General features: G+C 39.8%; 2 protein-coding genes, 1 long non-coding RNA gene and 1 other non-coding gene across 15 annotated transcripts; 1 reads left to right on the plus strand and 3 right to left on the minus strand.

The window, feature by feature from the left end:
- The first annotated feature begins 3,259 nt into the window (after nucleotides 1-3,259).
- Nucleotides 3,260-478,984, plus strand: eya4 (EYA transcriptional coactivator and phosphatase 4). 10 transcript variants are annotated; one of them, XM_069887302.1, is made up of 20 exons: nucleotides 3,260-3,890; nucleotides 31,911-32,017; nucleotides 290,687-290,736; nucleotides 300,574-300,698; nucleotides 316,390-316,458; nucleotides 333,590-333,682; nucleotides 349,584-349,650; nucleotides 349,975-350,117; nucleotides 350,248-350,370; nucleotides 355,451-355,533; nucleotides 360,131-360,311; nucleotides 366,971-367,107; nucleotides 382,466-382,549; nucleotides 431,366-431,455; nucleotides 444,895-444,953; nucleotides 445,037-445,197; nucleotides 456,400-456,514; nucleotides 457,329-457,450; nucleotides 461,072-461,172; nucleotides 476,959-478,984. In XM_069887302.1, the coding sequence occupies exons 2-20, from the start codon at nucleotides 31,985-31,987 to the stop codon at nucleotides 477,037-477,039; spliced, it is 1,917 nt and encodes a 638-aa protein (XP_069743403.1). In that variant the 5' UTR covers nucleotides 3,260-3,890; nucleotides 31,911-31,984; the 3' UTR covers nucleotides 477,040-478,984. The 10 variants fall into 10 exon arrangements, with proteins under 10 accessions (XP_069743403.1, XP_069743401.1, XP_069743404.1 ...); XM_069887300.1 differs by lacking the exon at nucleotides 461,072-461,172 and adding an exon at nucleotides 461,210-461,310 and having other exon boundaries at nucleotides 3,494-3,890; XM_069887303.1 differs by lacking the exon at nucleotides 461,072-461,172 and adding an exon at nucleotides 461,210-461,310 and having other exon boundaries at nucleotides 3,494-3,890; nucleotides 333,605-333,682.
- LOC138736984 (uncharacterized) lies at nucleotides 453,930-481,306 on the minus strand. Its single transcript, XR_011340700.1, has 3 exons — nucleotides 481,224-481,306; nucleotides 479,841-480,015; nucleotides 453,930-454,057 (listed from the first exon to the last, which is right to left on the minus strand). It is a non-coding gene; the product is annotated as an uncharacterized lncRNA (long non-coding RNA).
- Nucleotides 481,307-503,239: 21,933 nt separating this feature from the next.
- Nucleotides 503,240-510,167, minus strand: rps12 (ribosomal protein S12). 3 transcript variants are annotated; one of them, XM_069887314.1, is made up of 5 exons: nucleotides 509,968-510,167; nucleotides 506,568-506,684; nucleotides 506,072-506,174; nucleotides 504,561-504,662; nucleotides 503,240-503,342 (listed from the first exon to the last, which is right to left on the minus strand). In XM_069887314.1, the coding sequence occupies exons 1-5, from the start codon at nucleotides 509,979-509,981 to the stop codon at nucleotides 503,283-503,285; spliced, it is 396 nt and encodes a 131-aa protein (XP_069743415.1). In that variant the 5' UTR covers nucleotides 509,982-510,167; the 3' UTR covers nucleotides 503,240-503,282. The 3 variants fall into 3 exon arrangements, with proteins under 3 accessions (XP_069743415.1, XP_069743413.1, XP_069743414.1); XM_069887312.1 differs by having other exon boundaries at nucleotides 509,891-509,981; XM_069887313.1 differs by lacking the exon at nucleotides 509,968-510,167 and adding an exon at nucleotides 509,150-509,263.
- LOC138737835 (small nucleolar RNA SNORD101) lies at nucleotides 506,777-506,849 on the minus strand. The gene has a single exon (XR_011341265.1). It is a non-coding gene; the product is annotated as a small nucleolar RNA SNORD101 (small nucleolar RNA).
- Nucleotides 510,168-524,604: the final 14,437 nt, after the last annotated feature.

A 524,604-nucleotide genomic window follows, 5' to 3' on the forward strand; every position in this document is an offset into this window, starting at 1 on the left:
AAGTTTAAAACTATTCTTGAAAATCACAAACGCGTAACAACATGCAAATATTATTGTTTAATTAAGAAATTCCCAAAATCTTTTTAAGAAGAATGTCTCGTTTAATACTAACCGAATCTATATTTATAATTGTAATTCTTAATCCATTAAATGGAATATTGTGGGGTATTTTAAATTTTGCACAGTCTATTCACAGATTGTATAACTGCGGTTCAAATATATTTTTGAACTTGACCTGGATGGAACTCTAACTGAAGTACATTCCTGTTCGATAGCTCACAAGTCAGCACAGAGGGGAACTTCCTAGAACTGAACATAAGCATCTTTCCCGATTCTGAACAGTTTAAATCGTTCAACGTCCCGGCATGCTCCAGTTCCAAGAGAGGGCAGAGATTTAAATTCAATTCCAACTCAATTTAATTCATTTCATGTATTAAAAAGGAAACCCTCTTTTTGTAGGTAGCTAGAAAAATAAATATGTTTTGTTACATTTCACTTTTCTTCTATTGACCAATCAGCTTGGCAAGTTTTGAACCCGTTGTCAGCACTGGAGAAGATGGCAGACGGCCGAACAAGGAACAACGTGGAACGAGAGGAGATATTCAGGCAGCACAAATCGTGATGTCCAGACAAGAAGAGATTAAGTGTAAGCCGAGAGACAGTAGAAGAGTGCGGGCCCAACGATATAAAGGTCAAGGGAGGACAGACTGTAGAGCCAAAGATTTGGAGAATATTGGAACCGAATGTAAGCCCCATGATAAAGAGATCAGCAAGAAAAACGGAACCCAAACTTTCAAAGAGACAGGCAGAAAAGGAGCACAGATCCGGCATGCAGATACAGATTGGGACAGAGTGCAAACAATTAAAAAAACCTCAAAAGCACGGACAGGAATATAACACAACCCCAAAGAGATTGGGGGGGGGGGGGGGGTGGGGAGACAGAAACAGAGAACGAGAGAGAGAGAGAATAAATGAGTTTGGATCTAGAGGCAGTAGACTGGACAAGATTAGAGTACAGATAGAGGGTCAAATATGAAGAGATCACAGATCTAGAGACAAATGGACAGACCTTAATGGATGGTAAGCACAGAGACAGAGTGGAAGAAAGTGGAAAACTAGAGCTAGGGACAACAAAAAAGGGACAAATCTAGATATATTCAGACAAAAGCAAAATGCAAACACGGACTGGAACAATGTGCAAACCAATATAGAGATACAAATGGGAATAGAAACCCGAAAGCAGGAGGAAAAGAAGAATGAACACAGAGACAGGCACATTGGAACAGAGTACAAGGTCAGAGACAATCAAACAGAAGAGGGGGATATATCCCAAGAGAGTCAGCATGAGCAGAATCTGAACAAATGGGAATTAGGTGTGGACATAGCAATTAAGAAACAAAGAGACAGAAAGAAACACAGCACAGACCCAGATAAGGTGCTAGAGTCAGAGGATGGATAAATAGATACATAACCAGATAGATAGGAGGAGGTTAAACTAATTGGAATAGAGTACAAATCCAGATACAGGTGGACAGTAAAATAACAGTTCAGATCCAAATTCAGGGAGGTAGAGAGCAAGAGAGTGTAATCCCAAAAATGAAGACATGGGCAACAGCATAGACAAACAGACAGGCAGGGACAGACTGCACATCCACACAGACAGAAAACAAGAGCACTCAGAACTAGAGGGAGACTGAAAGAGACAATACAGGCCCACACAGACAAGCAGCCAGGAACAGAGTTTATTTTCATGGACATAGAGACAGACAGGACCAGAGCATAAAAGATGAGAGAGAGGGAAGCAACAAGCCCAACAATAGACAGACAAGAACAGAGAGCAGATATTAACAAAGTAAAACTTCTAGATAGAGAGATAGACAGGAACAAAGCATCATTGCATAGAAAAGAAGATAGAAAAATAGTACTATTGGACAACAAAGAAACATCTCCAATAAACAGTGCACACTCACAGATACAGTAGATGAAAAGGAACAGAAAGTAGACTGAATTCAGACAGTCTGGCAGGAAGAGCGTGCAAACCAAGTTAGGGAAACAATAATAGAGGGAACACTTTGAGACAGGTAGAAAGAAAGAGAGCACAATGCCATAGACAATGAGGCAGATGGAGTGAAGACCCAGAGGCTGAGAAGCATTTCAGAATAGAACACAAATTGGGAGGGATTCAGGTAATAGAGGACAAACACAAAGATACAGACACAGACTGGAACAGGATGTGGACACAGAGACAGGGATCAACCAAACACCAATCGAAATACTGAGAAATAGGAATACATCCCCACTCAGTAACAGAAAGGAACAGATTGCCATCCGGTTGAGAAGAACGAAACACACACCATCAAGAACAGAGTGCACAATCATAAAGCGACACAGAGGAGCAGAGCACAGGTTGCAACAATGCACAAAAATGGGTGTGAGAGAGAAATAGTTTTTAAAAATAGACAAAGACAGAGGTCAAACTAATAGATGAACAAATAGGCACAGAGTAAACCTAGAAACAAATAGTCAAAAATTAAAATAGTACAGATTAGAGGCACAGACGTGAACTGGGGACAAATCCAGAAACAAGGAAACAGGTACACGGGCAGAAATAGAGGACACGCCAGAGAGTAGCACTGGCTACAGGAACGAAGAACAAATTTAGAGGAACACAGAGCATAATTACAGTGCAGAAATGCAGAGATAGTGAGACAGAGAGTACAAACTACATAGCAGAAACACAGAGAGCAACAAGGCATAAAACCACAGGCGAACAGAATGGAGGGCAAGAGACAGATAAAGCTAAATTAGAGGGCAGAAGTGGAGCTAGAAGTTGCTTGAAATATTCAGCAAATCAGGTTGTATCTGTGGGAAGAGAAACTGAGTGAATGTTTCAGCGGAGTACTTGTATTTCCTGGGTTTTTTTTTCAGACTTCCAGTATTTGCATGGGTGTTTATAATTTTCGCACAGACAGGGACAAGGCGCAACCCCGCAGACAGTGCAAGAGACAGGAGCAGAAATGCAAAGCCAGAGAAAGAAAGATAGGAGAGAAAGACAAAAGGGTAGTTTTTGGCAGTGACTAGACGGGCTGAAGGGCCTGTTTCTGTGTCGTAACGTTCCATGGTTCTCTGAATTGTTGCGAGCCTTGAGGACGAAGGGACTTGCCGCGAGCCCGGACACTGCATGAACATCAGGGCTGAGCGCGTGCCCGGTCACTGCTCGAAGCTTGGATCAGAGCGCGTGGGACTGCGCGTTCACGGGAAAGCAGGAACAGCGCGTCGGGGCCCCAAGAACGGAGCGCGTTCCCGAGGGATTGAGGTTCGCTTGGGTGTATTTATCTGTTGATTGAGCGGGAACCCCCAAATGCAAGAATTGACAACCCGACCATGCCCAGAGACGCAGAGCGGGCGCGCGCCTGGAAAGGATTGCGCGCCGACCGGAGACAGCGGAAGGCCGCGGAGTGAGCGCGGACGCGAACGGGACTCGCGGGGAAGCGCGCGCCCCGGCGTGGAGCGCGCGCCCGCCCGGGGAGTGGGGAGCAGGCAGGGCGGGAGCACGGCGAGCGCGAGGCCCAAGCGCGCGGCCAGCCTCCTCCCCCCACGGCCGCACAGCACGAGCCCGTAACGTGAGCGCAAGCCCGGGGATCGAGCGCGCGGTTCCGGATGCAGAGCGTGAGCCGAGGTGAGTGCGGCTCCGGGGGTCAGAGGGATCCACGGAGTGAGCGCCACTCACCAATCTCGTGCTGCGCAGACAGACCCTGGGACAGCAAAACAAAAACAGTGCCGCCGCTCTCATCCCCGCCCCCTCGGTCCCAGCTCGGAAGAAGACCTTGGAAATCAACTCTTTCCAACAGGACGATTTGAAGGAAAGAAACTGGAATTGTGTTGAGGAAGTAAGTTTTTTGGGGGGTCTCTTTTTATTTAAACACGGCCCCGCGAAACGATTGGGTCTGGGTCTCATTCACGGATGTGGGCGAGGAGACCTTCCCAGCCTGCCAACCAACATTAAATGCCACGCCGATGGAGGGAACGTGAATTGCCGAGGCAATTCCATGGGATTCCCGGAAATGTTGAATGCAGAACGTTGGCTGCCTGGTCCAGTGCTCTAAATGCAGAGGCTCTCTGGCCATGTCCTGTTCGCGGGGGTCGTGCGGGGTTGAAGGCCAGTTATTGTATTGTGGAAGTCCACGTGCATTTCGTGTTTATGTCTGGGAGGAGGATACTCTTACAAGACACACACCCGCCGGGGCACCACCGGCTCGCTCCCAAGCCCATTGGGCTGTCGTCCATTAGTTTTCCTTGTTGGCTGTCATTCCCGTCCCTTTGAATTCGATCCTTCAGTAAACGTACAGGTTGGATTTCAGATTAACGACACGTCCTTAATAGTTATTTGCCCGACAGCGCGATTTCATTCCACCTTCAAAGAATAATAATGTTCCCGTTTGGATCATTGTCGAGATGAGCGGTCAAAGGGGCTTCGCGCCTTTACCTCTCGGGGCAGGCAGGGGAAATCCCGGTACCGTTAATATCTCTCTAAAATCCGGCATTTCTCCGAAATGCCGACAAGTGTCGTAACTGTGGGGCATTTAGAAAGCACGTTGTAAGGATTTACATATTTAATGGTGCTGCTCAGAGTTACATTGTATCTTTTTTTTGTTCACTGATTTTTGTTAACAACCGCTGCTCAATTCCAGTGTAATCGCAAGGGTTAAAGCCGGATTAGTCCTGAAGTTCGACTCAGAAGATGCGATAAAATGATAACCACCCCCACCCTTAATGTTTCTGGTCGATGCTGGGGGGGGAAATAGGGTGCAGATTTCGATACAGTTTCACCACACATCATCAATTTCAGCGCAAATCGGAGTTGACTCTGCCAGCATCATTTTATCCAAGCAACCGGAAAACAAAAATCACAATTACTGTATTTCAATTCCGAGCAAGAACCGTGGCCACGTTTCATTAATCTTTTGGAATTGTGGGGGGGGGGGGGGGGAGACGTGGTGGATGGTCCCTTTGACAGGGACGTGCTTTCCCATTTGCTTTCGAATTGGCATCGTGTCCACTCAAGTGGGCACCTTACCTCGATATCGGCGACTGGGTCTTTATATTCTCCCTGGCATTCCTACCCCGTTTCGTGGCATTTTCCACTTGCCTTTCACAAAATGCACTTTCCGCAGCCGAACTCACTGGATATTGCTACATTCAGCTCGCGCACCGACTGAGTCAAAAAAAAGGAGTTCTCACCAACGCCGAAAGTCAGATAGGCATTTTCCGATTTGGAGCACGGTTTTTTTAAAATATGTGCTGTATCTGCTGTCAATTAGTCGACAAGGGTGACGATTAATGGATTTTAAACAGAAAAAAGATGTGCCGTCTGCACGAACAGCTGCTTTGCTGAACTGTTCGATGCCCGCAGTCAGCGCTGAGAATTCGCCTGTGAGAATAGATACAATCGAGGAAATAACGGAAAAGTAATCACCGAAATACTGAGCCACTGTCAAGAATTCATACATTCCTTTTATCTTTTAAACGAAAAAGAGTTTTAGAAACGATTGAAATCCACATTGGGTCTTCAGATCAGCTCTGAATCAATCCCGATGAATGAAATTGAATTAATGAAAATTGTGGTTAAAAATTCCCGACTCTTTGTAGAATAAATTCACGTGACGATAATTAGGCATTTAAATAAATTTTAAGTATTTTAAAACATAACAATCAGGATAAAATATTATTCTGAAGTATGCATTCCTTTCTGAAAAAAGAACGTAAGATTAAAACTGGACGCAAAAGGCTCAACCAGAGGTACAATTTTCAATGGTCTATATTTATTAAATGGTGTCTTCACAGTACAGTTGCATTAAATTTGGAACAAAATATTTTTTCTACAATGTTACAGCGATTTTTGTGGGGGTAATAGAATAAAACAGAAGCTGTCACTCATAACTGTTCACTGGATCGATCACATTGACCTTCTCATGGAAGTAAACGACTGAGAATTGTCAATTGAACCAAACTCTGATATCATTTTGACAGAGGAAATTTAAAGTTGTTTCTTATTAAAACAGAAATGAAGAAACTGGAAATAGATTGACAGACAGTTTTTGGGCATCTTTAATATGTTTACTCCTCTCCGCCAGCAAATAATTTGCACAGCCAAGAAATTAACAATAGCATTTTACATCTTGTGATCTCACCCCTATTCCAAAATATTAGTATCATAATTCTAATACTCTAAAGTGATAACATGTCTTTTAATGGCCAAAATGAATAGGATTTGTAATTCAAGGGAGATCCATTAGAGCAGATGAACATGAAGGAAAATGACAATTATTATGTTTAGTGTTTTAATCCATTTCGTGCATGAAAATAATAAATGTTAAAGTCCAGAAGCATTCAGCATTTCTCATCCCTTTGTAGTTTATGTGGGTCTGCCTAATTAATATATATCATCTGGAGATTATTCATTGAAATTAATACCTCTAAAAATATTCTAACACCGTTGATGAAATAGAGAACATAGAATATTCCAGCACAGTACTAGCCCTTCGGCCTATAAAGTTGTGTCAACCTATAGAAACCTACTCAATGAACTAAACCTTTCCTACCTCACACCCATAACCCTCAATTTTTCTTGCATTCATGTGGCTAAGAGTCTTTTAAATGTCCCTATTTCACCAGCCTCCACCGCCACCCTGGCAATGCATTCAACACACCCACTCGAGGTCCAAAAGAAACTTACCCCTAACATCTCCCCTAAACTTTTCTCCCCTTGCCTTTAACATTTTATCCAATATTTGCTACTTGCCCTGGGGAAAAGGCACTGGTTGCCCATCCTATCTACGCCCCTCATAATCATGTAGACCTCTATTGTCACCTCTCATCCTTCTTCGCTCTAAAGCAAAAACCCCTAACTTTTTCCAGTCCAGGTAACATCCTGGTAAATCTCCTCTGCACCCTCTCCAAAGCTTCCACATCCTTCCTGTAATGAGATAACCAGAAATGATCATAATATTCAATGTGCTCTAACCAGAGTTTTATAAAGCTGCAACAAGTGGCTCTTGAAGTCAATTCCCCGAACAATCAAGGCCACCATACAATAAGCCTTCTTAACTACCCTAGCAACCGGTGATACTGGTCAAATGAATCCATAAGCACATTTGAAGTACACATTCATTAATATGCTCAACACTAGCATATAATTTATTCCAGTCATCATTGCTATTTAATGACAGAAATCAGAAATCTATTCACATGGAACAAACATTGAAATTTCAAAACTGCACCACTGCTTTTGAGCAAATGATTGTGTTCAGTCTGTGGGATCTCATCGGTATACAGAGTTAGAGGTAAATTGTTATACCATTGCAAATTAACTGAAACACAAATATAAATAAAGATCATTTACAGCTAATCTTATACATGCATCAATGCAAAGAAATGAAACATCATGACTTTTGTATGGTATAGGGTTAATGTTGCACATGGTGTGAACTGTAAATATAGAACTGCATGGGAAACACTTGGTGTGATTTATTTAATCAGTGAAGGAGTCAGATGATTGATTTAAAACACAATTATATTGTTTTTAAAACACTGCTTAGATTTTTTTTGCAATCCTACATTATTCTGATAAAAATGTAAAATAATTTTTATACATATAATCAATTAAAACATTGCAGACCTTTGTTGCAAAATGCAGGATTCTATTAAATAGGTATATTATTATGCATGATAAAACAAGACTAATAATCGAGAAAATCTACTGTCATGGAGAAATCAAGATTCGGTTATAAAAATGTAACGAGGTATCAAGAAAAGTGACAAAGCCATTGGAACGTCATAAACTTAAGTGATTTCACTAATTTTAGGAAAAGAAAGCTGCAAACCTTATCTTTATGATTCCAGCCCCATCCCAATGCTCTTAAGTGGCATTGAAAGATACACATACTTAAAAACCAGGTCCACAATAACTACTGTAAAGCAAATAGGAGAGAAAATGAATACCAACCTTTCCAGCAATGCCCATATGCTGAGAATGTATTTTAAAATGAATTAATGTGTAGTGTACTCACTGTTATTCAGAGCATTAAAATACAGCTGCTTTATTTTGTTCACATTCCTGGCATGTAGTTCTGCTGAAGTTGTTAATTTCACATCTGTGGAACAGCTTTATCACATAGTCTTAGTTGAAATGATTGTTCACATTTATTTTGAATAAAGAATTTTTAGTATTATATTTCTGTAAAAATGGTAACATATTTGGCTGGGTCACTCTTAGGTGAGGCCTGGAGTTCTGTTTGAAATGACTCCATTTTCCCTGTTGATAGTCAGTATGTCTTTGACATACTCCACTACGTACACCAATGTGTAAGTTGAAGATGTGCTAGATGCCAGATGAGTATGTGACACCCCCACCCCACCCACCCCCCAAACACCTGCCACCAGACTCACCAGTTTGTGAATAATAGTTTGGGATCACTCTGAGCTGGATGTACTTTGCATCTAGATATGTTGTTCTAGGCCAGTCATGACTCGTCTAGGCTACAAGCAAAATCTCCATTGATCTGAATTTGGATCACTGACCATTAAAAAGTTCAGGTTCAGTTTTTTTTTAATTGTGCTTTGTGTTTTATTACATAAAAGCTACTGAAGTAAATTGTTTAAATCTTTATGATTTTTGTTTTAATTAGTTAAATCCTTTTAAATGGTTTTTGTATGTTTTCGAATAAATGAGACATTGAAAAGGTAAAAGGGTGTTGAAGGTCATCAAGACTGATGTGGATGTGGCCTTGAGCTCCTTCAGTGGCTTAGTTACCAACTTTTGGAAGGAAGAATCCAGTACAGTACTGCAGATGGTAGGTGCAGATTCAGGGCAAGATTAGGCATAGAATTAGATTGATCAGTATCATACTCAAAGGAAGGCAACCAATATGCTTCACAGAATGCCAAAAGGCAAAGAGAGGGAATAAAGAGGCCTTTTCCATTTGGCTGCTGGTGACGTGTTGGGTCTGCTACTTTTCACATGCTAATGATCTTGGATGAAGGAATTATCACCAAATTTTCAGATGAATCCAAGGATTAATGGAGGGCCAGGTAATGTGAGGAATCTTGGACAGGTTGGGAGAATGGGTAAAGAGGGAATACAGTATAGGAAAGTGAATGATCGTGTGACTTTGGTAGAAGGAATAAAAGTATAGACTACTTTCTAAATCTGAACAGATTTCAAATATTAGAGGTCTAAAGGGATTTGGGAGTCTTAATGCAGGATTCCTTAAAGGTTAACTTGCAAGTTGTCGGTAGTAAGGAAGGTAAAAGCAATTTTAGCATTCATTTTGAGAACACTGGAATATAAGGTGTTAGTTAGACCACAGTTGGAGCATTGTGAGCAGTTTTGGGCTCCATATCTAAGGAAGGATGTGCTGGCATTGGAGAAGTTCCACAGGATGTTTGCGAGAAAGATCACAGGGTTAAGAGAATTATGAGGAATGTTTGATGTACTTGCTGGAGTTTAGAAAGATGGGTGGAGGAGGATATCATAGAAACCTACAGAATATTGAAAGGACTGGATCGAGTGGACAAGGAAAGGATATTTCCCATAGTGGGAGAACCATAGACCAGAGGGCACAACCATAGAGTGAAAGAATGCCCTTCAGGAATGGAGATGAGGAGTAGTTTCTTTATCCAGAGGGTGGTGAATCTGTGGAATTTTTTGCCACAGATGGCTGTGGAGGCCAAATCATTGGATATATTTAAAGCAGAGGTTAATGGATTCCTGATTAGTAAGAGTGTAAAGAGGTGCAGGAAGAAGGCAGGAGAATGGGGTTGAAAGGGAAAAATAAATCAGCCATAATTGAATTCCTGAGCAGATGATAGGCTGAATGGCCTAATTCTGTTCCTAAATCTTATGATCTTCTGGTCAATGTATTAACTTTGAAATGTTACAAAAGCAATATAATATCAACAAGAGCACGACTCTTAGAAGTGTTGATTCAGGGATAAAGATTGGTCAAGCTACCAGAGATAAATTCTTTTTGTTTGGAAGTATATCAATGAAATCCATGATTTCCAAGTGTGAGGACATAAGGGAGAAAAGCACATGAGGGAGAAGGCAGAGAGGATAATGTTGATACTTTAAAGATGTGAGGAGGTTTGAGCAGAGTGTAAGTGAAGGCAAGGACCCACTGGGCCAAAGGCACTGTTTCTTTGCCAATATATCCTATGTAATAGCTTTTTTACACAGAGAATGGTAAATGTCTGTAACATATTACCAGGGTAGGTGGTAAAAGTAGCAGCAATAATAGTATTTAAGAGGCTTTTAGGCAGACACATGTGGAGGGTAGGGAATAGAGGATAATGGGTCATAAGCTGCCAAATGGGTTTAGTTACATTGACATCGTGGTCAGCATAGACAGAAAGACCTTTTCTTATACTATGTTGTACTGTTCTATGTTCAAATGTTCATTCAAAAGTCAATTTCTCTGACAGTTTCAGCCTAGATATTTTGTTTTTACATTCACTGCTCATTATTATATTGAACTTGTATTATTACCACCATCAGAGAAACCAAGTCAGTGAATGTATTGTGCATTATTTCATTCACATTATTTTTTTTTAGTATAAAGTGGTGTTACTTGTAAATAATGTAGTTCTCCCAAAACTGAAGTTAGTTTAAGTGGTGGTGCTTTTGACAGGTAAAGTGAGGAGTGGGGAGGGAGCAGCATAGTGGAAGCTGGTAGAGCAGCTGCCACACAAGTTCAATGCCGACTTTAGCTTTTGCCTGTATAGCATTTTCACTGGGCTTCCCCTGGATGCACCAGTTTCCTCCCACACACTAGAGATGTGCAGTTTGGTAGGTTAGTCACCCACTTGTAATTGTCCCTAGCATGCAGGTAAGTGATAGAAAGAGGGAGAGGTTCATGATAATATGGGGAGTATTACGTATCAATACCGTAAATAGGTGGTTGATCGATTGTGTGGATTCAGTGGCCAAAGACCTGTTTCCATGTTGTATGTCTCCATGACTCTGTGATTTTTAAATGAGTGATAATTAATTTAAGTTATCCATTGATTTATCTGAAATCAAAAATAAAATGGCCACAGCCAACTTTCATAACATATTGACTAAATGTATACAAAATAAATTGATCATTAAACATAAATAGTAATTCTTAAGAAGTGGCAAGTTTGTTGTCATATAATTGCACAAGTACAACCCAACGAAACAATGTTCTCCAGTCCTCAGTGCAAAACACGCAGACACCCAACCAGACATAACTCACATACAGACAATACATATGCATGACATGTATTCATACATACAAATAAATAAATAAATATTGTTTCATAAATGTGAGAGTCTTTGATAGTTAGTGCAAGTAGTTCCTTTGGTCATTCAGCATTCTCATTAGCCGTGGGAAAAAGCTGTTTCTCAACTGCCTTTTCGAACTACTACAATTCATCTGATCGCTGTACTTCCACAGGACTATTTCCAGGATTTAGACTAGTGGTGGTGAAGAAATGGTGATGTATTTATAAATTAAGATATTTTGTGTTGTAAAGAGTAAGAGATGGTGATCTTTTCTTGAACCTGCTATCCTGAGCCATTTAAATGATAGAAATCCTGGGTTTGGGAGATGGTGTCAAAATAACCATTCTCAGTAATTGCAATTGATACAAACAGCAGCCATGACATACCAGTAGTAGAAAGATTGAATATTTATGATAGTGGATGTCATGCAAATTAAGTCCACTTTGACCTGAATCATATTGTACTTCTCCAGTTTTGTTGAAGCTACATTCACCCAGGGAGGTGGAGCGTATTCCAATTTGGAGAGGAGTGACCCTTTTCCAATGGTACTATAGTATCAGAGGCTCAGCCTCTGTCCAAACCATACTGCTGCAGTCGAGGACCTTTTAGGCCTGTGAGTTTGGCTTTGTATCTCCAGAACTGGTGATGGAGAGTACTCCAGAATTCTCCTGGCTTGTGAAATACAGATTATGGTAACACTTTTAAGATACCAAGGCCTGAGTCACTCATCAAAGGATACTCAGCTTCTAACATAGATTTTTGTCACTGGTCCAGTTATGTTCCCAGTCTTCAGTGGCCCCATGATTAATATGGTTTAAAATTAGCAATGGTAATACAGGGAAACAGCTCAGATTCTCTCTTATTGAAAGTAGTCATTGCCTGGAACTTGTGTACTGCAATTGTTTCCTGGCCTCGTGTTGCCCAAGTATTATGGATTGTGAATAAAAGTGATCACTGCGCAATCTAATTCTCAAGCAAAGATTTTGAGCAACAGTGGAAACTTTAGTGATTTTTCATTTCTGAAAATTATGCTCAATAATGTAATATTGACTATAGTTTTACACACCATGAATTTTTCTGAAATAAGTACAGAAATTTAAAATATCTGCTGCTTCCAAATGTTTGCTATCAAAACAAGATGTAAATCACACATTTATGATCATATATTATGCTGTGGTTAATGCTTTTAACAATACTGATTCTTTGTAATGAACTCTAACCAATTATTAACACATTCACCTATGGGAATTGATGGATGCTGGATAAGTGTATTTTCCGGTTGCTTGATACTTACTCTTACAATGCCTAATACACATGCATTAAAAATAAACAGTTGAAAAGACAAAAGATAAAAATGCAGTACAGTACTGTACTTACACTGAACAAACTTTCCTGTGTGAATATATAAACTTAAACCATTCAGTCACATTCTTTTAAAATATTTAACCATCGTTGCATCTACAAGTTCCTCCCACTCTATAGAGCCACCTGAAAAATGAACAATAACATTATAGAAAATTAACCCCCTGCCTCCCCCAAGTTTACAGATAAAACCTCTGACTAGGAGGATTCTTACTAAGCAGGGACAAGAAGAAACTTTAAAGGAGTCACCCCAACAGCAAGTAGCATCAACCAGCTCTTCAGCCTAGGCGACACAATTTTATTCAAACACAACTTTATTCAAACTTTATTCATACAGTTGCTACAAACAAAGCATGACCAAGACACTCTACTGGCTAAATGTTTGCTCCCATCTTCATCAGTTTATGTGGTACTTAGAGAACATTCACTTTTACAATTTCAAACTTATGTCTTTTTTACCTTAAAATTATTTATTTTAATTTTAAAATTTATTTTCCTCAACTATTTTGCCACTTGTTTCAGGCTGCTGGTTACTTGATTTTCTGGTGCCAGGTGTTTTACTGTGTATAGTGCCTTCCATAAAGTTTGAGACAAAGACACTTTTTTCCTTTATTTGCCCTTATGCTCCACAATTTTAAATTTGTAATCAAACAATTCACATGTGATTAAAGTGCACATTCCAAACTTTATTAAAGGGTGTTCGTCTACACTTTTGTTTGACAGTGTAGAAATTACAGCACTTTTTATACATAGTCCCCTCATTTCAGGGCACCTTAATGTTTGGGACATAGCAATTGTGTACATATTAAAGTAGTCATGTTTAGTATTTTGTTGCATACCCCTTGCATGAAATCTGTGATTTATAGACATCAGCAGGTGCTGAGTAGTGATGCTCTACCAGACCTCCACTGCAGCCATCTTCAGCTCTTGTTTGTTTCTTGGGTTTGTCCCCTTGAGATTTATCTTCAGCATATAGAAGGCATGCTCGTTTGGATTTAGATCAGGTGACTGACTTGGCCATTCAAGAATTTTCCTGTTTTTAGCTTTGAAAAACACCTTTGTTGATTTAGCAGCATGTTTGGGATCATTGTCTTGCTTTACGATGAAGCACTGCCTAATGCGTTTGGAGGCATTTGCTCAAAACTGAGCAGATAAGATGTTTCTATACATCTCAGAATTCATTTTGCTACTGCCATCAGCAGTTACATCATTAGTGAAGATAACCGTGCCAGTACTTATGGCAACCATAATGCCCAGGCCATAACACCCCTACCACCATGTTTCACAGATGAGATGGTATGTTTGGAAGTTCCTTTACAGCTCCACATTTTGCTTTTGCCATCACACTCAAACAGATTAATATTGGTCTCATCTGTCCACAAGTCCTTTTTACAGAATTCAGGCTGTTTTAAATATTTCTTGGTAAACTATCATCTGGCCACCCTGTTTCTTTGGCTAACTAGTGGTTTGCATTTTGCAGTGTAGCCTCTGTACTCCTGTTCATGAAGTTTTCTTCAGACAGTAGTCATTGACATATCCACACCTATCTTACGAAGAATGTTTTTCTGAAAGAATAACATAATGACCATTTGTATCTGATACCACACTGTGATGAACAAAAATAATATTTTTCTTATTTATAAGAATCATGGCCCCCTGTCTTCAGCTTGAAAAGAAGAATGAAAATGCTGCCCCCTCCAACTTGTCATGAGGTGAAAATGATCACAACTATGAATATGTGTTTTTGTAAAAAATACAATTGTGGCCTTGTTGTTTAATATGTGAAAACACTTTCTTTCTCTTAACTGGATGGTTAAAACCTTTCTGTTCCAACTAAAGAAAATAATAAAATTATCCATTTTTAATTAATAATGTGTTGATTAGCACAAATAATATCTAAACTCCAAGTGTCAGCCTTGAGGCAAAACTTTTAAACTAGTAATAAATTAAAGATAAACTACACAAGGTCAAAACTTGTACAGACTCCTAAAGCTATTTTTTCTTTGGCTTGGCTTCGCGGACGAAGATTTATGGAGGGGGTAAAAAGTCCACATCAGCTGCAGGCTCGTTTGTGGCTGACAAGTCCGATGCGGGACAGGCAGACACGGTTGCAGCGGCTGCAGGGGAAAATTGGTTGGTTGGGGTTGGGTGTTGGGTTTTTCCTCCTTTGCCTTTTGTCAGTAAGGTGGGCTCTGCAGTCTTCTTCAAAGGAGGTTGCTGCCCGCCAAACTGTGAGGGCCAAGATGCACGGTTTGAGGCGATATCAGCCCACTGGCGGTGGTCAATGTGGCAGGCACCAAGAGATTTCTTTAGGCAGTCCTTGTACCTTTTCTTTGGTGCACCTCTGTCACGGTGGCCAGTGGAGAGCTCGCCATATAACACGATCTTGGGAAGGAGATGGTCCTCCATTTTGGAGACGTGACCCACCCAGCGCAGCTGGATCTTCAGCAGCGTGGACTGGATGCTGTCGACCTCCCATCTCGAGTACTTCGACGTTAGGGATGAAAGCGCTCCAATGGATGTTGAGGATGGAGCGGAGACAACGCTGGTGGAAGCATTCTAGGAGCCGTAGGTGATAAAGCTTTAACAACCTCTAAAAAACAAACTTCCGTTCTTCCACGTCTCTCACTCCATCACCAAAACCAGACAGCTGCTAAAGACATCAACAGCAAGCCCTTCAAAATAATCATTTTCCACCCAAACATATCTTCCTGCTGGACAAGTTATCTCTAGCTCCATTCTTCTAATGTAAATATATTCAGCAGTTCCAAATGTTACATAATTCAGTTAAGACTACAACCCTATAAAAATTATTTTTGGATATCTCCTGCAATTTTGAAAAGTATATAATAATGTAGAAATATAAACCATTATTACTGAGAGAAAAATGAATGTATAATTCTCAGTATTCTTCTCATAAAAATGTAATAGGCCAGTGAATTTAATACAAAGAAAAATACTTACATGACTACAACCCAAGTGGGTTTATTACTCCATATAATATTGCCAAAACAAAGAAAGCCAACTAGTCCTCACCCAACAAATACTATATTACAAGTAATAGAAATCTTAAAAGTCAATCAGCTTCAGTCACCAAGTAAAAATTCTCACTGGCTGCGATGTAGTAGGGAGACATCTAGGTAATTCCGAGCTTCGTCAACCAAGCGTAGCCATTTCTTATGTCCATGGGAAAATGTAATGTGGAGAAGCATGGGATACAACAGGGAAGGTTTAGAACCACACTTGTATGGCTCCAACATTACTTCTCTGTGCTCAGCAGGCTGTTTCAAAACTTTGAGACAGTAATCCTCTACAATCCTGATCTGCTGGCTGCGATATTCGAGTTTTCCCCCTTTGACGAGCTTCACGAATCAGAGAATCCTTTATTTGATATCAAAGTAGCTGAAGAATAACTGAGTATAGTCTCTGCTCCAAAGCCGGCTTAGGTATTGGTGAGTGATGAACTCTATCAATCTCTGGTGGAGATTGGAGCAGCTCCTTCCTAAAATCCACGCAAAGCAAATCTGAAAAAAAAAATTGTAATTTGTTCTCTTTTGGTAGATTCAGCCAAGCCCAGAACATGTCTGCTCCTGCCTCCTAGTCAAATGACTTTCGCCGTTAGCTTCGAATTGTCACTTAATTTGGTGCACACATCTTCTAATTCATCAACACACTTGCAGAAGTTGTTCAAACCGAACTCAAAAGATGATAAACGTTCACCGTGTTCCTCGGTTAAACTCCAGACTTGGTCAAGTTTAGCATCAATCTGATTTAAGATAACTTTAAAATCGTTGGCTAATGATTTTCTGTGCTGATCCAGTACCTCAGAAATAGCCTCCGTAGTCAGATTAGTTGGCATTTCTTCTTTCTTCCCTGATTTACCACTTCTTTTAGCTATTTTAATATGTATTGATAAAGGAAAGACATATAGTTTGAAACAACTTGGTTGTAAAGAACCAAATAGGTGGACGAAATGTACAGGAAGCAGGAGCATCTCATTGCTGCTGCTATACAATGCTGCAGCCAACCGGAAATCATAAAGAATATTTCTGATCTGTCTGACAGGTGTTTAGTGATTTTTCTTCATTATGTTGAGTATTCCTCTGCCATCAGCAGTGGAGGTCTTCCTTGGAATGCCAGTCCCCTTGTGATTACTGAGCTGATCAGTACACTCTTTCTTTTTAATGATGTTCCAACTGCTGATTTTAGTAATCCTAAGGTTTGGGTGATGTCGCTTACAATTTTATTCTTGTTTTTCAGCCTCATAATGGCTTCTTTGATTTTGATTGGCACAACTCTGGGCCTCAGCATGAAAAAATGGCAGCTACAGATTCCAATGGCGATTAAAAGCTTAGAAGCAAACCTAGCTCTCTTATACCTGCACCAGTGAAGCAATTAAACATACTTGAGTAATCACAAACACCTGTGAAGCCAAATGTCCCAAACGTTTTGGTTCCCTGAAATGGCAGAACTGTGTATAAAAAGTGATGTAATTTCTACATGGTCAAACCAAAATGTATACAAATAACCTTGAATAAAATCTGGAATGTGCACTTTAATTCCATGTGAATTGTTTGATTACAAATTTAAACCTGTGGAGCATAAGATCAAAAAAGAAAAAAAAAGTGTCTTTGTCCTAAACATTATGGAGGGATGAGCCTTCCACTCAATATCCATATATGTCCTCTGCTAAACTGGCCCTGCTGCACAATCCTTTCCTCCGGTAAATAAAGTTTATTTCAAAATCTGGTAGATACAGGGTATATATTGTATATCTTGGGAATCCTTTCAGGGAAAGCAAACATTAATGATAAAATTCACTCCTGCCATCAAGGTAGTAGTGCAGCCTCAGGTCAGTTGAGGAGGTGTTAGCTTGCCTAACATAGGCACTCTGTTCTGAGCTCTGTCATGGGAAAAGTTTGCAAAGTATTCACAAGAAAAGACTAAAGGATGTGCTCAAAATAACTTCGCAGAGCTACAATATTCTCACCGACTCTTGGGAAGCTAAATGATTATCTACAAAATAATAATAGGTTAACCTTATTCAAAAATGAAACCCTTATCAATGATATTTGCACACAGTTGAAATATCAATTTTTCCATTTGATTAAGATCCTAAAAGCATAAATTTGATCACCTATTCATTGACCATATTCATTATAGTGATTACAATACCATTGCAAAAAATGATCACTTTAAGTTTCGGGTAGCTAATTCATCCCAGTATATCATTCAAGGACAATAACATTATTTACATCAGATGATCTTAAACATCAGGTTTGCTTCAGTAGGGATTGTAGTGCAGCAGTCCATCAGCCAAGAATTGAAGGCAGTATGGGCATAAAACTTATGACAACCAATAGACAAACTGTCCATGGTACACAAAACAAGTCAATTCTTTTGGAAACAGAGAAACAAGATCTGCAGATACTCAAATTTTGAACAAACAAATAAAAGCTGGAGGAACTTAGCAGCTCAGGCAATATCCATGGAGAGAAATGGACAGTTGTTTCACATTACAGAGATGATATAAAGAGGAGTAAAATAAACTGTAGTATCCTCTCCCAATAATTGGTTAATTTATGCAAATCACTGAAGTTTTACATAGATATATAAATTGTATCAAGAAATCATTTGCGACTATCACTGTGGCGAGAACTACCCAATCATCTTCACTTTCGATGGCTGTAGCATTGTCATTAAATGCAGCTTTTTAATAAAACTTTCACTTTTATGCATGCTTTTTTTTAAAAAAAGTGAAGAATGGATCAGCCCTGTTCTCTTCACATTGATCATTTAATATGTGTGTTGATAACATGCAGGCAGTGAGAAAGCTGAACAACCAAAGAAACTGCTCACACTAACCATCTGAGACTCTCAAATTGACACAACAATATTTATTTATTTATTTGTATAGATGAATACTTGTCCTGCATGTATATTGTTTGTCTGTATGTGTGTTACCTTAACGATGCTTTGCATCGAGGACCAGAGAATGCTGTTTCATCGGGTTGTACTTGTGCAATCAGATGACAATAAACTCGACGATATATGAACACTACTGCCTAAAATCACCCTATGGTTACAGTCTGGGCAAAGTTGGATACAATGAGGTTGAGGTGGCATGGCAGTGCAGCAGAGTATTGCTGCCTCAAAGCTCCAAAAATTTGGGTTAAATCACGACCTCAGTTAAGGTGTGTGTAGAGTTTGCATGATCTCCCTGTGTGTGTGTGTGGGTTTCCCACTGGTGCTCAGATGCTGTATGTGTGGTGTTTGCATGATCTCCTTATGACTGTGAGTTTCCCCCTAGTGTGCAGATACGGTCTGTGTGGAGTTTGCATGTTCTCCATATAGCTCTGTGGGTTTCCCCCTGCTCTCATAGCACAAGCTTTTTGTTTGGTTATTTAGCTCCTGTGAAATACCTCAGTAAAGGTAACCATATAACCATAACCATATAACTGTTTACGGCGTGGAAACAGACCATGTCGGCCCTTCAAGTCCACGCCGGTTCACTTGAACAATTCCACTAGCTTCTCCCTCCTGCTCTCCGCCCATAACCCTCCAACCCCTCACATCCATGTACACAACCAACCTTCTCTTAAATGACAGAAGGGACCCTGCCGCAACTATCTCTTTTGGAAGATCATTCCATTAAAGTGGCAGAAAAATCAAATGCGAGTAGTCCCTTAAGCTAGTTGTTCTCAACCTTTTTCTTTCCACTCACATACCACTTTAAGGAATCCCTATGCCATTGCTAAGCAATGATTAGAAAGGGATTGCTTCAGGTGGTATGTAAGTGGGAAAGGAAGGTGGAGAATCACTGCTCGAGACTCAATTGTTACTGAAATATTTTGCTTAAGAAAAATTGTCATTGGCCAATTTCCTTTGGAATTATGAAACAGTGCACATAATGAGTCAATGAGGTACAATTAAAACAGTGGTTTTCAACCTTTTTCTTTCCACCCACATACCACCTTAAGCAATCCCTTACTAATCACAGAGCACCTATGTCATAGGGGATATTTAAAGTGGTATGTGAGTGGAAAGAAAAAGGTTGAGAACCACTGCTTTAAGCAAACACAGATACCCCAACTTCGCCAGTCTCTCCTCATCTACGGTCTTTGCAACAATATCACCAATCTCAGTTGCATCCTCTGTAGAGCTATCACAAAAATCAGTTTCATGATCATTTTCTCCTCACATTACAAGTTGTTCTTCCTTGATTATTGATTATATTTCAGAGTTGGCATTTCTTCAATGCAATGGAGGAAGGGAGGATTATGTGATTGCAGCAGGTCATGTAACTGCAGAAGTAATTTAAAAGAGTATTAATCAGTTGATTTAAATCAATGGTCTGAAGATGGGTGCAAAACCCATTACAACAATTGGGTTCTTTTAATGAATAAAATAAATATGGGGGGGGGGAAATCCTAGTGCCAATACTATTGACCATATAACTCCAAAATTATTGTAAATAATCACCTGCTTCACAAATATTCTTCAGAGAGATAATTTTGTCATAGCTTATCTTTTATGTTTTTCACTAAAGAGCAGAGCTCACTAAAACATTATGTTTAAAGGAATTTGGGAAATAATCTTCCTAGTAACAATGAGAATGCATGGACGGAACTAGAAATCTATTTAGGTTGGTGATATTTGTTAGAACATTCCCATACTGGGCATGTCACTTTACTGATGTGCCAAAGACATCTGAATGTAATGAATGATGCTGCAAGATCCTGCTTTGAGTGGGGATCTGTACTACCAAAATCTTCCCAGTGGAATGAGTTGAAGAGCTGTAGCATCAAAATACTTAACTTGAGTTGGGATGGATGGAGATTCAGGGTTTGCACATCTTTGCAGATCCATTTACTATAATTGCGGTTATCATAGTGTAATTCAATTTTGGACAGAATACTGACAAGTTTGTCAAAATGTACATGCTTACAAATGTATAAGTTGTGATATCAAAAGCATATTTGAATAATTTATCACCTTTCCATTGTAAATCTAAAGTAAAGATAATTGTACTGATACCATGATACAGTCTAGAAATTAAAGCAGACAATTTTAGAAATTGGCAGCAGTTTATCCCACAGTTTGAACTAATGATTCTTTCTGCAAGAAATGCTAATGTATGTTTTCACTTCTCAGGTGCAGATGGATCTGCTATAAATTTTACTCCATTTTCCTTTTTGTTTTAATTTTTCAGAATTGGAAGTTGAGTTTCATAAACCATTCCTTCCCACAACGTTGCAAACTTTTCATACCAAATGTACCTCTTTTTTGGGGATGTTACACAATTTCATGTTCACAAATGAGTAATTTTTTATTAGTCAATACATCATTTTTAGCTGATTATGGGTTATTAGAAAGGTGCTTCACAAAACACTCGTGTGTGAACAGAAATCTCTAATTATTACTAATGAAATAAAAAATAGTTACCCATCATGAGCATATGTAGTTCTGGAACCTTGCAATTACATGCAAGGAAGAATAAACAAATTCTGAGCTCTTTGGATGAAGAAAAGGATACAACAAGCAATAAAACAAACAAAAAAATCTGCACATTGCAAATGTTAGCTTGTAAATACTGATGGGAACCTGACTGATTACAAAGTAATCATAGGGGGATGAGAAAATTAAAATAAAAGAGGATAAAGAGCAATTAAGAAAAGATTAGCTGCCAACATAACTAGGAATCTGAAAATATTCTACAGATATATAAATACCTGTGGTAAAATAATAGCATGAAGAGAAATGGTGTCCATTTGGAGATTAATATGGAAACTTACACATGGAGGACGCTGCTAATGTACTGTATGAATTCTTTGCCTCCGTAATTACAAAAGAAGACAGTCCTTCCAAAGTAATCATCAATAAGGAGATAGCTGAGTGGCAGGCATTGAAAACTGGCATGGAGGTATTAGAAATTTGGCAGTCGGTAAGTCACTGGGGCCAGATGGGATGCATACTAGGATTTTGAAAGGATAAGAAAAAAATTGTGGAAATGTTGATTACAAGTTACCAATGCTCTATGGAAAAGAGGGAGAGGTTTGGAGAGTTGAAAATTATCTTCTATTATTCAAAAGTAAAATAAGAGAAAGAATAAGTCTAGCAACTGAACCTTTATTAAAAGAAGCGTTGTGTGGAACCTTTATAAACTAATCATAAAACCTTTTGTGTGGCAACCAGTAATGTGTTCAATTCTGGTTGCCACATTAAAGAAAGAGTCAAGAAATGATGTGTAAGGCCGGTTACAGAGATGAGGGCCACAGTTAAAAATATAAGCTTGAGAGTCTGAGATTTTTTTTCTTTCGAGAAGGGGAAACTGATGGGAGCTCTGAAGGCAAATCATAAAGGTTCTTTTTAAAATAGAGTGAGGAAGACTTGGTCTTATTGGTGGTCAGCTGTTTTACTGGAGTAAGTAAATACTGCTATAGTAGTAATGACACATTTTGTTGGTGATTAGCACCATGCATGGATGTCAGCTTTCTGTATGAAATCTACCTTCAATGAGACACAATTCTTGAGATTTGATGATTAAAGAGAAGGACCTCACACCTGGCACAAAACTCATGGTCTTCTGGGCAACAGTGATCGCTACTCTCTTATATGCTTCTGCAACTTGGACTACCTACAGTAGCCATAGAACAATAGAGCCATAGAGCCACAGGCCCTTCAGGCCTTCTAGTCTCTGCTGAACTATTATTCTGCATAGTCCCACTGACCTGCAGCCAGACCATATCTCTCCATAATTCCTCCCATCCATGTACCGGTCCAAATTTTTCTTAAATTTCAAACTTGAGCCTGCATTCACCAATTCAGCTGACAGCTCATTCCACACTCCCATGTTATTTCATGCCTAGTTTTTTTTTAATATTGTAACTACTACCCTATTTATTTAAATAAAAACTTCAGTGAAAGGGAAAGTGTCTAGGTAAGTACCCCAGTAGAGAAAGTGTTCTCCATGTTCAAATAATGAGGCTGAAAATACTTGTCCTACTTCACTGGTCAATGGATGAAAGTGAACATTAACAGCACTGTAGATGTAAGTGTGTGGATAGGCAGGAAGTAAAAAAAAAAGAAGCATTTTCTTTCCTAAATCTAATCTTAATCCAGGTCGATACTCATTCTGTGTTACTGATAATGATGAGTTGTCCTCCACATCCAAAGATCAATTGTATTGATTTCAGTTTTGGAGGCAGGTAATAAATGCAGACATCAATAGATTGTGTGTGTATCCCCAAGTGACAAGTGACCAAGGATGATTTTCTATCACCCACCCCACCCACCCCCACCAAACTCGGCCCTTTCCCCCTCCCCAAACTGATGCCTTTTAAAATTGTTATCGTAAACAGGAAAAAGCTGATTAATATCACCTGCATTTTGTGAACAAGAACATGCAGTTTTTCTAATTTGTGACATTTTGGCCCCAACTTAATATCCAAAGACATAAATTATAATTCCACCAAGGCAGCTGGGGTATCCAGTTAATTAAATAAATCTGATCTTAAAAGCTGATGTTGGTAATTGTGGCCATGGAACTAATGAAGTGTTATTAAAAATCCAAAGTGTCCATAGGGAAGAAACTTGCTGCCTTTATGTACGCCTTCAGTGCCATAGGCTTTGAGAGTATGGTTTGGTTATACACTCTGGAAGACTCAGCAAACCACACAAATTGCTAAGATGCAATTAGCTGATCCATTAATCTGTAACAAGAATGGTTGGTTCAACCAACCACCAGGCCTTATCCTAGATGTCAGATTTGATCACAACAAAACCCAATCAAACCTCCAAAGTTCTTCTCACTTATATAAGGAAGTTGCGATAGCATATCATGGAGTCAGACCTTTGTTTTTAGCCAATAACCATCTTACTGACAGGATACATCTATTAGAAGTGCATGGATTTGATATACATTAGGAAGGGAGGCACTCTGGGAATATTAAATATTCACTAGACATCAGGTCAAACATGGGCATGAAAACTTCCAGCTTGTTCAACTTGCTCAACTAATGTTTCACCAAACTCTTCCATATTTAACAATAATTGGAAGGAGACATAAGAGTAACGTGGGCACAGAGTGGCTGAAAGGTGTGGCTTCAGGATAAGACTGTCAGGAGATGAAAGAAGCAACTCGAACCAAAAAACCTAATTGACTGCTGCTCTCTGTATTTCATGTCACATATGTACCTGTCTATCATAGTATTGTTTGACTGCCTCTGTGAAGAGGATGTCTAGTTCTCAGTGTGAAGACATGTCATTCTCCTGTCAGAACACACATGGCCCTTCAGATGGACACTTGTGAGAAACTGTGGACAGTAAGCAGAACCACAACTGCATTTCATTATAAAACCTCCTATGGCTCTGTGTCATTCTCTCATTACTATAAAAGAGATCAACCGTTTAGGAACTCTTTGTACTGCTAATTGGGCCAATAATATCCATATTTGAAGCAATGAAAAAAGTGCAGAGATTAAGAAATGTGATCATTTTTCAATTACAGAATGGTAAAGAATCTATGTAGATAATCTTCATATTCCCTTTATCTACCAAACATGATATCCTCAAGCCATTAACTAATTTAAGTGGAAAAGAAGAATTAATAGGACCACTGTTAATAAATTCCAATAGCTTCATCACAACGGATGGAGTCTGAAAGCTTAGTTAACCAGGGATGAATAAATGTGTCTTTGGGTTCACTGTTAAAACAAGCAAAATTATTGGCCATTGGTTGTAACTTCATTGACTTCCTTGGCACTATTTTGAGATAAACGCAGCAATCAACTGTAAAAAGCTTAACGGTATTTCTTCCATCAACCTTTCTCAAGTAATGGATGACCATTTGGAATTTTCTAATTCACAGTCAAACTTCAAAATCTAGAAAGCTTTGAAAAATTATAACTATTATTTCTATAATGACCTCATTTAATATTCAGTATAGAAACCATAAAGCCATATAGGTTTTTATTAAACCCCATCATTTTTTTCCATTGCCATTTTTCAAGTTCAGGTTTATTATCATCTGTCTGTACATATACAACCAGATGAAACAGTATTCATTTTCACTTACCGACTATTCAGAGTTGACTTATATCGAGGTTTCTTTGCGACCACTAAAGCTTTGTTCTCTTTCTCCTCTGTAAAAATGGATATGAATTATTTGTTCTGTAAATGTCATTTTATTATTGTCCATTATAGAATTATATGGATTAACTTCAAAGGGCCTACATTTCATTTATTACTCTTTCTCCTTATGTCTTTACTGCAACATTATATTTTCTTCTTGTGCATTTTATTACTTTTTTTAATACTTTTAACTCACTGCAGGTCACCAGGTCTGTTTGGTTTACATATTTTCTTGTAAAAATTTGGGTTGCTATGAATTCTGAATCTGCAAGCTGAAATGTAATTTGCTGCTTCCATTTTACCTTCTCCTTGTTTTCATTTTTTGATTGAAATACTCCCTTTGTTTTATGACCACTTTTGCTGCTTATGCAGTGGAATAGAGACTTGATTTGAGGTAACTTGATTGGTATTTGTCCAAAAAAAAATTCCTTTGCTTAATGCAATTCTATTAAATTCATAAAATATTCAAAATTTTCCAGTCAATTGTTCACTTGGCCAGATCATAAACTTATTTGTTTAGAAAATTGGGAATCAATGGGCAGGTTAAAAAGAAGGATTGACTATGACCAGGTTTTTCTGGAGGGTCCGGAAAGTATTACTGACAATAAAATGTAGAATTATTGGGATCCTTTATTGGCAAGTTTTGAATTAGTGGATTTGTTTCCTCTAGGTTTAACATGCAGTTGTTAGAGGCACATGTAATATACTGTCTCCAATATGGTTTTAGAAAAAAAAAATCACTGAAGCCATGAAGCCATATTGTAGTACATAATTCATCTCCAGAAAACATTGTCACAACTTGTGTTGCTTGTATTTCACTCTAATGCTATTTAACTCAAATTGTTCCACCTAAACACAGGCTAGGTTATCTGTATTCCAGTTGTATTGCTAAGGTTCTTCTACATTCATAGAATTTGAAAATGTTTGGTGCCTGCCATAACATTTATATGAATGTTACAGAAGTCATGATAACTATCTTTTATTTATGTGTCCACTGTCTCTATATTTTATTTTTTGATTGAAGTAAAGCATTCTGAAGTTCAAATAGGATGACACAGTGGGTTTGACAAATTATTGCTTTATTCCATTAGGTAATTCAATTTATAATCTCCAGCTATATCAAGAAAAAAAGTAAGCTTTCATGTTTGCAAGGTTATTGTATGATAGTGAAGTAGAGTTTATTTTTTTTTTCTTTTAATAAAGATGAGTTAAAATGTTTGGTTACCCTTTTGTTATTAGTGATTAAATATCAATATCTTGCAAGGAGAATTCTTGTTTAAGACTGTATGAGTATTTCCATCTTCAAAAAGATAATCGTTTTTAAATTCCAAAAGTATTTATGATTCAAATATATATACGCAGCAAAACCTTTGGAATCCGGCACCTATGGGGATTACTAGATGCAGGATAAGTGAATTTTCTGATTGTTTGAGATTGTGTGTTGTATGGATTGGTGAACTTATGGTGAGGTGTGCCAATTTTAAATACCCATACTTATTACGTTTTTATTTTCTGCAATTCGTTTTGCTTGTTGTTTAAGGCTGCTGATGGCTTGCATTCCAATTAATAGGGGTTTTACTGTATTTATGAGAGAAATAATTAATAATAGAAGTATTTTCTATGATCAATTTGTTTCACACAGAAATTCCCTCAATTTAAATTAATAGTACATTAATAGGTCAATGTGTCATCAAAATTGCTCTGAGACATTTTCTAGCATCTGCTGATATTTTGAAAGCTCAGTTGAGTTTGAACAATCAGCCTTTCGCTGTTATTAGGGAGAGGTTTTCAGCTGCAGTAGAAATCAATTGGATAGTGGAAGGGATATTCCTGCATTGGCATTAGTAGACAACACAAAATGTTTAAAGGAGTAAAGGTAATCCTTGAAAATTATGAGGTATTGGAAAGTCTGACAGTGGATTTAGGACATAAGAGTGTGAAAGTAGTGCCATTATTCCTTTTGAAACTTGGCACTGCTTAGATCCACTGTTTAGGTCATTCTACATTGTGTACTAGTTACGAGAACAAGCTTTGACTGTACTTCACAAAATTAACACCTAAAAAATAGCAACTTTAATTTAATCCTGATGTACATATACCAATTGGGTCTTTATCAATTTTTTTTTCCCACTCCTTCTCCTCATTCCTTTGGCAAGTTTCAAACTCTGTTGTCATTTACCTTATCATTTTGAAGGCCCAGAGGAATGGGCACCAATGCACTATTCAGGCAGCAAAATGGGTAAAGAGATCATTAATGTAGGATTTAATTGAATTTTCAGCCACACACAGCATTTCCAAGGAGTGAAGAAAACGTGTAAATAATGAACACCACGCACATAAGCAACCGGCACTCCTTCCCTATCGCTCTCAATAAAAAAAAAGGAAGCATTGAATCCTTTAACATAATTGGTAAATTCATCAAGTGCAGGAGAAGACACAAAGCTTCACTCCCAGATTAACTTAATGCCTTCTATGCCTGATTTGAACACCAGAACAAGGAAGAACCACTGTGCACCCCCATGTCCCTTGATGATCCTCTACTGTCAATATCTGAGGATGACATGCAGACAGCCTTCAGGAGAGTGAATCCAAGGAAAGCGTCCAGTCTGGATGGAGTACTTGGCTGAGGACTGAAAACAGTGCTGACCATCAAGCCAATGATTTCATGGATAGCTTCAACATCTCACTCCAACAGGGTGTTGCAAACAGGCCTCAATCGTTTCTGTGCCCAAGAAGAGTGTGGTAACCTGTCTAAAGGACTACTGACCAGCGGCACTCAGATCCACTGGGATTAAGTGTTCTGAGAGGCTACTGTTGAAGCATATCAGCTCCTGTCTGAACGGCAACATAGATCCATTCCAATCCACCTATTGCAGCAACAGAACTACAATGGACGCCATCTCACTGGCTCTGCAAAGAGCCCTGGAGCACCTGGACAGCAAATACACGTACAACAGGATGCTCTTTATCCATCACATTTCAGCATTTAACACCATCATCCCCTCAAAATTGATCAGCAAACTCCAAGACCTGGGCCTCCCTCAATGCCCAAATGGATCACAGTCTGGTATGGGGGTACCAATACATCTAACCAGAAAGCACAGCAAAAGTAGAGGACATAGTCCAATACACCACAGCTAAAACTCTCCCCACCACCGAGAAAATCTACATGGAACAATGGCATCAGAGAGCAGCAGCAATCATCAAAAGTCCACACCACTCTGTTCTTCACTTCTACCATCAGGAAAGAGGTATAGATGACACAAGGCTCATAACATCAGGTTCAAGAACAATTGCTCCCCCTCCACCATTAGACTCCTGAACAACAAACTCAGAGACTCATTGAAGGTCTCTTACTTTGCACATTATTTATTATTGATTATTTATTTTCTGTATTGCACAATCATCTTGTTTGCACTTCCTTCTTGTTTACATTTCTCTCTTTTGTGTACCTATCTTCTCTTGAGTACAGTTTTTTTTGCACTACTGTTAAGTACAAATTCTACCTCTCCAAGAAAAAGAATCTCAGGATTATATGTGATGTCATATAAATATGTACTCTGGCAATAAATCGGAACTGAATTTTGAACTTTAATTGAGTTCTTCATACCTTTAATTTCGAATGTACACTTAAGATCATAAGACAAAGGAGCAGAAATAGGTTATTCAGCCCATTTAATCTGCCCTGCCAATCAATCCATGAGCTGATTCATTTTCCCACTCATCCCCAACGCTTGGCCTTCTCCCAAAATCCTTGATGCACTGGTTAATCAATAACCTATAAATCTCTCCCTCAAATATACCCAACAATTTAGCCTCCTCATCTGCCTGAGGCAACAAATTCTGCAGATTCACTCCTCCTCTGCATCTCACTTCTAACTGGACGCCCTTCGATCTTGAAATTGCACCCTCGTGTCCTAGATTGCCCCACATAGGAAACAACCTTTCTACAGCTACTCTGTCCATGTGATATTAACTGGATCACTGTGGCCAAATTTGGCAGCCTTGGCTTCAAATCAAAGTTGCACATGTATTAATGTATTCAGGTTGGGGCAGTGGTTCTCAACCTTTTTTCCTCACTCACGTAGCACCTTAAGTAATCCCTTACTAACCACAGAGCACCTACAGCATCCTAACCATTGGGTTAAAGTCATGATCTGCCTCTCATACTAATTTGCAGCATGGCTGACACCCTAACCAGTTTCCTCTGTGGGGCAACTTACACTAAAATGCTATTAGCAATTCATGCAGGAAATTAGAACTAAATCAGCACTTATAATGCCAAAAGGCTGTAATGGGAATGTGTTACATTAACCACAGTTACATAATTATATATTGAAACATGTAAAATATAAATAAAGTTGCAAAAGTAAGTCAAGGAATCAAAACATTTGCATAAACATAATAATAACTATTTTGTAACATTTTAAATTTATAATTTGGTACATTACTGAATGTTTTAATAAAAAAAGAATATTGTTTCCATGATCAACTGAATTCTGAAAAGAAAGGGAATATAATAATTTGTTCGATTTAAAATATTCATAAAAAGTACCTTTTTTTTGTATTTCCATAGATTAATTTATATGGTAGTGCAGGTTGAATGAAGAAAATGTAGTTGGAGGTACCTTAACAATAACAGTTAGCATGATATATTGAATATCATTGATATCAGACCCATTTTATTAATGTCCCAAAGCACTTTACAGTCAATAGATTACTTCTAAAGTGCAATTGCCACTTATTATGAGAGCAAATGCAACAGCTAATTTGCACAGAGAAAGGTCTAAAATGCAATAATTCACAAATGATTAGATAAATCTATTTTTGGTGCCGTTGTTTGAGGGAGCTTTATTGCTCCAGGTTCTTGGAGAACTTCCTTGACTTTCAAATATTTTTTACTGCACAGGCAGATGAGTCTTCTCCAATATCTTGTCAAAGCATGGCATATCTGACAATGCCTGCTCATCCAGGTTATGTTCTCCAATCTGGTAGAGTTTGAATAAAATTGTGTTTTTCTTTTATTTTAATGCTATGAAATTAATTGTTTCCTGCAACAACAAAAAAAAATACAGATAGCTAACATATAAATGTTTTTGACTTGAATAGAACTTGATCTTATTTCTATCCAGCAAATCATTCTTCTGCATGTCTGTGGATAAGTCAGTGGTGAATGTTGGTGGACAATTAAACTCTTGTGGCAAAATGTGCCACTCCATTATCAAACCGGCATCCGTAGTTGTGGGCCCCTGCAGGATCAAGAATTCCCAGTGGCTGGGGGGCACAAAAAACTCTGGGAGGTGCATGACTTCAGAGGTCAGGTGATTGTGGTAGTGCCCCCACTGTAATTATTTAAACTCCTGCAAAGTTTCCATAAAACAGTTCAGCTCACAGATATCTTCTATTGTGCTTTATTCACTGCACCAGTCGCTACACAATGAAGGGAGAGCACATCCTCAAGCACAACAGGATGGGGGGGGGGGGGGTGGGGGGGTGGCTTGGGAGGAGGGAGGGGGGGGAGAAAAAGTCACTGTATATGTGTGAAAAAGAAAAAGTGTGTATCATGGCTAATGTGATTTATGGTGTGAAAAATAAAAAAAATTTAAAAAAAACAAAAAAAAACCATCATTTGAGTGCTAAGGTCAAGGATGGAGCATTTGCAACCAGGTTCAGGTAGAAATACCAGACGATCCATCTTATAGAAGAAATATTCAGCAAGTTCAATTCATAGTTATAGGTCTAAATCCTGGAGCTCCCGACCAAATAATGCAGTGGGAGTACCTTTGCCAGAAGGTCTGCAGTAGTTCAGCAAAGCAGCTCCGTGCCATCTTCACAAGGGCTTTAAGGGATGGGTAATAAATTTTGGATTTGCCAAAGGTGCTCATGCCCCAATAAGAAAATCAATAAAACAAAAAGTCAGCCTTGAATAATGCTTCGAAGAGAATTACTGTTTTCAAACTATTTGACTTTTTTTTGTCACAGTGGAGAACATAACCTATAATATGTTATGTGGTTTGAAATTACACTTTATCCAGCAGCTGTTCAAATTAAGTTTATCCATTAAACATTTCTAAGCGTTTAAAGGTAAGTATAAGAAGATGATGGTGTGATTGCACTTTCTGCTTGTCTTTGATATTTGATATTGCTGCAGTAAAGGCAGCGCTATAGAACAATGAACTACTCATTGCTATTTAGATATATAATGGAATTACCAGAGTTTGCTGCAGATCTTTCTATCATTGATGTTATTATTTTGGCCAAGGAGGAAGGAAGGCAATGGTTGAAAGAAAAGTGAACATTCTATCACAAATCTAGTGTCAAGGCAGCTAGATGGCCTGCTAATTGACCTCCTGCAACTGTTACTGTGGGTTAGTTTTGTCATTTGAAACCATTAGGCTGCAATTGAACATATCAAGACAGCAGGGGCAAAAAGAGTCTTTTTTTCCACACTGAGCTCAATTATGTTGTAATTGATGAACATCAAATTATATTTTCATTTTCATAAAATGTTGCAGCTAGAATATGTTAGTATCATTACATAGGAAGTTGTTTTCATGTTATTCATCCTTTCACTTTACTATATTCCACAGCAAGCAGCTTACTTAATCAGTTTGACATAACCAGGTTAGTACCTATCATTTTGCATGTTACATGAAGCAGCCTGTTCTCTATCATTATGTGTATTTCACATAATCCTAAAGGAATTTATTGTGCCTTTGAGAAGGGATTTTACATTGGTAATTGGATAAGAACCCTTTCTGATTACAGCTAGGATGGATTGCCTCTAAATGTATATTGAGCATTTTTCTCAGTATTCTAAAACTTTATAACCGATGTTATTTTCTCATGAGTTGGCTCGGGTGCAGGTTTTACAGGAACTGCTCAGAGTATCTCCTTTAAAGCACTTTCAGACCAATTACTCCATGATCATATTTGGGGTATTTCTGTTACAAAATAGGACTATATTTCTAATGTCTCCACACCAATTAAGTGAGTAATAGGGGCACATTTCTTTTTCCAAAAAAAATTCAAAATCTCACGTGCCTTATAAATGTTTTGATTAAAGTAATATGTAAAGCAAAGAAGCAAATGCAGTTTGGTTTTCTTTCAGGAGGCGTCTTCTAATCTGGAGGGGCAGCAAAAACATCTGCAGATTAAAAAGAAAGAAAACGAAGGAACCCCCACATGGAAGACCCACAGGACTTAAATGAACAATCGGTGAGTGAATTACGATGTAAATCAATATTTGTAAGATAACTTCACGTTGAGAAAAAAAATTGAATCTTTGATGAGATATTAGTTGCAAACACATTGATGATTTTTGTTGTTTTTTTTTCCTAAAATGGATGGGATGATAGAATTGTTTGTAATAATGATTTTATACTTCAAGAAGAGAAATGCACCTTATGTCTGAATAAATTATTATTGAGTGTATATTTCTGCATGTAATACATTTTTGAAAATGTCATAAATAATGATGCTTGGAATTTTATAAAACATTTAGTTTTGTTGTTGGTTCCTTTTAACTTTTAATTAAATGGACTCTAGTTTGTCAAGATAATGACTATATTTTCATGTACATCAACCTGTTGCCCTTTCCTCATGAAAATAAATACATTTCTAATTATACATACATTTCCATGACTATATCTTACTATTTTTAGTTAACAATTTGTTTTCTAAAGTGTGATGCCTTTTGAGTTGTGATCATAAAATAATAGTAGAGGCTTAGAAGCATTTATTAATTCTGTTTTACAGAAATGTTAAATCTGGAGGAGAAATCCAAAATAGGAATAATCTTTCAGCTAAATGTTTGATTTTTTTTTTGTTTTCCTTTGGTTTCTTTGCTAACACATTCTTACAAGACTTGTAAATTCCAAAATGAAGGATTTATTCCTCTCTGAGTAAATAAGATTGACAACATTCCTAATGAGTAACTTTTCAGTCACAAAAGTATCACAGTCCTTTCCAGATGTTTGAGACCTCTATTGCACATTAATAGATGCATTTCATAAATTTTAAAAAAGCTTAATGTTTCATTTATTCTTTCATGGAAAATGACATTTTTAAAAAACTGTTTCGGTTTATGGTACATCAGCTGGAGCTTGACAACTTGCTTCTGTGTGTAAACTGGCCTGTCACTTAAACTATTGGATTAAACAGATGCGATCATATAATTTTGAAATATTTTCTGGATTAGTTAACCATTTGTAGCGATATTTCACTAAGCGTTGACACTAGAAACCACAGTCCATTGTTTGTTCAGAACCAATAATACTGAGAGCTTTCCATGATACAGCTTGCAACCATTCAGCAATTTGCTAAGGAAGGATTTGTGTTGTCAAATGAGTGTTAATGTCTTGTAACCAGCTGCTTATATGACAGTTGATCTACTGTATGTTTCAATTCTATAGTTACCACAAGAGCCAATAGAAGCACTTGTTGGCTTCACTATCTAATACCAGACATATATAGTGTCCACAGGGTCTTAACAATAAAGCCACTATCTTCTATTCTTAAGCAAGACGAAAAATATATACTTTTATTTCACATTGTACCAACTCCCCTTGCGCTGATCTTCTATCTTCCCCTCTTTCTTATAATTCCACAAATGTTTTATTTTGATGTACACAATGAAGTAGTTGACACAGTTTTTTTCAGATTTCTCTTAAAAATTATTCATTTAAATTTTGATACACTATTGATCACATTTTCTTCTTGATAGTGTCAAATTACCTTATTAATAGAAGTTGTTGAGATGAATTATAAAGCAACAGCCAACTTGTGTCGCACTTTGTTTGCCAATTTCTTAGTCAGGTTATTGGAGGACTGCTAATGTTATACCATGACTGAAAAAAAAGGAAAGAATAAAGCAAATCGTTACAGGCCAGTTAGTTTAACTTCAATTTTAGGGAAATAATTGGATTCAATTCGGAGTATAGTATAAACCTTCATTTAGAAAGGTAGATTAATCAGGGTCAACCACTGTGGACTTCCTAAGGGGTAGTCATGTCTGATCACCTTAATTGTTTTTTTTTTGAACAGAAGATTCAATCTGGAACAATGCACTTAATATAGTCCACATAATTTTTGGAAAGGATTTTTGTAAGATTCCACATGCCGCCATACTAAAAGTCTATAGAATGAAAGGCAAAGTGGCAAATTTGATGTAAAGTTACCACAGGGGCAGGAAACAAAGGGTCAATGTTTTTGTGACTGAAAGACCATTACCAGTGAGGTTCCAAAAATGCACACTGTTCAATCCAATGCTGTTTTCCACATATAATGGTTTACTCATTTGGTCTAATGTAGAGTAAATTAAAAATTTGATGTAAAAATTGACCATGTGATTGACACTGAGAAGAAAACCTTTAAATGAGAGGAAGATGTAAATTCATAGTTACACAAATTAGGAAACAGGCCCTATGCTTGACTCATCCATGCCAGCCAAGATACCAAGTTAAGCAAAATCCCAGTTGCCAGTCCAAATGTTTTATAAATGTTGCAACTGTATCTGCCTCTACTACCTCCTCTGGCAGTTCATTCCATATGCTCTTTGCTCTGTGTAAAAAGTTTAGCCATCAAATTCCCTTTAAATCTTTCCCCTCTCACCTTAAATCCATCCCATACTCTGGGGAGAAAAGACAGTGACTACCCTATCTATAATAGCATCATTTTACACTTATCTCAGTTAAATTTCACCAGCCATTCATTTGCTCACTTTGCCAGTTGATCGATTTCCTGTTGTAATATAATACAACCTTTCCCTCTGTCCACTATACCTCCAGTTTTAGTATTCTCTGCATATAGATGGTCAGGACATTTAGGCAGAACTGTGATATACAATAAGTGGAAGGATCATGAGTGGTGTGGAAGAAAAATATACAGCCACAGATCCTTAGAAATAACAGCATGGGCAAACAAGGTGAACCGGAAGGCTTAAGGAATGCTTTTTGTTATCAATGGGGACGTTGAATATAGGAGCAGGAAGATTATGCCTGAGGATACATGAGAGTCTGCAAGTACTGGAATCTGGAGCAAGACCCAATCTGCCTGAGGAACTCAGCAGATTGAACAACTTTAGACAAGTCATGAAGCTTCAGCCTGAAACATTGGCAAGATTATATCAGAGTGAAATGCGAAAGTCTGCAGATGCTGCGATGTACCAGAACTATGATTGACTCCAGTTAGTGCTTTATCCTGTTTGTTTCCAGTTCGAATGATCATATTGCAGGGTCATATTCTACATGGAAGAGGCCCTTCAGCCTAACTCATTCATGCTGACCAAGTTGGCAATCTGGGCTAAACCCATTTTCCTGCTTTTGTTCCATATCTTTCTTAGCCCTTCCTTTTCATATATCTGTCCAAATCAACATTGTAATTGTATACACCTCCATGTATTCTGGCAGTTCATTTTAGATATGTACTACGCTCTGAGTGAAAATGTTGCCTCTCTTTCCTCTTACTTTCAACCTTTATCCTCTAGTTCTAGAATCATCTACCCTGAAAAAAAAGTGAGCATTAATTTTATCCAAACATCTCATGATTTTATGTACCTTGATTAGATCACCTCTCATCCTCCTATGCTCAAAACAATGAAGACCCAGCCTTCCTAAGCTCTCCCTGTAACTTAAGCCCTCCAGTCCCTGCAACATCCTGGTGAATCTCCTCCACACCACTTCCATCTTTATAATATATTTCCTATAGCTGGAGACTAGAGCTGCACACAGGATTCCAATTACAACCTCAGTAATGTCTTATACAGCTGAATCATTAGGTCCTAACTAAATAACCAATGAAAGTAAGTGTGCCAAACACTTTCTTCATTAGCCTGTCCACATGAAGTACCACTTTCATGGAACCATGCACCCTCTGATCTCCGTCTTCTGCAACACTCTCCAAGACCCTCACAGTGCAAGTCCTGCAATGGTTTGACTTACTGAAGTGCAACACCTCACACTTTGTCAGAGTTAAATTCTGTTTGCCTTCTCATCCAATCTAGATCCCATTCAGAAGTCCTTCCTGAAGATGTGATAGCACTGGAAAATGTGCAGATGGGATTTATGTAGATGTCAGGACAGAGAAGAGAAAAAATTATTTAAGAGGAAATATTAGTTATCCTTCGATTGTTCTCTTTTTGGCACAGAGGAAGCTGAAGTGAGACTTAATTAAGGTATAAAATAGGATGAATAGGAAGGACTTATTTCCTTTATCTTTAGGGTTCAATGTGATTGATAAAATCATTCAAAGGGAGATCATGAAACAATATTGACTCAAAATGTAATTAATGTTCAGTTCTTACACACAGACTGAAAAAATGAAGGTGAGGTCAGAAACATTGGTCACGCACATTTTTGGATGTAAGAATAACAAATAGTGACTCACAGAGCAATAAGACCTCATTCAGAAAGGTGGGATTATGTTAGGTGGCTCTTTACTGACAAATATGAAGACTACAGGATGAATGATCTCTTTCTTTGTCAATCAATAGGAGGGGTGAATAGGGCAATTTTCTTCGTTAATTACCTGCTTTCCCATTCCAAAAAAAATCCCACAATTGAGGTCAGCAGATTACATGGATGAGTAAGCCATTTGTTATGAAAAACTAGAAGGGTATCATATCCCAGGCATAAAGGTATAATAGCTGCATTACATTGGTGGTTCAACAAGGCAATGACATTCAAATTCATGTGTAGAACTTCAAATCCATGTGAAAACTCTGCATAGACATAAGAAAAAATATGCCCACATGGAATATATTTTGTGAAAAATAATCCCTGTATTGTGCCTTTAATTTCAATAACAAGATTGGCAATATTTTCAGGTGATTTTGAATCTTTTAAAACTGCTATAGTATGGGTTTGTTTTTACATTCAGAATTTGCCTTTATATATTGCGACTGTGCTTTAATTTCTGAATGTTGTAAGCAAATTAGTTTTATGAAGTTACACACGTAATTTAGTTTATCCTTTAGTTACGTCAATCCAACTAACAGAATTGAAGGTTTCTCCATGAGTTCCCCAATGTGGCAACTGAGTAAGAATGAAGTATTTCTTTGTTCGATGACTTCTATCACTTTTAATCACATGATTTTGCAGAAATAATAGTGAAAAATAAATGAAGTACACTGCTCTCTTACTAATAGAACCTTGATGTAATAAGGACTCGTGTTCACTCCAAATAGAAATATATCAAATGAAGGAAAATCCCTCCACATTATGTAGTGATCCAAAGTACAAATTTGCTTGCTGCATAAGAAGTCAGATGTGATTAATTATTTATTTGTTGTCCAGTTAAGATGATTGTAGCCTGTATTCAGGTAGCATTTTTTCATGGTCATTGTTTTTAAGAAATGTTAAGATCTAAAGTTACATTTTGGGATTTTAATAGGAACAGAGAAATACATGATAAGATTTTCAGATTGAATTAAGTCTTAAATAATTATTTTATCAGGTGATAGTCTTTTCGTTTGGAAGGGTCAGACCAAACACAAGTAGATGATTTTTATTTATCAATAATCTATGTTTATATAAAAGTCTTCATTGTTGAAAAAAAATGCTTTTAGCACAATGGTGTCGATTCCCAAACAGAGATTCATTAAGGAAGAATGTAATTTCATCCTTTTGACTTGTCCTATATAACTTCTCGAAATATTTAGGTCACAGAGACATTGAAACAATCAATGGTTTAGATAAATAGGACAGTATCTGTATTCCTGTTTGGTTCGTCATGGGAAATCACATATAGCTTTCTTAAAATACTATTTTGTTTGGCAAAAGTTGTCAGTTTTGTGAAGTTATGACCTGTTTACAAATTTATTAATATTTTGCTGCTTGTAGTTTCTGAACATGTATTGAGCAGCATGAAGGACCATTGTTCACCTGCACATTTGATGGAATTAACTTGTATGTAATTCTGCTGGTTCATTCTTCTGGCTGTGGAACATTTGTACGCGCTGTTGGTAGTTTTATGACTGATTTCAAGTTTGAAAAGACAACTCTCAGTAGACTGATAGGTTTTATTTTTTACATTTTTGTTGATTTCAAGGCGTCTGCACCAGAAGGTTGTTCTAAATCAGTGGTTTTCAAACTGCCCCATTAACCTCACATTCCACCTTAAGCAATCCCTATGCCATAGGTGCTCTGTGATTATTGAGGGAAGAAAAAGGTTTGAAAACCACTGTTTTAATCATTTCTAATTGACTCATTATGTTCACAATTTCATAACTTCAAAAGAAATGGGCCAATGACAATTTTTCTCAAGCAAAATATTTCAGTAGCAATTGGGTTGAAAGCAGTCATTCTCGACCTTCCCTTCCCACTCACCTACCACCTTAAGCAATCCTTTTCCAATCACAGAGCACTTATGGCGTAGGCATTGCTTAAGGTGGAAGGTGAGTTTAGGGGGGCAGTTTGAAAACCGCTGCTCTAAATCATGGTTGCATTATTAATGCTTTGGGTCAAGAATATCCAGAAGTATGAGCTCAAAATGAGTAGGAAAATGGAAGAGAATGAAGAGAGTAACAGGCCTTTAGTAGACAATCATATTTAAATATGATATTCAGCGAACATAAACACTAGCATCACGTAGGAAGTCTTCGCTGAAATCTGCCTTGCGTTGTTCCAACAACTTCAACCTGAGCTGGACAAACCAGGTTCAGACTGTTTTTTTTAAAACTTTATTTAAAATGAAACCACTTAGCAAACATATTACAATATTTCAAACTTGATACAAATACATGTGGTATTTTATAAAAAGGGAAAAATGAGTAAAGAAATACAAAAGAAAAATAAACATCCAATTAATACCACCCACCCCCTTCCCCCAACCCCCTGAAAACTAATAAAAGAAAAAGAGAAGAAAAATGAAAAGAAGAGGGACAAGAAAACCAGAACAGGACTACTTCACATTCTGATACCTTTAAATATATAAATATTTATTGAGACCTATAAGAGAAAGGGAATTTTAATATCAATAATTTGTAAATATGGGCTCCATATTTTCCAAAATGTGGGTTTAATTGTGGAACACTGCCAAGAAAATTTAGATTATTGAGTAGGTTTATATAGATCAGGACAACATCAAGGTTGAAGGGCTTGCATTGTGCTGTAATGTTCTATGTTCTTTGTAACATGGCAATAAACTTCCAGATTAGTGCTTGGGAGAGATATGAGCAAAATTTTCCACAGAGTGCATACCACTGCATTAGAAACATCACCAATGCACATTGTTCTAGAACTGATTTAACTTTAATTCTCTCTTGCCAGAAGCCAGCAGACTAAGATTTGTTAGGATTTGCTAGGATTCTGGGTGCTCTGTGTAGCATGAATAAAAGCTCTTACAACAGGAGGGGGAACAAATGCTTTTATTAGCTTATAACTAGGGGTAGGGTCTCACAGTAGTCTTCAGGAGGGTTCTGAATTTAGGCGGGAAGCCAGCGTGATATGTGAGCAGATGGGGGTGGAGCCATCAGCACAACCCACTATCAATGAATCCAGTTCACTGCACCTTGTCTGTTCCTGTCCCTCCTATGACAGAAGAATGTCATGCGAAGGCTATATGATTTTGTGAAGGAAACTGTAGATGACCTCAGATGATTTTCTCAAGCAAACCTGAACCCAGACCACCCAGCTCTGGACCAAAGCATTTAGCTGCACATGTGTGGTGAAACCACGATTGTACATCTTTATCATATGTAAATAACATGTCCTTTCCTGGTTGACCCTGCTCTCACTGGCTGACTCATGACTCCTCCCCTTTCTTCTCCATAAAGGCTGTCATGCCACAAGCCTGCCCCCAGTTCGAGTCCAATCAGTGTGAGGGATTCTGTCCATCTCTTGCAAATAAAACCCTTCAGATTCAGCAACTTCAGGCTTTGTGTAATTGATCGTGCATTAACATGGAAGTTGTTAGGTTTGGAAAAACAACTGACAATAGGAAGGGCATTGACAAAATGGGAGGGGGAATAGCACAGTGGGAGCACTCAGGAAGCTGTTCAGCAGTTACACGAGAGGGAAAATTGCTGGACCACTGCGAGACCCTTCGAATGCCTATGAACACTGCATATAGTCCAAGCTGGTTTTCCATAACCACACTCTGATCTTACACTGCTGTACTCAGAAAATGGAAGCTGTGGATGCTGCAATGCAATCTGAGAGAACAGCCATTTTGCCTTATAGTTGGAGAAGTTCAGTGTCCTTTATGTAGCAAAGGCAAAGATGCATAAGATACAAAGAAAAGGCAAGCAGGTTTAATGGAAAGAATTAAAGTCAATATTCATGCCATGTGACTGGAGGGTGCCCAGATAGATAATAAGGTGTTGTTCCTCCAATCTGCGAGTGGTCAGGGTGGGATAGTATAATGTAGATAATGGCAAAGCAACACTTCACTTGTACATCCAGAGGACTTATTTACTGTATTCAATGCTCCCTTTGTGGCCTTCTCTGTATCGGAGAGACCGGTCACAGATTGGGAGATCGCTTTGCTCAGCACCTCCGCTCCATTCGTATCAACAGCAACCTCCCAGTGACCAATGATTTTAATTCCGAGTCACACTCCCACACTCACACGTCTGTCCATGGCCTTGTGTACTGTGTCACGGAGTCCAGAGGACCCCAAAAACCAGCAGAAATAGATATGCACCACCACACAGTGTTACTTAAACAAAAGTAGTTTTTAATTATAATTGAACAAGGAAACAGAATTAAACTTAAACTTATTACTTAACCTACCTAACCTACTTAATCCCCCCTCTAATATGAAGCACAAGTGTGTGTAATGTATATTTAAAATTAGAAAAGTTCTTTGGATCACAGTCCAATCTCACGGGTTGCAGGCAATTCTTGTACTGTGCACAGAAGTTAGCATGAACAAAGTTCACCAGGTTTTGGCACTCAGGAGGGTTCTTGCTGGTTTTCAGAGAGAGATTCCTTTTCCAGGACATCGGCAACTGATTCCTTCTCAATCAATCTTGCTGACGAAACTTGCCCCCCTTCAGGGTTCTCCAGATGATCCTCTTTCTTTCAGGTCACCTTTCAGACCACCAGCCTTTGACTAGACAGCCTTCCAAACGTTTGTCAGCTTTGTCCTTTTGGAACTGATTTCTGTGTCTTTCCTCTCTGTTTCACTCCCTCCCTCTTTGAAAGAAAAATTGTTCCATTTCTGCCTGGAAAGATCACATGCTCTCCCAGGCCAGCTGTATTCTGCAACGTGGTTGCTCTTTCTGGAAAAAGCATCCTGCAGAAATCCTGTGTTTTGAAATGTGTGTGTGTGCAAGCCGCTCTAGCAATTCCTCCCAAACCACCTTGAAATACTCTATCACAACTGTCACACCCTGACCATCTGCAGATTGGAGAAACAGCACCTTATTTTCTGTCCAGGCACCCTCCAGCCAAATGGCATTAACTTTACCACTTTCCATTAAACCTCCTTGCCTTATCTTCTTCCACCCCCTTTTTCTGTCTTTTCAGTTCATCTACCCATCTAGCCATCCCACCTCACCCTCATTGCTACTGTCCCCTCCCTCCTTTCTCCACCTATCATCTCTTGTCTTTGCCACCTCCCCCCCTTCCCCTACCCTTTCATTTGGACGCTTGCCAGCATTTTATCATACTTTGATGCAGAGATGAAGCCTGAAACGCTAGTTATGTATCTTTACCTTTGCTACATAAAGGACACTGTTTGACCTGCTGAGCTTCTCCAGCATTTTGTGTTTTTACTTCAACTACAGTGTCTACAAATTTTTGTGATTTACTTGCATTGTAGTTGGGTACACAAGTTGTCAATAGGCCTGTTCACTAGTTCCCTTCTGGTAACAACTGGCTTCTCGCAATGTTCTGCATCTTTCTCGAAAACTGAACTGAGGCTTTTTGGCCTAGGGATGAACCAAACATTTTGGTGTGTCAACCCATCATCTCTTCACTGTAGCACAGCTTATTGGTACCCCAAGAGACTGAAAATTCTGGAATCTGGACCAAAAGAAAAATGTAGGGGTAAGGGAGGGTTAACCAGTCCTCATTCTGGGTCTGATCTGAAAAGTCATCTACCTCTTTGCCTCCAGAGACACTGCCTGACTTGCTGAATTTCACCAGTAATGTGTCTTTTGCCATTGATCCTTCAGTCCTGTGTTCTGTAGTCATTGGTGCCTAGTGTGACTGCAGATGCAGCATCCATCTCTCAGCCCACCTCTAAGTTTGGCATAATGTTAATATCTGAACTGGTCTTTGTGTGTGCCCAATTGAATGACACGTGTCTTCACTATAACTGCCTTCTTGGAATTCTATTATTGTCAGACCAGGAGAAAGGGACAAGGATAAAGGGAAATGGACAAAACTAATCTCCCATCATTGAATTTTGCAACTGTCAGCTCACCATTGCCTTTTTAGTCTGCGTTTGGAGAGCCGGAACACATCTATTATTTTTTTCTCTTAGATGTCATGTTTGAATTGTTGACTGTGCATGCAAGCTTTGAGGTGTGCACATGAGATGAGCAGCAGAGCCTAAAGTGTAAGGGTTAGGTAAAAAATATTAATGCTGGGTATAGTTGTGATTGATAGATTGTGTTGTTTATGTTAGTATCCACTTTATCAGGTACAGCATTTGAAGATAAAGACTTTTGAAGTCATTGAACTTTGGACCTCAACTTGGTCCTCGACTAATTGCTCAGCATTGACCTTTGACCTGTCAGCCCCACATTGCCTTTTTAGTTAATGTCTGGGAAGCCTATAGCCCTACTGTCCCCTCCATTCTGCCTCCACCAAGTTTGCAGTGGAACAATGGAAAATCTTGATGCATTGTTCCTTCCATGTCTAGCATTCACCTCTCATTCCTAGGTCAGATTCAGCTCACAAAGCTCATCACCTTTTACAGATCCACTCCAGGCTAGCTTTATCTGCTGCTTGAGAGCTACAGTTCTGAAGTCCCTGCTGATATGTGAGGCCATTGAATGATCTAGATAATGGTAGTCACATGCTTTGATCTTAATGGTGATCAGAAAGGATGAATTTGAAGTGCTGCTTGTATGGCATTGAATGGCAAATATGTAATATTATCCCTGGGCCTTATTTTAAGGACTAGTCCAGTTTAGCACTAATTATGCTCTTTATCATAACTTTATGGTCTTATTTGATGGACTTGATCCACTACAGTATAACTTTCTAAAGGAATTTGCCTTGATTGAAAATTTGTTATAAAGTATGCAACAACTGATGCAAAGTGGAATTCTGAGTTTTTGATGGCTTTAATTCAAAAGCATTTACAGTGTATTTCACAAATATAAATGGAATGTATTCAATGCAACACAGAAATAGGAGCAAATCACTTAGTTCTTGGAGTTTGTTCCAGCAGTTAGAGTTTTCTTTTGAACATAAGCTTTAATGTGTGATTTGCATGCAAATATGAAGGTTATACGAATTGTATTTTGATCAATTTAAACTGTTCCTAAAGATCATTAAAAAACCTGTTTTTGCAACAGTTGATATAGTTATTTGTTTACCAAGATCTGCAAATTTCCCATTTGTTGTACATTTATAAAATAATTAGAGAATTATGATTTTGTTTTCCAACTACGAGGAATATCACTGTTCTGTGTCATATTGAGATGATTCACTTTCTAATCTGATTTCTAATGCATGTCAGTCCCATTTTTGTAGCAGGAATACAAAGTGCAGCTGTCTCTCTACTCTATATTGTCAGACATCTGAAAGGAGCATGAGCAGAGGAGTGCACTCATTGCTTCTGCTTCATTACTTGGAAAGCTGTCCTTTGTGTCAAAATTTAAATACAGAGTTAACTGTCAAGCAGAAGACCTTGTTTGCTTAAGTACTTGTTTGAATATGAGAACTCTAATTTTCATGATTATATTCCACAACATTGTATTCATGACAAATCCGTGATTATCAGGTTGAAGATCATCTCACGGACCTTGTCAAAATCTTTTTAACTGTAACTTGTTAAGGCATTTAATGAACAAAGGAAAATAGCAGCATGTTAAGTGGTTGAGATTTTAATTATAGCAGGATTCATTTATTCAGTTCATTGCAATTGTAGATTGTATTACCAGTTCTTTTATTCCATACTGTTTATTGAAAAGTAGTAATTGCAATTTTATATAATTAAACAACTAATGAAATTGTGCCACACATATTGACAGCAGTACTTACTTTACCAACAGAGCGAGTGGAATATAATACCCTTTCTAAAATAAGATAACCCCCTCACGGCTAATGCATTCAAGTGCTAATCCATTGTGTTGTGGCAAAAATCCACTGGTAAAGAGGTACATTTGCTGTCATACAGAAAACCGTTACATTTGTAATGCAGCTGACTATCTGTTTCATACTGAACCGATTTCAGAACATGTTTGCAAAGGAAGTCGTTGCCAAGTCCTATTTTATGGAAAAGCTTTCATTTTCTTCTATACCCAATGAATATAGTTCAAGAAATCACAGCTAAGAAAGGAATGAGAAGAAGTTAGGGAGAGTGAAGGAAAGGTAGTAATGCTACCTTTTGATAAATAGGAAATAAACTGATGCACAATAAACATGTCTCCATATTTACTATCCACAATTTTTCAGAAATTCTATAGTCCTTGAACTCTGTAACGTTTGTATGAAAGAGTGAGTAGTTATGTATTAAATTTCTCGATCATTAGAATCAGAGATTTGATAACTAAATCTAAGAATAGTTTATTATTTTAATTTGATCTTTTATAATGCTAACAGAAATTCAATTTTCCATCATTTGGTAAAATTAAATTCATAATATCGACCTGCAGTAAATTTCAGATTCAGATTCAGATTTCAGATTTATCGTCAAAGTACATACATGACATCACATCCAACCCTGAAATTCTTTTTCCTGCGGTGAGACCGAATTACTTCTTATTGGTAATGCAATAAAAACTGTATGCAATGTACACATATAAACAAATAATAAAAGTAAACAGATAACGAATGTAAACAAATTGACAGCAATACAGAGATAATTTTAAAAATCAATAAAGTGCAAAAGTAGAAGTCCTTAAATAAGCCCATGATTGAGTTTGTTGTTGAGGAGTCTGATGGTGAATCTAAGTTAGATTCTCATATAAATAAACTGTGAATACACATTAATTACAACTACCAGAAAAGTAGAATAAATTAGATGTTCATAAAATTTAAACTTTTTCATTATACATTTATAAATTTTAAAAAATGGGTGTGTTTTGTGAAATCAGATAGGTATTCACCAGCTTACTAATGTTATTTTAGTTTTGATTCAAACATACAACATACCTGCTGTCAGTTAAATACTGACAGTTCATCCCAATTTTGAAAAACATAAATTTTCTTAAGGAAAAATGAAAGATGGCAAAAGACAGGAGTCATTTCAAACTTTTAGTGATAACATTGTTTTTAATCAATCCCAGCAAACCTTTGATGTTGTTAGAAAGTTATTTATTTGGATTAGTTTAATTTAATTCAAACAAATGGTAAGAAATGGCTTGAATTTAATTTTTTTGGTAACATCATCAGTAACAAGAAATTGTTCACCCCTGAAACATTTGTTGGCATTCTTATTCCATTGTAGCCGAGGCCCATCATGGAATTCTTTTGGATCTTATTATTTACATATCATATGTAATATATCATCCAAGCTTTGAATAAAAAACTTACGAATCATCTTTATCATTTACAGAAAGCTTTTGAGTCTCTGTTAACAAATTAATCTTTGGGGCCAGTTTGCTGCAAATAATTTCAGATCAGGTGACTAGAGAGTTACTATAGTTACCTCAGTGCCACAGTTTCGAAGAAAAATCACATAGGATTCTCATTCCATATTTTGCTGCTGTCAAGTTTTTGTGTTTTACTGGATGCCAGTGGAATCTGGCTTCCCTTGATGTCTTCTCTGAGGAGCCAATGCAAATAGAGTGCAAGTAGAATGTGTAGAATAGGTGAGTTGCTGGAGGACACTCAAAAGCTTACAAAAGTGCAGGAAAAATACATCAGGAAAATTTGAGGGAACATACTGCCTAATATACAACAGGGAGAGCTGCTGCCTCAGAGCTCAAGCATCCCTAGTTTGATCCTGACTTCCAGAGTTGTCTGTGTGGAGCATACATATTCTCATGACACCCCACCCCACTCTCTTCTTCCCACATCCTAAAGTTGTTTAATTGATTAATTGGAAATTATTACAGTGAAACAAATGGGGGAAATGCTCTGGACTGCTACCCTAGACTTAATGGGCTGAATGGTCTTCTTTTACATTGTAAGGAAATATGGAAATATTAAATTAACTGATTCTTGGATTTAGTTATGTCATCAACTATAAAATAATCTAAAGCCCAAGTACAGAATGTTAATTTACACACATTTTATGTGCAGTTTATTTCTACACATTCATTGTAAATCCTTTTTTTTTGTAATAATATCATTCATTTATCATTTACATCTAAATCTAGAATGAGATCAGAAATACACTTTTATAAAGGAATAATAAATCAAATATTTGAATTGTCCAAACTGTATTAAAATCAAATGTAAGTTAGTGCTTCCTTCATGCTTCTTTCATCAATTAAAAGAGGTGGTTTGCATTGTGACTCAAAGCATGAAAGAACCACACCATACTCAAAACTACACAGACCAGGCTGTAATCTGCATTTATGAAACCAGTATTAAGCAAACATTTATTTCAGATATTATTGCAATTTGTCCTAATAAATTTAATTTTAAAAAGTAGTTTTGTACTATAATTTAATCACATGCATGGGGTTATGTACCACGTAGACAAATGTGTGTGTTCACCTTCGAATACTTATCCATATGTACAGATATTAATTACACCTCGTCCTCTACTTATAAGATGTTATAAATGATCACCAATATATTTATTTGTCTGCTGAGAAAAAAATATAATCTCCTTTTAATTCATCATAATACGTGATCCATAGACAGGATGTATGAATTGTCATGTAGTTCCCTACTCCTGCTCATTAGCTACCAGTATACTATTCAAAGCAAAATATTGATTCCTGAAAGATGTCTGTGCTCTGCATGTGTAGTTTGAACTTAAAGATGATGTTTATTTAGCAATAGATGACTGCTGCAAGATCCAGCAATTGCCCCCCTCACTAGTACCACCTGGCCCCTTCACCATTACCAAGCCCCCCTTTCCACAAAAGTTCTTATGTAAATTTTGAACATGTGAAATCAACTATTTGCAAGTTATTTTCCTTCAATTGTGTGACAATGGTGAGCTTTGAGAGTTAGTAAGTTGTCCAAGTTACTCATTAGAACAAAGTGAACCTACTTCCATGAAATGCAAGGACAGGATGACCAAGTGAAAGCTGTACACTTCTCCAAAAGAGGTCTGGAAAGCTTCGGAATATTGGCTGGAGATATTTATCTTACGCAAGTGCTGTAATAATAAGTTCTCATCCAAGAGTGAGAGATACCATAATTGCTGTTTAACTATGACTGAAGAATTTTTTTCTGAACAGCAGAGCCTATGATTTGCAGTCCTGTTTTAATCTAATAAACTAACAGGGCAAAACTGATGGAATAAATCTGTCATTTAGTTGTTAATGGCATATACTGTAATGAATAAGTCATTGAAATAAATAAAACGTTATTGTGGCTAAATCAGAGGATTTTGATAACATTTTCTTTCCTTGATCAATCAGTTCCAAGCCAGAAAAAAAATGGATATTTAATAGAAATAGCCAAGTTTTACAAATCCAGTTATATTTGCATTTGATAATTTAGTTTTGAACTAAGTGTAAGAGATATTGAACATACTACTGCACCCAAAATATTTCAAATCATTTTATTCATGCCAACTGATAATGATTATAACATTGTTGTTATTCATTTAGAATGATGTTGCAGTGTGGAAATCTATGAAATAGATATGACTTCATAAACAACAGACTAATAACCATATAACTACCATATAACTGTTTACGGCGTGGAAACAGGCCATGCCGGCCCTTCAAGTCCACGCCGGTTCATTTGAACAACTCCACTAGCTTCCCCCTCCTGCTCTCTGCCCATAACCCTCCAACCCCTCACATCCATGTACACAACCAACCTTCTCTTAAACAGTTCAAAGTTGAGCCTTCATCCCAGTACTTCATCTTCAAATATCCTGCTTCTGATGCACAATATTTATTAGCCCGTTTTTGAAGTAAAGATAAAAAGGCTTTAAGAATTCTATTTCTTCAACAGTTGGTGTCAGTGTACCAGTACTATCCAGCCATCTTCTGTGTGACTACATCAGCCATCCTCAACCTTTTTTCTGCTAAGACACACCCCAGCTCCCCCCACCCCCTACCCAGAATTGGTCAAGTCTTGGTTTCTTCTGTACATCCCTCCTACCGACTGCATTAAAAAATGAACATTTTTTTATGTTGCATAAGGTGAAAAGAAATCAAGCCTTTTATTTAAATGGGCCTCTGTTGTGAATGGTTGAGTTCGATGTTACTTTCTCCCTTAATTCTTTTTATGAACAGCCTGAATTGTGGGGTTTTTTTTTGTGCTAGGAACTGTCTATCACTCTGTGTGTTATTGCAGTAGAAGTCCCAAAATCCAGACCATCTGAGAGTCCGGACTTGTCAAAAACTTTGAAACGTTTTAAATTTAGTGGGCTTTTATGTGCGTGCTTAAGCACTACAGATGCACAACAGCAATGAGTGACCATGCTTGTTGACTTTATTTTTTTAAAAACTACTAATTTTGATGAATAAACTATCAAAATTTAACTATTCATCTCTTTATTCCTCCTTAAATCTGAATTTTAAAAGAATCTAGAAAATCTAAATATCTGGACCAACCCAATCCCCAACAGTTCACATTTTTGGACTTCTACTGTAAAACCTTTTGTATCTTTGGCAAGTAACAATCAAGTTGTTCCTTCACCTTCTCTGCTCTTTCAAATCCTTTTACTTTTGTCCCGCTCAAGATTGACCTGACCTAAATTTAATCATGTTCTAAGATTTTTATGAAATAGCATTTGAACAGGGGTTTAACTTCATGTGCAATATGGTAACAGAAAGTATGCTAATTGGTATCTAATTGTTCAATTTGAGCACCAGGTTTCTTCAGTTCTCTGTGACAATCTTCAATCTTCAGTAATGTACATAATATATTTTCCATGACGACTGATTAAAGGCCCAAATCGGAAGCAATTTGTATTCTTGGCACCAACAAAGTTTCACCTCTAGAAACCACTTATATAAACTGCGCTTTTTGCTGCTCACTGAATGAGTATTTTCGTCTTTTTCATCACTGATGCAAAAAGAATAATGTTGCAAAATCTTTTGAAAATCTAACATCACACGATGCATCAGGATGGCCCAATTTATACAATTCTTACAGATTTCCTCATCTTCACCAATGCTTCAGTTTTTTCTCCTCCTTTTTTGATTGGTTGCAATTCATTCATATCTGTCTTTAACTAAAAACAAACTATTTCTTTCTATACAACTGCAAGTTTGCATTTTTGACTTGTGGTCCCCTGAGCACTTGTTCTAAAATACAAACATTTTTTATCGATGTATGTTACTATTTTACATCATCGGGATAGCAAAGCCAATAATCCAAACTATGTAATATCTTGTCTATAATAGATTGAAAGATCTTCAATAAAGGACTAAAGACCCTTTATATGTATTGATTGTTAAATATTGCTGACTTTCACCTGACAATATTCATCTGACAAATGAATATAATCCGGTAAAAAGTTTGACTCCTACCAACTCTAGATAGAAATGCTGTGAATTAAGCAATGGATATTATTTCTCATCAATGGCTTAATGTTTGAGAACACTATTTTGTCGGGTTGTACTTGTACAATCAGATGACAATAAACTTGACTTGACTTGGCTTTGCTCAAGGTCACTGTGTGATCACCATTTAGTCGAACAGTCTTGCCTTCATTAGCCTATAATACAGTTGGTGTAATGCAAAATCTCATCAAGAGATACAACACACTGTACAGTTGGTGTTGTCCAATTAATCTGGTTTCCTTTTATTTTTATTTTATTCCTACATTTTGGTCAAATTTATCTAACCCTTCCAATACATTCTACAAAGAATATGGGTCACGGGAATGTTTGCATCATGTTGAGATTATGTGTTTGAATGTAATCCTTCATCAATGAAAAAGCAGGAAGGCTTGAGGAGCTGAGTCTTCTATTCCTGCTCCTAATTCACATATTGATTTTGCACCTGGCTTGATATATGGTCATTATAACCTATGATACTCATGTGGTATGCTTGAATATTTCCCCATTTATTTTGCAATAATAGATTCAAATATGATTTCAAAGCATTTATACTGAATGTCTCTTTCCAGTCTCACATGGTTGGCCAAAATTTGGCTCGGAAAATCAATATTGCTGTTTGGTATAAAGAGCTAGAATCAAAGCTGACCACTTTGACTTACTAAACATTTCTTTTGGCCTGAAGTCATCAGTTCCTGGTGTGAACAATTTTTCAGTTTAATTGTCCTCCTTGTTAGGGTACTTGGCTGAATTTACTTGGATATGTGTCCTTGTCCATAATTGTGAAATTAGGGGCCATGCAGATGCTCTTTTCAATGCCTTGATCATTTAATGGTACTTTTATCTGTTATTCTGGGGTTTTTTTTTGCCATTGCTGTCAGTGATGTAAATTCTCTATGAGCATAATTCTACACTATATTGGCTTCAACATTGTGTGGACTTGTTCTCTGTGGCTTCTAGCTATGAAAAGTTTCTTTCCCATGAAAAAGCAATCACACTACTAAAAATGTATGAGTTCCCTGACTTAACTTTAGACTTCCATGTTGACAATTAAAACATTTAACTATTTCAAATTAACATGGTTTCCCTAACATCACCACAGATATCTGTGCCACTCAGATACCTCAGATTCATATGTACAACTCCGTCCTTCACACTTGCATAAAACAATAAACTGAGGTTCTGATTATGTCATCCAATGAATTAAATTGTTCATCTTCCTTGATGCCATTTCCATTGGCAGTACAATTTTATACACAAGATACATTGTGAGTTTTTTCACAATCTGTTTGAATTGGTTCATCAGTTGAGCCACAGATAAGCTTATTGCTGATTTCTGATTCCACATATGTAGCTGTGCTTAATTTCTAATAGTTTAAAATTTGACTAACTCAGTTACCACTGGAGGAACTCAGACCATCAAGCAGTATAAGTGTGAGGAAAAAAACGGTTGACCTTTTGAGTTGGTTGACATCTACTGTTTTCCATATTATTAAAAGATTAGACGAATGTGGGGTGTTGCATTTCAGTAAAAATAACCAGAATAGGACATATACAGTTAAGGGGAGGGCATTGAGGCATGCAGAGGAGCAAAGGGACCTGGGGGTTATGGTACAGAGTTCATTGAAGGTGGATTCCCGTGTAGACAGGGTGGTTAAGAAGGCATATTGTATGCTGGCCTTCATAAATCATAGAATAGAGTATAAGAGCTGGGAGGTGATGCTACAGCTGTTTAAGGCATTGGTGAGGCCAGGTTTGGAGTACTGTGCTCATTTCTGGTCTCCAAATTATAGAAAGGATATAGGTAAGGTGGAGAGGGTGCAGAGAAGGTTTACAAGGATGTTGCCTGGCTTACAGCATCTGGATTACAGGGAGAGATTAAGGAGACTGGGACTTTATTCATTGGAACTTAGATGACTGAGATGGAACTTGATAGAGGTATTTAAAATTATGAAAGGAATAGATAGACTAGACATAAACAGACTCTTTCCCCTGAGGGCAGGGGAGGTTGGAACAAGAGGCCATGAGTTAATATTAGGAGAAATATTAGAGGTGGCTTTTTCACTCAGCGAGTGGTGGCAGAATGGAATGAACTTCCGAATGAGATAGTTGTGGCAGGGACCCTTCTGTCATTTTAGAGAAGGTTGGATGTGTACATGGAGGTGAGGGGGTTGGAGAGTTATTGGTGGTGAGCGGGAGGTTTGAGCTAATGGAGTTGTTCTAATGAACCGGTGCGGACTCGAAAGGCCGACATGGCCTGTTTCCGCTCCGTAAATGGTTTTATGGTTATATAATATACATTTTGAATCCTATTACATTTAGAAGAATGGTTTTCTTGTATTTCTATTTTGCATTGCTTTGTGCAGTCTTACCACCACCATTTTCTACATATTATCAGCTCTAACAACATTGCAATGCATTCTGTGTATGATCTAAAAGGCTTGCACTGTTGATCATGTACAGAAAGGTTTGATTCTAAGCTGCCCCTTTCCCCTCATCTGATTTTGTTCATGGCAAGTCAGATGCAACACCAATTTCCCCATCTTCCCAGAGGACTTAAGAGAAATATGAGGAACTCGTAACAGGTTTTTCAAAACCTCTCCTAATATACACAAAATGAGGATTCTTAGAAAGACGTAGTGATCAAACTTGAAAGTGCAGTCCTTGCGGGATAATGATTCTCAGTAACATTTGATCGAGATACCAGGATTTTACTGATTAATAAGCAGTCAGTGGTCAAATATGTTGAATAAGGACAGTGCATAGCTCACAGGAAAATTAAACTTGTAACTCATTCTTTTTCAAAATTTTAATTAAAAAAAAAAAAATTTAAATTTAGACATACAGCACATGCTGCTCAATTTACACCCAATTAACCTACATTGTGAATGGTGATGGGGAAACCGGAGCACCCAGGAAAAACCCAGGCAGACACGGGGAGAATGTACCAACTCCTTCCAGACAGCGTGGGATTCAAACCCTGGTCCCGATGTAAAGGCGTTGCGCTAACTGCTCTGCCAACTGTGACGGCCTAAGGTAGTTCAAAGTGATTCTTTTATCTATTCTGAGGTGCCAGAGAAGTTACCATAATGGTTGTCGCCAAGTCTCCATTGGTTAGTGCACACTTACAGCTACAGTGTTATTTTTTTTAATTGTTTTGGACATACAGCATGGTAACAGTCCTTTTTGGCTCAGGACCCCATGCCACCTAATTACACCCAATTAACCTACAACCCCCAGTACGTTTTGAATGGTGGGAAGAAACCGGATCCCCCGGGGGAAATCCATGCAGACATGGGGAAAGCATGCAAACTCCTTACAGACAGAGTGGCCTTCAAACCCCAATCCTGATCGCTGGCACAGTAACAGCATTGCACTAACCATTATGCCAACTGTGGAGTGGATGAAGTTCAAGCCCATTTGGAGAAATGCCACTCAATTAGATTTCTCCAACCTGCTTGTTAACGATTAGTATTCCATACTCCCAAGGAGCCAAATAATGCTTTGAAGGTTCTTAGCCAAACCATTTGATGCAGTATAATTAACCCACTCTTGGAGTCAGGCTTTTGTTTGCTTATTATGGAAGAAATGAGTGGCACTTGGACAAAGAAATTACTCAGAACATCATATTTAAGATGTAGAATTCACAAATTTTAAAGTTCAGAATAAAAAGTTCCTTCTTTGTTCATGTCCAATGGTTATTGTATGCAAATGGAGGTAACTTCAGTTTTCTGTGAAGAAATGGCAAAGACATTATAACCAAATCTGATTGTTTGCAAAGGAAACATCTATAGAAATAAGGATAGCAAGACGGTGCAGCAGTTCACACTGCTGTTTTATCCCTCCAGAGACCTGGGTTTGATGCTCACCTCTGATACAGTTCATGTGAGGTTTACCATGTTCTCATTGTGATGGTATGGGTTTCCTCCAGTTTCCTCCCATATCACAAAGTTAAGGTGATCAGTTAATTTGTGATCATAAATTATCCTTCAGTAGACTCTTGTCAAAAAAAACTAAAGTGGAGTTATGGGCATCCATGAGAGAGGAACACTGGGATATAAGAAGATGGGATTAATGATATTATTCTCTTGAAAGCTGGCATAGCCAACTTCAGTGTCATTGTAAGAATCGGGCCATCCGTTCTTTCCCAAGATGACATTTTGGCAAGCACGATCATCGGGCTTTGTTCCTTCTGCCTTCTTATAGGCAGAGCCTAAAAAGAGAAGCTCCAGAGATCAGGGGAGCTAGAAGGTGGTCACAGGAGGCTGGAGAATGGTTACAGGACTTCCTTGATTTGGTGAATTAGGCAGTGTTCAAGGACGCAGCTGAGAATCTGAACGATATACCAGGGCTGTCATAGTCTTTATCAAAACAGCTGTTGATAAGTGTACCCCCACCAGATCATTCAGGGTTTTCCCCAACTAGAAACCCTGAATGAAATTTGGAACCTGCTGAGAGCCAGATCACGGGCATTTAAGTCATGAGATCCAGCTCAATATAGAAGGAACAGGTATGACCTGCAAAAGCTATCTCCCAGATGAAGTGGAGATTCCAGATGAAAATGGAAATAACAAGGGATACCTAATAGCTGTGGCAAGGCCTAAATGACATAACCTGCAACAAAACCAAATCCAGTGAAATAGCAGATGGCAAAGCTCCACTCACAGAGAAACTCAATGCCTTCTACGCCCGATTTAACAACAGTAACTGTGAAAAACCACCCCTCCGCACCCCCATGACCCCCCCGATGATCCATCCTATCTGAATCTGAGTATGATGTGCATGCTGCCTTCAGGAGAGGCTGTGTCCATTAAAATTTGGAAGGCTTTATGAACAGGGATATTAATGTTGCCATACCAGACCGTGAAGCAGCCAGTTGGCATACTTTCCACCACACATCTGTAGAAATATGAGGAAAGCATTCAGCCCAGACAGAATACCTGGCTGAGTATTAAAAATCTGTTCTAACCAACCTACCAATGTGTTCATCGATATCTTCAATATCTCACTTTAGCAGGGCGTGGTACTCAGCTGTTTCAAACAGGTGGCAATCATACCAGTGTCCAAGAAGAGTGTAGTAACCTGCCATAATGACTATTGACAGTGATTAAGTGTTTTTTTAACAGACATATTTCATACCCCCGTATGTTTTGGATGGTGAGAGGACACTGGAACTCTGGGGAAACCCCACACAGACATGGGGAGAATGTACAAACTCCTTATAGATAGCAAAAGATTCGAACCCCAGTCCTGATCGCTAAGCATGCCACCCTAGCTGGTGTTGAAGCATATCAGCTCCTGTCTGAGCAGTGACATGCATACATTTCAGTTTGCCTATTATAGCATCAGGTGCTATCTCATTGACTCCACACAAAGCCTGGAACACCTGGACAATTAAGCATTCATCAGGATTCTCTTTATCGACTACAGTTTGGCATTTAATACCATCATCCCCTCAAAACTGATCAGAAAACTCCAAGTTAACATCCACTGTGTAATTGGATGATGGATTTCCTCACCTCCAGACCACAATCAATGAGGATTGGTAAGAACATCCCTGCCACAATCTCCAACAATACTGGATCACCACAGGACTGCATTCTTAGTCCCCATTCTACTCACTTTACTCCTACGACTGTGTGGTAAGGTACAACAATAACACCATCTACAAATTTGCCAACAATAGTGGGTTGTATCAAGAAAGGTTATGTCAGATTGAAAACTTGGCTAAATGGTGCCCACAACAACAATCTTGCACTGAATGTCAACAAAACTAAAGAGCTGATTGTTGACTACAGGAACGGAAAGCCAGAGTTATACCATCCAGTGATCATTGGGGGATCAGAGGTGGAGAGGGTGAGCACATTTAAGTTCTTTGGAATCATTATCTCAGAGGATCTTTTCTGGACCTGACATACTAATGGCATTATGAAGAAAGCATGTCAGCACCTCTAATTCCTCAGGCATTTGTGGAGGTTGCTATGACACCAGAAACCCTGGTTATTTTCTACAGATGTGTGGTGGAAAGTGTGCTGACCGGCTGCATCATGGTCTGGTATGGGGACACAAATACCCCAAAGTGTAAAGCCCTGCAAAATGTAGTGGACACTGGCCAGCTCATCACTAGCAAAACCCTCCCTACTATCAAGAACATCTACACGGAACACTGTTGTCAGAGAGAATCAGCAATCAGCAAGATCCACACCACCCAGCATATGCTCTGTTCTCCCTGCTGCCATCAAGAAAGAGGTATAGGTGCAACAACACTCACATTACCAGGTTCAAGAACAGCTGCTACCCCTCCACCATCAGAATCTCAACGGCAAACTCAATCAGGGCTCATTTAAGGATGCTTATTTATTTGTGAATTTTTAAAATTCTCTCTATATATTGCACATTGTTTATAGTTTTTTATTTGTTTACATGTTTATGCAGTGTTTTTTTTTTACACTACCAATAAATGGGAATTCTCCCTCGCCCATCGTAAAAGAATCTCAGGGTTGTATATGATATCATGTATGTACTCTGACAGTAAATCTGAAATCAGCAATAAAAAAAATTTGAGTGTGCCTAGATAAACGTAGCAGAAGAATTCAGTGCAGTGTTTTGGTAGTGGCTGAAAGGCTAGTAAAGGCAGAAGCCCCAACATATTCAAACACTACTTGTAGAGCCATGATCTGCAGTTCTGAGGACCTAGTGTAGGGAGGTAAAATTAGAATGGAGGCCTCTTCAATTGGTTTGGTCACCAGGAGCCCAATTGCCCCCCTTGTGTTATGAAATTGTGCAGGGATTCTATGATTCACCACTCTTGTCATCAACATTCAAATTTATTGTCAGAGTCCATATATGACATCACATACAATCCATGTAGGCCAGACAGCATTTCTACTTATTGATAACTATAAATTGTACTCATAAAAAAGATACATACACAAAAGAGCGAAATGTAAACAAAGAAATGTAAACAAACTGACTGCAAACACAGAAAAAAAATCAGTAATGAATTAAATGAGTCTCCGACTGAGTCTGCTGCTGTTCCTAAACCTGGTGGTATCAGTTTTGTGGCACCTGTACCTTTTTCCTGATGGCAGCAGTGAGAACTGAATAAGGTGTGGATCCTTGATGATTGCTGCTGTCCCTTGTAGATTTTCCTTGATGATGAGGAGAGTTTTGCCTATGATGTGCTGAGCTGTATCCACTACCTTTTGCATGGCTTTCCACTCAGGGGTACTGGTACCCCATACCAGGCCGTGAGCCAGCCAGCCAGCACACTTTCCACCACACATCTGTAGAAGTTTGTCATGGTTTCCGATGAATTACTGAACCTTTGTAAACGTCTGAGAAAGTAGAGGCACTGACGTGCTTTCTTCACAGTGGCATTGGTATGATGGGTTCAGCAAAGATCCTCCAAGATAGTGATCCCAGGAATTTAAATTTTCTCACCCTCTTTACCTCTGATCCCCCAATGCTCACTGGTTTTCCTTTCCTAAAGTCTGCTATTAGCACCTTGGTCTTGGTGACATTGAGTGAGAGGTTGTTGTTAGTACACCATTTAGTTAAGTTTTCAATCTTGCTCCTTTATGCTGACTCATTGCCCCTTCTTATATTGGCAACTATAGTGGTATCTTCAGTAAATTTATAAATGGGGTTGCTATCATACCAAGCCACACAATCATAGATGTATAGTGTGTAGAGCCACAAACTGAGCAACCAAAGAGCAAGAGCAACAGGATATACAGATGAAAGTTCAGGATGAGGAACCGAGGGATCAGTTCAGACAACACCTGGCAAAATTTCTCTAGATTTAGCTACTGACTCAGCCAACTATACATGTGTCATTTAGCTTTTCTTGGCCCCTGTCGATACAAGAAAGCTCTTTCTTTCACCTACTCCACCAAAGCCACCAGTGCAGTATCCAGATCTTCCACCTTTTGTTATTCTTCACTGTTTGCCAAGTCTAATTCACTTCATATATGACACCCAGTGCTTGCTCCAACCACTTTGTTCCTTCTCATTAATCAATGCAGCCTAGATTTTAGCTGAGCAGGCAAACCTTAACTGATGCCCGCTGCTCAGAATATTGGCTGCCCATTGAAACATCCAGTCTGTGAACATCACAGTACTAGTGGATACTACAACATTATAATTAGCAAGCAGCACAAGGTTAGCCCACTTCCTGCATTCATCTTTAGAGAAGCAAGTTAACTACAGATCAAGATCCCTTGACTACATGTGGTGGAACACGCTAGTCCAGGTGTGACCTCGCTCGACTGAACAAGCTGGCCTGCCTCCAACCCTGTAACTCCTCCCCATAAGATTACCAATACCAGCCTTGGATCCAGGCCAGCAGCATGAAGAGACGTGCCTGATGTTTCAGCATATTAAAGCCTTTAATCACTTACTTCGAGTCTGCTTGTGGTTATTGATTGTGCGACAATTTAATATCTTGATGACTTGCCATGGACAAGGCGATCTGAGTGGAGAATCTGGAGATCGAACCCCCAGGGATCCAGAGGCCTTTGTCAAGTTTGATTTGTGGCTGCGCTACTTAAAGGCCTACATGAGGTGCCACGAGATCTCTGTAGATGAAGACAAGAACAATCTGCTCTTTTCATCAGTTGGCCACCAAGCTTACCAAATAATACAGGACTGTGAAAAGTACAATGATGCGATGGCCCTACAGCAGCAGTAATACAGTGCTCCCATGAAATCTATGTATGCGCGTTACCAGCTGATCACCTGACGCTAGGCCCCAAGTGAGTCCATCGACGACTTTGTGAGGGCCATGAGTAAGCTGGGACGAGCCTGTTGGTGCGTTGATGTGACCACGGCAGTCTATCAAGAGGAGCTCATCCACAATGGGTTAGTGGCTGGCTTCCACTCATACTACATCCGCGAGCGACTCCTGGAGAAGAGCAATTGGACCCTACAGGAAGTCATGCCGCTGGCTCAATCGCTTGAGATAGCCCAGAAGAACAAGCTGGCCTACTCTATGAGCCACATGGCCACCAGGTGGGGAGCATGGATGCCACCATCTTGGGACTCAGGGACCCTGTCTGCCACTTTCACCACTGAACACACAAGATGCAGTTATTGTGACCAAGCACCCGAGGAAGTACTGCCCAGCCTGTAGTGCAACTTGCTCGAACTGCAGGAGGAAGGGGCACTACACCAAGGTATGCCATTCTAAACCTCACTCCAGCATTGCCATGTGTGAACCGCAACCCGCATCGCCATCTTAGATTGACCCATTTCCAGTGTCACTTCCGGCAGCTGAGAACCGGACGGTGGGAACAGGAAGAAGACGATACGGGGTGACATCACATCAGGTGTCTCTTCTGGATTCTACCGCATATGATCCATGGGGCAGCCAACTTCGGAATCTCCAGGGCAGCCATCTCAACACTACAGCAGTAGCCATTCTGACAACGAGCTAATTCTGCCCTCCATTGTGCTGGACCAGAACAGGCCACACCAACTGGTGCGATCCTTGATGGACATTGAGGTAAACGGTCACACTATGGACTGCCTATTCAACATGGGGAGCACTGAAAGTTTTGTACACCCGGGTGCAGTCCAACGCTATTCCCTTGCAGTGTCCCCTGTGAATTGAAAGGTAGTTCTAGTGTTCAAATCCCACTCCATAACCCTAACCGTGAGGGGCACCAAGTATAAAAGCTTCAAACTACTCATAATGCCCCACCTCTGTGCATCAGTCATACCAGGCTGGATTTCCAGTGCCAGCTTAAGATCATGTAGTTTGATAGGCCCCATCCTCCCCTCACCATCAGAAACAATCAATTCCTGGATGGTCCGTCCACTTTTCTGAACGTGGCCAGTCAGATACCAGATCACCATCCAGGGCACCAAACCTGAGGACTGGCGACCCTCCGGGTCCCTCCAGCACTCTCCCTCCCCACACCCCCTCCAGTTCCAGAACCTCACCCTGGACTGCAAAACAGTTGTCTCTAAAAGTAGTGATACACCCCTGAGGACAGGGAGTTTATAAAAGTTGAAGTGGGGTGACTGCTAGCGAAGGTCATTATAGAGCCCAGTAGCAGCCCGTGGAGGGCACAAGAGGTGGTGGTTAAGAATGGGGAGAAGCACCAGATGATAATCGATTACAGCCAAACCATCAACACGTTCACCTTATTTGACGCCTACCCTCTCCCCCACATAGCTGACATGGTGAATGAGATCACTCCATTCACGGCATTTGAGGCCAACAGCCACCTCTACCTTTCCTGCGGGTCCCATTCAGCTTACAAAAGGGGTGTCTGTGTTCCAAAGTGAGATGGACCACATGGTAGATGACAATATATTAAAAGCCACATACCTGTATTTGGATAATGTCACCATCTGCGGCCATACCCAGGAGGAACACGACACGAACCTGCAGATGTTCCTTGCCACCACTAAAGCCCTGAACTTAACATACAACCAGAAAAAAATGCATGTTCCGCACCTCGCATCTGGAAATACTTGGGTACATGGTGGAGCATTACCCCTGACCACGAATGCATGTGCCAAAACCTCAAGGTCTGAAAAGGTGCCTGGGGTTCTTCTCATGCTATGCCCAATGGGTCTCCAAATATATAGGCAAGGCTCACCCATGGTGAAAACAACCATATTTCCCCAGTCAGTGGAGGCCCCTAAGGGTGAGATTGCCAAGGTGGTGATGAACGCCATTGATGAATCCATCCCTTTCCAAGAGGAGAGCAATGCCTCTGATGTCACCCTGGCCACCACACTGAACCAAGCAGGCAGACCTGTGGCATTCTTTTCCCAGACCCTCGAGGGCCCTGAACTCCAGCACCCAGCCATCAAGAAGGAGGCACAGGCTATAGTGGAGGCTGTGCACCACTGGAGGCACTATTTGGCTGGCAGACTGTTCACCTTACTGATGGACCAGAGAGCCGTTTCATTTATGTTTAACAATAAACAGCGGGAGAAGATTAAAAATGGCAAGATCATGAGGTGGAGAATTAAACTGTCCACCTACAAATACTGGCCTGGGAAGCCCAATGTGCTACCCAATGCCTTGTCAGAGTTAAACTGCACCAGGGCACAGGTAGATTGCCTCCAAGCCGTCCACGATAGCCTCTACTACCCAGGGGTCCCCAGGCTCTACCACTTTGTGAGGCCCCGCAACTTCATCTTCTCAGTAGAGGAGATCAAGGAGCTGACCCGTAACTGCTCGATCTGCACAGAGTGCAAGCTGCACTTCTACTGGCCAGAGAAGGCTCAGCTAATTAAGGCCTCGTGCTTTTGAATGTCTCAGTTTGGACTTCAAGGGCCCCCTCCCATCCACAAACTGGAACATGTACTTCCTGAGTATTGTGGACAAGTACTCACGCTTCCCATTCACCATTCCCTGCCCAGATATGACCACACCACAGTCATTAAAGCTCTCCACAACCTCTTCACCTTGTTCAGATACCCCAGTTATCAGGATTCCTCATTCATGAGTGAGGAGTTGCACCAATATTTCCTGTCCAAGTGTATAGCCACAAGCAGGACCACCAGCTACACCCCCGCGAGAAAGGGCAAATGGAAAGGGAGAATGGCATGATCTGGAGGGCAATCCTCTTGGCCCTCAAGTCAAAAGGGATGCCCATCTCCCAGTGGCAAGAGGTCCATCCGGAGGCACTACATGCCACCAGGACCCTACTCTGTACTGCTACAAATACCACCCCACATGAGAAACTGTTCTCCTTTGCTAAGTCGGTGTCGGGAACCATGCCCAATGTTTCTGGATATTAAAGCCTTTTATCACTTGTTTCAAGTCTGCTTGTGGTTATTGATCACGCTACACTACATTCATCGACTATTGAATTTAGCCCACTAAGCATTTTATTTCTGTAGCAAAATAGAGATGAACTTCCAACAATGAGCTTTCAATGTGTAGCATACATACATGTACTTATATTTATGCACTCCCAACATAATTTTAAGGTTCTATACATTGAAACAGCTCAATGGCATTTAAAGTAAAACTCCTAAGCAGGAGTTATATAAATCAAATCAAAGATATTAGTATTGCTGACAAAAACTGGTCTGACTTAAGTCAAGACTGCATGACAAATACAATTATCATAAGGATATAGATTGGTGCAATATAATTTTTTTGCATCAGCTATATCTTACCCTGCAAAAATTGCATAACTTAAATTCTAATATATCAATTATATATTTTGGATGCGGTGAAGAAACGGGAATCTTTTTACATTCCACCTGGTTGTGAAAACCTTTTGGGAAAATTTAAGAATGTTATTAGATTAAATTATTGGGAAACAATTACTACAAAGTCCAGAATTGTTTCTTCTAAGAAATACCATAGATATAAAATCCAAAATGAAACTGTCCAAGTATCAATTAGAATTTCTTAAAATTGCATTGGCAATGGCCAGGAAATGAATTGTGGACTTGGAAGTCTGATTCCCCTTTGGATATAGGCCGATGAAATGCATAATTGTGTTCCCCTGGAGAAAATTACTTAATTTTAAAGAAGAAGTATGATATGTTTTTGCAGGTATGGCAGCCATACTTGCAGAACACAAGGAGACACTTGTCTCTATTTAGAGACACTTATTCTGTTTCTGAGTTTTACGTCCTGGTTCTTTCCCCATCTAGAGATCTAGGTAAGAAAAGGAATCAGATCCTATGAACTCGATACAAAACCCTGAAAGTTCCTTTTCTTCTTACTTTTCTCTTCTCCTTTTTCTTATCTATCTTCTCTTTCATTCTTTACTTCGGGGCTTTGTTTGGGGGAAAGGGGAATAGAATTGTTTGCAGATTTGGACAACTTATACCATTGATTTTTTTAAATTTCAATTCATGTCTTTAAGTAATGGTTGTTTTTTGATGCATATTGTCCACAAAGTTAACATAAAATATTTTTAAAAAGTAAAACATTCCGAGCTAATAAATGGTTCTGAGCATGACTTATTTTAATGTATAAAAACACAGAAGCCACAGAAGGAGTTGTAGCTCTAAACTATAATAGACTGGGTTTCTTTTTTTCAGTTTTGCAGCTGAGTGGGAGAAAATGGAGAGTTAGTTGTGAAATATCACTTTTTAAATATTGGAAGGAAAGTTTAAGGCAAAGTTAGATCCCTGGAGAAGATAAAAGGAATAAAAAAGGGTCAGGATTATTCCTGCCCAGCTTTTTAAGGCATTTTTATTTATAAAGCTCAGTGCCCATCCTTTAACTTCTGCAAGCTGCTTTATATGGTTATTTATTCTTCTGCACTGGTTATTAAGAGGAATTCACATAAAAAGTTCAAACTGCAGAACTGAACTGTAAAATATCACTATGGACTTCATAAAAGTCTAAATCTAAGCACATTGAAACCCAAAGGTATTTTTATATTCAAATATTTTCCTTCCTGGTAAGGTTTAGCTTCCCATAATGTACTTCTATTAAAATATGAAAAGCTTGATATTTAATTTATTGAATTGAAGCAATTATATAAGAAAGTAAAGTGGAAAGAAGTCAATTTCTCTGCAATTTTGGCAATATATACATTTGATTTTCCCTAATTATTAATGTGCAGTCAAATAGTATGTACTATTTACTCTTGTCATTAAATGATTAGAACATCTGTTGTTGCCAATTATGTCCAAATTGCCTGTAATACATATTGTTTGAGTTTAAAAGCAAAAAATATTACATATGCAAAGTAAGTTTGTCAAACTATACTTAGAATGTTTGTAAGGATCATTAAATTATTTCACACATATTGCAAACCCACAGGAGGCATTACTTAGTGACCAATCTACACCAACATTCCTTTTCAGTTATGAAAAATTGCAAACAGAATATTAGCAAACATTTTGGGAACATTTTCTTGCATACATAACTGGAGTTGGAACAGACAAGTGGGTTATTTTACTACTCAAATAGATTGAATGAAGATTTATTTGGAACTTACAGCACTTTATGTCTCCTGGAATGGCATGGCAAGTAGTTGAAGCTTTTTAAATAGTCCTTCCCCTCACCAGAATATCTCACTTTTATAGTCCTTGCTCCGAAGATGTTGCTGTTTTAATTCTATTTTTAAAAAAGGATATTTTTTTCTTCGAATCTTACAAATACCCCATTGAATGCATGCCAATCATTTCATGACTGCATGGCTGAATTTCAGTTTTCCATGAAGAATAGATAGCCATTATCAAGTTCAAGTTTGTGTTAAAAAGAAAACTTCAGTACATTTATAAATTGAGCCAATATAGAGAAGGAACAGTGAAACATGTTCTCTCTTTGTTCTTATATACCTAGCACTTTTTAAATATTGTTTGAGAAAAGCAATAAGTATTTGCCATTTTGTACAGTGGTACCTTTAGTTGCTGTGTTTTCCTACATTGAAAAATGATTGATATCCTGCAGCTTTTTACAGTCAGTGACTTTATGCAGTAAACTTACAGGAAATTCATGGCTCATGTAATTTAACCCTTGAGAAAGTGTATAAAATGGGTAAAACGATATTCACATCACAGGAGGAAAACACTAACATGATTTGGTTACTTGCAATGTAAATAGAACCTGCTTATAGATTTCAATTATTTTTTATTATATAGGTAGTCAGATGACTGACTTACAAATGGACTTAATGGCACCTTACATTATCAAGGCCCAACATGTTTGTAGTGGTTTCTATCAACCACAGGACATTTTTCAGTTTTATTTTATTGCATCATAATTCAGCATTAGCGATGATGTACAGAGAAAGTTTTAATTTACATTGGCTAAGATGCAGTGTTCTCCATGTTCTTTCCAATTATCTCAGATAGAATGACAAGGGAATTTTCATAACTATTCAGCACGAAAATATTCTGCCTCCAGTTAGTGTTATTTACTTTTATTTATTACTTTATTTATTTTTCAAACTTATATACAATAAACAATATGGCTCTGTATATGGAGTAAACCAACAACAAACATTGACTCATGAAAAGATTTCATCCTAATCATTTTATTACTTGATATCCCTGCCTTAAGAGCACAGAGTTCAGTTTATATTTGTTTCCATATATATTTAACTGATTTAAAGTTATGTGAGACATTTTCTATCTATTTTGTTGCAGTAGCATTATTTACACAATATAATAAATTTGAATTGTTTAGGGAGAGGGAAAAAAAACCTTAGCATGGGTTTATTGCTTATTTTTAAGCTTAATTGATGATTTATGTGCCTGAATTTTGAATATCATCTAATTGTAAAAAATCTTGCAGATGAAATGGTTCCTTTGTTCCTTATTCTGGGGCGCTAATGGTCACAAAGAGAAGCTTAAATGAACATGAACATAAAATAGGATTAATATTATTTAAATAGAAAAATATTATTTGGCAAGCAATAAGCTGACAGCTGCCTGGCTAAGAAGGAGCCATTGCCATCATGCCTAATGAATTTAAAGAATTAGCCTATATAACTTGGAAACTATATGCAGGCTGTCAAAGGTTCTAACATAGTAACGCAACATCATGTTATCTTTGTTTATAAGGTGCAAAGGGGAAAACAATGGACAAACTTAATATGTGTGAGAGTTATTAAAAGATTAATATTATTTGATTATTTTATCATATACTTTTGTCTGAGATGGACATGTATTCACTCAAGATTTTTTATATTTTAAATACTTATTAATCTCAAATTCATAATTATTCAATTGATATTTACAAATTTCTTCATCATCTAATCCAACAAGGAATAGAATGCTTGATATAACCAGATTTTGCATCAGAAAATTTAAGTTTAACATAGTGAAATTCTTTTAATCTTTTGACAGATTCAAGTTGGAAGAGATCATCTGTATTAGAAATTGACATCTGGGTTCTATTTTGTTAGATCTGTAGTGACTTGCATAATCCGGCAAAGATAATTACCATTTTCTTAATGCCTGGAAAAAAGTTCGAGAACTATGAAATTAAGATTAAAAAGTATCACCAAATCATTTTAATTTTAATTTATTATAATCAGAACATTTTTGTAACATGTATTTCACTTCAATTTTCACAAGAGTTGTCTGATTCTCACATAAACTAGAGAACCATCAGCAAAATCTGTTAAGAAAGAAGCTTGGTATTTAAATGCTCCTTTTAACGTAGACAATTATCCAAAGGTAATTCACAGGCTGTCATCAAAACAACTTGGCACCAATCCATATAAGGAGTGATTTGCAGACGCTTTCAAAAGCCGTTGCTATTTCTGTCACTAATTTGTTTTAATTTTCACTGAATCTACTTCCCCTGAAATTGGGATTTTACTATTGGAAATGCAAAGTGATGTTATGAGAAGAATAGATCAATCATATGAATATATCATATATTAACTTTCTTTTCACAATGCTTTAGCCAAGGATTGGCATACATGAAAATCACTCTGAGGAACTATCCTAATGAACTTGAACCATGGACTGATAGTGATGGAGAACATTGCCAAGAATAGTTGTTTTCTCCTATCCTCTGGAGATGGAAAGAAAATATTGTTTCATCTCAACGCTCGAAATTCTGCTAATTGATTTTGCTAACAGAATGAGTTGAAGGAAGACAGGAGTAACGGCTGAGAGTCACATATGAACATGATAGTTCATAAATAGACTTGTGCTTTGCCTGTTCTGTAGATGCTCCTGGAGTGTGGAGTAATATTAACCACAAGGATTGGAAAGAATGTAATAAAATTCATCATCTTCGAAAATGGAAAAATTTTTTGGCAGTGTTTAACGGCATAGAAATTGTTGAGAAGTTGTCTAGAAATACTGCAATAATATTTAGTTAAGGACAAAGGAACCTTACTAAAAATTTTGCAGGGTCTTAACACAAAATGTTAATAATTCCTTTACCCATTCTGATGCTACTCGAACCACTGAGTCCTTCTGGCAGTTTTTTGTTCGTTGCTTTCTTGTGTGTCATTTTACTATGAAATATTAATTCCATTTGTTATTTGAATGATCTCGCTGACAATTAGAATTTTTTTTATATTACAGAACATTATCTATGAGACATTTCTTAGGGATGTGCAATTGCCTGGTTTTAGCATTATGAATGCACTGGATATTAACCATCTGGAAACATAAAATTATGTATGTACATGAGTATGATAAAGCTCAGTTGTGAAGGTGAAATTAGTAATAATGGATATACCAAATGTATGCAGTCAGATATTTAATATGCACTCATGGATTATGACAAGCAGCTCGTTTTCAAGCAATTGTGGACAATCAAAGCAGTATTGCTGAAGTGAGCTTAATATTTTTGTGGGACCAAGAGGAACAAATATGCATGCCCTGGTTTTTAAAAATCCTTATAACCACTAAATTGAAGCTATTTTGGAGAGGTATCCATGGAGTAATTAAGTCAAACTGCACAGAACAAGCCCGTTAGCCCATCATGTCCATGCTGATGATTAAGTACCTCGCTCTAATCCTTCTATTTGAGTCTGCTTTGGTGGTTCAAGTCCTTGTCTAAATACTTCTTAAATGTTGTGAGAATACCCCCCTCCACCACCCACTCAGTGTGCTCTAGATTCCACTCTTTGAATGAAGTATTCTTCCTCATATCTTTTTCTTCTTCCCTTGAACCTAATCCCCTCAGTTTTAGATAGCAATGATAATTTGTGGTGGTGAGCCACCTTTCTTAATCCAGTACAATAGTCAAGCAACCCCCAAAGTGCTGTTATATAATGATTTCTAGGAATTAGACTCAGCACCGATGAATAGGAATATATTTCCAATGATGCATGGCTTGGAATGGAACACAGCAATAATTTCAAGTGTGTTCCTTGTGGTAGTGGTTCCACAATTGTTGTAAGAGGTAGAAGAGGTACAAGGACTGCCTAAAGAAATCTCTTGGTGCCTGCCACATTGACCACCGCCAGTGGGCTGATCTCGCCTCCAACCGTGCATCTTGGCGCCCCACAGTTCGGCGGGCAGCAACCTCCTTTGAAGAAGACCGCAGAGCCCACCTCACTGACAAAAGACCAACACCCAACCCCAACCTACCAATTTTCCCCTGCAACTGCTGCAACCGTGCCTGCCTGTCCCGCATCGGACTTGTCAGCCACCAACGAGCCTGCAGCTGACGTGGACGTTACCCCTCCATAAATCTTCGTCCGCGAAGCCAAGCCAAAGAAAGAAGAAAGGTTCAACAATGTAGGTGTTGTTGAAGATTCTTTGGAGAATTTTCAATACTGCATTTTATAGATTAGAGATGGTGGTGGAAGGTGTGAATGTTTAGGATGATGCATTGGGTACCGGCAAAGTGAGCTATTATAATCTCAGAATATGTCAGGTTTCTTATATGTTCATGGAGCTGCACCATTCAGGCAAATGAAGTGTATTCTGTCACACCACTGATTTGTGCCTTGTTGATGATCCAATGGTTTTAGCGAGTCAGAAAGTGAGATTACTCCACAGCATATATGCTGCCTGAAGAAACTTACAAATGACTGGGATTCTCTGTCTATATTGTCTGTTAAGGAGGCACTAATCAGTTTTCATGTGGAGTTTAAGCAAGTTATTTCCCAGGCTGATCTAAAATGGGAAAAGACTGAAAATGGGAGTAGAGTTATTTATTTATATACATGTTATAATTGAAAAGTTATAAAAAATTTTGAGTTTCACTGTCTATACAATGGCATCAGTAGCTGTTTGGTGTACCTTCCATTTAAATAGTCATCATCTCACCATATTTGAAGCAGGGCACTTCTCGCATTTTCACTGGCAAAGGAGAAATCCACACTTGCCAGGTGTAGCTCACACATTATTTATTGCAATACAATCCATTACTCTCTGTACAAGATGAAGCTGGCCTTCTCTAATTCAGTCGTTTGTACAGGATGTTACAGACATCCACTTGGGCTGACATGAGTCTCTCAACATGATTCTGAAAAGGCTGACCTGACCTCAGAAGGCAGCACACATTTGATATCCTGGGTTAGCCAAGATCTTACCAATTTTTTTTTCAGAGTATGCTCTTGTCTACTATTTGATGGCAGGTCGTTGGAGAGAACTCATGGCTATGATAGTGGTCCAGAGTATGTGTGATTCTTCAGATTTTGTTTCAATGAGGTTTGAATGTGAACAGTACCAACCACTCCAGTTGTTCATGGATCCAGAACTACATCCAGAGAATAAGTTTTAATTTGCAAGGATTGTTATAGGAAAGTTGGATGAGCTCAGAGCATGGATTAGCACCTGGAATTATGACAATGACTTTGCAGGACTGGCAACTCAATGTCCCAGAGTTTTAGACACGATAGAGACAGAAGGTTTGAAAGGAGTAGGGGTGGCAACGCTGGTCAGCAGTGCTTAGATAGGACAGACTAGTAGGCTCATCGACTGAGGAATGAGAAAGGGATGACTATGTTAATGAGATTATATTATAGACTACCCCATAGTCAGTGGGAATTGGAGTAGCTAATTTGGAGTGAGATCACAGAGAGTTGTAATAAACATGAAGCTGTGATAGTAAATGATTGGAACAAATTCTTGGAAAACTCAGATATTATATTTAAAGGGACATTGCTAAATTAAAATGGTGAGGACAATTTTAAACTTGGATATGTTCAATTATGAATTATAAATAGTTGTACTGCAATGCTGTTATAATGGCAGCACAGCCACTTGTGTGGCCCAAGAGTGGGGAGCGGAAACTCAGCACTACTCCGTAGTGTCCTATTGCAAGGTTTTGTTGCTGACAGCTCCATACATGCTTTAAATGGCCTGTTAAAGGAGCAATAGAGTTTATTTTAAAGTCCTGCAACTATTGTGATCTGTGCCCAAGATGGCAGTGCCAATTTTGGGTTGCATGCCATAAAGGGGTGCGGACTCAAGCAGAGTAGCGGACCAGCACAGGGCAACAGATACGGGGAGGACACCCTCCAATGAGAAGAAACATGGAAGATGACCCTGCAGGAAGGTGACTATGGCAACAGACCAGTGATAGTATCAGCAGCTGAAGGATGCACTCACGCTATCAAAGGACTCACACAGTCTGTGGGCTGCTGGAGACTGGGTCATGACAACCAGGTATTGGAGCTGGATTTGAAAGGGTGCTAAGGGCAAGAAAGGGCTCCCAAAGTGATTCGGGCGCTAAAAGCTCAGAGGTTTGGACCTGGAGCTCGGGCTACCAATAGTTTGAACAGGAATCTGTGTGGCTGCAGAGGCTGCAGGAGCGTTGGAAGTGATTAACTAGAACCAACAAAAAGTTATATAATTCCCACTGTTTTTAAATTATGATTTATATGTAGAGAACATAGCCAACTTTAAGTAGTACTTGAAGAAGAATATATGGATTGAAAAATAATTACTTCAATTTAAAGTTGCCTTTCTTCAAAAAATGTTGGTGGAATTCATGGATCTAGTTTTAATTTAGGAGTATTGCATCAGTCTAAGCTCTACGTCCAGCCCAGATTTAGACATAGGAAGTTGCAAACTGAAATCAAGTATCATTACAGGTACAAATTGATAGATTTATGTTCAACGAAGGAAGTATTTAATGCACCATCCCTGAATATCTACCTCAAAAAATTCTAACCAAATCATTTCAACAATATTGTACAGCTCCACCCACTCTTGTAATGTAACCTCGATTGCAGCTTTATCTGTGATCCACTGGGTAGTTGATTATTATTATTACCACGCAGAAGAGTGTCTTCTAATCCACCATAAGTATGTTGATTGCCACATCAGGTTTCAAAGCAGTAGCTTTATTCTTGTTGATTATCATGCATAATATTGAAGTTCAACTTTTATCTCATTGATTTTTTTTTTATTACTTAAAAAATGTTTGAATGTGACTTGTAAGCATGCTATATTGTCGATGAATGATTTTGGAATTGTGGTCATGTGCCCAAATTTAACAGGAATCTGTTTCTCAATTTCTCCCCAAATTATCTAACATTGTTGTTAATTAACCAGTGTTTATATAGAAACATCTTTGTACTCATTTGCCTTGAAATCTGCTAATTATCATTGATTAAATTACCATCGATGTAGTATCATCTGCATTTAAAAATACCATTGCATACAGTTCATTATTATTTCATGGACGTAACTGCTGAAAATTTACTGTAAAGAAAATTCACAAGGTTGAATCTTCTTTTTTTTCTTTGGCTTGGCTTCGCGGACGAAGATTTATGGAGGGGGTAAAAAGTCCACGTCAGCTGCAGGCTCGTTTGTGGCTGAAAAGTCCGATGCGGGACAGGCAGACACGGTTGCAGCGGTTGCAGGGGAAAATTGGTTGGTTGGGGTTGGGTGTTGGGTTTTTCCTCCTTTGCCTTTTGTCAGTGAGGTGGGGATAACCATATTGCCAGATTAATGGCCTCACTGAAGTGTCAACATTTAGCTACATCACAAACAGGATTGGGGAGAAATATCTCAATTTCTTTTATCCAATGATAATCTCAGCTTTAGGTCTCAATGAGAAAGTAAATTATGTAGAGCATGATCATGTACAAAATTAGGTCAAAGACTTCATCAATGTGGGAAGCAATACATGGTCTGCTATTCCTTAGATGCAAGCAAAGTCCAAGCGCTCTCCAGGTTAAATAGAATTGATGGATCATATCCCCTCCTTTGTACAATTGCTCACTGCTCTTTTACTTTATTCAAGTTTAGATTTAATCTTAGTCTATACATGTTGAAACCTACAACTGTTTTCAAGATTAACAATGAGAGTGAAGAATTGAATCTGAAACCATGGTGAATGTCATTCAACATTCTGAAAGAGTGAAGCCTGGTTATCACATTTTGACATGTGTCCACTGACTATTCATTCACATTCTTTAATTATTACCATTTTTTTCACTTGAAAGTTAAAATCAAGACAAAAAAAAATCATTTCTATCAAGTAGGAGTATGGCTTCTGGTTTCCATTTTATTGAAACTATTATGTAATGGAGTTACAGTCTCATCCAGCAATATGAAACAAATTGCCATAGTCTGCAGTAAACTCATCCCCAAACTTTGTCACCTTGGATTCAGCCACCCCCCCCCCCACCCCTCCCCACCACCACCATGACTTCAGTCTGACGGACCATAATTGGTGAAGATAGGAACCAATGTCTCCTCCTCCATCATACTCAACACTGGCACCCAGCAAGGATGTTAACTTTACCCATGCTTCAACTCCATCTTTAACTTTGCTGTTGACACCACGGTCATAAGCTAGCTATCAAATCGTGGAATAGAGAAAGGACTTTGAGAGTTTAGTGGCCTGGTGCCAATCTAACAGAACCGTTCTCTCAATATCAGATAAACAAAGGAGTTTATCAAGGACTAGTGGAAGGGAAATAGAGTCCACTTCCTGGTCCATGTAAAAGGCCCTGAAGTGGAGACAGCTGGTAGCTTCAAGTTCTTGACAGTAAATATTTCCAGTGACTTGACCTGGAGCAAACGCATCAAGGTGATAGTCAAGGAAGCACACCAACAACTCTACTTCCTTAGAAGGTAACACCCATCGATAATATCCTAGCTGGATATTACAGGGTGCTGCAGGAACTGCTCAGCCCAAGTTCAGAAGAAGCTGCAGAAGGAGATGAATACAGCTCAGATCATCATGCAATATTGGGAAGAACTTCTTCACTCAGAGGGTGGTGAGAGTATGGAACAATCTTTCAATATTAGTGGTGAATGTGGGTTTAATTTCAACAATCGAGTAATTTGGATACACAGATGGGAGGGGTATGGAGGCAATGGTCTGGGTTGATGGGAGTAGACAGAAAAATAGTTTGGTACATCCTAGATGGGTCAAAGGGCCTGTTTCTGAGCTGGGATGTTCTGTTATTCTCCAGTTCTATGAATAAGGATAACCATAAAATCAACAAATTTCCATACATCCATAGAATCATATAGTGTGGAAACAGGCCCTTCATCCACCTCGGCCATACCAACCAGAATGTCCCTCCACACTCTCCAAACCTATCCTATCCATGTATCTGTCCTAGTTTCTATTAAACATTGCAATAGTACCTGCCTCAACCATCTCCTCTTGTAGCCCATTCCATTTACTCATCATCTTTTGTGCCAACTATTTCGCATCAGGTTCCTATTAAATCTCTCCCCCCTCACTTTAAATCTATGTTCTCTGGTTTCCGATTCCCCTACTCTGAGCAAAGGACTGATCCATCCGATATGTTAATTTCTTTTAAACGGCCAAGAAAATCACAGGTGTCTCCTTTTCCTCTATTGACGACATTTGATGGGGGCATTGGTTAAATGGGGTTCAAAGACTTATAGAGGATCCTTCCCATCCAGTACACAGTGTCTTTGACCCTCTACCATCAAGAAGAAGGTGCCATGACCTGCTACAAAACCAAATCCGGTGAAGAAGCAGATGGGAAAGCTTCACTCCCAGAGGAACTCAAAGCCTTCTATGCCCAATTTGACAAGAGTAACAGCGAAGAACCACCCCTCAACATCCCACTTCCCTGATGATCACATCCTGTCCATATTCTGAGGATGACATGCATGATGTCTTCAGGAGATTGAATCAAGGAAAGCTTCTGGCCTGGACAGAGTACCTGTTTGTGTATTAAAAATCTGTGCTGACCAACTTACCACAGATATTTTCAATATCTCACTCCAGCAGGATATGGTACACACCTGTTTCAAACAGGTGTCAATCATATGGGTGCCAAAGAAGAGTAAAGCAACTTGTCATAATGACTATCAGCCAACAGCACTTACATTGAGTGATGGTGTTTTGAAAGCTGGTGTTGAAGCATACCAACTCTAGTCTGAGCGGTGACATGGATATGTTCCAGTTCGCCTATCATAACAACAGGTCAACAGTGGATGCTATCTCACTGCAACTACACAAAGCCCCGAAACACCTGGACACTAAAGATGCATTCATCAGGATGCTCTTTACTGACTACAATTTGGCAATTAACACCTTCGTCACCTCAAAACCGATAAGGAAACTCCAAGACCTGGGACTCAACACCCCATTGTATAATTGGATCATGGATTTCCTTACCTTCAGACTACAATCAATGACGATTGGCAAGAACATCTCCTCCACAATTTCCATCAGTACTGGAGCATCACAGGACTGCATTCTTAGCCCTTTGCTCTACTCACTTCACACCTACAACTGTGTGGCTCGGGACGACAATAACATCATCTACAAATTTTCTGATGATCCCACAGTGGTGGGTTGTATAAAGGAAGGGGATGAGTCTGCACACAGGAGGGAGATTGAAAACTTGGTAGAATGGTACACAAACAACAACCTTGCACTCAATGTCACCAAAACTAAGGAGCTGGTTGTTCACTTCAGAAAAGAAAAGCCAGAATTATACAATCCAGTGATCATTGGGGGATCAGAGGTGGAGAGGGTGAGCATGTTTAGGGCCTTGGGAATCACTATCTCAGAGGATCTTTCCTGGACTCAACACACCAATGGCATCATGAAGAAAGCATGTCAGCGCCTCTACTTCCTCAGGTGTTTACGGAGGTTTGGTATTACACCAGAAAACCTGGCAAATTTCTACAGATGTGTGGTGGAAAGTGTGCAGACTGGCTGCATCACGCTCTGGTATGGGAATGTGTAAAGCCCTGCAAAAGGTAGTGGACACAGCCCAGGATATCACAGGCCAAAACCCTCCCCACTATCGAGAACATCTACAGGGAATACTGCCGTCCAAGAGCAGCAGCAATCATCAAGAATCCACACCACCCAGCACATATTCTGTTCTCACTGCTGCCATCAGGAAAGAGGCATAGGTGCTACAATACTCCAGCCACCAGGTTCAGAACAGCTGCTACCTCTCCATCATCAGACCCCTCTACAACAAACTCAATCAAAGGCTTGTTTAAGCACTCGTTTGTGCACGTTATTGATTTTTTATTCTCTCTGTATTGCACAGTCAGTTTGATTACATTCATTGTCTGTTTACAGTTCTTTTATTTGTTTACATGAATATGCTGTGTACAGTCTTTTGTGCATTACAAATAAGTGGTAATTCTGCCTCACCCGCAGAAAAAGAATCTCAGGGTTGTATGTGATATCATATATGTATTCTGACAATAAATCTGAGATAAGGAGCATCAAAATCAGTACTGCTAAGATGGGAAATAGCTTCTTCCCACAGGCTGTGAGATTAATGGACAGTATCCCATTGTGACAGATTGTGTTATATTTTATATTGTATATAGATGTGTTTTAAAAATAAATAAATTGTGTTTTTTTAGTGTAGGTCACAAATACATACAAACACTTCACAACACAGATCTCATTTAAAATGCCAGAGCTCTGCTCAAGCCAGACAGTCCAGGCTCCCAGTGCCTTTGTAAAGACAATGGAAACTGCTTTGCTGAAGGACTTCACAAGTAGGTGTTAATTTAATTTGCTGTGGAGTCATAGATTATTGTTTGGGAAAGCAACAGATGAAAGAAATCAGAAGATTGGGTCCGATGCCGCAGTCTGAGTGCAGTTGGCTGTTCTAAGAGGATCATGTGGCTTTCTCTGAGGGAGAGAGAGAGAATTCAGTTCCACAGTTCTACAGTTCAGCAGCAGCAGATGGGACTAGAACAGGACAAGCTGGCAAGCATGTGGAAAAACCCCATTTTTGAAGATGGGTTGTGAGTTCTGACTTCAGCCTATTCAAAGCCCTTGTGGTCCATACAAGAGGAGATGGCTGTATAATGTTTCGCCTGAGATAGAGAAACAGAAAAGGAAGTCAGTGGTGATCTGAAAGTAAGAAGTTATAATTTGGAAAACCCTGATAATAGACAATAGACAATAGACAATAGGAGCTGGAGTAGGCCCTTCGGCCCGTCGAGCCAGCACCGCCATTTTACAGATCATGGCTGATCACTACCATCAGTACCCCTTTCCAGCCTTATCCCCATAACCCTTAACTCCTTTGCCCACTAGAGTCTTATCTAACTCTCTTTTGAACATAATCAGCGAATCTGCCTCTACCACCCTCTGTGGCAGAGCATTCCACAGATTCACACTTCTCTGGGTAAAAAAATGTTTTTTCATCTCCGTCCTAAAGGGCCTACCCTGTATTCTTAAACTATGCCCTCTAGTCCTCGTCTCCCCCATCATTGGGAACAAGTAATCAGACTTCACCCTGTCTATCCCCCTGATAATTTTGTATACCTCAATCATGTCCACCCTCATCCTTCTAAACTCCATCGGATACAAGTCCAGTTTTTCTAGCCTTTCAGCATATGTCAACCCCGCCATCCCTGGAACTAACCTTGTAAATCTGCGCTGCACACCCTCTATAGCTAGTATGTCCTTCCTCAAAATTAGAGACCAGAACTGGACGCAATACTCCAGGTGGGGTCTCACCAGGGCCCTGTACAACTGCAGAAGGGCGTCTCTGTTCCTATACTCCAATCCCCTCTTTATGAAAGCCAACATGCCATTAGCCTTCTTCACAGCTTTCTGAACCTGCATGCTAGTCTTCAGTGACCGGTGAACAAGTACTCCCCACTTCCTAGCTTGTCTCCATTTAAATAATACTCAGCTTTCCTATTATTGCCCCCAAAATGGGGCAAGTTTCTTCAGCTGATGCAAATAAATCAGTTGTTGGTGTCAGCAAACAACAAATCTCTCTCTGAAAACCGACAAAAACTTGCCTGAGCGATAACCATTTACCTTTCAAGCATCAACGCCTGGTGAAGACTCACAAATGTTAAATTCTGCACACAGTATACCAGTGAACTTGGAGGAGTGAGAAGTGAGATTGGACTGTGAATTAAAGAACTTTTCAGAACTTATACACACATTACATACACGTGCGCTTAGAATTAGAAGTTAGGTTAAGTTAATAATAATAAGTTAAAGTTTGATCCTGCTTTCATATTTAAAGATAATTAAAAGCAACTTTTGTTTAAATAACCATTTGTTTTTGTGAATTTATATTGCTGCTGGGTTTTGGGGTCCTCTAGGCCCGTAACACCCATAATGAGTAAATAATCCCAAAATATATATTTTAAACTTTACATTGTACCTTTATGTATATATGCGATTATTATGTGTGTGTATTTTGAGTGTATGTGTGTGCACAATGGTATGGAGAAAGCTTTTCATCTACTTGTATATATAGTCAGGTGATAATAAATTTGAACTTGAAATCTGCCGTTCATATATGTTCATTTTTCAAGATCTGGTATTGCTGACAAGATTAGCATCTATTTACATCATTAATTGTACTTGAAAAGTTGGTGATAAGCTGCCTACTTCCATTGCTGCTTTTGATTAAGCTATTCTCATAGTGTTATGGGGTAGGGAGTTCCAGGGAATAGATCAGCAATGATGTAGGACTGATGAAGGACCATTGTGCATTCTCAGCTTTTTGTCAACTTTGCTTGTCCTGTGCATGACATTAGATATATACATGACAGTCAGTCCTCTTGCAGAATGCAGTTAGATGGTGCAACAAATCACTCAATTCAAGGGTAATTAGGAATTGATATCAAATATTGATCTTGCAGGTCATCCTTATCTCAAATAGGAGGAATCATATATTCATCACTCATAAATTTCAATGTTATCATAAAGATCTTAGCTTTTAAAATGTTTATGTTCACCAGTCTAATTTAAACACAGAATCATTCTTTGTTGCAGTCAGTAGAAGAAAGGGTTTTATTTGTAAGAGCATAAACATGCATTTTTAACTGTTTCAGATTTCAGAGTTATCGAAGATCACAAAAATGGTTGTATAAATACTGTATTTTTGTCTCCTACAGCAACTCCCTTTAGGTTTCTGTAATTTCCTGTGCTTGCGATTTTGGAAATTTGATTGGTTTTATAGATATTGACCTCATAATCTTAAATGCACCAAAAAAACACCTGATGCATTTGAATGTACAACATTGTTGGAAATTCTGGAGGGTTCACCATCAATTGATGTGTTTATCAAACCACAGTTTAACAGGAGATTTGATTTATGGGAATATCCTCCCATTCGGTGTATTAAAATTATGCATTTAATATGTAAAGCCACAATATCCATATTAATAACAAACATATGAAGAATAAAGAAAATTATATTAAAAAACTGATGATGCTGGAAATAAAAACAGAAAATGTTGGAAACAAATAGTATCTGCAGAAAGAGAAACTGAGTTAATATTTCAGGCCAAAGACTATTTGTCAGAAAGAGGGAAGAGAGAAAATCAATTATTTTATGTTGCAAAGAGAGAGTGAAAGGAATAGAGAGGATTAAGGAAATGTGGGGAGAGGTCAGGGTAGCAGTGGGGATAATTTGTAAAAGCTATCGATCAAATGAGTTAATGGGGAAATTAGAGAAAGAGAGATTTACGGAGAGAAGGCGGGGACGGGGTACTGAACTTTAAGATCAGCCATGATCTCATTGAATGGCGGAGCAGGCTCGAAGGGTCAAATGACCTACTCCTGCTCCTATCTTCTATGTTTCTATGTTTCTATGAGAGAGAGAGAGAGAGTGTGTGTGTGTGTGTGTGTGTGCGTGTGCGTGTGTGCGTGTGTGTGTGTGTGTGTGTGTGTGTGTGTGTGTGTGTGTGTGAGTGAGAGAGAGAGAGGTGATGAGGGAGAGGGAGATAATAAACAAAAGATATGAAATGAAGATAGTCAGAGAGCACATCCAAGTTGTGAAATGCTGGTCTATAAGAATTCCCAGCAGGCCATGCTCTGCTAATAGGGAGCAAAAATCTGACAAAATTGAATCGACTTATTTTGAAGGTTCTGAAAAAGCAAATATTAAAGATGCAAAACCATTGTCAGAATTCCAGGCGAGAATATCACCAAGTCCCTTCAAAAGAGGTTTGCAACCTTTAGTGATCTGCCTCTGTGCACAACAATTTATTTCACAACTCAGTAAACACCCAATGGCATTTGATAAAAGGATGTCAATCCCAAAAAAAAGCAGATTTTTATTGAATAACCAGAAGCAAGACCTTCCTTCAAGATCAAATTCAATTTTCAAATTTATTGTCAGTATTATTTTCAAATTTACTGTATGGCATGACATACAACCCTGTGATTCTTTTACCTGCAGGTCAGCCAGAATTTCTACTTATTGGTAATGTAACCTGCTATCAAGATTAAAAATACATACCAGTATTCAAAGAGAGAAATATAAACAAAGAAAGGAATGTAAACAAGCTTTGCACAGAAAAAAAATCAATAATAAATAATGTGCAAAGTTGAAGTCCTTAATGGAATCTCTGATTGAGTCTGTTGTTTAGGAGGGTGATGGTTGAGTGGTAGCAAGTGTTCCTGAACCTAATGGTATGAATCTTGCAATACCTATACTTCTTTCTTAATGCAGTAGCAAGAACAGAGTGTGTGCTGGGTTGTGTGGATCCTTGAGGATTGCTGCTGCTCTTCAATAATGCTTTCCACATAGATATTCTCGATGGTGGGAGAGTTTGCCTATGATATCCTGAGCTGTGTCCAGTACCTTTTTCAGGGCTTTCCATTCAGTGGTACTGGTGCCCCCATAGCAAGCCATGGTGCAGCCAGCCAGCACACCTTCCACTACACATCTGTAGAAGTTTGCCAATGTTTTTGATGTCATACCGAACATTCACAAAGTCCTGAGGAAGAAGAGATGGTGACATGCTTTCTTCAGGATGACAATAGTATTTTGGGTCCAGAAAAGGTCCTCTGAGATAGTGACTCCCAGGAATTTAAATTGCTCCCCCACACCACCTCTGATCTCCCAAAAATCACTGCATTGTACACCTCTGGATTTACCCTCCTAAAGTCTCCAATCAGCTCCCTGGTTTTAGTGGGATTGAGTGAGAGGTTGTTGTTAGCACAACATTCAGCCAGGTTTTCAATCTCCCTCCTGTATGCTGACTCATCGCTTCTTTTTATACTGCCCACTATTGTGGTATTCTCAGCAAATTACGCAGTGAGGTGTTGAGGCGCAGGTCATGGAGTTTGCTGTTCAGTTTTGATGGGATGATAAGCTTGTTCATCGTCATTCACTTCACTTCCAACTTCTACCCTGATCTCCACCGACATATATTACTAACCCACCAACTCCCACAGCTACCTCGACTACACTTCCTCACACCCAGTCCCCTGCGAGGATTCTATTCCCTTCTCACAATTTTTCTGTCTCTACTGTATCTGTTCCCAAGATGAGGTCTTCCAGTCCAGATCTTCCGAAATGTCTGCCATCTTCCACAAAAGTGGCTTCCCCTCCACCACCATCAGCTCAGCCCTCACCCACATCTCCTCCATTTCCCACTCTGGCCCCCATTGCCTCCAGATGCAACAAACACAGGATTCCCCTTGTCCTTACCTATCACGCCACCAGCCTCCGCATCCAACATATCATCCTCTGGAATTTCCGGCACTTACAACTACCAGACACATCCTCCCCTCTCTTCACTTCTCAGCCTTCCGTGGGGAGTGCTTCCTCCATGACTCCCTCATGCATTCATCCCTGCCCCCCAATTTCCCCCTCCCCCCTGGCACCTTCCCCTGTGGCCACAGGAGGCACCAAAATTGTTCCCACACCTCCTCTCTCACCACAATCCAGGGCCACAAGCAGACCTTCAAGTGAAGAACATTTCATGTGTATCTGCAGGATTGATTTACTTTATTCGATGCTCCCTTTGTGCCCTTCTCTACATTGGAGAGACTGGGTGCAGACTGGGAGATCACTTCACTAATAACCTTTGCTCTGTCCGCACCAGTGACAGGAATCTCCCAGTGGTCAACCATTTCAGTTCTACATCCCACTCCCATATTCACATGTCTGTCCATGGCCTCACGTACTATCCCACCATGACCACCCATAAATTGTAAGAACACCACCTGATTTTCCACCTGAGAATTCTCCATCTGGATGGTATTAACATTGGCTTGTCTGGTTTCTGCAAACCTGCTCACCTTTCCCCTCCCTTCCCTTCCACCTGTCTTCTTTCCATCAGCTCTCCACCCTCTTCCCTCTCTATTCACTCAGCCATCCCTCCTCCCCTTGCTTGCTGCTGTGCCCTTCTTCCCTTCTCCACCTATTATCCCCTTTGCGACCACTTACCCTTTTATTCCGAAGCCTGCCAACATTTTTCCACACTTTGATGAAGGGCTCAAGCTCAAAATGTTGGTTATGTATTTTTATCTTTGCTACATAAAGGACAATGTTTGTCCTTCTGAGTTTCTCCAGCGTTGTGTTTTTACTTCAACCACGGTCTCTGCAGACTATCATGTTTTACTGGTGTTGAATACCAAACTGTAACCAATAAAGAGCAAATTGACATATGCATCTTTGCTGACCATGTGTCCCAGGGCTTTGTGTATAACCAGTAAATTGGCATCTGCTCTACACCATCTCCTCAATATATGGAAGAAGATTCATGTAGAAAGAAATAAAATAAATTACCAAATACCAAAACTAATATTGACGCAAAATAAGCTACTCCCTTTTACAATAGACAACCTTGCCTTTAGAAAATGGGAAAAAAAAGGGATTAAAAGAATAGAAAATTGTTTTTCAGGAAGTAGATTCTTATCCTTTGAACAAATGAGAGATAAGTACAATATAACGGGAGATACAGCGCTGGCATATTACCAACTGAGATCCTACTTGAAAAATAAATTAGGAAGCAACTTGAGTTTACCAGAGGGAAGTAACCTTGAATATGTGATTACAGATACAATGTTAATCAAAAGATTTATAAAAAATATGTATATTAAACTGCAAGAAAAGGAAAATGAGGAAACAAATGGTAAAACTAAACAAAAATGGGAACAAGATTTAAATATAAAGATAAAAAAGGAAACATGGGAGAAGTTATGCTCTGGAACGATGAGAAATACAATAAATACGAGGCTGCGTATGATACAATATAATTGGTTACACAGACTATACATTACACCGCAAAAGTTAAATAAATGGGACCCAACAGTATCTGATAGATGTTTTCGATGTAAAAAAGAAAGGGGAACAACAATTCATGCAATCTGGACATGTGAGAGAGTAGAAAAATTTTGGGATGATCTCAATCAGATATTAAATAAAATAACAGAAAACAATATACCAAAGAATCCAGAGATCTTTCTCCTAAGTAACATAAAAAATAAAGAATTTGGAATTGACTTGGAGGATGCACAAAAAAGATTTGTTAAGATAGCCCTAGCTGTAGCAAAAAAATGTATTATGTCAACCTGGAAATTGGAAGATAATTTGAAAATACAACAATGGTATATAGAAATGAATAAATGTATTCCATTAGAAAAAATAACATATAGTTTAAGAAATAATATTGAAATATTCGAACAAGTATGGGAGCCTTACATTAAATACAATAGCGAAAACCTACCGGGAACAAACATTACCTAAGTTGATGGAAGGAGAAGAAAAGAAAAGAATGGACTCAGTAGAATTTCTGGTGTATTTTTGTTGAATGACAACATTGTCTAACTGAATTAATGCAACCTAGATTGTATAACTAAAATGGATGAGAGGGGGGGGGATGGGGGGGTGGCTTGGGAGGAGGGAGGGGGGAGGGAGAAAAAGTCACTGTAAATGTGTGGAAAAGAAAAAGTGTATATCATGGCTATTGTGATTTATGGTGTGAAAAAAAAAAAAAAAAAAAAAAAAAAATTGGCATCTGCTGTAGACCTGTTGCTGCGGTAGGCAAATTGGAATGGATCCGTGTTGCTGCTCAGACAGAAGCTGATAAGCTTTAAGAGCAGCCTCTCAAAACACTTCATCATTGTGGATGTGAGGGCCACTGGTCAGTACTCATTTAGGCACATTACCAAACTCTTTTTGAACACCAGCATGATAGAGCCTGTTTGAAACAGGTGGGTACCACGCCTTGACAGAGTGAGATGTTGAAGATATCCATGAAAACATTTTTCAGTTGGTCAGCTGGGTAATCCATTTGGGCTGGATGCTTTCCTTAGATTCACTGTCCGAAGGTCATCTTTGGATATTGAGTAGAGGATCATCAGGGTACATGGGCGTACACAGTGGATCTTCCTTGTTCTCGTGGTCAAATCTGGTGTAGAAGGCATTGACTTCATCTGGGACCAAAGCTTTGATTTCTCCTATTGCACTGGATTTGGGTTTGTAGCATTTAAGCCCAGAAAACAGCTGTCGGGCATCCTTTGGAAGATCCTTGTGTCGTGTTCTGGATCTCTGGATTTAAATTCCTGTGATCTGGCTCTCAGCAACTTTCACATTTCATTGTTCATCCAGGGATTCCTGTCAAAGAGAGCTGACTGTGCTCTGCATCACTGATTGTGTGGTACAACTGGAGGGCTTCTCAATCTATTGGATGGATCACACAGCGTCCGCATGTAAAGTAAGAGGTGGAGGAGTCTGCTTCCTAATCTATTCCTCGTGCTATTCAGACATGGCAGTCCAGGTAAGCTGCTGGACTTTGGACCTGGATTACCTAACTGAAGTGCCGACTCTCATACCTGCCACAATAAATCACATCAGCTTTACTGACTGCAGTGTACAGGCCACCCCAGGGGAACATGAAACTAGCATTAGTTGAACTATTCACCTCCATCAAGAGCCTTGCAATGAAACTGAATCTGAAGCTGTGTCCATCAATCCTGGGGACTTCAATCAAGCCAACCACCAAAGTACCATCAGCCCATCTCCTACCCCGCCAGAGGCCCCAGTACCCAACCAATGACACACCAACATAAAGAATGCCTGCAGTTTCATCCCATGTCTCCAACTCAAACCAGCTGGCTATGCTTCTACAAGCAGAAGCTGACCTGAGAGGACCCAGTGATCAGAGGTGTACAATACCAGTCCAGGGGAACATCCTTTGTCAGTGAAACACGAAAGTCTGCAGATGCTGTGATCGTAGTAAAAACTCAGCAGGTCACGCAGCAGCCATAAGAGGTAAAAACACATTTTGAGCATGATTGCCAAGAAGGCACTCAAGCACCTCTACTTTCTCAGTAGCCTGAGGAAATTTTGCATGTCCCCAGTGTCCCTTAACAACTTCTAAAGAGTATTCTGTAAGGATGCACCACTCTGTGGCGCAGGAACTACTCATTCAAGTCTGCAAGAATCTGGAGAGAATTTTAAATGCAACTCAGAGCATTACACAAACATCCTTTCCCTCCATTAACTTCTCTACACTTCACCCTGCCTTCAAAAAGCAGTCTACCCTAACCATAAAGGTCTCATCCCACCCAGCCACACTCTCTTTTCCCTTCTCCCATCAGGAAGAAAATTTGAGAGTATGAAATTATGCAGAACCAGATTCATTTGTGCTACTATTTGACTACTTATGTGTTATGATGTGTGTAAATAAGAAGTACATTTCCTAGAATGTGCATGTGGTTGGGTGGAAACAGGAAGTGACATATGTTAGAAGTTGGTGAATTGTCATTTGGAAGTGGGTTGAAGCACCTCAACGAAAGTAATAGTCAGTTAAGTATTAAACCCACATAAAGTCATTCTTCTTGATAGAACAAACATAACATGATGTCAGAAGTGTCTGAGTGAGTAAGGGAAGACAATAGTTCATAAGTATGGATAAATTAACTCCTCCTACACTGATGCAGTTTACTGGCAATCTAGCCAATAATTGGAAATGCTTCAAACAGCAATGCAACATTTATTTAGCAGCTGTTGGGTTGGTAGAAACTGATAGAAAACGGAAAGCTTCCATGTTCCTGCACATGATGGGTGAAGATGCCTTGGACATCTATGACAGTTTTCATGTTGGACATTCTGATGACAAAATTTGAGTATTTTGATCCAAGTAAAAATATCACATTTAAGAGATTCAATCTTTTCTTCTGTGACCAAAAACAAGGTATGATCTTTGACCTTAGCTGAGCTTCACACACTGAGTAAGTCCTATGAATGAGGACATTTGAAAAATTCACTGATTAAAGATGGAATAGTTTGTGGCATCCCAGACTGCTGCGTGAAAAAGATTTGACTCTGGAAAAGTTTGTGGATCTATGTAGGGCAGCAGGGACCACACGGACACAAGCTAAGGAGCTGCACAAGATGGACACAACAGTTAAGGAGATGCACAGGATAAACACAACAGTACATACAATGAAAACAGATAAGCAGAGCACCAGGAGTTTCCCAAAGGAACAAAAAAGCAAAGTAGTAAGCTCAAACAGCAAATGCAGCAGGTACAGAGGTAGACATATTCCAAAAATGTGACCTGTGTATGGAAAGTCCTGCTATAAATGTGGGAAGAAGAATCATTTTGCAAAGTGCTGCAAAGCAGGAGATACCAAGAGAAAGGTGCACACCGTGGACAAAGAAATGGAGGAATTCTTCATAGATTCACCTCAGGATGCTGCTAGCAAAACAGAATTCCATTTAAGCTCGGCATTAGAGCCCAGGTGAATCTGTTATCTATGGACGATTACAAGATCCTCACCGTGCTGAGCAAGATTTATCCTGTGAAATTAAAAGTGACAGACTACACTGGAGAGAACATTCCAGTAAAAATAGGTTGTATATGGTGACCTTCAAACACAAAGGGCAGCATCTAAAGTCACAGCTACAGATTGTAGAGTACAGCCAATCTTAGGTCTGAGTTCATGTGAAGAGCTTGACCTGGTAAAAAGAGTTTTCTTAATGGCTTCACAGCCTGAAGATAAGTACACAACACTTATGGAAGAAAGGATAACTACATTGGAAAAACAATACCATAATGTATAGAGAGAATAAACCTCATTACATGACATGAATTTCAAATTGGGAAATGAGTTGGCAAGTGAGGATGCCTTCTTATGCCAGCTAGAAGACAAAAATAGAGAGTTATAGGAATGTCTGGAACTTGCTGAACAAAAACTGCAGCAAGCAATGAAGTGAGCAGAAACGTTACCAGAAGTAGAAGTTGAACTCGCCCAGCGAATTGGAGCTCTGGCAAAAGCTAAAGAGGGACATGGCAGCAAAGAAGAACATTTGAGACGTTTAGAGACTCAGCTTGAAGAAAAGAATGAAGAACACAATAAGTGATTGTCAGACACATTGTGGACAGAGTCTAATGAATGACTTCAGCTGCATCTAAAAGAAAGAATGGCTGCATTAGAGGATAAAAATGTATCGATACAAGAATCTGAACTCTTAAGAAAACAACTTGAAGAGTCTCTTCATGATAAGGAATTGGAAAATGCAAACCATCTTCCTTCAACTACAAAGCTTAAAAGAGCCACCACACTATCAGAAGAGGGACTGTCAGCTATGTCACCCACTGCAGCAGCTGTGGCAAAGATTGTGAAGCCTGGAATTAAGTTCTCAGAGTTGTATAATGGATAGGTTGAAGCCCAAGATCTATTTCTATTGGCAAAACAGGAAAATAAGAGAGGGAATAAATATTTGGATGAAATTGTGTGCAAAAGTCTGTGGCAAATCTCTCAGCTAAATTAGAAGATGCCATGAAGGAAATTTGCCGTTTACAAAAATGCACTGTTGAGCCAAATAAGCATGCTTCATTACTCAAGTCAAGTCACCTCAAGTTACCTTTAGTTATTGTTCATATCATGCTCTCAAGGTAAAGACGAGGTAGCGTTTCTCCAGGAACATGGAGCATATTTACATAAATATAATTTAGAATAAAAGTTAGACACATTGAAATGTTAAAATATTAAGACATATACAGTATAAGTCAATGGTATACTATCCTCATATGTTCTGGGAATTCAGGAACCTGATGGCTTGGGGGGAAAAACTGTTCCCAATTCTGGTCGCAATGGCCTGAGTGTTACGGTACCTCATACCAGATGGCAGAAGGGAGAATAGTTTACATGAAGGGTATGTGGAGTCCTTCACAATGTTTATTGCCTTTCATCTGCATCGAGGGTGTAGATGTCCTTCATGTTAGGAAGAGAGCCCCTATGATCTTTTCCACTGACTTCACTTCTTGTGATCCGAGATGGTACAGTTTCCAATCCAGGTGGCAATGCAGTTGCACAGGATGCTCTCAATACATCCTCTGTAGAATGTCATGAGGATGGCGGGTGGGAGATGAACTTTCCTCACCTTTCACAAGAAGTAGAAGCACTTCTGGGATTTCTTGACTGTGGAGCTGGTGTTAAGGGACCAGGTGAGATTCTCCACCAAGTGCACACCAAAGAATTTGATACTCTTGACAACCTCAAATGTGGAGCCATCAATGGTCAGCAGAGAGTGATCCCCCCAGGCCCTCCTGAAGACAACAACCATCCCTTTTGTTTTACTAACGTTTAGATGCAGTTTGTTGGCTTTGCACCAGTCTGTTAGCAACTGCACCTCATCTCAATATACTGACTCCTCATTCTTACTAATAAGACCACCACAGTCATGTCATCAGCAAACTTGATGAAGTGGCTGAAGCTGTGTTTAGCTGTACGGTTATGGGTCAGCAGAGTGAACGGCAGTGGTCTAAGCGCACAGCCCTGGGGGCCCCTCCGTGCTCAGTGTCATGGTCTTGGAGGTGCTGTTACCAATCTGGACTGCTTGAGGTCTCCCCGACAGGAAGTCGAGAATCCAATTACAGAAGGTGTTTAGACCCAGTAGGCTCAACTTCCTTATTAGGTACTGAGGTATGGTTTTATTGAATGCTGAACTGGTCGATAAACAGCAGTCAAACATACAAGTCCTTATTTTCCAGGTGGGTGAGGGCTAGATGGAGGGCAGTGGTGATGGCATCATCCATAGAGCAGTTGGATCTGTATGTGAACTGCAGGGTCCAGTGATGGGAGCAACAGGAGCTTGATATCCTCCATGACAAACCTCTTGAAGCATTTCATGACGATGGACGTAAGTGCGACAGGACGGTAATCAATGAGGCAGGACACAGATGATTTCTTCGGCATGGGATAAAAAAATGCAACTGTCAGATCTTTCACAAAAGAATATGATGCTTTTGATGAAACTAGAAGATGCGTAAGGAAATCATATTTTACGTGAATATGAAGTTAGTTCTAGTGACAAAAGCAGTTCCTCTGAAGTGATTTATCAGCATCTGGTGGCCTATTGTAATGTTGAGGAAATGCAACAGCAAAATCAACAGCTACTGGTGACTGTTCATGAACTTGTTGATAAACAGGAACCTCTTCAAGGATTTCTGATCTTCACCTGAATCTTGCGAATGCCCTAAATGAACATGAATAACTTGGTGAAGCCCAAAGTCATCAGATGCAACTGGTGGAAAGAGACTGACCACAGAGAGTATTGTGTTTGTGTTTTTTAAAGGGGACAGATGTGTGTAAATAAGAACTACATTTCCCAGCATACAATGCATGTGGTTGAGCAGAAAAAGGAAGTGAAATAAGTTGGAAGTCGATGGGTGGTCGTTTGGAAGTAGGTTGAAGCAGTTCAAGGAAAATAAAGTTGGTTAAGTGTTAAACCCACATAAGTCGTTCTTCTTGAAAGAACAAGCATAACATCTTGCACGAGTAAAATAATGTTGGTTTTACCGCATTCAAAGTAATCTTTCAGCGTATCTGTGCTGTTTTATTCTTTTGTAGTTTTGTATAGGGAGACCTGCAGGATAGCACACAAAACAAATATTTTCACTGTGCTTCAGTTACTATGTTATGACAATCAATGTATTCAACTTGTATTAAATTTTAAAGAACAATTGAAAGCGTGGAGAGTTTTGCGAGGAACATCCTGGATGCAGAAAAAAGGCAACTGAAAATGTGGTTTAAATCTTGGATGAGATTACAGAGATGGGAGAGGCACTGATAAATTTAAAACTAAGATAAGGTTTTTAAAACTGATACATTGTAGGAAAACAAGGTGATATATGCCATAAGCAGAGGAATGATGGTCGATGAGATATACCTATATGTATTAAGATACAAATAGAACCCAGTTGATTATTTATGTTTATGAAGAGTGGCTGGGTGGTAAATGAGAGGCCATTGGAAAACTCTAGACCAGAAGTAACAAAGTGCTGGATAAGGATGTTGTAAAGACAGATAAATGGATCAAGCACAATATATTTTTTTTAAGTTTTTATATTTCACACTATGAACTATATTTACCAAAATACACATAAACCTTTCCCTCTTGAATATACAGTGTCATTTTCTCCCCTTTTCCCCCCTCCCTTCCCTCCCTCCTTTCCACCCCCCTCCCCACCCACTTAACATTTAACATATATGATACATTAAACCCATTAAACAATGTCATCACACAATGAAAATAAACAAGAAAATTGTGTCATCTACTTTGACACACTGGGTCAGTTCATTTCGTCTTCTTCTCATTCTGTCACTTTAGGTAGTGGTGGTCCGCGGTAGGACTTCTCTGTTGTGTTCTATGTACGGTTCCCAAATTTGTTTGAATACTGTGATGTTATTTCTTAAATTATATGTTATTTTTTCTAATGGAATATATTTATTAATTTCTATGTACCATTGCTGTATTCTCAGGCTATCTTCTGATTTCCAGGTTGACATAATACATTTTTTTGCTCCAGCTAAGGCTATCATAATAAATTTTTTTTGTACTCCCTCCAAATCGAGGCCAAGTTCTTTACTTCTTATATTACTTAGAAGAAAGATCTCTGAATTTTTTGGTATGTTGCTTTTTGTGATTTTATTTAATACCTGATTTAGATCTTCCCAAAACTTTTCCACTTTCTCACATGCCCAAATTGCATGTACTGTTGTTCCCGTTCCCTTCTTACAGCGGAAACATCTATCTGATACTGTTGGGTCCCATTTATTTAACTTTTGGGGCGTGGTGTATAGCCTGTGTAACCAATTATATTGTATCATGCGTAACCTCGTGTTTATTGTATTTCTCATAGTTCCGGAGCATAGCTTTTCCCATGTTTCATTCTTTATCTTTATGTTTAGATCTTGTTCCCACTTTTGTTTGGGTTTACAGCTTATTTCATCGTTCTTTTTCTCTTGCAGTTTGATGTGCATGTTTGTTATAAATCTTTTAATTATCATCGTGTCTGTAATCACATATTCAAAACTACTTCCTTCTGGTAACCTCAGCCTGCTTCCCAATTTGTCCTTCAAGTAGTTTTTCAGTTGGTGGTATGCAAACATTGTACCATGAGTTATACCATATTTGTACTTCATTTGTTCAAAAGATAATAATTTATTTCCCGAAAAACAATTTTCTATTCTTTTGATCCCTTTTCTCTCCATTTTTCTAAAGGAAAGATTATCTATTGTGAAAGGGATTAGTTGATATTGCGTCAATATTAATTTGGTAGTTGATCATTTGTTTTTTTCCTTTCTACATGAATCTTCTTCCAAATGTTGAACAGATGGTGCAGTACTGGTGAATTCCCCTGTTGCACCAGCTTTTCATCCCACTTATATAGTATATGTTCAGGTACCTTCTCCCCTATTTTATCTAGCTCTAATCTGGTCCAATCTGGTTTTTCCCTTGTGTGATGAAAATCTGATAGGTATCTTAATTGTGCTGCTCTATAATAATTCTTAAAGTTTGATAGCTGTAAGCCCCCTTGTTTGTACCATTCTGTTAATGTATCTAGCGCTATCCTCAGTTTCCCCTCCTTTCCAAAAGAATTTCCTTGTTATTTTCTTTAGCTCCTTGAAGAATTTCTCTGTTAGGTGAATTGATAACGATTGAAATAGGTATTGTATCCTTGGGAACATTTTAATGCAATTTACCCTTCCTATCAGTGTTAGTGGTAAATCTTTCCAATGTTCTAAGTCATCTTGTAATTTCTTCATTAATGGCTGATAATTTAATTTGTATAGATGGCCTAGATTATTATCTAGTTGAATACCTAGGTATCAGATTGCTTGTGTTTGCCATTTAAATGGTGATTCTTTCTTAACCTTTGTGAAATCCGCATTATTCATTGGCATCGCTTCACTTATCAAGCACAATATTGATGATGTAAACTGTCAGTTCTTGGCAATAGCCAAGAACAGGGGTCGAAACATTGGTCAGAGATTTCAGTGCCAGAAATTGTGAGCAATTCCAAATGCTTAATTTTTCTTTTTTGAACCAGGCAAATTTATATATTTCCCCTGTCATAGTATTTCCCCACAAATAGTTTAGAGTCTAAAATATAAATCAGTTTCAAATCAAGCAGAATTATGATTGAATTCCTGACCAATTCCTGAGCTTCTTTGGCATTCTTGGAGATACAATATTTTGCCACCTGCTCCGACCTCTGCATCCTGCCAATAAAACTTTTGCTTAAATTTTCCTCCTCCCACCACGCTTCTGCATCCCTGCTTCTTCACAGATTCACCCACTCCTCACAGTTCCATTTTCATTTCATTAGTCCTGCCAGCCATAGCTTCTTTATAGCAATTGTATCTGTGCATTATAATTTTAAAGCCCCCTTAATGTCCTCAAACATACACCAATGTATAATACTATAAGCATCCAAACCCTCCTCTGCAATGGGCACTACATGAGGATGTCAATTTTGAAATGAAATTATCATCTTCATTGAGGAGTTTGAGGACAGGAGCCCAGTTGCGTGTGGCAAGGGATTCTCTGTGAGGAAGAGGAGTGGACCAAATCTGCTTCTACTGTCTCTCTTTCTTTCATCACAATCTGCCTCAGGAATCCATGACAGGTCCCTCCTGTTGGGAGCAGAAGGCAGGTGTCAGGGGTTGTTGCACCCTTGTTGGGAGAGCCAACTTTCTCACCTGTCTGTTCCATTCCTCGTTGACAGTTCAGCTGTTTTCACAAGTGATTTTATTTGGAACATTTCTTTTTGGGAGCTGTTACTGATATTGGGAAGTGTCCAGATTTGTCCTGGACTGAACATTTCCATTTTGTAGGTCCAAATGAAAAGAGGAAAAAAAAAATTAGATGCAAGTAGTCAAATGTTGTTAGAAGCATTTCGGCAGCCTCAAAGATGCACTAATCGGTCATCAGTCAACACCCTGATAGCCGTTCCGATCGTGCATCTGCTGATAAAATTTACAGAAATGCCTGAGCCTCAAACTTTTTGGTGCTGCTGAATGGGCATCACATACTTTCCCACACACGTGGGGTCACTGAGGAATCTGATAAGTATTTGGATAAGGACTTTAAGTGGTTGCTTCAGCAGCTGAGTTGGTGAAAATTGGTCCAGAGTTCTGGAATTAGGGTCTGGAGTGGGAGAAGATCGAGATTAGAGATTGGGTCCTGCATTTCCAGTGGTTCGAGAATCGGATTCTAAATCAGGGGATCAGGGATTTTGGTCAAAGTATTGTGACCTGGGGAATTAAAATTATAAAATTTTGGTCCAGTCAGATTTGGATAGTTGGCGTAGAGAAATTGGGCTTTCGTTGGGACTTTGGAGAACCCAATGTAGCTTTTCTGCAGGTTGGTCAGGATGGAGGGATCTGGGGTAATATCACCCAAGAATTATGATTTTAGGGTTAATGATGACAGCGGTGATGGCAGTTGTGGTGAAGTGTTCAGTGAAAGGAGAAAAGTGGTCAAAGACAATGGATTCATCAGAGTTGGGGGTTCAAGGGCCATGTTGGGAACTGCTGATGGTCCCACTACAGATCAAGCTGCAATATTAAAACCTAGTTGGTCTGAGTTTTTCCATAAAAAGCACTGAGTGAAGGTAAGATGTTTTTAGATGTAAAAAGTACATTATTAGTGCAAACAAGGCTTGAAATGGAAATGGCTTCATGGACAGGGGCTATTTAACTTAGAAATCACGAATTGGTTCAACCAAAAAAAAATCATGATCAGCATGATGTTAATGTTGATTATGTATCTTTATATTTGCTATATACAGTACATTGTTTGACCTGCTGTGTTTCCTCAGCTTTGTGTTTTTACTTCAACACATTTAGACTGAGACATGGTATGTACATACCATGAAATAATGTATCACTACATATCTAAATTTTTTGTCTTTGAGTCAATTTTCAAGAATCCATGGATAAAAGACCTCTTGGTTAAAGTAAAAACAAAGCTAGGGAAACTCATCAGGTCAAACCGTGCACTTTATGTAGCAAAGATAAAGATAGAAATCCAACATTTCAGGCTAGAGCCCTTCATCAAGGTATGAGCAAAATGTAGACAGGTTCTCAAACAAAATGGTGGGGGGGGGGGGGAATAGAGTGAGGAGCACAGTCCCACAGGCAGGAGGTAATAGGTGAATAAGGGAGGGAGGGCACACCAGCAAACGGTGAGGGGGGATGGTTCTATGAATGGAGAGGGAAGGAGTGGAGCTGGAGGAAAGAACAAAGGGATGGGGAAGAGAAGGAGACCGGCTAGCAGAAACCTGAGAAGCTGATGTTAATGCTGATTATATATCTTTATATTTGCTATATACAGTACATTGTTTGACCTGCTGGGTTTCCTCAGCTTTGTGTTTTTACTTCAACACATTTAGACTGAGACAGGGTATTGGGTGTAAATGAAGATTAAGCCTCTCCAACATGATCAGCAAGCCTCTGGTAAGGGAAAAATGAAAGTAATTGCACAACAAAGCAATTAGTGGCCGTGGAGAAGTTAGAAATAGACAGGAGAGGACAGCTAGTTTGAAAATATTTTGTTACAGGTCTCAAACAGGTTTTAGGCCCCCAAAAGTATTTTAATTTATTTTTCCAATACATTGGCTTTTATCTGTGTGCAAGTCTGCCTTGTAAAATGCATGTCCTTTCTGTTGCCAGGGTGGAAACTTAAAGACCAGTTTAAGTTCAGAAAAATAGACACAGTATGACCAAGTTCCTCAGTTTATTTGAAATTTATAAAATATCACATATTAGCAGTATTGTAAACACAATTACCCTGTTTATTTACTCTGCCAAGAATTGGTTTAACACCAGAATGAACTGATTACCAGCCTCTAAAGTACCAAATTTCCATAAATTGTATCAAGGGCTCCTTCTAGAACTTTGTTTGAGCAAGTACAATATGATTTGAAACTTAGTCTTATTGTTTATCAAGAAGCATATTATAGCCTTCAGTTTTTTACTGTCAAACTGCACATTGTCATGGAAGTCAAACAGACTGCAAAAGAAAAATTAACAGAACCAAGCAAACTAGTCTCTCTAGGGCAAAGCAACCTGGGCCAGCAGTGGAGCCAGCTAGACTTGCTTTTGAAGTTGCAAATGTTTTGACTGAGTTCAAGAAGGAGGCTGAAGTGGGAAAGGATTTTCAGTGACCCTTGGGACAAATGCAGTTTTTCATTGTAAGGTTGAAAAATACTTTAGCCTTCCTTTGGAACAGGATCAGCACCAAAGCAACTGGTTTAGTATCATCGTGCTGGTGTAATAATCTCAAAATGAATCCTTCAGATGCTTAATGTACTGTATAGCAAAGGCTTTATGGACATCAGTAGTTTTTCTACAATGTTGTTAAAAACAGATAAAATTGGTAAAAAAAAATTAAAATAATTTCTGCCAATTTAATTTGATAGATAATTAATATGTTCACTGATTTGTTAAATAGGACAGCACAGTTTGCGTAGCAGTTAGCGCAACACCTTAACAGCACCTGCGATCGGGACACGGGTTCATATGCTGCACTGTGTGTAAGGAGATTCTACTTTCTCGCCATGTCTGTGTGGGTTTTCCACGGGGGGTCCAGTTTCCTCCCACCATTTGAAATGTACCGGGGTGTAAATTGGGTGGCACGGACTCTGCATTTCAGGATATAGCTATACAGGAGATTAGCTTTTGCAGTTGTATTCAGGAGGTCACATCATTTCGGTATTAAAATCATGCACTATTTCATTTTTGATGCTCATAATAGTGGTTTATTATCTTCTAGGAAATTGAATGTTTATAAGGAGAAATGTATGGACTGGATTTATTGTCAATGAAAAGAAGGAGGCTGAGGGGTGACTTTTTAAAGGTTTATAAAATTGGGAGGGTATAGAAAGGATAGAGATCTAGGGTGACTAAAACTAGTGGGCATAGGTTTAAGGTGAGAGGGTGAAAATGTAGAAATCTGAGGGACAACCTTTCCACACATAGTGGTGGTGCCAATGTGGAAAAGAGAAAGAGGGAGAGAAAGGTATGATGACAGCATTTAAAATACATTTGGACAGATATTTGGATAGGACAGGAGTGGTATTTACACAGTAAAACTCTATGATTCTAATCTGTAGTCAATGAGTGAGAATACAGTCTTCTTTCTTTCTTTGGCTTGGCTTCGCGGACGAAGATTTATGGAGGGGGTAAATGTCCATGTCAGCTGCAGGCTCGTTTGTGGCTGACAAGTCCGATGCGGGACAGGCAGACACGGTTGCAGCGGTTGCAAGGGAAAATTGGTTGGTTGGGGTTGGGTGTTGGTTTTTTCCTCCTTTGTCTTTTGTCAGTGAGGTGGGCTCTGCGGTCTTCTTCAAAGGAGGCTGCTGCCCGCCGAACTGTGAGGCGCCAAGATGCACGGTTTGAGGCGAGATCAGCCCACTGGCGGTGGTCAATGTGGCAGGCACCAAGAGATTTCTTTAGGCAGTCCTTGTACCTCTTCTTTGGTGCACCTCTGTCACGGTGGCCAGTGGAGAGCTCGCCATAGAACACGATCTTTGGAAGGCGATGGTCCTCCATTCTGGAGACGTGACCTACCAAGCGCAGTTGGATCTTCAGCAGCGTGGATTCGATGCTGTCGGCCAAATATTATACTGGGTGACAATGTAATAAACATTTCCACAGATTTCACTCATGCCTCCTGTTGTCCCCCATGAATTACTCTGTCATTCAAATTTATTTAAAACAATGAAAATAATTAACAGTTTTCATAAAATTAATTTAAAAACAAAACATTTTAAAATAATTAAAAGTAAGCACAAGTAATTAGTAAAAATTGTGTTATTCCTTCCCTGCATCTGTAACTTCTCCATTAACAAGAAGTGGAGCATAGATCCCACACCGAACTTTAGCAATTGCTCTGAATTAGTTATTGGGAAATTCTTCCAAGCTCCTATCCTATTGTGAGACTCCACTTGGAGTCGAACAGCAAAGGATCTACTTGGCCAGTAAGTTTGGGTATTTCCATAATGTTCAAAGTTAATTGTGGATTTAACGTCAATTTTGTAAGTTTAGAGGCAAACATTTAGAAGTTATAGACTCAAGATTGCACTTTATTATTGCATTTTATTTTTATTTCCATAGGTTAAAGTACATATTTTAATGCAGACACAAAGCCAGTTGATAAAAAGAGAAAGAATGTAAATCTTTGAAGCAACACCAAACCATTAATGTCATGGAAAAAAAAGACCTATTAAGATCTTGCAATAATAGCCAGTTGCCACCTCAGCTGGTCACAATGGAAACAGTAGGAATCATGCTGTAATCTCATCTCATTGGGCCTGCCTGGAGTTGGGCATTTGTTTTCTGACTCAGAGGTGGAAATGCTACCATTGGACCGAAGGCTCACTGCAAATTAGTCAGTATCTCCACAAATGGTTTAGTGGAATTTTCTGATATTCATTTATTTGCAGAGGTAATAGAACTGTCGTCTCTGGAAACTCATTTGTAATGGAACTGTTAAAATAGGTTGAAATTTCATGTTGGATAATCTTATAAAATGTAGATATCCAGCAAATTTATTATAAAGCCTTTTTCTCGTTTGATTACAAACCTTTAAATGTTTGGGTTATTCTATATGTTAAACATGCCACATGAATGCTAGTTATTTTGTATACAATTTGTTTGCCATATTTCCAGCATTAAATCAATACAGTACTTCATTAGCTACCACCCTCCTTCGGATGTCACAGATGTTTCAATATTAATCCATGTTTTCTTAACTTGAAGCTACATTACTGACAACATTGCAATTTTTTTGAAAGATTGCCCCCTTTTTGTTGCTACAATTTACTGAGTACTGAAAAGATGACTATTCTTATTCTGTTATTATTGGAATTGACTTTGATCCTTTCTTGTTGGCAACCACAATATTTGCTTTCCACAATCTGAGCATTTGATGAGCTAAGTGCCCCTACTGGTCCACTTTCCACAATTTCCAGTAAAGTGGTGTAAAGTGAATCTTTGGATTGAAGCAACTTTTATTAAATGGAAATATAAACACAATAAAATAAATCCCATATTTAGCTCCATTGTATGCCATTTTTTTCCAAAATCCAAACTAATGGTATATGCTCCCTTTTTTTCATAAAGCAATCTCTTGACTGTTTCCTTTGCCTTCAGGACACTCCAATTTATTTGTGACGATCTCATCACAGCTGTTTTTGACAATGGCCATTCATAAAAGTATCAAAAATATCCACCATATTTCTTGAAGATTTACAGTATATACAGACTTAAACAAAAATAAATTGTAGGAATATGATTGCAGTATCTGTTTGCAGTGTTAAAATATGAAATTTACCCCTTTTGAGAAAACCCCTTTTTGTATCACAATCTACAGAGTGATTAATTTAAATGACTTGCTTCTCTGGAAATAAGTCTCAGGCCTTTTTCCCAATATTTTCTACTTTTTTGTTAATGCAACAAACTTTTAAATTGTCAGCAAGAAATAACATTCTCTCTGCATCTGAGTTATTATTGCTGGAATGAATTAGTACTGTAGATGGGAATACTTACTCAATATATTGGTAGCAAATTGTCGGTTCGGCATTTTAGAACTAAAATATGCATGTATGACCATATTATGACATAATTCAATATGTGGTAAAATACTCTCCAAAATGTTTAAAAAAATATTTCCATAAATTTAAACAAAAAAATTAAACTATTTTTCCATTTTTTAACTTGTCAGATGCTCTTCATTTCTTAGCGGACAAAATATTTCCATTGGAGTATATAAAGTTTCTATAGTTTGTCATTCAAGTTAAATATTAATGTTGACATGATCAGCCATGATGTTTATGTTGATTGGCCAGAATCCAGTGATTCTGTTCATTCTTGGAAATATGTCAACCACAACAATTTTGATTGTGCCCTAGATATGTTTGTTACAAGTATTCACTTGTAACGTTATTCAGACCATTTGCAGTCTAAATTTATTGAAAGTTAAAATGTAATAACTGTATTCAATGAATTTGTAGCTTTTCAAACAGTAGATCTTGACATTTTTGTTTTGGATTCTATTTATTCAATTTAATAAACTGCTTTTAAGTACAGTAGTTATACATTTCTGATTCTTGTCCAATATGATTGCTGTGGTGAGTAGTTTAAAAACAAAAAAATATTTCCAGCAAACACAGTTGATTAAAATGACTATAACTGGGTGGCCTGGTAGCTCTAGCAGTAAACCGCTGATCATACAACCACAAAATATATATTTGTAACTTGGGCAGATTAATTTTCCACTGACTCACAAATCTGCATTTAAACCTTATCTGCTATAACTTGGGAAGTTTTGCAAATGTCACTGAGATAGCTGGATCTTCAGGAGGAAAGAACTGTTGGGCCTTAACACTGGCCGGCTTATCTTATGATAGCCTGCTAAACGTCATTTTCTGGTGACCAGCTGTAATGCAATATGTATATTAACCATATCACCTTTTTATTTGCTGACAATGTGCACAAATATCAGAAACTGCTCCCTCCCACATTTTAACAATTTATGCAGGAGCTTCGTGTATAAAAACTCAAAGCTTCAACGGGATCTCCCTCTCACAAGTGAATGCAGCACACATCTGCTTACAGCAACTCTTTCCTCAACGTAGAGTTCATTACATTAATATATTTAATTAAAGTATACTCCAAACCAAGATGGAGAAATTAGGAAGAGAGATCAAATAAAGAGTCTTTTTACCCCTTTTACACAGCACTTGAAAGACGGGTATAAACTTACCCAGCTTCAATCCACCAAGGTAGGTAGCATCAGTGGTGGAGTGTATTGATGCAGGACCAGTCTAAAAGGGCAAGCCATGTTGTCATGCTGCTGTGCTACATGTCCCGCCTCTTTTTCCCCGGGAATCCACCTTTTCTTCTGTTCCATGTGAACAAGCAAGCCGGCTCTCAGAGACGCATCATGTATATAGCAATAAAGCAGCTCTTCAGTGTAAAAAGGGCTAAAAAATAGTGGAAGATCAGAGAAGGTTATTGTGGGAATTCCAGATAGCGACACCAAGGCCATTAAAGGCACAAGCATTGCCAGGGATGTAAAACAAAATTGAGTTGCACAAGATACAAGAGTTTAATGAATAGAGGGGTACTTGAAACAATCTGTGTTTAGTTCATTGATCATTTGATTAATCCTGTTTACCGGAAACATTTAATGAAACTAGTGTATTATTTGATAGGAATTTTAGTGGAACTAATTGTATCTGCTCCATCGACCAAGCACCTGATATAACTCAAACTTGCAACAAAGCAAGGATTCAAACACTGATATGGCACAAAATAATCTGGCCTGGATATTTGCAGCAAAGATCAGCATGAATGAAGAAGGCCCAATCTTACTGATTGAGCACCACTGGCGATATCCTGGCTGAACTCCATCCTTGGTGTCCATATGGGTTCCCACCCCAACAGTAGAGCAAGATATTGCTGGGATTCCACAGCATTTATATTTGCTGGATGTGAAGCAGGACTCGCCAGCCTATTCATTGGTAATGGAGATGGGATGCCTATGTGGAAGAAAAGTAAGGATACAGTTCTCATAATCATTTGGACTTATTTTAATATTTTTAATTATCTTAAATCTTGTAAGTTTTAAACAAATATTTTATATGCTAATTTAATTTTCAATAGTTTCAGAAATATTGAAAGACTTTGATGCAATTTACAGATGGCAAAGCTGATTCAGGGCTTGCTATCTGTCCAGAGTTTCCATAGGAGTTTTTCATTCTGGTTTACCTACACCATCCAACTATACCATTCAAGCTTTGTTGCCAATCAGGCCCTTGCTTTTCTTGTTGAGTACTGTTATAGTCAGAAGAATGGCTATCTGGACCTGATGAATTTGGGCCATTGGGCTATGAAAGACTTGAGTGAACAGCAGTCTCCAACTCAACCAAACCAAATTTCCCAGTCATAGTAGCAGCACACATGTATGAAGGTACATCTTCGAGCCTACTCTTCAAGATTTATGTATCTAATTTGGTGGATACAAAAATGTAGATGAAGATTCAATCTGAATTGATTTTGCCAAAGATGTACTATTTATCCAGGTCACAGAATAATAATGTGATACTGAACAGAAACAGGCCCTTCAACCCAATGAGATTAAGATTGTACCAACCATTACCATTTTTAAAAATTTTCTCGAACAACCCTTCAACCCCCCCACCCCCAAAGGAGGAAAAACTCAACACCCAACCCCAACCAACCAATTTTCCCCTGCAACCGCTGCAACCGTGTCTGCCTGTCCCGCATCGGACTTGTCAGTCACAAACGAGCCTGCAGCTGACGTGGACATTACCCCTCCATAAATCTTCGTCCCGCGAAGCCAAGCCAAAGAGAAGAGAGTGTCAGAAGCTTAATTCCCAGGACATGGATGCAATGCCAGAAAATGTTTCAACATCCTTGGTCGAGTTTTATTTTATTCTTTGCTTTTCTGTTCACTGTTCACTGTTCACAGCTCCATCAACCCCTGTCACATTTTCACTATATTCTCTACTAATCCACACCTTTGCGATTTGGGAAGAAACAAGAGCACCTGGAGGAAGCCTTCACTGATACTGGGTGAGCATGTGAACACCAAACAGATAACATCCAAAGTCAGCAAAGTCAGCATTGATTGCAGGTCTCTTGCACTATGAGACATCATGTACCGTACTAGTATTCACACTATGACCTGAAATGAGAAGTTCTGCATTTGGTTCTTTCTCTTCATATGGTATCTTCCTGGCAAGATTTTATTATGCTGGAAAGATGAGAAAATGTTAGTGAGATTCTGTATGCCATTCTGGGAATGTGCTGCCATGATGGAATAAGTGGTTGTCAACATGTGGGATAGATAAATGAAATATAACAGAGTGATGAATATGAACATGTGGAGAGTATTTCAGTATTTTGACTGTTTGTATCGCAGCCTAGTTTGGGAATTTAACTGCCCAGGAACACAGAAGACACCAGAAGGTAATAAGCGTAGCCAGGTCCATCACATGCTCTGACATTCCATATATTGCAGACATCTATGCAAGTCATTGCCTCAAGAAGGCAGTCAACATCATAAAGGAACTCCATCACCCCGGTCAAAACATCTTTTCACTGTTACCTTTGGGCAGAAGGTACAGAAGCCTGAAAACCAGCAGTTCAAGGTTCAAGAACAATTTCTCTGCAATAACTAACAGTCTTTTGAACCTCCCTTTGGTTCACTAATCATAGACAAAAGGTCTGTTGGCTCGAATGCAAGTCACCTTTTTATACTGGGAATAGTGTGAGTATTTATATATCCTTTTTGTATTGATTGTAGTAAAAAACACAAAATGCAGGAGAAACTCAGCAGGCCAAACAGTGTCTTTTATGTAGCAAAGGTAAAGATACATAACCGACGTTTCAGGCCTTCATCAAAGTATGAGAAAATGCTGGCAGGCGTCTGAACAAAAGAGTGGGGAGGGGAGGGGATGGCAAAGGCAGGAGATAATAGTTGGAGAAAGGGGGAGGGGCCAGCAGAGATCGGGAGGGGAGAGATGTCTTGATGGGTAAAGGGGAAGGGAGAGGAGAACTTGTAAAAGTTTAAAGGGGGAGGGGAAGGAAAGTTAGCAAGTTTAGCAGAAATCAGAGAAGGCTGGAGGGTGCCCAGATTGAAAATAAGGTGTTGTTCCTCCATTCTGTGAGTAGTTAGGGTAGGATAGTACTCAAGGCCATGGACAGACATATGAACGCAGGAGTGTGACTCGTAATTGAAATGATTTAATTCAACAGAATTTTGTGTGTTACTTTTTACTTATGTATTGATTGTTTATTTTAATTTAATTCAAATAGTTTATTATTATAGTTTTTCTTTATATGTACCTGTTTGGCTGCAGCAAGTAAGAATTTAGGTGCCTATGTACATTATACAAAGTGTATGACAATAAACTCATTGTCACCAGTGATTGTAGGCAAGCGAAGGCTTGTGGGGAAGAGAATATAGTGAAAATGTGACAGGGGTTGATGGAGCTGTGAACAGTGAACAGAAAAGCAAAGAATAAAATAAAACTCGACCAAGGATGTTGAAACATTTTCTGGCATTGCATCCATGTCCTAGGAATTAAGCTTCTGACACTCTCTGTCCAGTTTTTCACTCCCTCCTAGATCTGCTGCTGGGAGGACTCCAAGTTTCTTGGGTGGAAGGGAATGTTCTTCCACCTGTCATTGCTTGGAGCAATGACACAAAATGCCTGGATGCCTTTTAAGGCTTTTAAGGCTTGCTCCAGTTTTTAAGACCTGCCTTTAAGCGGTACCAGAAATGCCAGTGTCTGAGGCCAGAGGAGATAGCACTGAATGAGCCATGTATTTGCGCTGAAAACAAACTTCCCAGTTTTTCACTGATGAATTTTGTGATCAATTTCTTCCTCACTTCTTCAAAAATAAATTCAGGCATCAGTGCAGATAAACTGGTGTGGATTCTTATTTTGATATTATATTGAAAGCACTTTATGAAACAATTTGAGAAATTTGAGCAAAATAGAATTTGAATTTATTCACTGAGAGATATAATAACTCATTAGATTGCTTGCATGGTGTGGGAAAGGAATACACAGATGCAGAATAAATACAATGGTTTTGCATTATTATTTGACAGCAAGGGGTCCCTCATCTGTTAATTCCTAATTCTATTGAAAATAACTTTATTAAATGGTGAACAAGTATTATTAAAAGTACTATTTTAAAAAAAAGTGTTACTGTTAATATTTCAAATATGGAGACATGTGTTGTTCTTCCACAATTGAGACCACCTGCAAATTGGAAGGATAATGCCTTATATTCAGTCTTGGCAATCTCCAGCCAGATGGAATAATTATTGACTTCTCAAATTTCTGTAAGAGTTAGCTCTTTCTCCTTTCCTCCAGCTCTCAAACTCCTTCCTTCTCCTATCAGCCAGCTGTCCTTTGCCCTCTCCCCCATCACCTCTCTGCTTCTTCATCTTTTACCTCCCATCTGTATGCACCTATTACCTCTTACCTATTAGCCAATGCTCCTCCCCCTTCTCCTTCCTCCCTTCTCTCCCCTCCCTTCAGTTTTTTATTCAGGTGACTACCTATTTTTTTACAGATTCTCGACAAAGTGCTCAGGCCTGTAACATTGATTGCCTTTTCTTCCTATGCATGCTGCGAGACCTGCTGAGTTTCTCCAGTACTTGTTAATTTTGCACCTCCAATGCACATTGCTTCATCGGTCAATATAGGCATATTGTACCCATCAAAAGCAGATCTCAACAAAATGTCACCTAGAATCTGCACCATTGATTTGTGTTTGAGGTTGCATCAATCTAAAAAATTAATTATTTGCTGAGGCTGTTTGATCTGCTGAATACTTCCAGAATTTTATCTTTGTAGGTTAATTTAACTACCGTATTTGACCGCATGTAGGACCCACTGGCGTACAAGACCCCCCCCTCCCCCATTTTAGCAGGAAATTTGAGGAAAAATTTTTTTTTTGTATTTACAGGTAAAACCTGGACAGAGCATGCAACTAGGACAATGGTGAAATTTGTTTAATGATAATATTGTTTTAATTAACAAGAAAAAAACCTTTTATCGGAGAACATTAAAACAAGTAATGATTATAAACAAAAACACAATAAAACATCAGTGTTCTGTAACAAAAACTTTTAATCATCTTCAATGCCTGAACATTCATCAACAACATCACTATCAAACCCCAAAAACTTATCATCACTGTCTTCAAATAATGCATCGTCCTCAGTGCTATCAAGGGTATTACAAATTCCACACTTCTCAAAAGCCTTAACAATAATTCCAGCTCTTTTAGTGTCCCGAGAAGTCTTCACCTACTCACACACCTGTGTAATGGTGGGACATTTCACTCTTCCTCATCATGTTAGTGCATGGTCCTTTTCTCCCATCCATTTGTTCCTGTGTTCTCTCATCCTATTTTTAAATGGCTTGTTTATACACACATGTAAAGGCTGCAATTGGCTTATCAGACCACCAGGAATAACAGCCATCTTAGTTTTTTTTAATGGCTTCAGTTCTGTGTGCTCTGAACTGATCCTAGACCAGAAATGCAGGTTTTTGATAGTCCATCAGGATGCCTTCACTATATTTTCTGCAACCATAATTTGATTCCAGCTTCGTCTATCCAGCCTTTTGGATGAACCTGAACAAACACACTAAACAGTGGCAGTTTTGTGTCATAAGTACAACAGGCCCAAACTACTGTATCATGTGGCTTTTCATGACCAGTGGTTTTAAACTACGATGGTTTTAGCTCCTTTAACACTCACGGTTTTGTTGGATGGTACATCAAATGTTACTGGAACTTCATCCACGTTCCCTATTTTGCTCAGTTCAAAACAAGTTCTTTTTTGTGCATTTATTACAAATTTATGAAATTCTAATATTTTGTCTTCATAATCCATTGGAATTTTGTATGCAATCAATGTTTTTTGTACACATTGATAGACTATGCCATTTTCTCAACCTTCTGTTACAACAAAATTCTTGTGCTTTTGTTCTTTTCCGAAGCTCCTGCCCTCATGAATTATCATCTTGGTAGAAACACATTTCCAAGCTTTTCTTTCATTTAGCACCCAGTTTTTTAACTCCTCCTCAGGTTGTGGCCAATGTGGGACTGGACAACGAAGGTTACATTTACCCTTTTTAGCAGCTTCTAGCCGTTTTTCTTGCTTTCTCCATGCACGTACCATTTTTACTGTAGGTGTCACTCCAAAAACTTTAGATGCCGTTCTATTCCCATAAAGGAGCTATACGTTACAACTTCTAGTTTGTATCCAATAGCATAGCTTAAGTGCTTTTCTCCTGTCGCCATCTTGCGGAGGTAAGCCTCTACTACATTTGTCTTTTGGTGCCCAAAATGGTGAAACCAAAATGTCACTTTTGCGTATAAGACCCAGGGAGGTTTTTGGATTTTTTTTTGAGAATACAAGGGGGTTTCTATATGATGTCACATATGGGACATGAATGTTACATATTACAATATACCATATGTCAGTATATAAGACAACTCTGTATAAGGCGACGCCCAGAATTTCCACTTTACAATATAGGCTTTGAACTATACTGTATAAGACTACCTCAAGTCTGGCACTTACCAATGACCAGTGGAGTCATTTTATCACAACATTTTAAAAGTAAAGGTTTAGATTTTATTTGCATACTTTAAAATAAACCACCATCCAGCTCCTTTAGCAGACTATTTAAAGCCTGTTCAGAGCCGATGGCAGTCGGACTGGGTGGGTGAATCTCACGGTGGGGGGAGGGGAGCTGTGAGACTTTGCTGTCAAGGTTCACGTTGTAAACTTGCCGCGGGAGAGCGTTGAGACTTAACTGTCAAGGTTTGGAATTTATACTTGCAGTATAAGATAACACCTGGTTTTGGGCCAGCATATACAGTAATAAGACTTCTCAAATTCCTAATTGGTGATGTTGATATGCAAATTTGTTCATCTAATTGTAGTGTGTGTAAATATAAAGGAAAAGGCTCGGAATGATTCCTGCCACACAACAGCCAGCACTGATAGTTTTGGGGTATGCCAGTCCCTTTGATAGCACCAATGAGTTGTGCCTTTCTAGCCTCTTTCTTGTTTCAATGTTGAATTTGGCAGCAGTTTCTACACAGATGCTTTTAGCCATAACATTTATTATTCACATAAATTGATATGAATTTCCAAAAGTTTCCCTTTGAACTTAAAATGAATCACTTACTTTGCAATTCTCTTTTCAATGTCACTGGAATAGCTCATTGAGAAGCCAAGCAGTGACAACAAGTCTATTGCCTGCAAATTTGCAAATTGTGTCTGAAAGAGATTAACCACTTCCAGGAAAAAGTTGCGCCCTTTGGGAAATGAGCTCAGGCACATCCAATTGCACATTAGGTGTTTCCCAATTTAATTCATGAGTTCAAATTCAAATATGTTATCATCCGACTACATATACAACAGCATTTCTCCAGACTACAATGTGCACACATATGCAGACACAATACTCAATACTTGGAATGATTTACCCGGTTACAGGATACTGATCTTAAATTTCACAGCCTGCAGGAAGAAGCTATTTCCCAGCCTGGCAATCCTGATTTTGATCTGCCTGTATCTCCTTCATTATGGTAATAGATCAAAGATACAGGCAATCCCTGCTGTACACTACTTCAATCGATGAAAAATTCAGTTACCACGATTTGGAAACTGTGACCATTTCCTGTTTTACGCGTGTAATTATTCTGTAATAATTGTGTAATTGGATTAATTGTGTAATCCATGTAATACAGCTAGATCTTTCTGGAAAACTCAAGTTACAAGAAGATCGTGTGAACGGCCCTAAATAAAATGTGCACAAGCGACAGTCAGACTCAGTGTTAAATATGGATAAAAGAAAATGTGGAAAAGAATCTGACAGTGATATTAAAAAGAAAAGAAAATCAATTAGTTTAGAAGAAAAACTTTAAATTATTAAACGACAGTGCCAGAAATATGGAAATTGGACATGATCTGGGCTACAATGAGTCAACGGCGCGCACAATTTTAAGTAAGAAGCATGAATATAAAGAACAAGGTAAAGTTGCATCAGTTTCTCCAAGCATGCAAATGACTCAAAACACAAGGCCATTAATGATTGAAATGCAATGGCTATTTGATCTTTGCATTAAAGATTGTAACCAAAAGCAAATACCACTTTGTACAAAAAAACAAACCAAAGTGTAAGCGTTAAAGTGCAAGTTGCAAGCAAATTCTGCAAGCAGCCAGTAGATGTTGCCATATTTCTTGCTGTCTCCTAGTAACATCTTTGCTTCAAGGTTATAGCTAGTTTTCTTAGTGTGTTTGAGATAAACGTTCAGTTAGATTTTCTTAGTTTTATGAAAATCCAGACATTAGAAGAGTTCTGACAACTTTTATTGACCATTTAATTATGTTTAGTACCATCTAACAAAGTTTTAGTGGCTTGTAATAATGTAGAGGCTGATATAATAAACCATGGAAATCTCAACTCAACTTTAGTACGGATTTGTTTGAACGAGTCATAGGCAACAACATTCTATTTTCTGCAAGCCATTTGAAAGGAAAATAATTGCTACACAAAGCTTTGAATACCTTTTCGATGCTTAGAGAAAATAAATTTCAAGGGGATGTGGAAACTTTGCTGCATGTTTAGGTTGGTTTGACCACTTTAAACATCAAACAGGATTACACAATGTAAGAATTACAGGGGAAGCTGCTCATGCTGATAAAAATGCTGCTGCAACATTTCCAGAAAATTTTCAAAAAGGATTTGAACTTGTTGAAGCCACTAAGGATTTTTTTTTAATCTAAATGTTGATCCTAACATGGAAAGAAGTATGGAAGTCCACAGCAATTTAGAAAAAGTGATTGCTAGCTATAGGAAATTATATAATGATAAAATATATCAAAATCTGTGCAGTCAACTTTGAAGAAATATTTTAAGGAAAAGTTTACTTATGATGTAAATATGAAATAAATTAAAATATCATGATTATTTTTATTAACCTTAACTGTTTTGGCATTATATGCAGCTAAAAGTTGTTTTTAAAACACATTTTTATGTTTTGATGGATGATCTGAAAGGACAGGCATTCATTGTAATTATTCCCATTGATTCCATTAATTGCCTAATGCAAATTAATCTTATGCAAGTACAGATAGTACAGTGAAACCCTGTGTGAAGTGGGGTTTGCCTGTACTAGGTGCTGGATGGAAAGGGCCCTCAATAACTCTTTGAACCCTATTTAAGCAATGCTTCTGGTAAATGTCATCAATAGAGGAAAGGAAGACCCTAGTGAGCTTCTCAGCTGTTTTGATGATCATTTGTATTGGTTTCTGGTCTGATGCTTTGCAGGTACCATACCACACAATGATAGAGCCATGCAGGATCCTCTCAAGCGTCCTCTTGTAAAAAGTTGTCAATATGGGGACCCGTAATCTTTCCCTCTTCAACCTCCATAGGAAATGCAGTTGCTGATACATCTTCCTGACTAATGATACCTAATGACACCATTGGTCAAGCATTATATGTTTCCAAACAACCCCACCCACCTTAGTGGCATTAAGATTCAACATTCCTGTAAAACTCTTCAGGCTTTTTTTAATTTTAAAGACAGAAAACAGTTAAAAGCCTTCCATCCCATGAACCTCTTGCTACCCAATTAATCTACCAAATCCGTACTTTTTGGAGGGTGTAGGAAACCAGCACACCCAGAGAAAACCCACACAGATCACAGGGAGAATGAACAAATTCTTTATATACAGTGCTAAATTTGAAACTGAGTTGCTCGCCCTGTAATAGCATCATGGTAACCGCCAGGCTAACCATGCTGTCTAGACTCTTTGTCTACTTTTAAAATTTATTTTATGATGGGAAATGGGGTATTAATGATAAGACCCACCTTTGAAGCCATTCCCTAATCACCCTTAAAATGAGACTCTTAAGCTTTAATCAGGTCGATGGCCTCGAGTCATGTACAGGCCTGACCTGAAAATGATTGAGGTTAAATTTGACAATCTTTTGGCCAACTCAGTAGATGGAGAGATTTGGGTCACACCCTGTGACTGTTCATACCTTGATGAAGGGCTCAAGCCCAAAATGTTGGTTATGTATCTTTATCTTTTCTACATAAAGTACACTGATCTGCTGAGTTTCTCCAGCATTTTTACTTCAACCACAGTGTCTGCAGAGTTCTGTGTTTTACCCCTATGACTGTTCATTTGGAGCCCAAAACTCAATGTGGTACTATAGCTGCCCGCGGCCCACACCTCGGGCCAACACCGGAAATGGCCTTCAAAAGCAGCAACCAGCAAGACCTTGCATGGACTGAGATGCACATTTCCATAGGCCGCTGAAAGACTGGTGAAACTGGCCCATCACTGCTGGCGCATCCCAGGGGGCGCAATCCGGGCCCTGGTGCTGGAAGCGACCAATTGGTGGCTGGCCCGTTCAAGCCACACCCCGGTGGTGATGCAGCCGAGCTCACTATAAAAGGCAGAGCTGCCCTTGAATAAACTCAGTGTTGTATACACTCTACCAGCATGCATGTCTTCTTTCTTCCACGAGTCTTGAGCTACAGTCTAGGAGCTATAACCGTGAGCTATAACCCGACTATAGTAGTAGCGACCCCGCTACAGTGGTGACCCTGACCAGTCCAAATGGTGTTTTAGACTTGATAGAGCAACAACCCAAGATCAACATCATAGCATTGATGCTGCCCTGCCTCTGACCGCCAATCTACAGGTGTGTTTCCAGCAAACCGAGGTGCAGTTCACCATTCAAAGGATCTCCAAAGATGACATGCGCTACTACTATGTGTTCAATGCCCTCGACCAGGACATCAAAGTCCAGATTATCAATTTCCTCCAGCAGCCCCCGGAACAGGGAAGGTATGTGGCCATCAAAGAGCTACTAACTCACACTTTTGAGCTCTCAAAGTGGTATTGGGTCAGGGTCTCATCCGCGTTCATGAGTGATGTGCTCGCTCTCTGCAATGGCCACACCTCCTGTCCGCTGTTCCAGCAAATATTTCTGGAGAGGCTGCCCGAGGACATCTGGCTACTCATCTCGGAGGAGGATTTTGAAGACCTCAGGAAAGTGGCCACCTGAGCAGACATGTGTGGTGAAGAGGGATGCCTGCGCTTCGATCGACCAGCTGATGTCACCATGTCAACAGGACCCAGCCATGAGGAATGCCGACCGGCCATCTGACCAACCGTCCGACCGATCATTCGACCGACCATCCAACCAACCGTTCAACCGACCAACCAACCGAACGAGATGCTCCACCAGTGAGCTGTACTGTTATTATCATCAACGGTGGGGCTCCGATCCCCAGCGATCCCGCTCCCCCTGTACATTCCAGGGAAACGCCCAGGCTGGCCATCATTAATGGCTGTGACGATCAGCCAACTGCAAAGCTTCCTACATATCCATGACTCGCTGCTGGGCCGACACTTCTTAGTGGACACTGGGGCACAATAATACAGCATCATTCTTCCCCCCCCCCCAACCATCGTCGAGGCTCGCTGTGGCAAAACCGGCCGAGAACTCCAGGCGGCAAATGGATTCAGTATCCGGACTTTCGGCACCCGTTCCATGTCCCTCCACTTCGGGCACTGCCAGTTTACCTGGAAGTTCACTGTGGCAGCCGTGCAGCAACCACTCTTAGGTACCAGCTTCCTAAGGACTCACTCCCTTCTGGTGGACATTAAGTGGCTTCAACTAGTACATGCCCAGCCATTCCAATCACTCTCCCTCAATGGCACCAAGCTCACCAACCCCCACCTATACTCAGTGAGTACTGTCACCAACAAGTTCATCAAAATCCTGGCAGATTTCCCCACTATCACCATGCCTCACTTCCATTCGGCAGAACCCAAACATGGAGTGAGGCACCAGATCATCACTGAGGGCCCTCCTCTCCACACGAGGGACAAAATTTTAAAAATGGAAGAAGTAGGCATTGTGCGGCGCTCTGATAGCCCCTGGGCCTCACCCATCCACATGGTCCCCAAGTCAGCGGGTGGCTGGAGGCCGTGCAGTGACTATCGCCAACTCATTGAGGCCACCGATCCGGACAGATATCCCGTGCCTCATATTCAAAACTTTACTACAAACTTACAGGGGGCATGGATATTTTCAAAGGTGGACCTCATCAGGGGCGATCACCAGATCCCAGTTCATTCAGAGAACATCCCAAAAACGGCCATCATAACCCCCTTTGGATTGTTTGAATTCTTTCACATTCCCTTCAGGTTAAAAAATGCGGCTCAGACTTTCCAGAGGTTGAGCTATAACCCGGCTGTAGCAGTAGTAACCCCGCTTCAGTACTTTTTCCTTCACTTTGTAATTAATGCCCATAACAACCTTGCACTCAATGTCACCAAAACTAAGGAGCTAATTGTCAACCTCAGAAAAGGAAAGCCAGTGGTATACAATCCAGTGATCATTGGGGGATCAGAGGTGGAGAGGGTGAGCAAATTTAAGTTCTTGGGAGTCACTATCTCGGAGGATCTTTCCTGGACCAACACACCAATGCCATTGTAAAGAAAGCACATCAGCGCCTCTACTTCCTCAGGAGTTTGCGGAGGTTTGGTATGATATCAGAAAGCCTGGAAAATTTCTACAGAGGTGTGGTAGAAAGAGTGCTGAGCAGTTGCATCAAGGTCTGGTATTGAAACACCAATACCCCTGAGCATAAAGCCCTGCAAAAGGTAGTAGTCATGGCCCAGGACATCACAGGCAAAACCCTCCACACTACTGAGCACATCTACAGGGAATGCTGCCATTGGAGAACAGCAGCAATCATCAAAGACCCCCACCACTCAGCACACACTCTGTTCTTGCTGCTGCCATGAGGAAAGAGGTCCAGGTACCACAAGACTCACACTATCAAGTTCAGGAACAGCTGCTTCCCCTCCACCATTAGACTCCTCAACAACACACTCAATCAGAGACACATTTAAGGACTCGTACCTGTGCACTTAATTGATTTTCTTTCTGTTCTCTCTGTATTGTACAGTCAGTTTGTTTACAGATCTTTGTTTGTTTACATGTTTTACGCTGTGCACTATTTATTTTTTGCACTACCAATTAGTGGTAATTCTGCCGCACATGCAGGAAAAAAGAATCTCAGGGATGTATGTGATGTCATGTATGTATTCTGACAATAAATCTGAAATCTGAATCTGAATCAACAGCACTGGTCACTGACCTTGAAGAAAATTGCCCACAAGGTTCAGCAGTCTCTGTAAAGTCAGTATTTCATTTTCCATTCTTTGACATCATCACCAGGAGATCCTTCAACAGTAAAGAATTTTCACAGGTATCACAGCAGAAAGGAAGCAATGTGGTCTTAAGCTATTTATTTTAAACATTTTACAGAGCATATCATGAAGATTGAAGATGAAATCTCTGAAACAAACATATTATTAAAAATAAAAACAATTAAAATCTAGTTGGAGGCTTTCTTGGCCATTAAAAACTCTCTCATGCTTTGTGCACTTTGAGGGTATTTTGCAAAAAGAAATAGTATGCAAATATCTTCACAAACCATTTCATTTGCATCTGTTAGAGAATGTGTAAAAGAAAGTAAGCTGTTGAGGGTCTGCTGAACCACTGATAACTTTGTGACATTAGTGCTATGTGATGCATGGGTGATGCTATTGGTTTCACTAAAAATTATGGTAATCGCTATCATAGAGTCATACAGCATGGAAATTGGTCATTTGGCATAACTTCTCCACGCATTCAAGTTGTCCATCTCAGTAAATCCCACTTGGCTACAAAACCAATATCCTTCTAACCCTTTCCTATCCATGCTTTTTTCTACCTGGGCAAGAAATTAACGTTAAATTGCCATTTATACTTCATTCTCTGTCGCTGATCCCTTAACTCTTCAAGGCAAGAATTGAAAACAACTTTCAATGGGAGACCCAATTCTTAAAGGAAGCAGTTACAGCAAACTGCACATATGATTTTAGCATTTCTGACATGCAGCGGCAGATAACCACAGGGTTTCATTTATGCTATTTGCAGATTGCATGAACCCAAGCAAAAACTCTTCGATCAGTGGATCAGAGGAAAGGTCCAGTGATAAAGAAATATTATGGATGCTGGCAATCTGAAATAAAAACTCTCATCAGCAGGTCACGCCATTTCTCGGGAAAGAGAAAAGAGACTAATTTTTCAGAATGATAACTTTTTACCAGAAAGAATGAATCTTCATCAGGACTAAAATTTTGAGTTGGAAGAGCTATTGATCACATTTCCAGAAAATCAGCGTAGGAATTCCTCAGGAAATTCCCAGAGTCAACCACCTTTGAAAATCCCTTTCAGATGGAGTTAAACAGGCATCCATTTGACTTTCAGAAGATTCACCATTTCTGATGCTCTCGTTATCATCTGAGTTAACCCTTAACTAAATGCTAGATATTCTTCAGTGAATGTCTCAACCTCTCAAAATGTGTCTCCCAAAGCAAAGCTCATCAGTAATATGATAGCTAGATGAAAGTATCTTGACACCATCAAGGATACCACAGTTTGATTGGTGCCCGTTCCCCTGGACTCAGTTTCCAAACCTCAATTCCCCACAGTTTGAGAGCTACATCTTTGAAATTGTTAGGTCTGCTTTGTTCATGAATGAGTGAGACAAACACCAGGCTGAGTCGAAATCAGGGTTCTTTGTTCTTTATTACCGGATTGTAACACTTGCAACTAACCATGTTAGTCGGAGAATGCATTCTGCCGTTATCAGCAAAATGGTGATTTTTTATACCCTTGGATACATGCTTAGAACATCATCATATCATTACTTGTCCAATGACTAAAACTGTTGCTATCCTTTCCCTGCTAGCTTCCTGCCTCTCAATCCGTCAATGTCTCTCTTATCTTGTAAGTACAAGGATGCATTCACATCTTGTTACAACCCTGTACAGGGTAACTCCTTACACATTCCCATCTCATGATGTTTTACCTTACAATATCCAGCAGCACACCAATTACTTACCAGGAGCCTTCAACCATGTTCCTCTTCTTTACAACATCAACCACCCTAACAAATGAGAGGATCATCATCAGTTTGACTTACACAATGTTCATCAGCAAGTCAGTGCCATGCCACGTTTAGACAGTTAGTCTGATAAATCAGCAAAACAAAATCAAAGCAAAGATTTATTTCATGTTTGTGGTAAGTTAACTTGTACTCTATCACATACACTTGTTCATATGACCTTTTCATGGAAAGTGAGAAGGCACAAGCTGTAGGGTCCCAGTGACTCTGGACAGTCTTGGTTTTTTTAAAAGAGACAACACAGTTGTTTTTGTGTCTGGATTTCTCACATAATATATCACAGTGTCTGGTCTACATTCTGCCTTGCAGTAAACCTACAAGCAGATTCACTTTTAGTATGTTTTGGCAACATTTATTCACTCTGCATTATATAAGGTCATTTAATTGGTTAGCCACCATATTAAGTGTAGTAATGACAGGAGAGTCAATTCTACAAAATTGTGAAATTTAACTGATTCCATTCAGATTTCCACTCTGAATTGCCTTCGGACTGAGCATAATGCCCATAAATCTAATTAATGATAATCTGTGGATTTGTAAGTATTTTCCTTGCTGCAATGCTGATACCTGAAGCTCAATATACATATACTCTAGGCAGACATTTCATTTTTGCTGACAGACTTGAGCTAGCTCACCATGGACATGAAAGTAACTGGGGAGAATATTGACATTTCTTACATTTTCTGATCTATTTTACTCAAGTATTGTGCAGGCTTGGAGTCCAATTATCCTAGAAAACCTAAGGTATATTGTTTGCAATAAGACATGAGATGTTTTATTGTTATATTATTTGAAACCTAATGTATTGAAAATTCATTCATTATAAATCCTCTTTAAAGCTGAAGGTTTATCATTGTAAAATTAATGGAAAGCTAGATTTCTGGAATCTTTCTTGAAATTCTCTCATTTGTTTCCCTAATCTCAGAGGGTAAAATTACATTCTGTTGCACTGGATGATATTATGATGCGGTTAAGATTCACAGTACCATTCTAACTGTTTGCCTGAATCAGTTCATTATTCTCGTGATTACATTTGATGGCTTGCCAGGCAGTTTTCATGGAGTTTAATTGTAAAGTCCTCAATTTATTTTGGGAAATGTTTCTCAGTAGTTTTCTGAATCCCCTGTTGCTTGCCTAGAAGCAGGAAGCAAGGTTGACCTAATGTGATTGAGGGAGATTGTATAAAAATGTGGGGGCTTGTGTAAATCAGGAGTGATTGATGGGATACTGAAGTGATTTTGACAGAGTGGAATGGTGAAATGCCATACCAGCATAGGTATAGTGATGAATGAAGAGGTAGCATTACTAGATCAAGCACTCCTTAAACTGAATGCAATGCACAGATAAGAGTTTAGCATGCTGGAGCAGGATTAAACACCCAACTCTGAACTTCGATCAGGCAAAATACTTCACTCATTTTGTTTAAAATAACTTGCCTGTAACAAAGCATAAATCATGCCACAAATTTGATTTGTAATACAGTATTCCAAAAAAGCATCATCCAGATACAACTCTAATACACATTTTAATTGCCTTCAGTGTGAATGTTTATTTGTTTTTAAAGATAAATTATATTAGGAGAATTTATTTTAAAAATGCTTGTGAATGCCAATCTAGAAACCAATTAATAGCTCTTTTTTTATTGATGTAGATATAAGATGGTATTACTACATTCTATTTTCTCCAATCAAACCATAATATCCTGTTAACAGGAAAATATCCACTTATTTCACAATATTTCACCAAAGAATATAGTATTTTTTTCAGCATCCAAATAAACACTTGTTTTATTAAATTTGTTGGCTATTATTTCAAAAACTTCATGCCAAAATTAATCTTTCAACTTATTTTATAGTGGTTGTATATATATAAAAGAACAAACTTAATACGGTATATAAGAACATAAAATGTTGCAAAACCCTCAACAGCGCAGGCGGCAGTGGTGGAAAATAAACAGAATTAATCTTCCAGAATGTAATGTAACTTTCTCCTGGCCAGTATTTGTCACCAATAATTGCAGTTTCCTTCATAGTTTAACAAAGATCCAAATTTGATTCTGTAAACCATTGTTTGTCATGGCATGTACTAATTTAGTTCCCAAGCATGGTATGATGTTTGTATGCATTTATGTGGCAGGAATTACACTAAATTTCATTGAAAAGAATATTAGGCTGCATGCAAGATCTCTTCTTTGGCTTGGCTTCGCGGACGAAGATTTATGGAGGGGGTAAAAAGTCCACGTCAGCTGCAGGCTCGTTTGTGGCTGACAAGTCCGATGCGGGACAGGCAGACACGATTGCAGCGGTTGCAGGGGAAAATTGGTGGGTTGGGATTGGGTGTTGGGTTTTTCCTCCTTTGCCTTTTGTCAGTGAGGTAGGCTCTGCGGTCTTCTTCAAAGGAGGTTGCTGCCCGCCAAACTGTGAGGCGCCAAGATGCACGGTTTGAGGCGATATCAGCCCACTGGCGGTGGTCAATGTGGCAGGCACCAAGAGATTTCTTTAGGCAGTCCTTGTACCTTTTCTTTGGTGCACCTCTGTCACGGTGGCCAGTGGAGAGCTCGCCATATAACACGATCTTGGGAAGGCGATGGTCCTCCATTCTGGAGACGTGACCCATCCAGCGCAGCTGGATCTTCAGCAGCGTGGACTCGATGCTGTCGACCTCTGCCATCTCGAGTACTTCGACGTTAGGGATGTAAGCGCTCCAATGGATGTTGAGGATGGAGCGGAGACAACGCTGGTGGAAGCGTTCTAGGAGCCGTAGGTGGTGCCGGTAGAGGACCCATGATTCGGAGCCGAACAGGAGTGTGGGTATGACAACGGCTCTGTATACGCTTATCTTTGTGAGGTTTTTCAGTTGGTTGTTTTTCCAGACTCTTTTGTGTAGTCTTCCAAAGGCGCTATTTGCCTTGGCGAGTCTGTTGCCTATCTCATTGTCGATCCTTGCATCTGATGAAATGGTGCAGCCGAGATAGGTAAACTGGTTGACCGTTTTGAGTTTTGTGTGCCCGATGGAGATGTGGGGGGGCTGGTAATCATGGTGGGGAGCTGGCTGATGGAGGACCTCAGTTTTCTTCAGGCTGACTTCCAGGCCAAACATTTTGGCAGTTTCCGCAAAGCAGGACGTCAAGCGCTGAAGAGCTGGCTCTGAATGGGCAACTAAAGCGGCATCGTCTGCAAAGAGTAGTTCACGGACAAGTTTCTCTTGTGTCTTGGTGTGAGCTTGCAGGCGCCTCAGATTGAAGAGACTGCCATCCGTGCGGTACCGGATGTAAACAGCATCTTCATTGTTGGGGTCTTTCATGGCTTGGTTCAGCATCATGCTGAAGAAGATTGAAAAGAGGGTTGGTGCCAGAACACAGCCTTGCTTCACGCCATTGTTAATGGCAAGATCTACACCTATCACAACTACACAGATTATGTAGATCATGATGCCATGCTGATTTAATCCTAGTATGGAACGTAGGAAATTAGAACACAGGAGTAGGTGTTTCAGCTCATATAATCTCTATCAAACAAGATGTCAAATTAAACTTCTGCTTGCACATGATATATACCTCTCTGTTTTCTGCATTTTAATATGTCTAAATAAAATCCTCTTAAGCAATACTATAATATGTTTCCACTGCTCTATCTAGCAGCCCATTCCTGTGTCAAAACTTGCTACAGACGTCTCCTTTAAACTCTCCCCCTCTCACCTTAAATTATGTCCCCCAGTATTTGACATTTTTACCTGGGATAAAGATTCTAACTGTCTACCGTATCTATAATCTTATAAACCTATCAAATCTCCCCTTAGCTTCCATCACTCCAGAAAAAATAACCCAATATTGTCCAACCTCTTTTAACTCACACCATTCTAATCCAGGCACTATACCTTATAAATCTCTTATGTACCTTTTATGTACCTCTTATGCACCTTTTCCAAAGCCTCCAAATCCTTCCTATAATAAAACAATAAGAATTGCGCTTAATTCTCCAAGTACAACCTTATTAAAGTGTTATATAGCTGCAGCATGACTTGCTTACCCTTATGCTCCATGCATTAGCCCCTTTTAAATTGCAGCACCTGGTAGCCCTCCTGGGACCCGGGTGGAAATTACTGGGACAAAGGTGCTGAAAACACCTTTTAACTTGCAGGGGAATCAACCCATTAAATTGCCAACGCGGTCATTTAAGGGGGATCCCGCCTCAACAACGACGCATCACGTACTCACCAGAAGTATTGCCGGATGTTCAGATGCTGCCTGCCCGGTGCCACACCCATGCAATCGCTGACATCACCCGAATAAGCAGGCCAGCCATTTTCATTTTTAAATCAGCCATGGACGAGACCTAGGTAAGCTTAACTGGATTCCCTGACTACCTCTGAAATAGGTCAGGGACCCGGTTGGATTTGGATGGGATTGACCCATTGAACCCTTTCTAATTGCCATGTAACTGGGGTGCTAACTGGGCAAATTGCCCGGTTAACTCCATTTTACCTGGCAGTGTAAAGGGCCTATTAACTTAGGAATGCTGTTTTAGAATTTTCACTTTCATATAGTTGATATTTGACTTGGTCCAGAGAGGATGCTTCACATGTTGCTGAAGAAAGTAAGGGAGGTTCTAGATCAAAATCTGCAGATGCTACACACTTCGAGTCATAAAGTTCTACAGCAGTGAAACAGGCTCTTAATCCAATTTGTCCATGGCAACCAAGCTGAATAATAAGTATTAACTTGTTAAAAAATACACAATAACTGGAAATCAGGGAATTTAACTTGCAAGATGGGGAAGATTCTAAAAACTGGAGCAGAGAAAGTAACTACTTGGACAAATGTGGATTGATTAGAGAAAGTCAACATGAATTTGTAAAACTAATTCCATAGTAACAGCGAAAGGATCGATGAAGGAAATGCAATTGAAGTATATATCAACTTTCAAAAGGCATTTGATAAAGTGCCACATAAAGAGCTTGTCAATAGATTGAAGGCCACAATAAAACTGGTTGTAGCAGCCTGGATGGAACATTGATGAAGTCAAAGGAAGTAGTTGTGCAGGGTTGTTTTGTTGATGAGAAGGAAGTGCATTGTAGAGTCTCCCAGTACCACTGTTTTTCTTCATAAGTGACTTGTACTTGGTTGTACAATCACCATTCATAAACTTGAAGGTGACAATAGAACATAGAACATTACAGTGTTGTACATGCCCTTTGACCTATAAAATCTACTCCACAACAATCTAATCTTTCCCTACCTCACACCCATATATTTTCTTTACATTCATGTGCCTGTCTAATAGTCTTTTAAATGTCCCTATTATACCAGCCTCCACAACCACTTCTGGAAATGCATTAAAGACACCCACCACTCTGTGTAAAAAGAATTACCTCTGATGTCTCCCCTAAGATCCTTTTGCTCCTCTACGCTGTTAAAAATCCTGCCTTTGACAATGTACTCTGCCCTCAGGTTTAGCCTTCTGAAGTGCATCAGGTCACACTTATTTGGATTGAACTCCATCTTCCATCTCTTCACCCAATTCTGGATCCTTTCTATACTCTGTTGTGGTATACGACAATCTTCTACACTACCCACAACACCTCAGACTTTCATGTCACTTGGAATCTTACTTTCCCACCCTTCCACTTCTTCATCCAAGTTATTAAAAAAAATCACAAAAAGCAGGGGTCCTGACAGATCCCTGCAGAATGACAATAGACCTGCAGGCAAAATCCATTGCATCTACCGCTACTCTCTGTCTTCTGCAGGTAATCTAATTCCTAATTAATTCATCCAAGGTTCCATGGATCCCATGCCTCATGACTTTCTGAATGAGCCTATCATAGGGGACCTTGACAAATACCTTACTAAAATTCATATACAAAACATTCACTGTCCTACCTTCATCAATGTCTTTTGTCACCTGCTTGAAAACCTCAATTAGACCCATGAGGCAAATCCTACCCGTCACAAAGCCATGCTGACTATCTCTGACAAGACCATGCTTCTTTAAATGCTTGGAAATCCTGTCCCTAAGAATCCTCTTCAGTAGTTTGCAAATCACTGACATAAGACTCACTGGTCTTAATTCCCAGTTATCTCACTATTATTTTTCTTAAACAAGGAGATGACATTTTCCATTTCCCATTCCTCTGTTACCTTTCCTATGGCCAATGCACCAACAATCTCTTCCATTGCTTCCTGAAGTAACCTGGGGTATATCACGTCTAGTAGCCTCATGTCACATCTCAGCTTGGAAAAAAGTTCTATTTAAATGTCTTGGCGAGGTTTCTAAGGAGAATAATGAAATAGGAGGATCATAAATATAGTCCTAAAGGAGAAATTGACAGGCTGCTGGAATGGACACATAAATAGCAGCTAAAATTTATTACTAAGTAATGTCTTGATAGGAAGAATTAGAAGAGGAAATATAAACGAGTGGACTAAAACAGGTGCAAAACCAGAGAGAGCTGAAAGTGAATGTACATTTCTCAGATAGGGGGACAGTTGAGAAAAAGTTTAAAAATATAGGGGATCTCAGGCTTTATGAATAAAGAGAAAAAAACATCATGGTTAATATTTATTAAGTGCAACAATTGGACTAATATATCCAGTTCTGGGCAACATGTTAGAATTGGAATGTAAAACACTCCATAGAGAGGCACAGAAGGGATTTACTAAAATAATTCAAGGAATGAGACTTCAGTTGTATGAATAGACTTGAGGTTGTTGCCAAGAGGTGTGTAGACAGAGTAGCTCTGTTCCTGAGCAGAAACTGTTCCTGCTGGTGATTGGATCAAAATCTAGGAGAGATGGAATGAGGGTGATTGACGAAAAAATCAAAATACCCATGTGAATTTTTGAATTGTGCAACAGTGGTTAGAGTTTGGAGCATGCAGCCAGGGTTAATAATGGAGGCAAAATAAATTGTGGTGTTCAAAAGGGAGTTGGATAAGTACCTGAAAGGAGAAATTTATAGGACTTTCGGGATTGGGCAGAGTGAACAAGACTAACTGAATTGCTCTTGATCAGAGGCTAGGCAGACCCATCAGGCTGAATGGCCTCCATCTATATCAACAAAACAGTGATTAATGGCCGATCTTAACCTCACACAGCTGAACACTTGTTCAGCAGCAGGAAGGAACCCCATCAAAGGCATGTAAATAGATCATCAACTTCTTTCAACTTAGACGTTGATTGATTTCCATTGGCTGTTGCTATGATTGTAGAAGTGTTCAGAGCTTTCTGATGCTCTTTAAGGTTATAACAGTCTTCAGGGAATGATGCTGGCCGGTTCTGAAGGACTTTGTCCTTACTTCAAGGCTTCTCTGGTCCCCTGGGAATACAGCAAAATTGAAAAGAAGGAGCAGGGAGAAAAAAAGGGATAAGAGATTCTCAGCAGGAGGCTATTTCAATCCAGATTGTTAAGGAATTAATTCTCCTTCCTGAACTTCAACAAGGATCAGTATGTCAGGCAGCTGCAGTTCAGAAAGGACAACCTCTAAAATCTGTCAACTGCTCTGACTACAAATGTAAGCTTTGAATAATGAATGTCAAGGTGATCATAGCCATGTACTTTTACATTTGCTGTCTGTGGGCTGGAGCTATTTGCAATGTCACATAGGTTTCCATCCATTGTTGCAAAAGGAAAGTCACTGACAGTTTGGTGGATCCCAGAGTCTTGAAATGATACTGCATCAGAAAATCAATGGCCAGGATCCAAAGAACAAGCATTTTGGTTTCATTCTGCACCATGGTTATTTGGAAATGAACATACAATTTAGTAAGAGGTGGAACACACACACACACACACACACACACACACACACACACACACACACACACACACACACACACACACACACACACACACACACACACACACACACACACACACACACACAGAGCAGAAGTATACCTTGAACAACAGACTGACAGACAGCAAACAGGCACCAAGATTTTTAATATAAAATGTTTTCGTAATGTAAAGTGAGCATTTCTATAGCACCATGGGCCTGTTTGTAGTCAACCTATTGCTCTTCCACCATGGTGCTGCAGTTTGTCCTTCTTGATTCATTGAAAGAAGAAACATACAACAATAAAATTGATTAATTAAAAGTTGTGGAAGCAGTACCTTTAGTTTATTAATCAAATTGTGAGGTGAAAGACTGGTGGTTAAATATGAAGATGCCATCATCGTCTAATCCTTCAGCTGTATGCCTGGCTGAAGCCTTAGCAATAATGGTTTTAATGATGGAGGGTCTCCTTCATAGGTCTGAGGACTGGCAGAACACTATCCCTCACCAGACAGCACCCACTAGCTCCTGGTGTTAAACACTTGATCCACAAGAGAGAGGGGGGTTGTATCGAATTACAATGTACAACAAAACTGATAATCTGATAGTTTTGGGATGTGGTAGTGCCGTACAAGCATATTTTCGAACAATTGAATGTTACTCCTTTTATATGACAGAAATACAGTGTTTACATTTCAATTTTTTATATTTTAACTGATACCATAGTACATTTTCCAGTCAACCCAGTAAGCGTAAAGGGAGCATTCCAGACCCCACCCTCAATTGCAAACATACACATATTCTTGATCCATACCTGATTCACATCTACAGCCATGAACTAAGAATGTGACCAGCCAAAGTCCGGTCTCTGATTCTGGGCTGCAACTGAGACCTCTCCTCACATTGGTCATTGGTCTAGAATGTTCGGTGAGGGATAGTGTTCTGCCAGACCTCAGACCTATGAAGGAGACCCTCCATCATTAAAACCATTATTGCTGAGGCTACAGCCAGACATACAGCTGAAGGATTAGATGATGATGGCATCTTCATATTTAACCATCAGTCTTTCACCTCACAATGTGTTTTGGCTATTTGTTTGCCATGGTTCAATTGCTGGCAAGACTTTCATCCAGTAAGACCTTGGAATGAGACATGCATCAATGCTAAATGTATGAGAGTGAGGTAATCAGCGGTATGTTATATCTGATTCACTGAAATTATTGATGGGTGCATGATTTGGATGCCACTGAAAAGAATTTGGGGTTTCTCGGCAGTTTGACTTCCAATTTCTGTTAACCTCATTCCCCCAGTCTCTATCTTTTCCTGTGTCCCACCCCCTTCCCTTCCTTGTCCTATCAGAGATACCCTTCTTAGCCCTCTGCCTTCTCAACCATCACTTCTCAGCTTCGCTGTCTTCTACCCTTCAGCCTGTATCCATATTACCTCTTACCTGTTAGCCTGTGCCATTCCCTCATCCTCTCCTCTCCTCCTCCCTCCTCCCCCTCACCTTTTTATTCCTGCCAAGGCCGGCACTATCACTAAGCACACTAGGCAGCGGCCTAGAGCACGGACCTCAGAGGGGCGCAGCACAGTCAGGGTGGCCAAACATCCGGTGAGTAGAGGGTAAATGTGCAAAATGAACTTATTAGTCAGTACCCTGGTATCATGTGGCTGGGTGTAGCCATCTTTATACTTGTTTGCATGTGCGAATACTGGCTGGCGCACGCGTGATGGATTTTGAATACTGTGGCTGGCTGGCTGGCGCATGCATGGTGGGTTAGTTACTGGGGCCAGTTGGCATGTGTAGGGTGGGTCCGCAAATGGGGGAATGTTTAGTGCAGGCGCAAAGTTCTGGCGTGATCGACAGTGCTTCAGTTGACGTTGAGAGGAGTAATGTGGCAGGCTTTGAAGAAAGGTGAATGAATAATCATTTCTTTCAGCTCTTTATTTATACTGTATGAATGCATGTATTGTATGGCCTGTTTTCTGTGCTGTAGTATTCTATGGTATAGTTAACATTTTTTTCAGGGTTCTCTATCAATATATTGTAAGTTCTCACAGTCGTTATTGTGTAATATGGAGATACTATCCTTCCAGGCAGTTCTCAAAGAGACGTGATCAACTTTTTTATTGTTATCGTTGATACTGTCTCACAGTGGTGCAATTAATGCATCTACTATCTCACAACTCCAGTGACCAGGCTTCTGCACTGAACTCTGTCTGTACTGTCTGTATGCAGTTTGCACATTCTCCCTGTGGCCACATGAGCTTCCTTTGGATGCTTCAATTTCCTCTTGAATCTCAAAGATGTGGGCAGGTAGATTATTAGCCGTTGCTGTAGTGTAAGTTGTAGAATCTGGGGTGGGGGGGGGGGTGATAAAAATGTGCAAAAATAAAAAAGGGGAGTAACATAGATTTGTAAAAGTGGTTACAGGAAAGTCAAAGCAAACTTGATGGGCCAAAGGGGCATTTTCATACTGCATCATTCTGGTGGAAAAAAGGTGTGAAGTAAAAGGTTTTAATGTTGTTTTGCTCTTGGCGGAGGTATGAATTCTACCGAGTGCCCTTTAGGTGAATTATTTATTCTTGCAATTTTTTAAAAAATTATTTATAAATTTAAAAGCACAAAGAATTCAGAGAATTGGAATATTATACAATGTGGCATATATAAGAAGAAAAGAAAGTAATCCTCCTATATAACCCCTTCCTCTTCTATCCCCCTACTAAAGAAAAAAATGAGTAAGAAAAACATAAAAAGAGGACAAGAGACCCTCAACAAGAGTACCTATTACTTTATGTTTTCTTTTACTATATTGAGACCTGAAGGAGAAAGGGAATATCAGAGCTTTGTTTAAATATTCACACTCACATTTTGTAAATATGGGCACCATATCTTCCAAAATATATAGTATTTATTGTGGCGACGCACATCCTCTTGGCGAACCGGCCCCGCTTGTATTGCCACGTGATGGGGCAGCCATGAGGAAATGGCGTCGTCAGAGGCTTCTCTCGGACTTCAGCATCCCTTCCAATGCGCACCCTGGGCATTAAAGGGGCGTGCTGAATTTGAATAAAAACTGTCGTTAACGACCCTCAACATGGTGGCTGTGTTTCTTCCACTGCTCACACTGCCAAATTATCTCGTAAATTATAAGTAATTTTCTCAAGTGGGTTACAACTCCAAACTTCATGTGCCATCTTTCTATACCTAAATCTGTATCAGACTTCCAAGTTATGACAATACATTTTCTTGCGATTGCTAAAGCAATTGGAACAAACTTCTTTTGATACATATTCAATTTCAATTTAGGTTTAACACCTCTAATAAAAATAACATTGGGTCCTGTGGGACTTTAATCCCATTATTTGTTCCAATAAATTACCTATTTCTAACCAAAAGGGTTTAAATCTAGGACACTGCCAATTAGAATGCAAAAATGTACCAATTTCCTGTCCACATTTAAAACATAAATCCAAAAAGGTCTGGTTCAATTTTTTTAAACTTTTGTGATGTCAAATATAACTAATGAATAAAATTATATCATACCAGCCTATACCTCATATTTATTTACTTTTCATATTTTTACTAAATAAAACTCAAATCCAATCCTGTTCATCTCTTTGTTTATTCAAATCTACTTTCCATCTTTGTGTAGATATTTTCGGGCTTTCTTTTATAGTAACCGATACATCACTGAAATAAATTTCTTTATTTCTCCATTACACAATAATGATACTAATTCTGTCCCTACATGCAATAACGGCTCTTGACCAAAGTTTTCACGTAAAAATTCCATAACTTGATAATATAAGGCTAATATTCTCAGGTACCTTGAACTTCTCCTTCATGCTATTAAAAGTAATAAATTTCCATGCTTCGAAAACATCCTCGGTCTTCCTAATACCCTGATACTGCCAAATCTTTAAAAATTGATTTCCCTTGTAAAATGGAATGAATCTATACTGAAACAATGGTGTTTTTCTTGACAATAAACCTCATCCCCAATCTCTTTATCAACCTTATTCCAAAGCTCAATTCAATCTTTTAATATTGGAGTTTCTCTATTCACTTTTAACCATCTTGAATTCCTGTGGGGGGTTGTCAATACCAGATATAGGATGGTGCGGTATACATTAGAAGGCGCACAAAATCAGTGAACCGGTGCGGTCTCGAAAGGCCAACATGGTCTGTTTCCGCTCCGTAAATGGTTATATGGTTATATGGTAACATCCTGAATCAGTTGCACCTTAAACCTCAGAAACTACACAGATCAAAGACTGAGATTTCAGAAATGTGTTTTAGATGTGGTATGGATATGTGAACTGTCGTCCATTCCCCCTGGCTGTGCTCAAAGCTGAGACCTTTTTGAGAAGACCTGGGGAATATTCTAACAAAAATTACAATATTGGAGAAGTGCAGTTTAGACTGACTAAATTCCAAATTTTGTTTGTTAAGGTTGCTTTGGCGGTAGCCAGGAAGTGTATAGCAGTTTCATGGAAATAAGGCTGCCAGCTAAATACCACATGATGGAATATGGAAATCCAAAGTTGCATTCCCCTGGAGAAAATCACATATAACCTATGGAGGAAACATGACACATATGGCAACCTTATTTAGTTCTCATATAGATTGATTCCCCCTTTTAAATAGGGATAAGGTTAAAAGATCCCAGTACAGCCAGTGATATGATTACGAAAATAGGACTTGGCACAGACGATGCACCTGCCCGTTTCTTTTCAGGTCCTTAGTTTTCTTTTTCTTTTGAGTTTCTTTCTTTTCTTTTTAGTGTTTTCTTTGAATGGCGTTGCCATTGTGATTTATTTTCATTACAGGTCTTGATAGGGATTGTGTGCCCCATGATGAGTGGGATCAAGATAAGTTTTTGGAATGTATTTGCTATAGCGGTGGGGGGGGGGGGGTGGGGGGGTTGGGACAAATACAGATTTTGGGTATGCATATGTACATGAATGGGTTTGTTTATTGGATTTTGTAAGTCTGTGAAAACTAAAATAAAATATTCAAAACAAAATCTTGAATTCCATTTATAAATACAATTATGTGGCTTTGGTTCCCATATTTTACTAAGTTCCATATAGACTTAAGTTGGAATTTGATTTAAATCAGACATTAACAGAGTGCAACTGCTTGCTTTATAATAGTTCGTAAAATTAGGGAGCTGAAAACCTCCCAAATCATAATTCCACATTAAATTCCTTAAAAGAATCATTTATTTCTTGTGGTTTAAACCTGTGATTCTCAACCTTTTTCTTTCCACTCATATACCACTTTGAGTATTCCCGATTGCATAGGTACTCCTTGATTAGTAACGGATTGCTTAAGGTGGTATGTGGGTGGAAAAAAAGTTTGAAAACCACTGTTTTGATCGTACCTCATTGTCTCGTTATGTGCATGGTTTCATAACTCCAAAGGAAATGGGCCAATGACAATTTTCTCGAACAAAATATTTCAGTAACAATTGGGTCTAGAACAGTGATTCTCAGCCTTCCCCTCCCACTCACATACCACCCTTACTAATCACAGAGCGCCAACGGCATAGGGATTAATTGAAGTGGTATGTGAGTGGAAAGAAAAAGGTTGAGAACCACTAGTTAGTACTTAATAATCCCAGAATGTTTTTTGACTGGATTAATTGTTCTAGATACCTGTTCTGCTTCAATTGCCATGCTAGAACCTTGTGTGCTCTTTCTTCTAATTCATATTACTTACTTTTGCAATTTAAAATAAATTTAGCAATTTCAAGTTTGTGCTTTTCATTTTTTCTACAAACAATCTGAATTTGAGAGTTGAAGTTGGCAATTTTTTGGGGGGAGTTTCAAGTAGTGGCCTAGGGCAAAAAACAGTCTGGCACCAGCCTTGATTCTGGCATCTACCTGTTTTTCCAGATTCGTGATGATGGGCTCAGGCCCGAAACATTGGCTACCTTTTTACTTCCAATGAAGGTGACCTGCTAAATCTCTCCAGCACTTTTGTGTATTGCACTCGACCCCAGGCATCTGCAGATTTTCCTGTTTAACACCATTTGGCTGTGCAGATAGTAAGATTATGGTGATTGAAGAAGCATTCATAGGCATTAATCACTCATGTAAGATGAATAAATAAAGTTTGTGGAGCTTAACTCTTGGCATTGATCACAAGATATATAGGAACAGAAGTAGGCCCATTGGCCCATCAAGTCTTCTCTGCCATTCTTGTCCTAGAATCTCCTACCACGGGAAATATCCTTGCCACATCTACTCTGTCCAGGCCTTTCAGCATCCAAAATGCTTCTATGAGGTCCCCCCTCCTCATTCTGTACTCCAATAAGGAATGTCCAAGAGCCAGCAATCATTCCTCATATCCTAAGCCTTTCATTCTTTGCATCATTCTAGTAAATCTTCTCTGAACCATCTTCATCGCCACCATGTCTTTTCTCAAATAGGGTGCCCAAAACTGGAGACAGTACTCCAAGTGAGGTCTCACCAGTACTTTATAGAGTCTCATCATTACATCCCTGCTCTTGTATGCTATCCCTCTGGAAATGAATGCCAATATTGCATTCGCCTTCTTCACCACCGATTCAACCTGGAGGGTATCCTGCATAAGGACTCCCAAGTCCCTTTGTACCTTTGAATTTTGAATTTTCTCCCCATCTACATAATAGCCTGCCCATCAATTTCTTCTACCAAAGCGCGCGACTATACACTTTCCCACATTGTATTTTATCTGCCTCTTTGCCCATTCTCCTAAGTGCAGCCTTTCAGTATTCTCAGCACCACCTCCCCTACTACCTATTTTGGAATCATCTGCAAATTTAAACACAAAGCCATCGATTCCATAATCCAAATCATTTGCAATGTAAAAAGAGCTGGAACACCACTGGTAATCGAGAATGAACCAAAATAGGATCCCTTTATTTCTACTCTCTGTTTCCTTTTGACCAACCAATGCTCTAGTCATGCTAGTATCCTTCCTGTAACTCCATGGGCTGTCATCTTTCATAGGAGACTTGATGTGTGGCACCTTGTTGAAGGCCTTTTAAAAGTCCAAATACTCAACATCCATTCCATCTCCCCTGTCTATCCTACCAATAGGTTTGTCAGGTATGATGTAAACCACGAAAATCTGGAGATACCATAGTTGAAGTGAAAACACACTATGCTGGAGAAACTCAGCAAGTCAAACAGTGGCCTTTATATAGCAAAGGTAAAACTACACAACTGACATTTCGGGCTTGAACCCTTCATCAAGGTATGGAAAAATGTTGGCAGGCATTCATGCAAAAGTGTAAGGGAGGGAGGTGTAGTTGCAAAGGCAGGAGGTGATAGGTGGAGAAGGGAGGGAGATATAGATGACATTTTCCTTATTCTAATCTATCCTAATTTCAAAGTATCGTCTTCCAAAAGCATGAGTTACGATATTCCGAATTTCAATCTCTTTAATCCAATAAGTCCAACTCTGTAGCTGCTGCTTTATGTAGCTTTAATTCATTGATAAAATGGATAAACATTTTGCATAGCTTTACATTAAGACTTTTATAATGATGAATAATGAAGTATTTACTGTACAATGATAGAGATATAAAACATATATAAAGAAGCTCAAGCTTTAAAGAGATACATAACGATATTTAAAGAGACAAAAAAGTATTTAAAGAGAAACACAGAAAAATTCAAAGAAAAATTTCTTGTCCTCGCGCTTCTTCACATCCTGAAAAATAATGAGCAAGTCATTAGTCTGGGTGTATATTAAACATATTACATCATAGTCACTATGGTAACACTACAAACAATAGCTCTATTAAAGAGACAGACATAAAATTAACTAAGAATCAAAACCACAAGGTTTTAACCATTACAGGAGGGGACAGCAGAGATCAAGGGGAGGAGGGATGGCCAGTGAAGAGAGAGGGAAGAGAGTAAGGAGAATTGGAAAGAAGAAGGGAAGGAGGGAGGGGGAAGAGGAGAGCGGATTAGCAGAAACCAGAAAAGGCGGTGTTAATACCATCTGGCTGGAGAGTCCCCAGACGGAAAATCAGATGTTGTTCCTTCAATTTGCAGGTCGTCTTGGTGGGATAGCACATAAGGTCATGGACAGACATGTGAGTATGGGAGTGTGACACAGAACTGAAATGGTTGGTTATTAGGCGGTCTTTATCACTTTAGTGGACGGAGCAAAGGTGCTCAGTGAAACGATGTCCCAATCTGCGCCCAGTCTCTCCGATGCAGAGGGAGGGCACGATTTTATGTTAAGGCAGCCATGCTGTCTTGGGCTTATCTTTTCATGCACCTCCAGGTATTCTGTAATCTCATCTTTGACAATCAACTCCATCAGCTTCCCAGCCACTGATGTCAAGCTAATAAGTCCATAATTTTTTTTTCTGCTGCCTCACTCCCTTCTTAAACAGTGGAGTGATATTTGCGATCCTCTAGTTCACCGGAACCATGCCAGACTCCATTGATTCTTAACCAATACTTAACCAATGCTTCCCCAATCTCTACAGCTATGCTCTTCAGAACCGGAGGATGCACTCCATCCAGTCCGGGAGATTTATCTATCCTTAGACCATTTTAGCTTCCCAAGTGCCTTCTCTCTCATGATCTTAACCTAATTTTCTTCTCTTCCAAGAGAGCTGTGAGAGTCCGAGATGCTACTAATGTCTTCCACAGTGGAAACGGATCCAAAATATTTCATCAGTTTCCTCTTTGATATTACTTGCTAACTTCATTTCATAATTCATCTTTTTCTTGATTGCCTTCTCCAAGTTTTTAAGTTTCAAGTCCCATATCGTCCCTCTTAATTTTGATTCCCATTATGCCCCCTTCTTTTACTTTTCCTTTGGCTTTAAATTCCCTCGTCAGCTCCAATTGTCCCATTTGTCCATTCACAATTTTCTTTCTGTTTGGTATGTGTTTGTCCTGCACATTCCTCATTTTGTGCATAAACTCCAGCCCTGGCTGATCTGCTGTCTTCTGCATTAATGTGTTTTCCCAATCGACTTTGACCAGTTCCTCTCTCATGCAACTGTAACTTCCTTTACTCTTTTTCAAATGTCAAAGTGAACTTAATCACATTGTGATCACTGTCTCCTAAGGGTTCCTTTACCTTAAGTTCTCTAATCACCTCTAGTTCATTACACAGTGCTCAATCCAGAACAGCTGATTCCCTGGTAGACTCACCAACAAGCTGCTCCAAAAAGCTATACCACATGCATTCCACAAACTCTCTCTTCTGAGATCTGGTACCAACCTGACTTTCCAAATCTACTCTCATTTAAAATTATCATAATGCTGTCCCTCTGACATGCCTCATCATTTTCAGTTGTATTTTGTAATCCAAATCCTGGCAGTTGTTTGGTGGCCTAGATATAACTGCCATTACTGTCCTTTTACATAACATAACATAACAATTACAGCACGGAAACAGGCCATTAGGCCCTTCTAGTCCGCACCGAACCAAACACCCCTTTCTAATCCCACCTCCCTGCACAATGCCCATAACCCTCCATCTTCTTCTCATCCATATACCTGTCCAACCTTTTCTTAAATAATACAATTGACTCCGCCACCACTATTTCTCCCGGAAGATCATTCCACACAGCTACCACTCTCTGAGTAAAGAAGTTCCCCCTCATGTTACCTCTAAACCTCTGCCCCTTAATTCTTAACTCATGTCCTCTTGTTTTAAACTTTCCTCCTCTTAACGGAAATAGTCTATCCACATCCATTCTGTCTATCCCTTTCATAATCTTAAATACTTCTATCAAATCCCCTCTCAACCTTCTACGCTCCAAAGAATAAAGACCCAATCTGTCCAATCTCTCTCCATACTCCAGATGCTTAAACCCAGGCAACATTCTGGTAAACCTTCTCTGCACTCTCTCCACTCTGTTTATATCCTTCCTATAATTAGGTGACCAGAACTGCACACAGAACTCCAAATTAGGCCGCACCAACGTCTTATACAATCTCAACATCACCTCCCAACTCCTATATTCCATGCAATGATTGATAAAGGCCAGCATACTAAAAGCCTTCTTCACCACCCTATTCACGTGAGTTTCTACCTTCAGGGAACGATGTACCGTCACTCCTAAATCTTTCTGCTCTTCTGTATTCCTCAATGCTCTCCCATTTACCACATATGTCCTATTCTGATTCTTCTTACCAAAATGAAGCACCTCACACTTATCAGCATTAAATTCCATCTGCCATTTTTCAGCCCACTTCTCTAAGCAGCCCAAATCCCTCTGCAATCCTTGAAAACCTTCGTCATTATCCACTATTCCACCTATCTTAGTATCGTCTGCATATTTACTAATCCAATTCACCACCCCATCATCTAGATCATTAATGTATATAACGAACAACAATGGGCCAAATACAGATCCTTGAGGCACACCACTGGTCACCGGCCTCCAACCTGACAGACAATTATCCACTACCACTCTCTGGCCTCTCCCTTTCAGCCAATGTTCAATCCATTTGACTATCTCAAAATTTATACCTAAAGACTGCACCTTCCTAACTAACCTTCCATGTGGTACCTTATCGAAGGCCTTACTGAAGTCCATATAGACAACATCCACTGCGCTACCCTCATCCACATTCCTAGTCACCTCTTCAAAAAATTCAATCAGATTGGTCAAACATGACCTTCCTCCCACAAATCCATGTTGAGTGCCCCTGATCAGACCCTGTCTATCCAGATGTTTATAAGTACTATCTCTAAGAATTTTCTCCATTAATTTACCTACCACAGACGTCAAACTTACAGGCCGATAGTTGCCAGGCTTCCTCCTTGAACCCTTTTTAAATAACGGAACCACATGCGCAATGCGCCAATCCTCCGGCACTATCCCCATATCTAATGACATTTGAAAAATTACCGCCAGAGCCTCTGCTATTTCCTCCTTCACTTCTCTCAATGTCCTGGGGAAGATCCTGTCTGGTCCCGGAGACTTATCCACCTTTATATTCTTCAAAAGCCTTAAAACTACACCTTTTGTAATCTCTATATTCCCCATATTTACCCAATTTGCTTTTTTTATCCCACATCTCCCAATATCCTTCTCCTTAGTGAATACCGAAGAAAAGAAACTGTTCAATATCTCCCCCATTTCTCTAGGTTCCACACACAGTTTTCCACTCTGATTTTTTAAGGGACCAATTTTGTCTCTAGCTTTCCTCTTACCATTAACATATTTGTAGAACTCTTTTGGATTAGTTTTCACCCTACTTGCCATAGTTTTCTCGTACCTTCTTTTAGCTTTCCTAATTCCTCTCTTAAGATTCCTCTTACATTCAATGTATCTTTCAAACATCTCCTTAACTCCATGCTTCTTATATCTAATGTACGCCTCCCTTTTTCTTCGAACCAAGTTTCCAATATTCCTTGAAAACCACGGCTCTCTCAAACCTTTTGCCCCTCCTTTTAACCTAACAGGAACATAAAGCTTTTGCACTCTCAAAATCTGATCTTTAAAAGACTTCCATCTCTCTACTACATCCTGCCCATAAAACAAATTGTTACCTTTAATATTATTTAACTCAACCCAAAAGGACTCGACCTCTTCTGATCCTGTGCTGCGATCAATGACCACTCACAGACACGAAGCAAGAGTCAAAGGCTTTATTGATCAGAAGACCCAGACATGCTGCTGGCTCACGTCCAAGGCAGGTATGAGGGCGGAGACTAGGGCTCTTGGCCTTTATTAGGGGTTCTTATGGGGCGAGGCTACAGGCACAGAAGGTGGGCCAGCCTGCCCAGCCCATTGAGGGCATGCCTGCACAAGCCCACAGTACCGTGTTCCACCACAGTCCCTATGTCCCTTCTTTCCAATAATGTAATATTGTGGCTTACCACCAGAGCCACGCCACCCCCTCTACCTCCCTTCCTATCCTTGCACAACATTGCGTATGCTTGGACGTTCAGCTCCCAATGACATTCATCCTTTAGCCACGACTTGTTAATGGCCACAGCATCATACTCCCCAACCTGTAGCTGTACAGCAAGATCATCCATCTTGCTGTGTGCATATACTACCTTTGGACCAGTTTTTGAATCTACTGTACCTCTATCATCCTTCTGGCTATTATCTTGTCTCGTCACCAGCCTGTCATCCTTGCTGCACACTATCTTCACTTTACTGCTGTTTCTCCCTTCTTCAGCCCGAGCACTCTGAATCCCACCCCCCTGCCAAATTAGTTTAAACCCTCCCGAAAAGATATATTAAACCTGCCCGCCAGGATTTTGGTCCCCTTTGGGTTCAGGTGCAACCCATCCTTTTTATATAGGGAGTACCTTCCCCAAGAGAGATTCCAATGATCCAAGAATCTGAACCCCTGCCCCCTGCACCAGTTTCTCAGCCACACATTTATCTGCCCTCACTAGCCTGTGGTGCAGGCAGTAATCCTGAGATCTTGCTTCTCAGCTTCCTCCCTAATCCCCTGTGTTCCCACTTTAAGACCTCCCGGCTTATCTTACTCATGTCATTGGTACCAACATGTACCAAGACTCCTGGCTGTTCGCCCTCTCCTCTCAGAATGTTCTGGACCCAGTTTGAGACATTCCATACTCTGGCTTCAGGGAAGCAACATGCCATATGGGCGTGTTTATCGGCCTCACCGAATTTTCTGTCACTAATCCATGCATCATCACAGTTTAATTGAACTCACTGCCTACAAAGTTTTCCTGGAGACCCTTCTATCCCAATATGGATGGGCCACCTTACAATTCTTTGCAAGCCTTGTTCCATAGCTCCAATACAGTAGTGAAAAATATTGGCGCTTATTCTCCCTATTTTGTCAAGTCAATTCAAGTTTATTGCTATCTGATTGTACAAGTACAACCCGACGAAACAGCGTCCTCTGGTCCTCGGTGCAAAACACGCAGACGTACAACCAGACGTAACACACATACAGACAAATAATACACATGCAGGACCAGTATTATCAATAAATTAATAAATTAATTTGTTTTGTACAAATGAGAGACTTGATGGTTAGTGTGAGCAGTTCTTTTGGTTGTTCATCATTCTCATTGCCCTTTGGAAGAAACTGTTCCTCAGCCTGGTGGTGCCAGCTCTGATACTCCTGTATCACTTCCCCAAAGGGAGCAGCTGAAAAATGCTGTGTGCAGTGTGGAAGGGATCCTCAATGATTTTGCGTGCCCTCTTCAGATAATGATCCCAGATCATGGTGTCATTGGTGGGAAGGGAGAATCCAGTAATCCTCTCTGCCACTCTCATAGTCCTGTGGATTGACCTCCAATCATTTCTCTGCAGCAACCATACCATAATGTGATGCAGCCAACAAGAAGGCTGACATAATGGAAGCTGGTAGCCTTGCCCCCTTCAATCTTCTCAGGAAGTGCATTCGCTGTTGAGCCTTCCTGACAAGTGAGGAAATGTTGAGTGACCACGATAGGTCACTAGTTAAGTGAACTCCAAGGAACTTGGTGTTCTCCATTCTCTCTACTACAGAGTTCTTGATGTGTAGTGGAGGGTAGTCATTCCAGTTCCTCCTGAAGTCCATGATCATCTCCTACGTCTTGTCCACGTTGAGACTCAGGTTGTTACTCTCGAACTATTTCATGAGATTTTCCACCTCTTCTCTTGGAAGGTTGTTTATTCTCGTAGCAACTCATTGTTGTTGCTGATGAGGCCAGTTACTGTTGATGACACTGTTGGAGCTGGAACAGGTAGGTCAGTAGCATGAACAGGAGTGGGCTGAGCACACAGCCCTGAGGTGCACCAGTGCTCAGCATTGCGGTGCTCGATATTCTGCTACCAACCCGGACAGACTGTGGTCTTTCCATTAGGAATTCCAGGATCCAATTACAGGCACTAAGTCCCTGCGAGGACAGCTGTGCCACCAGCCTCTGGGGAATGATCGAATTCAATGCCGACCTGAAGTCGATGAATCTCCTGTCTGTTCTCCTCACAATGGGATTTCCTATCACTATCGCATGCATCATTGCAGTTAATTGCTCTCATGGCTTGCAGAGTTTACCTGGAATCCCTTCTATCACCATATGGATGGGCTACCCCTCACTCCTCTGCATATGAGACGTCATTCTCCAGGTGGGCCAGGACGGATTGAAGTGACAAGGCTATAGCTGTGACTGTGGAACGATTTCTTCTATATGAGAATTGAAATGGATCCAGTGTCTCTGGGAGATGTGCTTTGATGCGTTCCATCACCAGATGCTTGAAGCATTTTATTATGGTGGAGATCAGTGCCACAGGGCAGTAGTCATTGAGACCTCTTACTGATGCCCTCTTGGGTACCGAGATGACAGTGACTGTCTTGAACCCCCGCAGGAATGAGGGACTGCTGCAGAAAAGTGTTGAAGATGTCCGTGAAGACCTCCATCAACTGTACAGTCCTTCAGTATCCGACGAGGTATGTTGTCTGGTCTTACTACCTTGTGTGGATTCACCTTCGATAGAGTTCTCTTCACCTCGGCTGTAGCTATGTGACCCTATTTTTCAAATCAAAATCTTATCTACAGCCACTCCACCAGCACCTGCTGCCTGAGACTACCTTCTCTCTGGAGGATCAAACAGCTTGCTGCTACATGCAGCCATACAACAATGCAATTAGTATTAGCTGCTTGTAACAATCAATAGATTAGCAGGTGTCACAAAGTTGGGTTGATGCTTGCACTGGGCCAACAGATGATGGATAACTGTGCTTTGTGACCCCTCGTCTGTTTTTGTAAGCTCTCCAACTCTTGAACTTTCCAGTCTCTGCTCCACTGTTTGATTGACAGTTGGAAATGAAATTGATTCTGATTCCAGCCTGAATTATATTGAGAATTGTGGCCACTGAAGCATTGTAGCTTGGCTGTATGTAAATGAGGAACAGGAATAAATGATGCAAGCCTCAAGTCTGTTGTGTCACTACTCACGATTCCAACCAAAATTCTACGTTCCCTTTCACCCCTAACTAATCAACTTATGAATCTGCTTCCACACCCTTTGAAGGAGAAAGCTACGAGAATAAACAAACTTCCAAAAGAATTTTTTTACCTTATATCTACTACCCTTGGTGAATCCTTATTTTTTAAGTGACCCCGAGATCTATCTCACAAAAGGAAACATTCTCTGCATGACCACCCAGTCTAGATCCCTCAATCCAATTCCCTCGTACTCTTCTAAACCCCAGCTGTTGCAAGCCTTTCCTGTTCAACCTTTGCTCTTAAAGACAATCCACCCATCGACGAGTAAATCTTATAAAATTTTCCAATACCTTAAGCAAGGAGAGCAAGCCACCCATGTAGCTTTGACCCCAACTTGTCCATCCAAAAAGAACTATGGTTGTAAAAATAATACAATTCTCTCCAGCAGTACGAGAAAGTCGCAAAGTAAATTACATTCTTGTCTGTTCCTAGCAAGAAGGATAAACAAGATCTGAAAGACATTTGTTTCCAATGGATTGAGTAATCAAGTACTGAATTCAACAACAAAGGCCAAGAATGCTCCAAGATGTATCTGAATCTCAGTCATCATTAGATCTGAGTAGAACAAACTCTACAATGCTTGATTCTGAAAGGGGGCAGCTACTGTACCTCCTGGGACATCTAGTCGCAAGAAGTAGTTTGAACTATTAAAAGAAAATACTAATAATCATAAACTCCTTAAACACTCTGGAAAAGAGAAAGCACATTTAGTTTCTTTCACTTTTTTTCTTCAAATAGACCAATATTTCATACTTTCTTTTCTGCTTACTCCCCACAACACTTTAATATTCCCCTTTGTCTGTTTAATTCTATTTTGAGTTACTTGGGCTGTGGGGTGCAGCAGAATATTTTGCATTCTCACTTCTGGTAATTTCTGAATGCTGCATTGTATCAGGAACCTTCATCTGTTGTAACATAAACAAGTAATAATAGTGAGATAGCCTACCAAAGGAAGAAATGATCACACTTATATCATTGGGCTGGAAAGGGTACAGAAAGAAGATTCATGAGGATGTGAGCAGGAAGAAGGATTAAAGAAGAAGCCTATTTTCTAAAAGGAGAGAAAATTCAGAAATGGGAAGTCCAAAAGGAACTTGGAAATCCCAGTGCAGGATTCTCGAAATGTTAGAAGTAAACAAGGCAAATCCAATGTTAGCATCCATTTCAAGACAACGAGAATAGAAACGCAGAGATATAATGCTGAGGATTTACAAACCGTTGGTTAGACCACATTTGGAATATTGTGAGCAGTTTTTGGCCCCATGTCCAAGGAATGAAATGCTGGTGTTGGAGAAGGTCCAGAGGAGGTTTACGAGAATAATCCCAGGAATGAGAGGGTTAATGTATGAGGAGCGTTTAGTGGAGCATTTAGTATCCACTGGAGTTTAGAAGGATGAGGGTGATCTCATCCAAATATTGAGAGGTTAGATAGACATAGAGGAGATGTTTCCAGCAGTGAGAAAAAAAAACACCGAAATGCAGGAGGAACTCAGCCAGTCTTTTCAGCGTCATAGGAGACAAAGATATATTGCCAACATTTCAGGCCTGAGCCCTTCTTCAAGGAATAAGAAGAAAGATGCTGAAAAGTGCAGCTGAGTTCCTCCAGCATTTCAGTGTGTTTTTACTATAATCTCAACTCCTACAGACTTTTGTGACTCACCTGTAGTGGGAGAGTTCAGGACCAGATGGCACAGCCTGAGAATAAAAGGATGTCCCTTTAGAACAAGATGAGGAGAAATGTCTTCAGTCAGAGGGTTGTGGACTTGTGGAATTCATCACCACAGATAGCTGTGGAGGCCAAATCATTGGGTATATATAAAGCAGAGGTTGATAAGGGTGGTCAAAGGTTATGGGGAGAAGGCAGGAGAATGAATTGAAAGTAAAAATAAATCAGCCATGATTTGAATTGGGAGCAGACTGGATGGGCTGAATGGCCTAATTCTGCCTCTGTCTTATAATCTTATGATCTGAATAGGACTGGAGGACATGAGTTATAAGGAGAGATTGAATAGGCTGTTTTCCCCAGAGCATAGGACACTGAGGGGTGACCTTATTGTCGCATGAAATCATCAAGGGTGTAGATAATGTCAATAATCGGTCCTTTTCTCAGCTCGGGAAGTCTAAAACAAGGGGGCATAGATTTAAGTTGAGATGAGAAAGATTTAGATGAGGAACACCCTTTTCATTCTGAGGGTGGGAGTATATGTTGAAGGAGCTTCAAGGCAAAGTGGTAGAGGAGGGTACAATTTCATAATTTAAAAGTTATTTAGACAGATACATGGATAGGAAACTTTCAGAAGGGATATGGTCTAAGCACAGGCAAATGGGGTGACCTTAGTTAGCATGGATGTTGGACTGAATAGCCTGTTTCCATACTATAAAACTCGGATTCTGTAACTCTGTGAATAAATAATTAAGATGTAACCTTTAGAATTCCAATCTGGCAGTTTGTGCAAACATTGCATCCGAAAATAAAATCATGTACTTTTATGTCCTTGGACATGTCCTAAGTTTGATTGTTAATATATCTTTATGTTTAGAATAATTATTCTGTTCACCTTATACCACTGGAAAGAGTTTTCTCCTTTTAGTTAAACTCAGATGAACAGTAGTGCGTAAAAGGAATCAAAAGTCATTTCAGAATTTCATATTATGTTTGAGACCACTATAAAAAATACCATTGCTTCGACATCAATATTGCAAATCCAGTGCATTGAACAATCTAATGAATGTCTCTGATAAGCCCAGGCCAATGAATAATCGTTAAATTGCTATTCCTAAGGGGCTCAACTGATTAATGCAATAAATAGCTTAATCATACAGAGGAGGTAAGTGGTTGGTTTTAATTCCCTTGTCATGAGCTGTTTCAATTACATGGCGATAGGAGTACTGTATTAAAACAAGCAGCTTAGTGTTGCTTAAGGAAGGTAGAGTGAAATCAAAGTTTTGATGTTATTAGAATTTTTCAAGTTGAAGTTAAAGTTCATTTTTGTTATCATCTGATTGTACGAGTACAACCTGACGAAACAGCATTCTCCTGTACTCAGTTCAAAATTATACAAACTCACAACCAGACAAAATATGCATACGGACAAATGATACAAATGCAGTACATATATGCATATACAAAAATAAATAATTATTGTTAATAAATAGTAGGGTTTGTATGAGCTGTTCATCAATCGTTCAGCAGTCGCACTGCCTGTGGAAAGAAGCTGTTTCTCAGACTAATGGTTCTGGCTCTGAAAATGCTGTGAATGGGGTGATATGGATCCTCAACGATTTTGAAAGTCCTCTTCAAACAACGATCACATGGATAGGTTAAGGAGGGGGAGACCCACCTTGTGGTCACTCTTGTAGTCCGTGGATTGACCTCTGATACAATGCTCTACAGCACACATGTCAAACACAGGCCCGTGGGCCAAATTTGGCCCATGATATAATATATTTGGCCCGCAAGATCATATCAAATATGTATTAGAGCTGGCCCACTGGCCGCCGCACCAGTATAGCGCATGCACAGCTAATACTACAAATCCCAGAATGCTTTGCAAATGCATTGGCGTCAGCCCGCTAATCGCCCCAACCTCCTCTCTTTACTTTCATCAGCACCTGCGACCTGTCGCCGAACTTGCGTGTAATAAACCCCTTACGAAAAATGGCCAAACGAAAGACAGAAAACAGGACCTTTCAACACAGGTGGGAGGCAAACTCTGACCCCAGAGTTTGATGAACTTGCATCTAAGAAGAGATGCCAAGTATCTGGTTTAGACCCAGGTGCATCAGAGTAAATCACAGTGTAGCAAGCTAAGCTTGGATTAATATCTTCTTTGGTTAACTTTGGACTGTTCATAGTTGAAAGATTGGATTTTCATTGAACCAAGTTGTTATTTTTTTGACTTGTTGGCTTGTGAAAAAAAATACATTTAAAAGGAGCTTAAAGGCCATAGAGAAATATTATTTATTGAATATTTTATTTCTCATTTGTTAATTTGTTAATCTGGAAAGAGTTTAACCAAAACTATTATTAAACATTTATTTTAATAAGAAAAAGTTTAACATTACATATGTTGAAAGAAGAGAAAACATGCAAATGTTGTTGAAAATTTTCAATAAATATTTAGTTTGGCCCACGACTTAGTCCAAGTTTTTAATTTTGGCCCTCTGTGAATTTGAATTTGACACCCCTGCTCTACAGTAAAACCCTGACTCTTGATGTAGCAAACCGTTGTAGATTTGCGTAAGGACAAAATTGTACTTGGTTGTCAAGATATCTGGGGATTTCTGTTGGTCTTGAGGCTTTGCTGTTAAAAATAGTCAGTACTTACAGATGGAAAGTACTTACAGAAGGAAAGGAGAGAAAATTAACTGCCTGCATACCCAACCACTTTTTCCACAATTCAGTCACATGTATATGCTGGAGTCTTTTTTAATTTGTCCTATGCGCTAAATTGTGAAATCACTAACTAAATCACTAACATTTGGCCTCAGGGCTTTAACTTTGATTGACAGTTTGAAAGAATGTAATTTAATTATACTCAGAAAGTTACTTCTATAACCAGCCAAGCTATCCTGCTCATATTTATTTAAATTGAAGGTGTAAGTCACAGGCCTCACTTGCTATTTTGGGGATTTTGGACATTTATAGTGTAGAGCTACAATATTCTCACTTTTCAATATTCTTCTCAGTTGACAAAACTAAAATTATTGCTTTAAGTTTCACTGGTTGTAAATTATTTGGAATCAATCTCCCTTGATTCATTAGTAAGTTTTGTTAATGAACTAATGTGCCTCTTATTTAAAAATAATGTAATTGCCTCCTGTGTTTTAATGTAGCAAGTATTGCTCAGCTAAATTGAATAACCAATCAAAAAGAAAATATTTCAAAATTCTCGTTTTGGAGCACATCCCATTTAAATCACTCCACACGTGATACTTCCTGCTGCCAAAGGCCCTGACTTCTGGAATTACTTCTCAACCTCTCTACTAACTTTGTTCCTTTTTAAGACCTTCCTTACAATCCAGGTTCATCGATCCAAGCATCTCCTTATATGATTTAATACCACTGTGTGATGTGCCTTGGAGAATTTTAGAATATTAAGTATGATATAAATGCAATTTCTTTTTGTACAAAAGGGGAGGGTAATAAAGAAATGAAGGTGGTCAACTAATTAAGTGAAAGGTGAAGAAGCATTTTCAATACACAGGATCCACATGGTTGGAACAATGATTAGTCATTTTGGGGGAAAGAGGAGATACATCAAACCACAATAAGAATTAGAGAGATTGAAAGGACCATTGTTGCAGAAATAGAGAGAAATGGGTCCCAGAATGGATAGATATTTAAATTTAGCTATTGTAAAATCAAAAGCCAATGTTGGCCAATGAGGACAAGGGTGAAGGATATGGGAAGATAATATAGCTGAGCTACAATGAGCTGAGCTACAGAGCAAGAAGGCTGAAAGAATGGGACATAGAGTATTCAGATACTGGACCAGGGTTTGAGTCCCGTGTTGTCTATAAGGAGTTTGTACGTTTTCCATGTGTCTGTGTGGATTTCATCCCACTGTTTGAAACATTCTGGGGGTCTAGTTAAATGGGGTATAAATTGGGCGGCACAGACTTGTGGGCGGAAATAACCTGTTCCATGCTATATGTCTAAATTTAAATGTAATTATCTAAGGATAGCAAAAATTATGAATTCAGCAGAAAATAGACATTTGTAAGGAGACAGCAGAGAGGGGGAAATACACATTTTTGTATTAGAGGAGGTATGTGGAAATGTTGGGATTCAAATAAAATATTATGGGAGCCAAATGTCACTGGGTAGTTGGATGGAATGGATAGAAAGTAAGGAATTTGAAATGGTACAGTAAATGTGATTTACATGGACTTTAGTAAAGACTTTAAAAAGATCCTGCATGGGAGACTGGTTCAAAAGTTTTGGGCCCATGGGATCAAAATTAGCTTCAAAATCACCATAGCTTAGCAATAGGAGACAGAGAGTGATGGTAGATAGTTGCTTTTGTGATAAGATACTTATGACTCGTTGTGTCCTTCAAGGATTGATGCTGGGACCCTTGTTGTTTGTAATATATGTGATATTTTTAGATATGGGAGGCAAAGTCAGTAAGATTGTAGATGACATGAAGATTGGCATACTTCTTGTTCACGTGGAATGTAGTTGAAGGCAATCTTTGGCTTGGCTTCGCGGACGAAGATTTATGGAGGGGGTAAAAAGTCCACGTCAGCTGCTGGCTCGTTTGTGGCTGACAAGTCCGATGCGGGACAGGCAGACACGGTTGCAGCGGTTGCAGGGGAAAATTGGTGGGTTGGGGTTGGGTGTTGGGTTTTTCCTCTTTTGCCTTTTGTCAGTGAGGTGGGCTCTGCGGTCTTCTTCAAAGGAGGTTGCTGCCCGCCAAACTGTCAGGCGCCAAGATGCACGGTTTGAGGCGTTATCAGCCCACTGGCGGTGGTCAATGTGGCAGGCACCAAGAGATTTCTTTAGGCAGTCCTTGTACCTTTTCTTTGGTGCACCTCTGTCACGGTGGCCAGTGGAGAGCTCGCCATATAACACGATCTTGGGAAGGCGATGGTCCTCCATTTTGGAGACGTGACCCATCCAACGCAGCTGGATCTTCAGCAGCGTGGACTCGATGCTGTCAACCTCTGCCATCTCGAGTACTTCGACGTTAGGGATGAAAGCGCTCCAATGGATGTTGAGGATGGAGCGGAGACAACGCTGGTGGAAGCGTTCTAGGAGCCGTAGGTGGTGCCGGTAGAGGACCCATGATTCGGAGCCGAACAGGAGTGTGGGTATGACAACGGCTCTGTATATGCTTATCTTTGTGAGGTTTTTCAGTTGGTTGTTTTTCCAGACTCTTTTGTGTAGTCTTCCAAAGGCGCTATTTGCCTTGGCGAGTCTGTTCTCTATCTCATTGTCGATCCTTGCATCTGATGAAATGGTGCAGCCGAGATAGGTAAACTGGTTGACCGTTTTGAGTTTTGTGTGCCCGATGGAGATGTGGGGGGGCTGGTAGTCATGGTGGGGAGCTGGCTGATGGAGGACCTCAGTTTTCTTCAGGCTGACTTCCAGGCCAAACATTTTGGCAGTTTCCGCAAAGCAGGACGTCAAGCGCTGAAGAGCTGGCTCTGAATGGGCAACTAAAGCGGCATCGTTTGCAAAGAGTAGTTCACGGACAAGTTTCTCTTGTGTCTTGGTGTGAGCTTGCAGGCGCCTCAGATTGAAGAGACTGCCATCCGTGCGGTACCGGATGTAAACAGCGTCTTCATTGTTGGGGTCTTTCATGGCTTGGTTCAGCATCATGCTGAAGAAGATTGAAAAGAGGGTTGGTGCGAGAACACAGCCTTGCTTCACGCCATTGTTAATGGAGAAGGGTTCAGAGAGCTTATTGCTGTATCTGACCCGACCTTGTTGGTTTTCGTGCAGTTGGATAATCATGTTGAGGAACTTTGGGGGACATCCGATGTGCTCTAGTATTTGCCAAAGCCCTTTCCTGCTCACGGTGTCGAAGGCTTTGGTGAGGTCAACAAAGGTGATGTAGAGTCCTTTGTTTTGTTCTCTGCACTTTTCTTGGAGCTGTCTGAGGGCAAAGACCATGTCAGTAGTTCCTCTGTTTGCGCGAAAGCCGCACTGTGATTCTGGGAGAATATTCTCGGCGACACTAGGTATTATTCTATTTAGTAGAATCCTAGCGAAGATTTTGCCTGCAATGGAGAGCAACGTGATTCCCCTGTAGTTTGAGCAGTCTGATTTCTCGCCTTTGTTTTTGTACAGGGTGATGATGGTGGCATCACGAAGATCCTGAGGCAGTTTTCCTTGGTCCCAACAAAGCTTGAAAAACTCATGCAGTTTGGCATGCAGAGTTTTGCCGCCAGCCTTCCAGACCTCTGGGGGGATTCCATCCATGCCTGCTGCTTTGCCACTTTTCAGTTGTTCGATTGCCTTATATGTCTCATCCAGGGTGAGAACCTCATCCAGCTCTAGCCTTAGGGGCTGTTGAGGGAACTGGAGCAGGGCGGAATCTTGGACTGAGCGGTTGGCACTGAAAAGAGATTGGAAGTGTTCTGACCATCGGTTGAGGATGGAGATCTTGTCGCTGAGGAGGACTTTGCCGTCTGAGCTGCGCAGCGGGCTTTGGACTTGGGGTGAGGGGCCGTACACAGCCTTTAGAGCCTCGTAGAAACCCCTGAAGTCGCCAATGTCCACGCTGAGCTGGGTTCGTTTGGCGAGGCTAGTCCACCACTCATTTTGGATCTCCCGGAGTTTGCGCTGAAGATGGCTGCATGCGCGACGGAAGGCTTGTTTCTTCTCTGGACAGGACGGCTTTGTAAGGTGAGCCTGGTGGGCAGCTCGCTTCTTTGCCAGCAGCTCCTGGATTTCCTGGCTGTTTTCGTCAAACCAGTCCTTGTTTTTCCTGGAGGAGAAGCCCAGTACCTCTTCAGTGGATTGCAGTATGGTAGTCTTTAACTGATCCCAGAGGGTTTCAGGGGACGGGTCCGTGAGGCGGGTTGCCTCGTCGAGCTTTGCTTTGAGGTTTGCCTGGAAGTTTCCTCTCGCTTCGTCTGACTGCAGCTTCCCAACATTGAACCTCTTTCTGGGGGCTTTATTGTTCCTGGGCTTTGGCTTGAAGTGAAGGTTGAGCTTGCAGCGAACCAGCCGGTGGTCAGTGTGGCATTCCGCGCTAGGCATGACCCTGGTGTGGAGCACATCTCGTTTGTCACTTTCTCGCACCAGGATGTAGTCCAGGAGGTGCCAGTGTTTGGATCGGGGATGCATCCAGGTGGTCTTAAGGCTGTCCCTCTGCTGAAAAAGGGTGTTTGTAATGACAAGCCGCTGTTCTGCGCAGAGCTCCAACAGGAGGCGCCCATTGTCGTTGCACTTGCTGACGCCATGCTTGCCCAGGATTCCTGGCCAGGTTTCTGAGTCTTTGCCGACACGAGCGTTGAAGTGAGGCAGGTGGAGGCCCCGATACGGGCAGAGAGTTGGAGGCGGCGGCCCCAGTCCGGGCACAGGGAGAGCAGCAGCAGCCCCTGCCCCGGTCTGGGCGAAGGGTAGGCGGCGGCGGTGGCCCCGATCCGGGCAGGAGCAAGGGGGAGACGGCGGCCCCGGCCTCGGTCGAATGGGGCAGGCGGAGGCCCCGATCCGGGCAGAGAGTGGGAGGCGGCAGCCCCAGTCCAGGCACAGGGTGAGCTGCGGCGGCCTCGGCCCCGGTCCGGGCAGTATGGACCGACCTAGGAGGGGAGGCAGGCCCCTCCAGCCCGGGTAAAAAACCTGCATAGGAGAAGGCCACTCTGATATAAAACCTACGACCCAAGGACCTCGCTGCCACGTCCCAGCTTGCTTGGCCACGGCACACGAACCATGGGTGTAAAGGGTGGGGCCAGTACTGCGCGCACTGCACTCCACCTAAAAGCTCCTTTGCGCAGGCCCGAGGACAGGTCCACGTCCTCCCCCTCCACGTCCTCCCCCTCCACGTCCTCCCCCTCCACGTCCTCCCCCTCCACGTCCTCCCCCTCAAAAGATGCTCACAAACTCAAGCTAGCATGCTGGAACATCAGAACCATGCTAGACAAGGCTGACAGCCACCGACCTGAACGTCGGTCTGCCCTCATTGAACATGAACTCCTCAGACTTGACATCGACATAGCCGCTCTCAGTGAAGTCCGCCTGGCAGATGTAGGCAGCCTCCAAGAATGCGGCGCGGGCTACACACTCTACTGGTCTGGCAAGCCTTTGGATGAACGACGCCTATCTGGTGTAGGCTTCATGGTCAAGAGCTTCATTGCCTCCAAACTCGAAAACCTTCCGACAGGCCTCTCGGACCGAATCATGTCCATGCGACTCCCCCTTCAAAACAAGCGTCACATCACCCTCATCAGTGTCTATGCTCCAACCCTCCAGGCGGAACCAGCAGAAAAGGACAAGTTCTACACCGACCTGCGCAACCTCATCCAACGCACCCCCCTGAAGGCAATAGAGTGTTGGTGAAATGGGCTGAAAATTGGCAAATGGTGTTTAATCCAAAAAAGTGTGAGGTGATGCATTTTGGAAGCACTAATGAGACTAGAGCATGCACTGTAAATGGTTGGCTCCAGTACTGAGGAACAAAGGTATCTTTGAGTACAAGACCATAAATTCTTGAAGGTAACAACGCAGGTAGAGAACATGGAAGAATAAAATGTTGAACTGCATATATTGGGTTGTTAATTCTAATACAAAGCATGCTATTTTCTCCTTGTAAAATAATTTGTTGAGGAGCTCAGTGTCCAATTCAGTTCTGCTTTCATTGCAGCTGAATTGGTGGTGAATGAAGCTGGATTAATTCACAGTTAGAAACATTTTATTCTCCTCACCAGCAGAAATGCAATTACATTGCAGATGATTTCTGAGTTGTTGCCTTGCAGTGTCGATGAACTTTTAAAGATACATGATTTTTGAAATCACGTAAGCCGGCCATAGAGGAGGACATTTGGAGTTTGTACAAATATTGATTCTTTATAGGAGCAGTACATTTCATTCCACTTCCTTGATCTAATCCATGCCTCACCTTTCCAATAAAGGTTTGTTTTGATGTGAACAGCATGCACATTTTGCAGAGAAAATAATTTTCCATTAAAATCCTTCCCTTTTCAAACTTCAGAGGTAGGATCATAAAGTATAAAATTAGGATCAGTTTCGATAATAGTAATTACACAGTTGCAACAAGATCATTTTAGACCTTTGTCAGTTATTACAGAAAAAAAATTTGAACCATGTGTAAGTATTAAATTAGTTCTTAATCATATTTTTAAAGAAGATTACAAGCAAATGGAGGTGGAAGATATAGATTCAGTTGAAATTTTTGAGGAACAAGTATGACAGAAATATTAATTGGAACACTGTATCTGCCTTCACTCTTGAAGTTGATGTAAAATTTAATGATGACTAAATATTATAATTTAATAATGATATTAATAAAGTTGTTGTATTCATGTTTCAAGCTTTTTTTTATATTTTATTTTAGTTTTCACAGACTTACAAAATCCAATAAACAAAGCCATTCATGTACATATGCATACCCAAAGTCTGTATTTGTCCCAACACCCCCCTCCCCACCACAGCGAAGACATTCCAAAAACTTATCTTGTTCCCACTCATCATGGGGCACACAACCCCTATCAAGACTTAATGAAAATAAATCACAATGGCAGTGCCATTCAAAGAAAACACTAAAAAGAAAAGAAAGAGACTCAAAAGAAAAAGAAAACTAAGGGCCTGAAAAGAAACGGACAGTTGCATCGTCTGTGCAAAGTCCTATTTCCGTAATCACATCTCTGGCCATACTGAGATCTTTTAACCTTATCCCTATTTAAAAGTGGGGGGGGAGGGGGGGGGGAATCAATCTATTTGAGAACCAATATACTGTAATTATTTGACATTGGCAACATGGTTAGCATAGCGGTTAGTGCAACACTTAAATCGTTAGGAACCAGAGTCCAAATCCCGTGCTGTCTGTAAGAAGTTTGTACGCGCTCCACATGTCTGCATGGGTTTCCTCCAAGTGCTCCAGTTTCCACCCACCTTTCAAAACATACTGGGGTTGTTGGTCAATTGGGTGTAATAGGCTCATGGGCTGAAAGGGCCAGCTACTGTGCCTACATTTTTAAAATTTAAAAAAAATAGATTTAAGAACATAAAATAGCCAGACACGACATAACTCAGTGTACCCAGTTCTGTGAGTCCCTAGCCTGCATTATTAATAAATTTGTACTCACAGTTGATTTTCATAGATTGGAAGGAAATCAGTGTAATCCCAGTCTTTTAAGGAGTGACAAGGTAGATCCAGGTAAATAATTCCACACTGCTAATGGGAACGATGCGTGAGGAAATCATATTACTCAAGGTGCAGCATAGAGAAAAGGTCATGTTGAACAAATTTGATTGTATTTTTTGCAGAACTCTGCAAGATAATGGGTGATGGTAGCCCAAGATATATTTGGAGAGAAATTCTGCTACATAACATAATGTTTAAATGTGTCATGCAAGTGAATTTTCCTTTGTGCACCTGCAGTATAATTCCTTAGACTCATTCTGGGTCCTTCACACACAATGCACATACAGATAAAGAAAACCAAACGAGCTCAGTAACATTAGAGGATGCACAATATATATTTTAAATTATGTAAAGTATCTTTTCCACAAAATTCATCAAAACAGAGTTAACTTTATCTCAAGAGTTTCGGCACCCATACAAGAGCTATCCTTATCTGGTGTGCTGTCATGGAGTTCAAGGTATCCAGCAACTGGCAAGTGAATCCTTCTTTCAGTAGATTAGTGAGTGTTGGCCTACTGCTTGTATGCTTAGGGTCCACCCACACTAACCGCACATTTAAATATTCAACCACACACTACCTCTACCCCCCGCCCCACCGATTCCTAGTCCCACACCCAACAACTGATCACATGTATGATCACCCTTATCCCAGATATTCTTTCTCTTATGCTGCCTCCCCTTGTTTCTCCTGTCCCCTGATCCCTGACAGTCTCAATTATTCCACCCACCCACACCCACATCCTTTTCCTCGTCCCCACGATGTTGCAGACCTGCAATTCCTCATCTTCTGGACATCAAGTTCCTAATAATCTAGACTCCACATCTGACTCCAATCTCTCTTCACCCCCTGGTAAAAAGTCTGCGGGTGGATAAATCACCTGGACCAGATGGACTACACCCCAGAGTTCTTAAAGAGGTAGCTGAGAGATTGTAAAGAACTAAGTAGTGATCTTTCAAGAATTACTTGTTTCTGAAATGGTTTCGGAGGTCTGGAAAATTACATATGTCACTCCAATCTTCAAGATGGTAGAGGAGTAATTTTTCGAGGAGGTTATCCAGAAAGTTGTTGAAGGAAAGGCTGTGTCATCAACGTGGACAGTAGTAAGACCTTTGACAATGTCCCACATGAGAGGTTAATCAGGGAGGGTCAGATGCTCAGTATTCATGGTGAAGTAGTGAACGGGCCTGCAGAAAAAGAATCTTTGTGTGGTATGTGATGTCAAATATCTACTCTGACAATAAATCTGAAGTCCAAAATCTGATCTGGATTCAAAAATGGCTGTATGAGAGAAGCCAGAGAGTAGTGTTGAATGATTGAATCTGAAACTGGAGGCCTGTGACTAGTAGCGCACCTCAGGGATCGGTGCAGGGAGCATTATTTGCCAGCTATACTGATGATGATAATGTGGTAAATTAGGTCAGCAAGTTTGCAGATGACACTAAGATTGGAGGCATGTGGATGGTGAAGAAAGCTGTCAAAGCTTGCAGAGGGGTGTGAACCAGCTGGAAAAATGGCAGATGGAATTTAATGTAGACAAGTGTGGGGGGTTGTATTTTGGAAGGACAAACCAAGAAAGGATACTGAGGAGTGGAGTAGAATAGAGGGACCCAGGAATACAGATGCAGAATTCCTTGAAAGTGGCGTCAAAGGAAGACAGGGTTGTAAAAAGAGCTTTTGACACTTTCATAAATCAAAGTATTGAGGATAGGAGCTGTGATTTTTTTTAAATTTAGACATACAGCACAGGATCAGGCCCTATCTGCCCATTAGCCTGTGCCGCCCAATTACACCCAATTAACATACAACCCTTGGTACATTTTGGAGGGTGGGAGGAAACCAGAGCACCCAGGAAAAGCCTACACCGACACAAGGAGAGCGTACAAACTCTTTACAGATAATGTGGGATTTGTAACCCGGTCCCTGTCATTGGCACCGTAACAACTAACCACGCCGTCATTTTTATGGATTCTTCTGACAATAAAACTAATATTTGGTGAATGTAACATAAACTCTGTACACAAACCAGTCCCTAAAAGGTTCCTCTAAAAATGTGAGATGACAATCTTAACTGGGAATTGTTATTTATTCACATATCCTACCTGCATAAAGATGCGGATCATTCAAACTTGCAACAGACATTTTTATGCTTTGTACATAAACTTAGTCATCAATAATGACATGAGAAAAACAAACTTCATGTTATAGTAAAGTTGTATAAGACATTGGTGAGGCCAAATTTTGGAGTATTGTGTGCAATTTTGGTCAGATATCAATAACAGGAAAGATATCAATAAGATAGAAAGAGTGCAGAGAAGATTTACTAGGACTTCAGGAACTGAGTTACAGGGTTAAACAGGTTAGGACTTTATTCCCTGGAGTGTAGAAAAATGAGGGGGGATTTGATAGAGGTATCTAAAATTATGAGGGGGAGAGACAGAGTAAATGTAGGTCGGCTCTTTCCACTGAGGGTAGATGAGATACAAACCAGAGGACATGGGTCAAAAATTGAAAGGGGAAAAGTTTAGGGGGAAACATGAGAGGGAACTTCTTCACACAGAGAGTGCTGGGAGTGTGGAATGAGCTGCCAGCTGAGGTGGTGAATGTGGGCTCAATTTTAACTTTTAAGAAGAATTTGGACAGATACATGGATGGGAGAGGTATGGGAGGGCTATGGACTGGCTGCAGGACAATGGAACTAGGGAAAAAAATAGTTCACAGACTAGAAGGGTAGAGGGGACCAGATTCTGTGCTGTAGCATTCTATGGTTCTAAGGAAGGCATGGTAGCCCAGTTTGCAGATAATATGGGAGGAGGGCAGGTAGTGTTGAGGAAGCACTGAGTCTACAGGACTCAGATTTAGAGATTGGGCAAGGAAATGACAGAAGGAATGCAGAATATGATCATGTACTTGGGTGGAAAGAATAAAGTTATGGACAAGGAGTTTAGAAAGCGGATGTAAAAGGCTCCCTAAAGGTCAAACTGAAGGAAAAGTTATGCAATGTTGCAAGGATTAGTGGAGGGCCAAAGGGCCCTGGAGATTGTGGTAGAAGAGAATCCTAGGCATTCAGTTGCATAGTTCCTTGTAAGTATCAACTCAAAATGCTAAGTTCATATTGATTGTCGCAGTACATGCATGACATCACCCTGAGATTCCTTTTCCTGCAGGCAGGCAGAATTTCCACTTAATGGTTATGCAAAACCTGTACTCAAGAAAAGATACTGTTATGGGCCCAGAGGACCCCAAAACCTAGCAGCAATAGAAATTCACCAAGCCAAATGGTTACTTAAACAAAAGTTGCTTTTAATTATCTTTAAACATGAAAGCAGGATCAAACTTTAACTTATTACAATTAACATAACCCCCATCTAATTCTAAGCATGCGTGTATGTAATGTGTGTGTAAGTTTAGAAAAGTTCTTTGATTTACAGTCCAATCTCACTTCTCACTCCTCCAAGTTCACTGGTTCTAGGCAATTCTTATACTGTGTATAAAATTTAACATTTATGAATTTCACCAGGCTTTGGTGCTTGAAAGGTAAATGGTTACTGCTCAGGAAGGTTCTTGTTGGTTTTCAGAGAGAGATTTGTTGCTCATTGAGCACCCACAACTGATTCCTTCTGAACAGCCACTTCAGCGTCTTGCCAAAGAAACTTGACCCATCAGGGTTTTCCAGATGATAACCTTTTTTTTTCAGTTCACCTCAGAGTTCCTGTTTAGTTTCCCTTATTTCAAGCAAAACATTATACAGCCAGTCATCTCCCCTTGTATGGACCACAAGGGCTTTGAGCAGGCTGAACTAAGAACTCACAACCCGTCTTCAAAATGAGGTTTTTCCATAATCTTGCCAGCTTGTCCTGTTCCAGTCCCAGCAACTGCTGCTGAACTGTAGAACTGAATTCTCTCTCTCTCTCTCTCTCTCTCTCTCTCTCACTCACTCAGAAAAACCACATGACCCTCTTAGAACAGCCAACTGCACTCAGACAGACTAAGGCTCTAGATCTAATCTTTTGAATTAGTTCATCTGTTTCTTTTCAAAACAATAATCCATTACTCCACACCTATTTGTGAAGTCCTTATAGGCATTCTTCAAAGTTTTTGCAAAGACACCCAGAGCCTGGCCTGTCTGGCTTCAGCAGAGCTCTGGCATTTTAAATGAGATCTGTTGTGAAATGTTTGTATGTGACCTACACTAAAAACCCTGCCACAATTTATCTCCTTTAAAACATAATATTTTACAGTATAAAATATAACATAATCAGTCACAGTCAGGAAAAGATACGTATACAAAAGAGAGGAATGTAAACAAAGTAAGGAGTGCAAACAAACTGACTGTGCAATACTGAAAATAAATATTTTGTAATAAATAATGTGCAAAGTTCTGAAATGAGTCTTTGATTAAGTTCGTTGTTGAGGAGTCTGATGGTGGAGGATGTGGTGGTACACCACCGGCCTACTGCAGGGGGCAACCTCTGTACCTGCAGGAGTGTAAGGGGACAGGACCACACCTGGCCGGCTGCCAATCAGTCGGCCTGAATGGATCAAGCCCCACCCGGTCGGGTGTCAATCACCCTCCGGGATATAAGCTTGCGTCGGCCTCCCGAGGCCTCACACAGAGTTGCTGCAGCCACAGCCAGCCTGGCTTTGTGGATTAAAGCTTTGTGTGTGTCTGATTCTGTCTAACACCGCACCACAAAGGGGTAGCAACTATTCCTAAACCTGGTGGTCCAAATCTTGTGGCACCCACACCTCTTTGCTGATTGCAGCAGTGAGCACAGAGCATGTCCTAGGTGGTGTGAATCCTTGCTGATTGTTGCTGCTCTCCAACAGGGGAGAGTTTTGCCTGTGATTTGTCCACCATCCTTTGCAGGGTTTTCTGCTCAGAGGTATTGGTGCCCCTATACCAGGCCATGATGCAGCTCATCAGCACACATCCCACTACACATCTGTACAAGTTTGCCAAGGTTTTTGATGTCATACCAAACTTCTGTAAACTGCTGAGAATGTAGAGGCACTGATGTACTTTCTTCAAGATGAAATTTGTGTGTTGAGTCCAAGAAAGATTCCCCGAAATAGTGATTCCCTGGAATTTAAATTGGCTCATTCTCTCAACTTCTGATCCACCAAAGATCACTCAATCATACAACTATGCTTTTCTCCTCTTAAATTCCACAATCAGCTCCTTGGTTTTGATGACATTGAGTCTGAGATTGTTGTTACTACACCATTCAGCCAAGTTTTCCATGTTCCTCCTGTTTGCTGAGTCATCACCCCTTTTTATGCTGTTCACACCCATTTTATTGTCAGCAAATTTATAGATGGTGTTATTGTTGTACCGAGCCACACAGTTATAGGTGTAAAGTGAGAAGAGCAGGGAACTATGAACTCAGCCCTGTGGTGCTCCGGTACCGATGGAGATTGTGGAAGAGATGTTCTTTCCAATCCTCACTGATTGTGATCTGGAGGTGAGGAAATACAAGATCCAATTACTCATTAGTGTATAGAGACCCAGGTCTTGGAGATTACAGATCAGTTTTGAGGGGATGATGGTGTTGAATGCTGAGCTGTAGTTGATAAAGAGCATCCTGATGTTTGCATTTTTGCAGACTAGGTGTTCAGGGTTTTGTGGAGACACAGGTGGACAAGGCGGTGACAAAATCATTTGGTATACCTGCCTTCATTGAATACAAAACTTGGGACCTCATGGTTCAGCTCTTCAAGATGTCAGTGAGATCACACTTAGAGAACTGTATGCAGTGCTAGTCGTCCAGTCATAAAACTTGAAAAGGATGCTGAGGAGATTCACCAGGATATTCCTCTGGCTTAAGGGCTTGACTTCTAGGGAAAGGTTGGATAAACTTTGAGCAGCGCAGTTGGCGTAGCAGTTAGCGCAATGCCTTTACATCACCAGCAAATGGGCCCAGGCCTGGGTTCAATTCTCATGCTATCTCTAAAGAGTTTGCACGTTCTCCCCATGACTGCGTGGGTTTTCTTTTGGGGCTACAGTTTCCTCCCACCCTTCAAAATATACCAGGGTCTAGGTTAATGGGGTGTAATTTGGACAGCATGGACTTGTAGGGCTGAATTGGCCTGTTACCGTGCTGTATTATAATTTAAATTAATCTAAAGCTTGGTCTTTATTCCCTAGCATGAAGAAGGCTGAAGGAGAAGTTTATACAGGTATAGACTCATGAGAGCCATGCATAAAGTGAATGCTCATGGTCTATATTTCCCAGAGTAGACAATTCTAAAACTAGAGCATGAGTTAAAAGTGAGAGGGGAGAGATTTTAAAAGGAACTGAGGGGCAACCTTTTCAGTCAGAGGCTGTTTGGCTGCCAGAGAAAACTGTAGAAGTAGCACAATTTCAATGTTCAAGAGACATTCAGACAATCATAAATATTTTTGGATAGGAAAGGCCTTTAAGGATATGGACCAAATGCAGGCAAATGGGAATCAGCTAGAATGCCAAATCGTTTGGCATGAATGGGATGAACCAAAGGGTCTATTCCATGCTGAATGACTATATCATTGCAAATTTTTAGCTAAAAAAATTATAAAGAAGGAGACTCACTATGAAGGAAGACTAGCAAATGAAATTAAAAACAGAAAGTGAAAGCTTATATATAAAATGACAAAAGTAACGAATGTTAATTTTGGTTCCCTTGACCAGCCATTCTCAACCTTTATTTGTCTATGAACCCCTTAGGACTCTATTCAAAGTTTATGTGCCCCTTTCCCTCTGAAGCTATCAATTTTAGTAGGTTTCTTCTGTCCACTTTTTCCTACCGACTATATATTAAAAAAATTAAAAATTATTTATGATTTCAGTCCATGGCACCCCTTCAATTTGCTGTGGCCGGCTGTATGGCCCCTGTTGAGAATGGCTGCCTTAGAGGATGAGACTGAGCATTAGTGAATGGGTAAAAGAGACATGTCAGAGATTCTAAGTATTTATTTTGGATCCATCTAAAACTCTTCAATCAAGTAATCAAGGGCCTGTAGGGGGAAGAAATTTTATATAATCTCAATCACAAGAAAGAAAAATACTGATGTAGCAGGCCAAGCAGGCGCACAGCGCGGTATCACGAACTGTCGCTGGCACAGTTCTGCAGGCGTGCGGAACCATAATACAGACAGCTAAATACTCACATAATGGACCGCACGCAAGAGATACTGAGTGCTGAAGAACAGCACATTGATCTGCTGAGTCTCCTGCTGGAAGGTGTGGGACACTCACAAGTCTTAATTTTAAACCTGCTGGTCCCGTGGATCAGCAGCAAACTCGTATTGACGTCCCACCTTGTCCCGTGGAGCCCAGGACATGCGGTATATAAAAGAAGCCTGTAAAGTCTGAATAAATCAATCTTGAGTTAATTAATCTGGTGTGTGTGTTTGTATTACATTAGTAGCTCTACCATAGTAACTGCTTCAATTGGTGACCCTGACTACAAGATTCAGCCAAAGACTGAGTCTACAGTTGTAATGAATGCAGCTACAGCAGCAGCGTGGCAGCAGTTAATGCAGTGGGACTTCACTTGCATCCTTTTTGGGCCCATCATCCTCGGGTATGACTTATTCAGGCTGAAACACAATTTTATCTTCGGGGCATTATGGCGGAGGACATGAAATTCTGGCACGTCGTAGGTGCATTGGACCCCACTACTGCATCTTGAGTAAGTGAATTTATTGCCAATCCCCCGCGGAAGACCAGTGCACCAGGTTCCACCAATTTCTCCTGGATATGCTGGAATTGGCAAGACATGAGCGTGGCATGCAGTTTTTGACAGGAATCCATCTAACCTAATGAGTGAGATGCTCGCATTAGCGATGGTCATTCTCATTTACTGCTCTTTGAAACTCTATTCCTATTCATGCTCCCAGCTCGTGTCACCATACGCATCATTAACATGGATTTCTGCCATCCCCATGACAGCGCAGGAGGCTGACAGGCTCTATTGTACTCCAACACAAGCATCTGCTCAAATACAGCCTGTTTTGGAAGCAGATACATCTCCCGCGCACTACAAGCCTCCTGTATCTGCAGTTCAATCAAAGAAGGAGGAACGTGCTGACGGGCGTCGAGAATGGTGTTTTTACCATCGCCGTTGGGGGAAGAAAATGCCCATGAACTGTCCAGCCACGTACCTATTACAGGAAAAAGGTGGGGAAACAAAAGAGTCGGCTGCCAGTAGTGGCCTCTGCAGCTGGCGCAAATACCGGCCTATTGTATCTTCAAGACGACGCTGGTAAGCGCACGTTTTTTGTAGATATGGGTGCTGAGGACACTTTACTCCCGCCGACCTATTTTGAAAGAATGCGTGAACAACAACACCCGACACCTGACTCTTCAAGTGGCAAATGGGACTACCATTCCCAGCTTTGGCATGCGACGGATCACAATTGGAATAGGAGGGACCATATTCCATTGCTATTGTGTCTTAGCTTATGTTGCTCAGTCCATTTTGAATGCAGACTTTTTATGATTCCATGACATACTGGTGGACGTGAAATGGAAGAAATTGGTTCATGCCACCACTTTTCAGACATACCCACTGGCATGCAGCAAAGGGAGAGTTTCCCAGCTTGGGGTACATATGCTGCACAAGGATGCCAATGCCGCCCAGCTCAACGAATTTCCCTGTATTTTGACTCCTAATTTCAATGCCTCAAAAACAGCCCATGGTGTGTCTCATTACATAGATACATAAGGCCCACCAATTCATGCCAGGGCTCGTCGTCTTCCACCTGATAAACTGCTGCAAGCAAAGGTGGAATTTATGGCAATGGACGAGTTGGGTATCATTCGATACTCCAACAGTCCTTGGGCATCACCATTACACATGGTACCCAAGAAAATAGGTGGATGGAGACCCTGCGGCGATTACCGTAGGCTTAATGATGTTACTACACCTGACAGGTACCCGATTCCTCATATACAGGATTTCGCTGCCCATCTACACAATTGCCTCATTTTTTTCAAGGTTGATCTAGTCGAGGGATATCATCAGATACCAATCCTTAAGGATGACATTCCTAAAAGAGCAATTATTACCCCTTTCCGGCTTTTTGAATTTCTTAGAATGCCGTTTTGATTCAAAAACGTCGCTCAAACCTTCCAGCGGCTTATGGACACTTTAAGCAGGGATTTGGAGTTTGCATACATTTACTTGGATGACATCGTTGTAGCCAGTAAAACTGAGAAAGATCACCACCTGCATTTGCACCGCCTTTTCCAATGGCTAGAAGAATTTGGTCTTACCATCAACCCCTGAAAATGCCAAATTAGTAGATCCACCATCGACTTTCTAGGACACAAGATCACAGCCGACGGTATAATTCCCTTATCCAGAAAGGTAGACGCAGTCCGTGCTTTTTCCAAACCTACCACAGTTAAAGGACTGCAGAAATATTTGGGCATGATAAACTTTTATTACTGGTTTATTCCTGTAGCTTCTGGCATTCTTCGACCACTGTTTCAGATCCTCTCCACCAAGCACAGGGACGTTACCTGGACATCAGAGGTAGAGGTTGCGTTTACAACTGCCAAAGATGCATTGGCCAAAGCAGCAATGCTCGCCCATCCTAACCCTGAGGCTACCTTGGGGCTCAGCACTAATGCCTCGAGTACAGCCACGGGTGTGGTTCTTGAGCAGTACATCAATGGCCATTACCAACCCCTCACTTTCTTCAGCCGACATTTATGGCCAGTGGAAGTGAAATATAGTGCATTTGATCGGGAGCTGTTGGCATTGTATCTAGCCACACACCACTTCCAATATGTTTTGGAAGGTTGGCATTTCACTGTTTTTACAGATTATAAGCCACTCATTTTTGCCTTCAGCAAAGTAACGGATCCATGGTCGGCAAGACAGCAGCGTCTCTTATCATACGTTTCAGAATTCACGATGGATGTGCATCATGTTTCAGGAAAAGACAATCTTGTCACAAAGATGCTGTCCAGACCGACTGTATATCATATTCAGGGTGGAATCAATACTTCTGAATTGGCCAGTGCACAGGCACTGAACCCTAATGTTCAGGCATACAGTACGGCCATTACTAACCTGGACATACAATAGGTGGTGCCACAAAAGGGTGGCCCAATCCTTCTTTGTGACGTGCCTGGGCTACCCTAGACTAATGATTCCGGTATCATAGAGGCGACGCCTTTTTGACCATATACTTGGCTTGTCTCATCCGTCCATCAGAACGTCAGTCAAGCTCATGTCAAATAAGTACCTGTGGCATGGACTAAAAAAAGACGTCGCTCATTGGGCATGTACATGTACGTCCTGCCAGACTGCCAAAATTCAGCGGCACACCAAGGCACCTCTTCAGCCTTTTCCAGTGGGACGCAGGAGGTTTGAACATGTGCATATGGACCTGGTTGGACCATTGCCAGTATCTCAAAACATGAGATACATTCTAACAGTGGTGGACCATTTCATCCGCTGGCCAGAGGCCATCCCGTTGCCATCCAGTGACACTGAAACATGTGCTAGGGCATTCATTGTCTATTGGATCATTAGATTTGGTGTCCCGATGCACATAACGCAAAAAAAAAAGCTTGTAAAGTCTGAATAAATCAGTCTTGAGTTGACTAATCTGGCGTGTGTGTTTGCATTACTTTAGTAGCTTTACCGTAGTATCTGCTACACTATGCAAATTAATGGGCTGAAGACGAGATGCCCCTGGATCTGATGGCCTGCTTCCTTAATACTTGAAGGAATTGTCTGCAGAGAATGTCTATTAGTGTCAATCTTCCAGTATTACCCAGGAATCTGAAGTGGTCCCAGATTGAAAAGCAGCAAATAATACACCACAATTCAAGAGGAAGGTTGGGAAGGTAGTAAAGTATAGTGTAACATCTGGAGTTGGGAGAAGCTGGAATCCATTATTAAGGAAGTAATTGTAGAACACTTAGAGAATCATAAGACATTGAAAGTGACCCAATATGGTTTTTATGAAAGGGAATTCAGGTTGGACAAATTTGCTAGAGTTATTTGAGGAAGTAACAAACAAGTTGGACAAAAGGGGAACCAGTTGATGAGTGCTATTTGGTTCCAGGGGACATTCTATACGGCAGCACATAAAAGGTCACTACATGAGTTTAAGGTATTAAATTGCCATGGAAATAGATGGACTATCTACGAAAAAGTCTAATTTTGGGATTGGCAGTCAATAACATAGGGTAAGTGCTGGGACCTTAACTATTTATAACCTATGTGGATGAAAGGACTCACTGTAATGTGGCCATATCTACCAATTATATAATAGGTGAGTTAGCATGTTGAAAGGAGGAGACAGAGTTAGGAGAAGGACAAAGGTAAGTTCAGTGGGTGAGTAAGAAGTTAGCAGATAGAGTATAATGTGAGGTTATCTACTTCTGAAGGAAAGACAAAAAAAAGGTACTATTTAAATCAGGTTGACAAAATAGTGCAGAACAAATGGCCCCCGGTACAAACAATATAAAAGGTCAGCACACAAACAATAAAGGTTAACTGTTCCTCTTCCCATGCATGTCATCTGGTCCTCAGAGTATTTCCAGCATTTTCTGATTTATTTTAGATTTTAAAATCTGAGTTTTTATTTTCAAAGTCAATCAACTTACCGAGATGCTGACACTCCTGCAGTTGTTTTTTTTTCCTTAAGAAGCCTCCTCTCAATAGTATATATGATACGGTGAGCCAACATTTACTGTAAGTTGGCAGCAGGGGATAATTTATACTGTATGTCAGAGGATGCCAGTTTCCCTATTAAACGAATGGCTAACTTGACGCCGGCAAGTAATGCAATAATTTTTTTAAATGGTGACTGCAAATAAAGCAAAAATAATGAGGTTTGGTGTGGCACCACCATTTTAATGTGTGACTTACACCAATTGAGATAAATTAAAATTGACTCCTTTGAGAATTGATAATAATTCTTAATGAAATGTAATTTGAACTGTCTCAATGTACTTCCCCAGGATATGAGACCACAGAACAAATCTAAACACAGTTCATAATTGACATAATAATAAAAAAGTTAAGAAAATGGCCAGTTTTTGGCAACATTTTTGCTGTTTGAGGTACTCAGTGGACTTAACTGAGTGCTGCTAAACTAATAACTTAGCCCAAATGTGTCATAAAACAAACTGACTGCAACTTCACTGCCTTTGGCTGCAACATTTCATATTTCTCTTGGGTCTGTGAATAAAAGAAAAAGCAATAAATAATAGACAAATATTAACTATATTTAGGTGCTACAGTGCTAATCTGAGAGTGATGAATGTGTCTTGTGTATGTGCAATTGGTTGGGAATTATTCCACGCTCAAGTCGCCAAATAAACTTTATCAATTGCAGTTTAAAAACTGCTCTCTGTATTTCTTTCCCTAAACACGTGAAGTATTTTCTTTTAAAAATGTTGGAAATATTTCCGTTGTCAAAATTGTAGATGGCTCATGTTCACATTCATCAGAAAGCTGGATGGCTTTTTTTTTGTTGAAAGGTGTAAAATGTTTTTTTTTCAATCACTGCTTCGAGGAGAACATTTCCACACAAACTCTCTCATCAGAATAGAATGTAGAACAGTACAGTGCAGGCATGATGTTGTGCCGACCTATATTTGGCAGTACTTATCTCCACTGGCATCTTGTACCATGAATCTAACCCTTCCTCCCTCACAGTCCATAACCCAACATTTTTCTTACATCTACTTGCTGATCTGAAAGTCTCTTAAATGTCCCTATTGTATCAGCCTCCACCACCATCCATGGCTGTGTACCCACCACTCTTTGTATAAAAAATATCTCTTAACATCTCCCCTAAACTTTTCTCTCCTCACCTTAAGTAGATGTTCTCTGGTATTGGCCATTGTGGCTCTGAGAAAAAGGGTGGCATCTGTCCACACTGTCTCTGTCCCTCTTATTTGGTTAAATTGCCTCTCACCCTCCATCATTCCAAAGAGAGAAGCCCTCACTTTGGAGGTACTTTTCCACCTATTTATGTGTGCCTTAACCTGGTAGTATATGAAGCTGTGGACAGCCATGTTGGAATGGAAAGTGGAACTAAAGTAGCTGGCCATTTTCATCAGCACTCCCATTGTCCAGATCTAGCAGATAATGTTGACTATTATCTCCAGCTCTTTTCCTCCTGGCTATTGAACCATTAGCAGAATCCATCCATCTAGATCCAGGCTCATTCAGGAAGAACATAAAATTAATTTATTTGCTGATTATGTTCTGATATATCTGACAGAACCAGTTAACCCATTACAAAAATCCCAGTCTAAATTGGAAGATTTTGGGATGATATTGGGTTATAAAGTCAATAAGGACAAGAGCCAAGTTAGACCACTTACCGGTGAGAATTATGAACAAATTAAGAGAAATTCTCAATTTAAATGACCACTCAATGGGATTAAATATTTAAGTATTAAGGTAGATAACAACCAGCAGAATTTATAAACTTATCTTCCCTTGCTTCAGAAAATTGAGGATGATCTTAATGAATGGGTGACCCTCCCAATTATTTTAGTTGTAAGGGTCAACTGTATTAAAATGAATGTGCTGCTTAAAGTACAATATTTTTTTCAAAGTTTGCCTGTTCCTCTACCTCAGAGATTCTTTCACAACATTAATAAGTGCATCAGGATGTTTTTGTGGAAAGGTAAGCTTTCCTGAATCTCTATTGATAAATTAACTTGGAATTATGAATTGGGAGGATTAACGTTTCTGGATTTCAAAAAATATTTTTGAGCATCCCAATTGAAATTTGTCACCTTCCTCTTTGACAGAGGAGACAAGTCTCCAGGGGTAAAATTGGAGTTGCATAAGGTTGGTGAGAGGATAGCAGAATTGGATATATGGAATTCTAAATTATTGTCTGGCACTAAAGAAGTCCCCTATTAAAGCATATGAAAAAATATTAATGGTCAAATTGGGACGGGAAGGGAAGGGGGGTGTCTTTCAGCTAAAACACCCCTGCCTCAAAATCTGTCAATCCATTAACGAATGATAATAAAATCCTGGACACTTGGTCCCAGACAAGGGTCAAGTGTATTAAGGATTGTTATGAGCAGGGACAATTTATGATAATTGAGCAAATTAGGAATATACATGGAGTTTTAAATACATCCGTTTTCTGCTATCTTCAGTTAAGACCTTATTTAAGGGGACAAATTAGGTCCAGCACTAACCTTACTACAGTGCAGCGAAATAGAGACTTTGGTTTGAAAGGAGAGCACAAAAAAAAAATTCAAAAATGTATTCCTTACTTCATGTAGGAACCCCTAAACAAGGGCTTATAAATCAAGACAAAGGTGAAAATCAAATGTAGCTATAGAAAGTGATCCATTTTGCTGGTCCGACTTGTGTCAGAACAGCATGATGAACACGATTAATGTAAGGTATCGGCTGGTGCAATATGACTTCTTGATCAACTTTCCTTACTCCACAAAGGTTTCATAAATTCAAATCGGAAATATCACACCAATGTTTTCAATATGGTCAAGAAATAGGTACTTTCTTGCATTCAACCTGGTCATGCCCTAAAGTGAGGCCTTTCTGGGAAGATTTGGGTAATCTCCTGGGAAAAAAAAATTACTGAAATTCAATATCCTCAGGCACCTGAATTATTTTTATTGGGGAATTTGGAAGACATAAAATGTAAAATGAGGCTGTCAAAATATCAATTAAAAATTTGTAAAGCTCACTTTAGCAGTTGCCAGGAAATGCATAGCAGTTACTTGGAAATCTGATTCCCAACTAAGTTTAGCCTGCTGGAAGATAGAAATGCATAATTGAGTTCCCCTGGAGAAGATCACCTATAACCTCAGAAACAAATGTGATGTATTTTCAAGAATGTGCAATTTACACCTAAGTACATCAGGGGAAATCTTTAACAATACCCTCCCCCACCCCCCCATGTCTCGCCCCCCAGTGCTCGCAGCACCGAGAACCCTAGATAAGTCAGGTTATTTGTCCCTTGATGGGAGTGGGATTTATCCTAGTTGAGGCCAATCTTTTTCTTTCTCTTTTCTTACTTTTTTCTTCTTTTCTTCTTTCTTCTTGTTTCTTGAGGGGTGGGAGGGTTCTCTTATTTGGTTCTTCTTTCTCTATTATTCTATTATCGTTTCTCAGTTTGGTTCAACATAGTCATTGAATTTGCATTTTTGTAGTATTATTGTAATTTTTCTTTCTTAATAATTGAATCACATTTTGACTTTTTTCTCACTTTCTTTAATATTGACATGCGGATCGACATTTGTATTATTTTGTTAATGTTATTGATGTTTTTCTTTTTGATCTTTCTTCATTTTGACTGCATGTTCATTGAAAATTCTCAAAATAAAATATTTTTTAAAAAGTTGCTGGCCATTGGGAGAGCCTTGCTGTTGCAGTGGGCAGAGGGAAGGAGCTAAATGAAGCAATTTCCCCCAATCTGCATCCAGTCCCACTGAGGCTGTACCTGGAGCACAAGATACAGTAAATAACCCCTGTAGATACACAGGTGAAATGTTGTCTCATTTAGAAGGACTGTTTGGGGTCCCAAATGGTAGTGAGCAAGGAGGTGTTGATGACTGGTACTGGACTGGTCACAGGGGAGTGCTGGGGAGTGGGGGTTGGGGGGGTGGTGCAGTGATCAGTAGCAATTGATGTGTAAATAAGGGAGAAGGGGATACAGCGATTCCCTGTGGAAAGCAGAAGGATAAGACTGATGGAGTGGGATTCCATTATAGTGACAGATATGGAGGCTGCTGGAGTTGTAGATGAGAATGTGAGGAACCTACTATATTGGAGGAGGGGAGACAGTGATGAGAGCAGATGTGTGGGAAATGGTGGAGTTGAAGGTGAGGGCTGCATTAATAGCATTGGAGGGGATGCCAAATTTACTGAAGAAGGAGGGCGTCTTGGATCTACTTGAATGGAAAGGTTCATCATGTGAGCAGATGTGGCAGAGACAGAGGAACTGAGAGAAAGGAATAGCATCCTTGCTGGAAACTAGGTGGGAAGAGGTAACTAACTGTGGGAGTCAGTTAGTTTGTAAAAGTTGTCAGCAGATAGTGTCACCTAAATGGAGACGGGGAGATTGGGAGAGGGGAGCTGAACCAAGTGAATTTGAGGGCAGGGTGAAAGTTGGCAGCGAAGTTGCTAAAATTGATAAGCTCATTGTGGGTGCAGGATGTAGTCATCAATGTAGCAGAGAATGAGTTAAAGATCATTGTCTGTGTAGATTTATTTTGTGTTGGGATTAATGTCTGGTTCAGAGGGTTCACAGAGAGATGAGTCTGAACACAAGTCTCACAGTCAAAGGTAACTTTATTGTACACCAAGCAATCACGATGGCTGCCTATCTCCACAGAGTATGAGACTTAAATACTGTAATTGTGTAAATAGGCACATCGGGCACAAGGGTCCTCAATACCAGTGGCTGTTCACCCTACCACACTCTCCCCTATGTATACACACTCACAGACAGGGACTTCAGCAGACACTCCTGAATTCTGTACTTCAGGGTCCAGCTCAATGTTAAGTCTTTTCTTTGGCTTGGCTTCGCGGACGAAGATTTATGGAGGGGGTAAAATGTCCACGTCAGCTGCAGGCTCGTTGGTGGCTGACAAGTCCGATGCAGGACAGGCAGACACGGTTGCAGCAGTTGCAGGGGAAAATTGGTGGGTTGGGGTTGGGTGTTGGGTTTTTCCTCCTTTGCCTTTTGTCAGTGAGGTGGGCTCTGCGGTCTTCTTCAAAGGAGGTTGCTGCCCGCCAAACTGTCAGGCGCCAAGATGCACGGTTTGAGGCGATATCAGCCCACTGGCGGTGGTCAATGTGGCAGGCACCAAGAGATTTCTTTAGGCAGTCCTTGTACCTTTTCTTTGGTGCACCTCTGTCACGGTGGCCAGTGGAGAGCTCGCCATAAAACACGATCTTGGGAAGGCGATGGTCCTCCATTCTGGAGACGTGACCCACCCAGCGCAGCTGGATCTTCAGCAGCGTGGACTGGATGCTGTCGACCTCTGCCATCTCGAGTACTTCGACGTTAGGGATGAAAGCGCTCCAATGAATGTTGAGGATGGAGCGGAGACAACGCTGGTGGAAGCGTTCTAGGAGCCGTAGGTGATGCCGGTAGAGGACCCATGATTCGGAGCCGAACAGGAGTGTTAAGTAATGAACAATTATTAACACACTGTAACAAGACAGGGACTTAAAAGCATACTTCTGGTTTCCTGCACCAATGGTTGGCGGTGGGGGTAGAGAGAGAGAGGAGGGGGATGGGCAGCTCAGTGCTAAGTACTACCAAACAAAACTCTAGTCCTGCTCTAAGTGCAGAGCACACCTTATCAACGACTCCTCCAGTCCACAGTTAAGTGACCTGATGTAGAGCAGAGTTCGTAATCAGGAGCAGAGAGAAAACTGTAGCATATTTAGAATTTATATGGTTCTCAGCTGGGTGTCTGGTCAATGATGACGTTGCATCATTCAAATGAGCCAAGGGTAAGATGTGCACTAATGGGTGGACAGAGTCCAACCTTGATTGGTAGGTGATGTGACTTCCTACTAGGTTCCAGACAGGGAGGTCAAGTGATCTTCTGCAATCCACATATAACAGTTTGCATCATGGATTGTTCCAAGTAGCCAACAAAAAGATAGGCATAACTGGGCCCATGCCTGCACCTTTGATTTGGAAAATCTGAGAGGAATTGAAGGCCAAGTCAAGTACCTGTTCTGCAAGATGGAAGGGAAATGGTTGGGTCTAATATCAAGGAAGAGGCAAAGAGCCTGTAGGGCTTCTTTAGGTGGGATAGATGTATACAGGGACTCGATATTCATAGTGAAAATAAGGCAGTCAAGTCCAGGGAACTGAAAGTTGTTAAAGTAGAGGAGAGAAAACAAAGTGTCAATAATGGATGTATATGGGAAGGGACTGTACCAAGGGGACAAAATGGAGTTGAAGAATGACAAGACGAGATGTGTCAGGAGCACGCAGATACAATGGGCCTACTAGGGCAGTTGAATTTTGCTTGCTTGACAATATCAATAATTGCAAAATAGAAGCCTCTGTCCTATTTTGAAAATAAAGGAACTAGAGATCTGAAACAATAGAAAAGACTGTGTGGTGATATGAATATACTGCTGTGTATTAGTGGCTGGCCCACCCACTGATGACTCACTCCCTAGTAACTCCTCCACTTGTGACCTGGCCATAAAGGACAACCTCCCCCCCCCCATCCCATCCATTCATTCGAGCACATGGAGTCAGGCCAGCTACAATCTAAAGTGTATTAAAGCCTATCATTTATCACTCGAGCAGTGGATTGTGTGCTTCTAGAACTTTCTGGAAGTCACAGCAGGCCTGGTGGGCTCGGATGAGAAAAAACTCAAGGTCTTGCAAGCGAGAGTGGGCCACCGAGCGTACCAGGCGATCAGAAACTGCACAACCTACCCAGAAGCCATGGCTGAACTCCGCAACCTCTACCGACCTCAGGTGAATGAAGTGTACTTGCGATACCTTCTGGCCTCGAGGTAACAGCAGCCCGGTGAGTCCATGGACGAGTTCCTTCTGGCCCTGTTTGACCTGGGGAGAGACTACCAGAGCACTGTTTCGACCCCTGTACCTGAAACCCAGTGTGTGGAGGGAGTTGGTCCAGGATGCCTGTGTGTTTGGGGTGAGGTCTGACTACATCCATCAGTGTCTGCTTGAGGAGGACAAACTGCCTATGAAGAGAGCCTTCCTGCTTGATATGACTCTTGATCTTGCCCGACGCAACGCTGAGATGATCGCTGCTGGTAAGATCAGGCCCTCCACGTGCAGGCCTCAGGCACCGCTATTTTTGGATCTGGCATCACAGACTACCTCTGTGCAAGGAGGCCATGACCCCACTGCCACCGCTGCCACAATTGGATACCCAAAGTGCCTCTTCTGCAGCCAGGTAAAACACCCCCGAAGACTCTGTTCGGCAAAGGAAACAACCTGTTTGGTATGTGTGAAGAAAGGGCATTACCAGCAAGTCTGTAAGTCCAAACCCTCCCGAGAAGCGCTGCATGCACCCCCTGATGTCACTTCCTGTCCCAAATCGTTCAGCCACGTGTGCGACCCAGGAGTCGCCATCTTACCCGACATCTCTTCTGCTTTCCTGGACGACTTCACTTCCACCTTCTTCCTCCTCCTGGATGTCATCACTTCCACCTTCTTCCTCCTTCTTGCCCTGTACGACCGTGTGGTCAATATGGGGGCTGCCATCTTATTGATCACGTCTCCCCTTATGGAGCTCCCAATACCACACAATCTCAAGGCGCTGAAACAGTGCCTGGGGTTCTTTTCCTACTACACCGAAAGGGTGTCCAATTAAGCCGATAAGGCCTACCCCCTGTTAAGATCCACAAACTTCCCCTTATCGGCAGAAGCCCAGGCTGCATTCACCCAAATCAAAGAAGACATCACTAAAGCCACGATGCCTGCTGTGGATGAATCCATCCCATTCCAGCTGGAAAGCAGTGCCTCCAACTTCATTCTGGTCGCCACTCTCAACCAGGTGGGCGGGCCAGTGGCATTTTTTTTCCCACAACCTCCATGGCCTCGAGAAAGAGGCACAGGCGATCATTGAGGCAATACGCTACTGGCATCACTACCTGGCTGGGTAAAGATTTACCCTGCTGTCGGACCAACGGGCCGTGGCATTTATATTCAACACTAACTACAGGGTAAAATCAAAATCAAAAACGACAAAATCCTGAGGTGGTGAATCGAGCTCTCCACCTATAAGTATGATATCCTGTACCAGCCAGGTAAACACAATGACCCCCCCCCCCAGATGCCCTATCCCGAGGGATGTGTGCCAGCGTACGTCTCGGCCGCCTCAAGACCCTCCACGACGACCTCTGCCACCCCGGTGTCACGAGACTGTTCCACTTCATAAAAGCTCGGAACCTCCCATACTCCATTGAGGATATCAGGTCTCTGACCAGACACTGTCAGGTCTGCACAGAATGTAAACCGCAATTCTTCCAGCCCGACAAGTCGCACCTCATCAAAGCCACGCACCCCTTTGAACGACTCAGTATCGATTTCAAGGGGTCACTGCCCTCATCCAACAGGAATGTCTATTTCTTCAGTCATCAAGTTCTTCAGATTCCCCTTTGCCATCCCCTGTCCCGACATGACCTCAGGGCTCTCCGCAGCATATTCACCCTTTTTGGATACGAACTATATCCATACTGATTAGAGGTAGCAGTACCTGTTGGCTAGAGGCATTGGCACTTGTAGGACCACAAGCTACAACCCCAGGAGGAATAGCCAGGTAGAGAGAGAAAACGCCACCATTTGGAAAGCAATCCTCCTGGCCCTTGAGTCAAAAGGCCTGACAGTGACCCATTGGCAGGAAGTCCTGCCAGAGGCACTCCAAGCCATCCTATGCACCACTAGCAACATGACCCCACATGAACGCATGTTTTCCTTCCCCAGGAGGTCAGCGACCAGAACTACCCTGCCTCCCTGGCTCTTATTTCTCACTGCCCTTCTGTGGAAATCCATTGGTCGAAGAGGTGCAGCTCCTGCACACCAACCCTCAATATGCTTACTTGCTGTACCACAACCATGAGGACTCAGTCCCTGTCCGGGACCTGGCGTGTGCTGGAGACCCCTATCCACTCCCCACTCCAGACAACCCAGATCCCACCTACACCCACATCGCCCCCCTCAGGGACTCGATGCAGGTTAGCGACATATCCCGGGGAACCATACCACATGCCCCAAAACCCCTTCCAGCTGCTCCATCAACCACGAATGCCCCCACATACAACCAAACCCCACCTCCTTCAGAGACAACCCTACCTCCCCAGCCTTAAGACGCATGACTGACAATGGATCCATCCAGTACACCACCAGTGGAGCTGCACAGGTCACAGAGGCAGAGACCACCTGACCGGCTGATGCTCTAGGATTTTAACCCAGCGGGGTTTTGTTTTAAAGAAGTGGTGAATGTGGTGAAATATTCATACTGCTGTGTATGCATGGCTGGCCCACCCACTGATGACTCTCTCCCTAGTATCTCCTCCTTTTTTTCTTACCTGGTCATAAAGGTCGACCTCCCTCCCCCCATCCATTCATTTGAGCAATTGAGTCAGGCCAGCTACAATCTAAAGTGTATTAAAGCCTATCGTTTATCACTCTCAGTCTTTGGAGTCATTGATAGAGCATATCACAGGCTGGAAACACTCAAGCGCAAACAGCATCTCTTGAAAGAGAAACTGAGGTAACATTTCAGATCAAAGACAATTAATCATCTTCTGTTTTGATAGATTAGCTAGTATAGATTATCTATTTGAAAAAGAAAGCTGAATTTTCTATTAATGTCTCTTTCTTCTTTGGCTTGGCTTCGCGGACGAAGATTTATGGAGGGGTATGTCCACGTCTGCTGCAGGCTCATTGGTGACTGACAAGTCCGATGTCTAAATTAACACTTACCCATTAACTTGTAGCACCAAAAGTTGTGTTCATAAACCACGCTGATATCATAGGATCCTGACAATTTGAAAAAAAGGGTGCCATAATTGCCTGCAGAATAATTCCCTTTAATTCACTGTCAAGTCACTCATGACATTTTCTTAAAGCACAGCAAGCAATCAAATTAAAAAAAAACAAGAGTCTTTGTAACTTTATCAACACTTGATTTTGCTAATGGGTGCACGAGAATCACAAAGCACTTAAATTAGATCTTCAGATATCGACTTGGGTCCTTAGTGCAAAAGCAAAGCCTAGTTTAGACAAAAATAACTGGATGCAGCCCCACTTATAGTATCACGTAAGTGCTTTTCTAATTTTACATACTATGATTGAAGCCAGTGATGAAAAAACGTTTGCCCTATCTGGAAAATTATAAGGTGTTTGCTATGTTTTGCAAGCAGATGTGGTACTGTTGTTTTTAGGGACGGAATTGTAATTTAACATCCTTAGCAGCAACACCCTTCAAATAATGGAAAGCTGCATTGAGTAAAATACTTAAAAGACTGTGGAGCATTTCCCTGAAAGAGACCTGTTTGATCCAGTGAACTCAGAATTTCTTTCTTACTTATAGAATGTACTTTTTTTTCCATAATCAAAATTGAAACAGCTGTCCAAACAACCCCTCTCACTACTAATGATTTTAGCAGCGTCTACCAGAGCACAGAGCTATTCTCCATGTCCCTTCTCTGTTCTTTTTTTTAATGTCATTTCACAAATACAGTATTACCAAATTGTAATGTCTCTGGACACATGAAAGATGTCACCAGAGTTGAGCTGCGCATTGTAGTCCCTCCTATCCTTCAAGTTGTCTGTAGGAGAGACCATCAAGGCTGATGAACACAGACCAGAGAATTTACTCACCAATCTTGCATCAATTCAAATTACGTTCTTTTTTTTTTGACAGCTATTTTGAGGGAAATAAATGCTTCCCTGCAGGCATGTGGAACTCAGAACGCCTTTTGTGAATTGTTCAGTTGTCTCGCTGATGCATTTCAGAAGCTTCCCCACAGCCCACCCCCAACTCCCACCCACCACTTCGCATCTCCAACCGCATACATGCCAATTGCCATTTAAAATAAGCATGACAGGAAAATTGGCCTGATCTGGTCTGCTTTAGGGTGATTCTGAAAGTAGTGATTCCATTGTTTTAAAAAAAACACACTGATGGTGAAACTCAATGTTCCAGATAGCGACTATGGGGGGAATAAAACCGTTGACTTTTCAAGTCAAGACCCTTGTATAAGGACTAAGTGAAGATTACAAAGAGCAGCAGATTATTGGAAACCGAGAAAAGAAAGGAAAGTAATGCATGGAACCAGATGAGTGGGGGTGGGTGGAATCCTGGGCAGGTGGGAACAGTAAAGAAGCAAGATAGGGGAACCAGTGCAAGGAGTGTGTGGATGACAGCAGGTGGGGCCAGGTGGGGGAGGGGAAAGAAATTAGGTAACAGAGGGCTGGGGTTAGGAAGTTGGAAAGAAAAGAGTTCACTAGAGGAGCTGGGTGAATCAGAAGGAGAGAGGAAGGAACCAAGGGGTGTTGGTAACCTGAAACTGGAGAATTCAACATTCATGCCATTGAATTGTACAATGCACGTAAAATATATGGTACTGTTCTTCTAGTTTTGTTTGGCCCCATCCAGGTAGCAGAGAAGGCCAAGGACAGATTATTGTGGGAAGGGGGAGGAGAGTTAAAATAACTTGTAAATGGGAGCTCCAAATGACCTTTGAGGACAGAGCATAGGTTCTCAGCAAAGGAGGCAATTGGTCTGTGCATGGACTTGTCTACATAGAGGAGAGCATTTCAAGACCACGTAGAAGGGCTTGTCATAAAGTCCTAGTCCTACACCATTGGACAGGCTCTTTGACCCAATATCCATGCTGACCAAGTTGGCATTCTAGCCTAGTCCCACTAGCTTGCATTTGGACCATATCCTTGCCTATCCATATATCTGACCATTTTTTGAATGTCAAAATTCTGCCCACTTCAACAATTTCCAGTGGCAGCTTGTTCCACGTACTCACCAGGTCTATGAGAAGAAGGTTCCCCCTTTTAAATCTCCCACCTCCAACCTTAATCTATGTCCTCTTATTGTAGAATCATCTACCCCAGGAAAAAGACTGCTTTCATAGAACGATAGGACAACTACAGCACATAAACAGGCCTTTTGAGCCATCTAGCCTGTGCCGAACTGTTATTCTGCACAGTCTCACTGGACTGCACCCGGACCATAGCCCTCCATACCCATCAATGTACCTATCCAAGATTTTCTTAAATGTCAAAAATGAGCCTGCATTCATATCATTCTTACCCCTCATGGTAAGGTCATACCTCAGCTTCTAGTGAATAAAGACCATCCCTATAGCCCAAACTCTCTTGTCCCAGCAACCTCCTTCTGCAGATCACTGTTGCCTCTCTCCTACCTGGCTCGATCCCCTTGCTCTTCTGTTCCAATCTGCCCAGGATCCCTCCCTTGTCTGGTTCCACTCATCATCTTGTTATTGGATTCCATAATCTGTAACTCTGTGTTGCCCCAGCACCTCTTAGCCTCTGTTGCTATCTCTGCCCTTCCCTCCCCCACCTGACTCCATCAATCCCTCTTCACTTGGGTAAACCCATTGCTTGCTAGCTCATGTCTCCACCTTCCCCAACTTCTCCCCCTCTTTTATATGGCTATCTCCCTTCTGCGCACTCCATCCTGAGCAGGCTCTTGACCAGGAAGTCACTGGACTGCTGCTCCGGCACCTCTTGGGGCAGTTTCGGCACCTCGTTGCCGTTTTAAAAAAATTAGCACTGCATCCCTGGTCTAAACCCAAAATATTGACTGTCTCTTGTCCTCCACAAATGCTGTCTGAAATGCAGAGTTGTTCCAGCAGTTTTTTTTTATTCCAGACTCCAGCATCTAAAATCTCTCGTGTCCCCATGATGCTATTACGTTTGGTGATAGATTACTAGATTGTCGGAAATTTTATAACTGTTAAGATTTTTTGTGTTTATCCCTGTAATATCTCATATATGTTCATGTTTTGGCATTTTGTTGAAGCTCTCACTGTGCTGAGTCACACTTTGAAGGAGACTTGGCACAGAACTAAATTGAATTGGGATCATTTTAAACCATGGTCATTGGCCAAAAATGTACTTTTGCCTTTCTGTCATTTTGAAACCCCACACTTTGGCATTGGCACTGCCAGATTTTGAACTCACCAAAGTTGAGCTCTTGCTTTGACGTGAGAAATCCCCAGCCAGCATCTTGAACATTAAAGATTAATTGGTGATTATTTCTACTGGCGGCTGCTGCAATGGTAAACTGGGTCCATTCCATGCATTAAAAATTTTAATTTGTCTGCAGGGAGATGTCTGAAGTTTCTGAAGTACTTTTTTTTTAATGACTTCAAGGTTTGTGGGCACAGCAATTGTCCAGGATGGCTCCCTTTATCTTTTTGAATTTTTGCTGCCTCTTCTCTCTTTGTTGCAGCCATTAGCCTCAGCTTCTGTGGTGACAATCAGACACTGGCTGAATGCTGGATTAGAAAGTTCGATCCAAGCCATCAGAGGCCAGGAGTTTGTTGCCTCCATGTGAAGCTCTTGTCCCCTGCTGGTACTGTATTCCATTATGTTCCTCAGCTTTGAACATAGGTTTCTTAGCTTTGGTTTGTCAGTGCACCATACACTTGGGTATAGTCACTTTTCAATCTTCTTCAATGGACAGCTTCATTGAAGTTGTCATCTGTACACCACACAGCAACTGTTCCAATGTGTGACTCAATCTCTTGTGCTGGTAAATTAACTTGTGTTCCTTGCCCTGGCACCTGTATATCTCACCATGCACAAATCCAACCTAAATGCTATTTTTTGTTGTATGATATTAATTCTTAGGCTGATAACTATGAACATTAAATCGAATGGCAATATTTCTTCTACATCCAAAAGCGGAGAGAGTGGATGTGGGAGGAACTGTGGACAGCAATGCTGGATAGGAAAACCAAGCCAAGTAGATTGAGTGCCCCACTGAAAGGTACAATCTAGTTTTAAATTGTCAAGCTTGCAGCCTTCTTGAAGTTGGGCTCCAGACACTTGCAACCAGGGAACAACGTGGCATAAATTGCATGCAGATTGAAATTAATGTAGTTATGTGTGTCTGCAAATCATTCAAGATATCATCATTTTTGTGACTTAACTCCTGTCTACAATTCCCAATTCCTGAACTCAACCGAACAGAGATCCTACTGGTTTTTATCTGCAAATAGAGAAAAGTGACTTCTTTGCTGTCTCTCAGAATCAGAATTTATTGTCATGATCGAGTCATGAATTCAGTGTTACACATCAGTAAACATTCCTATTAGAATCATCTTACAGCACTACTATTTTTTTTAAAAGTTAAAAATAATAGTCCATGAAAAATAAGGCAGTGTCTGGTTCATTGATTATTCAGGAATCTGATGGCAGCGGGGGAAAAATCTGTCCTTGTGCCATTGAGTGCTTGTCTTTAGGCTCATTTTTCCCAATGGTAGCTGAGTGAAAAGGGCATGGCCTTGGTGGTGGGGGTCTTTGAGGATAGAGGCTGGTTTTTTTAAGACACTGCCTCATGTAGATGTCCTTGATGGAGTGAAATCTGGTACCTGTGATGTCACAAGACGAGTTAACACCCCTCTGGAGTTTATTCTTGTCCTGAGAGTTGGTGCCTCCATACCAGGCACTGATGGAGCCAGCCAGAATGCTCTCCATGGTACACCTGTAGAAGTTCACAAGAATCTTCAGTAATATACCAAATCTCTTCAGACACCTCACTAAGTATAGCCACTGGCGAGCTGCCTTTATGATTGCATCAACGTGGAGGCTCCAGGACAAATCCTCAGAGATCTTCACACCCAGGAATTTGAACTTCTTACCCTCTCCAATACTGAGCCCTTGATGGACTGGGTCATGTTCCCCTGAAGTCTACAATCATCTCCTTGGTTTTGCTGACGTTGGGCGCAAGGTTGTTGTCATTGCACCATTCAATGAGCTGATCTACCTCCCTCCTTTACGCTTCCTCATTGCCGTTTGTGATTCTACTGACAACTTTAGTGTCATCAGCAAACTTGTAGACTGTTGTCTCTATTATCTGCTGTCACTAAATAGGCATCCACTAGATATGCAATTTACATTTCTATTTTAACAGTACTTTTTTACATTTTGTACAGCTTTCATTTTTCTTTTTCAAAGATACTGATTCATTCCAAAGTTCCAAATTTAATGGCAGACCTCCCTTTATCTCAGCTAAGTGGCTACTCTTTGCATGTGAACTAAAACCACAGTCACTACCAAAATGCTAAAATCATGACCAGCTTGCACTTACTCAGATGTCACTAACAGACATTTTCCAAAGAGAAAGACTTTGTAAGACCTTTGCTGAGAATTCATCAATTTATCCATGAAAGAGCAACATAATAGTTGAATGGGATTTGTGATTCACACCTCAATGCCAAGCCTTCTAATTATGTTGAATGGAGATGTTATTTCATTGAATATATTATGTTATTAATTCTGGCTTTATCTTCCCAACTGATCACTGAGCAGTAAGCTTAACTCCAGAGCACTTCCCTCCAGGTAGGCATTCTTAACCCCACTAGCTGTCTCAGTTTTTTGTTCACCAATATCATTTACCACCCACCCCAGGCTGAGTTCCCCTGTTTTTTATAGTCCAGCTGTGCTGGGTATTTCCTTTCCCTTGTTCTATTTTTAAATAATTTAGTGAATAGCTCCATTGTGCTTGTAATAACCTCAATACATGCCATGGTTAACTCTACTCCACTGATTCTTTTTTGAAAGATTTCTCCCCATTGTTTTGTGCAACTATTTGTCAATTTTTCCTCAACATATGCTCTCCATTGATTTTTTTTGAATGCCCATTTACCACGATGAATGTTTACCCAATCCTTGCAGTAATTAGTAACTAATGTTAAAATCCTTTTCCTTTCTGACCACCTTTTCAAAATCGATATATCCAATTGATCAATATTTTAATTCTGGGATTACTTACCATCTTCGTTCTTCAACCTTCAGAAATCTATTAGCCTACCTTCTTACATACCAAGTCCCGGATATACTATCAAATCCTTGGAAAGCGATTAATGTTCTCCTGCAAACATTTTCTCACCAGCTCTAGCCAACATCCTGACTTAAACATTTCTGCATCATTTGATTATGATGACTAACACCATAAAAGATGTGTTTAACTGTTTATGAAATATTATCACCTCATCCTTCTATAATCAAGAAATTTGATCACATAATGCTGTCTGTTTCAGAGCTAAGTCAATGAAAATGGACTTTTTCAAGAGTAAAGAACCGTTTCATTTTACATCACAGTAAAAATTTGTCCAGGCACTTCCAGCCTGTGTTTGGCTTTTACAGTGTCATTTCCAAAGCCAGACATGCATCCAATAACATAATTTTCTTTCACTTTCTGGATGAAACCCAATGACATTTTTGCAAAGTTTGCCTATTATTGTTCACCACTCGCAAATTAGCCATAGTTTTGTAAGACTGTTTGATATGTAACTTAAAAGGGCCTCTCATACTCCCACTTTTAATTTCTGTATTGTGATACAGGATGCTCTGGAAGCTTGCTGCTCATTACAAAGTCTACCCCTCATCACCATTGAGAGTCATCATTTTGGAGACTGGAAACTCTTTACAATTTGTACTTGCTAGGTATTCCCACTGGCCTTAAAAACTTGGAACCAAGCCATAGGTATGAGATTCCAAGGAAGGAAAAGGTTATTGGACAAAAGGATGGATATGACAAAAATGTCTCCCTGTCTGATCAACATTACAAATTTGACATAAATCTCAAGGTACTGATGTTCAAGTAGGGAAGTGGTGTAACACTATTGGCGGGACATCAAGCGGGCCGATGACATCATAGGGTGGGACTTCCGCATCTGGGAGAGTTATGCGTCTGGCAGGCTCGGGAGCAGCAGGCAATGCCTGAGCATTTAGATATATTAAAACAAAGCAAGTTATGAGTGCAACTCCGGGCTCAAGGTAGTTTTTAATTACAAGTGTGTTTGAACCCAACACGACATGATGTCAGGAGTGGAGCTTTGAGCCACGGAGAGGAGGACAGGCTGCAAAAGAGTAAAAGTGAAAGACACAAGCTAAGATTGAGAAGGGGCCTGAACACGTGGAGGCAATCTGATTGGGAGCGGCGGCACCTCCAACGGCGACCTTCACGATAAAACCTCCTGAACCCTTTGACTTCTCAAAGCCACAGGAATGGGAGAAATGTATAAGATTTGAGCGCTTCAGACTGGCAAGTAATTTAAATAATTCCTCTGAAGCTAACCAGGTGAATACGTTGGTATACTATCTGGGGGACGAGGATGACGACGTGCTGCAGGGCCTAGACTTAACAGGCCTGCAGCGGCAGTAGTATGGAGAGGGTTCAATTATTATTTCGTGTCTAAGAGGAATGTAATTTACGAATGGGCAAAATTTAACAAGAGTGTGCAGCAGACTGCAGAAACAGAAGACATGTTCATGACAGCCTTGTACGCACTGGAGAGCATTGTGAATATGGGGATCTGCACGATTAACTTTGACAGGACAGGCTAGCAGTGAGTCTAAGAAATTCGTCACTGTTGGAGAGGATGCAACTCACCCTCATGAAAGCAGTCACAAAGGCTAGACAGTCAGACGTGATAAAGCAACAGCAAACCGACTTGTGAGAAATGTGTGCAACCAAGCTGGCAGCAGATACAGTGCAACTTAAGAGAGGAAGACAACAGAAGTTTAGAGGCAAAGGGCAGATGCCAGGACAGCAAAGGTGACGCAGAGCAAAGTAGAGTGCAAGACATGCCCCAAGTGCAGAAAACTACCGTTCCACTCAGCATTTCAACGCCCTGCCAGGAGTGCAGAATGCCACAACTGCGACAAACGAGGACTCTACGGAAAATTCTGGGATTACTTACCATCTTCTTCGATCTGCATGGTGAATGAAGCAGCGGAGGACGTGGACGGATTGTTCCTTGGAGAAATAGCATCTGGTGAGGAGCCCTGGATGGCCGACATTAACATAGGAGTCAGGAAAGTGACCTTCAAAATCGACACAGGGGCCGACGTTACAGCCATTCCTGAGCAAGTATTCAAAACAATTATACGCGGAGACAGAAAGATAGGAAAAGTACAAAAGCCACTCTACAGTTTGGGGAGAGTGAAATTGATAGTCCTGGGATCAGTGAAAGAGATAGAGGAGCACCGCAGAAGAAGTGTATGTGGTGAAAGACTTACAAGTGACGCTGTTGAGCGGACCAGGTTCAGTAAGACTTAAGCTAGTGGCCAGAGTAGACGCCCTAGACCAAGAGATGGTCAGGAAGGCATATCCCAAACTTTGCGATAGACTTAGGCTAATACAGAAGCCATTAAAGTCATTACCTGAGGTAAAACTATTTTCACTGAAAGTACCTCGAAGGGTCCCATTGCCGCTGATGGGCAAAGTGAAGAGAAAACTTAAAAGAATGGAGAAGTTTGGAATCATCAGCCACATAGAGGAGCCTACAGAATGATGTTGTGGCACACAATGGTGGTAACATTGAAAAAGAATAAAGAAAATGTTCACATTTGTGTGGACTTGACACCTTTGAATGGTTCAGTGAGCAGAGAAAAGTTTATACTTCCTTCAGTAGATCAAACTCTAGGCATGCTCACCAGTGCACAATTTTTTTACTACTTTGGACGCAACATAGGATTTTGGCAAATTCCTTTGTCCAAAGAATCAGCTCTCTACACAAGATTTATCATGCCATTCAGGCGTTACCATTTCAACCGCCTATCCTTTGGTATCTCCTCTACACCTGAAAACTTCCAGCAGAGAATGGTAACCAATGTTTCCACAAGCCTGGAAGGAATTGTCTGCCACATGTATGATTTCCTCATCTGGGAGACCACGAAGGACCAACATGACGCAAGGGTCCATGCAGTGCTAGAATGAGCAGAAAAGGCAGGGGTCACTCTCAACATAGCATAGTGTGAGTTTGGAAGGAGGCAGGTGAAATTTCTGGGGTACATCAACTCAGCAGACAGCATGAGACCAGACCCAGACAAGACAAAAGCTGTGCAGGACATGAAGGAGCCGACAAACATTAGTGAGCTCAGAAGTTTCTTCGGTATGGTGAACCAACTAGGGAAGTTCATACCAAACCTGGCTGAAAAGTACAAACCACTGAGAGACCTGTTTTCCAAGAAAATCCAGTGGAGCTGGGGACATGGAACAACAGAGGACATTTAGTAACCTCAAGCGAGAGCTATTATCCACACTGGTACTTCAGTTGTACTATCCAAATAGGCCACTGAGAATATCAGCTGACACTTCATTATATGGACTGGGAGCAGTATTACTACAGAAGGATGGAGACAATTGGTCACCATCACTTATGCTTCCAGATCGCTAACAGAAACAGCAACTGTACGCTCAGCTGGAAAAAGAGGTATTGGCTCTGACTTGGGCTTGCGAGAGATTCAACGATTTTATTCTGGGACTACAGTTCGAGTTGGAGACAGACCACAAACCACTTGTGAGTCTGCTAGGTGGGCAAGCGCTGGATTCACTGTTGTCAAGATAGAGAGGTTAACTGGCTGAAGGGGTGGGAGGGTGGGGAGGGTTTATATATATATTGATTCCTTTCTGTTATGTTTGATTAAGCTGTTTAAAAATCTTTTAAATAAAGTTTTTTTTAAAAAACAGATACAGAGGTTCAGGATGAGGCTGATGAGATACTCATACACGATCTCACACATGCCTGGGAAAAACCTCACAACTACGGGTACACTCTCTCGCTCCCCACTACAAGACAGAACCATGAGTGCTGACAAAGACCTCATGGAGGACACCATTATTTACATCGAGACGGTGATGGAAAACCTCCCAATGAATGACAGATACCTGACAGAGCTCTGAGGGCCACTAGGCGCTGACAGTGTGTGCGCACAGGTCATGAAACACTGCATTGAAGGCTGGCCAGAGAGAAACCAGTTACAAGGAACAGTCAAACACTGCTGGCAAGAGAGGGCTGTTCTGAGTGTGCACAATGGACTACTCCTGCATGGTACGAGATTAGTTAATCCAGCTAACATGCGGAACAAAGTACTTGAGAAAATACACGAGGGCCACCAGGGGATTGCAAAGTTCCAGGAACATGCCAATCAAAAGAGTGTGGTGGCCAGGTCTGAGTAATCAAATAAGTGAGATAGTCTTGAGGTGCAGAGAGTGCATCCAGGAAAGGACAAAACGAAAGGGAACCGCTGATGCCGAGTAAATTCCCCAACAGGCCATGGCAAAAACTTGGCATGAACTTGTTCATTCTTCAACAGAACGCATACTTATTAGTGGTGGACTATTTCTCAAGATTCATAGAAATAGCACAACTCAGCCTGACCTGAACTACCGATGTAATTGTTCATTTAAAATCAATGATTGCATGGCATGGCATTCCAGAGACGTTAGTAATCTGAGGTGCCACATTGACCACCACCAGTGGGCTGATATCGCCTCAAACCGTGCATCTTGGCGCCTCACAGTTTGGCGGGCAGCAACCTCCTTTGAAGAAGACCGCAGAGCCCACCTCACTGACAAAAGGCAAAGGAGGAAAAACCCAACACCCAACCCCAACCCACCAATTTTCCCCTGCAGCCGCTGCACCCGTGTCTGCCTGTCCCGCATCGGACTTGTCAGCCACAAACGAGCCTGCAGCTGACGTGGACTTTTACCCCCTCCATAAATCTTCGTCCGCGAAGCCAAGCCAAAGAGAGAGAGAGAGAGTAAGTAACATAGGTTCAGAATTCTCTGGACGAAACATGAAAGCATTCGCAGTGGATTACGGATTCAAGCATAAACAAAGCCATGGTGAGGCAGAACAAGCAGTACAAACGGTGAAGAACCAACTCAAAAAGGCAAGAGACCCTTACCGTGCATTATTGGCATATGGAGCCACACCGCTGAGCAATGGCTCTGCCTTCGCATGACTATACTGACTTTTCCAGAGACGTTGTAGCCACAACTCGCAGATCTGCTACAACTCCAGAACAAGAAGAGGGAGAAGAGCTTTCAGATGTAAAGTGGTATAACAAGAGACACAGAACAAACGACCTGGAAAAGCTGGTACCAGGAGATGATGTCTGGATCTCCAATGCAAGAAAGCAAGGTACATTAACTTAAGTGCACCACAGCCCACAGTTGTACATGGTTAGAGGACCACAAGGGTCACTGAGAAGGAATCGCCAACATCTCGTGCCCTTACCAAGGTTAAAAGCAACAAGAGCGCCAGCCAGAAATGGACACTCCTGCAAAGGCAGATCCAGAGAATTTGCCAACTGAAACACAGAGTTCAGGCCGAGAAGTAAAGAGATCGCAGAGATTGAATCTGTAGAGACTGTAAAACACCCAGAGTCAAGAAGGTCTTGAATATTGTAAATGTTTTACGTGTATTTGTATTGGAATGTGTAAAGGGTAACTGTAGCGGGAAAAGCCATAGAAAAGGGGGCTTTGAACACAAAGTAAGAAGGATGTGGTGTAAATGGCAGGACATTGAGCAGGCCGATGATGTCATGAGGCAGGCCTTCCGTCTCTGGGAGAGTTATGCATTTGGCGGCCTCCAGGAGCAGCAGGCGATGCCGGCGCATGTTGATATTCACCAAGGGTATGTTAAAATGAAGCAAGTTATGAACGCAACGCCGGGCTCAAGGTAGTTTTTATTATAAGAGTGTTTGAACCCAACACGACAGGGAGAGCTGGCAAGCAACAGCCTGGCACATTTTTACTTACAGAATTGTACCTTACAGACATGATACTGACATCCATCAATACAATCCCTAAGAGTGTTCTGTCCCACTGGCTGGAGAAACCCATCAGATGGGGTGGAAGTGGGTACACAGGCAAAAGAGATTCTTCGCTGTTACTCTGGACCCCTTGAACTTTCATGCATCAAGCTGTATATGAGCAAAGAAACCCTGGTCAAAATTACCCTTTCCATTCCCTCCTTCCTCAACTGGCGAGCCATTCTGAACAGTATTTGAAATAAACACCAAAATCAGAAAGGGCATTAAATATGCACTGTGTGGAAGACTTCAATGTCCATCAACAGGAATTGTATAGCACCAGCAGCACTGATCGTGCAAGCTGAGGCCTGGATCAGCCATCTCCTAGATTGGGTCTGTGATTGAACCATGCAAGGAATAAACCTGGCTGATTTTGTTAGGTGAAACTGTAACCCAGCAATAAAAATGGTTGCCAAGTGGCTCCATGCCACTTGCGGAAGTCTCATGCGGAACCATGAGACTTCATTCATTGGAGATGCCACATATAGCACTGGTGAGCCATATTCTTATTGATCTGTAGCAGAGGCATCCATCCATTGATAGAGTTAACCTCTAAACCAGGGGCCCTGAAATATTTTAGACTATCAACCCCTTCATAGAATCCTTGGTCCCTCATCAACTCCCAGGCATATGCAAAACAAAAACATTTATTTAACTAGACATGTAGTTTCCATGTGCATTAATGAGGGGAAACTGCATTCCAAACCCTCCTTTCCATATACATCAGTGAGGGAAACTGCATACCAAGCCCTGCAAGACTGTTGTTCTGTATCCCCTCCCCCCGTGAATATCTCTTATGAAATATAGGGACACAAAAAGGAAAAACTGTTCAGTGTCATAGTGAAAATCATGAGAACTGTACAAAATATTGAATAGAATATTCAAATTCAACATAAAAGTATTCAAACAACAAAATAAGTGGAAATATAGTATGATAAATGAATATGTCACATGGAATATAGGGAAATAGAGAGGAGAAACTGCTGCCATTTGGTGCAGTTGTCACAACTGTGACATCATTCAACTCCCTCTTACCAAATGCTCTCCAACATTCCTAGCAAACTGAAAGAAAGAGAGAGGAAAGACTGTTGGCTGTAATTTGGTTGGGTATAATAATCAATCTATGTTTCGGTTTTATTAACAATTGGTTCCATAGTGTCAGAGGAGTTTCATGACAGACAGACAACCAAACTGAACTTCCCAGATCCCTATACTATACACGCACGTTACATTTTCATTACCCCCATTTTCGATTCCAAACTTAACATCAAAAATAATAATAATGAAAGGAAAAACTTCATAAGTCATATAGGTAATATTAAATATATCAAAAATAAAATTAACACACCTTTTTATTGAATTGGTTGACATCATTAAAGGGAAGGATGTGTTTGATGAATATCAGCAAGGAAATTGATATTTGGTTGGAGATTGGTGAGTTTTAGGCATAAGTCACCACGTTCTTCCAGGTTCAGTCTGTTCCTCTGCTTTGTTACAACCACATTTGAGTAGCTAAAACCAGCTTTAACCATGTACGATCTTGGCAATCCAAGTAAAAATGGCTCAACTGCTGTACTAAGCTTGGGTATATAGTAGCAGTATTTATATTGCTCCAATATTCACTCAGGATTTTACTTTTGAACAATGTCTTACCTTTGTGATCCACACACATATCAATGAGTTCATCTTCAAAGTGAGATTCAATGTCAGCATTTTCCATTTCCAAATCAAACGGTGTAACAATCTGATCAGGTATGTACATGTACTCCAGGTCCTCAAAACCTACTTTAAAGTCTTCCCTTAGTTTTTCAAGGTGCTTTATGTCTATCTCCAGAACACAGTCTGAAATGTTTTCATCTTCTTCCAGTTGCCATAAATTTGAAAAATATTTAAAATCTCTATGTGCGAATGAAGATCTAAATAGCCCTACTTTGACTTGGAAACCTATTAGGATTGTTCAAGCTTGAATAATTGTAAGATATTTACCTTGCAGATGTTTCTGTACTTCATTAAATTTTGAATCTAAGTCTACCAAATAAAATAGATGGTTCTTACACTTTTTAACTCGTCACATAGTGATGGGTCCACATACCTAAGAAACTCCACAGTTGAGTCATACAGATCAACAAGTCTTTGCAAGCTATCCCCTTTTGGCAACCACCTTATCTCAATGTGCAAAAGTAATTGATTCAGTCAGTATGGTTCATAGTGTGAAAAAAAATTTAATCATTTTTTAACACATTATTGCAAACAGTTGAAAATTGAGAGGATATGCTTTAATTTTATTGACTGAGCTGATGCACAGTTTTAAGGTATCATGCAGTTCACCACTGAGTTTCTTGGCTACAAGATGATGTCTGTGTAATACATAGTGAGCAGTATGGACATTAAGAACATTTTCCTTGAGTAAGATGGCAAAACCTCCATAACAGCCAACCGTCAGTAAACACTGCAGTAATATTTCTGAGGAGACCATTGTGTTTCTTCAAATAATCCTCCAAACATTGAAAAATTGTCTCACCTTTTGCTTCACCTTTAAGATACTTGTCAAACAAAAACTCATCAACAATGCACTTTAGGCTTGGACTATAAACCCTCACATAGGCCATGAGAATATTTGAACTGCTGAAAGTTGATTTATTGAGTTGGATGGAAAACTTTCAATGTTGAAGCTCAGGTGCCAAGGTTTTCTCCACATCATCATCCATCTCATCCATGCCTCGTCATACTGTATTTGCATTTAATGGCAAGCATTTTAGGACAGGTTGAGAGTTTTTCTCCATAACATTTTCAATCTCATCTTTAATTGCTGGTATTATGATCTCCTCACCAATGGTATATGATTTTACTTTGCAATATTAAGGGAGATACTGTATGATGCCTTCAGTCCTTCATTATCAGCCATGGCAGGTGCTTTAAAAATTGTCTTTACCATTTGGTCGATTTTTGATTTTTTTTCTTTCAGCTCCTTAAAAAATTCGAGGATCTTTGTTTTTCTTATCAGATTGAACCCTTTCAAGGTGGTCTTGCATCTTTGCAGGTCTCATGGGATCACATAACAGCCATATAGGCATTGTTTCATTAGTAAACAAAGGTACCAATCCAAATATGAAATATTCCTATCAATATTGTCAGCACTTAGTATTAGTGGTCACCATGACTAGAAATGTGGCAAATTTACACAGTAAATGCACAGCTATCAGTTCACTGACACCACTCCGATATCTATGGATGTTGAGTATGCACTGGCTGCCTCTAGACTAGTTCACGCCGTTGGACAGGAAACGACGCAGCTTTGCCACAATCCAAACTTTCATTACGTACTTGAAAATAAAGCTAAGGCTAAGCTAAAGTGTTTTAAATTGTTACAATACTACAATGCCTAATGATGAATTATATAGTTAATATGTTTATCGAGTATTTAAACAAATAGAGCAAATGAACAAAGAAAATCCAAGTCAATTCATCGATGTAGAAACAGGTATGTTCCATTGTCTTGTGATTCCAACTAATAATAAATTGTTATAACTATTATTATCAATATAGTTCAGTAAGCAGAATATAAAATAAGTAGACAATAAAAATTAATTATACATAAATCAGAAATGTGTATAGAATTAGCTAGTTGTATTTTATGTACTTTTATTTTTTATACGAATGTCAGCTTTTGACCCCAAAAGTTCAATCGACCCTCTGGCATTTAGTGACACCCCCCCCCCCACCCTTTGACCCCCCCAGACATTTATTGACCCCTTGGATAGTCCCACTTTGGAGGCCCCTACTCGAAACAATGCTTGTGGAAACAAACTGTCATATTCAGACAGAGGGGGGCGCCCTGTATCATGTGGTTTGGCATTACAATTGCACGAAATATGATACGCAGAAAACATATCTGGTAGGTCAAAACCAAGCATCCATGATGCACAATGGATTATAAGCAACAGTCAAAATGTACCCACCACAATTTGTGACCTCAGGGCTCTGCATACTTCACGTGCCTTTACCATCACGTCAGGAAATCAACTCTGACTCAATGTGAAGTGCAAAAGCAGCAATGACATTCCTCAAAATGAGGTGTCAACCTAACAAAGCTGCAGGACAGAATTACATGCATGCTACACAGCAAAAAAAAACCATGCAATGTACAGAGCAAAGTGATTACTAAAAACAAACCAGTTCAAGCTGAGTGCTACAGCCTTGCCGCATTGAGTTGTGAATGGTGGTGAACAATAAAACAACCAACAGAAAAAGGAGGCTCCAAATGCATTCATATCCTTAACAATAGTGGGGCCCAGCAGGTGAGCTTCAGGCTCAAGGCTAAAATATTCACAAGCATGTTTAGCTAGAATTGGATGGTCCATTCAAATTTCCACCTGAGATCCTCACCGTCACAGAAACTAGTCATCAGTCGATTCAATGCATACTTTGTGATATGTGGCAGGTTGCCAAGGAACTGGACAGCATCCAGGTTATGATATTGTTTGAAGATCAACATTCCAGAACTGGCTGTGTTTATAGTCAAGCATCCAATGCGGTTACAATGGCATCTATCTAATAATGTGGAAGAAGGATCGAGTATATCCTGTTCACAAAAAAGCAGGCCATATCCATTTTGGCTGACATTCATTCAATCAGTCTAATCTCAATCAAAACCAAAGTGCTGAAAGATATAATTGGCAGTGCTATCAGGCATCACTTACTCAACGGAAACCATCTCACCTATACCCAGTTTGAGTTTCAACAGAACCACTCAGCTCCAGACCCCATCACAATCACAACAGGACTGTTATCTGAAGTGGGTTTGCAAAATCATTAAGGACCCCGACAGGAGTATCAGAACTAGAACCACTAGACTGAGGAACAGCTTCTTCCCACGGGCAGTAAGACTGCTGAACTGCTCATACAAACTCTCCGAAACTCTACTATTCATTTAACAATACTTATGTATTTATTTTTAATACATGTACTACATTTAAATTGCTTGTAAATAAATTTTCGATGTCTACATATGTGTTTGAATGTTTCTACACTGATGCCTGAAGAACACTGTTTCGTGCAGTTGTACTTATACAATTGAACGATAATAATAAAATTGAACGAACTTGAATCTTGATGCAAGCATGGACCAATGATCTGAATTCCAGAGGTCAAGAGAGAGTGACTTTTCTTGGCAATAAGACAACATTTCACCAGGCGTGGCATCAAAGAGCCCTGAAAAACTAAATTCAGTGCTATCAAAAGGAAATGATGCTAATAACTGGAGTCATACCTTGCACAAAGGAATATGGTTATAGAGGGTTGGAGGGTGATATTTCCAACCCCAGTACATTACTGCAGGAGTTCCTAAAAAGTAATAATCCTAACCATTACTCTTCGAGTAATGGTGTTCCCATGTGCCTGATGCCCTTATTCTCTTGGGGTGGTGATTGTAGGTTAGAAATGTGGATATTGGAGAAGCAAATGACACAGCAGTTTTCCTTACCCTCATGCCTGACTATAACCCAATGCTAGCAACCCTCTAATCTGTGTGGTTTCTCTCATTGTGCCAGTAAAAATACTGTGATATTGGCAGTGATACGGGGGCCTGCCCTTCATCAAAGGCTGACTCAGCATTTTCACCTTATCCTCCTCCTCTTGTCCATGGACTTTAAGTGATGGGGATTGGACAGGTTGGGCCAGTTCTTCCTGCTGAGGCTGAAACAATAGGGCATAAACAACAATATAACATGCATGGCAGTGCAATGTGCAAAAGTGCTGGAGAAACTCAGCAGGTCGCACAGTATCTATAGGAAACAAAGGAAACAAACTTGCACTGCAATTTTATTTGGGAAGGCCAATGCATATCGTAGGAACATTTATAGGGGAAAATAGTCTTGTTCTTTGCATCATGAGAAAAGTGCAAAAGAGCAAGTGCAGCACTGTTTTAATGGTTCCATTTGGGAGCAAATTAATTCCATGACAATTGTCTTTTCCTGCTTGCGGAACTGACAGATTTGTAGGTACAATGCTAAATTATTGTTCAGCTACTTAGCTGGGATTTTGTAAATGTGGAAGAGTGAATGTTATGTCAAACTGGAAAGTGTTTCTAACAATCTGGCTGACAGCAGGAAATTAAATGGTGATTCCTCTCCAGCCTGGTAAGAAATCAACGTCGGTGTCAAGTTTTTTATATTGCATTATGACAAAAAGTAAGATAGAATTGTTTGGTAATACAGATTCTAGTGAAAGGAAATAAATTAGGATTTCTAGAACATCCTTGGGTGTTGTGAACAGCACCTTGTCACTCTCAAAGTGTGACAAATGGAGAGTGGGTTGGTTGCCTGATACCAAGAAATGTGGAGGGTGTTGCCAGAAATCAACGTACATAAAGTGGGTACAGGAAACATATGTCTGATACATCCACACATTGTAAGCTAGGCTGATTCAGAACTTATTCTTTGAGGACTTTATTCATTGGTACCAGGTTAACTGCCAAGTAGTTTGGCATATCTTTCAGAGGTAAAATTGAATGTGGACAAGGAGATATGGTCATTACTTTATTAAGGTCAGTAAAAGAAAATGCAGAGCTGCCAGAGCTGCCATAATAGTGACACTGTCACTGGTGCAGGCCAGAGAGAGTGAGGAGCAGAGACACAGCACATCCCTGACGGGTTCTACCACCTAGTTTGACTGTTGATAGCTTCATACAGGGTTTAAAACAGCCTGTTGGCGGAGCCAAAGGTGGTTTATTGAAACTCCTGCGACCGCGAGGTCTGGGCCCAAATGGTGGTGCCTGTGTACAGCAGCGGCCACAAGGGGCTGCAGACTCTGGAGGAACAGCGGACTGGTGTGGGGCACCAGTGTAGGGCACTACCAGTAACCACAGAGACAAGCTGAGGAAATGATAGAAGAACCTTGCTGGCCCAGATCCCAAGATAGGAATGGCGGCAAGGGAAAGATGGCTCGACCTTTATGGCCTAGGACCACGGGGGAGAAGTCATAGAGTATGAGTCATCCGTGGGCAGGCCAGCTCCATATACACATCCAACAATGATAACTATAAACCACACCCAGTAACGGGGAGAACACCCCCATTGAGAAGGAAAAGTAGAGGAGGTGACCACAATGGGGGACTAGCGAGGAACTCTGCAGCTGAAAGACACACATAGATGGTGAGCTATTGGCGACTTTTAGGTGAGATACCCTCACAGGCCATGGGCTGCTGGCAATTTGAGGCCAAAGGTCTAACACCAGGATGCAGACTGCTGGAGGCTGGCTTATAAGAACCAGGAATCAGAACCGTGATTTGAGAGGATGCTGAGGGCAAGAAGGGCTCCCAAAAGGCCCTGGATGCTGAAGGCTTCCTTGTCATATCGGAGGTTTGGTTCTGGGCTCAGGTTTCTGATTATTTGAACTGAACTGGAGTCTTGTGTGGCTGCAGATGCTGCAGGAGCACTGGATGCAAATCCACAAACATTTAGTGACTCTGAGAAGACTCTTTTTGCTTTTCACTCTCTGACTGTCAAGGCAGTACTAAAGTCGAATCTTTGTGGTAGACAGAAGGCAATTTCGTGTAATGTGACATTTCGGTTTTATTGCATGACAATAAATAATATCAGATCAGATCTGATCTGTATTTGAGAGAATGTTTTGCAGTTGTCCAGTATATGTCTATATATGTGAATTTGTTACAATTTTTTCCCTTGAGAAATATTAAGGAAGCATTGCTAATGCATTATTTTAAAAGTGCTGGCACAGAAAAGAGACAAGCATAAAAAATCTTGATATTTTATCTTTCATTTCAGTGAATGTGCTTGTTATTTGTTCCTTCTTGGCGACAAAAAAAATATCAGCTTTGCTTATTTTTTAATGTAGTCAAATAAGGTCAAGCCAAGATGCAATTAACATGTCAAATAATAGTCAGTTATTTGGTTTGATATCATGTATCAGACATTTTTTTAAATTACAACAGTATTGATTGTAGTATGATCCTGTTCAAAAAGTTTGTTTGAATTTAGCAGTTTCCGTATTTTATTACCAACGTGTTTGCAGATGACCTTGTAAGGAATATACCCTGGAGTATTTTGTCATGGATTATTGTAGATGTAAGACTTGTAAATTTATCAGCCTGAATCTTACTGTAAGTATTCTAAAAATCATTAACCATTAAATATTTGTGGTGCTTGTGAATTACATCAGTTATACCAACTATGATAATTTAACCATTGAGTTCTGGTACATTTTATAGATTAATTAATTAACCAACCTAACTCACCTATTTATAATATTTTTTTCCCACAGTTAAACTCACCACGTAACCAACAAAGTTATGGATTGATAAAGGGATCAGTGGCGTCACTAGGGTAGGTGTCAACCAGTGTAGTAACTCATGATGTCACCCCCCCCACCATAGACCTCCATACCAGACCATACAGAATCCTTAGTAATGTTACTCATAAATCACAAATGCCCATTTGCAACTGAAACACCAGAAAATTTGACAAAAGCAGCAACAAAAAAAACACCTGCAGCAACAAAAACAACAGCGTGTGCTTATAGTGGATGTAGTTGAAACCACATGATTTGAAGTGTCATTGTAATTGGGTAATAATGACAGCTCTGATCAGAATCCATTAGAAGGTTCAAAAAGTAAATTAGCAAGAGTTTTAGCCTTGTAGATGTATTGATACATGTAAGCTGGGCTTTCGAAAACCGTTTTTGTTATTATAACTAGCGACTTGGATACTTTTATAAACAATAATAAATTTCTGCTGAAACACTACACAAAAATTTTATAGACAGTCATTTTGGTGTCACCCCCCCCCCCGATGATGTCACCCGGAGCGGTCCACACCCCCCTAGTGATGCCAGTGAAAGGGATTGAGATAACAAAAGTAGATATTATTCATTTAGACCTTCTTGTGGATGAGCTGCTTATCAAGATGAGAATTTGTTTTGCTTAGAAACAAAACTCTTAGAAATATGAAGTACAAGTTTGACATTGGCAAATTATATTTAATTGAATTTCAAAATAATAGAACCTTAGAACACTACAGCACAGAAAAAGGCCCCTTTGGCCCTTCTAGTCTGTCCCACTGACCTGCACCCAGTCCATAGCCCTCCATATCTCTCCCATCCATGTACCTGTCCAAATTCTTCTTAAATATTAAAATTGAGCCTGCATTCACCACTTCAGCTGGTGGCTTGTTCCACACTCCCACAACTCTCTGTGAAGAAGTTCCCAATAAACATTTCCCCTTTCACTCTTAGTCCATGTCCTCTGGTTTGTATCTCACCTACCCACAGTGGAAAAATCCTCCCTACATTTATTTTGTCTAACCCCTTATAATTCTAAATCTCTCTACCAAATCTCCACTAAATCTTCTATGTTCCAGGAATAAAGTCCTAACCTGTTTAACCTTTCCCTGTAACTTAGTTCCTGAAGTCTGGGCAACATCCGAGTAAATCTTCTCTGCACTCTTTCTATCTGTAGTTACGTGACCAAATCTGCACAAAATATTCCAAATATGGCCTTATATACTTTACCATAACATCCCAACTCCTATACTCACTATTTTGATTTATGAAGGCCAATATTCCAAAAGCTCTCTTTACAAACCTATTCACCTGTGATGCCACTTTCAGGGAATTAAGAATAAAACTGATCAGCCAACTTCAAGATCTGGGAGTTAACACCCCACTGTATGATTGTATCATGCATTTTCTCAATCACAATTGCATCACAATCAGTGAAGACTGGTAAGAGCTTCTCCTGCACAATCTCCATCAGAGCACAACAGGGCTGTGATCTTAGGCCCCCATTCTACTCATTTTATACCTACAACTGTGTGGATCGCGACGACAAGAACACCATATACAAATTTGCCAACGATACCATAGTAGTGGGTTGCATAAAGGAAGGGGATGAATCAGCATACAAGATGGATATTGAAAACTTGGCTGAATAGTGCACCAACAATACCTTGCACTCAATGTCACCAAAACTAAGGAGCTGATTGTTGACTTCAGGAAAGGAAAGCCAGAGGTGTACAATCCAGTGATCATTGGGTGATCAGAAGTGGACAGGGTGAGCAAATTTAAGTTCTTGGGAGTCACTATCTCAAAAGATTTTTCCTGGACTCAACACACCAATAGCCTCATGAAGAAAGCATGTCAATGCCTCTACTTCCTCAGGAGTTTGCAGAGGTTTGGTATGACACCAGAAACCCTGGAAAATTTCTGCAAAGGTGTGGTGGAAATTGTGCTGACTGGCTGCATCATGGACTGGTATGGGAACACTAGTACCCTGAGCATAAAGGCCTCCAAAAGGTAGTGGGCACAGCCCAGGACATCACAGTCAAAACCTTCCCTACTATTGAGTATATCTACAGAGAACACTGCTGTCAGAGGGCAGCAGTAATATTCAAAGACCAACACCACCCAGCACATGCTCTGTTCTTGCTGCTCCCATCAGGAAAGAGGTATAGGTGCCACAAGGCTCACACCACCAGGTTCAGGAACAGCTGCTATCCGTCCACCATCAGACTCCTCAGCAACAAACTCAATCAGAGACTTATTTAAGGATTCTTACTTGTGCATTTATTCATTTTCTTTTTATTCTCTTTGTATTGTTCAGTTTGTTTATATTCATTACCTGTTCATAGATCTTTGTTTATTTACATGTTTACGCTGTGTACAGTTTATTTTTTACACTACCAATTAGTGGTAATTCTGCCACGTCCACAGGAAAAAAGAAACTTAGGATTATATGTGATATCATGTATGTACTCTGACAATAAATCTGAAATCTGAATCTAAATTATGTATCTGTATTCCCAGATCCCTCTGTTTTACCACACTCTTCCATGCCCTACCATTTACCGTGTATGCCTTTTGTCAGTTTGTCCTTCCAAAGTGCAACACATCACACTTGTCTGCATTAAATTTCACCTGCCATTTTTCAGCCCATTTTTTCAGCTGGTTCAGATCCCTCTGTAAGCTTTAAAATCCTTCTTTGCTGTCCAAAATGTCTCCAATCAGTGTCAGCTGCAAACTTGCTGATCCAATTAGCCACATTATCATCCAGATCATTGATATAGATGACAAACGACAATGGTCCTGCACTGAACCCTGAGGCACACCGCTGGTCACAGGCCTCCAGTCTGAGAAGCAATCATCCACCACTACTCTTTGGCTTCTCCTGTCTAACCATTGTTGAATCCATTTCACTACTTCACCATTAATATTTAGCATCTGAACCTCTTGACTAACCTCCCATATGGAACCTTGTCAAAGGCCTTATTAAAATCCATGTAGACAACATCTACAGCCTTTTCTTCATCAATTTTCTTGGTAATCTCCGCAAAAAGCTCTATCAGATTGGTTAAACATATCCTACCACACACAAAGCCATGTTGATTATTCCTAATTAGTTTCTGGCTATCCCCAAATAATTATATATCTGATCTCTTAGAATGCCTTCCAATAATTTACCTACTACTGATCTCTCCAACCTATAATTTCCAGGGTTACTTATGGAACTTTTTTTTTATGCAACATAACAATGTGAGCTACTCTCCAATCTACCGACACCACCCCTGTGGCTAAATATTTCTGCCACAGCTCCTGCAATTTCTACTCTAGTCTCCCTCAAGGTCCAAGGGAATATCTTGTCAGGCCCTGGGGATTTCTCCACCCATATTTGCTTTAATCAGTATAGGTTCCCTGACCTCACTACCTATTTTCCTAACTTCCCACAACTGTGTGCCCATTTCCTGAGTGAATACTGATGAAAAAAAAGCATACAAAGCCGACCACTCTGATCTTCAAGGAGACCAATTTTGTTCCTTTTGTCCTTTATATATTTGTAGAAACATTTAGGAATTTCCTTCACGTTGTCTGCTAAAGCAACCTCATGTCTTCTTTCTGCCTTCCTGATTTTTTCCTTGAGTTTATCCTTGCCATTTTTATACTCCTCAAGTACTTCATTTGCTCCATGTTGCCTATACCTGTTATACACCTCTCTTTTCTTCCAAACCAGATCCTCAATATCCCTCAAAAACCAAAGTTCCCTATGCCTTCTAACATTGCCTTTAATCCTGACATGAACATACAAGCTCTATACTCACAAAAATTCACCTTTGGTCCTCCACTTACCTCGCACATCCCTGCCTGAAAACAACCTGTCTCAATACTTGCATTCTAGATCCTTTCTAATTTCCTCAAAATTGGCCTTTCTCCAATTTAGAATCTCAACCTGAGGCCTAGACCTATCCTTCTCCATAATTAACAAACTAATGGCATTATGATCACTGGACCCACAATGATCCCCTACACAAATACCTGTTCTATCTCTTTCCCTAAAAGGAGATTCAGTATTGCATTCTCTCTAGTTGGTACCTCTATATATTGATTAAGAAAACTTGCCTGAACACATTTGACAAACTCCAAGCCATCCAGCCCTTTTACAGTATGGGAGTCCCGATCAATATGTGGGAACTTAAAATCTCCTTCTATCTCAAGCTTATGTTTACAGATTTATTCCTCCATTTCTCTATAATACAGCCCCATGAGTGTGATCATACCTTTCCCTTTCCTTAGCTCCACCTGTATAGCCTTTGTAGACGAGCACAGCCTGAGCATAGCTGTGATATTTTCCCTACGTATAATGCCACTCCTCCCCCTTTCATCCCCCTCACCCCTGTACCCACCCCCCCCGACATTCTATCACGTTTAAGCAATGGAAGCCCAGAACATTGAGCTGCCAGTCCTGCCTCTCCTGCAACAAAGTTTCACTAATGTCCACAATGTCATAATTCCATGTGTCAATCCACACTCCAAATTTGTCTGCCTTTCCTACAATACTCTTTACATTGAAATAGATTCACCTTAGAAAATTTCCACCAGATTCAACATTTCTAATGATGCATGCAATTTTAACATCATCTTTTCCCTCCTCCTCTCCTCTATCTGCTCTGGCACTCGGGTTCCCCTCCCCCCTGCAAATCTAGACTAAACCCACTGGAGCAACACTAGCAAACCTTCCCGCAAAGATATTAGTCCCCCTCCAGTTCAGATGCAAACTGTCCTGTCAAAATTGATATCGAGGCACAGACAAAAATGTCAGGTCACACCTTCCCTGGAAGAGAGCCCAATGATCCAGAAACCTGAATCCCTCCCTCCTGCACCATGTCTTTAACCACATGTTAAGTTGCACTAACCTCCTATTTTTAACCTCACTACCATGTGGCATGGGTAGTCATCCTGGAGGTCCTGTGCTTCAACCTCATGCCTAACTCCCTGAACTCTCCTTGCAGGACCTCCTCACCCTTCATACCCACATCATTGGTCTCTACAGGGACCACGACATCTCGCTGCTCATCCTCCCTCCTGAGAAGGCTGTTAATTTAGTCAGAGATATCTCGGACTCTGGCACCAGGGAGGCAACATATCATCCTGGATACTTGATCTCTTCCACAGAACCTCTTATCTATCCACCTAACTATGGTATCCCGTAGCATTACAACTCACCTCTTCCCTTCTTAGTCACATGACCAGACTGCATGCTAAAGACCTGATTGCCATGGGTTGTCCCCAGTAGGTCCCCCACTCACCAGTATCTAAAATGGTATACTTTATATTGAGGGGAATAGTCACAGCATAGGCATATCTAGGGTATGGCAGGTCGGGTATAGAACTGGGGTGCTACTTGAAGGGGACCCCAATGTCCTCGCCTTACCTGCCCAATATCTAAGTCCCTAGCCTAATATGGGCTTCTTCACAGCTGTTCCAGCACGCAAGCGGCACCTGGCAGCAGCTCAATGCGGGATCAATGAGCAAAATGGCTGTCTTCTCTACCCATAATCCTCCATGCAGCTGGAACCGCTCTGCCAGTGCCAGCCAAGAAAATTCAGAGCGGTTCCAGCTGCGAGGGGGATTATGGGTATGGAAGATGGCCATTTTGCCCATTGATCCTGCATTGAACTGCTGGTGCCGAAGGCCAAAACAGCCCGGTGAGGTGCCGAAGGCTGGAGCAGCACAGTGAGGTGCCAGAGGCTGGTGGCTGGTGGGCTGGATGTCCGCAGGCAGCACTGAGGCTGTCACAACTTGCCCCAGCCACGCCACCAGCTTCCCACTGACAGTCCTGCCAGCCACCCCCTGATGGCCCTGCTGGCTACCTGCTGACAGCTCCCCCTCCACCCCCGATGGCTCCACCAGCCGCCTGTTGAAAACCACACCAGCCACCTGATGACAGCCCCAACAGCTGCCCATGCTGGCTGTGCATTGATAGCCCGGTTCGGCCACCCACAGAGATTTTCCAATTAATACCTTGCCAATCTCCCTGCAACCTGCCCCGTGTCACAGTCTCCAAACAAACATCCGACAGTCTTCCATCACCAGAATTTGGGCTCTCAGTGATCAGGAAGAGGGAAGGGGTAAAGACAGATTGGCGTCTTTCATCCTGTATCCCACAACCTGTGTGTGAGGTGGTGGTGAGGGGCTCTTAAAATGGAAATTATTTTGGTGCGACTTGACCTAGATATGCCACAGGGGTGCCCTACAATCCCTGCCTGTCCCCTTTCCCTCTCCTCTCTATCACCCATCTACTCTCCTCCTGCCTCCTAGGTGTAACTCTTGTCTATCATCCCCTCTACCTCCCGAAAGATCTGGAGTTCATCCAACTCCAGCTCCAATTCCTTCACTCAGCTTGTCAGGAGCTGCAGCTGGATGCACTTCTCGTAGATGAAGTTGTCAGGAATACTTCTGGCTTTGGCACTGATTATGACTAAAGGAACAAAATATATGATATCTAAAACCTGTTCTTAACTGCTGAATCTTTTTTTATTCCTTGATTAGGGTGGTACTTTCTTAATTCAACTCCTTCTATCTCCTTCCTTACAATTAATGTTGAGTTGTTGAACATGTATGAAACTGACAAATTAATTTGTGAAGAAATGCTGATCATTTTCTCAAACCATAATGGAGAAAAGTGGTTGGAGGTCTGGGGGCACAAATTATTGGGAGTAGCACTGCAGACTATTAAAGTCATTTTAAAATGTCAAAGTACTGTAATTTAATTTCTACTGTGACCAAAGTAAAATGAAAATAAATGTAAATAAATGATTGTGAAACCTTTAGGGTCCCATGAATTTCTTATATTTTATAGTTGTATAACATTCTCCATGTTACAAAATTGATATCGAAGCACAGACAAAAATGCAGAAATGAATGTGAATGATAATACTGGAACTGAGAGATAATAGCAATTTGAAGAAATAAAATAAGCTTTGATCTCTGCTTCTGAAATCTGGAGGCTGACCTGATGGCGGTCTTCAAAGTTAGTGAAGGATTGACAGAGATAAAATGTTTGCACTAAATTTGAAGTGTAAATCCAGTAATCATTTACAGTATATATAATAGTCAATAATAGAGCCAATAGAAAAAGCAGGCAAACACTTTTTATTCAGAAGGTTGTTAGAATGGGTATTAAAGGGTATTAAAGGGTACGGAGAGAAGGCGGGGACGGGGTACTGAACTTTAAGATCAGCCATGATCTCGTTGAATGGCGGAGCAGGCTCGAAGGGTCGAATGACCTACTCCTGCTCCTATCTTCTATGTTTCTATGTTTCTAATGTGAAGGATACATTTCAAGGGAAACTGCAACAATACAAAAGAGAAAGAAACAGAAATTTTATTGATGGAGTGAGATTAAAAATTTGGAAGGAATCTTCAATAAGAAGGGGATACCTACATGAACGAGCCAGAGTGAATGGATTCTTTTGTGTAACCTACTTTACGTGGCACTCACATTTGTTTCCATGTCAACTTCATATGTGCCTCGGGATTACACCTCAAAAATTATCTGTTCTCAGTCCTAGAGGAATACATATATAGCTCTCTATACCTCTTTTCATCTTATGGTGAGATTGTTCTTCACTGAAGGCTGTTTTGGACCTTGTATTCTCTCTGCTAAGAATGGGCTGAGAAAGCTCAAACTAATTTCATTTGGTTCTTTTCCACTCATGGAAGGAGTTTCTGCTCCAGATGTCATGAGCTGGATTTGAAGTTTGAGATCAAAGCAGAGTACACCAGCCCATTGTTCCATAAGTCCCAGCCAGCATTGCAGCACATCACTGCCAAGAGTTAGAGAACTGTTTGAAGCTCCAAGAGAGAGCGTTGACAAGAGACCTGAAGCAGCAATATCCCATATGAAACACAAATAAAAATAATTGCCAACTTTCATTTTATTCACCCTTTTCTTGATTCTCTTTTGGAAATTGTCAAATTTTTAGGAGAAATTCATGGGCTTCTTTGAACTTGCTGGTATAAAACATAGAAAATTGAAGTGTTGAAGAAACTTTTATCTTAGCTCTCATTTTTTCACCAGCTTATGGATTCATCATTAATTCCCCAATGATTTGTTGATCAAATTAATTAGCACAGGCAACCGAAGTGACAGAGTGGATAAGACCCACCCAATTTGTTTTTAAACGGTGATCAGCTAAGTGAAATTGAGATAATGTTTTACACATCTAAAGAAAACACCACGTGCTGTGGCCTAATTCACCTCTCTGAGGAACTGTTAGATCAACTCCATTGTAGCAAGGTGGATTGAACATATGCAAGTAAGAGGGAAGGGTTTGAAATAATTAAGATTTAGATGGATAATAGATTCCTCCCTCCATTTCAGTTTTTTTTTTACATTTTAATGATACAACAGTGTTGAAGACCATTCCAGCCTACCATTCCTGTATGTTTTGGAGGGTTGGAGGAAATGGAAGCAGCCAGAGAAAACCCACAAGATCACAGTTGCTGTAATAATATGCTAGCCATGCTACTCTCATATGTCAGGACATGCATTTTTTTTAAAAAGCATAAGTATGTAGATCAAACAAGAGTAAAATCATTTTAAATTGATTTTTGGATGAAATGTTTTTAATACGGCATACATGGCTGCCTATTTTCAGACCTGTTAGCAGCAACATTATTACTTGCCCCAATTGCAAATCCTGAGGCCGATGAAAAGTTGGGATTCGGGTCTCATCAAACTTTATTTTGTGTGTGGTACTAGCACCTGTGGGTGGATTAATTATTTTATTCAGATTAATTGATATTACCCAAGAGATGTCCCTGCAGCAGATTTCTACCAGCACTGGTACACAAAAGTTCTGGAGAAGCTCAGCAGGTCACACAGCTTCTATAGAAAGCAAATGATGACCAATGTTTTGGACCTGAGCCTTCCATCAAGGTATATTCACGTATAGTACATTGGTCACCAATTGATTATGTCAAACAGAAAAGGTGGTAGTAATTTAAGTGATACTGTTCTGGAAAATGAAATGTATTTGCATATGAATGAGACATATTTGGCACAAACTAGCACTTTTGTGCTCGTTCAGGTGATTGAAACTCAGGGAGCATTTCTCTTGATTCATGGAAATGTTTTTAATTATAAGAAAATACAAGGTTGCCTCATGGTGGTAGCCTTGAATTAGATTGCAGCTGGCACTGAAGATCTAATAACTGCTCAGTAACCAAATTCCCATAGGGATCCATCAGCCATTGCTATGCCCCATCCTTAATATATAGAGTTGTTCTTAATGTGTGATATATGCTTCCTGTAGAAAAAGAGGTCTAAAACATTTAGTGGGGTGAGGACTGTCCCACTAGATATAATTCCATGAAGGCTACATTACCCTTTGACAACTGATACATGAATTCCAGTTTCTGGTCCTCTGATAGAATCCTTCTCTTCTACTTTGAATCAATCGTGAAAAATTCAGCGCAATTTCTATTGCCATCGATTCAACTTTTTGCTCATTGAATTACTTTTAAAAACATAAATCAATATTGAAATTAATTCAATCACTTTTTAAAGCAATCAGATTCTGAAAAGAGGAATTGGTCGTAGAAGTCTAACCAGCTATCAGACTATGATTCTCACACACAGCAGTTTCATCTCTGTTATTTGTTCATTGTAGTCAGGAATTATAGTCAATTGGTAATGTAGCTGGTGTAATTACAAAAACTAACCAAAAGTATGGGAGGGCTTCTTCGGAGCCATGACATTCCTGGTGGTTCAGCTACATCTTGAAACAATAGAAAAATGAATTGGTATGGAGAGAAAGAACTTCTTTATTTCAATTATAATATTAAATGTTAATAACTAGTTAGCAACACCAGCAAAAAACCTACGCTTAAGACTAATTTAGGGATTGTTTTAATTAAGTAGAGATCCATTTCTGTTTCAGAATCCTTAAATGGAATTTACTTATATCAGCTATAAATATATTGATAATTCTAATTTTACTTTAATGATATGGAAACTTATTCTAAGGAGAAATTAAATAACAAATGATTACTTGATGCTTAGCTTGCACGTTAGTGTGAAGGGAAACAATCCTGCACCTGGTCCAGATGAATCATTACATTTTCTGGTCAATGGATGTGGGGTATTGACTCCCAGGCAGCTCATTTGGAATTTTGGGTTGTTTGTGACCGAAAATGTTTTAGCTCTTCTTTAACTTGATATCTGTTTTGGATAGTTATACCTCTATAATGGATAGAATGTCACTCCATGTTAAAGAGGTTACATATGATTGTATTTTGTGCCAAATATGTCTCATTCATATGCAAACACATTTCATTTTCCAGAATAGTACCACTTAAATTACTACCACCTTTTCTGTTTGACATAATCAATTGGTGACCAATGTACTATACATGAATATACCTTGATGGAAGGCTCAGGTCCAAAACATTGGTCATCATTTGCTTCCTATAGATGCTGTGTGACCTGCTGAGTTTCTCCAGCACTTTTGTGTATTGTTACTGAGATTTGAATCTTCATTTCCAGGATGGATCTCTTCATTTTTCTCATCTTGCTATCCATCAAAATTAGTAGAGTAGCCACATTGTTCCAAGTGTCTTGCTAAGATGCTAAACCTTGCACTTTAACGATACCCTACTAATCTCTGAATCTACCATTCCCGATATTTACATTTCCACGGATACATAACAACACCAATCTTCCGTCCACCTCTTGGCTTCTGCAACTTCAACTAATGTTAGCAATCCTCTCATTTGTGGGAGGGCACATGGTTGTGTTTCCTTGTGTTTACAGCTGGGGAGGTCGGTGTTAGGGTGTGGAGAATCACAGTTTATAAATTGTTCACTTGTCATGAGAAGTGACATAAATTTGAAAAAAAATAATGATTTTATTGGATGGGGAATTCCAGATGTTAGGAACAATGACATTTATATCTCCCTTGTTTATTTCTCCCTTGGTCCCTAGATTTGTTTGTCCCTTCAAAATTGAATTTGGATGCCTTTTCTTCACAGCCATTGCCTTAGTAGCCATTCCTTTGATCCACCATCTCAGTAAATTGGTTACAAGGGTACTGGATTTCTCTCTCATGTCCATTTGCAGATTCTAATAGGGCAGGGAACCTAGTTTTTGTCAGTGTTACACCAATAGTACTTTTGCCATAAAAATGGAGAAGGAAGAAAAGCCAGACACTTGTACCTTTCATATTCGTTAAACAACAATCTTTCAAATCGTAGACTAATTTGACATTTGCTGCATAAAAAAAATAAAGAAATATGTAATACCTTTTGTGATGCTGGCGCACCTGATATATTTTACTCCTGAAGAAAATGGTACTTTTTCATGTGAAATTGCTTTCTTTCACTTTTAACGAGAGACTGAATCGGCAGAGGCCTTTTCTCCATGCAATGGGAAAGATGAGGAACCTGACTGTGGTTTTCAAAATTATGAGGGGCATAGATAGAATCAACAGAAAGAAACTTACGCCACAGGAAAGATAGGTTTAAGGTAAGAAACTTAAAGGGAGTCTGAGAATTTTTTTTTTAACCCAATGTACTCCTTGAGGCAAAGACTCAATGGATTCCTAGATGACTACTTAAATCATCAAGGAAAATAGAAATAAATAGATGGTTATTCTTTGGTAGGTATTGACATGATGAGCGATCAGGCCTGTTTCAGTGCTGTTGTGACTCTAATAATAGGAAAAGCTTATTCCATGACACTGCTGGCATACTTAGTGGTCTACCAATACTTTGAAACAGAGCCACATATCACAATATTTGACAATGTTCTAGGTTTGTGTGTTGCTGGTGCAATACTTCTCCATAGTCTGAATGATCCTTCATCTTCCTCAGGCAATACTGAAACCTGTCAATTCTTGAGACATGGTAAATGTGAGTAAGCTTTCCTGGTGTTAACTGGCCTGACAATTTAAAATTTGGTTCTCTTGTGTTCTTCTTAATACTATGAGATGATTTGCCCATCTCCTGTCATATTCTTCAGTTGAATAAAACTCACACCATCTGTTTAGTTATTTATTTTCCAGTATAATTTCCCTCCCATGGGGATTGAAGGGAAGAGAATAAATTGTTTGAGCTGAGAAATCACCAGTAATTCAATAAGTTTTTCATAGATAACATTGTGCATTTTTTTCAGTGAAAATGAACTTATGAACTTTTGGACCAGAGCTCTGAAGTTTCCAATCAGCACATCTGCACAGTTTATTTTTATTGGAATTAAGAAACTCACTTTGTGGTGAATACACTGTTAAAATATGATCAATAGAGCTGAACTATGATTCCTTCGGAGGTAATAGAAACATCACCAAGCTTTCAGTTCGATCCAGTGACCGTCAGAAACTCAATGGATTTCTCTTACAAGTTTAACAAATGTAGTAATTTGCATTGTGACAGATTATGTTATATTTTATATTGTATATAGATGTGTTTTAAAAGGAGATAAATCGTGGCAGGTTTTTTACAGTAGGTTACATGCAAACATTTCAAAACAAATCTCATTTAGAATGCTAGAGCTCTGCTCAAGCCAGACAGGCTCCAGGCTCCAGGTGCCTTTGCAAAAACTTTGAAGGATGCCTTCATAAGGACTTCACAAGTAGGTGTTAATTGAATTTGCTGTGGAGTCATGGATTATTGTTTTGGAAAGCAACAGATGAAAGAAATCAGAAGATTGGGTCCGATGCTGAAGTCTGAGTGCAGTTGGCTGTTCTAAGAGGATCATGTGGCTTTCTCTAAGTGAGAGAGAGAATTCAGTTCCATAGTTCTACAGTTCAGCAGCAGCAGCTGGGACTGGAACAGGACAAGCTGGCAAGCATGTGGAAAAATCCATTTTGAAGATGGGTTGTCAGGTCTTAGTTCAGCCTGGTCAAAGTTCTTGTGGTTCATACAAGAGGAGATGGCTGGCTGTATAATGTTTCATTTGAAATAAGGGAAACAGAAAAGGAACTCTGTGGTGATCTGAAAGAAAGAGGTTATGATCTGGAAAACCCTGATGGGGCAAGTTTCTTTGGCAAGACGCTGAAGTGGCTGTTCAGAAGGAATCAGTTGTGGGTGCCCAATGAGCAACAAATCTCTCTCTGAAAACCAACAAGGACCCTCCTGAGTGGTAACCATTTACCTTTCAAGCACTGAAGCCTGGTGAAATTCATAAATGTTAAATTCTGTGCACATTATAAGAATTGCCTAGAACCAGTGAACTTGGAGGAGTGAGAAGTCAGATTGGACTGTGCATCAAAGAACTTTTCTAAACTTACATACACATTACATACACGTGCGCTTAGAATTAGAAAGGGGATAAATTAGGTTAAGTAAATAGTAATAAGTTAAAGTTTGATCCTGTTTTCATGCTGAAAGATAATTAAAAGCAACTTTTGTTTAAGTAACCATTTGTCTTGGAAAATTTCTATTGCTGCTGGGTTTTGGGTCCTCTGGGCTCATAACAGCATAGACAATGAATCTTTAAATGCCTTAATAGAGAGCATTCTGAAAATCATGATGTGATATGCAGATGTACCAGAGCAATGCCTTTCAGTGGTTCTTTCAAACTAAATTATTTTATTGTCTTTTTGGAACATATTAAATGACAAATATTTAGATCTATTTCTTCAGTGCTTTTTAGGAATATGCAATACTCCAGCAAAATGAAGCTGGTGTGGTGGCCCGCAATTGCAGAGATCAGGCCAGCACATTGCGCGGCAGCAGATGCAGACAGAGATCACTAAAACGACTCCCAGGAAAACGAACCGGCAGGGGTAGAAGCTGGGGCAGCATCAGACCATCAGCCCTAAAATGACGTTGGTCAAGCTTCCCAGCTAACTCAGCAGAAACAGGCTGGGGAAGAAGGGCATTCGTATCCATGGATGTTCCCACCGGCTATTGTTATTCATATGGTGACTCAGTCAATCAGCAAAAACGGCGGGAACTTGAACAGTATAAAAACAGCCTTTCTAGCCCTAATAAAGTGAGTGAGCTTAACCTGCCACGCTGTGTGAGCGTGTTTCTTTGTAGTGGTGGGCTACACTGGATTTTTATAGTGAATTAATGAGTAAAACATCCTGAGGTCTTTCTTTTGGCTTGGCTTCGCGGACGAAGATTAATGGAGGGGTAATGTCCACGTCAGCTGCAGGCTCGTTTGTGGCTGACAAGTCCGGTGCGGGACAGGCAGACACAGTTGCAGCGGTTGCAAGGGAAAATTGGTTGGTTGGGGTTGGGTGTTGAGTTTTTCCTCCTTTGTCTTTTGACAGTGAGGTGGGCTCTGCGGTCTTCTTCAAAGGAGGTTGCTGCCTGCCAAACTGTCAGGCGCCAAGATGCACGGTTTGAGGCGATATCAGCCCACTGGCGATGGTCAATGTGGCAGGCACCAAGAGCTTTCTTTAGGCAGTCCTTGTACCTCTTCTTTGGTGCACCTCTGTCTCGGAGGCCAGTGGAGAGCTCGCCATATAACACGATCTTGGGAAGGCGATGGTTCTCCATTCTGGAGACGTGACCTACCCAGCGCAGCTGGATCTTCAGCAGCGTGGATTCGAGCCTGATGGCCTCTGCCATCTTGAGTACTTTGATGTTGGTGATGAAGTCGCTCCAATGAATGTTGAGGATGGAGCGGAGACAACACTGGTGAAAGCGTTCTAGGAGTCGTAGGTGATGCCGGTAAAGGACCCATGATTCGGAGCCGAACAGGAGTGTGGGTATGACAACGGCTCTGTATATGCTAATCTTTGTGAGGTTTTTCAGTTGGTTGTTTTTCCAGACTCTTTTGTGTAGTCTTCCAAAGGCGCTATTTGCCTTGGCGAATCTGTTGTCTATCTCATTGTCGATCCTTGCATCCGATGAAATGGTGCAGCCGAGATAGGTAAACTGGTTGACCGTTTTGAGTTTTGTGTGCCCGATGGAGCTGGTAGTCATGGTGGGGAGCTGGCTGATGGAGGACCTCAGTTTTCTTCAGGCTGACTTCCAGTTTCCGCAAAACAGGACGTCAAGCGCTGAAGAGCTGGCTCTGAATGGGCAACTGAAGCGGCATCGTCTGCAAAGAGTAGTTCACGGACAAGTAGCTCTTGTGTCTCGGTGTGAGCTTGCAGGCGCCTCAGATTGAAGAGACTGCCATCCGTGCGGTACCGGATGTAAACAGCGTCTTCATTGTTGAGGTCTTTCATGGCTTGGTTCAGCGTCATGCTGAAGAAGATTGAAAAGAGGTAGTTCCTGTAATAATCAAATGGAAATTTACAGTGACTCACATAAAGAGACAATAGAACACATCACCAAAGCTTGGTCAAAGCTGTAAGTAACACTGATAGGAGAAGAGAGGGAAAATGGTTATTGAACTCTATCGGGAATTTTTCTCAAATGTTCGTAGAGCTCATGTTAGTGTCTCTATTCATACTGATGAAAGTTCAAGACAAAAGCAGGGGAGTGGCTGTAAATGCTGTTTTTTAACCTTCTCTGAACTCACCTGAACCATGTTTACATCAGAAGAGACCCAGTTGCCATTTAAGATTGAGGTACTCCCAATTCTCCCTTGAAGTGAAGAGGAGAGTCCAGATTTGCTCTCCACTCCCCTCTTTGACCACTACCTCCCAACGACTTATTGATCCAGCAAGGTACCCTTTTGTTCCATGTTTTTGAACATTAATAATCTGTTAAGAACAGCATGAAATGCTTTTTGGAAGTTCATGCAGACAAAATCTTTGGATATCCATTCATCATGTTGGTGTGACACCACTCAAAATTTTTAATTTTGATTCATCTGGTATGATTCACCTTTTACAGTCTTTGATCAGTTGATAACGTCCCTAAGTCACAATGGAGAGAGATGTGATTTAGCTGACATCAAATTGGTAGCTCAATGCTCATATCCCATCATTTCTATTTCCACAGATTTACGGCCAGTTTATGCTTGTTATTAAATTTTCCCTGCTGTGGTTCCAATGTTAGATTCCAGTAACTTCTGTACAATTGATTTTAAATTGAGAAATCTTTTGTTACCTAGCTGCACTTAAGCTCTCATTGAAAGTAGCATTCATAATTTTATAATCCAAAATAATAATGTTTGAGCTTCATAAAATTTTAGCTAATGCATTTGAAATGCATTCACATTCCTTTTTAACACTCTGGGAGAAAGTTTAGGTCTGACTCTTTTTCCAAAAACTTTAAAATACCAGTTCTCACCAGTTCAGGTTATTTCATACCACTGATATTTTTTGCCTTTTGTTTCCATTTCCTTATTATCATTTATAACAGTGGTTCTCAACCTTTTTCTTTCCACTCACATACCACTTTAAGTATTCCCTATGCCATCGGTGTTCTGTGATTAGTAAGGGATTGCTTAAGGTGGTATGTGGGTGGAAAAAAAGTTTGAAAACCACTGTTTTAATTGTACCTTAATTGACTCGTTATGCACACGGTTTCATAACTCTAAAGGAAATGGACCAGTGACATTTTTTCTCAGGCAAAATATTTCAGTAACAATTGGGTCTAGAGCAGTGATTCTCAACCTTCCCATCCTACTCACACACCACCTTAAGCAATCCCTTACGAATCACAGAGCACGTATGGCATAGGGATTACTTAAAGTGGTATGTGAATGGAAAGAAAAAGGTGGAGAGCCACTGATTTACAATCACACCTGGATCCACTGTCAAATTAGACACATCCTCCTTTGCTACTTTGATTTTTTTTGATAAATTGATGCACATGATAAATTTCAAGTTATTCATGAAAGTTTTTCGGTTAAGCCTTAATATCCCTTATAGGTTGTTTTCTTAATACTTCTTTGCATCTGTTATTGCCTATCACTGTGTTTCATTTTATACCCCCTCTTCTTTGGCTTGGCTTCGCGGACGAAGATTTATGGAGGGGGTAAAAAGTCCACGTCAGCTGCAGGCTCGTTTGTGGCTGACAAGTCTGATGCGGGACAGGCAGACAAGATTGCAGCGGTTGCAGGGGAAAATTGGTTGGTTGGGGTTGGGTGTTGGGTTTTTCCTCCTTTGCCTTTTGTCAGTGAGGTGGGCTCTGCGGTCTTCTTCAAAGGAGGTTGCTGCCCGCCAAACTGTCAGGCGCCAAGATGCACGGTTTGAGGCGTTATCAGCCCACTGGCGGTGGTCAATGTGGCAGGCACCAAGAGATTTCTTTAGGCAGTCCTTGTACCTTTTCTTTGGTGCACCTCTGTCACGGTGGCCAATGGAGAGCTCGCCATATAACACGATCTTGGGAAGGCGATGGTCCTCCATTCTGGAGACGTGTCCCACCCAGCGCAGCTGGATCTTCAGCAGCGTGGACTCAATGCTGTCGACCTCTGCCATCTCGAGTACTTCGACGTTAGGGATGAAAGCGCTCCAATGGATGTTGAGGATGGAGCGGAGACAACGCTGGTGGAAGCGTTCTAGGAGCCGTAGCTGATGCCGGTAGAGGACCCATGATTCGGAGCCGAACAGGAGTGTGGGTATGACAACGGCTCTGTATACGCTTATCTTTGAGGTTTTTCAGTTGGTTGTTTTTCCAGACTCTTTTGTGTAGTCTTCCAAAGGCGCTATTTGCCTTGGCGAGTCTGTTGTCTATCTCATTGTCGATCCTTGCATCTGATGAAATGGTGCAGCCGAGATAGGTAAACTGGTTGACCGTTTTGAGTTTTGTGTGCCCGATGGAGATGTGGGGAGGGCTGGTAGTCATGGTGGGGAGCTGGCTGATGGAGGACCTCAGTTTTCTTCAGGCTGACTTCCAGGCCAAACATTTTGGCAGTTTCCGCAAAGCAGGACGTCAAGCGCTGAAGAGCTGGCTCTGAATGGGCAACTAAAGCGGCATCATCTGCAAAGAGTAGTTCACGGACAAGTTTCTCTTGTGTCTTGGTGTGAGCTTGCAGGCGCCTCAGATTGAAGAGACTGCCATCCGTGCGGTACCGGATGTAAACAGCGTCTTCATTGTTGGGGTCTTTCATGGCTTGGTTCAGCATCATGCTGAAGAAGATTGAAAAGAGGGTTGGTGCGAGAACGCAGCCTTGCTTCACGCCATTGTTATACCTCCTAGACTGCTGAATTTCCTCTTTACCCTGCACTTGTGAAAGGCTTTACTTTAAATTTATTCTTACCTCATGTGTTAACCATCGTTACTTAACCACATTCTGGTACTTTTGCCTCTTCGGAGTTTGTATTGAATTTGTTTCATGCCAAATGATTCTTTGAATACTTCCCACAGTTTGGCTGCAGATTTTACAATCACAGCCTCTTGCAAACTCTCATGCCATTGTTTGCTTTTACCAAAAAGAACTTACTGTACTTAAAACAGATTCAAGACTTTACACAAAAAGATATTTTACATTAATGGAGTATTATATACCATATATGATTCGTGTGTTCTCCAACACTCAGAGTTGATGGAATGTGTAGTTTGAGCCATCAAGTTGTATCTGTAACCTAGATATTTGCATTCTTGTGGACATATAATGCCAACACAAAAGTGCTGGAGAAACACAGCAGGTCATGCAGCATCCATAGGAAGTAAAGGGTAACCAACATTTCAGCTCTGACCTGTCCTCAGGAATTCCACTCAACCCCATCAATTGCAGATTTTCATGTTTAACTTGATATATATGATTCCAAAGGTTTATCAGACAATTTATAAATAGAGCAGTGTGGATGGACGACCTTTGAATAGGCAGTGCTTGGGATAATCTATGTACATATAAATGAGATCACAGGCTTCACATACCTGTTTGGGGACTCTTGGGTATTTGCTGCAGGTCAAGGAAAGGAACAGGCAATCTGTTGATAGTATAGCTGACGTCACCAGAGGCCTTGGATAGCCACACTCGGCATTTAGATTCCTCCTGTGCCCATATTGACCTGGTTCAGCCAAATTTTTTTTTTAAATCAAAAATGTGAATAAGAGTTAAAAAAAAACTTGGAAAACTCACATTCTGCTAAATAATGGAAAAACATTGCAAGAAACCTGAATCAATTTTCCTACCTTTCTTCCCTTGGCTCATTCGAAGTATGTGTGCTCACAGATCCTGTGCCAAATCTAATCTGGTGCCAGAACCATGAGCTGATTCTCAACTGCAAAATGAACTGTTATATTTGCTCTTGGAATCTGTCAGCAAGCTTGAAGCTTCTGTAACGCAATCTGCTGAAGGAACTCAGCAAGGCAAGTAGGAGAAAATGAATCGACATTTTCGAGTGAAACTCTTCAACAAGATTCTTCATCTGTAGCCTCCTGTGTGTCTCCTTTGGAGGTTCTACATTTAGATGCACATGATCCAAAGTCCTAAACATGTTGGCATTTACAAGGAGCAAATGCTGACAGTTCAACATGAAACTGTCCCATTTAAGGACTCTTATTTGTGCACTTTATTGATTTTTCTCTGTATTATAGTCAGTTTGGTTACATTTGTTATCTGTTTACAGTTCTTTTATTTGTTTACATGTTTATGCTGAGTACAATTTATTTCTTGCACTACCAATTAGTGGTAATTCTGTCGGGCCTGCAGGAAAAAGGAATCTTAGGGTTGTATGTGATGTCATGTATGTACTCTGACAATAAATCTGAAATCTGCCAGTATTAACCAGCGTTGTTTACCTATGGTAACATTGGATTTTTCTGATCTCTTACCTCCAATCTATTTGCTCAAAATGGCAAGTGGATCAGCCACACTAGCTTTTAAGCAATTTTTCCATTGTTTATTATTATTTTGCATTCATAGGAACAAACAATGTTTTTCATTATTACTGTAAATTTATTTACCAGCTAAATTCAAGTTTTTGGATCTCATTTCTTAGAGCCATATTCAGAGAAGGAGCCCATTCAATCTCACCCTACCTCTGCAAAGCTAGCAAATAAAGTAGCCTCAACCCATCTTCCAGCCCTGTGGGCCCTTCCAAAAATTACTTGAGGGGGATGGCAGCTGCTACAGATCAGTTTGGCTGATGACCACCCTTACAAACCACTTCATGATGGTGGATCTCAAATCCATGGGTTGATAGTCATTTAGGATGGGGGCCATCCTGAATCATGGGGACTTTGGCCTGTGCAGAGAGAGATTAAAGAGGTCTGCAAATACATCCATCAATTGCTCTGTGCAACTCTCAAGACCAGCCCAGGGATTCCTCCTGGGCCACTCTCTTTCCATCTGCAGGTTCAGCCTCTGAAAGGCCACCCTGACTTCAGCAGTGACCATGGGTGGAACATCACTTGTCATTGATGTAGATGTCACCTCTCGGTTCATTCGAAGTGACAATAGAACATTTAATTAATCGGGGAGTGTTGAGCGTTTCATTGTCCTGCTGTGCTTTGCCTTGAATTGTGTGATAGTATGCAGTCCCTGCCATTGTCTGTAATGTTCTCCTGGAATTTGAGCTTGTTGCAATATTTATTTTCTTCTCTAATGGCCTTTCAAAGCTCATTCTTTGATTTCTTGTTGATTGCTGGGTCTCCTGATTCAAATACCTGGCCTTCAGTAGACAATAGGCTTCTTGGTTCATCCATGGTTTCCAATTTGGGAATACATTATCTCCTTCTTGGACAGATCGGCCAACTTTAAGTCGTAATGTCAGATGTCATCTATATCCTCAGACCACCCTCCTCAGATTACCATCCTCAGATAATTTTCACCACCAAGCCCTCCCTCCTCAGCTTCTATTTGTGTGCAGGAAACATCAGCACTTGCTGAAGTGTGGTGTGGGATGAAATGATAGGCATTTTTTATGGACTTAACAGTGGTTTATGGTGCTGAAACCTCTGATGGGACAGGAGACACTCTTGAGGGCTGCTTGGTAAGAGTACCTTGCAATTATGGCTCATGATGCTTCATTCCAAGGTTGTTGCTGGAGGCGAATAGTTCATCTTGTGCTAGCTTCTAGCACTGGAATAGTTTGTTTAGCAATAGGATTTAAGAGAAAGTTCACTCCATACCACCTCAAACCAGTGGACTAAGTGAGAGAATTGTTAGGCCTTGTTCTCTTCCGGTGCATTCTCCTACACCAAATCCAAATGGATGGTTCAGAACAAGAACTTCTGGCTATGAATATGGCACTGGGTTAGAACAGAAAGCAAATATAGTTGACTTAAATGTACAATGAGATGCGTCAGACTCATTACAAAGTCCAGAAAAAACTAAAGGTAACAGATAGTGTGTCTTCATGAATTTAGCAGCCTGATGTATATATTAAGTTATCTTGGTAGTGATATCATAGCACCTTATTATTGACGGTGTTGTCAGGGCAAACCAATCAGAGTGGGTCAGGATGCTTGGGGAAAGAGACACCCATTCAACCAAAGTTTGCAATTAGCAAATTTTGAAAGGTATTACATCTTGCTTAGATCTCTCTGATGAACAATGTTTTCCACAGCTCCTAGTTTTCCAATCTGACGTCACAATGTACCATTGTACAGGAATGTTTCTGACCCCATCTCTCTCCATGGAAGCCAAAATTATGTTAAATCTCAACTTCCTATGTGACGCAACAAAAAAATCTCATGGACCCTGTGTTCAAAAAGAAATAAAACATAAGACATCAGAGCAGAGTTAGGCCATTTAGCCATCAAATCTACTCCACCATTCAAATCATGGCTGATGTATTTTTTCCTTTCTGTCCCATTCTCCTGTCTTCTCCCCATAACTTTTGACGTCTTTACTAATCAAGAACCTATCAACCTCTACTTTAAATATACCCAAAGACTTGGCGTCCACAGATTCACCAGCCGCTGGCTGAAGAAACTTTCTCATCCCTGGTCTAAATCATTTCTTTTATTTGATATCATTGAGAATCTGGCATTAACTGCACCTAAATGTTCATAAGACTTTCCAAATTAACCCAAATCTTTGTGAAGGGGGAGGCTTTCCACTCCCTCAGTGGGGATCATAAGATTTTCTGGAAAGCACACATGACCTCTTCATCCTCAGGGATGTTGTACTGCCACATTCATTCAGCAGCCAACAACTGCCTACAGGCAAAGATTGAATAAGGGATGCCCTCGGTTTCCCTAGAAACTCACACCAGCCACAGCAGTTAAACTGTTAGAAGATAAGCTGTTATAAAAGTACCAGAAACATGGTGGAAACGCCCACTGATGTTCTGAAGGAGAGATTTATTATCTATGTCTCTGTCTGCAGGCCTCTTACCTTCTACTCCAAACCAATATTAAGATTTAATTGTTCTGGTGCACGCTGTTCCACCTTGGCAACGGTAGACAGCAGCCAATAGTGGAGGAGGAGCTGGTACCTGAGAGTCAGGAGGCAGGGCCTGGAAAACAATCAGTGCAAGTAGGAGGCTGGGGGTGGGGTTCTTCTGCTCAGCACCCACAGACTCATCTCCCAACTGTGCCAGGTGGCAGGCATTGGCTGTGAGGAGTGTAAAGAATTCTCTTTACTTTCCTTCAGAATAAAGTTCCCCAGTGCAAACGAAGGCACCCTATCCACACTCCAAATTGTAACCCACATACAGTGTACAAATAATCAGTTGTGGCAGTCCAGCTGACACATAAAATCCCCTTGCATCCTGGTATGCTGGCCCCTGCTTCAGTTACTTTAACAGTTTGCTTCAACATCTGTAGCACCTCACTTAAAGAACACAGACCTCGACATGAAGTACATTTCCTGTGAGGATCTCCACTCTGCTAGTGTAAATAGTGGTGTACAAATCACCCTGACATATTTGTGAAAACATGAAGTTTGTTATTGCTCCACTGTGTGGAGATTCCCACTCCTGGAATAAGCAAATGCACCCTGCAACACTCTTCCTCTGCTGAGCCTGGTCCATTTTCCCACAGTCCCCTCTCCCAACCTGTCCACACCCTCCCAACTCCCAGGACAACTCTTTGGCAAGCATGTGCATGATCCTTGGAGTGGTCTCAACAGCTCTCTCAGCCTCATTCAGAATTTTTCTGCTTCATGGCAGCCAGAGTGTGCATTGCTGTTATATGATTGTCATGGTGAATGGTCTGACACCCTTCTCAGATTGTCAGGAATTGTGCATAAATTGAATGAGATTCTGTATGTCCTGTTCGAGCATTTGATTTTGGGTGTAAAGCACCCTCACAGTCTCCAACTTGATTTTGGCTAATTCTGTGGGTATGGAGCCATGTTCATTCAATTCAAATGCAGCCATGCTCTAGCACAGATGTTCTCAACCTTTGTCCAGCTATGCACACAATCCCCCCCCCCCACTCCTCTGCTCCCCCCCTCCATGACTCTTCTCAAAGTTTATGAGGCCCCTTCCCTGTGAAACAGTGAGGATTTGGTTTCTTCCATACTTCTCTCCTACTGACTACATAAAAAACATTTAAAAATTAATATGAGGTTAAAAGAAACAAAGGCTTTTAGTTGAATCTGCTGTGTATCCTGAGTGGGGGGAGGGGGCTGGGGTGGGGGGGGCTATAAATGTGGTGCGCTGTTAGACAGAATCAGACACATACAAGGTAAAGACTGAACAACAGGCTTTAATCCACAAAGACTTCCACAGAGCCAGGCTGGCTGTGGCTGCAGCAACTCAGTGTGAGGCCTTGGGAGGCCAGCGCAGGCTTATATCCCAGAAGGTGATTGACACCCGACCAGGTGGCGCTTGATCCATTCAGGCTGACTATTGACAGCCAGCCAGGTGTTGTCCCCTGTCCCCTCACACTCCTGCAGGTACAGAGGTTGCCCCCGGCAGTAGGCCGGTAGTGTACCACCACAATAAGGTCCCCTGTTGAGAATGGCTGCTCGAGCACACCAAAAATTAGCATCATATAGTTTAGAAGCAATTTCTCTTCTCTTCCTTGGTGAAAATACAATTGTCCAGCCAGAAGAGATGACTGGTATTGAAAGTTTATGGAAGGTCTAATGAATTTCTCCTCTCAATATCTAAATATGTCAGGGAGAGTTTTAAAGTTACAAGCAGATTTGGGATATTGGCATTATGGCAAGAACATAATGCCACATCCATTGCCCATCCCTAGTTGACCAAGTAGTTAATTAAATGGTGCACTCGAGCACTTCATTGGCTAGTTAAAAATCAATCACATTGATGTGGGACTGAAGACAGGTTTACATATTTCATTCCAGAAAGAGCATCAATGAGTTATTTGTATTTTTATAACACAGCTTTTTAAAATATGCTTTTAATAATCATTTATGTTTTCAAGTTTCCGTGGTGGCATTCGTGGTCACTGGGTTACAAGTTCAATAAAATTAACAATCACCTTATCATATTCCCTTATGCCACACATGGATTTATATGTAGAAAGCTGCTAAATACAATACGTGCAAAACTACCCCACCCAAGAAATCTGATATAGTCAAGGTGCAGTGTTGCCGGAGCTCATCGGAGCACCTCAAGGGGCAGCTCCAGGCACTTCATTTGGGCGGCTCTTGTCGCTGTTTTTGGTGTGCTCCAGCACCTAAAAAATTAGCACTGCACCCCTGGATGTAGGTTCTATCTAGACTCCAACTCAGACACTGGAATAATGCATAAATTACTTCACAGAACCATGAAAAATTAAGAAAAATGCAGACAATTTAGTTTAAGAAACATAGCCTCTGTGATGTGCAACATAGCCAATTTTTTGCTTTTAGGCACAAGGTTCTGAGGATTTTTCTTGAAGGTTTGCTGGAATGTTATATTGTTCCTTCCAAAGAAATGTGTAAAGGGAAGTAAATAAACCTAAATAGGTCTTCAACTTTGAAGGTGGATCTCATTTTTAAAAAATCAATATTTGCCTGGCAATTTCACTCCTAAGGAAAACAGTGTTTTTTACATCTATGCAATGGGACGCCATTTCATATTTACCTTCTTGTTATAATGGTTTTTTTTGCAGTTGTATAATTCAAAAATTCTTCTTTTCTGAATCTGCAGTTCGATAGGGGCAACTCTTTTGCTTTTAGCTTGCTTGGGGTGAAGGACCCGCAGCTGTACAGAAGATTTAAGTAATTTAGTATTCTAGTGTTTACGAGAATGGAAGGGTTCCAGCTTTCCCTTGCCAGACATTTATACAAGTCACATGCTCCCTTTTGTCACAAGGTCAGGTTATTACAGTATTGTATTGTTGCTGATCGCTTTCAAAATGAAAGCTGGTTTTATTTAAGAAATTGTCTGAAGTAGTGTTAAACTTTTACAGTGTTTCAGGTCAATGTTACAGTTGATTGTAGAGACTAATGCATGTCATGTGGCAGTTAACATTGGAAAAAGACCTAATGCTCTGGTAGCTCACCTTTTGCAAAAAAAACTGAATTAAATTGAAACATGGTTCCTTCCTGCCCCCCCCCCCCTCCCCCCCACACCCTCCTTTTTCTCACTCGCATGCCAGAGGAGAACTTGGAAAACCCATTATTAACTTTTAAAATTAAGTTTTATGAGTTTAATTAGCATACACTAAAATCTCCATAAAAATGTTCCATGCCACAGAGTCAAAAGTTATTGAAAAGTAAGCATTACTCATGATTCTTAGGAATTGTTCAAATTGTGATACCAGCTAATAATGTTGGAAGCTCACAAAGAGCAGGAAAGGTTCTGATATTTTGGATGCAAATGCAGTGGGAATCAAAGCACGTACAGGTGGTACCTCTCTTATCTGGTGCACTATGGTCCAGTAACTCCCATGGTCTGGCACGTTTGAATATATCGTCATTAGTACAAACTCCTTACTTCGCGGGACTTGAACCCTGGTCCCAATTGCTGGAGCTGTCAAGGTTGAATCTGTGGTGAACAGGACCAGCGCCATCTGTAAGGAGTCTTTACTAACATCCCAATTGCTGGCACACTGAAGGTATTGTGCTAACCGCTATACTAACCATGCCGCCCCACCGTATTATTTCCTGTTTTAAGCTTTGATATGTTTACCTAGGGGGTTCCCTTAGGGGTCAATTTCTGTTTTCCAGCATTTTCTGTAGTCCGGCAATGGTCAGGTCCAAACTTTGCTGGATTAAAGAAGTCCAACCTGTACACTCCAAAATATTCTTGCAATGCAAAACTTTCACTTCTGAGCACAGCAGTTAGATTAAATTCCAAACATCCAAATTGGCTTTTGAATATCTATTCTCCGTAAATGTGGTCCTGAGCTTTCAGGTTGGTGTAAAACCCCATCAGGTTTATTAATGCCATCAGAAGGAGGGGGAACAGGTGATGTTCTTACCTGCCTGGCCACAATGTGACACTGGTGGCAAGATATTAACACCCATTATGGTTATATGGTTATATTGGAGGCTTGAGGATTGAGATTCATCACACTAAAGTTCTCAACTTCAGTCAGAGGCATCGCCATAAAAATATAAATTTAAATATAATAGAAATAAATGCCTTACCAGAAAAAGGTTTAATTTTATGTTACACTTTTAATGAACATTAATGTCAAATATATTAGATGAATATTGGAGCCATTATAGTCCTTGTTATGAGAAAAGCTGGTAGTGTAACTCCAATAAAAGTCATAAACAAACACCAAGAAATTTGTTTTGACCTGCCTCTGTGCAAAGCTAAACAAAATCGTGGTTGAAAGGGAAATGCCCGAAAATCTCAGCTTTGGTTTCTTAGAGTAATGCCAGATGATCGTAGTAGCAAGTTAATGAAGGGCCTGATTTATGACAATAAACATTTCATTTTCCTAGAAGCCTCGCAAGAAAACTTCACCACATTGGAGTGAATCCAATAAGCTCACTGCATTTTTTTACAAGTGCAAGTTTCAGATTTTTTCTTCCATTTTCTTCCTTTTGATCCAAAAGTAATTAATCCCTAGGTCTAAAATGTGAAGCTTCATAACCATAGGAGTACAACAGGTGACTCTTCCGTAAGATTGTTCCCTCATTAGGAGCAGTGCAACCAATCTGCTTAATGGTTTTCCAGGTGCCTCTGACTGAAATTGAGAACTTCAGTGTGACGAATCTCAATCCCCAAGCCTCCAATGGGTGTTAATATCTTGCCAGGATCAGCTGCGATTTTGCTTACTGGACGTTGTTGTAGAACTCACACCACAGTGGATGCTGGGAGGTATAAAATGTTAGCAGAGTAAGGAATTAACCTAAACAAGCACAGGCAGCTCAGAGACGTTCCCTGCTGCCAAGATTTAGGCTCATTCTCATTCCTGGCAATCCATTCTTTATTTTCTTTTATTTTTTTAAACTTTTCTGTGTCTGCACTTTCTCATGTCACATATATTCTTTGGATCTCATCTTTTCACAGTGGGAAATAAATATTTTGGTTCTGATGAAGGATCAGTGACGTGAAAGGATAACTTTGTTTCTCTCTCCAGAGATGTTGCGTGACCTACTGGATATTTCCATCATTTTTAATTTGAGATTTCCAACAATGGGATTATTTGCATTCAGTGGAGACAAACATTATCTGGTACATACCCAGATGAATTTTGCTTATTTCTGCAATTGGCTCAAGACTTTGTTTTTTTCAGTGTCAGTATATCCCAGGGTTTGGTTTTTTTTTTTTGCAGACCCTTTTGCTCTGTATTTAAACAAACTGAACTCAATAAAATAAAGTATTTGGAAGCAGATTGAATAAGCAGCTAACATTCATTGCATTCAAGATGATACCAGGGCAAAGTGCCATTTTGGGAGCTTCTCCTGCAGGTCTTATCTACATGTTCTACAATCACACCCATCCCACCACTCTTAGCGATTCCAAGATCACTAACACTGTTCTTTTCAATTTTTTTTTAGGTTTAGAACTCAGTTGTAAGGGATCTTGCTCTCTAACTCTGCACTTTGTACTGTGTTTATATCCTTGTGCGACGTATGGGTTGACTGGCTGGATTTCACGCAGACAAACTTTCTCACTGTTACTTGTACATGTCACTATAAACATGAGCATGAATAAACAGATGTAAGCTGGAGGGTCTCAGCGGGTCAGACAGCATCCATGTATAGAAATAATTGAGACTAAAGTAGGAAGGGATATATCAAGAATATAAAGAGGGGAATAAAAAGGGTGGAGGGGCTGGAGATGAGTAAAGAAGTGACAGGGTTCTGGGCAGAAGAAGGTGCAAGAGGTGGAGATACTGTTAGAGGAAGATACCACTAAGATGGGGTGGGGAGATTGATTCAACAAGAAAATTGAAAATTGGAAGCAGTGTAGCCAGATAGCGAAGTGGGGTTACCTAAAATTGTAAAATGTAATGTTCATGCCATGGCATTTGGAGCTGTCTGAGAGGTATAGGGTGTTGTTCCTCAAATTTGCTTTTGGCCTCACCCTATGAATGGATGAGGCTGAGGATAGACATGTCTGTGTGGGAATGAGGAGGGAATTTAAAGTGCCTAACAAATGAGAGTTCTGGGTAGAGCACAAGTGCTCAGCAAAGCAGTTCCCCCATCTACCTCGGGTCTCACTGATGTTGAGGAGGCCACACCATGTGCACCAAACATAGTAGATTGGATTGGACAAGGTACATGTAAAACTCTGTCTCACCTGGAAAGTCTGTTTGTAACCTTGAATGGAGGTGGCAGGGGAGATGTAAGGACTAATTTTGCTCCATCTGCTATTCTAGTAGGATGTACAATATTTTCTCAAGGTTAACTTTGCAAGCAAAATCATTTACTCTAAAATATGAGCACAGATTACTTTTTGTACCAAGATGCATAGACATACTAATGAATCTCTGGAATACTTCAGTTGTGGAAGCTTGATCATTAAAGTAGGGGAGAAACGTTATTGAAAAGATATGGAATTGTAGGCTATGATGAGCTGACCCATAAGAAGAGTAGAGATATGGAGTAGATTATATATGATTATATTGAATGGCAGGGCAGATGACCTATTCCTGTGTTCCTCTGTTCTTGCTAATGTTCAAGGAAAATATTCTTGGCTATCTATATTATTAAAATGCAATGTCAGCACATTGTACTTGAGAAAACATCCAAATCAAAATATTCTGTCAAAGCAAAAGAAGCTTTGAGTTTTTCACAACATTTTTATTAAATATTGGTTCAGAGTCTGAAAATGTGTTCATGATTTCCTCAGGCTATACATTGTATGGCAACAGTATTAAAAATATACAAATGAACAGTACTTTTACAGTTCCTGAAAAGTATGTTAACATTGTCAGTAACGGTAGCACCCAAAATTTAACATTATTTTGAAGTTTTTAAGAATTCCAGTAATTAAAAATATTGAACATTTTCACAAGTATTTCAAATCTCATTGAAGTCTTGATTGTATACATGTTAATGGAGATTTTTTTTTAGTGAAATGAATGGCAGGGATATGAAAATAGAAGTTTGTGTGATAAAGCATTGCTACAGAGGGTCCCAAAGAACATCAATTTAAACATGGAACTTCATCAACATAGGAGGGCTGCAACATTTGGTATGACTTTGCTGTGCAAACATTGCATTAGGGGCTCACTCTTAATTCATCCTGAAAATCTGGATTCTACTTGAGCCGCAGCTGTGGAAGTGGAAGTCTTCCATTTTCTCCAGGCTGTGCTGTTCCAAGTGAAGTGAAATGATCCCGTTTCAACCTGTCTTGTTCTAAGTTAGTCTGCAGCACAGATCTGATCACAATAGGATGCAAATTGGTTTGATTTTCCCAACTTCATTTAGAGATGTGGCAAAAAAATAACAGAAGTGAAAGAAGGAAATTAATTGTCCTTCTAAAGTGAGTGGGTGCTCTTTCTGAGAATATTAAGCTACATTTTTGGAGCTAAATAGAGTAATTATTCATGTAGGTTGACAATATGTTTCTTGCTGAGATACGGTATGAGAGTTCATTGTCATATACATAAAAGCAATCTAAAAATGCACCAAATTTCTTGCTCGCTGCAGCCACTAAGGTGCATAAGGTACTACAACAACAACACAGTATCAATTAAGTTATATCAATGTGCCATAAAACTAAAGGAAGATAGATAAATAAATACTCACTGAAATGGTTGGTATTTAGTGCAAAATAAAATCTAATGTTTCAAGAGTGCAAATAGATCTTTTGGTGATCTCAGAATTGTTTATGGTTCGGCTAGTGCAGAGAGGATTATGAGCCTGATAGCTGTTGGGAAAATAAAGATGGACTCCAGGAAGAAGATACTGTTTTACTCCACAACAATTCGAGAAGGTTATTGAACACAGGAACTCCAATTATATCTTTTCGTAAAAATACATCCATCTATTTTACCCAAGATAAAGGCTCAAATACAATCGTGATATGCTGTGAAGCACTGGTACTTGTTTCAATTACTGTTCATCATTGATTCAAACTTCAAAAACTTGGATGTGGCACATTTCCTGTGAACTTACTTTATGCAGTTGATACGGTTCTTAGTTAGCAATCGCTCAGGAAATACATTTTGCATTCCGATGTAAATCCTCTGAATTTCAGTGGGAAAGAGGACACAGATTGCCTGTTGACATTTTGTATCACGTTTCAGGGTTTAGTAACATTTGATATTTGTTGTACCTGCATCCTTGGAGAAACCGGATATACAAATCCGACTGTGTATGCTGTACTTTATTTCATGTTTCTAGTCATAGCCTGTCGTGCAGAACGGTGGACAATTGGGTTTAGCTAACGGTTTTAAAGTATTCCAAATCAAAACATTAAATTCAAGCTAAGTTAACATTTCTATTTGGCCCTATCTTTCCATGTCTTGAATAAGAGTCAACTTTTCTTGTCCTGATAAAAGCACATTGAATAACCTACTGAACAACAAACTAAAAATGTCTTAATTGATGGATGTTTTAGGCAACTTTTGTATTATGACTTCTTGTCCTTTAATGTTAAGATTTTATAATATTCTCTTCAATAATATTTGCAACATCTGTTGGTGCAAACAAACTTGTAACAGAATTAGAAAGCAGTGTTTACATGCAACAAACAAATTAAAATAATTACAGTATTGCAAAGTTAATTAATTCTATTGAAAGTGGAAATAACTAACATTAAATATCCCCAATGTCTGTGAAAGTTTTATTAACAATAATGAGATTGATGAATAAGGATATAAAACAAAGAAAAATGCGCATCCCTTTGGAAAAGAAAAGATCAAATGCAACTTTGCTTTTCTTCTTTTTCTTCTTTTTCTTTGGCTTGGCTTCGCGGACGAAGATTTATGGAGGGGGTAAAAGTCCACGTCAGCTGCAGGCTCGTTTGTGGCTGACAAGTCCGATGCGGGACAGGCAGACACGGTTGCAGCGGCTGCAGGGGAAAAATTGGTGGGTTGGGGTTGGGTGTTGGGTTTTTCCTCCTTTGCCTTTTGTCAGTGAGGTGGGCTCTGCGGTCTTCTTCAAAGGAGGTTGCTGCTCGCCGAACTGTGAGGCGCCAAGATTCATTGAAAAGTTACAAATATAGGATTACATTTTAATGCTCCACTAGAAGCACTTTGAATAGCAAACAGGAACTACCTATGATGCAAACAATTACTAGTTGTGCACAAATTTTTAAATTCTGCTAAATGATTGCTGTAATACCTGTGTTCGTAGCCAGTGTCCCAGTTTATCTTAATGATCTTGGATATCTTTGCAAAGATCTTCAAATAGATGGTGAGAATCCAACCGTCAGCAGTGCATCCCCAAGGCACTCAGTCACTTGCATCACCACAGCATGTTCCTCCTGTGAGGAGTAAAACATAAAGGTCTGCAGACTCTGTGGTTGAAGTAAAAACACAATGCTGGAGAAACTCATCGTCAAATGTCCTTTATATAGCAAAGATAAAATTATATAACCAATATTTCGAGCTTGAGCCCTTCATCAAGGTATGGAAAAATGTCAACAGCCATCTAAATAAAAGAGTTGGGGGAGGCATGGTCACAACAGGTGGAAAACGGAGAGAAGGCACAGCTGCAAGCAAGGGGATAGGTGAATAGAGAGGGAAGGGGATGGAGAGATGACAGGTGGAAGGGAAGGGAGGGGGAAAGGAGAGCAGATTAGCAAAAACCAGAAAAGTTGATGTTAATACCATCTGGCTGGAGAGTGCCCAGACAGAAAATCAAGTGTTGTTCCTCCAATTTACAGGTGGTCTTGATGGGATAGTACTTATGGCCATGGGCAGACATGTGAGTGTGGGAGTGTGACACAGAACTGAAATGGACGGTCTCTGTCACTGGTGCAGACAGAGTGAAGGTGTGCATCGAAGCGATCTCACAGTCTGTGCCTAGTCTCTCCGATGTAGCGAAGGCCACAATGGGAGCACCAGATTCAGTAAATCAATCCTGCATATACACAAGTGAAGTGTTGCTTCATTTAAAAGGCCTGTTTGGGACCCCGGACTGTGGTGAGGGAGGAGGTGTGGCACAAGTGTTACACTTCCTGTGGCCACAGGGGAAGGAGCCGTGGGATGGGGGGGTGCAATTGATGGGGAGGGATGAGTGCATGAGGGAGTCATGGAGGGTGCAGTCCCTATGGAAGGCAGAGAGGGGAGGAGAGGGGAAGGTATGTCTGGTCGTGGGATCCTGTTGTAAGTGCTGGAAATTCCAGAGGATAATGTGTTGGATGCAGAGGCTGGTGGGGAGGTAGGTGAGGACAAGGGGAATCCTGTGTTTGTTGTATCTGGGGGAAAATGGGACCAAGGCAGATGAGTGGGAAATGGAGGAGATGCAGGTGAGGGCTGAATTGATGGTGGTGAAGAGGAAGCCACATTTGTGGAAGAAAGCAGACATTTCGGAAGATTTGGACTGGAAGACCTCATCTTGGGAACAGATGCAGCAGAGACGGAGAAATTCAGTGAAGGGAATAGAATCCTTGCAGGGGACACAGTATGAGGAAGCCATTTACCAATCTGATAAGCAAGACATTGTGCAGTGTCTTCCCTCCTGAATGGCTTTGACAGCTGCCGATGCCCCATCCCCAGGTTCAATTGCCATTATTGATTACGGTGAGAGCTCCTCTGAAAATATTAACAACTCCTTTATTTGTTACTATGGAAGAAACATGCTAGAGATCCTTCAGCAAGACAGCCAGAAAGGGTTTCTCTCTCGATGGATACTTTCTGTCTTGCCATAGATTGCAATACTTCATTTTTCAGTCATGTCTCCAGCGTATCTGGGAATTTGCTTCTCCACATCTGACCACCTCTTTGTTTCCTCTATGCACAATAGTGAGTCGATTGGGTTTCTAGTGGGGTACAAATTTACCGCCTGCATTTGAGGGAAAATGAGCATGTCCAACTTCACTTCGTGCCAGTTTTCCATTTCCATCCACTGCCAATGAAGAACAGCGCCTTGAAGAGCAAAGTGAAGGAAGATTCAGAATTCAGCAGGAACGTGAGAGGAAAAGGCGAAGGGGAAAAATTTTAAAAAGACCTGAGGGGTACCATTTCACACAGAGGGTGGTGAGTAGATGGATTGAGTTTCCAGAGGAAGTGCAGAGGCAGGTGCAATTACAGCATTTAAAATACTCTGGCCAGGTGCCCAGGAAAGGGTTCGAGAGGTATGGACCAAATGCAGAAAATGGGATGAGCTCAGATGGGCGCCTTGATCAATATTTGGGCTGAATGGCCTAATTCCACGCTGCATAGCTGTATGACAATGCAAGTTCAGCGATTCCTGTCACAGTATCGGCAAACATCTGAATGAAAAGTGTGTCTCCCTGCCATTCACATAGCTCATGCACAGTGACTCAGGTCAGAGGTGATATTCAGCGAGTACAGGCCAGTACTGAGGTCAGTGACAGTAGTTGTGCATGCTGATGCAAATTCTGTGTGGGGATTCTGAGGTGTCTCAAGAAGTCAGCTCGTCGTTGTCAGTCCTGTTGGGATGTTGGTGCTGACTGAGGAGAAGTCAGTCTACTATTGTAAGTCCTGCTTAAGCAGGCATCTGAGGCACTCAGATATCCATTTCTAATAAGAAAAGCCGCCAATCGCTGATGTTTATGGGAATCCTGATGGGTGAGCCATGGCAGAAGATGCCCCTTTTCTCAGCAGCAGATCTGTATAATTCTGACTCGAGGAGCAGCAAGTTGAATTTAGTTATTTAAATGCAAAGGCCTGCTTAACAGTTACCCATTTCCCACAATGCAAATATGATAAAAGTGGTATTGAAGTATGTGATTTCCTCAGGATCTCTTTGATTTTTAGAAGAAGTCAGAACTACACATGTTCAACCAATAACTTCACACGGGAGGGATTATATTATTAGCATAATTTTTACATTGTGTCATTTTCAATGTATTATAGGTTATTTGTAGCCATATGTAATAGTAAATCTTCTTTGTTAGATATTATTATTATTATTATTACCTATGTACAACTTATAAAACTCAATAAAAATATTGAAAAGAAGAAAGAACTCAGGACTAAACTTTGCATTTCCCAATAGTACTAAATAGAGTGGATGAAATGCGATCAATAAATTCGCTGATGGCCAAATAATGGGAAATGATGAGTCAAATATAGAATGGAGATCAAGAATCTGGTTGCAAGGTGAAAGAACAACAATTTTGCTCTCAGGGTCTTATTGTAGAGTTGAGGAAAGGGAGGCTGAGGTACCTCCCACCTGCCTTAGTTCACGGAATAACAGCAGACAGAGTTACTGCCTTCAAGTTGCTGGAAGACCATATTATTGGATGATCTCACCTGGAGCCAGCATATTGAGGTAACCATGAGGAAGACACACCAGCATCCCTACTTTCCTAGAAATCTGAGATTTGGTATGTCGTCAAATACCAGCTCTATATCTGCATACTGACTGGTTGCATCAAAGCCTGGTTTGGAAATTCAACTGCTCAGAAGGCTGCAGCAAGTATCAAACCTAGCCAAGTCCATCATGGGCACTGTCCTCCAATCTACTAACAGCATTAATATGAGATTTTGCCTCAAAAGCCTCACCATCATCAACAAAGATCCCCATCACCCTGGTCATGGTCTCTTCCTGCTGCTTCCAGGCAGAAGGTGCAGAAGCATGAAGAATAACACTCCTAGGTTCAAGAATTTTTTTTTCCCCAACAACTATCAGGGCTCGAACCTCCCTATACTTTCCTAACCCTAACTTAGACTGGAAACACCAATAGATTTGTCTGCACTGGTGAAATGTATTTTTTTTCTTGCACTAACTGTAATTGTGAATATTTATTTATCTGTCATTTTTATTTTCTATTTTTCTGCCTTGCATTTGTGATTATATAATTTTTTACTATTATTTGGTGTATCTTGTGCACTTATTTGGCAGTAGCAAGTAAGAATTTTGGTGCATTTATATATTGTACTTATGTATATGTCAATAAACTCACATTGAACGTTGAAATTCACACCAGGATTATTCCAAATAGCTTCCCATGGATTAAAGTTCTAGTAAGATACCTAATCCTCTTCTCTCCTTCCCTGTGACAATTGTCTCTTCTGCATGCACTCTGCCTTATTTTGCTTCCTCCCCATACACCTGCAGGTGCCCCTTTACCTCTATAGGCTGCCCTAAATCTCTCCATTGCCTGACTTAACTACCACTTTGCCCAGAGTTTCCAGTTACATAACCTTGCATTTCATTCTTTGACCATGTTCATTTTTTGACTGGTCCTATATCTTTGCATTTGCATGAAATGTTTTCTCACGTATTCATGTTGTAGTTGTCATAATTGTAGGAGTTAACCTTGCAAAGATGTAAATTGCGAAAATCTGTAGACACCGTGCTTGAAGTAAAAACACAAAATGCTGGAGAAGCTCAGCAGGTCGAACAGGGTCCTTTATGTAGCAAAGGTAAAGATACTCAACTGATGTTTCAGGCTTGAGCTCTTCATCAAATTGTGAGAAAATGCAGATGTCCAAACAAAAGAGTGGGCGGGCGGGAGGTGGGAAGGAGGGAATCGCAAAAAGTTAGGTTGCGGGTGCAGCAGGTTATTAAGAAGGCAAATAGAATGTTGGCCTTCATCGCTAGAGGAATTGAATTCAGGAGTAGGGAGGTAATGTTGCAACTGTATAAGGTACTGGTGAGACCGCACCTGGAGTACTGTGTCCAGTTCTGGTCTCCATATTTGAGGAAGGATATACTGGCTTTGGAGACGGTCCAGAGGAGGTTTACTAGGTTGATCCCTGGGATGAAGGGGTTGACTTATGATGAAAGATTAAATCGTCTATGATTGTATTCGCTCAAGTTCAGAAGAATGAGAGATCTTATAGAAACATATAGGATTATGAAGGGTATGATTATGATAGGATAGATGTAGGAAGGTTTTTTGAGCTGGCCGGGGAAACTAAAACGAGAGGACACAGTCTCAAGATTCGGGGGAGTAGATTTAGGACAGAGATGAGGAAAAATAGTTTTTCCCAGAGAGTAGTGAATGTTTGGAATTCTCTAATCAGGGAAGTGGTTGAGGCTGCCTCATTAAACATATTTAAAATTCGGTTAGATAAATTTTTACATGATATAGGAATGAGGGGATATGGGGAGAAGGCAGGTAGGTGGAGTTAGGTCATAAATTAGATCAGCCATGATCGTATTGAATGGCGGAGCAGGCTCGATGGGCCATTTTTGGCCTACTCCTGTTCCTACTTCCATGTTTCTATGTTCCTATGAAAGGGTGGAAAAGGCAGGAGATGATAGGTGGAGAAAGGAGGAAGGGGACAACAGCAGAAGGGGAGGAGGGGAGACTGGGTGGGTGTAAAATCTGGAAAGACAGGATGGAGGGGAAAGAAAAGACAAACAGGTTCAGTGGAAGACAGTAAAGTCAATGTTCATGCCATCTGGCTGGAGGATGCCCAGATGGAAAATAAGGTGTTGTTCCTTCAATTTGTGGGTGGTCAGGGTGGGATAGTACACAAGGCCATGGACAGGTATGTGAGAGCAGGAGTGTGACTCAAAATTGAAATGGTTGGCCACTGGGAGGTTGCTGTGGTTGCAAACTGACCGGAGGTGCTGATGTAGAAAATGCCACAAAGGGTGCACCTGATGCAGTAAATAAGTCCTCTGGATGTACAAGTTAAGTGTTGCTTCACTTGAAATGCCTCTTTGGGGCCCCAGACCCTTGTAAGGAAGGAGGTGTGGGTACATCTCCTGCAGGCATAGGGGAAGGTGCCGGGGGTGTGACGGGTAGGGAAGGATGAGTGCACAAGAGAATTGCAGAGAGATGGAAAATTTGAGAGAAGGGGATGGAATCCTTGAAGGGGACAGGGTGTGAGGAAGTGTAGTCCAGGTAGATGTGGTAGTTGGAGCATTTGTAGTATATATCAGTGAAAAGTTTGTCTCCAGAGATGAAGACAGAGAGATCCAAGAAGGGGAGAGTGTTATTGGAGATGGACCAGGTGAGTTCGAGATTTGGGTGGAAGTTGGCCGTGAAGTGGATGAAGTTGACAAGCTCATCGCTGGTGGATGAAGTAGCCCCAATGTAGTCATTGATATACCATTAGAAGAGTTGAGGGGTCATGCCTGTGTAGGCTTGCAGCTTGAATTGAGGGTACCCATGGCTACTCTTTTGATTTGGAGGAAATGGGATGAGTTAAAGGAGAAATTACTTAGAGTGAGGACACGTTCTGTCAGACGGAGGAGGGTGGTGGTAGACGGTGATTAACTGGGTCTTTGTTCCATGAAGAAGCAAAGTGCTCTCATACCTGTGTGGGGGATGGAGGTATAAAGGAATTGGACATCCATCGTGAAACTGAGGCAGTCTAGTTTGGGGAATCTGAGGTGTCATAGATATAGGTGGGAGGAATTGGACAAAGGGAGAAAATATAGAGACAAGGTAAACTAGTTTGGTGGGACATGAGCAGGCAGAAACAATGCGTCTGCCTGAATGGCTGGGTTTTTGTATCTTGGATAGAAGGTAGAACCAGGCAATGCAAGGATGGGAGAGAATGAGGTTAGTAGCCAAGGAGGGGAGGTACCAGAGGTGATGAGGTTGAAAATGGTGTTGGAGACAGTAACTTAATGTGTAGCGGTGGGGTCCTGTGGCAGGGGTTGAGAGGAGGAGGGGTCTGAGAGCTGTCAACTGGCCTTGGCAAAGTAGAGGTCAGAGTGTCAGACCACAACTGTACTGCTGTGCAAGAAGCTCACACTGTGTGAAAAAGATCACTGATGGGAATCAAGCCAAATTCAATAACCTTACTGCTGATTCCCTTACGCAATTATGATCTTACTGCTGGAGTCTGATCCACCTCTCTCATCTTGTTTCACTTTACAGTTAGTTCTGTCTCTTCCATGATGTGATTTATTCAAAGGTGGAAGTGGTCCTAAAAGCAACCACTCACGACACCCCCAATGATATTCTTCCATGGATGTTTTACCATCCATTCATTCCTATGGTTCTTAGACTATAGGAAAGATTACAACCAGTTGCCTTAGCCAACGTACACACATGTACAGCGTATTTAATCGCAGCAACAAGCTAGAGCTGATGATTCCTCCATTAAATATATATATCTTTACAGAAGCATTATCAAACATATTGGTGGCATGGTTACAGCGCCAGCGATTGGGATTGGACCAGGGTTCAAATCCTGCCCTGTCTGTAAGGAGTTTGTATGTTCTACCCGTGTCTGCATGGGTTTTCTCCAGGGGCTCCGGTTTCCTCCTACCATTCAAAACGTTCTGGGGGTGTAGGTTAATGGGGCGTAAATTGGGCGGCAGGAACTCGTGAGCAAAAATGGTCTGCTACTGTGTTGTATGTCTAAATGAAAAATCAGATTAAAATAATTGAACTGATCTATGGAGCAAATGTTGAAATTGAAAAATGTGGTTGCAGCAGATGGCTATGGAGGTGGAGGGTGAACAAGTAACTAGAGGTTGTGGTAGGCTGTATGTTTTATGCTGGAGTCAATTGGTAAAGAGAAGCCAGCCAACTAGAATTCAACAGAGATACTAAAATGTCAAACTCAACTCATGAATGAATGAGAAGCAAATAAAAGCCAAATATTAAGGTTGTAATCAGTGGGGCACTGCAGGATTATTCATACATCCCAGATATTCAGAATCGCTATCAAGGATTTGAGAGGATCATGAAATATTTCCAGGTTTGCTTATAATATAGAGTCAGTTTGAATTGTGTGTTGTAATAGGTTGCACAGAGACTTTAGGGGACATTAACAGGTTAAGTGAATAAACAATGACTTGATAAATGGAATTTTATGAACCAGAAATATAGAAAGGTAGAATATGTTTCACTTGTGAGAGACTGAAAGGTGTTGATGCTCAAGAGTATTTGGGTGCCCATATACAGTAAATCCCCTGGCATCCAGCACCTATGGGGATTGGTAGATGCCAGATCAGTGTATTTTCTGGTTGCTTGAGTCTTATTCTGACAATGCCTAACTAATGCACCTGCACTAAGAATAAATAGTTTAAAAGACAAAAGATTTAAAAAAATACTATACTGACTTGCATGAATATATAAACCTTAAAGCATTTTATTTTATTATGGCACATTCTTTGAAAACATTTAACCTTCACCACATCCGAAGGTTTCTCCCCCTCCATGGAGCCACCCAAAAAATGAACAATAACATAGATAATTAGTCACCCCTCCCCCAAGTTTACACATAAAGCCTCTGTCAGGGGCGACTCTTAATAAGTATGGATAAGGAGATAATTTAAGAGAGTACCTAAAATGACAGAAGGAGAAGGAAATGAAAAGAATTGATTCAGTGGAATTTCTTGTTTATTTTTATTGAGTGACAACATTGTTTGACGGGTTTAATGTATCTTAGATTCTGAACTTTAAATGAATGGGAGGGGAGGTAGGGAGGGTGGGATGGGAAGAGGGAGGGGGGGAAGAAAATGACACTGTATATATTTGAAAAGAAAAAATGTATGTATCTTGATCAATGTGGTTTATAGTGTGAAAAATAAAAATTTTTTTAAAAAACCAGCTCTTCATCCTGAGCTGTTTCACACAATTTTATTCAAACAGCTGCAACGAGCAAGGCACTCCACTGGCTGAATACTTACTGCCATTTTCACCAAAGGTTTATGTGTTACCTTAAAGGACATTTGCTTTTACGACTTTAAATTTATGTTGTTTTTTTAACCTACTATTTTATTCTTATTTAATTTTTTTAATTTATTTTCCTCAATTTTTTTTCATCGGTTGTTTGAGGCTGCCAGTTGCTTGAATTCTGGATACCAGCAGTTTTACTGTACATGCATCTCTGGAAGTTTATATGAAGCACAGGAAGTAATTGGGGGGCAGTAGAAAGTATTTTTTATTTATTGTAAGTAAATATTAATGTGTCATACCATGATTATATAGGGCTCAGGTGACTAATTATCTATGTTATTGTTCATTTTTTGGGTGGCTCCATGGAGGGGAGGAAACCTTCAGATGTGGTGAAGGTTAAATGTTTTCAAAGAATGTGACATAATAAAATAAAATGCTTTAAGGTTTATATATTCTTGCAAGTAAGTATACTTGCATTGTGTACAAGTTCTGCATTCCCTCCCTAAGAAAGAAAGCATTGATGATAGAAAGAGTGAATTGAGTGTTTACATATGTCAGAAGTAAAGATATCTCTCCCTCAGAGCCATATTTACCTTCTCAATATAGCCTTCTGCTTCAAACAACACCAGCTTGGAAAGCTAAGAAAAACTCCTGATACCTTTCCTGCCTTTGATGAACATTTTTAAACCCTGTTCTACAAATGCCAAGATGATACAGTAAAAACACATAATGCTTGAGAAACTCAGTAGGTCAAACAGCACAAGGTAAAAATACATCAAAGTATGGTACCTTGATAAAGGACTCAAGCCAAAAATGTTGGTTCTGTATTTTTACCTTTGCTCTATAAAGGACACTGTTTGACCTGCTGAGTTTCTCCAGCTTTGTGTTTTTACTTCAACCACGGTGTCTACAAATTTTCATGTTTTACTTCCAATATAATGCAGCATGTGTCAATATGACAAGCTCCATGAAGAAGCTGGAGACTGAAACCTGAAAGCATGGGTATCATATGTTACTGGAAAAGTAACTAGAAGCATGAACTTTTGACCCAACACCATTTCTTCCATAACTGCTGGGAAATTTAAATGAATTAATTAACAATATGAAATTGATCTTCGTGCATTAGAAACCATGTCCATGAAAACTTACTTGGTACTGTACTTACCTTTCGGGGAAAAACATGGGTGCTTGGTGCCCTGTGCAGACCTGGTGGGCTGAAGGGCCAATGCACATATTGCAATGGTCCCTGACTCTGATATGTAGCGTCCTTCCTTCAGTGAGCATGCGGCATTCTCTTTTGTTCTCCAGCCTCTCTATTCCAAGATTCTCAGAAATGATATAACATTTGCCTGCACTTTCCCACATTCGGCTACGACTGTCATAAAACCTCCAGTGCTGGTTGCAACCCCAAATCTCCTTGAAGGAGCACAGACATGTTGAAAGGTCCCAGTCCTGAAATGGTAACTGTTTCTCTTTCCACAGATACTGCCTGACAGCTGAGTCTTCCCAGCATTTTCAGACTGTCATCTCCTTTACAATCAGGATTTATGTTGAGGCAATATATAAATAAATGCACCACCTGGTCATTGAGATTGTGTTAACGTGGTTGTGACACTAATTTTGTTTGCAACATTTGATGGTTGAAGTGTTGGCAAGTTGATTCCTGCTCCTTTTTCAACCCTTATCACCCTCCGACAAGCAGCCCTTGAGTGGACAGTAATTGGCAAATCTGCATTCAAACCTCTTCTGGGATGGATGAGAATTTAAACACTGGGTTTAATCCTTGCACGTCAACTTTTTATGAGCTTGTGTATAGGCTGTGGATCCTTAAAGGGATTATTACTAAAGTATGAGGTTAGTCCATGGGCTTTGGACACCTGATGCAAGGTAGCTTTGAGGTAAAGGACTACCTTCTGCATGATCTGTTAAGATGCATCACCAGGCATTTTGTTATTGCATCTGTTCTAGAGTATTGTTTTATCAAGTGTACTACCTGAGAGCGTACTACCTGCATTGAAAATTACAGCTGAAAGAACACCTTATAATTTGTTATTTAAATTATTTATTGTTCAGTTTGTTGAGGAGCATCTCTCAGTGATATTTCTGCATTTGTATATTCCCAAGTGATGCATCCAATCTTGAAACCACAGAGCTTATTCTTTGCTTGGTGGAAGCACTATACACTTGCAACTGATATTCTGTAAATTGGAAAAAATAAAATGCTTCATTTATATTCCCAAAGTGTGAGGGAGGCTTCGTAGTCACATGGAGGTAAATTTTCTGACTGCCATTTTGCTAGGGTTATGGCTTGAAACCTCTCATTGTGGGAGAAAAGTTTTCCCTCTAGACTGGATATGGCATGTGACACAGTAGCATGGCTTCATATTTTTGCATGTTACTTATAAAGAACAAAATATAAGCTTTCAAGACCACATGGTTCATTTGCAAGTTCAGAAAATCTGCAAATCAACATATCCAAGTCAGTGAGTTGATTATTTTTGGAAATAAATACTTTAGACAAGAACATTGCATTTTAAAGGCTGTTTATATATTAATTGGTAAAAATGCTTTGTCATCTCACTGCTTTAAAATACTTGATTATGGTGATATACAGTACCTGTATGCCTGAGTGTTCATAAACTCTAAAAAAAATACTTCATTCAATTTCAGATATGATCACTGATAAGTTCACTTTGAATTTGTTTGAGAGAAAATACATTTAATGATTGATAATTTGATTTCACCTCCTCCACCCAAAAGGGTAACACCAACATTTTACAGTTAATAAAACAATTTTAAAATTGTAGGAACCTAGACCCTCATACTTATTTGCTAAGATGTGTGGTATACTTTTCATTTATGTCAAACCATGAAAGAGACAGGTACACGGAGTGACCTTGATTATGGCTTTGATGAAGGTGTATTGATAAATATTGGGTCCATTCAGTTTACAATAACATTGCACTTTGATTTCTTACTCATGTTTTATGGCTTAACTAACGCCCATAGCTTTCTGTTATAAATAATTTTTCTATGGTGAATTAATCAATTCCTATGAGTTAATTGTGTACATTTCTATTATGAGTTTATTTTCTGCAATATTATTCCTCAAGTTTATTGAAGTTTCTACGATTCTAGAAGAGGTTGAAAAGTTTTCTCATAAACTATCATTTTGGCCCATAATAACCCAAATCGGTGAACTTGTTTTGTTGGTTTCTAAGCAGTGTATGTTAAACAATGCACTTCCCAATTTGGAAGTTCCCAATGTCTTCATCAGCATTATTTAAAAGATGGCACACACAGTGACATCTGGGAGCCAATTCATCATTTAATTAAATTATCCGGTAATGAAATCTTCTGTAATGAGATTAATCTGAATTATTAAACAGGAGCTGACACAGGCGTAAGACTTGGTTAATAATAAATGAGGATTTTTTCTGATCTGCTTCCAAAAGCAGTACATTTATACACCCACTAAATAAAAAGTTATATCTTTATTTTGATGTTGGAATAAAACAAAAACTTGTTTTGAGACCTAATTTGTGGGGGGTTGAGGTGGGGGGGGGGAGGTGGAGATGGGATGGAAGGTGAAGCGGAGCAGAGTGAACTAATCAAATGAAATTTTTGGTACATTTCCCCATACAGTAGGACATGAGTCAAGCTGTGGGTCATATTTCTCTCTGTCAGGAAGGTGATTTGCCTGCTTGCAGAAAGACTCCCAGGAGAATGTGTTACTTATGCCTGCAAGTAGATTACCATGGTAGCACCATAAACCTTTAAAAAATTCACAGTAAAGAAACAGTTATAATATTACCAGTTGTACAAGAAGCCTTGTGAGCTTTGCAAATATTGATTATTAATAGCTGATTTTGGAGATGGCTTGAGTAAAATCTCAACACTTGTTGAGAGATCTGAGACTTCCTCACCTTTTGTATTAAATATATTCGAAGGAAATATTGTATTTTAATGAAAAAACATTTTTTAAACTGAGTTATGTGAAATTAAATGTATTTTTTAAAAAAAATAGCATGAAAAAAGTGCAAAGCTGTAAATCCTGAAGTTGTGCCAACAGCGCCATCTTCAGGACATGCTCATGATAAAGTCTACTTTTTTATTTTTCATGTTACACTTTTCAAAGTTATTTTTAATTTTCATTGCTAGCATTTTTTGGCATCTTAATATTCGTTAACAGATTGAAAGTTATAGCAGGAAAGTTTTAACTTTAGGGAATTAATTTATTTGATTTGGTTTTTTCTGGTTTTATATTGCAATATGCACTTAGAATGATAGATCAACTGCAATACAGAAACAGGCCCTTTGGCCCATCTAGTCCATGCCTAACTATTTTCCTGCCTAGTCCCATCGACTTCTACCTGGATCAAAGCCCTCCATACTCCTCCCATCCATGTACCTGTCCAAATTTCTCTGAAATGTTGAAATTCAGCCCACATCCACCACTTTGTTGGCAGCTTACTTCATCCTTTCACAATCTTCTGAATGAATAAGTTCCTTGCAATGTTCCCCTTAAACTTCTCGCCTTTCACCCTTAAATCATGTCCTTTCCTTCTTGTCACCCAACCTCAGTGGAAAGAAACCTGCTTGCTTAAAACGTATCTATAGCCCTCATAATTTTGTTCACCTCCATCAAATCTCTCCTCATTCTCCAAAGCTCCAGGAAATAAAGTCTTTACCTTTTCAGCCTTGCCCTAAACTCATTTCCTCAGGTTACAGCAAGATCCTTGTAAATTTTCTCTGTACTCTTTCAGTCTTATTTCATACAATACTCCAAATGTCTTATACTGCAACATAACATCCCAACTTCTATACTTAATACCAAGATTTATGAAGGTCAATGTGCCAAAAACTATCTTTATGACATATCACCTTGTGACACCAACTATCTACTAATCCTATCTACTTGGAGCATTCATTTTTCTCAGAAATAATGATTTGGATGTTTGTTTAAGAAGTCAGATATTCAAAGTTGCACAGATTCACTAACTATTTTAACACGATAGAATCAAGCAATTTTGAAAAACTCAAAGCACAAAAGAATTATCTTCACAATTTGGCTTGCTTCTTTTGTTAAACCAAACATACAGAAAATAGTTGTTTTGGGATTTGTTTCTAAACCTCATTGAATTATCGAGCCCAAAGCAAGGCACAACATTTTTTAAAAATACTAATAGCTAACTCTTGCTTCTCTCTGGTATGCCAGAGAGCTAAACAGTTTTTGAAAGTACAACTTCATTATGTCATCAGACCAATGATAACAAATAAAATTTTAACTCGGGTTGAGAAAAAAAAATAGATTGTTACTTAAATCAACTATACCATGGCTCTAGAAATGAATGTAGACATTTGGATAAATGCAAGAAAATTCCTTAAATTTCTTTGATTTGCCTGTATTCCATTAACTTTCTGGCAATATCTTTGAGTACTTGGCCAGATCTGATGTTTACCTGTATGCTGTTGAAGAAATATGACAAGGGCTGTAGCTAATAGCATTCTAATTTTTTTTTAGTAGTCTAGGTATTTCCTGAAGGGATCGACGCTTTCAGACAAAAATGCTTCTTTCTGCAGACAGGGTGACTGCTGAACTGTGTTTCCACAACATAGTTGCAGACTTATCCAGCAATCCTGGCTGCAGTACTGCTTGTGTGCTTCCTCTTTCAAGTCTGTTAGTTTGCTGTAAAACTAATTGAATTGCATATGCTGTGTTTGAACTTCGTCTTTTGTTCACAGGTGATGTACTAATTGGGCTTTTATTTCTGGTTTTGTAATCCATATTTCTCTCTTGCTTTTAGTACAGCCTTTGTGTAACTGATGTGCCACAAATTGGCCAGAGTACTTTGGCTCTATCTATGACTGCACTAGATTATCATGCAATGCCCTCATTCCTTCAGAAGTTGACAGTATGTTTAAAACAGACTGTGACTCAGTCAGATATTCTGTTCATTTTATGAGCAGTGCAGGCAGTTTAAAATAGGTTTTGAAAGCAGGACAGTTCACAAGGCCTTGGATGCAAAGTTGCACAGGTTCTTGTTCTTAAATTTTCTGAGATGTTGTATATCATTTTCTGGAAACTGAAAAATTCCAGGAGTATTCAGTTCAATTAATATTTTATAAAAAATAATTTAAAATGTGTGCTTTTCAATCAGCAGATGTTCTTTACTAATTGATAGTATAAGCCATTTTAGTTTACTTATTCATTATGGATTAACCAGCACATTTTTTTGAACTGAAAATAATATTTATGAGATTTTTTTGGTTTCTCCTTTCTAATACTAAAATGCTTGAGTTGTCAAAGTGATGGCACAGATGTTCTAATCAGTACTGACACAGCTTTCTAACAGTACATCAATCATGTGTTATTAGCCTTAATAGAGCTTGGACATTTTCCGTCACTTAAACATTGCAGTGGTGACAAAAGTGAACCAGAAATGTGCTGCAGGTGTAACCTTCACTCAAACCACAGTTGTGACAGGCTCACAGTGGAGTCCATTATGGAGGAAGTGTGCCATCTTCAGTCCCTTCTCTCCTTCGTTTCCCTCAGTGTTCTGTGTGAGTTTAGTTAATTCTTGACCTAAGTATATTTTAATTCTGCAACTGATTTTTAGAGAAAGCTGTCAAAAATCATGTGGTTGCCCAAGTTTTGCAACATGAATTTCACTTGCTTTTTTCCAACAAAAGTTTCTATTTAGTTCTTAACTTTTCAACTTTCAGTGACAATTTTTAAGAAAAAATTAATAATGTTCCTTTTACACCATTGGTTTATCTTCTGTACAATCTGAGGGAAAAAAATCTTTAAATTCAGTTCATCCATGTATACCCCAAATAGTTTCATGAAAAATTAATTTCTGGATTTTTTTAACTAAGACTAAGATTGTTTCTGTAATTTGTTAAAGAAATAAAACAAAATATTGTGATATCTCCAATAACTCCAAGCTGTTTATTAATCATATTTATAATTACTTTTTAAGAGCCATAAAATTGAAATAGTTTCACTAGTCAATAAATTTAAAGAAAAAAAATCAGTCTGAAATAACTTTTGCATTTTTTGCAGTCAAACTTTTAAGGAAAAATCACATAACACTCTTGGAAAAAAATTAAATTTCCTATTGTTAGTGAAACTTCACATTCTAAAGAGCAGATGCGTCACAATGTGACAGCAGGCTAGCAGAGACTGGGATGTGGCTACACCAATGAGCCCTGGGATAAATGCAGCACATTATATATCCAGTGAAAGACAGGAGCTGTTCACGAGGTGACCTCTGAATGTAAGTCAGCTTGCTATAAACAGAAGAGTGTGGAAAGCTATTGGTCAGCCTGAAACTTGTTTACTATGCTGAGTATCCTCATGGTAAACTTAAATCAACCGCACTGAATCTTGGAACATGATCACAGCATTAAAAAGGAAGAAATCAACAGAATAAATAACAATAATACCATTGAGAAAATAACCACTTGGAAAATTCAGAAGTTGCAATATATTTAACATATTGAACTGGTGACCGAATTGACTTAAGTTAACAAAAAGACAAATCTTCCTTGCACTGGTGAAAACAAAATGAAAAATTTGGAGTTTTAACTGAAGAACTGTGTATTTTTCCGGTAAGACCATACCTTCAATTTTTTTGCTTTGTTTCCTGTAAAACAATGAGATCGTTGTTTCACATATTCTGCCCAATGTCTAAGTAATTGAAGAGCTTACCTGAGAATTGTTCCCTCTATTCCACTAAGAATTGTAAATCGAGGTAGATGTTATATTATCAATGTTAATCCAAAGTAACTTTGTTATTTCTTTGACATCAGATTAAATTGTTTATAACCTGGGTGATTCATTTCTGGGAAAGTGAACAAACAATTCTGGAGGTTGTTGGTGTTCTTCAATATATGCATCCATGTGGTTTTCTTGGTGAAAGCCAAGCTCGTGTTATAGAGATAGGTTACAGTATTTGTAATACAAGAGTCTCCTGTTACTATTAAACTGCAGAACTTATTTTTCAGTTCATTATAGTTTGATTTTATTTTCCCCTGTCATTTCAGAATTAAATTAAATTGAGTAAATTTCTCAGAAAGATTTTTTTGCTGCAAATTTTCATTTTTTATTGTGGGATATCTTTTAACTCACCTTCAAATATGATCAGAAATATTGTATTTCATTTTATTATTGCGGGCTGCAAAATACAAGTCTACATTACTTAATGAGGAAGTAGATTGTATTTGGGGGGAAAAAATGTTTTTTTTATTTTACCTTATCGATGATGATTCTCTTATCAATTTGTTAGAAGGAAGTCAAGTCAATGGAAAAGGATTAAGATACAAATTTTTTTGTTAACAATTACGTATAGGAGAGCAGATGAAGAAACTCAAAAAATGCAACTAACTTATTTGATAAAATTACAATTTCAGTTATTATATAAAAAGATATGTTGCTTAGAAAGACGGAAAAATGCATCGAAAACATTTTCAGTAGGAAGATGTAAAAATAATTTGCAACAATCTGGTAAACAATTGAAGTGTTGGATCTTAATTTGCTTATTTGGAAGCTTATCACAAGCCCTGGGTGTTAAGGATATGTATTACTGATTGGAACAACAACTTGTATACCTCTTCAAAATCTAGTTTAAGATTAAAAAAACAAGTTTTGGTGCTTACAATTTGAGACCATGTCATGAGTTGGCAAAACATTTGCTGACTTCTTGAAAGTCTGCTTCATTCTCGGGACACAACCCGGAGAGAGGTTAGCACAGGAGTGTCTCGTTATCATGCTTGTGGAGGAAACAGAATACCACAGACTGGGCTTTTCTGTGTCTGAAATCAGTTTTTTTTCCTCGAGGGCTTTCGATTGTTTTGAAAACCTGGCTTCTGTTTTCATTGTAGTAGCAGGTATGGCAGTGTGTAAAGAAGAGAAAGTTTTTCTGTCTCATTTTAATGCCACGAAACTGTGAAATAAACCAGCGACTGGTGATTAAAGGAAGCAGAACATTGTGTGGACTGCCTTGGTGTGTTTCTTCCAGACATGTTCTTTCATGAAAGTGTAACTTGAAGTTTAGTTGTGGTGAAATATCTACTTGGCAGTGCATGTTAAGAATACTGATGGATTATTTTGCTGAATTAAGAACAGAGGTACACGTTCAGCAAACTGTAGTTAAATTTTGATGTTTACTCGAAAATTAACTTTAATTATTGTACAGAATAATGCAAACTGGGTGCAATTTGATTTCAGAAAAAGCAAAATGTTTCGGCTTGTACAAATCAAACTTTAAATATTTCAGTGTGTTATCAGATTTTAATTGCATTTTATAATATTTAGTTTAAAGCTCATTAATAAATACATTACAAGCTTTTAGAACTTTTTTGTAGAAATTTGATAGTTTCTTATGTTATACGAAATGTTTTCTTTATCTACGCTCCTAAATGACTTGTTAAAAAGGTTGTACTGTAGCTACTGTATATAAAAGAGATCAGAATTATAGTCTTCAGACTGGTATAAAGGAGGTAATTTTTGAGACTAAATTTTACCTAGATTTGCTTGAGGGAAAAAAAATGCATAAAATTTCATTTGACTTTACCAATGGTTCCATAATGTTGGATTCCTTGTGATTACATATAAATTTTAAATGGGTCATCTTTATTCTAGAATGTCAGTTATTCAATGCAGTTGGCAACTTTCATAATTGACAATTAATTACTAAGTATCCAAATGTTTATAATTCAGAACTATGTAAATTGTCAACAAGGATATTTCCTGCAAAAAAAACATCATTATTTTACATGCTCAATTGATTTCTTAATTTTAAACTGTCTGATAAACGATGACCAAGACTCTCTAATATTACAACTGTGGAAACTTGCATTATTACGAATGCAAATCAAAAACCATGCAATGTGCTTTTTGTGGTTTTATTTCATTGTTCCTAATGTGTGAGTTCATCCATCGCCTGTGACTGTGTGCGGTAGAGTGTGGGGCTTTGTATGAAATTGCTGTTTACTGTGTGTTCTTATTAATTGAAAGTTTTTTTTAATTTCTGTAAATTCTGTTAAAATTATTGCCGAAGCGTGCCTTGAATTTTTTTTTTTCTCTTTTGGAGCTGTAGATTTGGATTGTCATGTGCCCTTGTGGAAGACATCTGTGCCATTTAAAAGTGTATGGGAAGCATGTTACTTGAACTCTTGTGTAGATTTATTCTGTTGAAATAAATGAAATACATACCAGAGATTATAAAGGAAGGAATTCCAAGTATCCCTAAAACTATAACAAAAAAGTTCAACTTAATTATAATTATCCAGAAACTAATTATTCCTGGCTTCACGCACTGGCAGCGAGATTGCAGTATTACATATATATTACGCGTCAACATCTTTTCAGACTCGGGTGCCTTCCTGGCTTTGAGCTTAGTTTGGTTTTAAAATCAAGTACTGTTGATTGTATATCATTTTGGACTGACACAATATATTAAAGTTTATTGTCTTTGATGCTTAATTCAAAATGTGTTCATTTGAATTTTAATGGCAGTTTTTAATTTTGAGGATATTTTCTTCCTACCAAAAAGGGTCATTCAGTTGCATACATTTTGTTAAGATATCTAGTACACAGCCTATAAAAACTCAGAAGATTATCAAAGTTTTTTGTGACACATTTTATTCTTTTTTTTATATTTTCTTGCAGTTGTTTATCAGTTTGGTTTGAAAGACAACTAATATATGTATGAATCCCTGCTTTTATGTGGCATTAAGTAGCTCCAGGCTCTAAATAAACTCGGAGGCTGCCAGGTTAAGCTGTTTATTAGGGTTTAGGGGATGAATACTCCAGAGAATTGTGAGGTGTGATGTAATGGCTTAATATTGCAGGTTGATTCTGAGATTTTTTATGATAGAAAAAATCAAAAGGAGGCCGTATATGTAGGATACCTCGAGGAAATATCACATCATGTTGCAGTCCCAGTTCCAGGAAAATGTTTTGCAGACGGTTGATTTGTCGTGCCAGAATATATCTTTGCACTTGGAGGAGTCCGAGTCATTCATGTTAAATTTACATAAAACCGCCAGTGCATAGGACATATTTCTCTGATTTGGTTGACTTATAATAATTGGCACTAACATTTTCTTTTTGACTTAAGTTGTTCTTTTTCATATGCAATTCTTTAACTTTGTCAGCAAGTCTAGTTTTTTTGTGTTAAAGACTTAAAATTTCAACTCTCTACTGGCTCAAACTGAATCTGTGAGACCAATATCCAATTTGGGGAAATACACATATTCAGCTCATAAGTAGGTACATTATCTTATATGGTACAAAATCAAACATTTCAAGTTTTATTTCAGAAAATGTTTTTAAAACCTATTTCTCATATTACTTTCCTTAATTCTTCTTTCCTCCTGTTTTGACTTTACATATACTTTAGTTATGTTAACTCCTTAACTTTCATTTTGCCTCATTACTTAGTATCAATATCGGCGGTATGACCTAATATTCTGCAGAACTGACCCTTAACTGATCAATCATCTTTGAACCATCTCCAATGACCAAACGCTTTCCCAGCTAAAATCAGATTTTGAACAAAAGGCTAGAATTAGTTAATTGTAATGGACCCAGTCAAATTTGAAACATAGCTTCTTCTCTCTGGTCAAGCTGAAAGCACTCCTCGTTGGTCCCAGCAGTACATCTAAGTCAAATACTACTTCCGAGAATAATATATTCTGTATATTTTTAATTATGTTTTCAAAAGCTCTGGCATTGTTAACTTAAGTGGATGCAAAAATAATTAAATCATATTTATTATGATTTAATTATCTGTAAATAGATTGACTAGGTTTCAACTTTCAAAAGGTTCACCATGGTGAAAAATATATCTCTTCATTGCCCTCCTTTTGATGTGCTTAACTTTTTTTGAGTGTTGTGCAAAATAATGTGTGCCCTTTTTATGACTGCAGCCTCCATGATACTACCAGATCATATTTTGGAGAAGGAAATAACAATTTATGATATATTAATTTTAAAGCAGTAAATACATCGTTTAATTGTTTCCATATCCTTGTATAAATAATGTTTCAACTTAAATTCTGCTAATGCTCTACTTTAATTCATTAAATTTTATTTTAAAATAAAAGCATTTGCATAATTCTGAAGATCAAAATTTATGTTATGAATTTACACCTCATATTATAACTCACACCAATCCACATTCACCCCTCATCCTTGTATTCAACTGATATTTCATGACACAGCAAACATGTTTGATTTTAAAATTCTCAACTTTATTGGCCTCATCCTGACCTAATACCATTCTGCTGTGATACCCAGATCTCTAAATGAATTATGCAATTTTGCCCATCCATAACTTCCTTTGACGCACCACAGGCTGGCTATACTTTCAGATTCACTTGTTCTAATACAGTATATGGAGTCCCTGTCCTAAATATTTACTTTCCTTTTTAGACATTCCTTAAAGTCTGCTTCTATATCTAAACATTTGGTCACCTGCATTGTCATCTCCCCACATGGTTCAATGTCCCAATTGCTTGCTCCTGTAAAACACCTCGAGTTGATTTAACATATTAAGGGTCCTGTAAAAATGCCAAGTTCCCCTTATTGTTATATACTCCATGTATTGTGCATGGTTTTGTGTAAAGAACTTAGAATGCATCTGGTGCTTGAAGCAACTGGTAGATGATTTCTGGATTCATAATAATGTGGACCTGAACTTCAGAAGTGTAGTTCAATAAACAAAATTACTACATTGCATGCTTAGTGCATGGATTGGAGGAGTACTTTCCTCTCCATTTGTTAACCTCCCGCAGCTGAACACATATTCAGCAGCAGGAAGGATCTCCTCCTGTGCTAATAAAAAGGGATCATCAATTACTTGCAGGTTAGTTGCTGAATGATTTTTTATACTGAGTGTTGCTGTGGCTCCATGAATGCTGGTGCTTTTAGAATTTTAAAGTTTGTAAAAACTGCAGGGAGTCATATGCCAGAAAATGGCAAGATTTTTTTTTAACTTGAAAGATCCTACAATGAATCCTTGCATCTAAACTTTAGTACCTTTTCTCATTAGCATACAACATGGCAAGGGAAACCGATTAGAGTAAACACATGGCTGGACTGGCTGCCAGAAGAGGAAGAGGTGGAGGAAAGGGAGAAAGACTGTCAGCAGGAGTAAACCAGAGTCCTCTGGAGTAATCCAGGCAGCAGAAACTTGCTTAATTGTGACCGTGCTCATCAGCTTTCATTTGCGATATGGCATGTGTGTGCTCCGTGTTCCTCTCTCCCTGACCTGGCCTGCTGCCACCTGAGTGCCATGACTTACCTGTGCAATGACCAGCCATTCTCAACAGGAGCCACAGCACATTTAAGGGGGGGGCCATGGACTGAAATCATAAAATATTTTTTTCTGATTTTTTTTTGTGTAGTCAGTAAGAGAGAAGTATGGAAGAAACCAACTAAACTTGGCTGCTTCACAGGAAAGGGGGCCCATAAACTTTGAGCAGGGTCCTAAAGAGGCAATTGCCCACATGCGGCCCTTTGACATATAATGTGCGGCGCACCGAAATAGGTGGGCTGAGACAAGAATCATAGGACTCAGTGCTCACAATGGTAGTTATAGTGGGCTTGGCTTACAATCGCACGATTGTGATGTTTGGAGCTGTGTTGCGGGCAGTGAAATTAGCGGAGTGTTAGTGTGACCCAGGCCTGGGTCAACACCCTCCAGAGCTCCTATAGCCCTGACCACAGACACTCGCCCCGGCCACTCTCACATCTGAGTTCCTGATGCCTCGAGCACCCTCATATCCAAGCTCCCAATGCCCCAAACTCAGACTAATAATGTAAACAAAAGTATTTGGTATGTATATGTGTATTTTTTGACCTCTGAAATTAATACAAATTAGCAGTTTAAAAATTACATGCATTAATTAATGTTATTACGTACATGTATTTCTTAATAGTTACATGACTTTTTTTGGTAACAAAATATGCATGTAAGAGTAAAAATGTGCATGTAATATTTTTTTCATGTCTTACGGCTCTCAAACATCTGAAGTTTATCGTATGTGGCTCTTGAGCAAGTTTGGCCACCCCTGCTATGCCAAAAGAGGTTGAGAGTGGCTGCTCCAGATAGAGGCAATGTTGGCATCTGAGTTGATGGCTGCGAGGGCAAAAATGGTTGCCTGCCTTCATCTCCACCCTCCTCTGATTCCTTCATCCCAGGCTGATCAGACTGGTGCCCTTGGTTATTTGAAAGGAGAAAGGCAATTATTTTGCTTGTGATGACAGGATTGGTGAAAATAAGAAATGATTGATTGCACCATCAAAAGAAGTTATGGGATGAGGGGAAAGGAGAATGTGATGAGATCTGTTTAATTGTAAGGTATTGTGGACTCACTTTATCTCAGCCAGTTACAGTGCCCTGATGTATAAGCAGCACTGCAGTTATGTATCACCTTATCCTGCAAGAGAAGAAGAAATGCAGTGCAGTTGGATGATGCGCCAGCTATGGTTAAGCAGATAGTGTGAGCAAGCAATGAGCAGCATTGCAGATTTAGAGAAAGTAATACGTGATTGGGTCCTGTTGATGGAGAGTGTGGAATGACCAATGTGTGCTGCAATGAGCAACAGAGTGTGAATCCATTGCTGCCATTGGTGCGACAGGATATTTGGAGAAGAATCCACGTCAGTGAGGTTGTCGAACATTTTGTAGCACTGCCTCTAGGTCCTGAGTGATCTGCTCTAGCCACTTATTCTCTGAGGTATCCCTCCCACTCCCCTCACTTCTGGCACCTGGAAATCTTCCTGGACCCTGCAGAAATCAAATAGCTTTCCTCCACATAAATCAATGACCCCGTGCAAGCATTAAAAAGGTAAGCCGCCTTTCCCCTCCTGTCCCTTTTATTTCAAATCCATACTTTATAAAAATTTCAAACGTGTCTTCAGTGCCATCTCAAATTAACATGTCTCATCTTAGGACCATAAGACAAAGGACCAGAAATAGGCTATTCAGCCCATCAAGTAATCATGAGCTGAATCATTTTCCCACTTAGCCCCACTGCCCGGCCTTCTCCCCATAACCTTTGATGCCGTGGCTAATCAAGAACCTATCAATCTCTGCCTTAAATACACCATGGCCTCCACAGCTGCCCGTGGCAGCAAATTACACAGGTTTACCAACCTCTGGCTGAACAAATTCCTATTCTAATCTGATGCCCTTCATCCTAAAATTGTGCCCACCTGTCGTCGACTATCCCACCCTGGGAAACAACCTTTCTACATTGACTCTGTCCACACCTTTCAACATTCAAAATGTTTAAATGAGATTCCTCCCCCTCCAACCCCCCCACCCCACTTATTCTCCTAAATTCTAATGAATATGGGCCAAGATCTGTCAAACACTCCACATATAATAACCCTTTCATTCCTGGAATCATCTTTGTGAACTTCCTCTGAACCCTCCCCAAAGTCTTAAATGAGGAGCCCTAAACTGCTCACAATACTCTAAGTGAGGTCTCACCAATGCCTTATGAAGACTCAACATTACATCCCTGCTCTTGGATTCTCTTCCTCTTGAAATGAGTGCCATCATATTTGAGTTTTGGAAATTCCATGATATTATCAATATGAAAATTAAGTCAATGTTCATTTCAGCACGTCCGTTGACACCACATTACATTGAGGTTGTTCTGTAATGCAGATCGTCCAAGACAAAATGTTTATCATGACTGATTTTAATATAAACATGACATCAGTTATTATCATGTTAATAAACACCAAATTCCAGCCACTTTGTGTGCAGTGGCAGGAGGGGTTTAAACTGTGGCCCTTCATCATGGAGCCCCTATTACATCTGTTCTATACATGGTTCTAGATCTTAGAGAGTGGAGGCAATTTGTTCATGGACTACACTTAGTGTTCTGGAAGACCAGAGAGTTTTGGGCAGACCAAGACCAAAAGTTGATGGTTCTCCTGTAATAGCTGATATTTGCCTCCATTAAGGTGCATGGGAGCAGACCCTCTGCCAAGGGAGCACCTCTTCCCTGAACTTCTTGGCCAACGTGCATTTCTACAAAAGATGGAGTACTATCTCATTTCCAGAGCAGCTATCACAGGACAAAAATGGGCTGTCACCAACACTCTGAAAATAAAGGATCTATTAGGGAAAAGATTGACTCACTACCAGCCACATTCAAGAGGCACTCTTTCACTTTGTGCTGTCTGTGCTTGAACAGGGGGTAACCTTTGCTGTTATTCTCCCATCGCTCAGTAATCAAGTTGAATCCAGCCTCTCATTTAAGAAGTAGAAGCTGGCTTTAATTAGTGCTGGCCTCTTCTGAAATAGTCTTCCCTGCTGGTGTACTAATCGCTTTAACCGCACTGGCGGGATGTTGCAATCATGTCAATGAGTTGGCAGCTTAAGGTTTACTCCAATAAGCTAAAGCTAAAAGCCACACTAAATGAAATAATAAGCTGTCCCCACACAAATTTCCTTTATCACATGATCCAACTCCTGATATATATTAATGTGATATTTCTACTGCTTCCTTCATCCCTGGGAACCTGCGCAAATTCAGAACATGGTGTCACTGGAACTTATTTCACCTTGGATTAGCAAGAAGAGATAACTATTGTACATTTTTGTCTGAATTTAAGTAGAATGTTCCAGGATTAAAAGTACAAAATGAAAACTCGTTCAGTTCAATAGGAGGGTATATAAATGAAACTCTGAAGTAAGTAATTTTTGATGAAGTTTTACTGACTTTACCACCAACTGTCGATATACAAACATTGATATATCTTGTTTGCAGAATGGAAAGCAATGCTGTGGGCAACTCCAATTTAAAAAAGTTCCCAAGATTTTTTTATGGAAATTTAATCCTGGTCAATTTTTGTTTTCCACAGTCATGATGCAATGCATCTGATTTAGAAGCAACCTGGAAAAGTTCTTTGGGTAAATTCCCTCAATCATGATGGGAAGCCAGTTAAAGGAGAACAGCTGTCTGAATCATTGATATGGTTTTGTGATCCATCTCCAAACTATACCTTTCCAATGATGGAGCTTCCAAAATTTCTGTTTTAATAATTGACAAATCAAAGATTCAATAGTAATATTTAGAATAAAGAATACAGTTCCATCTCCTTGACAATTAAATAAAAATAATGTTTTAGAAGAAAATTAATAGCAATCCTCCAGACGAATTATGTACCTGCACATAATAGCCTGGATTTTGTGCTCAGTAGCATTTGTCATTTATAATAAGTCCACAGATTTTTTCTGGGGCTTCAGAATGTCTGTGTCCTTTCTGGCAACCCTTTTCACTGTATCGCCCTCTGCAGGATATTTATACCTTGTGTGAATAGAGCAGACAAAGGTTTCTCCCTGGTTGCAAACCAACATATTCATAAGGGTGATTCATGCAACTGGCAGCAGACTTCCAAATATCAAATCTGGAAGTGTGGCTCTCCCCACATGCTATGGAGGTTTAACTCCATAATGCATCTTTTCTCCCTGAAGAGATCTCATTTGACACACTTGGCTTGAAATTGGACTGGGAGAAGTTTAGAGCAGGAAATCTCTCTGACCTGGGCTACTCCTTGATCAAGGTGAGGTTATGAGTTGGAATACTGACTGAGAAATGTCCACTCCAGGACCCCAATGCCACATCCAAACCCTGATCATCAGTAGAATGTCTGAAGCCAGAATTCTGCTTGGCTATATCTATTGAGAAAGAATTAACCATCAGATAATGGGTGGGAGTTGGGTGGAAGTGGTAGCTACTGTCCCTGGGCTAGAAATGGTGGAGAAGGGCATTTATTTTCCTCTCTGGTTCTATTCAGCTTTGTGTTTCCCAATGTCTGTCAAGCTGGCCAGCTGCGGTTAACTCTGCAAGCAGGTCAGCAGAGCTTCTAGAATTCTGATTTCTCTCCTTGTGACACCCCTGAACAACCCAAAGTGGACAGACTGATCAAGATTCAAAGTTTTAACTTAACCTTATTTGTGAGTGTTAACATTTAGTTTGCAGGGTCAAAATTAGGAAGTATATATTAGAATACTTACTTATATGTAAAATCATATTTAAAAAGTGAATTTCAGTGAGCAAAATGTGATGAATAGAAAAATAAAAACCAAGATTTTTAAAAACTGCATCAATAATTAAAATTAAAAACAAGGAGACTCACATTTATGCAATTTATATTTATATCATCAATCCCAAAGAGGTGGCTTAGCAGCAATTATTATTTTATACTGTTAAAATTTTCAGTCATACTTGAATGGAGAAGCCCTTATTTTGGCAGGTGTGTTTGGGTGATGACTGATAGCAACTTCATGAATTTTACCACTAAGTCACTCATCTGGATACTGGCATCTAGCAGGACATATCATGAAGTAGCTAACTCATTTCAGAATTCAAATGGATAAAGATTGGAAAAGGCTTTCCAGATTATTGTGTAATAACATTCATGCCATCACTGATGCTTCTACTATAAAACCTTGGTCAATAATTTCATAGGGTCAAACAAAACAGCACAGTATAAGACCACTGAGCTTATCAAGCCAACATCAGTTCTTGCTGTCTAATGAGCCCCTGTTTTGCTGTTATTGTTGTGATATCATTTTACTCAGGTACCGCTCAGCAAAATTTTATTCAGAAGTGCAATATAAATTAACAGGAACTACTACATAGGTGGCACTGCCTCATGCCAATTATTGGTTTAATCTATGTGGAAGAAATATATTAACATTATAACTTAAATTTACAAATATGAGCCCACTAGGTGTGTATTTCTTGTGTATTTAATATTGTAAAACTGTAAGTGCATTTGCAAAAGATAATGATCTTCCATTTAATGTAAAGCAAAATCTCATTTACTATTTTGCATTGTTTAACTATTTATACACATGATTGGCAGTTTTCCTTAGCCAATAAGTAAAAGAAACATTAAATCTCAGCCTTTAGCAAATTCTTTTTAGATATTTAATTCGAGTGGGAACTGGATTAGTTAAGTGCCGGATTTTTGCTGAGGACCATGACCTTGTATTGTTTGGCAGGTCATCGTTAATGGAGAATCTTGCCTAACCCTTGCAGTCACAGCATTCCAGTATCTCTTGAAGGAGACCATTCATGGGAATTGAAGTGAAATGCACGGTCAAAAAATTTCCAATCAATTTTTAATTTATCTATTATCTTTGCCACTTATTGAAAAAAAGCAAATGATAAAAGTGACTCCCTTACCTGTTCAGCAAAATAAATATTTAATTTTCAAATGCACTATTCACATGGCATCACACCTTTTAAGAATGTTTAATTCCTCTTACTGCTATTGATATTTTTGAGAGCAAATGATTTATTTGACCTTGAAATCTGTAATTCAGACAAAGAATTGCATACACAGTTATAACTTAGGCATCTATTCTGCATTAATTTCAGCCAGGTTTTTATGCAATCAAGGATCTGACACATTTTATTTCTGCAGAGAAGCAAATTATTTCATAATTTGTGATTGTTTATGTTATAATGTTGTTTTCTAACTGCTAAAACATTAAAAAATTGGTTTATTGAAAATGCATGAAAAAATGATGATGGTAGAAGGCAGGAATAATCTCACTGGGTGAGTCTGGAGCAGGATACAAACATATATAGAGCAAGCTACTTACAACTACCATATGATCTGTGAAATGAGATTACTGTCCTGAAATCATCTTGTGCACCATTTTATGCATCTTGTCTATTTGTGTCCATTTCTTTATAAAGCATATAAACATGACCATATGTCAAACCTAAGGCAGAGCACACTCTCCAACTGAAACAAAAAAAACTAAACAATAAAATGCCACAACCGCTCAAGTCAAACTTATTGAAACCACCCCCACCCCCCACCACAAACAGAAGTTATCACACTTGTTAAGTTTTCATGTGCTTAATTGGTGCTCCCATAAATAAAACCAGGTTCTTCATCTTAAAAATTTATACCTAAGCAGAATCACCTCATTAGAGTTATTAACCAATGCTCGAGATCCCAAACTTTTTAAAGCTGCCAAACTTCCTGGAATCCATGAGCAAACCTCACAATTTCAACAAAAATATATCAGTCATACAGAATGGAAACAGGTCTTTCAACCCATTTTGCCCATAGCAATTAAAATATTCCACCCACACTAGTCCCACCTGACTACGTTTGGCCAACATATATAATCTATACCCATCCTATACATGTATCTGTCCAAAACATGGCAATAGTACCTGCCCCAACTCCCTCCTCCAGCAGCTTGGTTCATCGACCCACTACCCTTTGTCTAAAATACTTATCCCCTCAGCTTCCTATTAAATCTCTCCACCCCTCATCTCAAACATCTCTTCTAGTTCTCAATTACCCTACTCTGGGCAAAAGTCTATGCGTTTTTTTTAATAACTTGCTAGGTTATTGATCTCACTTGCAAGGGTACAACTTATATACATGATAAACTATTGATGAGCTGCCAAACCAAAATAAATGTGAATGAACATTAAGGAAATTAATATTTCCAAAACATGCAATATCAGCACTACCTCTTGGTAGGTAGCATGTTCTATTTGATTGAACAATGATGTGCCCTTGACTATATCAGTCTTTTATCAGATTTAGAATGATTGAATTGACATCTCACACATATGAAATATTGATTTCCTTAATGATGATACAGCTTCAATTTATTTTAATCTTAGTTTTAAATTTCAACATACAGCACAGTATCAGGCTGTTCAATTTACGCCCCATTAACCTACACCCTGGTATCTTTTGAATGGTGGGAGGAAACCAGAGGCCCCATGCAGACATAGGGAGAATATACAAACTCCTGAAAGACAACACAGGATTCAAACCCTGGTCCAGTCCTGATCGCTGGCACTGTAAAGGTGTTGCACTAACTGCTATGCCAACCATGCTGCCTGTCTTCTCACTTTCCCAGTCAATATTGGGTGGAGGATTGCAACTTCATCAGAGGGACATTTTTAATGAAGCTGGGGTGCTTTTGTCATGAGGCATGAGAAGCTGCTCAAAACAAACATAATTAATGCAGTCCTGGTTTAACCTGAACACCTTGAGAAGAGAGGACCAGAAGCAAACCAATCAGTCCCTACAGCCAGCTCTACCTTTGATGCCCACCTGATCCACATTTCTTTGTCTTTGACTCGGGGCAGTTGATGCTGAGGGGGAATTTGATACAGGCATGCAAAATTATGATGTGTTTAGAAAGAGTAGACAATGGGAAACTTTTCTCTTTGGCAAAGGTCTGTAGAAACAGAGCATAGTTTTAGCACTGGATTCAAGGCAGATCTGTGGAAGATCTTTTTCACTCAGTGAATACACGGCCTGAGTGAGCATGGAGTCAGGTACCTTTCACAACATTCCAGAACTACTTGAATCACCAAGGCAAAGAAGATTAGTGAATGGGAATTGTATTAAGACCCTATAGTTGGCATGGATACTATGGGCCAGGTATCTACATGGTAGGCCTTTTGCTTTGCTGTATGACTGTAATATTGCAAAGTTCTAGCTATTTATTCTTTCTTTGGCTTGGCTTCGCGGACGAAGATTTATGGAGGGGGTAAAAAGTCCACGTCAGCTGCAGGCTCGTTTGTGGCTGACAAGTCCGATGCGGGACAGGCAGACACGATTGCAGCGGTTGCAAGGGAAAATTGGTTGGTTGGGGTTGGGTGTTGGGTTTTTCCTCCTTTGCCTTTTGTCAGTGAGGTGGGCTCTGCGGTCTTCTTCAAAGGAGGTTGCTGCCCGCCAAACTGTGAGGCGCCAAGATGCACGGTTTGAGGCGTTATCAGCCCACTGGCGGTGGTCAATGTGGCAGGCACCAAGAGATTTCTTTAGGCAGTCCTTGTACCTTTTCTTTGGTGCACCTCTGTCACGGTGGCCAGTGGAGAGCTCGCCATATAACACGATCTTGGGAAGGCGATGGTCCTCCATTCTGGAGACGTGCCCCATCCAGCGCAGCTGGATCTTCAGCAGCGTGGACTCGATGCTGTCGAGCATCGAGCATCGAGCTATTTATTAATATAACCATAATTAGTAAGGGTAAATTAGACGGAGTAAATGTTAGAAGTTTTTTTTGAGCATGGGTTTCATGTGGAAATTATAGAAAATAGAGACCCAAAAAATGAGCTGAGTTCTTCCAGTAGCTTGTTATTTGCACTGAAGTCAGAATGAAATGGAGCTAGCTTTCAAACCCTGACAGCACTATATTCAGCAGGAATAGAGCACTAATGAGCCAAAATTAAATGGAGTCATCGAAGCATACAGCATGGAAGCAGGCCATTTGTTCACACCCAACACCTGTATCATAGCTTTCTATACTTAGATGCTTGAGTGCTTGTCCAGAGACTTCTGAAATGTTGTCAGTGACACTGCTTCCAAGACTTTCTCCACCATTGCATTGCTGGTACTCACCGCTCTCTGAGTGAGAAACGTCCCCATCAGATCCCCTCTAAATCTCTTAATCCTTACTTTAAGTCCATGTCTTCCAGTTATATTCACCTCTTAGAGGGAAAGTTATGCAGCCTACCCTAATTATACCCCTAATAATTTTATATACCTTGTCTCCCCAGTAAACTCCCCTCTCAAGGGAAACAGCTTTTCCATCTTTGCTCAGAACCAAAATGCTTCATCATATACACCATCCTGGTGAATATCTCTGGACCCTCTCCAGCATCATCACATCTTGCCAAATACCAAAATTCCTGGCCACTGATAATGCCTGTTCACGTTGCCTTGTGTCACACTTCAGGGTTCATGCCACTGAATTGCTTCATAGATTAAATAAAACGTTTATCACACTTCCTTCTGATTGGCCAGAAAATCTCATTTCTAAACAATGACTGATGGCATGAGCAATAGAATCACTGAACTCATCGGAGAAAACTGGTTTCAGGTTGAGAATGGATTGAGCTTGTAACTTGCTACTTCTGTTCTTAAGTCATCACCCAGTCATCCTCCCACCCCAGCCCTTACCTCCTGAAGCTCCTCAACCTCCCATCCTTGCAATTTTCTCAGTCTGGTGCTACCTTACCCAGCTCCTCTAGTTGTTTGCTCCCCCAACTGCCTGTATGTAGTGGGTGCATGGTCTATTCAACTCCATGTATTTTGCAACAGGCTCAGGTTTGATCTTCCAGTGGGCAGAAAGTGGGTAAAGCATCTGCCTTCTGTCTGAAATTTTCTGTCATCATACAAGTCCATTATTCCCTTGGTGTTAAGTTATTAAATTCTAAGAAGGAGAAGGCCACTTTGTTTTTCAGTGAGGAGGATCAACTCATGTGTACATTCAAGTGGCTTGTTGGTAATGAATTAGCTGCTCTGAGTGAGTTGCTGCTTGACAAGGAAATCCTCAAGATAATTTTCATGTCATCTTTAATTTTTGTTTGAAGTAATATTGTCAAGGGCAGGAATAATTCTTCCCCCCATTTGGAGAAATGCACAGACATATCCTTGCTTTGTTTTAAAGAAACTTATAATATAATCCATTTAATCAGAAAAATATTCTATTCACAGAGGGCATAGACTCACCAGGATTATAAACTTTGAAGGCAAAAATACCAACCTAAAATATTGATTTTAATATACCTCAACAGTGGAACACTTGATGGCACTTCTAATTATTCTTGATAAGTTCTGCAGAATTGCTGCATAACTTTCTTGTGAAACACATTGAATTATTTAGGAAATTTCTTGCAGGAAGCTATGTTCTTTTAGACTGTCTGATATGTCAAAAGTTTCATTTATCCAGGTTTAGAATATTTCCAACAGAGGATTGACACGTGGGACTTACAAAACTGTTTTAAAAATGTTCAATAATCAAAACCATGAGCCAAATTATGCTGACTGTTGCAAGTGTTTCCAAAGGGAATTACTGGCCATTCCCAGTTAAGTAAATCCTAGATTTATGCAGTTCTGCTATTAGTTCAGGACAGCAAGACCACAGATGCCACTACATCTGTCATTCCAGGCTGCCACTGGACTCCACATGGAGCCAAGTGCTGCTGGGATTCTTCAGCATTACTTGGTGACTGTTGTTCCCAGCTCTAACCCAGCCAGACCTGCTGGCTGTCTGGAATGGGGATTCTTATCCTAGAGAAAGGAGAAGGCACATGAAATTTATATATTGTGTTCATTTTAGTTTAATATTTTTTATTGATTTATGCTTTGGAATAACATTATTTTATAATTTTTTTTGTTCTTAATTTTACATCACTTTTAATTGATTTTAAATGTCTCTGAGTATCAGAGGTTTGTAAATATTGTTTCAAAATCTCATGCTGAAACTCTGCCCCCATCTTTGCCATCTGTTAAACACTGTCAGGAGAATCTGGGCAAACCGTTTTGTCTCAATTTCTCCATCTCCATCCATTCATTCTCAAGCTGAGGTGTTCTCCTTCCACTGGCATAGTTGATGGAGCTCTCATCTTCAATTCATCCACCTCCTGCACTTCTAGTCTCACACCACCCCCCTCACCTCACAGAACAGAGACGGTGTTCCCTTGGTCCTCACCTTTCACTGCACTAGCATCCATATCCACATATCGCCATTTCCATCAGCTCCAATGCGATCCCACCATGAGTCACATCTTCCCCGCCACCCCATTTCTTTATACTTTCACTCTCTGCTCAACTCATCCCTCCCCATTCCAACTCCCCATTCTCTGGCACTTCCCGCTGCAGTATCAGAGCAACGATACTTGTCTCTTCACGTCCTTCCTCACTACCCATCAGGGATCTAAACAGCCCTTCCAGGTGAGGTGGAGATTCATGCACACCACTCCATTAAGGATATCTACAAGTCAGTATCTCAAGAAACTGAACCCCCATCAGTACCAAAATAGCTTCTTTCCCTACACCATCATATTTCCGAATGGACATTGAACCACAGATACTACCTCACCTGATCTCTTCTGTTGTACTTATTTAAATGTAACTTATAGCTTTTTTTTTTGCACCTGTAATTCTGCCACAAAACAACCAATTTACAACACGTTCACGACAATAAAATTCTGATTCTTTCTCCACCTGGCCTTTTGTGCTCTCGGTAAGGCATTCTCTACATTGATGAGACCAAGCAAAGATTAGGCGAAGGTTTTGTGGAGACCTTCACTGTGTTTATAACAGCCACCTTGAACATTGAGATGCATGTCATTTGAATGCTCCTTCCTGTCCTGACACTGACTTGTCTGTCCTCGTTCTTCTCCACTGCCACAGTGAAGCCAAATAAAGATTAGAGGAATAACACTTCATTTTCCTCTTGAGCACCTTACAACCAAATAGTATAAACACTGTATTTTCCAACTAGAGCTAACTAGAGCACTTGCAACAGTCAGCATAATTTGGCTCATGGTTTTGATTATTGAACATTTTTAAAACACTGTGTGTTTTGTTTCTATTTCCACTTCTCCACCCAGTTTCTCTGTTCATCCATCACCCTTCCCTGACCTGGCTCCATCTGCCTATCCTTCTCCTACTCATCTGGTCCCACCAATCACTGAACAATTACTGTCCAAATGCCTCTCCCCACCCCCCCCCCTGCACTTCTATATACCGGCCATCTATTCTCCTCCTGCATTCCTGCCTGCCGGTCTTGATGCAGGGTCTCAACCCTAAATATCGATGCCTTCACAGATGCTGCTTGTCCCACTGAATCTTTCAGCATTTTCTTTTGCTCAAAGACATTCTGAAGCAAAATTACCACTGAGACCTACTACAAAGAATCAACATCTCCCCCAAATAAATGCAGATGGAGGCCAGACTACAACTTTGAAGCATTCAATTCAAAAGAATGTGCTCTACATTTTTATGGTAATATGCTTAGCTGCCCCTCAACCACAGTAATCTTTCCAAATGTGCAGAATGCATAGGGAATATGTTGCCTTGCACTTTGTTGGAAATTCATCAGGCTTCTTATTTAAAATCTCTGTTATACATAACAGCGTAACACGGGTGCATAGAACAACTTCTAACATTGCATCTTGGTACGAGGCAATCATTTGAATGAGATCAGTTTAATCTCTATGATAGGTGACATGGAATTGTGATATAAAATATAAAATCTATGAGCTCAGTCTCGTATCAAACATGGCATCTCCAATTTTAATGAAGACCTACTAAAAACAGGAAATTAAGCTGTTCTCTGGGGTCAAGTCAAGCAACTGATTATGTAAATGTTACAGTATTCTTCATTAAATTTCAGTTCAGCACTTATTGAAATTTAATAATGAAGGTCACATCTCCAATGGGATGGATTAACTAAAGGAATGCAAGAACAGAAAGAAACAGAAGTTTACTGTTGTTCCAGGATAAAAGTGGTAACCCACACCCTATTTTCTCCTGCCTCCTGCCATATCACACAATCCCTACCTTCATACCTCAAGTTACAGTTTCCCTCCACCCCACCTACCTCCAGATCCAACATATCGTCATGTCATTCTCTGCCTTGTCCATCACTTCCCAAGCTAAGGAGAGTCCACCTTCAGGATGGGAGAAAAGAAATTATGATCTCTCACTAAGGCAGTGATGACCTTGTTGCTAAACTTTATCCTTTGCTCAGAACTATGGTGTTATTACATTTTAGTGATATTAAACAAGAAAAATGTACAGGACCATTGTAATATTACAGCAAAAATTGTAATTTAGGGAAACAATAACCACACTTAAACAAAATATACAGATTGATTCAAATATCCCAATGCAAGTACAAATAAATCATTAAAACCTTTTTATTCTCCAAGGAAGTTAAAAATGTACGCAACATGAAAATGCAAGAATTATTTTATTAAATAAACCCAGTCATTCGAAATCAGCAAATATCGCAGAACAAACCAAATTAAATTTAAATATTGCATATTATTTTCAGATGTCATTTCCCTCCATTGCTTAGATCAGTCCAAAGAGCTAATTTTTTTCCATTTTATTTTTAAATTTAGAGGTACAGCACTGGAACAGGCCCTTCTGGCCCACCAGCCTATGTTGCCCATTTGCACGCACATGACTAATTAACCTACTATCTTTGGAACATGGGGAAAAAAAAACTGGAGCACCTGGAAGATACCCATTTAGTCACAGGGAAAATGTGCAAATTTCTGAGAGACAGCAGTGGAAGCGAACCTGGGTCCCTGGTGCTGTAATAACATTGCGCACCCACTATGCTAACTGTTCCACCCAGATTACTTTGCAATAGGCCTCTGCCGAGTGAAACACTGAAGAATGTAGATCGATCCCTTGGTAAAAGTAGAGGTTAAGTGGTTACCACCTTCCCCTTCATTTTCCATCGCTCTAGTTTCAAGAAACTGATATCCCCCCAGCTCATCCTAGATTAAGTGTAAGTTTTAACATGATTTTCCTGGTTAACACGCTGGCGATAGATTTTCCTTGCACACAAACTAGCACCCATAGTGGTGTGACTTTCATCAAAAAATGGCGCTGAAGAATTGCTGATCCTCAATCAAGAAAATAAGTTTGTGGTCAGGTTGTTGAGTTAGAAACCTAATAAATTTGCTACATTCTATAATTATACAGATTCAGCTATTTGAATTTTTTTACCTGTTCACATTTTCTGCTATCTACAACACTATTTAATTGATGCGACATGTGCTTGCGATATGTGGCAAGTATCTAACTCAGAGGCTATTCACCTTCAGATAAGCATGCCATACAAGTTAATACTTTATCAATTTAAGTTCCTGGTGACACTCTCTGCAATATTTGTTCTTGCAAATGCTTTCATAGACTATTTAGTAAGCAAAAACACACATCCACTTAATAGCATTGTTCAAAATAGAATCTTTATCAAATAACATGGGCTTTGATGAGATTGTTTGCAATGAAATAAAAATCTTGATATCAATATTTTCTCCCAAAAATGTAGCATTTTAGTTATTTCAGGTTGAATATACATAAGATTAGCTTAAAATAATATTAATTATATTGAAACATATTCTGAAATATTACTACTCTGCCTTTCTAATTGTCCTTCCAATGCACATTACTCTAGAGATTGTGATTTGTTGAATTCTGATATAGGTGTTTCAGCTATTGTTCACTCATGGACAGATATTACAGCCTGACAGCCCTACCAATTCTTTGCATACTTTATTTCTGTATGATGATTTAATGAAATATTTGATAGATCTTCTTTGGGAGTTAATCAAGGCCTAGTCCAGCACTTCAGGTGACCCTTTGTTGATAAACCAGATAACATAACATAAGCATATAACAATTACAGCACGGAAACAGGCCATTAGGCCCTTCTAGTCCGCACCGAACCAAACACCCCTGTCTAGTCCCACCTCCCTGCACAATGCCCATAACCCTCCATCTTCTTCTCATCCATATACCTGTCCAACCTTTTCTTAAATAATACAATTGACTCTGCCACCACTATTTCTCCCGGACGCTCATTCCACACGGCTACCACTCTCTGAGTAAAGAAGTTCCCCCTCATGTTACCTCTAAACCTCTGCCCCTTAATTCTTAACTCATGTCCTCTTGTTTTAATCTTTCCTCCTCTTAACGGAAATAGTCTATCCACATCCACTCTGTCTATCCCTTTCATAATCTTAAATACTTCTATCAAATCCCCTCTCAACCTTCTACGCTCCAAAGAATAAAGACCTAATCTGTCCAATCTCTCCCTATACTCTAGATGCTTAAACCCAGGTAACATTCTGGTAAACCTTCTCTGCACTCTCTCCACTCTGTTTATATCCTTCCTATAATTAGGCGACCAGAACTGCACACAGAACTCCAAATTAGGCCGCACCAACGTCTTATACAATCTCAACATCACCTCCCAACTCCTATATTCCATGCAATGATTGATAAAGGCCAGCATACTAAAAGCCTTCTTCACCACCCTATTCACGTGAGTTTCTACCTTCAGGGAACGATGTACCGTTACTCCTAAATCTTTCTGCTCTTCTGTATTCAGCAATGCTCTCCCATTTACCACATATGTCCTATTCTGATTCTTCTTACCAAAATGAAGCACCTCACACTTATCAGCATTAAATTCCATCTGCCATTTTTCAGCCCACTTTTCTAAGCAGCCCAAATCCCTCTGCAATCCTTGAAAACCTTCTTCATTATCCACTATTCCACCTATCTTAGCATCGTCTGCATATTTACTAATCCAATTCACCACCCCATCATCTAGATCATTAATGTATAATCTAGATCATTAATGTATGATGCAGTGAAAGTAAAGGGCTTTCCAGAATGGAGGCCAAGGAATCGTTAGTTCTGGTTAAGGAACATTTGTCTGGTGGTCTCAAATAGTTAAACAGAGTAAGAAGGGTACTCACAGACCGTTAGTGTAAATAAAAGATCTCCAAAGCCATTCCAGAATGCTACAGTTGCAAATATTGCATTCAGTGCCTTTCTCACAGCATGAACAAGCATTGCCCAACAAGGTAGAAAGCTGGGAGCATGTGATTATTGCAGGAATTTCAGTTTATAATCCACAGAATGTACAGGTTATCACTTCCAATCTGTGAATGAAATTGAATGTTTATTGTCACATGTGCTGAGAACTGGTGAAAAGCTTTGTCTTGTGTGCTATCCATGCAATTCAACCAATGCCTAGTTCAGCAGGTCATTCAAAAATAAAGAATAAAAATGCAGGCCATAGCAGAACAATAAAATGACAAGGGATAGTATCACACAAGTGCAAAAGAAAAGTGCAAGTTATAAGTTGAAGAGAAAAAAGTACAGTTAAACTATGCATGGTATTATCTTTTACTGATAGGAGTTCCGTTCAAGAGATTGATAACAGCAGAAAAGAAACTATCCTTGAATCTAGAGATGCACAGTTTCAAAGAAATGCATCTTCTGTCTGATGGGGATGGGGCCTTTAATATGCTGGCCATTTTCCCAAGGTGAAGGTAGACTCAATGGAGAGGAGGCTGGTCTCTGAGTTAGTTGTATTCACAATTATCTTCAGTTTCTTGTTATTTTGTGACCCTTGGCACCTAGCATTCAACTTTTGGACAACAGATTATTCCAAAGGTTTTGCAACTATCAAGAAAATTTTGCAAAGCATTTGTGTTATATTTGGAATGTTTTCTTGCACGGCCAACAATAATTCCTTAAAATATACTTTCCCACTTGATCTTCAAATAACTTGACTGACTATCTTGTTGGACAGCAAAAAGATGATTCCAAGAATTTTGCCTTCTCTCACAATAACAGAAGTCATGATTCCAGATGTTGCCTTCTAAGATACCATCAGACTAAGAATAATGAAGTTAATGGGCTAAGGCTAGGGATTGCAAGTAAAAACAAAACAAATCTGGTAACACTGTGGGGAGAGACCCACAGTCTGGTTTAGTTTCATCCCAAGACTCAATGAATTGTTCTCTCTATTTCAAGTGCCTTTGTACAACTAAAACTGTTTGCATCTCAGTTCTTAAACCTTTAAAGAGGACTTGAAAGCAATATGATAAAACTGGTAAGTAATAACGGTATCCATGATTTGGGCTCGGATGATGATACCTGATGTTGCACATCAATTCGGCTGAGTTCTCTGAAAAGGTTTTGAGGGAGCAATCCCCATCATTTCAAAGTAGAACCAGATTTTTTATTTTCTTTGATGTAAAGGATGGTTGCCCATTGGTTTAGGTCTGCCCATATACCACATGGAAGGTTTTGTCCTGCTGGATGTGTGGGTTTTTGATGAGGTAGAAAATATGATCGTTAGAACAAATAAGACAGAACCAGAGAATCTGGGAGAATGGAATAAAGTTCCCACAAGATGGAGATGTATTCAAGATTGGTATCCTTGGATGGAGTAGACATTGGTCACCAACCTATGACCAGAAAAGAGATAGAGAAACCAATGAAGGGAAGAGTAGAGCAAGATTGATTTGTATTGAGAAACAAATGAACTGTAAATTGAGTGACAGAGCCAATACTCCTTGGAATGGAACTTCATGCTTGTTATCCTGTTTACTTTTTTTTCCAAACTTTATTTCAAAGATAGAAAAAACATGACACACAGTCTAGTAATAATCAAAAAAAGATTTTACAAAGATATATATAAAAAACAAAACAAAACAAATAACAAAATTTTTTTTTTAATCCAAAAAAACCACAAAAAAAACAAACCACCCCACCATCCCACCCCTTCAGCCAGCTCCCTTAAGGGGATCAAAAAAGTATATAGATTTTATATAAATATATATAAAAGAAAATATTATAAATGTTAATAACATTTCAAAGTATATCTAAATGCATATATTTCAAATACGGAGACCACTTACTATCTAAAGAAGAAGAATTATCATGTAAATTGTAGGTAATTTTTTCCATGACAATACATACTTTCAATTCATTGTGCCAGCGTAATATATTAATCTCAATATCATCTTTCCAAGTACTAGCAACACATTTATGCGCTACTGATAACACCAAACATACAAAAGCAATTTGAATTTTGTCCAGTCCCATTCCCCTTAACGAATACAAATTTACCAACAAAAAAAAATCATTGGATCTAATGGTAATATAACATTATATAATTTTTCCAAAACTACTTTAATTCCTTGCCAAAATGATTGAACTTTAACACGAGTCCAAGCAGTATGTAGAAAAGTTCCAATACATGAGCCACATCTAAAACAAGAATCCAAATTACTAAACCCATATTTTTTTAGCTTTTCCAGGGTCAAATATAATTGATGTAAAAAATTATAATTAACCATTCCACATCTTACATTGGTCAATTTAATTACATTGACCTGACACATAGACACCCAATCATCTTTGGGAAAAATAAATACTAAATCACCCTCCCATTTAAGTTTAGATTTCTGCCAATCTGACTTATCCATACTTTCTTGTAACAAATTATACATAACTGAAATATAACCCTTTTTCAGTATAGAGGAAATCAAAGATTCAAATCTCAACAAAGTAGTTAAAATCATCTCTCTACCATAATTATCCTTTATCAAAGCTCTAAGTTGATAATACACAAACAAAGAATTTACAGGTATATCAAATCTTTCTCTCAATTGATTAAAAGAAAAAATTGCCCCTCTTCAAAACAATTTTGTATTGTCTTTACACCTTTAGAGTCCCAAATCTTTGAATGATTATGAAACATTAAAAAAGGAATAAGCTGATTATTATACAATGGAGTTAGAATTGATAATTTATCTTTCGACCCTAACACCCTGTTTTTTTAATCCAAATCTTTAACAAATGTTTCAATATCGGCATATCATATTGCTGTAATAAAATCAAATTCCAACAAAATATAAATTCATGTATCTCAACCCTAGAAATACACGCCATCTCCACTTTAGCCCAACTAGGAGGCTGATCTAAATCCATCAATCTACTAACAAACTTCAACTGGGCCACTTCATAATAATTTTGAAATTGTGGTAACTGTAGTCCACCCAATGTATACTTCCATGTAAGTCTATGCACCGCCACTTGAGCTAATTTACCTTTCCATAAAAACTCGCGCACTACTTTATTCAAATCTTTGGAAGTAAACAAGGTATTGACTGAAATAAATATTGAATTCAAGGAAAAATATTCATTTTAATACAATTAAAATGGAAGATCTTTCCACTTAATCAAATCTGCTTTAATCCATCTTAATATAGGCACATAATTTAATTAATATAATAATTGATAATTAGTATCCATAAACACACCTATATATTTAATTTTACTTGTCCACCTAAATTTTGTAATAGTTTTAAATTGAGAATAATCTCCACTCCAACTGGTAAAATTTCACTTTTTTCTCAATTAACTTTATATCCCGATAATTCTCTAAATTTCAACAAACACTCTTGCAATTGTTTCAACAATCGTTCCGGTTCCGTCAAGTATATCAATATATCATCCACAAATAAGTTAATTTTAAATTCTTCATTCTTAACCCTCCTCCCTCTAATTTCTTCATCTTGTCTAATAGCCTGAGCTAACAGTTCCATAGCCAACACAAATAAGGCTGGTGACAATGGGAAGCCCTGCCGAGTTGAACAAGTAAATTTAAATGGTAAAGAAATCTGTCCATTTGTCACCACCCTAGCAATCAGGTTCGTATATAAAGCCTTAACCCAACCAATAAATAAAGGGATGAATTTAAATTTCTCTAACACTTTAAATAAAAAAATCCCTCGAAATATATTATCTGATGCGTTTCTATACTTAATGAAACCTGTTTGATCAAAATGTACCAATTTGGGTAAATATTTCACAAGTCTATTAGCTAATACTTTCGCTATAATTTTATAATCTACATTTAGTAAAGAACTAGATCTATATGAAGACACTTTTAATGGATCTCTATTTTTTTTGGAATAACAGTTATTAAAGCACTTGAACATGATTCTGGTAATTTCTGATCTTCAGTAATTGATTCAACACTTCTCCAAATATATTAGAGAAATCATCATTAAAAAGTTTATAAAATTCCACAGGGAATCCATCATCCCCTGGGAACTTTCCATTAGGCATTTCCTGAATAGCTTCCTTAATTTCAAAATCTGTTAATGGAGATTCCAGTTCCTAAACATCATTCCCATCTAATAACGGTAACTTTAATTTAGATAAGTAAGAGTCAATAGAACCATTATCCTGTTTCCCCCTCAGAAGTATATAATTTTAGATAAAATGAATAAAACTGATCATTAATTTCCTGAGGTTTATAAGTAACTTTTGAATTCTTCTTAACAGCATTAATAGTCCAAAGATGCCTGTTCAGCTTTCAATTGCCAAGCAAGTACCTTATGAGCTCTTTCCCCAACTCATAATCACATTGTTTAGATCGATTAATTAAGCACTCAAACTGATAAGTTTGTAATTTCGTTAATGTGGCTTTTTTATCTTCTGTTACACCTTTCTGAAAATCTTTCTCTAACTCAGCAATCTGATTTTCTAACTCTAAACTTTCTGCCTTATATTGTTTCTTAACATTCGTAGAATAACTAATAATCTTCCCCCTCAAATAAGCATTTAAAGCATCCCATATTACAAAATGACTACACAGATTTAACATTTTTGGTCAAAAATAAAGAGATATGCTCTTTAACAAAAGTAACAAACTCTGGTTTTTTTAATAACATTGCGTTAAACCTCCATCTAAGCGACGGACATACTACCTCTGAACTTTCACAAGATAAAAGTAATAATGAATGATCTGATATAACTACTTTTATATTCAGCTTATAATACTCTACCTTGTAAATGTGCTGATACCAAAAATAAATCAATTCTAGAAAACGAATCATGTCGTGAAGAGTAAAAAGAAAACTCTTTCTCTGTAGGATTAACTTTTCTCCAAATATCTACCAAATTTAAATCTTTCATTAATGCATTAATTTGTGTTGCCATCTTTGATTTCCTTATAATTTTTGGATTTCTGTCCAATAAAGGGTCCAGAACACAATTAAAATCACCACCAACTAAGACATTTTCATTAGCTTGAGTTAACAGTAAAAAAGTTTCTGAAATAAACCACTCATCATCTTTATTAGGGGCATAAAGATTCAGCAAAAAATTTTACAGTTCACTCTTAATACTCTGCCAGCATACCCCTCTGAAGATTCTAATTCAATTGGTAAATTTTTATGAATCAAAATCGCTACTCCTCTTGCCTTAGAATTAAAAGAAAAAACATCTTTTTCAGTCAGATGTTTCTTGTAAAAAAGCAATGTCAATTTTCATTTTTTTATATAAGCCAATATTATTTTTCTCTTAATTAGATTATTTAATCCCTGAACATTAAAAGTTGCAACATTCAATTTAGACATCTTTTTAACTACTAATATATTTAGTAGTTAAAATAATGCTCCTGTCTATAAAATAATGCTCCTGTCTATAATTCTTCAAAAAAAGGGGAAAGAAACCCCACCCCCCTCAAAAAATACAATTAAAAAAACCACAAAAACTCAAAAAACAACACCCAAAGGTAGTAATACCCTAAAAATCTGGGTGTGGTAAACCCACTAGCAGCAGATGACTGTCAAAGTTTTCAGTGTCATCCACACCCCCCCCCCCCTCCACCCCAGCCAGATACATATTTATTATTTAATTAAACACAATCAAATATAGTCAACCCAATGATTCCAAACCCAACGACTGCTCCGGATCTTCAACATCAAGACTTTGCGTCAACTCTTCTTTCTTTCCATTCTTTCCATACCCACTTCCATTTCCATTTACCTTCCTCTTAGGAGACAACGGGGGAGAATGCCCATTTCTTCACAGTTCCAACAAAGAATTAGCAAAAACCAAAGCATCATGATCATTCTCAAAGAATTGAGATTGAAAATTTCCATAAAAAACCTTCAAAATTGCTGGATAACGAAAAGTAAACTTGTAGCCCTTTCACCACAAAACATCTTTAGCCGTATTAAATTCTCGTCTTCTTCTAATAACCTCTTGGCTCAAATCGGCATAAAAAAACACTGTTATTTTGAACCATTAATGGAGACGGACTCTGTCGTGCTTTCTGTACCATCATACGTAGAATCATTTCTCTGTCTTGGTATTTTACTGCCCTCGGTGTTTGTCCTGGAAGTGATTTGCTTCTCAGAACTCTATGAGCCCGATCCAATTCCAAGCCTTCAGGAAAAAGCTCTTTACCCAGCACCTCTGGGATCCAATGCTTAAAAAATTTTATAGGATCGGAACCTTCAATGTCTTCTGGAAGACCAACTATTTTCACATTGTTCCTTCGACTTTGATTTTCCAATGAATCAATCTTCTTCAATAAGTCTCTTCTTTGAATCCCCCAATCTACAAAAGAACTTTCCACTTTTTCCATTTTTCTCTATTATGTTCACCTGATTTTGACACTCAGAAAAGACAGTTTCAATTTTCTTAAAATTATCTTGCACAGTATTGACTGATTTTATACATCTATTAATATCACTCTTAACTACAGTCATTTCCTGTTTCATAGTTGACAGTTCATCACACAAGGTATTCATTTTTATTTTCATCTCCATAAATCCTTGATTCATCTGAGTTGATATTTGTTTTGACATATTATCCATTTGACAAGCAATCCTTTCCAAAACAGTGAGCACTGAATCCATTCCAGATTCCACCTCCACCTTTTGAAGTCTACCTCCTTTAACTACAGGCTCCTCCTCCTGGACAAATTCCAATAAGGTAAGTTCCTCTTCTTCCTCAATCATTGTAAATCCTTCAACTGAACGGCTGCAGGTCTGGACACCCGACGCCGGCACCCCGACCTCTTTGGGTCGTCGATGTTCGATCTCCCCCACGGCCCATACTTTGACCAGCAATTCTCGGACCTGGGATGCCCCACGCAAGCCAGGCAAAGCCGCCAGATGCGCAAGAGCATTCTCTGACACTACACTGCGCGTCCCCAGGCCGCCCAGCAAAGTCGTGTGTTCGCCGGTCCCCTTGTCGGCTGTGCTGCCTGCGCGCACGGCTTCACGTGAACGTGGGTTGGCAACGGCTGAACTCACCAAAGTGTCGGTGCCATCTTGCAGAGGCAGGATCGGCCCTGAGGTCAAATTCGAATGGGCTGGAGTCCTCTGAGGCTTGGAGGCTCCCAACAATGATTCCGTGGATTCAGCTATGCAGGTAGGTCTCAGTTCTTCCACACTTTTGTACGATAATTTTTTCTGAGGTTGAGGTTTAGATTTTTTCACATTAGTTGCCATTATAAATCACTGTTATTTAAACAATTGTAAATCTTGTTTTAAACCACTTTTATACTTTTTTTTTAAACTGGGTATTTAGTAATCCAGCTGGGGAAAGGTCTTTTTTCTACACTATCTTGCCACGCCCCCCGTTATCCTGTTTACTGAAGTAAATTTTATATTCACTGGTAAAGGTATATTTAATTACCCTGAAATAACTGAGTAAGTCCCATGGTTCAAAACCATTAAGTGATGGCTGTGGAAGCTATGTCTTGTGAATACAATTTCAAAAATCCAACTCATTGCTGGCTATTTTAGTGAAACACATGGCCTCTCAGATTCATTGAGAACTCCATGCTGTAATTCAATAGTGATTTAGGGAAAAAGTTGTAACTCTTGGGACAATTCAAGCTTTGAATGTTGAGAGTGATGGACTTTTGTCAGGTGAGGGTACAAAAGGATGTAGGACTAAGACTGGATATGAGGTATAGATCATCCATTTTCTCACTGACTTGCAGAGTAGTCTCTATAATGGTGATTAGTGTATTCCTATTCCAAAGTTTATAAATCTTGATGACCATTTTTATTGAGACATGGAACATGCTTCAATATTTTCTGTGTGGAAAGCTGAATTGAGTAGAGGACAGGAGGGAAGCATTAACACCATCGTCGGACTTGAAAAAAGTATGCATCATAGAGTTCTTTAACATGAGTGTACACCGAGAAAAATATTCCTGTTTTCTTTAGAATTGGAGTATAGCAATACTCTTGACCTTCAGACCAACTCATCCATGCCAATCACTTTATTAGATAAGTTCACTTTTTAATGGAGAAATACAGAGAATATTATATCCCAACTTTCCTATTTTCATATTTTTCTCTGGTAACATTTTTCTCCAAGAATGAAGTAACTGACCATTTAAAACTACTTTTTTAAAATTAATATTTTGATGCATTTTTTTCTGGTGGCTAAAATAATAGACTAAGTAACATTAGCAACAAGAAGGGAAAACGTTTGTACAGTTTTGAACTGATAATGTGTTGAATTGGCAAGTATCATTCCAGTGGTGAGGAATGAATTGGATAGCATAAGGTCATATCAGATGATCAAATATGAGACTTCTGGACTAGTGACCTGGCATCTCAGTCACAAATGAATTTGTACACGCCAGATTCAACTCTTGTTGCTATATTATTTTGGCTCTCAGCTTACCTATCTAATATTACTCTCATCTCTTGCCTAGTTGGTTGTATGTTCATCCTCATCCCTCGGGCCTCAGAAAATAAAGTGGGATAGCACTCTTGTATAATTATTATCACATTTGTTAGAATGCCTGCCAAAAAAAACCAAGATGTTCCATCAGGTTCTCATTTAGTTTTTGGGTAGAGAGTAGACAACAACAAAGAAAAGATCTCCATTCAAATGAGAAGCATTTCTAATCATCCTATCTCTTGGTACTGTCAGTTGTTTTGATATGTTATTTATTGCAGAAATCAAGCATGACTAATCAGTTTACAATTTTTTTATGATCTACTGGGTATAATGATCACTGCAAAGCCAACATTTATAGCTCTTCCCTATATCCCCCTGAGGTGGAGATGCTAAGCCACCTCCTTGAATGGCAGCAGTCCATTAAACATAACACCAAGAGATAAGGAGTTCCAGGATTTAGATCCAACACTATTACAGCACCAACAACCCAATTCTTGCATTGTCTGTAAGGAGCTTGTACATTTCCTCTTGTCTTTGTAGGTTTCCTCAGAGTGCTTCGGTTTTCTCCTGCCTTTCAAAGTGTATGGGGCTTGTAGGTTAATTGGAATATTTAGGTAGGACAAGCTTGTGGGCCAGAAGCTCGTAGGTCAGAAGGGCCTGTTACCGTGCTGTATGTCTACATTTTTTACATTAAAAAGGAAACTTGCATGGCTTCTTTTTGCCTCCTATCACCAAACCAGTCTTGGATCCAGTTTGCTACATACTTTGAATCCCAGGTGCTTTAACCTTATCAAAGGTTTTACTGAAGTCCATGTATACCATTCTGGGATACCCAAACTTGATACAACTGTCAACACTACTCACTACTTTCCTGAAGAGTGATGGAGTGGTAATTACCTGGAATAGATTTGTGAACAGGATGAACCTCACCAATTATCCGCACGACCTGCTCAGCTTCTCCAGAAATCTTGCCAACTGTAATGTATATGGATGGGTAGACATGTGTGTTGTAGCATTCTTAGAGTGGTATGGTAAAAGCATAAGTAGTTATAGAGGAAAAATCAACTTTGGTAGTAGATGTTATTGAGTCTCCGAAATTTTTCTTAATCTCACCAACTTCTCAATATCTCATTAGATGGTCAAAACAACAGAGAGAACAAAATTGATTTTGTGCTCATGACTTTAAAATTGTTTAAAACACACCAACCTCTTCTTTTGCATTGAAGTGCTGAGCATTCAACACTCCACCAATGATCGTGATTGGATATGACCTGAGTGCAGAACTTCATCAACCTTGCAGAGTAGATTTAGCATATGGCAAACACAGATATTTGTTTTAGAGATAGAGAGATGTACAAGGCAGGTTTATCCATTGCTGGATAGTTTGCATTCCTAATTTAGTAAGTGTTTGAAAGCTGATGGACCAAATACCTTTCTTGCACATGCCCTGTTCTCACTGCTACCATCAGGAAAGGGATCTAGGTTCCACAAGACTCGCACCACCAGGTTCAGGAGCATTTGCTCCCCCTCCACCATCAGACTCCTCAACAACAAACTCTATCAGGGACCCATTTAAGGACGCTCACTTACTTTATTGATTTTTTTTATCTCTATGGCACAGTTTGTTTACTTTCTTTATTTGTTTATATTTATTTGTTGAGTACAGTTTGTGGTCATTCTGTCTCGTTCACAGAAAAAAAGAATCTCAGGGTTGTATGTGATGCCATGTATGTACTTCGACAATAAATCTAAAATCTAATGTTTAAATGTCATAATAAGTTAAGAAAAACCACTCACGATGTCATATGTATATGGAATAAGTGGATTCTTAAGATATATCATACGATTAGGTGGAGAAGTAGACATTGCTGGCAGCGTTTGACTCACTGAGTTGCAGCTTCACCTTTGTAACAATTTGGTCTCTACAGTCTTACACGGAAGTCAAATCATCATATTTATTGCTTCATATTATTTTCAACCATAGTTCATCCATATGTTTTATATTTCCAAAGTTCAATGAATTCAGTTCTTTCTTCATCATCAGGTTATAAGTCAAATTTTTATCATTAATTGCTGTAGGATAGAAGTCAAATGCTTTTAAATTATATATGATGAATTTTCTTTAGTCACATCAAAAAGAATATATTAAAACAATCAAATGCAGTTTGAAGTTGAATTTACGAATCTGCAGTTAGGCTTGCGACGATGGAGTGTTGATTTACCAGCTCAGTTTAAAATTTGGCACTGTGCCTCTGTGTTGATTACCCAAATTGTTGCTCAGCATATCGCAAAATAGATCAGGGTAGAAGTGACATCATTTTCCTTGCACAACCTAATAAATGAATATGTATTGACTTTTGCTGAGTTGATTTTGGAGCATATTTTCATGCTTATCTCCACATCATCAGGCAACCTCTTAACTTTAATATTTTGTCATAACATTCATTGGATTTATGGCAACAAAAATAAAGTGATAATAGCTGAAACACTTCATATATTATCATTAACATGATTTCTGACTCACAGAAATGAACCAAAGTCATACTCACCGCTCTTATATGTTGACATGAATGTGGGGACTTTATTTTGGTCTCGATGGCACAGTCTTCTAAAGGAGTAAAATGTGAGTGAAATGCATAATATGGCATTGGCAGGAATTCTGAATGGTGCATACGGATAGTGGGCTGCATATTGTTCAAGATAGGGATAAAAGGTATCTGGGGTATGTCTCTGAAATTGTATTCGCATGGGAAAATAAGGGCCTTAATATTTGTCTGAAGTCCCTTTTCTGAGACTAGACACCTGGCTACAAAACAACAGGTTAAAAAATCAATTTTCACTGCCATAATTTTACTGTGAAGTGAACTAATGTGGTGGTCTAACACCAAAAATAAACTGCAAAGGTGGGCCTGCAGAAAGGAACATCTGTTAAAGTATATCCTGTGGTTTTTAAACTTTTTTTCTTTCCACTCACATACCACCTTAAGAAATCCCTAGGCCATAGGCACTCTGTAATTAGTAAGGGGTTATTTAAGGTGGTATATGAGTGGAAAGAAAAAGTTTTAAAACCACTGATATATCTAAATGAAGCCAGGAGGTTCAGGAGTATTTCTCTTGGATCCACTGGAATCTCAAAGGGCATCCTACACAGCTACATTCCAATTTTTTTCTCCCCAATTACATTTGCAAATGTAGCACCACATCTCAGACTGCACTACACCTTCAAAAAGTTCTATCTCCATCTCCTATCCAAGGATTAAATTGTGGGTTCACGCCAACATATAACAGCACAGAATCCAATGGTGTTTTCACAACCAACCATTGTGGTGCTGTGGTATCTCTATTCCATTTGTTACTCCAGGCAGTGGTTGCAGAGACTCTGCAAGACAGGGAGGGTGTGTTCCCAGGCTTTCCAGAAAATTTGACTTTCTGGGCCTGCAAGTTCCAGGAAGGTGAAGCAGTATCCATATGCAATAAGATTTCTGTTATCCCGAATTGAAGCAACCGGCAGCCTCAAGTAACTGGCAACAAAATTGTGGAAAATAAATAAGTAAAAAATACAAAAGTTTAAAACTGGCATCCCTACCAATCCACATAACATGCAATTTCAAGCAACCGACAAATTCACTTATCCAGCATCTACCACTCCCATAGATGTTGGATATTGGGGATACTTGTATGTCCAAGTGAGGATATGGAAAGAAACAAGAAAATAACACTGCCTCTGTCGTTACATTGTGAGGCTTTGTGTCAATGTAAGCTTGGACTATTTCTTAGGCAGTATATATTGTAACTACCTTGCAGTACCTTGTTGACAGATTTGGAACTAAATTTCTGGGAGTCACCCACACAGACTGCAACATCTGGATGGTATCAAGTAGTCACTTGGTTTGTAGCTACAAAAGTGTTGTGAATATTCCATCATATTTTTTAGTAGATAAGGTATATGATATGAGATTCCAATGGGATATCAAAAGATCAAAATTCTTTGCAAGACTTTGGTGTTGATTGTTCATTAAAATTACAATGGACAAAAACTGCGATATCCTGGAATTTTTCACAAGTTTCATGAATCAGGATTCAGAATGATATTTCAGTTACCTTGAAATTTTTGTCTCATTATCTTTTTTTGTAATCTACTACAATTCTTTGCCACAATTTCCCAATTAAATGCATGCAATTTTTTTTCACCAAATAAAGACAGAAAGGGTGTTCGTTCATTTCTGCCTTTAATATATTCAATGAAAATGATATACTTGCATTCCTGGAAATCTTCACCAGGGGATAATATAGTTACCACAATATGAAAGACATGCAATTAAGAAATGGCTGGATGGATATTTATTAGTTACCAGTCAGATTTTCATTTTGATTTAGAAAATGCATATATTTTTTCCTTGTCATAAAATAAAAAAACAGGAGAAGGCCAATCATCCATTGAGCCTGCTCTGCCTTTCGTTATATCGTGGCTGATCCAATCTTGGCCTCAATACCACTTTTGTGGTCTTTCTCGACTTGCTTGTAGTTCAAATGTTTGTTCATTGCTGCCTTGAATATATTAAATGACTTCACCTCCACCGCTTTCAGAGGTAAAATCTTCGTGTAATTTATGACCCACAACATCCTAGATTGAACTAAATCCCCTATTTTTCACTAACTCCACTTGGAAAAGCATCATTGATGAATCCTACTCAAAATCGTATGTTGTAAGGTTATCTCTCATTTTGTTAAACTCCAATGGAAAAAAGGTGCAACATGCTCAACATTTCTTGCTACGTCAACCCCTCCACCCCAGGAATAAGACCATTGAATCACCTCCATGTAAGTATGCTATTCCTTAATATGAAAAACAAAGCTGTGCCTGTACAGGGTATAGTGGACTCTAAAGTTGCATCAAAACCTCTGTACTTTTGTATACCATGACTTTTGCAATCCAGCCCAATATTCCAGCTACCTTCCTAACTGCTTTCTGACACTGATAGCTAACAGTCTGTGTTTCATGTATCAAGATTCTCGTATCCATTTGTATTGCAACATTTTTTAGTCTCAATCCTTATAAGAAATCATTCTTCCTTCCAAACTGGATAACATTGCATTTCCACATTTTAATCTGCCAATTTCTTGTGCACTCACAAATCAACTATATCTTTTTATAGGCTGTCTATGTCCTCCTCAATCTCCTAACTCACAAATGAGTTGGTCCCTTCACTAAAGTCTTAATTTAGGTTATAAACCATTGATGTCCCAGCATTAATAGGCAGCCACCAGTTACCAACTTTCTCTCCAAAAATGGCTCATTCAGCCCAATTCTCATTATTTTGTTGGTTAGTTACTCCTCTTGCCAATAAATGGTGCTCAACCTTCTTTAAGCTTTGAGAATTCTTAGAGAGATTTTCTCAGATCCTTTATAATGCATGGCAGAAGCATTTCAATGTCACTTTGGTGCTTTAGTGAACAATAAATTTTTGCAAGTAATTTTATATTGCTTGTGTTTAAACATTTAGAGAGATCCTAAGGCCAGAGAGTCATGATATTTCACTTACTTAGGTTTATTTATACAGCCAGTTTTTTTTTTTGCAGAGTTTAAAATATTTGGTTACTGTAGCAGAACCATCTTGATATTGATTTATAGTTAAAAATTGTGATTTCAAAAGGTTGCTGAGCTACTTACAGTAAAGGTTTATTTGCTTTTCTCCTGTAATTATTAAAAAATTATTTTTAGCATCATGCACATATTGTATTTGTTTTTCTCATTTTTTTGTTTGCAACACCAAAGCAGGGTAAGATTTTCAACTATGAGAGGACATGCACTTAAGGTGAGAGGGGTAAAATTTAATGGATATGTGCTGGGCAAGACTTTTACTAAGAAAAAAGTAGGTGCCTAGAAAGTGCTGTCATGGGTAATGTTGGAAGCAGGTGCTATAGTAGGTGTTGAAAAGCCTTTAGGTAGAGATGTGAATATGCAGGGAATAGAGGTTTATAGATCATGTTAGTTTATTTTGACATCATCAGTGCAGACACCATGTGCCAAAGGACCTCTTCCATTGCTGTACTGTTCTATGTTCTGTTCTCTATGCACATCTGTGGATTCTGCTCTTTCTCTACTTCTTTGGATGGCTGTATAGCATGCTAGATTTGACTTGTTGCTCACAGAAAAACCCTTCTTAATATACAAGGTGTAATGTGACAATAAACTTGAGCATTGACTTGATCACCACAGATGTGGTTGTTGAAGGTTCTATGATCCATTAAACTATCAACACTTAGGTGCATGTATTTACGAGGTCTTGCTTTAAGCCTGGGACAATTGACTAACAGATACTACTCCCCCTGACACTTCACTCTTGGTGCTTGAATCTGCATGGAGAACAAAAGTGGAGTCCAATCTTCCCTCTCCCCACCCTAAGACAACCAGACGTGTCATGGGATCAAACCCCACATTCTCAATCCCCACTGCTGCACCCCAAATCGCCACCACAACAGCACTAACACATTATAATTTTTACTTTTATTTCCATATTTATTGCAAAAAGGTTTACCTAACATTTAATGTTTGGAATGTCTTTCACTATCTGAAATATAAAAGAATTGAAATTAGTTTCACAGCCACAAGTTGGTAGTCAAATGGTGGTAAATTTAATTAACATTTCTTTAACATGTCTCAAAATTTTTGAAACATTGTCAATGTTGAGGTATTAAGCTGAGGTTTTCTTGTATAAAATATCTCTCACTGTATGATCCAGGAAAGTTTAGGCTATTCTCCCAACAAATATTCCACGACTAAAACAAATTTTTTTTAAATCTTCATTTGCTTTCTTTTAGATCTGTGAGATGCAAATTAATCAATCTGTTTACTCAATAAACACAGAGCTTATGAAAAGCTTGGGAAACTTTTCTATCAAAATGCTTTCTTTCAAGTATTTAATTTAGTGCAACCGAGTGGTGAAATACATTACTAGCCCCTGCCACAGCATCACAAAATAGTTCAGACTACAATCCACTCAGGACATTGTTTTAAGTGTTTAAAGAAACAGGCAGAAAGTGATGGAGTGAGATTTGGGTCAAGTCAAGGCAAGTTTACTTACTATCTTATTACTGCTGAAGTCTTTACTTAGAGATGCAAGGTGTCAAAGAGAGAAAAGGGACAGAATTGTGGACCAGGACTAATCTATTAATAATGCGCTTACAGGTGGAACAAGCCAGCTGTATTTGTGGAATGGCATATATTTGTTTAAACTGATTTAATTCTGAATTATATTTTTAAAGCACAATAATATACTGCATGAGTTTTTCAAGCTCTGCTGGGACCAAGGAAAGCTGCCTCAGGACCTTCGTGATGCCATCATCATCACCCTGTACAAAAACAAAGGCGAGAAATCAGACCGCTCAAACAACAGGGGAATCACGCTGCTCTCCATTGCAGGCAAAATCTTCGCTAGGATTCTCCTAAATAGAATAATACCTAGTGTCGCCGAGAATGTTCTCCCAGAATCACAGTGCGGCTTTCACGCAAACAGAGGAACTACTGACATGGTCTTTGCCCTCAGACAGCTCCAAGAAAAGTGCAGAGAACAAAACAAAGGACTCTAGATCTCCTTTGTTGACTTCACCAAAGCCTTCAACACCGTGAGCAGGAAAGGGCTTTGGCAAATACTAGAGCGCCTTGGATGCCCCCCAAAATTCCTCAACATGGTTATCCAACTGCACAAAAACCAACAAGGTCGGGTCAGATACAGCAATGAGCTCTCTGAACCCTTCTCCATTAACAATGGCGTGAAGCAAGGCTGCGTTCTCGCACCAACCCTCTTTTCAATCTTCTTCAGCATGATGCTGAAACAAGCCATGAAAGACCTCAACAATGAAGACGCTGTTTACATCCGGTACCGCACGGATGGCAGTCTCTTCAATCTGAGGAGCCTGCAAGCTCACACCAAGACACAAGAGCTTGTCAGTGAACTACTCTTTGCAGACGATGCCGCTTTAGTTGCCCATTCAGAGCCAGCTCTTCAGCGCTTGACGTCCTGTTTTGCGGAAACTGCCAAAATGTTGGACCTGGAAGTCAGCCTGAAGAAAACTGAGGTCCTCCATCAGCCAGCTCCCCACCATGACTGCCAGCCCCCCCCCACATCTCCATCAGGCACACAAAACTCAAAACGGTCAACCAGTTTACCTATCTCGGCTGCACCATTTCATCGGATGCAAGGATCGACAACAAGATAGACAACAGACTCGCCAAGGCAAATAGCGCCTTTGGAAGACTACACAAAAGAGTCTGGAAAAACAACCAACTGAAAAACCTCACAAAGATTAGCGTATACAGAGCCGTTGTCATACCCACACTCCTGTTCGGCTCCGAATCATGGGTCCTCTACCGGCATCACCTACGACTCCTAGAACGCTTCGCCCAGCGTTGTCTCCGCTCCATCCTCAACATTCATTGGAGCGACTTCATCCCTAACATCGAAGTACTCAAGATGGCAGAGGCCGACAGCATCGAATCCACGCTGTTGAAGATCCAACTGCGCTGGGTAGGTCACGTCTCCAGAATGGAGGACCATCGCCTTCCCAAGATCGTGTTATATGGCGAGCTCTCCACTGGCCACCGTGACAGAGGTGCACCAAAGAAGAGATACAAGGACTGCCTAAAGAAATCTCTTGGTGCCTGCCACATTGACCACCGCCAGTGGGCTGATAACGCCTCAAACCGTGCATCTTGGCGCCTCACAGTTCGGCGGGCAGCAACCTCCTTTGAAGAAGACCGCAGAGCCCACCTCACTGACAAAAGACAAAGGAGGAAAAACCCAACACTCAACCCCAACCAACCAATTTTCCCCTGCAACCACTGCAACTGTGCCTGCCTGTCCCGCATCGGACTTGTCAGCCACAAACGAGCCTGCAGCTGACATGGACATTTACCCCTCCATAAATCTTCATCTGCGAAGCCAAGCCAAAGAAGAATATACTTTAATTCTTTTTCATAGAATAACAGAATCGATTCAGTCTATTATACCTGTACCCAGTGTCTGAAGGAGCTACCAATTTCTTCCACAGTCCAGATAAAGGGTTGTTGATCTGTAACATTAAAACTACTCCACAGATGCTGCCCCAGCTACTATGTTTTATTTCAGTCAGCCAGTATTTGTTTTGCTTTTTAATCATTTTCAATCTCTTGCACATTCTCCATAGGCTTGCAAATATTTCCTTTTAAGGTGTATTTCTGAAATTTACTATTAAATTTGCTTTCAACATTATTTCATGGGAGCAGGTGCCATGAACAATATTTACCATATATATACAGCAAGGTAACAGGCCATTTCAACCCATGAGTCTGTGCTGCCCAATTTAACCCCATTAACCTACACCCCTGGTACATTTCAAACAGTGGAGCCCCTGGGTAAAACCCACGCAGACACAGGAGAACGTACAAACTCCTTGCAGACAGTGTGGAATTTGAACCCTGGTTCCGATCACTGGCGCTAATCACTATGCCAATCATCCCACCGCTTGTAATATATACTTGTGAAGTCATCGATGCCATGTAATGGTCTACCCTCCCCACTTTATTTGACCCAAAAATCATGTATTTTGTATGACCTGTGTAAAAGTTGACCGGCCCCCTTTTTTTGGCCCCAACTGCCCACCTGTCTGAGCTCCCAATGGCCCAACTGTGAATCCTCACCCCGGCTGCCTGATCATCTGAGCACCTGATTGCCATCTGAGCACCTGGCTGCCCAACCACCAGAGCTCCCGATGGATATTCACCCCAGCCACCCATCCATCTGAGCTCCCGACGTCTTGAACAACACGGATACTTACCACGGTCAAAAGTGTGACCCATGTGAAAGTCAACCACCCCCAAATGTGACCCCAAAAAATTCAAGGATTACGAGAGTGTATACTGTAGCTTTAGTTAGAGACCCTAGTTTGATACCTATATTTGTGCACACACAACCTTTTTATAATTGTTAATGATGCCAATGCAGATTTCTTTTATAATTTCTAAAGTAGAATATTGTACAGCTAAGTTAAAGAAAAAGTATGGTTCAAGGTCCTTCTCATACTCATGATCTCCACACTATGGTCCAACTGTAGAGACCTCTGATCCTCAATTGAAATAGATATTAGTTGCACAGCAAGTAATTATCCTTTTCTCCCCTTCTCCTTTTCCCCACCGAATGGTTTATTTTAATCTAACCGTAATTAAGAAAGACAAGCCTACCTGCCAATAGTTCTTGATGTTAAATTCAACTCTACATTATTAGTTATATTCCTGACCATGTAGAGGCATCTATCTTGAATCCAACTGAAGCAACAACCAAACTAGTCAGAGACTCCCTCTAGCGGTCAGGAGGATCACTAGCACCCTGTCAACTACAATAATGGTCACATAAATTAAATTAAATTAAATATATAAATATTTGAGATGATTAAGATGGTTACAGGATACTGTTTATCAGTCTCACAGTTTGTCAGTCCTGATTTTGATACTTCTGTGCTGTCTTTTTTATGGTAGTGGGTCAAAGATACTGTCTGCAGGATGGAAGGAATCTTCTACAATTCCTTGAGCCCTCTTCAGACAGTGCTCCCAATAATTGTGATCTAGAGAGAAAAAGGACATCAGAGTGATTCTCTCAGCTGTTTTAATGATCCCCTTTATAGACTTACAGCCTGATGCTTTACACCTACCATACCACACAATGATGCAGCCAGTCAGGACACTTAATTGTTCTCCTGTAGAAAGTTTTCAAGATGGAGGTCAGTAGCCTTGCCCTCCTCAGCCTCTGTAGGAAGTGTTGGCGCTGCTGCACCTTCCTGACTAGCGAGGAGGTGTTTTGAATCTAGGATTGGACATCCCTTGTATGTCAAATAACTGTGCTCTCCAATTTCTCCACAATGGAACGGTTGATGTGTGGTGGAGAATGGTTGATATTTCTCCTCCTGAAGCCCATAATCATCTCCTGTGTCTTCTCCACATTGAGCTCAGGTTGCTGTTCTCACACCACTTTACAATCCTTTCAACCTCCTCCATGTAATGTAACTCATCATTGTTGCTGATGAGGCCAACTACTGTTGTATCGTCCACAAATGTGATGAATCTGTTGGAGCTGATTCTGACAGTGCAGTCGTGAGTTAGCAATGTGAACAGCAGGGCTCAATGCAATGGGGCTTGAGGATTGGCTGCCAACCCAGTCAGACTATAGTCTTTCCATCAAGTAATCTAGAATCTTGTTGCAGAGAGAGTAACAGAGAGGACAGTTTATCCAAAAGCCTCTGCGGTATTATCCTGTTAAACTCCATAATGAGTCAATGCACAGCAGCCTCGTGTATGAGGCATTTTTGTCTAGGTGGGTCAGGACAGAGTGGTATATTGCCTCCCAGGTGCCAATGTCAGGGATGTCTCTGATCAAGTTCATAGGATTCTGGAGAGAGAGGCTAAACAGCCAGAGGTTGTGGTCCATGTGGGGACCAACGACAGAGATAGGAATAGGGATGAGGTCCTGAAGAGGGAATATAAGAAAGAAGTTAAAAAGAAGGACCTCAAGGGAGGTAATCTCAGGATTGCTGCCTGTGTCACGCGCCAGAGAGGATAGGAACAGGAAGTTGTGGCAGATGAATGCGTGGCTGAAAATTTGATGAAGGGGGCAGGTGTTCATATTTCTGGATCATTGGGATCTCTTTTGGGATGGTCAGGCCTGTATAAAAAGGAAGGTCAGTCCTGTACAAAAAGATGCTGGTCCACTACTGTCTAGCATTGGTGGCATTTCCTCTGTGGTTGTTCAGGCTGGATCTTCAGCATTTGTCTGTTCCTGCAGTGCTTCTTGTGTTTTCAGCAGACTCTTTCAATTCCTGCTCAGTATTTGACAGTCGTCTGTTCTGACAGTGTAGGATCTTGGATTTACTGCCTCCAGAACAGTGGCCTTCTTGTCCCAAGGGTTGGAATCTCTGAGTCTCACTGTGTCATGTTGTGCCAGTGGCCCTAAATGTCTTGCTGACATAGTTTGCTTTTTTCTCCATTGCATATGCTTTTGTTTCCATTTGACTTCTTCGACATCTCTGTTCTTGTTTGGGTCTGCAGAGTAGGGAAGTGTGGTGCATAGTCTATGTCCCATCAGAAACTCAGCGGGTAACATGTTCAAGTAGCAAAGCTTTGTAACTCAAAAGAGCTAGATACAGATCTGAACCACGGTCTAGTGCTTTATTGAGCAACTGTTTAACTATGTGAACTCCTTTCTCTGCTTTACCATTTGACTGTGGATGCAGAAGACTTGAAGTTGTGTCAAAAATCATACTCTTCTGCAAAGTTCTGGAACTCTCTACAACTGTAGCATGATCCATTGTCACTGTAGACAATTTGAGGAATTCCATATCTTGCAAAAGTCGATTTCATATATTTAATCACACAAGCACCAGACATATTAGGAAGCAGTGCAATCTCCAGATAATTCGATAGATAATCAAAGACCAGCAAGTAATTCTTTCCATCCCATTGTTCTGCTGGTAATCCAGTTGTTATCATGGGTTCCTTTGTCTGTTTTGTGTGTGTCCTGGGTAAACTTGTACCTCTCACTTTGTTTGTTTTAGATTGGTCACAGTGTTTGAGCTACCGAAAGAAAATAGACACACACACCGAGAGCAGTTCAGTTTATACAAATGCTTATTACAAATTCAACTGATTTCAGCCAACGTCCCGGTCGGGGTAGGTGGAGAAGCTGCTACCGGCGCCCCGACAACCAACTACAAGTGTGCGGTCGTTGCCTCGCTTCGGCAGTTGGGACCAGTCCAGGCGTTGATAAATATAATTGGAAAGGTCCCAACTGCCGAAGCGAGGCAACGACCGCACACTTGTAGTTGGTTGTCGGGGCGCCGGTAGCAGCTTCTCCTCCTACCCCGACCGGGACGTTGGCTGAACTCTAGAAGTTCTTCTTGCTGAGAGATGTTGCCACCTCTTGGAGAGTCTCAAACTTCAGCAGCGGGACCATGGCTTATATTACCCAAAAACTGCTTACCCAAGCGCCTATTCCCAGCACAGCAAGAAAGATAAGCGAGCAAGCTAGCATGCTAGGCTTCTATCGAATAACATCATTTTCAGCTTATCACTTTGAATACAATGGTTTATTTTGCATCAAGGCTAGGCCTCTGACAGTCTGTGACCAAAACAAGCAGGAAGATTAAATGTTCTTGGTACACAGATGTCCTTTCGTCAGATAACTGCATCTCTGGCCCCTCGGTGGAATTTAGCTTATGTCTGCTGATTCTAAAAAACAAGCAGGTTCTCAGCCGTGCAGAAGCAAAGGCTGCAAAAGTCAGAAACGCGGTTTAAATCTTCCATTACAGTGTGATGTTTCAAACAAGTCTCACAGCTTGAAACCATCCTACCAAATCAGCATTTATCCCTGGCCAATAAACAGAATTTCTGGTCCTCCTCTTGCATTTTTCCATTCCAAGGTGCCCCTCATGTACCCTTTTCAGCATCACTTGTCACAATGATTGAGGAATGACAATTCTGCTCTGTCTGAGTAGAAGCCCACTGAAAATACTCAACTCAGCTCTGATGTTGTAGTATGGCTAATATTCACCTCTAGGCCATCCTTCATTCAGATTCATGATGATCTTCCATAGAACTGTGTCCTTTTCTGTTTCAGCTACAATTGCTTGGACTTCATGTCAGATACAGGAAGAGATTCAGTGATCAGATTCACATGGAGATTCCCATCTGTCTCTGTGGAACTCTCATTGTGTGCTTCACTCTGCGTCATTGTCCTATATAATGCATCAGCTAACACAATAAGTTTCCATGGTGTGTTCAAAATCATAACGTTACAACTTCATCATCAGTTTTTCAATTCTCGGCAACATTTCACTGAGATTTTTCTTGATTATTGCTATTAATGGCTTGTGATCTGTCTCTGCCAAAATGTTCTCAAGTCCATAGACCAGACTAAGACACTCTTTCTTGATCTGTGAATATCGGCATTCAAATGTTATCGTCCTTGATGTGCAAGCGTCTGGCCTCCAATCTTTTCCTAGAGCCTGAAGTAGTACAGCACACATTCCATCTTTTGAAAGGTCCATAGATATTTTCGTCCTTCAGGATGAGTCAAAGAACGTCAAATGTACTGGTTCTGTAGTTAGAATGGTCTTCAGCCATCCTCATTCTTCCTCATGGTTGGCTGTCCACTTGAATTCACATTTGTCCAGTAACAACTTCCTTTGGTACATTGTTTTGGAAGATGGGTTTGGTATGAATTTACGAATGAAATTGATTAGTCCCAGCACTCTCAATATGCCTTTTTTGTCATTAGGTCTGCGAAAGAATTGCTTTCACCTTTCTCTTGTCTGGTTGCATTCATGCCTTTGACAGTTAATCTCCCAGAAAGGTGATTTCCTTCACACCAAACTGACATTTTCCACTGTTTATTTTTAATCCATACTTTTGGATGTGTAGTAGAACTTTAATGACCCTCTGGTTGTGTTGTTCTTGTGTGGATCCCCATAGGATCATATCATCAATGTACACATTTATGCCTTCTATGATGTGCTCCATTTTCCTGTGGAACACTTTCCGGAGCTGAAGAAATTCCAAAAGCCATCCTCAGACAGGAGTATCTGCTAAACAGTGTATTAAATGTACAGTATTTTATGCTTTCTTCATGCAGTTTTATTTGCCAGAAGCCCTGGTTTGCATCCAATTTAATGGAAAACTTTGGACCGGCCATCTCACTTGTAATTTCATCCCTGGTTGGAATCTGATAATGTTTACTCTTTATATTTGCATTCAAGTCTTTTGGGTCCATTCTTTTTTTTGACACACACCATTGAATTCACCCATTCTGTGAGCTCCTCCATGTTCTTTATGGTCCCCTAGTACTGTCATTTGGTCAAGTTACTGCTTGAGTTTTTCATTTAGCGGTGCTGGAATCTGCATTGAGGCTGTATCTTATAGGTGAATGGTAGAACTCCAAATCCCTTGAAGATGAGGAGGGTGGGGATTTGTTCCGGCATGGACTAGTAGGGCCAAACTGGCCTGTTCTGTGCTGTATATGGTGATATGTCTGGAAATTGATCCAGTATTTCCTTTATGCTGTTCTGTGCATTGACGCTGTTAATGTGATACACTCTCTTGACCAGGCTTAACTTTTCACAGGCTTTGTCACCAAGCAGTGATTCATGTCCATCTGGGACTACTGTGAACCTGAAGTGATGCTCTTTATCTTTAACCTTCACCTTGAGTTTACATGTAACTTTCGTTTCAATGCTCTGTCCATTGTAGGCTTTGAGCTGTTCAGGATTTGCATGGATGTATTGCTTTATCTTCATTTCCCTGATGTGGTCACAGATAAAATCGACCTTTACCCCTGTGTCCAGTTTGAAAGAAATATTTGTTCCATTTGTATGCAATTACACAAAAAAAATCCACTTATCCTTCTTGACTCTGTTCACACAGACTCTGTTCAGTGTCTGTGCACTACCACAAATAGTGCATCACTGAGAGCAGTTTCTTCTACAGTGTGTTTCACAGTGTGCACACTTTCACTTCTGTTTTGTTTTCCTTTGGAAAAACATTACTTTGTGTAATGATTCTGCCCTTTGCACCTATCATGGAATTATCCATAGGCTGGACATTGTTTTGGTGCATGATGAGTGCTACATCATTTGCAATTGAATGTCTCTCCATCTTTTTGTTGTTTCCTATATCTCACTTTTAGTTTATGCATGTGGACTGGCTTTTGCACTCTCACCAAACTTTTTTGTGTGCTGCAGAGCTAATTCACTGGTGTGGCATATCTTCACAGCTCCAGCTAAGGTAAGCTCTGTCTCTCGCAGCAACCTCTGTCATTTTCTTATCAATAATGCCAAATAAAATTTGATCACGTATCATTGAATCTTGAAGCGATCCAAAATTGCATGTTCTTGCTTTTAATTTCAAGTCCATTAAAAAAAAGTATCAAAGCTCTCTCCCTGCAGCTGCATGCGTGAGCAAAACATGCACCTCTCAAACATTTCATTTTTCTTTGGTGAACAGTGTTCATCACACCTTGATAACCTTTTCAAACTCATCCTGATCAGCTGCCTCGGCAAAAACAAATGTACTGAAAACCTCTAGTGTAAGTAACAGTGCAATCTCCAATACATCAGGCTTGCTATAGAGTCCAATAGCTTGCAGGTATAGCATGAATCTTTGATTGAACAACCTCCACTTGTGGTCAACATTTCCAGTCCAATTTACAGTGTCAGGAGCCTTTACATTCTCCATATCTCTGCTGTAATTGATTGATTCTTACTCTACACACAACTGGCGTTTCTTCCACTCCTGATACCATGTGATGTTTCTTTTGTTGTAATAAAGAAACTTGGTTTCTTTTAAAACAACTATACCTTATTAGTTATATTCATGACCATGTGGAGACATCCATCTTGAATCATCCTGAGCTGCCACCAACTAGTCTTTGACACCCTCTAGTGGACAGGAGGATCACTAGCTCATCACTACACTCATCAGAAATGCAAAGACATAAACAAGGTTCAACTGCTTTTTGAAATAATGCTGCATTGTTTCAAAATGTCAAGCTAATATTTAATTGCTGTTTCTGTGTGTTTATAAGTTTAGCCCTAGACATAATGAAAGATACCAGGACTCAACAAACACAATGGATTCAATATGTGGGAGAATATTATCTTACATATTCAAAAGACGTGTTTAAAATATCTTATTTACAGTGCAATATTTTCTGGGCTAATAGATTTTTATGTGACATTTGCATAGACCATAGCACTTCCAATGTGTACTGTTCAATGTTTACAGTAGTGCCCTCATACATCAAATGATATACATGAGACTAGACTACTTGCCAACATTACTTCGTACAGTTCTCTAAGCATGAACAGTCTGCAGTCTTGGTGAATACCACTTGTACAAATATGCTAACTGATGGGCATTTATTTTCATGTCATTTCAAGATTTTTCATTCTGAATACTGAGTTTGATGAAGAATTTACAGCTGTTGCTTTTGTATTATTTATGTGTTCTGCACATTTTCACCATTCAGAGTAGAAATAAGCACCCAACACTTACATTCACACTCCCTTTGAAATATCTATATAAATCAATTGTATTATCAACAATAAAATAGGCTCCATTAAATATATTGCTGTACTGCACCACAATGGAAACAGGCACTTCAGCCAACCAAGTCTGTGTTGCCCATCGAGTGCCCAATCTTAGATTGATCTTACCCTCACTAATTTTTATTCTCCCTGGAGTCTACCACTCATCTACACAGTCGGGGTAACTTACAGTGGTTGATAAACCTATCAACCCAGGGATTTTAATGTGTGGAAGGAAACCTGAACACCAGGTGGAAACCCATGCAGTCACCAGTAAGATGTGTAAACTCTACAGAGGCAGCACTTGAGGTCACAATTGAACGCAGATCTAATGATTAATCTTTTGTCAGTACAAACCAGTTTCAGTTGTGAAATAAATTATGTTGAATTGGCTTGAACAGGTTAGTTCTGGCAAGAGCGCCCGTGTAAAGTACATCCCCAAGCCAATACTTCCTCATATCCTGTGTCCCATGATTAAAAAAAAGAAAATCTGACAGCCTTCTGATTTAGTGATGCATAAAGGCATTAAATTAATGAACAGGAGATGAACTACTTGAGCAATCTGATTCATGTTATGATGATAATAACATCGTGACTAAACATTTTCTCACCTTACTTTCTATTCACCAATCTCTCTGGCAAACATCTCAAGGAGAATCAAAAATGTGGAAGTCCTAGAAAATGCCTTCAATTGTTAGCCTTGTCTCTAGTTAGCTGTGCAGTGTCTGCTTATATGATCTGATTTCTGACTTAAAAAGGCAGCAAATTGTGCCAATGGAAGTGTCCAAAGAAAAGTTCAAAGTCAAATCAAAGTCAATGTTCAGATTTATTGTCAAACATAAGTTTATCTTGGATAGTGTGCAGCAGTTAAGAGCCATTTTGTTTTCATTTCAAGTTCTGTATTAGAATATTTTTTGATTGTTTACTGTATAGATTTTGGCAGCTTTTGGATAGAATTGAGTGTGGGCTTTTTCATTGCCGTTGCAAGCAATGCCATGGTGGCTGAGACAGACAAGCAAATATTGTTGCACCTTCAGACAATTGTTTGTTTTTATACCTTGATGAGGAAAAATCATAGCCAAAAATTGGAATTTTATCAACAGCTAAACAAAAAGTAGGCAGTTTCTTGAAAATGACTGGAGAGCAGTTTCGTCAAGTTTTACTATTTTTGGTACACAGACAGCCAATCTGTTTGCTCATAGTTTTGCTATTATCTGATTCCACCTGCATTGAATTTGCCCATTGTTATTGAATGAAGATCTACCGGGACCAATGCCTGAAGAGGGTGCACAAAATCAGTGAACCAGTGCGGACTCGAAAGGCCAACATGGCCTGTTTCCGTTCCGTAAATGGTTATATGGTTATCACATACAACCCTTACCAGTAATAGTAAACTGTACTAAAGAAATAAAGAAATGTAAACAAATGTAAAAAAAAAGCTCAACTCTACAAATACAGAAATATACATATTCAGTAATAAGTAATGAGCGAATTATGACTCCTTCATTGAGTCTCGGAGTGAGCCTGTTGTTCAGGAGTCTTATGGTTGAGGGGTAGCAACTGTTCCTGAACCTGGTGGTACAAGTCTTCTGGCACCTGTACCTGCTTCCTGATGGCAGTAGTTCGTACAGCATTTTTCAGCTACTCCAATCAGGGAAGAGATGCAGGAGTATCAGAGCCAGCACCTCCAGGCTGAGGAACAGCTTCTTCACACGAGCAGTGAGAATGCTAAACAACCAAAGGAACTGCTCACACTAACCATCCGAGACTCTCATATGTACAAAACAATATTTATTTATCTACCTATTTATTTATTTATTTGTTTGTTTGTATAGATAAAATAATTGTCCTGCGTACGTATTGTTTGCCTGCATGTGTGTTATATCTGGTTGTGTGTCTGCTTGTTTTGCACCAAGGACTGGAGAACACTGTTTCGTCAAGTTGTACTTATACAATCAGATGACAATAAACTTGACTTGACTTGATGATTACTGCTGTTTTCCAGTGGCAGCATTCCATATAGAGTTTTGTCCATGGTGTTCGCTACATTTTGTATGACTTTCCGCTCAGAGGTAGTGGTACCCCCATACTAGGCCATGATATAGAAGTTTGCAAAGGTTTCCAATGTAAAACTTCACCAGCATATGAGAAGGGAAATAATTCAGCTTGGATAAACACACCAAATCATAAGTTTTATGTAAACTATTTCAGTGAACAATGAGGCAAAGCACATCAAGTATTATCAACAGAGAGAAAAATAAATTTAATGTTCCAGGTCACTGATATTTCATTGGAACACAATTGATTCCAGGGAGCAGGGAGCAAAAAGAACAGTTTTAAATAAAGTATAATTCTGTTTCTGAGGATGGCCAGAGGCTTTTTCCCAGGTTGAAATGGGTAACTTAAGGGGGCATAGTTTAACATGCTTGAGAATAAGTGTAGGGGGGGATGTAAGAGATAAGTTTTTCACTTAGTTGTTGGGCTAGTGTGCTAGTGATCCTCCTAACCACTAGAGGGAGACAGAGACTAGTTTTTTTTCCCCTGCTCGTTTAGATTCAAGATGGATGCCTCCACATGGTATGTGTATCTTAGCTAATAAAGTCTAGTTGGTTTTTTTTAAAGCCCTAGTTTCTTTATTACGTTAAAGAAACATCACATGGTATTAGCAGTGGAAGATACTCCAGGAATGGAAGAAACACCAGAAATGTGCAGTGTGTGAATTACTCAATAGCAGCAGAGATGCTGAAAATTGGACTGGAAATGTCAACCATGAGGGGAGATTGTTTAAAATAAAGATTCATGCTGTACCTGCAAGCCATTAGACTTCATAGCAAACCCGATGCATGGAAGATTGCACTGCTCTTACCATGACAGAACCTCAAGCACTAGAGATTTTCAGTGCATTGGTTTTTGCCAAGGCAGAAGGCCAGAGCAAGTTTGGCAAGGTTATCAATGTCTTTGATGAATATGGTTCACCAAAGAAAAATTAAACGTTCAAGAGGTACGTGTTTCGCTCATGCACGCGGCTACAGGGAGAGAGATTTCATACTTTTTTAATGGATGAAACTAAAAACAAGAACATGCAATTTTTGATTGCTGCAACATTCAATAATCCACAATCAAATTGTGTTTGGGATTATTGATAAGAAAGTGAGAGAGAGGTTGCTGTGAGAGACAGAGTTTACATTAATTGAAGATATGCCACACCAGCGAATTAGCTCTGTAGCATGCGAGTAAGTTCTATGAAAATGCAAAAGCCAGTGAAAATGAAGGCATAGTCATCGCCACAGTGTCTGGACACAATATAAACAAAAAGTTAGATATAGGAAACAACAAAAAGATGGAGAAACATTCAGTGCAAATGATGTGGCGACATACACAGAAAGAACTCAAGAATGGGGATTCCCTATGGTTGCATGACACATCACTCATGACATCATCGTAGGGGGCGGGATTCCTCTTAAATTGTTGTGTTGGCAATTTAACAGGTAGGATAGGCTGCTATTTGAAAAGTGCAGGAGACCCAATAATCTCATCCAGGTCTCAGGAGGGCTTCCTGGGTGCTGCATTTTGAAAGTGCCTAGAAAGTCTCTGCAGTGGCCCACTGATCTGCTGAACATTTTAAAACATCTCAGGTTTTTATTTCATACAACCGATTTTCACAATATATTGCCATTTTTAGGAGAAAATGCAGGAACAATAGGGATGCTCCTCTGAACTGTGGGTAGAATCACTTTCCATTTCAAATCTGATCTATTAAGATGGTTTGACTCCTTTGCTTCTAACACAAGACACTTTGACTGAGAAACAAATGAATTTCACATTCTAATGAATTGGGAAAAATACTTGGATTCTATTGATATACAATAATGATACATACTGCTTCATATGTTAAACTAAAAAGATTGAGAGAATGCTTCATTGAACACCTTTGCTCTGTCCGCTGCAATACCAAGACCTCCCAGTGGCCAACCAATTCAGTTCCACATCAAATTGCCACACTGATCTATCTGTCCATGGCTTCATGTACTGCCAAGTTGAGGCCACTCACAGTTTGGAGGAACACTTTGTATCCTGCAGTTTCCTTTCTTTTTCAATCTTTTAAAATGGTTTCTATAATATATACAGTACAATGAAGAAAAGGAAACAAAACTGAAAATACAATATCACAGGTATATATTATCAAGATAAAACTGCAAACGATATAACTCTGTCCCCCTCCACTGTGCTGGTGAAGACAGAAAAGACATTAAAAAAAAAGTATATATATATATATATATATATATATATGTGTGTCTGTATGTGTGTGTGTGTGTGTTATATATTTTATATAAAAATATCTAACCTATTCTATTAAAAAGAAAACTAACCCAAAAAAATCTGAGCAGCTTATCCTGAGGGTTACATATATTTTGTAGCTTTTGATTCATACTGTGAATCAAAAAAACAAAGGTGAGACTCTATCTCGTCTGGAAGAGTGAGTACATCTAATCACATTAAAAACATTTATAGCAAATGAAAATAAGACATAAAAGGTCACCAGGTATCTTCAAATTTCACTGATGAATCAAATGCATGATATCTAATTTTTTTCTGAAATTAAACAGGGCATTATATGGGAGAACCATTGAAACACTGTTGGAGGTCTAGAGTCTTTCCATTTGAATAAGATGGCTCTTCGAGCCAACGATGTAACGAAGGTCACAACCCATTGCGCAGGTTCAGAAAAACATTCTATGTCTGGTTCAATAACCCCAAAAAAAGCAGTTATTGGATTGGGTCATAGTTCCACCTGAAATACAGTTGAAACAATATTAAAAATTTCTTTCCAATAGATTTCTAAAGATAGGTAAGACCAAAGCATGGGTGTCAATGTAGCAATATCAGATTTGCATCTGTCACAAATAGGGTTAATATTAGAAAAGATACAAGCCAATTCATCTTTGGACATGTGAACATGATGCACCACTTTGAATTGGATTAATGAATGTGAAGCACTTATTGAAGATGTATTCATCAGTTTAAGAATCTTGTCCCATAGATCCTCAGATAAGGGTCTTGCAAGTTCCAATTCCAAAGCCTTTTTAATCTTATCGTGAAGTACTGGATGTAATTTCAATAATCTATCATATATAATTCCAATTAATCCTTTCTGAGAAGGATTCAATTGAAAACTATTATCAACTAGATCTGGTGGATGTACAATGGAAAGTCCAGTAAAATGGTAATTAAGAAATTACTAATCTGTAAATATCTAAAAAAATTGAATATTTGGTCAGTCATTTTTTACTTGTCAGCTGTTCAAAGGACATTATACAACCTTCCCTAAATAAATTTGCAAAAGAAATAATACCTTTGATTTTCCATTCAGAGAAGAATCGATCAATTATTAATGGTCGAAATAAATAATTATGAGAGAGAGCACTTGATAAAACAAAGTTTTTTAAATTAAAACATTTCCTAAATTGGAAGCAGATTCACAATACACTTTTGAGAATTGGATTAGATTTATCCTTTTGATCTTGGAAAAACTAAATGGAAGAGAAGTACCCGATGAAGAGGCCACTGAATACTGCTGTATAGATTTCAATTCTAAATCTGTCTATAATGGATGATCCAATTTTTCAGAATAAGAAATCCAAAGTTAGATAACAAATATTAACAGCCCAGTAATAAAATCTAAAATTAGGTAGGGCCATACCTCCATCTTTTTTTAATTTTTGAAAATGAAGTTTACTAATTCCAAGTAAAGGAAGAAACTTTTGAGTTAATATTATCAAAAAAAAGACTTTGGGATGAAAACTGGAATTGTTTGAAATTGATATAAAAACATAGGTAATATTATCATTTTAAATGGATTAATATGACCTATTAAAGATAATGATAAAGGAGACCATATATAAAAAGACAATCTCACATATTCGAATAGAGGAAAAAAAATTAAGTTCTTATAAATCTTTAAATCATTTAGTAATTTTAACCCCCTAAGTATGTGAAATTTATCTCTGACAATCTTTAATGGAACTTAAGAGTAGATAGGGACCTGCATATTAATTGGAAAAAGTTCACTTCATGAAGGTTTAATTTATATCCAGAGAAAGATGAATTGAGAAAGCACAGATAACATAGCTGAGATACATCTATTGGGATCTAAAATATAAACTAATAGGTAATCTGCACTTTCCAACTAGACAGCATCAATATCAACTTCTCCAATTTCTTTTAACACCCTACCCTGATCTCTCGCATTCCCTTATCCCTCTGTCTCCCTTCCTCCTCCAGCTTCCTATCCCCTTCCCTTCTTTCTCCTAACAGAAAGTTATCCTTCTTAGCCCTCTGTTCTCTTCCCTTTCTACCCTTCCACCTGCATCTCTTGCATGTCATGGTGTGGTCCTCTCCCTGCCCCTCACCTTTTTATTCAGGAGCCTGCCTGATTTTCAGCATTCCCAAGGAAGGCCTCAGGCCTGAAATATCGACTGTTTTTTACTTTGTGTACTGCACTAGTCCCCAGCATCTACAGATTTTCTTGTTTACAGTGATTAAAATGCTTAAACTACTGAAAAAAAATGGTTTTCCAAAAAGGCACATCTTATTTATGAATAATCCTTTATCTTTTGCTCTTAGTCATCAGTGATAGAAAGAAACTGAACTCACTTTATAATTTAAGTATTGGTCAATATTTGTTTTTGCAGGTAAAGAAAACACAGCCAAATTCAGATGTTACAGAGCCTCAGAACTCCAGGTAATGCAAGCATTTCCACATTTTTATGTTCTATGTTCTATTTTTTATGTCTGAAAGTAATTGAGCAGCAAAATAACATTTAGTATGCAGCACCTACTGCGGATAAATCAACTAAGAATTTGTCCCATTGTTTAACCAATTGTTAAACATTAAATTTCACCTTAGCAACCAAAAATGTTTGCAGATGGTAAGTTTTGAAGCAAGGAAATTATCTAAAGGGACCCTATTGGGAGAATTCTTGGAATAAAAATTTTTAGGTTTAATTCAGCCCTCCTTCCACTATTGAGATCATGTCTGAATGCTTTAAAAACTGTTAGAAAATCAAGATTCTGTTATTTTTCATTTTATGTAATCTGCATGACTTAAATTTTAGTTTGATTTAGTATGTTTTGTGATACTGAACCAAATTAAACCACCATATCATTCCATTTGTAAGTAGAATGATTGTGCAATATTTTTATTTTGTTGTATCGAAAAAACAATTGATTGATCCATAGATACAGCATAGAAACACCCCTCCAAGTCCATACCAACTATATGTGTAACTATCTAGACCAATCCCATTTACCAGAAATCCCATTTACCAGTACACTCTGGCTTGGTATGTCAAGTTCTTAAATACTGATTAAATGTTATAAGAGTACCTGCCTCCTCACTTTCTCAGGCAATATGTTCCAGGTTGCAACCACCAATGGATGTAACCATTTCTTCTTCGATACCTTATAAATGCTTTACTCCTCAACTTTAACCAATGGCCTCAGCCAGGGAGAAGAGTTTCTGACTGTCCACACTTTGCCTCATGTGATTTTGTCAGGACCCTCTAGTCTGCTATTCCAAAGAAAACATACCTAGGCAGTCCGGTTTCTCTTCATATCTGAAATATTCCATCCCAGGCAACATTCTGTGAATACCTCCGCATCCTCTCCAGTGGGATCATATCCTTCCTGTACTGTGATAACCATAATTACGCACTATACTTCAGCTGTGACCTGACCAATGTTTTATAAAGTTGTGCCTAGATTTCCCTGCATTTGTATTCTGAGCCCCAACTAATCATATATTCTCTTCATCACCTTATCTATTTCTGCTGCCACTTCCAGAGATCTTTGGACCTGCACACCAGCATCAACTGGGGAAAATGATTAAATCTTTGTAAATTTTACTTAAAAATAGACAGATTTTGTAATGAAAATGACCACCATTACACCAATGAACATATTTGAAGCACTATTTATTTATACTGTCATTCAGGGAGGCTGATCATCATAGAATTGCAGAAATCTACTCAAGGAGACCACATGATCATTATGTTCATGATGGCAGAAACTGAGCTTTGAGATTCTAACCACTTCCCAGCACAATGTCCTTAGCTCACAGCCATACGCTGTTTCAATGGTGTGAGGAGTTCTCCCTCCAACACCAGGCTCCTACAACTGTTAGGTTACACTCCTCAAGTAAAATATTTGTCATTAACCCTATATAAGCCCTTTAATCATTATCTACAAGTTATTGACCTCTTTTGCAAGAATTTCTTTTAACATGTATAAGGCAATGCCATTGCTGTCTGGGCCAACATTTATTGCCCACTACAAATTACCCTTTGGGAGGAATATGGTGGGCCCGGTCCTTCTGCTGAAGGTATGATCCATGATTTAATGATAAAAGAATGGCAATATATTTCTCAATCAGAAAAGTGTCCAACGTGGAGGAGAACCTGTAGTAGTGTTCCCATACACTCTTGCCCTACTTGGTGGTAGAGGTCACAGGTTAGGAAAGTTGCATTGGATTCACCCGGGCAAGTAAACGAAGTGCAATTTCTTGATGATACCCACTGAACAGTGATGCATAATTGTTATAGGAACTATGTAACTGGCATGACAGATGCAATGTCATTGTTTAGGATTATACTGAGCCATTTAAGTTCTGTTCCAACTGCACTTGTCCATTTAAGTGTGGAATATTTCATCACACCTCTGTTTTGACTTATTACAGGCAGTCTCACTGCCTCAAAGATTAATTGCTTTCACTCCAGTTTTAGGATTTTGAGGTGGCAGATGGGGCCATTATAGGGACCACGGACTCCAGGTTGGGCAGGAAGTCCTGGATGGGTAAACAGATGGGTAGTTTGGGTGGTGGCACATTCCTCCCAACACTTTTCTGGGCTTTGGTGTGCAGTGCCTACCCAGCATCCCTCCTCAGCCATTGCTGAAGATTACCTCTCAACAAAGGTTGAAGAGTGAGGAACTCTGCGGGAGGACTTGGTGTGGTGGTGGTGAGGTGGAAGGGAAGCAAAGTGAAGAGTACGATTTGAGCAGTAAAAACACAATCCTGGAGAAACTCAGCAGGTTGAACAGATAAAGATCTGCTACATCTGCTATATAAAGTAAGCTGAGTTTCTCCAGCAACTGCAGACTTTTGTATTTTACTCTCAGCTAAGGGACAGGATTCAGGATGGAGGGAGCAAGTGAATAAGAGGTGAAGGAAAGGGATTGTGGAGGCTGAGAAGTGATAAGATGAAGGGAATACTTAATAAGAGAAGATTTAGGGGTACAAAGTAGTGAAAATGAGAGGACAAAAGGACTGTTGGTACCATAATGAAACTGGAGGAGGCAATGCATAAATTCATCTATGGCTGATCCATGTGTATGATGACATGATCCTACCCAAGTCTAAATCTGTGTATATTTTAACATGTAAGTGGACACATATTGGTGTATTTTAACAGAAGTTGAAGACTGGTCCCCAACCTTTTTGGAAACCCTTGCCATGGGATTGGGACCTCCATGTAATCGCTTGGGTGCAAGAGCCATTCCACTTTTCAGTACTCACGCACTTCCATCCCTCGAAGCTGAGTCATCATGGACAAGGCCTTCATGGACAGCCCAGCTGCTTCAAACCTGAATATTGCTGCTGGCTTGTGGCTTGCAAATGAAAGAGTAACTTTGCAGAGTCAGGACACTGGCCAGGCATTGCAGGATACTCGCACTCTGACCTGCTGTGGTAGCCAGAATATTTTATGACTACCAATGTGAAAGTTCTGGTCAATGGATGCTTACAGGATGCAAAAGATAGGGGCCCTGAAAATGGTGTGTCATTGAATGTCAAGGTTAGGTGGTCAGACTCTCTTGTTGGAGCTAATTTTTACCTGACTCTTCTGTGGCATAAACGTTACAGTGATTTATTAGCCCAGGCCTAAAATTGTCTCGATCTTTGGATAACAGTTATGGTCAGCTGGATAGTCTGTTGCAGTGAAATTGAACATTGAGGTTGGTAGCTATCATCATTCCTTATGGTGGAAGGAAGGTCATTGGTGAAGCAGCTGAAGATTAATGGGCCTGAGACACAGCCCCAAGCAACTCCTGCAATTTTGTATTGGGGCTGGTACGACTGATCTTTGAGAACCATATTTACCTTCCTACATGCACACCAGTAGAGTTACGTTGATTCACATTAAGTTCATTTTATCAGAAGCACTTCACAATACACTTTGTCAAATGCTTCAGTTATATGATTTTCAAAGGGCAGTGACTGTCATCTCCCATCTTTTGTCTGCTAAACAGGTAAGTAAGTGCCAACACTGCCAACAACACCTTCCACCACTTTGTTGATGATTGATAGTGGCAATGTGCAAGATTGAATTTGTCCTGCATTTTGTGGACAGGATGTGCTTGAGCCATTCTCTACAGGGTCAAGTAGATGTCAGTGTGGAAAACCTGCTGGAATAACATGCCTTGCTCTGACATCCAAGTTTTCTGTGATGACAAGGACCTCTGTAGGAAAGTTCCACATATCACCATTCCTAACTGAAAGTGCTTAGTAATACTTAGCCTTGTTTTTGTGAGTTTTTACTATTGTGGAAAATGGGCATGTTCTGGGAGCTTCAGTTAGCTGTTTAACTAACCACCACCATTTTAACTAACCACCATTCGTCTTCAAGCCTTGATCTGGTCCAATATTTGTGGACTTTATTAGCCCTGCATTTCGCATGGTTTTTTTTACTGGTCCTTGCTCATGTTATGTTGCATAGTAGCCTCATTGGGTAGCCTTTTTGTTTGTATAAATATCCTTCTGTCATTGTTGAAGTAGGTTTGATGGTGGAAGTGGAAAACAAAGGTACTGCTCTTAATTCCTGCAATTCCCAATTACATTACCTCACCCCATTGAACTCCATTTGTCACTTTTGCACCTAACTAACCAGGTCATTGACATCTTCATTCAACCACTTTGCCAATTTTAGTCTAATTGGCAAAAATCTTAATTATTCTCCCAACATTTAAGGACATTTTCAACCAACTAAAACAAGAGGCCAAGTATTAAGCCATGGTGAGCTCCACTGATCCAAGCTGTCCAGTCACTGAAACTCCTAATTTCCATTATAAACTTTGGATTCCATCACTGAGTCAATTTTTAATCCAACTTCTCAATTCCCCTTGGATCCCATGGACCTTTATTATCTTAATCAATCTGTCATGTTAAACTTTAGCAAATAAATTGTTAACTTCTACATGGATTACATTAATTATTTTTACCCTCATAACCCCTTGCTTTCTCCTTCTCAGTGAATAACAAAAAACAATGTAACAATTCATTAGCCATTCACCTCACGATGCAACAGTCAGCTCTCAAATAAAACTTACTCTTTCAGGTGCAAGTTCTAGTGAACTATTAGTGTTTTCATTGCACTCCCTAATCAGCTCAACATATTCCAAATCAGCTTTTATGTTCTATAAGCTTCTCAGATATATCATAATATGCTGTTTAAATTTAGATTCACTTGCAGAGTTAAGTGACTAAATGGGTTGAGGTATTAATATTACTGATTGACTCTTTTTGTTTAAGCACTTTACAGAAGTCATGATCCAAGCAAACCAGTTCATTTACCAGATCTCAGCTGCATATCAACCCTTCTCTTGTTACCTGAATGCATTTGAAAATAGATGAAGAATATTGAAAAATGTGTCAGGGTCATTTTAATGGGTCATGGGTGCAGATTATTGCATTTCTGTCAGGTGATTATTTTATATTGTTTTAACCCTTGCAATGCCATCCATATCACTTAAAGTGCCAACAATAAACTCAAACACAAGAACAAACCATCCAAAAGTGGATCATTTCAGTGCACCAAAAAATAAATGGAAAATATAAACCAGTCTTACTATAACATTATATCACTTGGCTTCTCTGATGTGAAGATTGGTATACTCATTAGATCACTATCCAGAGTTTATTCGGCAATTATTTATATTTAGAAGAAATTTGAGAAATGATTGAAGATACCTTTTATTCAAAATTTCTGTATTTGGTTTATACATTGATGACGTTTGCTAATATGAGCAAATGTATGTTTATACTTAAAAATATGTGCTGCAGTTAATTGCATGAGTTTAAACTGTAGAATCTATTAATTTAAAGTTGTACGAAGAGCATAGCTCTGGCAAACTACCACTGACAAGTATTGAAATCTTTGTAAAATTCAAATTCAAGATCCTTTTAAATATCAATGCAACCATTGTTCATCAGGGACACTTGAGGTTACATTAACCATTTAAAGAAGGAATCAGGCACTAGCTTTATGTTACTGGGCTAGTTACAATATTTACCCACATTTCTCCAGAAATCAAAATGAATGTCCCAAGACCTTCAACCCCAGAGGAGTTCACTCATTTATTCTCTTATAGAAACTGTTATATTAATATAATCATTACTTCGATTATCTTAATAGCAAAATTAGTGATTGTAATAGCCAGTTTTGCTGCAGAGCAGTATTTCTTTCTGGGATTTAATTAATACCGTCATTGGAGAACTGGCCAAGCCACTCATCTGCAATAATGTTTTTGTCACATTTCTCCTGTATTGTAACAGTCACTTAATTCAGACTACTGACTAATGAGCATCCAGTTTCGGTGAACAGTAACCTGTAGCAAATTATACCAAACATTGAATTTGCATGAATGTTTTGAAATCTTGTAACAATAGAACAGAATTTTTTTTTACATTATCAATTACTATGTTTTGAAACCACAAAATGCAAAACTCTATTAGAATTGTATATTTAAATTAATTTCTTGGTCATTTCAGAGAGTGATTTCAGTATAGAAACGGATAGGTGGAATTTAGCCGACTCAGCTCATATTCCTAGGTAACACTTTGCTACTGACATCACACTGAAAGCATCACTAATATATCAGCAGCGTTTATGGTGAACATTTGCATTGAACTGTGCAATTGTATTCAACATTTTTTCTTGAACTAACTGAAGACTAACGAAAGTACTCTATGGTATGCACATTTTGTAAAGTTTCACTAAGATAGTTTAACAAACAGTATTATTTTAACTGGAAGTTAGTCATTAATTTTGTGTAATATGAGTGGGCAAAATAAGGGAGCAATGCAGAAAGTGGCTCTCTTATTTTCCCTCATACTTGCATTGCCCAACTTTTGTTGTTGTGGTCATGTTACAATTGTGGGAAATATATCCTCCATTACAAAATATTCCAAAAAAGAAACCTATGGATTAAAGTTTTCCACCAGGCTAATATAATTTCAGACAGAGATCAGAATAATGTTTGAGGCCTACTTCTCAGCCTCCACCCTCTCATGTAGTGCTAAGTCTAAAAGGTTACACAGTACGTGGATAAATATCAAAATGTAACACCAATCTTCTGTCTACAATAATGTTCTGGTCACAGCATGTAAATAGGAAATATTACTCATTCCTTTCATAAAATGATTATAAAATACAAAGTTTAAATACCCTGCTTATGCAAGATTGATGTAATGTGGGATAGCTTTGTGAAATGCCACTGAAGCACATGTTCTTCTCAGGTCAAAAACTTTGCTCAGCCTCAAATGTTATTCGATGAATTGGTCTTTCCAGTCTCGTGGTTAATTTTACTGACATTGCTGCGTGATAATAGTTTAAATTGTAGCTTAAAAGATGGCAATTACTTGCCTTATTATAAACTATGAGTATTTTTTTCCGAGCAGACTGCAAAATTGCATTTAAAGTTATTCAAAAGTTTGCTTTGTTGCAGGAAAGTAAAAACAAATGCTCAATATGCTCGTCACTGCTTCTGCTGCTGTCATGCTTTGTAGCATGGAAGCTTCTGTTAGCATCATTTGAATTTGAGGATGGGTCACTGATTCGTCTTTCTTCATGTGGAGTCGTGGATCCATTATATGCACTACTGACTTGATATACTAGATGCCCGATTGATAATTTTAATGGAATTGTTTGTCAGCTTTACCTGCATTCTCTATCTTTGATATGTTCATTTTACCAAAAAACAGCTCACTTTGAGCAGTAAAATGTTTATTCCAACATGCTTCCACTCCCTACAACCTCCTTTATTTGCCCCCTTGAGTAGATGACAATAATGCAAAGAAGAGCAGGTCCTGGCAAAGATTTATCCATGAGTCAGCACCAATTCAACATATTTCTGTTTAAGGATCTTGCTCTATGCTTGTTGGCTTCCATCTTCCCTACATTACTAAAATGACTACACTTCAGAATGACCGAATTTCCCCTTTAAAAAGTTTTGCCGCATGCTGAGATGCATTTACCATCTGTAATGTACTTAACAAGTAGCACTTCTGGGAGTGCATGTACTTCCCCAGTGGCAGGAAGTTCTGGCCCATTGCGCAGTGTGTCCAGCAATTCTCCGGATTCGTTGTACTTTCCTCTATTGTGCACCATGTTACCATGGTGAAACAATTCGTCTTTCCCAGAGTTATAGCAGATGATGAGGCAGAAGAGTAAAGTGCAGGCTACCCCAAATCAGAATGAAGCAGGAGGGTGGAGGAAGTTACTAAAAGATTAGGGCTTTCAGTCATTTGAAAGTACAAAGAGATATGTGAATGGCATTCTTCCCCTTAAATCTTCAACTTCATCTATCCCATCTAACTCATAACAAATCTCCCCTCTGCAATACAGAATTCACATTCATTCAAATGTAACTTCAAACAAAATGAACTTTTTCTGCTTAATTGGGTAAGACTGAGCTCATCTCAATGCCTTTCTCCAGAGTGTTTGAGCTGGTGTCTGAGAGTGTGAAATGTAGAGAGTGTTATTTTCATTGTCAGTGTCTTTTGATATTCCTCCATTGCATTTTTTTTTGGTTGTCTTAAAGGAAAGAAGCCAGGAGATAGATCTGTAATTTCAGATATGTCAAGGGAATGTAAGGGGAACTTGCTTATCACTTGCTCATCTAGTATTCTGCGAATGATCTGCTGCCTGGACCTTTCATTTCCCACTGTGCGCTAGCAGAAATTAAATGTCTCAGGTTATAGCATTGGACTCATAAAAATGGCCCGGATTTGGCGTTATTTACTTTTATCTATATATCATTGCAATGGGTTAAACAGGCAAGACTGGGAAATAAAATGCAATCAATAAATTTGCATTTATAATTTACATATTTGCATAGTATTTCTTGCAGAAGTAATTTGAGTTGGGTCCTTTGGCAGATAATAAAAAAGTAAAACCTGATTTAACCTTTTTACAGTTCATCCATATTTTTGTTCCCTACCCATCCTATCAATGTTTTACATTGAAGGAGAGGATAATTATGCAAAAACAGCAGATGTATATCTGACATCAAATCATTTAATCCTGCAAATATACAAAGCAGGCTGGACAGTTCATAGGGTTCATAGTTCTGCAAATGTCATTTGTCTCCTAAAGCAGTGGTCCTCAAACTTTTTTGGTCTAAGTCCCACCTGGCTTCCAGCCTAATCTGCCATGTCCCACTAATGGCAATGACTGAGCAATATTTTCAAGTCAAAGGCAGCTCTGTAAGAAACATATCTTAATCTAATTTAAAGTATTTTATTTAACATTTCAAAGACGCACATGGACGCACGCTGTGGCCAACCAGTGAGCCATGATCCATTGGTTGAGAACCATTGTAAAGCATCAAATCTTACAAAGCTGTAAACCCTAGCTTAGCTTAATATTGTTTGTAGGATATTCATTTTTGAGTGGGATTTGAAATAACATCCATAAACAGTGGTTGTGCTTGTTTCAAAGTTTGTAAAGAGAAAATTTGGAGAGTATTTTTTAATCTCAAACACTGGAATTGATATTGAAAGAATCTTTAGCTTGAGATAACTTGGTATATAAAAATCTTTACTTTGACTATTGATAGCTATAGCTATCCTGTCCTTTTCAAGGGCATTACAATGGTATCAGTGTGATGCAATTTTAAATGGAAATTGATGCTTTTGTTTGAAACCACTGCAATAGAGAATTCTGTTACAGTTATTGCATAAATGAAATGTGATACAATAAAAGGAGTATAAAATGTACCTTGGCCAACACTGTGCTTTCTTAGCAAGGTCCTGGACATATCAGGTAATGTTAACATGAAAAATAAAATATTTTTCCCAAAACATATTAATCCAGGAACATAAGAATTCACAGTTAGATTTCAGATTCAGATTTTAGATTTATTGTTAGAGTACATACACAACATCACATACAATCTTTTTCCTGCAGGCGAGGCAGAATTACCACTTATTGGTAGTGCAAAAACTGTACTCGATGTACACATGGAAATAAATAAAGAAATGTCAGCAAACTGTGCAATATAGAAAAAAAAATCAATAAAATGCAAAATTAAAGTCCTTAAATGGGTCTGTGATTGGGTTTGTTGTTGATGAATTTGATGGTGGAGGGGTAGAGTTACTCCAAACAATTATGATTTCACCAGCTTTAATTGCTGTCCAATAATGATCACCATGTGTTTCATGATGTACTAAGAGCTCTGCTCAATTATGTTGTTAATATTGAATATTTAACTCACAACTATGATGTAAGAAATGTTCATGTCCTGGCAGGTCTATGGAAATGCAGGACCTAGCAAGTCCGCACAGTCGAGTGAGCAGTAGTGATACTTCTGCTGGCTCAAAACTGGACAAGGCCAGCCTGAGTAACACTTCAATTATATCCAATGGAACAGCAGGTGAGTTGTGGTAAATGTCTTTTCCACATTTTCCACTTTTGTTTGTGTTCTTCCTTCTTGCTTTTGATTTTATTTTAAGCTGTTTTTCATTTTCAACAGTAACAAACGAGGAGAACCATCCTGTACTTCTTCTTAGCCAATATGTGGGTTCATCAAAAAATGCAAAACTGTCAGCAAAACATTTTCGACCTGTGGTATTAAAATTGGTACATGCTAATAAATAAGTGCAATCATACAAGTGATAGAAATTATGAAATATGATTATAATCTAGTAGATTTTTTTTCATTGAAACCATTTATTTTTAATGTTGTCATAGGGCATGGTAATAGGCCTTTAGGCCCACAAGCCCGTGCCACCCAAATACACCCAATTAACCTACACCCCCAGTACATTTTTCAATAGTGGGAGGAAACAGGAGTACCCAGAGGAAATTCATGCAGACACAAAAAGAACTCCTTACAGACAGTGGCGGATTCTAACCCAAGTTTGCTGGTGCTGTAACAGCATCACACTAACTGTGCATCGCCCATGTATATAGTCAAAATGTATTGATCTTCGGGCATTTAACAAAACAAGTACTACTACTACTTGAAATCTACCTTTATAAATTAAAGCATGTCATGTGGGATATTTGAAAATATTCCCCTTCTAGAGACCTGGAAGTTGGAACCAGTTAATCACAGTGACATTGTTCTTTATGGGCCTTGTTCACAAGCTTTTCTAGATTTTGATTTGATGTTTTACTCAACTAAATCCTTTAAAATTTGTGTTTGGTCTTCAAAATATTGAAAAATAGCACTGCTAAAATTTTAGTACAAGTTAAACACCTGTGATTTTTTTTTAATTAAAGCAGTCTTCTTCCCAAATTTAGAAATATGTTGGCCTGCTCACTAAACGGAATATTTTTCTTGTATTTGCTATTGCACATTCACTCAAGAGTGGTAGAAGCATGCTTGAGAAATGAGAAAAAAAAAATGATCAGATGTGTTTCCCATTAGATTTGGTTTCACTCCTTTTTTTTCTTGTCTGTCAATTCCAGGCTGTGGGATAGAGAGACCCTATTTTGAGGTTATATTCTAACAAGCTTTTGGGGCCCATGTTACTTTCATACCTTTCAGGAACTATTTTGTTTTATTGAACAAGAGGGCAGAATAAAAGTTTCTCTAATCCAAAATGGATTTTAAAAAAGGCTGCTTTTTGATATGTTATTTTTGAGGTACAGTTTCTGAACTGAATTTGCTACGAGTGACAAACTACACAAGATTTTCTTTACTTTTCTTGAGTTGTGAGAATCTTAGGTAGTGTTCCTTTACTGCCTTCAGTTATCAATATCATTCACCTGTGCCTTACTAGAATCGTATAATTAAGAAAGATGGGACGGGCATATATAGGTTACTTACCATATGGTGTAACAGGAGAAGGTAGAAAAATTCACAACTGCATGGGTCCACAACATGTTCCTCCAGAGCAGTGGATTTCAAACTGCCCCCCCCCCAAAAAAAACCTCACATACCGCCTTAAGCAATCTCTTACTAATCTCAGAGCTCTTATGGTATAGGGATTGCTTAAGGTGGAATGTAAGTTTAGGGGGGCAGTTTGAAAACCACTGCTCTAGATAATCATCCCTGACTGAAAAATAGAAGCAAAGGCTGTGGATCATCATTAGACCTGCAAGAAAAATATACTTGCTTAACAAGGTGTTAATGAAAATTAAGGAAAGTTCTTTGGGAGGTATCAGAGAAAAGTGTAAATGAGGGCAAAGAAGCCATACCTGTGGCTATGATTTGGATGAATAATGATTGAATCAAATGAGTGTGATCCTTTGGAGCTGAAAGATGGTGGGACATCTGTTGAAGGATAATGTGCCCAACCTTCAGAATCAGGTCAAGAAGAGAAGAAATAGATTGCAAATGGCAAAATACAGCTGTGAAATATTCAGCAGGGCTCAATATATTCTGTGGAGAGAGAAATCAAAAATAATTTTACAGGCTGACAAGCATTCATTAAAATGAAGTGACAAGGGGATAGATTGACTTTGACCCATTCCCGTAAGATGACATCAATGAATTTGATCAGAGTTATTTCCACACTGTGCTAGAGTGGAAAAAATAATTTTGGGTAGAAAGGGCACAGATTTTGGAGGACTTTGGAGAGGAATAGGAGATTAGAGACATGTAAGTCATTTAGAAGGATCAAAATTCACCCTGTTCATGGCAGATTTTAAAGCAAAATCTGCTGAAAACCATTAACAATATCAGCTATCAGAATAGCCAGGAAAGGGAGTTAGACAGGCAATAGTTTAGTGGGATAAAGATCAAGGAAGTAGTCACTGGGTATCCTTGACAAGTTGAACTTAATGTGGAGTTAAGAGGGAAAATGAAAGGAAGATGTGTGTCTTGGACTAATGCTGGGATTAACATTATAAATTTAAACTGAAGAGCCAGGGAAAAAGGGAAGCAACATGGCAGGAGACCCAATAGTCTGAATCTTAGTGATGTGAACTCCCTGCATCTGTTATTGGAAGTGAGGATAAAAGTGGGAGGAGAAGCACTGGAAGTAACAGGAGTTATTCCAAGATAATGCTGGTATAGTGATTGGTTTAGGGAGATGAGAGAGGTTTTTTTTACATTTTATGATTACATGATGTATGCCATCTTTAATTCCACATGTAAATCAAGACATGATAAAAAATCCCCAACAATTCTGTAGGGTCAGGAGTTCCAGGAATCGGACACGGTGGTGATGCAGATATTTTAGTCAGTTTAAAAGCTGAGCTCATGTGTAGCTTGGAAGGGAACTTGTGGGTGGTGGTAGTGGAGAGGTGAAATGAAAGAAGATAAGATGGTGGAACTTAAGGTTGGTTGGTTTAAAAAAACAAACAATGAAAAAGAAAAGTGGTTGGTGTGGGTCTCGAATGGCACACACGCGTACGTACACACACACACACACACACACACACACACACACACACACACACACACACACACACACACACACACACACACACACACACACACACACACACACACACACACACACACACACACACACACACACACACACATTGTCACAATAGCCTGCACCTTTGCTCACACCTTAACCTAGAAAAACTCCATCAAGTGATTCAGAAAGACAGAACCAAAAAGAAAATGGACAACAGGAAATAGGAACAATAATGTGATTTTAAGGAAGAAAAATGGGGAATTCCAGAACAAGAGACTGAAATTCCTGACCTTAGGTAATGATGGGATGAAGGAAAGTGATTGCATGGAAGGTTGGAGTCAGAGAATCAGATAAGTTACAGAAGGCTATGGGATGAGAAGAGATTATACAGTTTGGAAAGCTTGAGGTTATGATATGTACAGTCACAATAAGAATTTTAAATTGGAGGCAATGGGAATCAGGAACCAAATGAACTCAGCATAATCATGTTTCAGGAGTGGGACTGCAACAAAGTGGATTATGGGCAGTAAAGTTTCATGTGCACAGAAGATCACACAGATAAATGAATACAAGGCTGCTCAGGGTGTCATAGGAGTCATTGAACATGAAGGTAACAATGTTTGGCTAAGGATTTCAGATGTAGATGGCTTAAGACAAAGTGAAGGATGATGATGTTACATGTATTGAATTAGATGATTTTTAACAATGACTCTGTGGTATTATAGACATAGAAAAGAATTGGCAGGGAATTTTTACAGGGATTGAAGAAACTGGCTTCTGTCTGCCCAGTATCATCTGGTGCAAGTTGAACCTCATTCACAGAAGACAAGCAGAATGAAAATGTAGGAGTACTGGTGAGGTGAAGGCACTTGATAAAGAATTGAGTGATTACTGTGTAGTGATCCCTGTGACATCTTTGGTTGATGTTACTAAGAAGCAGCATGAAGGATAGTAAGTATTTTGCATGTCCTCCCAGAAAGAATTATCACAGGCAAAATCAATGACCCTAGTATATCAGCTGGAAATCCTAGACAAACTGAAGCAAAAACTCCCCAAAGAATAGATCGTATTTTGCTAAAATGTAAAAGTGAAAAAAGGGAAGAGAAATATCAATTGTTATGAGAGATTGAAGAAGTGTCCATGGAGACAAAACATGTAAATGTGATGATAAGTGCAGGAGGGTTACAAATCAGATTTAACGATGAAGAATGTTCATAATAAATGGCTATCTGGCTTGATGTGTGTTCCCATGTCATTAAAGTTTGAATCCTGTCAGATTAACAGGAAAAAAAAAAGCAAGTTTAAATATGTTTGCAATGGAAGCAGGCCTCATTTTGCTAAGTGAAGTACATTATACTACTTCAGTATTATTTTCACACTCCACTACTAGCTAAGCTCATAGTGTCTCTGAGGCCAATCAGCTCCTGCATCTGACAGACCAATCTTGAAACTATGCTAACATTTTCCACAAATTTAAAAGTTTCTTCACAGCCAGCAAGCAGAAATACGCTGATTTATTTGTGGCATCATTGAAACATCATGAGCATTTTTACACAATTATTTTCCAAATATTCTCTGAAGAATTTAGTAAAATGGTAGTGATATCACACCAATTGGAAAAATAATCACCAACATATTTTTTTTCTAGGATGTTTTTTTTCTTTTGATCTTTAAATATTCTCTCCCTTTTCCTCTTTCCTGGATGTTGAGGATGGCATTTTCTGGCTCCATGTGCACTTTGCAAATGGTGTTTCTCTGTCTACCAACATGCACAATAAATGTCAATGGACAATTGACATTCTCTTTATTGAAAATCTACATATATGGCAATGCAGACATGTTCATAGAGTGATTATGACTAATAATTGTACCAGGTTCACCACCATATGGTCAACAAAATCAGACTACAGAAACAAAGTAAATCACAAAATTCTGTAGACACCGTAGTTGAAGTAAAAACACAAAATACTGGAGAAGCTCAGCAGGTCAAACAGTGTCCTTTATGTAGCAAAGGTTAAGATACAGAAACTGGTCCTTTGCCCCATTATTTTAATACTGGCCAATGAGTGCCCAGCTATGCTAATAAAAACACAGGATCTCAGCCAGTCTTACAGCGTTCATAGGAGATAGGATATATTACCGACATTTCAGGTCTAAGCCTTTCCTCAAGGTAAGAATGGATGCTGCAAGACTGTCTGAGTTCCTCCAGCATTTACTGTGTCTTTTTGCTACACGCACAGCATCCATGTTCCATCGATCTATGCTAATCCCTTTTTTCATCATTTGGCTCACGGTCTTCTATCTGTCTCACATAGATACTTCTTAAATGTAAATACTGCTGCAGATGATACCAAGATAGGTGGAGGGACAGGTGGAGATGAGGAAACGTGAGGAAATGAAGAGGCTGCAGAAAGACTTAGAGAGATTAGGAGAATGGGGGAAAAAGTGGCAAATGAAATACAATGTGAGAAAGTATACAGTCATGCACTTTGGTAAAAGGAATAAAGGGGCAGATTATTATTTGGATGGGGAGAAAATTCCAAAATTCAGAAGTTCAAAGGGACTTAGGATACCCAAAAAATTAACTTCCAGGTTGAGTTGGTGGTGAAGAAGGTGAATGCAGTCCTTGCAGTCATGTCTAGAGGAATAGGATAGAAGAGCAGGGGTGTGATTTTTTTTTTTAATATATTTTTCATTTTCCATAAATACATTCACACAATCTTTAAACTTTTATACATGTCAAATATATTAAATATCTGCAAAATTCCCCCAATTCCCTCCTTACCCATCTCCCAACAACAAATACCATCAGAGCTTTCACTCTTCATAATTCTTTTTCAGGGATATCACGTCGTTACATGGTCAAATTTATAATTGGACCCCTACATAATATAAATACAGTCAACATATCTTAATGAATGTATCATATTTATTCTTTAAGTTCTAAGTAATTTTCTCCATGGGTAACTCCGTGGCCCATCAAGAAGGGGAGAATCGGATTTCCAGATGATTGCTATACACTTCTTAGCCATAGCCAGAGCTGTTGTGCAGAAGGGCATGGAAGTGCTTGTGCATGAATCGCAAAAAGTTGGGTTGCAGGTACAACAGGTTATTAAAAAGGCTAATGGAATGTTGGCCTTCATTGCTAGAGGAATTGAATTAAAGTGCAGGGAGGTCATGCTGCAACTATACAAGTTACTGCTGAGGCTGCACCTGGAGTACTGTGCTGTTCTGGACTCCATACTCGAGGAAGCTTATACTAGCCTTGGAGGCAGTCCAAAGGAGGTTCACCAGGTTGATCCCAGAGATGAAGGGGTTGACCTACAAGAAGAGACTAAACCGCCTGGGATTATACTCACTCAAATTCAGAAGAATGAGAGGAAATTTTATAAAAACATGTATGTTTATGAAAGGGATAGATAAGATAGAGCCAGGAAAATTGTTTTCACCGGTAGGTGAGACCAGAATTAGGGGACAGAGCCTCAAGATTCAGGGGAGTAGATTTAAGATGGAGATGAGGAAAAAACTGTATTTATTAGAGAGTAGTGAATCTGTTGAATTCTCTGCCCAGGGAACCAGTTGAGGCTACTTCATTAAACATATTTAAGGTTCAGTTAGATAGATTTTTACATAAAAAAAGGAATTAAGAGATATGGGGAAAAGGCAAGTAGATGGAGTTGAGTCGATGATCAGATCAGCCATTGAATGACGGAGCAGGCTCAATGGGCTGGATGTTCTCCTCCTGCTCCTATTTCTTATGTTCTTTTGTTTAACAAAGCAAATTTGAAATTTAGTTAATTTGTGTCTCACATCCATAATGTTGCCCAGAAGTTACAGCTCTGGGTTGCATGGGAAGGTCACTCCTGTTGCTATTGTTAGTATTTCAGCGATATCATACCAGAATGATCTTAAGGTTCCAATTTCAACACCACATCTGAACAACATTTCAGACATTTCAGATTTTGATTTATGCAGTTTTTGTGGCGTGAGATATATTGATGTAAAAAATTATATTGAACCAATCCATATCTCGCATTGATCATTGATATCATACTATCCAAACACCAATCAGACCAACATTCCTTCGGTCCGACTCCTACCTCTCTCTTGACCTTTGTAGGCCCAGCTTATCACTTTCACCTTGAAGAACAAAATATATCCTAGTTATAAATTTATATGTATTTCTCAGCCTCAGCATCCTTTCCACTTCATTATTGAAGGCGGGACCATTGTGGAACCCCATATTTCTCGCAAGAAGGACCTTAATGAGTAGGGATGTGAAGTTAAAGGTTTATAAGGCACTGATGAAGCTTCACTTGGAGAATGAGATACAATTTTGAGCTTCTTATTTAAGAAAGGATGTGCTGGCATTGGAGAGGGTTCAGAGAAGATTTGCAAGAATGATTAGCATGTGAAGAACATTTGATGGCTCTTGGACTGTACTCCTTGGAGTTCAAAAGAATGAAGGGGGAACCTCATAGAAGCATTTTGAATGTTGAAAGGCCTGGACAGAAAAGATGTGGCAAAGTTGTTTCCCAATGTAGAGGAGAGTAGGACAAGAGGGCACAACTTCAGGATTTAAGGGTGCCCATTGTATTTCTTAGCCAGAGAGTGGTGAACCTCTGGAATTTGCTGCCATGGGTGGCTGTGGAGGCCTGGTTGTTGGGTGTATTTAAGGCAGAGATTGAGATATATATATATCTGAATGTCAGGGTATCAAAGGTTATGGGGAGTTGGCAAGGGAATGGGACTGAGTGGGAGAATGAATCAGATCTTGATGGAATGGTGGAGTGAACTCAATGGGCTGAATGGCTTACTTCTCCTATATCTTATGGTCTTCTGGTCTAAAGATTGTGAAAATCTCTGCCTTCACCATCCATTCAGGCAGTGCATTCCAAATTTCAAACTGACCCCTGAACTCACATTCCACCTTAAGCAATCCCTATGCCATAAGTGCTCTGTGATTAGTAAGGGATTGCTTAAGGTGGTATGTGAGTGAAAAGAAAAATTTGAAAACCCACCCATTGTGTGCATGGTTTCATAACTCCAAAGGAAATGGGAAAATGATGATTTTTCTCAAGCAAAATATTCCAGTAACATTTGGGTCTGGAGCAGTGATTCTCAACTTTCCCTTCCCACTCACACACCACTTTAAGCAATCCCATACTAGTCACAGAGCAACGATGGCATCGGAATTACTTAAAGTGGAATGTGAGTTTAAAGGGCAGATTGAAAGCCACTGTTTAAGGATTAAGAAAATTTCCTCAGATCTCTTCTAAATATATTTTTCCTTCCTGTTTCGGAGACCTCTGCAGTCCAAGGATTTTCTATCAGCTATAATTCCCATTCATCTCTCTCGTACTTTTTGTTCCTTCACAATAGATCTTTGCTTCACTAACATTTCTTCTCTATTTTTTCTGCAAAAAAATAGATGTTTCTTTAATTTCTCACCCATTTCCTTTTTCTCTTACCTCTTCCTATAAGGAATCAAAATTTTCTTTGGTTATTCTCTTCCATTTTACACAATTACAGAAGCTATTAAAATCTTTCCATATTCTTTGCAAATTTACTGTGTATTCTTTTTGTCTTTCTCTTTATCAAATTTAAGCCCTTGACAGTTCCTAAAACTCTATGATTCTCAGGTTTATTGTTCTTATTTTCATCTAGTCTAATCCTCAAACTCATTAGTTAGCAACAGGTGAGATGGCGCTTTCCATAGAGTTTTTATTTCTCAATAGAAAGTACATTTAGTAAACATTATGATTTTGTTCACTATTTTGCCTTTATTTATCCATTGCACATTTTGTCCCACTAAAACTTCATTCTGGAAACCATGAGATTGGGATATTTTTCTAGATTTTCACACATAGAAGATCTTCTTCCCACACTTACATTTAAGATGTTATTGATAATTCTTGGAATACTGAATAACTCAGGACAGATCAAATATGAGAATCATATAATTCTTGATGTATGGTTATAATTTTGAAATGTGTGCAAGCATTCTGATAGCAGGATTGAAGTAGCAAAATGTTTTAATTCAGATTAAAGAAACTGATAGCAAAAAAAACAGATTGTTTTTACAAGATCCTTTAGCTTTCGTTTGGTCTTGAAGAGCTGTAAACTGAAGTCTTTCTGATGGTGAACTTAGTCAAAGCATTCAAGATCAATGTATTCTAAATCTACAGTGTATTCTAAATCAACAAGAGAGTAGGATTGTTGCGACCTAGACCAGCAGCAACATAAATTCACCAAGACAATGGTCTCTTCAAAACAATACCTTTTAATCCTATTATGTGCAAATGTGTGTGTGTGGGGGGGGGGGGGTGGTGGTTTGCCACCCAAACCATTACAGTTTAGGCACAATTCTGAAGAGATGATTCCAATTTAAAGTTCAGTCTTAGAAATCTTTTGTGTTGAAACTCTGAGTCTTAAAACTGTTCAAAAGTTCTCAAACTTACAAATTCTTGTAGAATAGCTTATTCATACAAATGACTTTTTTAAATAATTCCCCTCTCTTGCATAGAGGCTGCAGAACTTGTGATTTCCACGATGATTTCACAAACCCAGGCAAGGGTTAAATGAAATGACCTACACTCTCTTGATCAAGAGTGACAGTCAAAGTGGCCCTTTTCTTCAAAGCCACTCCTTCTGTGTTCCTTCCCTGACAAGGGAAAATACAGCAGTGCCTGTCTCACTGAATGTTACTGCATTTCTTACTTCAGATGATCTGGTTCATAAGATCATCTGAAAATGGTCTTTTGTTTGACCAGATGGTTTTCTGAGTAAACATCATTGTTCCAGGTTTCAATGGATAACAACCATTAAACTGCTAATGCTCTGAAGTAGCAATCAGGCTGGTCTCTTTGAGCAAACAGGCTTCCTATTCAACAATGATACAAGCTTGTTTACAGCTGAACATAGGAGACACATCATCTCTCCAAATGGTGTTCTCTGTGTGTAAGTGTCTTTGTATGTGTTTCCCTGTTTAAACCCACCCAATAACTTTACTAAGAAATATATATAATAACCTAAAGATTAATAATAACACAAGTCTGTCACAAGGACAAACAGAAATAATTAATAAGCCAGAATTAGGTAATGATATTATTATATCCAAACAGTGAGCATCATATAATCAAATTCAATGTTAGGTTTTAAAAGAAGTTAAAAGAAGAACTAAAGGTAACTAAGAGAGAGCAGATCAATAAAAGTGTGTGCAAAAGTCTAAAGGATCATTTGAATCCAGAATCTGGAAGAGAAAAAAAGAACAGCTGAAGGAAGAAGAGGTAATAAACTTAACAAAAAAAGAGAAGAAAGAAAGGAAATTGTGTGAGATGCCATCGGGAAACCAACACCTATAAGTAGCTGAAGAACTAAATGGGCAAATGGAGCATTTAAAATAAATGCGGCTAATATTACAAATACATGTAAGAAATTAGATAAATAATAAATTTGTGTTAGTCATCATGGGAGAGGAAATGGATGAAGTACTTGATGATCCAGAAAACTAAGAATGAGTCAAACTCACTGAACATAAGCAAGAAAATAAACTGAGAAAAAAACAGAGGCTCTTGACTCAGAAATTCCCAAGGCATGAGTTTCAAGGAAGTAACCAAGACAATTGCAGCTGCTTTCACCGTAAACTTTCACATTTCCATCAATTCAGGAATTGACCCTAAATGCAACTTCATTAATTGAGCAAAGATAAGAAAGAGAGAGACCACGAAATTAAATACCAGTTGGTAAAACATCTCCATGGAGAACTTATTGGAATCAATTACACAGGATGGTGCCTGAGCACTTAGAGAAATTTGAGCTGAATAGTAAGAAACAACATATAATTGTAAAGAGAAAGTCCTGCCACATGTGAATTTTATGAGGGAGTAAATGAAGAGTGAGACAGTTGATGTGATTTAATTGATCTTTGAGAAGACATTCCAAGGCATTTTCATGGAATGAGAGTCTCAACGTGGACAAGACAAAGGACATGATTGTGAACTTAAGGGGGACGAGAAACAACCACCACATCAACGGCTCTATAGTAGAGAGATTGGAGAGCACCAAGTTCCTTGGAGTTCACTTAATTAGTGACCTATTGTGGACACTCAACATCTTCTCCCTGGTCAGGAAGGTACAATAGCGACTGCACTTCCTGAGATGACTAAAGCAGGCACGGCTACTGGCTACCATTATGTCAATCTTCTATAGGAGCTCTATCAAGAGTGTCCTCGCCAGCTGCATTACAGTGTGGTATGGTTGCTGCAGAGAAATGGATTGGAGGTCAATCCACAGGACCATAAAAGTAACAGAGGATCACTGGAGTATCCTTCACTCTCTCCCCCCCCACCCCCACCCATCGATGTGATTTACCAGGATCAATGTCTAAAGAGGGTTTAAAAAATCATTGAGGACCCCTCCCACCCTGCAAACAGCATCTTTCAGCTGCTCCCATTAGGGAAGAGATACAGGAGGATCAGAGCCAGCACCACCAGGCTGAAGAACAGCTTCTCCCACAGGCAGTGAGAATTCTGAACGACCAAAGGAACTGCTCACATTAACCATCCGAGACTCTCATATGTACAAAACTATAGTTATTTAATTACTTGCATAGCTGAAATACTTGTCCTCCAAAATAAATCATACCAGGGATTTTAGATCAATTGGGTGTAAATGAGCAGCACCCTCTCATGAGCCGAAAGGGCCTGTTACCATGCTGTATGTGCAAATTTCTTTAATTAAAATTAAAAATTGAAATAAATATATTGCTTACCTGTATGTGTGTTATGTCTGGTTGTGTATCTGCTTATTTTACACCGAGATTGTACTTGTACAATCAGATGACAATAAACTTGACTTGATAAGGCTCCACAAAAGAGACTATAAGGAAAAATTGGAGGTCATGAAATAATTATTGACCTAGTTAGAATGTTGGTTCGGTTGTGGGAGATAGACATATGGGTGCTTGAAATGGATGAATGGAAAAAGTCTTTTTATCACCTCAGAGATCGAATCAATCAATTATGTAAAAGTACATAATGCAGAAATTACATGGTGATAGTTGTACATTCAAATAATACTTTTTTTCATGATTTCGGTATGTCTCAAAAGTGCTATACAACCTATAATGTTATTTTGAACTGTAACTATTATGTCAATGTGAAAGTAAGTTTGAGATCATTGATTCAAGAAAAAGACTTCTTAAATTATATCACCCTACAAGAAGTGGAGAAACAAAGTGATGTGCAGGTCCATCAATAACAATTGACAAACAGATAACCATATGCTTGGGCTATAATAAGGGGGCAGAGGTCATCCAAAGCTGCGCAAAGTCCTGGTTGGATCACATCTAGTGTGTACAGTTCTCACCACGGGACAGAAAGAGAGGACCAGGTGGAGACATATAGATGTTCTTCACAGAAAAGGTATATTAGCTGCACTACCACCAAACTATTGCCAGGATGGTAGGAGAAGAATTATGAGCTGTGATTTCATGAGCTCGACTTGTAACTAATGGAATATAGAAGAAAGATATTTTTCTTTTGTACAGAAGCCTAGGATAGTTAAAACTAAATCAAGAAAAGGTAGGAAATACCTCTTCACAGTGTGGGAGGAATATGAGTTCGTCACTGACAAAAAGAGGTTGATGCAAGCTCAATAACCTAAAGCAGTATATTTTTGTTAGCCAAGTATATAAGGAATGCAAAGTAAAGATGAAGACCAGCCACAATTTCACTGATAATTCAAAGCCTCAAGTGCCTGAATGGCCTATTCCAGTTCTTACAAAACAATGTTTTGAGTGGCTCAGCCAGACCTCAAACACCTTGTTGTTCCAGTTTGCAAATATTGCATGACTGACTGTCTCAGAGTTGAGGTTCTCCGAATATTTCACTTAAAGTTCACAGGCATCAGAGTCTAGATTATCACCTCATCTATTCTGATTGGTGCAAAATATTTTCCACTGTGCCCCACAGTTTCCCAGTGGAACATTATTAAGAAATACCAAAGTAGCAAGATCTTTTAATAAAGGCTAAAGTCCTAACATAATTGGAATTTTAGGTTTAAAAATGTCCTTTGTTCATTGAAGATTTTATAGGCAGAAATAAAAATTAATACAAAAATTGTTACATTCCTATTATTGTCTTACCCTTCAAGAAGCTCTTCATAAATATTTTCACCGTTTTAAAAAAAAATTGCTAACTATATGCTAGTATTATAAACAATGACTACACAACATTTCATTTGCCATAATTTAGCATAACATTAGAAGCATGAAGGTAAATCATAAAAATTACCACATTTCTGAAATGAGTTCAATAAAGAATCAACAAAAAAGACTGTACTGGTGATCACAGTGAATGTGGAAGCAACTGTCTTCATTCATCGAACTTTCTTACTTCATATGTGATTTCGTGAAAGAATTCCATCTGCTCTCAAGAAGAATGTAGAATATTGGGTAATAATTTACAAATGTGCATTTCTTTTCCATAAATAAATGCATCAAATAAATACTGTTTACAAAAATAGGAAATAAAAGTAGGAGAAGCTTAACCCAGCCAAGTTCATCACAGGCACTGACCTCTCATGTACTGAAGGCATCTATGTGAAACGTTGCTTCAAGAAGGCAGCCGTCATCATAAAGGATCCCCATCACTCTGGTCACGACCTCTTCTTGCTGCTATCATCAGGCAGAAGATACAGAAGCCTGAAGTTCAGCAGCTTAAAGCAGTTTTTATCCACCAGCTACCAGGATCTTGAAACTCTCTTACTACTCCAACCCTAACCATAAACAAGACCAGCACGGTTAGTGCAACACTGTTACAGAGCCGCAACTCAGGTTCAAATCCAGAGGTATCTGTAGGGAGTCTGTACATACTCCCCACTCTCTCTCTCTGTGGATTTACTCTGGGTGGTCCAGTTTCCTCCTACCTTTCAAAATGTATGAGAGTTAAAGGTTGATTGGGCTATTTGGGCATTAAGGGCTCATGGGCTGGAAGGGTCTGTTTAATTGAATTAAATTGTTCGGGACCACCAAAGGATCTGTTTGCACAATTGAAATGTCACTTTTTTTTGTTGTACTAACTCCATCTGCGAATATATTTATATTTATTATCTCTTTTTCCATATTGATATATTGTGGTAATTTGTCATATACTATTGTAGTTTGTGCATCTTACATTCCTAATTGGCTGCAGTAAGTAAGAATTTCAGCGTGTCTGTACATATGACAATAAACTCTTATTACTTCTTGTATACACACACACAGACTCTCTTTCTGTCACTGTCTTCTCTCTCACTCTCACTCACTGATTTTCTTTCTTTGGTCTATAGTTTGTTATTTTGTTCATTTAGAAAATATTTTGTGCCAACAGAATTTAGTAATGGAAAAGCACCAAATCTGAAAGTTGTATTATAAATTATATAATCTCTATCCATTTCCTGGTTTTATTACCATTTTTTTTCTTAATTAGAAAAATTTAATGAAGCAGGTGTGACATTGGATTTATATGTTTTAATTACTTTTTCCTTTTTAAAAAAATTACTTATCTTTGATCCTCAGGGGTCATTCTAATTTCCTGTTACATTGCAATGAATGGGACAATAAATATACCCCCATCACTGAATATTGGAAAAAAATATAAACTGGTTGCATCCATAGATAGGAAGTGAAACAGTAAAGTGTTTCTCTCATGCCTTGAGGAAGGACTCACACCCGAAATATCAGTCTAATATATTTAGCTCCTATGGATGCTGTGAGACCAGCTGAGTTCTTCTGTGTTTTGCATCCATAGATATAGCAGTATTTCATTGTACACATAATTTATCTGGAGACCATATTGGGCAAACCTAGTGTGGCTTATCCATAATCTGTTGTTAAAAGATCTTTGAGATGTACTGCAATAATACTGGTAGTGAATTAGGCAAAGATTAGACTAGGCGTCGGTGTATTACAGCATTGTGAGGTAACATTTTTTTAATTTAATTTTGATTTTTGTAATTACTTATTTTTGTACAAAATGAATCTATTATCTAGATCAAAATTTGCTTAGGGCTTCAATTATTGTTTTTCTTGAGACCATTAAATAATCTGCTCAATTTATTCTCCATGTGCAGTTTGTCATTTTGTCTGCCAAATTGCCAAAGGCAAAAAAATATTGTTTCCAAGCATATTTGTTGGATTCACTAAGATGCACCAAGGCCAAGAAAAACCAAGGGGAACTATTCTGTAATGACTGACTTACCAAGGGGAAGCATACTGTTTCTTTGATATCTTACTTAGATGTGGTTTAAGTGATTTTTGTGGCTTTGCTGAACAACATAGCGCTGTTTATTTAACTAATGTAAACCTTTTTGAACTCATGAATGTGCGGAGTAAAGGGGACTGAAAATGACATAGGCTTGCTGTGCTTAATATCACCTGCATTTCTTTCCTGCAATTACTCAGCCATCTTTATAAATGTACCCCATTAATTATTCACCTGTCACTTCCAATTTTTATATTATCACCATTAAAAAATGCTTGGTAAGTTAAATAACTCAGACTTGTTTCACTGGTAATTTTTCTTCTATGTAACTTGTGACGCCAATCAGCTGTCATATATCCAAGACACGCTGCTTGGAAATGCATCTATTCAATCCGTCCAGCATCTTTGGTGTATGATTGCATTAATTTATTAGCATACTATCAAATAATAAAATGCGATTAAAACCCCTGAACTAAACATGATTCTAACTTTTCCTCTTCAGGAGATACCATGACTATTTTAAACACTGCAGACTGGTTGCTGGGTTGCAGCACCCCTACATCTGCGACAAGTATGGCAGATTATGGTACAGTGCATGGTGTGGCAGTGTGATCTGAGTGCAGTGCTCCTTTCTTCTCGTTTTCTGCTTTTATAGCTAATAAAATTCTAATTAACAACAAACAATAGCATTATCAAGTAATTTGATGTTGGCAGAGTAATTGCGCGTTTTAAAAAGAATTGAATCTGTTGGTGTCCTGACCAATTAGCTACTAATCATTTTTTACCCTATATTAATTGTGCGCTTGTCCATATCCCATTCAACCAAGGTAGCATACTTTTTCTTAGCACCCGTTAAAGAATTTGGGACAATACAGTAGATTATCTTGGTACACTCACAGAAACAACTTGATTTAACTGGTCCATTTAATGAAGTAAACATCATCAAGATGTTCCAAGGAGAATTGCTGAACAAAATTGACACTGGGGTGCACAAGGAGATGTGAGATTTGATCACAGAAATCATGTTCAAATTTATAAATTTAAAGGGCATCTTAAAGAAGGAAAGAGAGGCAGAAAGTTAGGAAAGTCTAAGCAAGAAACTCCTTCTGTTCAAAAATTGGCAGCTGAAGCCTCGGCCATCATTCACTAGTGATCTGGCAGCCAATATTTCAGGAGCGCAATTTTTCTTTGATTGAATCTCAAGATGTGGGATGTAGGTGTTGATGATAAGGCCGTCATTTGATAGCAATTTCTAATTATCCCTGGGAAGGTGGAAAAAGCCAGTCTCTTCACTGCTGATGGCCTTGAGATGGAAAGATTCCCTAGCATAGCAAGCAACAGTCACAGTGAAGGATGAAGATAGAACAGAACAGCATAGGAACAGGCCCTTCAGCCCACAGTGTCACTGCTAACTTTGCTGCCAAATTAAACGAATGCCTCCGCGATGTGTGACTGGCTGGCGAAATTGCGTCCACCTGCTACCCTATTCATGCCAGGTTTGGGTAGTGCAGTCAAGAAACCTTGGTGAATTGTGAAATTTGGTTAGTAGTGTGCATTCTAACCCAACTTTCACAGTTCCTTAATGAAGGTGGTAATAAATATCTAGAGTAGTGAACAGGATGTCAGTAATGTGGGGACATCATCCAAGATGGTATCAAATGTAGTTAGTGGTCATTAATCCTTCACACTCCAAAAATGCCTTTGGGATGGTTATGAGTTCGGGTAAGCTCATTTCTACAGGCCAAGTCACTGACTTAGAACCACAGTTTTTTATGAGACAATGCTCAATAATGAACCCCAGGATACTGATAGAGAGGAATTTATGAATGGTAATGTTGTTGATTGCCAAAGAGGGAGAGTTCTCTCTTGTTGGAGATCATGACTTGTTGGAGATCAGCAATGATATGATATAAGGGCAACTATGATCCTTGACCAGGTCTTATTGAATTTAAACTAAAGCTTCTCCATCATTTGAAAGGAGCCCTGCAAAATAACCAATGATATTCCCTCGTCAGACCTTAAACTGGAATGGGGAGCAGTTTAGACAATCCAGCTAATGATGCTTGAGTCCAGGAGACGTTATTAGACACAGGGCTGTCAGACTTTATTATATCATTTGGTGTGAGTTTGGTGATGGCTAGCTTTAGTGATGGTGGGGTCCTCAGGAGAAGAATAGATGGTTCACCCACTTAGTGTTTCTGGCTAATGATTTCAACAAATTTATACTCGTATACCATGCATCCAGTTCTTGAGGCATGCATTCACCTTCTCCCAATACCTATTTTTCACTGTCCACAACTGCACATAATGGGATATCATAGGGCTACTGAGATTTGATCTGTTAAATTGTTGTTGGATTTTTTACGTTTATCTACTGGATATTTTTTTCCAGAACTAACCATGAATTTAATGCTGAGTTGCAATGTCGCTCCGTAGGAATTCATTTTTGTTTTTGCTGCTGCTTTTTGCACACCATTGACCTCCTTTGATCATAATAGTAGAGTAAATTGCATTCCAGCCCATGAAATTATAGATTATGGTAAGTGGATCTCCTGCTATTAATGAACCACAGATCGTCATGGTTGCCCAGCTTTGAGCCATTTAATCTGTTTGAATCTATCCCATTTGGTGCAATGGTAGTGACACAGCATGGCAGAAGGCATTCTTAGTGTTAAGATTAGATTTTTGTCTCTACAATGATATGCTGTGGTCACTTCTACAAATGACCTAATCAAAAGATGTAAATGAAACCTATACAGATAGACCCCGACTTATGATGTTCCGACTTACAATATTTCAAAGATACGATGGTCAGAAAGGAGGGGGAGAAATGTCAGAAATCATCCATAGATTTGATTTGACTATTTTTGACACCTCTTTCCCCTTTCAGAACCTCTCTGTCTCCAATCATTTTTGTCATTTTGTTGGATGATTCCTGAAAGAATGTCTCTAAAGTTCTTCTGAACTGGGAACATCTAGAGTAGGGGTGGCCAAACTACAGTTCACGATGGTTGGGCTCCCGGCAGAAGCAGAAACTTTGGGCTCCCAGCAGGAGCGGGGACGTCGGGCTTGCAGCAGGAGCAGAGATGTTGGGCTCCCAGCAGGAGCGGGGAAGTCAAGCTCCCGGCAGGAACAGGGACCTCGGGCTCCCGGGAGGAGCAGGGTATTAAATCCTGAGCAAATCTGCGTGAGAGAGGAAAACAAGGAATGACAATCATAAACCAGAGTTAAAATGCATTATGCTATTCTCAAGACAATTTCCATACAAATTTGTGGTTAATAGACATCAATTTATATTTGAGTGACACTACATGTCAGAATGTACTCAGGTGCTTCACAGAGCATCAGGAGCGGGGATGTCAGTATTATAACTATATAACAATTACAACACAGAAACAGGCCAGTTCAGCCCTTCTAGTCCATGCTGAATACCTTGTTCCCCACCAGTCCCATTGACCCTCACCAGGCCTATAACCCTCCATGCCTTTCTCATCCATATACCTATCCAACTTCTCCTTAAATATTAAAATTGATCTGCATCTATCACTTCAGCCGGAAGCTCATTCCACACCTGCACCACCCTCTGAGTGAAGAAATTCCCCCTCGTTTCCCCAAAACTTTTCCCCCTTCAATCTCAATCCCACTTGAATCTCCCCCCACTCTAAAGGGAGAAAGCCTGTCCATATTGACTCTCTGTTTCCCTCATAATTTTAAATATTTCTAGCAAATCACCCCTCAATCTTCTACACTCCAGGGAATAAATTCCCTACTTGCTCAATCTTTCCCTGTAACTCAAACCCTGAAACCCAGGCAATATTCTTGTAAATCCTTATTCTGTTTACATCCTTCCTATAATTCAGCATACAAAACTGCACACACTATTCCAAATTTGGCCTCACCAATGCCTTATACAACTTCAACGTGACATTGCAACTCCTATATTCAATACTATGATTTATGAAGGCCAACATACCAAATGCTTTCATCATTACCTTATATACATGTGATTCAACTTTCATGAATTATGTACCACAATTCCTAAATCCCTTTGTTCTACTGCACTCCTCAATTGCCAACATATAATATCTATAACCTTTGCTGATTAGTCCCACCAAAATGTAGCACCTCACATTTATCAATATTAAACTCCATCTGCCATCTTTCAGCCCACTCTTCTAATTGTCCTATAACCCACTGCAAACTTTGATAATCTTCTTCACTGTCCACATCACCATCAATCTTCTTATCATCTGCATACTTACTAATCTAATTTACCACCCTATCATCTAGATTATTAATATTTATGGCAAACAACAATGGACAAATTCAATTTATGATGTGAGTCCCAGAAAAGACTCCCATTGTAAATCGGGGTTTATCTGTAGATTAATTAGGATGAATTGGAGAAATTACTTCTTCCACCTGTTCTCAAACCTCAAGTTACAGACTTAGTGGAAGCTATACCTATGAGTACTTGGTAACCTCAGTCCATTGAGCCACTGTGGTGCGCTGTTAGCCATAACCGGACACACACAAGGTAAAGACTGTACAACAGGCTTTAATCCACAAAGACTTCCACAGAGCCAGGCTGGCTGTAGCTGCAGCAACTCTGTGTGAGGCTTCGGGAGGCCGGCGCAGGCTTATATCCCAGAGGGTGATTGGCACCTGACCGGTGGGGGCTTGATCCATTCAGGCTGACTGATTGACAGCCGGCCAGGTGTTGTTCTATCCCATTACACTCCTGCAGGTACAGAGGTTGCCCCCTGCAGTAGGCCGGTGGTGTACCACCACAGCCACTATTGATGATGTCCCCAATCAGAACATGTTCTGTGATGAATGCTTCATCCAAGGGTTGGGCTGAATCTTCTGCTAAGGGAGAAGAATAGATATCATGCAGAGAATGTTTCCTTCTTTGCTTATGTATGTCTTGATATTCATCAGACCTGGAGTCAGTGTTTAACACTCTTTGGCCCACTACCTTCCAACTGTTAACCACAATCTAGCCATCTCCAGAATGGGTCTCTTCCATCATGAGAAATGGCATAACTACAGATCTTGCTGAAAGAATCTGAGAATTGTTAGACTCATCCAGATAGTTTCCAGATATTCACGGAAGAACTTTGCAGTAGTCTCTGGGCCATGTCTGGGATGAGAAGAAGGGCCAATAAACATTTTTTCAAGAACCTGCTACCAGCAAATTTAGTGGCATGCAAAAACCAAGGGGTTGTACATTCAGAATGATGCCTTACACTAGGAAAGGCCTTTCTTTCATGCATGTTGCCTTTGCAGAGATATTGAATGAAACTGGTATATCAAGGGTTCATGAGAGAGAGAGAGACAATGTCTCTCAGGAGCTCTGGAGACTGCTGAAAGAAAATATGTTAAATCCTGTCTTAAATAAACACTAAATCAGGACCTGATCACTGGAATTCATGCATCTTAATTTCCAATGTTGATATATTTTGCCAAAGATGTGACATCACATAATTCAATTTCGAGGTCATTGTATTTACTCCTGATTATTCAAATTATCGGACTGCCACAATTATTCTTGAACTCATGTCCCCTGATAACACTGGACAAGAACTTTTTTCATAACATTTGCTTCCTGAAAAAAAGTGGGGATTATCATAGACAACTTCATGCTGAACACAAAGGTAATTTCAGATTTGCTGTATCATGTAGGAAGATGGAGAAACATTAAATTAATTTTTATTGAATTTAGCATGTATAAGCACATAATGATGCTAGCACATTGTGTAAGTTCAAATGACCTAGAAATATTTTGCCATTGATTTTTTTTTGTACTCAGCATCTGATGCCTCTTGTGTCAGTGTCCAACAATAGTCAGCCAGCATTGATGGATTCCAGTTGCCCTGATCCCACTTTTCCATGGTCGCAATGTCCTGGTGAAACGTTTCACCATGTTCATCACTGACTGCACCAAGATCAGCAGAGACGAAGTCCAAGTGCAAATGCAGAAAATGAATTTTAAATGACATGTTGCACTTCATTGTTTTGTATGCTTGAAGTAGACTTAAAGTATGCCAGGAAATCACAAAAATAGGTTAGATCGAAAAAATGTTAGGTGATATGAAAATTTTATGGTGATTTTTGTGATCAGCAGCCCAAAATCCATAAGATACACCCAAAAGTGTTCAGGCAGCAAAATCTTTGTTGTCCAGTGTTATTGGTGCACACTGCTGCCTTCCTATTCTGGTATCCTAACCCCCTACACTTCAGCTTGTTTCCAAACCTTTTGCGGAGCTACATCAAAATTACACTTGCAGGCGCATCAATCTCTCAGGCTATATCAATAGATAGTTCACTGCTCATGTCAACAATTTCTCAAGTGTTTTCTTTTAGCAATGCAATTTCAATGAGACTCATTCTTACTTTATTTAACATGAAAGCAAGACAATAATTGAAATTGTCACAAATTGCAGAAGTCAGCAGGTAAATACATTTTATCTGACTAATGATTACCACATTAGTATCTTCTGTTCACAAAATGTCCACATAAAGCCTTACAGCAAGATCTTTGGAATGAAAAAAGAGATGAAAATGAAAATAATCCTATAATTCAACTCTCCAAAGAAAAATGTTTTCCAGTGTTATGTTGCATGATGTACACTTCATAATAGATTTATTCCAACTTGAAGATGTTACTGTACTATGTGTCTTATAATGATTATGGAAAATATATTTTCCATTTGTACGAATTTTGAATTTTAAGCATTGTTTTCCAGACAATATTGTTTAAAATAATGACCCTGCAGGCTTGGAAATTGGGCACAGATAGTGATGAATGCAACAGAAAAGAGAGAAACTTAAAGAAAACTGAGAGAATGTCAAAAAACTTTGGATGCCCTTTGATATCTGCAAACAGCTCACTAAAATATTGAGGAAGGACTTCTAGCTGTATTGAAGCTGACAGAGACTCTCTCAGGTGTCCTATAAGGAGTTGGCTGAGGAAGTAGTCAACTGTTAAGCCGAGGAAACTGAGCTCTCCTGGCTCTACACTAAGGGAAATTTTTAAAAAAACTCCAACTAGAAACTTACCCAATCTTTGCCAATATACAATTGTTTCTTTTAAGTACAGGTTAATGAAAAATCATAAAAGCTAGGAGGCGATGAATATGCTGAAGGGACCTCATGCTCATTTTATGCTGCTGCCATTCCTGCAATCAAATTGGCACATTTCCAATGCTCTTCATGTCCAGGAAGTTGATTCGTTAAAATGCTTCTTTAATATCATGTGACTCATTATTATTTGCATCCGAATGCTTAGCATCTGATATTTGAACATTGGCAATTTAATTTGTTCAAGTCACTGATGGTCAATGAGGCAATAATTTTCCTTACAATATTTGAACAATGGTTATATGTGTTATTACAGGAGACTAATGTTACAGACTGTGTGATTAGCATTCTATTGACAACTTCACGGATTAACTAGAAGACAGGAAAAGAAACAATTACTAAAAAAATGTTTCATTGCCATTTGAAAAATCATGGCTGATACTAATCATTGATATTAAACACCATAAAGATTTTTTTTAATCTCACGGCAAATGTCCTGTCCCTACTTGTCAACACAACAGATGGGTAGGAGCCACTTGGCATGCACCTTGTCAAAGTCTTGCATGTTGCAATGAGATTACCTCTCATCATTATAAATTCTAGTGAAGACGAGCCAGTGCTATTCAGTCTCTTTTTATATTTTCAGTCTCTTATCCCAAAAAACATTCAAGTAAATCTGCTGAACACTGACTTCAAGGCAAGTACTTCCTCTAGCTGCAGAAGCCAAAACAGCACATCATCACATAGTATGCCAAAACCCTGTATAATGTAGCAAAGTTTCCTTGCTTTGAATTCCAACTTCCTTGCAAAAAGGTCAACACGCCATTCATATTCTTCATCATCAACTCTCTGCATTTCATATTTGCCAAGATCCCTCTGTGCAACACGGTTTACTGATTTCTCTCCTTTTAGAAAGCACTCTGTTCTTCCTACCAAAGCAAATACCCACATTTCCCTACATTAACCATTTCTTTCCCTCCTCCTCTGTCACCTGCAGACCCTTTCACTGTCACCTTCACTGTCACCTTCACTGTCACCTTCACTGTCACCTTCACTGTCACCTTCACTGTCACCTTCACTGTCACCTTCACTGTCACCTTCACTGTCACCTTCACTGTCACCTTCACTGTCACCTTCACTGTCACCTTCACTGACACGATCACTTCATGATCACTATCACCTTCCCCCTCACCTTCCCCCTCCCCCTCACCTTCCCCCTCCCCCTCACCTTCCCCCTCCCCCTCACCTTCCCCCTCCCCCTCCCCCTCCCTATCACCTTCCCCATCACTTTGGAGACACTTTTCACCTTCCTCAAATTTATTTTCCCCACCGAGTTATGTAAAAGTTCTGACTAGCTTTTCCAATTATTTGCTTATATATAAAGAAAACCAGATTAAATGGGTAGAAAAATAATAATGCCACTTTAATGTTGCAATGAATGATCAGTCATTAACGTTAAATACATTTGCAGCACTAGGACCAGTTTGTGATATGAATCACTGATGCCTGCCTTATACCTGCTCTTTCAAACTTTTTTTTCAGCTTTAGCTCCCTTTCTAAACTACACTTAAATGTTGGCTCTCCTTTCATAACTAACTGTTTCAGCATCTTCACCTAACTCTGTTTAAAGAAAAATCTCCTTTATTTCAATTTAATAAATCTCTGATCATTTATATTGCATCCAAGTCTTCTTAACCAAGATCTGTTCAATAACTGATCTAGATTAATGAATTTAAACTAAAGCTAACACATTTATTTTATGCTAAAGAAGACATACAGAATCAGATGGTTAATTTTGGTTTGGTGTTTGCTTCTTTTCTAAGGCAGACAATATAATTCTTCGTGACTGGATGTAGGTCAAGGATTGCATCACTGAAGTAGGACTAAATTCACCCAGTCTCAGTATCAGTCAGACAGTCAAATGTTAACTATTTTCTATTCATGGTTTAAAATAATAAAAAACTTAAAATAGCTCATTTTAAATAATTACAGATTTTTGCATGGAATGAATTCCGTAAATGTTCGTGATCTGTTACTGCACATAAATTACATGATTCCCCACAAACTTAATTTGTGATAAACCACACACTGAGAAAAGTCATGATAAGTATTTCAGACCAAAGGTCGCTTATTAAGCAGCTGTCAGTCAACCCACGATCAAAGAGTCAATAGAAATGTTTGCATTCCTTGCTGAGAAACAAGTGTTCGTCATTGAAATGTTAACTGGCTTCCTGTCAGACAGTCCCTTTAATAGACTACCCATCAAAATGTTGTTCCCCAGTCTGTGAATTGTCGTACAATATCATTTCAAAGTGAAGCTACCCAGCAAGTAATCGCAGATGTTATCAAGTTATGACTATAGCCAACAGCATTCAGAAAGAAGACCACCTAACTACAAGTTGTAAAATATTTGGGTAGATTTGGTCACCTCCGTGCAAAATTCAAAATTCTGAATTTTGTCATTTACCTGGTAATCCCATTTCAGAGATTCGTATATAATGTAATCTTCCCTATCATTCTTTTTAATTGCATCCATTAGTTGCCATCCTTAAATATGAGATTTTTTCTGCTTTTTCAATATTTTTTATTGAAATTGAAATTCCACATTAAAAAAATACAGAGCACATATTAAAAAAAACAAAAAATAATGTATTACACTTAGATCATACCATTTCATCCAAGGTACCCCACACTCTCAATCAAACAAATTATAGGAACATTTTATTATTTTATTTATGAAAAGAAAATCTAAACCCACTACCAAAAAAAACTGTTTGGCAAGGAGATGAGAAAAAAATTCCCTATCAGAATTATAGATTACCTTATTAGTCAATATCTCTGCATTAATACCAAATCAAAGATTATAAAAGTAATTCAAAAAGGGTCTCCACAGTGATTGAAAATATAAATGCCAATCAGAAATTGAGCATCTAATCTTCTCTAAATTTAAGCATGACATGACGGCACTTTGCCATTAAGTATGAGTAGGCGGAGCAGCGTCCTTCCGTTTGAAAAACGCTGCTTGCCTAGCCATAAGCTAATAGATGCATATCAGATGCCATTATAAGTCATGCCACTCTCTCCAAATATGGATATTTTTTAATTCACTTATTGGTTCAAAGATCTATTTTAGACCACAACTTATTACAAACATAGGAAAATATTTAAATATATATAAATTGAACACTTCATATAAGTATATAATTTTTTTAAATCACTCTTGCCAACTAAGCCTGACAACAAATGGATGAATTTGTGAATTTAGGGCTATTGAGTGATATGTTAGAAATTTTTGTAAACATTTATTGAACTGGACAGCTTAACCCATGAGAAAGAAAGTGATAAGCTAGGATTGTTTCCCCTATAGGAGGCTGAGCATAACCTGATAGATGTTTTCAGAATTATGAAGTCATAAAGAAGGTGAAAAGCTGTCATTTTCCCAAGGTAAGGAAGTTAAAACTAGAGGGCATGGGTTCAAGATGAGAGGGGAAAGATGTGAAGAGATCTGAGAGGAAAGTTTTTCACACAGAGGGTGGTGGGTGTATGGAATGAGCTGCCAGATAAAGCAGTAGAGGTGGTACAATTACCATGTTCCATGTTAGGAAAAGTTTAATGGGCCAAACATAGGCAAATGGGACTAGCTCAGGCAGACAACTTGCAAGGATGAATTGGGCCAAATGATATATGCTTCGGTGACTAGACCTTTGCTGGAGATAATGTTTTGATTAATGTGTTAATTAAAAGCAGGTTTTTTGAGACCATATGTTTCCTGAATGCAGCAAGCCCAGTTTTACATTGTGGGTCTCAGAAATACAGAAGCAAGGGCAGGCGTCACTTTTTCTCCCTTTATCAAAAAGGTAGAAAATGTATACAAGATGCATGAAGTGTACACATATTCTACTTCACATTTCAGATGTTTTTACAGTCTATTCTGCAAATGAAAAGCAGTTGTGTGCCATCTCTGGCCCCTGATGTCTATCAGGGTAATGGTAGAGATATAGATATGCTTGTTCCCTTATGTTACATAGCAAACTGCAGTTTAAAGAAAGGGCTTTGGATTGTTGTTAGCCCAATGGAAAATTTTACACAAATGCATGTTGGGAAAGCAAAGTATGAGTGCAGAGAGGACACTACATGTGTGAGAAAAACAGGAAAGTAATAGTGTATCAAGTAATTATTAATGTAGCAAAATTAACTGGTGGGACATGCGTCGCTGTGATTAAAAGAGTCTAATGATAAAAGAGGAAATGTGAGGTCTGATGCTATTCAGGGTGAAATTAATTAGGAATCTTAACTTGCAGCCATGAAGTGTTATTGAATTTACTGCATTGAGCCAAGGGTTTGGATTGATCTATTCTACCTGGAACAACCACCTCCAGTCTTTTGTGAACTTCCTTCACCTATACTTCCAACCTGTTGCTTTTAAACCAGAAGGCCCTTACAGGCAGCCATTTTTAAAATTTGCTAAATATATCTGATGCAATTAATATTCATCACCCTTTTTCAAAGGCCAAGATGACTGAATAATATCAGGAATTTCTGTTATTCAATTCCTTCATCTTAGAGTAATCTTATGAAAAAATACAAATTAGTGCCAGCAGATGCTTAAATTTGAGATAGGGTGCTCAATTTAGTACATTCTTGGTATCCACTCGATATGTATCCCAAGCATACACCAACTATTCTGCACCTGACAGTGGCCCTTAATGACGTCCCTCCTGCAGTGTTCCAGGATGAAGCCTTTTCAAAGTCCTATTGACTCTAGGCAATCCTATGACACAAAATACTATTCTTAGAAAAGGCAAGTAAAGTTATATCCAGTTGCAATATTTTAGTTGGAGTATTAAAAAGAACAAGCTGAACAATTTAAATTTTAAAACTCCTCTGATATTTAGAATTAATTTGGATTTATGAATAATGTGTCTCTATAAGTACTCTCTACCAATGTTCCTTTGAATTTTTATCAATCTCTTCACTTACATCATGGAGTTTCTAAGAAACAATACACCATATAGTACATATGGTTTTCTGCTAAAGAATTCCAATGGTCTTCTGCACAGAGGCATAACCTGTGCATGGGATTAGAACTGGTGTAGAAATTTATGGACCAACAAATTCATTCCAGATTAGATCTAATACCCAATTTATCTGGCTGTCATATACTTCCACTTCGATAAGAGTTTTCTGGGGCCAGATAATATGATTAGAGTCTTATAGCGATTAACTGTTTAAAATAAAACATCATAGCCAATTTACAAGGGAAAAATACATGAAAAATTAAAGGAAGTATCCATTAAAAATGTGGAAGATTATTGCCCTCTGCATTCTTACCTGTCAAAAAAGAAAAGCAATCTATGAATTGAGCCTTCAACGGATAAAATGACTCAACAAGTAATGCACTCATAATATTAATGAAAGTTAATGCTATCTATTGTACAGAGTGGTCATTGCAAATGTTTTTGGATCAGTTTTTTTCCAAATATATGTGCCATGCTATTATATATTTCAAACCATTAAGTTTTTGAAATTCCTGTTGACTGAAATAATTCACTGTCATGAAAATGTTCAAGGTTGATCAAAACTATCTTGGCAAACTTGAAACCTTTTAATTAAATCCTGAACATTTTGTCCAATGCAAATATTTACATTTGCTAAATATTTATATAACTACATGAATTCGTGCTTATATTAGTTTCATATATTTTGCATTGGGATAGAACCCAAATACAACACATAATGTCGAATTATGGACTGGTCATTTCAGGGCATTATTCTTCCCCAACTATTCAATGAAGTGCAAGTAGGGATTTAGTGGATATTTTAAATATTTGAAAACTTTGTGTATTTATTAAAATCTTTATTTTTTATTGTTACAAGCCCAGAGGACTCCAAAACCCAGCAGCAATAGAAATTCACCAAGACAAATGGTTACTTAAACAAAACTTGCTTTTAATTTTCTTTAAATATAAAAGCAGGTTCAAACTTTAACTTATTACTAGTGAACTTAACCTAACTTAATTCACTTCTCACTTCTCCAAGTTCGCCAGTATCAGGCAATTCTTATACTGTGCACAGAATTTAACATTTATTCATTTTCACCAAGTTCTGGTGCATAAAGATAAATGGTAACCATTCAGGAAGGTTCTTGTTGGTTTCAGAGAGATCATTGTGGCTCGTTGGACACGTAAACAGATTTCCTCCAATCAGTCTTGTCAAAGAAACTTGCCCCATCATGGGTTTTCAAAATGATAACCTCTTCTTCCAGGTCACCACAGAGTTCCACTTGTTTCCCTTATTTCAGGAGAAATATTCTAGCCACCCATTTCCTCTCAAAACTCACAACCCATCTTCAAAATGGGGTTTTCAATAAGCCTGCCAGCTTGCCATGTTACAGCCTCAAAAGCTACTGCAGAACTGATTTCTCTCTCCCTCGAAGAGAAATCCTGTTTTTTTTCTTTCCTCTCTTTCTGCTTGTAAAAACCAGAACCCCACCCAAGGTTCCAAATCCAAACCTTGAAAGATCTTTATCCGCACTTGAGCCTGGACTTCTCCATTCTCACCTGCTTTGGAAATTCTTTCCAAAGCAGTTTCATTGTCTCTGCAAGAATACAGAGCTTGAATGTCTGGCTTCAGCAAAACTCTTGCATTTTAAATGAGATGTGAAGTGTTACTCTTGTTTGTGGTGAACTACACTAAACCCCCCCCCCCCACAATCTATCTCCTTTAAAAGCATATTTATATATTTATATATAATATAATTTATATATAATAGTATAACCTGTAACATTATGAATAGCAATAATTAAGTTAAGAATCAAAATTCTCCTGATCTTTTGTCATCATTTGAATTGTAGCTAGAATTCAATGAAAGAAGCAGCAATAGTTTAGCCTTGTTGATGAGAAAATGCAGTGTTTCATTGATAATAGTGGTTGTTGCAGGAATCTGTCAGATGGTTCATTTCCAAATAGAACTTAACTGTGAAGAGCAGAGGGTTGTTGTGTCCTCCATTAGACAAATGAAGAACAGCTTACAAATTATTTATGCATTGATATCAAATTCCTGTTCTCAGTCCTATCTCACAAATTATCAATCTATTTATTTTAAATGAGTTAGCATGTATAGTAAATCATGAACAGAGACATTCAATAGAAGCATTCAGTTGAAATGTTCATGAAATGCGTTTAAACTTAAAGCTGAAATGAGCAACTTTCGTAATCCATGCCAGTCAAAAATGTTTAATTTTTTATTTTATATAGTTGTTGCCTTACTTGCAAAATATGTTTTCTAAAAAAACCTAAATATTTTTTTTAATTTTATAAGCTCATTATAAAGTTTTATGAATGCAATATAACTGCGCACATCAAAACCATTTTAATTGAGGCTCAGATGATGCTCAGACAATAAAACATTAAAATTTACCACATATAACTGATTTAATATTCCTTCACAGGAATATGGTGTTCATTTTGTGATGCCCAAACTCTGAACCAATAATTAAATAATATTGTATTCAATTCATTACTAAAATTTAATTTACAAATGGAATGTTTGCTTTAGCACTGAATTTACAATACTCCCAGTATCAAGTGACATTTTTCCCTTCAGTTCCAAATAATATCAGAGTTATGCCATGGAGTGGAGCAGATGGTTTGCTACAAATCGAGAACCGTGCCCATGCTTCACGCTCTGTTAAAAAAGGCCTTCCAGTTTTGTGTGAAACTGCAGAGAACTGCTTATTCATTAGATTCTCGCTAATACCAAGCAGATATTAATAACTTGTAATCGGAACCAGCAAAGTTGGACTTGTTTCTATTCCAGGTGATTGGCACTCCTCACATTAGCTCAGGTGGCGATGATGATCATCTGTCCCTGAGGGATTGACTTGAATGTAATCACACATGAACTCAATTCAATTTTACACAAGTGCAAAATTAAAAGACTTAACTTTCACCTAATACTTGTCACAGGAACCTCGGAGCATGAAATTAAGACAGGTATAAATTCAGCAATCAATCAAAATGTCATCAAATTTCAGATTTATTGTCAGAGTACATACTGTATATGACATCACATACAACCCTGAAATTCTTTTTCTGGACACGAGGCAGAATTACCACTTATTGGTAGTGCAAAAAAAACTGTACACAACGTAAACATGTAAACAAATAATGAATATAAACAAACTGACTGTGCAATACAGAGAGAATTTTAAAAATCAATAAAGTGCACAAGTAAGAGTCCTTAAATGAATGACTGAGTTTGTTGATGGTGGAGGGGTAGCAGCTGTCCCTGAAGCTGGTGGTGTGAGCCTTGTGGCACCTATACCTCTTTCGTGATGGCAGCAGGCATGTGCTGGGTGGTGTGGATCCTTAATGATTGCTACTGCTCTCCGATGGCAGCGTTCCCTGTAGATGTTCTCTATAGTGGAGAAGGTTTTACCTATGATGTCCTGGGCTGTGTCCACTACCTTTCGGAGGGCTTTACAGTCAGGGATATTAGTGTCCCCATACTGGACCAGCACACAATCCACATTGGTGTCACGTTATCAGTGTTGGATTTATTCAAAGTTGGATTTAAAAGTTCTCATCCACATCACCATATTTGCATTACTGATGAAGGGCTCTGGCCTAAAACATAGTCAATTCTTTTTTTTTCCCCACCTGATGCTGCTCAGTCTGCTGAGTTTCTCCAGCAGATTGTGTTTAGCTCCAGATCAGTTTAGTCATCACACATTTGAGTTAACTTCCTGTACATTTCACATTTTAATTCTGTGGAGGAGAAAGGAATTTTAGAAGATTAACATATGAATGCAAAACCACTTAAACTGTTTTCATGAAAGACAGCTTTAATTACCTTCAATGCTCAATAAGCCAGTATTCTGTTCTTGCACTGAGTAATAATTTTATAACACAAATATTATTTTTAGTGCTTACATGTTGGGCAACATAAAGATGATATTTGTTTTTGTCTAAAATTAGTCACATGATAAGAGTTGCCCTCTTGTATAATAAACTAGAAATAGCTTTGCATGATGATATATTTTATTTGTAGTGTTTGTCGAAATATATATCCTAATTGTAATACTTTGGGATATTTGAATTATACATGTTCTCCATTACTGATTAGAGACTTAAATGGCCTGTTGACAGAAAGTAAGCAGATAGATTCTTGCAGCAGCAAACCGGAAAATGGGATATGGATTCACAAGTCTCATCAATTAACCAAAAATAAGCTCTTCCCTCAATATATCTGGCCTTAAGGTTTTTAAAACGATTCCCAGTGCCTTGATTTTGACTACTGAAAATATATTTTAAACACATTCCAAATGAAGACAAGGAACATCGCAGAACGTCATTCAGTTGTTTTGTTCTCTTTTACTTGCTAAATATTATTGTATGCATGTGTGTGTTGCATCATCCTTTATTTCTTTTAACTTCTGTTTGCCTTGCTGTGTTTTCTTGGCGTGAGTAGGTAGCGGTGTTTGGATTTCACAAAATTTAAATGTGTGTCAACCATGCTGTACATAGAGGAATAGTCATTTAATTTCTGTTTACACTTGTGTCCATTTGAATAAAGTAAAACCCCTGGTATCTGGCACCTACCTATGGGGATCAGTAGGTGCCAGATAAGTGAATTTTCCCCGTTGCTTGAGAGTGCGTGCCGCGTGAATGGCAAACTATTGGGGAGGTGCGCCAATTATAAACTTACATATTTTTTTACCTATTTATTTTCTGAATTTTTTTGCCGGTTGCTTGATTCCATACAACAGGGGTTTTACTGTACCTAACTTAATTTGTTCAGCTGAACAGTGTTGTATGCTCAATTTAGTAGCTGGTAGTTTTCTGCAATTGACGGACCACATGGAATGTTCAAAGCAGTAAAGCAATGAAGGAGAGATAAATGATGGGCAGCAATTTATGAAAAATAAACCACTGAGTGACCTCACTTGCCCAATGTTGCAAGTAATTTATTTTTAGTGGAACTATCACTATCTGTTGTATTCTATTTATACATATATAATAATAGATACCTGGGCATATGTTACAAGGTTACAGTCTGATCAGAGGACTCATGTGATATCCAATATTGAAAGAACAGAGCTTAAATGGTTTATCAATGTCATTTAAGATTCAAGATTAGATTACAGTCTTGAAATTGCATGCTGATATCTTTTAATTTGTATAGCCTAAATTGCTTACATTTTAGTTTTAACTGAAAAAGTATGATACCTCCTTATTATTGTAAACATTTGCAAGAAGATTTTAATTTGTTTTGTGAAATTGCTGGGAATCACTTTGGATCAGATTCCCAATCACAATTATGTATAATACATAGTAGCAAACACTTTTTCTAAAAACAAGGGCTCTTGATACATGTCATAAAAACTAACGGTCATCACCCTCTGTTTGAAACAGTCCTACTCTTTAAGATTAGTTAATGTGACCATGGTATATCTGTTGTGTTGACCTGTGGTTCCATGTTCCAGTATTGGTGCACCCTAACCATAAATCATGTGGCGATAAACCAAAATTGGTGCAGCCCATCAACATGAATTTATATAACTTAGAATGACAAACTAGGGAGTTACATCATTTTTTATACTTATTCTTCTATGTAGTGTCTCTTCTTGCAGTCAAAACAGAACCAATGAACAACAGTGACACTGCCACAACAACAGGAGATGGATCACTTGACAGTTACACTGGGTCAGGTAAGGCACTGGCCACATAGTTCAACTCACAGAGCAGGCAGAATTGTTTGGATCTCTTTAACCCATCACAATCCATGATTCAAACTGGTAGATTAGCAGTTAATGCTCCATCGCACCAGTGCTAATGGTTATAAACAAGTGAAATTCACTTCTTCTGGCCAGATTACCTCTTGCGTATAAATCTATAAAGAACGTGTTTGTGGTTAAGTAGATAGTCATATGTTTTTTTTTCCATTTGAAAAAAAATGCCGGTGCATGAATGACGGCACCATTTGCTTCAGGGCAAGTACATAAGAACAAGTCAGTCACAAGGATATTGAAGAAGCTCAAAGCAATGATCTATCTTATCTTTCCAGTCAGCTGAGAACTCTAAATTCTGTTAATAATCAGTTGTAAGATTATTAGTAAGCAGAGAGCATCATAATAGGTCATTTGTTCAGACAAACAGGCTAATTTCTTACCATGATCCTCTTTTTAAATTTTTTAAATTAAACTTAATTTTTTTAATTTTAATTACAGCTCAGTAGAAGCCAATTCTGGCCATTTAAGCCCATGCTGCCCCATTACACCCAAATTAACCTATGACACCATAGGTTTTGGAGGGTGGGAGGAAACCAGAGCACCTGAAGGAAACCCATGCAAACGAAGGAGAACATACAAACTCTTACAGACAGCACCAGATTCGAACCCAGGTCACTGGTGCTGTGATAGCATCGTACTACTCACTACACTAACATGCTGCCCTGAAAATACCATGAAGGCAGCTTTATATTTCCTACATAACAGCGCAGAAGAGCTAATGCAAAATTTTTTTTTAAATGGTGTTCAGTATCAACAGATACAGGGATCCAGGGCCGCATTACATTGATATTACAGATAATAATGTCTTATTAACGTGCCATTAAATTTTCAAAAAGAAAAATAATTTGAAGAAGCATAAATTTAAAATGCATCCATATAATTTTATTAGTTTTAATCACCTGTTAAGAAATTTTACACTTTTGTAGCTCATGAGAAATAACAATACATATTAATTTTGGAGTTCATGAAAGTCATTAAAAAATAGATTATTTTCACAGAATCTTATATGATCACATTTTGTATCTGTGTTGGTTTAAATTAGCTGGAATTTCTGGAGTTTAATGATGGACGAGGACTGAAAAATTCATATAATGAATGGCATGCTTTTGTTACGATTGGCATTGAAGACAGGGCCAAGTGATTGTTTCCTGCAAGGCAGACAAAAGTGAAATACTGGAAATGCTTAGCTGCCAAATAATCAGGAACTTTTGTATAATAATTTTCAAGGAATGGGGTTTATCTGTGCAGAATTTTCTTTAAAAATAATTACATAGATAAGATAGAATTCTTGCTAATGGCTATTTGCATAATCATATGGAAAGAAAGGATTTAATTTGTGGAATGTTCATTATTATTAATAATATGTATTCTTATGAGTAAAGATTTCCACATGTTTTGTTCGACCTAGCTAAATTTCTTTGGAAATAAGGTCATTATGGTATAAAATGCTGCACTAAACCACAATCACCAGAAGGTCCTGTCTTGATCTATGCTAGATCTCATCTGGACGAGTCATCTTTGAATGAGGTTGTAGCTGCCCTTATTTATATCCAATGAACGGGGCATTGCTCTTGCACACCTCTTCTAGAAATAGATCATTGGTTATTGTATGAGGACAAGATCAAGCTTATTCATGTTGGCCTTTGTAGATACTTGGTGTCTGGGTTTACCAGGACCACTTGGATGATGTAATAGAGGTTATTTGACATGCATGCATCAGGAGAGAAGGGAGTAACAGAAAACAGGCAACAGAGAAGAAAAGTGTGGAGAAATGTAACACATTGTAGATGTTCTGTCAGAGAACCTTGTATGCTAGGTCAGAAGTTAATAGACATCATATGCAATAGTTGGGTTAAGCTGATGGAAATAATGTTACTGCATCTTATTCATCTCAGATGTGCTCATAGACATTTCATAACGTCTTAAATTTGAAAGTGATCCCATTTAACAACCATTCTCAAGCAATATGTGTGAAGCATTTTAGATTGGTAGCATAACTTTTAATGTTGTCTTTGTGGGAATTTTTGTTTCGATTAAAGAAAAGCATGACTATGTTTATCAAACTGTAAAATATCAAGAATGTGCTCATAAACGCAATCCTCTGTCAAGTGTTCTGATTTATGTTCTGCAGCTGAGCCGCTCTCTATTTTTGCCTTCCTGCACAGAGTAGCTTTCGAGTGGACTGATATGCTAGCCAAGAAATTTGACGCACACCCAAAACAGGCACAGATTTGGCTGACTGACACCTCCTGTTCACACCAGCCTGAGGACCAAAACAAGTTCGGCTATGGGCCGAATTGATAAGTTGCCAGCAGTTGTGAGTGCCAAAGAGGTGCTCCACTGAACTCGTGTCTAAAGTGGGCTGGAGATCCACTAATTCCAACATCAGCAGGTTCAGGTTAATAACTGGCACTACTACCCTCAGGAATATGTAGTGTAGAACATAGGTTTTTATGGCAGACCCAAGAGACACCCGTGTAGAAAAATAAACACAAACATTCCTTATATCTTTGTATTCAAGCAACAGACTGGCCTACTGATTTTGAGGTCAGCTTCATAGAGCAGGCACAGCAGAATCTTTGCTATTTTGTATCTGCAGCATTCTAACAATAGAGGCCAATTTATGTTTAAGATCCCAACTCTTTGTTTCCCTCATGCACCCTCAAAGACAAAACATTACATAAGTTAGCTTGGCATTTCCACCGAGTGCATGCCCATCAGATCATAGCTAAAAATCAAACTCCTATCATTAATTTTATGCCTGACACAGGCGCTTGAAAAGTTTTCCCCCAACTGTACTTAGCCAGAAATGTTACTGTAAAATATCACTAAAACATTGGCACTGAAAAATCCTTACACTTCTTTACAAAAGAAAAGTAAATAAATTTAATAACTCTGAATTTACCATAGTGTTCTCCTGTTCTTCTGTCATCGTGTAAGCCAGAATTTGGTGGCACCCAAATAAATACAGAAAATGGGTAAAAATGGTGATATGTGGAGTACCAGATGGAAAACTTACAGAGAAGTATCAGGTGCCCATTTTGTTAGAATTGCAACTGTGCCTGTTGCTTGTGTGTTATTTCAAAGCTACTTCTTACTACACCACCATGGAATTTCCATTATCCATGACATTCATTTTTGTGGCTTCTCTCACTGAGGATGCCAGGATAATGTCAATTAATCCTGAACTATGGACCATTTGCCTCTGCAGAATTGCATGCAATGGAGCTTCATTATACAGATTTAATCTCCAGAGATATCAGTCTTTCATCCAAAACCCAGTGTGCAACAATTCCCCAGTCTGTTCCAACATTTTAAGTACTATTCTGAAAATGTTTCATTGTTTTTAAGAGATGAATAACAATGAAAAAGCATTTATTCCCCATCGTAAGTAGCCCTCACAGTCCTTTTGTGTTGGCCATATAGTATATAACTGGTTTCCTATGCAAACCAGATGAGGTAAACTAACCTAACCTGAAAAAAAGTAAAAATCATTTATGGCCTTTTGAGTTGTGCAACCATGAGCTGCCTGCATAGTCACGAGGCTGCTGCCTCTTGCCACATTCAAGTCATTCAGCGATTCAGCAGAGCCTCCTTGATGTACTGCATTCAGATTGCCCAGCCAAGTAGCTGAGATGCCAATGGGAAGTGATTTCTCAGCTCAGTAATACTTGACGACAAGGTACCCACCTGCAGGGGTACTGTCCCTGGCACAAGGTTAGGAATGGGTTTCCAGTCGGTGTGGTAACCCAAAGCAGGAGGTGTCTAAGGTTTCACTGTGGAGCCACAGTGAGCAATCATGCTTCTCAGCTACCAAACTAAAGACATATTTTTAAAATCTCCGAATCTTCTCTTGCCTGCCGTTGAAGTTTTCGCTGATCCCCAGTGCAGGTCTTATGACCCAGGTCTACATATTTAAAATGTATTCCATAAGCTTCAGCAGAATGTTCTTCCCTTCAGCAAGTTTAAAATTAACTTCTACCAAATTAGGCTTAAAAAGAGAGTGTGAATCCCCCTCCACCCCTACCTTACCCAACTGACAGCTTTCTACCAAACAAGGGGAAATTAAAATCAAGCTCGATTTTCATTGTAAACCAAACAGTCAGTATGCAGGTAACTGTTAATGGAGACATCATTTATGTGTATGAAGGCTTCACGTTACCATAGTACAGAGGATAAAAAGCATAACAAAGGTATATTCTTAAATTGTATTTGTGACATGAGGGAAAGTAATAAAAATACTATTATAGCTTCGCTACCCAAAAATGCTTTTTGGAGGTGGGACATCATGGTGGGCAAGGATTCTTGTATAATCAATTGTTTATAATTGTTTAAATGCTGCGATTCTATAAATGGCTATAAATGATATAAACTGGCAATTCATTCCCATTGATTAAATTCTAAGTTGTTATGTACAGCTTTTAATGTGGGATGGTTTGAATGCACCTCATACAGGATCCTTTGCTTGGGAGAATTTCTTTTTACAATAGCAGTTATCTGTCAAAAACACATACTATAAAAATATTCTTAAAACTATAATGAAGTAAAATACCATATTCTTTATTGTGTTCTTTGAAGTACAGATATGATGGATTAGGAGAGAGTAATTCCTGTGTTGTATAATGTGCCACTTTAATCTTCTGCATGGTGAATGAATAGCAGATGGGATAATAAAGAAACTCTGTGTCCTTTCCCAGTCTGGTCTTTCTCTGATGAGATTGGTTCAGTAATGTATGGTTTGTATGCATTATACATCTATCTTTGTCAGGTCAGGTGGTTGGAAAAAAATAGTCCTATTCACATTTTGGAACTGATCCAATTAAGAGCTAACTACCATTTTTTTTTTGTTGAGGAGATCACCCCCATGTTTGACTAGGCTGCTGCAGGTGTTAACAACAAAACGGGGTTAAAGTCCGAAACTTCTTTATGTACTGAAATGTAAAGTTCAATCTCAAAGCAAAGTTTCTTTTTCTGCATGAGAGTAGAATAATCCCATTTATGGTGACCTGTGTTGCTGCATCACCTTCCATTGCTAATATCCATTCTGCTTTCTAATTTCATGAAACTAACTACTCCAGTTGTTTATTCACCATTCACAAAACATTTTTAGGACTGTTTATGTCAGACACATGTAACCAGATTTGTGGAGCTGTAAGTTTAATCCTAGTGTAAACCTGTCATTATAAATGGGATATGAAATTTGCAGCCATTGAGTTTCTTGCACAAAGTTTTACTTGAAACTTTAATGGAGCTTTTCAGCATTTTGACCAAATATGTAGAATATAATTGAAGTAATTAAGTTTGGTGGTTTGTCATCTGCTAGGTTATAGTTACTGCATTAGAATTATGATCAATTAGCATGTGAATAATGGGCTCAATGTTGAGAAAATAAGGTACAACCACTTGGCTCCCATTGCACTCCTGAATAGTGCTTTTCCTGTCTTTTTCCTTGTCTGCAGCTGATTACGACAGATGATTACAATGTCAATTATGTGTAGATGAATGACAGACAGACCCATTCCCATGTCTGTCCTTGTCCTCATGCAATGCCAAACCATAAATTGGAGGAACAACACCTAATATTCCTGGGCACTCTCCAAACAGACAGCATTAACATCAACTTCTCTAGTTTCTATTAGGTCCTTCCCTTTCTTTCTCTCTTTCCCTATCCCTCTGACTCCTTTCCTCCAGGACTCCAGCCCCTTATCTCTCAGTTCAGAAAGCTACCTTCCAATGACCTCAGCGTTTTTATAATGCCCTCCCACCCATATCCACCTGTAGCCTGTGTTCCTTCCATCCCCCCGCCCCACCTTTTTATTCAGGCACCTGCCTGCTTTTTACTCATTCTTTAATGAAGGGCCCAGGCCTGAAATGTTGGTTATATTTTTCCTTTCCTATGGACACTGCATGACCTGCTGAGTTTCTTCAGCATTTTTGTGCATTAAACTGTAATCACAGTGTCTGCTGTCTTTCTTGCTTAACTCAATCAGTGCATAGTAAGGGCAGCTGATGGCCATAGGGAAGAAACTATCTTTAAGACTATTGGTGGGCGATCTCACACACTTGAAACTTCTTGCTAAAAGGAGGAGTGGGAAGAGTGTGTGGCCAGGGTGGGATGGGCCTTTAAGCATATTGAAGGCCTTTCTGAGGCAGTGGGAAGAGTAAATGGTGTTGATGATGGGGAGAGGAGGGAGGTCTGTGAGATGTTCAGGACTGCATTCACCATCTTCTGGAGCTTCTTCTTGTCTTGGTTGGAGCACTTCCTGTAGCTCCAGTTAGGATGGTTTCAATGGGTAACCCATAGAAGCTATTGAGCTACATGGAGAATATGCCAAACTTCCTTCACTTTCTCAGCAAATAGAGGCAATGGTGTTTTTTGTTTTTTTTTAATATTTTATTTAAATTTCCAGACATGTATTAATATCCAAATACAGAAAGTGACAATCATATATTTCAAATCAGTTATACATGCTACATATTATACCCCAATAAACCCCACCAATCCCCCAAATAATAATGATCCCCAAGAAAGAAAAAAACAAAAGAAAGAAAAGTAGAGAGTACAGAAAAGGAAGAAATGCAAAAAAAATACAAACCTGGTTATGAAAATATCATCACCCATTCACACAACTTTGCATTTTCATTATCATCAGATATTTATCCCAAGGAGTTAGCCAGTCTTCATGAGGTTCAGGAAAAGCACTTTATAAATAAAAACCTACTGTATGTAAGTATGGGCACCAAACTTTCAAAAAGATATCATATTTATTCCTTAAATTATATGTAATTTTCTCAAGAGGTATACAACTATGTATTTCTGCATACCATCTTTCCACTCCTAAATGGGAATCTGATTTCCATGTCACTGCTATATATTTTCTTGCTGCTGCTAACACAATTCCTTTTGGAAAAAAATTCAATTTCAATTTTGGTCTTTATCACCAAAATATTGCCCAGTAAGAAAAGCACTGGACCTTGTGTAAGTTTAACTCCTGTAACTTGTTCTAGAAATTTTCCTAATTCTATCCAAAATGGCCTCAATTTTGAACATGACCATCTAGAATGCAAAAAAGTACCTTTCTTTTGACAGCACCTAAAACATTTATCTGATAAATCTGATTTCAATCTATTTAATTTTTGTGGATTAACATACAATTGATGTAAAATAATTATATTTCCAATCTATATCTAACATTTATTGTATTTGTCATGCTATTATAACATAATTCCTGCCAATTTTTCTCTGCAATATTTATATTTTAATCCATTTTCCATCTCTGTCTGGATCTATGGATTCCCTGCTTCAAAGTTCCTTTTTGCAATAATATATACATAGCAGATATAAACTTTTTTACAAATCAAAGTTTCTATTTCACTTCTTTCAGGCAATAACATTGTTGGACAATTTATCTTGTAAATATGCTTTTAATTGATAATAACAAAATATTGTATTATTTTGTATCCCATATTTAATGAAAATTCTATTATTCATTGTAAATGGTATGCCGATTTTGAATTTAATTAACCCAAAATTCTTTATTCCCATTTCATTATTTACTTTATTCCATATATTAATCAAGTACTTCAACAGTGGTGTATCCCTCTCTCCAGATATTAGTCTCGGATCTCATTTATATATAATATCTTCTGGTAACTTCACTCGTTACTTATCCATCTATTTTAATCCATGCTGGTTTCTCTCCCTCTTTAGAAAAAGAAGAGAGAAATCTCTTAATAATAATTCTTAAAATTTGAAAGTTGCTGACCTCCTAATTTATATTTCCATGTTAAATTTTTCTAGCGAAATTCTCAACATCTTGCCCTTCCAAAGAAATTTGGTGCTCTTTGTTGATCATCGTGTCAACATGGTGGGTTTAGATCAGATCACTGGAAATGTTTCTCCCAAAAACCTAAAACTCTCTTCTATCCCCACCATTGCCATTTTTTTAACATTTTATTTTAGAGTTTTCATCCACAATGCAGTTAATTACAAAATTGTAAATGCATACATCAAGTATTACTCATATATACAGTACATTGTGTTTAATCCACCCCCCCCCACCCATCACTCCTAAAACCCCCAAAAGAAAAAGAAAATAATAGAAATAAAAAGAATAAAATAGATATATAAAATAAAGAGGATTACTTCAGAAGTACTCTTCACAACACAATATCATACGTATATGATATCTGTTAAGAAGAATCATATATATATTTTAAAAATTGTCTCTAACTTAATATTTAACCCATCCCACCAATCCCATTGATGTAGTCAGAAAGAAATATGACCTGATGAAAGGAGCCTGTGGCATGAACCAGGAATCTTCCCATACGGCTGTCCTTCTTAACCACATTTGTTTTTCATTTACCACTTAGGCAACAACGTGCCACTCATTTGCCATTTCTGTGGAGGCACCTTTTACCTGGAAAACTGCACAATTATAGAATTGTATAAATTGTATTTATGTAATAACAAACATAATGGAAAAAAGTATTATTAATGGCTTTGGCACATGAGGAATAAGTAGGATTTGTCTAATAGAACTTTCTTAAGGAACAAATTAGGGCCATCTATGACCCTGTGCATGTGTAGTGACATGGAGATTCTAATTTGAAGGGGGAATGTGCCTGTTATCTCTAATAATGTATTTCATATTCCAATGTGAGCCAAAACCAGGCTTACACAGGTTGAGGGATAAATGGGAGTCGGACTTGACAAAAACAGTCCATGAGTGGTGCTAGTCAGATCTGTGTATGGCAACATGACAGCAGATATTAATGCCAGGTACAGATTGCTGCAAAACAATTTCCTGCATCAACTGTACTTCACACCTCAAAAACTACATAAATCTAAATCAGAAATCTCAGAAATGTGCTTTAGGTGTGGTGTGGAGATTGGGTCCTTTATCCATTCAATCTGGCTGTGTATTCACATGTCTGTCCATGTTCTTATGTACGTGATAGGAAAATCTTACAGTGATTTTATGATAAGCAGGCCAAAATCCATAAAATAGACCCTAAAGTGTTCAGGAAGAAAAATCTTTGTTGTCTAATATTATTCTTTTTTTTAATATTTTCTTTTAATTTTGTGGACAACATGCATCCAAACTAATTGTTACTTAAATACATAAATTGAAATGGAAAAAATTAATGGTACAAGTTGCCCATATCTCCAAACAATCCCATTCTCCTCCTCCCCAAAACAAAACCTGGAAATAAAGATAAGAAAAAAGAAGATAGGTAAGGAAAAAAGAGAACAGAAAAGTAAGAAAAAAAAAGAAGAGAAAATGGCCTAACAGGGTCTAGTATCTAGTTCCTAAGATCTAATTCCTTTTCTCACCTAGATCTCTAGTAGGGGAATGAACCTGGACATAGAACTCAGGAACAGAATAAGTCCTTAAATATTCAACCCTGCATTCTGCAAGTATGGCTGCCATACCTGCAAAAACATGCTATAATTCTTCCTTAAATTATGTCATTTTCTCCACACAACTATGTATTTTTTCCACATCCCATCGAGCTGTATCCAGAGGGGAATCAGACTCCAAGTAACTGCAATGCATTTCCTGGTCTCCGCCAGTGCAAATTTAAGAAATTCTAATTGATACTTCGACGGTTTCATTTTGGATTTTATGTCCACAGTATTTCCTAGGAGAAACAATTCTGGACTTCATGGTAATTATTTCCCAATAATTTAATAAAATTCTTAAATTTTCCTAGAAGAGTTTCACTTTAGAGCAGGACCAGGTGGAATGTAAAAAGGTTCCCATTTCTTCACCACATCTAAAACGTACTGGAATTTAATTTATGTAATATCTGCAGGGTAAGATATAGCTGATGCAAAAAATTATATTGCACCAATCTATATCTTAGGTTAATTGTCAGACCAATTCTTGTCACCAATACTAATATTCAAGTCTATTCCCATCTTTGTTTTGATTTATATAACTCCCACTTAGGAGTCCCTGACTGAAGTAGAGAATATATTGTAGATGTAAACTTTCTCGTGTCCCCCTTCGAATCAGATTCTCCATTTCACTGCACTCTGGTAACATCATGGTCGGTCCTAATTCATCTCTAAAAAAATGATTTTAACTGAAAGTAGCAGAAGATTGTATTATTAAGAATTTTATATTTATTTTTAACTGTTCAAATGACATTAGTTGCCCTTGAAAATAACAATCTTCCATATATCTGACCCCTTTACAGAACCATGTATGTAGAATGTTATAATCCATTGTTAAAGGAATAATCTATTTTGTGTCAAGTGCATTTTTGGAGATTTTTTTCCTGTTGATACAATTAAATTATTCCATTTGTACCAAATATTCAAAATATATTTCGTTAAAAGTGCTTCCTTACCACCCAAAATGGATTTAATATCCCATTTATAAAAAAGGATCTTCTGCTTCTCTCTCTCCAACTTTGTGCAGCTCAATTTCCACCCATGAAGCTTTCTTCTTCCAACAAAGAGGGAAGTAACACATTTCATCTGGACTGCCCAATAGTAATGTTTAAAATTTGAGAGTTTCAAACCACCCATATAGTATTTCCAAGTTACATTTTCCATGGAGACTCTGGCTAACTTATCTTTTCAAATAAATTTTCTAACTAACTTATGCAAATTTTGAAAAAATCTTCTGTTGTAATGGTATTGGAAGAGTCTGAAAAAGATATTGTACATGCGGGAATATATTCATTTTAATAGAGTTAACTCTTCTAATTAAATTTATTGGAAGAGTTATCCATTTATTTAAATTTTCATCTTTTTTTAGGTAAGGGAATATAGTTCATATTATACAAATTTTTAAGTCATTATCTATTTTGATCCCCAAATACTTACTCCCAATCTTCAACCATCTAAATTGTGGGGTTTTTTTTTTGACAATTGTATAAACCCCATCAATTAATTACATAACCTCACTCTATTCCCATTGTAAATGCAACATTTGCAAAAATGTTTCTGGTTTTATCAGATATATTAACACATTGTCTGCAAGCAGATTAATGTTATATTCATCTTGGTCAACTCTGAATCCCATAATGTCTGGATCTTGTCAAATAACTTCTGCCAAAATTTCTATCGCCAATACAAAAAGAGCTGGAGATAATGGACACCCTTGTCTAGTAGATCTGGACAGTGGGAATGTTGAAGATACTTGGCCATTCGTCACAACTGGCCTTGGGTTCATTATATAGATTTTTATAAATCAATTTTATAAAATTATAACCTAATTCAAATTTCTCCAATACTTTAAATTAAAAGTCCCACTCCAGTCTATCAAAAGCCTTTTCCACGTCCAAGGCAATGGCCACACTTAAGTCACCTCTTTTCTGGCCAAATGAATTATACTAAGCAATTTGGTTACATTGTCTGCTGATAGCCTTTTCTTAACAAATCCTGTTTGGTCCTTATTTATCAATTTTGGCAAAAATTTTGCCAATCTGTTTGCCAAAGCTTTGGCTAGTATTTTATGATCCATATCCAACAAAGAAATTGGCCTATATGATGATGGGTCTCACTTTTTTGGGAAATACCATTTTTATTGCTGTTTATAAAGATCTGGTGAGGTATGTGATCCAACCACTTGATTCAGGACCTCCATAAAAAGAGGCATTAACAAATCTTAAATTCTTTATAAAATCTCAGTGGAAAACCATCTTCACCAGGAGATCTATTAATATGCAATGAATTCAATGCCTTTTATATCTCCAATTGAGTAAAAGATTAATTGAGTTTCACCTGTTCAACCAAATTTAAATTTGGGAAAACCAATTGTACAAATAATCATTTATTTTATGAATATTAATATCTCTTTGAGATGTCCAGTGTTATTCTTGGGTGCACTGGGGAAGAAATAAGTGGATTCTTTAAAATTATGTAGGTAATATTATGGACATTATAAGTAGGTGTAATTCACTGTAAATAGCCAGAGGTGGTGTAATTGTAAATATTGGGATGAAATTTATGTTTGGCATCGGTGCAATTATACATCTGTTCTCAAAATTTATTCAAAATTATGCTTGTTATATAAAATCCATTTTTTTAATTAAAACTCATTTGCACTTTGCTGAATGAAAATCTTCTATAAACTTAACAATTGTGTCTGATCTTTCTTGATATAGACTGGTAACTTGGTGCATTTTTATTCATTTACACGGATATTTCTTTGGTTGCAGCCCATCTTGAGTAAATCAATTTTAAATCACTGAAAAAATACTTTAAAAATTTTATGCAGTAGAATTCCCTAGTTATATTGATGTTCTGTGGTCAGATCCTGAGTATTTTAAAAAGCAATATTTAATTGATTTGAAAAGTTGTCTTAAGATTGCCCTAACATGTACAAAAAAAGTACTGAATAATTTTAAAAGCTTTCTTGAAAACTGTTAAATAGAGCGAGTTAGTTCATTCAATCTGAAGTCATAGTCAGTATAGTGGAGAAGATTGGTTTCTATTATAATGCTTTTTCAAACCAGTGGGGGGAAAAAAATCATTGAAACTGGCTAGTGCACAAAGAATTTACATGAAAATATTGGAGGATTTAGAAATGTGCCTTTTAATACCAATAATGGTCTTTCCATTTGTCATTAACTTTTCACTTTATGGATTGATTAGGCAAACTTCCTTATGACTACAAAGGAAATGAAACATATAAAGTTTATATTTCCTTATTTCATGTGTGTGGAATGAAACATTTACAATTCCTGTCAAGAATCGTGAACTAGGAAATGCCAAGTGTTTCCTGTTCGGTCAGATGCTGAGCTGACAATAAAACCCACAAATGGTTCAAACATATCATAATATTTTTACTATAATGTGCACAAAAGAGACGGGAGAAATGTCCACAATGGGCTCATTCATTCCATTTCTGTAGGTTTTTACCTTATCTAAATTTTAAAAAGAACAAATAGGGAACACTTTACAGCAGGACTCATATGGATCTACTTTAGCAGTCACTTATTATTACCATATTGCATAATAAATATGACAGCTCTTCAATCTACACAGCTACAGAAAATTTCTGAGTTGGTCCAGTATCATATTATTGAAGAGGTAAAGGTTAAGCGTTAAGTTTTGGGATCATTTGTTAAAATTACACAGCCCTCAACTTATTTAAAGGGGAAAAGGAAAATGTAAAATTGATTTTGATTAATTTTAAATTATTAAGCTTGTAACTACAGTATATATTAAAAACTTAACCAAATCAGATTTTACAAATATGTATCAGAATACACTAACACATTATTACTCTTGGATGGAAAATGTGATTTGAGGATTGGATGGAATTGCAATGTCATCAAAAGTGCTCAGTCAAACATCACAGTCTGGGTCTGCTAACGTAATTTCAACCTCTTCGTGATGGTCAGTACCAATTGCAGCTGAATTGCTTCAGTCCTTGTGGGACAAAGTGATGAGCAGCAGTATTCATCCAGAGCTTGCAAGCCAACCATTGGTCCCCCAGTCCGAGGCTTTACAACCTCTCTCAAAATGCAACAGCATCTGGACTTTCCCACCTCACCACTGTTTCCATCATTTTCTATTGTGGTGGTATCCTGTCCCATCACATCCTACTCCTACTCCAGTCCTCCACCCAACTTTGCACTTCCTTCGGGAGGAGCTGCAAGACTACACTGAATTATTTGACTGAGAATAAAAGCTTCCCAGCTTCATGTCATTTGGAGTGGAGGGGGATTAAGGGGCAGGGATCAGCAAATTCCTCCATCCAGAATCATCGCCAAAATCTGAGTTTGGACAAGAGTCAACACAAAATAAAACAGAACTATAGAAATTAGTTTGGTCAGTGCCTTTTGAAAATGTAGAAATTAATGTGGAGTGATTTCCCTCGGGAGAAATAATACACATAGGGAAAATGAACTGGGCACTTGCATGCACTATTCACTTAGTATACCTAACAGCATCACTTTTCAAATAACACCCATTTCTGGGTTAGTTGGAGATTTTAGATTCAACCAACAATGTCATTGAATGGTCAGTTTGAGCTACTTTGTTGAATGTTTAAGCAGACTCTTCTGATTGACTTGGCAACTTCAGAATTGACAGGAGGAACTCAGAAATGTTCCCAGCATTCAGAGATTCAGATGTTCAAGATGTGTGAGGTTCTCACCTCCCTGAACTGCTCTCTCCTTGAAGCTATGCATTTCCTCATTTTGGGATCTCTCTGTGGCTGCAGCACGTCTCCTAATCTGCTGTTCACCATTACATCCGAAAGGCCACCCAGGCTCTTTGTTCACAGAGAAATGAATTTGCTGACTTTGGCTTCAGAGACAAACAGTTGTCATCCTGCCACTGAGATCTGCCAGCATTGCTGGCTTCACGCAAGTGTGGGCAGCCATTGATACTACTTGAGAGTCCATAGCGTGTCCCATTAGAAACCTTAAATCTCCCCTCATTTGGAAAAAATTGCGCTCCCTCAATATGCAGATGTTTATTAATCACCAGAAAAAATTTTTGCTGATTAATGCCATGATTTTTGGGAACCACACATGACAGCTTCATCTACCAGACCAAACTACCAGATGTTTTCCATGACCAACACTGCACAGAGAGATGGATCCTGGTAGGCAGAGGTCCACTTCCCTGGCTCTTCTCACCAGCTCTATAACCATCAGAATCATTGGGGAAAATGTCCTTTGTCTTCTCAAATTCCTCAATTTGAGGCCGTCCTGCAATACCATATTAGTGTGTGGTATGCCTGAAGACATAGAGACCCAAAGCCTAAGGTACATGAGGAGTAGGTTGAAGAGCAGCAGAAGCATGAGGACAAAGAAGGTGACCTTAGAAGTCAACATAAGACCACTGGGCATCCTGGGGCAGAGTAGAGAAGGGATTGTATGTTGGATTGCCAGCTCCCTTACAAGTAGATTTGCATAACAAATCTGCCATCAGTGTCCACACACAAAATACAATCCTTAACACCAAGGACCAGATGAGACAATAATCCCTCACATTCTTCTTCATATGACCATCTGGTGCTAATCATAACTCATTGAACAATGAATCCTCAATTTGATACTAAAATGGCTTGCAACAAACATTTCAATAATTCATAGCTCACCCTGTCATATATTGTGAGGACAAGAAAATTATTTTCTGTTGGTGCGATGCATGAGCATTCTCACACCAAGAGGAGACTATTGGAGACAGCTAGCTCCTGAGGTGGTTGATGTTGATATCTTTGGTCTCATTGGTGCACAAATCCTGCTTCCGTGTTCATGTAGGGAACATTGGAGCAGTCCTTGAACACTGCAACCTTTCTCCCCATCATGGTGGTCATGGTGTGTGTTGCTGGTATTTGGTTGCCAGGGGGAGTATGCCTTTAACGGCTGATATCCTTCTCATTCTGGTGCAGGGCCAAGTGGCAGCAACTGCATCCATTTGTATACACTACCAAAATTAACTTCGTTAGTCCAGTTTCAGAGCTTTTCTCTAAGTGTAAACTACCCATGCATGTTTCAAATGGTTTTGTTGGCAAATTTCACCGTTCTTTTTGCAAGGATTGGGTTGGCCATCAGTACTGTTCACACTTCAGTGTAGCACAATAGAAAGGATGAAATGCTCATAAGTTTTTTTTTTATTCCAACCAACATTTTTGTAGATATCTTAAACAATGTTTGTTGCAATTCCTTTAAACATGTTAAACTTTATTTCCCATGTACCATGCATTTATTTCTTATGATAACAATTTAAGTTTATTCTGTCATCTCACACCTGTCTAACTTGAGTTTGTGCCACAAAGTCCAAATTCATTTGTTCTGGTTGTCATTTAATGTTTCACTATTTTTTTTCTTTTTCCTGTAGTAATAACAAGTAGTGGCTATAGTCCAAGAGGAATACACCATTATTCTCCACAGCTTTATCCTTCGAAGTAAGTAGAGGGATGTTTTAACCGGTTATTTTGAAAGTTTTTCAAAATTGTATATCAGCATATATTTCCAAAGAAACCAAATCTTGTACAAAATCTCATTAATATTATTGAAATGTTTCAAATTTGCAAATAAAATTCTTCTTTGTGTTATTTCTGATTATCTTATCAGAAAAGACAAAGTTGGGTATTTTTAAATCAGAAACAACAAATTGGAAATTGATGATATTCACAACTAATTGACTTCATCAAATAACATTATTTGATTGTAGGTCAAAGATGTCTCCAAGAAGTGGCCAGCCTAACATCTCTGTCTCTTCCTCATAGGCCATACCCACATATTCTTTCCACACCAACAGCACAGTCAATGACGGCTTATGCTGGGCAAACCCAGTATTCAGGAATGCAGCAGCCAGCAGTTTATACAGCATATTCGCAAACAGGCCAGCACTATGGACTACCCACTTATGGTAAGGCATAATCTTTCAACACTATTTTCTCGTGTGTACAATCAATCCTGCTGAACAAAAAAAAATTAATATCCAGAAACAATGTTAGAAAAGATATTTCTTCAAACAAGATTTGTTCTGCCATTGTCAGGAATCAAGACAGAAGGAGGACTACCGCAAGCACAATCTGCATTGCAGACTGGATGCCTTAGTTACAGCCCAGGATTTACTACACCCCAACCAGGCCAAGCACCTTATTCCTATCAGATGCAAGGTTAGTGTGCTGCTACTTTCATCCCTCTTTGTCTTTTTACCAACTTATTTCCTGTTGATTGCTGTCAGCTTTTCTGTTGTAATTCTGAATAATTAATTGATTTGCAATACACAGGATCTTGAAGTGGTCTCACTCCATCAAAATTATTCTGCAAATCTGATCATACATTTTCAAAGCACTAGGACATTTAGTTTTATACTTACTTTAACTTATGTCCTCAAGTTGCCATGTTGCAGATTTGATTACCTTTGTCCACAGGAAGTCACCAGCTGCAGGAGAGAAAATAAATTGCCTATTTCCTGGTCTTTGTCCCATTTATGTGCACCATTGCTTCTGACTTTTACCAGTGAGTTGTTTATTGTGCTTCTCAAGTAATTTGGTACCACTGCAAGACTTGTATACTGTGTATTTGGCGTGCTAGAATATTCCAGTGAATCGAAAGAGAGAAGATGCCACTGTGTGCATTAGTTGGTCTCAGTAGAGGATTATTGCCTCAATTTCTGTAACCTCCATTGTGTTTAAATAACTCTCTATCTTCGAATATCTTTGAAAGGAAATGAGAGACAGAGGTAGTGCAGTCAGAAGTTTGGGGACAACGCAGCTGGACCTGTGAATAGTTTTCACATGAGGCATGTTAGTACAAATGAGCTATAAGAGAGGTAATCGAAGAAAACTAAAATATAATACTTGGAAGGAAAGCTAGACTTGGAAAGTCTGGGGTTGATCCATTAGAGACAGCACGGGTTTATACTAGGAGATCCTTCCTGACTGCTTTGTTTGAGTTTTTCAAGAAAAAAACAATATATTGTATATATTGAAGGAGGAAGTGAGATTGATATAGTCTTCATAGACAATTATTATTTTACATAGTCCCACATGGAAGGCTAATCTCAAAAGGTCAGAGTCTATGAGCTCCAAGGCACATTGGCAATTTGGATCCAAATTTGGCTTGGTTACAGGAAACAGGGTGATGGTCATTTTGAGACAGGAAGCTTGTGACCAGTTGAATACCGTAGGATGCAGGTGTCCTTGCTGTGAGTGATTTAAATATAAATTTAAATGTTATACTGAATAGATTTGCAGATGATATGAAAATTGGTGACGTTATTGATAGTGAAGAATATAGACTTGTTACAGAAAAATATTGATCAGGTGATAAGTTGGGCAGAGCAATGGCAGATGGATTTTAATTCAGATAATACAAGATGGTGTTAAACAAGAAAATCTTCAGATGCTGGGGTTGGGTACAATCCACCAGCCATTCTCAACGGAGCCGTACATCCTCACACTTTAAGAGAACTACAGACTGAAATCACAAAATGTTTTTAATGTAGTCAGTATGAGAAAAGTATGGAACAAACCAACTAAACTTGACTGCTTCACAGGGAAGGGGACCCATCAACTTTGAGCAGAGTCCTAAGGGGGACATAGCCAAAAATAAATGGTTGAGAATGGCTGCGTGACACGAAAGTGCTGGAGAAACTCAGCATTCTGGAAGGTTACTAAGAAGAAGACATATATCTTAAATGTTAGGGAGGAACAGAAGAACCTTGGTGTACAAGTCTATAGATCCCCAACAGTGGAGCATAGTACAATAAGGTGATGAAGAATGCGTATGGAATTTTGGCCTTCATTAGCTGCAGCATAGAATACAAGGGCAGGGAGGTCATGGTACAACTTTATTAAACATTGGGTCACAGTTGGGGTTTTAGGTCCAGTTCATGTGATTAAATTCAGGAGGGTATTCATCAGGATATTGTCTGGAATATAGTTATGAGGAGAGATCAGATCAGCTGTGCTTCTTTTCCTTGGAGTGAAAGCAGCTGAATGGAGACCTGATAGAGGTATACTAAACTTTGAGGGCATAGATAGGGGAGATAGTAAGAAATTTTTCCCCCATAACAGAAACTACTAATAACAGAGGGCATTGGTTTGAGATGAGGTGCAAGAGATTATAGGGATCTGCAGAAATGTCTGTTCATCCAGAGAGTGGTTGGATTCTGGTTGAGAAAGTGTGGAGCAACTACTCAGGACAATTAAGAAGTATTTGGATGTGTAATTGAAATACCAAGGCATTGATGACTATGGGTACTTGATTATCAGTATGGACATAATGGGCAGAAGGGCCCATTTCTGTGCAACTTTTGTTTGTCTTTCATTGCTACTTTCTTTTACCATAGTTCTGACTCTATAAGTGACAAATCTCTTATCATATGACTGAATGGATTTCCGAAACCAGTGTCTTGCAACTATTCCCCAGGATGTTAACGCTGTCATTCATTGACTCAAGTCAGAAACATTCGACACCGCTGCCAGGGCAGAAGGAGAAAGCAACTTGAACTAGACCTTGGCAAATTAATTAGGCCAGAATGGGGGCTTAACTTCATGGGGAAAGCTCCAGAAATATTCTAGGCCAAGTACATTCAGAGATTTTGTAACTAGAAATTCCAAGTCAGCAAATCAACCACCCTTCCAGTGAGCATAAAACTTTACAGAATCACACAATGGTCACAGCACAGAAGGAGGTTCTTCAGTCATTTGTAACGTGACTAAATGCACTTGGAGACAAGTAAGGAGTACAAACACGCTTTTAATAGCTTACAATCAATGGCCTGTAGACACAATAATCCACAGGTGAATCTGAGGTAAGGCGGGAAAACCAGGGTTTATATTGGGGTAGGTGAGGGTGGAACCGAGGGAGGAGCCGGCCATCTGAACAACACATAGGCAGTGAATTCCAGTTATCTGCACTATTGTGCTCAAAATTCTCTCCTTTTCAAGAGTTTGTCAAGTTCCCCATTGAATGCTACAATTGAATCTACTTCCATCACTATCCATGATAGTGGATGTCAAAACCCCTCACAAGATTCCCTGCTCCAAGGAGTATAATCTTGGAGCAGGGAATCTGCATAACAGAAATTCTTTATCCCTGGAAACATCTTGGTACATCTCTTCTCCTTTATAGCCTACTTATAGTATGCTGCCCAGTACTAACATGGTACTCAGTAGCTCGTCTGGTGCTTTATACATGTTCATACTTAATAATACTTCTCCCTGCCTTTGTTTATAAAGTCAAAAATCCTGTATAGATTTTACCACTTTCTCAATCTGACACTTTCAATGAGTTGCGCATATGGACTCTTTGATCTGGTACTCCTTTAAGAATTGGGTCCTCTGGTTTATATTACCTCTTCTCATTCTTCCCACTAAAATTTAATACTTTGCGCTTCTCAACATCAAAGCTGCTTCCTATCCACCATTCCACAAAGTTGTTTATATCTCCTTGAAGTATAGAACTATCCACTTCACAGACCACTATGCTTCCAAGTTGTGTGTCATTGACAAATTTTGTCTCCACCCTGTCACAGACATTACATTTGTTGTCCAATCCTCCTCCTTCCCTGCAGCTTAAAACATCTTTGACTTCTAACTTTTCTAGTCATGATGGAAGGTCGTTGACCTGAACCTTCAACTTTGTTTTTCCATCCACTGCCTGACTGCTGAGTATTTCCAGCAATGCTTTGTTTACCTTTCACTGGTACTTTCTTTTTCCACTCTTTAACCAATTTCTATCCATACTGCTGCAGTGCTATAATCCTGTCGGTAGCGATCAGTCTTGATGACAAGTTTATTGCATGACACCTTAAAAACCAAAAACATTACATCCAACACATTTCTCTCATTATCGTTCGCTACTTCATCAGAAAATTCCATTCAGTTAGTAAGCCTCAGGTTTCCTTTCATAAATCCACTCTATTCAAGCTGCATTTGTCCAACTGACTGCCAATTCTCTCCATCATCATTATTTTTCTCAAACGTACCACACTCGAAGATAAAATTGACTAATCAGTTTAAACTCAGTGATTGTCTCTATGCCTTTTTTTGAAGAGGTATATATATTTTCCTAGCCTCAAGCATCATCTGAAATGTATGATGAAACCTCAATAATATGACACAGTAAATGCTGGTAATATTCAGTACATCAGGCAGCCTCTGTGGAGACGTTTAAGGCTGTCCAGGAGGAATATAACATGTTCTTTCTCAAATTTTACATTTGGCCTCACATTGGCATTGGATGATGCCAAAGATGGCTATATCTGAGTAGGAACCCTGGACTGGAGCAAGGACAGTTGCTGGGGATTCACTCAGGGTGAATATGTGATGAAGATTGAGGATTCGGGTGGTAGCGTGAATAAAAGCTCTCATGACTGGAGGGAGAACAAACGCTTTTATTAGCTTAAAACAATGGGTAGGGTCTCACAGTAGTCTTCAGAAGGGTTCTGGGTTTAGGTGGGAAACCAAAGTTATATGTGAGCAGATGGGAGTGGAGCTGGGAGGCGGGGCCAACCATCAGCACAACACCCTACCAGTGAATCCCAGTTCACTGCAAGGGTTAGTGTTAAGGAGAGTTAGGAAAAGGGGGGTTGGGGAGGTGAAGTCAATATCTTTGAAATTGCCAGGGGCTTCGTGGTCATTTTTGAATGGTGTTTCGAGCCCTGGGCTAAGACCTGTTTAGGGAACAGCTCTCAACACTACCCAAGGGAAATCCAGGCTGACTATCACCTGATTCAATAACGTAAATACTAACTGCCTGTGGCTGCAGTGCGCACTGACTACAAAATGCACTGCAGTTATTCCCACAGGCTCCTCCGCCAGCATTTTCAAATCAACTCTTTCTACCCTTGAGGAGGACAAGAGCAGCATGTGTGTGGGCTGCACATCATCCTTACTGGGAAATAGTTTGCTGATCCTTCATGATCACTAGGTTTAATTCCTGGAACTGTATACAATTGCACTGTGGGAATGCCTTCGCCAAAAGGACTGCAATGGCTCCAGATGGTGGCACACCATCAAGAGAGGTGGACAGTAAATTCTGACCTTGCCAACAGCACTCACATCCTGAAAAATTAATAAGAAAGGCGTAAATGTCATGGGTACTGGAGTTGAGCTCTGTATATATCAAGAGTACTTCTGCTGTCAAGAAATGCATCCAACTTCTGACATCTGGATCTCTCATTAATGTTCTGATACTTAAATTAAGATATGTAACATTTCCCAAATCTATTTCTTTTAATTGCAGGTTCCAGTTTTGCACCATCCCCGGGTATATATGCAAGCAGCAACTCTGTTTCCAATTCAACAAGCTTCAATAGTTCCCATCAGGTATTCTTTTTCATTACCTGTTTTTTCCTGCATGCAGAGGCACGACCTTTGGCCAGATCCACAGATGTCATCAGCCATCCATACCTCGGGACACTGTCATTGTGCGCTCATCCCACGTTTGACTGGCTTGTTGCACCCAACCTAAGAGTCATGCAGCAACAGAAAGAGGTTATTGATCATTGTGGGACCCCTCGATACCCTCTGCCCTCAAACCGAGGATGTTAAACCAACTGCAGCATTTCCATTCCTGCCAATGACTGGTACTGGATATTTTATCGTTTGAACCCGACCTATTTAGAATAATACATCATTTTTTTCAAAAGCAAAAATCTTAATTTGACCTTGTAACTAAAAGGTTGATTCAATTTTAATGTTAATTTAAAGGTTAATTTCAGCCACAAAATTCTTTGAGTTCTTTCAAAATTCTTTCAACTTCTCTCTGGTTCCAAATAAAAAGCAAAACAAAAACATTTGCCAGATACCTAAATTTAATTCTTTGATTTAATTTTATTTCATTTAGAGATGCAACATGGTAACAAGCCCTTCCGGCATATGAAGTTGCACTGCCCAAATACACTCATGTGACCAATTACCCTACTAACCCCCTAAGTCTTTGGAATGTGGGATGAAACCTAAGCACCTAGAGGAAACTCATACATACATGGCAGAACATACAAACTGACCGCGGCCAATTCAAACCTGGGTTTGCTGTTGCTGTGATAGGGTTGTGTTAACCACTACACTAACCGCGCCATTATATTAATCATATTATAAAATAGAAATGCTGGGTTTAGCAGGACATAGAAACAGAAAGGTCATTGATCGAAACTGTTCATTCTGTTTCTCTTCTTGGAATTGAGTTCCCTGAGCCTAGTATGGCAAAAAAATTCTTTCCCATGGAGCAATAAAGGGATGTGTCAGCGAACTAGAAGTGAGTGAAAGCATTTTAAAGGGACATATTTCCCAGGATGTTTTCATTCCTGCTGGTAGACCAGACCTGCAAGATGTAAAGGGCATCCGAAAGCAAGCAATTTGGCTTTAGGAGAAGAAAAGGCCTTCACTTTTTTACAGCTGGAATTATCCCACTGCTCCACATCTCCAAGCACCACCTCCTTGGTTGATTCAGGAGTAGTTTGTCTTTGATGTAGGAAGGACGGAAATAGAAAGTGAAAAGCAAAACAATAAAGATGCTGTAAATCTGAAGCGACCCTGGCCCGATGAGTATCTCCAGCATCTTTTGTTTCTGTTTGAGAAATAAGAGCAGGTCTCTGCCATTCTGAATGCCATCTACATTCATTCTGTGGGACAAGGGTCAAATGACGGTGATGGTTCAGGTGCAAGGATGGGAACCTAACATGAGGACATCCTCTCCAATTTTTCATGACTTCCTACCCAAATATTCCCTTTAGGCCATGGCAGTGTACAGGTCCAGATATGTTAGACTAAAATACGGAAGGTCAGCAAGTTGGGCAGTGTTCATGAGGAGAGAGAGAGAGACAGTGTTTTGAAGTTTTGAATCAAGAACCTTTCATCAAAAATGAAAGTGTGGGTTAAGATGCAGAGAGGGGAAAGGGTGGAGTGAACAGGGGGGATGTCCATGATAGGAGGCAGACCAAAGTTGTCAAGGTCACAATTATTTTAAAAAGCAGCTGATGGAAGTGGAGTATAATCTGAACAAGTATGAGGTGTTGCACTTTGGCAAGTCAAGTATCAGGGGAAAGTATACAGTTAATGGCAAAACTCTTAAAAACATTGATGTGCAGAGGGACCTGGGGGTTCAGATTCATAGATCCTTGAATATGTCCATACAAGTAGATAGGATGGTAAAAAAAGTGCATGACATGACATGCTAGCCTTCATAGTCAGGACATCAGTCAAGACTAGGTAAATCATGTTGCAGGTAATATAAAACTTGGGTTTGGTCACATTTGGACTATTTTGTGCAATTGTGATCACCAAATTGCAGGAAGGATGAGAAGGCTTTGGAATGGATCCAGAAGAGATTTACCAGGATGTTTCAAGGATTTGCAATTATGAGCTATGATGGGAGGTTGTACATTCTTGAGTTGCTTTTTCTGGACCAATGAGACTGAGGGGAGACCTGATATAATGAGTGGCATAGATAGACAGTGCAAATATTTTTCCTAAAATAAAAATGTCATATACTGTTGAAACTGAGGTGGGAGGAAAGTTTAAAGGAGATCTGCAGGTCAGATCTTTGCACAGAGAGTGGAGCGTGGAACAGGCATCCAGGAGCAGATATGATTGTGCCATTTAAGAGGATTCCGGATAGACCCACGAATATGAAGGGAATAGAGGGATAAACATCATGCAAGCAGAAGTGTTTTAGTTTAACTTGAGCATCATGTTTAGAACAGAACTCATGGACCAAATGATCTGCTCTTGTGCTTTTCTGTTTGATGTTCTATGAAAAGTAAACAAACAAATTGGAAAAGGAAAATAGAGTGGAAAGATAGAGGAAGAAAACAGACATTAACGGAAATCAGTGCTAACTCACAGCAGGATCAATGACCCAAAATGGAAGTTGAATTGATGTTCCTGTTGTTTCCATTAGTTGTCATGGAATCCTTATAATAATGTAGGATGCTGGAGAGAGACTGGTCGGAGTAAGAATGGAACATAAAATTAAAGTGACAAGTTACTGGTGGTTCAGTATTGTCCTTGAGAACTGAACAGCAATGTTCTGCAAAACTGTCACTCAATCTGTGTTTGGTTTCTCCATTGAAAAGGACATGACATTGTGAGCTTCGAATACAGTACACTATATTGGAAGAAGTGCACTTGAATTGCTGCCTCACCTGGAAAGTGATGTGAAAAATGAAAGGGCAGGTGAAAGCACTGATACTTCTCCCATGGTTGCTTGTGGAAGAGGAATGGCTGGAAGAGCAGACCAAGTGTCATGGAAGGAATGGCCTTCAGAAGCCTGAAAGGATCTGGTAGTGGAATCCTTGGAGGTGGTATAAATTATGGAGAATGAGCAACTGAATATGGAGGCTAGAAGGGTGGATAGTGAGGGCCACGAAACCCCGTGTTTATTCTGACCAGGAAGAGAGGTGGTGAGGGCAGAAGTGCAGGATTCAGAGCAGATATGCCTGAGTCTACTGCTGCACTGAGGACACCATTACATTTAATAATTCAGGGAGCCTTTCTGCTTTGCCTTTCTCCCTCTCTCTCCTTTGATGTGGCTGTATATTTCTGTTTCAAACTTCCTTTTTTTGTTTCCAGTGACTGATTTTTTTTTTCAAAGTAGTTGTTATTTTTATAATTTGGTCTCTACAGGTATTATTTCTATAATCTTGATTTCCCTTGTATCCCCCCACTCCCCACCCTCTATGCAACTTCACAGGCTTGTCTGCTGACCCTCCAGTTATGCTGAAGGGTGCTCGACATGAAACATCCACAGCTTCAGTCCCCACAGATGCTACCAATCTGCTTCCACTGTTCTTTTCCCCTGACCATCACTTACACCTTCCTTCTTCCAGCTCACCACCCATTATCCTTCCTTCCTTCTATCCGAGAGCATCTTTCTCAGCTCTCCGTCTCCTTCCACTCTTAGCTCCTTTCTTTTCTTCCCCTTCACAGTAGTATTCACCTATCACCTGTAAACCTGTAAGCCCTTCCCCTTTTCCCTTCCCTCCCTCCTCACCTTATTTTGGCATTTTCTTGATCTTTGACATCCCTAAGAAGTGTTCAGTCCTGACATGCCAACTGCCTATGACTTTCCATGGATGAGTTCTTCCACACTTTTGTGCACTGTTGCATTTTTTCAGCATCTGAATACTTCTTGTTTTATCCAGCATTCTGCTTTTTTCTTGGGGCGGGGGGGGGGGGATGTTTCCAGAATCTACTGTGTTTTGCTCAGTACGCTTAAGATCTCTCACTTTTTCTCACACATTAAATAAGATAATATTTAGTAAAAAGGAATGCAGAATCTCCATTATCTATATACTCATGTTGAGGTAAAGTAGGTTTATAATATTGGCAGAGGGTTCCACAGTGCTGCAGTGGTTGACAAAGAAAACTCATCCCCTTGTTAATTTTTGCTATATCCAATTCTCTGCAAATTCAATTTGATTCACTGGAGGCTGGATGATATGCCCAGGGCCACTCTAGTCAAGGAACATGCCTATGGAATACCACTGGCTGATGAAAGATCTGCCCTTATAATTTTACTGAGGGGTAATGCCACAAATATTTTTGTCATTTTCTAACTGTTCAAATGACCATTTTCATGGGTCACAGACAGTTTAACCATTAAGTCAATCAGAAAATACTTGCATATGCATTTCCAGTAAGAAAACAAGAATGCAAAGCCTCTCCAACATCAGTCTGCCCAGCAGAAGGTCATTGAAGTCAAATGTTGATGACTGCCTCTCAAGCCTCTCTTCCTCCATGCATATATGTCCAAAATGTGACCTCAATTAACTCAGGGCATATCTTTTAATTAACATATTTATTGCCCAAGTTTGACTCTATTGTACTCATTATGTTTCATTTATGATCAGGCTTTTAAATGGCATGATTGAACAAAGTAAGATACAAGTCAAATTACTTAAACCTAATTGTTTTTATGCAGGATTATCCTGGCTACACTGCATTTGGCCAAAACCAGTATGCACAGTATTATCCGTCTGCAACATATGGCACATATATGACCTCAAATGATACCGTTGATGGTACCTCTTCAACATCAACAACATACCAGCTACAAGATCCTCCCAATATCCCTGGTCAACCAGCCACAGATCTTCCTGGAGGTAAGAGACTTAGTTTCTTTTTGTAATGTAGTCAATCTTTCAAGAACACCAGAAAATCTATAATCATCAAGCTTTTAACAAAGAATAAAGTGCCTTTTTTTTAATTAGTTCAATAACAGATTGGATTTTTGATTACAACTGTCTTTAAACTATTTTTCACACTGAAAAGTGCTGGAAACGTACTTTTAATCCATATTTCACCACTTTAACATCTAAACAACCAGACTCAGATGAATTAAATTCTCTGACAATTCATGGATTTGTTTTTGCTGCTGTCAGGACTTTCTACATTTGTCCAGGTTCCAAGGTACAGCTTTGAAAGTGTTGATTGGGGGTTAGGAAGAAAACAGAAAATCCAGCAGCTCCGTTTACACTTGTCAAAACAAACCCTTTATTGCTGACTACCGCACTTGCTTCTCCAAAGCAGAAACATGTATTTATGTAGTTAGTCTGACAAAAGGAAAGCTAAGTGCCTCAGATTTGGATATTTTGTTATATGAGTTCCAGTTGGTACATTAAAGCATAACAGACCCACAGACATGCACATGTACTGATGGCAATTGGGTTGCGTGGGTGTAACACAGCATATTGTCTTTGGTCCAAGTGGAGAGCAAAGCACAGAGGACAATAACCAATGTTGTTGATAGATTTGTATGGTTCAGCATTTTATTATATGGTGTGTGATGTTGAGGTTTAGCCATAAAGTGAATACAGCCAGCCTGAGTTAAACAGAAGCAGGTTTCCTATTTAGTAAATAACATAAACACAGTAAATTGACTGAAACACAGTAAAAATTGTAAGAGACAAAGAGAATGATATTTTTATTTCTGAGTTTCCAGTGAAGACATTTCAATTGTTAATTATTTTTTTGCATTAATTTTATGGTAAAGAAAAGGATGATCTTCAATGTGCTATTCGTTTCCATAGTGTATTGAAAATGAAGCTGGTACTTTCGATTAATGTCAGTGTGAAAACAGCATTCTCTGTATTATTCCAGAGTTTGACTGCTTTGATTGAACACATTTGAACTCTGATATCAAAGCTTTCTCAAAAAAGTAGAACATTCTTGAATCTAAAGTCTATTTTTTTTTCAGTTTTCTTTGGCAAGCATACAGATTTTTGATTAAGGAAGCTTATCATTCTTCTTCAATCACAGACATTTTCTTTTTCCATTCCAAAGAGTTAGACTGTTTTTCATTATTGAGACATAACAATAAGTGCTTTAAAACCTGTTCTGTTTCCTGTTAACATTTTTCTGTAACACCCTTCAGTTGCACTCACTGAACATGGGATAATTATGTGGGATCCCTGGTCTGTGCGGTCATTAGTTGATTTCCCTACTCTAAATATATATGCAATAGGAGCAACTATTGGACCACAAAACATAAAAAAGAAATGCACAATAGAAATGCAAAATTTTTTCAAGTAATTTAGTTCTTAGGTCTTGCAATTTTTCCTAAAAAATTTTGTGTTCATTTTTCATTTACATTATTAGTAATTTTAATATTTACTCAGGATTATTTTTGTTCTTAGCAGTACATGAAGATCCTCAGAACATGTCATCCATTTTAGTGCAGATTGCAAGGTATTCAGATGTACAGCTTTATTAGAAATGTAAATAATATGGGTTTTGACCACAGCTGGAGTACCCAGTACAAACTGTTTAGGGGTATAGGTTAATTAGGTGAAAATTGGGTGGCACGGTCTTGTGGGCCCAAATGGCCTGTTACCATGCTGTATGTCTAATTTCTTTTTTAATTTACAGTCTGGTCACCACAACTCAAAGTATGGTTGCTCTGGAGAGAGTGCTGAAGAGATTTACAAAGTTGCTGCCAGAACTTGAAAATTGTAGCTATGAGGATAATTAGGGTTTTTTTGGAGGCCAATGAGGGAGTTCACTGAGATCCATAAAGTTATAAGCAGCCTAGACAGAGTGACACAGAAGGACCGAAGTGCTTCAGCAAAGTGGTCAAAAAAACCCCAAGGCAGAGATTTTAATATAATTGTTAAACAAATGAGAAGGGAGATGACAAAAATATTCCCACCCAGAGGGCAGAAGGCATCTGGAATTCATTCCCTGTGAGAGTGATAGAAGCAGAAAGCTTCCTTACATTTAAGCTGTATTTGGATGTTTACTTGAAAAGCCATAGTGGAGAGGGCTGTAGGTCTGGTACTGGAATACCTCATGGAATGTGACTGAGGAGCACTTTAACTGGTACAACCTCACAAAGCTCCAAGAATCTGTGGTCTGGGTTTTTATTGTGACTAAAGTCCAGTTAACAGAGATGGAAGAGCATCACTGGCTGAACTTTTGGAGGTGACCACATTCTTCACAATCTCTTCATTGTTTTCTCTGGATGTCCCCAGGGTTAATAATTTGGTTTTAGAGAGATATCAAGTGTTGAGAGCATTCACCATTGAATGGCAAATCCTCTCCAGGTGAAAACTTCAGTATCTGAGCCTTGGGCACGGGCATTAGCTGGAGCATGGTTGAGGTGGGTGGATTGAGGTGGAGCAGATTCCCTCGAGATTCTACAGATACTTCACAGCTGCAATGAGGCTCTCAAGTCGCAGAATACATAAGCTAAAAAAAAAGTTTTGGAGAAAGTTGGTGGAGATAGTGAATGGAGTATTGAGGTACTTTTTTGATTGGTGCAGGAGTTGATCTTCTTCCAACAAAGTCCATAAATAGAAGTAATACCTTAAGTTTTCTCCAAGAAGATTGTACAGCAGTGCCACATGCCACATGTAACAAGTCACCATTCCTCAAAGTGCTGTTTGTTGCCTGTTACAAATTTACTGCTAATTCATGCAGTCCTTGTGTTGCTTACCATGCATGCCATACATTCAAGCTGCAACTTACAACCACAACCCTTGACAAACTAACATCCTTAAAGAGCTTCACACATCATATCACTTTAACAGAACTTGGCTGCTTAATTTACTTTCACACACTGGCATGCAAGGAATCTGCTCTCAAAACATCCCCCTCTCATCAGTAATTTTGCATAAAGGCAGGACAGGCTTTCTCACAACAGGAGAGAGCAGCCCCACCTGATTAAGAAACCTTGCAATTAAAACGAGCCTTGTTATTAGAGTTGAAATTATAGAAGGGTAGAGAGGAGGCAAAATGGAGATTTGTTTATTATTTTATTTATAAATTTTAAACCACAGTAATAGTTACATTACATTCAATTCCAGAAATTATTTCAAAAAATTATACATGTGGCATATGTAATCGCACTCCACCATCCTACCTTCCTACCTCCCCACCCCCCAACCCCTAGAAAACAAGGAAAAGAAAAAAAAAACAGAAGATGCCAAGAAAATATAACATTTATCCATAAAGTCTTTATTGGAGATTACCAAGAAGTGAGGTCTTCAGAGAGCCTATTAAATATGCAAACCAAAATTTTGTAAATATGGGCTCCATATTTTCCAAAAAACATGATATTTATCATGCAGATTGTAAGTAATCTTCTCTAATGGTACAACTATGAAATTCTGCATGCCATCTTTACATATCTAAATCTATTTCTGACTTCCATGATATAGCTACACATTTCCTCGAAACTGCAAAAGCAATGAGCACAAATTCAATTTGATACATATTTCATTTTAATTTTGGTCTTATAACCTTAATATTACTCAATAAAAATAACATTGGAGCCTATGGGAATTTGGCCCCCGTAATTCATTCCAGAAAATTACCTATCCCTAACCAAGATTGTCTAACTTTAGGGCATTGCCAAGTTGAGTGAAAAAAGTTCCAATCTCAGAACTACAAAAGCATAAATCTGATATGGCAGGATTTAATCTATTTAAATTTTGTGGAGTCAAATATAATCAATGTAGAAAATTATAATGCACCAACCTATATCCTACATTCATAATTTTAGTCATATTATTCTTACATAACACTATCCAATCCTTTTCATTTACTTGTGACTCTAAGTCTACTTCCTATCTTAATTTTGGTTTATGGACCCCAATTTTGGGTGCTTTCATTTGAAGTAAATTATATATTACTGTAACAAATCAGTAGTTCTAATCTATGTTGATAAGGAAACATCAAACTAGGACCTATTTTGCCAGATAAAAAAGCTTTAACTTGATAATAGCAGAATAAATTATTGTTAGGTGCATTAAATTTTTCCCTCATTTGTTTGAATATTATAATTTCCCATTCTCAAAGCAATCTTCAATCTTCTTAATACCCATCCATCTCCAAATCATCAAAAGTTGGTTATCCAGTGAAAATGGATTAAGCCTATTTTGACATAGAGGCATTTTCCTAGATATTGAATCTTTCATACCAATTTCATTATCAATATTATTCCACAACTCAATCAAATGTTTCAAAATAGGTGATTCCCTTCTTCCAAGTAACAATTTAGAATTCCATTTATAAATAAAATCCTGTGGATTCATATCCCCTATTGCATTAAATTCTATTAAAACCCAAGCTGGAATATTATTTAAACTAAACAATACATTTATAAATCTCAATTGAGCTGCTTTAGAATAATTCTTAAAATGAGGAAGTCATAAACCCCATAATTCATATTTCCAAGTCAATTTTTCCAAAGAAACCCTTGGCATTTTATCTTTCTATAAAAATATCCTAACCACCATATTTAAATCCTTAAAATTTTTTGAAGGAATTGGAATAGGGACTGACTGAAAAAGATATTGAATTCTATGAAAAACATTCATTTTAACACAATTTACTCTGCCAACTAAAGTAATAGGTAAATTATTCCACTTCTTTAAATCTGCAACAATTCTATTAAGCAAAGGTAAATAGTTTAATTTATTTAATTTTTTAAAAAATAATTATCAGTTCTAATACCTAAATATTTAATACCTACATCTGGTCACCTGAGTTTAGTAAGCATTTTACAATCTGTATAATCACCCACAGCTCAAGCCATAATCTCACTTTTTTTGCAGTTAACTTTATATCCAGAAATGACCCCATATTCTTCCAATCTAACCTGTAGTTTGGACAAAGGATTTATAGGATCAGTTAAATGAACAAAAACAGTATCATCAAACAAATTAATTTTATATTCTTCCTGGTTTACCTTAATTCCTTTAATCTTAAAATCTTGTCTAATGAGTTCAGCTAAAGGTTCAATTGCTAAAATAAACAAAGCCAGAGACAAAAGACAACCATGTCGACTTGATCTGGTTAATGGAAAAGAAGCACATATTTGTCCATTAGTAATCATTCTTACTAAAAGATTTTTATATAAAGTTTTAATCCAATTTATAAATGTAGAACCAATACCAAACTTCTCAAAAACATTTTTTTTAAATTCAATTCTAATCTATCAAAAGCTTTTTCTGCATCCAAAGTTACTGCTATACAACGATCCCCTCTTTTTTGAATTAAATGAATTAAACTAATTAATCTTGCAATATTATCAGCTGAATATAGGTTTTTTTTTAATAAATCCTGTTTGATCCATATGAATTATGGAGATTTATCCTTAGTTTTGCACGAGTGTCATTCCATTCCTTTTTCTCATTATCCAGTTCTTCACTGGGCATAAACATCTCATTGGTAGAACCACAAGTTCATGTTTGGATTTTTTTTTGTTTAAATGCATAATGAAGATTTCAAGTGAACATGAAGCAGAAATTTGATGCAAGAATATTGATGAAGAACCAGCCAAGGTTACTGAAAATGTGGAGCTGGAGAGATGATATTCCAGAATAAATAACCAATAGAATCCCCCATTTTAGTGGACAAATGTCATTTGATGTGCTTCTCCTTACCACCGCCTGCCCATCATTAGGCTGCATGCCTTCTCAGTACTCTCCTCCATTAGAGATATGACTGTAATTCCTTAGTGGCACCATCTAACCCCATTTCTTCCAGTAAATAGGCCTCTATGCATGCCCTTACAATGACTCATACTAGACCATTGCCACCATGGGAAGTCTTAGCATGGGAATCCACCAAATATGGCCAATATTATTCAATCTCTTATACAATTGCCCATAAAAAATAATGAAGGGGATCTCTTGAGTTCACTTCTGAGATCACAAAAAGTTTTGGTTTAAAATCTCATCCCAAGGACTGCATCTTCAACAGTACAATTGTTCCCTGAGTCATTTTCCCATGTGTCAGCCTAAATGTCTGGAGTGGGACTGAAGCCACTGTTTTGTATTGGGAGATGAGATTGCTGCCAAGTAAGTTCTTGCAGTTCCACTGACATCTGCATGACTTACAAGATCATGCCAGAAGTCCCCTGTTTTGCAGGTCCAACTCATCCCAGCTCTTGTATGGGGCCCATTTTGTTTTCAAAGGAATATTGTTGATGGTGAATTCACTCCAGTTGTCTTCTGGATTTTTAAATAGTCCATACAAATATAACATGAATAAAAACATTAAGCTCCACATCACAAAACTTTAATAGTTCTGGCTTTGGCAACGGTTAAATAAATTGCCTAACTGTTTGTTTTTATGTGGCTGGTGTATTTTCTTTGTACATAATTATTCAGCTGCAGCACTGCTGTCAAATTGAATCCAGTTCAATCATCAGAAATCACTTTGTTCCAGCAACAGTGTGAACTTGTGGTTGACACTCATTCCTCGCATGGAGAAAAACTCAAGGTGATGGTTGCAATCTGAATGGTTGCTTTTACAGGGGAGTTTGACACAGTGCAGAGAACATCAACACCAATCAAAGACCTGGATGAGCGAACGTGTAGGAGTTCGGGGTCAAAGTCACGGGGAAGGGGAAGGAAGAATAATCCATCACCACCTCCTGACAACGACTTGGAGGTATGCCTTGACTTTAATTGATGAACATTTAAGATTGCACATTCTTTAGTAGAAAGGTTGGATGGAAGACATCATAATATTAATGCAGAACTACAAGTGAGTGTTCTTCCCAAAAACCTGGTTCATAAGAAATGTTTTCAACCGTGATAAATGTTAACATCCTGTAGGAGGATTTTATTCCACAGTACATGAAAATTACAGCAGTTATCCCAGCAAGCAGAGTTTTTAGAAAGCTTATTATATTCCTTTGTTTTCTGGAGAGGAAAGAATCAAAATAAGATTATAAGAAGAGTAAAAAGCAGCAAAATTAAAAATACTTAAAATGGTGCAATTGACAACTATAATTTCCAATATGTTTATTGGTGTAATTCTTGTCCATAAACTACATAAACATTTATTTTACACAATATAGATCAGAGTTTTAGCATAGACATTGCATTCTAAGATTCGATGAGATTTCATTCTGGTTTCAATTGTGCGTTGTTACAATCTACACAAGGCACAATAAAAACAAATGGATCAGAAAATCTATTATTTTGCATTGATTTGGATGTATTTTTCCCATATTTTCCTTCAAACTTTATAATGAATTTACCCTCACCTCTCTCTGCCCATCCTTCATCACCACAATCCATCCTCAAAAGATGATCAAATACTAAATGACTATTTTCAGAGTTTAATGAGCCATAAAAATCAGAGATTTTTGGTTGTATTCCTAGATTAAATTGCATCATCCGCTGTCAATTAAAGAATGGAACTAAATGGTTGACTACAGCATGCATGAATAATGAGTTGAAAATCTGCTTCTACAGAACTCAGTTAGAAAGCAGGTTGTGCGTGTTGATAAAATTGGACTTCACACCAAGCACTGAATGAACAGCCCAACCATGCTCAGTGGAGTGTTGGATTTTATTCATAGCTTGTGGAGACCATGTTTGTGCAAGATTCTTATGTCAAATTGTAATCTTAGCTAGAAATAATGTCTTGGAGACTGGCAAAAGATTAGATGGGGTTGAGGGTTCCTGAAACCTGTAATTGTGGGAAACGTGGCTTAAATGGGAAAGACAATGAGGGTGGAGTGATTTTTGACTGGTCATTGGGAAAAAAAATGAGCCAGTTAAAATTGTACACTGTGTTACATTTAAATCATTCTCTGAAATAAACCATTGAAGCCTGACTTCAGCATGATAATAGAGTATCTCACCTTCAAGATTGGAACACAGAGTGCTGTAAATTCTGTGGCATGTTTGGGCAGTTCTGCAATATTTCTCCTAAATATACTTATATCCCTGCTGTTCTTCCATCTATTCCAAGAATAGTGTAATTTCCCCCATAATATCAACAAAAGAATATGTGATAAAGAATAAAATTAGGTGAACTTCTTAAATCTCAATTCATCTTAGCAATCTATTAATAAGTAGAACTTATTGCACCAACATATTGGTGCAAATTTTAAGAAAAAAATTTTAATAGGTGAAATTATAAGGCCAATCAGTCCTCTCGTCTTATAAATTGCTGTAGCTTAAAATTAGAAAGTAAAATATTGTTGCTTAGAAATTAAATGATTGTGGTCCCACTAGGAATGATGCAGGACCCTTTACAGATACAATTCTGGTGTAAAATACTCAAACACAGTACAACTGTCTTTTTGGCCAATATAGCAATATTTTTGCAAGGAAGCAAAAAAGGTGGTGCGCATCACCAGCCTACTGAACCTAAGATCGTTGTAATGTAATTTTTTTACGTAAGTGAGTGGCTGTCCAGGACTGAATCAACAGCATCAATGGTGTTTCAGGGCCAGTGAATGAACTCAATATCCAGAATCTAGAGCAAGTGTGGACAAATGTATTTGGTTGAGGGCCACAAACAGGAAAATAAAAGGAGTGACTGGCCAAACAATATTAAGCCCAGCAGTTTTCAACCAGTTACGCTGCAAGAAAAATGGTGTTTTTAGACGAGAAAACCGTTGTGCCATTGAAAATTCATCTGCTGTCAAAAATAACTATGCAACACTACTGAACAGTTTACCTGTTGACATTACAGTCATTTATTGATGGGTTCACATATTACAGCAAGCAATTCTGTATCTGCTGCTCTTAAATTTAATTTAAATGAACAAAGTAAAATTCTTTAAAACTCTCATTTGAAAATCAGTGCAAAATTAAAAGTGGGTGCAAAATAAGAACAGGACAAAATATCCAGAAAGGGACAATGCTGTCTCCAACATTTCTCCGCAACTCTCAGTAAATCCACTTCAGGGCCCAAGTGTCCACCTTAATGATTATGATGCAATGTTTAAATTTGTAGATGGACTATTAAAGTTAACAGATGACTTGCAAATCAAACAAACACACTTCCCCTTGACTTCTGTGAAATGGTATTCATTTTCCCACTATGTATGAAATTTTTGGCACTCCCTGCCATTTTCCGTCTTCATATCCACCATGTTTAATCAACTGGGGTAAATGTATTTTTTTAACTGAGGTAAATATTTTTATCGATGAGTAACATTTTATCAGTTGGTCTAGTAGTTGTTCAAAATGGCAACAACGCATTTTTTTAAAATGTTGACATTCAGCGTGGTAATAAGTCATTTCAGCCCATGAGTCCATGCTGTTCAATTTACACCCCATTAACCTACATCCCAAGTATATTTTGAAGGGTGGGAGGAAGCCAGAGCCCCTGGAGAAAAACCATGCAGCCATGGCGAGAAAGTACAAACTTCTTGCAGACAGCGCGGGATTCGAACCCCATCTGGTCCTGATCACTGGCTCTGTAAAAGTGTTGCGCTAACTGCTACGCTAACTGTGCCTCCCTATATTGTTGAAACTAAAAAGTGCAATGTACATGCAGTGAAATTTATTGTTAGAGACTATGTTCTAACAGACCTAATTTTTCATTTTATTTTTATAATTCACCCTGGGCCAATTAAAAATGGGCAATGGGCCACAGTTGGCCCAGGGGCCATAGCACCCCTGAACTAGAGCCAACAAAGAGCAAGTGATAAAGTGCACAAGCTGAACCTGTACATGCTGGTGTTCAAGTGAAATTTAAGGAAGGGAAGAATCTGCCTTGACCATTCATTTATTTTCTAACTATCTGTTATTTTACACAATATTAAAGCACAGCATAATTTTCTTTCTCAATTCAAACAACATGAGCATTGTGCAGGAATAAATGAATATGCAGGTGAGAGGCCTTTGGCAATAAATAACAACAGATGTCCAAATGGAAGTCTCAAAATTACACAAACACAATTGCGACAATAAGATCCTAAGACCATAAGATATAGGAGCAGAAGTAAGCTATTTGGCCTGTTGAGCCTGCTCCACCATTCCATCATAAGCTGATCCATTCCCTCTCTCAGCCCCACTCCCTGATAGCTATCAATCTCTGCCTTAAATGCACCTAACGACTGGTCTCCATAGCCGCCCATGGTAGAAAATTCCAGAAGTTCACCACTCTCTGGCTAAAGAAATTCTTTCATATCTCTGTTTTAAATGGGTGCCCTTCAATCCCAAAGTTCTGCCCTCTTGTCTTTGACTTCCCTATCATGGGAAACCACTTTGCCACATCTACTCTGTCCAGGCCTTCGAACATTTGAAATGTTTCTATGAAGTCCCCCCTCATTCTTCTGAACTACCATATTAACATGGACCTACTGTTTAAAAATTTCATATAGTGTGGATTGATTTTTTTTAAAGTACATTTGGACATTTGTAACAAGAGAGTACAGGAACTCAAAGCCCATTTTGAGTATATGATGGCAGACATCACAAAGTGCAGTGCTTGTCTCATGCAGGATTAAATGGTGCTGGATTAAATGGATATAAAACAAACAGTGGGAAAGGTGGATATGGATGAGGGGGAGAAAGTGAAACTGGCAGATGGGGAGCAATTATGAGTGAGAACTTAGCGGCAATACAAGAATGATATGGAGAGAGAAATGGAAAGAAAACAAGCTACCAAATTATATGGCAAGGGATTCAATTTTCCCAACCAGACCCTACAGAATATATCTTAGTGAGTGGTGGAAAGAATTGTTCTGAATTCCCCTTTCATCCTGCAAGGCTCTCATTCAAATAACAATGCAAATTAAAAAGTGGGTGCAAAATAAGAACAGGACAAAATATCTAGAAAGGGACAATGTTGTTCCCAACTCCTTTCTCTTAACATACTCTTTTCCTGTCTCTGTTAATTTGGACCTAACAGTGCTAGAAGGGAGTGTGGTGTAAAGTTGATGGAATGTTGTGTGACTGCAATATTTAAGCTCCTTCAGTATCAGAATCAGATTTTAGTGTCATTAACATATGTCATGGAATTCATTGTTTCACAGCAGTATTACAGGTGTAAAATTGATTTTTTTTTAAATTTTAAATAAATAAATCAGGGCAAAAGAAAAGTGAGGTAGTGTCTGTGGTTCATTGTCCGTTCATAAATCTGATGGCAGAGGGGAAGAAGCTGATTAGTAGTAGCGTTGGGTGTACATGAGGCTTTGTTTATTCACTCTCGGGATATGGATGTCACCAGCAGGTCACCCAGCATCTAACGGCTTTCTGTGATTAGTGTATTAACTGAGGATCCTGCTCTGGGAGCAATTGTGAGTCAACTACCCAAACAAGTGACTGGGTCTAGAGTCACATGGGTTAGTGTGGATGACAGACTTCCTTCCTTCAAGGGTGCTAATGACACCAATAGAATCTTACAGCAATCCAGTGGTTTACTGGCTACCTGATGCTGTCCTACTTTTCCCACTGTATATAATCACTTGAATTTAAATTTGGTGTCTGTTAATCAGTGGTCCAGGCCTCAGTTTATTAGTTCTGTAGCTTAACCAGTGTGTACCACACTTGGAGTATTGTGTGTGCAATTCTGGTCACCCTGTTATTGTTAGAGACTATGCTCTAATGGGCCATATTCCATTTTATTTTTAAAATTCAATCTGGGCAATACACAAATGTGCTGGAGGAACTCAGCAGGCCGCACAATATCCACAGCATGTAAAAGGTAACCAAAGTTTTGGTCCTGTCAAAGTGCCCATGCGCAAAACATTGGTTACTCTTTACTTCCTATGGATGCCATGTCACTTGCTGAGTTTCTCCAGCACATTTGTGCTTTGCATTTGACCCTTGCATCTGCAGAATTTCTTGTGTAACTGAAAGGTTATGGAGGCTTTGGAAAGGGTGGAGAAGAATTTTACCAGGATCCTGTCCGGATTACCGGGTATGAGCTATGGGGAGAAGTTGGACAAACTTGGGTTGTTCTCTCTGGAGCACAGAGGATGAGGCAAAATCTGACAAAAGTTTATATAACTATAAAAGGCAGAGTCAGATAGTCAGAACCTTACCAAAGGACATGCAATTAAGATGAGGGGTGGGGCATGGAAATTTAAAGAAAATGTGTAGTGCGAGTGTTTTACATACAGAGAATGGTGTGTGCCTGAACAGGTTGTCAGGGATAGTGGTAGAAGTAGATGCCATTGTAATGTTAAAGTTAGATACATGAATATGTAGGAAATAAAGGTATAATATACAAACACCGCAGTTTTAATTTAATTGGGGCTTCATGTACAGCAGAGGCATTTTGGACAAGTGTCTAATCCTGTGCTGAATTCTAGATACCTTCTCTTCAAAACTGGATTCACTGGAGAGGGCAGGGAATTGATGTTCATTGTTTGTACTAGTGCTCAGTGTCAATTGGGGGGAACATAGATAGAATAGTACTGCACAATACAGGCTTCGGCCCTCAATGTTGTGCCGACCTATATATTCCTTCCTAAAAAAAGTACTGAACCCTCCCAACTTCGCAACCCTCTATTTTTATTTCATCCATCTGTCTGTCTAAGTGTCTTTTAAATGCCCCCATTGTTCTCTATTTTTCTTTCATCCATCTGTCTGTCTAAGTGTTAAATGCCCCCATTGTTTCAGCTTCCACCACCATTCCTGGCAAGGCATTCCAGGCACCCACAACTTTATGTATACAAAACTTACCCCTGATGTCTCCCCTACATAACCTTCCCTTAACTTTCTACATACATCCTCTGGTGTTTGCTGATCCTGCCCTGGGAAACAGGTGCTGTCTGCCCAACCTAACTATGCCTCTCATAATCTTGTAGACCTCTATCAAGTTTCCTTTCAACCTCTTCACTCCAAAGAGAAAAGTCCCAGTTCTGCTAACCTTGCCTCATAAGACTTGTTTCCCAATCCAGGCAAAATCCTGGTAAATCTCCTCTGCACTCTCTCCATAGCTTCTACATCCTTCCTATAATGAGGTGACCAGAACTGAGCACGATACTCTAAGTGTTGTCTTACCAAAGACTTTTGGAGTTGCAACATGACCTCTCTGCACCTGAATTCAATCCTCCATTAATGACTCCCAGCATTACATAGGCCTTCTTAACTATCATATCAACCTGTGCGGCAACCTTGAGGGATGTATGGATTTGCACCCCAAGGACCCTCTGTTCATCCACATTCTAAGTAACCGACCATTAACCCTGTATTCAGCCTTCTGGTTTGACCTTCCAAAATGCAGCACTTCACACTTATCCAGATTAAAATCCATCTGCCACTTTTCTGCCCAACTCTGCATCCTGTCTGTATCCTCTTGAAACCTTCAACAACCTTCAGCTCTGTCCACAACTCCTCCAACCTTTGTGTCATCCACAAACTTACTGACCCATCCTTCCTCCTCTTCATCCAGATCATTTATAAAAATCACAAAGAGCAGGGGTCCAAGAACAAATCCCTGCAGTACTCTAGGCAGAATACTTTCCTTCCACTACTATTCTCTGCTTTCTTCCTTCAAGCCCATTTTTTATACACACAGCCAAGGTTCCATTCATGACTTTCTGGATGAGTCTCTCATGGGGGACTTTGTCAAATGTCTTGCTAAAATACATGTAGACCACATCTACTGCCCTGCCCTCATCAATTTATTTTGTTACCTCCTCAAAAAAAACTCAATTAGACTTATGAGGCATGACCTTCCTTTCACACTGCTTATCTACTCCTCGGTGTCCCAAGGGCTACTTGGGAGCCTATAGACTACACCCAGCACAGTGATAGATCCCTTCCTATTTCTGATTTCCACCCACACTGACTCAGTGGACACTCCCTCTGCAGCGTCCTCCCTTTCTACAGCCGTGATACTATCTCTGACCAATAATGATACTTCCCCCACCCCCTTTTCTACCTCCCATCCTATTCTTTTTATAACACCTAAACCCATGTACCTGCATCAGCCAATCTTGCTCTTTCTCCAGCCAAGTTTCAGTAACGGCCACATCATTGTAATTTCACGAATTGCACACAATGACTTGAAGTGTGGTGTGAGCTTGCAACTGGAATACAGGGCCAGTCAGGTATACAATGGGACAGCTAGCGCTCTTCACAGCCCATGGTCTGGAGTTGAAACCACAAAATGATAGAGAAGAATGGAGGTAATGATATTGGTGAGCAAACCTGAATCAGTAGTGAATCCAGGAATTTGACGGCCATAATGACTGTCATTGTTAAGATGAAGAAATTAAATGCCTCACTAGGGGAGCTGTGGGGAAAGAAGCAGACAGGGAGACCACGGACAGTAGTGCTGGAACAGCCATTGGCAGCAAGAGCTGCTGATAGGCTTTCACTATACCAATACATGGGCTATTGCTTGAGTGAGGAGGTAATCTCAATGGAGGGTGGAAGAGACTCGACAGAACTCAATGTTTAAGGTAGGAGAATAGACATGATGGGATGAAGGTGTAGAATAACAGCTTGAACAAATGTAGGAACCAGAAACAAAAATAGATGTTTTCAGATAACATTTTGAAAATAAAAAGTTACTTTTTAAGTACCTCAGTAACATACCCAATATCCAGATTGCTGCCTTGTCATTGGACACAATGTTCTCCTATATGAAATGGATGTAAAGCAGGGTAGGCTAACTCTTTCATGGAAGTTTGAAAGAACACTTCCTTCCACTGCACACTCTGTCACAGCACTACCTGCACATGCCATGCATCTTTCAAAAACTTCACTGACAACCTTGATTTCCCTTCAATAAACTTCCTATAGGAGTTTGCAATGCACAGTAAAATGGAACAGACTGACTCGTATATAAATTTTAGTCAATGTACCAAATGCTACAAGGCCAAAATTCATTCTGTTTAAATTCAAGTTTCAAATGTTCTGTTTGATTTGTTTGTACTTTTTACTTGTCCCAGCTTGATCAAATAACAGAACCTTAAATAATGAATTCAGAAATAAAGGGTGTGTAAGACACTGTGGTGTTTGGGCATTTCAAAGTGCTTCATAAATACGCTTACCACTGTCATCAATACCTTTGTTATCCGAAAAGAGCCTGCCTGCTTTAAAGCCTGTTCATACTGAGCTTAATATCACTGTAAGTTTGGATTATCAGATATTTTCAGGGGAACTATACCTACGGCTCCTAGAACGCTTCCACCAGCGTTGTCTCCGCTCCATCCTCAACATCCATTGGAGCGCTTACACCCCTAACGTCGAAGTACTCGAGATGGCAGAGGTCGACAGCATCGAGTCCACGCTGCTGAAGATCCAGCTGCGCTGGATGGGTCACGTCTCCAGAATGGAGGACCATCGCCTTCCCAAGATCCTGTTATATGGCGAGCTCTCCACTGGCCACCGTGACAGAGGTGCACCAAAGAAAAGGTACAAGGACTGCCTAAAGAAATCTCTTGGTGCCTGCCACATTGACCACCGCCAGTGGGCTGATAACGCCTCAAACCGTGCATCTTGGCGCCTCACAGTTTGGCGGGCAGCAACCTCCTTTGAAGAAGACCGCAGAGCCCACCTCACGAACAAAAGGCAAAGGAGGAAAAACCCAACACCCAACCCCAACCAACCAATTTTCCCTTGCAACCGCTGCAATCGTGTCTGCCTGTCCCGCATCGGACTTGTCAGCCACAAACGAGCCTGCAGCTGACGTGGACTTTTTACCCCCTCCATAAATCTTCGTCCGCGAAGCCAAGCCAAAGAAGAAGTCAATTTAAGAAGTGAACAAAGAAACAAACGTTTATTACCGTGGCAATCTTGCAACAAAATGGCTGATTATTCAAAAAAAATTATATTAAGGGATATGATTAAAAACAGTTGTTTTCTAGTATAATGGTCCCCCCCCCCCCCCCCTTTCACTCTTTCTTGGTGTATTATTGTTACAAAGCTTTGAATTTTACCTGTTCATTGCATTACTCCAAACGTTGCCTTTGCATTTCAATGCTAAGAACGTGAGTTTCAGTTTAACATGTGCCATAAGGCACATAAATTTCAAATTATTTCTCTGCATAGAAAGAAATTAAATATTAACTTCAAAGACATGAACAGATGCAGTCATAACAAAGATTATTTTATTTTATTTTATTTAACACATCATTAAGATAATCAAATGCTGTAATTTAAATGGAATGGGACTGATTTACTCTGACCTTTGATCAAATATTTTCAAGGAACCTAGACCTCTCATTTAAATGTTCACTGTAAGCTTGGATTGTCATATACTTTCATAGAGCCTGTTGTTGATTTAAAGAAGTGAAGTGAGCAAAGCAACAAATTACGATCACAATGTCAATTTTGCAGCATAGTGGATTATTAGACAAGAGATAACATGCTTAGGAAATATGACAATCTCATCCACAATCACTGGAGATTTTACATCATGTCTCAGGCAAGTACAATCATTTGCAAATAAAGAGTTCTCCTGTTTTGCAGGGCCAGTCCCCTTCCCCCTCCCTCCCGAAACCTGATCACCTCAGATTGCATGATTTCCCCTGCAGCAATAATAGTGAATTTGCAGCCAGTGGGGTAATCAGTAAAGCTGCTACCTCTCCAAGGTTTTTGTTTCTCTGCCACCATTGACTTGAAAAGTATTAGTTGCCTCACTAGCATGCAACTCAGCAGTCAATTACTTGCTGCCATTTCCCTATGTCTCTCCCTTTTTCCCCTCTGTCTCCTTTCACAGAACCAAAAACTACCCCGTCTCCCCTATCAATTCTCATCTTTCTGCTGTTCCCTTCCCATTCTTCCCTTTTCAACAGTCTTTTAATATAGGCCTGCCTATATTAAACTCATACCTTCAGGGAAAGCTCAGGCCTGAAACGTCACTAATATATCTTTACCTCCTCTAGACACGGTGAGACTTGCTGAACTCCTCGAGCATTTCTATGTTTTTACACCCTTCAGAATAGAAGTCTGGGATATTTAAATATATTATTTGAGCTTAGAGTTTCGCTGCCTTTACTTAAATTTACTTTTCAACCTACAGATAGAAGTCTGCCACAGTTAGGCCATTCCATATTTCAGTAACCCAGGCAGCTGCCTTTTAGTTCCATAGAGAAAAAAAACAGGCTCACACACAAACGTTCTCCCTGTCACTTTCTTCTTTCTTTGACTTGGCTTCGCGGTCGAAGATTTATGGAGGGGGTAAAAGTCCACGTCAGCTCCAGGCTCGTTTGTGGCTGACAAGTCCGATGCGGGACAGGCAGACACGGTTGCAGCGGTTGCAGGGGAAAATTGGTTGGTTGGGGTTGGGTGTTGGGTTTCTCCTCCTTTGCCTTTTGTCAGTGAGGTGGGCTCTGCGGTCTTCTTCAAAGGAGGTTGCTGCCCGCCAAACTGTGAGGCGCCAAGATGCACGGTTTGAGGCGATATCAGCCCACTGGCGGTGGTCAATGTGGCAGGCACCAAGAGATTTCTTTAGGCAGTCCTTGTACCTTTTCTTTGGTGCACCTCTGTCACGGTGGCCAGTGGAGAGCTCACCATATAACAAGTCACTAATAAAGCCAGAAAAGACATGCCAGAATGAGGTTGTCATATGTTCTACCTGCTGATTTGTTTCCCAAGAGCATTCACCTGATTTCTGGTAGGAGCATTCAACCATTATAACCAGGTTTGAGTGGTAATGGGAGTTTGAGGCAGGGATGGGAAGGAAGAATGAATCTCTTTATATAATTTTCAAGAAATTATCATTAGGGAGAGCTTTACTTTAGCACCCCATCTATTTGAATTATTCTTTGGGTAATCATGCTTGATAAAATAACATCATGCTTGTCAGTGGAGTTCACTTTTAAAGGTTAGAGCATATAGCAATCTCTGGAAAATGCATTCAAAGCAGAATTTAGGGTGCAATTTTACAGTGAATTTATTTTCTCTAACATTTCTGATTCATACATAACAAGGTCTCCATATTACACTGGACAATGAGGAATTTTCTTCCTGAACACTTTTTGGTGTATTTTATGGATTTTGGGCTGCTGATCACAAAAGATAGCTTTAAATTTTTCCTATCACGTACCATTTTTTAGATTATAACCCTTTTTTAATTTCCTGTCATAATTTAGTACTGTATATAGCCCACAAAGCAAGTTGTTTTGGTCAGTCCAAACATGTCTGGGCCTGGACTCAATGCAGGTGTTATGTAATTGTTGTCATAGACCTGGGCTTGCTTATTCAGGATAGATGCAGACAGGCTAAAAAAGCAGCTCAAATATCAGATGCCGTGCATTACATTGCTATAGATTTAATGCATGCTGACATACATATTCTTCAGGAAACACCACAGTGAGTGTGCTTAACAATAGCATTTATTGTCATTAGGAAGGTTCAATAAAACAGGAATGTCTTGTTAATGTTGCAACAGGTGCAATACATTCAGTTTCATTTTCGGCGAGAATACCCTTAAGGCTCAAAGACGCAGTATGACTGCACTTATTAAAAAAGCCTATAAGTTCTACCTCAGTTGTAAAATTGGTGACCAAAACAAACGCTCACATTTGTTGTGCAACATGTGTCAGCATCATTATGTGATTCAACAGGCTAAATTTAATAAAAGTGAATTCAGTGTCTCTCCCAACTTCCTACATGATACAGCAAATCTGGAATTACCATTGTGTTCAGCTTGAAGTTGTCTATGATATTTTTTTTCAGGAAGCAAACCTTTCGGAAAAAAATTTGTTGTCCAGTGCAATTGAAGGTCATTCAGTTTTAGGACTCAGACTAAACATTCATATAGATCACAGTGCAACTGTGAAAAAGCATTGTACTTATTGTTTATTCATTCAGAAGATTTAGATGTCATTCTTTGTACATCCCTGGTTCCTCACTGAATTTCAAGTGAAATGACAAAGAGAGTCTGCAGATGCTGGAACTCGAAGATAAGTGCAGAGAATTTTTAGAGCATGAATGGGCAGCAAGTACAGAGAGAGAGAGAGAAAATGTTAGTACTGCAGGACGATGGCCATTTCTTTCTGGCTTTATGCTCCCTGTAGTGAGTGGCTTGCCAGGTAATCTGAGAGGGCAGTTAAGAATCAACCATCTTCGTGGCCCTAAAGGAAAAGGCCAGATTTTCTTTTCTAAAGACCATTAATCAACCACATGAGTTTTTCTTACAATCCATTAGTTTCATGGTCACAATTATTGAAACTGACTTTTTTTTCACAGATTTATTTAATTACCTGGAAATAAAAGTCCCCTGCTGCTGTGGTGGGATTTGAACTCATGCGCCAGAATCAATTTTTTTTCAGAGCTCTCAACCACCTTGATCTGTGAGCTCTCCATTAGTCTGGCAGGATAATTAACAGTGAAGGCCAGGATATCTGATCAGTGTGACCGATGACTGGTTACCTGAAGCTCTTTTACCGGCAGCTGAAGAAAAGAGAAGATTCAACAGGGAAATCAAAATATACTACCAAAATAATCTAAAGCAGCAGCCTGGGAAGAAACCTTTTAAAGATACATTGGAAGAGAATTCAGTTTATAATTAATCGGTAAAAGGGACAAAGAAAATAACACAGAGTGAAACACAAAAGTATGGAGACACAGTCATTGTAGTGAAAACATAGAAATGCTCCTATGGACTCTGCGAGAACTGCTCGTCCTTCCAGAATTTCTGTATTTTCAAAAGGAGATGAAGCGAAGTTAGGTCAGAAAGTAAGCTGTGATAAGGGCAACACAGTGAAAAGATCCGGCAAAAGGAATATAGAATAGAATGTGAGAAAATTTACAATTGTTCATTTTGTCAATAAAGACCCATCTTATCTAACTAGTGAGAGATTGGAGAGCTCTGAGATTTAGAGTCATCTGTGTGTCCTGGAAGATTGTTCACCAAAGGCAAGCAAGCAAATAGTGCAAGTCTTCTGAAATTTAAAATCTAATTATGATTGCTAACTTTGGCACAGACTGGTAGGGCCAAAGGGCCTGATTCTGTGGTGTTCTGTTCTCTTCTTTCTTTGGCTTGGCTTCGCGGACGAAGATTTATGGAGGGGGTAAAATGTTCTGTTCTATGATCCTACAGAATGACATTGTATGCACAGTGAGGGAATTGAATATGAAAGTTGGAAGCTAACCCTTCACTTAGAAAGGGCTTTGGTGAAACCACATCCAGAGTACTATGAACAGCACTGGTCTCCTTAGTTATCGTAGTAAGTTAATGAGATTGAGACAACTCAGAAACATTTTAGTAGATGAATGGCTGGAATCAAGTTGCCTCATGAGGAAAGTTAATCAGGGCAAGGCGTATATCCACTGGAGCTTAGATGTGTCTAATTAGAGGATCTGAATAGAACATAAAAGATTAACAGGGTGGATCTAGGACTACAACTAAACTTTACAAATAACAGGTTTCCCATTTAAGGTAGAGATTGGGCTTTTATTCTCTCTGAGCTATGTGAATCATGGGAATGCTCTTCCTCTGAGAGCAGTCAGTGGAAACAATGTTGCTGTGTCTTTAAAGCAGAAGTAGGTAGTCACGTGATAAGCAATGAAGTGAAAGATTACTCCAGACAGATAGCAATGCGAAGCTGAGGTTAGAGACAGTCGGCCAAGATTCTTTTAAATGGCGGATCAGGCTCAAGGAGTCAAGTGGCTGTTCCTGCTCCTAATGCACATGTTCAGCATAGCATGGGATCTGCCGTTAACCCCAAAGCCCAAGTTCTGGTTATTGTATTGAACGGAGTGAAGAGCTCTGCATTTTCATCACATGCTAGCCTTGCAAACCTTTTCACAGACCATTAATTTCACAGAATTCAGAAACTGGGAGTGATGAAGAATCATAGGGATTTGGGTGTTCCTCCTCAAAAATCAATTTTTTTAAATGGTCCACAGAAACAGAATGTAATCAGGAAGAGTGATGGAATGTGGGCCTTTATTTCAATTGGCTTTAAATTCGTAAGTGAGGAAATGATTCTTCAGTCATCAGATTCCCTCTGGAATTCTGTGTTTAGTTTTGGGCACTGAAGCCTGGGAAAGATATATTGGCTCCAGATGAAGTACAGCAAATGTTAATGAGAATTATGCTAGCAAGGGTTAAATTACGATTGCAGCTCAAATCCATTCAAATAATATTCCAATGAGATTAGAAGATTGATTTAATTGAATTGGGAAACAGGCAGAGAAGGCTAAAAAGCCTATTTCTGTTTCTATGTTTATTTCCAATATCACTGATCAAATCAAAGTAAGACAAATTACTTTTGGTGACCATGTCCAGTCCACTTCTATCTTACATATGCCAATCAAAATGAACAAGTTACGCCAAAAGATTTCCATTTTGTTTATGCACTTAAATTTAAAATCTTTAAATATATATATATATATAAAATCTTTAAATATATATTTAATGCTGATTGCTTGTGTTATTATGTTAAACCCCTGGTATCAACCACTTATGACGACTGGATAAGAGAATTTTCCAGTTGCTTGAGGTTGCGTGTTGCATGATTGGCCAACTACCGGCAAGGTTTGCCAATTCTAAACATCCGTACAGTAGATGTCCAAAAATCCGGACTGCTTGGGGATTGGGTTGGTCCAGAAATTAAGGATTCTCAAGCAGTACTTTTAAAGTTTAAATTTAATGAGGAATAAAAAAGAGATGAACGTTTAAATTTTGATAGTTTATTAGCAAACACAGCATGTTTCATTTATCAAAACAAGCAGTTTTAAAGAAAAAGTGTGGTCGCTTGTTGTCACTGTGCATCTGTGGCGCTTATGCATGCATGCATGCACACAAAAGCCTTCTAACTTAAAAAAGTTTGAGAGTTTTCAAAATGTCTGGATTCTCGGGTGGTTCAGATTTCTGGCATCTGGATTTTTGGACTTCTACTAAATTTTTTTCCAATTTATTTTCCAAGATGTTTTTGCCGGTTGCTTGAGGCTACCGGTGGATTGAATTCCAGATAACAGATGTTTTACTGTAATCCTTTAATGTGAGAAATATATCATGTGCTAATAATTAAATTACAGTATCAAGTTCATTCAATGGTATATTTAAAAAATTATTCAATAAAAATTATATTTTGCAACATTGATATGAAGTAAGATAATCTCACTGATTATCTATGTATTTACAGCGAGTATTTGTCTGGGACCTAGATGAGACAATCATCATCTTTCATTCTTTGCTCACAGGATCGTACGCACAAAAGTATGGTAAGGTAAGAAATTAAGCCAACAATGCAATTTGCTTTCATTTCTTTCCTTGTGAAAAGGCTTCACTTATGAGAAGTGTCAAGGTTACTTCTATATTTCCCATTTAGCTGACTTTGGACCAGGTGCTTTCCAAGAAATGCTGTATGTTTGTCATGTTTGACAACGGAGATCAGTTTGCGGCCAAGCTGTGGGACCTTGTTACTTCCTTGGGCAGATAGAGTTTACTTTTCTCAGATTATTATTAAGTTACTGCAGGCTCTTAGCAAAGTCAAAGAAAAAATGCTTTTGAATGATCTCCTTGACACAATAGCTCTTGAATTGTCAGCAAATTTATGATGATACTTTTTTCACAGAATTTCCTGATGTTGGAAGAAAACAGCCATCTGGATTGTAAAATCACACAATTTCATGGAATAGTAATAATTTAACAAATATGTGCAAAACAAATCATACTCGATCATATGAAGCATTCTCTCTTGCCTAAAATATTGCTTTTATTGGAGTTTACTTTTTCATTTGATTGTGCTTAGGCTTTCTAAAATAAAAATTTCCGTTGTGTTTCGGATTAGAATCACCCATCTTTATCTGAAGTACTGCAAATGCAAGCGTTCTGAACCTGAATGTCAAAAACCGGTAGATGCTACTGAAAAATATCTCAAGACATGACTGTATAAATCTGCAAAATCATTTTATTTTGTTGGATAAAATGTGTTACCATTATGGCCAGAGAGGAATTTTTTTTTCTTTCTGATCAAATATGATCCAGCAAACTGTATTTCTGACTGTCAGAGGGTTGTGGGAAATGGTGCATTCAGCCATCAATTAGCATACACTCTACCTTTGTAGTTTCTTCATGAACTTAAAGCAGAAAACCAAACCAACAAAATTCACGATTGTAAGAAAATAGCTGAGGCCTGTTTTTCAGTTTTATATTTTGTAGTTTGTTACAGCAGAGGGAGTACAGTAATAAGATTTATACTGAATCTCTTTTAAAATTGATGTGGTAATGAATTAGGGTCAATGCATTATGATCTCTTATTTTGCCAGGACCCATATTTTTCATAATAATAAAATAAAACCTATTATCTCATACTTTAGTCCAGGTGGTTCTTAACCTTTTTCTTTCACTCACAGTAATTCCTTACTAACCACAGAACATCTATGATGCCATAGGTGCTCTGTGTTTAGTAAGGGATTATTTAAAGTGGTATGCGAGTGAAAGTCAAAGGTTGAGAACCACTGCTCGAGTCTAATTTTGTCAATTACAGCAGGAGGAAATGTTGCTTGGTACATAATACTGTTTGCTGTTGCATTTAATCATACATTTTGCATTTAGTACCAGTCTTTTTTTATTTTTAATGTTCAAACAATACGCACCTGGGTGATCGAAAATAATACCTATTATCACAGTACTTTATTCCAATAAGCAACAATACAATATTTACATTCAATCCACCCAAGGTGTTGAATAGTAGCATGGAATCAATGCAAAGAAGGGCACTTCCTATACTTTTAGCCTGCTATGAAATCTTTTATCTCTGTCTGTTTAAGTCATTTAATAAAACTAAAAATCTAGTAGCTATTGCCAGCAATGGCATTACACTTCAACCTTACAGCAAGAGGCAGTTGATCAGCAACATGATGTAGTTATCTCACTGATTGCCAACAGTTTCAAATGGCATTGATTTCCAAGGTAGATCTCTTAACACTCAGAAATAATTGCTGAAAATTTTCAAAAAGCAAAGGATATTCAACCAAAAAGGCAGGTAAAGTTTCAGATGGAAATGTTGCTTCTCTTGACATAAGTTAACCTTGTCCTTATTTTTGAAGTATTTCCTGTATCCTCCATCTCACTTCAAATACGCAGCAATTGTTTTTCAATATGGGATTTAATCTTTTCAAAAATATTTCTTTTTTTTCATGTTTCTCTTTGGATTTATTATGATTTTGTAACACAAAGAACACTCACAGTGTCATTTATCAATTGAACCAGTCAGACTGGGGATTATCTCTAATCTGTGGTTTCCCCAAAGAGTTTACAGTGAGATAAAATTAACGAAATTACTGTTTTCCCAACAATTTCTTCATTCATTTTTTCCTTCCATGCCCAAAGTTGACAGGTGTGTAAGCCTGGACCATTCTGGTTGTTTCCCTGCAGGTTTCTGGTGCCATTTCAATCTACAATGGGGAACTACTCTCACGGGAGGGAAGACAAATATTCCTGGAGGCCTTGGATCTTATTACATAACTGGCATCTCTGGAAACCAACACACATTATTTTAAAAGGAGTTGGGTGCTATAATCATTTCTGGGATCATTTGGCTGGAAGACAGTGTTCAAATTCTCTCCTGGAATTTCTGTGTTTCTTTTTTAATTAGTCCACCTCATCTTTCAAAATCATACATTTTAGAATATTTGATTTGATACAAAAGCAACAAATGTTTTTTTTCCAGTCCTGACAATTTGACAGGTGAAAACCAATTAGTTGGGATAGTGATTCCAGATGGATCACGATCCTAGTGAAAAAAATTGTTACTGATGCACACACCCAGAATCAGATCTGTTTCTTGAAGCTTTTGCCAACAAGACTATTTTCTTTTCACTTGTTTTTTGAATGATTAAGTAAATGAATGTAATAATGTTTCCTTCCAAGGCAGATTGTGAATTTTTTAAATTGTTCTTTGAAGTCATTTTATTTGGTCTGGCAAGATCGCATTAGCATCTTTGAACACACAAAAAAATATATTATGGTGCTAAGACCAGTGGGGAACTTGTTGCTCAATTTTTTCAATGGCTGAAGTCATTCTCCAGGAAGTGATAAATGAAAGCAGTATCAATTCACTGCTTCTCTTTTTTTTTTTTTTTTTTTTTTTTTTTTTTTTTTTTTTTTTAAATTTTTTATTTTTCACACCATAAATCACAATAGCCATGATATACACTTTTTCTTTTCCACACATTTACAGTGACTTTTTCTCCCTCCCCCCTCCCTCCTCCCAAGCCACCCCCCCATCCCTCCCCCCTCTCATCCATTTTAGTTATACAATCTAGGTTGCATTAATTCAGTTAGACAATGTTGTCATTCAACAAAAATACACCAGAAATTCTACTGAGTCCATTTTTTTCTTCTCTTCTCCTTCCATCAACTTAGGTAATGTTTGTTCCCGGTAGGTTTTCGCTATTGTATTTAATGTAAGGCTCCCATACTTGTTCGAATATTTCAATATTATTTCTTAAACTATATGTTATTTTTTCTAATGGAATACATTTATTCATTTCTATATACCATTGTTGTATTTTCAAATTATCTTCCAATTTCCAGGTTGACATAATACATTTTTTTGCTACAGCTAGGGCTATCTTAACAAATCTTTTTTGTGCATCCTCCAAGTCAATTCCAAATTCTTTATTTTTTATGTTACTTAGGAGAAAGATCTCTGGATTCTTTGGTATATTGTTTTCTGTTATTTTATTTAATATCTGATTGAGATCATCCCAAAATTTTTCTACTCTCTCACATGTCCAGATTGCATGAATTGTTGTTCCCCTTTCTTTTTTACATCGAAAACATCTATCAGATACTGTTGGGTCCCATTTATTTAACTTTTGCGGTGTAATGTATAGTCTGTGTAACCAATTATATTGTATCATACGCAGCCTCGTATTTATTGTATTTCTCATCGTTCCAGAGCATAACTTCTCCCATGTTTCCTTTTTTATCTTTATATTTAAATCTTGTTCCCATTTTTGTTTAGTTTTACCATTTGTTTCCTCATTTTCCTTTTCTTGCAGTTTAATATACATATTTTTTATAAATCTTTTGATTAACATTGTATCTGTAATCACATATTCAAGGTTACTTCCCTCTGGTAAACTCAAGTTGCTTCCTAATTTATCTTTCAAGTAGGATCTCAGTTGGTAATATGCCAGCGCTGTATCTCCCGTTATATTGTACTTATCTCTCATTTGTTCAAAGGATAAGAATCTACTTCCTGAAAAACAATTTTCTATTCTTTTAATCCCTTTTTTTTCCCATTTTCTAAAGGCAAGGTTGTCTATTGTAAAAGGGAGTAGCTTATTTTGCGTCAATATTAGTTTTGGTATTTGGTAATTTATTTTATTTCTTTCTACATGTATCTTCTTCCATATATTGAGGAGATGGTGTAATACTGGAGAAGTTCTATGTTGTACCAATTTTTCGTCCCATTTATATAATATGTGTTCAGGTATCTTTTCCCCTATTTTATCTAATTCTAGTCTCGTCCAGTCTGGTTTTTCCCTTGTTTGATAAAAATCTGATAGGTACCTTAATTGTGCGGCTCTATAATAATTTTTGAAGTTTGGCAATTGTAAGCCTCCTTGTTTATACCATTCTGTTAATTTGTCTAGTGCTATCCTCGGTTTCCCCCCTCTCCATAAAAATCTCCTTATTATTTTCTTTAACTCTTTGAAGAATTTTTCTGTCAGTTGTATTGGCAATGCCTGAAATAAGTATAGTATCCTTGGAAAAATGTTCATTTTAATACAGTTTATCCTTCCTATCAGTGTTAGTGGTAGCTCTTTCCAATGCTCTAAATCGTCCTGTAGTTTTTTCATTAGTGGATTGTAATTGAGTTTATATAATTGGCCTAGATTTTTGTTTATTTGCACACCTAGGTATCTTATTGCCTGCGTTTGCCATCTGAATGGGGATTCCTCCTTAAATTTTGAGAAATCCGCGTTATTCATAGGCATTGCTTCACTTTTATTTACGTTTATCTTGTATCCCGACACTTCTCCATATTCCTTCAATTTCTTATATAGTTCTTTTATTGATAGTTCTGGTTCTGTTAAGTACACTATCACATCATCCGCAAACAGACTGATTTTATATTCCCTGTCTTTTATTTTTATTCCTTTTATATTATTATCTCTTCTTATCGATTCTGCTAGTGGTTCTATAGCTAGCGCAAACAATAATGGTGATAGTGGGCATCCCTGCCGCGTTGACCTGCTTAAGTTAAATTGCTTTGATACATGTCCATTTACTGTCACTTTCGCTAACGGTCCCTTATATAATGCTTTAATCCAATTAATATACTTCTCCGGTAAACTGAATTTTTGCAATACTTTGAACAAGTAATTCCATTCTACTCTGTCGAAGGCCTTCTCTGCGTCTAAAGCAACTGCTACTGCCGGTGCTTTATTTCCTTCTACTGCATGAATTAAGTTAATAAATTTACAAATATTGTCTGTTGTGCGTCTTTTTTTGATAAATCCAGTTTGGTCTAAATTTACCATTTTCGGTACCTGTTCTGCTAATCTGTTCGCTAATAGTTTAGCTATTATCTTATAATCTGTGTTTAGCAAAGATATTGGTCTATATGACGCTGGTGAGAGTGGATCTTTCCCTTGTTTTAGTATCACTGTAATTATTGCTGTTTTACATGAATCTGGTAAGTTTTGTGTCTCATCAATCTGGTTGATTACATCCAGGAGGGGCGGTATTATTAGGTCTTTAAATGTTTTGTAGAATTCTATTGGGAGTCCATCCTCTCCTGGTGTCTTATTATTTGGTAAATTTTTTATTATCTCTTGTATTTCTACTGTTCCAAATGGTTCTGTTAATTTATTTTGTTCCTCTATTTGTAGTTTTGGTAGTTCAATTTTAGTCAAAAATTCATCTATTTTCCCTTCTTTCCCTTCGTTTTCGGTTCGGTATAATTGTTCATAGAATTCTCTGAAGTTTTCCTTAATTTCTTTTGGATTATATGTAATTTGTTTGTCTTTTTTCCTTGTTGCCAATACCGTTTTCTTAGTTTGCTCTGTCTTAAGCTGCCATGCTAGGATTTTGTGTGTTTTTTCCCCTAGTTCATAATATTTCTGTTTTGTCTTCATTATATTCTTCTCCACCTTATATGTTTGTAATGTTTCATATTTTATTTTTTTATCCGCCAATTCTCTTCTTTTGGTTGTATCTTCCTTTATTGCTAATTTTTTTTCTATGTTTATTATTTCCCTTTCCAACTGCTCTGTTTCCTGATTATAGTCCTTCTTCATCTTGGTTGCATAACTTATTATTTGCCCTCTAATGAATGCTTTCATTGCGTCCCATAGTATAAACTTATCTTCCACTGATTCCGTATTTACTTCAAAGTACATTTTTAATTGTTTTTCAATAAATTCTCTAAAATCCTGTCTTTTAAGTAGCATGGGGTTTAATCTCCATCTATACATTCTTGGAGGGATGTCTTCTAGCTCTATTGCCAGTAACAGGGGTGAGTGGTCCGATAATAGTCTAGCTTTATATTCCGTTTTCCTAACTCTCCCTTGTATGTGGGCTGATAACAGGAATAGGTCTATCCTTGAGTATGTTTTATGTCTAGTCGAGTAGTATGAGTATTCCTTTTCTTTTGGGTTTTGTTTCCTCCATATGTCCACAAGTTTCATTTCTTGCATTGATTTAATTATAAATTTGGTTACTTTGTTCTTCCTGTTAATTTTTTTCCCCGTTTTATCCATATTTGGATCCAAATTCAGATTGAAATCCCCTCCTATTAGTATGTTCCCTTGCGTATTAGCTACCTTCAAAAAGATATCTTGCATAAACTTTTGATCTTCTTCGTTAGGTGAATATATATTAAGTAGATTCCAAAGTTCTGAATATATCTGACATTTTATCATAACATATCTCCCTGCTGGATCTATTATTTCCTCTTCTATTTTAAATGGCACATTTTTGCTAATTAATATAGCCACTCCTCTTGCTTTTGAATTATACGATGCTGCTGTTACATGTCCTACCCAATCTCTCTTTAATTTCTTGTGCTCCAATTCAGTTAAATGTGTTTCTTGGACAAATGCTATATCTATTTTTTCCTTTTTCAGTAAATTTAGTAGTTTCTTCCTTTTAATTTGGTTATGTATTCCATTAATATTTAGAGTCATATAGTTCAGCGTAGCCATTTTATATTTTGTTTATCTTCTCTTTCCGTTTTTCCATCATTACCTTTCCTCCTTTTCCATTTCTGTTTTCTTATTTTCAACTCTTTACCAGACAACATTCCTACAACATCCAACATTTTCCTTATTCTCCTATTTCTATCTTCTTTATCCCCAATCTCCCCTTCCCCTCCTGAGTTGCCCTTTATCCCTTGTCGGACAACCACATCTCCCCTCTCCATTTGGATTTGCGAATCCACTCGCAAGCGTCAACTGATTTTGCAGTGACCGCTCTTTTCCCCCCACCCAGCCCCCCCCAGAAAAGATTTCGTTTTTTATATGTCACAAAGGTCACTCTTTTAGTTCCCTCCTTATTCTCTCTATTCCATTACCTTCCCTTATTAATTCTTGTCTATACTTTCTATGTTTTCCTCTAATTACAGATACTTTCACATATGCCCGTTGTCTCTATTCACTCTTATACCTCTTTACCCGCATACATATCAATCGTGGTCATTTTTACCCTCCTTACCCGTCTTCATCCCTCAGTCTATTTTTGTCTTTACCCACATACATATCAATCGTGATAATTTTTGCTCTCATTACCCGTCTTCATCCCTCAGTCTATTTTTGTAATTGTTCTGCAAATTTTCGTGCTTCTTCTGGATCCGAGAATAGTCTGTTTTGTTGTCCTGGAATAAATATTTTCAATACCGCAGGATGCTTCAGTGTAAATTTATATCCTTTCTTCCATAAAATCGCTTTTGCTGCATTGAACTCTTTTCTCTTCTTTAGGAGTTCAAAGCTTATATCTGGATAAATGAAGATTTTTTGCCCTTTATACTCCAGTGGTTTGTTGCCCTCTCTTACTTTTTCCATTGTCTTCTCCAGCACCTTTTCTCTTGTAGTATATCTTAGGAATTTTACTACAATAGATCTTGGTTTTTGTTGTGGTTGTGGTTTAGGGGCCAATGCTCTATGTGCCCTTTCTATTTCCATTTCTTGCTGTAGTTCTGGACATCCTAGGGCCTTAGGGATCCATTCTTTTATAAACTCCCTCATATTCTTGCCTTCTACATCTTCCTTAAGGCCCACTATCTTTATGTTATTTCTTCTGTTATAATTTTCCATTATATCTATTTTTTGGGCTAGTAATTCTTGTGTCTCTTTAGTTTTTTTATTAGATTCCTCCAATTTCTTTTTTAAGTCTTCTACCTCCATTTCTGCTGCTATTGCCCGTTCTTCCATCTTGTCCATTTTTTTCCCCATTTCTGTTAAGGTCATATCCATTTTATTTATTTTCTTTTCTGTGTTGTTTATTCTTCTTCTTAAATCATTGAATTCCTGTGTTTGCCATTCTTTAAATGACTCCATGTATCCTCTAACAAGAGCAAGTACCTCCTTTACCTTGCCTATCTTTTCTTCTTCTATTTCCCTGTACTCTTCCTCTTCCTCTTCTTCTTCCTCTAGGTTGACCATCTGTTGTTTCTTTGCTGCCCTTTCCTCCTCTTCTTTCTTGTTTCCATTGTCTTCTGTGGTGTCTTCTTGCTGCAGGTGTTCTGCAGCTGTCGTTGCCGGCTGTGGAGATCGACTCCCCAGCTGGTCCCCCCTCCCGTCGGTGTGTTTTTTTGTATGCGCATCGCGCATGCGCGAGGAGTCGCGCATGCGCGGTTGCGCACTTTTACTCGGCTCTGTGAGCCATTGTTGTAGTTCTCTTTCTACCGACCTGAGGTAGTGGGGTCTTCTCTCCGCAGCGGGCCTCTTCGGACAGGTAAGGCCTTCACCTTTTTCCTCCGTTGTCTTCTCTTCCTCTCTTCTTTCCGTTGATTTTGATTTTTCTCCTTTTGTCTCCATCTTCTTTCCACCTTTATATTCACTTTTCTTTAACTTGTATTTCTGTGCCTTTGTATTTTCTCTCGTTTTTCCCGACTTTTCTGGAGAGGGCTGGAGTTCACCGTCCGGCCACTACTCCATCACGTGACTCCTCCAATTCACTGCTTCTCCATGTCTGCTGCATAGGCTTGGGAACAATTCACATGGGGCTAACTGATGATAGACAGCTGAAACCATTTGACATTTCTGCAAACTGAACTAAAACTGTCCTTCTTGAAACTTCCCTATAAACCTGCACAAAGGATCTTGGAAGCCACATTGATTTATTTCACATGCATCATTTTGGCATAAACACATTTGGGAAAATATATTTCCTGCCTAGAGAAAAGGACAAAATAAATGTCTTAAATGGGCTGTTTATGTGACATTGCTAAACATTGATGCTTTATCCTGTCAAGTTTTGTCAAAGCCTTGGCAAGGTACTGTAAAGAATTGCTAAATTATAAACAGGGGTAGATGTTATTCACTAAAACTTCAACATGTTTTGTAGATACTCTGAAAGGAGAGAAATCTCTCTTGGCTTGAAATGCTTTTGTTATAAGATCTGTCCCGAAGGTGTGTTACTTTTGGAACTTCTGCAGTGCAACAGATCCTCCTACGTTAGGCCATCAGGAGTGACCAGTTCCACGCCGCAGTAACCATTGGTAAACTTTTAATGCTCATCATTCTTAAGCAGTGTATTTTATTGATAATCATACATAAACAAGTAATTATATTTTTATCCCACCACTATAAACTATCACTGTTCACTCACTGCCTGATTGCTGCTCACTTGTCCCTTCTCTTTGTTCTGTTCACCTTTTCAGTATTGCCCCATTCACCACTCTCTCCCTCATTCACTATGCCCTTCCTGACCCACCACTGCTCCACTCACCACTCCCTCCACCCTACTCCACACCCCCTCCCTGTCCCACTTATCACCTCTTCCTGCCCCGCTCACTGTCCCCTCCCTGTCCCACTTAGCCCCCTCTCCCCTTGTTCCACTCACCACCCCCCTCCCTGTAACTGCTCCACTCACTGCCTATGGCTCGTCCTTGCACCCTCATTCTCTGGAGTGGTTTTACAAGTAATCTGACAGCCCAAATGATTTGGCTAATTGAGGCAACAAGTGTGATGGAAGGCCATTTCAGACAGATGTGGATCTGGTGGGACTTTGGCAGTAGAAAGTTCAGACAGGTAAGTCACACCCAGCCTACAGGACTTGCTGTGCTCTGTATTCTTGAGCAATCTTCCTTTCTAGTGCTAGTCAACATAGGGTTTACTCTAGGATCAGAACCTAAAGGCCTTGTTAGATTATTTCAGTACTTAAATAAATCTCCATATCCAAATGGTATGTCCAAGCTATATGTCTGTGTGAACATGACAAATTTGTAGGGTTTTCTACATGTTAGCAGTTGTTGCATTTTTCAGTACATAAAATTAAGAAAGAAGTAGACAACCATGCAATAATTCACTACATTTCAAAACAAAGGCATTTTTTAATGTTCATTAAGAGGACAGGGCCAACACAATAATTTATTACCCATTCCTAATGGACCTTTGGAAGGTGGGTGTAGTCCTTGCCCTCTATAAACTACTGTATTCCATGTTATGTAAGTACTCCAACACAATATTAAAAGTTAACCACATTCCTCTGGCTCTGTAGTTACACATAGGCCTCAGTGGAGAAATCCATCAGATTTCTTCCCCTAAAGGAAATGAATGGAGCTGAATGTTTTTCATAAAAACACAGCAGTTTAATGATTACCATTACTGATACTTATCTTTCATTCCAGATTTGTTTAATTAACCATCACGGTAGGGACTAAACTGTTAGTTCAGATCTCTGGATTATTAACCCAATAGGAATACCACTATTTCACTGTACCAGATCATTATTAAATTTTGAATATTGTTGCAGGTCATGTGGTTAACATGATCTCTTGTTGAAATGAAGATAATTAGTGATCCAACCTATGTCCTTATTTAAAACAAAACTCAAACCATATTACTCAAAATATTGACCTACACGAATGAAAAATTAAAAATATTTCTTCACTTGACAGATTACCTCTGCTGCCTAACACTACTGCTCTCTTGACAATGGCTAGTCTACTGTTTGGTCCTAATTGATAGGAATGTGTCTGTGGGAGAACTGTGGCACGAGCACATTTTTTAAAATGGCGCCACGACGGCAGCTGTGCACGTGTGCGCACGCACAGAGGTTTTGCAACCAGCACACAAAGCCTCCACGCCCTCTTCCCACCTCCCCACCACCACCCTTCTCTCCCCTTCTTTCCTCTCCCCTCCCTCCCTCCCTCCTCTCCCCTTCCCTCCCTCCCTCCTCTCCCCTTCCTCTCCCTACCCTCCCTCTCCCCTTCCTTCCCTCCTTCCAACTCCCCTTCCTTCCCTCTCTCCCCCCCTTTACTTTTCTTCCTTCTCCTTCCCACCTCTCCCCTTCCCTTCCCTCCCCTCCCCTCCTCTCATCCTCTTCCCCCTCCTCTACCCTTTCTTGAAAGAAACAATGAATGACTTTTCTTTTACACCTCTCCCAACTCCTTCAAGCTGGTGAACAACCATTGATGTTCCTGTCAAGTGCGGGAGCTGAATTGATGGAGGAAATGTGGTAGACAACCTGTGCAGAGCAATTTCCCACAAAAGAAAATGACCACACAGTTGTGTGTTTATTACATTGGTCATGGGAAGCCCTGGCATCATCTTACATTGAATGATCTATCATACAGGGCAAAGCAATCTTTCTGCAGAAGTGCTTGGGATGATTTCTTGAGCCTGAAGTCTAATGGCATGGTACCAAGATAACAAACATTCTTGTTCTACACCAGACTACGCAGTAGGCCAAGGGACACACAGGGGAGGGTTCAGAGTCGGGCGTTGGGAGCTCTGGTGTAGGCCGAGGGGAGGGTTTGGAGTCGGGAGCTCAAATGACCAGAGCACACAACTCCGAAACCACCCCTCAACCTGCCTGAACTGTGGGGCACAATTTGCAATTCAGTTTTTAAATAAAACAAACATTTTACTCACAGCTCTTGCCTCTTGAGTTCTCCCTCTCCGATTTACTGTTCAAACATAAATCTCAAATTCCACAGATGCCATGGTCTTACAGTTCAAAAAAAGGTGCCACTTCTGAACAAATGTGCTCAGGGGGAGCAGTCGTTCCCCTGCACACTCCCCCCCCCCCCCCCCCCCCCACCATCTATGCCATTGTGTGGCACCTTTCTATTGCTTGATGATGGCAACTGACAGCCTCTTAGACTTCAATGCAGGCCTTTCCATCATTCATTCCACTAAAATAATGGATCACTAAAGGAACACATTCCTCTCCTAAAGGGCCCCACCCTCTCTCCTTGATTCACATTCATCCTAATTTCTAAAATTAGTGGCAGTTTGAAGCTCAAGGACATTATTGTTATAACAAAAGAATGACTGATCTTTAATTTAAGTTCCCAGGGAATTTTGAAGGGTTTTTTTTGGATAGGAAAGGTTCAAGAGGATATGGGCTGAATGCAGGCAAATAGAATTGGCTTCATCGGCATGAACAAAATGGGCCATAGGGCCTGTTTCCATGCTGTAGAACTCCATGACTCCGTGGCTCTATAACCAATGAGAATTTTGTGCAGATTACAAAATGTTTAGATAAAGAGGTGAGTCTTAAGGAGTATCCAAAGCAAAGAAGGAGAGGTAGAAAAGCAAAGAAGTTTAAAGAAAGTCTTTGGAGGCACAGCCACTGCAGCTGCTGGAACCTGGAACAAAAAAAAATCTGCTCATAGAACTCAATGGGGGGAGCAGCACTACAGGGAAGAAAGGGAATGTAGAAAGGGAACATAAACAATTCATTTTCCCCGCACTGATGCTGCTTTACCTGCTGACTTCTGTCATGATAATGAATATGTATGAGATGTACCGGAAGTCACGTGGTATGAGAGAGAGATAAGAGCACAAGCAAGAGAACAAAGGGAAACTGGAAAATAAAAAGACTCGGAGAAGTTTACCTGATAAAACTTGTGTTTAATGTTTTATTAACTTCACATTTCGGGGCACAAATGTGACAACTTCCTCCAGCAGAGTGGGGTTTTTTTTGTTTAGAGAAAGACTTTCCTGTGTTTAGGCCCACACTTCTGAGGACACTGTTATCAATGTATGAGTGATTAAAGACAACAATTAAACTCAAGAGGCCAGAGTATGGGACAGATGGGTTTGAAAACAAGAATGATGCTTCTAAATCGGAGATGTTGTTTAGTTGGGAACCAATTGAAACTCCAGGACTAGAATCAGAATGAACTGGACAATGTGAGCTAGAATATGAAAAATGGAGTTCTAAATTACTTTTGTTTATAGAAAATTAAAAATTAGGAAGTCATATAGATGAAATTCTGCACATTAGTGTAAAATTGATTGCCAAAATATTCCACATATTTCTAAATGTACACTGTTCCCAAGACTCATAAAGTTGAAAATATGTGTAATTTAGAGAAATATGACATCCTCATAGAAAGTAATAAAGCTCAGGGGTCTTTTCTTTGCGTGGAGAGCAAACGTACTAATTTTCCACAGAAAAGCAGCTGCCACTCGTAATCAGTGAGTCTTTTCTTGCTGATAATGGGTTTTTAATGTACTGAGTGTAAAGAACCAAGATCCCAGCTGTAAAATTAAAGACAGGTGGAAGAGGGTTCAATAGTCTTTCTCAACTAGTGGAATATGCAACATAAACTATTGCCCACAACGGTGTCAGATGTCATTAAGAAGATCATGAAAAACACATCAAACTAATCAATATGTAATATTGCGAGGTACTTAAATCAATTAAAGTATCGTACCAGAAAATGCAGCAGTGCTCTTATATATTTTTGCAAGATTCAAAGAGCATAGTGCGATCGCGGTGCCTCGTGATAAATACATGAGCCATCATGAACAAAAATAGATAAATCCTTTGCCCATAAAGAAACTATGGATTAAATCTGAGTTTTGTGTTTTCTTGCTGGAAAAAAAGAATGGTTTATGCAATAACTGGGTGATCATTTGGCCTGCACGGTTAGCGTAGCAGTTGAAGCAACACTATTACAGCACCAGCGACCCAGGTTCGAATCTGGTGCTGTCTGAAAGGAGTTTGTACATTCTCCCCATATCTGCATGGGTTTCTTCTGGGTGCTCTGGTTTCCTCCCACTGTTCAAAAATGTATGAGTGTTGTTGGTTAATTGGCCAGTAGAGTCTGTTAATGTGCTTGATGTCTACATTTTTTTTAACTGATTATCATATTGGTTGGGATTTCATCATTTCCAGCACATCTGCCTTCACTCCATCCCTCTCCCCAGACTAAACAGAAATAGATCTGTCCTGGTCCTTACACATCCAACATATCAGCCTTTGCTATGGAATCCCACCACCTGCCACATCTTGCCCTCTACTCCCCTTTCTGCTTTCTACAGGCACCACTCCTTAGCTCCCTGGTCCACTCGTTACCCCCACCCTACCCCTACCATTCCCTGTCATTTGGGATTTTGCATTGTGACTGGAGGAGGTGCTTCACTTCTCCCTGCACCTCCTCACTCATTGGACTTACAGATTAAACAGCCCTTACAGGTGAGCCAGAAATGCATACGTACCTCTCCCAACTTCTATTACATTCAATGCTGCCTCCTGTACATTGGTGAGACCAAGCATAGACTAGGTGACTACTTGGTCAACACCTGCACCCTGTGCCCAAGGACATTTAATGTCATTTTAATTCTTCTTCCCATTCACATACGGACTTTTCTGCCTTCTACTCTGCCACAGTGAGGCCAAAAGCAAATTAAAACAACACCCTGTTGTCCATTTGAATAGCCTACAACCATATGGCATTAATATTTAATTTCTATTTTCAGATATCCTACACAACCCCCCCCCCCGCGCCCCCACGTTATTTACCACCAGTGCACCCAGATGCTCTCTCCCTTTGTTCATCTTTTCCATCCTTGCCCCCACCCTCCATTACCTAGACATCATCCTTCCCCACCTGGGTCCATCTGCCCATCACTCACATACCTATTCACAAGTTTCTTCACCCTTGATTCACATTCCTAATCCTTGCACCTGCCCATCACCTACCAGCTTCTATCTCACACTCCCAACTCCCCATCCCCCCCAAGGTTGGCATCAGAACAAGTCTAATCAGGCACATTAGGGTAATCGCACGGGGGGGGGGGGGGGGGCACAATCTCACATTCGAAAACTCATTTATTGTGGAGGGGGTGGTGGTGGTGCCAACCTATCTACCATGATGAACCTCCTCAGTGCATCGCTGATGTCACACTTCCTGCCTCCCTCCGATGTAACAGACAAACCTGCTGGTTATATCACGTGGAGACCAGTGACATGAGCGACACATGCTGTGGGTGGGTCACAATACCTCATTTGGGGGGGGTCAATGCCTGCAAATGCCTCCCCCTCGGCACCAGCCTTGCCTCCCCATCTTGCTCCTTCTTCCCAATGTTGCTCTTCACCTCTCATCTGGTTACCCCTACCAGCCCCTGTCTCACCCCTCCCTTTCACCTCTTTACACTGGCTATTCTTCCTCTGCTCCATCAGTCCTGATGTAAGATCTTAACCCAAAATTTCTACCATCCTTTTGCCTCCACAGATGCTGCTCTACCTGCTAAGGTCTCAGAGCAGATTGCAGTGTCTGTAGTCTCTTGTACTTCCAAGTTGAAATTCCAGATTTCTCCTCATGAAAGTAGCAGAGTTTATCATGAGTTTGAATTAAATTAAAACCTGATCTCTTTATCAGAATGGTTTCCCGATGCAGTCTTATTCCATGGATCAGGCTGTCAGAGCCCTTAAGAGTTAACATGAAGATCCTAAAAATTACTAACTAGTGCCTTATTACTGTAAGAAAATGACACCAAATAAAACTATAGGGGCTCTGTCTAAAAGGAAGGTAAAATTGTTATTTGATAAAATGCTTTCAAATACACAACTAATGGTATTCTGAGGGAGTAAAATCCTTCTCCTTCGTCATTTTGCTGCACGCACCATTCCGAAAGACTCACTAGAAAAGCAGTTTATCTAGAAATTTAATGGCTGCATATTTTCAACATTCTGCAACTGAAAAATCAATGCTTCCTTTGCAGAATAAAATACAATAACTATTTCTGGCTAATTTTGTGTCACTCTAGAAATTCTACTGGGAGCCTCCAGACTTTGCTCCTTTGGCATGATGTTGGTGTTAGGATGCATGTGATGAACCAATTCCCCGTGCAGTGCTCCTTTTAGAACATTACTGGGGGACTTAGACCTCTACCACAGGAATGAACATCATTGGTCACTCCCAGAGCAGCTAGAATATCTAGACTGTCATCTATTAATTTACAAATTTGCATAATTCAAGATTACACAAAACTGCTGGAGACACTCACCAAGTCATGCAGTGTCCTTTATGTAGCAAAGATAAAAATACATAACCAATGTTTCGGGCCTGTGACCTTCATCAAGGTTATGCAATTATTATGCATTATTACTTAATGAAAACATGTTTATTTCTTTTGAAGCAGTTGAATTTCTGGTTATAAGATAATGTGCAAAGATCATTGACCAGGTTTCCAGGAAAGGTTCTACTGATTAGAATAGTTTAATTGACTTTGCAGTTTAGAGGAGCTGTAACTATTTGGAGATATTTTTAATAAACTGAATAGTGGAAAATCAATTAAATATCTGTGGAAGTCAGTAAAGAATAATATTCAGTAATAACACCATTCTATTAGTTCCTGCAGGTTTCCCACAATTGCCGTGGTGGTTAGCCCAATGTCTTTACAGTGCCAGCGATTGAGACCAGGGTTTGAATCCCATGCTGTCTCTAAGGACTTTAAACGTACTCCCCATGTCGCTATGAGTTTCCTCTGGGGGCTCCAGTTTCCTCCCACCATTCGAAACTTACTGGGGCTATAGGTTGTTTGGGAACAAATTTGGCAGCACAGACTCGTGGTCCAAAATGGCCTGTTACCATGCTATACATCTAAATTAAATTAAGTCAAAGTTTTCCCCAGTAGCTCACAAGCTCTGACCCTTACATCTGATAGAATATCTCCATTACTTACAAAGTGCCAAGTTGGCTGCTTAGGGTGGTATATACTGCTATTCTGAGGTGGGTCATCGCAATGATAGATACTGCCAAGGATACCAGAATCTTCCTTCAGCATCCATGACATCTAATAAATGCCAGTTCCAGATCATCAAATAAGATAAGAACAGGAAAATGAGAAAGATTAATATTTAAAACACATCAATTTGTAAATTATATCAAGAGCAATAGGGGCAAACCAAGAAACTATAGGTCAGTTTATCTTACATCAATAATAAGGAAATTATTGGAGAAAACTCTTATGAATAGATATACTTACATCTGGAAAAGGATGTGTTTATTAAGGATGGACAGCATGGCATTATGTGGGGAGGGCCAGGTGTTACAAACTTGATTGAGTTTTCTGAGGCGGTGACAAAGATAATTGATGAGGGTTGGGCAGTGGATATTGTCTACCTGGACTTAAGTAAAGCTTTCAACATGGCCGTCATGGTAAGGCTGGTCCAGAAAATTAAAGCTCATTGGAGACTTGGTAGATGGGATTTGAAATTGGTTTGACCTTAGAAGACAGTGGGTAGTGATGGAGAGGTGTTATTCTAACATAAATATGTGGTGTTCCTCGGGAATCAGTGCTGGGGCCTCTGTAATTTGAAAGAAATATGTAAATAATTTAAACAAAAATGTAGGTGGGATGATTAGTAAGATTACAAATGAGACAAAAATTGGGGCTGTAAATAGTGGTGAAAGTTGTCAATGGATGCAACAGGATATAGATTCATTGGAGATATGGATGGAGAAATGGCAGATGGAGCTTAATTTGATCAAGTGTAGGAAGAAAGTATACAGTAAAAGGCAGGACTCTTATGAGCATTTATATCTTGGGGTGAAAGTCTCTAGTTCCCTGAAAGTGCAACTTGAATAGGCAGGGTGGCAAAGAATGCATCTTACAAGCTTGACTTTATTGGCCAGAATATTGAGTATACAAATCAGGAAGCCATTTCCAACTATATATAACTTTAGTTAGGCCATTTTGGAGTATTTTGTGCAGTTCCAATCACCAAATTACAGGAAAGATATGGAGGCGGTGGAGATGGTGCGGAAGAGGTTCACCAGGAGGTTGCCTGGATTAGAGATTATTAGCTTTAAGAAGAGATTAGACAAATTTGGATGCTTTATGTGGAATGTCAGAGGTTCAGAGATGACCTGATAGAAATATAAGTAAGTGTCAAGAAGGTAGATTGTCAGTCTTTTTTTTCCCCATATAGCAATCTCCAAATACTTGAAGGCAGGGGTTTAAAGTGAGAAGGCAAAGTTAAATGGGGATTTGTGAGAGTTTTTCTTACACATTAAGTGGTAGATGCCTGGAAAGCACTGCCAGGATGGACACTGGTTTGATGCAACATTTAAGACACACTTAGGTACAAGGGATGGAGGGATATGGACCATGCACAAACAGATGGAGTTCGTTTAAATTCACATCAAGGTTGGCATAGAAACTGTGGGACAAAGGGTTTGTTCTTGTATTATAATTGAATTTTCTATGGAATAGAAAATACATTTTCAAAATTAGCAAAGTAGCAATTAAGTAAAACAGAAGATTCCCAGCAAACTATACAGTAGTATTCCACTAGTGCTTTCAGGGATATAGAAGCAAATGCAAAATTATTACTTTTATGTATTGACTCCATGAAATAAAACTCTACAAGAGAACTAACTCATACTGCCTTTTAACTTCAATTATTCACAACAGGGAACATCCCCAAAAAAGTCACATTTTTTATTTTTAAATTCTGTTGAAAATTGTGTAAACTGCAGCTTAACAGTTTTTGCAAGAAAATTTAAATATAAAGCTGTCTAAGGCCATCAGGGAGACAAAGAGGGCTCATGCCCAGAGGATTCAGAGTCACTTCCGGGACAGCTGCGACACATGGTGCATGTGGTCTGTGCCATCACCAACCATAAAGCCCCACCAGCTGCCTGTGTGGAGGTGCCTCCCTCCTGGATGACGTGGAGGCAAGGTGAGGAAGTCCACACCTCCCCCATACTGTGAACGACGCTGCTCAAGACCAACCCTTGTAAGGCCGTAGGACCAGATAACATTACTGGCAGGGTGCTCAGAGGATGTGTGGACCAACTAGCTGACATCCTCACAGACATCTTCAACATCTTCCTGAGCAGTGCCACCAATGTGCTTCAAGGTGGCCATGATCATCCTTGTGCAGAAGAAGCCCTCAGTGTCCTGTCTCAATGACTACCGTCCTGTCGCACTCACAACCACTGTCATGAAGTTCTTCGAGAGGCTAGTTGTAGAGCACATCAAGACTCAGCTGCCCCCCCCCCCCTCACTGGACCCCCTGCAGTTTTTCTACCATCTCAGCCAATCTACAGATGATGCCATTGCCACCACGCTTAACCTAGCCCTCGCCCACCTGGAAAATAAAGACTCATACATTCAAATGCTGTTCATAGACTTCAGCTCAACATTCAACACAATCATACCACAGCACCTGATTAGGAAGCTGAACCTGCTGGGCTTAAACACCTTCCTCTGTAATTGGATCCTCGACTTCCTGACTGGAAGACTTCAGTCAGTCCGGATCGGGGCCCCAAGTGCTGTGTGCTCAGCCCACTGCTGTTTACCCTGCTGACCCATGACTGTGCAGTGAGATACAATCAATGTTTTCAAAAGGGATTTGTAGAGCTGTAATGGGGGATGTTGGGAATGGGAATCAGGATCATAGTGCGGCTTATAAGCGAGAATCATGAGTCAGCTTACAGAGAGGAGGTGCAAACACTAACGTCTGGTGCAGAGACAACAACCTACACCTGAACATCAACAAAAAAAGGAGAATGTGGTTTACTTCAGGAGAGCCCGGGGGATCACTCTCCACTGATCATCAACGGCTCCACCATTCAGGTGGTCAAGAGCACCAAATTCCTTGGCGCGCACTTGCTGGAAAATCTTTCCTGGTCCCCCAACATCAGATCGATTGCCAAGGATGCCCAACACACCTTTACTTCCTACAGAGGTTGAGGCAAGTCCAGCTTCCATTCTCCACCCTCACTACATTCTACAGGGGATGCATTGGGAGCATCCTATGTAACTGCATCACTGCCTGGTTCAGGAACTGTACCACCTCAGAACACAAGTCCCTGCAGAGGGGATTATTGAGGTCTCTCTCCCTGCTATGATAGACATTTATAACAGACGTTGTTTGCGGAAAGCTATGAACATTGTGAAGGACTCCACACACCCCTCCCGCAATCTATTCTCCCTCCTGCCATCCGGGAAGAGGTACCAAACCGTTTGGGCCCTCAATCAGATTATGAGACAGCTTTTTCCCCCAAGCTGTGAGGCTTCTGAACTCCAGGGACACAGGGCTAGCATATGATATTTATAAATGCTATGTTATTTATAAAAAAGTTTCTGATGTAATTTTAGCCATGTAAATAACCAGCTCCATGGTCTGGAGAAACGCTACCTGATCTTCACTGTACACTGCAATGGTTATTGTATGAACGACAAATAAACGCGACTTGACTAAAGCTCTTATTTATGTAAGGGACATATTGATCCTAACTTTCTGGACTGAGTAAATTATAGATTTGGCAATATTTCAAGCCACCTGTATCATTTTGATTTGTCTGCAGATGGCTAATGAGGAAAGTATAAAAATGAATCCAACAGCAAGAAAAAAAGTTTTAGAACAGTTTTTGGCGGAGTGCAGTGGAAATCATAGTTGTTTTTTGAGTAGAAATTCAACACGTTTCCAATAACAACACTAAGGCTCAGAATGAGCAATGACTGGTGCAGAATTGCAATCCACACAGCAAATGATCAATGTCTTCAAATTTGATGCAAGAGTTACATCTCCTGAATCCTGAAATGTGTAATTCCCCTCCTGACAATGCATCGCTTGGGGAATTAGTGTGCTGCATTTGAAGTTTCATACACAAATCACAAAATGTCTACAAGGTCTTTTGGTCTAAATCGCATGCAACATAATTGGCAAGAATTTTGTTTGGGGTCTTTTCAAAAGTGCTATATTAGAGCCCTGTCTATGACCTTATTTGATGCATGTTTGACGTGGTTTTGGTATCAGACACAGAAGTACCCAGTCCAATTTTTGGAGTTTTGCAAAATGAAATGATGGTTACTGCATTTCAGACCATAGTTAGTAAAGGTAAAAAGGTAAAGGTTCCATTATTGTCAGGTAATACTACATTTAGAATGTAACATCCATGAAGTTCTTTAACTTTTGTTTGCCATAAGACAGATTATACCAGCAATACCCAGTTTAATGTCAAGGAGGACAAATTTTGATCTGTCTCTTTGTTCATAGCCTAAATAACTGGATCTTATTATTAAATTATAAGAGTGTGGAGTCACAGAAGGTGTCCACACCCATGGGTGTCTCCTCATAGAGCAATCCTGATTCCCATTCCCAACATTCCCCATTACAGCTCTACAAATAGCTTTTGAAAACTTTGACTGTTCACCACAGACAAAGCTCCAGATCATAGGCTGTATCTGCAGAAAATATTATCGTTATTTCTTGTTTATCTCCCTTGTATTTTTTTATTGAGTCTGACCCGTACACTAGAATTATCCACCAATGGGAACACTTTCTAACTCTGTGTTGGGTGAAAACTTGCCAGGATCTTGTACACCTCTTGCAAGGATTTTGCTCATTGTCCTTTGCTTCACGGATAACAAACACAGCTTTTCCAGTCTAACCTTGATTCTGAAATCCATCTCCACAGAACCATCTGTACCCTCTTGAATAGTGGAGACATACAGTACTAGAACAAGACTTTCAGCTCAGTAAGTTCATGCCACCATTGCCCATTCACACTAATCCTACGTCAACTTCAATTTTTATTCTCCCCATCACAGGGAAAACCATCAACATCCAAGGTCAGGACTGAACTTGGGTCTCAGGAACCTAACCCATCAGGATCCCATCAACTTCACAAACCACAAGCCCACTGGGGTTCAAGTGGTGGAGAAACTTAGGTTGTGTAGCATCCATAGGAAGTGAAAGGCATTTATAATGATTCAGGCCTGAGCCCTTCAAGAGTGTCAAAAATCAGGCAGATGCCTAAATAAGAAGGTGGGGAAGGGGAAGGAGCACAAGCTAATAGGTGATAGACGGATATAGGGTGGGTGGGTGGAAATCAAAGAAGCTGAGCAGTGATGGGGGAGAGGGCAGATGTCTAAGAGAGATAGATCTAATAGGAGAAGGTAGGGAAGAGGGTACGGAGTTGAAAGAAGCAAGATAGAGGGATGAGGGAAATAGGAGAAGTTGATATTGATGCCATCTGGTTGGAGACTGCGGAGATGGAATATAAGGTATTGTTTCTCCACTTTGTGAGCATTTTCAGTTTGGCTGTAAATGACAGAGTGGTAATGGGCCGTGGAATTAAAGTAATTTCCCACTGGGATGTCCTTGTTGTTGCAACCATCAGAGTAAAAGTGCTCAATTGAATGATCTGCCAGCCTTAAACATTTATAAAAATGTAAGCACATACACACCACAAACTCTATTTTAGAAATGTGCCATTTAATCTATATTGTCAGTTATTCGTCTTGCTTAAAACTTATCACTTTTAATTTTCTGTATTAATTTCCATCTGCCACTTGTCTGCCCATGTCCGCTAACTGTCTATTACGCCTTTTACACAACTGTTAAAAGACAGGAAGTAACTGCCTTTTATCCGCTTCACTTATCTGTGTAAACGCAATGAACACGGGATGAGGGGTCATTTTTATCCTGTGTATTATCGGTAGTATCAGAGCCAATGCGAAATGCATTGGCTCCTGTCTGAAAGACTTACCCACCTTCCTGGATCCAGGATGGTCGAAGGCTGAGACGCATTGATGACGTTGAATGCGAGCAACTTACCAGCGGGTGATTCAAACTTGAAACAGCAGCAACGAGATCACAACGAAGTCACTGCCTAGTGCATACATAATACATGATACAGGATATCAATGCTGTAATGTTGCAGGTCCCACCTCTTTTTGCTCCAGGATGCCGTGTTGCTATGTAAAAAGTTGCACGGACCCAGCTTTTCTTGGTTCAGTGTGAACGACCCAAGCTGGGTTTAAAGATGGCTCTTCCACATGCCATTTAAGTCTCTTTGTGAAAATGGTATATAACTATCCTGTTCTGGTGAATTTACCCCAAAAAACAATACAATTGTTGCAAAGTAAATACACAAAGATGCATTTTCAGGATGTCCAGTTTCCTCAATGAAGGGAAGTTGAGAAGTGAGAAGCTCTTTCTCATGGTCACTGAATGAAATTCAAGAGCGCAAAGTGTTAAATTTAGAGTGAGAACATTTAGGGATGATTTCATGAACAAGACTTAGTTAGGGCTTTACATTTGCCAGGTTGGAGAGCCATGTGCGCATAATAACATTGTGTAAATCATAACACTGGATAAAGGAGGTTTGGGCAGGTTGCTCTCCCCATCCTTGCCTCCAGCTTTCAACGCCCATCATCCTATTCACACATCAAATGGAGTCACCTTTACCACAAACAAAATTGAAATTCTTGAAAACCCCTCTCCTAAAAGATGCTCAGCCAAATGAAAAATTTTAAAGATAGTATTTGATCTAGGAAGACAGATCCAGAAGATACAAAGTGTGTTAAGCTCTAAAGTAAGGAAAGAAAGAGAAGCTGGGGAGGGGGGGGTGGGGGAGTGGGTGTGGGGGGGGAGTCAACAGGTCAAGCAACATCCATGGTGATAAATTGACAAGACAATATTTCAGGTCAGAGCTGTTTTTGAGACTCCAAATGAATGATGGAACTACTGAGGATATTGAATGTTCTAATTCCCATTATTATGCTCCCATTGATTGGCACTTGGCCATAAAGGACACACATCCAAAGTAATGAATGATTCTGAAAATAACATAACTATACGGTTGATAAAATATGAGCATGAAAGGTTGCCTTAGCTTATGCTCGTTTGGTGGTGGTAAGTTCAAGCCTCAGACACATGCAAAAGGAAATACATATTGAGGGAATGCTGCACTGTCTGAAGTACTGCAATCTGGACAAGAAAGTATCTGTGAATTTAATGCAGTCACTGTGTAGAACTGAAAGTTAGTGCTATATTAAGAGAATAGAATTAGCTTTTGGGAGGAATCAAATAGGATGGCTTTCGGTTTCATTCTGCGTTGAAAAAAGTTAATTTTCTTATCTCTGATTTAATTTCAGTCAAGGTCTAATAGAGCAGAATAACCAATGAAAAGTGCAGGATTGCTGTGGGCAACGTTCATTATGTAAGTCAACCAAAGCAGTCAGCAGCATGTAGGCAGAGAATGGCAGGGGACAGCAAATGTTGTCCTGCAGTACATCAGAGGCTACTGTGCTAGGGCAGAAAGAAATCTGGAATAGAATTGTGTGTCGTTATGCTGGGATAAGGAAGAGATGAAAAATGACAGGTCAGCACTTGGGTATGAATGACAGTGGAGAAAGAGTAGAAATGGAAGTATTGTTAAACTGAATCAAACACTATAAGACCCAAAAGATGCCATGGCATGGTCACATTAAATATTGATGACATTTATCAGATGTATGTAACTGAATAGATATGAAAATGAAGAATTTTACAATTCAATTGATATTGTGCATAATGAATGAGGGTATTAAAGAACTAAATATTAGCTACAGTACATTACTCATACTTATGGTTCCAAAAGAATTGAAATAGTTTTGTCTAAATCCACAGGTTTCTTGTACTGCTTACAGGAGGTTTATTTTAACATTTTATTTTTATTGAAGCTTTCTCAAATCTCACATTAATTCAATACAAAACACATTCTCAGAACTACACATCTGTAGATGTTTTTAAAAGTGTTACATTGGTTGCATCACACTAAGACTTCAAAGACGATCTTACATTTAAAAACAACAGTATTCTCGAGCACAATGTTTTTGTAGCATGTGGTAAACTGATCATGTAGGCTCCAGTGTCCTCACAAAGACCAAAGTAAAGCACATTGTACAATCTTCATAATCTTAACATATGCCAGCACTGCTCACAGCTCGGCTTGTCCTTTTTTGACTATTTTCATTTCTAGAAAATAATTTATGTCAACATTATAAAAACAAAATTGTTAATTTAGAGGAAAAATGGCATGGTTAACATAGGGATGGCACCGTTAGCTTAGGGGCAGCATAGCAGTTAGCACAACACTGTTACAGCGCCTGTAACCTAAGTTTGAATCCGGCACTGTCTGGAAGGAGTTTGTTCATTGTTCCCATTTCTGTATAGGTTTCCTTTGGGTGCTTCCATTTCCTCCCACCATTCAAAATGTACCAGGTTAATTGGGCGTCATGGACACATGGGCCAAAAGAGCCCGTTACCGTCCAGTATGTTTAAATTTAAAATTTTACATTTTATATTTAGTTTTAATTATGGTCAGTCAACGCACAAACAATTCCATGTACAGTTCACATAAAATGTAGAGATCAACAAAAAGTTGTGTCACAAGCAAAAACTTAGTCAGTTAATTCAATCCCAATATATATTTGGTCCAGTGCCCTTTTATTTACTAATGTTGCAGCGCGTGCTACAGCAGAACACAGAAGTAAGACAAACACATGAAGTAGGTACAGTCAGTACTGCTTTATTGGATGGTTTGTCCTGCCTTATATAGGCCTGCTGGGCCTTCTTGTCCTGCCGCTTCTGGCAGAAATGACGTCACGGGCTTGCCGACCGCCGATTGGTTGGCGTTCCCACCAGTGCTCATCGTTTCCTGCCACGTGGCCTGCAGCCAAAGAAGAAAGGCCATTTAGTTAGTGTGGTCCTTGTGGGATCATCACGTTCGGCCGCCATCTTGTGTGCTAGGACACCTATCGGGTAGCAGGCCACCACAATGTAAAATATTCATTGCTGTCATATTTTGTTATACAGAGTGTGGAATAATCTTAGAAATGCTATTTTATTGAAGAAATTATATATATTATATGCACTGTTGACGCAAAGGATTTCCATTCCTTTTAAACAGTCTCTTACAATATTAACATTTATTACCATAATTGCATGTATTACAGGTTTATTGTCAGAGTACGTGCATGACATCACATACAATACTGAGATTCTTTTTCCTGCAGGTAAGGCAGAATTACCACTAGACACAGGCCTCCAGTCTGAGAAGCAATCATCCACCACTTCTCTCTGGCTTCTCCTATCTAGCCATTGTTGAATCTAGTTCACTACTTCATCATGAATATTGACCGTCCAAACCTTCCTGACTAACCTTCGATGTGGGACCTTGTCAAAAGCCTTACTAAAGTCCATGTAGACAACATCCACAGCCTTTCCTTTATCAACTTTCCTGGTAACCTCGAAAAACTCTATATATTTGATTAAGCACAACCTACTACGCACAATGCCATTTTGATTATCCCTAATCAGTTTCTGGCTATTCAAATAATTGTACATTCGATCCCTAAGAACACCTTCCTATAATTTCCGGGTTACTTTTGGAGTCATTTTTAAACAACATGAGCTACCATCCAATCCTCCGGCACCACAACCATGGCTAAGGACATTTTAAATATTTCTGCCAGAGCCCCTGCAATTTCTACACTTACCTCCTTCAAGTCTGAAGGAATATCTTGTCAGATATCTTATTTTCTTTAAGACAGCAAGCCCTTCCTCCTCTTTAATCTGTATAAGTTCTATGACCTACAGAGACTCATTTAAGGACCCTTACTGTGCACTTTATTGATTTTCTTTTGCTCTCGGTATTGTACAGTCAGTTTGTTTACATTAATTATCTGTTTATAGTTCTTTTATTCATTTACATGTTTATGCTGTGTACAGTTTATGTTTTGCACTACCAGTTAGTGGTAATTCTGCCGTGCCCACAAGAAAAAGGAATCTCAGGGTTGTTTGTGATATTATGTGTGTGCTCTGACAGTATATCTGAAATCTGACCTCACTGCTTGTTTTCCTTATTTCCTATAACTCTGTGCCCAGTTCCTGAGTGAATACTGATGAAAAAAACCATTTAAGATCTCCCCTATCACTTTTGAGTCCACACAAAGCTGACCACTCTGATCTTTGATTGTGTCCCTTACTATCCTTTTTCACTTAATAGACCTGTAGAAACCCTTAGGATTTTCTTTCACATTATCTGCCAGACCAACATCATGTCTTCTTTTAGCTTTTCTTATTTTTTTTGTTTTTCTTGCATTTTTTATACTCCTCAAGCACCTCATTTGTTCCACATTGTTTATATATGCTATATCTCTCTTATTCTGAACCAGATCCCTCGAAACCAAAGGTTCCCTATGCCTGTTAACTTTGCTTTAATCCTGACAGGAACATACAAACTCTGTACTCTCAAAATTTCACCTTCAAAGGTTCTCCTCATCCTTGCCTGAAAACAACTTCTCCCAATCAAAATGCATTCTTGATCCTTTCTCATTTCCTCAAAATTGGCCTTTCTTCAATTTAGAATCTCAGCCTGAAGCCCCGACCTATCCTTCTTTATAATTAACTTGAAACTAACAGCATTATGATTATTGGACCCAAAATGTTCCCCTACACATACTTCTATCAACTGTCCTGTCTAGTTCCCTAATAGGAAATCCAGTATTACACTCTCTCTAGTTGCTACCTCAAAATATCTGAAGAAATTTGCCAGGGTTTCTGGTGTCATACCAAACCTCCGCAAACTCCTTAGGAAGTAGAGGCACAGACATGCTTTCTTCACGATACCATTAGTGTCCAGGACAGATCCTCCGAGATAGTGACTCCCAAGAACATAAATTTGCTGACCCTTTCCACCTCTGATCATCCAATTATCACTGGATTGTATAACTCTGGCTTTCCTTTCCTGGAGTCAACAATCAACTCCTTAGTTTCGGTGACATTCAGTGCAAGTTTGTTGTTGGTGCACCATTTGGCGAAGTTTTCAATCCCCATCCTGTATGCTGTACCCTTCCTTTATCCAACCCACTACCATAGTATCATCTGCAAACTTGTAAAAGGTGTTATTGTCATACCAAGCTGCACAGTCGTAGGTGTAAAGTGAGCAGAGTGGGGGCTAAAAATGCAGCCCTGTGGTGCTCCGGTACTGATGGAGATTGTGGAAGAGAAGTTCTTCACTGATTGTGCTCTGGAGGTGAGAAAATCCATGATCCATTTGCACAGTGACATGTTGAGTCCCAGGTCTTAGAGTTTGCTGATCAGTTTTGAAGGGATGATGGTGTTAAATGCTGAACTGTAGTTGATAAAGAGCATCTTTACTGTCCAGGTGCCCCAGGGTTTTGTGTAGAACCAGTGAGATGGCATGTGCCATAGACCTGTTTCTATGATAGGAGAACTGGAACTAATCTATGTCATTGCTCAGATAGCAGCTGATGTACTTCAACGCCAATCTTGGTTCTAGTGTCAATGCAGTCATAACAAAACAGTTATTCTTTTCTCCTCTGATATTTCAAATAACCCCTATTCAGATAGGTCCTTTCCTATTTCTTGTCTGCATGCTGTCCTTTGCCGTATTATTTGAAAAGATGGCATCAATATCCACTTGTAAGCTAACCACACCAGCACACCATCACCATTTCCTACAACTGTTCACCATACAGTACCTGCATTTAAATTGTCAAACTGTTTCCATCTACCTTACTCCATCTAAACAGCAAGAAGACCAAAGTCACTGCTGTCTATCCCAACAATGAGCCCTGGAGCAAAAAGTAAACTCCTGAAAGAATTCAGCAGATCAAGTTCATTTTTTGCTCATTTCCAGCATCTGCTGCCTCTTAAGTCGCCTGTAATGCCCAGTCCAAGCCATTGACTGTCTCTGTCCTTGTAACTAGCTGAAATCAGAGCAGATGTTTTAGTCTTAATATTATCTTTAATCACAGAAGGAGCACAAACACATTTATACAAGCACTAAGACTAAAAAAAAATCCATTTTCAAAACATCTTCAAAACATTGCCAACATTAGGCCTGCCTCCTTCATAACTTTCTAAGATCCTCACCAATGCCTTTGTCACCTCTAAACTTAACTATTTCTATCAACTCTTGACTGGTCCCCTTTAACGTAAACAAGGTCATCTGTCCATGTCCTAACCTGCGCCATTCATGTCACCCATGATGGGCACCATTCCTTCAATTCTGATTCCTTCATCATTCCTGAATTTCATCACTCCACCAAATACCATTTAGGCTCACAATTCTGGAATTCTCTCCATAAATGTCTCTGCTTTTTTATCCTTCCCACCCCACCCTCATAAAGACAATTTTAATATGTATTCTCATGAATCTTTTTCAATTTTATTTAATAGTGCTCTTGTGAGGTATTTATGTTTTATTGGTACATTACAGGTGCAGTAGAAATAGAGTTTGTTGATCCTTTGTCAATGTATGGGAAATGTATTAAAAACAAAGAAAAAAAACACATTCATTTCTAATGAAAGGTAAGTAAACCTTCTGGAATTGTCAACGAATTTCAGAGCACAGTCATTGCGTGTTCACTTGTCCTGTGCTGAGTCACAATTATGTTGTGAAAAATTACAGAAAGCCATTGTCCTTCAAAGCTCCAGTCAGTATGAATCCATTGATTCCAGTTCTTCTAATTATTTGGCAAAGCTTAGATATAAACCAAGCTTTAGTGTTATTTTGGCAGAGGTTCAAGAATCATGTGATGTCAATGGGCAAGTTCAAGAGATATATTTGGAATTATTTTGAATAGAGGAACATTTTATATTTGTGATACAGCAACTAAGGAATGTGCAAAATATACAGAGTTATAACACCTCTGATTACTGCTAACTTTCCATCAGCCACATAAAACAGGTTATCTAGCTCCCAGTTGATGTCTGCAAATGTAGAGTTGGTTCTTCATCAGTACTGATCTTTGCAACACTGCATAATCACCAAAGGTCTGATTTCCAGTGTGACAATAAGGATATTATGCCAAATGCTGCACTGATCCTTCTTGGCACTCGAATCACAGGCTGTACAGTCCACAAGAGCTGCAGGTGTGTTTGCTACAGGCTGTGTACTTCTGTATCTCGTTACCTGGTCATCTGGATTCTTCTTACTAAATTGATGGGTAGGACAGGAATTTGTGGTGGCTTCTGAATTCAATTTGCACCTTTTCTACCACACCAGACCTTGCCAATAAAATCAGAAATTGCCCAATGGCAACAGGCCATTTGCTGATATTCAAGTTCATTTATCATTCGATTGTACAGGTACAACCCGATTAAACAGCGTTCTCCAGTCCTCGGTGCCACACATTGCAAACATAGAGATTTAACAGATAATACATACGCACAGTACTTATATACAAATGTTAAAATAAATAAATATTATTGTTACATAAATAATTGAGTCGTGGATGGTTTGTATGTGATATTTGCAAAATGTTCAAGTCCATTCACAATGCTTCTTGCAGCAACATTTCGAACACCTCCAGACATGGTCTGAGATGTAACAAGTGCAGGTTATAGCCATCTCCAACAAGGTAGAATCCCACTACTTACCTTTCAATGATATTACAAGTTGTACTTCTTTTAACTGGTGCTTTGTGATCCAGCATCTCCCATTGGTCCATCAAGTTTGAATCTGTCACCATTAGTAAAAACTCTTACAGAGAGCGCGGGACCCAAACCCTGATTCCGATCACTGGCTCTGTAAAGGCATAGTGCTAACCGCTTTGCTAACCGTGCAGCCTCACAGCATTATTTCCTGTTTTAAGCTTTGTTCTACTTTTGAAATCTTTACATAGGGGGTTCCCTTAGGGGTTAATTTCTCCTGTCTGCCATTTTCTGTGGTCCAGCAATGGCCAAGTCCCAACATCGCCAGATTAAAGAGGTACAACCTGTACTACTATCATTGACCAGAAACTCAACTGGAACAACCAAGTTAATATTGTGGCTGCAAGAGCAGGTCAGAGACTGGGGGTAAGCTACAGCAGTAAGCTCAACTAATGATATCTCAAAACATTTCCAACAAAACAGGAAAGACCCAACATTTCCAGGAAAAGGCAGCCCATTTGATTGACTCTGGTTGATGAAGACAGAATGCTAAAACCCTAACCCTTGCTATTTGTAATATACATGAATAATTTAGTCAGTCAGTCACCTTTTCATTCATATCATGTTTTGCACAGTAAAGATGAGATAGCATTTCTCCAGGATCATGGAGCATATTTACATAAATATGTGTGAATAGAAGTTAAGCATGTTGAAATATTAAAAAATTAAGACATATACAGTAAAAGTCCACGGTACACTATCCACATATGTCCTTAGAATTCAGGAGCCTAATGGTTTGGGAGAAAAAACTGTTGCCCAATCTGGAAGTAATGACCTGAGTACTAAGGTACCTCCTACCAGATGGCAAATGGAAGAATAGTTTACATGAGTGGTGTGTGTGGAGTCCTTCACGATGCCTGCATCGAGTGTTGTAGATGTTCATCATCGTGGGAAGAGAGTCCCTATGATCTTTTCCACTGACTAGTATCCTCTGCAGGGTCTTGCAGTTTGAGGAGGATTAGCTTCCAAACCAGGCATTAATGCAGTTGCACAGGATGCTCTCAATACATCCTCTGTAGAATATAGTGAGGATGGAGGGTAGGAGATGAACTTTCCTCAGCCTTCGCAGGAAGTAGAGGCGTAACTGGGCTTTCTTGGCTATGGAGCTGGTGTTAAGGGACCAGGGGAGATTTTCCACCAAGTGCACTATAAGGAACTTGATACTCTTGATGACCTCAATGGTGGAGCCGTCAGTGGTCAGCGGAGTGTGGTCCCCCAGGCCCTCCTGAAGTTGACAACAATCTCTTTTGTTTTTTTTTTAATGTTGAGATACAGGATGTTGGTTCTGCACCATTCTGTTAGCAACTGCACCTCAGCTCTGTTCGCTGAATCCTCATTCTTACTAATAAGACCCACCACGGTCATGTCATCAGTGAACTTGATGATGTGGTTCGAGCTGTGTTTAGCTGCACAATCATGGGTCAGCAGAGTGAACAGCAGGGGACTAAGCACGCAGCCCTGGGGACCCCCCGTACTCAGTGCGATGGCCTTGGATGTCCTATTACTGATCTGGACTGCTTGAGTTCTCCCCGACAGGAAGTCAAGAACCCAATTGCAGAGGGAGGTGTTTAGACTTAGCAGGTTCAACTTCCTTATCAGGTACTGAGATATGATTGTGTTGAATCCCAAAATGAAGTCGATAAACAGCAGTCGAAGATACAAGGACGGTGAGGGCCAGACGGAGGGTGGTGGCAATGGCATCATCTGTAGAGCGGTTGGATCTGTATACAAACTGCAGGGGTGTCATTGTGATGGGGGCAGCAGGAGGTTGATGTGCCCCATGATAAGCCTCTCGAAGCACTTCATGTGGATGGACACAAGTGCAACAGGGCAGTTGTTATTGAGGCAGAACATAAACAACTTCTTCAGCACAGGGACAATGATGGCAGCTTTGAAGTATGTTGGACCATGACACTTCTCAGGGAGATGTAAAGATGTTGGTGTGAATATCTGCTAGTTGAGCCTCACATCCCGTGAAAACTCTGCCGGGAATGTTATCTGGTCCAGCAGCTTTCCGTGAGTTGACCTTCCCTATCACTCTCTTCACATCGTCCACTGCAAGACACAGCACCTGATCATTTGAAGGAGAGGTGGTCTTCTTCTCCGCCACATCATTTTCCACCTCAAAATGCATGTAGAAGTTATTCAGTGCATCTGGGAGGGAGGCATCATCAGCATAGGCCCATGGTGTAGTGAGAAGGGTCATCTTAAGCTACAAGGCAATATCAGTGTATTGGTGAAATGGGCTGAGAAATGGTAGATGGAGTTTAATCCAGACAAATGTGACATGATGCATTTTAGGTGTATTAACAAGGCTAGGACATGCACCATGAATTGCAGGGTCTTAGGTAGCACGAAGAACCTTGGTGTGCAAGTCCAAATAACCTTGAAGAAGGCAGTGCAATTAGGTAATTTGGCTAAGAAAGCATGGGATACTGGCCTCATTAGATGGAGCAGGAAGGTTATACTCTAACTTTGTAAAGCAATGGTAGTGTACTGCATACTGTGCAGAGAATAGGCCAGAAGGTCAAAAGCATGATGCGATGTGTTCTGAGTTTGTGAGGAAGGACAGGAAGGGGACAAAACATAAATATAGTCAATTAAAGGGTTTGAAATATGTCTATTTCAACACTATAAATATTAGGGATAAAGGAGATGAACCTCAAGCATGGATCAGTACGCGGAAATACAATGTTGTGGTTGCAATGTTGTGGCTGGAGGAATGGCAGGATTGACCAATGGAGGTGCTAATGCAGGATTGGCTAATAGGGTTTAGGTGTTTTAAAAGGAATAGGGTGGTAGGTAAGTGAGGGGTGGAGTAGCATTTGTTGTCAAGGATAGTATTATAGTTATAGAAAGGGAAGGAACTGCAAAGGAAGTGTCCACTGAGACTGTAAGTAGAAGTCAGAAATAGGAAGAGAGCAATCGCTGTACTAGGAGTAGTCTATAGGCCCCCAAATAGTCTTTGGGGCACTAAGGAGCAGGTAAGCAGGCAGATTTTGGAATGGTGCAGGAAATCTTCTTCTTTGGCTTGGCTTCGCGGACGAAGATTTATGGAGGGGTAATGTCCACGTCAGCTGCAGGCTCGTTTGTGGCTGACAAGTCCGATGCGGGACAGGCAGGCACGGTTGCAGCAGTTGCAAGGGAAAATTGGTTGGTTGGGGTTAGGTGTTGGATTTTTCCTCCTTTGTCTTTTGTCAGTGAGGTGGGCTCTGCAGTCTTCTTCAAAGGAGGTCCTGCCACATTGACCACCGCCAGTGGGCTGATATCGCCTCAAACCGTGCAGGAAATACAGGGTTGTTAATATAGGAGACTTCAACTTCCCCAATGTTGACTGGCATTTCCTGACTGATGATGCACAATTTGTTAGGTGTCTTCAAGAAGGATTCCTGATACAATATGTGGACCAGACGATGAGAGGAGAGGACATACTGGATCTAATTTTGGGTATTGGACCTGGTCAGCTGGCTGACCTCTTGACTTTAGTGAGAGTGACTACAACAACTCCCTGAGCCTTATCATAGCTATGGATCAGGATAAAAGCAGAATGGGAAAGTGTTTAAAAGGGGAAGGGCTAATTATGATGGGATGAGGAAGGAACTAGCAAGAGTAAATTGGAAACAGATGTTCAAAGGTAAAAGCACAGGACTAAAGTGGAGGAAGTTTAGGGACCATTTGTGTTGGGTTCAGAATAGGTTTGTCCAATAGGGAGAGGGAAAAGATGGAGGAAAAGGGAACCATGGTTGACAAAACAGGTGAGGCAACTAGTCAAGAGGAAGAAGGAAGCATATGTTAGATACAGGAAACAGGAAGGGCTTATGAGAAATATATGGTAGCCAGGAAGGAGCTTAGGAGAGCTCAAAAGGGGCATGAAAAAGCCTTGGCAGGTAGGATTAAGGAGTTCTTTGCATATGTGAAGAACAGAAGGATAATGAGTATGAATATGAAGTTGGGGTCGCAAAAGCATAAAGGAGACAATGTGTGCCTGGAGGCAGAGGAAGTTGGAGAGGTCCTAAAATAACACTTTGCTTCAATATTCATAAGAGAAAAGGGCCTTGACTAAGGTGAGATTGGAATAGAACAGGCTTGTGAACTGGACAACGTTGAGATTAAGATTATGAGAAGGGGTATCTTTATGTCATTTGAACAATTAAAAAACAAATTCAACTTATCAAACAATACCTTCTTCTTCTACATTCAATTAAGATCTTTTTTGAGGGACAAATTAGGTCCATCTATGGCCCTGCCATTGTGTAATGGCTTGGAGGCTCTCATTCAAAGGGGGATCACATGTAAATTTATTTCAGCTATGTATCTCCTGTTCCAAAATGAGAACCGGAATCCAGGTCTCCATAAAGCGAGGCAGAGATGAGAGTCGGGTTTGGGAACAATTCCTGAATGATGCTGGTCCAACTTCTGCCAGGGCAGCATGAAGGTGGTTATTATCACCAGATATAGGCTGGTGCAATACAAATTTTTGTACCAGTTATACCTCACACCACAAAAATTACATAAGGTCAAACTGTAAATCTGACTTTTGTTTTAGATTCGGCGGAGAGACAGGAACTTTTGTGCATTCAACGTGGCTATGCGCCAAGATGAGTCCCTTCTGGGTAGAATGAGGGGACATTTTGAAAAAAATCACAGGTGTGGGATATCTGCAGGATCCAGCCTTGTTCCTGCTAGGAGACATTACGGACATGTGTCCAAGATTGTCTGAACGTCAAATTCAATTAATGAAGGTTGCCTTGGCTGGGCCAGGAAATGCATAATAGTTACCTGGAAATCTGACTCTCAGCTAAGCATAGCAAGATGGTGCATGGAGATGGAGAAAATTACTTATAACTTAAAGGGGAGATATAGCGCATTCATTGAATGTGGCAGTCATACCTGCGGCACATTGAAACGCAGGTGTGATTAGCCTCCCCAGAGCCTTTCTCAACAGGAACAACTGAATCTCACAAGCCTGAAATACTGAGAACAAGGAGACAACTTTGAAATCCTGCCGGCTCCCCCTCCCCCTTTTTTTCTTCCTTATATATTCACATTATTATTTTTAATAATTGATTTTTATGTTTTTGCCTGGGAGAGGGAGTGAATGATGGTGGGGGGTGGGTGGAGGGAAAAAAGGGGGGGAGGAAAAGGGGAGGACTCAGCAAACAATGATCTGTAAAAAGGGAAGGATTGTTGCCCTATAAGATTAAGTTAATACGAGTCTATAAAACTATAAATAAAATTTCCAAAAAAAAAACATTAAGAATGATATGTTCCCAGGACCAGACATGATACAACCCAGGTTGCTGTGAGATTGGTGAATGGGAAATCTAGTCCCCTTGCTCAAAAGGTAATAGGGAAAATCCTGTGAATTATAGACCAGTGAGTCTTACGTCAGTGGTGTGCAAATTATTGGAGAAGATTCTTAAGGAATTTGGAGTAGCACAGTCTACTCAAGGATATTTAGCATGGCTTTGTGAAGGGAAAGCCATGCTTCACAAATCTAATTGAGTTTTTTTGAGGAGGTAACAAAAGAAATTGATGAGGGTAGGACAGTAAATGAATTTTAGTAAGGCATTTGACAAGGACTCACATGAGAAACTCATTCAGAAATGCATGAGGCATGGGATCAATGGAACCTTGACTGTGTGGGTAAAAATATTGGTTGCAGATAGAAAGCAGAGAGTAGTAGTTGAAGGAAAGTATGACTGGTAGAATGCCACTAGGATCTGTTTACGGACCCCTACTCTTTGTGATCTTTACAAATTACCAAGATGAAGAAGCAGAAAGATGGGTCAGTAGGTTTGCAGATGATATGAAGGTTGGCGGAGTTGTGGATGGTGCTGAAGGTTACTGTAGGTTTCAAAAGGTATCCAAATTGGGCAGAAAAGTGGCAGATGGAGGTCAATCTGGATAAGAGTAAGGTGATATATTTTAGAGAGACAAACCAGAAGGCTGAATCTAGGGTTAATGGTTGGTTACTTAAGAGGGATCTTGGGGTCAAAATCCATACATCCTTCAAGGTCACCATGCAGGTTGATAGGATAGTTAAAAAGGCCTATGGGAAGCTGGGCTTCATTAATGGGGGGAATTGAGGTCAAGAGGTCATGTTGCAACTTGACCAATCTCTGATGAGATCACCCTTGGAGTATTGTTGTCAGTTCTGGTCACTTCATTATAGGAAAGATGTGGAAGCTATGGAGAAGAGGGTGCAGAGAAGACTTACCAGTATGATGCCTGAATTGAAAAATAAGTCTTATGAGGTAAGTTTTGCAGAGCTAGGTCTTTTATCTTTGGAGCATAGAAGGATGAAAGGAGACTTAATAGAGGTCCAGAAGATTATGAGAGGCATAGATAGGGTGGACAGACAGTGCCTTTTTTCCAGGGCAGGAATATCAAACACCAGAGTACATATGCACAAAGTGAAGGGAGAGAAGTTTAGGAGAGACATCATGGGTAAGTTTTTTTACATGGATGTTGGTGGAGGCTGAAACATTAGGGATATTTAAGATACTCTTGGACAGGCACATGGATAGAAGAAGAGTAGAGTGTTATAGGGTCAGGAAGGTTTAGTACATTTTTAAGGAATATATGGGTCAGCACAACATCAATGGCTGAAGGGCCTTTACTGTTCTGTAGTGTTCTATGTTCCATATTCTGTGAAGCAAAATCTTAGCTGTCTAGTGTAATCTATGTATATTCACAGACATTTAACTTCTTTTGGATCTCCACCACATCTAAGTTTTCACCTTTTAGGAAATATTATGTTCTACTCTTTTGTATTCCTAAATGGATGACCTTACATTTGTTTACATTAGTCACAGTCACCAAGCAGGTGACTGCTTGAAGGAAAGTATGACTGGTAGAATGCCACTAGGATCTGTTTACGGACCCCTACTCTTTGTGATCTTTACAAATTACCAAGATGAAGAAGCAGAAAGATGGGTCAGTAGGTTTGCAGATGATATGAAGGTTGGCGGAGTTGTGGATGGTGCTGAAGGTTACTGTAGGTTTCAAAAGGTATCCAAATTGTGCTCTTTGTCCTTGTGTTTCACTTTGACCATGCATTCTCTTTACACTGGTAAATCAGTACCTGAATATCCTGTGACCTTCACTTTTGTTCCATACATCTTTGGTCTGGGTCTAATCTTCTTAAAATCAGTCTCTGATGTTACATTAATTTGTGCTCCAGTATCCAATTTAACTGAAATGTATATGTCATTCACTTTTAATCTCAACATCCAATCTCTGTTTTCTTTCTTGTTTTCAGTCACAATATCTACATAGAATTCCTTTATCTCCCTTTTAACTACTGCATGAACCTTGACTTGTTGCACTTGGTTCCTACAGCAATGGGCATAATGTTTGCTTTTGTTGCACAAATAGCATGTTTTATCCATATGTTGGACACTTTTTGGTAAGTGTTGTGTCCCGACCGCATCAACGACATGGCTTTCAATTGTCCCTTTCATTTTTGTTCGTTGGCCACGCCTCTCTTTCCACTTTGGTGCGCTTTTTGTTAAATGATTTATGTCTCTTCTTGCTCACCGCATCCATGTTGCAGCTAGTTTCACTGAACAGCTCTTTTGCCTGCAATTTTACAGTTTCTGCAACTCTACAGAGGGCTGTGACTTTTTCAAGGTCTAGATTTTGCTCTCTTAGCAGTCTTTCCCTTAGACTGTAATCTGGAATACCACACACAAGTCTGTCTTTTATCAGAGGGTTGGTCAGTCCACCAAATTCACACATTTTGCTTCTGTTTCTCAATTCAATCACATACTGATCAATACTTCCTTCCAATTTCTATACAAATGTGAAAAGTCTGTGCCTCTCAAATGTGACATTACGTTTAAGTATGCAGTATGGTTAAACTGTTTCATTATTTCTTCCAATTTCATTTTGTCTTCTGCAGCATCAAATGTGAAGTAATTATACACCTCCAGGACTTTATCACCCATGACATGTAAGAAAACTGACGCTTTCACTTTATCACTTTTCTCGTCAGCTCCGACTTCCACTAAATACAATCCAAAATGCTGTTTAAATCTGTTCCACTTGTCAGCCACATTACCTGTCAGCTGAAGTTTCACTGATGGATGGAATGTTTCCATTTTTCACTGTGATAGCTTCTCTTCACTGATCAGTTGCTGACTTTAGATTTTCCTTTTAAAGTATTTCCTTCTAATCTCCTTCATCCACTTCTTACACTATGTTTCATCTTGTATTCATATGTGTGAGTTCTTAAGACAACTCATGGATGAAGGAAAAGGTTTTTTACTTTAAAGTTGTTGTAAACAGCACCATGAGGCGTACCATGAGGCTGAAAGTCTCCATTACTGATCTGCATACTGCAGTGCCCTCCTCTGAATCAGCCCCTGGTGGCAGTCAAGTATTTTTTTTTTTCAGTAAGGCACTGCTAGTTGTCTTGCAACCATGATCACTATCATTACATCATTACCAAGTGGTGCCTTTTTGAAGGCCTTGCTAAGGTCCATGTAGAAAAAGTTTTACTGGCCTACCTCATCAATCTTCTTGGTCATGTCGGACTCTGGCTTTAACTTACTCTTAATTTAGTCTATGTGTAGTCTGAGTCCAGCGCGTTCTTTGAATGAAGTGATAGGAGAAGGTATTCGGTTCAACAGTCAATTTATTACACAGCACAAGAATAAAACTTAACAGAGCTCTGGGTCACTCATTAGTTCATAGGTCACTTGCACAGTGAGCTACTCCCCAAGACTGACCCCTATTGTCCAGTTGGTTCAGTTTATATAGGTCAACCTTATCATACAGAACAAAAGTTGGCTTCCTTTGCTAGATTTCATTATCATACAAAACAAAAGTTGTCTTCCTTTGCTAGATCTTTTTGCATAAGGGTTATCACAAGTCATCTCCTGTTTTGCAGATATCTGGGGTGTAGCACTCCCATCTTAATCCTCCAGGCCAGACTATCCCGTTGTGTTGATCAGAAATTAATTCATCCCCAGATATCTCTAATCACCATTCTGTTCTTGTCCTGCCAATTTCTGCTGTTCTCTTTAACACCTCCTCCTGCCTTAATCTTCCTCCTAGACTTGTTTTCCATTCCCTTTGTTTCTTACAGGCCATTCTTTGTTCTGATCTGGCCTGTGTCTCCTGTGCTACTCACCACCTCCTTTAGTTTGAGCATTCCTCCTAAATCGTTTTATGCATTTCCTCTCCCTGTATTTGGGAGCAGACCATTTTGCTCAGCCAACTTTGCTTCATGCTGTGATTGCCACTTAATCACATTCCTCTTTTCCCCTGAACCATGCAGTAAATATACACTTATTAATTAATCATTTATTTCATAATGTTTTCACCCCTAGATTCCAACAGTCACCTCTTCAAAAAATTCAGTCAATTTCATGAGACAATTTTCCAAGCGCAAAACCATTCTGGCTATTTCTAATCAGTTCTTGCCTTTCCAAATGCAAGTAGATCCAATCCCTTAAAATCCACTCAGTAACTTCCCCATGACTGATGTTAAGCTCTCTGGTCTATAATTCCCAGTCTTGTCCTTTCACCCTTTCTTATATAAAGTCATAATATTATCCACCCTTGAGTCTTCTGGAACATCATCCAAGCATTTATCTTTGCATATGGTGCAAATATTACTGGCAGGGATGCTGCAAATTTTGCCTATCTTGCCACAATGTGCTCGGAGAAACATGATCAGGTTTCAGGAATTCCTGTGTTTTAAGACCTCCAGTGGCTCCTCTTCCTCAATGTAGATTCTCTTCAAGGCATCACTATTTATTTTCCTGAATTTCTTCATGAAAGATCTTGCTCATCTCCTGTGGACACTTCATTGATCTTTGAAGGATCCATTTCTCTCCCAAGTTACTTTTTTCCTCTAATTTAATTCCAGGCACTTTTGGATTTTTTGCCTTACTTACCAGAGCTATCTCATGCCCCCACCCTCCCCCCAGCCTTTCAGATTTCTTTCTCAAATTAACTCCTACATCCTCTATACTCCTTCAAGTGATTCACTTGTTTCCTTCCACCTGATACATGCCTCCTTTTTCTTGACAAGGCCTCAATATCCAATAGCCGACTGCTACAAAGAAACACACACACTCACAGTGTGGAAGGTTAAGCTCTGAGATTTATTGAGGCTAGAAAGGCTCCTTTTCTACAGTTGGAGTTCCTGCTGTTTGTTTGACTGGCTGACATCAGCCTATTGAATAACAATAGCGGGCGGGAACATTCTTGCATGTGAATACCCTTCTTCCCCAGCCTGTTATTGATCTGTTAGCTGGGCAGCCTTCTCCATTAACAATGGCGTGAAGCAAGGCTGTGTTCTGGCACCAACCCTCTTTTCAATCTTCTTCAGCATGATGCTGAACCAAGCCATGAAAGACCCCAACAATGAAGACGCTGTTTACATCCGGTACCGCATGGATGGCAGTCTCTTCAATCTGAGGCGCCTGCAAGCTCACACCAAGACACAAGAGAAACTTGTCCGTGAACTACTCTTTGCAGACGATGCCGCTTTAGTTGCCCATTCAGAGCCAGCTCTTCAGCGCTTGACGTCCTGCTTTGCGGAAACTGCCAAAATGTTTGGCCTGGAAGTCAGCCTGAAGAAAACTGAGGTCCTCCATCAGCCAGCTCCCCACCATGATTACCAGCCCCCCCACATCTCCATCGGGCACACAAAACTCAAAACGGTCAACCAGTTTTCCTATCTCGGCTGCACCATTTCATCAGATGCAAGGATCGACAATGAGATAGACAACAGACTCGCCAAGGCAAATAGCGCCTTTGGAAGACTACACAAAAGAGTCTGGAAAAACAACCAACTGAAAAACCTCACAAAGATAAGCGTATACAGAGCCGTTGTCATACCCACACTCCTGTTCGGCTCCGAATCATGGGTCCTCTACCGGCACCACCTACGGCTCCTAGAACGCTTCCACCAGCGTTGTCTCCGCTCCATCCTCAACATCCATTGGAGCGCTTACATCCCTAACGTCGAAGTACTCGAGATGGCAGAGGTCGACAGCATCGAGTCCACACTGCTGAAGATCCAGCTGCGCTGGATGGGTCACGTCTCCAGAATGGAGGACCATCGCCTTCCCAAGATCGTGTTATATGGCGAGCTCTCCACTGGCCACCGTGACAGAGGTGCACCAAAGAAAAGGTACAAGGACTGCCTAAAGAAATCTCTTGGTGCCTGCCACATTGACCACCGCCAGTGGGCTGATATCGCCTCAAACCGTGCATCTTGGCGCCTCACAGTTTGGCGGGCAGCAACCTCCTTTGAAGAAGACCGCAGAGCCTACCTCACTGACAAAAGGCAAAGGAGGAAAAACCCAACACCCAACCCCAACCCACCAATTTTCCCCTGCAACCGCTGCAATCGTGTCTGCCTGTCCCGCATCGGACTTGTCAGCCACAAACGAGCCTGCAGCTGACATGGACTTTTTACCCCCTCCATAAATCTTCGTCCGCGAAGCCAAGCCAAAGAGCTGGGCAGCTTAGCTAGCTCCATTTTAGGGCTGCTGGTCTTGTACTGCTCCAGCTTTTACCACCACCGGTTCGTTGTCTTGGGAGTCGCTTTAGCGATCTCTGTCCGTGTCTGCTCCCACGCGATGTGCCGGCCCCATCTCCGCAATTGCGGGCCGCCACACCCAAATCTTTCTAACCTTGCCCTTCACTCTAATGGGAACAAGCTGTCCCAGAACTCTCCTTATCTCTTTGTTTAAAAGACTCAAATTTGCCAGACATTCTATCCCTTTACCTGCAAACAGCCTCTCCCAATCAATTTTTAAAGATCCTGTCTAATGCCATCAAAATTAGCCTTGTCCTATTTTAGGCCTTTAATTTTTCTATTGCTGTTTTAAAATGAATGGAATTGTGGTCCATGGTCCCAAAGTGTTCCTGCACTGACAGCTCAGTCATTTATTTATTTTTTTATTTGGACTTGCAGCACAGTAACAGGCCCTTCCAGCCCATGAGCCCATACCAACCAAATACGCCAAATGACCTAAATCCCCCGTTCTGATTTGAAGGGTGGAAGGAAACCAGAATACCCAGGGAAAACCACACAGACACAGGGAGAATGTACAAACTCCTTACAAACAGCGCCAGATTCGAACCCAGGTCACTGGTGATTTTCCTTACCTCATTTCCCAAGAGGATGCCCAAGTCCTCCCTTCATCCAAATCATTAAAGAAAATTGTTAACAGTTCCAAACATAATTCCAGTATGTGGGGCAATGGTGACCACTTCATACCTATCTAAGTCCTGTGTCTGATTTCTACTCCTAGCCTCTACCAGTTTGTTATTTTAAATAATTTGCCTTCAATTCCACAATTTAACATGGCCTCCCGTGAGGAGCTCTATTGGAGGACTATTGAAGTTCATGTAAATGTCATCCATAGACAGTCCTGTTCACTTCTTCAATAATCTCTTCAGAAATTTCTATCTGCTTTGTCAGGCATGAAGTACATCTTTACAAGATTGGTTGTCTCCAATCAGCTATAAAACTGCCCAGATTCTGTGACCCTTAATTAACTTGCTTAACATAAATCTATAAATCTTATTTTTGAAATATTATATTGACTTTGGGGCTTCCATTTCCTACCATGGCCATTCTAGTATCATGGAACTTTCACAATAACTTTTGCAAAATTGTGCATTTGCAGTACTATTCATTTTTTAATCACTGGCTTACTAAAATTGATCTCAGAATTTCAGGGTACTATATAAAAAAATATTAATTTTGCTGTCACATTTTAAGGAAAATCTATTTTTTGTCAATTATGAAAAATAAGTTGGTACATAAAAACAAGAGTATGTTGATTAAATAATAATCTCGGAAAGGATCAATGAATCCAGTGTTTAGTATATCAAGTTCAGGCAATTGATCAGAGTCAGGTAGGGAGCTTTGTTTTTCACACATCAGGGAATATTGGTGTAGTTGAACAGCAAAAACTAACTGCAAAGGAAAATTACAGATAATACCCCAGGTCACAAATACAGCTATTATTTGGGCATACTGGTCTATATAATTGAGTTATTGCTGTTTAACGTGCTTGTTTAAGTATATGTTGCAATGATCTAAATGTCAAGTCACAGTGATAAGGAAACCAGTGTACTAGGTATGTATAACAGGGTAATTTGGTCTCTGTTTTTTCAGCCATGGAACTAAAGGTATCAATGAATCTTCCAGTTGTCTAGACATCAATAAATTTTTAATTATTACCATCCACAGTTCACTCCTCAGGATTTACGTTAGAATGAGAACTGCAGCTAATATAGCTGTAACAAGATAGGTGGGAGGATAAAGGCTATTGACTGTAGGGTATGTGGTATATTTTATCAGTGAAGTGACAGTTTCAAGAGTACTTTGGAATACTTTACTAGATGTACACAGGAAGAATTACTGAGCCATTAAATGAGAACGAAACTGTCTGTGAAAAACAATGTCAAAATAATGACCAATTTGCCAAAATGAAAACAGAACTGAGGCACAGTAAATGTAATTGGTGGTAGAAGGGTGAAGAAAGAACTATAATTAACGTATGTATTTCTTTTCTACAACAATATGGAGTCTATAGTCTTATTTTAGTAAGAAACATTGTTGTAGTCTCAGCAATAGAATTTGAAAGATTGTGTGAAAAAAACAAAATAATTCTCATTTTCATTTCAAGATTATAAAAATAATATTTTCCTGTTCTAAATTTCACATAAAGTGCATTCAGCAAAAATAATGGATTTGTTCTCATCACATTTTTTGTAATTCTTGAATAATTTGCAGCAAAGCAGTTTTCCGTCTGATTATTTTGCTCAGGTAGAATCGAATGATTCTACATCCAAGAGGGTCAAATTATAATGTTCATTTTGGAGTTACAGAGTATCTGATGGTAGTAAATCTATTTTTGTTTTAGTTTAGTTACCATAACAACAAAGAAGGAGGATTGGTATTTGACCCGTTGTGACCTGCAGTTGATGATGGGTTCTGCAGCTGATGCCAGTTGGTCTGCAGAATTTTTAAAAATGCTGAACCCTTAAATAATGGTTCTTGACAGAACAAGACAGGTGTCAAAGAAGACTACAGTTGCTTGATTATTTTCTTTTCTGCATGTAGAAACTCTCACTTGTCCAATTTACTTTTTCATTTTATATCCCATGTGTCTACGTCATTGTACTGATATTTGTATCTGCATAAAGGAGACCCATGCAATGATTGAAACATATATATCTTAGTCAAAAATATTTGCATCAATATTTTAGAGTTGGAGACATAATCATGCCTGTAAAGTCCATGCTTTTTGCAGCATGGGAGACAAAGCTGGAACTGCTGCTTTGAAAGTTTACTGAGGTTCAGCTGATTAAAGTTCTCAGGCTGAAAATCAGACAACACCAGTGAAGGCAGGTTTGTCAGCTGTGTGCAGGTGGCCAACACCCATAATTTTTGCAGGCTACCGTAAAGTTACTAGCCTCCGTGTGCTGGCCACATCCAAAGATGCAGTGAGAGGATGGAGGTCAGGGGTAGGGTCAGAGATAGAGAGGCACAGGGTTGGCACTAGCCATTAAGTAGAGGGTTCAGGCCAAGTGGTAAGAGGTGTATGGGGAGAGGGTCGGCTGCTTTGGATTGTTGATTAGGGTTGCATTCGGCAGACAGGAATATGTGAATATCGATGAGGTACGGGAAGGTGTACATCAAGGATGAAGACATTATTTGGGGTTGGGAACTCAAACAAGTGTGGTGAGATCAAGGATGTGTGAGGATAAGAACTTGTTCAAGCAGAATGGCAAACAGAAGACATGAAGAGCTATTTCTTCACGTCACCCTGCATAGAACGTGGCCACATATTTATCAGAGAAATAACAAATACAGGGTCCAATCATGTGTCATAGTTGGATGCTGCACAAATCCAGATTAGCACTAAAACACTGGTCAGATGGAGACCCCAAAAGGGAAGTCATAAGTCATAATTCACACGGTATGTCCCTCATCATTTTTCATAGAAATCAGTACATTACGAGATCCAATTTTTAAAGCAACCTAATATCCAAATGATTACCTTATGAATCTATAACTTAACCCCAGCAATTTCTTTTTTTCAAACTCAATTTCCGGGAGCAACTTAGCGAGTCAAGCAGCATCAGTGGGAGAATACGAATGGTCGACACTTTGAGATGAAACTCTTCATCAGGATTGAGGAGAATTAGTAGACTAGTGTAAGGAGGACAGGGTGTGAAGAGTGAGACCGGAACCACACACAGGATTAGCCAAGCAGCCAGAGGTGGAAATATGACAGACAGAGGCAAAAGAGAGGTAAAAGGAGGGAGAGGCCAGAGAAACCAAGGGGTCAGGTGGACGAAGATACAGAGTGGAATGGGTGAGTAGAGGTCAAGGGCTGCTATTGCTGGAAACTGACGTAGAGCAGGTGAGAAAGAGAGGCCATATGGAACCAAAAGTGGGGAGGAGGGGCTGAAGGAGAGAGTGAAAAAAATCAAGTGGGGAAATGGGAACGGGGAGGGGGGGTATGGGAAAGGGGGGAGAGGTGGGGAGAGGAAAGGAAGAATGAAAGAGGAGGGGGGATGAGAATGGAGGTGAGGGTTGGGTGGGTTTGTGTGGGAGAAGGGGACAAAAAATGAGGGAAGAAGAAGAGAGGGAGCTCATTCCCTAAATTGGAAAAATCTACATTGGACTGGAGATTGCACAGGTGAAATATGAAGTGTTTACATAGGTGTCATGGAGAAGGCCCAAGACAGACAAATTAGAGTGGGAATGGGAGGGAAAGTTAAAAGGTCATGCAACTAATGAGTCTGAACTATAACCAACTCGCATTGCTATTATCCACATTGATTAAAATGATAGCCTAGTGACTGCAAAGTTCATTTTAATGATGTGTAATTTCAGGAGGGTTATGGATAGCGAGTAATGTGCAATTTAGGGGTGAGTTGTACCAGATGTCACTCTGGTGAGGCTGTTAATGCAAATGTGGAGTCATGATAATTAGCATTCAATGCTGATTTCAAACAGCATTACCATTGGGGTTGCATATTCCAGCTAATGCCTCTCTTAACACTTTGCCTCTGAATGCATGTTCAGTCTCAGGAAGGATTGACCCTTAGATGGGGCGTCACTGGCATTCCAAAACAAAGTATGCCATATTTCCGAGCAACATAAGCCACTCACTCCAATGATGGTCTGCCGTGTGTTTTTGCTGGTCCTAGAGTTCCGGGCAGCAACCTCCTTTGAAGAAGACCGCAGAGCCCACCTCACTGACAAAAGACAAAGGAGGGAAAACCCAACACCCAACCCCAACCCACCAATTTTCCCTTGCAACCGTGTCTGCCTGTCCCACATCGGACTTGTCAGCCATAAACGAGCCTGCAGCTGACGTGGACATTACCCCTCCATTAATCTTCGTCCGTGAAGCCAAGCCAAAGAAAGAAAGAAAGAAGAGTTCCTGAGCAATCCAGGTCCAGAGGTTCCAGTGTTGAGATTGAAAACCTGAAGCTTACTGTCTATAGGTGTCTTTCAACAGCCTTGGAAATTGCTTTCTGGTTGGATGATGGGAAAGAGCAAGGTGATGGTGGTGGAAAAATGATCTCAATCATCTTGACAGGTCCTCTGATTACCAATATCAGATAGTAACCTATTTAACAAAATCCACTTATGCAAATAATTTAAATTTGAAAATGATGGCCATCACTGTGATAAAGCAGTGGTTCTCAACTTCTTCTTTCCACTCACATATCACTTTAAGTATTCCCTATGCCATAGGTGCTCTGTGATTAGTAAGGGATTGATGAAGGTGGTATGTGGGTGGAAAGAAAAATTGAAAACCACTGTTTTAATCATACCACATTGACTCGTTATGTGCACATTTCAAAACTCCAAAGGAAATGGGCCAATGACAATTTTTCTCAAGCAAAATATTTCAGTAACAATTGGGTCTAGAGCAGTGATTCTCAACCTTCCCTTCCCACTCAGCCTTGAGCAATCTCTTACCAATCACAGAGCACCGATGACATATGGATTATTTAAAGCGGTGTGTGAGTGGAAAGAGAAAGGTTAAGCACCACTGCCATAAAGAAATACAAAATAGAAAATGCAAAGCAAGCCTTGCTGAGCATACTGAGTGGATGGTACAGTTAGCATACCGGTTAGCACCCAATTCGGCCCTGTCTGTAAGGAGTTAGTATATTCTCTCCATGTCTGCGTGGGTTTCCTCCAGGTGCTCCAGTTTCCTCCCATTGTTTGGGCTCAGGGACCAAAAAGGCCTGTTGCCATGTTGTATGCCTAAAAATGTTTTGTTTAATTTTTAAAAATTTAAATTTCCTGAAAAAGACATTATTCTAAAAATTATTTTAATTTCTGATGTCCTAAACCCTAGACATAATCTCACATCAATGTTAAGTTGCTAGCCCTCAAAACCACAGTGAAATTATAGATGAATCAGAAGCATTTAAGTGCAAGGACATACAAGGTAGACAAACTAAATTTAGGTTTTCGTTGGTTTCCCACATATCTTAATTTGAGCCGAACGATACAAGATGTATTGAAGCATGCACATAGAACACTGGGGCTTCACACTTTCCATTTCACTAAGTGTTTCATTGGAAGCTTCACACGTAACTGTAGGATTGTTGTAAATATCTTCTCATTAGATAATCTGCCATGTGTATTTCTAATGAGTCCGATGTTACAAGAGTTGCTCAGTTCAAATAGTGCGTTCCTGGGAGTTCATTTCTGAAACAGGATAATGTGACACTTTTAGCACAAATTTACCATTTGATAAAAGGAATTTATCTTCTATAGTTATTATTACACTGTATGGAGGATGGTGGCAAACCCTAAAGACCTGCTGTACAGTTGTTTGGCTGAAAGATCTCAACCCACTGGCCGGCCACAGTTGCGGTTCAAAGACGTCTGCAAGCGTGATCTGAAATTCACTCATGTGCTCAACTGGGAGCCCCTTTCTGATGACCGTGGCCACTGGAGAAGCGCTGTCAGAAAGGGCGTGAAGACTGGTGAGGAAAAGCAGACACGCCAGCTGGAGGACAAGAGGACCCGGAGGAAGCAAAGTCAACAGAGCCAGTCGACCATATCTCATCATTCTGACTTCATCTGCAGCAAATGTGGCAGAGACTATCACGCCCAAGTGGACCTTGTGAGCCACTCCAAAAGCTGCTCTAAAACCAACTGACTCTCCATGGTGCTACCATTGTCTTCCAAGACAGAAGGATACCTAATGAATTTTTTTAAAGCAGTTCAAGTAAAGTTACGTTAAATTCTGGGATAGTTTTCAGGTCGCTCCCTCACTCTCATTAATTATATGAACTAATATGAACATAATGAAGCCTAAAATTTGCAAAGTTTCTAATGGCAATGTTTATTTTTCAGGATCCACCAATGGCTGTTACACTTGGACTTCGAATGGAAGAAATGATTTTCAATTTGGCTGACACACATTTATTTTTCAATGATCTAGAGGTACAAGCATTTTATCAACTTCAGTATTCGTTTTAGTGTCCAGAGATTTATAAAATATATCTTCAGTTTTGTCACAAATGTGCCAAACTTCATATTTCACTGAGATTAATTATTGACTATTGAAGGACAAATAGGAATTGTATATGATGCTATCGTGAATTTTCTACTCATTCTCTCAAATGACGGTATACTGATTGATGGAAACATCATTAAAATTGATAGGTGGCAAAATTAGTATAGCAGTTAACTCTAATTACAACACCAGTGACTGAAGTTCAAATCTGGCACAGTCTGTAAGTTTGTATAGTCTCCCTGTGAGCTGTGTGCTTTTCTCTGGGTGCTCTGATTTCCTCCCACCCTCTAAAATGTACAGGCTTAATTGGCTATAATTGAGCAGTGCGGGTTTCTACAATGTTGCATCGTTAAAATTAACATTTTTTAAATTGTTTTGCAGATGGGAAATTACTTTAATAATTCAGAGCATTTGGAAAATTAATGAATCTATATTTTATTTTGATATGGTATCATAAATATCAGATTTAGTTAAATTGTCAGTGAATGTGTAAATTAAAATAGAAAAGGTCAAATAGATTGCAAAGCCTTTGCCCACTAGCTAAGTGAAGTCTTTGAATTGCAGCCAGAAAGCCATTAGTTCAAGTTCCAGCCTTGCCTGACACTCAAGTTTGTCTGCTTGTTGGATTCAGTTTTCCGGATCTCAGCCAGGATACTTGCAAATGCTCTCACAGAAACAGCACAGAAACTCAGGAAAGAAACACGAGCAGCTCATCCCATGCTTTGTTCTTGTCCTTTTACAACTCAAAGATTGATTAAAGAATACTGTCAGGCAGCCAGGGTACAGAACAAAATGCAGGGAGTACATTTGAGAGAAATGTTTTAACCTGAGGATAAAATGAGTATTCATTTTTAGGTTAAAAATGGCAGCATGCTCCACCCTGGATGTTTTGTACTTGAGAAATCCGGTATCAGTTACTCATCAATCCTGTTTGAATGAGGCTCAGAGGGGGAACATAGCTATTAAGAATTCATGTTTGTCAGTAGCTTCACTTAACTCTGCAGAGTATTTCCCTGTACACGAGTAAATAATGCATTCCACATATATTATGCAACAATGGAAATGAACAGCTCAAGAAGAATTGGTGATTGTAATGAAGTGAATAGAACAACAGTAAAAATAAATCACCTATATTACTCAGTGGCACCACAGAGAGTAAACAATCGAGAGTTTTAAGAGTTTTCAAAATTCGTCAAAGCCTTTGATACAAAGTAAGAAAGAGGGAAACAGAAAAAATGACATGCCATGGTACTGAAATCCTTTCAGCAAATTAAATGTAATCCTACCACATGGATGCTAATTGAATTGAGGGATATTGAATGGAAAATTTAAGCATTAGCTGTAGTAGATTAAATTAGATGCTGGAGATCAATGCACAGGCCTGAGTATTATGTGATGTCACATATTTTTGCCATTATCACTCAATATACACAGGAAGTCCCAGTTCCAGGATCAGTATCCACAGGAATGCCACGGTAGTTACCTGTATTATGAATTAAAATAGGCTTTTGTTTGAACTGAAAGCATAAAAATCTGCCCTTTTCTCATTCCTGATGTTCTCAGTGCTTCTGTCCTCTTGATTGTTTAGGAACTCTGGATTCCAAATTGGTCCAAAGCCATGACTGACTTGATATGATATGAGAGCTTATTGTCATATAAATAAGTACACTATAGGTGCATTGAAATTCTTACTTGCTGCAACCACACAGCCAACAACAATTCTTCTTCTTTGGCTTGGCTTCACAGACGAACATTAATGTCCACGTCAGCTGCAGGCTCGTTTGTGGCTGACAAGTCTGATGCGGGACAGGCATCGGACTTGTCAGCCACAAACGAGCCTGCAGCTGACGTGAACTATAGGTGCATTGAACTTCTTACTTGCTGCAACCACATACCCAACAACAATAGCATTCAATAAATTACCATAATGCACTATGTGACAGAAACAGTTAAAAATATGAAAGGCTAGATAAATAAATATTTGCAGCTGACTCAGAAAAATAACTAATGTGAACACTACCACCATCATATTGATCAATGCATTGATGAGGAAATGCAAATTGCGACATTGGGACTGAAGATCTGACATCAGCACTGCCAAATTCGACTACTCTCGAGCTAATACCTTAACCTCACATAACTGACAGCACACTCAGCGACAGGAAGAACACCTTCTCCTCGCGCCTCCTCCAACAACTTATGTAAAGCAATCATCATCTACTCACAGAGAACAGCAGATAGAGTGAGACCCAGGCTTCATAAGGATTAGAGGCTTTTGTGTGATCATCAACTGCATGCTCTCAGCATCAGATGTCAACTGGGCCATAAATCCCACTTAGTGCCTACTTGGTATGCGATAATGCTCAATATCCATGCTGCAGTCAAAATACCTTCATATTGGAGCAGTTACTGTGTCCCCTCCATTCAAACAAACACTACCTTCTAAAGGCCATTACTTAATGACTTGATTGTTTTATTGTCATCAATAGAGGATGAGCAAATGTAGTTTCTTGGGAGTCACTATCTCGGAAGATCTTTCCTGGAACCAACACACCAATGGCATCATGAAGAAAGCCTCTACTTACTCAGGAGTTTGCGGAGGAGTTAGTGGAATTGTTCAAGTGAACCGGTACGGACTTGAAGGGCCGACATAGCCTGTTTCCGTGCTGTAAACGGTTATATGGTTATATATATAAAAAAGAACTATGCACTGCAACTGTGGTTCTTTCACTGTTGTGTAACCTACACACATAGACAATTGATAGTAACACATGCCATGCTGCCAAATGAAATGGGATAGGAGAGACCATTGCCACACTCAGGCAATGAATCTAGTGCCTGGACTTTCCTGGAGGAACCCAGCAGTACATGGCTGAGTAGCGTTGCTTCATGCTTTCATAAATATTTCCTAGGATCTAGGTCCCTGGTGAGTTACATAGCTTGGAGCTGGTCCCAAGTTTGCAATATGGATGATCCTCCATCTTGGCAACAAAATCCCAACTCTGTCCTTGAGAAGTTTTATATTTAAATTGTTAGATGCCATAGTCCTTTGCAGTGGAACCTCACTCTCCAGCACACTGGTGCTTCCAGTTCCTCCACCCCACCACCTGCCCCCCCCCCCCCTACCAACCACCCCTTATGGCTCTAAGCCCATTCATGACCACTTCACACCTTGTAACTATAATCTAAATGATTAAAAACACACAGTTTTAATGTTTGAGTCGACACTGGGTCTTCACTTCTACTTCCTCCTACCACTGCCTGGCCTGCTAGAACCACTAGATTATGTGTAAAAAGGTGATGGCATCAGATGATACTGAGATGTTTGGAGGAGGAAGTAGGCAAGGAGGGAGGTATTGGAAGGGTGGGTTGGGTAGTGAGGGAGGTTCTAAATAGGCATGCTTCCACTGTTGATAGCTTGGAAATCAGAAAGGATTATAACAGGCCACAAGGATTAGTTTAGTTCATGGTTTTCACTCTAGAACTGGTGATTGATTGTGGTTGCGCTTATCTTTGCCACCGGGAGGAAAATGATGCATTCATACAGAGTTCCAAGCAGTTTTCTGCTACCTTTGCCTCTGTTTGTGCAAAAGAGAGGGGTATAATGTGTGTCATGATTGAAACGCTAACGGAACGTGCAAGATATGAACTCGGATTGGCCATTTAACCTTGCGCACGGAGTCATGGCGTCATTCAGCCCTTCAGCCCAACTTGCCTATGCTGGCCAAAATGTCCCAATCCCACTTGTCCCACCTGCCTGCATTTGGCCCATCACCCTCTAAATCTAGATGTAGCACAGAAATAGGCCCTTTCTGCCCAATGACACCCAAATGGCTTACAACCCCTGGTACATTATGAAGCGTGGGAGGAAACCAGAGCACCCAGAGGAAACCCACACAGACAAGGGGAGAAAGTACAAACTCCTTACAGACAGCACCGGATTCAAACCCAGGTCGTTGGCGCTGTAACAGTGTTGCACTAACTGCTACGTTAACCATGCTGCCCATGTATCTGTCTAATTTTTTTCTTAAATCTTTTACTTGTACATGCCCCAATCACCTCCTCCAGCAGCCATTTCCATACATCCACTGCTCTCTGTGCTAAAAGGTTACCCCTCAGGTTCCTGTTAAATCCCAACCCCCCCTACCCCACCTTAAACCTATGTTCTCTGGTTACCGATTCCCATGCTCTGGGCAAAGACTCTGCTTTCATCTACTCCTCCCATGATTTAGTATACCTCCCTGAGAGCACCCCTCATCCTTCTGCATTCCAAGGAATAAAGCCCTAGCCTGCTCAGCTTCTCCCTATTGCTGAGTCCTGGCAACATCCTCGAAAATCTTCTCCGCACCCTCTCCAGCTTGACATAATCTTTCCTGCAGCAGGGTACCCAAAACTCAATACTCCAGACAGAGCCTCACCCACAACTTAGACAACTGCCACATGACCTCCCAACTTCTACACTCAATGCTTTGACAGATCAAGAGCAATGTGCCAAAAAGCTTTTTGATTGGCCTATCTATTTGTGACACCATTTTCAAGTACAATGTAACAAAATGCATGTCTCTACATTAAGTTCCATCAACCATTCCTCTGCCCACCTACCCAAATGATCAAGATGCTGCTGCAATCTTTGGCAATTGTCTTCACCATCAACAATACCAGACATTTTAGAGTAACCTGCAAGCTTGCTAATCATGCCATGAACATTCTTATCTAAATCATTTATATGTTTGACAAATAGCCCATCGCCGAACCCTGTGACACACCACTAGTCACAGGTCTCCAGTATGAGAAACAACTTCCTCTATCGCCCTCTGCTTTCTTCCATGAAGCCAATTTTCTATCCAATCTGCTATCTCATCTTGTGATCTAACCTTCCAGAGCAGCCACTAAAGAATTTGAATGAGCTTTAACTTTAATGTCTCTAGTGGGGTGAGTTTGATTACTTCCTTTATGAGAACCATTAGTACATATTTTATTCAAAGGACCTTATAAATTGAATAACCGAAAATGCAATAAAATTAATAATATATTCAAAGGAGGAAAAACCCAACACCCAACCCCAACCAACCAATTTTCCCTTGCAACCGCTGCAACCGTGTCTGCCTGTCCCGCATTGGACTTGTCAGTCACCAACGAGCCTGCAGCTGACGTGGACATTACCCCTCCATTAATCTTCGTCCGCGAAGTCAAGCCAAAGAATTGTGCTAACAATTCATAAAATATTTCTAATCAATTAATAATGAATCTTTTGGGTTGCTTATGTTTTTCAAAATCCACCCATTTAGAACAAAACAAAATCATTTGAATACTTTGTATCTTATCCCAGACCAGTGTTTAAGTAGATTTAAAAGAATCAGAATTTATTGTCATGAACATGTCTTGAAATTCGTTGTTTTGTAGCAGCATCTCAGTGCAACATTATTATAAACCACATTTCAAAATTAATAAATTAGTGCAAACAAAATAAAAACACAAAGTGAGGTAATGTCTGTAGTTCATGGTTCATTCAGAAATCTGATGGCAGAGGGGAAGAAGTCGTCCTTGTGCCACTGAGTGCTCATCCTCATGGTCTTGTGCCATCTTCCCGATGGTAGCAGAGTGAAGTGGGCATGGCCTGGGTGATGAGGGTCCTTGAGGATAGAAGCTGCTTTCTTAAGACACCACCTCTTGTAGATGTCCTTAACGGAGTGAAGGCTGGTGTCCGTGATGTCGCAGGCCGAGTTATCAACCCGCTGGAGTTTTTTCCCCCATACTGAGCATTGGCACCTCCGTACCAGACAGTGATGCAACCAACCAGAATGCTCTCCATGGTACATCTATAGATGTTTTCGAGAGTCTCTGGTGACGTGCTGAATCTCCTCAAACTCCTCACAAAGTATAGCTGCCGGCGAGCCTTCTTCGTGACTGCATTGACAAAGCAACATAAAATGCTGCTAAATTATTGTGGAAAACTCAGTTATACATGGTGATGTATAATAATGTTCAGACCATAAGAACATAAAATGTGGGATCAAAATTATGCCATTCAGTCCATCAAGTTTGCTGCATCATTTGAATCTTTGTTGATGTATTATTTTTCTTTCAACTGCATTCTCTCCTGTCTCCTCCCCATAACATTTGACACTCCTGCTGATCAAGAAACTATCAACTTCTACTTTAAATATATGATTTGGCCTTCATAGTTATTTGGGCTACAATTTTAATAGATTCACCACCCCTTGGCTGAAGAAATTTTTCCTCATCTCTGGACTGAAGAACACCTTTTTATTCAGAGGTTGTGCCCTCGGTGTCCAGACCCTCCCACTTCTGCATGATGATTCTTTCCCATCCTTTCAACATTTGGGTAGGTTTCAATGAGATTCCCCCTTCATCCTTCTAAATGCTGGCAAGCACGGGCCCAGAGCCATCAAATGCTCCCCATACATTAACTCTCTCAGCCCCAGAATCTTTCTTGTAAACCATCTTTGGACCTTCTCCAACGCCAGCACATCCTTCCTTAGATATGGGGCCCAAAAACCACTCGCAGTATTCCAAATATGGACGAACCAATGCCTTCTTAAGCCACAGCATTACATCTTTGATTTTACATTCTTGACCTCTCAAAATCAACATTTAATTTCATTTCCTTATGACTAAATCAACCTGCAAATTTACCTTTAGGGAATCCTTCACTAAGACCTCTGATTTCTGAATTTTCTTCCCATTTGGAAAATAGTTTTTGCCTTTATTCCTTCTACAAAAGTGCATGACCATGTACATCACTGTGCTGTATTCCATCTGCTACTTCTGTGTCTATTCTCCCAACCTGTCCAAATCCCTCTGAAGATTCCCTGCTTCCTCAGCACTACCCTCCCCGCCACCTCTATTGGTCGCCAGCAGCCAGCCAGAAAGGGCTCCCTTCATTCCCACTCTACCTCTGCCAACGAGCCAATCCTCTCTCCGTGCTGGTATGTTTTCTGTCATACTCTCTTGGTTTTGCAGCCTTATGTGCGGCACCAGTCAATAGCCTTCTTAAAATTCAAATAAACAACATCCATTGATTCTCCTTTTGTCTACTTCCTCAAAGAATTCCATCAGATTTATCAGGCAAGATCCCTGCTAAAGGAAACTATGCTGACATCTGCCTATTTTATCTTGTGCTTTCAAAAACCCTGCTAAGTGGACTCTAGAATTTTACCAACATCTGAAATTAGGCTCACTGGCTTATAATTTCCTGTTTTTTGTCTCTTTCCCTTCTTAAAGTGTGGAGACACATTTGCAATTTTCCGTTTCTCTGGAACCGTTCCTCACTCTAGCAATTCTCGGAAGGTCAACACTAAGCATCAACAATCTCTTCAACTACCTCTTTCTGAACCCTGGTCTGTATTCCATGTAGACCAGGGGCACATCTGCCTTCAGACCCTTCAGCTTTCCAAGTACCTTCTCCCTTGTAACAGCGACTGCACTCACTTCTGTCGCTTGAATTTCTGGCATGTCCCTGGTGTCAGCCACAGCGAAGACTGATGCCATATACCTATGCAGTTCATCCATCATTTTGTTTTTTCAAAATAGCTCCCTGCTTCCTCCTTCCTCGATACCGGTGCCAGTGTCCCACAAATTCAAACCCACTCCTCCCACGCCAACTTTAAGCCACACATTTAACTGCCTAATCTTGCTGACTCTGTGTTTTAAAAAAAGTTTGGCAATGAAACCAACTAATTTGTATCGTGTGGCTAAATTAATCACCTTCTGCTGGTTGCAATGATCTTAATCTTTCTCTAAGTTTTAACTATATTCTGTTTAAAGTTCCTTTAATTGTGTTTTTGGTTATCTGGTTAATGCCCTCTTTAATCATTTCACCAATCATATCATGAACCTTCAATAAAGAAATCAATTAAATCAAGCCTTAACTTTTTGAGAACTAGATTGAAGCCCTATCTCTGCACAACTGGACCTAGCCTTTGCAAGCAGTCATTTTTTTTTATTATTCACACTATAAACCACATTGATCAAGATACATGCAAGCAGTCTTTAAGTCTGCATTATACGTGGAGTTGTTGGTGATCAATTTCAGTCAAGAAGAATTTCAATACACCTTTTCCTGCATTCTTTGTCAGGTGGATAATGTATAGAAAATGGAGAATTTGGAGGAAAAAAAATTCCAAGGGATGAGCTTGGAATTCAGGCTACAGGATTGGGAGTGTTCAGGTTGTAGTGAGGAGAGGGTTGTGAGCAAACATGGTCTAAAAATCACACTCAGCAGGCGTCTACCATTATTTTATCTTCTTCCCCCACTACCTTGCCAGTCCATACCATGCACCTGCCCCTCTTGTGTAAATTAATTTGCCTTGCACATCTCCTTTAACTTTCCTCCTCTTGCCTTAAATGCCATGTCCTCTAGTACTTGATGATGGGCATTTTTAACAGTCTACTAAGGCCCCAAAGGTGTAAAGAACCAAAGGTAGTCTATTTCAAAAGAAATGAGTCTTTAACTTCCCTTCCCTTATTTCTCTTTTCTTTGAGGAAGCTTTACTTCATTAAAATGTTAATCATCAGCCTTGTAAGATTCTTCAGCTCCTTCCTTCACAAAATGGCAATGATACCATTAAAATTGTACTTTTTGTAACCACACTGTGAAATTCCCTTTCATGTTAATTCATTTCCAACTGGACAACGCAGTTGATCTTTTTTGTTGCCATGAGCCCCACATAGAAATCACATTCAAGAACAAAGTAGAACAAACTACTGCCATTTACCCATTAATTATAAATATGCTCTGGACTTCCATGAATGTGCTGTCAAACATGGAAGTCCCAAACTTGCTGTCAGTTTGTTCCAATGTAGAACTGCACATGAATTCCGGAGCCTGAGATTCCCCAGCATTCAACATATGAGAAATATTTTAGAATCTTCCCCTTCAACCTCCTATACTCTAGGGAAAAAAGCTCCAGCCTATCCAGCCTCTCCTTATAATCCAGCCTGCCACTCCCAGTAACATTCTAATGAACATTTTCTGCATCCTTTCCAGCTTAATATATTTTGTATAGCTGGGTGACCAACGCTGAACAAACAACTAAAAGTGCGATCTCACCATGACATCCCCAGACCTAAACTCAGTGCCCTGACCAATGAAAGCAAGTGTGCCATATGCCTTCTTCACCACCATCTCTACCTGCATCACCACCTTCATGGAACTATGAAACTGTAACTCGAAGTCTCTTTATTCTACAATGTTCCCCAGGACCCAACTTACCATTCACTATGTAAGTTCCACCATGATATAACCTCCAAAAGCACAGCACTCAGCATTTGTTTAAGTTAAATTCCACCTGCCGTTCCTTGGCTCATCTTGATCCTGTTGTAATCTCAGATAACCATTGTCTACTATACCAGCAATTTCTACAACACCTTCCCAGACTACCAAGTCATTCACAAACTTAATAGATGGAATTACAAAATTATGAGAACCATAGATAACATAGATGGGCAGCACCTTTTTCCCAGGGTGGTAGTAGCAAATACTGGAAGGTATCTGTACAAAGTGAGGGGAGGAGAGTTTAGGGGAGACATCAGGGGTACATTTTTTTACATAGAGAGTTGTGGGCACCAGAAATGTATTGCCAGGGTTGGTGGTGGAGGCTGGAACAAAAGGAGCATTTAATAGACTCTTAGACAGACATATAGATGAAAGAAAAATGGAGGGTTATAAGTAGGGAGGGCTTCGATTTTTTTTTAGTAGAAATATATATATATATATATACAATAGGTCAACACATCAAGGGCCAAAGGACATTTGCAGTGCTGTAATGTTCTATGCTCTAAAACCAGAGTTCAAAACCCTCAACATTTAGGCACTTGCCAAGTCCTTGTTAGGTCCACATCAAATTGCAACAATTTATAATAATGAAATACCTTTGACTGAATGAGACACCCCAAGCATTTCACAGGAGCATTATTGAACAAAGCCTGATAGTCTTATAAATAAATATTTAGAAAACCACCCAAAAGTTTAATGGGGGAAAATGGTTTTAAGTGTAGAAAGATAAAGGAGAGGGAATGGAATTCTTGGACATGAGTCTTTGATGTCTGAAGGCACAGAACACTGACAGAGTGGGCAAACTGGGGTCCTCAGATGGCCAGAATTGAATGAATTCAGTCATCGAGATCAGTAACAGGAATGGAAGTAGTTGGCAGAAGGATTGGGGGAAGGCCTTCAAATGATTTGAAAGCGAGGATGCGTGTTTTAGAATTGTGGCATTCCAAATCGGGAATCTCCTAAGGTCAGGAATGCATTTGGTTGGCGTAATTCACAATCATGAAACATTTTTGTTTGTGTTTTAGTTACTTGTAACCAGTTGCTTTTTAGTGCTCTAACATATTTTCTCACTTTATTCACTTTAGTTTCTAATGCGTCAGGCTCTAAATAAAGTACTGCCTGTCATGCTTTAAACATAAATTCTGGCTTCCGCACAGCCATTTATGAAGAAATTTCCTGCAGTGTGAATGTGCGTACTCGCATAGCTCAGACAGTGAAGTAGATTTTAATAGTCAAGCAATGGCTGTTATTACAAACCACCAAACCAAGTAGTACAGCAAACTTTTATTAAAATAGCCTCTTGCAAAAACAACATGACTTATAAGTTGCTACCAAGAATAACCAGGGCACACTTACAGAGCTCCCCTGTGCTCAAGATTAGCAGGGTCTCCATGTACCCACCATGACCTGAAATCCAACTCTCTCCATCAATCTCTTCCTGCACCTCTGTCAACTCTGACACGGTGTTTCAACTCACTGCACCAGATCACTGTTCCATAAGGCTGTCAATTGAGAAGGATACAAAAAGCATACAATAGTGTTTTATATGGTTTCTATATTAATGAGGGAGTTGGAAATACTATAAGCAGTAGTGGTGAGTGTTACAGTGAAGAGCTAATATTTGTTGAGTCTCTTAAATGATATTTGATCATAAGGTTTACAACAACCCTACCTCTGGACTACAGTACTTGGAACAGTTCATTCATTTTTCCTTCATGTTTTTGTATATAATTTTAAACAAAAAGCATTAAGTAAAACATTAGCCTTGTGTATTAAACATTCAGTTACTTGACACTTGGGACCATATTTGTATAACCTCATCATATTTGGCTATTGGTATGAGAATGTTACTCTAATCTCTGCCCACTCGTATATGGAAAACATTCATTGATTCAGCTGTGCTGAGGTCAGTTTTATATGCAATCAATTATTGGATCTGTATGAATGATATATAGCTCTTCGGGTTTGAGGTCAGGCACTACCAGGCATTTAGTTTGATTGAGAAATTAAAATGATTTGTTGATGGTCTCTTTTTTTATTTTGCAAGCAGTAATACATTGTTCCACACTACTGATGCTTTATTAGTCATGGCTGTGAATGTTAGTCCGTGACACCCATTTATTACAAGCTTCAGATAACTAACCGTCATTGACATAATGTTCTAAATTTCATTTTCTCTGTTAAGACTCTGTTGGAAATATTCATGGCCTTCTCGTGTATCAGGTTCCATTAACAGATAACAGTTATGAAAAAGAACAATGAGACTACATCTTGGCCCTTGCAAGCTAGCTTTCATCAATGTGCAACCATTCCATACTGTGGATCAATCAACAAAAAACATTTGCACAGGCAAACCTCTGGGGTAATCAGGCGGGGAGTTTAATTTTCTTTAGGTGTTTTAAATGAATAATGATCATTGCATATGTCCACCATAATGTTCTAAAAAGGAAATATTTCAGCGCAGAGTTTAATGTTGTGGTAGTGTTGGCTGATCACGGAACGACATGTAAGTTTAAATCAGTTTCAACCAGTTGTATACTCTTAACAATGCTATTGACTGCCTTTTTAATAAAAAATGTTATAAATAATTTGATACATATTAGGCAATTATAAGTTACATTTTATTTGCCACAATAAAACAATAACTATCATTTTTGCCAGATGTTTAAAAAGTACCCCCAGTACATCAGCCAGTAGTGGTGAAAAATGTAACAATTCTGCCATCTTCTGGTTGAATACCATCTCGTTCGGTTGAGCTCAAAAAGACAGAACTTACAAAGTTGTGGCATGGAAGTAGAACAGTCATGATGGGCTGAATGACTCTTTCAGTACTTTAAACCTCTGCAATTCTTGGAGCTTATTTTCCATATTTTTAGAATCTAATAGAAATAATGGTATACTGCTTTTGGCTTGCTCCAAATCCTGCTACTGAACCAGGATTAAACCTTTTCCTTTGATGCTGAAGAATATATGAGGGATAATGCACAACTGGGGATGGAGGCCATTAGTGCAGTGAGAGCCAGATCAGGTCACGAGAATGTAGAGCAGATGACTCTGGGTGACCTTCAGAAGATTGGGGCCAGAAAAGGGTGAGGGATTGAGGTCAGCCATGAAATTAATGGAGTGGGGGGTGGGGGGGGCAAGGTGTTGGAAATGGAATAGATATTTCAGCCTTTGTCCGTGATAACAGAACATCAATGGAACAAGGCTCTGGAGCATCTGAGCCTCAGCACATCAGGTCATCCAACCCATTGGAAGGTTGGGAGAATGAGAGCTCAGCGCATTGGATGACTGGGGGAATCTGGAGGTCAGGACCCAGACCTGAGAGTAATGAGTCAAGGGATGAGAGGATTGAAACCACAGGAACCCAAATGATAGTGAGAGTCAAGTTCATTGGTGAACTCTCAAAAAGATGTTTATCCTGGGAATGGCTCTATTATTCAGCTCTCAAGCGAACGTGAACTAATTTCATCCACAGTGCTCCAAAAACAGCATGCCTCAGGTGCAGTAAGTGCATTTGTTACAAGATTGGTGTCAACCTCATGAAAAATTAGTTAGTTCCTGGAAAAGCCCTGTTGGATTTTGAGAGTGTTAAAATAGTTGAGATATAGTCATTCAACCAAAGTGCATTTTCAATCATGTAAAGAATTGAATCTCTTGGCTAAACCACCAAGATGCAGGTTTCTTCACTAACAGAGTTTTGTATTTCTTATCTTTCTTTTACCTTTATATATGGATAAATATTAACTGGTAAATGCATAAAGGTATTAACCAATGTATCTATTTTTATTTCTGTCTGCAATACAATATAAATTAACAAAGATCTCATTAAAAGAACTTTTATCTTAAAAAGAAATATTGACATTGAGACCTGAACAAAATCAACTTATATATTGCTGCAAAATTATGGTCTTCAAACAAGCATCTAGTATTTTGAAGTGTGATTGTTAGAGTTATCAAAAGTAATTAATTTCAGGTTGATCAAAAAGAGTAAAAATTACAATACAGTTTTAATTTAAGTAGAATAAGTTTTTATTGTGTTTTATTGATATAATCATCTTTTAACAGGAATGTGATCAAGTTCATATAGATGATGTGTCTTCTGACGACAATGGACAAGATTTAAGGTAGGATTTAATACTGTCACAAATAAATATTATCAATGTAGGATTTGAATGATAAGATGCTTGTTATTTTGCTCTACTTGCAGTACCTACAGTTTTGCGACTGATGGTTTCCATGCAGCCGCCACCAGTGCAAATCTTTGCTTAGCAACTGGGGTGCGAGGAGGAGTTGACTGGATGAGAAAATTAGCCTTCCGCTACAGACGTGTAAAAGAACTATACAACACTTACAAAAACAATGTAGGAGGTGAGTCTGCTTTAGTGTTCCAAGAATTATTGTTGCTTCGAACAACAAAAATTTATAGATACTGGATCTCTTATCATTATCAACATTTATCAAATTCAGCAATGCTTTTGAGAAAAAATGATCCTGCGATTAGTTTTATCACCAGTCTTGCCATATTTACCTTACCACATACGGGTGGCATAGCAGTTGGCGCAGCGCCTTTACAGTGCAAGCGATCGAGTCCAGGCTTCGAATCCCGCACCATCTGTAAGGAGTTTGTACGTTGTCCCTGTGTCTGCATGGTTTTCCCCAGGGGCTCTGATTTCCTCCCACTGTTCAAAACATACCAAGGGTTGTAGGTTAATTGGGGGTAGTTGGGCAGCACAAGGCTTGTGGGTCGAAAGGGCCTGTTACCGTGCTGTATGTCTAAATTTAAATTGGAAATACTAGATATACAGTGAAACCTCCTGGTAATCCGGAACCTATTGAGATTGTTAGATGCCAGATAAGTGAATTTTCGGGCATCGAATGGAGAGCTAATAGCACACCAATTTTAAACTTCTGTTTTTTACCTATTTATTTTCCTCAATTTTTTTGCCAGTTGCTTGAATTCCGGTTAAGAAGGGTTTTACTATAGTCACTAATATAAGCTGTCAAATGAGGCATGAAACATTTATAAAGCGAACCAACTTCCTCACAAATACTTACTGTCAAACAACGTTTATCTGGAACATCCTTCACCAAATACCTTTGAGAATGCAGCAATAGGTAATCACATGAAACAACCCTTGAAGGGATGACTGCATTAAAGAAATTACTATTGTGAACAGATGATATCTATTGTATCTTTTTTTTAATAATGAAAGCCAAAATAAAAAAATCAAATCCAAATATCCCGTCTCTATCTGATTCACTTTGGCACAAAATCTTCAAGATACTTGGGTGACAGATGGCCTTTCTTCATCTGGTCCTAAGTGTTTGTAGTTCTCCAGGTACATGCTGCTAGCCTGAGCTCTTCCCACTCTGCAGTATCATTGATGCATTTTATGGTATCTCCACATCTGCTCCACATTTGAAACAAACCTCCTTTGGCCTTTAGTTCCTATTCCTCCCAGTAGGACACTTCCTCCACCCTCATACCGTCACAATCTCACATGATGGAGGAATGGGGTGTGCCAAATCAACTCTAATTTATACAGCATCCATGTTAGTCTGATGTGGACTTCATCTTGTCTTTGTCCTCATTTCTTATCAATGCCAGATCTTTGTGCCTCTTATCGAATGGTGTGTCCATCCTCTTTGCCCATCATACATCCCCTGGGTCCAGCAGCCTTTCTCTTCTGAGGGGAAGAGATCTTGTTGGACATCTGCCCAGGACTACTCATCATCCCTTGGAGATACAAGAGACTGCAGATGCTGGAATCTGGAATAGAAAATTAGTTGCTGGAGCATTTCAACAGGTCAAGCAGCATCTGGGGAGGCAGCATCTACTGGGGAACCCAGCAGATTAGTCAGTATCGGTAGAGGGAAGCTCAGCAAATCAGGCAGCCACTGTGGAAGGAACTCAGCCAATCAGGCTACATCTGTGGAAGAATTTACACATGCTGCATGACATTTGTTCTTTACTTGTCAACCCTTGGGTTGGATTCATCAGTTACTGGGCCTCTGTCACAATATTCTCCATCTTTCCATTACTCTGTGGAAAATAAGATGATGTTTTCTGGTGACCAGACTCCAGTCCTTTTAAGATCTCACAAAGTCACCAATTGTAAACTGTGGGCCATTATCTGCTATGAGTACCTCACGGATGCCATTTTTTAGCAATTGAACTATGAATTTATGAACAGTAATCTATAAATGAGAGTTTTATAAGGTGGCTGCCTCCCAGAAATTTGAAAAGAAATTATCAGTTACCCAATGTAACTTTCCATCAAGGTGAAACAAATCTGACCCAACCTTTGCCAGGATCTGTCTGGGATTTAGTGGGGTGTTTCTTTTGGTTCACTGTTTCCTTGGGAACTGCAGGTCTTACATTTCCACACACAGACCCTGATCCCCTTCAAATCTTGGGAAAAAATACCCTATTGTCTCTAAAGTTCATATCAGTTAAACATCTAGTTTAGCTCTCATATTAGTTTGGTCTGAGAACACTGAGTCCCTTTTTTGCCTCCCTCAATCAAGGATCACATCATGCCCAGGGCATGATGAAATCTTTTTGCCCAGGGGAGAAATTCAAGGGAAATCTGAGGGGTAGGATTTTCACATGAAAGGTAGTGAATATCTGGAACAAGCTACCCCAGAAGGTGGTGGAAACAGATACTACTGCAGCATTTGAAAAGTTTTTCAGCAGTTACTTGGATAGGAATGGCATAGAGGGAAATGGACTTAATGCAGGTTAATAGTATTAGTGTAGATATACAGAACATCACAGTCAAAATGGATAAGTTAGGCCAAAAGGTTCTATGAGATTTCTTTGTTCTTTGAGTTCATAGAACATTACAGCACAGTATTGGCCCTTCAGCCCACAATCCTGTGTTGACCAACCAAAACCTACTCAACAAACTAAATCTTCCCTACCTTACATCCAGAACCCTCTATTTTTCTCGTATCCATGTGCCTGTCTAAGTTCACCATGTTATGAGAAAAATTTACAGCAGGTTTCAAGGCATATCAACATGTTAGTTTCAACCTGAAATTGATGGCTTGCTTTAGAAAGTCATTGGACTTTGCATGTAAATTAAGTTGAAATGCCACTGGTTACCCTTGAATCAACATCTTGAGACAGGTATGTTGATGGGTTTTCCCAGGGCCTGGCACTGGTTTACAACCATTACTCTGGATCTGACCCTGTCTCTATCACTATACAGTCGAATCTAATTCATATCCTAGGTGTAAGGTATTTTCTATATCGCACATTGTTTGCAGGTCCCATTCAATAACTTTTACTTCTCAGTCACCAAATGGACTGGTGCAGAGCCAATAGTCTGTATATGAACGTTAATAAAACAAAAGACATGGTTGTCAACTTCATGAGATCCTGAGAGGATCACACTCCACCATTGAGGTCGTCAAGAGCATCAAGTTCCTTGGCGGATAATTTCACCTGGTCCCTTAATCCTAGCTCCATAGGCAAGAAAGCCCAGCAGCGCCTCTACTTCCTGTGAAGCCTGAGGAAAGTTCATCTCCCGCACTCCATCCTCACTACATTCTACAGAGGATGTATTGAGAGCATCCTGTGCAACTGCATCACCACCTGGTTTGGAAACTGTACCACCTCTGGCCACAAGACATTGCAAAGGATGGTGAAGTCAGTGGAAAAGATCATTGGGGGCTCTCTTCCCACCATGAAGGACATCTACAACACTTGATGCAGATGATAGGCAATAAACATTGTGAAGGACTCCACAAACCCCTCACGTAAACTATTCTCTCTTCTGCCATCTGGTAGGAGGTACTGCAGCATTTGGGCCCTTACGTCCAGATTATGTAATATTTTTTCCCCCAAGCCATCAGGCTCCTGAATTCCAAGAACATATGTGGATAGCATACCATGGACTTTTACTATGTAACCTCTTAATATTGTAATGTGTTTAACTTATATTCTAACTTATATTTTAGTAAATATGCTTTGTGGTCCTAGAGAAACGTACTCTCGTCTTTAACATGCTAGCATGGAATGAATGATAAATAAAGTGACTGACTTGACTTGAGCCTCTCCTCGTGTCTGCAGTACTTGCAACATTCAAACAAGTGTAGCTGTACTTCCATCTTTCTGCCATCCAACACTAGTAGTCTTCTTTTGCCAAAGTTAACTCTTTGTGTGTGGTTGTCATTCCTTCAGGCTCTGTTCTTGGATTCCACAAAAGATCCAATCCCTATGAAATTGTAATTATCTGCCAGAAATTTTAGTTCTCCAAAGAAGATATCAAAAGGTTCTTTCTTTTCCTTTTTGTGTACAACAACCTATTAAAGGTTAACAGTGTTCATTTCCTGGTGGGTTTCAATGTGCTTGAAATGGATCTAATGGATTTGCCAGGGTCTCATTTAAGAGTTTTACGGTTTAGAAAAATTATCTCCATATGTGACAATGAGATACAATATTTTTACTCTCATTTGTTCTGGTTTATCTGCCAGAACCAACTTGATTTACTGAGTGAACTCTTTTCTCTTATGTCTCCATTCTTTAAATAGGAAAGAATGGAACTCCGAGAAAATCCAGCTGTTTGACCAGTTTTAGTTCCTCAATTACACATCTCATTGTCTTTCTGCACAAGTCCAGATGTTATCTCATTTGGAAGAGATCCAGCGTCTTAATTTCACAGCTTAATCAACCAGCCAGCATTTCAAGCACCATGTCCTAGCATCCCTGTTATAAGCTCTACAAGATACTGGAAATAGGTGATAAACTATTAGCAGAGGTACATTATTCATGAAACAATTTACAGAACCAGTCAGCATCCTTACAATTACTTGTATAAAAATTACCTCCTTGTGGAATTTTCTGACTGATAAACACTGCTGCAACACTACCCAACATGAAAATATTCTTAAAGGATGTCTGTATGAGAGAAACATTTATTGTCCATGGAAAGATACTACTTTTGGCTTGTGGCACATTGTGTTAACATGGGTGTTCATATGTTTAAAACAAATTGATGGGTGAGAAAGAATGTAAATAAAATGTAATGATAATTAGAATCATGGATGCAGCTCAGAAACTGGGACAGTATGTTAAAAGAATTTCAATCCATGAGAAATCGTTGCCAACCTTGATGGCATTGAGTGCTAAGCAGGACTGCAGTGCTGCTGGAGCTCACCGGAGCGCCACTCTGGCACCTCATGGGCTCGCTCCGGCACCTCCTTACCTCGGTTTTTGGTGAGCTCCGGCACCGAAAAAATTAGCACTGCACCCCTGGTGCTAAGGAGAAGTGGCGGCTGATTGGATCACATCTTATTTTTTTTTCCCCCAGTACTTAAGATCACAACCTGAATCAAGAACTATGGCCCCTAAATAAAATTATCAAAGTAATCTAAGACAACCTTACTCTCTAGCAAAGGATAAAAGTTTTCTAAGTTAAGAATAAATGAATAGTCATCTAAAGAGGTGCACTATCACATGGCCTATACTTAGGCTAATTGTTTTTGGTGTTGTTCATTAAAAATGCATCTTGTTAGAATAGCAAGTGAGAGTCTGCTAGAGGCTGATGGATGATTACACCTGTTTACCTTTCTGTAAATTGGCTTTGGTTCTCCAGGGTTATCCTTTGTGGAAACCTGGAAGCCCCAGGAGTCTATGGATTCTCAGTATAATTTTATAGCAGCGATGTTGCAAAGTAACAAAGAAAAAATGATGATGTATTTCATTTTTTATTCAGGAAGAAATATGGCCTTCATTGTGATACCCATTCCATCAATTATATACTCCCATTGTAATAAGGTGCAGCCATATAATTTGCATTAAAATCGGGAACCTTGTTTGCAGCATTTCATTAGATTACTGATCTGACAACCACTGTGGATAAAGGCAGGGAAGATAAGAATTTTGTTGAACTGACACTGACACAGAATCCTGGCAGGGGTATTTGCTAGGGCTACTCAGGATCCTTTAAACTAGAATGGTTGGGGGGAGGGAGCAAAATAGTACAGAGCAGTAAGGAGAAGGTTAGAATGCAAACAAAGAAAGTTTGTAGTAAGTATTTGAATATGGATGGGCAGGTGATAGAGAAGGGAAATGCTCTGGAAGAAAATGAAGGGCAATTGGCAGGAAAAGTAAATAACGTTGTTATTAAAGATGAGGGAAAACAGGGATTAAAAATTGGGAAATCTCTGAAATTCATATATTTTAATGCCAGGAGTATTGTAAAAAAGGTGGATGAGCTGAAGGTGTGGATTGATACTTGGAAGTATGATGTGGTAGCGATTAGTGAGACATGGTTGCAGGAGGGATGTGATTGGCAACTGAATATCCCTGGGTTTCGTTGTTTTAGGTGTGATAGAGTCGGAGGGGCAAGAGGAGGTGGGGTTGCATTGCTTGTCAGGGAAATTATTACAGCGGTGCCTAGGAAGGATAGATTAGAGGGCACATCCACGAGGCTATTTGGGTGGAACTGAGGAGTAGGAAAGGAGAGGTTACACTTGTAGGGGTGTATTATAGACCACCCGGTGGGGACCAAGACCTAGAGGAGCAAATCTGTAGGGAGATAGTAGATATTTGTGATAAGCACAGGGTTGTAATTATGGGAGATTTTAATTTTCCACAAATAGATTGGGAAACACATTCTGTGAAAGGACTGGATGGGTTAGAGTTTGTGAAATGTGTGCAAGATAGTTTTTTACAACAATATGTAGAGGTGCCAACCAGAGAAGGAGCAGTGTTAGATCTACTGTTGGCAAATGGGATGGGTCAAGTGACGGAGGTTAGTGTTGGCGAGCACTTTGGGTCCAGTGATCATAATGCCATCAGCTTCAATGTCATTAAGGAAAGAGAGAAGTCAGGGCCAAGGGTTGAGGTTTTTGATTGGGGAAAAGCTAGATTTGAGGAGATGCGAAAGGACTTGCAGGGTGTGCATTGGGACAATTTGTTTTATGGGCAGGATGTAGTAGAGAGATGGAAGTCTTTTAAAGATCCGATTTTGAGAGTGCAAAAGCTTTATGTTCCTGTTAGGTTAAATGGAGGGGCAAAAGGTTTGAGAGAGCCGTGGTTTTCAAGGAATATTGGAAACTTGGTTCGAAGAAAAAGGGAGGCGTACATTAGATATAAGAAGCATGGAGTTAAGGAGATGTTTGAAAGATACATTGAATGTAAGAGGAATCTTAAGAGAGGAATTAGGAAAGATACAAGAAGGTACGAGGAAACTATGGCAAGCAGGGTGAAAACTAATCCAAAAGAGTTCTACAAATATGTTAATGGTAAAAGGAAAGCTAAAGACAAAATTGGTCACTTAGAAAATCAGAGCGGAAAACTGTGTGTGGAGCCTAGAGAAATGGGGGAGATATTGAACAGTTTCTTTTCTTCGGTATTCACTAAGGAGAAGGATATTGGGAGATGTGAGATAAAAAAAGAAAATTGGGTAAATATGGGGAATATAGAGATTACAAAAGATGTAGTTTTTTTAGGGCTTTTGAAGAATATAAAGGTGGATAAGTCTCCGGGACCAGACGGGATCTTCCCCAGGACATTGAGAGAAGTGAAGGAGGAAATAGTGAAGGCTCTGGCGGTAATTTTCCAAATGTCATTAGATATGGGGATAGTGCCGGAGGATTGGCGCATTGCGCATGTGGTTCCGTTATTTAAAAAGGGTTCAAGGAGGAAGCCTGGCAACTATCAGCCTGTAAGTTTGACGTCTGTGGTAGGTAAATTAATGGAGAAAATTCTTAGAGATAGTACTTATAAACATCTGGATAGACAGGGTCTGATCAGGAGCACTCAACATGGATTTGTGGGAGGAAGGTCATGTTTGACCAATCTGATTGAATTTTTTGAAGAGGTGACTAGGAATGTGGATGAGGGTAGCGCAGTGGATGTTGTCTATATGGACTTCAGTAAGGCCTTCGATAAGGTACCACATGGAAGGTTAGTTAGGAAGGTGCAGTCTTTAGGTATAAATTTTGAGATAGTCAAATGGATTGAACATTGGCTGAAAGGGAGAGGCCAGAGAGTGGTAGTGGATAATTGTCTGTCAGGTTGGAGGCCGGTGACCAGTGGTGTGCCTCAAGGATCTGTATTGGGCCCATTGTTGTCCGTTATATACATTAATGATCTAGATGATGGGGTGGTGAATTGGATTAGTAAATATGCAGACGATACTAAGATAGGTGGAATAGTGGATAATGAAGAAGGTTTTCAAGGATTGCAGAGGGATTTGGGCTGCTTAGAAAAGTGGGCTGAAAAAAGGCAGATGGAATTTAATGCTGATAAGTGTGAGGTGCTTCATTTTGGTAAGAAGAATCAGAACAGGACATACGTGGTAAATGGGAGAGCATTGATGAATACAGAAGAGCAGAAAGATTTAGGAGTAACGGTACATCGTTCCCTGAAGGTAGAAACTCACGTGAATAGGGTGGTGAAGAAGGCTTTTAGTATGCTGGCCTTTATCAATCATTGCATGGAATATAGGAGTTGGGAGGTGATGTTGAGATTGTATAAGACGTTGGTGCGGCCTAATTTGGAGTTCTGTGTGCAGTTCTGGTCGCCTAATTATAGGAAGGATATAAACAGAGTGGAGAGAGTGCAGAGAAGGCTTACCAGAATGTTATCTGGGTTTAAGCATCTAGAGTATAGGGAGAGATTGGACAGATTAGGTCTTTATTCTTTGGAGCGTAGAAGGTTGAGAGGGGATTTGATAGAAGTATTTAAGATTATGAAAGGGATAGACAGAGTGGATGTGGATAGACTATTTCCGTTAAGAGGAGGAAAGATTAAAACAAGAGGAAATGAGTTAAGAATTAAGGGGCAGAGGTTTAGAGGTAACATGAGGGGGAACTTCTTTACTCAGAGAGTGGTAGCCGTGTGGAATGAGCTTCCGGGAGAAATAGTGGCGGCGGAGTCAATTGTATTATTTAAGAAAAGGTTGGACAGGTATATGGATGAGAAGAAGATGGAGGGTTATGGGCATTGTGCAGGGAGGTGGGACTAGAGAGGGGTGTTTGGTTCGGTGCGGACTAGAAGGGCCTAATGGCCTGTTTCCGTGCTGTAATTGTTATGTTATGTTATGTTATGAAATTCTGCAGGTGTAGAATACCTGCCATCCATTTTGTTGAGTAGCTTCGCTCTGTCGCTTCAAAAGCAAGGTCCTCTCAGTGGCCAACCATTTCAATTCCACGCCTTATTGTGACACCGACATGTCTGTCCATGGCCTCATGTACTGCCAACTCTGGTCACCTGCAAATTGGAGGAACAACATCTTATATTCCATCTTGGCACTCTCTAACTATAAGGCATTTACATTGACTTCTCCAGTTTCCACTAACTCCTTCCCGTGAGTATCTCTCTTTCCCTGTCTCTCTGTCTCCTTTCCTCCAGCTTCCTTCTCCATTTTTACCTCAGCTTTTTTTTATTCTACCCTCCCACCTGTTATCATCTCTTACCTGTTAACATGTGCTTTTCCCCATGCTCCTTCCTCCTTCCCTCTCCTCTCCTCCTCCCCCCTCCCCCATCTTTTTATTCAGGCACCTGACTGTTTTTGCCTAAACCAAACAACGGACCTAAGCCCAAAATATTGGTTACCCTTTACTTCCTATGCTGCTATGCGACTTGCTAAGTTTCTCCAGAATCCACAAACCTTCTTGTTTAGCACCTGGCATCAGATCTCTCCTCAGCATAAGAGAGGTCACCTTACTTGATCTCTCGTATAAGGAGAGAATAAAGAGAGGCTTCTATATGCTGAAGTTTGGAAGAATGGGAGGTGATCACATTTAGGCACTCAAAATATGTAACAGGTTCAAAATGTTAAATATGGGGCAGATGATTCCCTTGTCTGAAAAATCTAGAACAAGGGCATATATCTACAAAATATGTATTAGGTCACTTAGGACTGAAATGGGGAGAAATTTCTTCATTCAAAAGGAGGCAATTATCTAACTCTAGGCTTGTGAAAGCAATATTATTAATTCAATTCTAAACTGTAGTCAATAGATTTCTAAAGAAGAATATGGGATAGAACCGGAAAGTGATGTTGAGGAAGAAGATCAGCCTTTATCTTATTGAAAGATGGAACAGGCAAGAGGGACTGAATGACTTTCCCCCACTTCTATTTCTAATGTTCATTTTTTGTCACAAATTTATATGATTCTTTATTAACTGCTGGAAACAATGCTGGTAATTTATAGGAAGTAAAATCTAAAAGAGAAAAATAACAGATAAATGTAAAAATCAATGGAAAAAATCATTTTAAAAGTAAATTGTAGCATTAAGTTTTTTTTAATGTATAGTGGCTATTCTGTCCATCAGGAGGAGGATAGTTTTCCCCAACCCAGTGAGGGTCTGAACTTGTGAGGGGCTCTTCCTGTGCAGACAATCACCCTCTTATTCTTCACTATATTAGCTGAAAGGAGAATATATTGAAATAATTTTTCCTTATCTACTTTTGGTGGTTCGACCTCTCTATGGGGAGGCGGGCCAACTTGTGACATCATGATGAGTTGAGAGCTGGTGTGTGGATGTAAGAAGTGTCTGTGTATGAGAGGAACGAGAGTGAAGTGTGCGTGGTTTCAGGGTATTTGTCATGACTTGCAGCTCATCTCAACATACCATATCTTATTAGATCGTGAAATTTCTTCAACATGGCTCCATGCTGTGGGAATTTACATTCCCAGAAGCGATCATTTCAGCCTACTTTTGGCATGTTCTTCTGAATGTGGAGCTGGTGACCATGTTTAAGAATTCCCTCCAGACGTGTATCCCTCATTTAGATTTCTATGTCCCACTCTGTAAAATATCTCTGTCCTCTTCAGCCTCTCCCCTATCACAGCACCCATGACAATTGCCACCACTGTCTAACTGCTATAGAGAATGTGCCCTAAGTGTTGACACCTTAATGCGATTGCTGGATGCCGAAGTGTGGGAAGCCCACTGGAATGAGTTGAGAGTTTATTGTCATATACTTAAGTACAATGTGCAGATGCAGTAAAATTCTTACTTGCTGCAACCACAATGGTAAAAATTAAATTACCACAATATGACAGGAGACAGACAAAGAGATGGTAAATATAAAAGGATAGATAAATAAATATTCACAGTTGAAATTAGTCCACACAAAAAGGTGATGTTTCAATAGTGCAGTCTGTTTACAGTTAGGGTAATCCAAGAGACTGAGAGCTGTTGGAAACACTGTCCCATTTTAGCACATTAAACAGACCCACATTTGCTACATATGTCTGCCTTTGCCGTTATTTGCAGAGAACCTGATTGTGCATGGACACCAAACACAACCAAATTTTAGAGCAACAAAAAAATCCAGGCACTTATTTATTGGTTAGAATGAAAAATCATGGTGTCTGTAAGTAGTTTGTACCTTCTCCCTGTGACCTGCATGAGTTTCCTCCAAGTGCTCCAGTTTCCTCCTACCCTCCAAAAACATATTAGGTTTGTAGCTCAATTGATATATTTTGGCAGCACAGACTCCTGGGCCAGTTTCTCCACATCCAATTGGTGCAGTTGATGACTGGAGAGTGAAGATCTATCAAATATATGTTCACTGCACATTTCCTTCTGTTTTATTTTAGGATTACTTGGTCCGGCAAAAAGAGATGCTTGGCTTCAGTTAAGGGCTGAGGTTGAGGCTCTGACAGATTCCTGGCTGTCAAATGCACTTAAATCACTCTCAATCATCAGTTCAAGGTAAGATTTACCATAAAATGACTCATTAGAAATAACAGAAATTCTTGTATAGAAAAATGGTTGCTCGCTGTTAAGGCTTCTGGGATGCAGCTATGTAGCGGGCCGAGCGACCACACGGTTAGATGGGCCGAATCTCTGCCCCAGTCACCTGACGCAAGATGGGCGAGCCCCCCCTTCCCTTCTGAGGAGAAGCCCACGGTTGGCGGCACACGTTGCCCGGGGAACAGCGTTGCTTCCGTGTCGCATGCCGCTGGACAGGGAGTGACACCCCGATGCATTGACGTCGCTTCCTAGATCAGCATGCCTTTCACAGGAAGTGGGCGGTCTCCTTGAGCAGCATGAGTAATTCAAAATAAAGTTCTGTTGCTGGTTCACCTCGTGCTGAGTGGACGTCTCTCATTTTGGTAGCGCTGCTGTTAGCAGACGATACAGCTATATCATTGATCTATGACCAGGACTGGGCAATGATGGTGGATCTGTGGTTAATTTTATATTTGAAATTAGTAGGCTTATGGTAATCAACTTGTCAAGAGATTTGGGACATAGGGAGGTGTGCAACACAAGACCAGAAATCAGCCGTGATTTGATTCAATGTTGGAACAAGCTTGTGTTGCTCAATGTTCCCACATTCCCAGAGCCTGGATCTCAGTTTAAAGCACCATTTATAGATCCAGAAAACTGTATGCTTTTAGATTGTCCAGAACTGGAATTCAAGCAGTAATTAGCAACTTCAACCTGAACCTCACTTTCAATAACAAATAACTTTATAAACATGAAAGAATTGTTGATTGTGTTCTGTCTCTGTTTGTTGCAGAAGTAACTGTATTAATGTCTTGGTAACTACAACACAACTTGTACCAGCTCTTGCCAAAGTCCTATTGTACAGCTTAGGTGGTGTTTTCCCCATTGAAAATATTTACAGTGCAACCAAAATAGGTAAGAATATTTCTGAGAATATTTTCAGAATGACAACTCTGAAACTACATTTGCAAATCAGATAAGTATTTAATTATGACAACAATATTTACTGACAAATGTTGCAGTAATTATATGCTGTCATGATAAGTTTATGAAGACTATCTATTGTTTGGCTTAATTGTATTCAAGGCTATATCAAAAGGATGAGCAGATCCTCTTCCAAAGGTGCAAGTGATCTTTGCAAACATCTGGAGTAAAAGGTTTGGCATCTAACCAAAGTAAAAATGACCGATACTTAGGCCTTCTGTTGACCTCACTGAGACTGATTGACAAGCAAGGGGTGAATGTCCCAACCAAGGGCTCAGGCCCAAATTGTTGATTGCCTTTTACTTTCTATGGATGCTGCGTGACCTGTTGAGTTTCTCCAGTACTTTGGTGGACTGCGCTATCACCTCAGTCAATATCCCTAAAAGGGAATTATTCCTGCTATCTGTTTTACTGTTCTCCTACCATGATTTCAGAAGCATCCAGGACAAGATCCCTCGGTTCATTCAAGAATCCAGCTCATTCACTGATGTTGATACTAAATTGAGACCCTATGTAACAAGAACTTGCTTCTCATTTCTTCTACCCCACCACACAAGCCCTATCCTCTCTGATGCCATGGGCTACGTTTGGGCCAGGTGCAGTAACTGATGAGAACAAAAACCTTGTGCAAAATCCCAAATGATTTCCCTCCTTCCCACTTCTCCCCAAATCCATGAGCAGCATATAAATGGGCCTACCATTTTCTTGGCCTTCAATACTAACAAACTTCAAACAAAATATTTAAATAATAATGAGCATTTGAACCTGTTTTTCAGAAGTTTAATTCTGAAAGCAACTGACTTGCATAATAAGTTGCCTGCAGGACTCGTTCTATGGACTGTAGGCATTAGGGGGTGCCTGCTAATATTGAAACAGAGAGAAGATAAAGTCACCTGTGCATCAAGCAAGAAAGGCTGAGGTCACACTAAGTAAATGCCTGAACATTAATGTTTCTAAGAGGGCATGATTAACCCTATTTTTTAATTCACCTTTTGCCAAAAGATCCATCAAATCAGAAGACTCCAACAATGTAAGAGATGAATATTATTTTTCCAATACAATTTGTTTGGATAATGCACTGAATGTTTTTTTATAATGTTTTTCAAAATGATTTATTTTGGTTCATGAACATTGACAAAGGGTTTATGACAAACCACTTGTTTTATTTCATTGTATCATTTGCTGATAACTTTTGGAAACCCTCAAAATTATTGAAGTGTCTTGAAGAAAGTAGAAAGAAATTTAATGCTAATAGGGGATCTATTTGAGAGGCTCTTTAACACATAGATATCATATGTTTGCGAGACTTTAAAATTATTATAAATCCAGACTCTCTGAGACACTATTTGCTTATAGGATAGATATTGCATAGGACACAACATTAGATTATGTAGTTACTGTATAAATAAACTACAACTAGAAATTATTATATGAAGAACTAATGAAATATCAATGAGTTATTATCTTTATATAATAAAGTATGCCAGATAATTTCATGCCAAAGATAACTAGAATTAGTGTAAGAAATATGGTCCCCAAGGGATGATAAAAAAAAACTATAATGAGAAATGAAACTTCATAAACCATGTGGCTAGAAATAACAACTTTAACTGAATAATGAATCTTTTCCATATTCAAACAAGTCATGATATCACGCAACCACTGATTGATGGCGGGCAGCATCCCTCCATTAAAGTAAAATCACACATCTCGCCAGAAGAGAGGCAAAAAAAGAAAGCACGATTCTAAACCGGAGTCAAAGAAGAATCATTCCCTCCTGTTGTACCGAAGGATTCGGTACCAAATCTATATTAAAAATTGTAGACAAAGTGTGGAAAACCTCTCTCCAGTATTTTTTTAGACGAGGACAAGTCCAGAATATATGAATTAATGACTCTTCTCCACTCTTACACCTGTCACAACAGGGACTCGTATCGGAGTAAAATGGAGACAATTTAACCTTGGACAAATGTGCTCAATGTACTACCTTAAACAGTAATAAACAGTGATGGGCACATAATGAAGACCTATTAACCAATTTAAGATTTGTGTCCCAATCCACATCCAATATAGTCAAATGTAAATCCTGTTCCCAAGCTTTTTTTTTATTTTTAACTAACAAAATCTGATTTAAACATAACAATTCCTCATAATTAATAGATATTAAACTTTCAGATTTTGATATATGATTTCAGACGCTGTGGGGGTCATTTCTGACTCACTTCCTTACTTTATAATTTTACTTCAATGTAATTGAATTGCCTGACTTTTGTCTTTTCCATGTTAATTTTTTTTCTTTTCCTTTATCTTGCTGATCATATATAGCATCTGGCAATGCTATTAGGAAGGGGTACTTAGTTTTCTCTCTTTTTGTTTCTTCTTTTTTAATACTCTCTTTTTTCTTCTATCTTTTTCCTTTTTTCTTCTTTTTTTATTATTGGTTTCTTTTTTAAATATCATCTAGATTACAAATTATGAACATGTTTTACAATTTACATTTGTTTTTGATACACTGTTAATTTTATTAATTATGTGCAACTATCCATATCATTTCATTATATTTTCCTATTATTAGAAATAGTTTAAAAAGAAAGAAAGAAATTTTAAAAGCAACTGAGGCCTATGAAACCTGTTTTACAGGGAAAGGAAACCCTAAACCATATGAAATTAGATCTTATTTTGGGGGCCATCATTTCATAAAACAACCCAATGCAGCCAAAAAATTAATCCACCCTTCTCAAAAAGTGCTCAGTGGATAAGGAGGAAACTCAAGGATAACTAAGGAGGTTAAGTAGATCATAATTAATGTATATTAATGAGGTAATAAATGCTGAAAGTATTGAGGATAAAGGCATTAATCATGTAATCTCAAGCAGACAAAGAATTGTTGGAGAAACTCAGCAGGTCAAACAGCATCCATGGATAGAAATGGTCAGTCAACAAAGGTAAAACTTAAGACAGGACAATGACCCAAGTCTACCATCACACTTCCATCGATGGTTTCGGAACAACCAAGTATGTGGGCAGAACAAGGTCAATGGAAAGGGGAATCAGACATTGATTCACTATTGCCCATTTACAATAACCATCAAATGTCAATTTCATCTCCAGTGTGTTAATTTTAAGTGAAGACTAAAGATTATGCAATGCCCACCTGATCCAGAATGAGTAAGTGCCTTCAAGTAAAGAAGGGGAAAACTTCTTTTTGGACACCAGGAAAACTAGCTATTCAAATTGTTCATCAATGTGTGATCAACCACCATGTGCAAAATTCATCATGGGTAAAACTTACTAAGACCAAGTCTGTTGAACCTACTGTCGAGTGACAAATAGGCACAGATGTCATACTAATTTTGAATTTTGCAATTGGACTGAAGAAGAAGAAACATAAAAGCTGCGCCTGTGAATTCAAAGGATTTTGCACTGATGTCATTCTCATATTATTTGTTCAAGAATATTTGTGCATGTTCTCAACGATGACTTAAGAGAAAAAGAATACACTAGCATGAAATGGGTTATTGTTGAAAGGCTGAGCCATGCATTGTTTTTCAGGCAAAGAAAGCTGTTTTCAGCGTATAGTGTCCAAATTTGGCACTAAAGTTACTTATGTTGTCATTGGAGATGCCCGAGATGAAGAGCATGCCGCTACTCAGGTAAATTCATCCTGAACTCTTCCTCATTTTTTTCCAGGCAAAGAAAGTTGCTTTGAACGAATTATGCAAAGGTTTGGCAGAAAAGTAGTATATGTTGTTATTGGGGATGGTGTAGAAGAAGAACAGGCAGCAAAAAAGGTAACGAGCCTGCTAAGTATTGTTGGTGCACCGTTTAGATTTATTACCCTGGGCTTTGCTTTGTTTGAGTTCATGTGATGTTGGAAAAGATTTTTCCAAGTGTGCCTTAATGTATTAGCTTGTAGAGCATGATGAAGATAGTGCCTTGAACAAGTTGCCTTGTGAACTAGAATTAATGATATTAACTTTATTAGATCGTGGATTTGGTTTCCTTTTAAAGGTGATGGTTAACTCATTTCTTTCTTGCATGATTTAAAGGGCTTAAATGAATCTAAACAGATTTCTGCATGCTTTACTTGCTGATTGTGGTGTGCCTCTCTTCAAATATTAGATTATTACAATATCCAATGATACTGTAAGATGATGATATTAAACACAGCAAGAGTAATATTTTCCACTGAAACAATTAACATGATTGAAATAGCTTAATACTTTAAAAAGCAACATCTTGTATTGAGCAAACCACAGAACCAATGGCAGAAAAGATTTTTCTAAGAAACAAGAACTGAACATCTATTTTGCATGCAGCTTAATGTTGACTTGCAGTTTGAAGCTTGAGAGATGGAAACTAACAGGCATCCACTCAAGCCATTCATGTGTTACAGATATGACCAAATGAGTAAAAAGGGAGCTGTCAGTAAAAATATGAATAGTTTGGTAAACTATAAGGTTTTGCTCATTTACTTTAAACATGAAGAGAAATACAAGATTCAATCAACAAGAAGAATAAGACATAGGAGCAGAATTAGGCTATTCAGCCCATCAGGTTTGCTCCACCATTCAAATCATAGCTGATATATTTTTCATCTCAGTGCCATTCTCCTGCCTCTCCCTATAATCTATAATATTTTTTGCTGAATTTATTTCCTGGTTTTTGAATGAAATGCACCTGCTTTGCAGCTGATGAATTGGCAGTGTTCGCTGGAATCTGACACACACCTCAGATGTCGTTCCCATAACTGGATCGTACTATATTTCAAGTATCCTTCAACGAGAACGAAATCATAAGTATTGAATCAAGCAGTATAGAAGTGATCCAATGCCCATTGGCAGAAATTACCAGTGAATAAGTAGGAGCCACGAGTCATTTCATTCAAGAATCTTCAAAAGTCATCAGGAAAACACGTGTTTTTTTTTGTCCTCCTCCAAATTCTTCGTATTTCAACCCTCTTTCCCCATTTCTGCTGTATTCTTTTCCAATCCAGCCACAAAAACTAAGATGCAAGGAAGGCACATGGTCCATAATTATTCATCTTCCAATGCTTGAGCTGACTGTGGAGATCAGCCATGTGTTGTTGATGAAGCCTGCGGCAAAATATGGGGTCAGCATTGAACCTCAAAGTTGCAACATAGATACAGATTTGAATTTAAGCCTGAAAGTAAACCCAGATGAATTTTTAAACCTCTGTCTGCTAAGTTGCCTGGAATTTTATATTGTGCTGTTAAATTTCTAGAAAAGCATGTATAAAATGATGGAATCCTGGCACAAATTATACTCCATTATTTCATTCAAAGGCAGAACTGTAGAAGAGCTGTGGCTTTGGAACCGACACTCAAATTTAAAAGATTGTACTAGTCCTAGCAGTTGACCGATTATTCCCTGGATCTTTGCACTGAAATCCAGAATTAAAAATAGAATGGAATTTTGATTTATAAATTGCACTCCTGCTGCCAATCTTTTGAACATTGGTGGGCAAAAAGAAACGGAAAATCTAAAGAGAAAAGCAGAAGTGTCGTGTGGTCAGATTATACAATTCTTGAAGTTAATGCCAAAGAATTCCAAAATCATGACATGTGCATAAGACCAGATTTTGTTTTGGATATGCTAAGCAACATCAGGAAATGAAACATATTTTCATTTTGAGCCATAATAATTCATTATTTCACTGCTAACTAATCATCTGCTTGTTGGTGGAAGCACATCAGCAAAAAATGTTAATAGGTGAGTATTGCAAATGAGCTGGTAACTGTTTTGTTTCTCTTCTGCTGTTGAAAATCTGAGATAAAGGAACCAAACTCAGCAATATTTTTCAATGGTTCAAAGTATAAGCAGTTAAAAATATTAAAATTCAACAGATAAAACAAAGTTTTTAAACCAAAAAAAACTCTCTATACTCATATAATAGTCAATACCATGTAAAAGTCAAACCCTCCTATTTTTGCCCTCAAAATTTGCCATTTTCCATATACAGTGTGTAAAAGTCGACTCTGCTATTTTTGGCCCCAGCCAGCCACCCACCTGCACTCCCGATGCCTTGACTACGGACTTTCGCCGAGGCCAAGACCACCCGCCAACCAGAGCTCCCAACACCCCGATTGCAGACTCTCGCTTAGGTCCAAGTCACCTGCCCATCTAAGTTTTCGACGGCCCGACCACAGACGCTCACCTAGGCCAAGACCGCCTGCCCACTAGAGCTTCCAATGCCCCAACTGTGGACTCTCACCTAGACCCGCCCATCCAAGTTTCCAATGCCCTGACCACGGACTCTTGCCTAGGCCATGGCTGCACACCCATCCGAGCTCCCGATGCCCCGAATGCCGGCTCTCATCTATGCCGAGGCCACCCGTCCGTCGAAGCTCCTGATGACCTGAATGTTGACTTACCATATGGTCCTGGCCACTCGCCCATCCATCAGAGCTCCCAAAACCTTGAACGACACAGGTACTTACTTTCTACAATCAAAAGTAATGTGTGTGTAACAGTCAACCCCTAAATATTACTCTAAAAATTGGTCCACAAAATTTGACTATTACATGAATATATACAGTAAATCCATTTTTAGTCAGATTGCCCAATTTGCCAAAAATATATCAGCAGGAAAAATTGACATACTTTAACGGCATAAATGAATCAGAATCTTTTTAGTAAATTTATTTTGTTCGTGGAATGTGGGAAAAGCTATATTTATTGCCCATGCTACAGTAATTACTTTACAAGTTGGAATCTTTCCAAGATATTGTGGAGAATGTTTAGAAATCAACTACATTGTAATCACATTGAGTCAGAATGTGTAGATTTGCCAGCCTGCCTTACTGGAATTTTATTTGTGATTCAATGGGTTCTCACATCAACATGGGACATTTTATTATATTTTTTTGCTGATGGCCAACTCACCAATTACAGGGCTTGTTAAATTTAGTTCACAGTTGAATTTGAAATGAGCCCTGTCAAGGGTGCAATCAATATGCTCAAAGACAACCCTCACACTAATGTATTTTGCAGTTTATCGATGTCAACATGCTGTTCAGAGTACAACAGGTGATGTAGGTGCTTGCATTATATTTGTTTTGGAGAATGAAATCAACAACTGAATAGAGAAAGTAAATGGCATGATCTAATCTCAAAGCTAAAAATGTGATTTATATATTACTTTTCCACATAACTGTTTTTCCACTAACTAATCTCATTAGGTCACCATCATAACTCTTTAGGGATCTTCTATGTTGAAGCTCCTGACATCGCGTAGCCAGCAGCCTATGTCTGCTTTCTAAAATAGGAGCAAACTATGTTTGTAAGCATTGTTTAAAGCCACTTTCTCCAGTTTGCATTTTTTTGTATTTAGATTTGCATTGTTTCCGTTAAAAAAAATTAACTGACATCTGTGGGAATGAATGAAATCGAGAGTTACAATATCTGAATTGTGGTTTCCTGCGGAAGATGAAATAAAATTAATGATCCAAAAGAGACTAAATCATTCTTCTCAGCATTAAACCCATTAATAGCCTGAAGTCCCTTTTCATTGAGCTGTCTGAGCTCTGACAGACACAAGATTATGAATCAGTCAACTGGGAGTATTATGCTGAGGGGTCTGTGACACTCCTGTACCATTAACATTGAAATGCAACACCCTCTAAGATGAAACCTTTGCTGACCTGCAAAAGAAAATCTTTTGTTCCTCTTTTCAGTACTTTTCCAAATGATTATTGTTGAATAATTGCTGGGGAGAACATCTTTTGTTGGAAGTGAATTCATCAATAGAGATGAAAGGAATTTAGCCAAATAGGTGATCAAAGTTGTGCATCTTTGGAGGAGGCCAAAGGGAAAGAGAAATTACCAAACTTATTGTTCTGAGTAAATTTCTATGCCTTTCCATAACTTTGTGTCCAAAACAGCCCACGCTAAGACAAGAACTCTTGTGACTCTTCATTACAGAGAGTGAAGGAAAATCAGACAATGAGTCATACCAAACCATTAGTGTCTATGTCCCTAGCAACCAGCTATGGAACCAAACAGGCAGATCGTTAAGAGTGGGACATGATTTGTTCCATTATCTAAATACTGTATGTAATTTTAGGAGGAGGAGCAGCATCAGGTAGAGGAGATAAAATGTAAAACAAAGTTATATTTTAATTATTAAACTTCAAGGGTAAATCTTTTGACAGTGTCCCAATCAGACTCCAAGCTCACTGCAGTCTGGAGCATTCTGGTTTAAGGTTTCATTGCATAGCAAGGAGTTGCACTGCAGGGACTATGTTCCTGCCCAGTCTCTCAGCTGAACTCAGCTCCATTTGGTTTTCATTTCCACCCATGAGTCCACATCACCCCAAACTCTGATTGACAAGAGTAAGCCACCACAGCTGGAGCGCTGAAAATTCTGCAACTTTTTTTAAATGTTTTTCCTTTCCATTAAGCCAAGAGGGAATTAATAAGCCTTTACATCTTACCCATCATTAACAATGACCCTCCCCCATAAAATCATTCAGGATTCTGAAACATACGCTGCAAATTTAAATAAAAGATACAAATATATAGTTTACTTTTCAATAAGATCATCTAAATATTATAAAATTGTACAATGTTATGAATTTAATTGTTGGGTAGAATTTCATATGTTTGTGGCAAGTGAAATAAAACACATTAGAAAATGAGCAAATGCTTGATTTACCAAAACAAAAATGAGGCAGTGGTCTGCTCTAGACATTGACTTGTAGCCAAAATGTGACTTATCTATGGATGGCAGAAGGAATACAAGTGTCAGCCTCGTTGGTTCACTGCCAGCAAGCTGCAGGTGCCAGTCGTTTCACAGAGGACAGTTGCCAGGGTCAGCATCATGTTCAGCAAAAGATAAGCCATGGGGTTATTTAAGGCATCCTCTGTTGAGGATGGAAGTTACATCCAAAAGCATGGAACTGCAACATTGCAGTGGAAGCAGAAGCAGGAAAGTTTTGTGCTTTGGAAAGCATAAACCTGATGATCCTGGAAATGTGAAATAAACCAAAAATGTAAGCTGCCTCTGTGGAGAAGGAATCAACGTTTAATGCTGATGACCTGTCATCAGAATCATTTTGTTTTACCTTTTGGCAGGACAGGTTGTACTGTTCTGCCAAAACTGGGATATGGTCGCGGGGGCAGAGGATTCTGTAGAATATAAAATATAAGGGATATGGTAATGTTACATTGATGAGAAACATAAAAGCCACAGACACTGGGATTTTGAGCAAACCATAAGCTGCTGGAGGAACTTAGCAGGTCAGACAGCATCCGTGGACAGAAATGCTCAGTCACTATTTCAGGTCAGGATCCTTTAGCAAGGCTAAATATAAAAAGGGGGTGATATAATGCACACGAAGGGCATAATAAGCCAGGGAAGGAGTTGAATGGTGACAGGATGTTGGACAAGTGATAGGAGAGGTGGACAGACCAGAAGAGGGAGAGATCATTGAGTGGGGAGGATTAGAGAGAAAAATAAAAACAGCAACAGGTAAAGAAGAGATGGAAACACTTCTTTAGTTAAAGAGGCTGATCTGAAGCTAAACACTCTCTGCTGGAGGAACTCAGCGATCGAGCAGCATCAGTGGGAGAAAAGACTGGTCGATATTTCAGACTAAAGCCCTTTGTCGGCCTGAAACATTGACTGCCTTTTACTTCCTACCAATGCTGCCTGATCTGCTGAGTTTCTCCAGCACTTTTGTGTATTCCACTCAACCCCAGCATCTGCAGATATTCTTGTTTTACTCCCTTCGTCAACTTTGGGAATGCAGACAGAGAACAAGGTGGAAGGAGCAGGACTATGGGCTCAGGTGAGATTGGTGGAGCAGGGAAAAGTGAAGCATGGCGGACAGAGGCAGAAGATGGACAGATGCCACATAGAGGCAAGAAAAATAAAAGGGTCCAGTGACAATGAGTCATCAAGGTGGAGTGGGTGATGAGATGAGAAAGGCTGCCAGTACTGGAATCTGTATAAGAGCAAATGAGAACAGTGGTATAAAGAGAGACCAGATTGAACAGTGGGGGGAGGGGGGTGTGGGGAAACATTTTGAAAAGAGTGGAGATATGGGGGTGGAAAAGGATAGAGCTAAAGAGGATGGAGAGTTAGAATGAATGGGGCGGCTGGGTGGGGTGGGTGAGAAAGGGGCAAAAGAATGGAGGAAAGGGAGGGGAAAGGGGGAAGTGGAAAGGGTACAAAGAAAGAGAGAGGGACCATACCAATGGACTATAAAGTGACCAGGTGATATATGAGGTGTTGTCCCTCCAGTTTGTGTGAACCTCACTTTGATAGTGAAGCAGGCCCAGGACATGGGAAGGGGGGGTAGAAATAGCATGCACCAAGGAGCTTGGGATGGCCATTGCAGTCAGAGTGCAGAAGCATTGCAAAACTGTCTGCAAGTCTGTTTGGTCTCACCACTGCAGGGGAGGCTACTTTGGGAGAGGTGGCTGAGGAGGGATGAGTGGATAAGGGAATCATGGAGGGAGTGATCAAGTTCAAGATCAAATTTATTGTCAGAGTACATACAACACTGAGATTCTTTTTCCAGTGGGCTAGGCAGAATTTCTACTTGTCAGTAGCGTAAATATTAACAAAAAAAGTAAATAAACTGACTTCAAATACAGAAAAAATATATTCAGTAATAAATAATGTACAAAATAAGAGTCCTTAAATGTGTCTCTGATTGAGTCTGTTGTGTAGGAATCTGATGGTGAAAGAGTACCAACTGTTCCTGAACCTGACGATGCAAATCTTGGGCACCTATACTTCTTTCCTGATGGTAGCAGTGAAAACAAAGCATGTCCTGGGTAGTGTGGATCCTTCATGATTGCTGGTGCTCTCCAACTACAGCATTCATTCCACATGGATTTTCTCAATGATGGGGAGTTTTGCCTATGATATACTGAGCTGTGTCCACTCATGGGTATGGTGTCCCCATACCAGGTTGTGATGTTGCCAGTCAGCACACTCTCCACTACACATCTGTAAAAGTTTGCCAAGGTTTCCGATGTCATACAGAACCTCTGCAAACTCCTGAGGATGTAGAGGGTCTGATGTGCTTTCTTCACAATGACATTAGTGTGTTAGGTCTAGGAAAGGACTTTAAATTTGCTCACCCACTCCACCTCTGAACCCCCAATAACACTTAACAAATTTTCTCAATAGGTTTGCTTCCTGAAAAAAAATGAGGATTATGATAGACAACTTCAAGCTGAACACAAGATGATTTTAGATTTGCTGGATCATATAGGAAGTTGGATAAACTTTAAATTAACTTTTTTAATCACATAATGATGCTGACACCTTGTAATAGTTCAACTGACCTAAAAATGTTTGGCCACTCATTTTCATTGGTACTCAGCATCTGATGCCTCTTGTGTCAGTGTCCATCAATAGTTAGCCAAAATTTAGTTGCCCCGATACCACTTTTCCATGGTTGCAATGTCCTGGTGAAACCTTTCACTCTGTTTGTCACTGACTGCACCAAGTTCAGCAGGGAAGGAGTCCAAGTGCGAATACAGAAAATGAATTTTCAATGACACGTTGCATTTCATGGTTTTGTATCCTTGAAATAGACTAAAAATGTGACAGGAAATTACAAAAAGACGTTATATCTTAAAAAGATGGGATGTGATAGGAAAATGTTAAGGTGATTTTCATGATCAACAGCTCCAAAATCCATAAAATACACCCAAAAGTGTTCAGGAGGCAAAATCTTCATTGACCATTGTAATCACTGGATCGTACACCTCTGGTCTTCCCTTCCTAAAGTTTACAATCAACTCTTTGGTTTTGGTGACATTGAGTGAGAGGTTGTTGTTAATACATTCAGCCAAGTTTTCTCTGCAGAAGGCACCAAAAGTTGGGGAGGGGGTAGATGTGTCTGGTGGTGGGTCTATCTTGCTGTTTTGGAAATGATGGAGGATGAATAGACAATTGGACCATAAGACAGTGGAGCAGAATTAAGCCATGCAGCCCATTGTGTCTGTTCTGTCATGTAAATCATACCTGCTGTATTTTTCTTCTCAACCCCATAACCTTTGACACCCTTACTAATCAGTATCCTATCAACCTCCGCTTTTAATCTCCCCATTGACTTGACATCAACAGCCGTCTGTGGCAATGAATTCCATAGATTCACCACCCAGTGTCTGAAGAAATTTCTCCTCAGCTCAGTTCTAAGGGACATCATTTTAGTCCGTGGCTGTGTTATCTGATCCTAGAAGCTGAATGTGGAGGCTGGAGGGGTGAAGGGTGAGGAGCAGAGAAACTCCATCTCTGTTCTGTTTGGAGGGACGGGCAGTAAGAGCAGAATTCGGAGAGACAGAGGAAATGTGAGCCATAGCTCTTATTGACCACAATAGAGGGGAAACTGCTTTGTTTGAAAAAGGAGGACATTTCAGATGTCCTAGAATGGAAGGTTTCATGTTGAGATTAGATGCAATAGAGATGGAGAAACTGGGAGAAAGGGATGTCATCCTTACAGGAGACTAGGTGGAAAGAGGTGTAGTTGAGGAAGCTGTAGGAGTCAGTGGGTTTGTAGTCAGTATGTAACTTGCCTCCTGAAATGATCTAGAAAGGGGAAAGAAGTGTCATAAATAGTCCAAATGAATATCAGAGTGGGCTCGAGGGTAGTAGCAAAGCTGATAAAATTGATGAGTTCTGCAGGGGTGCAGGAGGTGCCCCAATGCTGTCATCAATGTAACATGGGAAGAGTTGAGAATGGCGAGGTTGGTTCGGAATAAAGGTTGTCCCCATGACCAGTCCCCTCCCACCTACATCCTGGGTACTTTCCATGCCCTTCACCAGTTTGACAACTTCCAATTCCCTGGTTCCCACTATCTTGTCTTCAACTTGGATGTCTAGTCTCTGTACATCTCCATCCCAATCTGGAAGGCCCCAAAGCCCCACTCCCAGCTTCTTCCTGGAATAACATTCTAACCAGTTTCCTCTTGTTCTCACCTCTCTTTGCACCTGTCATATACTTCAAATCTAAGGTGTACCCATGGTTACTCACACCTTCCAGGTTGGACGGGAGATCTCCTGATGCAATGTGGCGATGTGGGAGTCAGTGGGCTTGTGACCATTGGTGGGGTTGTGGTCCAAGGCTAAGTAAGAGTATGCAAGAGTTAGCATCTGGCCCCTACAAAATAGAGGACATTCCAAGAATATAATGGCACCACTCTTGTCTGTGGGTCCCACTCCCCATCTCTTCCTCCTCTACACTGATGACTACATTCGTGCTACCTCCTGTACCTGTGCAGAACTTGACAATTTAATTACTTCCCTGCCAATTTCCACCCTGACCTGGATTGTTTTTGACACCTCTCTCCCCTTCACTGACCTCTCCATTACCATCTCAGAAGGCAAACTATCCTGAGATGGTGATGGAATTTATTATAAACTCCATCACCTATTATATCTATTACAAACCTAGATTCCCACATCTATGTAAATTATACCTCTTCCCATCCATTTTTCCCAATTCCTCTGCCTCTGTCGCATCAGTTCACAGGCCTTCTACTCCAGGAAATATCATCTCTCTTTAATAAATGTGGATTAGCCCCTTCTGTCATTGTTAAAGCCTGTCCCCATATCTCCTTTATTTCTTGTGCTTCTGCCCTTCCCCCACCTCCCCGCAGGCAAACAAAGACAGGGTGCCTCTGGTCCTCACTTAGCACTTCACCAGCCTCTGCATCTGACACATTATCCTCTAACATGTCAGGCAACGTCAGCATGATCCCACTACCAGCCACATCTTCCCCTCTCCACCACAATTCACTTTTCCCTTCATACATATATATTTTTAAAATGTAGAGATACATCATGGTAATAGGCCCTTCTGACCAACGAGGCTGTGGTGTCCAATACATCCATATGATCAATTAACCTACTAATTCCATATGTCTTTGGAATAAGGGAGGAAACCAGAACATCTGAAGGAACCCCACACAGACACGGGGAGAAAGTACAAATTCCTTACAGACAGTACCAGATTTGAATCGGGTCACTGGCACAGTATAATATCACCCCCTTTTTATTTTTGTCTTGATAAAGTATCCAGACCCAAAACAATAACTGACCATTTCTGCCATTGAAAGCTGCCTGACCTGTTGAGTTCATCCAGCAGTTTGCTTTAAATTTACTTATTTTTTGGGGATCTAGGTTTCACTGTCAAATCCAGCACATTCTGCCTATCCTTTATTGCCCTTGAAAGGTAGTGGTAAGCCAGCTTCTTGAACCTTACACAATAGCTAGGGAGAATTTAGACCAGTGGTTCTCAACCATTTTTTCTCCACTCACATACAACCTTGAGTAATTCCTTACTAAGATTCAGGTAAGTGTGTGACAATGACAATATTACTAAGATTGAAAGAATGCAGAGAAGATTTACTAGGATGCTGCCTGGACTTCGAGAACTGAGTTACAGGGAAAGGTTAAACAGGTGAGGACTTTATTCCCTTGAGCATAGAAGAATGAGAGGAGACTTGATAGAGGTATTTAAAATTATGAGAGTTGTAGTCAGAATAAATGTAAGCAGGCTTTTTTCACTGAGGGTAGGTGAGATACAAACCAGAGGCCATGGGTTAAGGGTGAAAGTGGAAAAGTTTAAGGGAAATATTAGGGGGAACGTCTTCACAAAGAGTGGTGGGAATGTGGAACGAGCTGCTAGCCAAAGTGGTGAATGCGGGCTCAATTTTAACATTGAAGAAGAATGTGGACAGGCACATGGATGGGAGTGGTATGGAGGGCTATAGACTGGGAGCAGGTGGATCCCCTTAAGAACCAGTTCAGTAATCTACATTTGGTGCCAGAGGATGTAGCCAAGGTCCAAAATGATCATTTCTCATCGGTATTCATTAACAAGAAGGATGTGGAAGATAGTAAGTTCAGGGAAGGTTATGTTGACATCATGATTAGAAGGTCTTGAAACACATGAAGGTGGTTAATTCCCCAGGGCCAAATATGAACTAGCTCCAGATCCTATGGGAAATAAGGGAGGAGATTCCCAGGGCCGTGCATAAGGCTACTAAACAGGGAAGGAGCACATGATATTACAGAAAAGGTATCACTGTAGCGTCTGCTGCAGCAGAACTAAGGAATAAAGAGTTGTCCACACGGTGCGAGGGTGAACCAGTAAACTGATTTTATTGTTTGAATTCACCGCATGGCGTGAAGGGAATGCCCACTTCCAGTGACATGTGCGCCGGCTTGTAGAAGTGATGTCAGCACGTCATGGCGTCACTCCTTGGCCAGCAGAACGCCACCCAGAAACAGGAAGTTCCCTTAATCCTTGTAGCATCAACCACTGGTTTCTCCTCGGTAGTGAAGGGGGGCCCACGCCATCTTGGGTCGGCCAACTGGTGCAGCAATTTGGTCTGTCTAACCACGTGGTCGCTCATCGTGCTTGAGGGTGGTAGGCTGTGGTGTGGTGTACTTGACTGTCGCAGAACTTAGTCAGGTTAGTCCAGAGCGAGGAAGTGAAGTGTTTCCCTCAGTCCGAGGTGATGTGGGTTGGAACTCCAAAACACACAACCCAGGTGGATAAGAAGGCTCTAGAACATGTCAATTGTCATAAACAGATACCATGTGCCCTGGCTCAAGGGGAGTGGGCTGACAATGTCTACGAGTATGTGCTTGAACTACGTCAATGGGACGAGGTTGATTTCTGCACCTATGTCAACTAGGAAATCCCTCTTTGTCCATTGGTCCCTGAGTAGAGTAGGCCTTTAAGAGTGCCAACCGCTGAGGCCACTATCGGTGGCTGGCTTGCCCATTTCCTGTCACCGTGTTAGGTTTGGCATTGGGGTAGGAGCACCGGGCATTTCGGCCCCATCTGTGGTGATATAAACAGTAATCATTTTGTTTCTCAGGGCGCCCGTCACGTTGTGGTTGTGCCGCAGCCACTGCTGGGGGGCCGGCAGGATTGTTGAAGTGGCGGCGCCTACAACGTAAACAGGCTGCACATGGATGGAGCTCTGCTGTGGGGTCCAGAAAAGTCTGTCTGCTTCCTTGACTCCTGGGTGGGGGGGCACTGAAATCCATGTTGGAAACCACTGACGAGATGTGTACTGGCAGCTTGGAAAGGAACAGTGCCTCGAAAAAGGAAACAGTCAGTGTGTCTGTCTGCTAGGGCCACCATCTCGTTCATGTCACCCAGGCCCTGCTTATTTAGGATGCAAACAGTTCGCTCGTGCCAGCTGAATTCTAGGTAATCGAGGAGGAACTGCCAGAATTGTTCTTACTTTAGCTCCATTAGAGGGTTCTCCACAAAGGAGCTTACTTTGGCTGTGGTGGCGGCGTCTAGTGCGCTGATGACATGCCAGAACTTGGTGTCCTCTGAGACGATTCCCCTGACGTGGAACTGCGACTCAGCCAGTTTCAGCCAATTCGTGGGCTGGTTTGCCCAGAAGGGCAGCAAATGCACGCCCACCGCATTGGTCGCAGCTGTTGCGACTGTAGGATGCATCTTGCATCCTGTTATGTTCGATGCGGGTTCCAAAACATTTAAACCGTCGGGGTCACCACTGTAATGTCTACTACAGCAGAGCTACGGAATAAAGAGACATCCACAAGGTGTGAGGGTGAACCAGTAAACTGATTTTATTGTTTGAATTCAGCATCGTGGCGTCACTCCTTGGCTGGCAGTACACCTCCTGGAAGTGGGGCGTTCCCTTAATCCACACACGCCGTCAACCACGGTTTTCTCCTCAGTAGTGAAGAGGAGCCCACGCCATTTTGGGTTAGCCGACTGGTGCGGCGATTCAGCCCGTCTAACCACATTTCGCTCAGCCCGCTACACCAGCACGGATAGAAGATTGGCTGCCAGCAGAAGGCAAAGGGTGGGGGGGGGTGGGGGGAGAGCCTTTTCTGGCTGTCTGCCAGTGGCCCGCAGTGTTCCACGGGGTTGGTGTTAGGTACATGACTCTTCATGTTATATGTAAATGATTTAGATTATGGAATAAAAGGCTTTGTGGCCAGTTTAAGAATGATATGAAGAGAGGTAGAGGGTGGATCATGTTGAGGAGGCAGGGAGACTGCAGAGGGACTTGGACAGGTTGGGAGAATGGGTAAAGATGTGCCAGATGAAATACACTTTGGTAAAAGGAATGAAGAAGATTTTTTTTTGATGGGGAGATAAAATTCAGAAAGCAGAATCCAAAGGGACTTGGGAGTGTTCATGCAGGATTTCCTAAAGGTTAACTTGCAGGTTGAGTCAGTCGTAAGGAAGGCAAACGCAGTGTTAGCATTTAGTTTGAAAGGACTGGAATGTAAAAACAAGAATGTAATGCTGAGGCTTTAAAGCATTGTTCAGAGCACATGCGATGTATTGTAAGCCATTTTGTGCCCTATATCGAAGGAAACTTTTGTTGGTGTTGGAGAGGGTCCAGAGGAGTTATATGAGAATGATCCCAGGGATTAAAGGGTTAATGTCTGAGGGGCACTAGATGGCTCTGAGCCTGTACTCACTGAAGTTTAGAAGGAGGAGAGGTATTTTATTGAAACATTCTGAATATTGAAAGGGCTGGTTAGAGTGGACATGGAGAAGATGTGTCTGGTAGAGGGAGAGTCTGGGGCCAGAGGGCACAGATTAAGAGGACATGCCTTTAGAACAGAGATAAGGAGAAATCTCTTCAGTCAGTGTGTTGTGAATCTGTGGAATTCATGGCCACAAATGGCTATGGTGGCCAAGGGATTGGGTACAGTTGAAGCAGAAGTTGATGGGTTCTTGATTAGTAAGGGTGTTAGAAGTTATGGGGAGAAGGCAGGAGAATCGGGTTGAGAAGAAGAATACATCAGTCATGATTCAAATGGCAGAGCAGACTTGATTAGCTGAATAGCCTAATTCTGCTCCTATATCTTCTGGTCTTATGAGCCCCAATTAAGAGCTTTGTATCTTTATTACCCACCGGCAAGATATAATAAGAATGGAAAATAATTAATGTCAGTCAGCATTCCTTCTGCCTGGGGAAATCCTGTCTTACCAATTTGATAGAGTTTGTTTGAGAAGGTAACCAAGATTGTGATGACAGAGTAGAAGTTATCTTGAGACTTGACAAAGTCCCACATGATAGTCTGGTCAAGAAGGTTCCAAGGCAAGTTGGCGAATTTGATCTAAAATTGGCTTGGAGATAGGAGGCAGAGGATGATGGTGAAGGGATGCTGTTCTGATTGGAAGTCTGTGACCAGTTGTGGAACCCTTGTTATATGAATGGTTAAGATTGGAATCTAGGAATATGATTCCTACCTCTGTGGTTGCCATGAAAATTGGCAGTGTTGTAGATAGCGAAAAAGGTTATCGAATCTGCAGCAGGATATAAATCAGATGGAAAATTAGGTATAGTGTTGGCAAGTAGAATTTTATCCCAACAAGTGAGAAGTGATGCATTTTGAGGTAAAAGAAGAAGCCATTTGGCATGCTTGCTATCACAAGTCAAAACACAAAGCGTCAGAGTTGGGGCATTATCTTGAAATTTTACAAAACACTAGTTAGACTGCAATTGGAATATTATACATAGTTCTGGTCATTATAGGAATAATGTGTCATATTGACTGAGTGCAGCACTGACCGGGATGGTGCCTAGATTGGAGAACATTATTTATAGGGAGAGATTGGATAGATTGGGCCTGTTTTCTGTGGAGAGAAGGAGGCTGAGGATTAACATGAGAGAGTCATGAGTTAGAGGTCAGAATCTGTTTATCATAATAGGGGTATCCAAAACAAGAGGACATAAAAATGAGAGAAAGAACTTTTAAAGGGGATCTGAGGGGAAATGTTATTTGACACGGAACACTGTTGATATCTGGAACAAGTTGCCATAGGTAGTAGTGGAATTAAATCCAATTTCTAAATTTACAAGGGACTGAGATGGCTTGGTTACAAATAAGGATACAGGTCTCATACAGGCAAATGAGATTAGTGGAGGTGCACTAAAGTCAGAATAGACATGGTGGTCTGAAGAGTGTTTCTGTACCATACATTTTACGGCTCTGCCACTCCTATATTCCCTTCATCAATGGTTGTTGGAGATACATCAAAAGGATTTAGATGAATGAACATTTCTCACACCACATGGTTATTGGCACTTGCTCCAAAATGAAAGCCCATAAATATTCTTGTGTTTCCAAACTAAGGAACCTTACTCTGCCAAATGCCATCTACAAGGATGTGGTAAGGCTATTTGACAACCATAACAAGAAAAACGTGATGTAGATTCTGAAATTTGATGTCCAGTTGCTTTAGCATAATTAATTACAGAATAAACTAATTGCAGTTAGCATCAAAGAATTCTATCTAGTCTTAATTTATTGAGACAATTTCAAAGAGGATTATTTTAATCTATCCTCATTGTTTTTAATACAGATTCAATGATTATTATTTACTTATTTATTTATTAATTAATTATTAATAGCATGTTTCATTTTCTTCTTTCTGCAGCACAATATGCCATTTTGGAGGATATCGAGCCACTCTGATTTGTTGGCTTTGAACCAAGCACTGGAACTTGAATATTTGTAGCTGCCTTGTGCAGCACAGCCAGAGATACAACGTCAACAGCTATTAGCAACCTTTAGGAATATGTGAAGTTTCCCTTTGTGATCTACAGCACCTCTGGCTTCCACATTTGTCTTAAGAAATGAAGATAATTAATTTGTCATGTGAGGATTCAAACTGCTGAACAGTGACTGGTACATTTAACCTCTGCATAAGGAACTATGTTGGTCTTAGGAAAATATTGTTCATTATAGATAAAGTACAAGTTGTGTGTATTTTACAACTCTTCAAGTGATTTTACAATGCCCAGGATGTTTGAACAGCTCATACAATGAACTAGTTCTTTTCAGAAACATGAAGCTGCTTTCTGTGCATCCGGCATGAAGTTGTTCAACGGCATTCCTTGCCATTGGATTGTCTCAAAAATGCAGTGTTTCGAGCAAACTTTAGTCTGCTTATCCAGGCTGAACCTGCATTAGAAGTGCACTGGGCTACATTGACAATCACATCTAGACCTGCAATTTGTGTAACTTAGTTACTGTGAGAGCTTACACTAAGTTAGCAGCTGGGTTCATAAACATAATTGCTTTTATGAAGATAGTCACCTTTTGTAAAGCTTGACAAGAAGAATATACATAACGATGTGTTGTGCCTTAAAAAAAGACAGTGTTGGTGTGTTACAATGTAACTTTTGTTTCACAAATGTGTAGATAAATTCTTTGTGTTGATTATTTTTTTTGAAATGACCAAATTATTAAAAGAATCAGAAGTAAAAGATTTCTGCGTTGTATAAGCAGAGAAGCAATGTTCCAGGCTGTTGGGCTAAACAGGAAATTTAAAAAATTGGAGAGTTTTTGTGTTTTACTTGGATTTTAGTGTTTAATTGTAAATTACAATCCTTAATAATATCCAGGAGAAACTTTTTAATTTAAACTGTGAGGTAATCTATTTTAGTCATTAAGAAACAGCTTGACATTTTGACACTTTTTGACATTTTGCTAGTTTTACCATTTCTGGGAAATTTCTTAAAGAATTTTGGTTTGGGCACTTATTTGATTTCATGCAAGTCTATATTTTCTTTAAATCTGAAAAAAAAATGCTCTCTCATCCTCACTGACTACATGTAAATTTCATCCTAAGACACTCCTCCCTTCATTTGATGTTACTGCACAAAAGGGAATGAATGCATTGATAAGGGGTTTGATCAAGTTTAAAGGCTTACTACATTTTCACCAACAGATTCAACCTGCAAGAAGTAAGTTACAATTTTCTTTCTAAATCATTATTGCAATCACTGGTGTATTTTAATACCTGGTTCATAAGCCTTTAAACTAAATTTCTCTTCTATGAAATAAATGTAGTTGTGCATTATGTATTTTTGCGGCATTTTGGCAGACAGGATAAAGCATGTTAAAGAAGGGTAATAGTAGGATTGCATTAAAAAATACTAAAACTTAGCAATAAAGTTTTTTCTAAATATGTAACATTGCTTCTGTTATAATTCCGTGGCACCTTTGTTGAACCTCCCAAGAATCACCTTCTCGATTTCTGCATATAATCTGACTTGTTGTATAACAATGAGTCCTGTGATTTTGACATTTTGTGTCTATTTACGTATATGGAACTTTTGCACAGTTTAAAAGTACCAGCATTATGATTGCTATATCACACAAGGATCTCCCTCAAGAAAATATAAAAAGCAAATTGTACATAATATAGACTGAGTATTCTGCCAATATGCTGTAAGTCCAATTTCCCCTCAGCTCTGTGTGTGATTTAGTGTGCACACACTACATTGATACACCACTCTGATTTGCCTAACTTTATTCCTACAGATACTGGCTATGGGGCTATAGAATAATATGTACTGGCCACACGGCAACTTTTTAGTGGTAACACTATACTGTTTATGTTTTTTTTATTTATTTTGATTGTGCTTTCTGAACATTAAAATCAACTCTTGTGGAAATTTAAATGGTCCTGGGTTTTTTGTAATATATTTAGTGTGAATTATCTTAAATTTACATGTACAGAAACAGTCTTGATACTTCTGTGTTTCAAAATGAATAAAGCAAACTAATTTCAATGATTAAGACAATCTCAGTTTTTGGGACACATGAATGCTTGCTTTATTAAGTAACTATTTAAATGGTGAAATAACTATATAACAGTAATGTACGCATCAACTTTAATATGGAAATGTTAAGGGTGCTTTTCAGAAAGAGTAGATGCTAAGCAAGGGTGAACTGGGAGAGTAAATGGATGGGAGCCAAGTAGCGTGAGAGATTAGCACCAATGCAATGATTTGCAATGAATTAATTTAGTCCATATCCCTGACGGGGAATATTGATTGGGGATTGTGACTTGTGATTCTTGCACAAACACTCCCAGGTCTCTCTGCACAACATGTGCCAATTTTTTTAATATCCATATAATAGTCTGATCTATTCTTTTCTTTCCAAAGCGGACAAACTCACATCCATTGACATTGCACTCCGTCTGCCAGATCTTTTCCAACTTACTTAACCTACCTCTATCTCTCTGCCGTCTCTCTGAGGGCTCTGCACAATTTGCTAGCCCATCAATTTAGTTGCAAGCATAGTTCTTCGTGAGACACCACTGCCATGCAATCACATAAGCAGTGCTCTATCATCATCTTCTGTCTTCTGCTGCCGATTTTGTATCCATTTTGCCAACTTGCCCTGGATTCTATTAATGAGAACTAAAGTGCTAGGAGCTATTTCTTCTGTTACGATGAACTACAGGAAGGATCAGGAACCAATCAAATCAAAGCAATGTTCAGAAGAAATCAATCAGAAAGTTACCTCTAAATTGTTTCCTTTATGAGGGAGGCCTTCCACTGCTCAACATTGGATTCTCCTGGCCTGTTGAGCATATGGCATTGGTTGCAACTTTAAAACTCCAATTTGACCGAACTGCTATCTGTTTAGCAATGCATACTAGCTGACGTTAAGCCTTGTGTTGGTTCACTGCAACTTGCTGCAGGGAGAATCAGAATCAGAATTTATTTTCATGATCAAGTCATGAAATTCGGTGGTTTGCAACAGGCATCATAGAGCATCATGTTATAACCATCTTACAATATTACTACAATAAAAAAATTAAAATAGTAGTACGTGAAAAGTAAGGCAGTGTCTTTGGTTCATTGATTATTGAGGAATCTGATGGCAGCAGGGAAGAAGCTGTCCTTGTGCCGTCGAGTCCTTCAGCATTCTGTCAGGAGTCACTATTTTTGCTGCCATGCCAGTTTTAGCCATGTGCACTAAAGTTCCCTGTGCAGAGTACACCCAAAGCCCTTTTCAACACTTAGTTATTCCTCCAAGTGTTCCTCAACATGGAGAAGCCATAGAGATTAAAGGATGATGATTTCCTTGCCCCTCTTGCCATAAGAATTCATGTATGAAACATGGAAGTCTGCAGACACTGTGATTGTAGTGAAAACACACAAAAATGCTGGAGGAACTCGGCAGGTCTTTTCAGCGTCCGTAGCGGACAAAGAAATATTGTCGATGTTTTAAGCCTGAGCCATTTTTAGATTTCATATAGAATTTGTATTGTCTGTTGTGGAATCCAAGGGCCTGTGTATCACCTCTGGTAGTTCTGTCCCACCATTTTCCATAGAGACAAATGCTCACGGTTCTCACTGCCTACTAGGCCTGTGTACCACCTCTGGTAGTTCTGTCCCACCATTTTCCATAGATACAAATGCTCACGGTTCTCACTGCCTACTAGGCCTGTGTACCACCTCTGGTAGTTCTGTCCCACCATTTTCCATAGAGACAAAATGCTCACGGTTCTCACTGCCTACTAGGCCTGTGTACCACCTCTGGTAGTTCTGTCCCACCATTTTCCATAGAGACAAATGCTCACGGTTCTCACTGCCTACTAGGCCTGTGTACCACCTCTGGTAGTTCTGTCCCACCATTTTCCATCGAGACAAAATGCTCACGATTCTCACTGCCTACTAGGCCTGTGTACCACCATTTTCCATAGAGACAAAATGCTCACAGTTCTCACTGCCTACTTAAATACTTCTTTAGAATTGTTAAGATGTTACACTTTTTTAAAAAGATATTTGAATGCTTTGAGAGCATTTATACAACATGGCTCGCAAAATGAAATCAGAGTCAGAACTTATTGTCACGAACATTCACAAAATGCATTGTTTTATAGCAGCATCAACTCACCCTCTCTGAAAAAAAAGTGCAAATATTGCTAAAAATTACATTTTAAAAATAAAGTGCAAGAGATAGGAGAAGTTGAGGTAGTGGTTGGGGTTCATTGTCCATTCAGAAATCTGATGGATCAAAGCTAAACGAATGCAATTAGATTTTCAAAGATACAGTTACTGATCTGGAATGTACCGACCGGCATTGATGTTCCTGGAAGCTTTGTGAGGTCATGGGTTTGGAGTCACATGATATTCTCCACTTAAGGTCATAGATAAGCAAGTTATTTAATTAACGTGTCCGTTTTCCACCGGTTTTATCAACACGCTGGCATCAGTAAATGCCAGAGATATGAGTAGGGGTAGAGGCGTCATTTGACGCCGGTGTTCAGTCAGTGTTCCTTTTCCACTGGACTCTGTCCCAGTAAATTCCCAGGACAGAGTGCCATTGGAAAAGGGGCTTTAAATTCTCCAACAGCTGTCATTGTATTTGATCATGTTTCTGAGGCTCTGGATTATTTGTCCAATGACTTAACATACAAAGGGTCTTGATTTCTCTAATGTACAGAACTAGGGCAGAGGATGTCCATGGAAACTCCATTTCAGATTTATTGTCAGAGTACATACATTTCATTACATACAACCCTAAGATTTCTTTTTCCAAAAGTAAACATACAAAGAACTGTAAACAAATGTAAAGAAACTGATTATGCAATACTGAGAAAACAAAATCAATAAAGTACACAAGTAAGAGTCTCTGATTGAGTTTGTTGTTGAGGAGTAGCAGCTGTTCTTGAACCTGGTGGTGTGAGTCTTGTGGCACCTAGACCTCTTTCCTGATGGCAGCAGCGAGAAGAGCGTGTGCAGGGAGGTGTGGGTCTTTGATGATTGCTGCTGCTCTCTGACTTCAGCATTCACTGTAGATGTACTCAACAGTAGGGAGAATTTTCCCTGTGATGTCCTTCCGACCTTATGGAGGACTTAGTCATTAACTGCACAAAAGGAGATTGTTAAGTCCACTGGAGAAAAATGCAGCAGGGAAGCATTGCTCTCTCTTGAAATCTCTGCAACTCTTACCGTTCTCATAATGTAGTGACTTTGTTCCAATAAAATATAGTCACTTGGTGTTTGTATCCGCTGAATGTTTTCAATCATTTCCAATAAAAGTTCAGTTGTATTTAAATCTTTTATTTTTAACACACAAAACTTGTAACCATCTTTTTTAATGTCCTTTGAAAAGTCTTTAAGTAACAATCTACATGGTTGATTCTTAATAACAAAATATTCAAATGCAAGTTAACATGGCTTAACGATCCTTAACTACATTCCACGTGGTTCAACTATGTCCATTGTTGCTTAAACAATGTTCAATGCTTCAGTGGTCAACAGAAATTATCGATCCCTAACTTACTGTAGCGCGACTGAGAGCCCTCAAGACCAGAGAGAGTACAGCATGTTTTTATTCAATAGGAATAGAACACATGGTCTGTGGACTGAACTGGGGTTTTGGCGGGGGTTGAGAGCTTATATCGGGATTTGCAGGGAGCGGAGTCAAGGGAGGAGCCAGTCCTTAGAGCATCGCACCAGTAGTGAATTCCCAGTTCACTACACTCACCCTCCCCCTTCTCTATTTAAACTCCCAGCCGCGCATGTTCCTTTGAGCAAGCACTGGCCCTGACTCCAATGGTCCACTGCCGGGGCCAAGCCAATCGCTCATGCACCATAATGCTCTGGCACCGCAAGAGGCGCCAGCCTTCACGCATGCGCCTGCCAGCGCGTGCAATAACCAACATGGCTGTGCACGGCCTACTAACCTCCAGAGCACTGCCCAACAACAGGTAAGGAGCCATCCTTGGCTCTTACACATAATGAAAAGTTATCAGCCTAAAATATTAACTTCTCTCTCTCGTTTGCCATTTTCACCATTTCACATTTCTCTCACCTGGACTGTTTAATATGCACTCTTCCCACAGGTTGCACTATTTTATCCATTCCTCTCCCATATCCATTAAATAAAAATTTTCCCCTTTAAAATCATGTCCAAACTGACAGTCATGTATCAGTCAGCTGGCAACCAATGTACTCCTGCTCCTACAACTTGTAGCACAACATTCCAAACTCAAGATAAGCTCCAAGTTGCATCTTTAGAAGGGAAAATGAACTTCAGCAAGGAGAAGTAACCAAATATAGTTGATGAGGATTTTCAAAGACTATTGTGGATACAGTAGGCAAATAAAGAGTTCTGTGGATGAACAAAATGCACATAAGGCCAAAATCAATGAACTATAGTTCACAAGACGGGCTTTGCTCGATTGCCACTAGTGAGTCGGGGAGAAATTTACCAAAGTTTTTTCCTGAAATAGTTTGCAGGTTTTTTGCTTTGGTTTTTCACCTCCCCCAGGAGCCACACTACCAGCATAGTAGAAAGAGAGTGGTAGTGCAGTGGGGATAGAAAGGGTGAGTGTGGGTATGGAGCCAGAGAGGGTGAGTGGGGTATGGAGCCAGAGAGGGTGAGTGTGGTTATGGAGCCAGAGAGGGTGAGTGTGGGTATGGAGCCAGAGAGGGTGAGTGGGGTATGGAGCCAGAGACGGTGAGTGTGGGTATGGAGCCAGAGAGAGTGTGTGTGGGTATGGAGCCAGAGAGGGTGAGTGTGGGTATGGAGCCAGGGAGGGTGAGTGTGGGTATGGAGCCAGAGAGGGTGTGGGGTATGGAGCCAGAGACTGTGAGTGTGGGTATGGAGCCAGAAAGGGTGAGTGGGGTATGGAGCCAGAGAGGGTGAGTGGGGTATGGAGCCAGAGAGGGTGAGTGTGGGTATGGAGCCAGAGAGGGTGAGTGTGGGTATGGAGCCAGAGAGGGTGTGGGGTATGGTGCCAGAGACTGTGAGTGTGGGTATGGAGCCAGAAAGGGTGAGTGGGGTATGGAGCCAGAGAGGGTGAGTGTGGGTATGGAGCCAGAGAGGGTGAGTGTGGGTATGGAGCCAGAGAGGGTGAGTGGGGTATGGAGCCAGAGAGAGTGAGTGTGGGTATGGAGCCAGAGAGGGTGAGTGTGGGTATGGAGCCAGGGAGGGTGAGTGTGGGTATGGAGCCAGAGAGGGTGAGTGGGGTATGGAGCCAGAGAGGGTGAGTGTGGGTACGGAGCCAGAGACGGTGAGTGTGGGTATGGAGCCAGAGAGGGTGAGTGTGGGTATGGAACCAGAGAGGGTGAGTGTGGGTATGGAGCCAGAAAGGGTGAGTGGGGTATGGAGCCAGAGAGGGTGAGTGTGGGTATGGAGTCAGGGAGTGTGGGTATGGAGCCAGAGAGGGTGAGTGGGGTATGGAGCCAGAGACGGTGAGTGTGGGTATGGAGCCAGAAAGGGTGAGTGGGGTATGGAGCCAGAGAGCGTGAGTGTGGGTATGGAGCCAGAGAGGGTGAGTGTGGGTATGGAGCCAGAGAGGGTGAGTGGGGTATGGAGCCAGAGAGGGTGAGTGTGGGTATGGGGCCAGGGAGGGTGAGTGTGGGTATGGAGCCAGAGAGGGTGAGTGGGGTATGGAGCCAGAGACGGTGAGTGGGGTATGGAGCCAGAGACGGTGAGTGGGGTATGGAGCCAGAGACGGTGAGTGTGGGAATGGAGCCAGAAAGGGTGAGTGGGAGTATGGAGCCAGAGAGGGTGAGTGTGGGTACAGAGCCAGAGAGGGTGAGTGTGGGTACGGAGCCAGAGAGGGTGAGTGTGGGTATGGAGCCAGAGAGGGTGAGTGGGGTATGGAGCCAGAAAGGGTGAGTGGGGTATGGAGCCAGAGAGGGTGAGTGTGGGTATGGAGCCAGATACGGTGAGTGTGGGTATGGAGCCAGAGAGGGTGAGTGTGGGTATGGAGCCAGAGAGGGTGAGTGTGGGTATGGAGCCAGAAAGGGTGAGTGGGGTATGGAGCCAGAGAGGGTGAGTGTGGGTATGGAGCCAGGGAGAGTGAGTGTGGGTATGGAGCCAGAGAGGGTGAGTGTGGGTATGGAGCCAGGGAGGGTGAGTGTGGGTATGGAGCCAGAGAGGGTGAGTGGAGTATGGAGCCAGGGAGAGTGAGTGTGGGTATGGAGCCAGAGAGGGTGAGTGGGGTATGGAGCCCAGGGCAAGAGAATGCTTCTCTTGTAAAATGTGGATTGTTAGTGAAGTCGGTAGTTTCCCTGATGACTAGAAATGCAAGTGCATCCAGCTGATGCTCCTGACAACCCGTGTAAAGGCTTTGGTGTAGGAGATGGATACAGTCCCGTGCATTTAGGAGGCACAGTGAAATTATTACACCTAGGAGACAGGAAAAGGGAAGATGGGTTAGTTAGTAGAGGGAGAGGCACCTGTCGTTGTTCAGAATCATTTTGATTTCCATCCCTTTAAGTCCATCAGAGTTGTGCTGCCCCATCCACCCCCCCTCCACCGAGTCATGCTGCCATCTCTCTCTCCCCTCGCCCGCCCAAGTCGCGCTGCCATCTCTCCCCTTGCCTACCTGAGTCGCATTGCAGTCTCTCCCCTCACCCGCGTGAGTGGCACTGCCACTTCTCCCCTCCTCCTCACCCACCCAAGTCAAACTGCCACTCTTCCCTCCCCTTGCCTGCCCGAGTCATGCTACCATCTCTCTTCTCCCCCTCACCCACCTGAGTCACACTGCTGCCTTTCTCTTTCCCCCCACTGTCCATCCCACCTCCCACCTACACCAGGAAAACAACCCCCTTCTCGGTACTGCAGCGCTGGCATTGGTACAGCCGTTTCAGCTGTGTGGGGGATTATGGGTAGCGGTGTTGGCCATTGAACTACTGCTGGGCCGACTGATAGCGCCATGACCCTGTATAGGCAATTTGGAGGCACTTATAAAGTAGCAGGTCGTAATGGGATACACAGGAGTTAAGCTAAGGTTGAAGCAGGACATGTTTGGTGCCAAACTCCATGTTTGATAAGCAGATGTCATCTACCAAATAAGTGCTGGTTTTTGGACGTTCCCAGTTTTCAGAATTCTGGATAAAAGGTAAGGCACCTGTATACTGTTTTGGATACTGTTGAGAGCCATGACAATCAGGTCTCTGGCATGGAGTCTGGTGCTGTGGCTAAGAAGAGATGGGGGATAAAGTGGCGAGCTGTATTGATAGAGGATTCCATAGTTAGGAAGACAAATAAGAGATTCTGTGGAGGAGATCGTGAATCCCGAATGGTATGTTGCCTCACTGATGCCAGATCAAGTTCACAACATTCTTAGGTAGGAGGGGTGAGCAGCCATATATCACGGACCATGTAACAACCAATGACATAGGTAAGAAAGGGGAGGAGGTCCTGGAAGGAGAGTTCAGGGAGTTAGGGGCTAGGTTAAAGAAGAGGACTTTCAGTCGCATGATGTGAGGAGAGTGAGAGGAGGCAGAACCTTGGAGCTCCCAGATCTACAGGAAAATAAACCAAGAAAAAAACCAAAATGCTCACAGGTGACATGTGAAGAACAGCAGAAACCCTGTTCTTCACAGGTGACATGTGAAGAACAGCAGAAACCCTGTTCAGTCCTGGTGAAGCTGCTAAGTTACCTGGAAGGGAAAAAATTTAGCAGCAGTGGTGGCCAGTGCCAGAAGTGGGGGGGGGGGGGGGAAACCAATGGAAATAGAGGGGTATATTCTTTTACCCCATTATTAGTGCAAAGCCTTTAAAGCATAGAAAAGTGTTTGAACCAATCTGGTAAAACAGAAAGGATATGAGTGGGTCCTGAGATATCCAGCCACCCTGAAAGTGGTATGCCAGGGGGGAAAGGAAGTTCTTTTTGGCGGAGCTGGGTAAGTTCGCCAAGGAATTACCTGAACTCAGGGGGAAAAAGAAAAGCAAAAGTAAAAATGGGGATTAATCCATGACATTGTTAGCAGCCACTGTAAAATGTAAAGCATTTTGGTGTAAATATTGGGTTTATGGGGGGCGTGGCAAGATGGCGTAGGGAACAGACGTGCCTTCCAGACCTCTCCTGACTCTGATTTATTGTTTTGTCTTTAAGTGCCCGTTAAAGTTCTTTTAAAAGTTTATAAATAATAAGAGGTGTTGGATTAGTGCCTAATGGTTTATATGCAAAAAAAGAGGTAAAAGAAAACATCAACAGACTGTTAAAAAACTACATTTTCTGAAATTGTCTGAGCCTACTTGTTTACAAGAAGCCAGGACTCAGCGTAGAATGGATCCAGAGGAGGATGTGCAGAGTTCGGCATTGAAACTTCGTTTTAAGCCGGTGAGGCTCTTTGAAGGTCGCATTCAACAGCTTTTGGACCAAGGAGCTGGACAGGTGCCAGTATTTCACACAACGGCCACTGTGAGTGCTGTTACTCAGTCTTTGACAGTTGAATCAGCTGGGGCGCCACCAGCTGGAGAGTTAAAGAGCTGTCATTCGACTGCTACAGTGGTGGCGCTGCAAAATGCATCTTCAATTACAACGGTTTTTCCAGACATCGATTCAGTGAAGATGATTAAAGAGATTTGGCTTAAAGATAACTCTGATCTTCAGTCTCCTGGCATTGCTGGGGGGACTTTGAGAGGGATTTTTATACGAAGTCAAACTGCTAGAAAAGATACTAAATTAAGGGAAGGGACAGAAGATCCCGTGGTCTCTAAGGAACAACAAGACCCCATTATGCCTGAATCTACTTCTGTTAAGGATCTTGAAGATAAGATATATTCTGTATCGAGTCACTTAGCTAATTTTGTGAACCTGTTTATTTCCAAGATTAATGCGATGGCGGAAGTCATTAATGGAGCTTTTAAGCTTGAAACCATTGAAAGATTTGAAATTTGTGATTAAGGTTTAGTCGATCCACAGGATCAACTGCAAGATGAAAATAGAATCATTGAAACATTGCAGATCCAAAATAAAAATTTAGCAAAAAAGGTTGATTATTTGGAGAATCAATCTAGACGGAACAACGTGAAAATTGTTGGTTTGCCAGAAGGCATAGAAGGACCAGATCCAAGAAAATTTTTTACTGAATGGATTCCACGAGTGTTAGGACAGGATAAATTCCCTGAAGGTTTAATACTGGAACGTGCTTATAGAGTTTTAAGAAAATCTTTTTCAGGACAGAATCCAAGATCTGTTTTGATCCGTTGTTTAAACTATTGTGACAGAGAGACAATTTTACGTACGGTTACTAGAAATGCCCAGCAAAATAGATCTCCTTTGATGGTTCAGAATAATCCTGTTTTCTTCTATCAAGATTTGAGTCAAGAAATTATGTTTCAACGACGCAAATTTAATTCTGTGAAAGAACGGTTGTGGAAAAAAAGACATAAGGCAACATTCAGGTATTCTGTGGTACTGAAGATTTTTTAGGATGGAAATTAGCCAAAGTTCTTTGACAATCCTAAAGAGGTTATGGACTTTGCTCAGTCTTTACCAATCATGTAGTTTCAGGAACGATGTAGTCCTTCAAGGTCTCCAAAGAGAGTAGAGATGTAAGGTGGGATCCAGATTTTTAAAAGAAATGGAAGCAATGGTGACCAAAGTGGTAACGTTGATTTAAAAAAATAAATCTTTTATCTTTTTTTTTGAGAAGAGTTTAAATAGCTTAAATAATGATGATAGTTTAATGAAATGGGAGTTGGGAGAGGGAACTGGGTGAAATCATCAGCTACCTGTGAGTTATCTCACACCCAATATTTTGGGGGAGTTACCGCTTTGGGCGGTTTAAACAGGAGGAGGTAGTTGTGACCTCCGACCTGTTTTTTTTTTCTTTTTAATTTTTGGGTTAAGAAGTGAAGGTTTTTTTTAAATTATTTTTTTGAAATAAATAATTTTTTTTTTACTCTTTTTGTTTTCTGATTGTAATTGAGAGGGAATTAGGAGGTTTTTTCTTCTCTCCTTTTTTTCTCTTTTTTTTGGGGGGGTTTCTCTTTTTTCTTTCTTTTTTAAGAGGATGATGTCACAGAAGATAATAAGTCAAAAATTGAGGATGTTGAATTAGATGAAGAGGAAGATGAGGGGAAAGGTGATAAGAAGAAAAAGAAGAAAATTAAGTACAAATACATTGAGGGAGAAGAGTTTAATAAAATTAAGTTAATTTCGATAGAGAATTTTGAAGATGTTATAAATGAAGAATATGGAGAATTTTATAAGAGTTTGAACTTTTTTTTCTTTTTTTATATAAGGGGAGGGGAAGGGAATAAAAAGTTTATCTGATTGTTTTTTTAAGGGATGTTTTTGTTCTCTCAATGAATTATAAAGGAAACTTGGTATTAATGGAAATTCTGTATTTATGTATTATTAATTATGATTTTTTGTAAAACAGATATGTGGTTGATATATCATTTTAATATTTGAACTTAGTTTTAAAGTGGATTCCATTTGTTAAATACATGTATTATGTTTGATTTAAATATATGTTTAAGGGTATTATTTTAGTATTGATTTTTTTTGTTGTTAGTAATTTTCTTTTGTTGTTAAGTTTTATCCTTTTTTTGTAAATGGGTGTTTTTTCTATTTTATTTACAACATTGTTAATTAATTCTTCACTCTTTATTTTGGGGGGGGAGTTGGACTAATTTTAAATTAGATGATTAATGTTGTGTTATAATTATTGGGGGGGTTAATTTGTGTAGTTTAATGATGTAGTATTCTAATTTTTATTATCTTATTTTTTATTATTTCTTTAAATGTAATTTTTATTTTATTCATGTCATAAAATTTTAAATAAAGTTTAAAAAAAATATTGGGTTTATGAAAACGTATGTGAAACAAGAAGAGAAAAAGAGATCTGGGAGAACTCTGAGGTGGGGGGTGGGGAGGAAGATGGAAGATAGAGGGCTGGATCACAGAAGCTGAATAATAGAGGGAAATGACAAAGGCTTGGGAAAAGAGATCACCTGGGGTTGGGGGGAAGGATGAGGGGGGGATTGGAGAAGGGAACATGGCAAGGGGTTGGGGTTTGTTGCAGTATTATGTGTTTTCTTTGTTTTTCCCCTTATTTTCGGGAATTTATCCGTCTCTTGTGGTTTTGTTGTCTTCATTTTTGTTTTATCTTTCCATTGTTGGCTGCGGGCCTGACTGAAGAAAAAAGGTTGGACGAGCGATGGGTACAGGGCAATGGAGGCATAGGGGATACACAGGTCTGAGAGTCTCTGGAGCAATGGCTAAGAATAAAAAGGATGTCAGTTTTAATGGCCTGAACGCGTCGGTGAAGAGGAAGTGTCCTGGCACACATTTAAAAAATGGGAACGGATCTGGCCTTTCTCCAAGAAACACATTTAACAGAAGAGGAGCACCAAAAGCTAAAAAGGGGATGAGTGGGCCAGGTAATAGCCTTCTTGTTTAGCTCAAAGGCAAGGGGGTGGCAGCTCTGATAGGGAAGTGTTCCAGTGAGAGTGCTGAATGTTATTACAGATAGAACAGGAAGATTTGTAATGATGCACTGTCAGATATATTCAGAATCCTGGACCTTAGGAAATGTGTATGCTCCCAACGTTGATAACAAAAAGTTCATACAGGACACTTTCCTGAGATTGACAGAAGGAAAAGAGAATATCTTGGTCAGGGGTGATTTTAATTTTTGTCTGGATCCTGTCTTGTTTCCCAAGGCGACCGTTGGAGGAGGGGCAAGGAGAGACTGCTAGAGGAGTAAGTAAATTGCCTGAGGGCCAATAACATCAAAGGAGTGAAAGGTGAGGGAGTGGCCAGCGAGGAGCAGCTGAGCCACAGGTAAAGGGGTAAGTCTCTTTTTTTTCTTTTTTCATTTAACTCAATCGTAGGCGGTCATTTTAGACATGGTAGGTGAGCTCAGTCCCGTGCCATGCTCCTCTTGTGCTATGCGAGAACTAAGGGTGACTGATAGTGTCCCTGGGAACTACGTGTGCAGGAAGTGTGTTCAGCTGCAGCTCCTGATTGACCACATGACAGCACTGGAGCTGCGCATGGACTCACTCTGGAGCATCCGGGATGGTGAGGATTTGGTGGATAGCACCTTTAGCGAGTTGGTCACACCACAGCTTCATAGAGTTGAGGGAGATAGGGACCAGGTGACCAAGGGTAAGAGTAAGAACAGGAAGGTAGTGCAGGAGTCTCCTGTGGTCATCTCCCTGAAAAACAGATTTGGATGTTCTTGGGGGAAATGGCCCATCAGGAGAAGGCAGCAGTAGCCAGGGTCAGGGCACTGTGAGTGGCTCTGCTGTGCAAGAGGGCCAGAAAAAGAGTGGTAGGACAATAGTCATAGAGGATTCAATTGTAAGGGGAATAGACAGGAGCTTCTGTGGCCGTAAACGGGACTCCCGGTTGGTGTGTTGCCTCCCGGGTGCAAGGGTCAGGGATATCACGGAGCGACTGCAGGGCATTCTGGATGGGGAGGGTGAGCAGCCAACTGTCATGGTCCATGTTGGTACCAACGACATCTGGAAAAAGCGGGATGAGGTCCTACAAGCAGAATTCAGGGATCTTGGAAGGAAGTTAAGGAGTAGGACCTCTAGGGTAATAATCTCTGGATTATTGTCAGTGCCATGAGCTAGTCAGAGTAGGAATTGCAGGATAGATAGAATGAATATGTGGCTTGAACAGTGGTGTAGGAGGGAAGGGTTCAGATTCTTGGGGCATTGGAATCGGTTCTGGGGCAGATGGGATCAGTTCAAACAGGACGGTCTCCATCTGGCCAGGGCCAGGATCAATGCCCTCAGGAGAGTCTTTGGTAGTGCTGTTGAGGAAGGTTTAAACTAATGTGGCAGGGGGATGGGATCAGGAGTAGAGAGACGGAGGGATTGAGCATGAGGGAAGAAGTCGGAGATAGGAGGGTGAAAAGCAAAAGAGGCAGGCAGGTAACCTCAGGGCAAAGATGTAAAAGGGCCACTTTACAGCATAATGGTGATAGGGTTAAGGCTCTGGTAAAAACAAGCTTGAAGGCTTTGTGTCTTAATGCAAGGAGTATTCGTAATAAGGTGGATGATTTGAATGTGCAGATAGCTGTAAATGACTATGATATAGTTGGGATCAGAGAGACATAGTTTCAAGGGGACCAAGGCTGGGAGCTTAACATTCATGGATTTTCGGAAGGGACAGACAGAAAGGAAAAAGAGGTGGGGTAGCATTGTTGGTTAGAGAGGAATTAAAACCAATAGAAAGGAAGGATATTAGGTTGAATGATGTGGAATCAATGTGGGTAGAGCTGCAAAATGCAAGGGGCAGAAGACGTTAGTGGGAGTTGTATATAGACCATCTAACAGTAGTAGAGAGGTTGGGGATGGCATTGTACAGAAAATTGGAAATGTGTGCAACAAAGGCACGGCAGTTATAATGAGTGACTTTAATTTCCATTTTGACTGGATGAATCAAATTGGTAAGGGTACTGATGAGGATGATTTCTTAGAAGGTATACGGAATAATTTTCTAACCCAGTATGTTGAAGAACCAACGAGGGAACAGGCCATTCTAGACTGGGTTCGAGGGAACAGGCCATTCTAGACTGGGTTCGAGGGAACAGGTCATTCTAGACTAGGTTCTGAGTAATGAGGAAGGGTTAATTAACAATCTTGTGTGAAGCCCTTTGGGCAAGAGTGACCACAATATGGTGGAATTTTACATGAGGGTGGAAAGTGACAGGGTTAATTCTGTAACTCAGGTTCTGAACTTAAAGGGTGACTTTGAGGGTATGAGATGCGAATTGATTTAAGTTAGATTGGCAAATGTTACTTAAAGGATTAACTGCAGAAAGGCAATGGCAAGCATTTAAGGATCGCCTGGATGAAATACAGCATTTGTTCATCCCGGTTTGGAAAAAGAATAACTCAAGGAGGGTAGTACATCCTTGGATAATAAAGGAAATCAGGGAGAGTATCAAATGTAAAGAGGAAGTGTATAGACTAGCCAGGAAAGACAGAATACCAGAGGATAGGGAGAAATTCAGAGTTCTACAGAGGAAGACAAAGGGATTAATCAGGAAAGGCAAAAGAGATTATGAGAGAAAGTTGGAAGGGAACATAAAAAATGACTGCAAAAGTTTTTATAGATATGTAAAGAGAAAGAGACTAGTAAAGACAAATGTGGGTCCCTTGCGGTCAGAAACAGGTGAATTGGTCATGGGGAACAAGGACATGGCAGACCAATTAAATAACTACTTTAGTTCGGTCTTCACTAGGGAAAATATGAATAATCTTCAGGAAATAATAGGGGACCTTGGGGCTAATGTGACGGAAGGACTGTGGAAAATAAGTGTAAGTTATGAGGTTGTGTTGGATAAATTGAAGGGATTAAAGGCAGACAAGTCCCCAGGGCCAGATGGTCTGCATCCCAGAGTGCTAAAGGAAGTAACCCATGAAATGGTGGATGCATTGTTGATAAGTTTTCAAAACTCTTTAGACTCTGTAGTAGTTCCTGAGGACTGGAGGGTGGCTAATGTAACTCCACTTTTTAAAAAGGGAGGGAAAGAGAAATCAGGGAATTATAGACCGGTTAGCTTGACATCGGTAGTGGGGAAAATGTTAGAGTCAGTTATTAAAGATGTGATTGCATCACATCTGGAAAGTGGTGAATTCATTGGTCAGAGCAGCATGGTTTTATGAAGGGAAAATCATGTTGGACTAATCTTATTGAATTTTTTGAGGATGTAACTAGTAGAGTGGATAGGGGAGAACCAGTAGATGTGGTTTACCTGGATTTTCAGAAGGCTTTTGTAAGGTCCCACACAGGAGATTACTATACAAACTTAAGGCACATGGTATAGGGGATATGGAATTGAGGTGGGTAGAGAATTGGTTGACAGATAGGAAGCAAAAAGTAGGAATAAACGGGTACTTTTCGGAATGGCAGTCAGTTACTAGTGGGGTACCACAAGGCTCAGTGCTGGGACCCCAGTTATTTACGATATATATTAATGATTTAGATGAGGAAATCGAAAACAGCATTTCCAAGTTTGCAGACGACACAAAGCTGGGTGGGATTGTAAGCTGTGTAGAGGCTGTTAAGAGTGTGCAGGGTGACTTGGACAGGTTGGGTGAGTGGGCAAATGCATGGCAGATGCAATATAAGTGTGTGGTTATCCACTTTGGAGGAAAGAATGGGAGGGCTGAGTATTATCTTAATGGTATCCAATTAGGAAAAGGGGAGCTGCAAAGAGACCTGGTGTTGCTGTGCATCAGTCATTAAAAGTGGGCAGGTAGGTGCAGCAAGCAGTAAAAAAAAGGCAAATGGTATGTTGGCGTTCATATCAAGAGGATTCGAGTTCAGGAGCAGAGAAGTATTGATGCAGTTGAATAGGGCCTTGGTGAGACCTCACCTGGAGTATTGTGTTCAGTTTTGGTCTCCTTATCTGAGGAAGGACATCATTGCCATGGAGAGAGTGCAGAAAAGGTTTACCAGATTGATACCAGGGATGGCGGGACTTGAATATGAAGAAAGGCTAAAACGACTGGGCTTGTACTCGCTGGAGTTTAGACAATTAAGAGATTTAATAGAAATGTTCAAAATTCTTAAGGGATTTGACAGGCTAGATGCAGGAGGATTGTTCCCAATGTTGAGCAAGTCTAGAACCAGGGGTCACAGTTTAAGGATAAAGGAGAAGTCCTTTAGGACTGAGATGAGGAACATTTTTTTCACTCAGAGGGTGGTGAATTTATGGAATTCTCTGCCACAGGAAGTGATTGAGACCGGTTCCATAGCTATATTTAAGAGAGAGTTAGATTTAGTACTTGTGACTAGGGGGATCAGGGGGTATGGAGAGAGAGCTGGAATAGGGTACTGAGTGGATGATCAGCCATGATCAAAATGAATGGTGGTGTAGGCTTGAAGGGCCAAATGGCCTACTCCTACACCTATTTTCTATGTTTCTATTATTGGAAGGAGTTCTGAGAGATAGTATAGATATTTGGACTGATTAAGGACAGTCAGCATGGCTTTATACATTGTAGGTCATGTTAAACGTATCTTGGACTTTTTCGAAGTTACCAAGAAAATAAAGGAAAGGCTGTGGATGATGTCTACATGGACTTTAATAAAGCATTTGAGAGAGTCCCACATTGGAGGTTAGTTCAGAAGGTTAAGACACTAGGTATCCATGGAGGGGTTATAAACTGGATTTGAAATTGGCTGTGTGGGAGAAAACAGAGAGTGGTAGTAAATGGTTGCTTCTCAAGACTGAAGCCTGTCTAGTGATGTGCCTCATGGATCTGTGTTGGGACCATTTTTGTTTGTTGTCTATATCAATGATCTGAATGATAATGTGGTAAATTGGATAGCAAGTTTGCTGATGACACAAAGATAGGAGACGTTGTGGACAGTGAGCAAGATTTTCAAAGCTTGCAGAGGATCAAAAAGTGGCAGATAGAGTTTACTGCAGACAAGTGTGAGGTGATGCGTTTTGGAAGGGCAAACCAAGATAGGGCATACACAGTAAATGGTAGGGCACTAAGGAGTGTGGAGGAGCAAAGGGATCTGAGAATACAGATAATTGTTCCTTGAAGATGGTGTCACAGGTGGACAGGGTTATAAAAAAAAGCTTTTGGCATCTTAACCTTTATAATCAAAGTATTGAGTATAAGAGTTGGGATGCTATGAAGTTGTTTAAGACATTGGTGAGGCCAAATTTGGAATATTGTGTGCTGCTCTGCTTGCCTAACTACAGGATATCAATAAGATTGAAAGAGTGCAGAGCAGATTTATTAAGATGTTGCTAGGTCTTCACAAGTTGAGTTACAGGGAAAGATTAAACAGGTTAGAACTTTATTTCTTGGAGCAAAGAAGAATGAGCAGAGATTTGATAAAGGTTTACAAGATTATGAGAGGTATAGTCAGAGTGGACTCGAGTAGGCTTTTTCCACTTAGATTGGAAGAAGTAAATATGAGAGATCATTGTTTAAAGCTGAAATGGGAAAGGTTTAGTGGGAACATAGGGGCAAGTTCTTCAGAGAGTGGTGGGAATGTGGAATGGGCTGACATCTGATGTGGTGAATGTGGGCTCAATCTTGAGTTTTAAGAATATGTTGGATAGATACATGGATGGGAGTGGTCTGGAGGTTTATGGAATGGGAGCAGGTCAATGGGACTAGCTAACAGAATAATGGTTGGCAAAGACTAGAAGGGCCAAGTGGCCTGTTTTCTGTGCTGTATTAATGAACACCCTAGAGATATAAACAGGATTGTAAAGATTGTAGTGCAATAAGGAAAGTCTTGCAAAAGAGTTGGATAGGATCATGAGGAGGCCAAGACTCAAAATTGTAATAGGTTCCAGATATGATACATACATGAGAGGAATAGACTGGACCATAGAAGACTACAGGTCTTCAGTCCTTCTAGTCTGTGCTGAACTATTATACTGTTGAGACCCAGTGACCTGGAGCTGGATGGACCACATTCCTCCCAAATTTTTCCTAAATGTAAAAATTGAGCTTCTTTCACCACTTCACCTGAACTATTATACAGTCGAGTCCCAGTGACCTGGAGCTGGACCACATCCCTCCCAAATTTTTCCTAAATGTAAAAATTGAGCCGCTTTCACCACTTCACCTGGCAGCTCATTCCACACTCCATCCACTCTCTACGTGAAGTTGTTCTCCTAATGTTTCCTTTAAACTTTTCCCCTTAACCTGTCCTCTAGTTTTTTTTTAGCTCATCTAACCTCAATGGAAAAAGCCTATTTGCATTTACTTTATACATATTTGCGATAGCAGCTGGAGGCCATTTGTGGACTCTAATACAATATATACTTATTGTTAAGATCAATCACTGTGCTCTATCAATGACACACATCAAAGCTATGTTGGAAATTGGGTGCAACAGCAAAATGTGTGGCTGAGTCAATATATGATCAACTCTAGGTACATTTCTCCATCAGTTCTACCTCACACCGCAAAAGATTCACAAGGCAATACCAGAGGTGCCAGAGACATGCTTCAGGTAGGGAACATTTGCTCATGCTCCGTGCAAATGTAGCCCCATTTTGGCAGGATTTTGCTGACATACTAACCAGAATAATGAAGGTAACCTTTCCACTGGACCCAATGTTGTATCTGTTAGGGAACCTTATGGACATAAGTTACAAATTAACCAAATTCAAATTCAATTCAGATTTATTTCTTTGTCCATTTATAGCAAAAAAAATGCATAGTGATGACATGAAAGTCTGACTTCTTATCAGTAAGTGGATTAAGTAAGTAAGATGCATATCCGTATTCCCATGGAAAAATAATTATATATATTCTTAGAAACCAACACAGCACCTTTGTTAAAATATGGCAGCCATATCTGACATATATGAGAGCACAGCTGTTGCTACACCCTGACAAAAATTTACCAACAGATGAATTAATAAAAGTAATTATATAAGGGGGTGGCTCCACAGCCTCCATGGACACTTACTGGAAGCACTGACATCACATCCAGCCTCTCTTTTCTTTCTCTCCTTTTAAGTTTTGTCTTTCTTTTTGCAGGGGGTGGGAATGGAGAAACACCACATGCATGTAATTTGGAGGAGATATTGATATATTCTGTAATGGTCAGTGATGTTTATTCCTTAGTTATTGATGGAAAACAAAAAAAATTCAAAAAAAGGCCTCTGGTATGCTGGGGATTGAGTTCAAGAGCTCTATAAAACTCTGGTGAGACCTGAGTTGGAATATTGTGTTTTAGTTGTCTCATTACAGTGAGGATCATTACAGTGAGCATCGACAGCATCGAGTCCACGCTGCTGAAGATCCAGCTGCGCTGGATGAGTCACGTCTCCAGAATGGAGGACCATCGCCTTCCCAAGATCGTGTTATATGGCGAGCTCTCCACTGGCCACCGTGACAGAGGTGCACCAAAGAAAAGGTACAAGGACTGCCTAAAGAAATCTCTTGGTGCCTGTCACATTGACCACCGCCAGTGGGCTGATAACGCCTCAAACCGTGCATCTTGGCGCCTCACAGTTTGGCGGGCAGCAACCTCCTTTGAAGAAGACCGCAGAGCCCACCTCACTGACAAAAGGCAAAGGAGGAAAAACCCAACACCCAACCCCAACCCACCAATTTTCCCTTGCAACTGCTGCAATCGTGTCTGCCTGTCCCGCATCAGACTTGTCAGCCACAAACGAGCCTGCAGCTGACGTGGACTTTTTACCCCCTCCATAAATCTTCGTCCGCGAAGCCAAGCCAAAGAAGAAAAGACAGTGAGGATATGGAAGCTATGGAGAGGGTGCAGAGATTTACCAGGATATTGGCTGGTTTGGAGAACGTGTCTTATGAGGCATGGTTAAAAAAGCTAGGGCTTTTCTCTTTAGAGCAAAGAAGGATATGTGGTGACTTAATAAAGGTCTACAAGATTATGAGAGGCATCAATAGGGTCGATAGCTGGCACACCCTTTTCCCAAGGTGAGAGTAGCAAACATCAGAGGACATCTGTACAAAGTGAGGGGAGGAAAGTTTAGTGGAGACATTTTTTTTTCTACACATAGTGGTGCCTGGAATGCCTCGTCAGGGGTGATGGAGGAGATTGGTGCTGAGTGGCATTTAAAAGACACAGGCACATATATGAAAAAAAGGTTTATGAGGTTGGGAAGCTTTAGTTTTTTGAGTAAGTTTATATAGGTCAGCACAACATTGTTGGCTGAAAGGCAACATACATTGTGCAGTAATATTCAGTAAAATTGTATAATTTTAGGATAAAGTACAGAAGGACAAATGCTGATGAAGATCAAAAATTGAAAGGATGTGTAACTGAGCTATTGAAAAGTTCAATACAAATATCGACACAGCTATAAAATTAAAATTCAATATAGCCCAGTACCAAAGACTCTCAAAAACCTCCACAGGAGAGCATTCTGCCTGGTTGCATCACTGTCTGGTGCAGAGATGCCAACGCTCAAGTCAAGAAAAACTCCAGAGGGTTGTTAACTCAGCCTGCGACAACACAGGCACCAGCCTTCACTCTATCATTAGGGGAAAAAGGTACAGGAGCCTGAAGATGAGTACTGAGCAGCACAAGGATTCTGCCATCAGAATCCTGAATAAACAATGAACCACAGACACTGCTTTAACATGACTTTTTCTTCAACTATTTTTATTTATTTTGTAAGGTGGCTTTTAAAAATATTTGCACTGTGATCCTGCCTGAAACGATCATTTCATGACACGGTCATGAATATAAATCCTGATCTCAGGTTTCTGAATAATCAGTAATTTTATGAACCAGTCTGTCTTACTCTCGTGCACTATTTTTTTTTCTTAGTGATGTAGTGAGATGGTATAAAAGGAATGTACAACTGTGATATTGCCGCAAAACACAGAGGCTCATGACAATAAATTCTGATCTAGTCTCTTGAAGAAAACAAAGACATTCTATGTTCTGAACATTGCTAACATCCAGCGACAGGGGACATGCATAACTCCACACACATCACCCTGGTAAAAGCACAGAAAGGCTGAAAGAACTCAGCAGGTCTCAGTGTCCATAGGAGGTAAAGATATCACTAACAGTTTGGACCTGAGCCTTTCCTCAATGTATAAGAAAAGCAGGCAGCGCCAGAATAAAAAAAATGGCAGGGGGAGTTAACATCCACTTCTCCGGTTTCCATTAGTACCATTCTTCCCCATCACCTATCGTCTCCTTTCTTGTAGCTGTCTCTCCTTTCCTTGTGACTACCCAAGCTTGCATTCAGGGCCAAACTCTTATCAAATATCACCTTTCCTTTCTCCTGGCCTCTTCAAATCTAATCACCTTGTCTGTTGGTCCATACTCCACCCCCTGTCATTTCTTTTATACAGGTGCTGCCTGCGTTTCTTTTTATGGCTTCAAGAAGGGCTTGGGCTTGAACATCGGTAACACATCTTTTATTGAGTTCCTCCAGCATGTGTTTTTACTACAGTGACTGCGAGTTATGAAAGAATGTCAAGTGTCCAAACAAAAAATGGGTTCATGTAATCAGATGCTGCTGGAATTGAGATGGTGGCTGCGCTATACAATGATTGGAACAGCTCATGAGGTTGTGAGGTGTGAAGTTGGGAAATTAGCTGCTTGAAAGTAGAAAGTCAGGATTAATTTCAAAAATTTTCAGGTAAATAGCACTTTATATCCTGGGAAAGTCAGGCAACGTATACCAGGGATTAGTGCTGGAACCATTGTTTGTCATCTATATCAATGATCTAGATCACTGTCTCTCATTGTTTGTCATCTATATCAATGATCCCTCATTCCCCAGAACCCTAGGATTCCACGAGAAAGTGATAAATAGGCTGATGCATTTTTTGAGTAATATGTTTAATTTTATATTCATAATTTTACTATACATGGACAGCATATTGTTGGAAAGTCCTTGGTTATTATAATAGAGGCTTCAACCTCTTATTTAAAATGAAAGCCTCGGTGAGGTCTCATAAACGAGCAGTATTTTTTTTTGTATTGCCAATAAATTTGACAAAAGGGTCAGTTTTTCCTTATAAAGTTAATCCAAAAAAGTTTACCACGTGAACGATAGAGTGAATAAATAATGGTATATAATTTTTATGCAGTGTTTCCCTGAGACATGAAAACTATTTCAAGGATTCCACAAGGGTAAAAAGGTTGAGAAACACTGATCATGTGGTAAATTGGATAAGCATGTTTGTAGATCACACTATTGGAGGTGTAGTGAACAGCAAAGATTTTCAAAGCTTGCAGAGGGATCTGGACCAGCTTGGAAAATGGCAAATCGAATTTTACGCTGTCAAGTGTTAAGGACAAACCAAGTAGACATACAGTGAATAGTTTGGCACTGAGGAGCGCGGTAGAAGAACCTGGGAATAGAGATGCACGTCCCTGAAAGTGGCATCATAGGTGGATAGGAATATAAAGAGTTTTTGGCATATTGGCCTTCATAAATCAAAGTATTGAGTAAAGGAACTTGGATCCATAAGACATTGGTGAGGCCACATTTGGAATATTGTGTGCAGGTTTGTTCACGTAACTACAGGAAAGATAGCAATTACATAGAAAAAGTGCAGAGATGATTTGCTAGGATGTTGCCCAGATTTCAGGAACTGAGTTGCAGGGAAAAGTTAAACAGGTGAAGACTATATTCTCTAGAGCAAAGAAAAATGAGGGAAGGTTTGATAAAGCTATTTAAAATTATGAGGGGGATAAAATAAATATCGATAGGCTTTTTCCACTGAGGATAGGTGAGATATAAACCAGAAGACATGGGTTAAGAGTGAAAGGGGAAAAGATTAGGGCAGTGGTTCTCAACCTCTTTCTTTCCACTCACATACCACTTTAAGTAATCCCTATGCCATAGGTACTCAGTAATTAGCAAAGAATTACTTAAGGTGATTATGTGGGTGGAAAGTTTGTAAACCAGTTTTAATCGTACCTAATTGACTCGTTATGTGCATGGTTTCATAACTCCAAAGGAAATGGGCCAATGACAATTTTTCTCAATCAAAATATTTCAGTTACAATTGGGTCTAGAGCAAAGTTGTGAGCTTTATAAAGGATCTACAAGAATGTCAGGCCAAGTCACACTCAGCTGAATGCAGAGAATAAATAGTGGATGCACTTAGTCGTGATTTTAAATATCATGTAAGTGATCAAGAGCCAATGTACGTCAAAACAAATTCTATGTATAAATGAACAAATGACAGCAATGTGCAAGTGATCAAAACTTGATGTAGGATCTTTTTTAACAGAGTAGAAAGGAAGCTGGATAGAACCCCAGAATAATCAAAAATGGCAGCAATAAAAATTAATACTATTTCATTGAGATTCAACACATTAAAGGTATTTAAGAATTCAATTGGAAGAATGGACATGGTAGCAAAATTGGCCCTGCAACTGTTCATCAAGCTCATTATTGTCAACAACCAGAGAACCTAATTCCATTATTTTAAATATTAACAAGGAACAGAATCTAAATATGGGGTAGGAGCAAATGTCAATTAACTCCATGTTCAACTTGGGAATACCAAAAGGGTATGTCTTTCATTACATGTACAAATCAGAAGGCAATGTGAATGATGATCTATTGCAAAGAACATCAAAGTTTTAAAAAACCACAACTTGGATCAGTCACAGGTGGGCAGGTTTTCACCTGAAATAAGGATGTTACACCAGGACAAAAAAAAAACAGCTCAACTCTGACATGACTCCAATGAATTAAGGGGATGAATTAAGAGGTAAATAAAACAACTATTTCCTATTTCGTAGATGCAATATGACCTTTTCAAAATTTTCAGATCTAAGACTGTTAATCTGCAAGGGGGTTTTGTCAGTTTCTAAAGTTGACGTAGTGATTAGCGCCAGTGATCGGGAATCCAGGTACAAATCTCGCGCTGTCTTTAAGAATTTTGTACGTTCTCCCCATGTCTGTCTGGATTTTCCCCGGGGGCTCGTTTCCTCCCACCATTCAAAACCTACCAGGGGTTAATTGGGTGTAAATTGGCAAGCACAGACTTGTGGACCAAAATGGCCAATTACAATGCTGTTTATCTAAATTAAAAATTTAAACAGCATCCATAAGCAGGCTGAAAATAAACTTTACCTTCAATAGAACATCCACAATGGACATCTCTTCCCTACTCTCCACTCCCTCAGCTCAAAGCATCCATGATTTATGTTTGCAACATTTTCTAGATATGCACATTGCCTAGATCAGATATATTTTATTCAGAACATTAAAAATAGGCACATAACTGAAAATTCAGTTGAAGCCAAGCAGGATTCTTTTTTTTATATTCAAGCCAAAGCAAATTTTAGATACAGTGCCATAAATCACCAGATGATGGCAATACTAGCCTGCAAGGAGCACGGTACACACAATACCAGTGACCCTTCAATAAAACCTCAGTTCTCGCTGAATATACAAGTTGAATAGGGCATTCAGTGTTCATAAATAACAAGTATTTGCCAGTACATCCTCTCTCATATACACTGAAGTATTCTAGGCCAAGTGATCAGACGTGCACTATGGTTACACATCATCTCCAGTACTCCAGATTTGACTGGGTGTTTTTCACATTTTTGATGACTAGCTGCAGCTTGCTTCATTCAAGGAAATTCTTCAGAAGTATATTTCCAATGAACCCAGTGAAATGTAATGCTCATATTGCCTATATGGAAACAGCATTCATGCATTTACTCGAAGAAGTCAGAATATTAATATGATTTTATTTTTTATTTATAAAATGTTATTATTTTGCCCTGAAATAGTTGTCAATTACATCTTTGGCTTGTGAGTCCTTGCCATAATCCTGAAAATAAAATAAACATTTATTATGTGCATTGGAATTTCATAAAATCTCCAGAATGGAACAATGAAGGCATTTCATAGAAAGATCAACTTTAATGCACTGCTTAAAATAAAAACAGCCAACAATTCTCCCAAATGTCTGGATTCTTAAATATGTTTGTGTTACAATAGAGAGGATTATCTTGGGCATTATATCAATCAGAAGGAAAGTTGGATGGAGAAATGATGAGAGAATACAAAGTGTGAAGTAATGCTTTTTTGGAAGGTCCAATCAGGGTAGAACACAGTAAACTGCAAGACCCATGGGCATGTTAAAGACAAAATGCACCTTAAAAGAGCACAAGCCCATCTATTGCAAAAACAGGACCTGGCAGCATATTGCCTTCATCAGTTATGGAATAAAATAGCAGGGAAAGAATATAAATTTATAAAATTATCAGTTAGGCCACAGGTGGACTTCTGTCTACTGTCTGGTCACCACACCCAAGAAAAGTATACTGGAGATGGTACAGAGAAATTCACCAGAATGTGGCTGAGACCATTACATTTAAATCACTAGATTACACTGGGTGTGTTCTATGCCAAGTGATCAGAAATGCACTTATGGTTATACATCATCTCCAGAACTCCGGATTTCCCAGGAGCAGAGGATACTGAAGCGACCCAATGAATGTTACCAATGCATCATCTAGTGCAAAGAGCAAGAATAGTTTTCCCCTCAGTGGGGGCATTGAAAATAATAAACCATGGATTTAAGATTAGAATAGGAATTTAGAGGAGACCTAAGGGGAAATTTCTCCACTCCACAGAGGGGATACAATGCACAAACCAATTAACCTGAATGTTACAGACATCATCAGAATTAAATTACCAGTACCTTAAATTCAATAATATTTAAAGTCTTAAATTATTTAGGCAAGAATACAATGAGACAATGGAATTAAAAGGTGTGTTCTTTTGATAGCCAATATCAGATTTTACCATCAAACTGAATTCATTGGCACCAAATGTGATTCCACCTTTATAACCAAAGATGATTGTTGGTTATTTAGCCAGAGGCCTGAAAAATCACCCAAATATTCTGCTAAACCAGCCTGCAATTTTGAGGAAAAGTAACCCTGTACCCATTTACCAAGCCAAATAACCTCTCCTCAGATCACTCATATTTGTGCTAAATGGAATGAGTTTTTAAGTTAATAGTCATCAACTGATAACTCACCTTGACAACAACACAGCTGCAACCCACAACCTTGCGAGGTTTCCCTTCTCGGTCTATTTTGCATAGACCTACCCACTCACCAAGTTTCTTGTTGTCATCAACCTTGTTGAGAAAAAAGTTATATCTCAGACTTACCAAAGCCAGTAAGATTCAATGATATTCCAAAACTAATAGTGTGTCTCAGACAATTCTGGCAATCTTCTTCATTTGATTCAGTTGAGGGAGCCAAAAGGTCATCATTGATACAATACAGTATTGCCCTTCTGTCTATATTCAAGATATTCCGTTTATTCTAAAATCAAGAGTCGAGTAGCTCTCCAAATCTCATTAATCTATAGGAAGGGACAACAAGGAATACAATCCCAGAGCAACAAAGTTCTGTTATCTAACAAATGCATGGTCACAATCTACTCCATTTCCTAAAATCCAGGGACACAAATATTACAATGTCTCTGACACACTGGTAATTTAACAGATCTGAAAATCAAACTCTTTCTGTAAAGAGATCAGTTATAAGCTGGTTTAACTTGTTAATCATCATAACCTTTTAATTCTCAATTGCTATTTCTATCAAGAGCATCCAACTATCTGTAAAAGGTCCAGAGGTGGAAGCTTAAAATGCAAGTACAAACTTTTACCAGTGCATCTGAATTTACATATTCAAAGTTGACACAAAGATGTGGCTTTACATGTCAGGGAGAGAAAAAAATAACTCCACTGCTCATTATTGAGACCTAATGCAAAATGGTGAAAGTGTAAAGGAACCAGCCTTTGAAGTGTTAAACAGATCTCTTTACGAAGCAGATTTGTAAAAACTAGGTCCTTTCAGGTGGACCCTCTGCCTTGAGGGCGGCGGCAGGAGCAGATTTTAACCTGCAGATTCACCTTTCAGGTGGCATTAAGTCTGCTTTCAGCGTTGCCTGGTCCACCTGAAAGGGCCTATTCATATCCAGGAGGTGCCTCAGAGCCACCCCTGCCCTGACGGCCCCCGCTGACCTCCCCTCCCTAGTAGGGCAGGGTCTGTCAAGAAGTGGGGCAGGCGTCAGGCATCGGGGAGTGTGTCCGTCAGGTCTTGTGGCAGGGGGATGTCAGGCAGCAGGGAGTTGGGTCACTGGCTGATAGGTCATCAGCCTGCCCCCAGGCAGTCACTTACAGTGGCTGTACATTCAGCTACCTTGGCGGAGCCTGGCACCCCGCCAATTGTCCCTCCCTGAGGAGGGTTGGTGTCGGCGCCTAGGAGCATTGATATGAGTATGTCTTTAGCCGCATGGGGGGGGGGGGGGGGGGGAAGAGAAGATATGCAGCTTTACAATGGGGTGTTCAGACCACCTGAAAGGGCCTACTGAAATGCTTGCTTCATCTAGTTATGGCTAGTTTAGTAATCTGGTTATAATCCTTCAAATGCCTCACATTGAGTGACAAAGAAAACAGGGTACGGGTTGAAACCAAGGAAAGGCAACCAATCTTCTAAATCAATCTTGATCTTCATTTAATGTACATTTTATACTCACCTTAATAAGGTTGATCTGATGTTCAGCACAGAGTGCCTCTACCAACTTAACATACTGTGCCTCATCACAATTACTTGCCAGGACACACAAGTGGGCTTGTCGTCTTGAGAGATTAAAAAGAAAAAAAATTACCAAAATAATCGTAAGCCCCAGCATGACTACCCCTAGTTAAGTGGATCAGATGAAGTACTGTCCCAGCTGACAAAACCCTACTTGTGTTTCTACTAACATCCTTACTAGATGACACCTACTAAAGTTCAAATAACTATTTGCAACTCGGTACCTCATGTTCACACAATTTAAAAATCTGGCAATTTGACACTATATGTGTATTTCTCGTCATCTCATATAACACATTATTTTACTTTATAGTGTCAATGAGCAAATCCAAGATTTTTTTCACTATTTGCACTAGATTACCCTTACTTCACATTGCATCCAGTATATATTGTAGTTATCATTGAAGATCATTTATAAAAAACACATCAATACTCACTTATCCAGCACTTTGGCAGCTTCCCGTAGACCACAGCACAAGCCATCGTGGATGTACGCAGTTTTCAGCACCTCCTGAAGAGCAGTGTTGACATCCATGACACCTCCTGCTGCTATGCTAGGAAGGTGGTGAAAATTATACAAATTGCTGGTAACTATTTATTGATAGGAACAATAGATCATTTAAGAAAACCACAGTTGAGCCACAAAGTTGTCAGAAAATTGCTTTCACTCATTCTTAAGAGTGGAGGGGTATCCGACAACAAAAATTCATCAATCCAACAATGCAGCTTAGTTATACAGGTGTGTGCTGCTTAACGTCCAGTCGGGCAACATCCAACCACATATATCCATCATCCGTAGTCCAAGAGGGTTACAATGGAGTTCAGTCAGATATCCCGATCAGAGAAAGTGAGAACGGGACATAGCGAATGTAACCAGAACTGAAGAAGAGGCAAGAGAAAAGGAAACTGCAAAAGGAGAACAGGTGCAGAAGAGGTTCACTGTTACAGGGTTAGCCAAATTCTTTGCAAACCATAACAGCTTGCTGAGGAATGCACATGCTTGCGTGTGTGTGTGTGAAGAAATTTATGAAAAGAAAAAGCAAACTAGGCAAACAACACTGGACATATTCCTGAAGAAGTCAACACCTCCCCAAGGAAAGCCTCAGCCAGGTCCTTCAGGCATTACAGTGACAGTTCATCAATGGAGGTTATTCAATCTGAAACTCCTAAAGAGTGAAACAATATGAAAAAGTTGAGAACAGTGATGTGGATGATCTTGATCTTCTTGTTAAATTGTGTGTGATAAAGGCTAATATAGTGTTTACATATGAGTATAAAAAGTGAAGTAAAAAATTGATTATAAGTTCAGAATGCCATATAGTGGGGTGGGGGGGTGGGGCACCTTTTACCACGCATGGGTCAGATGGTGAATCAGTGGGCTGCATTGATTTTTTTGGTGGTATTGGACAGGGGGCAGCAGTGCCAGATTGGGGTGGGAACACTGGACATGTGGGGGGTAGATCACAGTCTGGATAAATTCAGATCCTGGCTGTAGGTTGCACACCCCGCCATATAGTTTTGTAATGTATGCACAGTAACATGGTGTTCACACATCCATATTGCATAACACCCAGTTTCACAGAATGTATCAAGGACATTAAACGGCACATACCTGTAATTGTAAAATAGCCATCACTTTTGGAAGACAAATGGGAAAATATCTTCACATAAAATTAAAATAGTTTTAACATGGAAATATTTTGGTAATTTATTCAAGACTTGCACTTTCACATGTTATGAACATCTTAGTAATTATTTTATCATATGCATACAAGAGATACTAACAGGACCTGGTAATTGGCATCCCACACATCCATAATTCACCCCTGTGGGAAAGGGATCCTTTTTCATAGATTAATTAAGCAGTAGGGACCTCCCACACTACATCCTCATCCTAACAAGAAGCTGCAGGAATTCAACCAGCTCCCAACTGTTCACCCTTGTAACACAGGCAACAATAGCAAATAGAAATGGACATCTGTTCAAAATGAGTGGAGGAAAGTTTTGAGATGTCAGGTTTTTTTTAAGAGTGGTGGGTGCCAAGAATGTATTGCTTGGGGTGGTGGTGCAGGCTGATACAATAGAGGCATTCAAAAGATTTAGATAGGCACATGGATGCAATAAAAAATAGAAGGGTATGGCTATGAAATAAGGAAGGATAAGATTATTGTGGAGTAGGTTTATATAGGTCAGCACACTGTGGGCCAAAGGACTTGTACTGTAACTCAACATGTCAGGCAACCAACATATCAGGCAACATCTTTTTAAGTTTACATTTTGTCTTTAGGTTAATGAGAACACATCCTGGCTGTTTCCTCCCTGCACAATCCATGAAGCAGCCCACCATCTATCTCTCAACCTCTTGCCATCCCAACACTCTTACCAAACCACTCACCCAACCATCCATTTTATGGCCCTCCTCACCACCTCCCCAACCCCTGCAGACTATCTGTTCAGACTTTAAATCCTCTCCCGATTCCTACACTGCTCTGCCATTCTCAGCAACCTCCACTACCAGTGGCAAAGTAGGAAAGACCACATTACCCAAGATAGTCTACAACCAAACATGAGCCCCTTTCTCACTGCCCACCCTCATAGTAAATGGGAAAATTAGCAAGGTAAGCTGACCCAGGAGCCTTTCACACTACACCATTATTTGTAGGTAATTCTATAACTTGGGACTTTAAGGGGATCACACCTCCAGCGACGACATCTCAAGTGACACTCACCTAAAGTCACACAAGTCTAATCACTCAATTAGTAATGAAGAATGGATTTGATTTTTCGAATGCTGGCCCTGAAACTCTGTAGTTTGTATTATAAACCTCGTCAGCAGTTATCAATGCTTTGTTCAGCATTTGAGGAGAATCAGGGAGGTGGTGGCAGATAGGCAGGCTGAGTTGCGTTGTCATAAACAAAGGCTTATTCTGACTTTTGAATGCCAAATCAAAAATAAGAGTATACACTGACAAATTTCCCGCCACTGTGTCGCCCGCATGCAGGTGTGTACTAATCATACCTGGTTGGATTGGTTGCCATTTCACACCGCCAGAAAATGATTGGTGAGTTAACTCGGCCAAGCTCTGACACTTGCTGCTTCAGAGCCCAGTTGAAATCTACTTGTCCTGCCTGGTTATGTCATTTCACACCGCGCGATTTGACCTGCAATATTGGCAGGTTAACTTAGATGCAATCAACAGTGTGAAAGGTGCTACAGAATTCCCCAATGAGAGGAGACTTAAGAGGTCCACAAGGCTCTGAGAAGCATACATAAATAAGGTAAGACAACCAGTGCCTTTTTCCCCAGAGCAGAAATAGCAAACAGCAGAGGGCATCTGTACAAAGGGAGAAAAGTTTCTTTTTCAGAGTGCAAAGGAGGCTGAAACATTAGGGGCTTTTAAGAGATTTCTAGACAGGCACATCGATGCAAGAAAAAGAGGGTTATGGGAAGCAGGAGTGGGATCAATACTTTTTTTTGGTAGCAGCACAACATCAAGGCCCAAAGGGCGTGTACTGTAATGTTCTATTTTCCTTCTCAATCTCATTCTCTCTATTCTGATCGACCCAGATCCTCTCACAACCCCACTTTCCCACTCTCCTTCCACCCGAGCCCCGATCTGATGACTAGGGAATACATCTTCTATCCTGTACCATTTATCGGTCCTCAATCCAGACGACGGTCAGGGTCCAATGCCCCGTCTACACCCAAGGACCAAATTAACTCCACCCTATCACCCATCGTCAGGGATGCCTTGCTCACCCCTCCCCTGCCTTGCTTGACCCGCCGGTACGAGCCTGGCTCGCCCGAGTATTCCCGGCTCCGACTCGGGCACCCACCATTCCTCAGCCATCTTGCGGCGTATTTTCCCAGAACACTGCGATCTGTTGTCGAAATACAAGCAAAAGGTGGAGGCGTTGGGGGCGGGCGAGCGGGCGGCGAGTTCAGCGCGGCCGCGGAGCGCGGGATGGCCGCGATGGCGCTTCGATGATCCACCGGCACTCACCCGCAGGAAAATGGTGGAAGAAAGGGCGCACGCTCTGACGTCATTGCTTATATAGGCGGCCCGCGCAAGCCCCCCACTTGATCGTGTCACGTGACGCGTCGAGTCGTCCAAACAACTTGCCCGACGAATTGGAAAATCTGAAGAGAGTAAAAGAAAGTAACGCAGTCGCTTGAAATCCGAAATAAAGTTTTAAAAAATAGCAAATACTCAGTAGGTCAAGCAGCGCTGATGTTGAGAGAGGTAAACTGGAGGTATGGAGAAAAATAGTGAGAATTTTTGTAACAGAATTTACAACGTGAAACTTGGAAAAATAGTGTTCAGTCAGGTTTAGTCAAGTTTTTAGCAGATTTATAAGATTTAATCACGGCCAAAGAACTTTTCCTGCTGGAAAATAGATGAGATCTCAAGTTTATTATATTATCTATACATATATTTAAGTTTATAGTCTATTTTTAAGAAGATATTTGATTATTATATGCTATGTATTGTGTGTATACATCATGGTTCAGAGAAACTCCTTCATCTGGTTGTATGTAACTAATTTGGTATTATTTACTCATTCCATTTATGAAAGATCCAAAGATACTGTTCATCAATCTCACAGGGGTGGCACGGCAACATTGTACCAGCATCAGTGATCAGGATCAGGGTTTGAATCCCGCGCTGTCTGTGAGGAGTTTGTACGCTCTCCCCATGTCTGCGTGGGTTTTCCCCGGGGACTCCGGTTTCCTCCCACCGTTCAAAATGTATGGGGGTTGTAGGCTAGTTGGGTGGCACAGGTTCGTGAGCCGAAATGGCCTGTTGCTGTGCGGTATGTCCCAAAAAAGGCCTGTGTGATGGATGTAGGAGGAGTTTGCCGCACGATAGTGCGGCTGATGTCTTCCAGATTTGTTTGGCACGGCCTACGCAAGCAGATAACGAAGTGGGCGTAAACCTGCACAGATTGCCCATTTGACAAGGTCACACCAAGCACCAAGTCCTGCAGTTCGACACTTCAACCCGTAGGTTCCAGCGAGTCCACCTCGACATAGTCGGGCCCTTGCCAGTCTCTCGAGGGTCGCGATACCTGCTCACAGTGGTAGACAGGTTCACTCGTTGGCCAGAGGCCATATCCATTCCAGACTCCTCTACCGATACGTGCACCAGGGCTTTCCTCTCCACCTGGGTCTCCCGTTTTGGTGTCCCAGTGGACATAACGACCGACCGAGGAGCCCAATTCACCACTGCCTTGTGGACTGAGCTCTCTAAGCTCCTGGACACCCAGCTGCATCACACCTCGGCCTATCATACCCATGCCAACGGGCTGGTCAAGGATTTCCATCACCACCTCAAATCATCACTGATGGCACAGCTCGAGAAGCTGAAATGAGTAGATGATTTGCCCTGGGTTCTCCTGGGATACGCACAGCACCTAATGACAGCCTCAGAGCCTCCTCCACTGAACTAGTCTATGGCAAGACCCTTGCAGTCCCAGGCCAGTTTCCTCCTCCAGCACCCAATTGAGCCACCAACGCCACAGTCGTCCTTGAGAGGTTACGAGACAAACTGGGCTCCCTTGCACCACCACCACCATTCCGACATGGTCAACACCCCCCCCCCCCCCCCACCGCCATCCTCCTGTGAACATGTATTCATGTGAAGGGGTGCACACAGGACTCCCCTTCGAGGAGGTGCTGCAAGCAAAGCATCCACTTTTACACTCGACATTGGAGGCAAGGAGGAATTATTCACACTGGACTGTTTGAAATCCGCGCATATGGACTTGTCCCAACCAGTACAACAGATCTCACCCTCAAAGCATCGCAAGATCATTGGTGCCGATTCTGTTGGGGGTGGGGGGGGGGAAGGGTGATGGAGGTTGTGTAGCGACGCACATTTTGGTAGCAGTGAACTGGCCCCACATGTCATGCATGGTCAGCGGGGCAGGCACAGCAAAGATGGCATCACGGGACTGTCTCTTCCAGTCCAGAAGAGAAAGATGCATGAGCGTGATGCAAGTGTCAGAACGCAGGGGGCGGGATTGGAGACAGGCTTCAAAGCTGCAACGCGGAATTCAAAGTAAAGCAGTTGTGTTACTAGAACTCTCAGCCTGTTGTCTCAGTCTTTTTGCTGCACTCACACACAACCCGCTACAAAGCTTTAACTTTACAAGGTACTGGTGAGGCCACATCTGGAGTACTGCATGCAGTTCTGGTGCCTTACTTGAGGAAGGATGTACTGGCTTTGGAGGCAGTCCAGAGGAGGATCACCAAGTTGACTCCAGAGATAAGGGGGTTGGCCTATGAGTAGAGATTGTGCTGTCTGGGACTGTACTTGCTGGAATTTAGAAGAATAAGAGTGGATCTTATAGAAATGTACAAAATTGTTAAAATTATGAGATAGAGTGGGGAAGATGGGAACTAGGGGACAGACCTTCAAGATTCCGACTAATAAATTTATGATAGCACACATTTTGAACCATTTTATCAGTCTTTAACTTTGTCCTATGCCTTGGGGACAAAGTTGCACAAGATGCATTGCCATACCTTTTGTAAACAGACAACATCCATGTATTCCATTTCCCATGCACAAAGTCTTTGAATGGCTTGTTCAAGCAGACATGTTGCAATAAAGACATCAAATCACCTGGGATAACTGTCATGTAAGTATTATGTGTGCTAATCTATTTTTAGTCTTCTATGTTAAGTGACCAGACCAGACCAGCAAACTCCATTCTTTGTGTAAACCACCTGGCCACTTGTTCCACATATTGTCTATCCATAGTTTTACACCATTGTCATCCATCCATCCTTTTTCATGAAAATGTATAAATATACCTGCAGGGAATTTTAGGTTGAATTTTGTATTTGAAGATTACCATAGGTCTTAACTTCGTCCCGTCAGCCATGCACAATAACACCACGGTAAACCTGGACCTTTCATGGCCTATACTTCTGGGTTGCACAGTTTCAACACGTTTCCATTCTACTGTTCTATTGCATATCATGTCAAAATTTATGGGGGTTTTATCCATGTTTACAATATTTGCCAATGCAAACTGGTGTTTCTGCCAGTTACATATAATAAACTAGTGAAAACTAACAACTTTATGATCAAGATCTTTTGGTAGTTTCAGTGCAATTTTTGTTTTTTGTCGTAATACCAGATTTTTCCTGTTCATGAAACAGTTGCACCAGCCTACTGTAGCCTTAATAGCTTTACTATGTGCGATGTTGCCCACTGCAGTGAAAATGTTCTTATTTTATTTTGGGCAACTATGTAACAATCTTGCCTCTGATCACATACCCATTCTGCAATGTGATTTTCCAACTCTGGCCAATGAGTGATTCCTTTTCTCAACGAACATTGCCTTTTTGGTATTTTTCTTAAAGTCTTTTCTTCCTTCCTCGGATTTCTTACCAAATTCTTGTGCTCATCAAATGTTCTTGCAGCAGCTCAATTGTTTGTTTTCTTGACCATTTCTATCTCTTTCATCTTAAACTCACTTCATACTTTCATCATGAGTTGCTTGTGTTGATTGACCCTCCATGATAGCAATCACCTCCAGCCAATGCCCAGCAGATCAATCCATGTGATCTTTGGGAGTGGATATATATGCCGGTCAATGGCCAATCTCAGGCATCCCGATCTTTGCCAGTTGATGTATACGCCAGTCAATGGACCAACTAGGCATTCAGAAAATTGGAGTCGACTTATACACCGGATATACCATAAAACCCTTAAATGAGGCTGAAAATGGTGGTTGACATATGCCGATCGACTTATATGCAAAAATATACAGTAGATAAAGAATATTAGTATTTGAGTTTCATGGAAAATTAGAAAGCTTGGATTGAACAAAATGTCTAATTTGTAAATATCTAAAAAAAAATGTCTGTTGGAAAGCTTGAATTTGGCTGATAATTGTTAAAAGGAGGCAAATTTTTCTCAAATAAAGAGATTGTTAAAACTTTGGATACATAATCTATGCCATTCCTTAAAACCTGCGCCCAGCAGAGACAGCTGGAAATTATGGTTATCTCTAATAGCAAGGGAAAACCAATTAAGCCCAAAGAATTTCCTAAATGTTCTCAACCTATTTCTCATTAATAGGTTATGTGTCAATTTAGAAACTGCCAACATAGAAGTTTTTTTGGAAAACTGCAATTCCATTTCTGCCCTAGAGGGGCAATTCATCGACTTATCCAAAAGTAAATTACATATGTTAATTGCCCAATAGTAATATCTAGAAGTGATAATACTCCATTCCTTGTAGTCTTTTGAAGATGGGCTTTATTTATACATGGTTTTTTTTTCCCCTGCCATATGTAAGTAAAAGTAACCAAATCTAGTGAACTAAAAAAAATTTAGGAATAAAAATTGGTTACACTTGAATGAGGTGCAGAAATTTGGGTAAAATGTTCATTTTAATCGAATTAATACATTCCATCATTGTAATGGATAAGGGTGACCAACCTGATAATAGTAAATTAACAATTTCCTGATAATATTATAAAGTAATACCAAATAATTCTCTTTCATTACATTTTTATGACTTTTCGTAATTGTAATTTCTAAATATTGGGCATAGTAACTACCAGTATTTAATCTGGTTATGATAGTTCATCACAGATTAGGTGAGCTGAAGGGTCTGTACCTGTGCTGTTATATTTAAGGTGGCATCAAAGAAAGCCTTGTTTCCCCCTGAAGAACAGGTACCTTGTATAGCCACAGCTGAGATGAGGAAGATCCTATCCAGGGAGAACCCACACAAATTAGCAGATCCAGATAACATACCTAGTCAGTTGCTGAAGAACTGTGCAGACAAGTTGACGAGGGTCAGCACCTCACTACAGCAGTCCACCTTCCCTGAAGGTTTCAAGACAGCCACCATGATCCCAGCAGTCAAGGAATTGGCACTGACATCTACAATTATGAAGTAAATCACAAAATTCTGTAAACACCATGTTTGAAGTAAAAAACACACGATACTGGAGAAGCTCAGTAAGTCAAACAGTGTCCTTTATGTAGCAAAGGTAAAGATACAGAACCAATGGTTCGGGCTTGATGGAATACTTGATGCAAAATGATTATGCAGTGTTTGAGTTACTGATGATGGAATGTATCAAAGCATACCTTCCAGCAACATTGAACCTGTTCCAATTTGCCTACTGTCTAATCTGTCCCCATGTGTTTTTATATAAATTTAAATTTAGACATAGACAGGCCCTTTCAGCCCATGAGCCCATGCTGCCCAGTTACACCCAATTAACGTACAAACCCATGGTATGTTTTGAATGATGGGAGGAAACTGGAGCACCTGGAGTAAACTCACACAGACATAGGGAGAATGTACAAAATCCTTACAGACTCCATGAGTTTCGAATCCCGATCACTGCCGCTGTAACAGCATTGAGCTGGACACTATGCTCACTGTGCTACTTGATGTAATAGCTGACCCACCTAGAGAACAATGCCTCATACATAGGGTGGCCATTTTCAAATGGCCAAAATGAAGGACACCCCTCTAAGCTGTGTGTGTGTGTGCACACATGCACCAATGGAAGTGCTAAGCACACATTTGTGCACAGGCATGCAGTATGTTTGTCGAGGGTGTGCACAGCCAAAAGGAAACACGGCATCAGAAAACTCAGAATATCAAGGAGTCAACCGTTCTTTCTCCAACTCTCCACACCTCCAATGTCCATGGTATTAATGTAATGTAAGATTTTTAAAAAATGTATATTTTATTGAATTTTAAATAATCATTTCCTAAGATGTATCTCAGATATTATGCATATATATAATATATTCATATTTGCCATGACTTTCCACATAATATTTATCTGAGGTATACCCTTATAGAGAGAAGAAATACAGAACAAGAAAAAGAAAACTGTATACAAGTAGGGAGTGATCTTTTTACAACATAATCATTGATTTGTAAAAATAAGGTCAGGCCTATGAAGCATTATGTTGTTAAAACATTTTTCCCAGTATGAATCAAATTGTTCCAATTTATAATTAACGGATGCTGTTATCTTCTCCATTTTATAAATGTCTGTTATAATTTCCTTCCATGCATTTAAAGTTGGGCTCTCCTGTGATAACCATTTCCTGGTAAGAGTCTTTTTACTAGCCACCAGCAATTATATTCATTAAATATTTATCTCCTTTCAAACATTCTTAAGGTATATTCCAAAAATATATGGACTTAGTATTTTGTAATGGTATTTCGCATTTAAAAATGTCTTGTAGGGTATTATGTATCCCACTCCAATAATCATTGATAATAGGGCAGTCCCCAAAAAATATGGTAATGGTTTGCATTTTGATTTCCACACTTCTCCAGCAAAAAGGTAGGTTACTATCATGGGATTTCTGAGAGGGTGTAATAAAGTATCTTATTAGATTTTTCCACCCAAATTCCCTCCATTTCTGTGAATTGGTACAATTCCATTGATACCTCCATATTATTTTCTATTCTTCCTCAGATATAGTTATCCCTCTTTCCTTTCCCCATTTTGTTTCAATGTATGTTTCAATATTTGACAGATCTTGCTAAACACTTGAAATTATTTTACTACCATTATCTGAATTATATACTTCTAAACAGTTCTATCAAATGGTACTTGGCTTGATTACATTTTTAATCCTCTTATTAACATAATGTGGCATCTGCAAATACTGATAAAAGTTTTGCTTATCTAGTTTGTGTTTCCCTTTAAACATTTCAAAACGGAGTTACTCACCCTCTTTCAAAGTTCAAAGCCCGCCACACGCCACTACTTCACAGTCCACCCGACGTCGCTGTCAACTGAAGTGATGTGCAGCTGAAGACCATTCGTATGAGAAGGACATGTTTGTGCCCTGTGCTAAACGATCCTGACCCAAATCCCCTCCCCCTGTCTGTGTGCAGGCCCACCGTGCAAGTGCCTGCCAGCCCCAGTACTCAAATCCATCGTGCATGCACACAAGAACAACAGCCAGTGGACCCCGGGATGCCACAAATTGACAGGTAAGTGTGTGCCCCTGCCCCCCTGTCATGTGCTTTTTGTGGATTCTGTTCCTTAATTTTCCCTCCATTTGGGGGTGTAGGGCCTAAACCCAAAAATGGAGAACAAATTAACATCCGGCTGTAGGTGGTGCCAGAATAAGGAGATGTCCTCAAAAGCCGGACTGTCCAGCCTACAACCAGTCATCTGGCCACCCTATTCAAACACCAGGCTCCTGTATATTGACTTGGCATGGAATTTAACAGGATAATACCGTAGAGGCTGGTAGATAAACTGTCCTCACTGGGACTCAACACCCTCTCTGCAACTGGATTCTAGACTTTTTGATGGGAAAACCACAGTCTGTCTAGGTTGGCAGCAAAGCCTCAAGCCCCATTGCACTGACCACTGTGCACCTCAGGGCTAAGCTCTCAACCCACTACTATTCACACTGCTGACACACGACTGCACTATCAGAATCAGCTCCAACAGATACATCAAATTTGTGGATGCTACCTCATCAACAACAATGATGTAACATAGAGGAAATTGAAAGGCTCATAAATGTCAACCATTCTCCATATCAATGGTTGCATCATGAAGAAATTGAAGGGCACAGTTACTTGGTGTGAATATAAGGGACGTCCAATCCTGGATTCACAACACCTCCTCATTAGTGACGGATTAACCATTAGGCTGAGTATGCTGAAGCCTAGATGCTTAGGCCCCTTTACCCTCTGGGCCCCTAGGCTTTGGCATACTCTGGTCTCGGTTTATCATTTCACACTTACTTCATGGATGAAGCCTGTGATTGTGGAGTATGGGCCATTGCCAGAGTGACGTGTGTGGTGGTTTCCAGGAGCTGGTGACAGCAATCCTCCACATTACCACTAAACTATTAGATTTTTAAAGTCCAATTCGGTCAGAGAGATGTTAAAAATCTAATAGTTTGGTGGGAAGGTGGAGAATGATTAGGAGTAGGGTTTGAATTAAAGCAGCCCCCCCAACACCCCAGAATGACCAGAGGCAGATAAGTAATTAGCAGCACACTGGTGGGCCTGGGTAATTGACTGTGAAGCCTCTCAGTCAGTTACCCAGCAGTGTCTACCAGCCCCACCAGAGTGCCACTAACTTCCTCTGTGCGCTCTGGGTGAGCTGCTTTAATTCAACCCTGTGATAGTACAGATTCTATCACCAATGTGTATGTGTACATATGTACAGATGGTAGTGTAGGATGACTATGATTGGCTGAGAGTGTAGCCACACCTACTGGCAGGTCTTAAAGGATTGCTCCTAGCCAGACCAGGTCATTCTGGACTGGTCGACCTACTTTTGATATGCTCCAATCTTTTAGTTAATAAAAGCCTTGGTTTGGATCAACAAGTCTTTGGTTCTTTCGATGCACACTACAATTTTATTAACTAAAAAAATTTTGAAGGGATGGAGCGTATGCTATGGCTGGAACGCCTCAACATTGACCCACAGTCAGCTACAGCCTCGAATGACTTTAAGCACTGGGTGAGATGCTTCAAAACATACTTACAGCTCTCTGATCCTTCCGTGATAGAGGACAACCATCGACTACTAATATTGATGACTATGGTGTTGCCAAGAATCTACGATAGTTTCCAGGATGCGACCACTTACGCTGCAGCCATGAAGGTGCTGAAAGGGCTCTACGAGCGACCAGTGAACAGGGTCTATGCTCGGTACAAACTTGCTACAAGGAGGCAACAGCCTGGTGAATCCTGTAAAGCTTATATTCAGGCACTAAGGGCAATGGGCAGACAGAACTGCTGCGGAGGCCACAGATGATCTCATTCGGGATGCCTATGTGACCGGGCTTCAATCGAATGAGGTGAGGCAGCGCCTGCTAGAGCATGGGGGGAAAAAACCTAGAGGACGTGATCCGGATCGCAGAGACGATGGAGGCTGTGGTCTTAAGTATGGACATGTACTCTCGGGGCTGGACCCCACAATCTGATGTGAGTAGGATGCCCTCCCTCTACCCTGCTACTGCCGCTACGCTTCCCGATGCAACCCCAAAGTCTTATTTCTGTGGGAGGAATAAGCACAGCAGGTCCCAGTGCCCGGTGAGAAAAGCCAGGTGCCAGAAGTACCTTAAAAGCGGCCACTTTGCTGTAGTCTGTCGCTCCAAAATGGCCGCCGTCAAACACAGTGCCTCATGTGAAGCCAAATCACCACTCTCCATTTCAAACGCTTCTTCCTCAGAGCTCTCATCCAATGAGAGCGAGGACTCCACCGCACGACAGCACCTGACGTCACGGGCCAGACACCGAGCACAGAAGGTACAACCCACCCTCGCCGTAATGACATTCACCCGACCTCACAAAGCAACATCCGACCAGGCCCCAGCCCCGAACTCAACGCCCACTGTTGCAGACTGGCTATTCTCCCCACTGCACAGAGAATTTCACTGGCGACCAGATCGCTCTCAACTGGGGTAAAGGGGTTCTGTGTGGCGACCCTGAAAGTCCAGGGCATCACGTTCACAGACTTCAAACTATTAGTCCTTCCCCAATTGTGCGCCCCTGCTCTGCTGGGACTGGATTTTCAGTGCCAGTTTCAAACCATTTCCCTGCACTTTAGGGGGCCTCACGTTCTACTCTCTGTCTGTAACCAATCCACCTCGAAACCTCCTGCCAGCGGCAGCCCGAGCTACCCGCCCCCGCGCTCTCACCTGTAGTCTATCCACCCTCCGAGTTCCTCCGCCAGCACTTTTCGCAAATTTCACCCCTGGCTGGAAGCCTATGGCCACCAAAAGCCGGCAATATAGTTATGAACACAAGAAATTTATCACAAGCGAGGTGCGCAGACTGCTGGATGAGGGTATTATCGAACCTAGCTCTAGTCCATGGAGGGCCCAGGTAGTGGTTGTTAAAAACGGGGAGAAGCCGTGGATGGTGGTTGACTACAGCCATACAATCAACCGCTTCACATTACTGGATGCTTACCCCCTTCCACAGATCATGGATGTGATGAATCACATCGCCCAATACCGTGTATTTTCCACCAGTGACTTACGTTCAGCCTATCATCAGCTCCCAATCCACCAAGAAGACCGACCTTTCACGGCCTTTGAAGTGAATGGGCGGCTATATCAATTCCTCAGGGTACCCTTTGGCTTCACAAATGGCGTCGCGGTCTTCCAGCGGGAAATGGACTGGATGGTGGACCAGAACGGGTTGACTGCTACTTTCCCGTATCTGGACAATGTCACCATCTGCGGCTATGACACGGAGGATCATGATGCCAACCTTGTGAAATTTTTTCAGACTGCAATTCGGCCGCACTTGACCCACAATTTCGACAAGTGCGTCTTCCGGACCATTTGGCTTGCAATTCTGGGTTGTGTGGTGAAGAATGAGGTGGTCATGCCGGACCCTGGCCGCATGCATCCCCTCATGGACTTGCCCCCCCCCCCCCCACACCCAGAAGGCACTCAGACGCTGCTTGGGTTTTCCACACTATGCCGATGAGGCACGGCCACTCATTAAGATCACTTCCTTCCCCCTGTCAACCAAAGCCAGAGCAGCTTTCAACCACATCAAATTGGACACCGCTGCTGCAACGCTGCATGCCATTGACGGGTCCATTCCGTTCTAAGTTGAAAGCGATGCGTCTGACTTTGCACTGGCAGCCACTTTGAACAAGGCTGGCCGGCCGGTAGCCTTCTTCTCCAGAACCCTCCAGGGTCCTGAGAACTGACACTCCTCTGTCAAGAAGGAGGCCCAGGCCATAGTCGAAGCAGTACATCTTTGGAGACACTACCTCACTGGCAGGCACTTTACGCTGCTGACCGACCAACGCGCCGTCTCCTTCATGTTTAGCAATACCCAGCGAGGTAAGATCAAGAATGACAAAATCGCCAGGTGGAGAATCGAGCTCTCCACCTTTAATTATTACATACTGTATCGGCCAGGTAAACTCAACGACCCGCCAGATGCGCTCTCCAGGGGGACTTGCGCCAGCATACAACTGGACAGGCTGCAGAAACTCCATGAGTGCTCTGTCATCCAGGGGTCACTAGGTTCGCACAATTTGTCAAAGCTCGCAACCTACCCTACACGGTCGATGAGATTCGCTCCATGACCCGAGCCTGCCCGGTGTGCGCTAAGTGCAAGCCCCACTTCTTCCATCCAGAGAACACCCACATCATCAAAGCCCCCCGCCCCTTTGAGCACCTCAGCGTAGACTTCAAGGGGCCCCTACCATCGACTGTAACACCTACATCCTTATGGCCATCAACGAGTACTCCCGCTTCCCGTTCACTGTGCCCTGCACGGACATGACTGCCTCCTCAGTTATAGAAGCCCTGCACAGCATCTTCGCCATCTTCGGGTACTCCAGTTACATCCACAGTGACAGGGGGTCCTCGTTTATGAGTGCAGAGCAGCGGCAGTACCTTCTGGAGCGTGGTATTGCTTTAAGCAGGACCACCAGCTATAACCCACGTGGTAATGGGCAAGTCGAAAGAGAGAATGCCACCATCTGGAAAGCGGTTACATTTGCCCTCCGGTCCAAAGGTCTCCCCACCTCTCGCTGGCAGGATGTGCTCACTAGTGCCTTACACTCCATCCGCTCCCTCCTATGCACCGAAACCAATGCCACCCCGCATGAAAAGATGTTCTCTTTCCCGAGGAAATCTGAGTCGAATACGACTCATGGTTCCCAATCCAGTCCTTTTACGATGTCACGTCCACTACTCTAAGAATGACCCCTTGGTTGACCGAGTCACTCTGCTCCATGCAAACCTGCATTATGCCAACATTGAGTACCCAGATGGATGGGAGGACACAGTCTCGGTAAGGGACCTAGCCCAATCTGGATTAGGTGCAGCAGTGCCTTTAACCCAACCTCCCCCTATTCCTTCTCCCCCAGGTCATGTCCTTGAACAGAGGGACCAGCACGACCCCACCAGCTCAGGCCAGACTGTCGACAACGCCGTTGGGGAATTGAGCGAAGCAGTGGCCGTACCCTAAAGGGCCTGCCGGCGACACAACTCAGGCGACCCCAATCCTGGCACCACGGTGGTCATGCTGGATGGTCAGGCCCCCTGACCAGTACAGCTCCTAATGTCCTTCCACCCCGGGGTCAGTTCTTAAAGAAGGGGTGAATGTGATAGTACAGATTCTATCACCAATGTGTATATGTACAGATGGTTGTGTAGGATGACTGTGATTGGCTGAGAGTGTAGCCACACCTACTGGCAGGTCTTAAAGGATTGCTCCTAGCCAGACCAGATCATTCTGGACTGGTCAACCTACTTGTGATATGCTCCAGTCTTTTAGATAATAAAAGCCTTGGTTTGGATCAACAAGTCTTTGGTTCTTTCGACACTCACCACAAACCCCCCACTCCCCAATCATCCTCAATCTTCTCACCAAACTATTACATTTTTAACCTCCAATTCAGTCTGAGAAATGTTAAAAATCTAATAGTTTGGTTGGAAAGTGGAGGATTGGGGGAAGGAGAAGTATTTGAATTCTACAGGTAATCTTCAGTATGCTGGATTAACAAGGAAGAATTTTGAAACCCCCCACAATAAGGACGACACGACCCGACCCGATGCTCTGATTTAAGGTAATTGGCATCAGAATCACAAAAGGCTGCTAAGGATTTTATTTACCTCATGAGTCACTGTGATCCACACCGCACTGCCTGAAAAAATGGGGTTCTTGGGGAACATTTCAAAGCATATATGCTAAGTTTGAGTGTCCCAAAGGCATGGTGGGGGGAAGAGACCGGAGGAGGGGGACAACCTATCTTGGTTCCCTGACCTTCATCGCTGTTTCAACATATGTCTTACCACAAAGACAGGGGTAAAGTCATTGTCTTTCAATGCATACTGCAGCCACCTCATCGTTTCCTGAGAACCTCTCACATCCCGGTGGTGTCCCAAGTTAACATGCTTCATAAACATAACCTTGTTCTTGCAAGTCTCCCAACCGAACATAAATATATCTGTGCATTTTCAGTGTGGTATTTATGATTTAATAAATCTGAATCTATCAACTGAGATCTTTCGATCGTGTTGTCAAGGCATGAGCAAAAGCAGACCCTGGATAGAGCTTTCTCTTTTAATTGATGCAATTAGAGGAAAGGCAAGGCCGGGGAACCATGCATACATAGAAATATACATTTAATAATAGATTATATAAAAGTAGATTCCACCTTAGAAATACACCAATGCCTGATTTTTACCCAGCTGTTTTTTCATCTCCAGTTAATTCACTGAACCCAAGCCGGAAGGCTCAGAGGTTAAAATGCCAACATAACCAAACCGCTTACACGGGCAGTTGTCAGTGTCAGAGCCTGGCAATGTGGTCCCCATCAGCGACTGGCACTCAGGCATCGCACTACCAGCCTATCCCCTCCCCTCCTCATGCACTCCTCTCCACTGGGCTATTGCCATCTGGTCCATCAATTCTATCCTATCGCCAGGCAGGTGTGCATGTGTACGCTCTGCATTATGTACCAGGCAGATAAATTTAGAAAATATGGGGAGATGGCATCACCCAGGGTGGGATGCAAGGTCTGGGGGTGCCTTACTAAAGCTCATCCTAGAGGCCCAGATGGTAGTTAATCTGCCACTGCTCATTAGGAAGGTGAAGCAGTGTTGACATTTCCTAAGGAGGCTGAGGAGGGCAAGGCTACTTTTTACAGGAGTGTCCTGTCCAGCTGCATCATTGTGTGGTATGGTAGGTGTGAAGCATTAGATCGTAAATGTATACAGAGGATCATTAAAACACTTGAGAGGATCACACTGGGTGTCCTTTTCCTCTATAGACCACATTTACTGGGAGCACAGTATCGTTGACCCACTATCATAAAAAGACAGCACAGAAGCATCAAAATCAGGACTGACAGGCGGTGAGACTGATAAATAGTATCCCTTAATCATCTCAAATATTTATATATTTAATTTAATTTATGTGATCATTATGTACTGTGCATTTTTTTTGTGAGGGCACTGTAGTGATAGATTGCTACCACCAGGAGGAGTCAGACACAGTGTGTAGCATCTGGGGAATGTTGCATCTTGTGAATGTTGTATCTTTAATAGATTCGAGATTATGCTTTCCCATGAGGTCTGCATGTGTGTGTTGTGTTTTTAGTGTGAAAGCTTAAACCTAGTCAAGAGGGTGTATCACATTAACAGTGACCATGCACAGAACAGCGTAGAGGAAATACTGGATCAATTTCCTGCCATGGGAGTTTGGAGTTCTACCATTCACCTATAAGATAAAATTAAAAGAAGACCCACAGCCAATAGTGCATGCCCTGAGGCAGGGTTCAGTACCATTTGGGACAAAAAAGCTACTGTTCTTGGAGAGGTAAATTCAAGATCCTACACTGTCAGAACAGAGGAGGGTCAAATTCTGAGGAGTAATCGAAGGAGCCTGCTGAAACACCAGAGATACTTCAGGAACAGATAAATGAAGAGGATTCAGCCTGCACAGAAACAGAGGAAA

Source organism: Narcine bancroftii, chromosome 6, assembly GCF_036971445.1.
Source record: "Narcine bancroftii isolate sNarBan1 chromosome 6, sNarBan1.hap1, whole genome shotgun sequence".
In the NCBI taxonomy this organism is placed as follows: Eukaryota; Metazoa; Chordata; class Chondrichthyes; order Torpediniformes; family Narcinidae; genus Narcine; species Narcine bancroftii.

Excerpts from the sequence above, each read along its gene's own strand:
- eya4 (XM_069887302.1), top strand. The coding sequence starts at position 31,985 with ATGGAAGACCCACAGGACTTAAATGAACAATCG. Across the intron at positions 367,108-382,465 it reads CTCCTGACAACGACTTGGAG|CGAGTATTTGTCTGGGACCT; the intron begins GTATGCCTTGAC and ends ATGTATTTACAG. Across the intron at positions 445,198-456,399 it reads TTACAAAAACAATGTAGGAG|GATTACTTGGTCCGGCAAAA; the intron begins GTGAGTCTGCTT and ends GTTTTATTTTAG.
- rps12 (XM_069887312.1), bottom strand. The coding sequence starts at position 509,970 with ATGGTGGGTGCCCGAGTCGGAGCCGGGAATACTCGGGCGAGCCAGGCT. Across the intron at positions 506,175-506,567 it reads GCTGCCAAAGTGCTGGATAA|ACGACAAGCCCACTTGTGTG; the intron begins GTGAGTATTGAT and ends TAATCTCTCAAG. Across the intron at positions 504,663-506,071 it reads ATCAGATCAACCTTATTAAG|GTTGATGACAACAAGAAACT; the intron begins GTGAGTATAAAA and ends TTTCTCAACAAG.